This window comes from Ochotona princeps, chromosome 6 (assembly GCF_030435755.1).
Source record: "Ochotona princeps isolate mOchPri1 chromosome 6, mOchPri1.hap1, whole genome shotgun sequence".
Taxonomy (NCBI): Eukaryota; Metazoa; Chordata; class Mammalia; order Lagomorpha; family Ochotonidae; genus Ochotona; species Ochotona princeps.
This window is the reverse complement of record NC_080837.1, coordinates 80,712,424-81,193,016: the sequence shown is the minus strand read 5'-3', so window position 1 is coordinate 81,193,016 and position 480,593 is coordinate 80,712,424. Positions and strand designations below refer to the sequence as shown.

The 480,593-nt window shown below is 50.4% G+C and overlaps 4 protein-coding genes and 1 pseudogene across 6 annotated transcripts; 2 read left to right on the top strand and 3 right to left on the bottom strand.

Moving 5' to 3' along the window:
- Positions 1-16,865: 16,865 nt before the first annotated feature.
- ADAMTS17 (ADAM metallopeptidase with thrombospondin type 1 motif 17) lies at positions 16,866-232,226 on the bottom strand. The gene is made up of 23 exons (XM_058666570.1): positions 232,099-232,226; positions 231,449-231,822; positions 223,349-223,514; positions 187,832-188,004; positions 179,418-179,501; positions 178,514-178,671; positions 177,683-177,726; positions 144,032-144,137; positions 113,504-113,644; positions 111,375-111,525; positions 86,429-86,530; positions 85,464-85,609; positions 79,855-80,021; positions 75,191-75,318; positions 66,573-66,693; positions 54,857-54,937; positions 51,043-51,200; positions 47,974-48,133; positions 46,437-46,572; positions 26,602-26,806; positions 25,145-25,297; positions 18,210-18,387; positions 16,866-17,194 (listed from the first exon to the last, which is right to left on the bottom strand). Exons 1-23 carry the CDS (start codon positions 232,175-232,177, stop codon positions 17,031-17,033), a joined length of 3,375 nt encoding a protein of 1,124 aa, XP_058522553.1. The 5' UTR covers positions 232,178-232,226; the 3' UTR covers positions 16,866-17,030.
- A 14,239-nt stretch (positions 232,227-246,465) lies between these two features.
- On the bottom strand, positions 246,466-317,174 carry CERS3 (ceramide synthase 3). Its single transcript, XM_058665376.1, has 11 exons — positions 317,102-317,174; positions 298,171-298,344; positions 291,934-292,048; positions 285,929-286,047; positions 280,664-280,721; positions 280,187-280,237; positions 277,236-277,328; positions 275,303-275,431; positions 273,500-273,606; positions 265,678-265,831; positions 246,466-246,824 (listed from the first exon to the last, which is right to left on the bottom strand). The coding sequence occupies exons 2-11, from the start codon at positions 298,341-298,343 to the stop codon at positions 246,669-246,671; spliced, it is 1,155 nt and encodes a 384-aa protein (XP_058521359.1). The 5' UTR covers position 298,344; positions 317,102-317,174; the 3' UTR covers positions 246,466-246,668.
- A 31,140-nt stretch (positions 317,175-348,314) lies between these two features.
- LINS1 (lines homolog 1) lies at positions 348,315-364,808 on the bottom strand. Of its 3 annotated transcripts, none has more exons than XM_004593186.2 (7): positions 364,689-364,808; positions 356,737-357,225; positions 356,548-356,637; positions 355,100-355,241; positions 353,874-354,464; positions 351,887-352,058; positions 348,315-349,450 (listed from the first exon to the last, which is right to left on the bottom strand). In XM_004593186.2, the coding sequence occupies exons 2-7, from the start codon at positions 357,133-357,135 to the stop codon at positions 348,601-348,603; spliced, it is 2,244 nt and encodes a 747-aa protein (XP_004593243.2). In that variant the 5' UTR covers positions 357,136-357,225; positions 364,689-364,808; the 3' UTR covers positions 348,315-348,600. The 3 variants fall into 3 exon arrangements, with proteins under 3 accessions (XP_004593243.2, XP_058522551.1, XP_058522552.1); XM_058666568.1 differs by having other exon boundaries at positions 349,314-349,450; positions 351,887-352,047; XM_058666569.1 differs by having other exon boundaries at positions 349,314-349,450; positions 351,887-351,990.
- Positions 364,809-364,987: 179 nt separating this feature from the next.
- ASB7 (ankyrin repeat and SOCS box containing 7) lies at positions 364,988-401,738 on the top strand. The gene is made up of 6 exons (XM_058666567.1): positions 364,988-365,593; positions 365,684-365,788; positions 371,974-372,066; positions 374,375-374,636; positions 388,971-389,576; positions 401,390-401,738. The coding sequence occupies exons 4-6, from the start codon at positions 374,426-374,428 to the stop codon at positions 401,527-401,529; spliced, it is 957 nt and encodes a 318-aa protein (XP_058522550.1). The 5' UTR covers positions 364,988-365,593; positions 365,684-365,788; positions 371,974-372,066; positions 374,375-374,425; the 3' UTR covers positions 401,530-401,738.
- A 61,649-nt stretch (positions 401,739-463,387) lies between these two features.
- On the top strand, positions 463,388-463,501 carry LOC118759301 (U6 spliceosomal RNA; annotated as a pseudogene).
- The last annotated feature ends 17,092 nt before the right edge of the window (positions 463,502-480,593 follow it).

Below are 480,593 nucleotides of genomic sequence, written 5' to 3'. Positions count from 1 at the left end.
CAACTTGCAGGCACCTTTTGATGCCCTGGGTACTGCCACTATTGTTATCTTGAACAGTGACATGGGTTACCCTCTCCCTGGACCTGCTGTGGGCCAGGAGCTGTCTGACGTGTCTTCAGACATTGATACCACTGCTGAAACTTCCAGAACAGTTTCAGGGTAGGCTGTGCTATCCCTGTCTGTCATCTTATGATGGGGCACTGATGTACAAACCTTGGGGTGCAGAGAGGGGGCGATAGAGAGCATGTCCTTGTGGCTTCCTCACTTCCCATCATCCCTGGGTGGGAGGGGTTCTTCTGGCTCCGAATGAGAACACCAGCCATGCAGACGTCCTGCCGTCTTCTAGGGAATAAAATCAGTTCTCTGGCCGCCTTCTCAAGTCAACCAATCTGCCAACCATGTTTCCACGATCTGTAGATTCAGTTCCATCACACACAGCTGGCTTGGTACTCTCTTTTCCATGGTGGGCAGAAGGGGTTGGTGACAAACCTCAGTGCACTCTCCCCACCTGGTGTTCTTACCCCATGACCTTGCACAAGGTGGAGAGCAGAGGAGACCAAGGCCTGTTTTCAACTTGGGAATGGTTGGCCCTCAGTGTCCCTGGGGCCCGGGTCTCTGTATCTAAAAACAATGGGGTCAGAAATATTCAGAAGAGCTGTCTGTTTATACATGCCAGACACCTTGTCAGTGCTCCCTGAACAATCCAGCATAACCAGTGCTAACACAGTGTTTAAGTTGTGTTAGGTACCATAAGTCACCTGGAGGTAACTTCCATATCCAGGAAGAGGTGCGTGGGTTCTCTGCACATCCCATGGAGGTCTGCATAAGAGGCCCAAGCTGTGCAGAGCCTTGCCAGTCCCTGGTGGCTAGTGCAGGACACTTGCATCCAGGAGGCTGTCTCGTACGAGCTGTGCAAGAAGGCCCGACCTCCTGAAGCCCTTCTGTGAGTACATGTGCGTGCACGCGCTCTCTCTCTCTCTCTCTCTCGCTCGCTCGCACCTGCTAGGTCACCAGAAGGCAGAGGAGAGGGGCTGGTTTCCTTTCATTGTGCCCCAAGTTCTTTGCTCAGCTCTGGGAACCCAGGTGGGTCACAGATGGGTGCAGCCATGTTGCAGTCCGCTTGCCACAAGGACCTTGGGAACAGGCCAAGTAGCTTCACACTAGCCCTCTCCCAGCCTCTGCCATATCTTCAGTGTCTCTGGGCAGCCCATTGGAAGCTGAACTGTGGCATCCTCAAGTTCACATGCCTACACCTTCACATCCAATGGGGCTGGCTCTGGAAAACACGGTCTAGAAGGAAGTCACTGAGATTGACAGTCGGCAGGGTGGCGCCCTGTGAGGCAGGATTAATGTCTTTGCAGGAAGGTGCCTAGGGAGCTCCTGGCTCTGGGAGGAAAGCCTTGTGAGGACCAATCAGCCACCTGCAGCCCCCAGATAGCACAGGAAGTATCACACCAAGAGTGGCCAACACAGTGCCCGTGGGAGGGCTCTGAGTGTTCCTGAGCACTATGAATGGAACTTGAAGGCCAGACTGAGGGACTGGGGCTCACTGAAAGATTCTGGTGCCTTCTGGATGGGTGGTGGAGAGTGCGTCCAGTTTCATTGTGGGGAAGTGTCCCCTCCACCACCAGGGGGCCAGGACAAATGCACTTCCATTATTCACATGTGGGTCTGTGTGCCTCTCCTCTCCACTTCCCTCCAGGCACAAGTGAGCCATCTCCCCCCTCAGGAGACTCTAGCTGGTTCCCAATGTCACCAGCAGACAGAGCTATATGGCTACGAGCAAGCTGTGAGCTCCAGCCACTGAGGGAGAGAAGGAACCCTAACCCTGGGCCATGTGTTAGATCAGGGCTCAGCCCAGGTCGGGTGGATCAATCTCGGTCCTCCACCAAGGTGGGGCGATCACACATCAGGCAGGCACAGCCAGCTCACGGGGCTGAGGGGCCCTGCTGGCCATGTGACCAAAGCACGGCTCTATAGTCCAAAGCAGCTGGGTGGGGCCGTCTGCTGCCTAATGCTTTGCATATGCATGTTGCAAGGAGTTAGGAGAAGGCTTCGGGCAGCAGATCCTGTCCTCAAGGGACAAAGAGTGTGACCAATTTATTTTAAGAGCATGGCTTTGCCATCTCACTTGCCTATTGTTCTGAATCTCCCACTGCCCCCAGGCCTCTTAGCAAGGTCCATGCAAAGCAACTGGCTGGCCTTTTCTGCCCGGGGGCCCAGTCAGCCTGCTCCAGGCAGGAGGCATGGGGTTGTTGGCCTGGCATTGGAGGGCCGTGTTCCTGTCCGGCAGCTCGCTCTTGGATGTGTTGGCTCATCCCAAAGCCTTTGTGGCGCTCTTGCCCCGCTCGGGCCCCACAGTGGGGCCTCATGGAATGGTGATCAGGGTGGTATGCTAGCTGGCTTTTGCATCCCAGTTTCAGCTCCCTCAGTGCCTGCAGTGCTGTAGCCATGTGCCAGTCATGCCTACTTGTCTCCACGCCCTGGAGCTGTCCTCCCCTCCGCCCACTCTGCCTGCCTCACACTGTGAGGCTGTCTCTGTACAGTGCAGAAGGACCTCATGGCAGTCTGATGCGTGATTCTCGGGGCCTCTTTGGGACTCTCCTTTTGAGGTGGTTTCACCAGTCAATCAAGCAGTCTTCCTTTGGGTCCTGGGGATGCTAGGGAGAGGAGGAGTCTTAGTTCTTATTCGGTGACATGTGCCATGGTGAATAGGAAGCTGGCAACCAGGGTACGTAGATAGGAAGGCCAGAAATGCCCAGGAGGCCTGCACGGCAAGGAGTTTGAGGCGTTGGTGTTTTCTCTCAACGGGAACCCTTCCTTCCTTCTCTCCCTCAGAGGGGTCCCCTCCTTAAGAGCAGGAGGAAATGGGCACCACGGGCCAGCGGGGTGTGGTTGGAGAGGGGTGGGGTGGGAGAGGGCTATTGTCGGCGTGGGGACAACCGTGAATCCCCCAAGGACCTGTCAAGCCAAGCTGGGAAGCCCTCCTGAAGTCCTGTCCCAGGCCCCCTGCCCATCAGGCCTTACCCCTTCACCCCTGTTTGAAGAGGCTGCAGGCATGGAAGGTGTGGGCCAGGTCCCCTTGGTACTCAGTTCCTGGGTGCAGGGGACTGGCTTTGGGGTCACAGGGGAAGTGCCAGGACCGCCAGGAGGAGGAGGAGGAAGCAGCAGGAAGACAATATAAACAGAGCCTTTGCTGGGGGACGGTGGGGGTTGGTCTTCCACGCCTGGCTGGGCAGGATGAGGGAGGTGGTGATTGAGGTCAGGAAATGGGCCCCTTTGCATTGGAAAAAGTGCATCTTGGGTGAATTTTTGGCCATCCCTAAGATTTTTAAAAAAATATTTATCATTTGAAAGTCAGATATACAAATGGGGGAGAGACAGAGAGGAAGATCATCCGTTTGCTGATTCACTCCCAAAGTGGGCACAATAGCCAAAACCAGGAGCCAGGAGCTTCTTCCAGGTCTCCCACCTGCATGCTGGGTCCCAAGGCTTTGGGCCATCCTCGACTGTTTCCCAGGCCACAAGCAGGGGGCTGGATGGGAAGTGGGGCCACCAGGATTAGAACCGGTGCCCTATTACTTCTCGGCCTTTCGGCTAAGATCAAGTGTAGAACCAGGGCCTATATGGGATCCCGGCATGCTCAAGGCAAGGACTTTAGCTACTAGGTAGAACTTTAGCTACCACACCCGGCTCAGGAACTGCTTTTAAGGCAGTACCCAGGTCCCTACATCAGCGAATGAAGGATACAAAGGGTGCAGCTCCATCCTCTGACATGGTGTCTTTTGGGCCTGGGCATTCTGGGGAGATGCCCCCACCCCACTCATGTCAGCATCCAGCAGCTTTGTGCCGTGTTGAGTGTGGAGAATTTGGACTAGACCCACATCTGTCTGGCACGGCCTGTGTGGCTCTGGGGCCTGGAGCAGCCTCGGGGTATGCTCAGGAGATGAGGTTCGGTGGCTCAGCTGCAAAGCTTAGCTCTGGCCTGGCTTCCTAGTGCTTTACAACAAGAACTACCCTGCCCTCCTTTGTAATACTTATTTTCATTGGAAAGGCAGATTTTATAGAGAGAAGAAAAAGCAGAAAGATCTTCCCATCAATTGGTTCATTCCCTAAATGGTTGCAGCAGTGGGAACTGAGCCAATCTGAAGCTAGGAGCTAGGAGCTTCTTCCTGATCTCCCAGCTCACAAGCAGGGAGCTGGAAGGGAAGTGGAGCTGCTGGGACATGAACTGGTGCCATATGAGTTGCCTGTGCTTGGAGGTAGAGGATCAGCCAGTTGAGTCAGGGCTGTGCCTGCCGTGATGGAGGCGAGGGGTAGGCTGCAAGGATTTAAGACAGAGGGTGGTGGGGTTTGAGAATGTGCAGGTGGATACTCAGGGCTTCAGCTTCTGTTCAATGGCCCCTCACTGAGGAGCAGGCCTGGCAGGAGCGTGGGCCAGCTCAGTGGTCCCTGTCCGCTGTGGGAGGTGGAGGAAGTTGAGCTTCTCCAGCGGGTTCCACAGCAGAGGCAGGGATGGCCAGTGTGCTGCCCTCTGGCACCCCCGCCTCTCCTCTGTGGTTGCCCCTCCAGGCCTCCTTGGCCCCCGCATCTGCAGATGCCCCAGCCAGGAGAGGATTTCTTCCTGTTCATTTGCTCACCATGTCAGTCCTCCCCCCTTATCGGCAGTTCTGCTTTCTGAAATTCTCACTTATACTTGAGTCACTTGAGATCTGAAGGTTGAAGTTGTGGGTGATGGAGTCTCAGGCCACCCACTCCGTGTCAGCCAGGATGGGAGCCGTCCTGTGTGCAGAGCGGACAGCTGCCCTTTAGCCACTTTGCAGCTGTTGTGGTTATCCAAGCGACAGTTCTTCAGTCAGCAGAGCTTGCGCCAAGTCACGCTCATTTAACAGCGACCCCAAAGTGCGACGGTAGTGACGCGGGCGATTCAGAAAATGTCAAAGAGAAGCTGCAAAGTGCTCACTGTAAGGGACAAAGTGGAAGTTCTTAAGGCCATGAAGATATCATTACCTGAGGTTGCTGAGGTCTTGCAGTCATCTGACCTTCGAGCTCAGAGCACCGGTTCTAATCCCAGCTGCTCCTTTCCCAACCAAGCTCCCTGCTCAAGTTCCCAAGAAGGCAGTGGAGGATGGCCCGATGGCTTGGGCTCCTGCTCCCTGACATGGGATGCCTGGACGGATCTCTGGGTGTTGACCAGTCCTGGCCATTGCAACCATTTGGGAAGTGGACCAGCGGATGGAAGATTTCTCCCTCTCTCTCTCTTCCTCTTTCCTCCTTCAGGCTCTTTCAAATAAAATAAATCTTTCCTTCAAAAAGATTGCTAGCAACTCTTTCAAATACTTCACTGCTGTAACTGTTCTTTCACTCTTGTTGCTAATCTGCTGTGCCTAGTTTATTAATTAAACCACCTCCTAGGTACTTGTGCACATGAACCACATTGGGTTCCAGGGCTCTGCACCCAGTGGCAGTCTCAGCACGTGCCCTGTGGTGAAGGGGCCGTCACAGTGTCTATGGACTCTGTGTCTTCATGTCCTCAGCCATTACCTCTTTGAATATGGCTTCTATGCCATTTCACTCATTGCTGTCCCTGGAACACTTGACACTGTTCAAGGTACCTATGTCCTTTTGTTTCCACCTGCTTTCCCCCCTTTGATTTCTTTCTTTACTTTCCCCTGAATAGAATTCTAACTCGTGAATCTCCTATTTGATTCCTTCACTAGTTCTGGCTCATCTACTCTTGAGTTTCCTTGTTAGTTCTTGGTCCTGTCTACTCGACCCTGTTTTATGGCTTCCTGTAACTTCCAGAGGTGTGGCATCTCTTGATTGCTCTCTTGGAGCATCCTCAAGTCGCCACATAAAACTCTGGATCATGCACGCATGTGACTGACCGGGGGCAGGCTTGTTTGTCCACTATGACCTGTCAGCTTGGTCTGGCAGAGGATAGCAGGTGGAACTCCTCAGTGTGGTCTGTTGCATCTGCTGTTGGAAAGCAGGGTTAGTGTCGCTGTGGGATGGCATTGGGGACCAGTGCAGTGTCACGAGGACAGAATTCATTTGCGGGTGCCTAGGAGGAAGGCAGTCATACCCCGAGACCTTAGCGCTGCCGTGTTAGGTGCCTCGGCGGATAACAGATCTGGTTTCTCTTTGGGTACAGATTTGTTTATCCTGAAGTCAGAGCCAACAGCCCTATTGGTTTTGAACAGACTTACATACATATTTTTCCACATTTGGGTTGAGCCATGTATTTGCCAAGAGAAGCGCACAGTAACATATTGTAACTGAGGGCGCTGGGGGTGGAGGCAGGGTGTATTATTCATTTTCCATCCCTCCCTCCACCCTGTATCAACTTCCCCAACTCATTTATGCTGTGAAGTGACCATTTAATGGATGAGTCATGACGTAATGACTTATATAGCATGACTGGAGGGAGGCCACAATTGCCTTGTTCCTTTCAATATAGTCAAGGATGCCAGGACCCTGTTCTAAGTGCATAATGCCATTCTACGAGTCATGGTTGGTCGGTCACCTCCAGTTGACACTGAAAGCCAACTTTGATGCTTGGAGGTATATGGAGGATAAAATGTGATATTCCCATGGACTATGTGTGGATAGCTTACAGACATAAAACACTGGCCAAACCGTTACTCCCTCCAACCAGCCCGGCCACAGCATGTGCAACAGACTCATTCATTCCCCGAATCTCAATATGATACATGGCGTCTGATCTCTACTGTGGTTTCAAAGTTGCCCAGTGTTTGACCTGTTGATGGGTCTAACCGTGTGTTGACTTTGCAATGTAGCGTTTTAACGATGTATTAATACATGGCGATCCTTGGACAAGACTTGCCGGGTTGCTGCTTTTTAACTATCAGCCTGTGTGTTCAGAAACCAACCCCAGGGGCAGGAGAGCCAGTGGCTGCAGATACATCAGCCAGGCCTGCTGGAAGTGTGACTGGTACACACAGCGTAAGTGCAGAGTGAGCTCGCGGGGCCTTTCAAACTGCTGAGGAACAGTGAGCGTGCAAGGAGCCCGATAGTGGCTGGAGTGGGAATTTTTAAAGGGCACATGGCAGTCAAAAAGTCTTGATGGACAGGGATCCCGGAACGGCTGATGCCTCCACGTGGACCTCATGGGCTGCTTCTCTGTCTGCAGTGGGGCCAGAGGCAGAAAGAAGCGAGCGATCCTAGAGAGGAGGAGGAGGATGGGCTCGGGGACAGGGAAACAGAGCAAACTCTGGGACAAGTGAGGCAGCAAGATGGGAAGCACAGGGAAGAGATGAGAAGGGATTGTGGGATGGCCGTGCGGCTCCCAGAGCCCCATCAAGGCTGGTTCAGTGCTGGGGGCACGACCTGCATGCCCGCGCTACAGGCAAAGTCCAATGGCCGCCATGGCCCCAAGGCTGCCCGGGCCTCTGCCTCCTGGTTCTTTGCTTTTTCCTCAGAGCTGAAGGTGTCCTCTCTCCCGAGAGAAACCTCAGTGTTCCCCTGAGAAGTCCCTCCAGGGGAACCAAGTCTCTGGTCCCTTGTGGGTGAGTGTGACCCTTGGCCCTGGGAACTCTGTCCCGCCCCACTCAAGCCAGGTACCTGGCTTGTCCCCAGAGCTCCCTCAGCCGGCGTGGTTAGGGCTTTCCTGCTACGGACACCAGAGGGCAGCCAAGAGCAGGCTTTGTAATCTCCTTGCCCAACTGTGGACTCTATCCTTGGCTTTCCCAAGAGGACAGGCAAAGGAGAGCAAACAGCTTCAAAGTTACCATGGCAACCTCCCCATCTTCGAAACACCCGTCTCTGCTGTTGGCAAGGGGTGGCTGCCGAGGGGGAGAATCTGAAATACTGCAAACATCTTTTCTTCATTGACTTAAAGCTGCTTGTCCAAATATTTGTATCATTCGCAGAATAAGCCAAAAACATCATTGAATTTAGAGTGCATTTTTATTACCCCATACAGACATCTTCTGGTACAATCTTGAGTTTATCTGAACATAAGTTAAACACGAGAGGCTGGAACTAGGACAGGGGAAGTGCATTTGCTTAGTCCATGTGGGTCTGGGCACGAGAGTGGGCTGCCACCAAGTGAGGTGACCCTCTGTTTCTGTGCCATGATGTGCTACACCGGAGCTGAGGAGCCACCTGCTGTTGCACTTTTAAACCTGGAAACTTCTGAGCTAAATAACGAATTTAAAGACTTATTTATTTTTGTTATTACAAAGTCAGATATACAGAGAGGAGAGACAGAGAGGAAGATCTTCCGTCCGATGATTCACTCCCCAAGTGACCGCAACAGCCAGTGCTGTGCCGATCTGAAGCCGGGAACCTGGAACCTCTTCCGGTTCTCCTACATGGGTGCAGGGTCCCCCACATGGGTGCAGGGTCCCAAAGCTTTGGGCAGTCCTCAATTGCTTTCCCAGGCCACAAGCAGGGAGCTGGATGGGAAGTGGAGCTGCCGGGATTAGAACCGGCGCCCGTATGGGATCCCGGGGGGTTCAAGGGGAGGACTTTAGCCACTAGGCCACACCGCCGGGCCCTAAATAACTAATTTTAAAAAGGATTTATTTATTTTTATTGGAAAGATTTACAGAGAGAGAGAAGGAGATACAGAGAGAAAGATCTTTTGTCTGCTGGTTCACTCCCCAAGTAGCTGCAACGTCTGGAGCTGAGCCGATCTGAAACCAGGAGCTAGGAGCTTCCTCTGGGTTTCCCATGTGGGTGCAGGGTCCCAAGACTTTGACCCGTCCTCTACTACTTCCCCAGGCCATAAGCAGGGAGCTGGATGGGAAGTAGAGAATCCGGGACATGAACTGGTGCCCATATGGGATCCCGGAACATGAAAGGTGAAGAATTTAGCCACTAGGTTACCGCACCAGGTCTTGTAATTCCTTTTTTTTTTTTTTTTTAAGATTTTTTTATTATTATTGGAAAGCCGGATATACAGAGAGGAGGAGAGACAAAGAGGAAGATCTTCCATCTGATGTTTCACTCCCCAAGTGAGCTGCAACAGCCAGTGCTGTGCTGATCTGAAGCCAGGAACCAGGAACCTCTTCCGGGTCTCCCACGCAGGTGCAGGGTCTCAAAGCCTTGGGCCGTCCTCGACTGCTTTCCCAGGCCACAAGCAGGGAGCTGGATGGGAAGTGGAGCTTCCGTGATTAGAACCGGTGCCCATATGGGATCCCGGGGCGTTCAAGGCGAGGACTTAAGCCACTGGGCCATGCCCCCAGGCCCCTGTAATTCCTTGTTTTTAAAGAAGTTTTTATCTTATGTATTAGAACCTAAACATGCAAGAGAGATCTCCCATCCGCTGGTTCCCTCCCCCAGTGCTCAGAGCAGCAGGGGCTGGGCCGGGCTGAAGGCAGCAGCAGGCAGAACTGCACGCAGGGCTCACACACTGGTGCGGGGCCCCAACCGCTCGAACCGTCATCTGCTGTAGTTGTCACAGTGTTCTCATGAGCAGGAGGCTAGACTGAGAAGCCAGGCCCCAGACTCAGGCCCAAACAACACTGCAGGTGCTATGCCAAATTCCCACCTCCTCTTTTTCATTTTAAAGTCCCCAGCCTCCAGTGTTTTTTAAGCATGTAATAATTGCATACATGTGAGGGGTACAGTGTGATATTTCAACATGTCCTTTGTCCCTACTGTTAAGACTGGTGGTGTTGGCATTTCCATCTCGTTGTCCCGTGTCCGGAGCCTCGGAGCGCCTTGTGTCACGGAGTGCTCCAGAGGTTTCTGTGACTGAGCTGTGCCGTGGCTGTGGAACGCTAGGATTTGTCTTCTCACTCCTGGTCTCTTCGTCCCTTCCCAATCTCTGCTGGTCACTCTCCTCCATTCAGGTGGACTTTTTATAGCTCCCACGTGGGAGACGGGGCATGCAGTATCGGGCTTTCTATGTCTGGCTCATTTCATTTAACATGATGTCCTCCAGTTGCTGCACATGACGGCTTTTTGCTCAATTTTCTGGCTGAGCAGCGTGCCATCAGGTAACCTATAGGTCAGTTTTCTTTGTCCTCCGTCCACGGATGGACCCCCCTGGAGGTGTACCTATCACGGTACATCTATGCCTAGTGTCTGAGGGGTCTCCCTTCTGTTCTCCGGAAGAGCTGTGCTAGTTGGTCTTGCACGAGAGTTCTCTACATCCTCGCTCTCACTGGCTAGTCTTTGTCTTGCTAATAGTAACCATCTGATTGGGGTGGAAATGCAATATATCCTTTTAACTTTGATTTCCATGTCTCTGATGGCTAATGACATTGGGCATTTCTTCATATTATTTCAGCCTTAAGTATTTCTTAGAAATGTCAATGTAGGTTACTTGGGATTTTTCCTTTTACTGGGTTACATTTTTTAAGTTGTACGAGTTCTCTATGTTAGGATACTAATCCTGTGCCAGGTGGCTATTTGGCAGCTATCGCCTTCCACTGTGCTGGGTTGTTTCTTGACTTTCGGCTGGTTTTGTTGCTAGAAACTTCTCCATTCTGCTTTGTCTACCTTGGCTTTCATGGCCTGTTGTCTCACCACCCCCAGATCCTTTCCCTGTTCTGATGTGCTCTCCTGTTTCCTTCTCATTGATTCCTGCATTCAGGCCTTTGGCTATCATGCATTTTGAGCTGCTGTGGGAGGAAGGTGAGGCGTGCGGAGGGACGATTGTCAATCCTGAGTGTCCTGCCCATGGCTCTGCAGCTTCTCCCTTACCATGTCCTCCCTCCGGCGTAGGTTCTTGGTGCCTCTGCTGGGGTCCAGAGGCTGTGGATGGCATGGACCTGCTCTCTGTGTCCCTGTCAGTACCATGCTATTTCAGTAACGACAGTTCGGAAAGATGTGCTGAAATCAGACATCCCCAGCTTTGTTCTTTGGTTCTGCGTGGCTCTGGCCATTTATCTTGTGCTTCTATATAAGCTTAATATTGTTTATTGCTGGTTCGGTGGTGAGTGCCGCTGGCGTCTGGAGGGAGACGGTGCTGACTCTGCAAACTGCTTTAGGGAATAAGGACAGTTGAAGTGGCTTCTTCGCACCTGTGAGTATAGGAGACCCATCTCGTGTGTGTGTGTGTGTGTGTGTGCGTGTGTGTGTGTGTGCGCGCGCGCGCTATTTTCATTTCTTTCATCGGTGTTTTTCAGCTTCCATTGTAGAGGTCTCCTGCCGTCTTGGTTAAATGTATTTCTTTTTTTATTATATATATATATATTTATTAATTATTTCGCATTATGTGACAGTTCCATAGGCTCTGGGAATCCCCCCACCCCTCCCCCTCCCCTCCCCCCGGTGGATTCGGTTAAATGTATTTCTAGGCATTAATTTTTTTCATAATAGATGTTTTGTAATATATTTGATAGATTGCCTTCCTTTATTTTTCAACAAGTTGTTAAAATTTATTTTTAAGATTTTATTTATTTTTATTACAAAGTTGGATATGTAGAGAGGAGGAGAGACAGAGAGGAAGATCTTCCATCCGATGATTCACTCCCCAAGTGACCGCAACAGCCAGTGCTGTGCTGATCTGAAGCCGGGAGCCAGGAACCTCTTCCAGGTCTCCCACGCAGGTGCAGGGTCCCAAAGCCTTGGGCCGTCCTCGACTGCTTTCCCAGGCCACAAGCAGGGAGCTGGATGGGAAGAGGAGCTTCCATGATTAGAACCGGCGCCCATATGGGATCCTGGCGCGTTTAAGGCGAGGACTTTAGCCACTGGGCCATGCTGCCGGGCCCCTAGAATTTATTTTTAATTTTTATTGGAAAGTAAGCTATACAGAGAGGAAGATCTTCTGTCCATTGATTCACTCCCCAAGCAGCTGCAATGGCCAGAGCTGAGCTGATCTGAAGCCAGAAGCTTTTTCTGGGTCTCCCACTTGGGTGCAGGGTCCCAAGGCCTTGGGCCGTCCTCGACTGCTTTCCCAGGCCACAAGCAGGGAGCTGGATGGGAAGTGGAGCTGCTGGGATTAGAACTGGCATCCATATGGGATCCTGGCACGTGTAAGGTGAGGACTTTGGCTGCTAGGCTATCACACCGGACCCTCGGCAAATTTTTTTTTACTGTTACATAAACATGCTGCTGATTTGTGTATGTTGATTTTGCATTCTGCAACTTTGCCAAGCTGGTTTGTCAGCTCTAAATGTCGTTTCCTGGAATCTTCAGGCTTTTCTGTATATAGAATCCCATCGTCTGCACGTGGGTAATGTGACTCCCTGCTTCCTGTTCCTATGCCTTCGCCTTTCTTCCTCTTGCTGAGAGGCTCTGGCTAGGATCTTTAAAACTGCAGCTACCAGAGTGGACATCGTCCAACTGGAGCGACCAGAGTGGACATCCTTCTCACTCCAGATCTTGGGGAGAATGCGTTCGGCTTTCCTCCTGTGCAGCATGATGTTGACGGGTAACCTCCATCATCTGGGAGGTGTGTTCTGGTCCTTTCTGGGGTGGCCCCGGATTGTGGAGGGATGCTGAACCTTACCACATATCTTCTGCAGTGACAGATGATCACATGAGGTTAACCCTTTGTGCTGCTGCTGCGACATTTCACATCTACCCAGCCAAATGCTGCAAACCAAGCTTCATTTTGTTTCTCTGAAAATCCTGTTGGTTTTCTCTTTGTGTGACTCTTCTAAAAATAGCTCCAATACTATTTCACCTCATCTGTTCTTCCAGAACCTTGCTGCACCCCATAGGAGCTGGATTTCTGTGTCCCCCAATTCCACTAGGGTGCACCTCGATGAATGCCCTGTTTGGATATGGCGGAAGGGAAGCACCCGCGAAGGAGCAGCTGTCACAGGCATCCGCGTGGCCGCTCTTTGGGCTCTTGCCTCTGAAGACACCCACCGTGTTGCAAGAGAGTCAGCCAGCTCTGAGGGAACCCCATTTGGTGTCCCACCAATGCCACTGCTGGCATGAGCTGCCGCTGTGTGAACACAGGAGCCCTGGGAGAGCTGCCGGCTCTACTTACCTCCTGAACCACCCCACCAGAGGTGAGCCATTCCTGCCCAGCCCCTCGCCCAAGCTGCAGATCTGGGACAGCTCACAGGGGTGACCCAGCCCCTCGCCCAAGCTGCAGATCTGGGACAGCTCACAGGGGTGACCCAGCCCCTCGCCCAAGCTGCAGATCTGGGACAGCTCACAGGGGTGACCTCAGAGTTTCTCAGTGATGGATTTTGCACATGCAGGCACCACATGTGAATGTGGAGGGAAACGCAGCCGCCAGAGGAGTTGATTTGGAAGATGATTTGGAAGATGACTGTGTTTAATTTTTTTGACATTTTTATTTTGAAAGGCAGAATTACAGAGATAGAAGAACAGAGACAAATATCTTCTATCCGCTGGTTTACTCCCCAAAAGGCCGCAATGGTTGGAGCTAAGCTAATCAGAAGCTGGGAGCCAGGAGCTTCTTCTTGGTCTCCCATGTGTATGCTTCATCAAAAATGGAGCAGCTGAGAGATGAACCGGTGCCGTGTGGGATGCTGGTGCCTCAGGCAGAGGCTTAGCCTACCGCATCCCGACTCCAGCCCACTTCGTTGCATCTGAAAGGCAGACAGCGAGTGAGCGAGCGACAGACTGATCTATTGTGCTGCTACTGGTTCACTCACGGAAATGCCTGCAACAGCTGAGGCTGGGCCAGATCGAAACCAGGAGTCTTAGAACCCAATCCAGGTGTCCCATACAGGCAGCAAGGGACCCACGGGCTTGAGCCATCAGCTGGCCTCCGAGCAGGCCAGCTGGCAGGAAGCTGGACACCTCAGCAGCATGTTGGCCCCTGCAGCAGACATCTGACCAAGGATGTGGTGTTGGGATCGGGAGTGGGGCTGGGGGGGACCTGCCCTGGGGAGAACACAGGGAAGTAGGAGGGGGAGGGCTGAGCTCTGGGACATTGAGCTGTGGACAAAGGGGAGCAAAGACAAGGGTGAGGACAAGGACAGGGCAGAGTGTGGCGCTGCAGGCACGGGGAGGAGAGGACATGCATCGGTTGGTATCTGTGCAGCCAGGGCCTGGAAGCCAGTGCTGTGCCCTCAGGATGCGTTGAGGCTGGGTAGCAGAGTGAGGGACCCATGGGGGTTAAGTGAGGGCTGGGCGAGGGGTGGCTCCTGGGCAGGTACTTTGTTGCTAGTCCCTCATGCTTTGTTCTTTTGTCCTCTTGTCTCTTCTAGGAAGAGGCCAGTGTATCATGGATGCCACCCAGGACTTGCTGACGGACACCCCATGTTGTTATCTAACACGCCAGAGAGGGAGAGGAGGGCCACAGCACCTGGAAGCAGTGTTGGGAGATTTCATGCCATCCGGTGGTGGTAGGGATCAGGAGAGTCCAGAAGCAGCAGGCTCTTTTGGGGTCTGGAGGTGGATGAGCTAGAGCCACAGAGGGGTGTGGCTGTGGCAGTGTGTGGGGTACCCAGGGGCTGCTCCACCTATAACAGGAGGTGGCCCTTCCACTCTTGGGCTGGAAAGTCTTTGTCCCAATTCAGGGAGATGGGACAGATTTCTCCCTTCCTCTCCAAACCCAGACATCTTCTCGCACATTAGGTGGGGGTCACACGATTGCAGTGCCCACTGGTGGCTGCAGTCCTGGAATGGGACAGGGCCTGCCTTCCCACACCCACCCCGCAGTGGTGCAGAGGGACTGGCAGGGCTGACTCAAGGGTCCTAGGGGCAGGCAGGACATGGTTAAAGAGGGGACCCCACTGAGGGAGCAGGTGCTCACCGTGGTATGGCCAGGCCCTCTGTCCACACAGCCGCTCTCCCCACCCCCGGAGCATGGGCCACAAGATGGTCAGAGCTCTCTGTCCCCACCTGCCAGGCTTTTGCTGGCACACATGGCCCTGGGGCAGAATGATTAGTTAGCCGCTGCTCAGGGACTCACGGGCACGGCCGGGCTGGTGGCAGCCAAGCCTGGCCAGCCAGGCAGCCACTGCAGCAGGGAGGGACGTGGCTGCCGCCCTCATCCTACCCCCACCCTCCTGCTCCGCCTGGCTAGGAGGACTGGCTTTCGTCTGTGACTTCAGACAGCTTCAAACTGTTGTGGAAAAACATTTTATTACACGTACTCAACTTGCTTCCAATGCAATGATTAATTTGTCTTGTATAATGGTGTCCAATGTTTGTCTTTTTTTTTTTCCTTTTCCTTTTCAAACCAGCACCACAAAAGTAAAACGCAATGCCCCGGCTACAGTACATAATGGAAGTTAACTAAGGGAGAATGCACACAGCTGAGTCTGCAGACAGGCCCTCGCAGGGGCTCCTGCGGCCTGAGAGGGCTTCCTTTCGCACCAGTAAAAACAGCACCGAAAGTTGCGAGGCTCCGCAAGGTACAGTACTCGACTGACAGTACAGGATGTGGCAAGCTAATGGAAGCATTACCACTGGCACCAGGTGTCCCCATACACACACAGGGGACAGAACCATCAGTCATGGCTGGGGCCATGTCAAGAAGCAGGCTGGGACTCTTGGCAGTGACTGTGAGCTGGGTGTGTCCGCAAGATGTGGACTTGGAAGTCAGAGTGCCTGCCGCACCTGCGTGGGGAGTGCAGTGCCTAGAGCTGGGTCGCCCTGGGCAGTGGTGACCTGGGCACGCGCAAAGCAACAGGCAGTATGGCTGTGGGTTCCCTGGCTCCAAAGGGGAAGCAACAGCCTGAGTGGGGGATTGGGGAAAACTGAACCCCAGTCGCCCCACTACCCCGAGTGGGAGAGTTTCATGGAAACGGGGCGGGGGAGGTGCAGTGGCCGCCCCTCCCTCTAGCAGGCAGAGGCCCTCGAAGGAAAATCTGGCCCAGCCGCTGGGGCTGGGAAGGCAGAGAGCCAGGGCCCGCTTGCTTGCTTCTCCTTCCATGTCAGCCACTGTCAAAGTTGTGACAGCAAAGAGACAGCACCAACAAACCAGGGAGTACCTGGCAACGCGCCCACAGAGGAGCCCGTCTGGAACCAGCAGCGGAAGGTAGGCTCTTGGGGTGGTGTCCCACCACACAAGCACTCAGAAAGCACCTCTCAGCTTGGAGCGGGGGACCACCCTGCTCCTAGCCTTCCGAGGGGCAGTCAGCCCCACGCTGCCCACTCCTCCCCAGCTAGCCTGGCCATTTCTTGGGCTTCTGCCAAGGACAGAGCTCTGCCAATGGCAGGGTGTGGGCGGCAGATCTTTCTGTGTCAGTTTCAGCCCTGCCCTCCCCCAAACTCCCATGCAGGTGGGCTGCTAGTGACATGACAACAGTGAGTACCCCAAGGCTGGGCTCAGGGTGGAGTGGGCTCGGGTCTGCACCTCCACTCCAAGCTGAGTTGTCTCGGAGGGGGGTCCACTCCAGGATGGGGCAGGGTGGCTCCCTCTGCAAATCCCAGGCCTGGGTGACACGTGCTTGAAAGTGTAGGTGAAGGCCAGGTTCAGTGGGGAGCTACTGGGAGGCAACTTGTCATCCAGAAAGTGTAAAGCTCTGATGTGGCTGGTTAGAGGGGCACCCCAGGGGGTGGAGAAGGTGTGGGACATCCCAGCTCACCTTTACACTCACAATTAATATGTGGCCCACAACACCTCCAGGTCAGTTCTTCCACGTCCCTGCGTGCTGGGAGAAGGGGACGCCTCCTGCTGCTGTCACAGGTGAGGCCCAGAGCAGAGAGACCAGGGCCCGGTTCGGTGTGAAGGGGGAAGGCAGGTGGCTTCCAGGCCTCCCTGGAGGCATGTGGAAAGGGTCCCTGCCTGCCTGCCTTCAGTGAAACGCCTAGTGTTTGAAGACATTGCCCTAGGTACTTTAAGCACCGCGACCGACACATCCTGAGACAGCCTGGACAGAAGCGTGAGATGCTTTTCCCCCGCTGGCAGCTGCCTGCCCGTGAGAGGCATCCCTCCAAAGGGACAGGGAACCTCACCACTAGTTTGGGGCAACCTGTGCCTACTTCCTCCCCTATCACAGAAAGCCATCCGGTGGCTGTTCACAATATATTAAGAAGCACTAATGGCAAACGTCAAGTCCACTGTCAAGTTCTACGCACTTGGGGGGCAACCTTGGCGGGCCCTGCGGGCAGGCCCCGTTCCCACCTGCGGTGCCGGGTGTCAGTGGGCACATGCTCACAGTTGGCTGCGCCCAGCGTCAGGTGCTCGGGGGCAGCAGCGGGTGCATCTTGCTGGCGTAGAAGTCCCTGCAGGTCTGGCAGCAGCGCTGGTACCACCGCATGTCCTGACAGAGGTTCCTGTCTCGGATGACCCGGCAGTACACCGCCCACTGGTCACGGGTGCACTTGTAGGTCAGGGCAGCTGATGGGGATAAAGGGGAGAGAGTATATCTAGGGGTGAGGGTGGTTGGCATGAGCCTGTCCGGATGCATGCACACACAGGTGTGGCCCCACAGACTGCCTCCTGCCCCTCACAGCTCACAGAAACGGAGGAGACCATGCCCCTGGCAGGGACCCTGTCGGATGCTGCGTTCTGCTACAGGGACCCAAGTGCTTGGCTGAATGTGGTGGTCCTGCTGTCCCCTCCTGGGGAGGGGGCAAAGGGGGTGACATGGACCATCTGCATCTGGGTAGGGCTCACTGTCACGAGGGGTAGAGGGGACACGCTGCTCCCAGGGGCATTCATAAAACATGAGAGGAGCCCCAGCAGGCCTGCCTGGGCAGTCTCTGGAGGATGCCTGCCCCACCCCCAACACAGCCACCCCACAACCCCCAAGACGCTCCAGCACCGCCTTCCCTCCAGGTGGTATGCTGCCCACAGGGCAGGGGACTTCCCTTTAGGAAAGCGACAGCTCCACTCCCCTTTGCCACTGATCCACAGCATGGCTGGCTAAAGGGCCAGGCCCCCTGCACTGAGCTGGCACCCCTCTCCCGAGGCTTCTGGGGTGTTGGCCTACACGGTGCACAGGAGCCGGGCCTCATGAATAACGCTCGTCTCTCTCTGCCAGGACTAAGATCCTCCCTTAGGGGCTCGTGGCCGCTCAGGCACCTGGTCTGGGACAGCAGGCAGACAGCCTACCTCAGGACTCTCTCCCTACAACTGACTGTTGGACTTGTTGGGGAAGCCCCAAAGTTCATGGAAAAAATCAAATGAAAAAATTACACTATTTGGAGCAAAACTTGAAACCCACACTCATGGGGGACCATCACAAAGTCAGAAGACACACGTGGTGACAAAGCTCTGCATGGGCTTTCAAATGGTTTTGGGCCACAAATCAATGAACTTGCTTTTGGAAGGATGCTTGTCTGTGTGACAAGGCCCAGGAAGGGGTGGGGAGACAGCACCCCCTGGAGGCTGGACCTACAGAGGCACTCACCGAGCCTGGGCGAGGTGATGGTGTTCACATTGATTTTGTCATTGCAGACCTCCTGGTGGCACTGGCTGTAGGCGGCGGGCTTGGACAGAGCAGTACACTCGTTGCCATGGCGCCCGGTGACCTTGTGCATGCATTGCACCACGCGGGACTGCAGGCCCTTCCCGCAGGTCGACGAGCACTGGTGGGGATAGCGACAGGCTGAGCTGGGTGGGGGTAGGGCCCAGCTCCTGTGCCCCATTTGCTGGGGTGGCAGTCACTCAGGGTGTGGGCACTGCCCCCTGTTCCAACATGTTCGGCTCTGCACTGCCTCCCTGCCCCAGAATGCACCTTTGGGTCTGCTAGCCCTGCTGGGGGTGACGCTAAGTGGGGGAGGAACCTGGCCTAGGTGAGGTTGTGGGTTGGGCGAGTATGTCCTCCAGACCAGAGGGAGACTGGAGCCTTCTCCCTGCAGCACATCAAGGGGCCACCAGAACAAGCAGCTTCCTCAGTAACGCGCCAGCACCTGGTTGTGGCTTCCAGTCTTCCCCCGCCCCTCTGCCCCCGTCCCTGTGAGGCCAGTGCTTCATGCTGCCTGCTGAGTGCCGTCTGAGGACAGCGGGTGGTCAGGGCTGAACTGTCAAATCACCACGGTGGCACTGAAGTTCTGGCTTCGCTGCCAAGCAGAGCATACTGGGCCTTGCTATTCTTGAGCTACTGAGCAGGGTGGCAATGGTGATCCCGACCCCCAGGAGGGACTGGGCCTGCTTCATACGGGGGTCTCCCCAGCCCTGGGCATGGCAAGGAGCCCAGACTGACTGCAGCTGAATTTCCCACGAGCCTGGAGGGTGGGGTAAAGAAAACACAGTCCCACCTTTCCTGCATGCTAGGGCCATGCTGTAATACCTGGCGCGGAAGGAGACTCTGGGGCCTCGCTGCCGGGCCGTGTATTCACATGGTCCCAAGTGCCAAGCAGCGGCCCTAGGGGGACGATCTCCTCCCATTTCCTGGCACGCTCCCTTAGTGAACTCCCTAAGGAGGGACCTGCTGGGAACCCAACCCTGAGCCCTCTGCATCTTGGCCCTTCTTTTATTCTGGGAGCCAGAGCCCCGCCTGTGCTGCCTCTAGCTGGTATCTATGCAGCCCATGGTGCCCACACAGCCCAGTTTACCAACAGGGCTCCCAGAAACCCTGCAAAATCCCCAATATGGACAAGACCTCAGGTGTAGCATCTGGACCCTGTGGGCCATGCATGGCCAGGACACCAGGTATCCATCCAGCTGAAAGCCTGGGAAAAACAGTGGAAGATCGCCCAAGATGGTCTTCTGCCCATGGGAGGCTCAGAAGAAGCTTCTGGCTCAGTTCTGGCCATTGGGGGAGTGAACCAGTGCATGAAAGATCTCTGTCTCTCACTCTAACAAATCTTACACATCTAGGGTGAGAGGGCAAATGTTGTTCTGAGCAGGCTCTAGGGTCCTGCCTCACATCTGGCGCTGTGTCACGGGCAGAAGCATCAGACAGCTGGTGCCACTGAGGACCCCTTGGATACCACACAAGATGGACACCCAAACTCCAGCCCAGTGCTTCCGGCAGAAGGGGCCCAGCAAAGTGAGGGGTGACGTCACAGGAAGAGGTGTCCACAGACCGGTACCTTGACCATGGAGAGGTGCTGCTGCAGGATCTCTGCTCAGCTGTTGCCCAGGGTCCACACGGAGTTACCTGGTGGGCTTTCACCCTGTGATGCAGACTGGACATGGTTGCTTAATAGACTCCAGGTGCTTGGCCTTGGGGCTAAAGCCGAGTACCCGCCCTGTGCCCAGGGCAGCACTGGCCACCGAGTGTCCACTCAGGGGCACTGGGTCACAAGGTACATAGGTTTCAGTCAGCAACTTTTCTTGGCCAATAGTGGGCTGCCTTCTAGAGAAAAAAAAAAGCCCCATCCTAGTTGGGGCAATGGGCGTGGCACCTGGAATCCACCAATACTCCAGGCAGGGCTCACTGGAGACCCCATGAGTTTCCCTGGTGGGAAATGAACAAACTCACCCCCATTCATTGCCCCCTCCAACCCTTGCTTCTCCTGGAGACCTCACCATCCCAAGGCAAGGTCAGGGAGGAAGAGCCTGGGAAAGAACCCATCTTTGTTCCCACAGACCCAGGCGGCACAGTGCAGGGCCATGCCACACCATGTGGCAGGTCATAGCAAGCTCATGCCAGGATGTGAGAGCCCTCTAAACTGAAAGAAGACATCTCACAAGATGCACCCAGACATGGCATAAAGCACTCCAAGATGGCACGCAGCACCAACACAGTGCATCCTCAACATGCTGTAAACCACCCCAACACAGCATAAATCACCTTCACAGCAGTTTTTCCCACGAGAGCAAAACCACGCAACATAGCGCAATGGAGCTCTGCCACAGCACGCATCACCCCATTGCCAAGGAGTCACTCGAACACAGGGGACAGTCACCTGACATGACATGGAGTAGCCTCAACACAGGACACCGAGTCACCTGCACAGCACGAAGCCATGCTATGGCGTGTGTGGAATGTCTGGATAGAACTGTATGCGTACACTCCTATGTGGTGCAAGCTAGGCGGCCGTGACCAGAGCACCCCTGCTCACCGCCCTGGTGCCTCACTGAAGGTGGCTGCAGCTGGGGAGGCAGACGCCACCCGTATGAGGCATGTTCACTTGTTCCCACTCCACTAAAGCTGCAATTTCAGAGTTCAGTTGTATCGCATATTTGAGAAAGAAATTAGCAGTATTCCTAAATTCTAATATCTTTCCATACATATGTTTATATATGAATATGATAAGTTCTTAAGTTTTAAAATACTCCCATTTAATTGAAACAGTAAACTCAACAAAGAGATTCTCAGCTACTGGCCCAATCCCTACGTGCCTACGACAGCTGGATATGGGCCAGGCAAAGCCAGGAGCCCAGAGCTCCATTCACACCTCCTCTGGCAGGGACCCCAGCTCTTGAACCCTTATCTGCCTCCCAGGATGCATGAGCAGGAAGCTGGGTGGATACAGGTGTCAGGACTTGGTCCCCGCACCCGATATGGGATGTGGGATCCCAAATGGCGGCTCACCTGGCTGGTCGCAGACCTGCCCCAGTGTGCTGCATATTATATGTAGGTGTGAGACTGGTCCACCAATGCTTAAGAAGTTTTATGCACACATTGGTTCTATTAAAATAAAACTGAAGTCCTACTTGCTGGGAAAGCAATGGGTAGCATATAATCCCAATTATACAACTTATCCCAATAATATCTTATCTTTATGACTGGTATGGATGAAACCCACTTTTAGGAAAGAATAACAGGAGACCTTTAAAAGGTTTGTATACAAATGGGATTAAAACTGGAGGGGACGGCATTGTAGCACACAGGGTAAGCTGCACCCCCATGACACAGATATCCCATATGGGCACTGATTCGTGTCCCAGGTGCTCCACTTCCAGTCCAGCTTCCTCTAATGTGCCTGGAGAAAGCAGTGGGAGATGGCAGAAGTGCTGGGGCCCCTGCCCCTACATGGGAGACCCAGGTGCATGGCCTGGCCCTAGCTACCATGGTCATTTGGGGAATCAATCAGTTGATGGAACATTTTTCTAATTTTACCTTTAAAATGAAAACTGTTGAAGTTTTCTGGTGCCAACAATTTTGAAAGCCCTGCATAGATTTTGTAATGCACATTTCCCAGGAGCGTCTTGAGGGTTCCTTGTATACACAGATTTCAACATTTTTTTGCATCATCAACTTTTACTCCCTCCTCCCTGTAGCTGCAAAGTGCTCACCCTGCAGGAGCAGTTAGAGGCCACTTTGACTCCGAGGCAAGCATGCAGCCCTGCCTCTCTCCAAGCTTGCTGCTAGCTGCCTGTGAGCTGCAGTTTAACTCCAACCTAAAGAGGGTCCCTGCCCCCCTAAGGCATCTCCTGAGGCTCAAGTTTCCTGTCACAAAGATTCCCACCGTTGCCCCCCTCCCCCCGAAAAAACAGTTACACTAGAGTGGGAGTGACCGACATGGGGCTGAGAGCAGACTGATGCTTGAGCCACTAGCAAGCCCGTGACTGACAATCGTTGTTGAAAGGCACCTCCAGCTCAGCTCCTGCTTGTTGTAAACCAGGAACCTATGATGTCACTGGACATGTGCAGGCAGGTGGGTGAGGAGCTGGAGGCAGGGCAAGACTCACAGCCCTGCCACCTTCCAGCTGTGGACCCTGGGGAAAAGCCTTGGTTCTCTCCTCTGATAAGCAAAAGGCCCAGCAGGGGCCACTACTGTGGCACAGTGAGTAAAGCTGCTGCCTGCAACGCTGACATCCTATATGGGCACTGGTTTGAGTCTTGACTGCTTCACTTCCAATCCAGCTCCCTGCTACTGCACATGGGAAAGCAGCTCCCTCAGTCACAATGGCTCATGCACCTGCTACTCCCATGCGCGTTCACCAGGCAACTGGGCCCTAGAGACCCAAGCACAGGGTAGGCATGAGAAGCCTCAACTTGGGATGTCAGCATCCCATATTGGCAGTGGGGAGGGGGGCAGTTCGAGTCTTGGCTTTTCCACTTCTGATCCACCTGGCTGCAATGCTCCTGGGAAGGCAGCAGATAATGGCTTCTGGCACCTATATGGGAGGCCTGGATGGGGTCCCTGGCTCCTGGCTTTGGCCTGGTGGTTTTCTGACAGTTGTAGCCATTTGGGGAGTGAATCATAGGATGGAAGGTCTCTGTCTCTCTCTCTTGCTCAGCCTTTCCAGGAAATAAATCTTTAATCACCACCACCACAAACCCTCTCACGGGTACACGGATCCTGGGTGGAGCTTGACCTTCCACCCACATTCCTGTCCCCTGCTTGCTGACATGAGCTTTGCTGTTGGCTGTGGACAAGTGGCCTGCGGGGACAGCCTCGCTGCTGCAGCAGGGCCCATGAGCACCACCAAGGCACCACTGCAGCAGGCAGCAGAGGCAGCGGTGACCGGAGCGGATCCAAACAGGACCACCTGTGATGTCTCCCCACACTGGCCTCTTCCCCCAGGAAACACACATGGGGGTCCACTGAGAACTGGCTCTCCCATTCACCCAGAGGTGATGGGAAAACTGCTGCACCTGTTGAGGGGGAGCCCAGCCTGCACCCCGCTAGTGATGATGGCAGCCACAGAGGACCAGAGTCCCCTCCTTCGACATCTGTGCAACACTTGCTAATTGGTTCCTGGGGAAGCATGTGGTATGCACATGTGCACACGCACACATGGAACACATACACACATACATACAGTGCACCGTGTACATGGGCATGCTGTGGCAATCACATGCTTATCACACACATGCACACATGCAGGTAGCAGGCCTTGCAGCTGTCCTCTGTGTGGGGGAGCAAAGCTGGACACACGGCAGTGCCACATGGAGCCATGCTGGCCACCCTGCCTAGTGGGACTATGGAAAGCTGGTTCCTACTCTCCCAGCTGTACCGGGCACATCAGATGCCAGCCCTGGCAAAAGTAGCCAAGCCAGCTATGGCAGAAATGGGCCCAGAGATCTCTCGATGCCTGCTACCCCTTGCAAAGCCACAATGCGTCATTCACCATGATCCGACCAGGCAAAGCAGGCAGGCCAGCCTGTCCCACCTGGAAGCCTTCACGGTGGGCTCTGTGCACCTGGAGGAGTGTGGAACGGGACAGGCCACCCCCGCCTGTGAGCACAGGGTGGGGCTGGGTGGGGCTCGGAAGCCTGCAGGTGCTCTTAGGCAGCTCTGCCTTGCGCTGTTCCTAGTCCACCTGTTGCCCCCATGCTGCTCCCTGCACCAGCAAGTCCAAAACCCTTGAGAAAACAACAGTATCCACGATGGTTTGGCTGGAGGAGTCCAGGCCCCGGCTAGCTGATGAGCAGGAGCAGGGCACCCTGGGGCTCAGAGGCACCAGCCCTGCACCCCCAAACCCTTTTCACTTATCCTCACCATGTGGCCTGACCATTGCCCTAGAGGGGTGGACAAGTCACTACAGTGCTCTGAGCCCCTGCTGCCACCTCTGTACAGTGGTGACAAAACCAGCCAGCAAGGACAGGTGACATGAGGCACAGGGTTGCACCACAATGAGGAAGTGTCATGTGTCTCTCCAGCCTGATAAATGGGGCCCAGAGTGGAACTGACCACGCCCACCTCTGCCTCCTGCCATGGGCCACCTGCAGCCACAGGGTCAGTGGCAGCACAGGCTACTCTAGGGGGTGACCACCAGGACCCTTCTAATCTCCAGCTGGGATGCCAGCTTCAGTGCCGTTCATGCCTGGATATGTGGTGTCAGCTCAGTGTCGTTCTATCCATCACCGTGTTTCCCATTCCACATCCGCCTGGCTCTTCATGGCCATTCAGGCGTAACGCAGCCAGCACTGCTTTAGGGGACCCTACACACAGGCAGGCCTGGGCAGGCCTTGGCTGTCACACAGTTTTTGTGGAAAAGTCTCCGTAGATCTACTGCCAGTCCTTACACGCACACCCATCCCTAGGCTGGCCTCCTTGTTCTGGGCCCCTAGCTCTGGGACCCCATATCCCTACCCCTTCTGCTCCGTCAATCCTCCAGTCCCTTGCCAAGGCACCTGGGGTGAATGGAAAAAGTGTTTGCAAAATGTTCTTTATCAGTCTGCCTTGCCTGAGGCTCCTCCTATGCACAGATGGACAGGGATGCCCAGCCCGTGGCAGGATGGTGGCCCAGCTGCCACATGGAGCTGCATGTCCTTGCCTGAGGCTTTGGGATGCATTTAGTTTTCTCCTCATTGCACTCTATGAAGTGGGCTCTGCCGGCAAGCTCCCAGGCCACTGGGGTGGGCAATGAAGAGAAAGGAGGCATCCGGGTGCAGCACTGGGCTAGGCAGTGCATTTGCCAGGTGGATGGGAGCCTCATAGCAAGGGCCATGTGACCTGTCACTGCTGGGCCAGGACAGAAAGGCCAGCACGCTCTGCTCACCTTGGACCAGTCCCCAGTCTTCCACTCATAGCAGCCGGAGTAGTCCTCGCACGGTTCCTCGGCTCTGGGCTGCATGGATGCATCACACTTGCCTTGAGAGTTGGTGCACGTCACTGTTCGGTTCTGCGTGCCTTTCCCACAGCTGGTGGAGCACTGTAAGATATGGCACAGGTGTTCACTGTAGGGGGCAGCTAGCTCATGGCCGTCGACACCGGAAGCAGGCGCTGCTGTGCCAGGCTCAGGCTGGGGCACAGAAAGGACGCCGTGCTGTGCTCTGCCCTATCTAAAAAGCCTAGTGCATGTGAGACCAGTGGAGTGGAAGTTAGCTGCCAGAGTCAGGTCTGCCAGCACACAGTACACCTGCCAGGAGGGCAGGAGGCATGGCTAGAGTGGGGAGAGCCTCCAGGTTACATGATAAAGACCTTGACGTGGATGGGAGGAGGAGGTCCTCACCAGGTGCCCCGGGGGATGCTTCAGTGTGGCTAACAAGGACAGAGTACTGTTCCCTGTGGCAGCTCATCTTCTCCCGAGTGGGGCTCCAGGGGAAAAGAAGTGCTGGGCTTGCAAGCAGCAGTGACCACAGCCAGGAGGCAACAGAACACAGGTGCTGGGCTATGAGCTGGCCAGGGTGCTCTCCTGCCCAAACAGAGCCTGCCTGGGCCCTCGGGGAGGCCATGATGGCAGGTGGCATGGCTGGCCAGCCAAGGTGGCCTGTGTGACTGGTCAGTGTAGGGCCACCTTGCAAAGTCCTGACTTGGAGGGAGACGAGTGGCTTGGGCAGATGTCAAGCCCCAGGTAGGACTCAGTTTTTCAAAATAAAAGCAGGCTGCCGGGGGACTCGACTTCACAGAGCTCTTGCTGCGTCAACCCCCAGCATCCTGGCTCTCGCCGTTCAGCGCCTGGCCGAGGGCCCTGGGATGGATCGCTGCTGACTGGCATCAGATGGAGCACAAGCTCAGGCAGTGGCTGTGACGTTGCTGGGAGGACCAGGGACAGAGGAGAGGGCATGGCTTTGACCCTGCATGTGACTCAGGGACCATGGGTGTGAGTGGTCAGCTTCGAACAACTTGGCACCCAGGGCTCCTGAGCAGGAAGGACTAGGACCAGAAGGGCCAGCATGCTCAATCCAGGGCTGCCTCCTGCCTGGCTGTGAGGCAAGGCTTCTGGACTGTTCCATAATTCCATCCCAGCCTCCAAGAGTGCTCTCCATGCTCCAGGGTCCACGTGACTGGCCGTCTTGAAGCTAGAAGCCTGTCACTGCTTCTGCCCAGTTCAGCACCTGCCTTGCTTACTCTCCCACCTCCCTGGCCCTTGAATCACCAGCCCTGGATGTACAGCCCATTTCTTTCCCCCACCAAACCCTGGCTTGGCCCGGCCTCTTTACTCTGGAGCCCTGAAGACAAGGCCCCCTGGCCCTCATGGTGATTCCTTCCCCTGAGGCAAGCCCAGGCACTCACCTGTGACCACTCAGACGCCTCCCAGATGGACAGGCAATCTTGGCCTTCGCAGCTCTGCACTGGCGCTGGCCGGGGGCCCGGGCAGTAGAGGGGCCGCGTGGTGACGTGGGTGCCGTTCTGCAGCTGGTACACGCAGGACACCTCCCGATGCTGGATGCCTTTCTCGCAGGTGGCCGAGCAGGGGCTCCACGGGCCTGCCACCCACCTGCTCAGAGGGAGGGAGGGCAGTGAGTGGAGGACTGCTGGGAAAGGCCAATTCCTTCCTGCCCCAAGGGCTGGGGGAACAGAACCAGGAAGCTTTGCAGTGGGCTCTGTGGAGCAGCCTGGGCAGCCTCTGGCTCCATGGCTTGGAGTGGACAGTGGTCTGCACGCAACACAGCTACACCAGGCTGAGCCACTGTCTGCGACGGTCAGTCCTGCAGCCAGTGGGGCTCTGTCTGCCCGCTGTCACGGACACGCTTGGCTCCTAACGTGTGGGTGACATGTGCTGGCAGCTCTGCATGTGGTGACTTGGCTCTGTTCTGACTCCCTCCTCCTACGCTTTGCTGCAATATGGTGCAGGGGACTGCACACATGGCTGGACGCTGGGGTGTGCCAGGGGCCGCTGTTCCTGCATCTCTTGCTGACTGGCACAGCGTCTGACCAAGGACCCCAGCCTGTGCTGGGGTTGGCAGCATGGAAGAACTCTTCTCAGCGCTCACCTGCCCCCAGCTGGGAGAGGATCATGATTTCTGTCTGGGTCTCTGTGCGCCCCGGGGGGGGCTGGGAAGCAGCTCCGGCCAAAGGGCTGCCCATGTCCTGGAGGGCCACTGAAGGACACACCCTCTGCTGTTGGTCCCTGAATGAGTGACAGACTTGGCCCTCTCTGCCTCTCATCCTCATGTCATGCCAGTTCCCAGGTGCTCCCCAGCGGACAGTGCAGCCTGAGCTGCTTGGGTTGCCACACAGCTCTGCCTCGGTAGTCTTTAGTTCCACCTGAAGCCACATCTGACCATGCCTGCCGAGCCACACGTAGGACCCCTGTCATGGCTCCCTACTGGCTGGGTCTCTGGGTGGACATGGGAGGGTGCTGAGAGCTGTGCATTCCCAAAGTCCAGCGAATGGCCCTCTGCTTGCTGGACCCACAAGAGGTAGGCTGGGGTGCAGCTCCAAGTGCAGAGCAAGCTGCCAGTTGACTGTGCCCCAGACCGTGGCAGGTGACTGCACGTGACTGTGGCTGTCACTGACAGGAGATGTGGACTCCAGACGAAGAATAAGGGTCCCACTCGGCACCTGACAAATGCTCAAATGTCACTAAAGGACACAGCCAGGACAGGTGCTCCAGTGATGTGGGTAGTGCTCCTGGCCTGCAGAAAGGCCACTTGAGGGACACATGGGGAGGAAAAGCCGAGTAAGGCTCAGAAGGCCCACCTATACCTACCACCCCCTCAATGGCTTGAAAAGCTGCATCTGCCTGGATAAAATCCTGGAGGGCAGGGAAGGGAGGCAGCTCTGACATGCGTGGCAGCATGGTGACACTGGGGACAGCCAGTTGCAGAGACACACGCTCACCTGTGCTACCTCGCACAGTCAAGTTCACAGAAATGGAAAGCAGAATGCGGTCACTGGGTCTGGGGGCTGGGAAGCTGCTGCCCAGCGGGGGTGGAGTTTGAGCTGGGGAAGAAGGAAGGCTCAGAGGCAGGGGGAGGCAAGGGCCATGTCCCCCATGACCTTGAGCTGTGCACATGGAAACGGTAGGGACAGAGTGCCATCACTGTGTCACCCAGCTACGCTACCTGATGCTGATCCCAGTGAATCCCAACTGAAAGGAAGACATGAGCAAGCCCTCTGTATCCACCTTGAGACTGTGAGACGCGGTGTGGGGTGCTGCGCCCCGGCAGAAGCTGAGCTGACAAGCGGTCTGCTCGTGGAGTCCAGGGTCCACTTCCCTCTCACCCCCAGAGCGGGTGGAAGGATGGACCTGCTGGCAGCAGCCCAGTGCCTCCTCTGTGCTGGGCACCTTCCCTGCGGTCACCAAGTTCATCAAACATGCAAACAGGGGCCTGGGTGTGCTCCTCCGTGCACCTGCCACAGAGGCCAGCTACAACACACCCAGACCTGACACACACCAGACACCATGGCAAGGAACGCAGGCCCAGGGACAGTCCCAGGGGCCATGGGTGGTCTAAGTGGCACCACTTCATGCCCACCAAAACAGAAGCATTGAAAGAGTAACTGAAAGGTCACATTGGCTGTGACTGGAGACAGAATTCTTACAGAGCTGGGGACTGGCGACCCACAGGGCAGTGGTCCCTCCATGTCTGTGCTCCTGTTTTTGCAATTTCAATCGTTAAAACATTAAATGGAAAATTCTAGAATTTAGTTTTAAATGTTACACTGTTCTGAGCAGTGTAATGCAATTCTGCACCATTCCATCCCATCCAGCCTGCACCTGCACAGGAGACCCGAAACAGCTCCTGGCTCCTGGCCTCTGATCGGCTCAGCTCTGGCTGTTGTGGCCATCTGGGGAGTGAACCAGCACATGGAAGAGCTCTGATTTTCCTTCTCTCTGTAACTCCAACTTTCAAAGCAGCACATTTTCACTGGGAGCTTCGGCTCTGTGTGCAGATGGGTTCCTCTCTGGACAGACGGAAATTCATGTCAGAAGCTTTCAGCAGTCAAGCTGGTACACATTCACTGACCTTGGGTGCAGAGAACACCTGATGCCCTGGACGCCTGCGCACAGCTGCCCAGTTTAAGGACTGGCTGCCCGGCCCCAGATCATGGAGGCTGTGTGCTCAAGGATCACTTCAGATCCTAGTTTGAAAGGCAAGACTAAAACCCAGCTTCCTCCTAATTTAAACATGCTGGAACCATGGGCAGCACCAGGGCCGGGCTGCTTGGCACCTGCCTGCATGTTTAAATCAAGAGGAAGCTGGGTTTCAGTCTGCTTCTAGAACTGCTGCCCTGCTTTAGTGATGCATGCTGGGAATTGCACAGGAGCCCCAGAAAACGCTCCTGGGGCAGGGGGAGGGAAGGATTTCAGGGCCGTCCTGGGCATGGGGCTCTAAGGGACAATGGCAGGGCTGCCAGCAGCTTCTTGCAGGAAGCTTCTAGAGCCAGGATTTCACAGCTTCGCCTGCCCCACCCCAACCCTGGCAGCACAGGGGGATGGCTAGGCTCCTCGTCAGTTACCACAGAGGCCACCCTGCTGCTCTCTGCTCAAAGCCAGGGGCCTCTACCTCTGCTGCTGGTTACACCTATTGGCCCTGATCCTGGAGGGTGGCAAAGGCCACAGCCCTGGGGAGCTTGCAAACAAACTACCGGGGGGCGGGGTGGGATGGGATGAACATCCAGGCAGGAACGACGCAGGCTCAGCAGGTGCCTGGACACTCGAATCCTCTGTCAGGGGCCGGCACTTGGCAGCGTGCAATGACCAAAGGTACTTGGCAAACAGGATTTGCCACTGCAGCTCTCGGCTTGGGTGACAGCTGTGACACAGCCACACCCCCTCCAGGGTGGCTGGGGTGCCTGGCTTCCACACCCTCCACTCTCTCCCCTGGCCTTGGAGCACAGCCTGCCCCGCCCTGGGTCCAGCTCCCTGGGGCACTTGGCCCCACAGACACTGTGAGGCAGGGTCTGGCTGACACTCTGCCAGGGCAGTGTGAGACCCAGGGACTGGCAGCCAAAGGGGCAGTGGGGAGCCTGCCATGCCCGTGCTTCTGGGCGTGTGTACATGGGCACAGATTGTTCTTGTCCCCAGGGTCAGGAGTAAGGGCTAGGCCATGGGAGCCAGCATGCCTTGTCATGCCCGAGCAGCTCGGTCCTCATAGGGGACTTCAGATCTGCACACATCTCCACACCTCGCTGTCCCTCACCTGGGTCCTGTCACAGGCTCCCAACTGGCCAGTGCACCTGTCATCTCCTCTTCCTTCCAGATAATCCACACTTTCTGCTGTGCTTCAGTCACGCTCCTTTCTCCATAATCTGCAGCAGCACCCGGATGCTCACTCCCGGTCACGTCCTAGATCTGGCATTCAAGACCCAGCCTCAAAACACAGTCATTCAGTCAGCCAACACACCTGCCTCCTTCCACCCTGCGACCATCCCAACTGGGAACATGGTTGCTTTCAGAAACATGTGCTGGCAAACAAGACTCTGAACTAAGGAAAATGATAGTTGGGATAGAGTGGGGCAAGGGGGACTTGTTGGTGGATTTGCCTGAAATGCTGTCACGTGAGGGCAGCTCACTGCCCAGCACACATCCTCCTTGTCTGCTCCCTCAGGAGCCCCTCCTGAGCCCCCAAGACGTGCCCCTCCTCCAGAGCCCTCTAAGTAGTCTAAGTGATTCTCTGTCTCCTTGCCCTGCTATGCCTCAGAGGTACCCAGGAGTGGAGAGGCTTGGCCCTTGTTCAGGCTCACCAGCTAACTCTGCATTAACCTTGAGCCTGGACCTCCCCAGGCCCAGCTGTGTGGGGTGGGGTGAATGACTCCCAGGAGCTCACTGCTCACAGCATGTGGTAACGCCTGGTCGCTCACAGCCAACTCGCCACCATGTAGTGTAGCTGACCTTTGGTATCCGAAGGGTACTGGTTCCAGGACACCTGCGGATGCCACAGGTAAGCTGGCATGGAAGTCACACACAGCCTAAGTGCACACTCCTGCCCAGCGCAACCCGCACACAGGCTGAGCATCACTAACCTGGAAATCCCACACTCCCCAAGATGTGAGAGGTGCAGGTGTGATGCTGTGTAGTTTAGGAAATTATGACAAGGAAACAATGTACAGATTTAGTTTCCCCTGGACATTTCTGATCCAGGGTTGGTCGAGTTCTTGAAGGTGGGACCTGCAGATGGGAAGGGCCAATTTCTTGGCTGGCTCAGACCCTGGGTGAGCATATCACAGCATGGTCAAGGCTCTGTGAGAATACCCCTCCCCAACCCATGGACTCAGTTGCACTGCCCCCTCCCCCTCATTTCTCCTTCCCCCAGATCTCACCACGAGTACACCCTAAATCCCGGCTCCGGCACATCGGAGAGCCAGTGTGTACTCCCGCTGCTGGCTAATAAAGCCACCAGCAGTTTCCTATAAAAAGTTACAGCAGGGATAAATCTATGATAAAATATTCATGCCCTTTCGTTCACTTCAATGTCCCAACTGAACGGAGTCGTGGCAGCTGTGGGGCAGATGTTCGGCCGGCAGGCGAGAAACAATTACTCTCAATTAAGTTCTCGGTGAATGATGTCACGGAGACCGTGAGCCACTCAGCCCTGCCCTGAACTGGGCCAAGGGTGTTTGGAAATACCGGGCCGCTCCGGGTAATTCAGATCCCGAGGCAATTGCATGGGGTCTCAGCATGAGAGCGAAGCAGGGAAGCCATCATGACTTCCAAGTGAAAGTAAGAATTGGTTAATCAGCGCAACAGCTGGTGGACCAGAAGCCAGGGCCACGCGTGCTCCAGGCAGAGAGAGGCTCCTGCATCCCCACTGGATCCAGTCTCTGCTGGTTCCCACTCCTGGTGTGGCACAGACTCTGCATACCTGGTGGCTGACCTACCGACAGACAGGGATCTCAAGCTGCTTGGCAGCAATGGCAACTGACCATCAGGTCCATGCGCCATGAGTTTGTTTCCCCATATCTAGACTAGATCTTCGCTGTTCTGATTTCTGACAGCTGCTGGAATCTCTGGTCCGTGGAAGTCTTACAGACTTCAAGCAGTTCTCCCCACCCCTACCCCACCACACACACACACCCCAGGGACTGGCGGGCTCACATTCAGCCTTCCAGACCCCAAGAAAAGTGATTTCTACGTCAAGTCTTGCTGGCCCCAAGCTTTATGACTGCATTCCTTCCTGTCCCTCTGTGTGTGCCAGCTTGCTGTGTTTCGTGTATTTGTGTTTTTGTGTGTGTGCCCACAAGAGAAATCTTCCCTTAGAGGACTGCACAGAACATCCCATTCTGGGTGCAGGCCACCCGCCTGCCTGCATAGGGAGCTTGGTCACATCTGGCTACAGATGGTTCCTGATCGAGTCCTTGCCTCCTCCGTGGCTTTCCTGAAGGACTGTGGTTGGCACGGGGCCGTGTGCTTGCTGAGGATCCAGGGAGAGTGAACAGAATAGAATTGAATTCTTGTATCAACAAGGAAAACAGAGCTGTGACCCAGCTTCCTGCCGCCAGCCCTGGGCCAGTCTCCAGGGCACCTCGAGCTACCCCCTCTTACTTCAGCACTCTTAACTTGTGTTTCCTAATCACTTAATAGAAGTGATGCATGAAGTCCACCCACAGCTGGAAAATCTGTGCGGCGCTCAAACACAGCAAGCCAGAGAACCGAGGCACACACGGCCGAGCGCTCGCTTTCCCTGATGCTGAGGTCACTGTTGACAGTGGAAGCAACTCCAACACGTTTCTAAAAATTGACCTTTTCTAGCTTGCCTAACCCTCTGTCACAGATGGAGGGTTAACCAGGGAATGCCTCCAGGATGCCAGGAAGGGCCCACTGGGTCCACATTTTGGATGACTGTTCCAGGGCAGAAACGGAAGTCTGGGGCCTAAGGCGATGAGTAACTGGATTTAGTCTCAATGGGGACTGCTTGGATCCGTGAATGACAGGGAGCTTGTTATACCTGCGGCTCAGCCCAGATGGCCTGTGCACCTGTGGTGCTATGGGCAGGCAGAGGCATCGGGACAGGAGGGTCTCCTTGTTGCCGTTGATGCACACGGCCCACGGCAGGTCCTTGTCTGGTGGCAGGTAGGGCCAGGCTCTCTACCTGCCTCCTGCTGCCCTGGCATGCAGCCTCCACAAATGCACAGCTACCTGTAACCTGGCCAGCTCTTAGTCAAGAAATGGGAGGATCCATGGGGTTAGACTCTTGTGTGTGTGTTTTAGTCCACACTTGACCCCCAACTAGATGAGGAAATAGGCGGCCCATGAAGGAAACTGCTCAGGGTCATGTGGCCAATAGGTGAGAGGGCCTCTCAGCACATGCTCCACCACCTGTGCGCTCTGTGTGTTCAGGCAAGTCCCTGTCCCCCACGGCCTCTACATGTCTGAGCACAGAGGCCAGCAGGACATGGAGCTGCCTGGTCCCCCCGCTGGCCAGTCCCACCAGAACGAAGCTCTGAAGGCAGCAGGAAACTTCAGGTTGGACTCAATGTCACCCCGCCAACACTGCTCCTTGAGTGGATGACTGGCCAGCTTCAACACTCAGCCTGGGTTAACGTCTCCCACTTCTGAGCTCTCCCTAAGTAGGGGAGTCATTTCTATGTATTTTATTTCCAACCAGAGGGGCTTTTGCATAAAAAAATTTACTGTTAGTTTCCAGCTTTCCATTGTTGTGGGCAATGGGCGTGGTCTGTGACATTTCCATTGATGCTCCCCGGCGCTTTCTGTAGGAATAGTATGCAAGCAGACGTGTGAGTGCTCCACCTGCTTTTGTCTATTCTCAGGGTGGAGTGTTTGACATCCACGGCCTTCCTTATGGATGTGTACCTGTGTCTTCCCTGTTTGGTCTGCTTGGCACTTGATTCCTATAGCTAGTAAGATGCCTATAATTAGTAAGTTCCTCTTTTCATCTCCTTACATCTCCTGTGGCTAAAGCTTTATGTAAGTGGTGGCTGTTACTTGGGGCATAAAAACAGCAGCTCTTCCTTATCTGGCATTTACTTTCTATGGTTTCAGTAACCTATAACTGATTGGGAACCAAAACTTCAGTCTAGGAATAAACAGTTCTTGAGTTTGGCAACGCATGCCGTTCCGTGTAGCATGATGAACTCGGCCATCCTGTGTTGTTCCACGCAGGGCAGGAAGTTCTTCTGCCACGTGCTGACACTCTGTGCACCTCCTCCCGCCCTTGGGAGCTGTGGTATCAACTGGACTGCTGGAGTGTAGCAGTGTTTATTGTCAAGTCACTTTATCTTGGTTAATAATGACTCCAGGAGCTGAGGCTGTCATAGTAGCGTAGTAAGTTGAACCACTGCCTGTTCATCATCATCTCACATAGGCATGGGTTCAAGTCCCAGCTGTTCCATGTGTGTTCCAGCTCCCTGCTAATGGCCTGGGAGAGCAGCAGAGGACAGCCCAAAGTCTTGGGCCCTTGAACCCACATGGGAAATGCAGATGAAGCTCTTGGCTGCTGGCTATGGCCTGGCCTGGCCCACACCATTACAGGCGGTCACCCTGTGTTCCCCTTGCTGCAGGCGCAGCTGACATGCCTCCCCTCCCGGCTCTCAAGATACTGTGCACAGCTCGCTCCAACTGGTCCAGGAGTGTCCTCTCCCCAGGAGATGGATTAAGACAAGGCCAAGCAGAGCACACGCGTGGCCTCCACAGCACTCCTTCCTGCCGTCTCGAGCTGCCCTTGGAAATGACATGGCTAACACTTCGCCAGGTTTCCTCCGCCTACGGCAGTGCTGAGATGCAAACCCACACACAGAGACTGCAGCGCCAGCAGGCTCCAGCACACCACACCCACCCACACCGCACACAGCCTCGCCATCCCACTCAGCCCGCCCAGAGGGAGCCCCAGGTGCACAGCACGAAACGCACCGAGCCCTGAGCCAGAGGCCCCTTCCCAGCCCCTCCGCCTTCCCAGCCCCTCCGCCTTCCCAGCCTCACTCCCATCTGGCTGATCACATCACCCGAGGTTCGTGGTCGGAAGCATTCAGGTGGCCGGAAACAAACCCCCCAAGATTCTCTGCTACCTCAGTGCACCCTAAGAGATGTGCAAGCTGCAGGGGTGTGTTCTGACCAGAAGGGGGACACCAGCACATATAGGGACTGTCTGTCCTAATCATTTGCTACCCGGAAAATACCAGCATGGGTTGATGACATCGCATGGTTAAAAATGTGAGAATGAAGAAATGAGGGTCACCCACAAAATACTGGGGAGCAGCGGCTGGCTGCAGTTGGTCATACGCAGGGATTATGGGATGGGCAGCCATTGCTCCTCAGGGGCTTGGCAGGGAGGGGCCACAGAGCTCACAGGCGTTCCTTCCCCTGGTCTCCTCAAGGCTCCCATGTCCCAGCAGTACGGATGCTGAGAGCAGGGGACAGCGAGGAGGGAGGGAGGGAGAGACCTGGGACTAACCCAGGACAACACAGAATCAGCGTCTCCCTCCCTCCTTCCCCGGTCAGCTCCGTTGTCTAACAAACGGTGTGTCTGTGTCCAGGGCCTCTGTGTGGTGGGGGTTACAGTGAGGCACCCAGCAGGGTCCTTCCTGCTTACTGTTCCTGCCACATGGCTAGTGAAGGCTGCTGGGACGGCCTCTCCCCACCATCCATGCAGATGACCGACTGGGGCATCCCAAGCTCCTACAGGTGCCGGGTCACAGACAGCAAGCACCCCTAGCCCTCGCTGCGGGACATTGTGGCTTCGCCCACAGCTATCCACAAAACCCAGGCCAGTCTGATGGGCACCTGGCTCAAGGCTCGCCCTCAGCGCAGAGAGACTAGAAGGAGAAAAGTGGTGAGGCAGCAGATAAGTCCCACAGAGGTGCAGGAGACCAGCTGCCCATAGGTGGCCCTCGGCCTAGGTCAAGTCACTGTGTGGCCACAAAGGTAGAGGCGACATCTGATTCCTCCTCCACCAGGCTTTGCTCTTTCGCCAGAAAACCTCCTATCTCCACCACAGACTGCCCCACTCAACCTTCAGTCCCTGGGGACTCACACCACAGGGTCCTCTTGGTCCCAGTGAGCTTGAGGTCAGCCTACCACAAGCAGAGTACAGCTGCCATGGGGCCCCAATCCCAACACCTGCCATGTTTCCTGGGCAGTCCCCGTCTCACCTGGACCCCTGAACTGGAGTTTCTTTTCCAGCAGGGCCTGGATCACACTGACAGCACGCCAGGAGACAGGCCACCTGCAGCATTCTGCCCTCTTGCCTCATCTCCACTCACACGGAAGGGGCAGCAGTGGCTTCCTCGGGGCCTGCAGCCAGGTGTCTCTGTCAAGATGCCGTCCCCATTCATGGGCGTGACACTGGAGAGGCAGGTGGCACTGTTATTAAAACCAGACGGGGTAGCAGAGTGCACTTGAGCTTTCAGACAGGACAGCCTTGCCTTGAATGCTCCTCATTTTCAGCTTGAGTCTGCAGAGCTACTCAGCAACCAAGCACCTCCTGGTCTTCTGGCGTGGACTCCCAGAGGAGCCCCAGAGGGATCGGGTGCAGACTGAGGCCCGGGCAGCCCACAGTCAGGCTGGACCAGACTGGGCCTCTGACCTCCCCGCAGGAAGCTCTGGATTTTTGTCACCTGCTTGATTTCCACAATTTCTAAGACTCCCAGCTTTCACGATGCAGGCATGCTCAAGCTTTCTGTATGAGAGAAGCCAGCTTCTCTTGGAACTCACAGGAACAAACTGAGCTCTCACTCACAAAGCAGGAGGGTAAGAAACAGGGTTGAACTGGCAGTTGGCAATCCCACCGAAGTGACTGTGTGGATGCCTGTTTGGTTTTGTTTTTAGCCATCCCACTTGATCCGGTTACCATCCAGGAACTGTTGTCGGCAGTTATGGGGTTATGATAACCAGAAGTCTGGGTCTGGTAATAGATCATACCCCACCCAGTCTTGAAGAATTTGGGGGTAAGAAACTCTCTCACGCTTTTTGAAGCACACAGCCGCCGAGGGAGAAGCTTGCCATCCAACAGTAACATTCCAGCTTCTGCCTTTCTTCCCCAGACACGGGAATTTTCCAGAACAGTAGCCGTCCTGCTGGCGAGCTTGCTGTTCTCATTCCAGTGGGACAGTGTCAGCTGCAGGGGGATGGGGGGACTTTCTGCCTCCTCCTGGGTCTCATCGTGACAAAGCATGATGATTCCAGCTTGGGTGCACTTGTTGGCCTCTGGCCTCTGCTGCTGCTGGTGTGGTCCTCCATCTAATAAGAGCACTCTGTTCCCTGTGTCTACGTCACACTCGTGTGTCCCACCATGGCCCTGTGTTCCGCCATGGTCCTGTGTTCCGTCGTGTTCCATCCTGTTCCTATGTGCTACTACGGCCCTGTGTCCTGCCACCAGGAGGACAGGTGAGCTGAGCCCATGGATGATGTCTCCAAGCAGCCTAGATTGTGAGCAGTGTGGCCGCTGGAGGAGCCCTGCTCTTGTGTGCCGAAGAAGTGGGGGGTGCCCAGGTCACCACCCTTGCATTTCCCACGCGACAGAGCAGCAAGGGTCCCTCATGGGGCAGGGCAGCCTCTGGCAGCCATGTCATAAGCTGATGGAACAGTCACCCCACCTCTACCAGTGAAGGGGCTGCCTGGGTTTTGGCTCCTGCAGACAGCACTGAGTCTCCGCAAAGAGTGCTGCAGGAAGGCTGGGGACCCCGTGAGCCTGCTGTCCAGGACAACACCCTCCACAGCAGCTCTGGGGAGGGGATTGCAGCATGAGACTTGTCTGGGGAAAGAGTTCCGTGGTGGCTTTCTTGCAGGGACTCCCAGAACACTTCTGGAGCACTTGGGTAAGGCAGAGCCTGCTCCAAACCTCATGGAATTTGCCTGGCCTGGAACTTGATGTACCCTGACAGCCTTTCCCCATTGAAACTCAGTGAAAGCCAGGCTGTGGGAGGTGCTGTTGTGACAGCATGGGTGTGGGTACAGGAGAGGGCCATGGCCAGCTGGCCAGCAGCAGGGTGGCAGGAACAGCCAGCTGTGCTGTCACCTCACCTCAAAGCACCATGAGCCTGGAAAGGGGAGAGGATGCTACGGCTGAGCCGCCAATGAAGGATGCCTTACTACTCACTGTGGTGAGCATGGGCTGAGCAGGCCTCACACCAAACACACAGGACCAGAAGCAATCTGGATTTGGGATTTTTACAGTTTAGAATATATACATATACAAATGAGGTCTGCAGACAGGATGAGCTGGGGTGGGAGACAGTGCCGTAGTTCCCAGCTAACTGTCCCAGACCCTAGGGACCCCAGAAGGATACCAATTCTGTGGGGGAACTGCCAAGCCCTTGGGCATTTGTAAAGAGATCGTCCTTGGATTCTGGAGAGAACTCAGCCTTTGGAAGCATAATAGCTCTAAGCCAAAGCCAGGCCTGCGGGCGCACGGGGTGGTTCATGCCCCATGATGTGTGCAACAGGTGCCTTTTGGTGGCTCGTGGATACGCAGTCTTTCGGGGTCAGTGTGACTGGCTCGGGAGGGCAGGTGGGGGCAGTGGCCCTGAGCTGGGCAGATCCCGTGGCAAGCTGGGGCCACCTGGAGGACAGGGCAGATTTGCACAGTCTGGGAGGATACCCAGTGTGGACACCCCCTATCCCAGAGGGGTTGCTCCATTCAGTTTACAAAGTGCTTTCTCATCCTGTCCAGTACTTAATACTGACATTCAGCAGCCGGTGGCAAATTCTTTGGGACAATAGTGATGTATTGGTGGAGATATTAAAAGGAAATAACCATGTGACAAAATAGATGGCTTACCAAATGGTGCTGGTGTTCTCTTCCTGTTTCAGGAGCATCAATTGCTGCTCAGAGACACAGCAGGTGTCCTGCTGACACAAGGTGCATGGACGATGGGGTGGAGGAAGCTCTGCCTCCTTATTCCATAGCCAAAGGGCCCACCTGGGTGCAATGTCCAGCGGTTTTCTTGAGCCCTTGGGAGTTAGAGCTGGCATGGAAACAAATTATACCTCCTTTTCCAATGTCTGGAAAATGGATGTTCTGTTGGGTGTACACCTTTCTGGAAGCATGTCCAGATTAAAGATGTAAGGGTGGGGTGGGCATTTGGTCCCACACCTAAGCTGCCACATGGACACTTGAGTGTCCACATGCTGCAGTGTCCGGGTTTGAGTCCCAACCAGTTATTACTGCTAATATCTACAAGCAGTTCTGTAGTTACAAGATTCTTCAGGACTTTGCAAATACAAGAGGCCATTTGCAAATACAGACAGTTTGACTTCTTGCAATCTGGGTGCCTGTTATTTCCTCTGTTGATCATCTCTCTGGCCAGTAATTACTGCTGGTCATTGCAGGCAAGACAATATGCCGCGTCCTGCTCCTGGTCTTAGATGGAGCTGGCTGTGGTTTTTTTTTTTTTTTCTGTAGATGTCCTTTCTTTATTCAGTTTGTATGATTTTGCTTCTTTGTGGCAATCAGTCCATTTCATTTAAATTCTCTAACACAGACAGCTGCTCACTTCTTCCTCTCTCAGGTTAGAAACAGCTTCCCGTCTTTCATCCCTTATTTCAGTCATTTGAGGCTTCCATTTTTTTTCTTTTTTTTGGCTAATCTGGCTGAAGGCTTGCTAATGATTTTTTTTATATATAATCAACCTCTGTTTTCATCTTCTCCTATTATTTATGATTTCTTCTGCTTGTTCTAGATTTGTTCTTTCCTAGTATCCTGCTTGACAAAAAGCCTTTCTTTCAATGTGTCCACAGCTATAAATTTTCCTCTAAGGACTGCTTTAGCTGCATTCTCAGAGTTTGAGTGTCCTGTGCCTTCACATTTTCATCCAACTCAAAATGCCTTTTACTTTCCCTTATAATTTCTTTTGGACGCCTGGTTATTTAGGGAGCAGTCTAATTTTCACATTTGTGATTTCCCCCACATTTCCTTCTCTTGTTGGTTCCCACTTTCATTCAATTGGCCGGAGAATATACTTTGCATTGCTTCAGTTTTTCTATATTTCTTGTGATTATTTAATGATCCAGCAAAATTTCTATACTGAAGAATGTTTCACATGCATTTGAGGAGGAGGAGCATTCTAGGCTACATGGAGTGTCTGACAGGTGTCTAGCAGCTCTATAATGTTGCTCCTCTTCGATTTCCTTGTTACTCTTCTAGCTTGTACACTATTTAAAACAGAGCACTTACTGTTGAATTATCTACTTCTCCCTTAATTTCTGTCTGGGTTTGCTCCATGTACTTTAGGATTTTATGATTAGATACATATATATTATAATTGTGGTATCTTCCTGAAGGATTTCCTTTTTATCATTATAAAATATCTTTATTCACATGTTTTGCTGTTAAAATTCATTTTGTCTGATATAACTGTAGCACTGTCACTTTCTTATAGTCACTGTGTGTATCTTTCCCCATCGATTTGTGTTCAATGAATTGACATGGGAATACGTGCTTTCAAGGAGAGAGTGACTAATCTGTTTGTATGGACTCGTCCTCTCTGTATGAGAGCCAATCAACAATAGACAGCCCCCAAAATGACCTAAGGTGGGTAAAAGGGCAGGGGATGTTTTGGAGCTGGGAGGATCAGGGGATCAATTGATTCAAACTCACTTTTGAAAACCGCCCCGCCACGCCCCAGTGGGGATGGATGTCCCTCCCCTTCACCTCCGACAGGTCACTGTCCTCTCGGCTGTGCTGTTCGTCACACCTCCCTCAAGCTAGGCTTCATCCTCCCTTCTCCTCTTTGGTAACTGTGTTGTCAGAAGACAGGTGGAGATATCAAGCACCCAGTGACATCTTACTCCAGGAAGAGAGAGAGGCCAATGAGAGAAGCCCCGCCACCTGCAAGGCTGACCTTCTGGGAATTCTCGCATAGTGAGCAAATGGAGGGATGCTCAAATGTTCAAGATAAAAACACAACAGCAACAACAACCCGCCTCAAAGTGCATTTTCTCCCTCCATCTCAAGTGTTTCCTAATTTAGACAGAGAAGAAAGGCGTCCAATTTAATTTATGTATTTACACATAGAAGGAGTGATGGGATTAAGATAGTGTCAGAAGGTTGCAGTACTCAACCAATGCTACGTTTCAGGCCAGCAAGAGTTAAACAATGGTAACTTTTCAGACTGTGGCTATAGCTAAAGACCCACTGTCTCAGCCTTCATTCTTAAATCATGCTTTCTCCCTCCCTCCCTCCCTCCATGCTCCCCCTCCCATACATACAAATGTACATGTACACACATGGAATGTGATTTAGTAAGAAAAATGAGGGATTGCATTAAATTTTAACCTAAAACAAGACCAGCCTGGTTAAGATAATTAAGTAGAGGAAGACAAATTTAAAAACCAAATACATTTCCTTACAGATGACCATGGAATTGCCAGGGCGACGCTGAATGTTCTTTCCTGAATCGCCCTTGCTCACTGTACAGCACAACACACACTGCCTGGGAAGCAGTTCAAATCGTAAATACTGCAGGGAAATAGCTACTAACTTGGAATGACCTTCTCCAGAGGGTAAGCCTACAAGACGTGAAGTCTAGGAAAGCAGGAGCTTGGTGCCCCTAGGTGAGCCCTGTGCACATCAGCCCCTGCCTCCTGCTGCAGGACCATGGGGGCTGGGGCGGGCTGGGGCTGCCAGGGGCTGCCAGGGGCTGCCAGGGGCTGCCAGGGGCTGCTGTGTACAGCACCGTTCAGGGTGCTGGAACTTGCTGGGGCACAGTGCCACGAAAGAGAAAGCTGCTGGCCACAGCCCTAAACGCCGATCTGACCTATAGATCCTGCCTTGTCTGCCAGGGTTGGGGGACCAGGCTGCTGATGTGTCCATATTGGATGTGCACGAGGTTGGAGGGAGGCCCTCTGCCCTGTGTGTCACACTCTGGGTTCCACACAGTTACAGTAAAGTGTGGGAGAAGAAGCCACAATGCTAGGCACAAGTTTAGGATAAAGAGGTGCTAATGACAAGCCCTTGAGACAGCAAAGGAAACCCTCGGAGCCTAGATGGAAAAAGAAGGTTGAAGAAAATTAAAGGGCAATCAGGAGGAATAAAGGAAAACACAGAAGAGAAAAGGCAAACGTTTCTGTTGTAACACAGGATGCCCCTCGCAGCACGCCAGGATCAACAGTGGGCTGACCCCTGGCGTCGCCCACAAAGCTCACACCATTGGGTTCTGGGCTCTGCTTCCAGGCCACAGGCTCTGTCCTCCAGTTGAGCCTGCCTCCCTGACACAGCCATTAGTTCCCCAGGTCCTACAGATCTTCAAACCCCACCCTTTTACCCAAGCAGTTTTCTAAGGTCAACCTCTACACTTCACTTCTCAGCCTGAGTCCATCTAACCACGTAAGACTTGTGGGAACTGGGATCTGCTGTGCAGTGAGTCAAGCTTCACTGTCCAAACATGTGCCTATAAATACATATACCTCCAAACAAAGTTGTAGGTAATATCCCTATATATTGCATACGATATATGAGTATTTGGTATGTGTACATGTACATATAAGTGTCTGTGTGTGTACACGTATGAGGGAATTTGAAAAAGTTCTTGAAAAACAATTTTAAAAAGTTATTTTAATTGTGGCACACAGGGTTAAGCTGACACCTACTTCGCCAACATCCTACACGAGTCCTGGTTGCCTTGCTTCTGATCCAACTTCTTGCTGCTGACTCCTGCTGACTCTGGGAAGCCAACAGAAGGTGGCCCAGCTGCTTGGACCCCGGGACCCTGGAGTAGAGCTGGATGAGTCCCAGGCTCTAGGCTTCAGGCTGGCGCAGCTCAGGCTGTTTTAGCTGTCTGAGAAGTCAACCAGTTCATGGAAGATCTCTCTTACTCTACCTTACAAATAAATATTTTTAAAAGATATTTGTAATCTAAGCATATGAAGGTTAACAAAAATGTTTATGCAAAATGCATGCTAGGAAAAAGCTATGCATGGATTTCAGCTACCTTTGCACTAAGATAAAGTTTAATTCCAATATGTGGAATGTCAGAGAATGTGAACTTACAACCCAGGTAGGTGAACATAAAAAGTTCAAGGCTAGTATGGAGCTGTCATGAGCAGTATTATTGCCTGTAAAATGTGAATAAAGGAGTAACAGAGATTACGAAGAGATTAAAAACTTGACGTGTTATTTAAAATATATTTGAGATGTTTATCATTTATCATTTACTAAAACTAAAGCTGAACAAATAGAATTGCTCATTTGTATATTAAAAAAATTGCTTAAAGTCTTTTCATGTGTGGCTGTCTATCATATGAAGATATATTTCTTTAGCCAAATAATAAATAACCTTTGATGAGCCATGTGCCGATTTTAAGAAAGGTCAGATGGTTCAGAATAAACTAAATAATAATTACGAGCTTAGAGCAGATATTTCTTTCCTAGGCTCAAAGGCAAATCTCAGGTGCTTCCTTCTCTTTGTATTGACTTAATTTCTCATTTGTTTAGAGAAATGCCACTTATCCTTTACTTTTGAGTTCCATTATCTTATAGTCGGGAAAGGACCTGAAGGGGCAGGACAGAGGAGAGCAATGGGGGCGGGGGGGAGAAATTTCACGTTGACCCCGTTACAGAAGAGCAAAGGCCTTGTCTGCATCCCAGAAGATAAGCTGGGGGAGGGGAAGGCCTCAGCCTGTTCACGTCGGGCGGATGCAGGTGCAGGTGTGCTTTGCTCAGGGATGAGCACCGAGGCAACACCCGCAGGATGACAGCTCGCTCCTTGTCACGTAAGACACCCTCTGAACTGCCATCGCCAGGGCTAGGGCTCCTGCCGATGAGCTGCCAACACCTCCGTGGACACAACAAAATAATAATTGCAGCAGCAGTCAGTAAACGACTGCACACAGGCTTACTCGGCCACCAGACTGCTCCTGTCCAGCCCGGCAGCAAGGTTTCTATAAAGGATTACAGTGTGAAAAGAAACAGGCATCAGAGAACAGACCAAACATGCCCGCCATCTAGATGTACACAAAACTTGCTGAGCCTTGTTCTGTAGAGGTACCTAGAATGCACTGTGAAGTTGATGGCATCCTAAAGGTGTTTGGCTGGCACTCGCCTCAAACAGCATGAGACCTTGGGAAGGTGGTATGCAAGGCTGTGGAGATAGAGCCTTCTGGGGCCACAGGCACAGTGATGGCTTCTACCCCATGCTCAGAGCACTTCCAGCACCCCCTCTAGACTCGGTTCTCTGTCTGCAGTGTCCCTTTGCTTCACTGTTTTCTGGTTGGAGTTGTATAGTGTGGGCCCGTACAGAGCTGCTTCCTGACAGGTCTCAAGCCTTCCTGCTTGGAGCTCTGTCGTGGGGGGAGATGACGACGGAGGGGTCGCCTGCCCTTCCCTGTCATCAGCAAGTCTCGAGTCAAGCATGGTAACTCCTGCTTCATGTGTTGCATTTTACTTGGTTTCTCTGCATAATGTTAGAAAATCCTGAATGCTCAAGTAGTTTAAAAATGTACTAGACTTAAACATGTGATTGTTGAATGGATGTCTTACCTTATTTGAGCCTGACCTGGAGCCCATGCTGCCCCTCACACTCCACGTCTCTCCTATGTCCTAATCATTTCACAGGGGTGAGGCCATGGACCTTGGTCCAGAACATCCTGGAGTCTCCACAGGCCCAAGTGGGTGTGGTTGGCTGATTCACTGATGACTTTCTGGGATGACTGCTCCTGCCCAACATGTGAGCTTCCTCAAGGCCTTCCACGTTAGTGTGGAACCTTGTTCCTAACTGTCCAAGCAGCAGCCAGCATTGTGCGCATCATGTTAAGCCACAACCTGCAATGCCTGAATCACTTATTTTTTTTTTAAAAGAATTATCTTCATTGGAAAGGCAGATAAACAGAAAGGAGGAGAGACAAAGGGGAAGATCTTCTGTCCGATCGTTCTCTTCCCAAGCAGCTGCAACAGCTGGAGCTGAGCCAGTCCAAAGCCAGGAGCTTCTTCTGGGTCTCCCAAGCAGGATTAGAACCAGCGCATATATGGGATCCTGGTACATTCAAGGTGAGGACTTTAGCTGCTGGGCCATTGCACCGGGACCCAATATAACTTATGGGTGATGGTTCCAATCTCCTGTTGATGTGCTTGGGAAAGCAGTGAAGGATGGCCCACGTGCTTGGGCCCCTGGAAACATGAGAGACCCAGATGAAGTCCCTGGCTTCCACCCAGCCCAGCTCTGGTTGTTGTAGACATTTTGGGAGTGAACCAACAGAAGATCTCTTATCTCTGGCTCTGATTCTGTAATTCTGCCTTTCAAATACATCAATAAATCCTCCAAGACAAACATTGTCGAAGGAGCACATTAAGTGGACAAAACGAGTCCCACCTCCTTGCTATCTCTCTGATCCTCTCTCTCTAACGCACTTACAGAGTTTTGACACAGCAAAGGCGCTTGGTGAAGGCCCCGCACCAACCACACAACAGCTGCAGAGTTTAAGAATTCTAAAGCCAGCACCAAAAAAGTAAAAGGCATCTCGACATGACAGGACATTATGCAACGTGACAAACAACAACCTGCAACGTGACCTGCAGCAGAGTGGGGCCATGGCAGCCCCCTGCAGCATGGCAGAACCAGCACCCCACACATGGTCCCACTAAAGTCACAGCAGAGGAGGAGACCTCAGCCGTGAGCACATTTCACTCCTCTGGACCAAGGTCACTCTGGGACAGGCAGGCAGCGTAGTTAGGACAATGTCTGAGTGATCCCAGACCATCAACATCACCATCTGCACGCGATGGCATTCATTTTAGCCCCTGGTGTCCACCTGTGTGCACCCCTACTCCCGGGTGCCTCGACTCTTTCCATCTCCTCGGGGGAGAACTGGGTAGGCAACATCATTGTGGCACAGTAAGTTAATCGGTCACCAGCAACACCTGCATCCCACCTGAGTGCTGATCAACTTCTGGCTGCTCCAATTCACCCAGCTGCCTACTAATGCACCTGGGAGGGTAGTGGAGGACGACCCAAAGGCTTGGGCCCCCATCACCCATGTGGGAGACCTGGATTGAGTTTTCTGGCTCAGGCCCCACCTGTGTGGCCATTTCGGGGAGTGAACCAGCCAATGGAAGATGCTCTATCCATCTGCATCTCCCTCTGTAACTGCCTTTCAAAGAAACTTTTTTTTTTAAGGGGATCTTAGCAGCAGACGGGTTCAAAGTGCAGCAATAACATTCCATCAGAATGACAACAACACACAACACAGGGAGGTGTTGTCCCCCCTTTACTGGCACTACACGGCTCCTTACCGCGACTGGCATGGATGCGTGTTGCACCTCCGGACCTGGGGCTCCGGGCGGCTGGCTTGTGGGCAGTCACTGTCGTTGACCAGCGTCGTGGTCTTGTTGACAATCCGCGTGCATGACACAATGGTTCTGCGCTCCCCTGGAAGCAGAGGGAGGGAGCTCAGTGGCTGTGGTCACGCACCGGGGAGGGCCACTCGGTCATGCTTCTCGAGTGGCACCCGGTGCAGCTATCGCCCAGTCAATGCAGGTGACTGCTCGGAGCACCACACTGGTCAGAGACGGGAGGATAAGGTGGCTAGGACAGGGTAGGTCAGTGTAGGGTGTGTGAGAAACCAGAGACCAAGATCAGCAAGCAGCTACAGCTCCAAGCAGCTGCAGCTCCAAGCAGCTGCAGCCTGAGACAGCTCTGGAGTTGTCGGGGCCAGGACTGGCTGGAGCGTTAATGTCCACTCCAGATCCATGGTGAACGTCCGTATCCATTTGATGTTTAAAGTCTCGGGAGACCTGGTTCCAGCTGAGGACGTGCACGCGGGTCCTCACCAGAAAGTTGGGGGCCAGTGGCCAAGACGCCTTGCTGGTAAGGAGCAGTGGGGGTGGGGAGGCCAGTCTGAAGTGCCTGCTCCCCTCGGGCGGACATTCCAGAGCCTAATGGAACCTGTCCACCTCGCCAATTGCTACTCAGGCCTCAGCCTCACCTGCTCTGAGGCTGCTCAGCTAACCTGTCACCCCCGAGGCACACACCCCAGATCCTGCGTGGACAGGACCTGTTCAGCAAGACTGAGAGACAGAGGGTAAGCAGGTGGCCTCTGGAGCCAGGCTGTCTGGGTTCAGGTCACTAACTGTGTGGTCACTGGCTGTCTCAGCTTCCACCTCCCAGGGCTTAGCCAACCTGTGCCTTAGGTGAGGCTAAAACAAACTCACAGCTGTTTGTGCCCAGGGGCTGCCTGAGGGCGACTGGCCATCAGCATGGTGGGGCAACTGAGGGCTCGGGGGAGGGGCTGGGCTGTCCGGGGAGGGGGTGAGGGAGTTACCAGCAAAGAGGGTGTGGCTCTGACTCCATGGGCTGCTTGAGGGCCACTGGCCCCGGATAAGCTGGGAGGGCCTCCCAGTCGACCCCCTCAGCAGTGTGTGATGGGCTCAGGCCCCTCTTTGGCTGACTCCCACCTGGGACAAGTGAGAGGAGCTCTCTTATGTTCAACCGCCCATTCCACACTGGGATTCTGACAGGTGCAGCTCTGCAGCCAGCAGCTGCTCAGTGTAGGGCTGGGCAGTGATGTGGCAAGGACCCCCTCTTGTCATTACCCCTTCCGGCCCTGGCAACTTCTGACCTAACTCCGTGCCCATCAAAAACCACCCTTCCTGTGCCCCACCTGTTGCGGTGAGGGGTAATGTGGGATTGGGAAGGAGTCAGCCTGGCTGTCCAGCAGGGAAACTCCATGGGCTGTGCCTACACTCGTGCAGGAAAACAGGCAGCCCAGAGCCCTAGAAGCGGCCTGTCTCCTTTGGCCAAGCCGCCTGCTGGTGCACCTCCACCACTCACCTCCGCCACACTGCACGCTGCACCCCTCCCAGCCACTGTGGGTCCAGATGAACTGGGAGTCCTGGGCTTTGGCAGGTTCACTCTGATTCTCAGCAGCGTGGGTGACAGGAACGGTGTATTCATAGTGAATTCCGTAATTCTGGTCGTGAAATAACAGCACCTGGACCAGCAGCGAGAGAAAAGGCAACGCTGGGAGCAGCCAGGGCTACTCTTCTTGGAAAATGATAAATAAATCATTCTAAAAAGAAAATGGCTTTGCTGGCTAATACCGCACCTCCAAGTGTCAACATTGCATATGGGCACTGATTGGTGTCCTGGCTGCTCCACTGCCCATCAAGCACCCTGATTATGACCTAGGAAAGTAGTGGAGGACAGCCCTGATCCTTGGAACCCTGCACCCATGTGGGAAGCCCAAAGGCGGCTGGCTCCTGGTTTTGGATTGGCTCAGCTCCAGCTACTGAGGCCATGTGGGGAGTGAACCAGTGGATGGAAGATGTTTCTTTTTTTTTCTCTGTAAATCTGCCATCCCCAAAAGAATAAATATTATACAAAGCAAAGCAAAACAAAATACAGATCCCAGGGGCTGGCAATATCTGCTGCCAGGGATCTGTGGGCGTCCCAGGATCTCCAAATCTTCCTGTCACCCTGGAAGCCAGTATGACCATGGCCACCAAGTGGCAGAGGCCTGGCTTGGCAATTAAATCTAGGAGCAGATGGGTGGTAGAGAGGAGGAAGGGTCTATCAGATTTTCTGGGGAACCATTACGCTGCTTGGGGGCCCTAGGACCTGAATCCTTCTGGGAGTGCACCTGTCAGGCCAGCAAGGGGCGCTATCAGGGTTGTCCCTGTAGACATGAGGGTGCAAAGCTTGCCCTCATGGGGTACAAAGTGGCCTGGCTGTCGGAGACGCAACTTTAGGCTAAGCTCAGGGCCAGAGCGGTTCTGCAAATTCACCTCCTGCTCCAGAGCCCTGGGAGAAGGGCCAGCAGGAGCTGAGAGGCTGGAACGCATGCCCCACTTGCTCCAGCCTGGGGCAGGCCAGGGGGAGAGTGCATCAGACAGTGGGAGCCAGCTTCCGCCCGGAGCATCTCTCATTCCAATGCTGAGCTGTAGGGTGCAGGGGGGGGGGAGGGGTTCCACAGCAGACTCCACTGCATAAACACCCTCCCCACTCACCAACAAACAGGCCTGCAGGCATGCATCTGGGAAAATGCCTCCAGTTCGGTTTTTTCTTTAAACTAGTCTTTACAGGAGATCTTAGCATGGGAATAAGACAGGTAAGAGAAAATCCACATGAAACCAGTTTTATGCAGCGTTGAAGCCACATTCAGCCTGTGTGTGACTGGTTTCACACAGGTCCCTCACGACCCTGCCAGCCACATGTGTGTCCCAGTGGTGGGGCAGTGGCCTTCCATATGGAGGCCAAGAGCCAATTTCACTTGCAGGTGTAAGAACCTGAAGTGTCAGTCCAGCTTGCAGAGAAGACAGAAACCTGGTCCTAACAGTCGCCATGTGCTCTGGGTCACAGTTATCGTGGCCTGAATGGACCTGCTGTGTCCCGGCTTTCACGGCTATGGCTTGCTCAGAGGTCATGAGCTCTGGGTACATAAGGAAATGCATTCACCCTTGGCACTTGCTGGAGAAAGCAGACACACAGGCAATGCTTCCCATGCTTATCTTATCCTTTCCATCAGCTGGTTCACTCCCCAAATGGCCTTAATGACCAGGGCTAGGCCAGGTCAAAGCCAAAATCCAGGTCTCTCACATGGGTGCAGGGGCCCAAGTGCTTGGGCCATCCTCTGCTGCTCCTCCAGGCACACCAGCAGGGTGAGACTGAACTTGACATCCATATGTGATGGCAGCACGGCAGTGGGTGGCTCTACCTGCTATACCCACCCTGGCTGATATCTGTATGGCTTCTGTTGCATAAGAAACTGCAATGGGTTGGTGTGATCACCCATGCTGAGCACCACTGTCCACAGGTAGAGATGACCGCCTCAGAAGGGGTGGAGGCCAGGAAATCTGAGTGTCAGCTAGACCTGGACAGCTGTGGAGTTCCAGAGACCTCAGATGGACAGCGGCAGGGGTAGAGAGCAGGTGGGATGGGTCACAGGCAGGGACTCTGGTGGGCATCAAGGCCAAGGTGTACTCTGACCACAGGTGCATACGCTGCTTTGGGCTGACAATAAAATCAATAACTATCAAGAATCAGGAGCGATCAGAAACTGATTATCAACTCCTAGACCTTGGTGAAGAGAGTATATCCCTTTGGCTAGGATCTTTGCTTAAAGGCAGGAATGAGGAGGAACCAGTGGCCTCCCAGAGTCCTCCCTGAGACAATAGGCAAGCCCATGGTGCCTGGGCCAGGTGCACTGCATGGTGCCTTGATCAACCTGCAGTGAACGGGTGGCAGAACCCAGTGCCTGCTGCAGGTGGAAACTGCAGACATGACTGGAGCTCCTTTGGCCATGGAGCCAGAAGAGCATCTCTCTTCTGCACACACAGGCTGTGCCCCACACTCCCGACAGAGGGGCTGTCTGACAGCACTAACTCCTGGCTGCTGCTGGCACAGCTGAGCAGTCCCCTCCTGGGGTAGTTCCTTTTGGAAAGCGACAGGAGGGGCTGGCCTTGCTGTCTGTGGCAGGCAAAGCTGCTGCCTGTGGCGTCAGCGTCCCATATAACCACTGGTTGTGTCCCAGTTGCTCTACTTCTGACCCTGCTTTCTGCTGATGCACTTGGAAAATCAGTGGAGGATGACTCAAGCCCTAGGCCCCCTGCACCCATGCGGGAGGCTTGGAAGAAGCTCTTGGCTCTCGGTTTTGGCCTGGCTCAGGCCCAGCAGTGGCTGCCAACTGGGGAATGAACCAGTGGTTGGAAGAACTCTAATCCCACCTTTCCCATAAATAAGTCAATCATGCAGTAGGAGGAATAAGAGAAGGTGGAGAGTGAGCAGAGGGCACACAGGAGCACCTACAGGGTCCTGCTACCCATCCCAGTGGAGCTGAATGCCAAGTGCAAACCCAGAATGACATCCTGGGCGTCTCGGAGCCACTCAGCCCCAGACAGGTACCATTAGGTGCAGTGGCATCTTGGTGGGTCCCTTGGCCGAAATCTTCTCCCACAAGCCCCTGCGCACATAGCGGACTGTGGTGCCAGCGATCTGGAACTCTCCAGGCAGCTCTATCTTCCAGTCACTGTTGATAGATCTCTCACTGGCATCCTTGAGAGCTGCGGGGAACACAGTGCATGCCAGAAGTCAGGGGTCCAGCTTGTCTGTCATGGGGTCCCCAGCGAGTCAGAGGGAGGCGTGGCATGTGAACAGGGGGTCACTGACAATAGAGACCTGGCTCACAGCATTCCGGGCTCCCAGGACACACCTGCTGGGACTGATGGCACCCCCTTCCAGCTGCTGTGCCAACAGCAACTCACATGTGTTCCCACGGCTTGACTCCCGCCCAGTCACTGAGGACAGAAACTAGGTGAGGAGGACAGGACGCCAGCCAGGCTGAGGGGAGAGATGGCGGCACCAACTGGGAACATGCCTGTTCCTGACTCCTGAAGGTAGGTGAGAATGGGGGACACCCACAATTTCTCCATTTTCCCATCTCCTGCCACCACCACCTGCCTACCACCCTTTAGGAGGCGCTGTCTCCAGATTCAGCACCTTCACACCCTCTTGGCCATTGGATCTCCCAGGAACTCTGGGTACAACTTTCCTCAGGTCACAGAGGAGGACATGGGACACGGAGAAGTTGGATAACTTGCTGGAATTCACAAGGCTGCGAAGACACAATTCGATGGACCAAGCCCAGCACATCTGCCCGCTGTGACCACTCCCAATGCCCATTCTCCCCAGGTTATGGTGTCAGTCCAGCTCTTCAGGACAGACGCTGCGGTATGCCGAGGAAGGCTTAGAAACAGCGGATGTTCTGGCTCCTCTCCACCTGCCTGCCGTGAGCTGTGTTCCTTCTGGATTCTTAACTCAGCCTCAGCTCTCAGCGTCTGTGCAAATCCTTCACAAGCATCCTGAGATCCAACCACCTGCCTTAGCAATCAGGAATTGTGCACTTGAAGACGACCTGCTGGGGGTGACTCAGATGCTGACAAGGCAAGTTACAGCACTGACAACACTGCAAGTGCCCCGCACGCCTCGGACACTGGCGGCTCAGATGTGCTGGCCAAGAGGCTGGGCCCTTGTGGGTTCTGCCTAGGCCAGAGGTTGGATGTTCGAAACCAGCATCTACCATCTGAGCGTGAACAGGCTCACTTCCCTGTGTGACCACAGCCAAGCAAAATGCAAGTAGCCTGTGACATGAGGCCATGTGTTCCATGACTCTGTCCACCCTGGGCCCACGCTCCTCTGTGGGGACATCTCTACCACCCTTGCTATCTCAGGCACAGTTGGGGAGACCTGGGAGCTGAGTTCTAGAGGAAGAGGCGTATTCCTGATGGGAGGGCCTGGCCCCTGCCCCAGGACTCTCTTGCTCAGCTGGAAGGCCCGACCCACTGTGAACCCACTTCTCACCCTGGCAGTCAGTCAGCCCCTGCATTTCCACTTGGCCACCTGCCAGCTCTGCTTTGCCGTGGAAACGAAGGCAGAGGTATTTCCTATTCCAGGTGGTTGTCAGCAAGCCAACCAGCATGGGCTGGAGGGAGTGAGGTATGGCAGATTCTTCTGGAACTGCTCCCAGCAAATGTGAGAGTGAGTTGGGTTCCTTGGGCTTGGCTCACAAAGCACCCCTGCCTGGCTGGAGACCAGACCTATCAGACCTCCCTTGAACAACGCAGTGAGTGGGAACCGCCTTTGGCTGCTCTTTGCCATACCCAGGTCTGCACCACCAGGCTAGAGACTTCTGCATGAGCAAGGGGGAGGGGCAGAGTTCACGTGCCTTTTCCATCAGCCAGTTGTGGCAGCGGCCGAGGGTCCCAGAGCAGGACACTCAGAGGAGTGGGGGAAGCTTCAGTGCACACACAGCACGGACAAGCGTGACAGTGCTTGGCTGCTCATGCCCAGTCAGGCTCAGCAACTGGGACTCAGTCAAGCTGTGTTCTGCATGGTTGCTTTAGGGGTGTACAGAGAGGGTGACAGGAGCACCCACAAGTCTGTGCTTGGCCCCAAAGTGTGCTGCGTGGAGCTCCTGTTCACTACAAGGACTCGAGGCTGCAGGTCCGCAGGGGTTGGCACATCCTCTGTCACCCTCACACGGCTGCAGGAAAGCAAAGACAAAGAAACAGTGTCCCTGTCACCAGCCTCGGAGCCTGAGGTCAGGCCAGGAATGGTGCTGGGAAGTCCTGGAAGCCAGGACTACAACCCCACGAGACTGGGGACACCAGCATGGTACAGCAGCACTGAGCCAGCTCTGGGACCAACCAGATGGAGCTCTTTGACTAAGAGAGCTGAAGATGACATCAGCTTCCTAATTCCCCAGTAGGAACATGCCTTCCCAAGGCACCGACAGGGAAAGGTGACTTTGGGGGTGACATCTAGGGATGGGGCTTCCTATTTCAAGGCTGGTGAGGTGGACCCATCTTCCTCAGCAGGACAAGAGAGTGAGAACTTAATGCAGGAAGTGGCACAAGGCCCTGGAGACCAAATTTGCAAGCTCAGTCCCATCTGTGGAGTGATAACTGGACTGGCTGGGGAGGAGTGGCTCAGGCTCACTTGGGACAGTGTCCCTTGGGGAAGTGGGGAGATGGTGGGGTGCTGCAGAGCCACATGGGTGCTGACCTGAGGGCCAGCCAGGCTTTACCCCGGCAGCACAGAGGCTGGGTAGACAGCAGGTGACAAAGTGGTGGGAGAGATGGCAGGCTGCCTGGGGACCTAGGAGGGGACCTGCCTTTCCTCCTGCCATCCCCTGCAGCAGGCGAGCAGAGAGCCACATCACACTTTCAGTGTTTCCTCTTCAATAGGAGGACTGCCAGCCTCCTGGGAAGCTTGCCTTTTGAAGTTTGCTCTGTGGCTATCTTGTTAGATTCTTGAGTAGAGATCATTTCAAAGAACAAGTTGGGCATTTTGTGTAGTCTTTACACAGATGTAAGTTTTTCTTTTTTCTTGCCAGTCGTAAAAGTTGACATAAAAGGGTTTTGTGGGAAACTACCATTTGGCCAAAATAGTTTCAAACCAGAGCAGTCGTGTCATCTTTTTCTCTCCCTTCCCTTTTTTCCTGAGTCAGATGGCACCTTGCCACATGGGAAGGGAAATCCTAACCTGAAGGTCATTCAGGAGGGGCACCTAGGCAGATCACACACTGCTGGTGTGTGCTTGAAACTTGACCTGGGAACCTGGCAGAGGGCCATGGGGCATTGCATATTCCACCCCAGGTGAACCTGAGCAAAGGCAGCCGCAGGTCCCCCTTGCTTCCTGTGTCTGCATAAATAGCACGTGTGTGCTATATCTGCACCCCAGGGCCTGAGCACTGGGCTGATCTCTAGTGAGGTGGGAAACGGGCCTAGAATATACTCAGAGGTTCTTCTCTGCCAAGGGAGGGGCTTAAATGAATGAGTTCTTGTGACCTCTAACCATGGAGCTGCAGAAGGCAACAAAGAATGGACTAGGATCTATCCAATCTGTGGATGCTGATGCCTGAAGTCAGTGGAGCTGGCCACTAGGAATTCCACCCACCGAGTGATGGTCCCGTGCTGCCAGGGCTACTGTCGGCTCTGCTGGGGGTGATTCTGTGGATCTATGCTTCCAAGACACATGCCAATTCCTCGGCTCTGTGCCATGTTCCTTCCTGCACAAGGGTAGCAGTCCCAACTCTTTCCAGTCTCCATCCCCATGTCAGCCAAAAAATGATGGCACCATTTGGTCTGTAATTAAAAGTACAGGCGGAAAGCTGATCACCAAAACAAGCATAATGAGGAGTTAGATCATTGGACATTACCCAGAAAACTGTGGGCAGGCTTATCCTCAACCACGCGGATCCTCCGGGCGCCAGCAGGAATAACAGCGGCTTCTATGTAACCTGTGGTCACAAAGAACATGCAGGTTAGGACTCTCCCCTCTGCGTCTGGAACTCCCCTCACCCTATCGGCCCTTCTCCACCCCCATCCTCCACCTGCAGGCCCTGGGTGCTTTCAGAGATGGTGGGCTAAGAATCAAGGTGCGGTCAGAACCTCCTTGCCATCCAGTTCCCAGTGAATGCCACGGCATGTTACGGACTGAATCATGCCCCCAACCCCTCTAAGTACAAATACCGAAGTCCTGACCCACCAGACCTCATTCTGTGAGCGTATTTAGATTCAGGGCCACTGTGGATAAGTTTGTTATGATGGGGCCCTACTGGGGGAGGACGGGCCCTGAATCCAATAGGAAAACAGTCCCTCTAGGAGATGTGCGGACACAGACTTGCACCCCGGGAGAACTCCATGGGATCAAGCAAGCAGAGATGCATGGTGTCTCCTCAGGTCACAGACACAAGGCTGCCAGGAAACCAGCAGAAGCCCCGTATGGGCCAGGCCGGACCCTCTCAGCTGGCTGCAGGGGCAACCAGCCCTGGGCAGGATATGATTTTGTGCTTCCAGAGTGAAGACAGCACACTTTTGTTGTTTGGGGCCCTGCCTTAGTAAACCAACGCAGCCTAGACATGCAGGGACTGGCACCTCCTCAGGCATGAGTGAAGAGTGCCTGGACCCCATGCAACTGCTGAGGCTCCTTCACTTTTTGCTGAACAACCAGAAGCTGGTGGCCGAAGCTAGGTGATTTGTCCCTCGGCCTAATACACTGTTCCCCGTTCCTCATTTCCCTGTCTTTGGCCATTTCGGCAATTCTGAGGCGGCACACGTGTGCTTGCTTTCTTGCCAGTGGACGGGGAGGCCTGCCTTGGTGCATGCGCAGTGCCCAGAGCAGATGGCCAGTGACGTGCCTGCTGATGACAGCCACTGTCCCTGCTTTCATATCTTTTCTCTTCCCTGTTGACTATTCTGATTGGGATTTAGCTTCTGGTTAAAACACCCTCTGTCTCTGTGTTTGCGCGATGGCGTCCATGGAGGATGTTTGCGTGTGGCTGTGATGGCTGGTCCTCACCAGGCTAAGGTTGTGCTCTCTGACCTGGCTGCGAGCGCAGCTGCTACCAGGAGACTCCTGAACAGCACAGGGTCCTCAGAGCAGTCCACCTGCCCTCACTGGCTCAGAGGGCGTGGGCGCCAGTATCCTGGCTTGGCTGAAGGTAGGTACCCAGCACGGTCCCACAATGTGGTCCTTGCTTAGTTAGCTTCATACAAACACTCCATGCTGGTTTGTTCTCCTCTGCAGACTAGCCCACTCCTCGGGGATCTTTCTCCTCTTCCAGAATGCATGACAACGTTTCTCTGGGAGGTCCCTGCTGGTTGTAAACCGGCTCTGATTTTGTTCTCTGGAAGTGTCCTCACTTCACTCCAGGCTCGGCATCTTCTTATAATCTCTAACAGCTTTAAAGTTAATTGCCTTAGGGTTTTACAAGATAGATAATAACAACATGTGCCACAGAATAGCTTGCACTCTTTTCATTGTTATAGTGGCATTTTTCTGAAAGAATCCAGAGGCATTCTTGGTCAGATTGTATGGCCTGTGTTTCTAATGCAGCTGCTGTTTGGCTTCTGAATAAAATGCAGATTCAGGGCTACTTACATGGTTCTTTAGGATTATAACATGGTATCATATTTTATATTATACATGACATCATTATATTAAGGAAGCATACATTATCATATGAAGAGTTTTATTACGAACTACATTACACTATTCCTTCTTCAGCATCTAGGCGTGTGATTATTTCCTCTTGTTCTGACCATGACATCATTATATTAATACATTCCTAATAGCAAGCCATCTTCAGAGTCCCAGAATAAACCACTTGGCCACAGAGACATTATCTGAACAGATTGCTGCATTCTAGCTGCCAATACTGTATCTAGAGCTTTTGCGGCATTATTTGTAAGAATAGCTTTTTGGCTTTCCTGGTTGGAATGGATTTTGGTATCAACGTTATTCCTGCTTTAACAGAAACTGTTTCTATGCCTCTTCCATACCAACTTTTCTGCACTGATTTCAATTCATGGAGGGTCACAATTGAGATTTTATTTTTCTCAATTATTCATTTAAAATAGCTTTTAAACTTACATGGATGAGCAAATAATCTCATAATGATTTACTTTAAAAATATTTATTCATATTTTATTGGAAAGGTAGGCTTACAGGGAGGAGAGACAGAGATATGCTATCTGCCAGCTTACTCCCCAAATAGCCACAACAGCCAGAACTGAGCTGAGCTGAAGCCAGGAGCCTCTTCTGGGTCTCCCGTGTGGGTGCTGTCCTTTTCTGCTTTTCCAGGCCATGCCCAGAAAGCTGGATCAGAAACAGAGCAACTGGGACACGAACCAGCAGCACAGGGGATACCGGTGCATGTAGGTGGAAGATTAGACCATTGAGTCACCACATCAGACCCTACTTTCTTTCTATATATTTACCTAATCTTTATTTTTCTACAAATGTGAACTTTCCACTCCATGCTCATCCCCTCGACGAGCAAAGGGTGATGCTGTATAAGCTTCATCGCACTACGTCCTCCCTCCACAAATACATTTCAGTCAATTACCATTTCTGTTCCATTCTAGTGTTGTGAGATTTATATTCACACTTGCTATTTGACTTGTCAGTGGTGAGATACTTGTCTTTGGATACTAAGAGATGAAACCAGCAGTCTTACAGCCGCACACCTCCTCACAGTCCACTTTACCTTCAGCTGTGCCATTTCCACAGTTTCCCACACTGCCTTTGGCTCAGGCTACTCCAGCAGCTGCTCTTGTCTTCACTGTAAGAGTGAATTTAATGCTTGTTATATTTTTTGCCTGCTTTTTATTTTTTCCCAAGTTCTTTAATACATTACTTGTCCCAAGTTTGCTCCTTTGGAGACTGGCTTGTGAGAATCACGTTTCCTGAACTACGATACAAAGTACTATGTTCACTTTCCTTATGCTTGCTGTCCCACTGGCTGGCCTGAAGGCTTGGGGTCACTCTCACATTCCCTCAGACTGCGTTATGAGTCATCTGATCCTTAGGATAACCAGATATCCACACAGAAAAGAATGAACTCAAATTCCTATTTCTGGGCCCAGCATGATATCCTAGTGGCTGAATTCTTGCCTTGTATCCACTGGGATCCCATAAGTGTGTTGGTTTGTGACCTGGCTGCTCCACTGCCCATCAGGCCCCCTGCTTATGGCCTGGAAAGGCAGTGGAGGACGGCCCAAAGCCTTGGGATTCTGCATCCACATGGGCTCCTGGAGGAGGCTCCTGACTCAGCTTTGGATCATCTCAGCTCCGGCAGTTGTGGCCACTTGGGGAGTGAACCAACAGATGGAGTATATTTCTTTCTGTCTCTCCTCTCTGTATATCTACCTTTCTGATAAAAGATAAAATAAATCTTTAAAAAATTCCTATTTAAGACCAGACTAGAAGAAAACAAACCTCAACTAGGATTATACTGAAATGTAGCAAATAAAATTCTTAGAGGAGACCATCGGAGTAGGTCTTTAAAACCATGCATTAAGTAATGGCTTCTTGGAAATGACACCAAATACACAAGTAATGGATGAATAAACAGGTAAATTGGATTAACGCATGATTCAAAACTTCATGTTTCAGAGGACACTATCAAGAGAAACAAAGAGCAACTATCTTATGTTATAGAAAAATACTTCCAGGTCATTACCTGAGAAAGAAATGAATCCAGAATGGTAAGGTAAGGCAGATAAGAAATACTATAAGTTAACAATGTGCCAGGAATTTCCATGGACACTCATTCAAAGACAACATGTGAATGGTCAACAGGCACTTGAAAAGATGCCTGGGATCATTAGCAAGATGCAAATCAGAACCACAAGGAGATGCTCTTCACACCCATGAGCATGGGGAAGCAGGAAAAGAACCAGGCTGGAGAGCAGCAGAGAAGTCACCCCAACTGCCCATACACAGACACACAGAATGGTGCAGGTGCCCTGGCAAAGGGCCTGGCTGTTCTTCCACAAGTTAAACACACACAGCTGTGTGACACATCAGTTCCACTCTAGACACTCCACAGACAGGAACCTATATCCACACAAAATGTGCAGATTATATCAACATTATGCAAAATAGCCTACAAGTGGAAACAGCCCAAATATCCATCAGCTAAATACATTCAATAAGTCTATCTAAACACTACGTGATAACATTCGGCAATAAAAAGAATGAAATATGGATATACGGTAAGACATAGATGAATCCTGAAAATAACCAGTCACAAGAGACCATCTATTGTGTGATTCCATTTATGCAAACTGTCCAGTGCTGGTCAAGTCAGATTCTGAATCTAAATTAGTAGCTTCCTGGGACTGGAGTGATGGGTATAGGATGGTGATGGCGGTTACTCCATTTCATCCACATGCTGATGACCAAGTTGCATTTAACCTACCTGACTGCAGATGCAAACAGGGTTAATTTTAATGTGTCTTCTCATGTATAGAGATGATGCTTTCCTGAGTCAACTATGGTGGAAGTTAAGTCAAATACAGAAATTGTTTCAATGTTCAAGGTACTGCTACATTGTCCTCTAGACTGCTTTTACCGATATGAAGCAGTGTCAAAAAGGCTGTTGAAAAATGGAATTGAAATATACATTCATTTTCATGCAAAAATTGTTTTGAAGATCACACACGGTTTTCTCTTAATACACATTTTTGATTAACTCTTTGTCTAAGTCAACCAGCCTTGTGAGAGCATGTGTTTACCTACAGGCTCCTACACATGTAAAATAATCAACCAACCTCAGGAGAATCAAGACAGCAGAATAGGGTAAGGACATATTTACACAGATGGAGAAACATTAGTCAGGGTAAAGCAGAGAGGGCAAATTCTAGGAAACAAGAGAGGACAGATCAACAGCAGAGGGGCACCTGGAGACTGATGGACACAGGAAAGCAGTGGCGCACTGGTGCTGCAGTGACCAATACCCCAGCAACATTCAGCCAGCTGCGCTCTGAGCTCCACCAGGAACTACGTGGGAAGGGAGTTCACCAGGAACTCAGGAAGTGAACTCAGAGAAAAACTGCCAGTCCTCTGGGTTTGTTTGATTTGACCAGGAGCAGGGACAGAGCAGCAGATCCCAAACAAGGAGTGTGGGAACAGGGTGGATCTCATAGCCCATACCCCCAGTAGAGCCAAATCAGGCTCCATCTTGTGTAGGGAGACAAAAACTATGGGGTCGGACCGTGCATGCACTAAGCTTGGAGTGAACTCATTTCTGGCTCAGTGAATGGTAATGATATGGCATCCTACGGATTCCACCCAAGACAGGTCTGAGCAGCCCCCAGACCTAATGGCCAGCAGATCAAGAACCCCACCAATGGCACATCAGCTGCCATTTTGTACAGTGTGACAAAGGCTTTGAGACTACAAGGACAACAGTAGTGCGTGTGCTAAGCTAGGAGTGAACTCACTGAATTCAGTGCATTACAATGGTCCCACATCAAAAATAATACTGACTTTGGCATCTTACAACTCAAAATAGGTCAATACAGCCCTCAGACCTAATGGCCAGCAGGTTCCAACAAGATCAGTGCCACCAACAACCTGTTTAGGACACCTAATGTCTCCCTAATCCTGAAAACTGCTCTAACAGAAAGTGGGAGAAAGGTTGTACAGACAACAGTGCAGCCTTAGCATGAAATCACAGGAGGTGGAGAGTGGTGTTCCAGGGCTGGGACTTCACAGACCATGGTGGAAGTCTAACATAAGAGCTCAAATCTAAAACTCTCTGGAGGGAGTGGTACAAGTGACTGCAAACAAAGAACCATGTACCAATCACAATAAGTCAAATCAAACTGTAGACCTGTGGGCAACACAGCTTAGAAACCTGCCCTAAGGAGAAGAATATAATAACCAGAAGTACAATGACAAAGAGCAGAAGATAAGACAGAGGCACAATGAATATTACTAAAGACTCTCCAGCAAAGGAGCAAAAGCCTTTGCCAATCTCAGAATTAACTGAGGAATGCATCAAGGAAATGAGGTACAGAATTCAAAGCAGTTGTTGTAAAGCTTCTTATCAACAACAAGTAGCACATGCAGGAATTTAAGCAATATGTCATATAGGAAATACCAACACTGAAACAAACTCAAGCTGAATTATTGGAAATGAAGGATGCAATAGAGCAAATTAAAAATTCAGTGGAAAGTCTCAATAACAGAATGAAGGAAGCAGAAGAAAGAACATCAGAATTGGGAGATATTTCTTGTCACAAAGGGGAATAATCAAAAAGCTGGAAGTATAGCTGGGTCAAGCTAAAAAAAAGTATTCAAGAATTAAGAGACACTATTAAAAGGCCAAATATAAGAGTTAAGGAAGTCTGGGCCTGGTGGCGTGGCCTACTGGCTGAAGTCCTCTCCTTGAATGTGCCGGGATCCCATATGGGCGCCAGTTCTAATCCCGGCAGCTCCACTTTCCATCCAGCTCCCTGTTTGTGGCCTGGGAAAGCAGTTGAGGACGGCCCAAGGCTTTGGGACCCTGCATCTGCATGGGAGACCCAGAAGAGGTTCCAGGTTCCCAGCTTCGGATTGGCGCAGCACAGGCCCATTGCGGCTCACTTGGGGAGTGAATCATCAGACGGAAGATCTTCCTCTCTGTCTCTCCTCCTCTGTATATCTGACTTAGTAATAAAAATAAATAAATCTTAAAAAAAAGAGTTATGGGAGTCCCAGAAGGTGCAGAAAGAGAAGCTGGATTTAAAAATGTATTTAATTAAATAATAAATGAAAATTTCCCCAATCTGGAGAAAAAATTGGGAAACAACTTCCGGGGGTGCAACTCCAATGAGGTTGAGCAAAAGCAATCTTCACCATAACACATGATAATCATGCTCTCTTCAATCGAACATAAGGAAAAGATCCTTAACTGTGCACATGAAAAAAAAATCAACTGACCTATTAAAAAATGGCAGTTAAATTTGCAGCTGACCTCTTCCAGGAAACTCTGAGGCCAGAAGGAAATGGAGGGACATATTCCAGATTCTAAAAGCAAAAAATTGTCAGCCCAGGATAACGTACCCAGCAAAACTTTCCTTTGTCTGTGAAAATGAAACAAAATTCTTCCACAGTAAAGAAAAGTTAAAAGAATACACATCTTCCAAATCTGCCCTACAAAGGATACTTAAAGATGTTCTCTTGACAGAGCAAAGTTAATAGGACCCACCAAACCAAATGCAAATGTGAAGAACATCCCAGTAAAATAACAACAGAAGACTAAATCAATGAACAACCCGTTGCTAAATGACAGGACCAAATTATCATCCATTCATACTAACCCTGAATGTAAATGGCTTAAACTTATCAATCAAAAATCACAGATTAGTAGACTGGAATAAAAAAACAAAACCCATCTATCTGCTGCCTACAGGAGACACATCTCAACCAACAAAGATTAGCAGAAACTATATCTCATGGATTTTGATGTTTTCATTTAGTTTCATTTCTTCAAAACACTTTCTCATTAAACTTTCCATTGACTCATAGATCATACAGTAGTATCATTTTCTTCAAGAAGGTTCTTGATTTTCATTTCTTCAGTGACACATTAGTAATTCAGTAGCATGTTATTTATAGCATTGTAAATTTCTTTCTTCCTGTTGTTGATTTTGTTTTGTGGCTTTTCATTTAAGGGGATGTATATAGTAATGATGTAATGCAGACTATCATATCCAGTAACATGTTGTTTAACTACACGGTGTTGTAAATTTTTGTTTTTCTTCCTGTTGTTGATTTTGTTTTGTGGCTTTTCACTTGGGGAATTTATAGTGACTGTGTAGCAGAGACTGTCATGTCCAGATGTGAGGATACTGTGCAGTTTGCATCTCTATTTCCGGATCGAGGATGGATTCCCAGTAAAATTGTTGGATGTGTCATGACAATGGGATGCTGGACTCTGCCACTGTCCATGCCCACAATGATGAACTTATGACTGTTTCTGGAGGAACTCAGCGGTGGGTGGAGGTGGGGAAGCAGTAGGGGAAATCAAAGGGATATGGAACTGTATCATAACATAATAATAAAAAAATGAAAAAAAAAAAACAGGAGAAATGGCAAATTAGGAGAGAGGCATTTCAAAAAATAATCAACTATCTTAAGGTTTGATATTAGGTGAAGAAATGGGCCCTCACGGATTTATACTGCATTTCACTCATTACCAAGATGCTCACTGTCACCTCTGGTCCATCTGCTTCTCTTTTTCCATCAATGGCCTTCCTCTTCAATTCTGCTCATCTGCTACTTTATTTTTATTTCATTGATACATACAGCTTTAAAAATATATTTTAGCAGGCCCAGTGCAATGGCCTAGTGGCTAAATCCCTGCTTTGCAACCCTCTAAGACCTCATGTGGGTGCCGGTTCATATCCTGGCTACTCCACTTCCCGTCCAGCTCCCTTCTTATGGCCTGGGAAAACAGTCAAGAGTGGCCCAGCATCTTGGGACCCTGCACCCGCATGGGAGACCTTGGAGGAAGCTTCTGGTTCCTGGCTTCGGCTCAGCTCAGCTCTGGCTATGTGGTCACTTGAGGAGTGAACCTGTGAATGGAGGCTCTTTAGTTCTGTCTCTCCTCCTCTCTGTGCATCTGCCTTTCCAATTAAATAAATCTTATATACATATTAGCATACAAGTATATTAGTACATATTTAATTTATTTTGGACTCAAATGCTCATGAAGCGTGTTGCAATGCTTTTGTCCACTACCACTGGCTTTGTTTCGGATGCTTCTATGACCTGCTTTTCATCTGAGAGTTGTATTGCTTTTTGAGAGCTCCTTGTTCTCAGACGACTCTTTCTCAGGGCATTCTCATGAGTTCACGCCTATCATTTTGAAGATTCTGGCCTTTGGATACATGAGCTACCTTGCTTTCTGCATGGACCGCATTCTCAGGTGACCTGGCTCTTTCCCTGTCAGTGTGACTGTTTCTCGTCCAAGGGTGCCCAGCTGGGATCTGTCTGCCCAGTGTCAGACTGGCTGCAGCTGGCGGTGGGAAACTGAGGTTTCACATCAGCAGGCAGAAGCATTTGCGACCTGTGCTGTGCTGTGCTGCGCTGCTGGGCACCACGTATCTGCAGTCCTCTTCCTGGGAACGAGGTAGGAGCATGTTTCTCTCCTTGAACCTGTGTGATTGTGGGAATCTGAGTGGTGACACACCTGGAAATGGTGACATCTCTTTGGAGTAAGTTTTCATTCCCGTCTCAGCCATCAGGTGGGAGACATCCAGAACCCAGCCAGAGGGACATGACCTGGTGTGTGATGAAGAAGCCACGGAGAACATCTAATGCCCTTGCTGTGCAATGCCTCATTTCTGCCCAAAGGACCAGCACCAGAGGGACGTCAAAGTTACCTTGACCTGTCACTTGTCTCAAACTTCCCAGGCATTTGACACTGGGAAACAATTTCTGTGAACAGCCTTGTTTTTAAATGACTTGGGAGTCCTATTTTCCTTTTCTTACAGTGGCATTTAACTATTTTTGGAAAAAAAGCATTGAGCTGATGAGGTGGTGCCCAAGATGCAGCACAGGGAAAATGCTGGCAATGGGTCCTCTTTCCCAGGTTGTATCAAATAAAGGGGGAAAATGTCAAAGTTCTTTTTTTTTTTTTGTAAACAAATCATACAATGTTGAAAGAGTCTGTGGTGTGTTTATATCTTACTCTGTCTATAAAAGGTGTTTATGAAAACACAGATGTACTTAAGTTACAATATGGCAACCACTGGTAAACCCATCATAAGTTGACAATTTCATGAACTGGGGAGGTCCAGCGTGTAGGTCAGTGGCTAAGGCACCCACATGCTGCATTGGAAAACCTGGGTTCGATTCCTACTCTGTCTCCTAATGGCAGCTTCCCACTGGAATACGTGATGGGAGGCAGTGGTGAGGCAATCAACTGACTGGGTTTTGCCACCAATGTGGGAGACCTGGAGTGAGCTCCCAGCTCCCAACTGTGGGCTGAGGCAAGGCCAGACACAATAGGCATTTGGGAGGTAAATCGGTGATGGGAGTGTTCTTTCTCTCTCTCTCCTCTCAGAGCCACTGCCTCCCATGTAAAAAGTTCTGAATCATAGATTGGAAATGCACCAACACCCCTCACTCAGCTGCACAGCCCACTGCAGCGTCTTGGGGGTCCCCCTGGTGACTGCAGCACTGCCCAAGGCTGCATTAGCAGCCACTGCCCACCATGGCCAAGGAAGGTCAGGTGGAAGGACCTCTAGGCCAGCCAAAGATAAGACTCCAAGTTCTGAAGTACAATTTGCACTGCCTGAGTATAGCTTTGGCATTATAATAAATGCAAGAATTCAGGAGCTGCTGCACTGTCATGGGTCAGGGACCATCTGGATTGATCATTTTAGGTTTATCAGTGAAGGTTGTACCCAGGTCTAATTGGAAAGAACTCATGACTTGGGAATCCCATGTGTTAGTTAGCTTAGCCCTTAGTTAAGTCAAAATCAAAGCTACAGCTTGTACCTCCTCACCCAGTGCCTTCCCCTCCTGCCACCCTACCCTTAAGGAGACCCACTGCCCCAGGGAGGAAGGGGCCAACTGAGGCCAAGTTTTCCAGCACAACTTGTTATCCTCTGCCAGGTACCTGGTTTGTCTGAGGACAAAACTCAACCTATGGTCAGTGGGACACACTTGCCTTCAGACCCCTCGTCCTACCATTTTTCATCCATTCCTCCTGGCAAAGGGGTTTCAGCAATCGGTCCAATACCAGTTATAGACAAGTACACGAACAATGGCCTTTGGGTTTCATGGCTTCCAGCATGAATCACTACCATCAGTGAATCGCTCTGCAGGCAAGTGAGGATGCAGCCCCACCTGAGCACATGGCACCACTGGGACCCCACACCACTGTATCTGAACATCTTACACCAAACAGTGGGAACAGCTCAGGCAGACACCTCCGCGCCAAGACTGCCCTCGGCCGACAAACAGCAGCACGCTGCAATCGGTTTGCCTGCTTGTGCATCTGGGAGAGGAGCTTGCCATTCTTGAGCACAGCACACAGAGGACACACAGGACTCATGAGTACATAACAGCGAGTTTGCCATGGTGCATTCACACCCCGCATCTAGAGATGGTGAACCGGGCACAGGACAGGGGTGCTGAAGGCAACTGCTGAACAAATATGAGGAGGGGGTCTCTAACAAGCTCATGGAAAATGCCTGTTTAGAGCAAACAAGGCACAGATGTGACATCTCTACACCCAATACAGTTATCTCTTCATTGTATGGTCCTATGCATGCATCTACAGCCAGAAGGGGGGTAGATCACGCCCACCCCCATTCCTTCAAGAACTGAGGATGTGTGGAGTAGCTTCAAGAACAAAGTGTCAAGGCATTCAAATCCCAGACAGTACCCTACATGACAAACTGCTTGTTCCTAGGAACCCAAGGATGTCATCCTTGCCTCGATGACCTTTGGGCTCTCAGGAATGAAACAGGAGTGCCAGGCCACCCTGACCTTACACAGGTCAGCCAGGGAATTTCTGCAAGCATTCATCTTTGGACCCAGGAGAGAAAGTACCGCAGGTGCAGGTGGTCCGGCAGCTTGCAGCTTACCTGTGCCCCAGGAGTGGCTGAAGTCACCCTTGACCACGCGGCAGGTCTGGCCGTCCCCGTTGCAGATGCCACAGCGGTCTTCTTTGGCTGCGGATCCAATGATGCCATCACAGCCGATTTTCTAGGGAACCAGAGAGTCAGGTTAAGTGTGTGTGTACGACTCCCGTGGGCTTCAAAGGGAGATGCCCATGAGGCCTGGAGTCCGGGGCTGTGGATACCTTAAAAGGAAGATTTTAATGTTTCCTAAAATCAACAGGAAACAAATGGAGAAAATCCAGTCTGTCTTCCCACCCATGTAACTATCAAATGCACTTCTCAGTGGTGGTACGGAGGAGAGGAGCCTGGGAAGGCATCACGCTGCCCGAGGCAGGGACCCTGGGCCAGCAGCAGGGCCAATTCGCTGGGACTAAAGTCACCAGCACCACCTCTGCCCAGGCACAGCCACAGCCCACTTGGAGTCCTCTTGGGGCTGTGCAGTCACTTGTGTCCTGGCTGGCACAACAGTCTCAATCCATACCACATACTCCACTATGGTGGGGAAACCAAGGCTCATTATGGCAGGGTTGGTGTGGGCCCATGTCTCAGCAAGCACTTGGTCACCAGTACCCCCATCTCCCAGATTTTTTCAAACACAAAGTTCTGAGATCCAAGGAGGGGCTTGGAGCAGAGCTGGTGAACTGTGGGTTCCCGGAGGACATACCAGCCCACTGCTCCCCAGTGGAGTAAGAACCCAGGGCGGCGGTTCTCCAACTTGAACCTGTGTCCCCGTGAGCCACAGGAGGCTGACTCAGCAAAGCAGCAGGAGTCCAGCCCCAGTGTCACTGACTGAGAAGGACTGGGTGGGCCTGGGAATCTGGGATTCTAATGAGCACCAGTCCAGTGACGCAGCTGCTCCAGGACACGGTGTGAGAACTCCTGCACAGGCGTGAGCTTTCCCGAGGAAATCAAAGGGCTTCCAAAAGTTTGGAGGAAACAGAATGGAGAAGCAAGATGACTTTGGTGAGGAAAAAAAAGCCCATGGAAACCCATGCATCGCATAGTTTTTGTGAGGAGTGTTTCCCACAGACTTTCTGAAGCCCCATGCTGACAGGGTAAGGCTGGCCTCTCAACTGGTCTCTTGCCTGCCACCTGTGCCTGTCCCTGCGTGACCTCCTATCATCACACAGCTCTGTGTCTTCCTTAGCCATGACTTCTAAACCACACCCTTGCTTGCTAACAGTCTCTGGCTCTGTGCCTGGCTCCTGTTTCTGCACTCCAGTCGGGGGGTCCTGATTAATCAGCTTCCAGTGCCTCTTAGTAAACACTGTTTGGTCCAGACAGCCTCCCCAGCCCTGAAGACGAGGCATTTCAGGTCAGGGGCAAAGACGGAAACACTCAGGGTGGCTCTTGATGTTAAGCCTGTAGTGCCCCGGGTGCTGGCAGGCCTGTGAGCCCTGCCCAGCCCACCTGGCGCTGTTTACGTCTGGAGGCCAGGCACGTGGGAGATGTCTGTGTCTGAACAGTGGCAAAGTTGTTGCCCCAAAGGGCAGCAGCCAAGTGGAGCTGCCGGTGCAGCCTTTTCTTCCTCCACCACAGTCAGTACAAGCAAAGGGGGATGTTCTTGGCAGGGATATGTGTGTGTGTGTGTGAAATGGCAGCTACTATAAAATACAATTGGAGTCATTCATTCTGAGTGTGAGAGGAGCCTTAACGACTGCATTTATGAGTCTTGGCATTGCAAGGGAGCAAGATGACCAAGCCCAGGGAAACTCCGTACAATTGCAGTTGTCCCACACAATCCTAGTGAGTCGGCTACTCGCTGAAATCCCATCCCCCAGTCATGGGCTGTTGCACACCAGCCTTCACAGCCCCAGCCTGCTCCTGCTGCATCAGACCCTGCTTGGCTGGCCACACCAGGGTGTGTGTAAGAGACACAGCAAGGAGCAGCAGCGCCTTTTCCCTTTGCAGGGTCACTCCCTGCTCGACTTGCCCTGGTTTACAACTTACAGGACTTTTCTTGACCCTGCTACCAGGATGGGGTTGGGTAAGAGGACCCATGACCAAGGGTCCCACCCAATCCCACCATTATGTTTGGAATAAAACCATCTGGGCCAGGCTTTGCTCCTGCTTGCCTCCATTGCTGGAATGCATTGTCAGCCTGTTACTTAGAGATCTCTGCCCCGAATTCCTCACCTGGCTGGTTCTTCCTCTATTACTGTCTCTTTTAAGACATCACTGCCCTTGGTCACAATCCTGGGCTCAATCTGTGAGGCCACTTCACTTTCTCCTTCATCCCCCATGGTCCCTGGAATGATCACTTTGTTGGTCATCATGGTCTTGACCATACGGCAGGTGGGAGCAAGCATCCTTTTGTCTTGCTCCCTTCTACTGTGCATGTGGGATTGCTCAACAAAGACATGGTGCAGGAATCGAGCAAACCGCACCTTGCCGCCTGCAGATAATCTCCCATGGGCTCCTGATCACCTCTGCCTTGGTTGTCCAGTTCTCACGAGACATGCAATCTTCTCCCCAGATGGTAGGTGTGTGCACAGCTGTCTTGTAATTCCTTGGGTTCTTGTCTCCCACAATAGCTAATGCAGCATTGAGAGCATAACATGTGCCCAATAAGTGACTTCTAACAAAGCTGATCCCTGGATAACACTGGAAGTAAAAGGCATTTGGAACAGCAGGCAAGCCTCCCATACCAGAGTGCTAAGTTTCACTGCCTGCTTTTTTTCCAGCTTCCTGACATTGCAGTCCCTGGCAGGTAGCAGTGATGGCTCGAGTGATGGGTTTATAGTCACCCTTGTGGGAGACCTGGATGGAGTTCCAGGCTCCTTGTGTCATCCTGCCTCAGTCTTGGCAGTTACAAGTCATGTGCAAGCAAATTCATAGATGGGAACTTGCTCTCTCTGCTGCTCAATGAAAATGATGTATTAATGGATCTTTTAAAATAGGACTCTGTCTTCCGCCCCCAGCCTTGCATCAACTCTTCTCCCACACTGAGTTCTCATATTTGAACTGCAACTTCCCTGTATGGGTTCTGTGTGATGGTCGTGTTTTCTTTCTTTTAAAGGCTGCAGTAGCCCTTCAATTTGACGCCCATCTTCCAACTACTGCCTCAGCCTGATTCCTCCACTGCAGGGAGGACACCTGCCCGTTTGCACTTCAAGTGAATCCAGGCCTCAGGCCAGCTACACAGCTGTCATGATAGGGAGGGCTGGGGCACAGGACAAATGCAGCCAGGACCTGCTGCACTGATCTCACTCCTTCTCGACGTCATCCTTGCTTTGTGATTCTCGCAGAATGGACACATGGCAAATATAATTCCTGATCTTCCATGTATTAAAATTACTTCATTTTACCCATATACGTAGTTGACAGTTTGCACACAGAATTCTACAATTATCTCCATTTTCTGCCAGGGCCACATTTTTGTTGGCTTTCCTTGGTCTTTGGAATTCATGCAGTTATTTCCTCCAACTAGCCAGTGACCTCTGGTTGCCCAATAATTTTTCCTTAATTAAAAAATTTTTATTGGAGAGCCAGTGTAGTAGCCTAGCAGCTCAAGTCTTCACCTTGAATGCGCGAGGATCCCATATGGTCACCGGTTCTAATCCCGGCAGCCCTGCTTCCCATCCAGCTCCCTCCTTGTGGCCTGGGAAAGCAGTCTAGGATGGCCCAAAGTCTTGGGACCTTGCACCCGCATGGGAGACACAGAGGAGTCTCCTGGCTTCTGGTTTCGGATTGGCTCAGTTCCAGTTGTTGTAGCCACTTGGGGAGTGAATTATCAGATGGAAGATCTTCCTCTCTGTCTCTCCTCCTCTCTGTATATTTTACTTTGCAATAAAAATTTAAAAATCTTAAAAAATATTTTATTGGAAAGGTAGATTTACAGCGAGAAATAAAAAAAGGGAAAGAAAGATCTTCCCTCTACCGGTTCACTAACCAAATGGCCTCAACATGTCGGAGCTGAGCCAACCTGAAGCCAGGAGAAAGGGGCCAGGGGATTCTTCCAGGTGTCCAACATGGGTGCAGATGCCCAAATCTTTGAGTCATCCTCCACTGCCTTCCCAGTCCACAAGCAGAGAGCTACATGGGGTGTGGAGCAGCCAGGACACGAATTGGCACCCATATGGAATGCCAGCACTTGTAGGTGTGGGATTAATCTGTTGAGCCACTGTGCTGGTTCTGTCCAATCACATTCGAGCATGAGAAACAGGAAGCCAAGGGAGCTCTATGAGGGTATCTTCAAAATGATTGTAGAAAATGCCAATGGCTCCAAAAAACTAAAAAATCTTGCACAATCCCAAAACTGTTTCATACCCAAACAGAATCATCTTGCAATCCCATTTTTCCATTAATTTTCTGAAGTTTTCTGGCATATCTGAGGGCAGGAAGTATCGTGTCAAAAGCCTGTCTGCAGGGTCAGTGGGTGGGCAGCTGGCATCTGCTCCAGAGCCCAGGAGGGCAGGTGCCCCACTTCAGCCTGGGGGACATGCCCCTGCCTCTGCTGTGCCTGCAGAGTTGCCCTACGCCTCTCCAAAGGCAGCCCACTCTTTTCGCTGGGCATGGCCTGCCATGCCCAGCAACACACAGCCCTGGGCTTTCTTGTTTTCAGCCAACTCCTCACTCGCCTTCCCTATTTCCCAGGTCCCAGACACACGGTCTGTGCCTCCTCTTGGGTTCCAGCCCCTCCTGCTTTGTTCCTTTACAACACTTCCACCCAGCTTTGTCCTTGGGAAGAGGTGGGGTCCTCTCCCTGAGCCCCTCTGCCCCAGTGGCTTCTGCTTCTCTCTACTGTGGCGCCCTTTCTGCTTCTCCCATCACTTTGGAGTCCTATGGCCTCAGAGGCAGAACTTGGTCTATTGGTTCATCTAGAAGCTGCCATGGTAGGGTACCAGAGAATGGCTTCCGAGTTTTAGGCACTGCAGCCAGTGGTCATCTGGCACTCACACTCACACAGAAGGTAGGGAACGGCAATGAGCAGTAGGCCACTGCTCCCAGCCCCGACTGCAGGCACATGGTTACCTAGCCCTCAGCAGAGGGTGCTCCGAGGCCAGCCCGGATCTCATATAATATTGCTACATTCCACCAGTGGTCCTACTTGCCTGACAGACCTCTGACACACCATGCCAGGCCAAAAAAACGGTCCACTGAGATGGGCTCCACACCCCTTAGAGCAGGTGACTGGCCTAGCATTCACACACCTTCAGGTTTTCAATGAGCAAAGGCTTCCTTGAGGGCAGCACCTGGGGGCACACAGAGGACCAGACACCCTTCCTGCAGAGAGGAAGCACATGGCCCTGAAGGTGTGTGGGTGTGCGGCTGGCTGAGCCCAGGATTTGAACACAGGGCAGCTTTCCAAGGAAGTTTGATTCCAATCAGAGCAGAGTAGCTTCAGCACGCACAGCTGACCCGGCGTTACAGAAAAGCTGGACCCCACATCGCCCGTGCAATGGCAAAGCCAGGCGCTGACTTGGCAGCTGCTGCGGCTCAGCTGTGCTCCAAGACGGAGGCCCTCGGTGTCTTGAATTTGCTGCTGCTGCTCCTGCCATGGGGCCTCTTGATTTATGGTGACATGCTGAAAAATACACATTTGTGCTTCTTCCCCAATTCCCTCCTGCTGTATGAGGGCTGTTAAGCTTAATTTCAGCATGGTAAGCAATTTGTGACTCACTGAAGTGAAACCTAACACAGCTGTCATCAACAGAAGGCAAGGGCATTTCTGTGTCCCCTGCCATGGTGCCAACCAGCCCTGCTCGGATGTCCTCACCCCCTACCAGCCAGTCACCAGCTAGTCACCAGGTCCTCCAACACAGCCCACGATTCCTGTCGCCAGCCCAGCAACAGAAGCCAGCAAGGAGATGGCAGTGCTGTTTCTCTACATGTTGACCCACACAATGTGGGGCATGTCTAGCTTTCATCCACTGGAATGAGATAATTACATCCACGCACAGATCCACTTCCTCTCCACCCCAGAGACTCAGTCCTCTTATTTTCTCTAGTCATTTTTTCCCTTGCCCGTTCATTTCCAAGTACCACAAACAGGACATTCCATTTTTGGCCATAATTGCAACCAGTCATAAATACTGTATTTGTAGTTCATTTATGCTCTATCAAAATAAGGCCAGTTTAGATGAGGAGGTGGCATTACTTGGGACCTCAGTAACTTGGAGCTTTCTGGAGGACCTTCACATTAATCCTCTTTCAGAAAAACAACTTCCTGCACAGAGCAAGTTATCTCCCAGGGTGTTAATGTTGAGACATGATTTCCAGCAGGTGGGCAACCTATACAGACAGTGGTCCTTCTGCTAGGACTGCCGGGCTGCCGGGAGGGGCAGGACACAGCCTTCAGGACCCTGAGACACCAGTCTGTCATGTGCAAGCCTTCTATCGCAGGGATTGCGTCAGCAGCTTCCTCTGAGACAACATGGATGTGCAGGACAGGCTTGCGGGCCTGGGGCTCTCTGAGGGCCTCCGACTTCAGTGCGCTGTGTGACCCCTCGAGCTTTGCTCTAGGAACTGAGGGCTTCACTGTCATAGGGACCAGGAGGAGTCCCTATGTGACAAAGCTTGTGTGGAGACTAAGAGCATGGAAGGAGGTAAATTAACAGCATCAGAGACCCCTGGCCTGCACACTGTCAGGGCTGTGGCAAGAACACAGCAAGAGGTGCTGACCGGGGCAGGGGAGACGGCACTCACCGGGTCTGCTCTGAGGCTGGGAGAGCACTCAGCTGGGAAACAGCACAGGAACACAAGCTGCTGAGGGCACACAGGCTGGCCCCGATTAGCCTTGAACTCAGCTTGCTGGCAGGTCACCAAGAGCCATCAGCTGGACCTCACTTCAGTGCCCTGCTCCCGCTGTCCTGAGGTAGCGCCACGAGGGACCTCCCCAAGACCCTGCCTCTCAGTCTTTGGCTCCCAGGCTCACCTACTGCTAACAACAATGCCAGGCCATGCCAGGAGAGTCTGGCGCTTTCCATTCCTTTCCCCGGCAACTTCCCAGTTGGAGACTGGCCAGACAAGCTGCTGGGCCTGTGGCAGGGAGCACCCTATGAGCCAGCTGGGAGCACCCCACGAGCTAGTTGGGAGCCTGGGTCCTCCCATCCTTCCTCTGCCTTGCATTCATTCATCGCAATGCTCAGGCCCGCATCATCCACAAGGCATTCCTAAAGCCACAACAATGAGGCAGACCCACCACTGGCATGGGCCAGGGGACTTGCGTAGCTCGGGGGTCAGGGTCCACAGGCATGGGCCACGGCACCCGCATGGAGCCAGGGTCCACACCCACACAGGTGAAAACGACCACATCTCTCCCTGGGTTCCAGGGCTTTACAGTTCTTCCCACATCAGCATGATTTCCCTGACCCTATCTCAGGGACGTGGCACCTGTAGCACCAGGGCCATGGCCCCTGCACAGCAGTAGCCCTCTGTCTTCCCGATGGAGCTGGGAGGTCCTCGAACCTTGCTGAACCCCATACAGAGGGGGGAGAAGGAAGCTGCTCCGGCAGTGCACACAGCAGAGGGCAAGGACAGCTGTCCATCTAGGCCAGTGCATTGCCCTCCTGACCCTGAGCCGCCGGGGAGGCTCACGGAGGGCTTCGAGTGGGATGCAGCTGAGGGGTCACCAGGGCTGACGGTGGAGCTCTTGGGGTGTTGTAGTCTGAATGTGCACCACCTCCTACACTCAGGCTGAAACCCTACCTCCCCTCCCCACACCAAGATAATGGCATTAAGAGGCAAGGACTCTGGAAGGGCAGGGTGGAGCCCTCATGAGAGAACAGACCCCAGAGCTAACCAGACCTGCCTCCCAAACAGAAACATGGCCAGAAGGCAACAAGCCCTCATCAGCCACCAGGTCTGCCAGTACCCTGCCCCCTGGCCTCCCACTCTCCAAGCTCCTGTTGGGTACCCCGGGATTTTGTAACAGCAGCTTGAGGGCCACAGGGGCCTTCTTACTTGCCCTGAAGTCACCAAGAGAGAGGGTGACATCTGCAGCTGCTCCTCAATAGCATCACCTGAGCCATGATCCTCCAAGCACTGAACCAACAGCCCCCTGACCTCCTGTCCCCATCCCTCATCTTCCAGTTGGGGAACCACATGGGGAGGATGGCAGTCCTGACATAATGAGGGAGCACGGAGGAGCCACCCATGCCCTGCCCTGCTACAGGCTGCAGGGGCCCAAGGCTCAGGCACACCCCAAGCAGATAAAGCGGCCGCCTCCTTCTCCCCTCTTCCCAGGGGTATTATCAGGCCTGCCTGCCCAGGGAGCACCTATGGAATCTGCCTGATTCTACAACTGCCTGGAGCAGGGTCGCTGAGCAGGTCTCCTAGCCCCTTGGGAGGATGGTACCTGCTCTCAGCCAAGACACCCAAAATCATTTAAAAGTCTTTAGATGACTACCCTGCTGCTGCTTTTCTGTCACCGCCAACGCCCTGTGGACCTGCAGGCGGCTTTCAGGTTCAGGTGCTGCTAAGAATGGCACCAAGACAGCTGCTGCCAGCTGCAGGGGGCAACTGTACTGGGAGCCTGCCTCAGAAAATCCATGGCCTCCACTCTGGGCCCATCCCCCGATCCATTAGGGAAAGGAGCGCCCCTCCAGAACCCATCAAACACATCACAGAAAGGACATCACCTGGCAGGCGCCATGCACGCAGAGGTCGGTCTCGTAGGGCCCACAGGGTGTGCCATCCAGGACCTTGTCGGCCACCAGCAGTGGGGACTCCTTCCCAAGCGGCGAGCAGTAGAGTTCACACGGTTTATCTGAGGAGGAAAATGTTGGTGGACATTGACACAGGAAGGGTTGTGTGGTCCCAGGGGCCCAGCAGGTGTACATGGGTGACAGGTAAGTCAGAGGGAAGGCTTCAGGTAAAGGTCCCATCAGCCTGGTGGGCTTCCTCACGTCCAAGCCCCTGCTGCACTGAACACCTGCACTGAAAATGGGCGAAGCCCTCACACTCAAGTCAACAGCAGCATGGGAAGCTCTGTCCTCTCTATCCTTGGTTCAGATACAGCATCTCCTCTTCCTTAAGGCGGCAGCCGACAGGAGGCTGCAGGAAGCAAGGATTGTGTGCTAACCTCTGTGTGCACTCAATGTGTGTCAAGCATGACCCAGGAAAGGAACTGTGACCACAGTGCGGATGGAGGAGGAGGGGGCAGGTGAACAACTCCAACCCTGGGCAGGGGTAATCCCACAGGGCTTTTGCTTAAAGCTTCGGTGCTCCCCAGACCCCAGTTTCTGGGTGGCAGAACTGCGCCGTAAGGCTAGAAGGTTCTGGATGAAACTAAGCAGGAGGTACAGAAGACGAACAGCACAGAGAACAGATGTCCTAGTCCCGGCACTCCTGGATGTGCCTGCACTGCCTCGGCACACTGAACTCATGTGCTTCGGTGAACTTGTCCGCAAATCCCTCCCAGAATCACCTTCTAGAAGGTTCCCATCACCTCAAAACTTGCAGCGCTCGCTCCTTGCAGGACCTTGCTGCTGTTAACACCTTGTACACACAGCCTTAGGCTTTGAGTCTGTTGTCCTGTCATTGTTTCAGGGACCCCCATAAAGGAGCCTTCTTGTGGAGTGGGTCCCAGGGCTGACAGAATGTTAGAAAGGGTAGGCTTTTATCACATGTTGAGCATCCCTAATCTGAAATCTGAAACTCTGAGTGTCAACATGATGACACAAATGGAAAATTCCACATCTGATCTCATGTGATAGGCCACAGTTAACAAGACAGGAGAACTAAAAACACTGAGTGCAATTCTTCTGTATATATAAGGAACAAATTCCACTTTCCGCTTAGGATGTATGCGCAACTATTCAAAAATCCCAAATGGGAAACCTTTGTGATCTCAAGGTACAACCTGTACCTTGAGACCCCAGCACTAACTGGATGGAAGCGTTCCTCCTCTGGTATGGATGAGGCCCAGGACCTGGATCCCTTAACAGCACAGTCAATGTGTTTGGACAAATAAACGGACCTTGCTCTTCTTCAGGTAACTAAGAGAAAGGCACCTGCTCCTCTCCGTGGCTAACGCTAATGCTGTCCTGGGACTCCTTTGCAAAGCCAAGCTCCAGGAGCACAAAGCAGCTCATGTATTCCATGCCTTTAGTTTCCCCATCAGACTTTCAGAACAGGTCAGCAAGGCAAGCAGACACAAAGAAAGCCCCGCAAAGCTCAGGTGGCCTTGGGGCTCCTTGGTAACCTTCCTGCCACAGCAGACACACGGCGTCACCCAGCCTCTGCCACTGCCATGATTGGGCAGCATCCACCGAAGGGCAGCCTGTTTTAGGGCACAGGACTACGGTGGCATTCTTCAGACAAGCACAGGGCAAATCCCGGATGTGGTCTAATGTGCAAAGTCCCTTGGGATGGGTCTGAAGTGAGCCATCGGAAAGAGTGATTCATCTCGGACGATGATGGCAGTCTGGGGCAGCTGTCCCTCCATTTAGACAGAATGACCCAAGGGTGTGGCTGGTGGGAGAACTGTGGGACAGATGAAGGCATCCATTGAGAGCAGCTGCAGGAGGCTTAGGCGGAAGACCACTGAGTGTTGACTGGGGTCATGAAGCTGTCTGGAGAGAGGCAGCAGTTCAGCCCTGTTGGATCAGATTCTGTGTGCGTAGTTCCCAACATCACTGTTTACTCTGAATCAATGGCTCCTGAAGGCATAAAAGCCGCCATGTTGTACCCCGTCCTCCAACCCCTTTCCTCAGCTCAGGATGGGACCCCTTGCTGACATCAGTGGACACACATCTGCGTGGTGCACACAGAACTCTTGCGAAACTTTCCAGTAACAGGCAGCCCAGGGGGAGGGCAGCCAGGAGGTGGTTTTAGCAAGTGGTCGCCAGGCTGGGTGCCTGCCTTTTCCACTTGGAAACTCTTTCCAAGGCCAATCTCTGTCCTCCTCTGGAGGGGGATGGGTTTGTGGCCCTGAGTCCTTCCTTGGAAAATCCACCTCTGCAAGAATTCTTATTTAAAAAAAAAAGAAGAAGAAAAGATATCTTGTTTTCCTTTTCCTGACCCGGCCCCGAGCTGGGTGGCTGCAGCACTGTCCATGGCATACAACCTGCCCCCACTGCTCCGTCCTGCGCCACCTATCCGGAAGCTGAGTTCTGACAGGAACTCATGGTGGCCACCTGCTATCCCGCTGCATGCTAACTGTCTCCACCTCTGGAAAATGCCCCTTTAAACAGCACTGGTTTCCAAATGTGCCTGAAGGCAGTGATTCCACACCCGGAGGATGGGGAGGATGTGTCTAGGGGCTCTGGAAAGCCTAGAACGTGTCTCTCCTTCAGGGGCAAAACGCAAGTGGTCTTCAAACAGCCCAGGAAAGAGACTATTAAAAATAAATCAGAAACGATGCGTGCATTTGAAAATTTTCGCATCACAAATCAGCCAATTCTTAAATTTCAGACTGCCATGAACTGCAGGGATAACCCGCATGTTGACGCCTGTCTGTTGCTCTTACCCACAAAAGTTACTGTCATCAGGTCAAAAATGGTGGCTGCAGAGGCCCGGCCCCCGGCCGTCTTGCTGTCAGGCTTCCTGGCCAGAGGGCACAGACAGACAGAGGTCTCAGCCTCCAACAGGATGCTAAGGGAACCAGTGGGCTCTAACGTCAGCCAAAAGCGGCTGCAAGTCACATAGAAGTCTAATCTGGACTTGGAGAAATCTGTGGAAAACCCGGCAATGAAGTGGGATTTGTGCACTGATGAAACGAGGCTGAATTCCACACAGAAGTGAGGCACCGAGGAAAGAAAACACAGCGACTCCGGGAACACGGGGGCTGGAGAGGAGCAGGCGGCTTGTCTCAGACGTGACCTCTGCCTCCCCCGATGCGAGAGGCCCGAAGGAGGGCTGCTGAGCATGGGGGCACCGGCCGCTGCACTCTCACTCCCAATCGGGGGTTGGATGGGGCCCGAGACAGCTGGCAGCTTCAGGCTGCCTCCATGTGCTCCAGATGCACAGGGTCCCCCTGGGAGGCCAGATGGCTACATTCCCTCGCAGGTGCGAAGGTGGCACTGCTCCCACAAGCTGGGGGTCAGGTGACTGTGCCACGGGGCCCTGTTGCAGAGGAGGGTTGGAGGTCTGTGGGAGAGCTCCCTGGTGCATGAAAATGAAGCCACAGCTATGCCACGGCTGTGACCCGCTGTGAGAGCACCGCACGTGGCTTCCTGGGTTGGCTCAAACCAGTCAGATCAGGCTGTGGGGAAGCCACCGAGGGAGTCACGCCTGCAGAGGTCCTTCTTGTCACAGGAGAGGAACCTGCAGTGTGGCAGAACGTGTCACTCTGCTGTAGGAGAGGCTGTCCAGGAGCCAGGCCTGGCTGCTGCAGCGCTTCCTGGTGCTTCCTGGCACTGCAAGTCCCAAGTCACACTTTCTGTTTTTCCCAACTCTTTGCTGGGAGTCAGGGGACACACGAGTATTTTCTGAGTCTGTCTTGCGCCATCATAACTGGGTCAGATCCTCCATTTCCTCTGTCCCCTCAGATCTGTCACCTGTCACCTCCTGTGCTCCGCGCAGCTGGCCCTGCAAGCTCAGCAAGATGAGGTGCCTGACGTGTGCTGTGCTCAACTGAAGAGACCACACAGTCGGTAACAGATCAGCTGAAGAGGAGTTAGGGGGCAGTTAGGTGCAAAGCCACGGAACTAGGTCCTGGACTGTCCCTTACAGTAAACAGACGTAGACGCAATTGACCCTCTGGGGTGAGCTGTGGGGCAGAGCCTCCCGACTAGGGAGAAAACATTGGGAAAGAAAATGTGTGACCCGCACTTACTAATAGTATCTCCTCCACATCATAAACTGTTCTCAGAATTTCCCAAAACTTCCTATGGAAGCCGTCAGAACCAAAGAACCCCCAAAAGCAATACAGGAAATCACCGACACTAGAAAGCAGGGCAGCCTGCAAGCCACGGATGGACCCGCTCCTACAGAGCCTGTGCTGGGTCCCTCGGCACATGGCATCAGGGGGCATCCTGCACAGCCACGGACGGCCCTGCTCCTACAGAGCCTGTGCTGGGTCCCTCGGCACATGGCATCAGGGGCAGGCCACCAGCGCACCTGTTGTACTGTACTGAGGAGGAGTACAAGATAAACCTGCCTTCTGCTGTCTCCATGGCTGCTCTTGACAGCATCACTCAGCTTCAACCCCGTGGCTCAAGAAGGGGGTGAGTAGGAGGAGGGTGAAGGGTCCCGCTGGGTAGATTGGGAGAGGAGTGCCCTGTACCCTCCTAAGTGGTTTTTATGTTCTTGGGGAGAAGTGAGGGAGACCAGCCCATGCAGAAGCACTAAATGCCTTTACCATCTACCACCACTGCTGTCAGCAGGCCCTTCTTCCTGCCGCTCAGTCGGTCGTGAGCCTGGCACTGCTGGTCCCGGAAGCTGGGCAGGCCCTTGGGGCAGGGTGCATTCTCGCAGACTGTGTGTTCCACGCTGGTGCCCAGGCAGTGTGTGCCTCCGGGCCCAGGGCTGGAAGGGAGAAGAAGGGCTGAGTTAGCTGGATGGCGCAGCAGAGGTGGCTCAGGGTTACCCAAGCAGGCCTGGGCTCTGCCACCCCAAGCCACACTGGCGGCCTGTTGAGGGGAGCTGTCACAGAGGCGTGCCCGAGAGCTCTACATGAAGCGCATACAGTCAGGCTCAGTCTAGCAGGATCCACAATCCACATACTGTGTCTTCAATCTGGACTTGAAACTTGGCCCTGAGTGACAAGGGAGATTCAGATTGTTAGTAAATGGGTTTTTTGTTTGTTTTTGTGTATGTGCTTTCTAAAATAAGTATGCATTTAAAAAAACTAGTCGACTTTCATGTTATTTTAAAAAAGATGAGAAGAAAAGAATGAATCAATCAATCTGCTATCTTCTGGTTCACTCTCCCACGCCTGTGATAGTCGGGCAAGAATAGGCTAAGCCAGGAGCCAGGAACTCAGTCTGTCTCCACCATGTGGGTGACAAGGACCAATGTTTCCTATCATCACTGCCTCTCAGGGTGTGCATTAGCAGAAAGCTGGGCTTGGAGCGGAGCTGGGCCTCATGCAGGCATTCCAATGTGGGGCATGGGTGACCCAAACAGCATCTCAGGCATTGTGCCCTATCTGCCAGGTGTGGAGGCTGCGAAGTCCAGGGCAATGAAGTAACAGCTGCCACTAACTTCAGAATGAAACGAATTTGAAGGATTCATGCACTTGCTCATGACAAGTGTGAGGCCACACATGGTCAGGGCCGCAGCCTGGACGCCCCGGCTCCCTGCCTGCAGCGAGCCACAGGGCAGGGATCTGGAGAGACCAGCGATGCCCTGGCTCCCTGCCTGCAGCGAGCCACAGGGCAGGGATCTGGAGAGACCAGCGATGCCCTGGCTCCCTGCCTGCAGCGAGCCACAGGGCAGGGATCTGGAGAGACCAGCAGCAGCAAGGAGCTCCTGCAGGGACACTGGTCCCAAGACCATGCAGGAAGGTGCCCTCTCCATGCCAAGATGGGGACTCTGCTGGGGAGGGTATGGCTGGCAGGGACAGCCACACTGGCTTCCTGCCTGAGATCTGTGAGGGACCGAGGATCCCACACTGGCAGAGGGGACAAGGCCCGAGTTGTGTGGGTACCATGGGCTTCAGGCACTGCTGTGCCCAGGCCAGCAAGCAGGCAGCAGAGGCTGAACCAGGTGGACTGGGAGCAGTGGGCCAGGGCTCTCAGCTACCCTGGAGGCCCCCTCTGAGCTGTGTGCCCAGCACAGTTAACAGGGGAGCATAAACAGGGAGAGGGGAGTGACAGCACACAGCTGGTAAGGCTAACAGCAGGCCCAGGACGACACAGGCGCAGTGGCTGAAGTTAAAGGTAGTCCCATGTCCATCACTCAGCTGTGCCCAAGATGGCTGGAAGGCACAGGCCAAGGAATGCCCTGGCCAGGACTTCACGTCCCCAGGAAGCCTCAGGGGGAGATGGCAGCTGCTGAGATCTCATCCTGAGATGGGGGTGACTACAAGGAAAGAGGCGTACTCACAGGGGTCTTGCCAAGAGCCCAGAGGGCGCCTGCTGAGCCAGACCTGCATCCCTGACTGCACACGGCCTGCACATCTCCAACTGCATCCTCGTGAGGGGAAAAGCAAGGCTCCAAGAGGCCTTGCCATAGAGCAGAGACAAGAGAGAGGGACAGGGGGCTGGGATCCATGATTGCCGTGGCTCCACGGGCAGCTGCTAGGGTCTCCACTTCCTCTAAAGGCGTCTCCAACTGCAGCCCCCAGCGGCCAGTTTTCTCTCATGATTTTCTGCAGTGGGATCTGAGAAGGAAAACCAGATGGCTGGAGCCCCAACAAAGAAGGCTCTCTAAATGGTCAAGGGAGACACGGGTGGATGCTCAGCCTCATGTCTGAGCAGGGAAGGCCAATTCAAGCCTCCAGTGAGCCAGTGCAGCAGGTGGAAGCCACGCTGCCCCACAGTTCCTGCCGCAGGGCAGGGCTCTGGGCCTGTTGTGTGGCCACAAGCTTGTGCACCCGGAGCCAACAACTCCCCTCTCACTTCTCATGCTCCTAACGCACATGGCTGGGACACAAGGAATCATGTCCTTCTGCATGTTCTGCCGCCATAAGGACATCTAACCTTCAGGACAAAAACAAGGTAGAGAGGCTTCGGGTAGAAATGTGAAGTGTGGAGAGAAAGGTGAATTCCACCCTAAATCCAGTCTCCAGCCACAGCACTTGGGACAAGCCAGGCCTGGAGCAGACAAGAAGAGGGTTCACCAAGAGGACCAGAACCAGGCGGCATCAGGTGGGCGCTCTCCTGGGAGTGGGTCAAAGTGGAGACCGGAGGCAGGCTGGCTGAGGACCTGCTGAGTGGCACTCAATTTCACCCTTGCCACGCTCTGTTAAAGGAAGACAGAGGCGCACATTGCACTTAGCAGAGGTAGTCGCTCCAGCCCCTCCAGTCCAGGCGCTCCCAGAAGCAGGGGAAGCCACTGGGCTGCTGCTACACATTTAGGACAGCCAAGTCCTAGAGGGCAAGGTCCTGTGAGAGGTCCCCCAAAACACATGCAGCTCATACCTTAGTGGAGAAACCTGGGTTTAAAAAAATTATTTTCTGAAGATGTATTAATTCTACTTGAAAGACAGTATATGTGTGAGAGAACACTCTCCCACGTGCTGGCTCACTTTGCAAATGGCCACCAACAGCCAGAGCTGGTTTGAACCAAGGCCTGGAGCCAGGAGTTCCTTCCACATCTCCCTGAGTGCAGGGAGCCGAGCACTTGGGCCATCCTCCACTGCTTTCTTTCCCGGGCATATTAGCAGGCAGCTGGATCAGAAGTGGAGGAGGTGGGACACTAACCCATGCCCTTGCTTTTGTCTGTTGCACTACAGCACTGGCCGTGAAATCTGGGAGTTTCAAGAAGTTACTCTCAGCAGTGCAAGGTGGCTGGCACCTTGGGCACATACATGCCCATGACTGTGGAAGGGAAGCCCTCCACTTGCCTCCCACTGGGGCTTGGGAGCAAACTGCTTTCCTTGCCAGTGCTGCCAGTGGAGCCTAGCATGCCCCATGTATCCGCTACCCTCCTCACTGCTCTGCACTTGCAGTGACCTGGCTGTTCTTCCGGGTAAGTGCAGCCCCGCCCCTCTTCCTTCCTGGTCCTCTTCCACTGCAGCCTCCTGGTGTAACCTAATGAGAGATGGATTCTGTGGGGAGTGACTCAAGCATCTGCCGGGAAGACAGATAAGATGCCTGCTTAGGTTCCCCTGAAGTTTAGGTTTGGTTTCATTTCTGTAAAGTCTTGTATTTTTTAATTAGGTGCCCAATCTTGTCCTCTGCCAATCCGCTGTCACCCCACTCTCCACTGTTGCCTCGTGGCACCTCACCTGACAGCCCTACCCACCAATCCCTTGTGGCCCCGTATCTCTGGCCCTGCCTACCACTGTGTCTACCAATCCCCATGGCCCTGTACTTCCAATGCCTGTTTCTGTTATGAAAACGGGCGTGCGCACGCTCTCTCTCTTCCCCTCCTGTTCCACCTGCTGGTCCCCCTTGGAGCCCCCTTTTGTCACTACGACAGGAGACCCCTCTCTCTTCTCTGCCTTCGTTCCCTCCCCATGGCCATCTTCCTGTTTTCTCTCTCCCCTCCTGCTTGAATTAAGACCTCCTGTGTGATTCGCTGCGTTTGGTGTCTTGGGTTAGTGGTGAAAATTCCTAACAGATTCTCTATCTGCGATTCTTCTGGCACCACTCCCATTGAAAGTGAAACCAGTCAGGGCAGCAAAGATGAGCCCAGGAAGCTGATCCAAAAGCAAGGATGGTCTGGCTTGGCAGGGGCATGGTGGGTTAAGCTGCCTTGGGGGACATCGACATCCCCCATCTAAGGGGTAGTTGGAGTTAAGGTTGTCAGGCTTCAGATCCAGCTCCCTGCTAATGTGCCTGGAAGGCAGCAGAGCCAAAGAGCTTGTGCACCTGTACCCAAGTGGGAGACCCGGATGGAGTTCCTAGTCCCTGGCTTCAGCAGGCCCAAGCCATGACCATTGTGACTATTTGGGGAAGTGAATCAGCAGATAAACCACCTCTCTCTCTGCCTTCAAATAAACCTTCCCCCCCCCCCACAAATAAATAAATCTAAAACAAAATAGATAGACCAAGATCAACTGGTTATACAAAAATAACAAAATGTAAAATCTTTCCATAGCTGTGAAGACCAGGACCAGCAAGAGTCTGCCCACGTGTTTGGACAGAGACTAGCACAGCTGTGCAAGATGCAGTGAGGGGCCAGCACCATCTTGGGGTGGCCAGGGCCCTGGGAGCTGCCCCAGCCTGAGACGACGCAGCACTGAGATGAGACCCTGTGCAGTCCCAGGCAGGCGGCCTGGTGATTTATGGAGTGAGACCAGGAGAAGACGCTCTTCGGGTCAGAGCTTGGCTCTGACGCCTCAGTCAGCTGTGCTTTGTAACAGTCACCCCGTCAGGCCATTCTGCGAGGCAGACTGGATGTGTAGCCTCAATTCCCAAAGTGCTGACGGCACCCACAGCTTGTCAGCAAGCCCCCAAGACTGCGGCTAATCCACCCACCCAGGACCTGCTCCATCTCTCCCCTTCCACTGGGGCTGGGTCTGTGAAGGTGAAAACCACCAGGATAGAGAAAGCATGTTACTTCTGTATGGAGGTACTGTTACTGTAGGTGGCCATCCTGACGGCAGAGATGCGAATGCTACACAGCAAATTCGCACCCTTCTGCTGTGCAGAGTGCCGAAGGCAGGGCTACACACTAACGTGGGAGGCAGCAGCAGAAGGCAGGCTGGAACTGTGTGTCTCTTTGCGGTCACTACAGGTGCACACACTTAGTGACAATGTCCAGCAGGACCAGGGTCATGTATACAAAGGAGAAGCACTACAAAGGTGCCCCCAGGGAAAGAGCCGGTCCGGAGCATTGAGGACTCTCGCCTCTTCCTGCTGCTTCTCTCGCTGCCCCTCCTCACAGGCACTGCCAAACGATGACAGAAACTGGATGGGAAGCTGAGCAGGACCCGAGACCTCAAGCTGCCCTGGCTGTCCACGAGCAGCAGGCCCCTGAGGGAAGATGCAGGAAGAACAGCAGGGTGGGCCACAACTCCAAGCTACAGTGGAGAAGAGAGAGAGGAGCGGGAGAATTTTACCACCACGGTGAGATTTCCAGAAAGATCTCCTGTGGCCCCTGGTAACAGGCAGAGGATTCCAGTAAGTGAAAGTTATTCCTGGTTAGCCAACAGCCAGGTTCAAGCGCAGCCTCTCTCTCTCCTGGAGGGGTCTGCAGGCTTCCCGGAAGTGACCCTTGAAGCCCCCAGACCAGGGATGCATCTGCTCTTGTTGTGTTCCAGCTGCCGGCAGGAGACACCCTGGCCTTGCTGTGGCAGTGAGAGCTGCCGTGGGAATGATCCTGGCACCGGAGGATGCTGGGGTGCAGGTGACTTACGGGGGGTTGTCACACTTCCTCTGCCGGAAGCGGGCTCCCGTCCCACACGTGCGGCTGCACATGCTCCAGGCACCCCAGGGGCTCCAATCTCCGTCCACGTGTTCCGGGATGGGCGTCTTGCTCACACACTCCCCAGCACGGCACCACTGAAAGGCAAAGACCACTGGGTAGAGTAGGGGGTTCAGCAGAGCTGCTCCTCCAGTCCCAGAGGAGCCCCCTCACAGCACCCAGCACATGCATGGGTCCAGTCCCAGCCTCACTTTTTCCATGCGACACCTCGTGGGGTTTGGACTGTGCCCTAGCTCTGCTGGGATGGCTCCACTGGACACTCTACATCACCAGCCAAGAACCACTCTGCACTGCCTGGGGAGAGCTCCTGCAGGCACACCCGCCGCCCACACCTTTCTCTCCGGAAGGCAGTGTTGTCTACTTCCAAAACTTTGGATTTCATGGCTGGGCTTCGTGCTTATGCCACCTGTGTGGGCCAATCTGTTTTACTCTGAGATTAAGAAAAAGCCTGTTCTCGAACAAGGGTGTGGCAGAGACCTGGGGCATGAGGTGTGACCCAGCGCTTGCCTACTTGCAGCACCTGAGTGAAATGTTATCTCCTGGCTGTTCTCCCTGCCCTCACAGGAAGGCAACATAGAGGGCCATGTGACTGCTGGCCCTAAAACCTGCCTGCTCCCTTGTGTGTGCTCCCGGAATTCACCTGGAACTGGGCAGCATCTCTCCCAACAAATCCTCCTTATCATAGCTTTTGAGAATGGCAAGGGAAGCTGTTCCTCCATTTTAAGAGTACACATCTCACTGTTCACCCAGCAAGCACATGCCAAAGGAGTTTGGCTAACTAAAAATGTTATTAAGCAACTGCTGCCTGCATCTCATCAGAAAGAAGCAGGAGGGCCCCTGAGCTCTGAGCAGACTGCGTCCAGGAGGCAAGGAGCCCTGTGCGATGCTGAGGTTACCTTGTCTGCCCCGCACTCGGTGCCGTCCAGTGGCGGGTCCAGCTTGGTCTTGCAAGACGCATCTCCTTCCACCAGGCACCATAGCCCGGCACACATCAGGTGCTATGGGACACAGAAGACAGCACGATTCCCTCCACCACCAGCGCATGCACACAGCTAGCTCACTGTCAGGGCTGGAGGTGTGGCCCAACCACCACTTTGGATGGGGGGGTGCGGCTTCAAAGATGAGACCATTCAGGCCGCTGAGGTCTTGGCCACACCTTCAGGTGGGTGGCACCAGCATTGCCCACCTATTTCCTAATTAATTAAGAGACCACTAATGGGGAACATCTTACCTACAGGTTCCCTGCCCAACAAGGAGGGGTCAGGGAATGCTTAAAATCCCAAGACCCTTCCTCAAACCTTTGGTGTCTCTCTCTCCTCTTTCGAGAGGAACGCCCACTCCAGGCTTTCTCTCGGGAGGTGCTTCCCCTTCCCTCTCCCTTCTCTGCTCACCTGGTCCCTTCGCAAATAGAAAATAAACTGCCGTCTGCCACAGATTTCCAGCTTTTTATTTCTATACTAAGCTGAGGAGAGAACCCACTGGGCATTTCTGATAACAAAAGAAATAGAAAGAGGATAATGAGTGTGTATGTCCAAAAGGCAGGTACATCACTTTACATGTGACATTTTGCGTTCATCCCCACCTTCCACCCAGTTCTGTGTACTTTCTGCCCAGAGAGCTAATCTCATGGCACCACGTTCAGCAGTTAGTCTGAGCTATGCAGGGCCTGGGGTGAAACAAAGGCTCCTATGGGCAACATGAGGCCTGTCCCCAACAGCCATTAGCAAACAAGGCCCCCTCGTGTAATGCAGCAAGGGGGCAAGGCAGACCCACAGATGTGGGCAGTGGGCTTCTCTGTAGTCAGCTGTAGAGCTGAGCGGTCAGTGGGAGGAGGGGGTAGGACTCTCAGGGGTCCCACAGTGGCCACCTGCTTATGGTTCAGTTGAGCTGTGTGTTTTTGGAGCATTTCACTTGGAGAACTGGGGACAGCCACAGCACACAGTCAAAAAATCCTACTGAAACAGGAACAGAGAGTTGAGAACCCAGACTCCCAACCGTGTAAGTGAGAAATCTGGATGCTGACAAGGCACTCTGGGGGAGGTAATCCATCAACGTCACAGAGGCAGACACAGCCAACAGCCTCCCCCATCCCCAGGGATCTTCACACAGACAGCCCGGCCACCCCGAGGGCTGGACCAAGAGCTGGACCTGGAACACGTATTGTGCATGCCTGGGGTGCGGGGGGCCTGTGCAACAGCCTCACTGCCCAGTCACCTAGTCCTTGACAACCCTTTTCTTCATAGTCTCTTGCTCCCCTCCCAGTGGTCCCTGGGATTACTTCCCAGATAAACTACTTGCACCCAAATCCCTGCTCAGGGTCTGGAAATTGCAAACAGATGTACTGAAGGGTCACTTAAAGACACAGCTTCCAGGGTGCCACAGCCAATCATGACTGAGAGGCCCAAGCTGGAGTGGGGAGACAATGCCCAACCAGAGGTGGCTTGGGGGCCCCCTGATACACTTTGAGCAGAGGGGGAGTCAAGCCCCCCGCCCCAGCATGGCCAGGACATGGGGCACAAAGAGGGGTGCCTTGCTCAGCTTCCAGGTTTGCTGACTGGAGCAAGCGCAAGCATCTGGGTAGAAGACATGTGCAACAGTACTGTGTGTGCAGAGAAAAAAGTTCAGAGGTCAATGGGATGAAAAGGAGGCCAGGGAAGGGGAGCAGAGCTGCAGAGGCGCTTGTGGGGAGCTTTCAGAAGGAGTTAAGAGAAGTCCAACGCTTTGCCTCAGGTTTGGAGTATGCTGGAGAGGACCCGCACCATTCCAGAAGTGCAAGCATGAGTGTGTCCTATTCCCACCGCCTTTGCCTCTTCCTCTAGGTGGCAGGATGAAGGCAGGAGAGCCCAGTGCCCCAGGGCTGGCACTATCAGATAGCTGCTCTGCATCAAGCCTTGGAGCCCACAGCTCCTGTGTGCAGCCACTGGCTGAAGAGGACTAGAGTGGCCTAGAGCGCAGTTAATGGGGCGGGAGTGTTGGCACTGGCCACATGAGGGGAGAGAGGGGGAGAAGAGGGGAAGAGGGGGAAGGGGAGGGAGAGAAGGGAAGAAGGGAAGAGGGAGAGATGAGGAGGGAGGAAGGGAAGGGAAGGATATATAAATGGTTCCTTATGCATTTTATAGGCAGTGCCTCCCCATACAATGTTCATGATCTTCAAGTGAACAGGGGATGTACGCTGGTATTACTAAATCAGAACACAGAAAGGACTGATCATAAAGGAAAAAAAATGCATCCTACCATACTAAAAAGAGTTTGTTTATCAAAATTCTATCGTTAAGAAAACAAGAAGATAGTTGTAATATATGGAGAGAGATTTGCAACACATGCCATCAAGACCATGTCCAGAATGTTTTCTAAAATAACAAAAATCTGCAGATTAAGAAAAAAGATCCAGCAGAAATCTGGCCCAAAGGAGAGATGTTTTAATCAAGATGACATTCAGACAGGCAACAAAGAGATGAAGAGGTGCTCAGCCTATTTAGCCAAGGGACGAAGGGAAATGGCATGCCCCTTCCTGTCCTCAGTAACCCTGTACACCCCAACAAGGCTAGGATGACAACCATAGGAACACTGCATGTCACCAAGGGGACCCTGCATGCCACTGTGGAGAGTACAACATGGCTCAAGTGTGCTGGAAAGCTGGCACTGTGGTCATTCCTTGGCACCCATGGAACCCTCGCAGTACCTACTGCCTTGTATATGCCAAAACAAAGGAGTGCTTGTGTTCACTAACAGTATCATCTAGAACATTCACTGGGACACTGCTGCATGAGTCCCTAGTTGACAATGAACATCCATCAACTACTGAACAGATAAACTATGGTAGATTCAAACAACAGGAAAATTTCACTCACATTTTGCACAAAAGCAAGACAGAATGATGCTGGGAGTCAGGATCGTGTTGCCTTTATATTCAGTTTTAGAGGGAAAAAGTGGAAGGAAGACACTGAATAAAAAATGAGACTTCAGGACCACAGCCTCAGATCCCAGCTTAGCCACCAGCGAAGTGTGCCTAGCTCATGCCATCAGCCATGCCAGGCTGCCTGCAGGTGTCTCAGCAGCAGGGGCAGGTAGGGTGGCAGTGTGGGCAAACGGAAGCACCCAGGTGAGCTGGGCTGAGCACCACTAAGCTAGGACACCAAAACTGAAAAGCTGCAGCACCTGGAACTTTCCGAGCATCCATAGCACATCACAAGTGGAAAATTCCACCTCGATCTCGTGTGATAGGCTGCAGGCCAAGTGTAAGTGCACTAAACATACTGTATAACATTTTCCTCGTGGCACACACGTAAAGTGTATACACATCACCTCACATGTTCTTTCTCAGGCCCCTCAATGCACAGACACCACTGATGTTTAAATATTTGGAAACACCACACCGAGGTCCTATTTGCTGGCTCACTCTGTGAATGTTCTTCATGCCCAAGGGCAAGGCTGGAGACAGCAAAGTGACCCAGGTTCCTTGTGTGTGTGGCAGGGATCCAAGCACCTGACCGTCACTGCCACCTCCCAGGGTCTGGACCAGCAGGAAGCAGGAGCAGGAGCCAGAGGTGGGAATCAAACACAGGTATTCCACAGTAGGCACCTTGACTGTTAGGCTAAGCACGTGCTCCCCACCCCACTTCTTCACACCACGCAAAAGATACTCCAATACATATACACAAAACCCCAACATCTGAAAAACTCCCAAATTCTAATAAGCCTTCTGGATAAGGGCTACTCAACCTGTATCAACAAACTGTCGCTCAGGTATTTGGGTCATGAATAACAGATTTTTGAATATACAGATACACCAACAGGATACTGAGAATGGAAGCCACACCATAGAGAACCAGGCAATGAGCAACATTACAAAACACAAACTAGAAAAGAAGGTGGGAGGGGTGGGAGCAAAGAGGTTGATCTGCACAGAAGTAGCAATTTGCTTATCTTTTTCAGCTCAGAGATCAATCCTAACCCAGCTCTTTAAAAGTACATGAGCTTGGGCCCAGCGCGATAGCGTAGTGCTTAAAGTCCTCACCTTGCATATGCTGGGATCCCATATGGTCACCGGTTCTAATCCCAGCGGCCCTGCTTCCCATCCAGCTCTCTGTTTGTGGCCTGGGAAAGCAGTCTAGGATGGCCCAAAGCTTTGGGACCCTGCACCTGCGTGGGAGACCCGGAAGAGCTCCTGGCTCCTGGCTTCAGCTCCAGCCGTTACCGTTGTGGTCACTTGGGGAGTGAACCATCGGATGGAAGATCTTCCCCTGTCTCTCCTCCTCTCTGTATATCCGCCTTTCCAATAAAAATAAAATAAATCTTTAAAAAAAGTACATGAGCCTATATGTCATGAAAAACACTATGCATGCCCTCTACACATATTTCTCTAAAATCTCAGATTCCATTTTCCATGACCTTTTTAATTACCATTACATATAAGGCAAGTAAAATAACAGGTGTAAGAATTTTTAAAGTGCCAGCCATGAAAAAGACAGTGAAACTTGGCAGGAGGAATGGAAGGGAACACATGAAATACGTTTATTTTACTGTTCTCATGAGCCAGGATGCAGTAAAGGGTGACTGACAGCCACGCTTTGCCTTCCCAGCCAATGGCAGACCAGAAACTCATGGGAGGCAGAGATGCTCTTCCACTACAAAGCAGTGGAGTCATGTGATCCAATATTATTCTTACTACTGAGCTCACTGGAAATAAGGTAAGTGCTCATGAACATCAACACAAAAAACCCTACACGGGTACCAAGCTGGAACATGAGGGGTGAGATTCCCAAAGGGCAGGGCTCATGTGCCAAGATCCAGTTGGGAAAGTGAGTCTGTCCTGGCAGTAAGATCAGGGTTCTGCCCAGGTGCTGTGAACTCAGTGAGAATGAGTTAGGTGCTCACCAGTTCTAGAAAGGATAGCAGCAAGTGAACATTCTCCTAAAGGGAAGCAACTACCATCAAGGCTGTCAGAATTCATTAATTATGGTCAATAAAATGCAAACTCAATAATCACACCTGGAAAATCAAGTGACAGTTGGCAGAAGGAACAAACCAGATTGAAACTGCCAAGGTGTCTAGTTACCACACTTATCCAACAGGATTTGTGGGGATCACATATACAGTGCTAAGACACTGAAGCTGAGCTCATGTGGGGCAGCTAGCAGCGAGAAACTATCAAACACGGCTGGATAAATCTGGGAAAGAAACTAGATAGAATATTCAAAACCAAACAGACAATGGAGAAGAAACCTCACAGAATCTGACACCACTGAATGACAGAATTGGCAACTGAAAAATAGATCTTCAGAAATCAAGCACAAGGCAGCACAGAGCAAAAATGGGGAGGAAAACACAGTGAAAAATACTGACATATGTGCCTAATCAGTCTCTCAATAGTGCAGAGGTAGTAAGAGAAGCACTAACATACAGCACTGCCCATGTACCTACGCAGAATAAAGAAACCCCACACCCAGTATCCAGGGACAGTGCTCTAACCGGGCCTAAGCCACCTGTCTTGTTTTAAATTAATTTATTATAAAGGTAGAGTTATGGAAGAGTGGGAGAGAAGGAGAGAGGGAGAGAGGGAGGGAGGGGGAAGGAGGGAGAGAGGGAAGGAGAGACGGAAAGAAAGAGGGAGGGAGAGGGGGAGGGAGGGAGGAAAGGAGGGAGGGAGAGAAGGAGAGAAGGAGGGGGAGGGAGAGGGAGAGAGGGAGAGAAAGAGAGGGAGAGAGGGAAAGAGGGAGGGAGAGGGGGAGAGAGGGAGGGGGGGAGAGAGGGAGGGGGGAGAGAGAGGGAGGGAGAGAAGGAGGGAGGGAGAGAGGGGGGAAGGAATTCATCTGCTTGCTTGATCCCCAAATGGTCCTCATAACCAGCCTGGGGCCAGGCCAAGATGAGCGAGGAGCTACTTCTAGGTCTCCCACGTGAGTGCAGGGGCCAAAGTGCTTGGACTATCCTCTGTATTCCCAGGCACATTAGCAGGAAGTCTGATCAGAAGTGGAGCATCCAGGACTCAAATCAGTACCCACACAGGATGCCGGCAATGCAGGTGGTGGCTTAACCAGCCATACCACAAGGCTAGCCACATCTCCTGTCTCCTGCTAGGCATGCTCTGGGCAATCTCTTCACCACTTCCCCTTAAGTGCTGACATGGCTGACGTTTTATTCTTTCTTATAAAAACATTCCATTTGTTGTTTTTTTCCTTTGCAAACACAAAGGGCAGAGAAGCACCACTGGATGCCAGGAGAGAGGGAAGTACTAACTAGGGCACAGGGGGCATTTTATGGGTGAGGAACTGTTCTGCATATTGGCTGTTCACCTGACTGTCACAATCCAAGGACTGGATGTTAAAAAGGGTGACTGTACCAGATGTCAGTTATAACTCATATTTCAGCAGGAGAGAAAGATACTGAAAAAGAAGGAGGCGCAGTTGATCTCAGGCAGACTCACGGCTTTCACCGGCGCTTTAGGAAAAAGATACTGTGGCTGTGAAGAAGCAAGCAGTATAATAAAAGGGCAACTCCAATGTGTGGAATTGGGGAAAATGGCTGTGCAGGAGGTTTTAGCTTAATGGTTTAGATGCCTGTCTCCCACACCAAAGTTCCTGGGTCCAATTCTCAGCTCCAGTTCCTGACTCCAGCTTCCTCCTACTGGTGATAAGACAAACGACTGGGTTCTTGCTACCACGTGGAAAACCTGGATTGGATTATGCGCTCCTGGCTTCAGCCCCGGCCCAGTCCTCGCTCTCTTGGTGATGTTCGGAATGAACCAGTGGGTGGCAGGTATCTCCGTGTGCCTCTGGCTGCTGGCCTCTAAGATTTTACACACTGAGTGCAGGCACACAAGCACACACACACACATATCAATATGCTTACGGAGGTAGTATCGATTTTATATTTCATTTGATATTTTTCTCTGGAAATAAAAGGGTTAAATTTTTTTTTTAAATCCCACAGAACCTCCAGATAATAAGCAAGGTTTTGCTACAATCGAAGGAGCTAAAGCTATTTCTATATTTCAATATTTCGCTGTCAATGTAATGAGGAGATTTCAAAAAGCTCATGAGGAACATAATAATTAAAAATTCACTTGGACTTGAAAAATACTGAAAATCATGCATTGTTTTCCCAAAACTCGTATTTTCCATATACTCTGTTTTTAGGTCTTTTTAAAGTTTTTTTTAAATATAAAGAACTGATTTCCTGTTATTTATGAAGACATCTAAGAATATAACGGTATTTTTCTCCATCCCTCCTTCACTGTAACAGTCTTTAATAGGAAAGTATGTTTTTTTACATACTTGGACAAATTTTCAAATCTTCTTAAATTATAAACATTTCCATCTGACATACTACACATCGTTTAAGGCTAGATCTAGTTGTTTATAAGAATTAATTTCAAGATCTACGAGTTTACACAACTGGTATTTAGCAGCTCTTCAGAACCTCTCTGTAGAATATGAAGCAACACACAACAGTCTTTGTCTTTCCAGCTTGCAGCTGGCAGTGCCTAGCCTCGCCCAGAAAGCTGTGCCTGGGTCACCTGGCCTTTGGCCACTATCCATGGGGCCAGGGCCTGGGGGCCAGCCAGGAGAGACGGCACTGCACGTGGGTCTTTGGACACAGAGCACACTGGCCGGAGCAGGGTCCTGCTTGCTTCCAGGCAGTGGTGCTAACTCAGCAGAACTCTCTCCAGCACGATCCTCACAGTATTTCCTCTCTGGCTTACAGCTGTTTTCATCATTGCCACTTCCACTTTCCCATCCTTCTTCCCTCTTCTGAAGCATTTTTAAGTGTCTGGTAACTACAATTTTCTTAGGTAAAACATCTGCAAGAAGCTGGAAGGTTTCCAATTGCCCCATGTCATTCGGCCAAGCTCTTGGAGTCAGTACCTGTTCTTTCCCCCTGGACTGTACCTGGCAACAGAGGGCCAGATGTCGAACTTGGAGCTCTGGAAGCTTTGGCTGCAAGCGCCGATGAGCTGATATGGGACGGGGACAGGGACACACATGCCACATCTCCCAAGCTTGTTTTTGCCAAAGCCACCTCTGTATCACTCCGCTCCTCTGACTTCCTTCCATCCCCTTGGATGCAGCCAAAATGTCAGCTGTCAATCGTAAGCAGGTTAGGAAAGCCTGAGAGCTCTGCCTTCCTGCTACCCTCTCTCTATTTCCTTCTTAGTTGCCCTCTGTGACAGAATAAATTGTCACTGTCCAACAGTCCCAGATGGAGAGGAGCGGAGGCAGCTTCCGATCAACCCCTAGCAAGAAACACAAGCTATTGGTCCAAAGACTTGCAAGAAACTGAATACTACCAACAACCCCAGGTGAGCTGGGAATGAGGTCTTTCTGCTGTCCTAACTCTGCATGAGGCTGCAATCTCAGAACCAACACCTTGTGTGCAACCAAGTGAAGGGCAGAGACAGAGGACCTGGCTGGCCATGCCCCTAGTCCAGCCCACAGATCCTGAATGATGGTAAGTGCACGTCACTTTAAGACAACATTTTCTGTAACAATTTGTAGAGCAGAAATAATTAGCATGGGCGTATTTTTTATATCCTCCAAGATATATATAAAAAAAGACATCTTCAAAGCTTCCAGAGAACAAATTTGGAAGAGTAAATATATGTACAGGGCAACTGCTGGGACAAGAATCAAAGTCTTCTACAGAACACACGAGAGTGTTTACTGCGGTGGTTAACACACCGCTTGGGATGCCTCCAGCCTGTACTGGAGCTCTGGATTTGAGTCCCTGACTCCACTTTTGACCCAGCTTTCTGCACACCTTGGGAGGCAGCAGACAACAGTTTAAGGTCCTGGGTCCCTGCCACCCACATGAGAGATACAGACAGAGTTCCAGGCTGATGGGTTCAATCGACCTGGTTTGGTTCTGACTGCTGTGTGGGTTTGGGGAGCAAACCAGCAGATAAAAGAGTGCTGTTCTAACCTTTGTCTTTCAAATGCGTAAAAACTTCTAAAGAGGAAGAAATGTAAAAAAACAAAGGGGGGAGAGCAGGGATTGGACATCCAGCAAATATAGTGAGAGGAGAAAAAAACACCCAAGCAATTAAACACAGAAAGCATAACATAAACTATGGTGAGAGAATGAGGGCCAGGCGTACTACATCCAACACGGCAGGAAATAAGCTGAGCTGAGGATCCTTCAGATCAGAGCAAAAACTAAGACTCAGTTACTGACTAATAAGAAACGTTTAAACCAATGTGATTTCATCAGGAAAAAATAAAAGCAAAGGAGAATCTTGACCCCAGTGTTAGCTAAGCTTGAATCCACATCCAAAGCACGAATCAGATGGAGAAGGTCTCATCTAGCATAGCTCTCCACGCAAGCGCTCCAACAGCTCGGCGCTGAGAAGCAAGCGGGACTACGCGCAAATGAGAGGTTCAGTTCGCCTTGCTCATCCAGGCCTAACGAAACGGACAACACCGAGAGACACAATCCACAAGGCTCCATCCTGAAAGCAAATACAGATGAAAAACATTTTGTGAAACTTAACAATCTGGAAAAGGGGGCTACACCATGATGACATAAAACTAGGACTGGTTTTTTAACAGAAGAGAAGCAAGAGAATAAGCAGCCTTACTACATGGAAAATTTATAATTTCTTTGAGCATGTCTTACATCAAAGAGAAAAATTGAATCCCACACTGCAGAGTGTGAAGAAAACAATCAAGACAAACACCCCACATATCTTGACGTCCAGAGAGCTGGAGAAACACTCGAACATTCACGAACACAAACAGGGAAGAACATAAACAAAGGGTTCATTTCAAGCAGCTGGCAATGGAGTCACACAAATCTGTAAAGATAACTGAGTCGATTATTCGAGATAAAAGAAACAAACAAAAAGGAAAAGTAGAAAGGTTGGCTTTGCTGGGGGCAAATGAACCAGACAAAACAAACTGTACAAACCACCCAGTAAGCCATTCCAAATAGGATGAACCAAGGTAACCATAAGCAAGAAGATCTTTGTCTCTTCTCTCTGTGGATCTGCCAGTGAAAACAAAAACAAAAAAATATTTTAAAAAATACAAATAAGAAAGAATAACTAAAATGAAAGAAGTTTTTTTTTTTTAAAGATTTATTCATTTTATTACAGCCAGATATACACAGAGGAGGAGAGACAGAGAGGAAGATCTTCCGTCCGATGATTCACTCCCCAAGTGAGCCGCAATGGGCCGGTGCGCGCCGATCCGAAGCCAGGAACCTGGAACCTCTTCTGGGTCTCCCACGTGGGTGCAGGGTCCCAATGCATTGGGCCATCCTCCACTGCTTTCCCAGGCCACAAGCAGGGAGCCGGATGGGAAGTGGAGCTGCCGGGATTAGAACCGGCGCCCATATGGGATCCTAGGGCGTTCAAGGCGAGGACTTTAGCCGCTAGGCCACGCCGCCGGGCCCAAGAAGTTTTTTTCTTGAAGATTTACTTTTTATTTATTTGAAAGGTAGAGTTAGAGAGTTAGAGAGAATGAGATCTCCTATCCACTGGTTCACTACTCAAATGCCTTCAACAGCCTTGAATGAGCAAAGTCAAGGTCAGAAGCCGGGAGTCTCTTCTGTATCTCCCACGTGGGTCAGGGGCCCATCCTCCACTGCTTTCCCAGGTGCATCAGCAGGGAGTTGGACCAGAAACAGTGCATTTGGTTCAGTTCTATGTATATACGTGAGGTGAAATGAATTTTCTAAGAGTGCCTGAGTTGATAAACTGCCCATGAAAAGTGTGACTGCAGACAGATTAACTAACACCGAAGACTCGGAACCCTCCAGGCCCACGTGCGCTCCCCGCAGCGCTTTTCTTTCTTTCCCCAGAGGAATTGTATTTAACCTTTAAGGAGATCACCCATACACTGATATGATTTAATAACTTAAAAAGAAAGATGTTTTCTTCCTTCTTTTTATTAATAGAAGGCTGATGCCAAACCAAGCAGAAACAGGAAAAGTGTTCATTCCAAGCTCATTTATGTAGATTGTTGCAAAGCTCTCAAATAGAACTCAAACTAATACACTATGGCCAAATAAACTGTGTTCCTTGAATTGGAAAATAGCTCAATATTAGAAGACTGGTTGATAGAATTCCCCATAGTAATAACTCAAAGAGCTATCCATGGGCCCTCTCTAAGGATGCCGGAAACATTCAGTAAAACTGAAAAATACACTCCTATTAAAATTCTTAATAAAACCTGATGAAAATCAATGGGTAAGTCTTTAGCTGGCTAAAATCTCTCATGCAGAAAGACTGGAAGCATTCTCATCCAAGTCAGGAAGACAAAGAACCCCCAAACTCCAAACATCAAAACCCAGCTATCCACAACCACAGCTGGCCATTTAGATGAGAGAATTAGATGGTTATATAGAACTGTGGACTAGAAAACCCACGTAACTGAACAACACGTTTACAATCTCTAAAAGAACTGACTGAGATGGCTGCGCATAAGACTAAAACCCGAGACGGTTACCACGGGTGTCCACATACAAGGGGTAGGCAACTCAGATATAGAGAAGCAGGAACCCCATCACCGAGGGAACCCCGTCACCCAAGGAGCCCCGTCACCCAAGGAGCCCCGTCACAGAGGGAACCCCGTCACCCAAGGACCCCCATCACCCAAGCAGCCCCGTCACCGAGGGAACCCTGTCACCATCACCGTCACCGAAGGAACAAAATACTTGTAGATGCCACAGCAGCTCTGGGAGGCAGCAGCCACGGGCAGGCAGCTGGCTTCCGGCCGCCCACAGGGGAGAGTGGGATGGAGTTCTTGGCTCCCGACTTTGATCTCGGTTCATCCCCCTGCTCTCACAGGTATCTGGGGAGTGGACAAGCAGACGGGGCATTCTCTGCCTCTCCAAAAGATAAAAAACATTTTTAAAGCCAAAACTATCCTTTAGGAATAAATATAAAAAAAACTTGAAAAATCTTTGTAAGAAAATTCAAAACCCCAGTGGGGGTGGGAAGACACCCTGAGTGAGTACAACAGCAGTCCTGTGATGGGAGGCCCCACAGTGTAGGGATACACTTTCCCTAGGCTGTTTTCAAACAGCATGGAAATGAGAAGGCCAGCTACAAGTTATGAATCAACAAGCACGTCTGAAGATCCTATGGAATAGCAATAAACAAATAACATGCAATTGTAAAGAAGTGTGTTCCGAGAACTAAAACATTGCTCAAAGCTACTGTGAAGTAACTACCCAGAGTGGGGGTATACACTGAAGTGTACAGCACTGGAAAACTTAGAAATAGTCTGAAGACAAGACATCCTGGAACTGAGCATATTTTAAAAACGATCAGGATGAAATGAAGTTTTCAGAAACTGGTATGGAGTCATCCAAGGAACCATCCAGAAAACAGCTGAGAGTGGCCCCTACTTCACACCTGCTACTGAAATAAATGACTATCATATTTAGGATTTAACATCAAAGGACATCATGAAGGTATGAGGGAACCCATCAGAGTGGGAGTGTGAAAGACTTTTTTAAGCCTGGCCTGAAACCCAGCAACCTTAAAAAGAGACAGATTCTGTTTTGCACACAGAATTCTTCTCATCCTTAAATGCTATAAGCAAAGCTAAAAGCAAGTTACAGTGAAAGAAAAGAACATTCTAAACTCACATTTCAGCTAAGGCTCCAATTTCCTTAATACATACAATTCCTAACATACCATTAAAAACCAACAGTAAAAAATGATGAAGAGACTGCTCCAATAATGCGTGCAACAGACCCATTTCTGAAACACAGGCTGGCAATGATCAGAACGCCCGGGTGGTGTCAAGCAGGCAAGTGGCTGTGCTCCCATGTTGCTCCTGGAAGGGAAGTAGACACACCTCTTTGGAGAGCCATTTGGTGAGATCAGCCCACAACTGATGTACACACATGATTTTGTGTAAAGTTTAACGACAGACAAAACCAAATGGGGGCCAGGTTAAGTCCTGGGCAGGGTGCTGGGGTGAGGGGCACTGGATTGATAGGAAGGGGTTACAGGGAAGTTGACAGGACTCTAGAAACACAATGTTCATGCTGCGCTGGTTACACCGGTGTACCACTTACGAAAATGAATAGAACGCTACTTTGAAGACTGGTATACCTCCCTGTGTGCTTCCTGTACAACTACAAAGCCTACACTGGTGCACAATCTTTTATCTACTCCCAAGCATTTGTTCCACGTTAATGCTTGTCCACTGGGGCAATGTGGTCCTTCAAAGGACATTTTTAGGGTGTCAAACTAGGGATTATTCTTGACATTTTGTGGCTGGAATCAAGGATGCTAAGGTCCTGCAGAGAGTGAAGGAGATGGTCCCTCCCACTGGAGGTGGCAGTGTTGGAGCCGAGGTCGGGGAAACCCCATGGCAGGTGATCGCATGAGCACATTCACAAGCAAAGCAATGCCTGGCTTCCCTAGGGTGAGGCAGTAAGCTCATCCCCTCTAAGTGCTTACTGAGCCCAGGCATCCTCAGAACCTGATCAGAACTATCACATCCCTGCTCCTACCAACACTGTCAGCCTAGTCCCATTCCACAGATGAACAAACAAAGGTAAACTGCTGGTGCAAGCTGCAGAGCCCAGGTCCTGTCCTGAGCCCAGAATGCAGACCGCTGCCCTAGGGTGACGCTGCTGCTCCATGCATCCCCAGTGTCCTCTTTCCACATTCTGCAACCTCAGGTTCTCCAGCAGCCAGGCTAAGGGCTCAGGGTGCCCTCACACTGCTCTCTCCACCTGCGCCACTCCATGGGCCGAGTATTCCACACCTGTTAGGTTCAGGACAACATGGGGTTCGTTTTCCAGAGCTGTTTGGCTTTGAGAGCACTGGCACAGAACTTTTTGGTTGTGGGTCCCCCATCTGAAAATCTGAAACCCCAAATGCTCCCATATCTGCTGGTGTCAAGTCAGTGCTTCGCAGGATTGGATTTGGGGCTGCTCTGTTCTGATACAGGGGTACTGCAGGCCTGTATCTGGAGGTCATCGGGCAGCAGCAGGTTTGGGCACAGTGAAACTTACACTGGCATAGATTAGAAGTGGCTCGGGGCAGGGGTGTCCCGATGACATCCCTGGACAGCAAAAAGACAGGTCCTTGCCAACAAAAGAACACCTTGGGTACACCTTGGCCACTTCCACAGGTGGTGACCCATTCTTGTCCTCACAGGGCTCCTGCTGCAGAGAGCAGCTCTACGACCCCTCTCCAATCATCCACCCCCAAAACAATCGTGAAGAAAAAGGTTACATAAAATCTCTCATACAAATGTGCCGCTGATAACACCAGCCAAAAAGCAGAGAAAATAACATGCCGTGAGCTGGATGAAAGTGACTAAGGCAAACTTTCCACCACCACCACTACTACAGTTTGAAGTCTTTTCCAAGGCGGGCATGTTGATTCAACTTCTGTAAGGCTCCTGGAGTGCCAGTCTGGTCACTCCATCCATATCTCTGAGGGTGGCAGGGACCCTCATGTGGCCAGGGCTGCCAGGGATGGTGGGTGGCATCAGGTGAGGGCAAGGCTCTTCCTGCACTGAGAACAATCAAGCCCAGAGAACACGCAGCCTGCACAGTCTGCAAGCTCTCTGAGCAGGCTGTCTACTGTAAACTTCCAAACGCTTCTGGAAAATTAGGGCTTGGTGCTGCCAAAGTCCAACAGCTTCCAGAGCGGCTACAGATGCCGGGCAGGAAGCTGACAGTGAGACGGGCAAGACAGCTTCCAGCTCGGCGTCCAGCTCTGCGAATGACCACACAACCCTGTCTGCCTGACATGCAGCCAGCCTCCCACCCTGCCCTGGCCAGACCAGGCCAGGCCAGCTCCACCAGCACAGGAGGGACAGCTCTCACAGCTATTGGCAGCTGCCAAACCAGGCTGGGTGTAAGGACGCCCAGGGAGAGCTGCAGAAAATGACACATCCCCCGAAATTCACCCTGCATCCCTGGATCGGAAGACAGGGACCCAGAGAGGACCAGTTTTCTGAGGAGGTTCCGGGGACTCGGCAGGTGGAACAGTAACAGACATCAGTGAAAAGAACCCTGTTGGCTTGGGTGAGATCATGACGCCCTGAGCTCCTGGCAGCCACAGGATCTAACCACACAGCATGCTGCCAGGTATACATCTCTGCATGACCTAGGAAAGGAGAGTGAGCAGCTGTTCTGCTCAGGGACCCAGAGGTGGCCTAGAGAGACCATGGATGCTGGAGAGCACTTCAGGGCATGACACCCCACCAAGAGGAATTGCAAGCAAAGGTGGTACAGGGAAGGACACAGGACAGAAGGACCTGCTGGAAGTATGCATAGTGCCTCTTCCACTGGTTCCAGGAAGAAGGGGACAGAAGACGACACCAGCAGGCACTAAGTTTATCACACAACTCTAACAACCCCAGGAGTGTATGCATAGAACTCACAGTTGCATTAGAAGACTAAGGCAGAGAGACCATGTAAGTCGTTTGGGAGAGAGAATGGCAAGATGTGACTCTGGGTAGCCTTGGTCTAGAGCCCAGCATGCAGGGCACCCCCATGCTGTCCCTGGAGAGAACCCAGAGGAGAAAAAGACAGACAACAATGGTGGAAAGATTGCCTGACGCCCTCCGGGGCCTACGGCTGCTCTCATCAGGTGCCTTGCAGAAACAGCCAACAGCTTCTGCATGCTGAGATGTGCTAAGAAAGCACAGACCACAGCTGTCCCTTGGAAATGCTGCAACAGAGAGACCAGCATGCGCAGCCTCAGCACTGCTATCCTTTGTAGAGGTGGCAGCCACACTTGGGCCTGGGGACAGTGACAGTGGAAGCAGTATTATGAAGCAGGTGGTAGGAGGAGGTGTCCCTGCAGGGCATCCCTCCTCTGGTACTGAGATGGGCATCAGGGAAGCCTGAGAAAGCCCTCTGTGTTTTGGCAGGGTGAGGCTTTGGGGAGGCAGTGATCAGAGCCAGAACCGCCCCAGCTGCCCACCTTGCTCTGCCTCCAGTAGCAAGGCCAGACCCATTCTTCCTGCCAATAGTACCTTTACCGGGTCTTCCAGCGCTATGCACGCAAACCTTGTTACGCAGGGATTTGGCCATGTCGTGACTCTGCCAATGGGGACAGGAGGAACTTGTCATCATAAAAAAGACGGACGAGGCTAATGGCACAGAGTTCATTCCCCTTTCTAACAAATATTTACCAGCGAGTGTTTATAACTCCTTTGTTTGGACTTTCTTGAAATGCTTTATTGAATGAAAAACATCACATTACCATTGGCTGAAAGAGGAGACAGCTCTCTTTGCCAATAACTTCTGCAACAAATGCCAGTTGTAGATGCCAATTTTTTAAAACATTTTTTTTGTAGTTCATATTTCCATGGACAGCTCTAAGCCTTGGGGCATGGAAGATTCAGTGGGGATGCGCAGGCCTCCCCCAGTCCTCCCAAACCCTCCAAGTGAACACGGACCGTGTGTTAACGCTCCCTGGTTCTTGGGTGTGCAAATATTCAAGAGAGCAGTGGCCTGGCTTGACTGCTCCCAAAGCAGAGGCAGCAATATTTTCCCAAAGTCATTTGCCCCACACCTTTGGGTGAGCAAATGGCTTTTAATTGGATTGGTCTTAAAAACAGCTATGGCTAGAGAAGGCCAAGGGGACGCTGCCTATGGCCACTGCCCCAGAATGGCCAGCAGCTCAGAGCCGGGTGCTCTTGAGGTGAGCAGACCCCAGCCTCTGGCTCCAAGCCCCCAGAGCCTGGTCTTTCCTAAATCAAGCCTCTGGTATAACTAGAGTAGATTTCCCAGCACATAATTCTAAAATTATCAAATATGTACAATTACCAGGGCAATACCATTGCTTTCAAAGCACATGCACACACAAACATACCAGCCTGGTAACACGGTACAACACATGTTCCTCCATCAACATGTTACATGACCCTTTTTGGTCATGTGTCCTGGCACGATGGTATTTGGAGGTCACAGGCAGCACGTGTAGTCTGCTGAGATGTCAGCCTCGGCTGTGACATGGAGGAAAACACCTGGGCTCCCCCAGGAGCAGAGGCATTTGTGAGACGGAGGACAGTGTGGTGGTGCACGGCCACACTCCCAGTTCAAGGGAGGAGGGAAAAGACAACGGGGTCCTCTCTGCCCTACTTGTTTTAAAAGGTGCACTTGTTTATTTGAAAGTCTGAGTTAGAGAGAGAGAAAATGGAAGGGAAAGAGAGAGAAGCAGGTTTTCCAGCTGCTGGTTCACTCCCAGATGCCCCAGTTGCCCCAAGGCTGGGCCAGGCCAAAGCCAGGAGCCAGGGGTTTCCTCCACGTCTCCCATGAAGCATCTGAGCCATCTTCCACCACATTTTTTCCCCTAGTTCATTACAAAGGAGTTGGATAAGAAGTGGAGCAGCTGGGACATGAACCAGTGCCCATTTGGGAGGCCAGCTTCACAGATGGCAGCCTGACCTGTTCCACTGCAGAGCCAGCCCCTCTGTCCTATTTTATCCCAAGTCCTCTGAAGCTATCCTGGCTGCCTCTCTAAGCTCCTGCGTTTCAGGAAGTGACAATGAGAACACCCACCCTGCAGGTGAGAGAGCACGGGCTCCGCGTGGAGCAGAGGAGCCTTCGCTTGGCCAAGACACTGCTCAGGGGAAGGCTGCTTTGCTCCCAACATAGCCATTCCTGTTCTTTCTTCCTGTTCACGCTCTGCAGTCCAGGAAAGAGAACGCCCAACTCCTCTCCACCAGTGTGCCTCACAATTTCATCCCCTTGGAAGCATATGCTATTGACTTGAAGCTTCCAGAAAGTTGTAAGGCAAATGCTAGCATGTGTGCATGCGCGCACACACACACACACACACACACACACACACACTTAGGTACTTTTCCCAACTTCCCAGGAGATTGGCAGGAGGAGGTCAGCTGAGGGCACTGCCAGGAAATCTTCACCAACACAATCTTTCCAGGAAGAGCCCAGGCCTTGGGGACTGGAACAGCCATCACAATTCCTCTACGCAAACGCAGCTTCTGAGACGGGTCAGGGTCAAGGTCAGGGTCAGAGACTGCCAGCTCCTTCAGGGTACTCATTTCCCACACCCGACTGGCTCTGAGTGGTTCTCTTTGCTGGCATTCAGTGCTGTTTCCCTTTATTAAAGGGTGGGAGGAAGGGTTGACTGAAAGGGCCTATCAGAATCTGGTTGAGAATTCTACACTGCGATCCCCTCTAGAAGACCACCATATACTGCAAATCTGGTGGGGCCTGAGCCACTGGAGTCGTCCACCTGGAGAAACAGGCTAGTCACAGCCAGGATGACCCCTAACTGAAGGATCCGGCCCTGATGTCAGTTGTACGGCTGGTTCCTTAGCAGATGGAGTGCAAATGACCGACATGCATATGTCTAATGTGCCTAAGCCCAGGGGTCACATTTCCTTCTTTGCTGACTTTGAAGCTGTAACTTTTTCCTATACAGAGCGATAAGGCTTAATTTATTAATAAGACATCCTGAAAAATTAGCAGTAAATAGGAAAAAATGAGTAAATAACTAATAAAAGTTATTTAAGGGGTAAGCTGCCACCTGCCAGCATACATGTGAGTACTGGTTTGAGTCCTGGCTGCTCCATATCTGTTCCAGCTCCAGGCTCACGTGCTTGGGAGAGCAGCAGAGGGTGGCCCAGTGCTTGGGCCCTGTACTCACACTGGAGGCCTGGAGTTCCAGATTCCCGGCTTATTCCTGGTACAGCTCAGTCATTGCAGCCGTTTGGGGAGTGAACCAGCAGATGAAAGATCTGTCTTTGTTTCTTCTCTTCCTCCTCTTTTCTCTGGAACTATGCCTTTCAAATAAATAAGGGCATCTTTCAAAAAGTTACTTAAACCTCATGAACTATTTCTGGAATTTTCTATGTCACATTTTCAGACCAAGGGTGAGCAGAGGTAAGACTGTCTGGAAAGAGAAACCATGAGAGGGGACAGCTTACCATAATCCACCTCTTGGGCATTACAATGCACAAGAGGGGGGGACTTCCATGCCTCCCAGCCTGGTTTTCGAGGAAAGCTGCACCATTTTCTTTCATGTGTGTCACAAGCCCTCGGCCACTGTGGCAGCTTCCTACGGCAAATCTGCAGCGTTTTCTCACTGAGGCTGTAACACAATCCCACAAACTCAGCATAAACAACATCACTGCTCTGTACCACAGAAATCGGCGGTTAGCATCCCTGGGACTGAAGGCCAGGTATCAGTGGGGCTGGCACCTTCCGGGAAGCCCCAGGTCTCCTCGCCTTTCCCAGCTTGGGGGCGGGGAGGGACTCCTCCCTGTCTTCCTCCACTCTGATGCCTTTCTTGTCACATAAGTGACTCACGCCTACCTCCTTCGTCTCACGTGTATCAAGCCCATCCAGACCCTCCCCTGTTAGGACATTTCACTCCATCACAACTGCACAGTCCTTCCTGCTACACCAAGAACACTCACATGCCAGGGACGGGGCCCCAGAGAGGGACCACAAGGATGTAACAGCTACTTCTGTTGAAATACTTGTCTTAGTGACACGCAATCTTTTAAGGATGTGTGGAAGGGGCCAGCTTTGTGGTGCAGTGAGTGAAGCCATTCTACATCAGAGTCCAGATCCACGTCTGGCTGCTCCGCTTTTGACTCCGCTTCCTGCTCACGTGCCTGGGAGAGCAGGGGAAGATGGTCCTAGTATTTGGGTCCCTGCCAATATGGCAGATCCAGATGGAATACAAACAGTTGGAACAGTGAAAAGACTTGGGTGGTGGGAAGATCAGGAACTTATTCCAGGTCTTCCCTGTGCATTGCAGGAGACCACTGCCCTGAGCCGTCACTGCCCAGGGGCTGCGATGACAGGCAGCTGGAGTCCAGAGCTGCAGGCAGGCATCAAACTGGACATTATGAAGTGGGACACAATCATCTTTAGCTGCTAGGCCAAACACCAGCCAAAGATATCTGCTCAACACCAGCCTGTCAATGGTATCTGTCAAAGATCTCTCTGCTGGGTAGACAACTGTAGTCCAGTTTTTTCTTCCAACACTTTGATGGTCTTTTTCCTTGTGCTTTTCTCAGGAGAACGGCACTGCCATTTCCCCCTTTAACTGTAATAATGTTTCTTTTCTTATCTGGCTTTTTAAAGTTTTTGGGGGGGTGGGGTTGTTTTTTCGTGATCACTGTTTTAACCACATACTTATGGTCAGTGCTGGTCTAGGTTTCTTCGTTGGGTTTACTAAACTTCTTGAACCTGTGGTCTTACAGTTTTCATCAAAGAGGACATTTTTCAGTCTTGTCTTCAAACATTTTTCCCACCAGCTCCTTGTCAGATTGACAGATCACTGATACAGTATTTAATTTTTTTGTTCTCTTTGTATTTCTTCTTGTATAGTTTTGATTGCTTTTTCATCAAGTTCACAAACTTCTGCAATGTCAAATTTGCCAGATCCCATCAGGGTATCTGTAGCTTTCCTTTCTGAAAGTTCTTCGCAACTTTCTTTCCCCACTGTTTGGCATATTCCCTCCTGCTAACCTCCTGAACTTACCATATATAGTGACTATGAATGTCATGGCCATTAATACCTCTCTCATCGTGTTCCTGTAATCGGGAGCTGTTCCTCTTCACTTCCTTCTATGCCTGCACATTTTCTATGTGATGCTAGGCATCATGACTGAAACTTCTGGCATGTTGTGCGATCTTCCACTTTGCACCCCTGTCTGAGCTTTGTTTCAGGGTCTTGTTCTGATCCTGTTGGGTCCTGCTCCTAGGCTTGGTCAGGCAGGACCTGATTAGAACTCTACTACAGGGCTGGGTGTCCTGGGCTGGTTCCTGCCAGCTTCCTCTCCTGGCTGCAGGTGGCCTGCTCACAGACACATGCTGACTGGTGAACTAAACAGTCCCAGGGGATCCTCGAAGATTTCCTTGTGCAGCTCTTTCTTCCATGCTGCTAGTCCCTGTGAATCCTGTCTGTGTCACTTTCCCTGAATGACTAGCCCTGCTGTCTCTTTTCAGTCCTTCCCCTGAGGCCACAGCCTGCCCAGTTAGGCACAGCCTGAGCCCGGTCCCACCTCCGAAGCACCACAGACCCATGTTGCTTCATGGACAGTGTTTTGATAAAAGCACTTTTTCACATATTTTATCTGCTTTTTGGTTGATTCAGAGAGGAGAGTAAATCTGGAGCCTATTTTTATATCCATGCTGAAAGCTGCAATTGGGTTAAGATATGTAAATGCCAATTAGGGACCACGAGCCTTCATTACAGGATTCCACTGCTACTGTCCAGGGCATGGGCATATGATCATGAGGACGAACACCAAGCACAGCGTCTAAGTGCCTGCCCTGGTTAGCTCTGGCTCTGGGACAGGGGAACTGTGGGCTTCAGCTGTGCCTAGCTTGTAGCAGCCTGAGGAGTTCAGGGTAAGAAATGGACATTTCTGCTCCTGTCACAGCTGGACACTAGGAATGGGGAAAGGTGACAGGAACTAAAGTGCCATTCGGCCTGACTGGATGCGAGCTTCATGAAAACTCCATTTCTTAGCACTTGACATGGAGCAACAATCCAGGAGCCTGAGCCTTCATCAAGGACACTGAAGCTAAAAGGGGAAGAAGCAATGGCTGGGAGCCAGCCCTGAGCCCTCCCTCGCCAGGCACCAGCCCCAAGGCCTCCTGGCCAGACGCCATCCCTGGGCCCTCCGTACCAGGCTCATGACATCGCCTGGAATGGCTTCTCGTCTGGAAGGAACGGCTGGCACAGGCCCCTGCCACATGGTGACAAAGTCCCACACGTCTTTTGGGCAGAAACGTGTAGGTGGCCTCAGGGAATATCATAGGGGTACTTCAAGGTGTTTGGGGGAAAAAGCAATTAACAAGGAAGTTTGCTTTGGTGCAAAAACCTTTTTAAATCCATACATACATTTCTTTAATATATTTTTATTTTGAATTGTGAATTATGTGATACAATTTCGTATAGACTGGGATTCTCCCCAAACTCCCGCCCCCAACAGATTTTCCCCATTTTACTACAATGGTGTTGTTCTTCACAAGGAATCTTAACTTTATCAGTCTCATAAGGAATCATATTTCCATCAGTCTCTTATTTAAGTGTACCCTGACATTGTAGGTACAGACAGTGTCAGACAGTCCAGCATCCTATAGTCTACACATGTCCAACAGTTTCATTGTGAATCCATCTTTAGTCTGGAAGTAGGGATGCATGTTGCATTATACCCCCACATCTGGATATGGTAGACCCCAGTACTCCATCACTATACATTTCCATAATTGAGAGGCCATGAAACAAGGTCAACAACTGGTATGAGTTAGAACAGCCATAACAACAATAACATCAACAACAAATTGCAGCACCATGAAAAAAACACACCACTGAGTAACCAACACATGGGTGACACAAAAGTCTCTTGGGAAAAATGATGCCAATGTGTGATCCATGAGCCAGCAATGAATTCAACAACAAAAAAGAAATTATCTGGAATAAATAAAACTGAAATAAGAAACATCAAAACACATGGGATACAGCCAGGCTCCCTAGCCATCAGAGAGATACAAATGAAAACCACATTGAGGTACCACCTAACTCCAGGGAGACTGGCCTACATTCAGAACTCAACTAACAACACCTGCTGACGTGGATGTGGGGAGAAAGGTACCCTCCTTCACTACTGGTGGGAGCATAGGCTAGTACAACCATTATGGAAATCAGTATGGAGAGTGCTTAGAGAATTGCAAATAAACCTTCCATATGATCCAGCTATCCCGCGGCTAGGAATATATCCAAAGGAAGTGAAAACTGCATATGAGAAGGGAATGTGTAATCCTATGTTTGCAGCAGCACAATCTACAAAAGCAAAGACATGGAAACAATCCAGATGTGCGTCCAAAGAAGAGTGGTTAAAGAAACTGTGGTACATCTACTCCGTGGAATATTATTCAGCTATTAAGAAGAATGAAATTATACTATTTACAAGTAGATGGGCCGAACTAGAGACCATTATGCTCAGTGAAATGAGTCAATCACAAAAGAACAAATGTCATATGTTCTCTCTAATGTAAGGAAACCAGCATGGAAAGTATAACTTCAATAATACGATCCATACTGTTTTTTGTTCATACATAAATTTCTAATGGTAAGCTCATGGAAAAAGGTATATTGTGAAAAAAACACCCATCAGCTTTTTAAAATGAGCATAAGCATATTCATTCATTTCCAGCACATTTTGACATGCCCTTATACATCACACAGAGGGTGTCTAATGTGGCTTGTGTGCAGGTTCACCTGTGGCTGCGAGAAGCCACATAAGGAGCTAACGGTTCACTCCCAGGGTCATGGCTGGGCCCCAGCACATCACACCCACTGTGTGCCAGCAGGTGCTGCTCCCTGCACCAGGTGGCACAGTGAGCAACAACAATGGCTGCTTCCCCTGGGAGGCTTGTGACCTGGAAGGAGACACCATCACAGCCACAGTCAGAGGCAACAGGTGAACTCCAGCGAGGCAGAAGGAGCCATGGATGCTGCCCATGTGGCCGGAAGTGGATGGGAACATGGTCATCTTCAATGAGGTGGCCCGAGTGGGCCTCCCTGAGGTCATCCTTGCAAATGGCTAACAGAATACAACATAGGCAAGGGAGGAGACAGAACAGCTGGGCAGAGCTCGTAGGAGGCTTGGCACATCTCTGCCAGGAGTGGTGGCAAATGCCAGCATTGTGAGAGAGACCAGAGCCAACCACACTGAATATTCACCAAAAACAGAGACCCAGAAGGCAGCTAGCAGGTGTGCCTCCTGGCACTGCAGTGTGTGGCACTGGCTGGTCTGGACCAGATATGAGCAAAAGTTCCAGGAAGGAGGCCCCAGGTTTTCAGCATTCTGAGGGGATGGGGCAGGAAGGTGTGCCGCTCTGTCCTCCTCCCCCTGCCCCTTGAAGAGCATCAGACCTGGGCAGGGAACATCCTCTACTGTGAATGTGGCTCCAAGCCTGCAGGAAGTTATACAAGCCTCACATGAAGAAGCAACACTATCCACCTGCTGCCTGTGGGCCATCACAGGGACTTCTCTGCCCTACATGATCACCCTGGCTAAACTTCCAGGGAGGACACTGCCCATTACCACGAACCTTGCTTGAAAAATTCTCAAGGAAGATCCAGGAGAATATGCATAGTTGCAGGGGGAAACCAGATCCAGCTGCACCATGACCCACAAGTAGGATACATCACTGTACACAGACCTGGGGCTGCCAGGGAGAAGCAGGTGACCTTGGAGAGTCCTCCCTCAAGGAAAGGATGTTACAGGACCTGCCTCTGCTCCATCACTAACAGACCACGGGGCTGGTTGCCCAGCCCAGCCCGTTCTGGCCCCAGGGAGCCTGGCTTCCCACTTACATCTCCTTGAGCCTGTTTTAGTATCTGTTAAAATGGGGTTCAAGGACTGGCCTGAGGGTTGCAAACAGGGTTCAACCGGAAAGGGCAGGAAGGCCCAGTCTGGGCAATCTGAGCCCCCATACATCCATCTCCCTCTGCCCCTCCACCCAATTGCCTAGTTCCTGCAGGGGAAAGCCACTGCCACCGATAGGAAAGTTTGCCCAGCTGCCACCCCCTCAATCTTACCCTGTGGGGAGGGAGGCTCCCTGGCAGGCAGGTGACACAGTGTGACTTCCCAGAAGCCCATGTGACATCCCTTTGCCAGGGTTCTGCAGTTCTCACGCTGATGCATTGGGCTGTCTATGTCAGCCATATTCCTCGGGTGTCCCGTGTACAGGACTGTGTGCACACACACATGGGTGAGCATGTGTGGCTGTTTGATTGTATACATATATGTGTGTGTGCACGCTTGTATAAACAGGTGCTGAGTCTGAACACCCATGTCCTCCAGCTGGAGCCAGGCCTATAGAGGGTCGCCCAGCCCCTTCCCCTCCCTGGGGTCTGCTCACCTCCATGTTTTTGCAGAAGGTGGCGTTGGTGCCAAATAGGATCTGGCACTGCTCATTGGCGCTGTACTGCATGCCGGGCAGCTTGTGGGGGAGGCGCACTGCATGCTGGCTCCTGGGGTCAGTGACCAGCAGACAGGAGCTGACTTTAGATCTGAAACAGCCAAGAGACAAGCTGACCTGTGAGCTTTCGGCTCAGGATTTTGTGCTGACTCCCCAAGTCTCTAATGGGAAAGCACCCAGGGGCTGGCACATCTGCACAGGCTTTTTCTGCTCCGTTCGCACTTTCTCCACATGACCCAACAGTTTGCCTGAGGGCAACTGAAACTTGGAAACTCAGGAGGGGCCTGGGGACAGCACCCACAGGCCTAATGGACTATTACTGGGGAGTCGAATGAAAACGCTTTCAGAATAGAACATCAGGACTGGTACCATGGCACAGCAAGTTGAGTTACCATCCTCTGTGCCAGGATCAAACGTAGGCACTGGCTCACATCTTGATTGTTCTGTTTCCAACCCACCTCTCTCCTAACGTACCTAGGAAAGCAATGGAAGACCGCCCAATCCCTGGACCCCTACCACTCATGTGGGAGATCCACAAAAAGGCTCCTGGCTTCAACCTGGCCCAGTGCTGGTCACTGCAGCCATTTGGAGAATGAACAAGCAGGTGGAAGATATCTATTTCATCCTCTCTCTCTATAACTCTGCCTTTCAAATAAATCAGTCTTTAAAAAAAGAAAGAAATGGATTACTGGAATATTTTCAGAGATCTTGGCTTTGAGTAAAAGTTCCTGTGAACAGACAAAAGGCCTAGGTTGGGGTTGCTTTAAGTGAAATTGAATCCATAGATTCTTCTGACAGGTGCAGGTCTAGGCTTGCTGGGTTGTAGCAGGTGCGCCAATGTGGCACCTTACTTGCTGCTATCCCTGGAGCTGCCAGGTGCACAGGGCGTAGTGCCCCAACCAGACAGGAATGCCGGCTCATGATGGGCTGCCCCAGGAGGCTCGGCACCTAGATGCTGTTGTTTGAAACCACCTATAACACGGTAGATGGTAGGAAAGGAAAACACCAGTCCCAGCTGTGATTCTGGGGAGAAGGGGCAGTGTGCAGACCAGGACCCCAGGCCGAGGAGGACCGGCGTTCAGAGACACCCCACTGTCACCAGGGAGGCCAGAACAGTGTGGCGAATACCATTAGGCTGACCCTCCTGTGTGAAGCACAACAACCTAACAACATTTCATTACAACTCTGAGATAACATACCCTTTGGAAAGTAGACTGTCTCAGAACCAGCAAATTCATCACTTATAAAAAACTGTATCTGAAAGGCAGAGTTATAGAGTAGGAGGAGGAGGAGTGAAGAGGGAAGACAAGTGGGAAGGAGAGAGGTAGGAAAGAAGGAGGAGGGAGGGAGACGAGGGTCTTCCATCTGCTGTTTCACTCCCCAAATGACCACAACTGCCAGGGCTGGGCCAGACTGAAGCCAGAAGACTAGAGCTTCCTCCAAGTCTCTCACATGGGTGCAGGGGTCCAAGTGCTTAGGCTACTCTCCACTACTTTTCCTAGGCTAGATCAGAAGTGGAGCAGTCAGAACTTGATCTGACACTCGCATGGGATGCTGGCTTAACCTGCTATGCTACAACACTGGTCCTCCAGAGTAGTCCATTCTCAAGTCAGCTTGCCAGTTCATGTCTCTGTTGGCAGGCAGCATGATGAGAGCAGCCCCAGGTAACGACACCCTTGCCGTGCACCCCAAATTCCCTGGGGGATATTAATGTGGCCCTGCATGGATCTGCACAGCAGGTGAGCCTCAGAACTCACCTTGGTCTCCTTGGGGTGACAGATGAACACAATTCAGGGCAAAGGGATGGGGGCCTGGACACAGCTCTCAGGGCGCCATGTGGTCCATGGGTTCAGACTCAAACAAGGGCCTGAAACCAACTGTCAGTTCCTCCACAGAAGGAACTGGGGATGGGACAGCTCAGACTCCTTTGGGGAAGGAGGTGGCAGCAAGACAGACTCCACTTCCCTGCAGCCCCCCATCCCAATAATGCAAGGGGGCAGCCCCCCACTAAGGCTCAGCTCCACAGCTGCCCAGGGGTGTCTCAGGCTGTGATGTGGCTTGGGACTCACCGGAGGAAGTTTTCCAGGTCCTCTCGGCTGCAGGCGGACCAGGAGAGGTCACTGGGGTTGCGTCCTTTCACCCACTCCCCAGACATGATGTGGGACTTGCCAGCGCAGGATGTGTGGTCGTCATCATGGTTCATCCCCAAGCTGTTGGGGAAGAGAAAACGGGGGCACTTCAGCCACAGTTTTTCAATTTCAGGCCCACCTAGGTTCAAGATCACATGTCCCTGAAGCAAGGCCTCCATCCCACAGGTGAGGAGGGGTTCACGCTGAGTGTATGAGCCCCTCCCCCTTTTGTTCAGTGGCCCAGGGCACACCAAAGACACAAAGGGCAATGGTTTGCTTGCAGGCTGATGGGGTAGGAGGCAGCAAAGAACAGACACCAGACCCCTTACTATGAGCAGGGACCTTCCAGTTCTTCCCCTGGGGACACTTGGGGATCCATTTGCTCGTTTGTGTGAAAAAGCTCAGTGCTCCTGGGATGGAGGGAAGTCACTGTGCTAAGGGTCAGGGGAGCAATCCAAGACCAGAACCTGCAGGACATCCCAGAGGGGCCAGCGTTGCGGCACAGCAAGGAAAGCCTCTACCTGCAAAGCTGGCATCCTTTATGGGCGCCAGTTTGAGTCCTGGTTGATCCATTTCCCACTCAGCTCCCTGCTAATGCGCCTGGGAAAGCAGCGGAGGATGACCCAAATCCTTGGGTCCCTGCAATGGAAACCAGGATGAAACTCCTGGATCCTGGTGCAGCCTGGGCCAACAAATGGTCATTATGGCCATCTGGGGGAGTGGACAGTGTGTGTTCTCTCTCAAGATAGAGAAGTTTTTTTTAAAAAAAGAATGTAATGGAGGTCTCATTTGGGAAAAAAAATCTATTTATTGGAAAGGCAGTTAGAGAGAGAAACAGCTTCCATCCATTGGTTCACTCCCCAGATGACCACGGTGGTCACATTGATCAGGGGTGGGCTAGGTCGAAGACAGGGACCAGGAGATTCTTCTGGGTCTCCCAAATGAGTGGTAGGGTCCCAAGCACTTGGGCTCATCTACTGCTTTTCCAGCATTAGCACACAGCTGAATTGGAAGTGGAGCAGCCAGGACTTAAACCAGCACCCACATGGGATATTCATTAATCCTTAGCGCCGCCCCTCAAGGAGATCACATGCCATCACATTATGCAAAGAGGGGCTTTTTTTGGTCTCCTGCCCCACAATCCCTGAGAGGTCCAAGGGTGCCATCTGGACCCTGGTGGCCAAGCACGAACCAGGGGTGATGCAGTACTTCTCACACCAATTCTGAGCAGTGAGTCAGAGACCCAGCATGCATGAACATGCCTGCTGTTTGCCCACAAATTTCCAGGGCTGGGGAGAATCAGGCTCGCTCCAGTTAGTCATTTCAGAAGATTTTTCTGGTGTTCTCCAAGCATCATGTACCAGTACAGAAGGAGATGACAGGTGTATAGGGTACCACCTGGGATGAGGATAAGAACGCAGACACAGCTGGTGGCACACAGAGGCTGCAGGGCATCACCGAAGCCACACCTTCCCGCTCTTCCTTGTGTCTCAGCATCTTCCACCTACTCCCCACTCAGTGCTTGGTACTGACGCTGCCCCGGGCATCTTCCACCAATTCCCCACTCAGTGCTTGGTACTGACGCTGCTCTTAGACAGGCCTGCTGTCCTGCTTCTGCCTACCCTGGGGCCTCTCCCAGCGCTTTCCTGGCCAAGGTTGGCACCATTTCCAGTGGTGCACTCTGGGTCAGGGGCTGCAAGGGTCACCTTTTATCTGCTCCCCTGTCCACCGTGAACCAGCTATATTTACCCTCATGCCTATGGATGCCAGAGGCACGGGTGCTTGGCACTGCAATACATATGTGCTGTTACATGGTAGGGTGACCAATGAAAAGCAAAGGGGTTGTTTGCATGTAAACATATTTAGCTAACAGTGAAAAGAGATTGCTGACAAGCTGGATCTGGGCAAGACAATAGTAAAAGATGAGGAATGAATAATGAATAATGAATAATGAATAATGAATAATGAATCAGAAAACTCTGTTCCTAGATGGCTTCACAGTGGTCTTTTATCTTATGCGCGCGTGCGCGCGCGCACACACACACACACACACACACACACACAAGCAAATGGCTTCAAACTCATTTAACAGGAAGGTAAAGTGCAACTAGTGACATCTGCCCTCAGACAAGGCTTTCTGCTCCATCACATACTTGGTGAAAGAAACACACACACACAAACATCCTGTCTTCATGGCTTACATAAAATAAAATGCAGGGCCATTGTTGTGGCATAGCATATTAAGCCACTATTTGCTATGTCCATACCCCATGCTGATGGGTTGGTTCAAGACTGGCTGCTCAACCTCTGATTCAACTCCTGGCTAATGCACTGGGGAATGCAGCGGAAGAGGGCCTGTGTACTTAGGCCCATGCCACCTGCATAGGCAACCCAGATGGCATTCTAGGCTTCTGGCTTCAGCCTGACCCAGTCCCATTGGGGAGTGAACCAGCAAATAGCAGATCTCTCTCTAACAATTTAACTGTCTCTCAACTGTGCCTGTCAAATAAATAAATAAATAGATAGATAAATAAATAAATAAGTAGGTAAATATTTTTTTAAAAATTCTAAAGATGTTTTGAAAACTGGGCTATGGATTTGAATAGACATTTCCCCAAGGATCACAGATACCAGACACATGGCCAGCAGGTACGTGAAAAGATGCTCTGGGTGTCTGGGGAATGTAAGTTAAAATCACCATGGGAGACAGCCTCACACCTGCCGTGCTGTGTACCACAAGACCACCCCAAGTGCTGGTGAGGACGGGAGATGGTGGCCCCTAGAACACTGCTGGGAGGAACACGTAACAGTGCAAAACCACTGGGGAAACAGAGCATGCGGCATCTTCAAAAAAAAATCTGAAAACAGAAGCACTCTGTGATCCAGCCCTCATTCTTCTGGTCACATACTCGGTGAAAGAAAAACTTATCCAGACTGACCCAGAGCCGAGCACCACTGACAGATGGAAGGATCAACACAACATTGCATGTACGTACGGAGGGACCGTGTTCTGCCTTTTAACAAAGGATATCGAAGGTCCATCCCTCAACATTGGTCTTATGGTGGGACTGGACATATCACATTACGGTTATAATGCATTTTTAAAAGTTTGTTGATTTTTCCTTCTTTATGAGGCAGCGAGATATGCTTCCATCTACCAGCTCTCTCCCAAAACACCTGCAATTGCCAAATGCTAAAGCCACAAACCAGAAACTCTATCCTAGTGTCCCAAGGGGGCGGTAGGGACACAAGTCCTTGAGCCATTGCTGCTGCCTTCCAGAGCATGTATTAGTAGGTGGTGCATGCGGACAGAGAGTGGGCTCAAAGCCAGGCTCTCCAATAGGGGACATGCGCCTTCCAAGCAAGGGCTTGACCTACTGCTGCCACCCTGCCACCTGGATGACTGCCTGTAAACACAACTGGCGACAGATTTGCCACACATCTCAATGAAACAGGCTGGATATTCAAGGTTCTAGAAATCTCATGAGAAAGAGGCTCGGCACCCATGTCACAGTGAACAGCTGTAACCATCCCATGCAGATAGGTCAGCTGCCTGTCTCCAGTCTCACCAGGCATGGCCATTCCTCAGCTTTTATAAAGAGTATCCTTTCACCACAGCCATGGCCCAGGGACCTCTGAGTCCAGGTCTGAGTCACAGACCTGGGTCTCCACCTTGAACTTTGTCTTGCCCAGGGAGGAGTGAGGAGATGTTTCGGCCTCCCCACATCCATCATGGACACATATAGGGACTCTGAGCCTGAGAGAAATGAATCTTTAGCCTGTCTGTGGTGTGTTAGAGGTGTCATCCAGCCCAAGCACCTGGAATCCCAGGCATCACCTGGGGACTTCTGCAGGGGCTTCCCAAACCTCTGCTCACATGGGAGTCCCATCTTGTGGCATAGCCCCAAGTTCTGAAGGCCTCACAGGCTGCCACGGGAGAACAGCTCCATGTCGCAAAACCTGCACACTCGCCAAGGTGACACAGCACCCGCTCAGCCTGGGAAACATTCAAATCCCCTAACGGGAGCTCCCTAAAACCCCTCCCTACACCTCCAGCATCAGTGGCAGCTTCCTCAGCCGTCTGGTTCTGCCTGGCTGGGATCTCCCCAGCAGCCGTCACCAGAACATGATGGGAGTTCCAGGCCCAGGGAGAAGGGTCTCGCCATGTGGGGTGGAAGGCTCCACTTGGGACCACTTCCAAGTTCTCGCTGGTAGTCAGACAGCTTGTTCCCCCAAATGCTCGGCCTCTCCTGCCCAGAAAACCTGGTGCTACAGGACACATGAGGTGGGACAAGGTGTTCAGGACACCTGGCACCTCCTACAGGGACCTGGCACAGACCTCAGCATCTCAGCGGGACATAGCTCTATGGACCAGCGCAATGCCAAGCTCACGTGAATCAGTTCTCGGGCAATTTCTGGTATAAATCAAAGATTCCTTGATAGAAAACCTCATGTGATTTCAGTTTCATGTCCCCAAGGCGTCATATTTAACGAAAACGGGCAGTGTGCAATCCACCTACAGAGCACTTCTGCAGGCCAGTGGCTGCAGCACCTAGGGCAGACCTGCCTTGTGTCCCACACAGCTTGCATTTGTCAGCACAGTTTCATCTGAAAACAAAATCATGTTACTTCTGTGTAAATGATGCCTTGGGAATGGCTCTGAGAGGCTTCCTAGAGGGCCCTACACCCTCCTGCCATTTCTCCCAAATCCTGGCAACCACACAAGTCAGCAGTGTCCCAGAATTGGAACATCTGCCCTCCTGCAAGTAGCACCTGAACTGGCCCAGAACCAGCCTGGTCCTTGGCAGCTTTGGGGTTTTGCTGTCAGGTGTTCAACTGGGGTTGACTCCAGCTCAGAATCGTCTTGGCTGAGTTTGTGAAACAAATGCTTAGGGGGAGGATGAAGAATTGGAGTGGGGATGGGGAGGCAACAGCAGGCAAGGCCGCTGGTCCCAGGTCCCAGGTCAGCAGCCCCTATTCCAAAGACACTTGTTGTCAATGTAGTGACAGGAATGGCCCATGCAGCCCTGGGAGAGGGTGGGCAGGTCTGAGTGGCTTGTGATGAATGAACATCTTAACATCCTAATAACCAACACATCAGAGGGAAAGCTGTCTGTTGGCAGCACCCATTGCTGTCAGGACAGAGGTCCAGTCTTCGGCTGTCCTTCCCTCTAATGGAGCAAAGCAGTGTGGGGATAAGAAGGTACACTCATTTACGGAAGGAGGGGGAAGCTGACAATCATGATCAACAATGACCCCACTTATGGAAGAGAAAACAAGCATACAACAATCATGTCAGTCAGTCTCCAGAGCCTTTCTCTCATCGCTATCAGCTCTTGTCCCATTTGACATTTCTGCATGTGTCTGTGTGTGCTCACATGTGCACAACAACATCTGAGTCCAACACTTCCGGACGCACATTTTTCATGCAACCCCACTGTGAGATGCGAAGTTTTGACATCAGACATTGACATTTAACTTGCTATTCAAAGAAATGTCTTCCAGTCCCAACAGCGGCAGGCAGACTGGGGCCAGGTGTTAGGGGTCCCATGGCCCAAGATCTGCGGTGGGAAAGGAAGAGGGAGTAGTGCGCATACATCCACCACATGAGGTTGGAAATGAGCAGGAAAAACTCCACCTTGGGCTGAGAGGTGAAGAGCCAGGGGCCATCTGAGGGACTCCAGCCCTGTTCTCAGGGTACTGGGACTTGGTGGCAGGATGTTGGGGAGACCAAGTGCCTGGGAGCAGCTGGGAACCACAGCAGGGCCAGCTCTCGGGGCTTGGGTGCCCTGTTTCTCTATGGGGAACAGGAATCCGCAACATCAATAGCAGCAGCCCTACTCCCCAACCTTCCCTATATACCTGGGGCTTGAAGATCAAGGGCAGCAAAGGAGGGGGCATAGCCAAGGACCCCAGACAATCGGTGGGCACCATGTGGTTTGGCAGTGCTGCCAGAGGGCGTGGCAGACTCAGAAATTGCTCATGGAATGTATCCATCCAGACCTTTCAGCTACTTAAAAATTTTCAAACCTTAAAGATAAAATAAAAATTATGGGCTCATTGGAGCAAAAAAATTTTATTTAAAGACTTATTTTGTTTGGAAGGCAGAGTTAGAGGAGAGAGAAATACAGATAGAAATTTTCCATCTACTGATTCATTCCTCAGTGGCCACAACAGCCAACGCTGAGCCAGCCTGAAGCCAAGAGCTTCATCTGGGTCTCCCATGTGGGTAGAAGGGTCCAAGTACTGCTGCTTTCCCAGGCAGATTAGCAGGGAATGGTACTGGAGGCAGAGCTGCTGGACACCAACCAGTGTCCAGATGGAAAGCCGATATCACAGACAGTGGCTTAACCCATTGTACTACAACACGGGCCTCCATATCTTTTCATACATACACATTGTCCATGTGTTATGAGAAGCTAGTGTTATACCCTAGTGAATGAACTCACACTGATTTGAATCCCATTTCCCTGGAAACATTTGGAGGTCACCTTGCATGGCCAGGAGGCTGCTTGGGAGGCCAACTGAGAGGGCTGAGAAGCACAGGTTTGAGACTTAAGGACTCTGATAGCCCCTAGGACAGTGTCCTGGCACAGTCCCAAACAGCCACCTGCAGCCACATTCCCCAAACCCAGAGTCTAATGGGGATGGGGGCACCCTTGCAAATACAGCATCTGGTCGACCTCAAAGGTTTTCATTCACCCACCCTTGTTACAGCAGCTCTTCCAAAGTCCCTCTGCAGACTCTGGGGTCAGCCCTCAAAACAACATCCTTTGCAAGTACTCAGAAGACATGCTCTAGGTGAGCTAAATTACGGCAGATTTCGACCCCCAAAAAACGAGAAGACAGCATCATTTTTCTTTTTTCTTTTGAACCACTGAGATTGCCTTCTGATGAGGTCGTGTTCCGTTCCTCCTGGACTGAGTGACGCGGATTCCCTGGAAGCATGGATCTTTTCAAACAAACAAGTCAGTAGCTAAGTGCCTGGCAGAAATTCCAGAAGAGAACAGAGCCCCCCCCCCCCTCGCTTCCACTAGTCATCCCAGGGGCCATCTCACTTGTCAGCTCTCCTGCCCCCAGCCTTGCCCAACCCCACTCAGAGGAGCAGTTAGCAGGCAGGTGGGTGAGACTGCAGCAGAGACCCCGCAATTCCCCCCAGTTCAAAGACTCCTGGGGGACATCAAGGGGCCAGGAATGTTCTAGGCGGGAGAACCCCTAGGACAGGCTGCTTCCTGATCCCAGGGACCACTGCTCCTTTCCGTCCCCACATCAGGACGGGCTGTATGACCTCATGGCTGCCACCCTGCCTTTTACATCCTGTGGCAGGGCTGGGGTGGGGCAGGGACACAAGTGAGCCCAGCTGACAGATGCACAGCGGGGTCAGGGAAACCAGACTGGGATGTGTGTGTGCATGTATGTGTAGGGGTCACCCTGAGGGGCTCCAGTCCCCACACGCCTCAATCAGAATAGTGGCACCTCTGCTTGCACCTCCTCCCCTCACTGCTTGCACCTTCCAGCTCGGACCCAGTTCACAGGATCACTTCCTCCTTGCAGGGGCCTGGAACCCTCTGCTCTGAGAGGGAGTACTCCAGCACCTGTCATCTCTCGAGCCTCAATGTGCCCAACCCCGCGGCAGACCCACAGAAGGGGCTGGGAAGTCTACACAATGTAAAATAGCTCAGTCATACCTGAAAATTCCTCTGAAAAGAAATTCTGTAACCCCAGTCCCTTTGCCTGTTGGGGATGTGGCTGGGGGCATCACCTGAGCACAGGCTCTCTCACTGCCTTGGGTCAGAGCACCTGCAATAAGCAGCCACACCCCATCGCCGGCACTAAGCCCCTTCACAGTCTGCCTAAGGCAATTTAGCACTGGGGAAATGAAAGAGAACTTCACCCTCAAGTTCCTGACTCTAAGACCAAGATGGAACACACTGACTTTCTGAAAGGCATTGTTTCTCAAACATGGCTGCACTGTGGATCTTTTCTGGAACATTCTAGAAAACCTCATGGTCTGGCTGCCACCATCAGAAGCCCTGATCCCTTTAGTCCCAAACAGGACCCGTATATATGGATTTGTGAGAGTCCAGGTGCTTCTAACATCCACCGCAGTCTGAGGGCCACTGCAAGTTAAAGCTGGGGGTGGGGAAACCCCAGTGACTATGAGAAGGCCCTGGGGCAGTGGGAGGTCTGGATGTTGGGTGTGGTGGTGACGAGCAGCCCCGCTTCCACTACGTTCCCAATGGACGCCAAGAGTGGTGGGGCAGGGCCCAGAGGCGTGGCCTAGCGGCTAAAGTCCTCGCCTTGAATGCCCCGGGATCCCATATGGGCGCCGGTTCTGATCCCGGCAGCTCCACTTCCCATCCAGCTCCCTGCTTGTGGCCTGGGGAAGCAGTCGAGGACGGCCCAATGCATTGGGACCCCACACCCGCGTGGGAGACCCAGAAGAGGTTCCAGGTTCCTGGCTTCGGATCGGCGCGCACCGGCCATTGCGGTTCACTTGGGGAGTGAAACATCGGATGGAAGATCTTCCTCTCTGTCTCTCCTCCTCTCTGTATATCTGACTTTCTAATAAAAATTAAAAAAAAAAAAATCTTTAAAAAAAAAAAAAGAGTGGTGGGGCAGACGGGGTACCACGGGGACAAGGAGCACTGCAGCAGGAAGCACCTAACCTGGCGCTCAGACCAGCAGGGAAGAGAACCACGTGGGACTGCTGCCAACTTGACAGGCAGCCAGTGAGTCAGACTCACCTACACAGCAGGAGCCAGCCACGCAGACACAACAGATGCAGAGACAGGGCATGTCTGTGGAAGCAGGAGCTGCTACCCACAAGGGTTCTGCCCATGCAGACCCAAGAGACCTGTGCTGTGTGCACTGTCCCACAGCTGCAGCCACCTTCTCCCACATCCTGACCCTTGCGATCCTCCATTTCTTCAGGGAACACGGAGTAGCTGATGTTTGAGCACAGGGCGTTGCTCTTCTTGGAGACTAAGCAGCCAATGGCACATTCTGGCTGACATCAGACGGGTGGGCTGGGGCAAACACCAGCTCTGTGAAGCATTTTCTGTCTTTAGCAGCGCTCAGCTGGTGCATCCCAGTAAGGCAGTAACCTTCCTCTGGCAGCTACTATGATGGCCACCCAACACTCTTCCCCAGGCCTTCTTTGGGGGATGGTGGAGCAGCCGAACGGTTCCCACTCACCCCGGGACACCTATGACGTGCTCTCCACAGGCAGCTGGCAGGCATAGGGCAGTCTGTCTTCAGTTAGCATGTATTCTTTAAAATCACATCCTAGAGAGCTTGCCCTGCCACTCAAGCATGTTGTTGTTTACATAAACAGGCTAAGAAAGAAAAAGGGCCCAATGCAATAGCTTGGCGACCAAATTCTCGCCTTGTATGGGTGCCAGATCGTGTCCTAGCTGCTCCACTTCCCATCCAGCTCCCTGCTTGTGGGTTGGGAAAGCAGTCGAGGATAGCCCAAAGCCTTGGGATCCTGCACTTGCATGGGAGACCCAGAGAGGTTCCTGGCTTTTGGCTTCAGATTGGCTCAGCTCTGGCCTTTGTGACTACTTAGGGAGTGAACCAGCAGACAGAAGACCTTTCTCTTTGTCCCTCCTTTTCTCTGTAAATCTGTCTTTCCAATAAAAATAAATGAACCTTAAAAAAAAAGAAAAAAGAGATAGGGGACAGTGTTGTAACATAGCAGATAAAGTTGTCGCCTGCCCCAATGACAAATCGTATGGGTACCAGTTCAAGTCCTGACTGCTCCTGTTCCGATCCAGCTCCCTGCTAATGGCTGGAGAAAGTAACAGAAGGTGGCTCAAATTCTTTTGCCCAGGAACCATGTGGGATAACTGGATGGAGATTCAGTCCTAGCTCCTACCTGTTCCAGCCCTGGCCATTTCAGTTATTTGGACAGTGACTAGTAAACCAAAGAATAAAAGATCTCAATCTCTCTCTCATCTAACACTAACTTTGCCTTTTAAACATATAAATCTTGCTTTTTGAAGGATCACCTGGGATGTTTCAAACATAGCCATACCCAAGGTCCACCCTCGACCAAGTCCATCAGGCTCTCTGAAGGATTTGGTGGATCTGGGCCGATTCTTCTGAGCCCTGTGACCCCCGGCAGCCAGCTCAGCCCGGCTTGCCTTCCTGGCCAGCACCGACTGTGATGGAGATCACATATTGGAGACCTTTCTCAGGCGCCCCCCTATTCGCCTTTCCCTTCGCCCAGAGCACCCCGGAAGAAGCCCGCATGGACAGTCAACAGCGACAGTCCTTGCTGAGGCCAAAGCCAAGCCAATGTCACAGTCTGCCTGTTCTTTTCTTCCTTCACACTGACCAGAGAGGTCAGTGGTGTTGGTGAAGTCCTGCCCCAGCCAGAACACAGGGCTCCCACAGTTCCTGTGCACGGCTGCCAGGATGGCACAGCTGGGCTGCAGAACACTGCTGCCTGTCACAGAGCCACGGGGACCATTCTGACGGACACCCACTCTGCAAGCCCTGTGTCGCCAGGCAATGTCAGCTTAGGGGACCAGGGCAGGCAGCGAGATCTCTCACATCCACAAGCCAGGCAGCCCACGGCTTGCGCGACCCTGACATCTGCTGGCATTGCCAAGACCCCTCCAAGTCCCCCTAGCCTTCCCAGCCTATTGGGTTTGCTTCGCAAATTCTAGTGGAAGCCTTTGGGGATGCTGTTCCTGGTATGTCTTTTTGCCTTCCCCCAGGCTCTTCTTAAGCAATACTTTATATCTTTACAGCAATCTTCACTTCCCCTCATATAAATTATAGCTTCTCGCAGTAATCACTACTGCTTAGCTGGCATCCAACGACAGGATAAAAATATATTCCATCGCCGACTTAATGACTATGCACACAACTTGTCCTCAAACCCTCTCCAAATTTTGGCTCAAAGCACCACTCGTGTTAAGAGACTGGAATGTGGTTTCAAGCAATGCCAAGTCTTGCATAAGCAATAATTGATATTTTTACTAGCGGTGACTTTGTACTTGATAATAGGTTATTAAGACAGGCAAGGAGCATTCCCCCATCAGCCCCACCCCAATTCTCCACCGCAAGGTAAAAGGCAAAGGTGTTCCAGGAGAAAGCCTCCCAGTGCTGATAAAAGCACGGGCTGACAGGTTCTGTATCTCCCAGAATGCACCACCCCACGGGGGAAGCGGCAGAGGAGGGCACATGTCCCATGTCTCCCAGGAGGGAGGCCCTGCAGCTGCCACCTATGTCCCCTCGCCTCGCAGCCGCACACCCGCAGCTGGAGTGAAAGGGATTCAGAAACAGCCAGGCTACCAAGCTGTCCCCTGTTCCCTTCTGAAAAGAGCTTGCTATTGGCCTCTCTTTCACTGTTGGTGTTCGGCTTGTGTTTACAGGAGACTGGCGCCAAACCTGGCAGTCCCGACAGAGCGGAGAGTAACTGGTCTGAAATCAGAGTGGCCTGTGGCACACTGCCTTCTGTCCCTGCCCCATGGCCAAAGACCTTTTCTTCCACTGTAGGTGGAAGTCTGGGAGAATTGCCCTGAAGTGCAGGCAGTGCAGGCCCTTGCGCCTCCACAAATGCTATAGACCTTACCTGCACCCCCATGCTTCCGAGAACGAAGCCAGCACCCCAACCCCTGGTGCATAAAGAGAAACTGAGGCACAGAACAGCCACCAGCCTTTTTGAGGGAGAAGGTGTTGGGGGCAGGAGGGAATAGTGAAGACTCTACCCTCAGGGACACATTCCCGTAGCTCAGTCACCGCTGCCCTCTGGTGCTCTCGGCCCCATGGGGCTACTGGCCTGCCTCAGCCTTCTGCACACATCAGCACACGTGCTAGCTGGAGGCGGCATCTTTGCCCACCGGGTGCCCTCTGCAGACAACACAACCCGGCTGCCCTACTGGCCTCCTCCCCCCCCCCCCTCCAGCCGGGGACAGCTTCATTCCTTGCGATGTCGCCAACATATAAACATTGACTTTTGGCAGCCAAAGCTTTTTCTTTTTCAGAGCACAAGAGATTATGAAATGGATTAATCTAGCACCCAAATAAGACAACAGCACCAATTCTCCAGGCCTGCCTGGAGATCTCTCTTCAGGCACTGCTGCCCAGATCATGAGGTCAAACTGACCCACACTGTGGTAGGTCGTCTCTGCTGCCAGGCTCAGATTTCCAATTCAATGCCAAGTGTGCACAGGATGCCTTGTGAACTGGCACTGCATGGGAGCTACAGAGACTGGTCATGGGGACCTAGCGTCTGTTTTTTTATATCCCCACACCATATATACCAGTCCCAGATGATCCCATAACCCCTCAGTATAGATACATGGCCAAACCACAATGATCACCCCCAGGTGGAAGGCAGAGACACCTGAAGCTCCCCAGATGACACCAAGGGTGGTTCATCCCCGGCCCTCCCCAGGGAGATGAGAAGCTGGGGCATGCCTGCCAGGCACACTGCTCAACCTCAAGCTCCCTTTCTGTTTCACTCTGGGGAAAAATCCAGGAGCTGTCTGGCACCTACCAGGACCCAGGAGACTGGAGACCCCTTGAAAAAGGAGCTGCATCCCATGTGTGAGGATGAGGGAGGCCTGCTTTGTCTATGCTCCTAGAGCCATCAGCCTGGGCCCACCTGGGCCAAAGTGAAGAGACATAATGAAGGTAACCATTAACAGTAAGATGGGATGATGGCCACAGGGTGCCTCAGCCAGGCTCTGAGTGCTGCTGTCACCAGGAGGAGGAGAGGGGGAGGCCAGCCAGAGGTTCACAAATGTTGCTGCAAGCTGGAGGCCCCTAGAGGCTGAAACAACACAGGACTCCAAATCCAGCCCCCAGCCCGCCCCCGGAGCAAGCACAACTTCATTGCTACGAGGTGTATCCTGAGCTCTCTAGAGGCCTTTAAGGCTTCTTCTCCTTCATCTTTTAGTTCAACCCTGAAATCATTTTAAATTCAGAGGCAGTTAAACAAAGACAGGTTGGGCATGTGTAGACCCTCCAGCCAGTGTCCCTGATGGTGACACTTTGCCTGTGTGTGTTCAGTATAGAAAACAAATCAAGGCATCAACACACTACATAGAATGTGCAGCCACACACATGCCTGTGTGTGTACAGCCCTATGCAATGCTAGCACACACATAGGGCCTTGTGTCAACTCCTCCACAACTTAGAAATGTCACCATTGCCAGGACCTCCTTTTGCGGCCACCCACCATCACTCCCATCTGCACACCTGGCCACCACTGGTCTGTCCTCCAGCTCTTTAGACAGGGGGGATTGCACAAGTGCTTTTGCATTTTCTTGAGGTTCACTCAACTTGCTGTTGCATCATAATTCACTCATTTCTTTTTAATGGTTGAGTAGATTCTACGAAGTGGATGTTTTAGAGACTATCCAACTGTGAACTCCTGGAAGAACATTTGGTCGTATTTTTCAAAATGTCTAGTTATTTATCTTCACCTCCTCTAGAGGCACAGTGAGACTAAGAACAAGACAGCTTGATCTTCCATCTGTTATTTCATTCCCCAAATGCTTCCAACAGCCAGGGCTGGGCCAGGTTGAAGTTAGGAACCCAGGACTCTCCATCTCAGCCTACCACGTGGATGGCAGGGACCCAAGCACATGAGCCATTATCTTTTGCCTCCCAGGATGCGTTAGCAGGGAGTTGGGCAGCACCCAAACCAAGAACTCTAATATGGAATTTGGCTGTCCCACACTGTAGCTTGGGCTTGAGTAGCTCTAAGTTTGGGGCCGTTAAGTAGTGTTTTTATGCATATTCATGTGCACATTTCTGGGTAAGAAATGTGCAGTTCTTCAGGTAAACACACAGGAGTGTTGCACACACACTTATGGCAAGTGTTAGTTTTCAAAGGGGCTGACGGACCGCTTCTTCAGGGGCTGAGCAATTTCACTTCCCAGCAGCAGGAGACAAAGGCACTGACTCGGCTGGGTCCTGGTTGGCACCGCACACTGGCTCCATGGTTTCAGCCATTCTTACAGGGCACAGGGATCTCTCCTGTGGCTCCAAGCACACTTGCCTCAGCTGCACTTAGCTGCCACCTGCGTATCCTCTGCAGTGAATTTGTCCATTTTTTAATGGTGATTTGACTTCTTTCCATCGTATTTTGAGAGCCCCTTAGAGACATGGCTGTTGCCTGATGGGCAATTTGCAAATCTTATCTGCAGTATTTTCATACCATTTCCAGGGACCTCCACAGAGAAAACAGAAAGCACGGTTTCCCTTGGATGAGTTCCAATTCATCCGTTTTTCCTTTATGCATCAAGTTTTGGCATCAAGTTTAAGACTGAGCCTCGGGAACTAAAGATGGATACCTACACCTTTTGTTTCCCCAGAAGTTTACTAGTGTGACATTTTAAAGAAAAGTCCATAATTCACTGAAGTCAATTTTTAATTTTTTTTCATTTTATATTTTTTAAGACTTTTAAAAATTATTATTAGAGAGGCAGATTTACAGAGAGAAAAGAGAGAGAGAAAAAGATCTTCTGTTCGATGGTTCACTCCCCAAGTGGCTGCAACAGCCTGAACTGAGCTGATCCAAAGCCGGGAGCTTCTTCCGGGCCTCTCACACAAGCACAGGGTCCCAAGGCTTTGGGTCATCCCCTACTGCTTTCCCAGGCCACAAGCATGGAGATGAATGGGAAGTGGAGTAACTGGAATATAAACCAGTGACCATATGCGATCCCAGCGCATACATGGCAAGTACTTTAGCCACTAGGTTATTATACTGGGCCCTGTGAGTCAATTTTTGAATGAGGTAGAAAGTTTAGACCAGGATTCCCTGTTTTGCAATCTATGAATGTTCAATTGTTCCAGCCATACTGACTGAAAAGGCTATTGAGTAACTTGCATTGAATTCTTTTTGTACCTTAAACTAAAAATAATTGGTCACATTTGTCTGAATTTAGTTCTGGGATCTCTATACAATTGATTCATCCCTCTACTCAGGCCCTGTAGCAACACAGTGGACACCAACAACAGGAGGATGGTTTAGCTCATTTTATTTTCACTTTCCATTGGTTTTTGGCTGTTCTAGTGCCTTTCCCTGTGCTTTTGAGAATAAGCTTACATGCCTACAAACACCCAGCTGACATCTGTAGGAATTACATTAAACCCACAGATCAGCTTAGGGAAAACTGGTATCTTTATTAAATCCTTAATCCAAGAATACAACATGACTCCAAGTATTTAGTTCTCTATTTCATCAGCTTTTGGGGACTTTTTTTTTTTTTTTACCAGATACCATATATATTTTGTCAGATTTATGTTTCAGTATTCTTTTAGGAACTTATTTATCTATTTGAAAGGCAGTGTAATAGACAAAGAGTCAGAGACCAAGAAATTTTCCATCCACTGATTTATACTCCAAACGGCCACAACAGCCAGAGTTGGGCCATGCTGGAGCCAGGAGCCAGGAACTCTATCCAGGTCTCCCACATGGCTGGCAGGGCCCCAAGCAGTTGGGCCATCCTCTGCTACTTTCCCAGGCCTATTAGTGGGGAGCTGGGTTGGAGGTAAAATAGCTGAGACTTGGACTGGCACTTAGATGGAAGTCAGGCATCACAGGTGGAAGTTGCTAATCGTGCTGTTCCACAATGCCAGCTACAGCACTTAGGGATCTGTCTTCATGTAACATACAAAGCTAAGTCATTCATCACTCAGTATAAAGTTAGCTGTTACTTGTCTTAAGGATGTAGCAGCTCATATGTTTTTTTATCATGAAAGAACATAGTATAGCATGCTAATTTTCTGACTGCAGTGTCAGCATCCTATTTATGTGCCAGTGGAATCTCAACAGCTCCACCTTTTCAAAAAAGATTGATTTATTATTTTTATTGGAAAAGTATATATACAGAGAGGGAAGGAAACAGAGAAAGATCTTCCATCTGCTGGTTCACTCACCAAGTGACTGCAAGTGTTGGAGCTGAGCCAATCCGAAGCCAGGAGCCTCTTCCAGATCTCCCACAAGAATGCAGGGTCCCAAGGCTTTGGAACATCCTCTACTGCTTTCCCAGGAGACAAGTAGGGAGCTGGATGGGAAGTGGAGTAACTGGAACATGAACCAGTACCCATATGGGAGATCCTGGCGAGTGCAAGGTGAGGATTTAGCCACGGAGCCATGGTGCTGGGCCCTGCTCCCCTTCTGATCAAGCTCCTTGCTCGCAGCCTGGGGAAGCAGCAGAGGATGGCCCAAGTACTTGAGTCTCTGCACCCATCTGGGAGGCCTGGAAGAGGCTCCTGGCTTCAGACCAACCCAGCTCCAGCTGTTTCAGCCATTTTGGGAGTGAATCTGCTAACTCTTTCAAATAAAATAAAATCTTTTTATGCTCTTTACCCCATTTTATACAGTAATGAGGGTTTCTTGAGTTGAGTTGGGAAGTTATTTCTTGCTTTTGTATTTGGGGGAGCAAATTGTGTGAAACTTTTGTCTTTCATCTGATGGTAGGTAAAACTCTCCAGGGAAACCATCTGGCCCAGAGATTGTAAGTTAACGTCATCTACTTCATCTTGGCTAAGTGTTTGTTCACTCATAGTTTGAAACCATTTCCTCTTCTTTTAAAAAAGTATTTATCTGAGAAAAAGAAACAGATGGCTCCCATTTGCTGGTTCGCTCTCACAGCCAGGACTGGGTCAGGCTGAGGCCAGGAGTGCAGTCTGGGAGTACTTACAGGTGCGATGCCCCAAGCTGCTTGACACATCGCCTGCTGCTTCCTAGGGTGTAACAGCAGGGTGCTGAAATTGCAAGTAGAGCTGGGATTCAAACCTAAGCACTGTGTTACACGGGTCGGGTCACTGGCATTCCCCTGGCATGTTAATCACTAGGCCAAACACCTGTCCTGTTGCTTTCTTTTTTTTCCAAGATCTATTTCTTTGAAAGTCAGAGTCATGGAGGGAGAGAAAGGTCTTTCATCTCCAGATGACTGCAATGGCAGGAGCGAGGCCAGTCCAAAGCCAGGATCTTCTCCTGGGCGTCCACTGTGGGTCCAGGGCACAAGCACTCGGGCCATCCCCTGTTGGCTTCTCAGGTGATACGCAGGGAGCAGAATCCAAAGTGGAACAGGTGGGACTTGAACCTGGGCTCCAATTGTGAGATGTCATTGACACAAATGGCAGCTCACTCACTGTGCCACAAACCTGGCTTCCTAATTTGCAATCATTCCTCTTGCATGACAGAAGAACTTGATGCTATGAACTATCCTCTTAGTACTGTCTTTCAGATCCCACAAACTTCGATAAATTGTATTCCACAAGTTGTGATAAGCTGTACTTACACATTCATTCGGTTCTGTGCACTTTACTCTTCCACTGAAATTTCTCCTGGCTCTTGTGGATCATCTGGAAGTGTTACTGATCTCCAGTTTGATGCAGGTTTGATCAGGGAATATTCCTTATAGTCTCTGATTCTTTCAACCTGGCCAATACTTTGTTTCAGAACTCAGAACAACCTTGCCGAGTGTCCAAAAGGGAGCCTGTCAATGGCGTGCATTCCATTGTGGCTGAACGTGGCATTCCACATATGGCAACTTGACCCTGTCGGTTAGCGGTAGTGCCCCATTTTCTGGTGTCCTGGCTGCTTTTCCATCTAGCATGCTACTCAGTCATTCAGAGGGATGTGTTGAGATCTCCAGCTGCAGTTCAATCTCTCCTTCCAGCTCAGCCTCATGTCTTCTCAAGCCTGCACCAGGTGGGTGGGGGGCTGCTGTCTTTAGGACTTTTCCCTTAGGGATCTAAATCCATGTTGCAGATCCTGGCTCATAAGCTAGGTAGAACCTCCAAGCCCCTGGGGGTTGGCATGGGCCCTGCCTGTCCATGGCTGCCAGCCTAGGAACTCCATGCTTGCCTCTGGTTGGTTTGCCCATCAATCTACTGCTTCCACCACCAGGTAAGCTGTTGCAGCCACTCCCTCTTGAAGCCTTGATGGAAGTACCTGGGCTATACCCAGCAGGTAGGACTGGGCCATATCCAACTGCATTCCTGGCTCTCGGCCTCCTCTCCTGGTTCCTGGGTACTCCCAGGTCTTCAGCCTGCTACTGTGCCACACTAAAGCCACTTGTCTGCTGCCTAACCCAACAGCCTTCTCAGCTCCCGTCCAGCAGGGTTGCCTCCTCCCCTGGCAATTCCTAAAAAGCCCTTTCCCAAGGCACAAATGGCATACTCCACAACAGCCTTGTACAGACATCCCTACTTCCCAAATGCACCACTGCTCAACACAGGGCGACTCCTCAAATGCAGCAACACCCGGGAGAACATTCTGAAAGCAGAGACCCAAGTCACAGACCATTCCTCCAGGGGTTCACAGCATGGGTCAAGGCTGACTGCTCAAGTTCAAATCCCAATTCTACCACCTCTGAGCTTCGGGAGCCATGGCTTGTGGCTTCACTTCCCTGTGCCCTAGTGTCCTGTGTCAGGAATCTTGGCAGGGGGTGGGACAGAAGACAGGTTCCTGCACCTCTGTGGATACCCAAACCCCCAGATGCTCAAGTCCCTCCAACAACATGGTGTGCCATTTGCATACTCTCCCATCCAGGTCCAGTGACTCAGCGTTCCTGACATGGTGAAAAAGCCATGTATACCACTGTCACACTGCATCACCTAGGGGACAAGAGCTTGGTGGTGGCCTGACATAAGCATTTTCCCAAAGCATTTGTGACCATGCCCAGTGGAGCCTATGGGCATCCAACTCCCGGGTGTAGAGGGCCAACAGTTCTCACCTCGTGGGATGGCCGGGGACTTCCTGGAATTAATGGAGGCAAAACACCAAAAACAACCTGCCACTGGAACCCATGGGACCCTGCACTGCTCGCTGGGCCACTGACCACTAGCTGCAAAAGTTGCCTTCATGCCAGGTAGACCATCACAGACTCTTGTCCTACAGAGTCAAAGCTGAGGGAATGAAGGGAGATGGGAAGTTAGCCCCACACCAGCATTCTCCATTTCAACCTCCAGGACAGAAATGACCTGCCCTGGTACAACATCCATGGAGGGTAAGGGGGCCACATGGCCCCTTCAGCGACAACGACACTTCCTCTTGCTGAGGCAAAACCTGCCTCCTTGCTTCTTGAGCTCCCTGGTTTGGCTCTGAAATCTTGAGCTGCATGGAGGTCCAGTGCCCTGAAGTCCTCAATGTGATAGCCAGGTGCTCGAGTGACCTACACACCTCTCCCAGATGAACAGATCCCGTTCTCCCAGCTGCTTCCCTCACCCCCGCCCCCTCACCTGGCTTGCAGCTCCTGCAGCCCGTGCATGGCACCAAACAGGCAGAGCTGCCTCCCTCCTTTCTGGAGATGCAGCTCTGTGAACCCGCTGCACAGGTCAAGGATGCAGCGTTTTGGTGAGAATAAAACAGACCATAGCCCATATACAGGACGGTGGCCCAGTCTTCTGAGAATCAGAATCTACTGATCCTGGCTGCCTACAGTGTTAGGAAGTGGCTGAGCCAGCACTAGATGGGATGGAATTGCTGGGATCAACAAGTGATGTTTGGTAGTGGAGCAGAACAAGGGAGCAGGAACAGGCATGTGTGTTAGAAAACTGGGGTTTTTCTAAGCTCGTTGTTGCATTTCCCCCAGCCCATGTGTGTACCTCATCTAAGCAAACAACTTGGGACTCAATCCCTATTAAACACATCTGGAAGGTTGTGTGGCTTATGGTCAGTGTGTAGATCACAGTGTGGACAGAGCTGGGATTGGGCTCTGCCACTGGCCGGGGGAATCCCTGGCTTTCACTGCCCTCTCCATCACGTGCCAGTGATGCTGCCATCCCAGGAAGGGAGCTGAGAGGAAGGACCATCTGACCTGTCCTGCACATCCACTTCCATCCTTGTGCCATCTCAATGGCTAAGGAACACAGTGCTCATCTCCACAGCCAGGTCCCCACAATGCGTGTATCCTAAGGGGCCTTGTGGTATATCCCAAGAAAGCCCCCTCTCACTGAGCATTCAGCAGCTACAAACCCTGCTGACCACCGCAGCCCCGAGTCTTCCATGCCTGCCACGGGGAGTAGCCCAAACATTATCCACACTCCACAGAGGTTCACGTTCTGCCTCCAGTATTCCTGGTAGCTCATGGGCAAGCTGTCTGTGCCATCCCAGAATCTCTTCCGAGTGATGCCAGCAGTGTGAGTACAGAACGCCTGCCAGTTGCTCGGCTTCTTGGCTTCTCTGCTCTTCTCTCTCTCTCCTTCTCTCCCTCCTCCCCTGCATCTGCTCACTTTCCGTGTCTAGCTTTCTTGGCTTTCACCCCGTAACTGCCAATGCAGCCCTGAGCTCTCACTCATTAACAATTTGTTTTCATCTGGGCCATAGGACACCATGGTTGGCTCTCTTACCATCTCAGGGTATTTGGGAACCAGGTGAGGTCCGCTGGCTAGCTGGGATTGTGATGAGCAACACCTCCAGCAGCGGCAGGTTATACAGGGCACAACCCTTCAGCTGGACAAGGTGCAATGGTCAGGCCTGGACCCGTCAAGAGCCATTGTGCCCACTGTGTTCAAATCAGGCATCTTTGCAACACTTGGAAAGCCCCCACATTTCAAAACATGATGGGTTTAGGGAGCATGTCCCTGAGCCTCCTTCACAGGGAGATGAATTTTACTATTTTATGATTTTTGCGGGGAGTTGCCATGTGCATACAGAAGGTACCATTGAAGGGTGATGCCAGATGACCCCCATCACACCCTAGGCACAACCCCCTAGCGGCAGACCAGAGTCTCCGTGTAGCAGCAATGTTCCCGTGGACTTTGCGGTTCACCCTAAACCTCTAGGTTTCGGATGTTTCCACTCAACCTGTTCTGGCAGGAGCAAGAATGTGATACACAGCAACTGTCACTTTGGTACCTGATCCGAAGGACGACACGACACACTGACCAGCTGGTGCCCAGGCATCCCCAGCAAAGCAGCCATGAGACGGACTCCTCACACCACATCCCTGCTAGCCATGATGGGAGAAGTCACAGCGTCAGCTTCTACCTCCAAGGCCACAGCCAAATGGGACACTCTAGGGGGAGGACAGCAATGCAGCATTTCACAATATGGGACACTTCTGTTCTGCTTCAGCAATCCTGGGCCTTCGTCCATCCTCTACATGCGAGGCTCCCAGACAACCCATTCTGGGACTGGCCAGCATGCTCCCAGCTGGGATTTGGCCAAATATTTACCCGATTTTATGATACATCAAGTTCAATGCTTAGATTGGAGTGGTGTGGTGTTGACAGGTTGCCTAAATCACGCCTAGGAAGATATCTGGCCTCCTTGCTGCAGAATAAGAATGGAAACCTTACCCCAACTCAGGAAGCCAGGGGAAGACCCCCGGGAGCCTGCTGACCTACACAGGAGGAGACGAGCAGGGAGGGACCAGAGAGGAGCTTCAAAACCAGGACAAGAAAGCTATTCTACCAACTGCCTCAGGCTAAAAAAGAAAAATGAAGAAATAAAGAGAAGCTTGTCCCCCTAAACTTCACCAAGTGACAGTTATGCTGCCCTGAATAATGCTGATTCAGTCAACAACAGACACATAACGGATGGCGGTCTGCCAGGATGGTAAGAGAGGAAAGGTTCCTGTTGCTGGTGATGTCACCATAGCAATAGATTACAAAAGCTGGTGGCTAGGTGTGCATGGTCAGCCACTGAAGGTGAAGCAAGCCCAAGTGTGCACAGGACGCAGCGTCTGTTAACGACAGCGAACACCTGCACTCCTGGTCAACACACTCACTGTGCTTCTTGTGCTAATCTTACTCTACTCCTTCTACTTAAGTTTGCTGGGCCCAATGGGGTGGCCTAACAGCTAAAGTCCTCACCTTGTATGTGCTAGGATCCCATGTGGGCACCAGTTCTAATCCTGGCAGCCACACTTCCCATCCAGCTCCCCGCTTGTGGCCTGGGAAAGCAGTGGAGGACTGCCAAAAGCCTTGGGACCCTGCACTCATGTGGGAGACCCAGAAGTTCCTGGCTCCTGGCTTCAGATGAGCTCAGCTCTGGCTGTTGCGCTCACTTGGGGAGTGAGTCATCAGAGAGATGGTCTTCCTCTGTCTCTCCTCCTCTCTGTAGATCTGACTTTGCAATATAAATAAATAAATCTTTTTTAAAAAGTTTGCTGTTGAACAGTGTTCACTCTGTGTGATGTCAGCAACGCCCCCTCCCACATTGGACTGCACCTTGAGGCTGCTGTGAAGGCTATGCACACACAGCCTAGGTGGGGGGCAGGTCTGATGCACACATCTGCATGAAATGGGGCACATCCCAGAAGGAGTCCTGGTGCGCTGGCCCGCATGGCCTTGGACCCATCTGCAGCTGGGGATTGGTTGCCACTGAGTTGCAGGTGCTTCATGGAGGGGGTCTCCTCCAAGGCTCATGTGCCCCTGGATGCCCTGGCAGGCCTCCCAGCAAGCCTGTCCTCTTCGTGGGCTCGCTGAGTCACTCATCCCAGTAGTGTGTCTCATGGGCAGCACCAGGTTTGGGGCTGCCTCACTGTCCCTTGCCAAATCCTGGCCCAGGGTCTAGATGGGAGCTGAGGTGACCCTGGACAGTGGAGATGGACAGTCCAGCCAGAGAGGGTACAGCTAGCTGGTCCATGGAGGCCAAGGTCTATGGAACCAGGCTTTATCCTTCTTAGCCAATCTCTTATGGTTTCTGACACCCCAGCTCTAGTTGCAAAGCCTGTGTAGTGGCGATAGATCAGCCCTTAATTCATCCAGGGGCCCTGCCCCATGCAGAGCCACCCGCAGGTGCCGTAGGGTCACTGGCTGAAGTGGCTCACACCTCTGCTGAATGGAGGCTCCTGGGGCAACAGCCGACCTCCTGTGACCTCTGATCTCCAATGTGCCTGAAGCTGCCCCAAAGCATCTGCCTTTTCACATTCTCTCCTTCTTTCTCAGGGTCTGTATGGCGAGCCAGTGAGGCTTAACATAAGTCCCCTGGGGTGCAGAATGCCCCACCTGCAGAGGAAGGTGGCTGATCAGTGATTGTAGGCATCAAACACCTTGGGGTGGGGGGGTTAACATGGGCATAGCTTCCTGGGGAAACAGCTGCACTCCAGCCCAGCTCTGCCACAAGACACATGAGCACCTGGAGGTGGGGCAGCCACCTGTATACAGCTCAGCCATGGCCTAGGTTCTAGTCAGCTTTAGAAAGGAACCATGCTGCAGCCTAAGGCTCCAGTCCCTGTCTGCACTCAGCCACTAGGAGCCGAGGAATCCAACGGCCACAGCCTGGAGGGCCTGGTGCTCTGAGGGGATAGTAAGAACCCTGTTCTTCAGCCCGTCGCAATGTTCCTCCTGCCTCCTCTTGCAAGACACACCTGGGACAACATCCCTGTTGACCGATGTGCTCTGGGAGACTCACAGCAGTCTGACCAGGATGCTCCAGGAACAGAGGAGGCCTCCACACAGTTGTGTTTTCCTCCCAGGACCTCACATCCCACTAACAGCAACTACAATGCTGCTTACTGGCTCAGCACAGGTGTGGCGGCCATCTGCCTGCGTGCTGATGAGCTTTTAATGGCTTCCCGTTTGTTTGTGTTCCCCAGGTGGTCTCAAAGCTGGGCATCCGGCCTGCTTGGCCCCCATCTGGGATGGCTGAGGTCAAGGTCTTTGTGAGGACAGGCCCTGGATTTCCCAGACACGTGAGAGTCATGTTGTCTCTTCACTGACGGCTGCACTTCTAGGATAAGACGCCAGAGGACAGTCCACTGTGCCTGTGAGCACTGGGGATGACAGATCACTGCTGGGAACAGCAAAGACACCTTACAGGGCAGCCAACAGCTAGGACTGGTCAGGGCCGCATCTCTAACTCCACCCGCCTGCAGGGGAGGGCCTGGAGGACACTCCCTGGGCTCTGTGTGGAGAAGGCAGGGGAACCTCCAGTTACCACCAGGCTTGGGCTCAGCCAGAACACCATCGGGCTGGAGGCACCAGCTTTCATAGAATGACTCCGTGTTCTTGGCAACAAAATTCAAGAATAGACACACATAAATAAGAGGTGAGGAGGTGTGCGGATGCACACGCCTCTACTTTTCAGGTCACTGGATGTCATGCTCTGTGCATTTCCATCCTGGTCCCAGGGGAGGGTCGGAAGAGAGGTCGCAGGAACTAAGCCTGTCTGTGGCCAGTCAGGAGTGATCAAGTGCGCACACACTCGGGCAGGATGACCTTCAGGCCCAGGACGACAGGGTGGGGGAACAGACAAGAGACAGAAGAAGGTGGCTGATGTCACAAAGCGCAACAGAGAGAGTTCCCAGACATGAGAGATGCTGTTTCCTCCCCTGGGGTGCCCAGGAACCTGCACAGTCCCTGCCACACAGAGGTGCTTCAACCCAGCTAGGGTAAGGTGTGGCCTATGGCATGGCAACATGTCCCCCATGTTCCCCTGGGCAGTGCTGCTCAGACACCCTCATCCTGCAGCAGCTTCCTGTTAAAGCACACCCTGGGAGAGAGCAGTGAGGGCTCCGTTACTTGGGCCCCTGCGACCCACATGGGAGACTTGCATTGAGTTTCCAGCCTCCAGGCTTTGGTCTGGCCCAGCCATTGCCTGCTGTGCGAGGGAGTCGGGAGAGTGAATCAGCGGGTGGAAGAGCTCTCAGTCCACACTGCCTTAACATTGAAAATAAAAATAAAAACAGCAGAGGGAAAGCGTTTTGTTTCTCTGCACAGAGATAAAGATAGAGACTTATTTGCCCCGAGTGGCGATGAGTGTGCATTCGTCCGACCCCTATCCTGTTTCTTGTCACTCACTCCCCTCCAGATCACCCGTCCTTGGACATGTCTGGTCTGAAGGGTCTGCAGTCTCCACTGCTTAAGAAGGACCATGAGCACAGAGGCGGCTCAGCTCCGTGTCCATCTGTCATGTCTGCACTGTCAAGCAAGCGTCTGGGAGCCAGGTGCCCTCCTGTGTGGGCTGTGCAGGGCTGAGTCAGACTACACAGCTCTCAAAACAAAAGGTGGCCGGCACCAACTTCCAGATTCTTTTACTTGCTCTCTTCTCTGTAGCTTCCAGGTCACCACCAGAAATGGATGCGTCCTGTTCCAATGTCACACTCGTGTCACTTCCAACTTTCCCTTGATCTGGGAAGGCACTCCTTGATCTATTTTGTGTCCACTCTTTCTCAGGGGCAGTTGGCTTGAATTTGAACTTCCCAACTTTGCAGGGGAAAGTTGGATCCTTGTCATGGCCAATCAGAGACAAGCCATGAGCCAAAAGAAGCAAATTAACACCACCACCATTTCTATTCCACAGGTGAAGCAAGAGGCTTGGAGCTGCCTGCCAGGATGGCGGCCAAGCTCACAGGTGCTCAGTAAACCAGCTCCTGCTTAGCATCAGCCCATGCCACGGCAGCTCCCAGCAAGTCCACATCATTACCACAATCCACACCAGGACTTTCAAGCCCTCCAGCTTCCATCTAGCCCAATACGCGAGTCCTCTCCAGCATACACCTTTTTAGGGTGTGGCATCAGAAAGCCAGTCAGCTTTACCTGCAGCCCCGTGGTGATGCATCCACTCTCTTCGGCCTGCCAGGAACATCCATGCCATAGGATCTACTGCCCTGAAACAGAAGCCACCTTGTTTTCTAGGTAAACAGCAAGCTCTCTTTTTCATTTACCTATCTGCCTAAGGATCCCTAGTTTAATGGGCCAATAGTGCACCTGTGTTGCCATAGAAACAATCTCAAGCCACAATCAGCAGAGAGCATAGAGGCAAAACTGTATGTCCATACACACAGGAACAAAGGAACGAAATGAGTTCCTGCCTCTCACCAGACACAAATATCGACTCAAGATGGATCCAAGGCCTCAATTTAAGACCTGAGACTAAGAAGCTGCTAGAAGAAAATGTATAGGAAACACTAGATGACACTGGTGTAGGGCTACCTGGGCAAGAACCCCAAAACAGACAACAAAAACACCAACTAGATAAATGAGACTGTATTAAATCAAAGGCCTCAGCACATCAAATGAGACAATCAACAGGGTGAAGACAGCGGACAGAGGATCTGTGGATTATTTACCCAACAAAGGGTTAACACCCAGACTACATCAGCAACTCAAAACAAACCTCAACTCATCCAGTTATGAAATGGGTAAAGCACCTCAATAATACATAGGTCTCAAAATAAGAAATGCAGGTGACCAACAAATATATGGAAAAAACGTTCAACGTCACTTTCACCCATCAGGGAAACGCAAACAGAAACCACAATGAGATGACACCTCATCCACGCTGGCACGGCTGTTATCCAAATGACACCAAATGCTGAGGAACACACACAGTTGGCTGGCAGGTAAATTAGTGCAGCCACTGTGGAAAGCAGTATGGAGATGACCTGATTAGAACCAGATTTGCCATATGGTCCATATGGGTGTCAGGGCGATGTGAACTCACTGTATCACCACAATGATCATCGCAACATGTTGACAGTAGCTGAAATCCAGCATCCACCAAGGTGCCCATCATCAGACAGATGGGTAAAGCAAATGTGCTACGTATAAACAGTAGACTATTATTCAGTGATTAAAAATCCTGAAATTCTATCATTTCCATCAAAATGGTTGCAACTAGAGAGCACTGAATGAAAAAAAGCCAGACACAGGAAGACAAAAACCGTATTTTCCCATATATATGGAACTAAAAACTTTTTAATCAAAAAAAGGAAAAAAATCTGTGTCAGTTTTGCTGCAAAAATAGAATGGTGTCAAATTTGTTCAAATCTTTGTCAAGGGCCCGGCTTCATGGCCTAGCAGCTAAAGTCCTCGCCTTGAACGCCCCGGGATCCCATATGGGCGCCGGTTCTGATCCCGGCAGCTCCACTTCCCATCCGGCTCCCTGCTTGTGGCCTGGGAAAGCAGTCGAGGACGGCCCAATGCATTGGGACCCTGCACCCGTGAGGGAGACCTGGAAGAGGTTCCAGGTTCCTGGCTTCGGATTGGCGTGCACCGGCCATTGCAGCTCACTTGGGAGAGTGAAACATTGGATGGAAGATCTTCCTCTCTGTCTCTCCTCCTCTCTGTATATCTGACTCTGTAATAAAATAAATAAATCTTCAAAAAAAATCTTTGTCAAACAAATTGCTAAGTACTGTGGCCCCAGAAACATATCATTAATGTCATTAATGTGTACAGTAAGCCCCCACCTGCAGTGCCAGCCTCCCATAAGGAAGCAGGTTCGAATCCTGTCTGTTGCACTTCCAATCCAGGTCCCTGCTTATGACCTTGGGAAGCAGCAGAGGATGACCCAAGTTCTAGGGCCCCTGAACCCCCATGGAAGACCTGGAAGAAGCTCCAGGCTCCTGGTTTCAGACTGGCCCAGCTCCAGCCATTGCGGCCATTTGGGGAACAAACCAGCCAATGGAAGACATCTCTCCCTTTCTGTAAATCTGCCTTTTAAATGAAAAAAAAAATTAAAGGAGAATGATATACTTCTGCAGTTTTAATGATCTGTGACTGTTTCAAAATTTAACTGGATACAAATGAGATGGCCAGTTTTCCATTAGATTATTGTTAATGTCTCCTGACGTTATGGACTGTCTTTTTAGTTGTTGAACTCTTCATTTAGAGGAGCATTAATTAAGCCTTTGAGTACAATGTAAACTTAAAATATTATCTCAAAAGAAAAGAGTTGAAAGACTGATTCAACAGCATAATGACTACACAGTACCTAATGTGGTACCTGGTAGGTACACAACCACGCAACTTCTGATTAAATACAAACATCATTGTCACATTATTAATTCGTGTGCAAACCAGGATTACCATCATTACCAAGGACAGGGATTTTTCACTGACTTTGTAACTTATAAATAAAAAAGAGGACTTTAAAAATACACTGTGACAATATAATCTACAATTTAATTATCAGTTTGAGTTTTCATTTATAATTTAGGTCCGCAGCCTAGACTGAAGTCAGCTAGCAGTACCACACACATTGCACCAGAACTACTCACACACAGAGATCCCTGAAGAAGGGCTCACTGTCAGGGTGTGGACAAGTGAAGTGCTGAAGACGAGCTCCAACTGTAGCTTCAGGCTTTGTCCCAGCCAACGCAGAATCAATGTCACACTTGGTAGATGCCACCTGCAGCGCCAGCCAACGCAGAATCAATGTCACACTTGGTAGATGCCACCTGCAGCGCATCTGGAAAAGCGGGGCCTCCTCTGACACGGAGTCTGAGCCCCACAAGCACCTCAGGTGACCGTGGCGGAGCCACACTTGCGAGTGTCCCTTAGCAGAAACACAAGCCCAGCTCTGCCCTTTATCAAAAGTCGGAGGGCAGGCCTAGCGGTAAGCCTCGGGAGAATTCTGTGACACCCAACATCCATGAAAAGCCTTCACCTTGCTGTCGGGTTTGTTACCTGTGAAACAGGGGAGGGGGAGGGCTGGTGGGGGTTCCAGTATGGTGTGGCTCTTTACAACAGGTCCATGGGGTCTGACTCGCTGCTCCCAAGCCCAAGTGACCAGAGGGGTCTGTGGATGGGCAGGCTGCATCTTCATCACCACGGGGGAGGGTGGATGGGAGGAAACCGCTATCAATCACAGACGGCCCGACTTCCACTGGGAAACCAACAGAGGACCAAGAGGTGCTGGGATTATTGTTTTGGACGAACAACCTGTGGCTGCCTCTGTGGGCAACTCCAGTTCAAGGGTGGGCCATGAAGAGCTCTCCGGCAAAGTCTAAACAGCCTTTGGCTGGAAGCTAACTACAGTGTGACTCCATCTACCCATTCATCTCAGCAGCCCCGCGAGTTACGCCACAGGTGTTGAAGCCAGCACAGCGGCACGATACCAAAGCCAAACAGTGAAGCAGGGAACACTGCCGTGAAAGGCCTCCGGTGCTCCCGGGACAACAGCTCATTCTCTAACGAGGAGTCTTCAAAACATTTATGAGAGATGCACTACATTGAAAAACTACGTACAGATCTCACTTTTTTTTCTTCACACCAAAATAAAAAATAAAGCTTTGACTGCCCTTTTTGGTGGACTTGTGTTTACAGGGACCACAGGTTTCCAAGGAGCTGGATGGTGGGGTGCGGGGGTGCTGAGAACTCACAGCCAGAGGTGGCTCGTGAGGCAGTACCACCATGGGTTGCTGGCAGGCGGCCTCTGGCACGGGGAGATGCTTGCTAAAGTCATTTCAGATTTACGCCTTTCTTCTTCCCCCCGAAAGTTGCTTGTCACAAATTATTAGCAACCCAGTAGCATCAACATGGATCTAAGTGTACCTAATTTTAAAAACAGTTCAAGCACGGTGCTGCTACCAGCACAGGGTGAGCATCTCTGATCCAAAATGCTTGGCAGCAGAAACATTTCTGATTTTGGAAGATGTGAGCATACATAATGGGGTATCTTGAGGCTAGAACCCAAGTCTAAACATTCTGAAGTTCACTTGTGTTTTACATACATCTTATGCGTGCACATGTAGGTGAGTTTATGCAACGGATCTAGTGCACCGGCATTTTGACTGTGGCCCATCAGGGTCACAGCTATGAGGAATGTTTCATTTGTGGTATCATACCAGCATCCGGAGAGCTTTCACATTATGAGGCAATTCAGATTCAGATATTCAGATGTGCTCAACGTGGATATTAGAAACAATTCTACTAAAAGACAACTTCCTGTCTTGCCTTGCCAGCCCCCAGCTCCAGAACATGTGACCTCCTCACCTTATGTACAGAAACTCACACACTTAACACAACCGTCATTCTCTGTACCCACATCCTGCTACCCTACAGGTGTGCCAAAGCCAATGATCAGACCACTCACTGGGAACAGAAAATATGAAACCGGGACCAGATGGAACAAAAACCCCAGTGATGCCTGGACACGACCATGCTGGAGGCAGCCCAGCACGACTGCTCCCCACACATCCGTGCTAGGCCAGCCCCAGCCACCCAACCGCATAGCGCTGATTCAACTGTTCAACTGTTCTTCATCCATTCCAATAAACATTTTCCCACTATCCCACATGCTTTTTTTTAGGTTCTTAAGCAGTTATATATGGTATCTATAACATATATGTAAGTTATAGATAACATATAAGTTATAGATATGTTATATGTTTTATATATATATATATTATAACTTAAGTTACATTATATAAATCTCTGAGAAGAAACATAAAGCAGACCCCTGCTTTGGAGAGGGAGGACCTCAGTTTGATAACTGGCTTCCTGCCACCTGAGATTCCCCCTAGGCGAAGGACAGTCCCTCCCATCTCCCCCACTGAGAGAATTTGCTGAGAAAAGCTTCCTCCTGGTAGGGCCACTGGCCGAGGAGCAGACATGAGCATCTAATTAACATGTCAACCCTTAGGACTGGTCGGCTTGGTAATCTCGGGGGAACCACGCTAAGGCCGGAAGCCGGGCCTCCTGGCTCAGGCCTTTTATTGCACATCCCTGTTTCAGGACCCACAGAAGCCAAGAGCAGAACACGTGCTAAGGAAGGGATCCAGGGAAGCAGAGCAACTTGAGTCTGGTACGTACTTGTGGCCCAGCTCGTGAGCAATGGTGAAAGCCAAGTTGAGTCCGTTGTCTTCGGCCAGCACGCATTTCCTCTTGGCACTGCACACGCCTCCCAGGTATGCAATCCCTGCAGTGAAAACAAAACATGTTCTCATCAGTGGGAAGGCAGGTGGTCCATGGGGGTCATGGCACCAGCACCACCTGGAGTGGGGACAAGTGGAATGGGGCTGCCCAGGGCTGCACCAACCAGTTAGGTGCTCATTGAGGACCATTTACCCAGTAACAATTAGATAAACACAGTTGTCAAGCCCTTTTGGCATGCCAGCTGGCCTCCTGAGGGGGTAGACCTTCAAAAGCTCATGAAAAACAGAATTAAAATATAAATTCATTTTGATACAAAAATCTGGAAATCCACATCCTCTCAAATCCTCAAAAGCTTCACAGGAAGTACATTTTTGTGCTTAGATTAAAAAATTGTACACTGAATAAGCTTATCTTTTAATCACATTTTCCATGAATTGTTTGGAAGTGCCCAGTTTAACGCTCCTTATCCAGAAGCGAGCATTAAACAGGTGCAGAGAAGGAAGGTAACTTTCTCATTGGCACCAGATTGACACCAGACCTGGGATCTGAGGCCAGATCTGTGCAGCTTCAATGCCCAAGGTTGGGAACAGGTGAAGCCAGCAGGGCAAGGCGTCACCTGTGCAAGGCTGAATGCAGCCCTGGCTGCACCCACACCCCCGAGAAGCAGGCCCTCCTTGAATTTGGCCCCTGGGGACCTTCTGCCTCAGCCTTGCCTGGCCCCATGAGGCTCTTTGCTCTCTGAGGCTCTCAGGGTACAAGTGTGGATCCAGGCTGGGGCTCATGAACAGCAAGCCAGTGCAGGCAGTGCAAAGGCTCCCAGCGTCCATGAGAGAGTGAGTGCAACCAGGCCTCTGAGGAGCAGAGGGAGATCTCTGGGAGGGTCAGGGCCTCTGGGCAGCAGCATGGGGCAAGCACTCAGGCCAATTTCCTCCTTCCCCTACGGACTGGGTATATCAAAGACCTCACGCCAAGACAGCCTGCCACAGCAGCAAGGCAGAACAGAGGACGGGGACACTGAGGGACACATGGCCAGCAGCACAGGAGGGCGGGGGCTGCAGGCAGAAAGGTTTCTGGGACCAAGGGGGGTGTAGAGGGCACCTGCCGGGAGAGGAATGCTGGGCAGAGGACACAACAGGGCTAGGGAAGATGAGCCCCCAACTGATCAAGCTTCCGAAGTCTATATTACAGTGGGTGTGGCAGGAGGCAGAGCCACTACTGGCACAATCTCTATTCTTCCACCCTCCCTTCACCCCAGACATGCCTCACGACCCAGGGACCAGGACACCTGCCCTCTGACCAACAGCCCCATGAGACCTCCAGGTGGGCAGAGGGCAGGGAGTGGCTCGAGGAGGAGGGACAATCCTGGAATCCAAGACCTCTCTGGAATGGTCTGTGACACTCCAGGGTGGGGCACTTCTCGGCAACCACAGCCACTACCCAGTGGCCCCATTACCAGGTTCCCCTGGTAACTTACGTAAGATCTCTCAGGAGGGACAGCACTGGCAGGGACAGGGATGAGGGGCCAACACTTCCATTAAAGAAGACCCCTCCTCCCTGCACCCAGAGACATGAACTTCTGCTGACATCAGAATCAGACTGGTGCAGAGATCAGCCACACCCCGGACTGCCTCTCCTTGCTCAGCCCCTGGGCAAGGCACAGAGGTTGCGCCAGGAGATGCAGCTCAGGCTTACACCTCCCACACCAAGCCTAGGCACCCCACCACATGTCTGGTTTTTATTTGGAAACATGATAGGCCAAGATTGAAGAATTTAAAACAAAAAAGAAATTACATAGTATTTGCCCTAAGATACTTTCATTACACATGGACATCCCATGGGAGGAACAGAAGGTGACAACAGGAAAGCATCCCAGCCAGCTTCTCGGTGTGGCCAAGGTTATTACCCTGGTTTCACTTAAAAGAGCTGTGTGGGCTGTTGCTGTGAAGCAGGGCCAGGGAGTGGGCGGCAGGCGGCAGCACAGCCCCGACAGCTGGCACATGCAGCCCACGCACACACCACCTCCCTGGGCTGATGCCTCCAGGAGAGGCAGCCCAGACACGTCGCATGGTGACAGAGACAGGACACGTAACAGGGCTGGATGTGCTGAGCTTGCTGTGGCCAATGCCCGTCCACCATGGGCAGCAGCTGAATCAGCAAACCTTAACTGCTGCCCAAGCACTTCCTGTGGCCCTGGCCACAGCCAGCACGCACCAACGGGGAACCCGCAAAGCTGCAAGCCTTCCACTAATGGCATTTAAATTCTCCCAAGGCCTTGGGTGGCTTTTTTCCTTCAGTCACAAAACAAAGGGTCTGTTTAGTTACCAGCTAATATTCTTGTATGAGGCTGGATGGGGATTGCTGGACTTCCAGCAAGGGAAAACACAAAGGAGATTCATGTCCCCAACCTCTGACCCCAGAGGCTGGGTTTAGGTGTACTGGCACAGAAACACTTGGAAGGCAAGAAACAAAGATGGGACAAAATCCTAGGTTGTTGCAAAAGCAGGAACCATGGGGGGGGTGGAGAATGCGTGGGAGTCACCACAGAGCACCCACAGGAAACCCTTCCACTGAGACCCAGCACTGTGCCACGTACCTTGAAGCACACCCAGGAGACAAGTCCATTGCCTCACCCTACACAGAGCACATAGCTTCCCCACTTATCTGCACCCCAGGAAAATGCCACCAGGTCCCACTGATGTGATTGTCAAGAAATGAGGAGAAATCAGTTTGGATTTTCATTGCACTGATCTACCAACACTGGAGGTCTCCAACAAGGGGGTTGGTGGGGAGGGAGCTGGGAGCCCGTGGCCTGGGGGAGAAGGTGGGGAATGTTGGGAGCCCAGGGGGTGCCAATGGCCTGGGCAAAGGGGTACTGGAAGCTGAGGAGGCCTCTGTGGGCGTGGCAAAGGGAGTGAAGGATGCTGGGAGACCAGGGTCCCCATGGGCCTGGAACAAAGGGTGTATTTGGAAGCCCAGGGGATCTGTGAGCCCGGGGGGACCAGACAGCAAAGCTCAAGTCTCTAGAGCCTCTGGTGGTGTTTCTGTGCACATGCCACTCAAGGTAAGATGACTCCACGTGTGACACTCTCCTCACATCATACAGATGGGTCAACAGAGGTTCAGTCGCCAGTTACTGGGTTAATCTGTGCCCAAACTAGGATGCAAGACTAGGCCCCTGTGCCTTCAGCATCCTCACTGGGACAGGCAAACCCAGTGCCTCCCCTGGCTCCACAGCTTTGGTAGCCAACCACAGAAACTCAACATCAAGGACCTTAGAAGGTTTCCACTTATCTTAAAGCAGACATGTGGCTTCACAAGCTGTAAGCTCAGATGTTTTTAAACCAAAAGAGAAAGGCTAGGAGTCAGTATTGTGGTGCAGCATTAAGCCCTTGGATCCCATATGAATGCCGGTTCAAGTCCTGACTGCTCCACTTCCAATCCAGCTCCCTGCTAATGTACCTGGAAAAGCAGCAGAAGTCCAAGTACTTGCACCCCTGCCACCAAGGTGGGACTTACAGGCTCTTGGCCTTAGCAGTCCCATCCCAGCTGCTTCAATTGGTGAATAAACCAGCAGATGGGAAAGGGAGTGCTCTCTCACTGTCTCTCTCAGCCTGACTCAGACCTGCACAGCTCTGCCTTGGAGACAGATGGCCAGGTTAGTCCTAGCAATGGTCCAAGGCCCTGGCACCCTGGCAGCAGTCATTGGGGCATCCCCCATGTGCTGAGCAGGCTCAGTGGTCAGCACTGAGTCTCACTCCCAGGCTCCTCTGCTGGACAGGAACTCTTTCCACTTTACCTAGAGAACATCGCCATGGCCGTCATGGAAGGAAGAAGGCCTTAAAACCAGGGCATGACAAGGGACAATTAACCATGGCTGACTGATTACTCAGGGTAGCTGCGTGCTCCTGTGGACCAGTGAAGAAGGAGCCATGGCTCCCAGGCAAAACACAACCACCTCCCTCCGAGCCTCTGGGACCCAGATCTGCATCACCCAATCTGTTGAAAGACATCGGTCTACCACGAGGAAATGCCAAAAGTTCATTAAAAAAAAAAGATTTTGAAGTTTATTTTTTGGTAAAAAAAAAAAAAAAAAAACTTTTGAAACCCAAGCCTAGTTTTGTCATAACACACATGTTCTATGAACCCTTTTGAACATGCCATGCATGTATGAGTTTCAAAATTTTAAACACCAAAGTGTCCTTTAATGCCATTTGCCACAAACTTCATGAGGAGCCGCGTGGTCTGCTGTCATCAGCAACACCCTGGCCCAACCCCCGGTGCCCTCATTTCTGAACTTGTATAGCATGCATGTTTTCCTCCCAAGGTGCCTCAGGCAGCACTCAGGGACAGCAGACAGTGAGATCAGCCGAAGAGAGAGAGAGAGAGAAAGAAAAAGCAGAGACACCCAAAAAATGTGGCGCTTGTTTACGCTTGGCTGAGAGCTGACCCAGGGCAGCAGGGAGCCCTGCTCAGGATCAGCCAGGAATGTGCCTGCTTGGTGACTGAGAGCCCAGGGGTGACTGGCACGGCGCTCGGGTTCCAGATGGACTTGAGTAAGTGGGTCAACTCCCTGGGGCAGAACACAGACCAACTGTATTCTAGAAAAAAATAAAATCAGGCGACATGAGGTGCTTCCGGTTTGCATTCCAGCGATGTTTCCGCCTCTTGCCCCTCAACGACTCAGGTGTGTCCTCCACAGTGTGTCTTCTGTCCTCTGAGGTCCCCTGAGCTGGTGCAGAGTCCAGAAACAACACCCGGGGTATGCCTGTGAGTGGGAGAAGACCTTGCATGCTGGGTGTCATTCCCCACGGCCAGCTGTCCTGGCTCAGGCTTCCCAAGCACCTCTGGGACCCTAACCTCCTTCCCCATGATGGGAAGCAGTGGGCACAAACCCCACCCAGGTTCCCAGGGTCCCCTGAGCTGAGCTGAACAGCAGGCCCTAAGATGGCACTGGTGCAGAGGCAGACGGGTTCCATGTAAACAGAGGAGACGGCTCCGCTGCCCCGGGATTTACAAATCGGAAGGAACAAGTTTATTCCCACAGTTTGCCGCATTTTAAGGAAACCCAAACATGCCAGGGAGACAGGAGGTAAAAGAAATAAATAAACGTTGACACACAACAGACTAGGCCAGCCAGAGCCAGCACATGGAATGGAGCCGTCATGTGGATCTCCGCCCTCCACGCAGGTTGGCACTTGTGCCCAGAGGGCCTGCCACCTGGGAAGGCACAGGGACCTGCCTCACAGTCAACACACTCCCTCTGGGACCCCACAAAGCCCCACCGGGGCTTCCAGGACAGGCCCTGATGCCCAGCAGGCATGGCCCCAGTAGGTTCATCTCAGGACACTGCAGGAGCCTAGCAAGTGTCTTATTTTCAGCAACACTTCATTGAGCGTTTCCTGCCAGCCCGTGTGCGCCAAGTGCCAGGCCAGGCCCCAGACTGCAGGTTGAGCAAGAGCAGCAGAGGCCTAGGGAAAGCAGGCTTGAGGACTTTCTCCAACCAAGACATGGAGGCATGCAGACAGGTGAGCAGAGACATTGTCAGCCAAGCCCAGGGGCCTTTAAAGGAACAGCTGCCCTGGGTCTAAGTCCAGGCCTGGCCTCTCTGGGCAGGGTATGCCCCAGAGGTTGCCAAAACCTTCATCTAGCACCTTCCACTCGGAACACATGACCACCCAACAGCATACCTGATGGAGCACACAGGACATGCATGTGTGTCCCTGCACAGCACCACCTGCTGGGCACTGGGCAGCCGAAGTTGGACACACCCTCTCCTGTGGCCATGGAGCAGAAGCATGTTCCCTAAGCAGAGATCAGCACTGACTCGGGTCAATACTTTATGCCAAACATCGCTATTCCAGCTTCAACAGTTCTCAAATGCCTGACTGCAAGTGTCTGCCAGTGGGTGTGGATGGCCTCCCCGGCAGAGGAATACCAGGGGTTTGAGGCAAGTAGGGGTGGGGCTGAGAAGTGTGATGTGTTTTGCTTAAAACTGTCTCCTCCACGATCGGGAAGAGAGAGGGTATAAGACAACTGAATCTTCCACAGAGGGCTCTGAGAGAGAGTTCTGTGCCCTGGGAGATTTTAATGCACCCTTGGAAGGACAGCCAGTTCTGCCTCAGTTTCTCAGGTCAGGGTTGGGTCAACAGTGTGTGCCTCAAGCCACAATCTCTCTTCTCACCGTTTCTGTCTAGGGAACCTCAACTGAGAAGTCTCATGAATGTTCCTGACAGGTGTAAGGGTGAGGCTGCTAACCAGGACGGCACAGTGCTGCCAAGGGGATGGAGAGAGGACGACGCAGGTCCCTGCCACTCACTCCAGAGTTCTAGATGGAGTTCCTGGCTCTTGGCTCTGAGCTGACCCAGCCCCAGCCGCTGTGGGCACTGGGGGAACGAGGTAGCAGATGGAACATTTCTCTGTGTCCCTTCCCTGTTTCTCAGATGAAAGGATAACCAGGTTGTGGTTACCCCAGCATGGTTATGTCACCAAGGGCTCAAGGAATCTGCCAGGGACCAGGACTGGCTTGTTTCTTGAAGGGTCCCAAAACAAAACCAACATCAGGGAGAAAAAAGAAATTAACAACTCCAAGAAGTTAAAGAACATGCTATTAAATGACTAACGTGTAGCTGAAGAAATGAAAATCAAGAACCTTCTTGAAGAAAATGATGCCACTGCATGACCTACGAGTCACTGAATGATTTAATCAGAAGAAAGTGTTTTGAAGAGATGAAACTAACAGAAAACACATGCGATATAGTTTCTGCTGATCTTTGTTGGTGAAGTGTGTCTCCTCCAGACAATAAACAGATGGGTTTTGTTTTTCAATCCAGTCTTCTAATCTATGACGTTTGATTGAGCTTAAGCCATTTACATTCAGAGTTTAATATGCATGGATGGTACTTCGGTCCTGTCATTTTAGCAATGGGTTGTTCATTGGTTTAGTCTTCTGTTGTCACTTTACTGGGATGTTCTTCCCATTTGCCTTTGGTTTTAGTGGGTGCTATTCCTCTTCTCTGTCAAGAGAACATCTTGAAGTATCATTTGTAGGGCAGGTTTGGAAGAGGCAAATTCTTTTAACTTTTCTTGACTGTGGAAGAATTTTATTTCATTTTCAAAGACAAAGAAAGCTTTGCTGGATATGTTATCCTAGGCCGACAATTTTTTTCTTTTAGAATCTGGAATATGTCCCTCTATTCTCTTCTTGCCTGTAGAGTTTCCTGTGAGAGATCTCCTGTGAGTTTAATTGGCATTCCTTTATATGTCAATTGATTTTTTTTCACGTGCACATTTAAGGATCTTTTCGTTGTGTTCAATTGAAGAGAACTTGATGATCATGTGTCTTGGTGAAGGTCGCTTTTGATCAAGCCTGTTGGGAGTTCTGTGCCCCTCCTGGATCTTGTTTCCCAATTCTTTCTCCAGATTAATGAAATAATAAAGGAAAATTTCCCTAAATACGTTCAAAACTCAGCTTCTCTTTCTGCACCTTCTGGGACTCCCATAACTCTTATATTAGACCTCTTAATAGTGTCTTTCAATTCTTGAATACTTTTTTTGGCCTGATCCAGCTCTGCTTCCAGCTTTTTGTTTGCTTCCCCCTGGTGACAGGAAATATCTTCCAGTTCTGATATTCTTTCTTTTGCTTGCTTCATTCTATTTTGGAGACTCTCCATTGTACTTTTAATTTGTTCTACTGTGTTCTTCATTTCTATCAGCCTTGATATGCTTTATTGCTTCCTTAAATTCTTTGAACTCTTGCATGAGCTTCTCATTTTTTATCAGAAGCTTTAAAATGAGTCTTATGGATTCTGTGTCCCCCATTTTCTCGATGTCTTCCTCAGTTAGCTCTGATATTGGCATAGGGTTTTGCTCCTTTGCAGGGGAGTTTTCAGTAATATTCATTGTGCCTTTGTCTCTTCTTTTGCTCTTGATCATTGTACTTCTGGTTAGCAGTCTTCTCCTTGGGGCAGTTTCTAAGCTGTGTCACCCATAGGTTTACAGTGCGATTTTACTTATTGCAGTTGGTACACAACTTTTTGCTTGCATCCACTTGTGCCACAACCTCCAGTGAGTTCCAGGTCTGGGTTCTTGAGTCAGATTTCCACCGTGGTCTCCACAGCCCCAGCTCCTGGCACACCACTCTCTACCTCCTGTGATACATGCTGAGGCTGCACCGTTGTCTCTGCAACCTTTCTCCCACTTCCAGCTGGAGCAGGTGCCAGGATTAGAGAGACACCAGGTGTCCTATATAGTTAGGTTGTTGGTGGCGCTGATCTTGTTGGAACCTGTTGGACGTTAGATCTGGGTGCCACATCAACCTATTTTGACCTGTATGATGCCACAGTCGGTATTATTTTCCTGCGGGACCAGTGCAATCCATAGAACTCAGCAAGTTCTTGCGAGCTCAGCACATGCGCAGTTCATTGTTGTCCCCTGCAGTCCTAAAGTTGTTGCCACAGTGTACAAAGTGGCGCCTGATGTACCACTACTTCAGTTCTTGATCTGCTGGCCATCAGGTCTGAGGGCTACCCAGACCTGTCTTGGGTGGAACCTGTAGAATGCCACGTTGCTGCAGTTCACTGAGTCAGAAATGAGTTCACTCCCAACTCAGCGTATGCTCAGTCCTTTCCCTTGCCTTTACCTCCTTACGCAAAATGGCGCCCAATTCAGCTCTAGGGGCTGACTGGGCTATGAAATCCACCCTGTTCTCACACTGCCCGTCTGGGATCTGCTGCTCTGTCTCTGCTCCTGGTCAAATCAAACGGACCAGCAGCAGAGTTCTTTGTCTGGGCTCACTTCCGAAGCTCCCAGTGAGAGTCCCTTCCCACCTGGTTGCTGGTGGAGTTCTGGCTGCTGGTGGAGTTCAGATCACCTTTAGCTGAATGCTGCTGTAGTATCAGTCACTGCAACACCACACTGTTGTGTCCGCTGCTTTCCTGTGTCTGTCAGTCTCCAGGTACCCCTCTGCTGTTGTTCTATCCTTTCCTATTTCCTGAACTATGTCCTCTCTGCTTCATCCTGATTAAATGTTTTTCCATCCGTTTAAATGTGTCCTTACTCTATGCCGCCATCTTGATTCTCCCCCTTGTCTCTATCTGTGACTTTTAAGTAAATAAACAATCTTTCCCAAAAAGAATCACAAAGGAAAGACATGAGGAAGTCACTGTCAGCTCACATGAGTCCACAAAGATTTCAGAGAAACCCAAAATTAAGTGTCAAGAAGACATCCTCTCTTACCTAGCAAGTTACAAAGCTTTAAAATTCTGGAAACACGTGCCATAGTTATTAGGATTAAGGATGCTCAGCCACCTCTCAGGAGAGCATGTCAGTTAATAGAAAGGCCACCTCAGGGAGCAAGCAGACCCACAGAGAAAGGCTGAAACAGGTGTTGGAGAGGAACACAGGTCCGAGGCAGGAAGATGCCCAGCTCCTGAGCCACACACACAGGTGTACATGTGCATACACCTTGGCAGAGGTCTGAGAGTACCTCAGAAAGTTCATGCAGGCAGGGTGTGTGTTTAGTCTCACACAAGATGCCCACATCCCACAGTGGCTAGCTCATGTCTATCTCACTGCCAACGCAGACTCTGAGAGGGTCAGATCACCAAGTTCCAGCCATTCAGCTGGAAGACCTGGGTTGAATTTCTAGCCCCTGGCCTCAGCCACAGTGCAACTCGAGCCGTTGCAGGCATTTGGGGAGTGAATCTGCACATAGGTGGGCTGGTTCCCAAAAACATGTTTCCTCAAAAGTTAACAGAAAATGGAAATATAAGGCAAGTTCATTTTGTTGCAAATATGTTGGAAGTCATGCCTCTCAATGCTTGTGTCAACATGCACAGATCAATTCACTTGTGGGTGATGTGCACGGCCACCCTCTGTTGCAGGGATGCTATTACCACCCACATTCACATGGGACCAAATGGAAACAGCAGTAGGGCCAGTGACTTTCCCAGGCTCAGGGCACAACCAACCAGGAGGGCGTGCAGTGCCCAGGCTGCAGCTCATCCTCCAGAGCAGCATGGAGGTGGCCAGTGCCCAGGGAACGAGCAGCAGTTGTGGGAGACAGAGTCTCAGTTGGGCCTGTGTGCACCTCATTCCAGGGGGCAGAGAGGTCTGCCAGCAATTGTGCAGGGGCCAGGGAGTCTGCTATTCAAACACCAAGTAGCAGAGCCTTCAACCCCTGAGAATGAGCAAAATACAGTATGCATTGCACATTTCTTGCAGGATGGTTTATAGCTTTCATCAGATTTCCAAGGGGTCCACAACCTCCAAAAAGCGGGAGGAAATTACACATGGAATCTCAGGGTACAATCAAGGACATTGCCTTGGAAAAAAATCCTCTCCAGATAGCCAAGCCAGACCAAAAGATCCTGGGAAAGTTGCCCCTGAGCCCTCGGGGATTACCAAGCATTCCTGCGAAGGTGATATACAACAGCCTGCAGGGCATGCCAGACCTCAGTTAGCTGCACATGGCACCAGAGCGGAAGGGTCGCAATGAAACAGGGTAGCACAGAGTGCGGGGCAGGGCTGTGCTTTCTCATTGAGATACAAACACTTCCTCTGAAAGAGCCAGGAGCCAAGTCAACAACTTGGATCAATGCTGTGATGGTAAAGAATGCAAAAATGAGCTGGTGGGGCAAAGGAGAAGGGCAGTTAAGGGGCAAGCCCCCTTGCCTGCTCAGAAAGCTGACTGACAGGTATCGCACGCGGTCCTGGCTGTTAAAACACCCAGGCCACTCTGTCCAGGCAGGGCCTGGGCCTGTCTCCCTGGGACTGCTTCTAACTTCCAGAAAGCTTTGCTCTAACATGGGGTCTTTTCTTGGGTTGACTGTGGCTCACAGGAAAGGATTCCCCACTGCGGCTCTGGCTCCTGCAAAAATGTCTTGAGAGCAGATTAACCATGGGCCCGCAGGAGAAAAATCATGCTACGGAAGTCATCCATTCATGCTGGCCTCCACTTGGTGGACTTGCCAGAATCCCTGCCGTAATTATCCAGAGAAAAGATGTGGGCAATTGTTCTGTCCATTACAGAAGAACATCTCCTGCTTTGTCCCCATCCACCACAGATACCCTGGCCTCAACCAGGAGCATCCCACATCAGCAGCCACCTGCGCAGGCATGGAGCAAAGCTGCGTTCGCCATAACTCACTTTCAGTTCTGGTCTCACATCAGCCATAGTTGAACGGAGCGCAGAAAAAATTTCCCTGAAAAGGGGCTCATCCTTCAAGACCATCTTCCCAGGGAGCATCAACTGTACACACATTTTTAAATCCATTTCTTAGCTACACTACTAGCCTGACCACCTTCCCAGTACAGGAAACCATGGAATATTCTAGGTTCATGTGCCCAGCCCACCACCATGCACATGGGAGACAATGACTGATTCTTAATGGCACTCGAATGATGGTTCTTGATGAGTCATCCAGCGCCCAAGGCTGAAGTCACCGGTGCCATGGGTTTCCTCCCAGTTGGGCCCAAGTTGTTGCTGCTGGAACAATGACCTGGTCAGGAGGTGGCAGCTGGTTCTGCCACAGCCCAGTGAAAAGTCTGAGACTGCCCTGCAGTGACCACTGTCCCATGCAGGAAGAGACCTACCCTATCCGTTCTACTACCCTGTACCTCGCTTGTGCCTCTGTGTGGTACAAACTGCACTTATCACAAAATAAGGATGACTTCCAGCCCATGACCATAGCAGGCTCCTCTATTCAAAATCCATAGCCCAGGAATGTGGACTGCTATTTCCTGGCCCTCACTCTGCGCCCCAGCTACTGCTGCCCGGCTGCTGCTGTCCATGGCAGCTCTCACTGCTGTATATGGAATGCAGCTGTAAGAATAGATCCAACAGCCTGGCTAACGTGGGAACTGAGCCACTGGACAGCACAGCGAGATTCTCAAAGGTCACCATTGAGGGTCATTCGCTCATGACAGGAGGTGATGATTGGCCTGGACTCTTTCTCAAGGTCACGTCTGGATCTGGTCTGGAACACTGACCCAATGGAATCAGGCCGACATGCCAAGCATTCCTCTGATAGCCCCAGCCCCACAACTGTCCCACAGCCACAGCACTGGTTTCTAGCCACTCACTGCTAGCCTTGATTTCAGTCGTCTGGACTCTCCTCCTCCACTTCCTCCTCCTCCATCCTCCAAGGTTCTTTACCAAAGACAACTCCACCTGGAGACAGTGATGGCCTTAGAACTCCTATACCAGTCACTGCCGCCCTTGGCCAACCAGTTGTCCAGGCTGGCCTGATTAATTAAGACCACAGAAGCCACAGGGTCCTTCCTGCTCCCCTGTACAGGTATTAGGATGGTCCCCAAGGCCACCAGGCTGTTTTACAGAGAAGAGCAGACAGGCCTCATGAAAGGGAACGCATAGCGCATTTCCATCCACCTGCACAGACATCTGTGCCCAGGGCAGGAGCCGGTGATTCTGTGAGAAGCCCTGTTCCTGGAAGACTGTTCTGGAACCCAGAGTTCATTACTATCTAACTTTTCCCAAGGGACCCAGGATGGGCTCACATAAAGTTAACACAGATGCCACTGTCCCCAATATATCCTTGGCTCCCTTGGCCATTACTGAGGAACACAGAACCTCCCAAACCTGGAAGGCCTGACAGCATGAGGAGGGTGGGCTCTGCCCTGGGGTGTGCACTTGTATTCCCCTGTGCCACTGAGCATCTTGGGGAGTAAAGTACTTGTTCGGTCTCCCCAAGCCTTGTCCAGTCTAAGATGAGACTAATACCTACCACGTGGCCTAGAGGCTACGAAGCATAAAGCACGTAAAGCAGTTTCACACAGACACCAAGCGAGGATCCATCCCTGTAATCACTGCAACAAAGTCCAAATTATAAAAAGAATGTCACAAAAAAGGATTCACCAGGCACAGACTGTGTGCCAAGCGGCAGAGGACAACTTCACAAAGATCGGAGGCTTTCGTTGCCAACATAAGACATGCCGAGCCTAACAGTTCTGTCCCATGTGTCCTCAGGGAAGCTGAGGCAGAGGAGTGATGAACTGAGGAGCTGAGAGTGCCCCTTCCCACAGGGACCTGGGCCACTGTCTCCAAGAGCTGGGGGGCAGGCTGGGCTGCCAGTCACATGAGCCTATGAGAATGCTAGCAAGTGACACCAGTAGAAAGCAAACCAAGGGGTCTCCACTGACCTGACCCCTGGACTTGCCGCTTTCAAAGCCAGGTACAAGGACCCTCCTTTCCAGACACCATCACCCTCTTCTGAAACTCCCTGCTGTCTCCCACACCGCCAGGACATAGCACCCAGAGATCAAGGCTTGGCTGCGGTGTTTCTCACTAACCTGCTCACCAGGAAGAAACAAAGCTCGGAAGAAACATTCCTCAGACAGAGGATAAATAACTTCATGGTGGCAAATGCACTTTCTGGAACCATCACACATCCTTCTGGTCTCTTAGATCAATGTATCAGCCTGTGCTGGGACTCCTTGGATCCAACACATGCTATTATTAATAATAATAATAATAATAATAATAATAAGTTGCTGAGGCAGAAACACTATTTTACAGGGAAAGGTCACTATTAAGTTAATAACCAATCAAGAGTGACTTGTCCAAGGGATGTGCTCATGTTTCAGAAACACCTTTGTAACACGGAAGAAGAACTAGGGATTCTTCCATTCCATAGGAGACAATGTCCAACAAGGTTTTTTTTTTCTCCAACGTGTTATCGGGGCCAAGATCATGCATGGGGAGAATGGTTCATCTTTGCACTAAACAGTGCCAACCCACAGGGACCCCAACATGTGCAATGATGAATGTTATTGCCTAACTCCTGCCACACACAAAAAATTAACCCAAAGTTGATCACAGTCCCGAATTTGGAGGCTGGAATATAAAACTTTCAGAAGGAAACAGAGGAATAGACCTTCTTAAGCCTGCGTCAGGACTGATAAGCTAGACTTTACAAAAGCTGAAAACATTTATGCTTGGAAAGAAGCACCAAGCAAACACCACCCACATCTGATAAGGGGCTGCCTGCCTTGCGTGCAAGCTAGCAGGGAAATGCAACGCTAACCCACATTCCACACCGCTTCTCCCCCACCAGGTTGACTGCTGTCTCAGAAAGGTGGTGCTGGTACATCTGCAACAAACAAACTGGAACCTTCACCCATGGCCGGTGGGACTGTAGAACCCATGCTCAGACAAAGAGCTGGGTACCTTCTTCAAATGTTAGAGGTGAAGTTGCCATGAGATTCAGCAACTCCACTGCCCATCAGATGCCTGAACAAAATGAAAACTGAACCACATGAAAACACAAACATGTCGACAGAAGCGCTACTCACCACAGCTGAGAAGCAGGAGCAACTCATCAGCTGAGGGTGGATAAACAGAAGGCGCTGACTGCAAACACAATGCCCAGAGAGACAAACCCATGCAGACACAAATAACCTGGCAGTGGCTACAGCCTGGGGAGGGGGAACAAGAAATGACTCCTCAGGGGTACAGGACTTATTTCTGGGGAGATGAAAATGTTCTAGAAATTAAGTGACAGAGATGGCTGCCCAGTTTTATATATACATGGACTAAACAACATTGCAGCACAAATAGGTGAATGTTATGGTATACAAATACTTGCTCAATAAAGCTGCCTCGGGCCCGGCGGCGTGGCCTAGTGGCTAAAGTCCTCGCCTTGAAAGCCCTGGGATCCCATATGGCCGCCGGTTCTAATCCCGGCAGCTCCACTTCCCATCCAGCTCCCTGCTTGTGGCCTGGGAAAGCAGTTGAGGATGGCCCAAAGCTTTGGGACCCTGCACCCGCGTGGGAGACCTGGAAGAGGTTCCTGGTCCCAGCATCGGATTGGCGCGTACCGGCCCGTTGCGGCTCACTTGGGAGAGTGAATCATCAGATGGAAGATCTTCCTCTCTGTCTCTCCTCCTCTGTGTATATCCGGCTTTCCAATAACAATAAAATCTTTAAAAAAAAAAAAAAAAAGCTGCTTCTGAAATATCACCCAACTCTTAAAGTCAAGACTTTCTAGAAACAGTATTTTCTTATTATAACAGGAATCTGGTTCCAGGCCTTTATAATATCATCACATGTTTGTGCAACTGGCACCATGACCTAACTGCAGAGTTAACCTTGAACTGAAGAGCAGTCACTCCCCATGCCCTCCTGTCCAGACTCGTGGCACCCGCTGCTCCCCCAGCATGATTGTGTTCTCTAAATGGAGTCACCTGCAGTAATGCTCTCCCAGGGTCATGCACACTGTCCTGTGTTAGCACTGGTCCCTGCTGAGGGACAAGGCACTGCATGGAGGAACCTGAGCGTCCATGTCCACTGACTGGCTGAGGGACACTGGGCCTACTTGGGAGTCCTTCAGGAATAATGCTCCTGCGATCATTTGGGTACACAAGCACGTTTCTTGATCCCATGGAATCACAGGGTCACAGAGCCACTCATCTCTTGAAGGTCTGAAAAATGCTTCCCAATTTAACACCGCCAATGTGAGGGAAAATAGTCGTGTTTTTCTTGAAAGAGTGGCCTACAAGAACATTATGCACCTTCTCAGTTAAAATAACAGATTCTCAATACACACACAGTTACGCCAGGTATGCTTTCCACCTTGGGTACCCAGCCTAATCCACTTTAGCTCAGGTTCTTACGACAGTGACACATGTGTGTCTTGTTGTCTGCAGATTAGGACTCCTGAACCAGGCACACAGTAGATACCTGGCTCCAAACATGCTGGCATCAAGAGGTGGAGCAAACCAGAAGAGGAGGGACTTAGTGCAAGGAAGCTGGGACAGGAGGCTCACAAAAATTCCTGCGGTTGGCTCCTATGAGAATGGATTCTTACCAAAAGAGTGTTCTTAACCCCCACCATGCATGCACTTTGGTAGACCAATTTCAAGCAAAGAAAAGATCTGACTACAGCACTCCACACACAAACACGGGGGTTAAAACAGTGATCACACAGACTTCCTTGTGCATGTCGTAGCTGCACGAAGGAATTTCTGACACTCACCCATTATGAAGTTTTTATTTGGTATTGCTTACTGTCCTAGGTTAACAGGACTGTCTTGACAACACACATTTCAACATATTTACAAGATAACTCCCAAACGTTCACAGCAAATACAAGGCACAGGAGGTCTCTACTTCTCAACGCCAGCATCAGGTACCCAGTGAGTCTCAAGGTGGCACGTTTCCACCCTTCCCGACACACCAGTAAAACTCCATGTACCAAAACAAACTTCTAATTGCATTTTTCCATGAATTCTGAACTAACCTTGTACGTCTACCCCTTACACGTAACATATACATTCTCCCTTGTTCAAAACCAGTCATCGCCCTAGTCAGTCACATCTACAGAGCGAAGACCCTATACATACTCAAATCTCATGTCCCTCCTACTGAGTTGTAAGTTGCTCCAGAAGACTGTTCCTAAAAGTAAGCGGGAAAGATCTGAAAGCCAGTGTGGAGCCTTCAGAAACCCACCTACCTCCAAGAACGCGAACTCGCAGTAGCAGGGGGTTAAAGCAGGCCCTACTGTTGATTCATTCTGTGCTCAGGGCTGGTCAGGTTCATGGAGGCTCCTCCTGCCCTTGTGGACTCCAAGTTGAGAACCCTAGAGGAACCTCAGCCACTGCCACCCAGGGGCACAGTCAGACTCCAATACGGGAGTGTGCATTGTGGGGCCACAAGTTCAAGCCCTACCTGTGCCTCCAGCCAGCCTCCTGCTAACAGGTACCCTGGAAAGCAGCAGGTGATGGCTCAAGCACTTGGCTTCCTGCTACCCACATGGGAAACTCGGATGGGATTTCTGGTTCCTGGTTTTCTGGTTTTGGTCTTGCCAGCTTTGAATGTTGCAGGTGTTTGGGAAATGAACCGACATCTCTCATGTACGCACCTTTTTTAAAGGGGGGCATGTTGGAGATCCCATTAACAGTGTGGGTTTTGTGTCCTTCTCGAACAGTTTTGTTAATTGCACTGGCCTTGTGACCATCCTGCGTGGAGCTATTCCCACCAGCAGGACCCAGCCAGTAATGTGCACGCACCATGACAGCCTCCGCCCCCGACAGCCCCTGCAGTCTCCTACAGGTTGGATCATACCAGAATCCCCAGGCAGGGCCTGGGAAGGAAGCAAAAAACCAGGTCAGCATGAAGATGGTGCAGCTCTGTACTGACTACGGTCTACCTCCAGTCTGGGTGCCCAGCCCTTTAATGCCATGCTTGTAGGCACACTATACATTCCTGCCAGCCCTCACAGAAATTGTGGCACATTCAACCAGCAAGGCAAGGCACTATCAGAATAAGCATGGTTTAGTTACACCGGACCCTCCACAACTCCTGGAGGTCCTGGCTAAAATTACACAGACCAGACCAACCTCAGAGCTGAGCTGGGAAAACACAGGGGCTGGGCCCAGCTGCCAGGGCCTTCCCACACCAAGCACGAGGGCTCAGAGCACACACATCCACTTGTCAGCCCAGGAGAGCTATGTTTCTGTCCCTGCAAAGTCAGGAAATACCAGCAGACAGTGGGGCAGGGGTGGGAGGTGGTGAGAAGATGGGTCAAATTACATCAGGTCAAGCAGGATCCAAGATGCCAAATGCCCTAAAGAGTGCCAGACACTTTATGCCAGCAAGGCTGCAACAGAGCCTCATTAGCGTAAGAGTCAGAAACTCAACATGACAAGGACCTATCAGGGAACACGGGAACTTCAAATTGTGCACTTTGGACATGGATGCCTTATGGATATCTGAATCCTAAAGGCATGTTTTCTGTGGCCTAGTTCCACAAAGACTCATAAGGTCATTTTTTTCTCTTGAAAATGCAGCCCCTTTTCCTATTGTCCAATGTCCCACCTTGGACAGACGTGGGGAGAGGAAGTCTCAGAGTTCTTTTGGATTACACCAGAAGACAGCAGTGGCGCACACCTGGGGATGAGTGGCGCCTGCCACTGGCCTAAGGGAAGGGACACAGGAGGGAGTGGTGGGGACTGTGGCCACCCAGAGCCTGCCTCCAGGAGGCAGCCCCAGGAGATGGTCACCACCCAGATCTTTCAGGAGAAGCCAAATGTTCAGGGCAAAACACTGCTTTTCTCAAATACATCAAGAAAAAATTGGTAAAACACGGTGAGGGCAGATGCAAGTTCCAGGTGATAAGCTTGCCAGTTCAGAACGGGCTATACCACCACAGTTTTCCTTTGTTCTCAATTTGGAAGAGTCAGAGAGAAGGGAGCATTCTGCTGTTTCATTTCCCAAACACCCAGGGTGGCCTGACTCAGGCTGGACCAAGGCTGGCAAGCCAAGCCACTTGCCCTGTGTGGGCAGGAGGAACCCAGTTACCGTAGCCATCACCACTGCCTTCCCACAGTCCGCTTCAGCAGGAGGCTGCTAGGAGCCAGAGCTGGGAATCAAACCCAGGTACTCAAGACACGGGGCCGCAGGTGTCTCAACCAGCATCCCAACCACTTGGCTGAGCATCACTCCGTGTGTGACAGCATTTCCAGCTGCTGTTACTACACATGTCTTCAGTGCCTCTCACAGGGCCCTGGGTCAGACCCTGCCTTTCCCTCAGCTCAGGGAGTACAGGCTACTGTCAGCTCAACGAGAGCGCGCACGCGTGTGTGTGTGTGTGTGTGTGTGTGTGTGTGTGTGTGTGTTCATGGCCACACTCACCACAGGCCATGGGTTGTACGCTGAAACTCTACAGCAGAGCCATGTTGTCAAATGCAGGCCCATCCCAGGGCAGAAGCTCAAGGGCGCGAGGGAACAGAGGGATTTTCCCAGCTCCAGTGGCCTGTTCCGCGGCCAACGTGGGTGCAAGTGAAAGAAAACTATCTGAGTAAAAGACAAGGCCATGACATCACAGGGTGCTCGGTCAATACCAGTTTCAAAGGGGAAAGAAAGGCTCAAAAGAGCCTGAGCTGAGAGAGAAAACTTGGGCCATTGTGAAGGGGTGACAAGTTCTTTCTCCCAGGGCCTGGCTTCAGCCCCACTGCAGAGGTTGGGGCAGGCCACAGGGCCGGCTGCCCCTCTGTGCTGCCAGGAATATAGAGGGCCCTTGTTCTAGGGTGGAGACCCCACCTCAGCTCCAGAAACTACCCAAGGGCTGACCCCAGAGCTCTGCACAGCTCTGCTCTTTCTCAAGGATGGGGCCACCCATGGACTAGGGGCAGGGAGGGTGGGAGGAGCAGTGGGACAAGCTGGAAAGCTAGTCAGGCAGGTGCAGGAGGCGCAGGAACCTCAGCCTGAGCTCCCAGCTGCAGCCAGGTGCAGCCAGAAGGCAGGTGCCGGCTGTGGCCTGCATGGCTTGCTCCTTGAGACTCGTGGCCTTATCAGAGCCAAACCATGGGTCACCAGCAGCTCATGGCCATGGAATGTAGCCTCTGCAGCCTGAATTCCACAAAAACACGTTTTCTTCCGTGTGCGGCCAAACAACATGCCCACAGTTGTGTCCTTAGGGGTCTCCCCCAAGATCTCACAAATGGGCCTTTGGGATTTGACGACTGGAAGAAGGCGATATAGAGCTTTCAGAACCCTTCCCCTCTGACATCATTAATGTCACAGGCGTACTTAGAGAGACTGGGTGTTAGGGCACCCTGGGACTCAGCAGGGGGCGAGGGTGGCATGGAGCGACAAACCACCACTGTCCCTTAACTGTGGGCCACTCGGGGTAGAAGGCACCATGGGCCCAGCCAGTGAGGTCTGAGGAGGAGAAGGACAGGGGTCTTTGGAGCCCTCTGGGAAGCTTGTGGGGGTGCCTGCACTCATGACATGAGCTAGGGCTGTAGCCACCAGCAGTGGGGACAAGGAGACATGGAACTCCAGCCACCCCAGGCATCTGTCCAGGAACAGGTTAAAGATAGAACGACCCAGTCCCAAACAGAAATGTGTCCCTTGCCCAGCCAGACCTTCAAGGAAAGTCAACTTTGGCTTTGAAGGCATGCCTGAAGGACATGATCATGGAAACAGGTTTCTAAAGTCAGAGACCACTGTACCCTACATGTAAAGCTGGGGGCACTGTAGGGAAGAGGGATGTTTGGGGGCTTATGCTAAGGGTGGAGGAAGGGATATTAGCTAATGTGAGGGGCCCACCCTTAGGTGCCAAAGAAAGAGCAGACAACCTTGACCCTGTCACCTGAATTCTCAGGGCTGACACTGGACTTCAGTGGCAGCTCCAAGGCAAAGCTGTTACATCTCAGCCCACGTCATTGCCGTGGGGCTGAGCCAGGTGCCAGTGTGGTGGGCAATACAGGCAACCTCAGTCCTTCCCACTCACCAAGGGATTCCCCAAAAAGTCAAGCCCCTCCAGTTTATGCTCAAGTCACATCAATCTGAAGAGCTAACCCACCCACTTTTCTTCATCGTTCCATCCCCCTCAAACTAATGTGCACTCAGCTACAGGTACAAGCATCCTCCTTATCTGGGTGTAGGGTACATTCATGGAGCCACAAAGGATACCAGGAACCAGGGAAGCTGAGCCTGTGTATACTCTTGCCATTCCTACACACACACCTACAATTATTTACTTCAAGGAAGCACTTCCAGCCACACTCCAGCATGGCCGTTCTTATGCCCTGGAGCCATTACACAGTCCAATAAGGGAGACTGACACACATGTAGTGACAACACAGGAGTGTGGCTGATAGCTGAGACGGATATCCAGAGAGGTGAAGGCAGACGGTGAACACCCTGAAGGAACCGGGCAGCCCAACACTTCACCATGCTGCTTCTGACATGAATGAGGGCCGGCGTTGGGGTGCAGTGGGTAAAGCTGCCCCCTGGCATGCCAACATCCAGAGCGGACACTGGTTTGTGTCCCAGCTGCTGCATTTTAGATCCAGCTCCGTGTTACTCAACTGCGAAAAGCAGAAGACTGACCAATGTTGGCGTCCTTTCACCTTTACTCGAGATGAAGCTCCTGGCTTCAGCCCAAGCTAGCCAGTGTTGACTGCTGCGGCCACTTGGGGAGTGAACCAGCAACAGAAAGCGTGCACTCTCTCTCTACAATGCTTTCAAATGAGTAAATCTTTGTTTAAAAAATAAAGTTTGGTAAACTATGTCTAGAGTTTCCCACTTGATAACTTCAGACTTAGACCGCAGGCAATTAAAACAATATATAAAGGAAAATGATCTTAACAGATAAGCGAGATAGGAGTGCCCTGGATCATGGAAGCTACCACCTCTGCACAGAACGCCAGTCTGGAGGTGGGCGGGTTCCGACTGGGCAGCATACAGTGCCCGTTCTTGATGGGCCTCTCCGTCGTGGTGCCAAGATGGCTGCAAAAGCTCCAAGCACTACCCTTTCACAGCAGGTGGAAAATCCTGCTCTGCAGCTTCCAGGTGGTTTCCCTTAGATCTTCCTGGACTGAGTGGGGTCCCTGCTACAGGGAGGCTGCTGGGGGGACAGCAGTGACCGCGTTCGGCACCTCTTCCAAGTTCAAACTGCACCCCTACACCACCTCCCACTCCAACACACACAACCCGTGCTTTGGAATCAAAGACTTCATCGTTGAAATGACCGTTAGCAATAACGCTAGGAAGACAAACACACATCTGGATTCGCATACGGGCGCAGACACATGCCTCAGTCAGAGAAGCGAGGCCTGGTGTTTCTCTCTACCCTCTCAGCCTCGGCATAGGGACCCAGCTAAAAGGCCTTCCCTGGGGTCCTATCTGGAAGGAGCTGAAAGGATCAGGGACACACAGCCAAGTCTGTCTTGGAAGGCAGCCCACCCTCTCCTCTCAACCCTGGTGGTGCCAGAAGGTGCAGCAGAAGTACCCCAAAGCTATGTTGGGAGCAAGGCGTCCACAAAGGCCCACAGGTCTTCGAGCCTGGAGCCCACATGCCTCATTAGCTCCAGGACTGAGCTGGGTTATGCCCTGGGTAGCTGCAGGCTGAAGGTGTGCCACCTCCCAAAGACAATGAGGTCCCCAAGGCACCACTGCTTACCCTCAGATAATCCAGCAGAAAGTTTAATGCAGGCTGTAACATAATAGCACCTCTTGGCACTGACCCTTAGACATAGTTCTCAGGCTAATTCTTGCTTCAGTAAAGACAGTTTCCAGGGCGCCTGAGCTGCTTATCTCACGAAGCAGCCACTGGAACCCTGTAATCCATCCTCACGGCTCATCCCCCAGCCCAGCCGGGGGAAGGTGGCAGAGCGCTGTGGCCGGGTCTCAACATGCTGCAGCCTCACTCCCCCAGCCACTGGCCACCTGCAATCCGACCATCGCCAGCCACTCTCAGCCTTGGGATTAACAGGCTTTCTCCAGAGCTGACATCACGCATGCTCCATGCAAATTTCCCGGCGCGCCCAAGGCTTTCTCAGGACAGGAGGCTGTCTGGAAGCGCGTCCCTGGCTGGCCCCACGACGTCTTGTCTGAAAGGGTCTCCCCCTGCTGTCTGCTTCCTCTGAACTCTGAGCACACACAGCCTGGTCTTGCAGCCATCCCTGCTCTGTTATGTAACCTCACATCCATCCCTGTTGCCTCCCACTCCCTCACGGCTGTCGCCAGGGGACTGGACCATGCGCAGCTCCTCCTCGCCATCTTGCTGTCTCTGAGCCTGCTTTGGCTGAGCACCAAGAGGGAATCAACCCTGAGCATTGTGCTCCTATCTGTCTCTACTTTGCTGATAAACTGTGTTAATTCTACAACTTGACAGATCAATGGAAATTAGTCCAAAGTGACCTTGGCCCTGTTAGAGGACCCCTCAACTGCAGTAATGAACACAGGTATACCCCAAGTAAGACAGGCAGACCAATTAGCTTAGGTGGTGCCTGGCCAGAGGCAGCTCCAGATTACAAACCTCCACGTAGAACATTCCACAGTGGGGGTTGATGTTAGCCTTACACAGGAAGCGGCCCATGGGAGGAGGGGCGTAGGGTGCCTGACCCAGACCATGGGAGCTGCCATCAACTCATCTTGATGGTCCCAAGGCACAGATGAGGTTAAACCCTTGCTGTGGGGAGCCCAGGAGGAGACAGTAACCATGGCAAATATTCAGAGATTCTTAGCCAAACATCAAGTCACAAAGTAGCCAGCTAGCTAACCCAGCACACAGTGGAACACCAGAGCAGTGACATGCGGTACACCCTCCCCAACACACATACACCTGTTCTAGGCAACACAAGCCTCACATCAGCAGCCCCAGAGCACCAGGAGGTTCCAGGTGCAAAGCTCCCAGAGGAGCTGTGCTCCCCTTCTCTCTGTGTAACATCCCATCTCCCCCCCTGCAGGTCAATTCCTGGGCAGTCCTGTGATCTGGCCTTAAGCATGTGCACAAGCAGCTGGTCCCATGCTGCTTCACCCCCATGGAAGCTGTCTGTCTGCAGACTCCATGTAACTTTGAGATTCATGAGGCAGAGGAGTACCCTAGCAGGCAACAGGGGTACGGACACATGATAAGCACAGGTGGTTATCATATGCCTACTGGCTGATGCCCACATCCCACAACAGGAGGCCTGGGACCCAGCCCTGGCTCTGAGCAGTCCTGACTCCAGCTCCGTGGGAGATATCAGGGATGGTTCAAGGAGTTGGGCCCTGCCAAGCCTCTCCCTCGTGGGAGACCCAGCTTGAGTCCCCAGGTCCTAGCTTTGGCCTAGCCCAGGCAAGGCTGTATGGGCATTTGAGGAGTGAACCAGCAGGTGGAAGCTGCCTTTGTGTGTTGCAAATAAAGAAAAAAAATGTTTAAATGCAGAAAGTTAACCTGTCAGGAAATCAGTTTGGCCACCCTATATGAGATGACCATTTGGAGCTATTCATGGGATACAAAATCCCCTCACGTTGTGAGGCTCTTTTGCCAACAGCACATGGGGTAGGTGAGCAAACTGCCAGGCTCAGTAAATGTGTGCAAGAAGAATTCACTGAGCAGCTACCATGTGCTGGTCACTGGGAGGACAGAAGGGGATCTGAGATGGAGACAAGCCCTCCCAGTTCAGAGACAACTAATGGATCAGAAGGGTAGGTACTGACCACGGAGAGGGGCGGGGGCAAAGGAGAGCTGCATGTGCCTCAATGAGCAAGTGCCACTGAAACAGAAACCTGGAGGAAGGGAGTGAGCCCGAGTGACAGGGAGCATGCCACAGCCTGGGCCCCCAAGTGCAAGGCCCAGGAGAGGAGAGGAGAGGAGTAGTTGGAGAGGAGTCCGGGGTGGCTCACGCAGGTTTGTGGGGCCATGAGCATGCACAGGTGCGACCTGTCAGGGAGCTGGGTCCTCCTGTCCTGGGGCTGTAGCCCTGAGGGTTTCATCCTGGCAGTGCTCTGGAGCTGTGGGAAGGTCTTGCTTTCATACCAAACACCTGCCAATATCTGCAACAGGCAGCCAGAAGCCAGGATCTCCACTCAGCTCCTCCCTGTGAGTGGCAGGGGCCCAAGCCCTCTTGTGCCATTGTTCTCTACCTCCTGGGAGGTGTAAGCACTAGGCTGGAGCGGTAGCAGAGTATGGGATGCAGGTGGCGCAAGCAACAACTTAACCTGGGGCACCATAAGCCCCACCTCTCTAAGGTCAGCTGTTACAGTAACCCTCTGACTGGCACTTCAGGGCAGGCCGTGCTGAGGTAAGGAGCCTGGCAGACACAAGGAACATGGCCCTGGGCCATGGGTGATTGGCACACGTGGAGAACAGAGGCTGAGGTGGGTGATATGGGTAGCAGGCACCTTTAGGTGTGTCTGGCAGGCACTGCTAGACGGCCAAGGGAAGCCTCAGCTGCCCTTTTCTATGGGGCAATGGGCACTGTGCCTGTTGTGCAGGCCACGCTGCCTGGCTTGCCAGACCCGTCACAACTCCACGCAGGAGCACAAGGTTAGGGTGCCCAGCCCCAGGCTGCCCACAGCTGGGAGCAGAGCAAGCGGGCCTCTGCGGACCCCTCCCTGTGCTTGCGACCAGGCTCCCGGGCCCTGCCTGTGACCCCCGCTGCCTCGCACACTCGGGCTGTGGAGGATGGAAGAAACTGCTGAACCTGGCACAGGGACCGTCTTCCCGGTTCACTGTCCAAGAGGAGAAGCTCTGGGACTTTCAGGCTTCATCTCCAAGCAGTTGTTTATCTTGGCAGATGGCCCTCCTTCATGGCAGAGGGAGGGCTGCAAGCAGCCCGGGAGGCAGGCCCCAGGGACGCCCTGGCTGCGGGAAGCCTTCCATTTAATCAGGGGCTGAGCCAACCTTGGAGAGGAACCACCAGCCCCACTCCAGGGGAGGCGCCCCACCCCCGCCTCTGCAGCTGTTCCCTCCTGTTTGACTTTGTAACCAAGGGGTACAGAAGACAATAGAAATATCTGGAATATTATGAAATCCAGTAAGAGAGTGAGCAAGCAGCGGGGACTTGGAGCAAGCATTCCGCTGAATGGGTTTTTCCAGGAGGTGAGCGGATTGTTTTCATGGAGTAACAGCCTGGGAGACCGTGGGAAAGGGGAAGGAACCCTGAGCCAGGCCAGCAGCAGCTCCGGCTGCAGCTCAGAGAGGCAGCCACTGAGCTCGTGGGGGGACAAGAGGCCCAAGATGCATGGGGCAGGGGGACCCTGGGGAGGGCAAAGGCACGGACGCCACAGCAATTCCACCTGCCAGGAAGGCTGCTCCAGTGCCCACGAGTATGGACGAAGGGCAGGGGTGCTGTGGTGAGGAAGGGGCACCACGGTCCAGGGGTCTCCCCTCCAGGTCACTTAAGAAAGCTACCCAGTCTCCGGCTCTCCTGACTGTGCAAGCCAGGTCCCACCCCCTGCACACACACGCACACACATAAGCAGCCAGAGAGCTAAGTCCTCCTGTACGTCTAGTGCTGCCAAGGCTCAGATCAGCAGTGCTGGAAGCCGAGTCCCCATAGAACTCGTGGAAGCCCCAACTGCTGGCTTCTGCAGGGCTTGCAGCAGCTGAGGAGCACACATTTCCAGCACCCACTCTAGTCTAGCATCATTCTCTGAGAGCCAGAAGCTTGGAGCATCTCTGTACAGCCCCGTCCTGTGACTCCTGCCAGGCAGGGAACACTGAAACCAGGATGACAGCAGTACTGACTCTCCCTTCCCTTCCACCTCCCCCTGCCCCATTTTGTAACAATCACAAAATACCAGAAGCTGGGTAAAGTGATAAAGGAATTTTACACACAGTTTTGAAGATTCAGAGTCCAAGATCGTGGTGGGATTGGATGGGGCAAGGGCTTGGGATCGGTCTATGGTGACAGCCTCATAGCAGGTGACATCATAGCAGGAGCAGGTGCATCAGGAACATGCTGCTCTTGGGCGGCCTAGCTCGGGTCCCTTCCCAGGACAGCACTCTGCGTGAGCTGAGGACCTGCCCGCATCTCCATCCTGAGAGCCAAGCCCCCCATTTCTGAACCCTGGGGGAACAAACTCAGACCACACCCACACACCATTGCCATGCTCACCAATGAATCACAGGCCCCTTACCCACAGACCCCTTCTCTTCATACCCACACATGGGTAAGAGGTTACAGCAGGGTCTGTTCTAAAGATTTGGAAACTGAAAGCAAAGTGCAAGCCCACTGCCTGTCATGCCCCTTGAGGTAAGAGAGCTGGGGTTTGGACCAGGCACTGACAGCAGAGGCTGTATGTGTGTGCATGCTCGAAGCCACGCCCAGCTCCCACCCTCCTTAATGATCACGTTTATGGAAAATCTGATGAGGTGACAGGACATGTGGGGCCAGCCCGAGAGCCTGGCTGAGAGTCAACATCCTAACGATTTTGAGCATCCACGGTTCCTCCCGTGCCTGGCTCAATTACCATCGCTTAATCTTCCTCAGCTGTTGCGGGGCTGTAGCCTCAAATCCAGAGAACATGGGAAGGGACTCAGAAATCCACATGCCCACTCACCGCTCTGGAGGATGGACAGTCACTGCTGGAGATGTGTACATGGTATTGATAAGGCAGTGACAGTCTATAATCACGGTATCCAAGCCGTCCTTGATGTTTTAATTAACAAGCCATAACAAGCAAATTAAGAAACCCCCCTTGCCACCCCAGCAAGCCACAATAATGCTGTGTGAGGGTTTTCTAAGTGGGCCTCCCAGACCCTGGAAGTTGAGCCCCTGAGGGCAGAGCCAGCCATAGGTGCCAAGCAGGTTTCCCTTCAGGTGGCCTGCAAACCCAGGAGAGCCCTTTCACTTCCATCTGAGCAGGTACTCTCTGACAATCAGTATGCCTGAGAAACTACAAACTCTGGCCAACACTCCTCATCCCCCTTCCCCAAATTCTGAGCCAGAGAGGGATGCGTCGCAGGAGGGTGCTCCCACCACCATCAGACTTGTATCCAGTGCCGTGCGCCAGGCTTCCCTTAGTCCTCAGGGCCCCACTCCCCCAACCCCCAGACCTCCAGACCCTGCCCCTGTGCCACCTGACCCCTACCAGCACAAGCATGTGCCAGCTGTCACACAGGCACAGGTACCTGTGGCACTGCCACTGGTTTACCATGCTTCCTCAGTGATTTCCCCTGTGAGCTCTTGGGGCCCAAGTGGACCCTCAGACACCAAGCCCCAAGCTAGGACTGTCTGAATTCTCACCTCCACTCCCAAACCTGCACACGGACTCATGCCAAGGAGGCCTCAGCCCTGACCCTACAGCTGAGACCACAGAAGCATCCTTCCCAGGAAAAGGGGGAGCTGATGTCATAGGGAAGGCAAAAAAAGAGGCAAGGACCAGATTCAAGTGTTAGAGGGTGCTGAGGAAGTTTCTCTTTGGTCTTCAAGGCCAAACTACAAGGAGGATGTTGACATCTGCTGGACAGGACTGCCAGATGATGAACATTCCTGACCACCAGACAGCAAGCTGACTGTGCAAGGCGCAGTCCGTGGACCAGTCAGCAGGACACAACTGTGATGGGAATCTGAGGCTCAGTGAGGGCACTCCTTGAAGTTTTGGGAAAAGTGAGATGACAAGCATGACTTTATTTTGGTGCAGTTTTTTTTTCATAATGTGTGGGAAGTGCCTCTCATGAAAAAAAATTGTGTGGCAGTCTGGTTTTTCTTTTTGTTTGCACAAAAGTAGATACATACATTGAAGTCCGTTTTTTAAAAAAGGTTTTTTTAAACTTTAGAAATTTATTTGAAAGATATCAGCCAGTTCCTAAGGAAACCCAGCCAGGCCCATGAGACCAGCAGGACCCTGGCCCAGGGGACCTTTGGCCTGACTGTCCCATTATTAAAGAGATTGCCCCACCTTGGGGTCACTAGTGTGGTATAGTGATTATGCCACCAGCAGCACCCCATGCAGGTTCTTGTTCCAGCCCCAGCTGCTCCACACCCGATCCAGCTTCCTGCTAATACACTTGGGAAAACAGCAGATGCTGGCCTGAGTGCTTGGGTCCCTGACAAACAGGAGACCTAGAAGTAACTCCTGGCTCCTGGCTCCAGCCTGCTCCAGCCTGCTCCAGGCCCAGCTGTTGTGGCTATTTGGGGAGTGAACCAGCACATGAAATATCAATCTCTGTGCAATTCTGCCTTTTTTAAACAGATCTTTTAAAAATAAAATATTTCACCTGGTCAACATGTCCACGATGGGACCCAAGCTGGTCCCTGAAGGACACTCAAAATCTCAGCCAAACCATAGTCCTATGAATGTCAGCTCCATCCCACTCCCTTCCCATCATGTTCCACATTGGGACATCCACATTGGGACAAGTATTGCTGTATTCTGTCTTTCAGGTAGAACAGCGTCCCAGCATGAGTCTACACTATGCAATGTCTGTCCATGTGTCCACCACGGATGCCTGAATTGCTACTATACTCAGGCTGTTGGCAACACTGCTGGTGTGAGTATGCATACACAAACACCTGTTCATGCCGATGCTTTCACCTCCCTAATGGCAACAGCCACTGTTAGCTTCTGTTTTGGGGGTGACGATGATGGCAGTGACCATCACCAGCTCTTCTCCTTGAGGTGACCCTGGCTGTTTTACTGATTAGACAGCAGAGCTGATGATATCAGGTGAATCACACACAAGGACAGAAGGAAAGCAGGACCTGAACCAGGTCCAGCCTCGGAGCCCAGGGCTCAGACCACAGCACTGACACCTCCCTCCCTGTGGAGGTAACAGGCTGCTACCAGGCAACCTGAGCCTCAACTGCATCTCATCTCTCCCCCGCTGGCGCCCACGAAGGCAGCAGCCCTATCCTCTGGATACACTCCACGGGCAGCACTCCCAGACCCCCTGCCTGTGACCGGCTGCACACACAGGCTCCGCCAAGGGTTCCTCGGTTGGCGTACTAGCCCATTTGCCACTCAGGATTCTGCACCCCCTCCCTGCACTCAGGGAGGCTGCTGTCTACCTTTAACCAATTCAGAATGAACTCAGAGTCCTAATGGAGCCAGGAGATGGCACACGGGACATCACCCCAGCTCACTGCAAGGTACTCCTTCCTTGTGGCTGGGAGAAAGCTCCTCATCAGGGGGGATGGTGCCGGCTTCCCTGCCTTCTCTGTGACAAGGTGGGGAGCTTGCCGCCTCTGGCTGCATCCTGGGGAGGGGTTCTATTTCAACCACTCTCACACTGGCTCCCCTGATCTGAACACCCCTAGGCAACCCTAGGCCTGAGAACTCTCCCTGCCCAGCCACAGCAGGCTGTTCCACACTCCACTTGCCCTCAAGCCCAAGGCTGTCCAGCCTGGCCACATGGGCCACTGATTTCCAATTCCAAAATAAACGTCAGCTCCACATCTCTAAAGGGAGACTTTATCCCAAATGCATTTTCTAATTAAGTTCAGCCTTTATGCAACCTCAGACATGACCCTGGCTGGAGCAACAAAGCCAGTTGAATTCGGTTCCCTGGGGCACTGGCTTTGGTTCGGAACCTTCCTGCCAGCTCTCAGAAGGACCTCAAAGACCAAGAAGGGGAGAGCTGCAGAACCCGTAGCCACAGGGGAAGCCTCACCAGACTGGCGGGGACAGGAAGCCTCCACCTAGGCACATGTGTGTGCATGTGGGTGTAAGCAGCCTCTACACACACATGCATGTCATTTACATGAATCCATGCACAGCCTCATCATTCAAGCACTTGGAGCAGGAGCCTCCCCCGACCCCCGTCTTTGTCCCCCCACATCCCATCACCATGACTTTCTCCAAGTTCTGGATCCAATTCTACATGCATTTGGGATAAAGTCTCTGCACTGATGATTAAGGCTAAACCTATGAGAAAAGAAACTTTTTTTTCCTTCCCAGAAACTCTACTAGCTGAGAAATCGAAGCTGGACTTGTGGGATGTGATGCCCTAGAGTTGACAGTATGCTGCTGCCCTAACTCTCCTAAGTAGCTGAGTTGTTGGTTTTTTTTTTTGGTTTTTTTTTTTTTTTTTAATTAGGCAAACCCTGCCAAAGGCAGCCTGGCTTCTGAGGCCAGACGAAGGCATACCAAGTCCCTAAATTGAAACTTCTGAAAAAGAAAAAATTCCCTCAAAAAAGCCGGGAAGGGCCAAAGCATCATTATAAGCACCACCCAGACTTCTGACAACAACCCGCAGGCTGTCTGGTTCGGGACGAAGAACCCCTAATCAACACAAAACCTCGGCCTTGGAACCCTCTCTGGGCAGACACAAGGTCCCAGCGTGGACAAAGTCTGAAGCCAGGCCTGGCCATGTGGCCAGAAAGGAGACAGGCATTAGCCACAAGGGCTGGCGTGAGCGCTCAGGCCCGTAGACCCATCATCTCCCCTCATACACACACATGTTACATGCCATGGGATCAGGACACATGTGCCAGAGGTTTACCATATGAAAGGCACAAATGTCCAAGCACATACAACCACCACACGTCAGATCTGGGCTGTCTCACACTGCTTCAAACACCAATGTGCCCACAGCCCGGCAGGATCCAAGGCCAAGGGCCCTCCCCTGGTGCGTGTGCACAGTGGGGCACGCATCCACATACATGCATACTGCACACACATGGGGGCGGGGGCAGCACTCTGTAGAGCCACAAGGCTACATAAACCTCCATCGCAGGGCCAAACTGTCCCCATAGCACCCTGTGGCTCCTGACACTCTCCCTCTGGACCACAGGGCTAGCCGGTAGCCATGCCCACTGCAGGTGCCCAGCACCAGCGAGAGGCTCAGGCCGCACTGTGCTAGGTCTAGAGAAGACCAGAATTCCCAGCTCCATGGGCAACTTTAGTAGGTCAAAGCTCCTAAGTTGAATCATCATGGGGGTGGGGCTTCTAACTTCTAGCATTTTGAAGCAGTGCTTGGGTGAGGTTATGGGAATACTAAACAAAGCAGAAAACAAAAGCACCCCAGGAACACAGGAGCCCAGGGCCAGGGCTGGCCAGTGCACCACCTGCTTTGCACTCGAATACCCCTTCACAGATTCCTCTGGAAATTTTCTGACACCCCCCCCCATACACACATACCCCATTTCGGACAAATCCACCAAGACCTCAGCAACTCACCTGCAGGAAAACATGTGCAGGCACTCTGCCAGGGCAGGGTTCTAGGGCCAGAGGGGCGGGCACAAAACACAGCCTGAAGGATACACTTGCTACACTTTGGCCTCCCTCCATAACACACCCAGTGGAAAAAAAACCCGTGCCCCCGGCCCTTTGGGTTTCACCACCTCATGCACCACGTCACATGCAGAGCTCCAACAGACTGCAGCAAGGCAGGCTTGGTGGGGCTGGAAGACTCTAGGTGCTGGTGGGGACTCCCACATCCTATTTCAGAGTGTCTGGGTATGGGTCCCAGCTCTGTTCCCAAATACAACATCCTGCCACTGTGCCAGCAGAAGGCAGCAGCTGCGGTCAAGGGATATCTGCCACCCACACATGGGACCCAGCCTGGTTGGGCTGTTCAGCCCTAACCCTTGCAGCCATTTGCAGAATCAGTCAGCAGATGACTGGTTCTCTCCTTCTTCTCTCCACCCAATAAAAACAGATCTTAAAAATAAATGGAGGCTTCAATGCCAATCCCAACCCTGGCAGTGGGTGGCCCTCTGTCCAAACCCTGCCTGCAGGCCACATCTCTGCAGCTCTGACCTGGACTGTCTGAGTGCACCCCTGGTGCCATGGAACGCACAGGGAAGGAGTCCTTGTGTCCCAAGATCAGGGAGAGCCATGGGCTCCACAGGCCCCAGCACTCGGAGCAGACACGGAGCTGTGGGGCAGCATCAGACTGGCTCAGACACACACCTCAGGGATGTGTCCATTTCTTTGAGCATGGACCATGCCTCTCCTCTGCTGGGAAGGTAAAGGGAGGCTTCTCTACCAACGAAAAACCAACAGGAGGCCAAGCAAGGGTGAGAAACCAAATCCAGCCCGGCTCAGGCTATCCAAGAAGGCTGCATAAATCAACTGGGTTTGGGGGCAGCGGCAAGAGTGGGACCAGCTCCTGGCTGGCCAGCCAGGATGCAGGTGATTGGCCTGAGGGAAGAGGAATGCAAAGGGCACTCCGGGCCTGCAGAGGTCTCGCACCCCGTCCACCTGGCATGACAGGAAGCTCACCCAGCACAGGACTTCCACTACCACTGAGACCAGACAGCAGAACTGCAGTAGGTTAATCCACAGAGGGAAGTACATGCCCATTCTCCACCATGGGCACGCTGCCAGGTGTGGGGTGGGCCCATACTACTCCCATGGGAGACCTGGATGGGTTCTTGGCTCCTGGCCATTCCAGCTATCTGGGGAGCAGATAAAACACCTTTCTCTAACTCTGCCTTTCAAAAAATCAATAATTTCTTTTAAAAAATTTCATACACTGGGACCGACACAGTAGCACACCAGACTAATCCTCCACACTACGGTGTCAGCATCCCCTATGGGCACCGATTCTTATCCTGGCTGCTCCACTTCCAATCCAGCTCCCAGTTTATGGCCTGGGAAGGCAGAAAAATGGCTCAAGTCCTTGGGACCCTGCATCCACATGGAAGACCTGGAGGAAGCTCCTGGTCCCCAGCTTTGGATAAGCACAGCTCTGGCCATTGTGGCCATTTGGGAAGTGAACCAGTGGATTGAAGACTCTCCCTCTCTCTCTCTTTCTCTCTCAAATCTGCCTTTCAAATAAAAACAAATATTCTTTTTTTAAAAAAATTCCACACATGTTCAGTACATGAACAGGCTTCCCCGCCCCCACCGCCAAATACCTTTAGATGAAGGGAAGGCTGGGAGACAGAAAAAGGAGAGAAGGAAAGGGAGGAATGTTTACCCAGCACCGCATGTAGGTCTTGCTGGACCAGAAAGCAAACATGTCTCCCATCCACGCTGGTGGAGCACACAGCTCCTGTGGCCATGTAAGTCATACATTCAGTCCAGACCACCCAACACACTGGACAAAGCCCTCTGTGTCCCCCAGCACACACCTGCCTCCTGCCTGGGTGTCCCCTACCACAAGACACCTCCCTCGGGCAGCCTGGGCCCATTTCCCTGGAGGTCAAACTTCCCCCATCTTGCTGGTTACCCCTTCATTCAGATGCCCTCTACCAGACACCACCTTGGCCCCCCTTTAGTAAAAAGCACAGAGGTCAAAGAACCACAAAGAAGCACCAAACAAGGAAAGGGGCAGCAGAGCCCGAGAGCTGGCTGGAGAACAGTTTCCTGAGACCCATGTGTCCCCAGGAGGTCTCCAGGCCGCCCAGCTGGGCACAACCCCCTCCTCACTCCCCAGCTCATGACCATGAATCTCAACTCACCGACAGTGTCGCATGGCTCATCTTTGTGGACGCAGAAATCTGTCCTGCAAACAGATGAGCAACATCAGGTGCATGAGTGGTGTTCCAGAAAGTGACATAAAACACCACTGGTGAGCCCCAGTGAGCTGTCCCTGGGTGCGGCTGCTTGGAGAACGACAATGAGCAGCTTTTGCCATAAGTAACGCAGCCACAGCATCCCCAAGTAGCGGGGGTTACACCTGGAAGGCCCTCTCATAGACGACCTATCCCACATGCAATAGCTGGGGGTGTTCCGAAAGGAGATGTGTACACAGTCAGTCATCACCGGAGACAGACATTGGCTAAAATCCTGACAGCAGCAGCTGACATGGGCGACTCCACTTGGGCCATTGTTTTATGAAGCCCCACAATGACCACAAATCACCCATGAGAGCACAACACAGCAGCTGTTTCTAAAACCTGCACCCTAACTTTCCAGGATCACCCCTAAACCAGGGCTAGGCTGCAGGCCAGTGAGCAGGCAAAGACGACCCAAGCCCAGAGCTGGCCTAATGCTCTGATACTACAAGTCTATGGAGCTCAACAGGCCCCCACGGCACTTTGCCATGCAGGGTCAGTAGCAATCACAGCACACTGGACAGGGAGCACCCTACTGGAGGTTCAGCCAGGATGACTCCTCCCACCTGCATGAGAGGTGGGCTCCACCATTCACCCCACCACCACCACTGAACAGCAAGCCAAAGTGCCGACAGGGGCCCAAGGTCCAATGTCCTCAACACAGCCTGCATCCCTTCCAGCAGGAGACTTTTCTCTCCCTCACACCTACCAGCCACGGGCCCAATCCGCATTTACCTGGTCACGAAGACGGCAGCATCCACAGGAGGCATGTCATCCTTCCCTCCAGGAACCTGGTTGCTGCCCAGGTACCGGGCGCCCCCGTACTCCTCATTCTGCCAGTGACAGAAGCTCTCCAGGGACCGCTCACCGTGGTGCCCGATGGACAGCTTGGCCTAGGGGATGCCAGAGAAGAGTGGGAGGAGTGAAGGCCCAGGGCACGTGCCCAGTCCGAGGTGATCATTACAGTGCTTGCTGAGTTATCTTTTGATGATTTTCTGCATACACTGGATACACCAGAGAGGTGGGCAGGCGGTGGAAACTGGAGGAAGCCAACCCAGAGACTGAGGGCTAAGATCGGGCGAAGAATGTTCTGTCAACAAGGCGCAGAGCACCACTCGAAGCAATCTCCCTCAAAATCAAGTCCGCGGCCCGATTCTGCAGGTCACTCTGCCACAAGGGGAGTCACTATCCGGAAAGAGTAGCTGAAATGACACGCTAAGCCCAAACTAGAGTGGCAGCTGGTGTGTGGCACCAGATAAAGTCATGGTCCCAGAGACCCCACGTTGAACTCCAAATACTTCGGAGGTGGGGAGGTGACAGTCACACTTGAGACACTGCAGGGGAGAGGAGGGGAGACACGGGACCCCAGGGTCAGGGTTCCCACGCCCTTAACATCCCTCTGTTTTGTCCCACAAGGCCATGGTGGTTGAGTTTGACTCACAAGGGATTCTCATAGAGCTCATGGGCCTCAGGGAATAGGGCAACATTAAACACTGATTCCCAACCTTTTTGCATTGAAATAATCTTCATGTCTCCAGGCTTTTGAAAAGAAGCCCTCCCTGGCACCCAGTGGCAGTGAGCTGCTCGAAGACAGTCACGTTCCTCCCGGTGTGCTCTGGAAGGCGCAGTGGGGACTTACCGGGCGCTGTCGCAGCAGGACCAGCTTGGTGACTTGGATATGGACCTTGATCCCAAGGCTCTGATGCTGAAACATGTTGTACACCTTTCAGGAGAGGGGGAGAGGAGACACGGGTATGAGGAGAAAAACAAATGCCCTGCATGGCAACTTGGGACAGAGCAGAGACATCAGGTACCAATGTAGGCCAGCGCACACCTAAGGTCCCAGTGCTAAACGCAGGCCCTGGGATGCCCCTCCGCCACAGACTCATTTTTTTTGAACATCTAAATAGTCTTAGCATACAAATTCCACTTCTGGCAACTTTCATAATTGAAAATATAGAAAGTACAGCTGCGCTTATCTCATACTAAAAAAAGAAAAAAACCTAAAGCAGTGTGACTTCGTGTAACTCAAGTTTCAATGTTTGTAGCTGGAGTGTGGAACAACAAACTTTATGGCAGAGATTTTTCAGAGACCAAAATCTACCCTAAAAGGAAATTTTCCCAGTGAAAAATGTATCAGGGCCCAGCATGATGGCTCAATGGCTAAATCCTCGCCTTGCATGCACCAGGATCCCATATGAGCGCTGGTTCACATCCTGGCAGCCCTGCTTCCCATCCAGCTCCCTGCCTGTGGCCTAGGAAAGCAGCTGAGGACGGCCCACGACCTTGGGTCCCTGAACCCATGTGGGAGAGCTTGAAGAGGCTCCTGACTCCTGGCTTCAGACTGGCACAGCTCCGGCCATTGTGGTCATTTGGGGAATGAACCAGTGAATGGAAGATCTTTCTGTCTCTCCTCTCTGCAAATCTAATCTGCCTTTTCGATAACTAAAATCTTTTCTTAAAAAGAGAAAAAGGACAAACGCAAGGCAGGGTGATGTTGTAGTGTGGCTTTCCAACACTGTCCATAGTGCACCTCCCCTCCCAATACACACACGGCTAGGAAGAACTTGCCAGCCAGGGCACTGGCACATTCTGCAGTTCGTGCTGCTTTCACGCTATCTGGGCAGCAGTAACAGCCCCGGACAGGGTCAAGCCAGGCCACACAGACCTGGTCAGGGCCCTAGGGCTCAGTTCACAGCCGGGTAAGCGAACACAGTGCTCAGGCAGCTGCGTGACAAAGGGATTAAGCCCTGCCATGGCTTCAAGGTTACTCATCGAAACTGCCCTCAAAATTACATAAAGTCTATCTTTGTGTAACCTATTCTCTCCCACAAGGAAAAATTGGGATGCATTCAGCTGCTCCACTCTCACTTCCCTCTCCCTAACACTTTCTTGCCTAAGAATAAAAGAAATTTCAGAAAAGAACAAGGTGTAAGAGGTTCTCACTGTCGAGTACTCTGAGACCTCATGACTTAAATGCCACGTAGCATTCTCACAGGGACTGGAAAGAAACCGACATCATGCAAAATCCAAGAAAATCTCATGCTGTGGACGTTCTTCAGTACCGTGGTCAATACCGGCTGTGTACAGTGGTTAGGTACTGCACTAACCCCAGACAGAAAAAGTGTGGGAGTACAGAGTGGAGAGCAGGTGTGGAAGCCTGGCCCCGGGGAGGTCCTTGACCCTGACCATGTACCCGTCACACTCCAACGCACAGCACAGGGCAGGACAGACATGCACAGTCACCCCTCAAGGCCTTGCATCAGGCAAGCAAGCAAGCAGTGAGAGTCCAGGGGGCGCCTCAAGGCACAAGGGGCAAGGATCACAGCCACGCACCACAGTCTGCCCATGCCTGGCGAAAGCCCCGGAGGCAGTAGCCATGTGGCGTGCCGGGAAACACCTGCCTGGGCTACGGAAGACTGGGGCCAATCATCTGCAAATTCTGTCCCCAGTATCCACTTGTGGCCACATCCCCAAAAACACTCACAGCCCTGGCTGCCTCCATCAGGGACAGGAGAAGAAGGGACAGGAGTAGGAGCTGCTCAGCAGGCTGGGTTTTCAAATGTGACCTCCTGCCCCACACAACCCCATGCTTGTCTAGGACACACAGGGTCTTGTGGATGTTGCCCTGTGGTTCCACTGGGCACCCCCAGACCTTTCTCCGGCACAGTGCCTCTGAGTGGCACCTGTCAGAAGCACATCCTCCAATCAGACACTAGGGCTCCGGCACTCTACTGGGTTCTTAGTGCCATCTGTTATCACCAAGCACAAACTACTGGCATTAACTCCACCTGCTTCTGCTCCTGTGTCCCCAATGACTCCAAGGAGGATCCAGGTACAGGTTTTGTAGAAAGGCCCTGTGGCACAGCTGGCAAAGTCCAGCTCAGCCCAGCCAACATGCCTGTGTCTTTTCTCCCTATGTACCTGCCCAGGTGGGAGGTTTGCTGGGGACACAGAGCAAGGAGCAAGACTCCATTCCCTGGGTAAGACCCAGGAGTTAGGATCTGCAGAACACCAAGCTGTGCTGCAGCCCAAGCCACACCTGCATACCACGCCTGCAAGCCATGCCTGCAAGCCACACTTGTACTCTACATCCTAGCCCATGAAGCCACACCCTGGCCTGGGAAGTCACATCTGTATGCCACACCTGCACACCACACCTACATGCCACGCCCCGACCCATGAAACCAAGCTGCTCCCTCTCATCACCATCAGCTGGAACAACCACCTCTTTCTGAGCCTCTAAACGCCTCACTGGGAGGCTCCCCCTCACAGTCACGTGCCTGGCTGCCTCAGTCCCTGTCCAGCCATCAGCACCATCCAGTCATCCTTGCCACTGAATGCTGTCTACCACCCACTCTGTTCCATGAGACTGGGTCATGTCATGGTCACCAGTCCACTCCAGGAGAGGCCAGAGCAAGCTAAACATACAGGTGCATGGTGAAGACAGCTCTGTAAATGGATGCAGCTGTCTTCCTAAACATGTAAACCGAACACCAGCATCCTGACCCAGCTTTAGGACATGGGACAGTGGTGAGAAATGTCGTGTTGCAGTGTGCTGGGTCTCAACAACTCTCCTCTGTGTAACTGCACACCCACTGTCATAACATACTTCCCCAGTTCCTCCCCCTGGACACCACCACTAGTGCCATCCTCTCAGACCTGGACCACTCTAGGGATCGCAGCCACCCTTGTCCTGCTTGCTTTCCTCTGCACAGTGTCCTCAGGGTCCACCCGCGTGCACCTGCAAGTCCTTCCTCTTTCACACCTGCGTAGTCTGTTCCATGCACAGTTGCACCTGCCTCCACCTCTGGTCACAATGATTGCGGCCATCATGAATGTGGGTGTGTAAGCATCTCTCTGCCTTCTATCTGTCAGGGTCATCTAAGTGCCTCTGTCATGATCCGGCTTCAGGGAGCTCACACACTTGGCTGGGGTATTACTGGCTGGAATGAGTGGGTGAGTGTGTGTGCGCGCGTGTGTTTCTCTAAACAAAGAATACTTACTGCTGTTTTCACCAAGGAAATTTTCTCCCACCAGGTGAGCTTTGGGCAGAGGCCCTGATCCTACCAGGTGAAGCAACAGTAGGGGTGGAGCCTAAGGACTTGATTCCTGAAGACAGAGGTCAAGCAGAGGGACAGCAGCAGGAGCCCAGCAGTGACTATCAGCCTGAACTTGACCTTGACTTCTCCTACTGTTTCTGAGCCTCCCCAAGCCCCTTCCCTAGACTACGCTCCAGTTCCAAACCAGGTGACCCCAGCCCCCTCTGATGGGGACACCTCGCTCTAGCCCCCCAAAAGTTGATTCCTTCTCTCCCATCCAGGTTCTGTAATCCTGACAGGTACAGGCAGCTCGCTTTCTGTCTGCAAAACTCCTCTGATGCCTGTTCAAAGACAAGATGGCTTCGTACCACACCAGGGCACTCTGGCACCCTCTCCACACCACACTAGCCCAGCCGTCCCAGCTTGGCACATGCCAACAGCACACAGGTGAGCCTGGCCCTTAAGCAGAAGCCCACAAGGCCACAGGCATTGGCACCAGGGACAGCGACGCCCGAGCAGGGAGCAGCCTGTGCTGGAAGGACGCGTGAGGAGAGGCTCTCGGCTCCAGGCTGAGTTGCTTCAGGGCTCCTCATCCCTGCCAATCTGCCCCTTCCTCCTGGGTCACAGGTAACCTACTCACTCCCTGCAGGCTCCACTTTGCCAGCATAGCCACTGGCAACACAGATGTCTCTGGATTTCCTGATAGAGGATTTGCAAGATTGAAGCAGGGGAGTAGGGGATGAGAGTGGGGACAGACAAGATGGGAGGACTTGGGCAGCCCACTTTTCAATAGCCCTGCCACAGGAGCTGGCCCTGCAGACTCTGCTTGCCAATTTGCTGCAGCCAGCCCCAGAGCCCACAAGGACCACGGCCACTCATGCCTGGGACACATCTAAAGCCAGACCTAACTGTCTGCGTCCTGGTCCTCCAGTGTTGCAGCAGGTAGACCAAGGGCAGTGCAGAGGTGGGGGCTATGCTGTCTCCCCTGTCCTCTCAGCTCATGGAGTAGGGATGGTTCAGTGCTATCACCGCCCCCCACTCCCAGCCTGAGATCCAATAGCTGCTGCTTCTGCCCATACAGAGGATGAAGAAGGCAGTCCAGTGGAAGCCATACCTTGCTGCCACTTTGGAAGTGATGAGCACTGATCCGTCACCCTGTGCCCCTGGGTCATTTTTAAAGAGAAACGTGCGCTGAGCAGATCTGCAGATGAGAGCACGTGAGGCGGGGCCTGGCCGCTGCAGCCCAATTCAGGGCTTGTCAGTACAGACATGAGTACCGCAGGCCAGCGTCAACCAGCTCCCAGAAGCAGGCCCGTTTCGGAGTATGCCCTACCCAAAGTGCGCAAACAGGAAACAATACATAATACAGATGTGGCTATTTTCTGGCTGTCACTGACTGCTACAGCCTGGGGGAATCCTCAGCTCAGGGCTCTGAGGGCTGCCATGCACCTGCCAGGGGCTTCTGCTCCACCATCATCTGCCACCCAGAGCCACTACTAACACCGCCACGGCACTGGGAGGGCGGGGTCCCCGTTCTCATGGCCTCCTCTAATCGTAGTGATCCCCCAAGGGGCCCCACCTAGAAATGCCATTGGTATGCAACTTTGGGGACCAAATTTTCAACAACATGTGAGTTCTGGGGGACATATAATCTAACCATGGCATTGGGTAGCAGTGGAAGTACCTCAGGTGTGTGTAATTGCGGGGGAAGACAAAGTAGACCCAACACCAAGGAGCCTGGCATCCCTGGCACCTGGGGCCCTGGGGACTCTGCACAGAATGGAAGAACCCATTTGCCCAATGAAGGACAAACACCGTGAGATGACACCCATATGACGTGCTTCATGTGGGAGCCAAAGTCATGGAGGAGGCTAGTGGTGTGGGACCTAGGCAGTGGGAGGGATAGAGCCACAAAACATCATTTTTAAATGTTTGGGTTTGGGGTGTGACACCCATGCAGTGCCCACAGAAATCCCAGGAGAAAACAAAGCAGCATTCCAGGGTTTCAAATGGACCTCTCATAGGCTGCCCATCTGAAGGTCATGGCCCTGCCAGCAACACCCTGTGTGACAGACACCGGTCGTGTGCCAAGCCTCCCTACTCCTGTCTCACCATTAAGGAAATGAACTCTGGGACTCCAACCCACACAAATGGAGGTGCTCCTCACCTGATCACTGCATGCCATCTGTCCCCCACAGTCTCGAGAACCTGAGGGCACCTGACACGGAGCGGTCAGGGCCTCACAGGTACAGTCCCCTCTGTGCCCTTCACCCCAGAGGTTTCCCCTTGGCAACAGAACACAGCCAAGGGCCCTTCAGGCACTCAGCTCCTGTGTCCCCGGGTAGAGCAGGTGCCTGCAGCCACCTCACAAGACATCCTGGCTGTGGCTGCACTCAGCCAGGGCCTGCTGCCCCCTCCCAACACACGACACTGCTGCTGATATACCCCAGGCAGGCTCATCTTCTTGACTTAGCCCCTTTGGGGAGCAACATGGCCCATGCATCCTTGTGGTGGGGGCCAGCATCTGACAGACACCTAAACCCCGCAACTCATAACATCCCCTTCCCTGAAAAGTGCCCCTAACCTGAGGCCACCCAACGGGGTTCTTCTCCCTCTCCTGCCCTGCAGTTGCTGTTCCTACTCCCTCCTTGTTCATTCCAGTCTCTATCCCTGCCACCTGCACACCCAGCAAGTTCTAACTTTTTCAGCAAGGGCCCCCACTGACCTCATATCAGGCACAGTGAAGCAGTCCCTCCCTGCACTGTCACTCCACCTTACGGACAAGCCTTTCCTCAGGGCTGCAGCTCTGGGGGGCCTTGTTTGCTGTGACATGTCTTGGGTGGGTCTCCAGTTCCGGGTCTCACAGGGCTGCCTCGCAGGTCACATCTCTGGGAAGATCAACTCTCCCACCATCTGAGCCCTGCAGACAGGCAGACTGAGGCAGGGACTTGCAGCGACCCTTCACCTCCACCACCAGCCTCCCCACGGCCACAGCTGCTCCAGCTGAGCAAGGCTGGCCTCTCCCACGGCTCCGGCTATCAGCTCTGAGCAGGAAGTCTCAGGCCCCTGCTTCCCGCTGAGACCTCTGCATCCATCTCCGACCACAGACTCACACAGTACACACTGGCATGCCTCATGTGGCTCCAAGGGCTATGGTTCCCCTTTCCTCACTGGGGGCTCCACCATCCCCAGACACCCAGGATGTCTTTTTGCCACCTCCTGCAGGTCCCCTCCCCTAGCGCCTCACTCCCCATTCCCATCCCCTTAGCTCTGCGCCTCCACAGACGCTCCCTTCCCAATGCTCCTGCTTGCCACCTGCCAGGTAGCTGGCCTGTGTGCATCTGTGAGGCTGTTCTCCAAGCACAAACCTACACATGTTGCTCCCTCCAGCAGCCTGAGTTGGTGAGGTCAAGTCCTTTCCCCTCAGGACATCTTTTTCCTTAATCTACTTCCCATTTTAACAATTTTTAAAAGCGTTTTATGAAGACACAATATACAAACACACAATATGCTCACAAGCACACAGGTAAGCGGGTGTGTGCCGCCGAGCACACCCATGACCAACACACACACTGAGCACCACACTGTTGGTGCCCAGGGAGACATGACCCTCTGCTCCCTTTCGTGGTTCTAATCGTGGGAAAGGACAGTATACTACCCTGTGCACGGTACAATTCAGGGAAGAAGTCCCAGAACACATTGAATGACACAGTATCCACGCAGCTCATCCTCTCTGTTAACCACCACAAATAAGAAAAACCATGGCTTATTTCACTAAGCATAACAATCTCTAGTTCCATCTGGATTAGTTGCAATGTCAAGATTTCATTCTTTCCTATGCCTGTGCCGTATTCCAACATGTACACACCCCATTTTCTTTATCTAAATGTTGACTGATGGATATCTAGGTTGATTCCTTATCTTAGCTAATGTGAATTAGGCTGCTATAAATTACACATAGGAGTTATATGCCAACTTCATTTCCTTTAGACATATTCCTAGGAGTGAGATATCTAGGTCAGATGACAGATGTTTAGTTTTCTATTTTGCACAATCATTGTCCTAATTTGCCTTCCCACCAACAGTGTATCACACCCTGGCTAGCATGTGCTGTTTTTTTGACAGGTGGATAACAGCTCATTTGTGTAGCTGCATTTCCCTGGTGAGCAGTGATCCTAAGCACTTCTTCATGAGTCCCTTGGCCATTTGTATTTCTTCTTTTGAAAAGTACCTGTTCATGTTCTCTGCCCGTTTCTCACTCGAAGCTTTCCACACCTGCAGCCACGGTCTCAGGCTTCCACACTACTTGCTGTAGGTGGCTCGCACCTCCTGCCCTCCACAGGAGCCTGCACCCCTGCATGCCTCCGACCTGCTGCACCACCTCTGCCCTCATCCCTACACCCCTTGCTCTGTACCAGAATCTTCCTTTCTTTTCAAGAGCTTGCTATGAAAGCCTCCTTCATCTACTACCACTGCTGCCTTCCATGAGAGGGAGCAGACCAGCACCCAACACAAGGCCAAACAAGTGCGAAGGTCTCCAGACATGCTTCTTGGGGAACGGAAGGGATGCACAGCCAGATGTGGTCCAGGAGCCTTGGGGGCCTGACAGCTGAGGAGCTAACACATCCCTAAGCACAGAGTCCATTCAACAAATGGGACAGGGACACAGGTGTCACAGCTCCATCACCGCCCTCCCTGCTCCTCCACGTAGGAAGCTCCCTCCCTGCCTCTCACCAAACCTTTCTGCACAAGGTAAGCTTTCTAATCTCTAAAGTGTGATTTTCTTTTCTTCCACAAGGTTTCTGCCTCCTCATTCAGAGGCAGTGGCCTTTGGAGTGGGTTTTATACAGAGCTGGGGGCCTGGGAAGGCTTCTGGCAGCCACTGAGTACACAAGGGCCACAATACCCCACAGTAGGGCCCAGAAGGTGGCAGGCTTCACTCTCCTGGAGGCCAAGGTGCTCCCCTTTACCCCCGATCAGAACCCCGTGCAGAGCAGACGTGGGCACTCACCATGTTCATGACAGTGAGAATGAATCTCTGTGCAGCCTCAGCCCCGTGGTACTGCACCATGTCGGCGTCAGCCACCACCAGGGTCTCCACCGTGCGCTCGCCACTGAGCTGGATGGCATTCCTCCGCTCCCGCCAGTTCCGAGACAGGCTGCTGCCCTGCTTTGGCATCTTTTCTGGAAAACGATGGAAATATTAGCTTGCTGATTTCCAAAACCATGCACAGAACAGACCTTTCCTGGTCACTCCCAATGGGAGGTAGCCTCTCTGTAGTCTAGGCACCTCCAACACCACACTGGGTGGGCAGCTAAGGTCACTCACAGATGAAATGTGTCCACTCAGCAGAAGGGGAAGAGGTGGGGAGGCCTGGTGGAGAGGTTCCAGGACTGCCCACCCTGACAGCCAAGCTGGGCTGGACACTTCAGGAGAGAACACAGCTGTTCCAAAAGGTCGTGGGTGGACCACACAGGTCTGAGCAGAGAAAGGATGTCTGGACCAGAGGAGAGGGGCTAGGAAACTTCCAAAGCCAGTGATGCAAGACCAGCAAATGAGTCTGGCAGGCACACCCACTACTAATGATGGGGCCAAGGACCAGGGACCATCAGAAGGTAGACGGTCCCGAAGGCTCACATCCTAGAGACTGCAAGTCATGAACGTGCAGTTAGAGGCACTGGCATACACAGAGGCAATATTTATCAACCCATCAGCAAACCCACGACACACATCCAGACTAGGACATGAATGTGGCCACACCTTCCAAAATTGAAGGGTTACCAGTTACCACTGTGTGACTCCCTGTAGAATCTGACTTCGACCAACAGTCATCATATTAAGGAGCCCACGCTGGATGACCTATGCTGCTGTCTTCACCTCTGACCATCCCAACAGGTGGAGAGGCAGAACACAAAAAATCTGAAGTGTGAACAGGAAGGCAGGGTGTTCATTTCACAGCTAATTCCACTGCTGGCATTAGCGTGTATGAACACGGCTGCTTCACTAAACACACAGGAGACAGTCTACACAGGCAGCAACAGGTTCCATCAGTGATCCCCATCAATCCAGAATCAGAAGCAGATACTATGACCATATTTGTGGGTCACAATTTACAAACAAGAATGTACTATGCACTGTAATTTACACTTGCAAAAAAAAAAAACCTGGGAAACTGGCAGACACATCAGCTGTAAAATCGAGTCAGTGACGCTCGAAGGAACACAGCCATGCACAGCAGCACCTGCTGAGAATATTCCGATGTCAACCAGCTGGAGCTCAGTTTTGCACATTTTTTTCACAGAAGCACCTGCAGGTCCCAAAGACAGGTAAGTATATACAAGCACACACACAGAGGCAGTCTTCAAACAGTCCATGGGAAATGAGTGCTATGAATAAACTACGTATACATTTCAAAACGTCTCCCGCAAAACAAATTTGCATAAACCTGTTACAACAAGTCACAGGAAGATGGAGTTTGAAGCACACAAAAGGATGAGGCATCAATTTATAGAGCCTCATCAGAGCAACACAAGTTCAGGTAAAACTGAAGCAAGACCGACCATTAATTAACGGTGATGGGAGGTGGAGGGAGGCTGCTTTACGAACTGCCGACGGGGAAAGTGCCCCAAAAGAAGTCAGTAGTTTACAAACAGCTCACTCCCTTTAAGGATGAGACAATGCTACAGGTGAAACCCAAGGGAACAGATCATCGCAAGGGAAGTATGAACCTTGTTTGTGCCCCAGCTGAAGAGGACAGATGACTAACAAAAGGATCAACAGCCAATACTGCAGAGGTCTCAACTGATCCTGCTTAAACCAAACACGCTGAAAAATTAGAGTGGAAAAAATGTTCTGCTCACCAGATGCCAAAATGCTTGTGGCCAGAGGACCCGCAAATAAGAGCAAACTTCCAAGGGGAGTTTCAACAAAGAGGTGGGACGAAAGTCCTAACGCACACATGGCTTCAGAATCTTAGCAGAAATGTGGTTTCAATGGTACCAGCCAGAAAACAGTGCATGAGCAAAGCAAGAGGTACCAAGAGGTAACTGTGGTTAGTTCAGGCAGAGGCAGATGGGTCAAGCACAAAAGTCAAGCCAACTATCGTTTGGGCTCTCAAGGTACTTTGCTTGTTAATTTTCTGGAAGGTGAAGGAATGACGACAGCTTCTTATCAGCACAGAGTTTAGGGAAGACAAGGCAAAGTCTTGGCAGAAAACTACCCAGGAATCTAATTATTATGTTCTTCCTATTATGAACATGCCCCTGCTCATTCCTCTCATCAAACACAGGTAATTCTGTCACAAAAAAATCGTTAGGATTACATGGTAGAAGCTCCTTCTCACTTTCTGGATCCGTTACCACAAAATCTTTGAAAAACACTGCGTTTTCTCCAGCTAGCTATGCAAAAAGAATGAGCTGACATGGTTAAACCCATAACTTGTTTCATCTTTGATGATGTTTACAGAGTTCATCAAGTTGGGAAGGGTCGCGGGTGAGGAGAAAGTGGGTGAGACCACTATTTCAAATTTAATTTTCTTTTTCTTCTTCTATATCTCATGGAAGCTGGGAGAAGCCATCTCAGCCTTCCAATTGCCTTAGTACCTGGGGATGGGAAATGGCTACCCAGTGTCATCCCAGGGTCCCCAATGTGCAACATGTTTCAAGGATTCTACTCAAGTGGTTTCAATAGTTCTGAAATGTTGCCAATCTCACCGATGCAAGGATTAGGAAATCCTTCCAAGATCCACTAGCTGACAAAGTCCACCTTGGAGTCTCCATTTGCCCAGATATTTACTGCCAACACTTGGCTGGGTAGTTCACCAATTTGTTCTGCCCTCCATCCTCTTATGGCCCCAGATGTCCTCTGCACGCTAAAAAATGGAATGACAGGGCCTGGCAGCGTGGCCTAGCGGCTAAAGTCCTCGCCTTGAACGCCCCGGGATCCCATATGGGTGCTGGTTCTAATTCCGGCAGCTCCACTTCCCATCCAGCTCCCTGCTTGTGGCCTGGGAAAGCAGTTGAGGACGGCCCAATGCATTGGGACCCTGCACCCACGTGGGAGACCCGGAAGAGGTTCCAGGTTCCCGGCATCGGATCGGCGCGCACCGGCCCGTTGCGGCTCACTTGGGGAGTGAAACATCGGATGGAAGATCTTCCTCTCTGTCTCTCCTCTTCTCTGTATATCCGGCTTTCCAATAATAATGAATCTTTTAAAAAATGGAATGCCAAATCCTCCATGTGCATTTGGATATGCTGTCCGCTGCCCCTTCTAAGCCACTGAGGAAGCCCAGCTCTGACATATGCACTCCACAGTAAAACCAGATTGATCCTGCAATTCTCCCCATGGTTGGAGTTCTGAGTCCAGTGGTTCAGTTGGGGGAATCCACAAAGAAGCCTCATCTAAATATCCCACAACTGACTCTTGGGTGTGCTTGTCAGTACGGGATCTGGCTCTGTCTGTCACCCACATCAGCCTATGCACAGACTGTTAGTAGCAATTGCTGGATCAGTTCTGTCTCTAGCTTTCTCTCTTATATAAAGAGATAGAGGCAGCCCAGCCCAACCCTTTCCACCACACACTCAGCCCTCAAGTATACCAGCAGGAGCTACAGCCTAGTCTGAGCAACCCCCAACAACCCCTAGTTGGTCTTCCCCCAGCCCTGGTTCCTGTGTTTGCCAGGATATATATCAGCAGACTGATCCAGTCTGTCCCACATCCCATTCAGCTCTCGTACACGTCAATGGGCATTGAAGCCTAGCTCAACCCAACAAACCCCACTATCCAGCTGACAGTTGTGTCAGGGGGTGCCACCACCTATCTAGCCAGGCCTACCCCTAGCCCTGATCCTCATGTTCACCAGAGGGAATTGCAACCCATCAGAGAGGTGCCCAGTTTCCCTACAGGACCAGTCCCAGTCCCGTATCCTGCACTCTCCAGGTGGTTCCGCAGTCTAGCTTGACAGGATTTGTCCCCAAGTCCCAGCACTTGCCAGCTGATGCTGTGGCAATGCCCAATCAGCATGCACTTACTTTGGCTTATGTATGCACCAGTGGGTACAGTTGGTTAGCCCATCCTGGCTCTCCAACTAACCCAGCTCACATGTAGGACAAAAAGTACTATAGTCCTGCATGGCCTGGTCTGTTCCTGATCCTAGCTCTCATGCTTGCCAATGGGAGCAGTGACGCAGCAAGGAAGCTCCCACAGGTGCTGTAGTCCTGTCTGGCCCACTTCACCTCAGCATCTGCTAGTGGGTGTTGTAGCCCAGCCTGGCCCAGACTGCCTCAAGTTCCAGCTCATGCTAGTGGATGATACAGCCTAACCCAGCCCACCCATCTAGCAGTTCTGGCCCTAATGGGAACTGGCTGGTATTGTGGCCCAATCCACCCTGTCTTGGATCCCATCCTTGTTCTCACATCCGTGTTATGATCTGGCCCAGCCTGACCCACCCCCATACCTAGCCAAAAGAATGCCGGCAGGTACATAACCTGGCCTTGTCTGAGCTACTCCCAGCTTTGGTTCTTGCATTTACCTGCAGGGACTGCACACTGACAAAGGAGTTCCCCAAGCCCTTCTATCAGATCTCCCAGTGGCAGATCATATGTACAATGGGTCCTTGGCCCAGATTGACTTAGTCCACCTGCTCTCCTGGCAGGAACAGTGGTCTTGCCCAACTGACCCACACCAATTCCGGTTTTTACTGTTGGGAGTTACAACCCAGCCACACCTGGCCCACACCCATATACAGCTCTTGCATGGTTCAGAGGGTACTGAGACGTATCCCAGCCTGTCCTACTCTGGCTCTCACAAGCACCAGTGGGTGCTGCAGTCTAGCCCGGTCTGGCATAGCCCAGACCCAGTCCACAATCATGCCAGGGGACACTGCAGTCGTGTCCCACCCATTCTGCTGGGCTGTCTCCTTTCCAGCTCTTGCACTCACCAGTGGGAACCACAACTCTGCCAGGACATCCCTTTAGCTCCCCAGACAGGCCTGTTCCCAGCCACAGATCTTGCAAGTGCCAGTGGTAGCTGTGACCCAGCTCGGCATAGTGCATCCCCCTTCTTGACCTTTGTCATCGGATGCTGCAGCCTTACTTGTCCCAGCCTGTCCCAGTCCCAACTCTCGCTGGCAGGTGCTTCAGCCTGGCCCTGCTCAGTCAACTCACATTCCTGACTCATGCAAACCAGTAGCTGTGATAGCCTAGCCTGGCGTGACCCACACTACAGCCTGGCTCCTGCACCTGCCAATGACCTAAGGTTGGCCTGACCTTGCCTGGTCCATGATCCAACTTACACACTTGCAGACAGGTGAAGCAACCCTGCCTGGCCTGACCAACACCCAGGCCTGAACCACATACTCACCAGTGGGAGCTAGAGCCAACCAAGGGAGGTTTCCAAGTTCCTCCACCAGGCCCTCTCCAAGACAGATCTCATATGTGCCAGCAGGTGCTAGGCCCTTACCCAAAGCAGTCTGCCCTGTCCACTCTGACCTTTGTATGTGCTGGTGGATGCTGTGGCCTGGCCATCCCACACCCTATTCTTGGGTGTGCCTGCGGATGCTGCAGCCTGGACCAGCCCTGCTTGTTCCCAACACAAGTACACGTGAGTATCTTGGGGTTCCATGGTTATGCCTAGCTCAGCCTATTATCACCACCCCCAGCTCTTAAGCAAGTTAGTAGAAACTGCCGTTCCACAGGGGTGAGCACACCTATCCCTCACAGAATCTGCACTGACCTGGTTTTCTCATGTGCTGGTTAGTGTTATGGTCCAGCCTAATAACATTACCTGTCTCCTATTCCAACTCTCATTGGCAGGTAATGTGATCCAGCCCTGCCAGGCAGGACCCCAGCCCTAACTTTAGTGTACACTGGTGAGTGATGACCTACTGTGATGCATGCTAACTATCCCAGTTGAGCTCTCCTATGTGGGCTGGTGCATTGGTCTGAGCCATAAATGTCTTCTGATGGCCCCCTTCCAAATTGCTTGGTCTCAGCCCCCTTGCTTATCTGCAAGTACAACAGCCTTATTGATGGGAGTCCCTCAGAAGTCAATCCTTACCTGCAATATACTCCCTCAGCAGTCTTCCCTCCCCCACATCCCCTTGTCCCCTTCCCTGAGCAATCCACAGCCCCTGCATCTGGGAGTGCATGTGTTCCCAGCCCAGCCTTCTGAAACCAAGTCTTCTCATGGGGTGGCATGTTGGCCTGAAGCTCTGCCTGCTCACTAGGTGCCCAAGCTCCTGGAAGTGCGCTGGCCTGGGACTTTCCTCTGCCCACCCAAGATCCATGCCCATTCAAAGTTCTCAAAGTCTGGCCTACCAGCACACCATAGCAGCCTGCTAACTCAGGGCTCTCCTCTCCCCCTCCCAACCCCGTCCAGGACCAAGCACGTGGGGAAATTCCCAGGCTTGCTCTTCCCCCAAGTCCCCACAAGCCCCTGCTATCCCCACCCCCAGGTCCCCTGCAAGCTTGCAACCCTAGGCCCCTACAAGCCAGCCAGGCTATCCCCAACCATATTGGCATGAGAGAGGTGGCAAAGAAAGGCTTGAGAACCCAAGTTCTCCTGCTATGGCTGGTACTCCAGCTCACCAACATTTCTTGGCCTTGATAGAGCCTCTACTGATAAATGAGTTTTATTTATTTTTTAATCTTTGAATTCCATTTTTAACACAAACTCTTGAAATTCCCACATACATACTAAAAATCCTGGAAAGAATTTGACTAAAGCATTAATGGTGGTGACACACGATAGTTGTGAACCCTCTTTTCCTCTGTAACTTGAGCTTTTTGCAACACGTGCTTCTGTGAGTAAGTAGTGTCACAGAACTATCTTTCAACTGTAAGCAACAGGGGCTTCAAGTAAACACACCAAGGAGGTCATCTCATCCACCATGAAGTAACAGTGTGAAGTGAGTGGGCCTCCTGCTGGCCCTCAAGCATGGGGCTCTCATCCCCCAGTGCCCACAGACCATTGAGGCCTCCAAGCCTCCAAAGAGGAAGCAGGAAGGAAGGGTCCATTCCAACAACCAAGGTAAAGGTCCTGCCCCGTACACAGCTGAATACAGAAACTCATGGCTGAAAATTTACCAGCCTGCACCAGCATTCACCTGCTAATCTCTGACCTACCCAACCTAGAACTGGTGAAAAAAACCATCTTGCTTCCTGCAGAAAGCTGTGGAGATAAGGGTCACCCAACGTGACATCCTAGCAGTAGACCTGATGACCACGAAGGCTCCTAAGTGAACAGCAGGCAGGTAGCATGCAGAGTGAGGGCCGCACTGGGCAAGAGGGTGATCACACCCCAGGAGAGAGGCAGCAGGACTGGGAGAGACCTCCTCCTGCTCGTCAGAACACCACACAGTCCCAGGGTTACAAATGGCTGGCTTCTGGAAGGTTCTACTTACACGTTTCAGTGTGTGTTGACTGGAAACATGTAAAGTGACACTGTGTTCAAGGGGCAAACTGAGAGAAGAGCTACAGCATGTGTGCGTGGCTCATGTGGCAGGCACAGCACAACAGACATGCACGCTGTGGTGTTATGGGGTTGTTGCTAGCTTTTAAAAATGTATTTATTTGAAAGGCAGAGTTACAGAGAGAAAGACAGAAGGAGGGAGAGGAAGAGAAAGAACTTTTCCATCCACAGGTTCATTGTCCAAATGGCTACCATGGTCTTGGCCAGGCTAGGAGTCTGAAATTCATCCAGGTCTCCCACCTGGGTGCAGGGGCCCAAGCATTTGGGCCATATTTTGCTGATTTCCCAGGTGCATTAGCAGGGAGCTGCCTTGAATATAGAACACCAAACATCTGGCACCCATATGGGATGCTGGTGTTGCAGATTAACCCATTGCACCACCATGCCAGTCCTACTCTGTGATTTCTATCAGTTTTCAAAACAACTGTCTCTTGCTCATTTCATTGCTCCTGGGCCCTAGTACAGCTGCTGGTGGGGAATAAGCATTCTAGCAGGGGCACACACACAAATGAATAAAGCCATTGGCACAGGAGCCCTTTGCCACAAAGTCCACACCAAAACCCTGCTTCTGGGCGGGTGTCCTAGCACAGAGTTAAGCTGCTGGTGACACGGGCATCCCATACTTCAAGTCCTGGCTGCTCTGCCTCCTCTCCAGCTCCCTGTTAATGTGCCTGGGAAAGCAGCAGAATCCTTTGGAGTCCCGTCATCCACGTGGGAGACCAAGATGGAATTCCAAGCTCTTGACTCAGCCCCAGGTGTTAACAGCCACGGTGGAATCAACCAACAGATGAAAAATCTTTGCCTACCTCTCCTTGCTCTGTCACTGTGCCTTTCGGGTAAATAAATTCAATCGTGAAAAACCCCGAGTTTTGGAATTGCAGGTGAGAGATGGTAGACTCGTGCTGACTCTTGACTGCTATTGCTGGGGGTGGGAGGAGTAGGGGCAGAAGGGACCTCACCCTGCCCCTTCCTCCCTGCTGCCATCAACCACTCCGCTCCAGACAGTGCCTCCTGAAATCACTGTCCCATCCCACCCAGGTGCCTGTCTTGAGTTACTGAACTTGCACATCACTTCTAGACAGACCTGTCCCACAGATGCCAGCACTGAGCTACAAGCATCTTGAAAAGAATGGCAGTGGCTGCAGACAGGCAGCCGTGGGAACTCGGTCAGCCCCGAGAAGCCAAAGCAGTCAGCTTCTTGCCCCCATGGCACTGGACTCAAGGGTTGCTCCTGCTCGCAGTCACCAGTGCTGGGGGAAACCCCAGGCCCACGTCAGACCGCCCCCCTTTCCAGGACACCGGGTACTTTCTCCAAGTCCAGCTGTGCAGTCTCCCTAATCCATGCACAGCCAAAGGCAGTCCTAGCACCTCTGCTGGAGTACTCACCAAACAGGGATTTTTAAGCATCCCCACAATGCACCCCACAACCTCTTGGATCAAGATGAGGATGAAATCCAGGGCATCCTCAAAGCTAAACCTTTAGAGCTCTTGAATGAATGACAGCCCAAAAGTGTGAGTCTGCTGGAAGCACCGCACAGCATGCAGATGGTGCTGCCATTACTGATTTCGCTCTTAGAAAAACTCAATCCCAGACAATCAGGCTCCACAGGGATGTTGCCACCTGTGCCACCACGAATTCACAACCTGTCCCTCCTCCTCACCCCATGATCACAGGAACTGAGCCAACCTGTTCCAGCAGGTGGCCAAGCAGGGGAGGGAGGGCAGGCAAGGTTCTAGGCAGCACCTCATACTATCCAGGGTCACTTTTATTTAAAGAGACTGATTCTAAACCGTGTGGACTGAAACACAATTTGAGAAAATTAAAATATAAAGAACACAAACAGATGAAGGATAAAGCCATCGGACAGAGACCCAGGGACCGGGGTATGCAACATGGCCGCCCATTGTATTCCCTGCTACAGATGAGCAAACCAAGGCACACAGACGCTTCAAGTGTATGTTGTTGCAGGCTACCAACCTGCTGGCACGGCTCGAGCCTGGGCACACCGAGTTTCATCCATTCTGCCTTCCAGTTTGCTTCTGATCTCCTAAGGCTGGGGATTAGGTGGGAGATAAATATGCCAGACACCACTCCCAAGGGAGGGAAAGATTTTCCCGACATCAACTTCTGAACATGTCCCTTAAGACATCATACAGGAACTTCTCAGAGATGCCACAGGCAAAGGTCACAATATTTTATAGCAAACATGGTCCCAAATGGAAGGCAGCGATAAGGCAGCTCCGGTGAAACCAAGGAGCCAAAATTGAAAGTACTCACAAAACCTGCTGCTCCACTAGGCCACGCTGCCGAGCCCAGGATTTATTTTATTTTTATTACAAAGTCAGATATACTGAGAGGAGGAGAGATAGAGAGGAAGTGGAGCTGCCGGGATTAGAACCAGTGGCCATATGGGATCAAGGCGAGGACCTTAGCCATGTCTTCTGCCTTCTATCAGGAACTGTTAGATGGACCCCCCCAACTGCTGCTGTTACTCAACTGCGCCCCCCTGTAGCAGGAAGAAGTCAAGAGCGGACGACGTCCCCTTTCCCTAAACTGTTGGGGTCTAGTCCTCTGTCTGGAAATATAGGAGCCAGATGGGATGATAGGCAGTTAGGGCCTCCGGTTCCTGACAGAACTGTGTTGTATACATGTAACATCTTAACACTAAAAGATTCTTAAATGTTAGTATTTTCAACGATGCTTGTACATTGTTAATTGTATTACTAAGTGTGTTATTGAATCAAAGATTTGATTAGTTACTAGAAAGAGGGGGGAATGAAGAGCCTGGAAGTTTTCTGCCCTTTGTGATCCCGCCTTGACGGCTTGGCTGGGGGCTGTGTGGATTCTAGGCCTGACACCCAGCAGGACACCTGGCAGGTCACGTAGGCAGACCACTCCTCAGGAAGGAGGTACCTGGTGTTTGATAAGATCCACCGCCCTATACTTTTTGAAAGTTGCTAGTTTCAAACCCACCAATAGAAGCCTGCTAGATCATGACTGTATAATTAATAGCCTGAAATGTATAAAAACTGGGGAGCTTGGGCTCTCGGGGTCTTTCTTTTCTCTTGGGGCTTTCTCTCTGGCTTGCGGGCTTGCTGTTTGCTAGCCCTGCGGATCCTGCAGCGGCTGCCCCTCCCCCGCCCGGCCATGCTGGGCTCGGGGAGGTGACTGGGAGACCTAGGTTAGTTTGAATAAACCACCTTTTTGCCTTAAAAAAAAAAAAAACTGCTGATCCAGAAAATCTTAGTCCTCACGTCCCCAGCCTGTGACTCAGGCGGAGGGAGGACAGCAGGGCACTGAGCGTGGGGGACAGGACCCCAGGCTGAGAACAGGGAGATTAACACCAGCTCAAGGATGGGCAGGGCCACCCTGAGTGGACAGGCGAGGCAGGGTCGCCTGCAGTGTCAACGGCACAGGACCAACACTGGCCTGCAGGAGGCGCCATGTGTTCTCTGGGTGGCACAGCCCCCTCGGGCCTCCACGGGGCAGCCCATCTGAAGCACAAATGCTCCTGGGTGGGTGCAATGGTTCTGCGGAGCACGTGGCTGGAGACCTTCTAACTTTTTTCTCTAACCAGTGCCAAACATTCAAACCCAGAAGCCAGAAGTAACCATGGCAGTGCCAAGCTTTTGCAGACCAGATGGAGCAGGAGCTGGGAGCCCAGGAGGTCCCCGGCCTGCCCCGCTATCTGCCGCCCTCCATTGAAGAAACTATTTAAAACTCTGAAGGGTATGCATGCTTTGTGTCTAACATTCAAGCTGGTTTTGATGGTGTCTGCTCGCTTCAGAGTACCTAGGTTCAAGTTCTGGCTCTGGATCCTAGCTCCAGTTTCATGTTCACGCATATCCTGTGGTCAGCAGCCCTGGCCTCAAGCACTGTGCCTCTGTCACTCCCGTGGGAGGCCTGGCAGAGCCGCTTGCTGCCCATTTCAGCCTGGCTCATCCCCGGCTGTTGTGGGCATTCAGAAAATGAATCCGCGAATAGATACTCTGTGTCTGCCTGTCTCTGATGTCTTTTCTCTGTTTTTAAACTCTGAGATTCTGAATGAAAAGTAACATGAGCTTTTAGCGAATTTAACATAAGTGTTATCTTGAAACAAAATTCTTACCAGTTGACGCCTCTGTGGAGCTTCCAGCCTGGACACTTGGCAGAGCTGGCAAGAATCAGCCAGGGATTGCTAGGGGACCGTGGGCAAGTCTCCGGTCTACACAGCAAGCTGCTAAGTACTGCCAGCCCCTCACAGTGGATGCGGGAAAAACAGACTGAGTTCAAGTTCTCACCTGGAGTCAAATCCACACACCCCAACCCATGCTGCTCGTCTGATGTCAAACATTATCTAAACTCGATTGTCACTAGACTATTGGGGATTAAAAACTCGTTTTCTAATGTGCATGTCCCCAGGACCAAAGAGCAAATTCCAGGATCCTGTCCACTCCTTGGGGATGACGAACCAGACGCACTTCCTATGCAAGCACTGACTGACCTGTTTGTCAACTTTCAAATTCCCTACCCAACAGCAGGCATGGCAGGCTCTCTCCTCCCACAGGTGCAAACCAAAATTAATGTACAACTAACCATTTGGGGCCCTGCTTAATGGTACAGTGGGTTAAACTGCTGCTTACAACTCCAGCAGCCCATGTCAGAGCCCCAGTTAAAACCCCAGCCACTCCACTTCCAATCTAGTTCCCTGCTAATGCATTTGGGAGCAGAGCAGCCAATGGCCCACCTACTCGGGCCCCTCTCACCTACACAGGAGGCCCAGACACAGTCTTTCGCTGCTCAGTTCAGCCCTGGCTCTTGTGGGCTTCTGGGGAGTGAATCAGTGGATGGAAAGTCTCTCCAGTCAGTCTGCACTGTGTGGTCCATAACTGCACACAATGGAAAAGCATTAGAAAAGCCTGGTGCCTTAGGACAGAGCCAGCATCCTTCTGCTGCCACCACAGCGGGGCTATCTGGATATTGAGCAGTCCCCAGCTGGCCACAACAACCACATGGGAGATCATGAGATGTGTCCCTGCATATCCAGGAGCCCTCCCATCCCCGCCTCTTGTCATAAGACACCTTCAGGCTAGATGTCAGGCACCCAAGGGCATCCTCTGGGGCCGTTGACATCAGTTCTGGGGTGCTGGGTGTTGGCCTGTCTCCTGTCCTCCACCCTGATGTTGGGGCTGGGAGCCGACAATGCGCATTTCCCTGACTCCCACCACCAGCAGGCATCCTGCTCAGCTCTGCTGATGGGGTCACTATGGGGAAATGGGAGGGCAGGAGGCAGGGTTCAGCTCAGGAGGGCACCACTCCCACAGCCCTGGACAACCATGGTCCTCCTCTAGCCCCTCGGGGACACCCAGCCTCTGCCTGCCCCTTCTTCCACAGAAGTACGACAGTCTGTATTCCAGCTCGGATACACCCTTCAGTGGCCCAAGTCCAGGCCTGACAGCCCCTTCCTCCAAACCCTTAGGTCCTGACACTTGCTCTTCTCTGTCCCCAGCTCCAGAGTGACAAGTGGCTGTCCAGACTCCCTCAGCTGCCCAGGCTACTCCTTCACACAGCGACACTGCTGCGTCAGCTTCTCCATGACAAACACCTCGTGTGGCCCCGGCTCTTCTGACTGGGCACCACAGATACGGACACGGTCAGTCTTCAGTCTCCTCCCCACACTTCAGCCAAGCTTCTGGGATTCTTTCCGGTTCTGGAATGACTCTGTTGGCCACAGGCAAGCGAGCCTCCTGACATGCACCTGCCCTCAGCACCACCCTGCTGGACAGGGACACCAGCCTACACACCAGGTAAGTAAAAGGTAGGAAGGGGTGCCCCAGGATGCAAACATGAGCACCTGTGTGTGCCACTGTCTGCCATAGCTGGGAACCTGGAGCAGGGCAGGAGCTCAAAGCGAAAACCTAATCCAACCAGGAGGGCTTTCTGAAGTTTACACACACACACACAGCCTGCGTGAACAAACACACATGCACACACCTGAACATGCACACTATACACAAGCACACTTGTGCACACAATGCACAGACGTGCAAGCATGCACACGCACACCCATGCACTGAGTTCCAAGCACTACAGCTTCCAATAAAGGTCTTCGGGCACAAGCCAAGGGATGTTCAGGCCATGTCCCTCCTTTCCCCCACAGCAGAGGGCCCGCTCCTTCCCTAGAAGAGCCACCTCCTTAGCAAGCACCCACAGCTCGCCATTTGCAGGCCATCTCCCAGCCAGGTAACACCTCCAGCAGCTGCACAAATCCCACCACATCCTAGAAGAATCATGGCCTTCACTTTTTTCAAAGAAAAAAAAAAAGGAAAAAAAAACAGGTCCTGCTCTCCAAGTATGAATTCTTTAAATAACTTCCCCCAAGGCCAAGTCACTTTTCTAAAAGGCATTTTTTTTTCATGTCAATTCGTACAAAGAAAGGTGAAGATTAAGAATCTGGAGTTGTTTTTGCGGGCTTTTCTGTTTGTGTTTTTACAGTTGTGTGTGGCTAAAACCCCAGACAAAGAGCTAATGAGCCTTCAAGTCCAAAATCCAACCTGGATAGGAGGCGTGAAGAATGGGGCAGGGCCAGGGTGGGGGAGACAGGGAGGCCCCGAGGGACCACTGCATGTGGGGCCACAGCCTTACACACATGAGGCAGCCAGGCACCAAGGCCTATGGGCACAGCTGCAATACACTCATTCCCTCAGACACCTGCCCAGTGCCCACACGTGCCAGGCACCACCACAACGTAGGCGACTGTCAAGTAAAAGCCCACATTGTATGAAGCCAATAAACAGACATTGAAAGCAGACATCACCACAAGGAAGCCCCAATTCACATGGGAGCAGGGGAGGAGAAAAATACTGCCCCAAGGAAGTAGCCTGTGGGCCACTTTCCAAGGGGAAGGGTATATAGGAGTTGGTCTGGTTATGGGAGGGGGTGGGGAGGAGCAAGAGAGAGCCCTGGGGGCATTCCAGCGAGTGGGAGCAGCGTGAGTACAGACCCAAGAAACCCTACAAGCATGGAAGGTTCTAGAAACCTCAGAGAGTTGGAGCACATAGTTGTCCAGGAGGCAGAGCAGACATGCAGGGTGGCATGCAGCTTGCCAAGATCCCCCTCTGTAGGAGCAGGGGTGCCACCTGGCTTCTGCAGACAGAGCAATCCCCAGGACCCAGTGTGGAGGAGGGATCCTGGCTGCCTAGGTGAAACAAGAGCAGCTCTGGCTGGGGAAGGTATGTATAAAGATGGGAGCATGCAGACAAAAGACACTTGTTCAAGGGGCGCTCCCTGAGAGGGAAACAAACAACATGAGGGCTATCTGGGTGAATCAAGAAACGGGGTGCCAAGAATAACTGAGTTCATGGCTCCTTGCACCGTGTATGGGATGAACAGCGGAGCCAGCCTCTGAATTCAGGGCCCTGGCCAGCTGTGCTGGAAAGCACTGTGGTATACAGCTGGGGTAAGCCTTAGGTGCTTCTCAAGGTCCAAGTAGAAACAGCAGCTAGCTGCTGTGGGCAACCCCTGGTCCCAGAGCCGGCTTCCAGGAAGCCCAAAGGTGCCTGGCTGGATGGAGGAGCAGAAGGCAAGGGAGACACACAACAGAGGGAAGGACCCATGGAGGGGGCCACAGCCAAGGGCACCAGCAGAGCCCAGAGCCTGGGGGGCAGGATGCCAGCACTTCTCAGGCAGCAGAGGGCTTGGAATGAATAGGGGGATGGCATTGCAAAGGGGTCTTGTTGATGGTTATGGGGGAGCAGGGACTAAATAAAAGCAGAACAGGACAGGTTGATTACAGGTCCTGGAGGGATGTAAGGGAAGGGTGCAAATCATGGAAGAGCCTGTAGAGGGAGCCACAGGGGAGCAGCTGCAAGACAGAGGAACAGTCTGAGACCAGCAATGGTGGGCACCTGGGGAGAGGTACAGGCCAGCTAGGGCTGCCGACTCTTCTGGCTTCCTGGGAACCTCATAGGCAGCACTCCCCAGGATTCCAGTGAACTGGAATGCCTTGCTGGGTGCACCGGGAGCCCAGACCAGAGTGTACCCATTTGCACCTGCCAGGTCCAACTCTGGGCAGGGAGTGGAGAGGGCACCGCAGAGACAGTGGAAGAAGAGAGGCACGTGCCCAGCCACCAGGACAGCAGCAGGAACAAGCAGCAGCGAGGGGAGAAGCCTGCCCACTCCAGAAGGCTGTGCTTTCTAGCCAGCTCAGTCAGCCCAAAATCTTCATCTCAGCATCCATGTCTGAACCAGCTCGCAGCACGGCGGCCCGAGGCTCCCAAGACTCCCAAAAGAGCACCCCAGGGACCGCGTCTGAGACCAGGCAGCTGCAGGGCTGGCTCCACCAAGGCTTCTGCTCTAGCCTAGCCATGGTAGTCTGCGCCTGGCTGCACCCTCACCTCCCCCAACTCCTAGGAGGACAGCAGCCTGGTTGAACAAGAGCCCGCCTCTTGACCTCATTTTAGCAGACCTCTCTGTTAAAAGACCCTGCTGCAAACAGGGTCCCCTCCTGAAGGGGTGAGGGATTAGGACTGCCGCACAGGAATGCAAGATGTGTGTGTGGGTGGGAAGGGGGTGTCCGGGAGTGGGGACAGCTCAGCCAGGACCCATGTACCTCTGCTTTCCTACTGTGAGCAGCATGCAAGGGTCAGGCACCTATACACACCCTTGAGCCTGAGTGTGGGTAGGGGACCCAGTCCGTCCCCTGCATGGCCACAACTCTAGGGGAGGCTGATCATCTCAGGCACAGCGGGGTGCACTTGGAGGACTCACTGGAGACACCCAGACCAGCAGGGAGGATTACCGGGCTGTTCCCCCAGCCCCCACCCCTGAAGTGAGCCTGTTGCTGAAAGCCGACACCAGCCTGCCTGGCCTGACAGTTTTATCTTCTAAACTGATGGAAGGGGGGAAAGAACATTCCCCAAACACACAGCTTCAGGGAAGAAATTAATTAACGTGTTTGAGTTTCAGGCAGAGCAAGACGGGGCAACCAGCGGCCCGCAAAGCAGCCGTATGTCCCCTGCACCTGGAGCCCCCACAGGCCCCTGGGCATGGCTCCTCTCAACAGATCCTCTTTCATCTTTGACAGGGCAGCTCCAAGAGACCTGGGGCAGCGCAGAAGCCACCCCCTCCCACCCGACCCCTGGCGCCTCTGCAAACCAGCCGCTCTCCCCAGGCACTTTTGCACAAAACTAAGAATGCTGGAGGTTTCCTCTTGCCTACCCACGTAGCCCAGCGCCCCCATGGTCCCCAAAGCACACGGGGGGGGGGGTGTGGGGGGACGGGGAGGGGGTGCAGTCACTTCCCCAGGCTGCTGGTCTGGAAAAGAATGACAGGCAGTGGATAGACAGTGTGTGGGGGGAGGGGTGGGGGATAACGGTGGGGGATAACGGTGGGGGAGGGGTGGGGGATAAGGGTGGGGTTGGGGTGGGGGATAAGGGTGGGGGTGTGAGGTCTTTGACTAAATAAGCCATTGAAGAAGAAAGCTAGTGAACAGAGGAGCCCTTTAGTTCCCACGTAGGGCTCAGAATACGGACACAGCAGACCTTTGGTCCTGGAAGGCTCCCAGGGGTCAGCAAATGCGTCAGCACCCGCTGTACGCCCAGTGCTCGCACAGCCCGACATGTCACCCTTCCAGGGGACACTGGAGGTGCAGAGGCATCCCGGCAGCCCCAGGGGGCAGAGAGCACACATGCAAGCCACCACCTGATCAGCCTGGAGTGCGCAGGGATGTCAGGCTCCTCTTCCGGCCTCGACCCAGGCCCCCAACAGCCAAGGCCCCCCTCAAGGGCCAACAGGCCTGCTGAGGCTTCTGCAAAGGCAGCGGGAGGCGGCCTGGTCCAGCAGTACCCCTAGAGCCAGTTAGGGCATGAGCAACTGTCTCAACTTCCCTCCCTCTCCATAGCTCTGCCTTTGAATAAGAATAATTCACTAAAAATAAAAAACATTCTTTACTCTAAAGCTTTTTGACAATCAATATCAATACCCCTTTCCATGTCCCTGATTTCTAAATAATCTTTCAAACATAAGGTACAAGTTGTTACTCAGGCATTTAGTCTTAAATTTTATACCTTGAGTTGTAGCACAACGATCTTGAGATGTGACTCAAAGATCATACAAGGCACACAACTCGCAGTTTTAGTATAATTCACAGAACGAAGCCACGTAAACGAGGTTCGTCACCCAAGACACACAGCCATGGCTCTATGTTCCTCTGTCCTTCCGCAATCCAGTTTTGAATGTCAGAGTTGTCACTACCTTTTGGTGACACCAGCCATCCTCCCATTGCTCTGGGGAGTAAATAAGAACAGCCAGAGTTGAAGTGCTGAGGTGCAGGAACCAGGAGTGAACCCCACTATCGTGGGGTAAAGAGGAGTAAACCCAAGGTCACACAGTTACTAGACATAGAACTCAACATCCTATAGTAACCAGAAACAGCACTGCTGATGACATGGTTACCAGGAGGGAAATCCTACATCATACAGTAACCAGGAGTAGAAGCGGTGACAAGGTGACTGGGAGGGGAACCTGCATTGTACAGTGACCAGGAGTAGAACTGCCGGGTCACACAGTACCTCTCTCCGTGCTTGTGTTTGGGAGGAATCCCCACACTGTTTTCCAGCATGACTGTCCCTTTCCCCTCCCGGCCGTGGTGGGTGGAGGCCCCGTCACTTGTCGATTGGTCCAGTCTTCTCTCACGGCCATCCAAGGGAGCAGGACGTGGTCTCCCATCAGGATGATCACGTCCCTTTCTCCAAGGCTAGTCACAGCTTTTTACGCCCCTCCTAGCCAAGTGTACGTCTTCTCAGAGTCCTGTTGGGAGTTCTTTTCCCATTTTTAAACTGTGCTTCCTTTTCGCTATTGAAGGACAAGCAAGCTTCTCCATTCAAGTTCCTGGTCCTTGTTGACTATTTGGGAGACATTTTCTCCCAGGACGTGACCTGTCTTTTCACCCGTGGAATTTCTTCTGAATGCACACGTTCAGTTTTGATGAGGGCCCCTCTGCCCATATTTCCTTTGGCATCCTGTGCTTTGGGTGTGCCTCCTAGGAAACCACCATCCAATTCACGACCGTCAATATTTACACTTGGTTTGCCTCCAGGAGTATGGGCCGAAGGTCCTCTGTGAAGGCCGTCTTCTTCTCCCAGCTTCTCATTGACCACAGTCCATTTGTGACCGCAAGGACATCCTTTGGCTTAACCCTCTGTCCAGCCAGTTGTAATCAACACCACATCTTCCTATCATGGCTCCCCTATTCCTCATCCCTCAACTTTGGCTTCAGCCCAGAGCAAAGCACACAAGTGGCTGTCTTTGTCTCCAAGCAGTCCTTCCTGAAGGAGGGCCCCAGTACAGTGTCAAGTTTCTTCCCTCTTAAGTGGCTAGAGCACCTGCCACTTCCCTTCGCATCTGAACAGAAACCTGAGTTGGCAAACTGCTTGGGGAGGAGCACTTCCCCTCCCACCACCGTCGTCCTGGCTCCACCACCTTCTGGGATTCAGACCACAGACAAGCCCAGGGCTCTGCTGGTTGCCTGTCTTGGGAGTAACCTGCTTTGTCCGCTTGGATGCTAATGCAAGTTTTCTTTCATCTCACAATTTCAAATTTTGCCAGAATAAATCTAACTGTGGGTCTCTGTATATTAATTCTGATCAGAACACAGTAAGCCTTTTTATCCTGAACATTGAGATTTTTTTTCCACTAGACTTTCTGGAAAGTCTTCACTCACTATAAATCTTTGATCCAGCCTTCTATTCTAATGGGAAAGGAAGGACTCCTCTAATTTTTTTATTATTTATTTTAATTTATCTGAAAGGCAGAGAGATCTCTACCAGGCAGGTAACAGGAACCCCAACACTCGAGGCAGCACCTGCTGCCTCCCACCCAGGGTGTTGTATCAGCAGGAAGCACTGGATTGAGAATGAGGCTGGGGCTCAGCCCAGGTATTCTGATGGGATGTGGGTGGTCCAAGCCACATTACTTAGTCAAATTCTGCCCCTCTCCACTAAGTCTCCAGCGACATTTCCATTCTCTGTCATTTATTTCAATCTCTTTCTTGCTGCTGTCTTCATTCCTGCATCCCCTGAGACACCTGTAGCTCTGTCCGCACTGGGTTTGTTGTTACTCAGAAACCAATGGGAAGAGCTCCCCCAGGTGCCAGTGCCAGCTTGTGGGGAGGACCTGGGTCTGCCCAGAGCTGCCAGGAGACTGTCCCACAGCAGGTCAGTTGTAGGCAGGTACATCTAGTGTCTTGCAGGCCTTTACTAGTCAGCCCTACTGGGCCCTCGTGGGACTGTGTATGCTCACGTGACATCCTTACCTTCAGGTCTCCCCTGACACCAGGGCAGCGCTGGGTGCCATGTGCCACCAGTGCAGCTCCTGCCATGGGGCTGGCCAGGGGCTGGCTGTGACGGGGGCTGCAGAGCAAGGCTGACACCAGGCCCAGGGAGTGACTGGCCAGCACCCCCCCAGAGCATAAACCCCCGAATCCCAGGGCTGGGGAGAAACCAGCAGGACTAGCGGCATCTTTCTTCTCACCCACACTCAGAAAGGCAGGGCTTGCCACTCTGAAGAGGCCAGACTTTCCCTAGGAACCTGGGCCCAGTATTTTCCACGGTCAGTGGGAGCTCCGTTTTCTTGATGGGTTTTGTGTTTTTCTATGTTCACCCGGTTTTAGTACATATGAAGGTCTGCTAGTTACCGTGAAACTGAACATCAATCCACAGCAGCAGATAAACTGAAGTAACCACACACCACAACACGACTCAGCCGTTGGAAGACATTAGCTGTTGATATACGCGTCAAAGTGGATGAATCTACAAATACTTAATGCCCCTCAGCACACGAACCACAGAGGCCACATGACCCTGGCCCCCCAAACCAGACAGGGGCACAGCACGAGCAGACCTGACGAGCGAGGATGCCAAAACTCCCCCAGGAGACACACACAAGCGCAGCCAAGACCATTCACCAGTGTGCAGGCGTGGTTTATTCCAGGGATGCAGGAGAGGTCAGAAAGCATGACACGTCACATCAGCAGAAAGTAGGTAACAACACCGGAAACCTCTCAACATGCAGAAAACACTGGCTAAACCCAGCATCCATCAGCAACACACACCGTGAATAAACTAGGCGGGGAAGGGCCGGCCTGTAAGATTTCGACACATACACACAGACCCATCCAGTGACGAGCAGCATCTCAGCAGCGCCTCGGAGAAGGACCACTTGAGGGGAGAGCTCGCTCGGGGACCAGAGAGACCTGGGGGGAGACGAGGGACAGCTCCACATGGTGACTGCAGGCAGTCAACTCGTTGGTGTAGCCATGTGTGAAGACCCATCCAAGCATGCTAATTTTATCTCCTTGAGGCTCTAATCACATGACCCCACAGGCAGCCAGCCCGACTGTCTAGCCACTGTGACACCAAGGCCTGTTCAGAAACCAACCACCAGCACAGCAGATGGATCCTGGGAGAGCAGGACACACCTCCACTCCAGCTCTCTAACACGCATGCATTGGGAACTACACCACTTTGCCACAGTTATGGGAGTTCACGATGGTTTTAAGACCCCCCAGGTTGACATGGAACAGGGGTGCTCACTCCCCTACCTTTTGAAATGGGGTGGGTTTGTGACTGCTTTGACCAACAGCATACAGCAAAGTGACCCTGGAGACATCACAGGCTGACCCTGCAGGGCGGGGCAGCTGCAACCCATCTGTGCCGAACCCTGAGCAGCCACCAGAGCAGCAGGACCACCAGTGTGGCGGGGAGGGGCAGAGGCCAAGCCACGTGTGCCACTGGTCACTGCATTCTTCAGGGCACCCACCCCCAAGGCTGGACTCACCTCCACACTGGAGGTGTTTCCAGGACACTCAGGTCCCCAGACCTCACGTCTTCCCAGGGGAGGCCCAGCCAATGCACCTGCAGCAAGCTTCCTCCCCTGGGCCCTGACAGTGGACATCCCCGAGAAGGGCAGCTCCAAGCCTGTCAGTCAGTCCTGGGGCCATGGTCATATAGCAATGTTAACTGACACAGTACAGGCTTAGCTAGGTGCAAACTCTCATTCCCAACTCTGCTTCCAAGTCCCAAAGCTGAAGCACAGACCATCCACCTCCCCTGTGACCTGAGCTCACCTGTGCCCCCACACTTCTGGTGAGAACAGGAGCCCCAAAAACAGCTCTTAGAAGGGGCTCTCACCCAAGCACCACCCAATCTGAACTTGATTCCCTTCCTCTACCCCCTGGGGGGCAGCAAGATGGTTAGGGAAGCAGTGCAGGGTAAGCACCTGTCGGCAGAGGTCACCCGCAGAAGGCAGAGAGACAGAGCTCTGTCATCTGCCCCAAGTGGGCACCTGCAGCTATACTGCATCCCAGCCACGGGAGAATCGTTCTGTGGGTCCCGTCCACTCCCAACAGAGCCATCATCACATCACCAGCCCCATCCAACTCCTGGAGGGGACTATGTGAAACCGGCAGAGTATCTGGGCCAGGGATGGTTATAAACCCCGAGGACAACTCTAGCAATTTTCATAACATCTGATGTGACTGAGTGCCCTGAAGTTCAAGACCACAGCAGCTACAGATGCTGGCAGCCAGCTGTGTCAGCCTGAGGCCAAAGTGGGTCAGGGAGAGGCCAAATCCCAGCTCCTTCCCATGAGCCCTGGGGTCCCTGGGACAGCTGTTCATGTCACCTGCTGGACTCCGCAGCCTCATGGGGACAGGGCGGGGTCAAGCCTGAAACAGAGGCACCAAGGCTCTCGCGGGACCCCTCCTGGCTCTAGCACCCAACACTCATTTCGGTTTTCCCAGCTGGATCAAGAGCCACGTGGTCTCACAGTGAAGGAGATGGCACAGCACTAGGGAGGAGAAATGGGCATCACATGGCCAGCACAGTGCTGGGCCACAGTGGCCATCCTCCCAGCGTGAGCACCTGCACACCGTGTTGCCTCCCTGCCTCCAGCAGCACAAACCTGAGACAACCACACCTGGGAAACTGACCGTTCACCTGAAGGGTCCTCAAGGGTCCATGGGCAATGCATCCTGGGAAGAAACTACGCAGAGACTGCAAATTTTCCCACCAAAATAAACTCAATTCACTATTTTCATGGCTTTCTGAAGTGCTCACATAAACACAAACACATACACACACACAGATCACTGCCTCACTGTGCTCAATAATTTGAATTTTTTTTCAGTGAAAAATGCAAAATCCTAACCGACATGATAGTGCAGTGTGTTAAGCTGCTGCCTACAATGTCAGCATCCCCAGAGGGCCGGTTTGAGTCCAGACTGCACTAATTTTGATTCAGCGCCTAGAAAAAGCAGCACAGGACGGTTCAAGTTCTTGAGCCCCTGCACTCACAAGAAGACCCAGACGGAGTTTGACTCTAGCCTTTGGCCTGACCCAAGCCTAGCTGTCACAACCGATTGAAGATCTCCACCACTCTGCCATTTAAATAATTTTTTAAGTCACAAAATCAAGCAATAAGTCCATTCTGAGCAATTGGCACATATCCTGCCAAAAACGTCTCCCAGTTAGAGGATCTACTCCAGACTTCTCAAACGATAAGCTCAGCTACTTAACTACAAACTTGATTCACTTTTTATACAACTTCTCCGTGACATTTAAGACCGAGAACACAGCAGAACAAGCTCCGCTTGCCCGCCGAGCGGCAGACAGGTCCAAAGCACAGCCCGGTCAAAGGTCGTTACAAAACCTTCTATTTCATCTGCTGGCCAGCAGCAACGTTCAGCTGTCTGCAGCCAAGGCTGCAAGCGGCTGCCTGCCACAGACCAAGGTGAAGGAAGAGGCGGAAGGCGACGGGGCCTGCATCCCAGACTGCCCAGTACTAAGCCAGCGGCCGCGGCCATGGCTCAGAGCGCCCGGATCCTCCCCAGGCCTGTAAAACCAGGGCAGCTCGTGGTGTTTTGGCTGCAGCACGTACCACACCCTTCCCTTGGCGCACCCGCTAACCGTGTTCCCTTTTTAGGCAGTCACCGGAGCATCGCCACACTGGGCAACCACTCTCTCAAGCGGCTGGGCCTGGCGCATCCTACACGAGTCTGTCCTGTCAGAATCGGAACTGACAGGGAAAAAAATCCTGGGAGAGGAAAACAGAGCCCAGGGCCTGGCCGTGCTGGCTCCCTCCCAGCTGTGTTCTCCAGCAGACAGCCCGACGTGGAGTCACAGGGCGAGTCTGACTCAGCAGCAAGGGGGGCTAGCCGGGGTGGGGAGGTGCGGGCACAGGCAGGGCATCAGCTCCCGGGGGCAGTGGGGGCAGCGCGTGCAAGGAGAGAACGCCACCCCGGATTCAAGCCCATCAGAGACTTCTTGCCAAGTCACTGCACCCCCAGCTTCAACAAGGACACAGCCCCTCCCCCTGCAGAGCAGCTGGCTGGGAAACAGCAGGACACCAGGGCCCTGGGCAGCTCTAGGCCAACAGATGCCAACTGTCCACAGGGTCCCCCCAGCAAACTCCTGAGGAGCTGGGTCCCAGCTCGGGCCTGCCCACTCATGGATCCCCTCAGTACTCCCAACCCCTTCCCATCAGCTCTTCAAAAGTCTGAGCCTCCCAGGGGTACAAGGCATGAGCACGATGACACACTGAGGGGCAGAGGACACAAGCCCCGGGCCCCAGGGAGTAGCCTTGCCCCCCCGCAGGACCCCCTCCTCCCCCAACCCCTGCCCGTGGCTCTAGGGCCAGGTGGTTCACCATGTCTGGAAGCTCGCTCTCCAGGCCGCCCCCTCCTGCTGTCACCCACCCAGCAGCAGCTTCCCCATCTTGTACCTTCCAAAGGCTCAGGGCAGGCCAGGGAACAGAGATGGGGGGCCAGGGACACACTGTCCCTGGAAGACACATGAGTGTCCCCGTCACCTGGACAGTCTCCAGAGAGCACCTGTTTGGACCAAGCAAGGCGCCTCTCCAGTTCAGCGGTGGGGCAAGAAAATCCCCTCCAGGGAAGCCAGCCGAGGGGGCCTCTGCCACCCAGAAAGGAAACTGAGTGGCCCAGGGGACTGGGACACATCCTGGGGACACAGCAGTCAGCAGCCCCGCTGGTCCCACACAGGGAGAAGGTGGAGCGTGAGCCACGTCTACCAACACCCACCCAGAGGGACCTAGGACGCCACTTCCATCTTAGAAGCAGAATATCTCCTTCCACCTCCCCAAGTCCTGGAACCCCACGCGCAGGGAGTGATGTGGATGCCCAGGCTGGCAAGTGCCCCATCCCTTCATAGTTGGTGGTCTTAGGTTCCATCCATGCCACCAGCAGCGCCAACCACCAGTAACGCCCAGCTTTTCTGCACCACTAGGCAGGGACACAAGCCCGGCTTTCCTGGGCTCGTGCCCCTGCCCGAGGCATCACAGTCCAGCTCTGGCCAAACTCAGCAACAGACAGGACGTTTGATCTATGACTTGCTAATGGACTGAGAAAGGTACAGGCTTTGTCCGGCCTGAGACACTCTGTGCAACCCTGGAGCCGTTCCAGTCAGCAAATTCCCTGTCTGGTCGCGCACGAGAAATCGCCCGTCGCTTGGACAGACAGCTGTGAGAAAAAAATACCCAAACCCACTGCCTATGCAGCTGGAAGATGCCCAGCGAAACTGGGCAGCAGCTGGTCTGGGGCTGGCTTTGCTGGGCTTTTCCATGGGAAACTAGTGAACTGAGAACACTTTTTTTTTTTTTTTTTTTTTTTTTTTTTTGAGACAGGGTAAAAAATGCAACCCTAAAAGCTATTTCTTAAAAAAAAAAAAAAAGAATACCAGAGTGTGTCTGTTCCCCTTGCCTGGCCAGAGGCCTCCTGCTGGGAGGGGAGTTGGGCAGACCAGGCTGTCCTTCCCTGGGACACACAGTCTCTCCCACCGAGGGAACAGGGCCGCCGCTGATTCAAAAATCAGACGCTTCTACAGGAGCTGCCAGGGGCCTCGCTCTCCATCCCCTACGCCCTCTGCCCTGGCCCCAGAACACCAGGCCAGCCCCAGGACCAGTCACGCTCACTCAGCAGCCTTATGAGGGCCATGGTCCCTCCTCCAGCCTCTGGGCCGGCCCAGCTGTTGCCAGGAGCTTCCCTTGGCCACCTGGACAGCCCCAGCCCAGCATGCACTTTAAATAAGCAAGGATGCATTCTTGATCCGTCTGCAGCTGGAGGCCTGCTCTGATCTGAGAATCCAGGGCAGAGCTGGGGAGAGACGGCCCAGCTTCCAGCCCAAGTCCTTGGCAGCTTGGTGGAACTGCTTGTGGGAAAAAAAGGATTCGGGCACCCAGAAGAACAGTGCAACAGCAGCCTATATGAGTAGGTTCAGTATGTCTTTCTCCACCAGCCAGTGCATGAAGAAGTCCAAAGTGTTTGCTAAATACTGATATTTTAGGGCGGGAGGTGGGAATTATTGAATACTGATATGACCGCAAGGCTTACAATTGTGGGAAAAATAAACAAATCCATTTATGGGGTTTCGGCAGCTCTCCCCATTGCTCTGGGCCCCACTGGAAGACACCCACATCCCAACACCTCAAGGCTCCTGCAACAGGAACCCTCCTGCTAAAAAGTGCTCCCCAGGAGTGACGAAGCTAAGGAGGCAGAGCGGCAGCACTTACCCAGCGTCACCTGACATGCCCTCGCAAGGCACACGCAAGGGGACACTCAATGAGAGCAGAGAACTCAAGCGGAGCAGGCTTTCTTGCTCACTGGGTGCCAGACACGAGCAGAGTGCTTGGGACTGTTTTCCAACAAATGAGATCAAGACGCTGTAGGATTTCTTCAGAGAAGAAACGTGGCTTTGCGCGAAGACAGAGCAGGACCAAAGCAAGGGCCACCAAGAGGTGGGCATGGCATAGGCCGAGCAACAGCAGACAGGTCAAGAGACAAGTTCATGGCAACAGCAGACAGGTCAAGAGACAAGTTCATGGCAACAGCAGACAGGTCAAGAGACAAGTTCATGGCAACAGGTTTGGGGATGGGCAGGCTGCCGGACTTCTGACATATCTGTATTTCACAATCTTACAGAACATCTTTAAAGGGAACTTGAGTCTCTGCACTTCCAAGAAGACTGTGACATGGTCATGAGCCCCCAGTTCTTCAAGGACAGACTGAATGGCTGGTATCACAGCTCCCAGAGTACCCTGAAGTTGGGGGCGGGCAAGTTAAGCCACCACTCAGGTACCCACACCAGCATGCCAAGGGCTGAGCCCTGCCTCTGTCTGACCCGGCTTCTTGTTGATGTACCCGGGAGGCAGCAGAGAGGCCTGGATGGAGTTCCACGCTCCGGTCTCTCCTGATCCAGCTCTGGCCGTAGCAGGCATTTGGAAAGTGAACCACAGAATCGAAGATCTCTATACCTTAACCCTAACCCCACCACTCTGCACCTAAGACAAAATCAATATGTATATATATATAAAGTTCCTTGAATTTAATGAGGCTTATATTAAAAATAAATCTTTATTATTTATCTAAATGTCAGTGTGGTGAGTTTGGGTATAATTGTACTGTGATTTTAAACATATTAATTTGGTATTAATAAAAAAACAAAATTAAATTTAGCATTAATTCTTCCAAATACTGAATAAACATATGCCACCCAAACACCTCAAAAGAAAATTACAAAAGGTATCAGAGATCGTGTGTTCGAAACGGAAACAAAACCGGGACCCAGGGGCCTGGAGCGCCAAATGGCAGCATGGAAACCGGAAGCAAACATGAACCCTGCTGGGCTCCACACAGGGCCTGGATCAGCCCGATGGTGGTGGCCTCTGTGGTGACCCCAGGGAGCACTCAGCAGCCAGGAGCTGCGGATGCAGGTGAGCCACTGGCATGTCAGCCACGCCCAGGCTGCCCAAGACCAGGAAACACACAGCTCCCACTGTGAGTGCTAGCACTGAAATGGAAAACCCAGCTGACAGATTCAGAGACCACGTCCACTTCAGGAGCTACCGGGCGACCTGAGCCACCCGAGAGAGACCATCCACCAGAGCACAGGGACGAGGGGGCCATGGTGTGGTGCAGCCCCACATGGGCCCTGGTTCAAGACCCGCCTACTCTACTCCAGAGCCACTCCCTGCTAATTCACCTGAAAAAGCAACAGCAGATGTTCTAACTGCTTGGGTCCCTGTCCCTACGTGGGAGAGCAGCAGGCCAAGTTCTGAGCTTCTGATTGCAGCCTGGCCCAGTCCCGGCCACTGCAGCCAAATGGAGAAGGAGCAAGCCAGTGGATACAATATCACTCACCTTCTCTCTCTATCCCCCACCTTCTGCAGCTCTGCCTTTCAGATAAGCAAATAACTCTTCAAGGCTTCAAAATATATATATACTACATAGAAAGACAAACACTGGGAGCCATGAAGGAGAGCACGTCCCAGTGACTTGGGAACCACGCAGGGACAAATGCATATTCTCCAACAACTGTTTATGGCTTTGCTTTTTTTTTTTTTTTTGCATCAAAGCAAGCATGTTGTTTCACATTGTTTTTCTGTGAACTGCAAACAGCTCATACACCAACCAGGAGCCCCAGCAAAGGAAGTGATGAAGGAGAGAGGCCTCCCCAGGGAGACGGAGGTTGAGTGACTCCTGGAGCTGACAGCTATGGTGACAAATCCTCAAGTCCACCACCATGAGGCCTCCCGGTGGGTGGGGGAGAAACACAAACCCTGCCACAGGCACAATACGCCACCGTGACACAGAGGCCAAGTCTGCCCCCTCAGGTAGGTGCCAGCTGCACCCCTTGGCAGGTGCTGCTTGGGCATTGCTGAGGTGCCAGCAGCTTGCCTGTGGTACTCAGGCTGCAGGGAGGGGGGCGCTGACCCTGGCAACGGATGGAGGAGCCATCTTGCAAGACCAGAGGGCCTGCTAGACCCCGTCCCTGAGAGTTGGGAACCCACGTCTGTGGCTCCTGGTTGCTTGGTGCTCCCAGGAGGACACGGCTGGGGTCGCTCAGCTTCCTGGTCTTCAGCAGCCTCCCCCAGAGGCTGGAACTGGTGGGGGCGGGGAGGGGCACTTCTTTGTTATGTTCTAACAGGGAAATACATGGCTGTAAGTGCATACATCAAAAATGAAGATGGAGTAAAATTCAGTGGCATGAATATCCTACACAAAAAGAGAAAAACATAACATGATAAATCTAGAAAACTTAAAAGAAAAACAAGAGATATGAAAACATATTAAAGAAATGAAAAGGCACTAGCTAATCCTCCATCTATGGCACCAACATCTGTTGCGAGCATCTGTTTGAGTCCCAGCTACTCCATTTCCCATCTAGCTCCCTGTTAATGGCCTGTGAAAGCAGCAGAAAATGGCCGGAGACATTGGGAAGCTGTACCCACAAGGGAGACCTGAAGAAGCTCCTGGCTTTGGACTAGCTGAGCTCTGCCCAATGCAGCTATTTGGGGAATGAGTCAGCAGATGAAAGATCTTTCTCTCCTCCTCACTCCTCTAGCAGGGTGGGGGAGGGGGAGGGGAGGCCATCCAAGCCCCAGCCCCACCAGGGTGATTAAACAGAGGGCTGATGGCCTACACATTGCTGTGCCTATGCCACCATGGAGGGGCCAACTAGGACCAAAAAAGAGCCAACTTCAGGGAAGCCAACATGCCAAGGCCTCACCTCCGGGGGCACAGGTTGGCCCTCATCTCCTAAGACACAGGTCAGCCCTGTGAGCCCCGGGCCCTCACCTCCTGGGGTACAGGTCGGCCCATGAGCCCCAGGCCTTCACCTCCTAGGACACAGGTCAGCATTGTGAGTCCCGGGCCCTCACCTCCTGGGGCACAGGTCGGCCATGGGCCCTCACCTCCTGGGGCACAGGTTGCCCCTTGAGCCCCAGGCCCTCACCTCCTAGGGCACAGGTCAGGCCCTTGAGCCCCAGGCCCTCACCTCCTAGGGCACAGGTCGCTCCTTGAGCCCCAAGCCCTCACCTCCCAGGGCACAGGTCAGGCCCTTGAGCCCCAGGCCCTCACCTCCTGGGGCACCAGGTCGCTCCTTGAGCCCCGGGCCCTCACCTCCTGGGGCACCAGGTCGCCTCTTGAGCCCCGGGCCCTCACCTCCTGGGGCACCAGGTCGCTCCTTGAGCCCCGGGCCCTCACCTCCTGGGGCACCAGGTCGCCCCTTGAGCCCCGGGCCCTCACCTCCTGGGGCACCAGGTCGCTCCTTGAGCCCCGGGCCCTCACCTCCTGGGGCACCAGGTCGCCTCTTGAGCCCCAGTGCCCAGCCACCTTCATGCTGAAGCATCAGAGTCCTGTCGGTCCCCACCACTCCCTTTGTGGCTGATGGAGAGCCAGCACCGATGAGACATCTCCCAGTACAGGGTGGCCCTCTCCTTCTCGGGACCACAAGCATCCAGGTTTCATATTTTCTCTGATTTTTGGAATAAGAACAGAGGCTTAACCAGCTCCGTGTCCCTAATCCAGAAACCCCAAACCCCCAAATGCTCCCAAAACTTTCAGACTTTGAAACACCTGGGATTTGGGATCACAGATGTTCAACCCACGACAAGGATTTACGAAAGGCTCATGCAGACATGACATTAAGATAGCATGCAACCTGCACAGCCTGATGATCTCCCCTACACATGCATATTAACTACACACATGCAAATGTCTACGTACCTTAGCAATGTAATTCCCGAGGAAAGATGGAGCCCCCCAAACGCTGAGATTGTCTTAAGAGGGCCAGACACTAGCCAACAGCTGAGTGATCATTTAGAACAGACACAGCAGAACCACGGACGTCAACACTTGGGAGGCACTGCTGTCGGGTGGCACAGTCCTCGTGGCAAAGGCGTCCTTCACGTGATCACCCACCTTCCCCACCCCGGAAGACATCAACTCCCACCGAGGGAAAGGAGAAAAAGGCTCCGACTGGAGACCATGAAGGACTCTGAGCCCAGTCTGCACAGAGACAGGGAGCCTAACCTTGGGGGACAGAAGAACAGTCTGAAGTCCAAACAAACACTTAAAAACAGAGGAGCATTCCAGAGCAGACTAGGTCCTGTTTGACTGTTGAGAGTAGCCAAAACCCTTCCAATACTCGAAAAAAGAGGCTAACAGGCTTCATCTTTGCATGCCAAGTTCCAGCCCAGAGAACTCTTTTATGAACCAGTTTATAAGGTCCTAAAAAGAAAGAACTTGAAGGAACTAGGACGAGCCTCTGCCCTTGCTGGGATCCCCAAAGACTAAGGCAAGCTGAAGATCAGCAATGCAAGGAAGCTGACCCTCCTAGGCCCCAGACATGAAACTCGGCACAACCCTGGGGGCTTGTCCATCCTCAGCTTCCAGGGAGATGGAGACTTTCAACCAGAAGGACAGGCTGCCTGGCTCCAACCATCCTGTGTGATCAGGCACCTACACCATGTCCACAGTGAGCAAGACACAAATTCAGCCCCGGGCCTGCCCTGCTCCCCAAAATGGGAGATGCTGGGTTCATCTCATTCATCTCTCTAGGAAAGCTCAACCACAGATTTGGCTAGGACCCCAGTTGGTGAATTTGCAAGCTAATTCCATCTGGCTCAGCAGCTAAGTCTGTTAAATGGCTCAGTGTCTCTCGGCACAGCAATAATACGTGCTAGGCATCTCCTTTCCGCGGTCACCTGCTACAGAGCCGGGTTCTAACACACACCTTGCTGCTACATCTTATAGCAAGCCCAAGACGTGGGGTCTGGGGAAGCAACGGGAAATACATTTCGGCAAATTCAGAAATGGTGTTCTACAACCTTGAGTTTCACTGCACATACCCCACCTAGGTTCTTCTACTAATTACACTGAACTCATTAAAGCCTAAACAACCCTCTAAGAGCTTCCCTGGCACCAGCCCAAGAGACAGAAATACAGACACAAGAATCAGTCAGCAACCCTTGACATCCCCTCCAAAGACACACATCCCCTCATTTCATCTGCACACATTTGTTTCTGATCACAGAGCAGCCCTGGGGAGCACTGCCTGGTAGAAGGAGAGGAGGAACAGGACCTGGCTCCAAACCCCCATACAAACAGTCTTACATCAGGGCCAATGGGTTCCAGACTTACTCACTGTCCTTAGCACAGCCACAGTGCCCCGTGTCCACAGGTGCCCGGGCTGTGGCCCAGACCAACTAACTGCCACCAGGGGGTGTGGGGTGAGGGCAGAGTGTAAGCCGCAGCTGTTCCCTCAGATAGTGTCTGTCCACTGAGAGCCAGGGCCAAGAAGCCTCCTCCTGCCTCAATGCTTAGGTCAACACCAAGATCAGATGAAGACACAAAGATCCACTGAGACTGTGCCATCCCGGGTGCATGTGATAACACGGAGCCACACCCACGACCCGTGCTCCCTGAGAAGTGCGGTAACTCTCCCCGCCATGTTGGGTGCAGCAGAAAGGGACAGAGAGAAACCCTGTCTGGGGCAGGGGCTCTCCACAAAGAACTTTCACAGAGCCCCACGGTTCCTCCCTGCTCACAGAAGGTGCTGTGGGGGAGTGCCGGCTGTGACTAGGTTCTAAGCACAATAATTCTGAAGTCATCACACAAGCAGAGCATTCCCCAGGCCACAGAGACACTAAAGATATAGACAGCCCACATTTGCATATGCAGATAACTCCTGTACCACACCAGCACCAGTCCAGAGGCTGCATAAGAGAACTGCCTCTAAAAGCGGCGCAGCCACATGGGCTGGCTGCCTGTGGGGTGCAGCGGGCCTGGGCCAGGGCCAGAGCTCCCTCAGGCCCATGCTCCATGGCTGTGAGCAGCTGCCACGTAAGCTGGCTACACGTGGGTGTGGACCCAGCCTTGCATTCCTAGCAGGCTGGGGGTGCAGGCTTGCAGGGGACTAAGGGGGAGAATGCTGCTGAGAGCATTGGGAGACCTGAGGTGTCCCGTCCAGGTAGGCAGAGCAAGCTTGGGGATCTCCTAAGTGTGCGAGCTCCGTGGATTGATCAGGGAGGTGGGTAAGGAGCTGTGTGGAACGGAAGACCACTGAGGGAGTATGTTGGCAAGGAATAACTTCTGAGGGACTCCCACCGACAAAGTCACTGTACTTACATAGGTGAGGGGGTTGAGAACACGTGGTTCTGAGGGTGGAGCTGCAGAACTTTTGTGGGTCAAAGGTACCAACCCATGTGGGAGAACTCACCTGGGATAGTTAGCACACATCACAGCAGATCATCACTCATGGGCATACACTAAAGCTGGGGCTGGGGGCCTGCCTGGCAGGGCTGGATCACATTACTCGCCAGTGAGAGTCGGAATAGGAGACAGGTAATGTTACATTGGGCCATGACACTGAGGAGCACGTGAGAGAATCAGGTCAGGGGACAGATTCTGTGGGGGATAGGAGGGCTCACCCCTATGGAGCTGTAATTTCTGCTAGTTTGCTTAAGAGCTGGGGGTGGTGATAATAGGCTGAGCTAGGCATGACCATGGAACCCTAAGTTACTCATGTGTACTTGGGTTGGGAACAAGCAGGGCTGGTCTAGGCTGCAACACCCACAGGTTCTGTATGGGGTAGGCCAGGCCACAACATCCACCAGCTCATACAAAGGTCAGAGTGGACGGGGTAGGCTATGCTGAGTATGGGCCTAGCACCTGCTGGCACATGTGAGATCTGTGTCTTGGAGAAGGCCTGGTAGGTGAACTTATGGCACACCCATGGTGGGCTGTAGCTCCCCACCGCCGCTGGTGAGCATGTGGTTCAGGCCTGGGTGTTGTTCAGACTGGGCAAGGTAACTCCACCTGTCAGCAAGTGTGTGGGTTGGTTCTAGAGGAGGACAGACCAAGCAGGGGCAAGCCAACCTTAGCCCACGGGCAGGTGCAGGAGCCAGGCTGTAATGCAGGTCATGCCAGGCTAGGCTAGCATACCAATCAGTCTGCATGAGTCAGGAATGTGAGTTGACTGAGCAGGGCCAGGCTGAAGCACCTGCCAGCAAGAGTTGGGACTGGGACAGGCTGGGACAAGTAAGGCTGCAGCATCCGATGACAAAGGTCAAGAAGGGGGATGCACTATGCCGAGCTGGGTCACAGCTACCACTGGCACTTGCAAGATCTGTGGCTGGGAACAGGCCTGTCTGGGGAGCTAAAGGGATGTCCTGGCAGAGTTGTGGTTCCCACTGGTGAGTGCAAGAGCTGGAATGGAGACAGCCCAGCAGAATGGGTGGGACATGACTGCAGTGTCCCCTGGCATGATTGTGGACTGGGTCTGGGCTATGCCAGACTGAACTAGAGACTCTAGCACCTGGTCTACATATAATCTGGGCTAGGGGAGAGCCAGGATGGGCTAACCAACTGTACCCACTAGTACATAAATAAGGCAGAGAAGTGCATGCTGGTTGGGCATTGCCACAGCATCAGCTGGCAAGTGCTGGGACTTGGGGACAAATCCTGTCAAGCTAGACTGCGGAACCACCTGGAGAGTGCAGGATACGGGACTGGGACTGGTCCTGTAGGGAAACTGGGCACCTCTCTGATGGGTTGCAATTCCCTCTGGTGAGCATAAGAACCAAAGCTGGGGGAAGGCCTGGCTAGATAGGTGGTGGCACCCCCTGGCACAACTGTCAGCTGGATAGTGGGGTTTGTTGGGTTGAGCTAGGCTTCAATGCCCATTGACGTGCACAAGAGCTGAATGGGATGTGGGACAGACTGGATCAGTCTGCTGATATATATCCTGGCAAATACAGGAACCAGGGCTGGGGGAAGACCAACTAGGGGTTGTTGGGGGTTGTTCAGACTAGGCTGTAACTCCCGCTGGTATACTTGAGGGCTGAGTGTGTGGTTGAGAGGGTTGGGCTGGGCTGCCTCTATCTCTTTATATAAGAGAGAAAGCTAGAGACAGAACTGATCCAGCAATTGCTACTAACAGTCTGTGCATAGGCTGATGTGGGTGACAGACAGAGCCAGATCCCGTATTAACAAGCACACCCAGGAGTCAAGTATGGAACATTTCAAACGAGGTTTCTTTGTGGATTCCCCCAACTGAACCACTGGACTCAGAACTCCAACCATGGGGAGAATTGCAGGATCTATGTAAACATCATCAAAAATAAAATAAAGACACAGCACCCAGCTTTCCCACTTCGTGAAATATATCAAATATCTGCACTTGAGAAAGTGACTTGTAACCTTACATTTACAGTAGCAGTCTACAATAGCAAAGACATGGAAACACCCAGATGCCTGTTAAAAGAGTACATAGAGAAACTGGCACATCTACTCTATGAAATACTATCTAGTCACTGCAAAGAGTCAGATTTACCATTTACAACAAAATGGTCCCAGTTGGAGACTATTATGCTGACTGAAATAAGTTTATCCCAAAAGGACAAATATCATATGTTCTGTGATATAAGGCAAACTTCATGCAAAATACAAGGTCAATAATATGCATCTCTACTCCCAAATAAAAGAAGGACGCTCAAAGAAATCGTTAAATATATATAGACAACCGGATGTTGGACTTTCCACCATTGTTATGCCTACAATGTCACGATACACTTAAATAGGAATGATGCACTTTGTGACAGTTGAAGGACTGAACTACTGTAATAATATAGGAAAAAGCAATGAGGGAAGGGAAGGAAACAGAAAGGTAAATCCCTGAACTGATGGAACTGTACCATAAAACATAAAAACCAAGACACAACTTGGGGCTGGTACTGCAGCACAGCGGGCTAAGCTGCCACTTGCTACACCAGGGTCTCCCATCAGACTAATACTGGTTTGAGGCCTGGCTGCTCTGCTTCTGATCCAGCTCCTGCCAATGCACCCCAAAGGCAGCAGAGGATGGTTCCAGGCACTTGGGCTCCTGCCAACCATGTGGGAGATACCTTTCTGTGGCTTGTGTTGGCCTGGCCCTGACCTCGGGAGTGATCCAACGGATGGAAGATTCTGAGAACTACACAGTAATCCTGGGTGAGCTACGGCCAGGGCCCAGAAGACATCCTGGCACCAGCAGGCGGTGTGTGATACAGTGGACCCCCACGATCATGGCAACACCGTGGCAGTCTCCATGAGTCTGAGTACACTCTGTGAGGCTGGCACCAAGGTGGATTCACAAGTGACTGTCTTCAGGAAGCTGAGATCTGGTGGCCATGGCCTTGGGATAATGAGGAATCAGACTGCCAGCTATGCAGTCGCCCAGACTCACCTGTCAGTACCTGGCAGTGCTGCCCGGCACCCTGGGCCTCAGTGGACGGGGTGGGTGGCAAGGACCACCTGCGCCTGGCCAGATGCTCTCGTCTGCTGAACGGGCCCCGGGAGCTGTTGAGTGGCTGCAGCAGCACCCGCTCTGGCCCGAGCTGGATGAGTCCAACCTGCCCAGAGAAGAGAGAATAGGGCGTCGGTCACCCTTGTAGACACCTGCCCACGGCTTTGCTGCGGGCTGCGTTCCTGGTTGGCAGGACCCAAGAGGGAGCCCCTCGGTGACTGCAGAGCATCCCCTCCACCCCGAAACCTCTGCCGAGGGGTGGGGCCAGAGATGGAGGGCAGGGGAAGGGGACACCCACAGACAACAGAAAGTCCGGGGAAAGTCGGCAAGTTTTCAGAAATGTTATGCACCAGATATGCCTTATCTTCTCAAACAAGTTACTTCATTATCAATGTTTTATAAGTGCATCATAAAAACATTTAAAAAGGGTGCTTAATTATTTGAAGGGCAGAGTTAGAGAGATGTTGTTGGTTCACTCCCCAGATGACTGCAAGAGGTGGGATTGAAGCCAGGAGCCTGGAACGCCTTCCAGGTCTCCATCCTGGGACAGAGGTCTAAGGACTTGAGTCATTCTCTACCATCACCCAAGGTGCACTGGCTGGGAGCTGCACGGAAGCGCAGCAGCTGGGGCTTGATGTTACCCACTGGGAAGCATCAGGTGCGAGCTTAAAACCACTGTGCCCCAACATCAGCCCCCTAAAAACTGTTTTTAAAATCATCCCTCCAAAAAGATCACTCGAGCAAGCCACTCAAAATGTCCGGGAAATGGCAGAGAAATCCCTAGGAGAACTGCACTTAAGCACCAAGGAGACTTAAAATGAAATAGACACGAGGAAGCCAGTCAGACTTGTAATAGGAGACTGGTACACTTTTTTTTTTCCAGAACTTGTACTCTGAGAACTTGACAGAACATTCAACAGATTAAACCTGTGACTAACTCAAAGTGCATCATTGCTTTAAATTTATGATTATAATCTTGCTAGGTTTCTAAGCAGCATTAAAATGCATAAGAAAATTTACGACCTCCCATGTTTATAGGACCAAACGTGTGTAAGAATCACTAGGTTCTCATGAAAGGTTTGCGGGTGGGTTTTTTTCTTCTTTTTTTGTTTTGTTTTTTTAATTACACAACCAAAAAACTTGAAAGAGATCCCTAAGTTCAAATCCGGGTTCTGCTTCTAATTCCAACTCCCTAACGCACTCCCCAGGAAGCAGTGGATGGTGTTTCAAATCATTGAGCCCCTGCCACCCGCGTGGGAGATGCGGATTGAGTGCCAGGCTTCTGGCTTCAGCCTGACCCACCCTCAGCTGTGTGAGCACTTAGGAAGTGAACCAGCCGATGGAACATCTCTCTCCCCAGCTCTGCCTTTCAAAATTTTTTCCCCAAAAATGCTACAGTGCTTCCAATAGCTTCCCATATAAGATGGAAGATAGAATGTGTATCACTTTAACACAGTGAATGCTACATATATGTGTTTATGGCATACGCATGTGCACACACACACAGGCAGAATAGCTTTCTCCTCTCAGGCAATAGATATTGACAACATTACAGCAACCAGGACACCTGCCACCAGCTTCCCTGACTTGGAGTCAGCAGAACAAGGCAATCCCCAGCTCCACCCCAGGGACCTGACCCACTGGCGAGGGAAGGACACTTTTGCACACTAGCCACCCGCTTTGTGACAGCCTCAGGCCACCTGCGCGCTCACATGGGTCATTCTTGCTCTGTGACCTTCCTTTAGTGACACACAGCGGGAGGGTCTCCCACCCCTTGCGTGCCCCAAACCACCTGCAGTCCAGGTGTGCATATCCAGCCAGGGTCTGTCACCCATTCTGCTGGGCAAGAGACCCCAGTTGTGCAGAGTGTACCCTCCACACAGCCCCACTGCCTCCAGAGCCCTCAGTGTCCTGGACGACACCCCAGGGCCAAGCCTCTTGGAAAGTAAGATTAGCAAAGGGGATGGTCCCGAAGCTCACTCCCACAACCCAGAGCAGCTGAGACAGTCACAGCCCTGGGCAGATCAAGATTCCTGCTTCATCAGAACTTCTGCCAAGAACTCAAGATTTTACTGCCCAAATAAAACTGCAAGTGGCACCCCTGACCTCACGGGAGGTGACGGCTCCCCTCTCTGCTTACAACAGAGGCTCAGGATTCAACCAAAGGATGCAGGGCAGTCATGGGGGTGCAGAGGGTGAGGCCCCCAAAAGACTAGCATGAGCAATGCATGGAGAGTGCCCTCCCAGCTGGCAGTGCTTCCCCAGGCTAGCTACTCACTCAGTCTCCTGTTGGCATCACCAAGCCCCTGTGCAAGTGGCGCAAGCTCTAACCCCATCGACCATGTCTGCAGGGATGGGAAATCGCACCTGCACACACATCAGCACAGCAGGAGCCCCCGAGAGCAAGCCCTCTCACACGGGGTCTTTCCTGAAGCCCGCCACCCACCCACACCGTCTTTCACCCTGGGGAGAGCGGGTCTTGCTGCCTGACCTCCGAGCAGGCAAGGAGTGGAACAGGCTCTCAGGAGGAAGAAACTACGGCCTCAGGGTTGCGGCCTTGCTATGTGGGCTTCCAGGCTCATTGCTCGCACACTCACAGTACACCCAGAACCAGTGACAGAATTCCTGCTGGAAGCAACTCCGCGTGTCTCTCACTCACACACACACACACGCACACCTGTACTCTTGCCCAAAACACCTGCCAGCCTGACCCGTCTCACCTAGACGTCCCTCCCTCCTCCCAAATAAGCACCCCCTCCCCTGTGCCGCTACCTTGGTCAAGGCCATTTTCACAGCCTTAACTCTGGAAGATTTCCAAGCGCAGCCAGGGGCAGCCACCACCATCCTGGCTCTCACCTGGTTGCCCATCTTCCCAAGGCCCCGGCAGCTGAGGGCTCGTGTGATCTACCCTGCTGCAAGGCCCATCCAAGACCGCCCTGCCCCATGCCGAGGAGGCGGCAGGGGTTACCACCTGAGGCAAGAGACCTACAGGCAGCACCCAGGCACCCAGCATGCAGACCCTGGCGGGGCCCGAGGCTGGCAGCACACCTGGCCAGCAGTCCCAAGACTGCCCGGTGTTCAGAAACACAATCATCCATTTTCCTCTTTAAGGAGAAACTTCAAAACTTGCAAGGGCTGGTGTGCTGCAGCAGGAGCACCATGAGGAACCGAGAGGCTAAGAGCGAGATGCCCTTCCCTCGCTTCGTTCGGCGGCCTTGCCCCGAAGGGTGGCCAGGCTGCATTTCCTCCCAATTTCAGCACAACTTCCTGGACTAACAGGAAACACACCAAGGAGCCCAGAGGGGGCAGCTCTCCCACATCCATCCCACCGGGTCCAGCGGGGCCCACGCTTGAAGCTCGCCCCCTGGGGAGCCCGGCCCGCTGGGACATCCTGTGCAGGTGTTTTCAAAGCACAGAGTCAAAAGGCTGCAGGTGTGATTTCCATAGGGGATGGGCAGGGAGGGCAGGCTGCTTCTGAACCCAGCTCTGCAAGCTGGATCTCACCGCCTTGGGACTGTGGGGCCATCGCCCTACTGCCCACCCCCGCACCGCTACCAGTTCTTCCTCAGAAACCTCCCAGCTCCACCTCCCTTCGCACCTCACTGTGGCCTGTCAAGACTCAGCCTTCACACCTGGCACGCCCTAATGCACCGCCCTTCCCTTCTCCCAGTCTCCCCCATGGCTGCTCCTGACACCCCTTCGCCACCAAGGTTCTCAGAGTGAACTGGTTTACCTGGGACCTTGCCAGCAGCGCACAACCCGGGGAGCACCCCAGTCCTGCTGTGTCACAGGCTGCAAGGCAGGGGAGTCACAACCAGTGTAAAGCCTGGAAGGCATAAAGCCCTACTGCCCTGGGTGGGCTCCAGGCCCCCTGCCCGACCTGCAACCCGTCAGCCCCTCCAACAACCCCCACTCCATCCCACAGCCAGCTCGTGCCAGCCCTCCCCTCAGCAGCACCTGGCGAAGGCCTGGCCGCGACTCCGCCCTCCTCAAGCCCAATGCCTACCCCTTAGACTGCAGTCCCCTCCCCTTCCCCCAACCACCTGCAGGCTTCACACAGTCCTTCCCTCGCAGCCCAAGGCCCACCTCTCTGGGAGCCCCACCCGGAGCACAGCAGAGCAGGCTGTGCTCAGCAGGTGTAGACAATATCCCATACGCTCAGTCAGTGGCCTGACAAACAGGGCCCTTTATCACTTGCAACGGAGCAGCTGGCTGTTAACGCCATCACCAGTGGCTCTCACAGGCGACTGCACATGGACTTTCTTCTTCTCCATACTATCAACAGCCACGCAAGGCTGGCGTCCAGCGGCAGTGGCTCGGAGGGTCAAGGCAGTGGCCGTCACGGCCCTGGCAGCTGTGCAGTTCCATCTCCTGAGGGCCAGGAGCATGATGCGGTGGCACACACACCAAAAGATGAGCGAGCAGCCCATGCACCCAAGGCCAGGTGGCTGTGGCGGTTCAGAGCTTGGGGAATTAGCTCCCAGACGCCATCATTCTCCGAGGACGCGCTCAGTTCATCAGCCCCGGCCGGCACTGGGCCTTGCTGTTAATAGTTGCCAACCAAAGAGATGTTCAAAGTTGAGATCCATTTACACGCCCCAGGTCACGTTCTGGGGCAGCAATACGGAAAGCAGCCTGTGGGGTTCGGGCATCCTAAGAGGTGCAGGATGTGGAGCCAGCCTCACGGAGCAGCAGCAGTGGGAGAAGGAGCGAGAACGACGCGCAGGCCCATGAGAGAAGATCCAGGGCGCGGAGGAGTCTGGCGGAGGCCTCGCTTTAACACCACCATGCGCCACACCTGCCTGGGTCTCGGTTCCCTTCAGAACTCCCTCTGCGCTCGGAAGACACGCTGCATGTGCTCATGTGCACGGTGGATCCCCACCATGTGAAGCACCATCGACCCAGGCAATAAGACCTCAGAACAGACTCCAGTCTGTCTGCTTGCTTCTGCACCCTGCGATGGCCGCGGAGCGCCGGCCTGTTCAGCTGTTCTCCATCATGGACCGCCTCTGCCAACCATTAGCAGTGTTGGTGCCCTCCCACCTGCGGTCGGTCTTCCATCGTGAGAGTCGCAGCCCTGGAGCTGCTCCCCAGCAGGCCCTGCCTTCCATCATCCGAAGCCACATACAAGAGCCCAGCTGCACCACTCGGCTGAGTTCTGACATGCTGAGAACCCAGGAGAGGCTGCGAAGGGGGTCCCTGGGCTCCCCTCACATGTACCAGGGTGGCCCAGACACTGCACTGCCTCAACGTCTCCCAGCCCGGACTTCTGTTGGCCTCTGCCTGCCCCACAGCTCACATGCAGCGTGCCCCTGCCTGGCCATGGTCTCCACCAAAGACAGGGGCTGAGCCCATGGCCAGGGCATGCTGGGCCAGCATCCCAGAGCAACTACTTCTGCCCAAGGAAGAACAGGCCCTGCTCATCAGGCCTCCTTCCCTCCCTCCCTCTCCTCTCAGCTCACCTTCCCAAAAACAAGCCCCTGCTCCACCCAAATCACGTGGGATCTTCCCAACCCCTGTAAGTGCCACCTGTGAACTCAAACCGCATTTGACTCCCCTGGCCTTTGGCAAGCTCACCCCTTCACAGGAGGCAACTGATTGCAAATTCCACAAACGCATCATGAGGTTCTTCCTTTCGCCTAGCCTGGGGTTCAACTGCTTTGGTGTCAACCGGCTAAAGCAATGCATCCAAGGAAAGAACAATAACAAAAGGCTGTACGGAAAAAGTCCCTGAAGTGCAAGATAAAAACGAAGCCACGTGAGCAAAACACAATCAGTACTGCAGCTTGAAGAAACACAAAGGGCAGCTGACATAGCTTTTACGACAAGCCCACACCTTTGCCACCATCCACAGAGGTGGGCGTAGACGGAGCACAGGGCTCATCCCTCACCACGCCCTGAACAACCACGGAACCACCTGCCTGCTCTAACAAGTGCATCTTCTAAAAGGAACACCAAACCTCCTGGAAGCAACCTACCAGGTGCCACATGCTGCCCTGCCACTGCAGGCTCCGCTACGCCGCCCTGGACACGTCCACCGTGGCGCTCCGCTACGCCGCCCTGGACACGTCCACCGTGGTGGACTTACCATCAATCACGATGACTCTCAGCACTCAGCGTGAGTGCGTGCAGTTCTGCGGAGAGCAGCCATATCCATTTGTTGATACAAAGTCCGTGGCAGCGCTGAGCACTTGTGACAGATGCTGTATGGCCCAGAGTCCGGCTGCTGGCTCTCTGCTCTATCAGAGCTGGCAGGCCCCTGCGGCACAGATGCAGGGGAGAGCCCCCCACCTCTCCACCTCTTAAGGTCTCCACCACAGCCAAGAGAGGCTCACACAAAGGTAGCAGCCACCCAGACCAAGGGCCACACTCCTGTGCCACCTGAAGGCCCACCCAGCTGCCTCTGGTCCTGTGTGTCAGCTCGCACCCATGGGATGCGCACGCAGACTAAACAACAGCGCCGTCTGTTTGGGCAGGAATCTCTCAAATCCTAGAGACGTGCAGGGCCACGGGCAAGCGCACAGCCAAGACAGCCTCTTGGCCGAGTTCCTTTCTCTGCGAGGCAGCGCCCTCACATGGCGCCAACGGGAAGGGCAGGCTCAGCTGCCATCACGGCCAGGGGCCCTGCACCAGGCCAGGCTTTCAAAGCCATGTTCCTCCCCACATCTCCACCCTGGCCTCCTTCGCGGCTCGCTCCTCGCTGGAAACTTTACACCAGCGAGTATCAACTCTGACCTATGCAGAAACTCACGAAACCGCAGCAAATGGGATTCAGATGTTTCCCTGTGCTGCGCAGTGATGGGACCTCGAATCTCAGCGCTTTGGCAAAAGCAGGAAATATGATGTGGGCCGTCCAGGCCCTCCCAGAACATGATACAGCCCTGACCCCAACCCTGCGGTGGTGGCAGCCCCCTCAGCCGCAGCCCTGGCCCCTGCTCCACATCAGCTCCCATGTCTCCCGCCTGTCCTCAGGTCACCACAGCCATCCACATCTCCCAGTCCAGTCTAAGCAGATCATGTCTCAGAAGAGGAGGCCTATCCCAGGAAATGATGCCCCGTGGCCCCCAAGAAGCCGAGAGGCAGCACCCCCTCCCCGAAACCTGAACCCCAGGGCTTCCTAGCTGCCCTGACCACAGCTGCGAGGCAACGGTGAGCAGTGGCACGGGACCGAGTGGAGGTGCTGCAGACAGACCCGAAGCCGTATCAGAAACCGCCTGCCCCAGCCCCACCTCGGGCTGTCACACAAAGTGGGGGAAGCCACTCCTAGCCCCACTCGGAGCTGACAGCAGGTTTTGTAGGGGCAGCCATCTGCCAGCCACGTGTACTCCCTGGGGGCAGTGCAGAGGAGCAGAGAAGCATTTGGCTGGGCACCAGGGTGGCCGGGAGCTGGGAAGCGTGCACAGGCAGGCCCAGGGCACCGGAACCCTCCACGCTGCAGGCCACCTGTCACAGAGGCCCCAAACACAGCAGGACGGGGTCCCCTTGCAGGCAGTGCTAGAGGTGGGTGTCAACGTCAGGGCACAGCGACTCTGACCATCGTGTCTCTCATTCTTTCACGCTAAAAGAGCCAGGCCACTGTGACCTGTCTAGGGACACAGTCCTCCAGCTGCCCTCCCCCCATGGAGGGGGACCCTTTGCCAGGTGCCAGAGACTCAACGGGGTCCAGTCAGAAAGGGGTGCTCCCCAACCTCCAACTCCACCACCAAAACTAGATGAACGACACACACCTGCACAGGCGTCCCCATGACACACACACCTGCGTGCACCTGGGCGCGGACCGCCTAGAGACGCACGGGCCTAATGGTTGCTTGTGCACCTGGGGCTGGGCGTGAGAGGGTTGGGGGACTGGGCCTTAGGCCCCTAAGAAAACCCAGACAGAGCATGACACACAGCCCCCCCACGGCAGAGCGTCCAGAAGCTTGGACTGGGCGGGGGGTGGTGACAGGAAGAGAGGGTGCGCTTTGGGCCCACCTTCCCACCCCCACCCCAAGCGTCATAACAGCCCCTGCAGGCAGACCCGGAGTGGGGCTCCAGCAGTACCAGGCCGCCGGCGGCTCCGCAGGCGCTGAGCGAGACCAGGGAGCCCGGGTGGCCGAGGACGCGGCCCGAGTAGAAGCACAGCTCAGCCGGGCGTCCGCGGCGCCGGGTCGCGCCCGCCTCCTCGACCTCGAAGCCGCGGGACAGGAAGCGCAGATCTCGGCGCAGCTGCAGGTACAGGTCGCGCCCAAAGGCCGGCAGGTGCAGCAGCAAGGCGCGCTCGGCGGGTCGGGCGCGAGGGGCGTTGGGGGGCGCGCGCGGGGGGCGCCGCCGCCGTCGGGGTCCCGCGGCCCCGGCCAGCGACGGCAGGTGCACGTCCTCCGGGCGCACTCGCCGCGGGACCACCACCTCCACGTCGGCGGCCGCGTCGCCCACAGCTGAGGGAGAAGAGGACACGCGTCAGCGCCAGGGAGAGGCGTTCCGCCCCCGCCCAGCCCTGCCCTGCTCAACCCTGCACTGCCCTGCCCTGCCCTGCCCTGCACTGCCCAGCCCAGCCCAGCCCTGCCCTGCCCTGTCCAGCCCTGCCCTGCCCTGTCCAGCCCTGCCCTGTCCAGCCCTGCCCTGCCCTGTCCAGCCCTGCCCAGCCCTGCACTGCCCGCCGCCGTCCTCGGCCGCGCACTCAGCCGGCCCCAGCCGGAGGGAAGGCGCGCTACCTGTGCCCGGGTCCAGGCCCCACAGCAGCAGCAGCAGCAGGGGCAGGACGAGAGGAGGCAGCAGGGCGCCGTCGCACATGGTCCTGGGCTCCGGCCGCCCGGGAGCGCGCGAGGCGGCGGCGCCAGCCCCCGTGCAGCCCCGCGGCCTTCGGGAAAAGTAATCAGCGCTGCGGACAAACCCAACGCGCTCCCGCCCGGGCCCCGCCTCCGGCCCGGGCGCGGCCGCCCATTGGCCGCTCGGGCCTCCAAGGCCCCGCCTCCTCGCCGCGCATTGGCCAGGCCGGCGGGGGGCGGGGCGGCCGCCGCGCAGTGGGTAGGTTGTAAGCATTTTCTTACACGTGGTTTCTGGGCAGGAGCGCGGCCGCGCCGCCAGGGGGCGAGCGCGAGCGCGGACGAGCCCCGGAGTTGGGGGGCGCCCGTCCTCGCCCGGGCTGGGGGGCTGCTCCTCCGGGCTGCCAAGTCGTGGTCTCCACGCCCCGGGACCAGCGTCCCGGCCAAGAGGCTTCGTCAAAAAAAAAAAAAAAAAGAAATAAAAATAAAAGCCTCGTCGCTCCATCTCTGCCTCCGAGGTGAAGCCGGCCCGCCCGCACACCAGGGCACGCACCTGACAGCCGCGGCTGCACCGCCTTCTTCCAGCCCGGCTCACCGTGCCCAGGCCCGCACTGCGGGGCGGGGCGGCCGTGAAGCCCCCTCGTGCGGGTGGGGACACTGAGCCCGCGCGGGGACCAGCAGCGCGCCCCCAGGGGCAGGGCGACCCCGGTCCCCGCAGACGTGGAAACGCAGCCGCCCCGAGACGCGAGCCCTCGGAATCTGAATGTCTTCGGGGGGCTGGCGTGGCGTCTGTGGGGCCCGAGGCCCGGTGCGGCCCCCCGAGGGCGAGCGGGGGTCGTCCCGGCGGCGAGAGGGCCTCCTCTCCCCGCCCCCTTCTCACTGCTCCCCGCCGCGCGCCCCCTCCCCGCCCCCACCTGCCAGCGTGTCCAGGTCCGCGGTCTCAGCTCCATCTTCCGGCAGCCGCTCCTCCTCCTGGCGCCGCGCCACCGGCCCGGGCTACAGCTCCGGGGGCGTGAGCCCACGTCCCAGGCCCCGGAGCAGCAGGGAAGGCCGGCCGCGCCGCGCCCTTCGTCCCTGGGCAGCCCGGAATGCGACCTGCCACGCTGCGAGTCGCCAGTGCGCACAGCCACTTTGCAGGGACAGCTGGCCACAGGCTGCAGACCCGTATGCGCGCATGTTGAGGACTGCAGAGAGAGAGGCCCCTGGGGCACACGCGCCAGGATGCCTCCCGCACATCCCCGCCGCTGCACGGAAGGGAAAACTTGCCGCAAGCTGAGCACCCAGTGCTACAGACAGGGCTCCTAGGAGACCATGCGTCAGTCCAAGGAAATGCAAAAAACAATAATGACAACAAACTTTAAGAATCGCATCCAAAACCGCACGACAAGCAGACCTCCAAGAAGAGTGATCGAGTAAAAAAAAAGTTTTGCAGAATATGTCTACAACGTGCTAAATATATATACAGGAGACCACAGAGTTTGTGGACCATGGGATTCAGATAATGGTGTTTTGTACCAAAACTTTCAGAATCCATGTACAGATTTTTCATTTGTGTTTGGAAGAGCCGTCATACAGACACACACACTACACATTTCTTTCACGGATATAGATGTGTGTATGTCTAGTAAAACACCCCAACGTTTGCAGGATTTGTGTTGTTTTTGCACTACGTTGCACGCTGAGGGGCGGTGCTCCCAACGCCCTGTGTTCCTCCCACCATGACAGAGCGACACCCTGTCCCGGTGTGGACAGCATCAGTCCTATGGTCCGCTTTGGGGCTGCCTGCAGGCCCTGTGTCTGAGCTGGCAGGACCAGGAGTGCAGTGCTGCCCTCTGCCGGCTTCCCGCCCCTTGGACAGCGAGGGACAGCAGCCTGCTGGTCTCCCCTTGCTGCCCACTTCGCCTCCTGTTTGACTTGTTGACCATCTTCCAGGGTCTGGAGTGCCTTTCCTCTGCCCAGGTCGTCTGCTCAGGGGGAGAGGGCAGGTCTGACGTCCTGAGCTCGAAGTCAAGGCAAGGACGGACTGCAAAGCCGGAGAAACCCAAGCTGATTTCTATTAGTAAATGCAAATGCGAGACTCACATGGGTGTGGTCAGGATCGACCTGGTGGTCTTGGACAGCCGAGCCATCCAAGGGTGGGCTCCGTGGAGCTCTCAGAGTGACCCTCTGGGGTGGGGGCATCGGATGCAGCAGGTAAGATGTTGTCTGGAACAGTGTCCCAGCTCCACTTCCACTCCAGCTTCCTGCCTTGGGCACCCCAGGAGGCAGCAGGTGGCGGCTCGAGTACTTGTTTTTTTTTTTTTTTAAAGATTTATTCATTTTATTACAGCCAGATATACACAGAGGAGGAGAGACAGAGAGGAAGATCTTCCGTCCGATGATTCACTCCCCAAGTGAGCCGCAACGGGCCGATGCGCGCCGATCCGATGCCGGGAACCAGGAACCTCTTCCAGGTCTCCCACACGGGTGCAGTGTCCCAATGCATTGGGCCGTCCTCAACTGCTTCCCCAGGCCACAAGCAGGGAGTTGGATGGGAAGTGGAGCTGCCGGGATTAGAACCGGCGCCCATATGGGATCCCGGGGCTTTCAAGGCGAGGACTTTAGCCGCTAGGCCACACCGCCGGGCCCCGGCTCGAGTACTTGTGTTCCCACCACCATGTGGATGACCCGTGTGGCGTACCCAGCTCTTGGCTTCAGCCTGGCCCTTCCAGGCTGTTTTAAGCATTTACAAAGTGAGCCCAAGGACAGGAGATCTCTCTTGCTTGCTCTCTCTCTGTCTCCCCTTTCAAAATAAATTAAAATAAACAAACATGCAAATATATGTAAGCACCCACTAGTTGCATCCCTCTCTCCAGTTTGCTGCCAATGGGTAAAGTTTGTTGGGAATACTCTTGGCCAGGGCCCTGAGGCTTTGTAAAGAATAGAGGTTCTGCCACTGTCAGCTCCCACCAGAGCTTCCTGGCTACCACTTGGGGTGTTAGCGGACTTCGCAGTGGGAGCACACATGAGGAAGGGACATGTGGAGGCAGAGAACGAGCGTGACTGAGAGGCGGAGCTGGCCCAACTCCGACAGAGGCTAACCAAGGCCCACCAGAAACGCCTGAGGTCCTTCCAGAGCAGGGATCCAGTGACCTGACCACTTTCTGCCAGGTCCCACTGCCACCACACTCAAGACCCAGCTTCCGCAGACGGCCCAAGCGCTACCCAACCAGAGTAGTCAGCTGAGGCCGGGGCTCACATGCTGGATCACATGCTGGGGACCGGGGAGGGGAACCAGTAACCAATTCCCGAGTACAGAGATCCCTGTGGCAAGGTGGCCAGCTTTGTAGAACCAGCTGGTTAGTCATTGGGGACTGACTCCCAGCCTCCCTCATGCTCCGTTGTCCTGGCTGAGGCGCAGCTGCCCCCCCAAAAAAATAAAATAAAAGGCAAGAGAAATCAAATTGATGAATGCCTTCCGTCAGTGTTTGGGGATAACCAGCTATGCAGCAACAGCTGACTAACACAGACCCATTGCCACATGCTGAGGCTACTTTTAAGAAAACATTAAAGATGTGTCAGGAAATACAGGCTCAATGGCGGCATGCGGGAGGAAGCTGGGGGACTTTGGGGTGCTCGGATGCAGCCTGCAGTGCCAGCAGAGCCAGTACACCAGCCAGCACTGCTGGAAGGAAGACTGGCCCCTGCCTCAGACCCTCGGCCAGGCTAGACCCAGGCCCCGGGGGTGCATGCCACAGGGACTTCTGTGTCACTTGGGATCTCTACTGGATGTGGTATTCTGAAAACCCTTAACTAACCTCTAGAAGATTCCAAGAGGTTCCATTTGGAATGGCCACACACATTGTTAGGGCTCACCACATCTCCCAGGGCTCCTGTGCTGGAAACTTGGTCCACAGGGCAGCAGTGCTAGGAGGGGCAGGGGGGCACGATGGGGACAGAGGGTCCTGAGGGTCACGCCACAGGCTCATTGTCTCGCAGCAAGCTTGCTGTCTTGGGCGTGATGGGGTTATAAGGCATGAGTTTAGCCTCTGTCATCTCCAGCATCCATATCTAGCTGTCAGTCTTAGATATCCGCCTCCCATATCTACCTGGTGTCTCATCTGTGTGTCTCTCCCCGACACACTCACCTTGTGACACCTGCCGTCTTGCAGCAGGAAGACCCTCATCAGATGGGACCCCTCCATCCTGGATTTCTTGCCTCCAGAACTTGCAGCCACAGGAAATCCGCCTGCATAGGAAGTTCCCAACCTGCAGAGCTCCGTGACCACAGTTTCAACTGGACGAGGACATGCATGCAGTATCCACGACCTGCTCGTCCCTTCCCATCACCTGGTGAGGATGGAATGCCCTCTCACTGACAGGTGGCAGGAAGAAAGCTAAGGGATGGTGAGGATTTACCCAACGTGCCTTGGGTGATTTCCCCCACGTGTCACAAGGTCTCCAGTCACTTCCATACCCCACCAATACCCCACCAATGCCCCACCAATGCCCCACCAATGCCCCATGAGGTGGAAAGTTCCACCTTAGGGATAAACCATTAAGAGCAGCATTGGGGGGGGGGGTCACTGGCTGTATGATTGAACATTTGAGGGGAAAAAAATCAGCTCACCGCAACTTGTTGAGGAAGTTATAAATGCATCAGCAAGGGTCGCACAGCCAGCGCCTGGAGTGAGGACCGTCCCACGTGGCTCTGTGTGTGTGTATCCAGACACACTCGCCAGGCAGTGAAATGGTGGCGCTGAGGTTTACGGGGCTCTGAGGGCGTGTGCCAATTTGTCCATGAGAGGGACTGTGCTGGAGAGCTGCCACTCCTCTGATTTTCATCCCACTGCAAATCTCGGCTCTAGGTGGCTGTCACTGTATCTTCATCCACGGAACCCCCGACTCCTGTGCCAGTCAACTTCCTGTTAGGTGTGCCAGCAGGTACCCTTGATAAGGGACCAAAGTGCAGGGAGAGGGCAAAAGGGAACTTCTGTGATATTTTTCAGCTTCTGTGGGCATAGCTGACAGCCCGCAAGCAGCAGCGAGGACCAGTTCAGTGGTCCTTTGTGAGAGTTCCTTGGCTTGCTCCTCCTTCACCTGTTGCTGAAATTTCTTGGGTGGGTGGTGAAGTGCTAAGCAAACAAACCGAAAAGGAAGCCTGAGTAATATCGGAGGGAGGTAGAGGCGAGGGCTGAGGGGCTGGCATTGTGGTGGAGTGGGCAAAGCCACCACCTGCTCAGTACTGGCATCCTGCTCTTCCACCTCTGATCCAGGACTCTGCTAACGATCTGGGAAAACAGCAGATGGTCAAGTGCTTGGGACCCTGCACCCCATGGGAGACCCAGAGGAAGCGCTGGTACCTGGCTGTTGCCTCCTGGCCCAGCCCTGGTGTTGTAGCTGTTGGGGAGTGGACCTGCAGCTGAAAGCTCTCTCCCTTTTTGCCTGTAACTGTTTAAAAAATAAGAGGCCGTTTCCTGAGCACAAGACCAGCCACAGAACCGTCCCCATTCAGTGGCACAAGCAGCGGGTCACAGGCCCCTTCACCCGCACGGCTCGGAGGGGCTGTGCGGAGCGGGTCTTACGGCACTGCCCTCCTGTTTTCTACAAATGTCTTCACCTCTGCGGGCCACCGTCGTTTCCTTACAGATTTCTGTTTGTGTTTTGCTTAACTTTTTATGACCTGTGCAAGCAATCCCCGCATGGGCTCATCCCCCCTCCCACCCCTCCCTTCTCTGTGCCCCCAGTTTGAAATGCTACCGGAAGCAGGCCTGGTCGTGTCCTGCTCCATCGTAGTCCCCCCAGTGAGCCTCCGCAGGTCAGCGGCCTGCATCAACGCAAACAGCATGGCTGTGGCGGTCCCGCAGCTGCACACGTGGCCTCCCTGCTCTGCTGCTCAGCCGGCCGGGTGCTGCTTTGGAACGAGGCTTGCCATGTTCCAGGACTGGTATATGTGTGCGTGTCTGTGTGTGTGTCTGTGTGTGTCTATGTGTGTCTCTGTATCTGTGTGTGTGTTTATGTCTGTGTGTGTATCTATGTGTGTCTGTGTATCTGTGTGTGTGTCTGTGTGTATCTATGTGTGTCTCTGTATCTGTGTGTCTGTGTGTGTGTGTTTATGTCTGTGTGTGTATCTATGTGTGTGCGTTTATGTCTGTGTCTCTGTGTGTGTGTTTATGTCTGTGTGTGTATCTATGTGTGTCTCTGTGTGTGTGTTTATGTCTGTGTGTGTCTCTGTGTGTGTGTTTATGTCTGTGTGTGTCTGTGTGTGTGTTTATGTCTGTGTGTGTATCTATGTGTGTCTCTCTGTGTATCTATGTGTGTCTGTGTATCTGTGTGTCTGTGTGTGTGTTTATGTCTGTGTGTATCTATGTGTGTGTGTTTATGTCTGTGTGTGTATCTATGTGTGTCTCTGTGTGTGTGTGTCTGTGTGTATCTATGTGTGTGTGTTTATGTCTGTGTGTGTCTCTGTGTGTGTGTTTATGTCTGTGTGTGTATCTATGTGTGTATGTTTATGTCTGTGTGTGTCTCTGTGTGTGTTTATGTCTGTGTATGTTTATGTCTGTGTATCTATGTGTGTCTCTGTGTGTTTGTGTGTATCTATGTGTGTCTGTGTCCACGTCGCACATGTACATGCATAAGCTTTGAAGCCTTTCACGTAGCTGAGCTCCCAGCACAGCTCGCAGCAAGGAATCCTTGTTAAGGAAATCGGGACTCAGAGAGAGGAGGCGGCTTCCCCAGGCTTCGCGACCGGAGCCATGCAATGGTGACTCCATCACACCGGGTCCCGGATTCCAACACTGTCCTGTGGGTTTCACATAGCCCCCTCACTCCCCTCACTGGCAGATGGCTGAGCTAGAACTCGTTACAGAAACAATCTCAAATGCCGTGATCTTCCAGTGGCTTGCAGCTTCTGGCCCTGGCCCTTGGTCATAACGCCCTATGAACACACTCTGGTTGGCCATGCTGCGTGCCACCTATTCCAGGAACACTTGATGCCCTCTGACCCCTGACCTGACCCCAGCAGGCACCCAAGGGGCAGGTTCTTCTGCAGGGAACTACTGTGCTAGGTCCAGCAAAGACCTCGGCAAGGGAAGACAAAGCTGGCAGCACGCAGTCTCCGGCAGTCCTGGCAGCCCCGCAGAGACCTGGCGAGCTGTCTCCCAGGATCCTGGCTATGCTGTGGCCCCAGCATGCTGGGCCCTTCCTTCTCCCTGCATCCAGACAGCAGCCTGGGGCCTGGGCGGCTAGAGGGACTCTAAAGTGAGAGCCAGCACCTTATACCTGCCATGTGTCCCCTCCCTGGACTGTGCAGAGGGAGCCCAGGTTCCTTTGTCATTGTCTCTGTGACAAAAGGTCCCCATGGAAGCCGTAGGAACTGGGGAGTTGTCAGTAATCCCAGGTGCAGAAGAGCCATTCATCATGATTGGGTGGGGACTCCCTTAGCACTCATAGCGGGGACTGCAATGAGCAAGGAGCTGCCAGCCCTACAGAGTCCTTTGAACTGCATCCCAGACCAGTAGGCCCACACCCAGGGCAACCCCCCTGGGGACGATGAGAGGCTGTCACTCCCACACATGACCAAGAACCCCCAAAGACAAGCACAGCCCGGCAAGATGCAACAGCGAACCTAAACACTCTTAAGTACCATGCTAATAAGTGCAAACCGGGGTGCCTGCTGCCTCCAACACTGAGCTGGGTCCTGTCGCAGTGGCTGGTTGTGCCAGAGAGACGCAGGGAGCAGGCCCTTGGCCACACACACCTGCCACCTGAAAATTTTAGAGGCAATCGCAGCCAACATGCTGGCACTGCTTTCTGGGCAGGTGGCTGCAGGGAGCTTTGCCCATCCCCTGGAGTTCCTCTGCCCCCCGCCCTGCTGTGCTCTCTCTGTGCCAGAGAGCCCTGTTTCCAAGGCTGGTAAGGGGCACGTGGTGCTGAGTGTGCACTTGTATGTCTGTCTGAGAGGTTAGTGTTAGAAGTCTTTATAACAATAAGAAGATGATGCGCAGTGGGGCGGCGTGGTCTGATTGCCGACAGAAAGCAATGAACAATGTGTGTGATGCCGGGGGGACTGATGATCGTGACCCAGGCACATCACCACGTGCACTGAGCCACTCGTCACCTGAAATGTGACGTAGACACGTATGTTCAGAGAAGAAACAAGAGGCCAGTCATCAGGAGACAGGCAGAGGTCACCTCTTTTTCACTCTGACAATCCCAAAAAGCACACAGCCCTTGAGGGTGTAGGGTAGGGGTTTGGCACAGGCTGAACACATCCACAACAACCCCACCCGGGCTGGGGAGGACATGTTCCCCGGACCCCCACCTGGTCCCACCCGGCCAGCGCCCTCCACCACACTACTAGCAGTCTGTGTCCTGACTTCCACCAGCCTGGTCTGATTTTGTCTGACTCTGAATTTTATGGAAAGTTAGGATCACGAGTTGGGGCTTCATTTCGGAGTTGGCTCTTGGGCAGCTCACAGTGCTTGGTTCAGTCACCCACATTATTGCCTGGGTTAAGGTCCTCGCCACGCAGCGTCCCACCGTGTGGAGCCACAGCTGACGGCTCCTGGGGACGGACATGAGGATAGTGTCCTAGTCGGGCATTTATGAACTTGCCCCAGGCCCAGTGGCCTGGCCTAGTGGTTGAAGTCCTCGCCTTGAATGCACTGGGATCCCATATGGGCGCCGGTTCTAATCCCGGCAGCTCCACTTCCTTTCCAGCTCCCTGCTTGTGGACTGGGAAAACAGTCGAGCACGGCCCAAAGCTTTGGGACCCTGCACCCGTGTGGAAGACCTGGAGGAAGTTCCTGGCTCCTGGCTCCGGTTTGGCACAGCACTCACTTGGGGAGTGAATCATCGGACAGAAGATCTTCCTCTATCTTTCCTCCTCCCTATATATCTGACTTTCTAATTAAAAAAAATAAATCTTAAAAAAAAAAAAGAACTTGCCCCAAACGTGTGAATCCTAACTCCAGTTCCTTAAATAAAGGCAGCCTGCTTTGGAGGCACCTCCCTCTGGGGTTACTGCTGAGTTCACTTCGGGTTTTCTTTACGAACTGAGCATGTCTGTGTATAAATCACATGTGATGTCCTTTTTCTCCTTCTGATATTCTTGTAGGAGTTCTATATCAAGAAAGTTCCGGCCTTAAACAGTTAAGCTTCCTTTTGCCTCTGGCATTACTTCCTCCTTAAACACTGCGCCTGCGGGTATTTTGTTTTAACATGGGAGGGCAGTTTAAAATTTAATTTTAGGTAGAGCACTATTTAAATATATCTATTTCCTTATGTCAAATATGTGGAAAATATTTCATGTATTTGGAAGGCAGGATGAGAGAGGGAGCGGGGATGGGGAAGAGAGAGAGAGGGCGACAGCTCTTCCCCAGGCGGGCTCCCTCCGGGTGGGCCAGGCCCAAGCTGGGGCTGCCCCTGGGTCTCCCGTCTGCAAGTCCTGGGCTGCCCCCACGGCTCCCCAGGCGCGTTAGCAGGGAAAACGACAGAGTCCTCATCTACCGTGTAAGTTCTGTTGGTCTGCAGGGAAAGAGCCTCTTCGTTCCTAATATGGATCCGCGTCTTGATGAAGCCCGCTGTAATCTTTCATCTCACGAATCCACTTTCGGTTATTCGAGACACCCCCACTACGCATCTGCTGTTAACTTTCCTTCCAGCTTTTCCGAGGCGCACAGCCTCCTCGACTTGGGAAAGCATTTAATAGTGTAGTCCTCCTTGGAAACTGTTCGCCTAGTTCAGCTCAAAGCACCTGATTTCCAGTGTGATCGAGTCTTTGTTCTACAGGTTGCTCAGAAGCACCGACCTGTTCTACGTGCCAGGTTTATTTCACCCTGTTTAGTGACCATGTTAGGTCTTTCAAACGTTTGGGGGTTAGCTGTCAAGCACACCACATGGCCTATTTGGGTCGAGGTCCCTGCCCACTGGAGCCCACGGTCCCTACACTGCTGCCAGCCACCGAACATCGGGAGGGCGTCGCCCTCTAGTGTTGAAACAGAGCCATGCACGGGTGAGCGACTCGCAGCACACCTGGACTTCGAGCGCCATCTCGTGCTCATGTGGTGGAAGTGTCCGCAGGTTCAGAGAAAACAAGCAGGTGGATTAAAATTTCTGGGAGAACCCAAGTACCTATGTAACTGTGTCACATAATACAATGTAATTAATGAAGTAAAATAATAAATAATTAAAAGAAAAACAAATTTCTGGAACAAGCGAGCAAACCAGATTCTGAAGGCTGGAAAAGATCCCGAAGCCTTCAGTCCAGATGCCAACAAGCATCAAGAACTTTTGGGGTACCATAACCTCACTAACGAACAAAAGACGGTTCCATAAACAAACTGTACAGTAATTGCAAATGCAGATGTCAAAATAGATGTATTAATCAAACCCAATGCTATGCAGGAAAAATAACCCATTACTCTAACAGACAAACTTAACAGAGAGACGGAAGTAATTCTTCAAAACTAAACAAAAATCCTTGAAAGTCCAGTAAGCAACATTTAAAACATGGCAAATGGTATCAGTGGCAGAACAGATGAAATTGAAGCACTGGGGATTTCAAAGGCAAAGGTCTATGAGAAAACACAGAGGATAAAAACAGAAAAAGGGATGCAGAGGAAAGAAGAAAGATTGTGAGAGCTTTGGGGCAGCATAAAGTAGGAAATACCTGGGTGGTTAGGGTCCCAGAAGGGTCTAAGGGCAGAACGGCAGGCAGCGTATTTCAACAGATGTGACAACAAGCTTCCCGGCCTAGCGGAAGACACAACGGCTACCCAGACACAGACGGGTCAGAGGTTCCATTCCGAGTCACCTCGGTGAATCCTTCCCCAGCACAAATGGCGCTCAAGCTCTCTAAAATAAAGAGAAAGAGGATGCTGAAAGTCACGAGAGCAAAGAAACACTGGAGACATCTCCGTACAAAAATCTCCCTGTACAGGAGAGCAGGATGAGGGTTTCTGTAATACCACAGTGACGGGGGCGGGAAGGGTCTGTTATCCAAAAACACAGAACAGAGCAAAATGATCCTTCAGCCACGAAGGAATCATCCAGACAAAGGATTTATCACCAGCCGCCTCACGCCTGACAGAAGTCTTCCAACTGACAGGAAGATGCTGGCAAGTGCCAGGAGGGTGTCAGAAGGTAGAAGCCTCGCTGGTGAGGCTCCCGGGCGTCAGCCCACACACCTGCAGCCAAGAGCAGGTGCCGAGGACCTCTCGGTACAGACGCAGCTCAGACTGGATGGATCTAAGTGTAAGACTGGTACTCCAGAAGCCTTAGGAAAGGAAAATGGGACCCTGGGATGGACAAGGACTCTGTGGATGAGGCCACAGAAGTGCAGGGAACGGAAGCCATAAAGGACTTCGTTGAATGGAAAAGCACAGGCACGCGTGACCCACTCAAAATCGGCCAGTAGACCCAATAGACACTGTACAACGGGAGACACGCAAGTAGGCTGACAAATACGCTCAGCAGGACCAACCACTGGGCCATCACCGCAGTCCAGTGAGAATGGCCACTACCAGGAAGACCAAGGGCTGCGAGCATGGGCAAGGATGTAGAGAAGGGGGAACCCTCCACACTGCTGGGGGGAGTCGGGACTCGAAGCAAACTACAAACAGAACCCTCCCTGCTGGCAGCCCCCAGCCTGGTCAGGGGCCTCTGCCTGTGTTCCTGCTGGTCAGACAAGAGGAGCCATGTGGGTGCCCACCACTGACAGGAGCACACATTGGGACCACATGGAGGTCGTGAGGGGATGTGAAACCAGCCACAGGGGAAAGGTGGAGCACAGCATGAGGTCAGTTCTACGTGGGGTGGTACTTAGAGTGTTGACCTCAGGGAGCTCAGAATGGGTTCCCAGAGCCGGGGGAGGGGAGCGGGGCAGGTCCCCATGCTCTGCAGTAGACTGTGATGTCCCACTGGAACAGGCTACGGGTGACGTCACAGATGCTGTATCTCTGCTTCCAATTGAGGAACATGGCTTTCTGAATGCTCTCACCACCAAGCAGGTGCACGCCTGAGACCAGCGTGGTCAGCCCAAGCTCCCCCCCGTGACTGTGGAAGCAGCATGGTCAGCCCAAGCTGCCCCCCGTGACTGTGGAACCAGCGTGGTCAGCCCAAGCTGCCCCCCGTGACTGTGGAAGCAGCATGGTCAGCCCAAGTTGCACACCCATGACTGTGGAAGCAGCTTGATCAGCCCAAGCTGCCATCCCTGACTGTGGAAGCAGCTTGATCAGCCCAAGCTGCCCACCCCCCTGACTGTGGAAGCAGCATGTTCAGCCCAAGCTGCCCCTCGTGACTGTGGAATCAGCATGTTCAGCCCAAGCTGCACACCCGTGACTGTCAGCTAGGAGGCCCAGTCAGTTCCCTGGGTCACTGGGACGGCCAGCTAGGAGGCCCAGTCGGCTCCCTGGCTCACTAGGCCAGCTGGCTGGGAGGCCCAGGCTCCAGGATACTGCCCCTTACACCTGGAGTTGGAGGCAGACAAGGTGGCTGTGACAAGCAATGACTTGGAGGCAGGCTGTGGCTCAGACATTTGTGGTCCTGCAGGGCCTGAGTGCTGGGCTGGGGGGACCAGGCTGTCCCTCCTGGGCAGAAGCAGAGGCTCATGCCTGTGACAGCCGGGCCTCCCACCCAGGGCCTGCTCTTTCCTGTCATCTAGCTTCCTTCTGCTCTGGGTGAGCCTTCCGGGGTGTGGGAGCTCTGTCCCTTGTGGCGTGCCGGGAGCCAGGCAGTGGGGTAAACTCATCTGGCATAGGCCTGTGCTCTTGGAGAGAGACAGTCATTTAACTGAACCACCCAAGCCCTTAAGCATGCTACAAAAACACTACCTACCTCTTAGAAACTGCGTCCTGAAATGTCAATTTTACCTTTGCTGTTCACAAGACAACAAAACCTGGAAGACAGGGAACTCAACATATATTTCACTTGAAGCCAGAAAACATGTGGAATAGAGACAAGATTGAAAGAAATGGAGGTGGAAAATTACGCTAACTAGAAACACAAAATACAGTGTCTTAAAGCAACCTCCCACCATAACAGAACAGAAACTAACGGTGACTCCACAGCTCCGCTGCTAGGCAGGCGCAGAGGCATCTGACTGTCACACTGTGTCACACGGATGGTGGATTAGCCACGGACCTCACCGGAGAAAATAATTCACAGAGAGAATCTGACAGCTGCTTTTCTGTGCTTCTAACAGTTGCTTGAAAAGGCATTTCACTGGGAAAAAAAACTTAAAATGTGTTTTTATTTGTCTTCTTGTTTAGCATTAAAATTGAAAAACCCATGTTTTCTGCCGTGCCTAGGAGACCTTCCACGGGGTCTCCTCCCAGCTCAGGCCTCTGAGCACGCAGAGCACACAGCCCTGACCCCAGATGCCATGACAGCAGCAGGCAGGCCCAGCCAGGTGCTGCCTCTGCGGGCCGCTCCCCAGCATGAAGGCCACAAGGGGCCTGGCAAGTGTTCAAGTGTCCCCCACCATGTCCCCGACCTGCTGGGCCCTCAGCTGTCCCTTGTCCCCAAGGCCCCCTGACCGCAGCACCTGTGCTCTGGCCTGCGCAGGACCACCTCCCAGGCTTTGCGGTGTGTGGTTTACTGTCCTTGAGTGACAGTCCCTGGGTGACAGGGCTCAGGGAGCCCCCTGCTGGCACAGGAGGGCCACAGCAGCAGGCAGGTGACCCTGTTTGGAAGGACAAAAGGGACCAGCAAAAACCCAGAAGGAAGAGGCCCAGGGGGCCAGGTGCCCAAGGAGGAGGGTCCAGGGCAGGAATCCAGAAGTATCCTTGTGGAGCTAAGAAACGGTACTGTGTGAACAGAAACAGCCTTCTGGGTGTTTGCATTTCCCGACAGCTCGGACTGGCATCATGGCAGTTTTTACAGCATTGCCCCCCTGCTCAGGCCAAGGGGAGGCAGGTCCCTGCCCTCCAGACCTGGCAGAGACCTCCATGCGGTGAGGGCAGGAGATAGCCCTCATTAGCTCATCTGATCCTTCCCACCCATGGGTGCCCGCGCACGCATCAGCCCCTGCACCACAAGCAGGTAAAACACCTGAGTGTGTCCACGGCTGGGGTCCCATCTCAGCTCTCCTGGTGCGGTCCTTCTGCTACTGTCCCCTTGACCTTCCGGCTCATTTCTGGGAAGTGAGCTGTGCTCTGTGGCCTGGGGCACCGGGTTGAAGTGGGCTTACTTAGCACTCATCAGATGGCCCTGGGATGGGCAAGGTGGCAGTGCAAGGGCCCTCGGCAAGCAGAGCTCTAGAAGGTCGCATTCTTGGCTACACAAGGAGACACAGTTAGAGCCAAGATGGCCCCAGACAGACCTGTGATGACTTGGACCAGTTGGAGCCCTAACTACATGGGCCTTTGCAAACATGTTATATTTAACATTTCTCAACAACATTGTGAAACACATCTCGGGCAGGTGGAGGGGGATGGTCAGGATCTGGGGGCTGGGTGGGGGCACTGGGCCCAGTGACGGGTCTGCCCCAGGCACCCACAGTCCTTGCAGCACTGTGCCGGCAAACACATGGGCTCAGGCTAGCGGCTGTGCTGGCCGTTCAGAAGCAGGTGCCTGCTGGTCCCAAGGCCATTCTTCAAACAGTCTCTCTCTTTGCTCTTGCCAGCCTCTTCCTCTTTCTCCTCCTCTTCTTCTTCCTCTTCCTCCTCGTCGTCACTCCGCACATCCTGGATTTCCTAGACAAAGGGCACAAGGGCTGTGAACGATGTCCCCCAGGAGGTCTGGAGAGAACATGTGACATGTGGCCCCAGACCAGGGGCTCCACTTCAAGACAGGCCAGTAGCCAAGCAACCAGCTAGGCCATACCACGAGTTAGAAAACAAAGAACTGACATTATACAAAGTGTACCTGCAGACAACAAGGCAATGGGTGGAAATCAGTATCAAAAAGTTCACTGGGGGATGGAGCTGTGGGTGCACCAAGTTAAGCCTCCACCCTTGGCACTGCTATCCCATTTGGATGCCTATTCATGTCCTGGCTCTTCACTTCCAATCCAGCGCAGAGCATGGCTCAAGTCTTCAGGCCCCTGCATTCACGTGGGAGATCCAGAAGAAGCTCCTGCCTCCCAGTTTCGGAACAGCTCAAGCATTCAGTGTTTCCATTTGCAGAGTAGAAAACTTTCAAAACAGTAAGAACTCCAACCTTAAGACACTAAAAAGGAGAAGAGGAGCGTGATAAACTCAAAGTAAGTGACAGGAAGGAAATAGCTGAGGAAAAACAATGAAACTGAAACAGAAAACAAGGAGAAGACCAAAGCTATGACTTTAAAAGACCCTGGACATCAAAAACTCATCAGCCAGGCCGACAGAGGCAGAGGGCAGGACAAGAGGAGAGGAAGGGGTCAGAGTCGGCAGCCAGTGAGGGAAATGTGGCTACTCCATGCACGCGCAGCCGGCGAGGGAAGCTCCCAGGAACCAGCCGAGGAATGCTGCAGCCAACAGAAGCCCAAGGGGGCGTCCCTCAGTGCGGCACAGTCCTGCTAACTCCTTTATTTCATTTGGAAGGTTACTACAGGGTCTCAATTTCCAGGATTGTGGGATAATATGTCTGCTATTATTAGTACAAAGTCAGTGGGAATGTGTGAATGCAGGTAAGAACAGTGAGGCAACTGCCCGCGTCCAGGTAAACCCAAAGACGAACAATCGCAGCATTCATAATCACTCCCAAAATTCAACAGTCACACACCTAATGAAGCAGGTAGAGGAGCTCTATGCCTGACCCTGCAGAATGCTCCTGAAACAGATCAAAGACTTCAATACTTGGCAGACATAATACACTTAATGGGCTGGGAAATTCAATACTGCAAAAAATTATTAATCATCCTCAAATTGATCTACAGACTCCACATGATACCAGTCAAAACTGAATCAGGAATTTTTCATAGATACACACAAGCTGATTCTAAAGTTTGTAAAGAGAGGCAAAGAAGCCAGAGTAGCTGGAGTCATTCTGAAAAAGAAAAACAGAGGGGGATTGTAGGACTGTCAAGTTTCTGTAACCAATTCCAGGTGACATTAGCAAAGAGCTAACCACACTGGGCAATGGGACAAAAGAGAGATTTCCAGAAATAGACCTCAGGCCCAAGTAGGAACCACTGCACCTGACCAAGGTTTATAGCAAGTCAATGGAGAAACAACAGTGACATCCTTAGGCAAAAAGGACACTAACGGTGGTGTCTTGTATAAAAGTCAGATCAGAATAGATATAGGATGGACTGTAACATGTAGAACTACACAATGTTTAAACTAAAGCCAATGATCTTCAGTGCAGTAATAGGTTCTTAGACATGGCAGAAAAGAGCATGCCCACAAAGGAAAAATTAACACACTGGACTTTATCAAAGTTTTAATTTTCTCTACAAAAGACACTCTTCATAGAATGAAAAGCTAAGAACTCAGAGAAAACACTTTCAATCACATACCCTAATTGTCTACATAATAAGGAACTCTCATAAATTCAACAAGAAGAAAATAATAAAAAAAGCCCATACTCATCTAGGAGCATACAAGAACTTTGGAGGACAGAATGAAAAGAAAAAGAGCATACAAAATGTAAAATGATTACATGAAAAGATGTGCAATGTGATAAGTCTTGGGGACAATGCACATTTAAACAGCATAACACCATGTGATCTGGCTACAAACCCAGAGGAGCTAACATGAAAAACACTGACAATGCCAAGTGCTGACAAGCATGCTGGGAGCTGGGGCCTTCGCGCATTGCCAGTGCAGATGTCACATGGTACAGACCCGCTGGAAAACACTACGGAAGTTACCTACAGATTTCAGTATAAATGCACTCGGGAGTCCTCCATTAAGTGTTTGTGCCACAGACATGAAAATTTATGTTCACACAAAAACAAGAGTACATAATGATTCCGTTCATAATTGCTAAAAGTTGGAAGCCACCCAAATGTTCTTCAATTGATAAATGGATGAGCCATGTTACAACCTAAAATGAAACACTACTTAATAATACAAAGGAAATGTGGACATTTATCAAAAGTTGGCTGAACTTGAAGACATTTTGCTAAGTAAACAAGTTTAAAAAATTACCTACTAGCTGGGGCTGGCATTGTGGGGCACAGTGTTAAGCCACCATCTGCAATGCCAGCATCAGATATGCGAGCTGGTTCAAGTCCTGGTTGCTCCACTTCTGACCTAGCTCCCCAGGAATGCCTTGAAAAAGCACTGAAAGATGGTCCCTGCGTCCCTGACACCCACTTAGGAGACCCGGATGGAGTTCCTGACTCCTGGCCCAGGCTTGCGCCAGCCCTGACCATTATGGCCATTTAGGAAGTAGAACAATGAATAGAACAGATTTCTCTCTCTCTCTCTTTATCCCTCTGCCTTTCAAATACATAGTTTTTTAAAAAGTAAACGTTATCTACTATGTGACATACTAATGTGGTGTGTATGATACTCTGGACAGAACAGAACAGCAGAGATGGAGAATAGGGAAGTGGAACTAGGAAGTGGCAGGTGCATTTTGTGTCCTGATTATGGTGATGGGCACAGACACTCATACATGTAAATGTAAAATCCATAGTTCTGTACACCAACACGTCTATTTTGCTGAGGATAATGTTAAAAATAAAACTTAAAAATATTTCTTTTTAGGAAGCTAAACTGGCTTGGGCTAGCCTTGTGACACAGCAAGCAAAGCCTCTGCCTGCAGTGCTGACATTCCTCACGCGCGCTGCAGGGAGCTGTGCTGCTCCGTCTGGGCCGGCGCACGCATCTGAGAACACAGAGGAAGATGGCCCAGGTACCTGGGTCATGGCAACCCACACCCACTGGAGAGACTGAATGAGTCCCTTTGTTCCTGCTTTCAGTCTGGCCAAGCCTGGGCTCCTGTGGTCATTTGGAGAGCAAACCAGTGGACAGATCTCTTTCCCTCTCCTTCTCTGTCTGTAACTCTGTCTTTCAAATAAATAATAGATATTAAAAATAAGAAAGCAAACATGGCATTCCCAGCAACCATATGGTTAAGTAAAGCATGTCCCACCTGGACCCTTGATTGTCACGTGGCAGTGAAGAGGGAGAAGGAATTATTACAGACCAGTCCTTGCTATAAAAGACAGAAGAAGAATGTGTAACAGAAGACAGAATGTGAAGTATTCCGATACTGGCGGAAGGAGGACTGGCCGCAGGTGCAGTGATGGACCTGACCTCAGCCTCCCCGCTCGGCCAGCTCAGAAAAGGAAAGGGCAGCAGTGCGGGGAGGAGGGGAGGCAGCTTCCTCCCACATCGTTCTTCAAAGAGGACATTCACAACCATACTGCTTGCTTTTTCCTTCTGGGACCTGCAGACCAAAGCTGACCAACCCTGAGAGTCTCGTGGTACCGTAACCAAACCCCTCACGGCGGAATCTGCACGCAGACAAAGCTTTTGAAGAACCTGGCATGCACACCACCTGCTGGCTCCATCACTGAACTGAAATGTTCTGTTTTCCCACAACACAGGAAGAGTCTCCAAGTCCGCATTCATACACACTAAGCAATTAACTTGGTGTCTCTGCAGTGAGCACGCAACAGAGAAAGCCACCCTGGCTGCACTGCCATGGGAGTGGGACTCCACAGAGGCCCTCCCACGGACGATGCTTTTAGGAGGGGGCCACCCTTGGCTGGTGCTTGCTTTCCTGGCTGGTGTTCTGCCAACTCCTTTTTCTGCTCTCCAAGGAGTTGGTAGGGAACAAGAGGAAGCTTGAATTAGAACAAAGAACCAAGTTCTTCCCAGCAAGGAGCACTGGCCACAACCCAGGCATCCTGCAGGGATTGCAGAGTTGTCTTAGGTGGGAAAGCAGCCCCTCTGGAGGCTGCCCCAGGCTCCATGCCCTAGCCCCTGCCTGGCCCCATGTCCTCCTCCACACCCTCTCTTCTGAGGAGATGCCCTGAACACACTGGGGCTTTGTGATCCTGCACATTGGGGACCGTACTGATGTTCACATGTCCCACTGGACACAAGCATAGATGAAAACCCTGCTCAGAGCTCCCCACGCTGAGGCCCTCCTGATGCCCCAACGCAGTAACTTCCACGTGGTTCTCACAGTTGGCCCCCTTGGCCATGAAGCCAGCCAAGCATAGACTGGAAATATCAGCCAACAAGCTGCGTCTGTTCCAGCCATGTACACACCTTTCCCTGTCGCTTCCTGAACAGCTCTGTCCCTCCAACATTCACATAATATTTACCAAGTTACAGGGATTACAAGTAATGCAGAGATGATTTCAAGCAGACGGGGGCTGTGAGTATCAGCCGTGCAAACACTCTGCCACTCGCACACGTTACTTGAGCACCCATGGATTCGGCTTCCCTTGTGCAACCTGCAGCCATTTGGCCACAGACACCAGAGGGTGACGCGTACACTCAGATTCCAAAACAAGCAGATATGATTCAAGGAAAGCTCACATGTCATGTAGTCTAGAACATCACAAGTCATGGTGACTCTACACACACAGAGTCCAAGCCATGCTCCCCTCCGCAGGCCATCTGGTGCTACACACGAAATGCACAGAGATGCCTCCCATCTTCTGCGCCTCAAGTGTTAACATAAGTCTTATTAGAGTTATAAGCCAGTTTGGACTATCCTAACATTCGCCAAGTTCAGTAAAAATCACGCTTAAATACTATAAGCTGCTAAATATAAAAATGAAAATAGACACGAGACATCTGAATATTACCCTATAGCTATTTTAAGGTGTATAGCAGCCAGTTATGTATAAACTAAAATTGAAATGTCAATGAAGTAGTCACAGGATGTGGTTAAGAACTTGCATTTTCTAACATATTGGTTACTCAATACAATGTCGATAAACTCCATGATGTTATAAATTGTTATTGATGTGTTGGGGCTTTACATTGGAGGGGATGATATTCTGCCAGCTATACTTTCAGACCAGGGAAGGTCTCCCAGTGAAACTGTTGAATTTATCTGGACAATAGGACAATGAAGGTACATGCCCATAATGGAGGAATTATGACTGGATATGAACTGTTCTACTGCAACAATGTGGAGGAATCCAACATGGGGGGAGAGTATGGGGAGGGGTTGGGGGAATCCCAGAGCCTATGAAACTGTGTCACAAAATGAAATAAAAAAAAGAAAATATGTAACTGATTTTGTTACACCCATTCAATAAAAAGATACTGATTATTGAAAAAAAAAAAAAAAAAAGAAATGCCTTCCATCTGATTTCTTTTGGTACGCACCAACCAGCAATGTTTCTGTCTGCCGTGGACCACACATATGACGGTGGAGCCATAAAATTATCATGAAGCTAAAAAAGTCCCATTATCTAGTGATATCAGTGGTATCGTGACGTCATGGCTCTACACGTTACTCACGTGTGTGGTGAGGCTAGACTAAGTGGCCCTCCAGCTCTGTTAGCCTTGTAAACGTTACGTGCAATCACATGCAATACAGACTGCCTGATGACAACAGGGAACACTTACGGTGCTGGTCTGTGTATCTAAAACATCATCATGCCTGTTGCTGTTTTAGGGTATCTGATGTAAAAGGTTGTCATAGAAGTGCTTGTTACACAATGCCAGCCACATCAACAGGCCACACTGAGGGACTCTCCCAGCCCACAGGGGCTGGGATGTTTTGCATATCCCCAGTGTTAGGCAATGCATCACAACATACGTATGTGTGTATTTCTTGATCAGTGACATAGGGTTGTTCTGTGAGTTACAGGTGAGAATTTGGCCCTGTTTTGTATGCCCCAAAAATGGCTGCAAGAATAAGCAAACAATAACCCCTGACAATGAGAAACAGAAATGACTATTGGTAAGCTAAAACACTCACTTCAGATGCGTATCATCCCAGCCCCCCAGCACCTCCACAGGCGGTGGGGGGTGACAGCCATCCCCAGTGGCTTCCGCAAGCGGCAGCCCACCTTGTGGTAGCGGCAGCCCACCTTGTGGTAGCGCTGTGACAAAAGCCTGGGCTCGGAACTCTGCGGGGCAAAGCCCAGGACGCTGGGACTGACTCATACTGTCCTGCTGCTTTCTCAATGACTCTACATCCAAATCCACAGCTGGCAATGAAACAAAGAGCAATAGAACAGGCATCTGAGGCTGTTTTGAAAGCAAACTTTCAGCTTTAACTTTATGAGAAAAAAAAAGTGCACTCTAAGCACTCAGCTTTCTAAACCACTGGCCAATGACATTCATTTGTGTTATATAGCTCTTAAGATCCGAGTTGACAAAGTCACAGAAAAAACAACTAACTTTTTCCTCCCCTCCCCCTTCAAAGGTGTTATGCTGAATTGGAACTGGATCCTGGGAAAGCTGGTCCCCCGCCACTTTCCTCCAGGGAACGTGCAGGATGAATTTCCTGCTCCAGGTGTCACCAACTTGAACGTGCACATGAATCACTTGAGGTTTCTGATAACCCACAGACTGTCCCCCCTGGAAGGCTGCTGTGGGGGCAGAGTGGGTGCCGCGTTCCCCCCCATGTCCAGGGGTCCTCCAGGCTGGTGGACAGAGTTCAGGCTTGGCAGGGATCCCGTGGCCTCCCTTTCCTCTCCCATAAACGGCTGCTCACCGGAAGAGCTTCACGCCATACAATTCCAGGATGTTAACAACTTTGGTTTCCTTACTCTCCACATCTCATGAGCAACTTTCCAGCCCAGAAAGGCAACTGCACATATGTATAAAATTCCATGCATGTCTCGCTTTACGCAGGAAGAGATTCTTCAAAAATTGTTAATAAAACATCTTGTAAAATGTTTTTAATTTACCAGGGAAATGTACTATTTAAGGAATTCTTCTTCTCTACAAAGTAAAAAATTCCAATGTGCTTATTTCAAAACCTGGATTTTCATTTACAGGGCTCTTTTCTGTACTTTAGCCTAGAACACCTATGTAACAGAAAAGTCTGCTCCTCTTGCTACAGCGTGCAAGATGGGCATGCAGGCTAAGCCAAGCCACACGCGCAAGAGTGCATCTATTTCTGCAGTCTGGCAGGCAAGCTCAGCCGGCGGAGGGCCTGCCGTGGCCCCCTGCCCAGCGGTGGAGAGGACACGGCCTGCTTGCTCAGCTTAACTTGTGGCTCTCAACCCAGGACGCAGATTAGAATCACTTATGTTGGAGGAAAGGAAAAGACTGCCAAAAATTCCATTGTCTGGATTTAGATTTAATTGGTCTGAACTGGGGCTTGGCCAAAGTATTTTCCTGTTGAAGCTCCACAGGTCATCCTCACTGGCTGAGATCAACACAGTCGGTACGGAGCAAGGTGGCCTGAATCAAAAGTCTGAGTTTCTGATGCAAGTAGGCATTATGAGCTAGCTTGAACATGACGGGCCTGAACTCCTTAACCAAAGGTCCTTCAAAGCATTTAAACACCTGTCACTGAGCCATTCTTTCCCATTCTCAAGCCAAACTCGAAAAGATAACCTGACCAAGCAAGAGGAAGTTTGAAAAGAAGGAAAGTACAGATGTTCCAACAACAGAGAATCCTGGCCATCATCTGACAATTCCTGGGACAGGAGAGGGCACCCTGGAAGAAGAATCCGTGACTGCACAGTGCCCAGCTCAATGGGCACAAACAGCATTCAGCGAGCACCTGCCACGCGGCACAACACTCAGCTACCTCCATTTTCAAACAGACGACAGAGGTGGTGTGCTGACGGGGAACGAGCATCACGTCTCCCCAGCAGTCGTTTCTGCTTGAATTCATATTGATTAAACCTTATGTTGAAAACTTTTGCTCAGTGCTAAGCACAATGCTTGAAGAATCTGGATAAGACAGGGCAGGAGGGCCTGGCGTGGTGGCCCAGCGGCTAAGGTCCTCACCTTGAATGCACCAGGATCCCATAAGGACACCAGTTCTAATCCCAGTTGCCCCACTTCCCATCCAGCTCCCCACTTATGGCCTGGAAAAGCAGTTGAGGACGGCCCAAAGTCTTGGGATCCTGCACCTGCTTGGGAGACCCAGAGGAGACTCCTGGCTTCTGGCTCCTGGCTTCGGATCAGCTCAGCTATGGCCATTGCCATCACTTGGGGATTGAATCAGTGGGTGGAAGATCTTCCTCTCTATCTCTTCTCCTGCTGCACATCTGACTTTCCAATAGATATAAATAAATATATTTTTAAAAAGGACAGGAAAGTGAGCAGTGGGTGAGAAGAACCAGAGAGCAGCTCAGCCACGATGGTTACCAGGAACTGGATGTGACCCTTAGCCAGGGGAAGGAGGAGGGCGTGCCCTCTGCTTGCCCCCACTGGCTGCCTTGGTGCCATTTTTAACTGAAGCCCAGCCAGGAACCCAGATGGATCTTGGTGCTGCTACTGAGTTAAGGAAATTGAGAGTGGAGCACCTGACAGACATGTGGTCAGTGACGGGGTCAGAACCTTGGAGGGGAGGGTGCTGCAGAGGGCACAGTGCATGCTCCAGGGAGGACTGTCAGGGCCCTCATCGGTCTCCTGGCTGAGTACACACTGGGGCATGCGTATGAGGAAATGCTGACCCCAGGCAAAGAACCATCGGAGAGGAATTGGCAAAAACAATTGTTGGAGTACACACTGGGGCTGCAGTCATGCAGAGACACATCACTCAGAATAATAAAGCCCTTTTCAGATCCCCTCTCCCCGCCAAAGCCTGAAAGGCACAAGATAGTACCCTGTCTACAGGAAATCCTGGGCCCCAAAGGTCACAAGACAATATCCTGGCTCCAGGCAACCAACAGGTGAGTGGATTAATCACAGCAGATGTGGCCAAGACATGAGTATCTCCATGGCTGAAAAGAAGACAGAAAAATAAATGACACCAGGTGGACATCAGAAGTGGCAGAGGCGGCAAACCTGCAGGTAAGTATAAAACCCACATTTTATAAATCACAAGACAAAAAGGATAACAGAGAACATATATATATATAAGTGTGATAAAATATATAATACTAGCACAAACGACAGGTATAAATAAATGATTGATACAGAGAGAGGCTTTTGAAATTTCTGGAAATGACACCATTCTGCTTGCAGGAGCTGGCTTACCTCCCTGGAGACTGGAAGGGACACACAAGCAGGCCGCGGGTCTCACTGACGGCGACTTTCTGCAGTGGACATGTGGCAACACCTGGAGCCAGTCCTGGTATCACCCCCAGTGTAGGGTACTCGTGGCATCTCACGGCTGGAGGCTAGGGATGTAACCAGCACCCTGCTGTGCACAGTGCAGCCCCAACAAGAACAAATCTCCCTGGCCCCAGTGTCAGCGGTGCCACTGACGAGGACCCGCGCTGGATGCAGCATGATAACCTTGACGGGAACTTGCACAATATGGAGGCAGGCTCAGCTAGGACCTCCTGAAAGACTGGATGGGCAGAACTCTGGCAAGTGGACAAGAGCTTCCTGAGGCCTTCCAAAGACCCAGTGAGGTCAGACCTGACTCAGCTCCCCTCCCAGGTCAAGGCTTTTGCGGCTCCTCCACCAAACACACTTTGCAGAACTCCGCACAGGGATGGGGCAAGGATACTCTCCAGACAGCTCCCCAAAGTGTTCCCATGCCTTGCGGACCTCTAGGGGCCAGCAACGCATCTTACCCACCGGTGCATGTCACAAGAGGATCCGAGCTATACTAGAAAGCTCTGAATTGCACAGGAAGCAACAGCAGAGTAAACACAACAGAACGGGAGGAAACATTTGCAGAGCACGCTTCTGACAGAGGAGTTAGAGCCAAAATACACAAGGAACTCAACTGCTCAACAGCAGAAAGCAAACAATCTGGTTAGGAAATGGTGAAGGAACTGAACAGACATTTCTCAGAATCAAATGGCCAACAAATTCTGGGAGCAAGGGGGGAAAAAGTGCTCCACACCATCAACTTTCAGGGAAGTGTACATCAAACCCACAAGGAAGCAACACCTCACCCCAGCTAACATGGCTACTACCAAAGACAGGAGGGATGGAGTGTAGATCAGTACAATCATTATGGAGAAAAGTATGGTGGCTCCTCGAACACTCAGAGAGGAGCTTCCACACAGCCCAGCTCTCCCCACTCTGTGCATCTGAAGGAAGTGAGATCAACATGTGGAAATAACGCCTGTTGCGTCACGGTCACTGCAGCCACAATGTGGAGTCAGCCCAGGGTCCAGCCACGGCTGAGGAGGGGCTGGCCACGTGGCACAGCACGTTACACTGCCATCTGTGATGCCAGCATCCCACATCGGAATGCCGATTACTCTACTTCCAACCTTCTTTCCTGTTAACAGACTTAGGAAGGCGGAGGCTGCCGGTCACGTACTTGAGCGCCTGCGACTCACATGGGTGACCAGGAAGGCTTTGACCCGGCCTAGACCTGGCTATGGAAGGCATTGGGATAGATGTGTGTGTGTGTGTGTGTTTCTAATTCCTGATGTTGTTCAACAAATAAATCTTTGAAACAGATGAATGAATAAAGAAAATATAGTTTATATGTACAATGTAGTATTCTGCCATAAAGAATGAAACCCTGACATTTATTGCTAGAGGAATGAAACTGCAGTTCATTGTGTTAAATGAAATAAACCAGACACAGAAGGTTAAATACCACACTTTCTCTCTCATATATGGGAGGCGATAACAATAACAATAAAATTATTCAATCTGATTACTAAGGGTGGATAACAGGTTCTCCCACCCAATAGAGTGAATGTGGGAGGTTCTGGGACTCCACCGCAAACTGTGGTGACCATGGCTGATGTGAGATATAATATTTTGTGTAAGGAATTGGAGTCGAGGAGCTGGCAGGCACCAGGTACAAAGGAGAGATAAGGAAATGGAAAGGCTCCATAGGATAGTTGGCTTAAACTATGTATATGTGTTAAAAGTTACACTATACTGTTTCAAAATGTGTGAGTATTACACGTTAATCCAAAGTTAAGTATAACTTTAAACACTAAAAGACATGCAGCCCTAGGGAGATGGCGGCCTGGGAGGCGAGGGGCATGGGAAGGAACAAGTGGTACTGGGCTGGTGTGGGACGCCAGCTTGTACGGCTGTAGACAGGTGGTTCCACTGCTGTGCCAGCACCAGTGTTCTCTGCCCAATCCCTTCTAGCATGTCACTCATCCCACCATCCTTTGAGGGAGGCAGGCATGAAGTCACGCCTAGATAAAACAGAGCGAGAAAGAAACCTACTGGCATGTTGAAGGCAGCACACCGTGCGAAGTGTCTGGGCCTAAAGCCCACTTCAATTTCCAAGAAACCTTCAGACATAGAAGACATGATGTTCTTCTAGGGAACTGACTATGGGATGGGGCAGGGAAGCCACACAGGTGTGCAGTGGCTGAAAACCCCTCAGGACTGGGGCTCTGTTCCCCATGTGGGAGGCTCATGGTGTATCCCTTTCTAGGGGGTGTCATTTTGGTGGAAAGGAGGGCAGGCCACAGGCAGGGACAGGTTACTGGGCAGCAGACTCTCCTATCTCGGGCTCTTGCTATGGCTGGCTGAGGGCTTCCTTGCACATTTCTCTCTCCCTCTCTGCCCAGTCCAGTACCCTTCACACCCTTCACAAGTGTAGAAGGCAAGACTTCCACCCACAATCCTGCATGTGCACACCCACATACATATGTGGACACACATGCACAAGCCCACATCCATGGATGCACACACAAGCACACACATGCACACACGAACACATCTGTGTAGCTGTATATTCCCACAACCATGTGAGCACATGTGCACACACTTATGCAGGCACATAGACCCATTCATGTACTCACTTGCGTGTACATGCACATACCCAAACCAGCAACAGAAAACGTCAGAGCAGGCTGCATTTGCCTTAGCTTCTCCACAGCCTGTTGGCAGTTTCACCCTCTGTCCTCTCTTCCTGCGAGTGGGAGATCTGCTGGGCCCCCTCCAGTCTGGCTCTTCATCAGATTCTCCAAATCACCTGACATGAGGTAGGTGGTAAGAGGAAACGTGCAAAGTGCAGGGAGCTCAGAGGCTACCGCTCAATCATTCCTGGGGTCCCCTGATATATGGACCCCACTGTCAGCTCTGACCTCAGTCAATGCCCTCCTACAGTTGGGCCCTCTGATGGAAGGCTCAGGAGTTAGGTCAGTGAATCCAACCCAGCCAATTCCACTCTTCCATAAGCACGTGCTGCATTCCTTGGCTCACACTGAAAACACTACAGAAGCAGACCAGTTGCCTAGAGCCATGCTGAGAGCCGAGGGTCAGGCCTCGCCAGAGCTCTGGCTGTGGAGCCAGGTAGAGTTCACGCCCAGTGGGGCTCTGCCTGGGATTTCCTGAGCTGCCGATGTGGTGAGAAGATGCTATTAGTGCACAGCCCCTGAGAGTCCTCCCGAGTCCCCAGGAGAGCACAGAGCAGGCCATCTGCGCCATAAATCACCACGTGATAAATCAAGGCTAGAATGTTTTCAAGGCTCATTTCTTGTACTCATGTCTACAGACTCTGAGTTCTCAGGAACAAGGTTTCCTTTGTGTGACATAAAACTCGCTTCTGAAATGTCCATAGGGTGGGAGGAGAGTAGCTGGGGGAGGGGTATAGCCATGGAAAATGGTGGGGGATTAACAGGGACAACACTGGCCAGCACGGGGTCTCCCCACACCTGTTTCTACCAATCTCTCTGCCGCAGGAGCACATTAACACAGCTTGCACATCCTGGTTGGGCATGTAGATTTAGCAGCAAGCCATGTATTGTGTCTGTCATTGGAAACTCAGACTCCAGCGAAGATCCCTTTGTGTGTGTGTGTGTGTGTGTGTGTGTGTGTGTGTGTGTGTGTGTATCTGCTTGTCAACTGGAGATAGCCTGATCCTTCTGGAATAATATTTAAAAAAAGAAAAAACCTTCCATTTGTGTGAAGTGATTTTTAAAGGATACAAGAGTCATCTCAGACCTCTGCTTGGATACTCTTAGCCCCTTGTGCTCCTTCCCAGCTCCAGGAAGATCAGGCCAGTGGTGGAGGCTACACAGATCACAGTCACCATATACCAGACAGGAAGTGAAGTTAGCATCGAGTGTCCACAGGGGTCCATGAGGTGCTCTCATGAAGTTGCTGCCTCTTGGGAGGTCTCTTCCCTTGACAGCTGCTTTCACCTCACTTCCTGTAGGTCAAATGCTCTCAGTAGACAGTACCTCCCAAAATTAGTTTTCTGAAACCTTTGTTAAAAGACAGCACTCAGAGAGGTGCTCAAGCTTGATGGAACAACACAGGAGAAACCACAGGTAAATAAATCGTGCATGTGTGTCCGCAGGCAAGGAAAGTTTGCCCTTTCTAACAGGCAGCAGCTCAACAATCACCCTGCCACGCAGGGGGGCTGCCAAACAGCAGACATTGGAGCAAGCAAATGCAAAGGAAATACTGCTCTCCTGTTTGAAAAGCCCAGAGCTGGAAAGGCCCTTGGGCGCCTCGAGCATCAGGGAGAGGCACAGTGGCTTTGGAAGTGATGGACTTCATGACTGTCCCAACAGAAAGCGTCATTTTGGGAAACAGCAATGGGAAAATTTCTAAACAGTTTGCAAAGAAATAGTTGCACCCAGGAGAAGAAAATATTTGGAGCAGGGAAGAGGGGCCCAAGAAGCAAGGCACTGCAAGGGCAGCCATCCTGACGTACCCAACCCTTCCTTCCCTGTGGTGGATGAGCCCTCCATTGTGTGCCACTTCCACCTCAAGTGATGAACTTGGGCTTGGGCCAGTTCCAGGGCACTCATCTCTGAGCCCGTGTGGTATCCGTGGATCTAGCTCAGAGAACTCCTGCATCACACTGTCCAGAAGAACCGTGATGAACCAATTAAATTCCTCACTGAGCACTGAGGACAATGATAACAGAACAAAGCACATGAACTAAGCACAGGCCACGCTGAGCATACACACAAGCTGTGCATCACCCACCACCAACCAAGCTATATAGGACACCTGGTGTCTCCCTAATCCTGGGACATACTACAACCGCAATTGGGAGAAAGGTTGTACAGACAATGGTGCAGACTCAGCATGTATCACAGGAGATGAAGACTGGTGAGCCAGGAGTTGGGGCTACGGAGAATACAGTGGAAATCTAACATAAGAACCCAGACCTGGAACTCACTGGAGGGAGTGGCACAACTGACTGCAAACAAAGAGCCAAGTACCAACCGCAGTAAGTAAAATCGAACTGTAGACCTGTGGGTGACAGAGCTTAGAAACTTGTCCCAAGGAGAAGAATCTGCTGACCAGAAGTGCAATGATCAAGATTAAAAGAAGAGACAAAATCTCAATGAATATTACTGAAGACTCCCCTGCAAAGGAGTAAAACTCTATGCCAACCTCAGAGTTGACTGAGGAAGACATTGAGAAAATGGAGGATACAGAATGCAAAACACTTGTTTTAAAACTTATCAACAACAAGAAGCACATAAAGCAGGCATTCAAAGAATTTAAGGAATATGTCACACTGGAAATGAATCAAATGAAAGCTGATATATCAGAATTGAAGAACAAAATGGAGCAAATTAAAAGTACAGTGGAGAGTCTCCAAAATAGAATGAAGGAGGCAGAAGAAAGAATCTCAAAATTAGGAGGTATTTTCTGTCACCAGGGGGAAACAAAGAAAAAGCTGGAAGCAGAGCTGGGTCAAACTAAAAAAAAGTATTCAAGAATTGAAAGACACTATTAAAAGGTCAAATAGAAGAGTTATGGGAGTCCCAGAAGGTGCAGAAAGAGAAGCTGGGTTTATAGGTGTATTCAACAAAATAATAAGGGAAAATTTCCCTAATCTGGAGAAAGGATTGGGAAACAAGATCCAGGAGCGGCACAGAACTCCCAACAGGGTTGACCAGAAGCGATCTTCACCTGGACACATGATAATCAAACTCTGTTTAATCGAACATAAGGAAAATATCCTTAAATGTGCACATGAAAAAAATCAACTCACATATAAAGGAATGCCAATTAAACTCAAAGGAGACCTCTCACAGGAAACTCTACAGGCCAGAAGAGAATGGAGTGACATATTGCAGATTCTGAAAGAAAAAATTGTTGGACCAGGCTAACATACTCAGCAAAACTTTCCTTTTTCTTTGAAAATAAAATAAAATTCTTCCACAGTAAAGAAAAGTTAAAAGAATTTGCCCCTTTCAAATCTGCCCTACAAATGATACTTCAAGATGTTCTCTTGACAGAAAAGAGGAATAGCACCCACAAAAACCAGAGGTAAAAGTGAAGAACATCACAGTAAAATGACAACAGAAGACTAAATCAATTAGCAATCCATTGCTAGAACAACAGAACCAAATTACAATCTATTTATATTAACCCTGAATGTGAATGGCTTAAACTCATCAAACAGTGTAGATTAGTAGATTGGATTAAAAAACAAAATCCATCTGTTTGTTGCCTACAGGAGACACATTTCACCACAAAGATCAGCGGAAACTATAATCTCATGAATTTTAATTTTATCTCTTCAAAACACTTTCTTCTGTTTAATTTCTTCAATGACTCATAGATCATATAGTAGCATCATTTTCTTCAAGAATATTCTTGATTTTCTTTTTCATTTCTTCAGTGACACATTAGTCATTCAGTAGCATGTAATTTAACTTCATGGTAGTGTTAATTTCTTTTTTTTTCTTCCTGTTGTTGATTTTGTTTTGTAGCTTTTCATTTAAGGGGATGTATAGTAACTGTGTAATGGAGACTATCATATCCAGATGTGAGGATACAATGCAGTATGCATCTCTACTTCCAGATTAAAAATGGACTCCCAGTGAAATTGTTTACTTATCTTGACAATAGGATGTTGGACTCTCTGCCATTGTGCATGCCCTCAGTGATGGACATATGACTGTGTATGAAGAACTATACTATAGTAATGTTATAGGGGAACTCAGAGATGTGAGGAGGGAATTGTGGAGGATATAAGGTAAATTTCAGGGTCTATGGAACTGTATCATAAAATAATAATAATAATTGAAATTTCAAAAAAAAAAGAATGTACAAAGTGAGGCTGGTACACCTGCTCAACAGACTAATTCTCTGCTTGCAGGTCAGGCATACCATATCATTGCCTGTTCAAGTCCCATAGATCCACTTCCAATCTAGTCTCCCTTTTATGAACTCTGGAAGCAGTGGAGGATGGTCCAAAACCTTGGAACCCTGTACCCACATGGGCGACCCAGAAGAAGCTCCAGTCTCTGGACCAGCTCAGCTCCAGTCATTGCAGCCAGTTGGGGAATGAAACAGCTGATAGAAGACCTCTCTTTCTGTCTCTTCTCCTATCTAAACTTTAATTCAAATAAAGAATCGTGAAAAGCAAAGCAGAGGAAGCTAGACACTTGCATCTTTTTTCTTGGCTTTCCCGTGAACTTCCTGTATGAATCTGGTGAGGCCTGAGTTTCCTTGTGTTCACTGGTCTGTTCTGTCCTTTCACTGACACATGTTGTGTGTGAAGTGTCCTCTAGGGAGCTGCAAGATGCTGCCTGCTGAGCAACAGAGAGCTGGGCCACTGCAGGTGTCAGCTCCCCTGACACGTCTCTGCCATCCTCCAGTGGGAGACATGACGACACATACCTGGGTTTGCCAGGACCCCATGTGGCATTTATAAAAAAGAACAAACTGAAGTACAACCAAGCTTTCAAGTCTCATAAAGCAAGGCACCCCATGCTCCCTCTCATGTCCTCTAAAGACAAAGAGAACAGCAAGGTGAGCAGGTCTTCCTGCCACGTTTCCTGCTGTGCTGTGTGGGTTCACAGGTCATCACCAAGGCATCCGAGACCTTCAGACAAGGCTTGTGCTGGACAGCACAGTGCCAGCTGGGTGGTATTTGTTATCATCGGAAAGCCTGGTGACGTTTTATTTTAAGATCTTTGAGAAGAGGAGCAGTGTTAGGAAGTCCTCAGTCATCATACGCACCCAATGACCCTAGCTTTTGTCCCCCGCTCCCCAGGGAAAGTAAGACATGCTTCTTATGAAAATGCCATTTTTTAAAAAAAATCTTTTTCTTTTCAATCTGCCATGCAAATTCATGAAGCCAAAGATGATTAATCAATTACTTTACAATTTTTCACCCTGATTTGTATGTTTATCCAAGTTACTTCTTCATTCTCATATTCACAATTACTTATTGAGGTCCTGCCACATGGAGGAATTTAAGTTACAAATTCTCAATCGCTTAAGATTCCAAAGAATTTCTGGAGGCCTTTGTGCTTCTTCAATTCCATTTTTATAATCAGTCACCTTGGTAACAACTGAGGTGTCATTAAGGGTCAACTGTTTTTTCAACAGAGTTAATACGGTTTTGTTCCTTATTCCTCTAAGAATTTCTCGCTTCTGTTCCTCTCCTCTCCTCCCACTGCCATTCTTTCAAAGGAAGTTTGGCGGCTTTGGAGGAATGAATAGATTTCACAGCCAGTTTTGTCACCGCTCTGAAAAACACTGCACAGGCAAGCCGGCTGGAGTCATTATAACTATGGCTGCTCACGCCTCTTCTGTGGGCCTGGGCCCGCCCGCTGTGCTCCAGGTCGCCAGGCCAGAAGCAAGAAAATCCACAGGGCAGGCAGCACAGCTGTCCACTGTTGTCCAACCTACCCTCCCCTGGGATCACGCCTGGGCCCGTCATTATTATCACTCACCAGTTTAACGAGGAACGGTCATCCCATGGGGACAGGAGCTCTGGGAGGCGGGACAGGCTCAGTCCAGCACCCTGCCCTCTGCCCAGCCAAAGATGTGTGACTTGTCCAACTGCTTAAATTCCTTCTCTCAATTGTTTTAACTCTGATCAGTCACTTGGCCACAAAATGACTTTTTCAGAGATTACAGAAAACACTATTTCAAACTTTTATGCAAAAGATCCAGAGGTAATACGAGATTTTTTTTTACATAGTCCCAACTTTAACGCCAAGTGCCAATGCTCAAGAAACAAGCTCATATCAGTACTTATGGTGAAAAGACAAAGTTCAGAACTTGGTCCTTTTTTTTTGAGATTAATCTAGAAGTAAACCAATTTCTAGATCCCTCTTAGATCCAGGAGCTAAAAGAAGGCGAAATTCCAGAGATTAACATGAAAGTATCATTTAATGTGTGAACTCTTCAGTGACCTCTGGGCACACTTATTAAGGTAGGAAAAGTGTTTAATACAAGTTGATTAAAAAATGAGCTTGTCAGACTAACCAGCAGAGAACCTGCCACAGCCACATCATCATGCCCAGGAAATGGGACATGGTGTTGCACACAGCAGCAGTCCCCAGCAGTGGACCAGCAGTGACCTGCAACTTCTAAGAGGCTCAGCTGAAACCACCCCAGGGCATGGATTCAAGATAAAGAGGGGGTGTGATGATCTTTAAACCTGGCTAAGGCTCAACTCAAACTGTGGCTCAACAAACTTTCCATCCACCACTCCCTACCGCCTAGTCAGTCATTTCCTCCTTCATGACTTTTTCTGTCCCAGGCCTCTGGAGCCCTGCCCACAGACTGCCAGCCAGGGAGTGTCCCTAGTGACTGACCACATGGGGGATGCTTCCCCGAGGTTACTGACTTCTTGTTGTTCATTATCCAGGGAAGAAGCTGTTTCCTGTTGAAGCCGACAGGTGGAGGGTAGTCTTACCTTCATGAATATGCATCTCTTGAGCATCTTCAGGATGTAGTAGCCCCAGTAAAGGTGAAGGGCCTGTAGCACTATGAGCTGCAGGTTGAGGAAGATGTAGGAGAAGAAAGGCTTGAGATAGTGCAGGGGGATAATCAGCGTGCAGTACAGGATCCTAGGACACAAAGATCAGGGTCACATCAGAGCCAAGGCACGTGGGAGTCGCCAACAAAGAGACAACTACTTTCTCTCCCAAGGCATACAACAGTTATTTCATTTAAAACATTTGTTTAAAGATTTATCTTATTTTTGCTTGAAAGTTATATTCTACTCCGCTTTACCCAAAAACATTAGATGTTGCTGAAACCACTGGATTTGAGCAGCTCTTTCCCAATCACTTTGGAAGTGGGTACTCCTAAATGTGAGATGATTATTTCAAAGGGTAAATTAAAGGACCCTAAACTCCAGGTGTACATTAAAAAGTTTTAAACAGTTATCACTTATTTGCCAAAGTTATAATGACTGATAAGGCCATCAGAAACTTAGAAATGGAGAGTTTCAGTGAATTCCCAGCCAATATCAGGTGGGTTTAAAACCCACTAATTTAAAGACAAAACCATCTTAATTTGCAGTATTTACAATGACCTAAAACTCTCCCCACATCAGCTTAGCAGTTCGTTTCCAGTCCCAGTTTTTGTTCGACAACGATATGAACTCTAAAGAGCAAACACACCAGCCACTTCTCCATTTTGTTTAAGCAAAACTCTTCAATCCAAAATGAAACGGCTTCATAGATTTCTTTTAGAAACTTCTCATCCGCACATACTGTCATCTAACAGGAATCACATGGTCCATGTCATCTTGACCCTCGTATGTGGAAGGACAGGTCACAGGATGCGACCTCCTCTGTCGCCCAGTATGGAGGCAGCAAGTGGCAGGCAGTGACCACCACCAAAATTAACTGATGCCCAGACAGCACACCCATTAGGGTGTGTGGCAGTGTTCCAACAACACTTCATTGAACGAGAGCAGGCAGAACACTGGAGTTTGCCGACCCTGTTATCTGTCATCCTACAGAACAATCGCATAGAAGTCTGTTCAAAGATATGTCATGATTGCCCTAACCTCTTACCAATACACATTTCAGTTGCTCCAAAGTGTTCATTACAAAGAACATTGTAATATTTATAAGGACATGGTGATAGGATTGCTTGACTATCCCCCAGGAAGAGCTAAAATTCTGAGTCAAAGATTAAGTTCATTTTGCATTTTGGAATATAATGGTAGAATAATTTCTAGTGACATAGTATCAGCCTATATTCTTGCACCCAATAGATAAAAATATACTGACTCCCTCAGATTTCACCCAAGGCAGAATTGTGTCTATCTCTATCTAAAAATAACTGTTGTGTCTATGTTTTTATTTCCTATACAGTGATTATATAAATATAGAATTATATGCATATATTACATGTAATATGGTTTATTTTTATTTTGGGGAACTGTTTTCTCAAGGTATCTGTCCATTCTTTTACTGAGTCATTTGATTTTCCTACTGGTTCGTAAGTTCATAAGTAGCCGTGTATATTTCAAAATCATTAAACATCATTACACAAGCTCATACTTTCTTTTAACCTGTAACCAAATCTGCCAACTATTTCCTTTATAAACTTCTCTTTTGGGGGGCATTTGGTCTAGTAACTAGGCCCCTCTTTGTGATGCCTACTCATCCCACAACACAGCGTGTGCTTCAAGTCCCAGCAGTGCTCTCAGCTACATCTTCCTGCTAAGGTACACCTTGGGAGGCAGTAAGTGATGGCTCTAAGAAGGGCCCCTGCCCCCACGTGGCAGGAAGGATGAGCTCTGGATCCCAGGATCCGCCTGGTTCAGCGTTTGCTGTTGAGGCATTTGAGGAGTGTAACAACGGCTGCGAGCTCTGATAAACACATCAAATCAAGGCACTGAAGTCCTTTCATCCCCATCAATATACAGACATGTTTTCCTGGATCTCCTTAAAATCCTGGTTCTACTCTTCTCAGTTTGTGGCATTCTCTGTGTATTTTCTCACTTGTAAAATGGAAGAAGACCTTACTCTATAAATACCAAACATCTACCCAAGTGCTCCATGACACTTGGAAGGCAGTCAGAATACAGCAATGAAACAGGGATCCGAACTTTCCCACTAGTAAAGCATCCCTCGGGCACCCACAGTCACAGGGGAGGCCTGTTCACCATTCTAGCTTGCTGGAATGGCAAGGCCGTGTCATCTTTTCTACTCATTCAGCCTACAACATTCTTCCCCTGTTCAATAGAAACTTCTGTCCTCCATCCAGGCAAGGGCCCAACTACAAAAGTCTCCATGCTTTTCTGGTCACCCCCAAATTTGCAAATTTCCTCAATACTTATGGCTGCCAATGTCTTGATGGTGACTGGTGTGACCTCATCCTACCTTGCAACAATAGTTACTTGTGTGACCTGGCTTCTCACTGGCAGTTATGCTTCTGAGGGCAGTGATCATGACCCATAGTCATCTCCATGTCCTCCCTTACCCAGCCCCAGTCCTTGCTCCTCATTAGGTCCTTTCCTGCAGGTTTGCCAATGTCAAAATACAGATACAAAAGACAGATACATACTCAAAAATATCCTTTTTGCAGTCTACCAGAGAATTTTCATGGTCACAGAAGGCCAGGAAAGGGCAGGGCTCCCTGTAAGGGACTGAACTGTAATTGTCTGGCTCCTGCAAGTTGGAGGCAGGGCAAAGGGGAGAGGCCTCCAGCAGGAGGGGATTTTGTTCTCCAACCTTAGAAGACCTCCGGAAAATTCTAGAAGCGAACAGACAAGTGTGGCAGGGAAGGCTGACGTAAGAGCAGGTGTGAGAGGAGAAATGCATCTCCAGCAGGCTTTGCATGTGAAGGTCTGGGCACAGCCTTCGTTGTAAGAGCAACAGGAAGCTCTCTGCCTGCCTTAGAAAGGGAATGTATTTGTGGGAATGGAGTCACCAGAGCTGGGTATTCAGCCTGCCACCACCAGCTTCTTGCCTTGGAAGCTGCCTAAGTCACTGCACCTTAGTGCCTTCAGCCGTCAGACTGGGGGTAGGCATCCATCACGTGGAGTCCTCAAGGTGGAAGGAGCAGCCCTGAATGCAAGCATCTCTGAGATCACCAAGCCTCTGGACAGACAGAGGAGGCCTCCGAGCTGGGCTCTCGCCCCGTGAGGCATGGCTCAGGCCCTCCCTGGGAATTTCAGCAAATCTCTCCCCTCTTCAGGACTCAGGTTTTTTTTCCAGGAAATGAGGAAACCCCCATCTGCCTCAGCACGAGGCTATGAGGGCTAACGTAGGTGACCAATGCTCAAAGCTTGGCCCAGTAGGTACTCAGAAAGCCCTCTTACTTCCCTGACCACAGGAAGCTTTTTGCCCCTAGCCCTTTCCCACTACAGAGTACTTGGACTCATCACACACACACACACACACAGTCAGAGAGAGACGGAGAGACACAGAGAGAGAGAGACAGAGGCAGAGATGACAAAGTGATCAAGGCAAAATGACAACAGCAAAGGGCACAGGCCAAGGTTCCCTTATACAAGCTTGAGATTTTCCTATAAGCTTGACATTATTTCTCAAATAATAAAAGAACTGGACTGAACCATGCACCAGGTCTCTCACCCTAAACCTGCATGGTCTGAAGAAGGGTGCATACTGTAGTTGGTTGTGCCCCTTTCCAAGTGTAGGCACTCCCCCAAGGCTTGCACAGAACATGGCCAGGAGCACACCCTGCCCAGTTCTCTCCACCTCATCAGGTGTGCAACTGGAAACTCTAGTTCCAAGATACACATCTGGCATTTCAAGGGAGTGGCCCCATCTTCAGCAGGGGCCATCTCACATTGCACAAGTCCCTGTTCTCTGTGCTGGCAGCGCCCAGGCTTTGAGCCTGCCATCGTCCCATCAGACCTGTGCTCTGCCCTCGAATCATCCTCAGACCAAGGCCTGGCCCTCTGTAGATGAAAACCTCCACTGTGTGCAGATCCTTTCTCTCACTAGTAAGTCTCAGGCAAGAGCATATATGATGACTTCGGTGGTCTTTCAGTAGGTTCACTCTCCTGTCTGCTAGCCATTCCAAGTAATTACATGATCTCACTGCCCACAAAGTTCTCACTCAGACAAGGGCCACGAAGGATCCCATTGTTCTCCCCCAGTGACACTGAGATCATCAAAGCAGAGACCTGAAGTCTGTGGACCAGCCATGGAGAATATGCTGACCACAAATACAGGTTCCAGGGAGGGGGAAGCTGGTTCTTATCTATTAGTCACACGGATGGAAGCAGCTTATTTTCTTCCCTTTGCAACATCCAAGAAGCACAAGTCAATATTTACAGTCTACAAATATATGAATTATGGCTAAATCAAAAACCTCTTATGCAGCACCTCTTATGCTGCTGTTACCACTCCTCTTGTCTTCAGCATCCTCAGCTGAGATAAACCAGCAAGGAAACAAGCAGTGGGGCGGCCACATGCAGACTGCAGTTGCAACAGACACCCGATTGTGGGCTGAAAAGCCACCAAACCAAGTGCCCTTCCCTTCCCTTCAGGTGACCAGCCTGGACAAAGTCAGTTCCTTCTCTTGCTACTTGTGAATTAAACTGTGCCAGCAGAACAGCTGACTAGTCCTTGGGTCTTTCTGGCCTAATGATTCATCGGTGGTTTCTGAATAATGTTCAGTGGAGCTATACATCCAGCGACACAAAAATACAGAAGACATTGTTTGAAAATGATAATTGAGAGTAAGTGTGGAAAGCACAAACCTGCAAGATAAATGGTGCTGAATAAAAATGTAAACAAGTGATGTTTAAGTGCCAATTAAATGCTGGGCCAACCTCAGCATGCATTTCTGCTCAATGCTCATGAGACAGTGTTTAGAACAACAGTGTATTTAACTCTGCTGACAATGGCTGCTAAGTAAGACTAATAGAAACAGGAGGAAAGGAGAGAGAAGGCACAGGTGCAGAGATGTGACAGGGACACATTGGAGCTGGTGTTCAGCTCAGTGGCTGAGAACTCTTGTCCCACATTGCAGTACCCCAATTCAACCCCTGGCGCCAGCTCCTGACAGCAGCTTCCAGCCAGCGCAGACCTGGGAAGCAGCAGCGATGGCTCAGGTCACTGGGTTCCTGCCACACGCATGGAAGAACTGACTCCTGGCTCTGACTCCACGCAGGCATTGGAGGAGTAAACCAGTAGCCAGGCATTCTCTCTCACGCTCTTTTACTTTCTTTATCCCTCTCTTCTTCCATCTCAACTAAATTTAAAGCAACAAATATAAAAATGAAAAGAGATTCATGAGGGAAAGCAAATGAAATGAAAACAATAGAAAGGAAGGGACAAGTGTGACATACAAACTCCAATGCTTCTCAAAGCTTCCAGACAAATCAGTTAGCTTTGCCCCTACCCTACATCTCACCATGAAAGGCACAACCAAAGCCACTGAAACAAAGAACAGAGAGGCTAGTCTGTAATTCACCCCACAGCATCACCAGAACACCTAAATTCGGAAATAGGTCAGCTGAGTCACCTTACGACTGTACTTACTCTCTGCCTGTGGTTTGTTCAACAGTGAATCCCCACGAAATCTTGGACTAAATAAAACACCCTTGGAAAATGAATCCATAGAGTTAGGAGTCTGGGACAGATGCCTGGAGCCAGACTGACAACAAGGAACTAAACCTCCACCAGCAGCTGCACTGAGAGGAAGCAGGAAGATTCGGTCAGAGCCAAGCACTGTGGGCTTTAACGCATGTCTGCACTCTCGGAAACTGCTCCTATCAAGAAACAGAAGCAAACTCCCCTTTTCTTACACATGAATCTGAGGTTGGACCTCCGAGGCTGGGTTACCAGAGGAGATCCATTGTCTGTCTGGACTTCTCCTGAGAAGCGCCACCCTGAAACACAGCCTCCATGTCAAGAGGAGGCCACCTCAAGTGTGGGGCAGCCGAGGGCCAGCAGAGATCTCCATGCAGCTCACCTGCCTTGGATTACTCAACTCCATGACTGGGGAAGGTTGAACAAAAATCCCAACTTCAGCATCCTAAGGGAAAGCCTTCCAGAACCACACGAGAGGTGGTAACAACCAATACATGCTGTTGCTTTCAGAAAGAGCTCTGCAAAGATGGCATGGGGGAAATGTTGATTCCCCCCAACATGTTTCTTGTACAGCTTGTGAAGCAAGTATCACTTGGTCCGTTTCCAAAGGATTAAACAAGAAAGTATGCAAAAGGAGGCATATGTGATCCTCAAAGCTTAAGATGCTTCTTCTTGGACCTTTTACAGCAAGAGACTACCCACTGCCATGCTAAGTCATGAAGCTTTCCAATGGTCCATGACACACAACAGACCCTGGGGACATGTAGTGTGTGAGGAGGTGGGCACTGCCAAGCCAGTGGTGGGCTCACCTGTGAAGGTCACACTAAAAAGCTACACTCTATTACTATCCATGTGTCACTACTTATGCTGGCAATACTTGTTACCATACAACATTATAACTTCACAGTCACGCATGTCGAGCCAAAGTGGACAGATGGTAACATGATCTACCAGTAAAGTAATGCATCTTAGACATGTATCTTAGACTGGATTCTATATTGAAATCCAATTTCTGGTCTATTCATTAACCATGTTAGTCACTTCAGTAGTAAGAGATGGCATTTCCTGATCCCTTCCAGTGTCTCAGACATATTTCTAAAGTATTCTGCATTGCCTCCATGAGATCTCAAGTGACCCTTATTTCGAATTTCCAGGTGAGAAGCTGAGGCAAAAAGAGATGCTCTGACCTAGCCAAGATCACAACGGGTGGAAACGTGCTGGGATGTGAATTCAGGCCCGACTCTTGCCCTGACGAACTGAACCATGGCACGAAGTTTCTGCTCTCAAGAAAATGCCTCATGGGGCATGATAGACACACCCAGGCTGATGAAGGATAATTGTCACAGGAGGTGACATTCCAGCCCACAGCAAAGCAAAATCAACGGATTTAGTCAAAGCATATCAACAGTCACTGAGAACAAACTATCTATGAAGTGGCACTTCTCTGGTTTGTTGTGTAGACAGGAGCCAGGATACAACAAGGACTCAACCCACAGTTTGGCATTCCACTAGTGGGTGTAATTACAGGAGCACACAGAACATGCCTCTCTTTTTAGAAACCTGGGACTTGGCCAACCACTCTGCATGGGGTACCTGGAAAAGCCGCACAAAGAAAGATGCACACTCAACAACTAAGATACTAGAAAGCTCCTGGACCACAAAACCTTCCATCTCCCCTTGAAAGGAAACTTCTTTCATATGGGAGCATTTTGTTTTGCTTATCTATAAAAAGGCTCAGGGCCAGGCGCAGTAGTCTAGCAGCTAAAGTTCTTGCCTTGCACATACAAGGACCCCATATGGGCACTGGTTCTAATCCCGGCAGCTCCACTTCTCATCCAGCTCCCTGCTTGTGGCCTGGGAAAGCAGTCGAGCATGGCCTAACACCTTGGGACCCTGTACTTGCATGGGAGACCCAGAAGAAACTTCTGGTTTCGAATCAGCACAGCTCTGGACATTGTGGCCGCTTGGGGAGTAAATCAATGGATGGAAGATCTTTTGTCTCTCCTCTTCCCTATATATCTGATTTTCCAATAAAAATAAAATAAATCTTTTATTTAAAAAAAAAGGCTTGGGAAGATTCCTTTTCCCCAACGGAATGCAGTGTAAACAACTGGAGATCAACCTAAGGAAAGACAGTGGTCTGACTGTAACACCACACTCGACATCCAGGCGCACTGACCCAGGCAGGCACAGTGCCTGCCCACTTACCAGAAGGGGAAGACAATGAAACGGCTGATGAAAAACAGGGCGGAGAAGATGAAGAACAGGGTGTTGCACGTTTGGTTCCAACCAGCATAGGAAAACATCTTAGCTGACTGAAAAGAAAGAAACTGCATTAGGCAAAGTGATAGTGGCATGAACTTTCAATGTTAACTATGTATAAATAAAGTGATGGTTGCCAGGCATTCGCTTCAAAAACAGTCTGTGAAGAAGGGAGAAGTGTAAACAGGCCACTGTGTCATCCAAGACTGGCCTTAGTGACAATCGCCAAGCTGGACAGCTCCATCCTACTGTCTGCCTCGTCTTGTCACATGTTGGAGGTTTTCAGTTAACACCCTGTTGTTCTACAAAGACGTCAAAATGAGTATAATACTCCTGGCTTTTTAAAAGCATTCTAAGTTAGCATACAACAGCCTTCAAATGTATTTCATTGGGACATTTATTTAATATCTCCATCAGTGGAGAAGATAGCTGGGTCAAGAAAGGCTGGGTCCAAAGTTGGGACTGCTGCAATCAGCGTGGTTACTGCAGAGCAGATCATGAGCAGCCACGCTCCCTCACCGTACAAGCACTATGGACCTGTTTCTGCACTGGACACACACCGAAGGCAGCGAAACCCGAGATCTCAGAAACAGTAGCTGAGAACACCGTTCTGACATCAGGGCCAATGTGGTTACAGAGATATGATCAGGAAGGAGGTCATTAGAGCTGGGACAGCTGCACTCACAGTGGCTCACAGAGTAGCAGACCAAGGCCTCCTACCCAGCCACTGGCTGCCCAAAGGCACACTGGAGAATCCCGACCTCCAGAACGGAATTTACAGGGCTAATTATGATTACATGCAGGGTAAGAGCACAGGTCTTTCCACAGAGAACATTCCCACCAGTGTGGCCAGATGCTTTGAAAGGGCCTCAAACACTTCTGGTTACTTCCTGAGCATGATTTGGCAAGCTGCAGTCTGCCCCCAAGGCTGAAGCTGGCTGGCCCCTGAGAATGGATTGCACATTTCTAAGGGGGTTTAAAGAAAAAGAAAACACAAGGAACACGGAAGGGGATCACACACAGCCCATAAACTAGATTTACTATCTGGCTCTCTATCAAATAGTTCACTGAACGCAGATTCAGAAGAACAAGATCCTATTAAATTTAATTTCTTCCATATCAACCTATTTTCCATTATTAGTCCCTCAAGGGGCAATCGTGAATGTGAAACGGGTCAGCATCACTTTCCCTGGATTCATTAATGAGTGCATTTGAATGTTTCTGAGGCATGCTGCTCTGAGTACAGCAGGAGATTCTTCAGCGACAAAAACCACTGAATCACAACTTCGTGCACAATGTGAGCCAACACTGGAAGAAGCTGACTGGGCTGGAACAGGACCCCTGAAGGCAGGTGAACACTTAGAGGCTAACTCAAGCACTGGTCAAAACAATAGATGGTGCTGTCCAACCTTGAGAATCCCTAACACTATAAACCCAGGTTTTCCTTTTAAAGTTTAGAACCTTGCTTCTTTAGGCATCTCGACTTGCTGATGTCCCTCCTAGCACCTGCATGCACCTTTCCTCTGTGGACTCTCCCAGATTAACCTCCTTCTCCAGAAACACCGAAGAGCTCTGAGAATTAAAATGGATAGCTTGCTTTTTTTCATTATTAATCCTGAAGGATCTGGGAACCTGGAGACATTCTCAGGGTTTGGGCACATTCAGGACTAAGCTGCTCTCCGACCACTCCCTCTAGCAGCTGGCAGAGTCCCGGATGTGGTTCCGAGAGTTGTAATGGAGTATGCGTACCTCCAGCCAAACGTCGGCCACGTCGTGCACGAACATCACAAGGGTCCCACTGCGGACGTAATTAGCACACCACGAGAAGCTCATCAGACTAATGGCGGCCAGGTGGTGGATGACGTGTGCTAGGAAGTCCTAAATAACCAGGCAGAAATGGTAGGCATTAAGCAAATGGAGACATTTCCCTGTCACTGGAAGAGCAATAACACCACCAACAGACATCTATCTCATGCTTTGCAATTTTCTAAGTGCTTTCGATTTGATTCTTAAGCACCACTCTCCTGAGAAGGCCAGGACACTTCTCACCATCACCCCGGTGCAGTCATGTAGCTTGGACAGTGTTGATAGATTGTCAGAACTGTAACATCTGCTCGCTCTCCCTTGCCCTACACTGGTGACATGTACGCATGCATGCATGCACACACAGAGATATACATGTTTATTCCCTGTGTAATTCCAGAAAAGAAAAAAAACATTAAAATAAATGCATATGAGTGAGTAATAAATGAAAGTCAGATAACTACATTATAAAACCTAGGCTAAGGAAACCTAATCAGCAATAAAAAGGAACATAGCTCTGACATGGGCTACACACATGTACATTTTGAAAAGACACAGTAAGTAAAACAGGGAGACACAGAAGGCCACATGTGGTCTGATTCCCACTTACAGCCAGTCCACAGAGACACAAAGCAGGTTAGAGGTAGGCCAGCATTTGGGGAGATTGAGAGAAGTGACAGTGACATTCGAGGGGACAGGGATTCTTTCGGAGGTGATGAAAACACCACAAAAATTGTGGAGATGACTGTATTAAAAACCACTTAATTTCATATTTTAGATGATTGAATAGTGTGGAATAGGAATATTACAGCAACATTGTTTTAAAAAATTAAAGATTTCAGTTTCCTAGCAAACCAATTAGAACAAAAAATATGATACCAATAACAACAGTTCAGTATGTTGAGCACTGGCATACCAGGCCGCGTTTTGTGTGGATTAAGTTGCTCCCAAGGCAACCATGTGTCAGCAGTTGGACACCCACTGCACATGTCACAGAGTGGAGAAAGCAGCAAGTCCCACCCGGCCAATAGGGCTCCACCTCGTACCATGTTAATATATCCAAAGTTACACAGCCATAACACTTACTTGTTTATACTGAATTTTCAAAAAGCTGCTTTAATGAAAGGAAAATCAACTACTGTGAAATAGATGTGGGATAAGTACACGATCAACCTCCATGTCTATGAAGACTTCCTAAAAATGAGTATTTTCAGTATCAGTCTTAGAGAAAAAGACTCAAGCAACTCAGTTTTGCTGTATTCTTAGACTGAAGTGGCGACAGTTAATGTGTGGGACTGACATCTCTCAGGTCCTCTGCCAGTGTGCTGTCACACACAGGGTCTTTGTGTTCCCATGTAAGACACTCAGCTGACCAGCTGAGTAAGTGACCTCAACTCAAACCCATTCAGTCAACCCAACTTGCTTTTCCCCAAGACTAAATTAAACTTTATTTATCATATACACATTGCTGCAAACCATCCTTCTATGTGGGGTGTAGTACCATAGTGTTCATGGTTTGATCAACATTATCGACATACACAAAGAAGTCATGTGGCTGTATTCAGGGTGTAACATGGGGCTCTGGATGAGCAAAGGGGGTCGGTGAGAACCAAACAGCTCCCCAAAAGTCTCCCCCTATGACCTGAAAGGGGACACTGGGAATGTTTGTGACTGAGTTTCTCTGTAAATAAGGCAAAACTAATAACGGCTGAAGTAAGATTTTCTCACAAGAATATTTAAGGTCCCATTGAGAACAACAAAATCAATGGTATGCAACTAAAAATACACAGAAAATACAATCAAATATTGGAATCTTAGGCAGGAGGATGAGAATTTTCACAAAAAATTAACAAAGCAGCTTTGTACGTAGGATGCTTACCTTCCTCTTGACGTCAGAGCCAAGGCTAAACAAGAGAGACAAATAGAAACCCAGCTCCAAGGTGTAGTACCAGTACTGGGACGGCAGCAGGGGCTGGGGAGAGGCATTCCTTACGTTAAATATCAACAGATTGTTTTAATGCACCAAGATCCATTTAAACCTATTTATATTTCACCAAAATCCATAAAATGACAATGATTTACATTTCCACTTTCAGGAATGGACTACAGATAACATTCCACGACTATTTCTACAATACAATTATTCCAAAGTCAGGTTAAATGTTTTATCTAAGAGGTTAATAAAATAGCCATAGCTATAGTTACTTTATTTTAGCTCACTGAGAATTAAATTGGAAAAATAATTTTAAAATCTTCAGAATAACAGGAAGTCTGTTCTGTTGGTCCCACATTTCACCTTGTTTAACATTCCTTAAATACTACTCAAAATCCGATGCCTTAACCTCTTTCCTGGAGACAAGCCAGTGGTCAGAACTGGCCCAGTCTCCAAGGGTACAGCAATAAAGTGCACACAAGGACTTAAGGGCACTACAAATGTCTTTAAAATTTTTTTGTACAGTTAGAATTTCCCCTAATGATTTTATAGTTGTGGGCAGGAGCTGATTTCAGCTAAGCTGAGGCATTGTGTCACGTGGTATGACAGACTGTTGCCAACCGACCTCCAGGGCCTCTTGAGGTCTCCTCGCCCAGCGACCAGGCACTTGGATGGAGTAAGTACGTTGGAAGCTGAGACCTCAAACCAAGCACCATCTAGATATCAGAGCTACCCTGCTGCAAAGGCTGCAGAGAAGAGCATCGAGGGCTGAGCAGTAAGGCTACCAAACCCTCCGCTGACAGAAAACACGTGAACAAAGTCAGATGATGCCGCAGGAAGCAGAGCCTTGGCTTAGCCACACCCCGCCCAGACTGGCAATTCAAACTAGGAGCATGTCAATGATTGTGAATGCAGGCAAGGAGTTCTGAGGATGGTTTATTAGGCACCAACAGACGACTGACACACTTGACAAGGCAAGAGTAAGCTGGAGGTGGAAGACAACAGGGCCAGGGTTTGGCTGAGCAAATACTTAGGTCTCTTGTTGCATAACCTTTGATTCTTTAATGTCAAGGCTAACACATTCAAATGATTGGTTATCCTGGTCCAATCAACAGTCTTGAAAACACCATAAAAGAATGAAACAGAGTCTTTTTTCTTCTGGCAAATAAGCTTGGATTAGCTTAGTTCCCAAGATAGAAACAACTTTTAAAAATCTGGATAAAAAGCAAAAAGAAAAAAAACGTGCATCTTTTTGAAAGCATCATACAGCAACAAAAGCATCCAGAACCCAAGGATTCCAAAGAGGAGAGAAAATGTATTAGAGTAAATCCTTTAATTCGAGTGTTCTCTTTATTCAAGAAGTACCACTGACCCAAAGTAGAATACAAAGAAAACCATGCCTCTGGATAGCATGGATACTCTATTGTTCAAATTTATATGCAGCATGGATTCCAGAGACTAAGGACCTTTGTAATGTCATAGTGCTTAGAAACAAGGCGGCAGGGCCCGGTGTGGTAGCTGAAGTCATCGCCTTGCATGTGCCAGGATCCAATATGGGCACCAGTTCTAATCCCAGCAGCCCCGCTTCCCATCCAGTTCCCTGCTTGTGGCCTGGCAAAGCAGGAGAGGACGGCCCAAAGCCTTGGGACCATGCATCCATATGGGAGACCCAGAAGAGGCTCGGGACTCCTGGCTTTAGATTGGCTCAACTGCAGCCATTGCAGCCACTTGGGGAGTGAATCAGTGGATAGAAGATCTTTCTGTCTCTCTTCCTCTCTATATATCTGACTTTCCAACAAAAATAAATCTTAAAAAAAAAAAAGAAGAAAGAAGGCAGCATTCAGGTCAACCAAGGAAAAGAGAATCACAGAGAACACTGAAGAGTTTTAATCCAAACTACTGAAGAACACCTGCTGGAACATGATTGGCTGAGAATACATCTACCCTCACCGAGACACGGGCCACAATGAATGGGTCCAATCACAGACTACAGATGTTTAGCCCCTTCTCTAACACCCAGCAGAACTCTCAGAAAGAGGATGTTAATCTGATCATCTATGACTTCTCATATACAGTGTCTCTTATTCAACCAAAAGCTTTCAGAGCATAAGAATGAAAAAGAAGGGGCCAGCACTGTGGTGCCAGCGTTCCATATGGGCGGCGGTTCGAGTCCTAGCTGCTCCACTCCTGATCCAGCTCCATGCCAACAGCTTAGTAAAGCACTGGAGGATGCCTCAGTGCTCGGCCTCTTCAGCCAAGGGTGAGACCCAAAAGCTCCTGAAACCTGGCTTCAGACTGAACTAGTTCTGGCAGCTGGGACCGCTTATGGAGTGATAGCAGACAAGATTCTCTGCCTCCCCGGCTCCACATCCTCCCTCTGTGTAACCCTGTCTTTCAAATAAGTAAATACATCTTCATTTTAAAATATGAATGAAAAAGAAACAGCCCCACTAGTGATGCACATATTAAGCTCATCAGACATAGACTTTAAAATAGCTTCGAAAATCAATTAGAAAATGGGGAATTTCAGTAGAGAACTGGAAGCCACAAAAAATTAAATGAAAACTGGAGATTTTAAAAAATACAATAACAGAAATTAATGTCACAAGAGATGAAAGCACTAGTGAACTGGAGGACATCAAAGTAGAAAACACCCAGAATTGCAAGGGCCTGGGGTCTTCATCCCACTTCCAAGCTAACCAATCAGGCTGTCACAAATTTTACAGATACCAGGAGAAGAGGGGGCTCCTGGGTCAGAGCATTGGCGACAGTGCCCGGGTTTCAGGATTTGGGTCAGGTATGCAAACGGGAGCCGAACAGCGGGCAAAGCTCAGGGAGGAACCAAGCCCTAGCAGCGGCAGGCTGAGAGCTGAGGAGCATGGTGCTGAGGGACTTACCTGCTTGGGGTAGCCGTTCCAAACCTCCCACAGGTCGTATGCCCAAGGTTTCTAGGGGGGAGGGAAGGAGCCAAGAGAGAAGTACACCGGTCAGTCCAAGGCTAACTTCAGCAGAAAACAGGAGCTCTTCTTGATGTTCTTTTTGCAAGACAAGACACAAGGAAAGATCTCCTTGTGTCTCCCTCTGTAGGTATTCACACATGTCCTTCTCAAACACCTGTAAGATTCATGACTCAGGAACTAGAGCAGAATAAACTCCTGTAAGCAGAGGCAGGTGCTGTGAGCATGTGACTCTGCTATCAAAATGATTCCTGCACCAACCAGATCTGTAACAATGGAAGTATCTTAACATACAGTGGGAGTTGGGAGAAATCCTGACAGAAACCTCTAAAACTATCTGGAAGTCTTGTAGCTTAAAAGCCAGAATTTGAAAAATTCAAGATAAATTTCAATCGACAAGATAAAAAGACAACTCACATCATAGAGGAATGCAACTCCAGCAATGTTGATCAACAGGTAAAACGCAAACCGCCAGCTGTGAAGAGAAAGACAGGTGTTCACTGCCGGCCAGGGGAGGCCCAGCCGAGGAATGGGGACTCACCGTGACAACGCAGGCCAAGCACACAGCACTCTGCTCACCGCCCTGCTCTGCCCGTGACGGCCAGGGGAGGCCCAGCTGAGGAATGGGGACTCACCGTGACAACGCAGGCCAAGCACACGCGAGTCCCACACTCCTGTGCTCACCGCCCTGCCCTGACTGTGACTGCCAGGCGATGCCAGGCAAGTCCTTCCATCTCAGCAGGTCCTAACTTCCCCACCCACACAACAGGTGGAACAAACCTGCCCTCCACAGCTGGCGACAGGCAGTAGTATGCAGAGTTCCTTTTGTAGTTTTTCTACATCTCTGTGTGTTTGCAACCTACACTTTTTATCAAACAGATTGCTGAAACAATGCCATACAATAGTGTTTGTCCTTACATTTGTGTAAGGACCTTATGGAGTCCTCCCCAACGTGCCTGTAACATAGGTAGTAGGCAGGCACGTGAGCGTGTTTCACGACTGCACCTGCAAGATGGGAAGATGGCCACTTAGCCGCAGATCCCTCTAGGATGTATTGGATCTGCTTTGTAGGGTTGTAAGAGGCAATCTGCAAGAAGGTGCTGATTATAATACCGAACTAGGCTGTGTACCAGAAAGGGCAAGTGTGTAGATTCTGCCCAGGTTGTGTTTTCCGAGCACTGTCACTACCTCCACATCAGAACACAGCCCTCTTCGTGGCTTGTTTGGTTAGGAGAACAGAATAGGGTTCAATATCAGCTGACCACAGTAAAACATAAAGGGCATTTTACTAAGTGAAACAGTGGCGACCTGTCTGCACTTATTTTATCCACATTTGGTCCAGCAAAGCTGCAGAGAGCATTTCCCTGGATCCCCTGGATTATCTCTGTCCAAACAAGAAGCACAAATCAGGAGAAACAAGATGGCCAGCCAGCCCGCCAGCACAGCCTCCAGTCCAGCGGCACAGCTCATTGGAAGTGCTGCTCCAACCTTTCCTTGTATCTTGCTCCTATGCCGGGGACAGTGCCAGCCCACCTGAGTAGTCACATTTTAGCAGAATTTTTAACACATATCTCAACAAGATTATGAAGTTAGTGTTACAATTAACACCTTCTTGCAGATTGCTTCTTACAACCCTGAAAAGTAGAAACAAAACATCCTAAATAGATCTGAGGTTGAGCCATCAGAGCCTACCCCAGCTTCTAGCACAGATAAGCAGTGCAACCCACAAGCCACAGCATCTTGGAGCATCCTACTCAACTTCCATTCTAGCACACCAGGGGCTCTCAAAGTGAGTGCCAGGGAACTTGGAGGCCCAAAGTTATCATAATCATACCAACCCATCACTTTCCCCTTCCCCTTTCATTCTCTCATATGATTGCAATGTTGCTCTGAATGAAACTATACTGCTAAAATGAGAGCTTGTACAGTCTTGTGTTTCCACTACAGGGAATATCACACAGGTATAACACGCATAATGCTTCTTCGGGGCCCCACGAGTTTTTAAGAGAGCACTCTTAAACGTTTGACAACTGCTATCGACTGATAATGAGTGATGCCATTTCACTTGCTTCAAAAGAATCTGAGGTTGTAAAACTTCCTTTATTCCAGGAAAGGTTGAGATCCATATAATTGTGGGAAGAAAAAAAAAACACTGAGGAAAAAATTCAGAAATGGATGTGTTATGCAAAGGTAGTAGTAACAGGGAAAGAGGGAACTTTAGGATGAGAATAGGAGGAACTTGGCAGAGTGACCTGGGCCTGAGATGGGATTGGAGTGTGGGAAAGACAGAAGACACGCCAAGTCAGGGAGGGTGAGGTAAGACCCGCCTCTTGCACTGGGGGCTCTCCTGCCTAGAAACCATAGGCACCCAGGAAGTCACATCTTAATGTAGGGAGAATGCTATTTCAGCTAATAGATTTGATTTCAAAATAAAAAGGGAGGGCGATCACTCAGCCTACAATTTGGATGCCTAAGCGATCACTTAGCCTAGAATTCGGATGCCTAAGCGCCACACCACAGTACCCGAATCAACATGTAATGCCAGCTTCCTGCTAACGCGCACCCTTGGAGGCCCAGGTGGTGGTTCAAGCACTGGGGCGCCTGCCACCAAGCACTCAGGATGAAGTCCCCGGCTTCTGGCTTCAGCCTGGTGCAGCCCTGCTGGGGGTGAGCATTTGGAGCACGAACCAACAGATGAGAGAATATTCTCTGTGTGTTTGTATCTCAAACAAGCAAAAGTCAACTTAAAAAAAATTACCTGCTATGGAATAAAACCCAGAATGCTATGGAGCAACATGATAGAGTCACAGGGAAGCACCACATGGAGCCCAGGGTGCCTGGAGCACATCCACTCCTCTGGTTGGGTGGGACTGCTGCCTGTGGGAGGGTCACTGGAGCCTGCTGCTGGCGAATGCCTTTCCTGAGGTTCCTACAATGCCCAGGCTGGAAGCTTGCCCTGGGATTTCTGAAGCACAACCCAGAGCTAGCAGAAGAAAGTGGCATCTCCGTAACACCACAAACCTGATGTTTTGTTTATCTATTTGAGAGCAACATTTAACAGTCAACTGACTTAGGAGAAATCTGTGACATTGCTAAAAGTTAAGACCAACTGGAAATGCTATCTGTGGGTCCACTTACTGTTTCCTGAATATGCCTTTTTAAAAAAGATTTATTTTATTTTATTGTAAAGCCAGATAAACAGAGAGAAGGAGAGACAGAAAGATCTTCCATCCCCTGATTCACTCCCCAAGTGGCCGCAATGGCTGCAGTTGAGCCAATCTAAAGCCAGGAGCCCCGAGCCTCCTCAGGGTCTCCTTTGTGGGTGCATGGTCCCAAGGCTTTGGGCTATCCCCAACTGCCTTCCTAGGCCACAAGCAGGGAGCTGGATGGGAAGCGGGGATGCTGGGATTAGAACTGGTTCCCATATTGGATCCTGGCACATGCAAGGTGAGAACTTTAGCCACTAAGCTACCGTGCTAGGCCCAACGCCCTGCTTTTGATCTTGGCCTAGCTTGAAAATGCTGCCCTCAGCTTCTGTTTTAAAACAGAAGCTGTATATATATATACGTATATATATATATGTATACGTATAAATATGCACATATATATAAAATACACACACATATAAAATATACACACATTTATTTATTTATTGAAAAGCCAGAATTACAGAGAGAGAGAAGTGGGAGAGGCAAAGACAGAGTGAGCGCCTCCTTCCACTGGTTTGTTTGCTCCCCATAAGGTCACGATGGCCAGTGCTGGGCCAGCCTACAGCCACATTGCCACTATCCCCTTTGCACTGTCACATCCATCTGGTCTCGCAGCGTGCAAGCTGGACAACACCGCTGTGCAACTCGACCTTAGCACCACAGCAGGTGCAGCAGTCTCACACATGAAGCTCCCATCCCTCTAGTGAGAGCTTTAGGCTGCTGATCACACCAGGATTTCCTCTTAAGATTTAGGACTCTGTACAAAACAGCTGTGCACAGAGATGTCCACAGCTGGAACTCTAGGCCCTCTGTCTCTGGACTAACCAGCACAGCTAAGTTCCAGGAGACTGTGCACACGCTGATGGGGGAGCATCAGGTGGCAGAGGCAGTGCAGTACAGCAGGACAGGAGTGGGAGACTGACTCCAGCAACTCTCCCAACAACGGGGGGCCTAGAGCCAGTTCCCTCCTGTGTTGTTGGGTTTTTGTTTTGCTTTGTTTTTTTAAGATTTATTTTATTTGAAAGGCAGAATGACAGAGGGGAAGAGACAGAGAGAGAATGGTAGGGCTTCCATCCACTGTGACTTCCCAAACAGCGGCAGTCAAGACTGGAGCAGGCTAGAGCCAGAGGCCAGGAACTCTCCTGTGACCATTCCCAGGTGCATTAGCAGGGAGCTGGCTTGGAAGCAGAGCAGCCCAGAATAGAATCAGGGCTCATGTGAGATGCCAATACTGCAGATGGAGGCTTAACCTGTGTGACATGGCACCGGCTCTGTGCCAGTGCCATAAACTTGAAGGAGGCCTGGGGCCTCCTTCCCTGAACAGGGTCAGCCCCTCATCTGCTGTCTCATCCTGCTGGTGGGAGGACCAAGCAAGCCCTTCTGGGGAATCATAATGTCAAAGAAATTGTCAGAAAATCGAATTGAAGTATCATTTAGCTCAAAGGTAGAGAACTAGTCCCAGCTTGGGACTTAAAGAGCAGAATCATTTCTTAGCAACAACAAGCGACTGACAGCAGTGAAAAGGAGGGCAGAATGTGAGACTAGCACCACTTCCTGCTGTCCAGTGGAGATGCTTACAAGGACACCAAGAGTACTTTGCAAAGTTCCATGAACGTCAGGTTACCAGTTCGGGTGCCTGTGGCCAACCCACAGTGGAAGAGCTGCCTCTGATTCCCAGCTCCCATGCTGACTCCAGCCTCCTGCTGGCATGAACCTCAGGCAGCAGCAGGCAGTGGCTGAAGCAACAGGCTTCCTCAACTGGTTTTCAGCTCTTGGCTTTGACCCAACTCAGCCCCAGCTGTTGCAGCCACCTGGAAAGCAGAGGAGCATTCTCTCTATCTCACTCTCTCTGCCAAATGGACAGATGTTTTTTAAAGTTCATGGAAAATGTATATTATGAAAAAAAACCTATGCATGGGTTTCAAAGCTTTGTTGGCACCAAAATAAACTTCCATTTTTCACGAATTTTCTGAAGTGCCCTTTTACTTGCACCAAGCAAACATCAGTGGCAATACAATATTATCTGATTTTTGAAGCATTAAAAACCAGAGTGAAGCTGCCTGCAGAAAGGATTCAAAGGGGCCAGCAGGTCAACAGTGACTCCAGCCCAGCCCACCCTGGCCCTCCCTGAACAGCAGTGGGAAACAAAGGTGGAATCCTCAACCTGGGAGTTACAGCCATGCTGGACAGAAAGAGGTGCTCACAGCTGGAGCTCTGAGCAAAACAGAGATTGCAACTAGGTGAGTAATTGTGGCTTAGGGCCAACCTAGACCCTGAAAAAGAAAAATGCCAACGATGGCATCCTGAGCTGCGGGTGAAGTACAGGAGCCCTTCTGGCCACCTCAAGAGAGCTTGCGCTTGCCCAGTTCACAGCAGGTGGTGAGTGGCCAGCCTCGGACCAGACCCATCTGCACCCTTGCCAGTGTTCTTGGACAAAACCATGGCATTATTACACCCTTGCCATCCTTCTTACCAAGCTTCTCGGAACTTCTTCATCCTGGAAGGCTTGTCTTGATTCTGCCGCCTCCTAAACCATCTTTCAACCTGGCGTTCTGTCAAGTTACATTTCTTTGCCAGTCCACAGATGTCAGTCTGAAATGAAATAACACAAGTGATTTGCAAAGGCAGACTGGCAGGCAGGAGACAGTGAGGTCAGGCTCCATGAACTTGCATCCAAAGAAGGAAAAGGATCCTGGCACCAAATCATGAGCCAGGGATTTTCACTGTGGCACAGTGAGTTAAGATGCTGTCTGTGATATTAGTATTCCTTATCAGAGCTTCAGTTCAAGTCTTGGCTGATCCACTTCCAGTCCAGCTGCCTGCTAATGTGTCTGGGAATGCAACAGGAGACATTGCAAGTCCTTGGGTCTGTGTACCCACATAGAAGACTGGAGTTCCATGCTCCCAATCCCCAGTTACTGCAGTCGCTTGTGGAGTTAACCAACAAATGCAAGGTCCCTCTCTCTCTCTCTTTCTGTCACTCTGCCTTTCAAATAAAGAAACAAATCTTAAGAGAAAAAGCGACCTTGACCAAGGACTTAATCTGTTCTGCTCATGAAATTAAATAGTCTCTGTAACCACAGGGAAACCCAGATTGGGTTCTAGGCCTGGCCCAGCCATTGCAGTTCTAGACATTTGAGGAGTTCAGTCAGTAGGTAAATGATCTCTCTCTCCTCTCTCTTCCCACCCTCCATCCTTCCTCCCCACCTTCCCTTCTTCTTTTTCACTCTCCCCTCCTCCTTCCTCTTTTCTTCACGTTTCAAATACAATGAAATCAACTTTTTTCCCATAGGGGAACTGAAGCTCCAAGAGTTTTAGTGACTTGTCCAAATTCTAAAATTAGTAGCAAATTGTAGACAAGAATCTAGGCTGTTAAATGCACGAAAACTGAAAAATGTCTTGGCCATCCATGTTCACATTAGTCAGAGGTGCAGCCTGCTTCAAACTACCCAGGAATAATTCCAACCACCCTGACGGATGCAAGAGAAGGTGAAGTTTTGCAGAGTGGGGCAGAGGGATTTAAAATCAGAGACTGTAAGGAGGTCAGCCCAGAAGTCACAAACTTGAAGGTCAGTTAGGACTGAGCAAGAAATAAAGATGGCCAAGGAGACCACACCTTCCCACAGGGAAGACTGGACTATCAGCTCCTGGCGTCTGCACCAGCCCTCTCCAGGCCACTGCAGGCATCGGGGAGTAAAGCAACACACAGGAACTCACTTGGGCTTTTTCTCTCTGCTTTAAAAAAAGATTTATTTACTTCTAACATAATTTGAAAACATAAACCAGAGTTCCGCAGGCACAGATTAAAATTCTAGTGCGTTTGCCCTATCCACAGCAGAGCATTCTCTGAGGCTGTGATGAACTATATTCTCTGTTCTCTGGGCCCAGCTGTGCCGTTACACATGCTGATTTGTTCAAAACTACGAGTGAGCGTCCGTTCACTAGTGCCAACTACTGCTCCAGGTATTGGAGATTCAGCAGTGAGAAAAACAAACAAAAATTTTTGCCCTCATTCTGGAATTTCCCCAAACTGTAGGGCAACCCAGTTTTGTTATTATGCCAGCACTTTCACAAGAATCTGCCGAAGCAGAAGACACAAAGGGCAGCCAGCTTGCTGCGATCAGTAGCTTTGCTTCTCCAGTGCAGTCCAGGGACTCAGCCACCACTATGGTCACTGGGAGGGAACTCTTGCACACACGTGTCTCTGGAAGTACTTTTAAAATTAATTTGTGGGCCCGGCACAATAGCCTAGCGGCTAAAGTCCTCACCTTGCATGTGCCAGGATCCCATATGGGCGCCGGTTCTAATCCTGGCAGCTCCACTTCCCATCCAGCTCCCTGCTCGTGGCCTGGGAAAGCAGTTGAGGGCGGCCCAATGCCTTGGGACCCTGCACCCATGTGGGAGACCCGTAGGAGGTTCCTGGTTCCCGGCTCCGGATCAGCGCAGCACCAGCCGTTGGGGCCACTTGGGGAGTGAACCATCAGACAGAAGATCTTCCTCTCTGTCTCTCTTCTCTGTATATCTGACTTTGTAATAAATAAAATCTTTTAAAAAAATTAATTTGTAAGGTATGTGTTTACTGAACACATACAATGTACAGAAAAGCACACAATGTATCATGGGAATGGAAATAAGCATAATTAAGAGACACAGGGTCAGGAAGCCATGTCTAAGCATGTTCCTGTGGGGGTTATGGTGGATGTCCATGCTACAACTCTACTGAGCATTCAGGAGTGGGCGGCAGGCCATAGGAACACCCGCAGGCAGCACCTGCAGGACCACAGTGACTGCCACATAGAGCCCCGGCCTCCTCACCGAGAAGGCAGCTCTGCAACTGAGCAGTCCCCCTCCTGCCTCCAAACACTCAGAATACATGGATGATTCCAGCAAGCAAATGGATGTCCTTACTTAGCATAGATACAGGCACCTGGTGGGTGCTCAAGTGCAACACTGTCCTGCTCTCCTTTTCTAGAACAATTCTGCCTCAGTTCAAAAGGACGTCAGAGTCAGTAGGCGGAGCAGGAACCTGAATCTAGGCACTTGGACAGAGGGGGCAGGCAACCCAACAGCATTTCAGCATGAGGCCAAGTGCTCACCCCTGAACTACAACCCTAAATTCCTGCGTGCTCTAGGGTACAACAGAAAGGGAACGAGGCAAGAAGGTTGGTCCAGGCTCTGGCTTTTGATTCCACCACTAGTGAGCAACAGGACAGCCCAGGTTGAGCCTTCGTCTTCCTCATCTCAGTCATGAAGTGAAAGGCGACTTCCTCTCTAGGTCAGTTTCAGGACTTCTTGATTTTCCTTACACTGTCACATGGCCATTCTCTTCCCAGAGCAAGAACATTGGGCAGAGACCCAATTTTCCAGATTATTTCAGATGCTCTGTGAAGCTGACTTGAAACTCTTGGCCACAGCAAGTGCAGCAAGTCATTGCCTGGGACAGCACCGCTCTTCATATTGCACTTTGGGGTTGAACAAGTCGAAGATGGTAAGATTCCCTGAGTCAGCCCTGACTTTGGAGGAACACAGCCAAGTTTCCTTTTTAAAACACACAAAATGAGGCTAGACATCACTGTCACCTCTGGCAGCAAAAGGATTCAGATGAATGACATTAGCCATGATGGCTCCTCAGACTGCCCTGTTCTAGAAAAGCAGTCAGGCACACAAGCTGAGAGCAACTGAAGACAGAGACAGTTCTGGCTAGCCCTGAGCCACTCGGAGCACAGAGCCTACAGCCATGGGATGGAACCTCCGCACGTCTTCATGTGCAAAGGGCTTTCCAGAGCAAACACAGCAGAAGCAGCCAAATTCAGCAAATCAAGTCCAGACCCTCAAGATGTCAACACTCTTGCTTTCTGAGTGACTGGCTGTAGCTGTCCTTAGTCACCATGGAGGGCATGCCACTGGTTGGGGGGTTGTGTTTCAGCTGTTCTTTACCAACATGAGCTGGGAAGAGAGTGCACACCAGACCTGGCAGGCCGCTAGACCTCACAACTATGAAATTACATCTCTGATACATGCATGGGCAATATACCTCCACCTCCCTGAAGGACTTCTGTCCTGGGAGGAAAACTGTGGCCTTTAAAACCTCTCTGCACAACAGGCAGAGGCACCGCAGACATGGAGAACTGCTCGTGACAGTGACCCCCGTGGATATTTCCTTACTGTCTACAATGCATTCTGGCATCATCAACATGTCATACTTAGGTTTCTGTGCCGTAGAGAATACCCTTTTTCATCAGTGTACTTTGTATATATGATCATTAAAACTTATACCTATCATTAAACATTAAATTTTGCTCTTTATGCCCAGATCACGGCATTGATCGTTAGAGCTCAATACTGCAAAAAGCAATCAGCTATTAAGTCTATTATATTTTTTAATATTTATTTATTTTTATTGGAAAGGCAGATCAAATTTATGAAGAGAAAGATCATCCAGGGACTCGTTCACTTCACGAATGGCTACAACCCAGAAACGAGCCAATCCAAAGCCAGGAGGCAGAAGCTTCTTCCAGGTCTCCCACACAGATGCAAAGTCCCAAGGCTTTAGATCATCCTCCACTATTTTCCCAGGCCACGGGCAGGGAGCTGGACGGTAAGTGGAGCAGTTGGGACATGAACCAACACCCACAAGGGGTCCCAGTGCTTGCAAGGTGGGAATTTAGCCCCTGAGCTATTACACCAGGCCCATTATTTGTAATTGTAACTTTGTATTATATTTAGGATGTTGCATATAGCCTGTCAATAGCACAAAGAAATATGTCCAAATGAATCAAATTCTTCATAGACAAAAGGGGAATGATTTATGTATTTGTTTATTTTTTGCACTGGTAGGGTAAGCCACAGATGATTGAATCAATTTAGGAAGGCTTTGGGATTGGCATTGTGGTACAACAGGCTACCCATGCTGCCATCATCCTACCACCTGAGTCCTGGCTACTTTACTTCCAGGCCAGCTCCCAACCAACGTGTCTGGCAAAGCAGCTGAAGGCGGCCTTCATACTTGGAGCCCTGGACCTGTGTTAGAAACCCAGATGAAATCCCAAGCTCCTGACTTCCGCCTAACCCAACCCCAGCTATTTAAACCATTTGGGAAAATAAACCAGTGGATGGCTTATTCTATGTCTCTCTTCCCTCCCTCTCTGTTATTCCATCTTTAAAATAAATAAATCTTTAAAAAAAAAGAAAGAGGAAAAAATAATTTTACAATCAAAAACAAAACACTGGTAACTTACTTTTTATTCAAAACAGAAAACATTATATATTGCTTTGAGGCAAATTATGATTTGATTTCTTAAGTGATTTTTTTCAAATGAGAAATTAATTACGTAAATTTCAGAAATATTTAGCAAAAATAGTCCACACATACAAGCCTGGAATGCTGCAAACAGAGTGCTTATGTGGCAATGTTAAATAGATCTGTACTTCGATTTCTAATCTTGATAATGTGCTTTCACATTTTCTTTTTTTTATTGTACTTCTGTTTATTATTATCATTTTATGATACAGTTCTACAGGGCCTGCAATCTACTTGATCCTTCCCCAATGCTCTCCTCCCCACTGAGTTCCCCTATATCAATACTATAGTATAGTTCTTCATACACAGTCAATATGTCCATCACTGAGGGCATGGACAATGGCAGCAAGTCTAGCATCCTATTGTCAAGATAGAGTAAACAGTTTCATTGGAAGTCCATCTTTGTCTGGAAGTAGAGATGCATACTGCATTGTATCCTCACATTTGGATAGGATAATCTCCATTAAACAGTTGCTATACATCCCCTTAAATGAAAAGCTACAATACAAAATCAACAACAGGAAGAAAAACTGAAATTTACAATGTCATGAAGTTAAATTATATGCTGCTAGATATGATAATCTCCATTACATAGTTACTATACATCCCCTTAAATGAAAAGCCACAAAACAAAATCAACAACAGGAAGAAAAAAATTAACACCACCATGAAGTTAAATAGCATGCTACTGAATGATTAATGTGTCACTGAAGAAATGAACAAGAAAATCAAGAATCTTCTTGAAGAAAATGATGCTACAGCATGATCTATGAGTCACTGAAGAATTTAATGAGAAAAAAGTGTTTTGAAGAGGTGAAACTTGTTGGTACTTACTTTTTATTTATTTTATTTTAAATTCATTAATTACATTGTATTATGTGACACAGTTTCATAGGTACTGGGATTCTCCCCACCCCTCCCCAAACCCTCCCACCATGGTGGATTCCTCCACCTTGTTGCATAACCACAGTTCAAGTTCAGTTGAGATTCCCCCATTGCAAGCATATACCAAACATAGAGTCCAGCATCTTATTGTCTAGTCAAGTTCAACGGCTTCTTAGGTATACCCTCTCTGGTCTGAAGACAGAGCCAGCAGAGTATCATCCTGATCAATTAAAAGCTCCAACATACCATCAGCAAAAATTTACATCACCATGGAATTATTTCACGGTACTTACTTTTGATGGCTGCCTTGCAGAATGTTTGAAAAAATTCTCTAGGACGGTATTTGGTGTAATCTTTTGGACCGTATCTTTAATACCAAATGTTTTTGCTAGAGGTGTAGCAACAAACCTACAAAAATATGCAAAGAAGTCAGTTCAGTCTGAGGCTGAACCCACACCAGCTGCACCCAGTTCAAGCTGCGGTTCTGGATCCTCCATAAATGATTTCCCATTTGTTTTGGTGTCACAGCCAGCATCCTGCCCCTCCAAAGTTCAAGGGAAAACAAAAAATCAGGCATTATTTGCAAGCACTGATTTGGAAATGCAATAAAATACTTGTACAAATTCAAAGATGTATTTTATATTAACCCACATACATTTATATATAAGATTTGGAGTTGGGGTGAGCTATTCTACTCAAAAGTTTACTTTAAGACTCTTAAGGATTGAATTAAATGCTACTGAAATAAATCTTTGATGACATAATCTGAAAGAAATTATGACATAATTTCACATTTTAGCACATGAAAAAATATCCCATGACTTCAGTAAACACTTAGCAATTGGAGAGAGGGGTAAAGGTGAGTGTTCGTTTAACTGTGTACTGGCAAGCTTCTTTTCCAAGTGGCTGTACCCTTTGCATTCCTAGCAGTTCCCTAGGGTATGCATTAGTGTGGCCTGATTTTCCATTCTTTTCTATTATTTCCTAACTCTGGCTTGTTTTAAGTTTCATTTTATTTTTCTACTGTTTCTTACGATGGAAAGCAAGCTTACTGATTTGAGTTCTTCCTCCTTCTTACATTTAGTTATTTGCAATTGTAAATCTCCCTCTAAGTACAGCTATTGCTTCATTCTGTATTTTCAGTATGTCATGTTCCTTTTCATTGTTTCCCTTGTGGTTTACAAATGCCTTACTATTTGTGATTTATTTGGGAGTGGGGGTAGGGAGGCGATATTTGGCCTAGCAGTTAAGATGCCTAAATCCCATTATGCGGTGACTAAATTCAATTTCTGCCTTTAGCTCCTGTCTCCCACTACCTACAAATGCAATCCTGGGGATAATTCATGTAATTGGCCTCTTTCCACCCACAGGGGAGATATCTGGGTTGACCACAGCTCCTGGCTTCAGCTTTGGCCCAGCTCCAGCCATTGTGGGCATTTGGGGAGTAAACCAGCAGATGAAATATATCTGCCCTTGAAATAAGCTGTTAAGCATGTAATTTAATTTCCAAAAATCTGTCCATACCCTTAATTTTTTTCTGTTACTCATTTCAAATTTCATTTTACTGTGGTTGGAAAACATACTTCGTATTCCAATTCTAAGATTAGTTCTATGACCTAACACATGCTCCAGCCTAGAGAACGCTCTTGGGGCACAGAAGAGGCATACTCTGATGCAGGTCAGATGCTGTGTAGACGTCTGTCTGACTGGTTGGTTCACAAGTGCTCTTGAGTTCTACTTCCTTTTGATCTTCTGCCTAGCTGTTCTATCCATTACTGAAGGTGGGAAATTGAAGTCCATGGCTGTTGTTGAACAAACATCTCCAGGGAAAAGGCTTTGATTGCTGGACAAGCACTGTGTCTGGTCAAATAAAGACAGCTTTGTGGTGCAGTCTCCCAAGGAGCCACCTGACAAGTCAGATAATGACAGCCATTTAGTGCTGAGGCTTTGAAGCACCAGCAAGTTTACCGGCAGCAGTCACTGCGAGCTGCTAGCATTTCAAGTCCATCCCGGGGCTGGAGCAGGCAGGATGGAATAAGGCAAGTTAAAATGCCACCAGGCTCACTCCTCTTGCCAAGGTTCAGTCATTTTTCTTGAGTAACAACTCCTTGTCGACTGTAACCGTTGGCTAATTCTGAATTCTGACAGTTTTAATTCTGATCATTTTTGTTATTTCTTTGACTGTTTTTACGGAGAAGAGAGCTAGTGGAGGCCCATGCCCTGACAATTTTTCTAACTTCTATCATACTGTGATTTTTATTTGAATTTTCCTAATGACTAATGAATATCTTTTATATGCATATTTCCCATGCTACGGTGGAAGACCTGAAACTACAGATGACTCCATTCTGCCACCTTGATACTCTTCTCTGTCTAGAACCCACTGTCTACCTGTCTACCTGGCAGTCAAAAGGTTAGCAATCCCAGACCTTCTTCTCCTGAATTGTCAATATTCTGTTATAGAGTTAAAGGAATGCGGTACTAAGAAGACATTATGTGTGTTAAGTTTAAACACTTCTCATAAATAGGAGGATATACATAAAATTTCATTGACAGAATTATGAATTCATATTTTGGTGCAAAGTTTTATGAAATCCACGCACAGTCTCTTCATTCTTTGTGAATGTTCTACAAACTTTCAGAAAACCTCTTGTAGAAGCCACAGCCTACTGATGGAAGACTGAGTCCCAAACTCCAGGCCTCCAGAGTTTCTGTGCCAGCAGAGTTTTTAAAAGAATTTCATAAAAGAGGATAAAAACATCAAGAGTAACACAGATTCCAGGCAAAATCCTGGCCTAGTGTGCATATTTTGTGATAGTCAGCAGTGGCCTGAAACCTGGAGTATAGAGGTTGTTCCGTCTCCCCCAGCCACAACAAATGGACTGTCCTCCTGGGACCTCATGTTGTAGAGCAGAAACCTGGGTGTGAGAGGGCTGGTCATGGCAAAGTCCAGTAAGATAGATTAAAAAGGCCACCCTGATTGTGCTACTTCTCCCAGGCTTCTGGTTTTTGGGGGAGCATTATTTACTTTGACAAAATCTATTTACTCCACAAGAGTGAAAAGTTAGGCAGCTTCAATTTCTTTCAAATTATAGTTAAGACACATAAAGAAGGGAAACCAGTCAGCTGTCCCCCACTTCCATGTCACACCATCTGCCACCACTAGTGTCTGCAAAGAAGAGCAAGTTACAAATGCAAAGCAAGAATCAGTCACTTTTAATCTGTTTCTTCATTTCATACTTGTCTGCCTGTCCATTCTTGCTTTTTCAGGAAGGGGCATTATTTCCTCCTTGCTTGGCTCTTGGTTGGTACCAACAGACAGAAATGAGCCATCTACGTGACGGCTCGTGACCCTTTCACAGAGTGAGAAGGTATAGCACAGACACAGTCTGGGATGGAAGAAGAAAGCCCCCTATGTTAGCTATATCATAGGAGACATTCCACATAACTGTTTAAAAGAGTTGAGGAAATTTCGCATTAGTGATGATCTCATTAAGCTATTACTTCTGTATTCTCAGGGGATATTTACTCTCCTGGGCCATCAACAGTACTTCACTGCAAATTCAAGTAGCATTGACATAGTAGGGAAAATACCTGGTCCTAACACATGGGCTGGAACCCCAGGTTTGTACCTTATGTGCCAATTGTGTGATCTTGACCTGGTGTCTCACCCACAGATTGAGGTCACACCACCTGTGACCTATTACATCGTTAGTTTCTATCAAAGGTAAGCTATTAGTGATTTCTTTAATGACAAATGCTTTAATTTGCTACAAAACATATAGAAGCCATGAAAAACATATATATGCTTCAGAAAGTAGGAGTTCTCTCCCATACTAAGTTGTCCTTCCGTCTGTTGCACTAAGAGGTTCATCACAGAATGGAAATGGCTAAGTGTACGTTAGTTGTTTAGTATTGTAAAGCTAGAGGAAAAACAGACTCTACTTAACCCATTGGTAAGAAGTGACAATACTCCTAGTATTAAAAGATCATGGAGTTTCTTCCTGATTGTTCTTGCCCAACACATAACAAGTTTGTTTCTTTGGTAACCAAAAAGAACTTTCTGGCTCAGTGTCCCAGACAAACTGTGAAAAATAGCACTGCCCACGGGAAAGTAGAAAATCTGTAACAGAAGTAAGTAAAGACTCTAGAAGCCAAACTCAAAAGATAGCCAGCCTGCCAGCCACCCCCAAGCCCCAAGGTTCTGAACCCTCCCAAACTCATCTCGCCGCGCTGGCTTATGGCAGCGGGGCAGAGCTAGGAAGAACCAGGCTGGGCTGATTATTCCTACTGGTACATTCTACAATTAGAGTGGGTGAGGGTTGTTGGGGCTTAGCCACAGCATCAGCTGGCAGAAGCTGGCACTGGGGGCTAGTTCTGTCAAGTTGAACCACAGAACCACCTGGAGAGTGCATAATCTGGGAGTGGGAGTGGCCTGGGAGGGAAATAGTGGGCTCCTCTCTCTTAGGTTAGCACCCCCCATGGGAGGGCACGAAATCTAGGACAGGGGCTGGGGTGGCTAGACAGAGAGAGACTCAACAAAATCCGTGAAGGCGGGATAGTTGAGCTGTTTAGATGGGACATGTTTCTCATACCCATTGACATGTATGAGAGCAGAAGCGGATGTGGGACAGACTGGACTAGTCTGCCACACATACTGGCAAACCAGGGGAGGGGGCGGGCCTAGGGGGGTTATTGTGGGTCGCTCCGGCTGGGCTGCAGCCCCCAATGGCTTAAGCAAGGGCCGAGTATGTGCTGGGCAGAACCAGGCTAGACTGCAAACACCCATTGATTCCAGTGGAAGACAGGGATGGAAACAGAACCAACCCAGCAACTGCAACCACCAGCTGATCGGGGCGATGGACTGTGCCAGGCCCGGTTCTCGCCAGTGCATACAAGAATATGGTCTGGGAACACCTCACACAACGTTTCTTTGGGGATCCCCCCAGTCGAGCTTTCAGAATCAGAACTCTAACCATCAAATGACAGAGGACAGAACAAGTCAACCATCTCAGCTATATGTTGGCAATGAAAATGCTGGGAAAACGGAGACTCTATGATGGACTGTGTCAATCAGTGGATTCTCTAACGACTGCATTATGCTTGGAGTGGTGAGAGTGGCAGCAATTCAGATCTGTTAAAATATCAAAACCACTCTGCCAGCTCTGCCTTCAGACCAGAGATGGTCTCCCCAAGAAACTGATGAACTTGTCTGGACAACAAGATGCTGGACTTTGTGCCTGGTAGATGCTTCCAATGAAAGAATCCCAACTGAATTTGAACTGTGGTAACGCAACAGGGTGGAGGAATCCACCATAGGTGGGGGGGGTTGGGGGGTTTGGGGAGGGGCGGGGGGAATCCCAGTGCCTATAAAACCGTTTCACATAATGCAAGGTAATCAATAAAAAATTCTTAAATAAGTAAAAATTTTTATTACGAGAAAAAAAAGATAGCCAGAAGCAATGCAAGAAAAGTGCGTACTTCAGGATAGCAAGAAGGAATTCAGTAACTCTGAAGTGCAGTAGCAAACTCTACTTCATTTCTTTATGCATGCTTTAACAAATTCAACTATGCAAGGAAAAGCAGAATTAACCTTTAAAAGGAAGTAACATTTTCAAAAGCCCTCAACAATGGTTGAGTGATATCTAGGGGCTCACTCTCCTGCCCAAAAGCAACAGCACATTGTTGGCCCCAGGAAAATTATTTGTAGGAAATCCTTTTGGAGAGTCCATGAAACAGGGCTGGTCAAACTAATCCTGAGATAAGAACCCTGAAAATGGTTACAAACATATGATCCGTATTATGGTTCTTCTCAGACAAAACGATCTTTATCAGAGCTCGTGACATTTGAATATTCTTTCTGCTCTAAATGAATTAATGTGCTAGCAACAACAATCTGCCATACAGACAACCCTTCATCTCCTATTATTGTAACACCAATCTAAGTTAAAAAAAAAAAAAAGGTTGGAAGCAATATCTAATTAAATTTAAATTTAATCAAGAAAAAAAGACATTTACTTATTCTAGGAACGCAATCTGGTATTTTCTTTTATTTCCTTATACTTGGGAATTGAGTCAGCAATAAAACCTTCAAATAAATCTTTAAAGTAAACTAAGTTATACAGTAATATTTGGCATAGTCTTTCATGAACCATTTTTGTTACTTTATAGGCATTCTAGAACAACACTGCATCTTCAAGTCCTGTATTCTTCTAACGCTGCCTTTTGGGGAACAGCGAAGACAACCTGGGTACCTGGGTACCTGGATACCGATGTTGCCAACAGTAACAAGTTCTCCTGCTATCAGTCCTCTCCACCCCAAACCTTTAGACTCAGTGGAATCTATGATTTTCATTTTGCCCAGTTTGGCCTCTAGACTACATCAGGTGCACTTGATTATGTGAAATTCCAACAATCTGAAGCCCATCAGTGCCTCAGTGGCAACCTTAGAACAACAGACTCTCTAAGGATTTCCATGAGTTTAAGCCTGGGGACTTACTGGGGTGGAAAAACTCCCAAACATTACTTACTTTTCAAAGAAATGTCTGATAATCAGCAAGAGAAGAGCACAGGGAATCGCCATGTACAAGTGAGAAGGCTTGGCAAACACAAGTCCATTGTGATCATCCAGATCTGACCACTTCATTTTGGGAGGAAGCCAGAATCTTTCCAACCAGAACCATTCTTTGAATGTCTGTAACATTCTAGAGAAAAGGAAAACTAATGTTATATCTATGACACAAAAACTTGAAATGCAGAGAATACTGAGCATCTTCACCTAAAATATCCAAGTCAGAAGATTTTGAAAATAAGTCAAAAGTGGAGTTCTGTTTTTCAGTGTTTCATTGATCTTTCATTGCATTAAATAATAATTATTCTTCAAATATTCTCAAAGCAATTTCGTCTACGGCATGGTAAATGGAAGTTGCAAACACCACTGTTCGCACTTTGGGGAGACATGCATGAATATAATGGGTGTATTTTCCTCTTACATGATTCAAGGCCTAAAGATTAACAATAGACTCAAGGAACTCAACCAGCCAAAAAGCCTCCTGACAACCCCAGCTTCATGTAAATCTTCACCAGACCCCAACACTTGTGCTAGCAGATAAAGGACAGACACGTCTAATTTCATATTGCAGCAAGGAGTTTAAGTTATTCCAGGTCAATAAATGCTTTTGGAGATTTTATAAGCTGTGAAACAACATGCAAGGCATTGAGGACACAGAAATGAACAAGACAGAGTTACATCCTAAAGGGCGAAACAGTTTCATGGCACAGCAGGCTTGAACAGATGACTTTTACGCTTTTTTAAAAGTCCAATAAAAACAGCATATGCACAGTTCTGTGGGAACAAGGTGACGGGCACTGAGCCCAGCCAGGAAGCATCATGGAAAGATAATGGCAACAGATGGCCCTTGCGATGTCTTGAACAGTAAGTGGACATACACCGGGGAAAGCAGAAAAATAGGAAAGATGGAAAGAACTTTTCAAGAAAGTACTCATTGTACAGTTCAGTTTCCAGAAGTACGGGATAACTAGAATCATAGGGTTCATCTCAGTGTACAGCCTGTGACCTTTCTGCTCTTGGCATTCTGACCCTGTGGGTGGTCTGTTCTATCTTTCAATGTCTAATCAGCAAAAAGAGTTCAAATGTCTTCAGATTCCCAACAGGACAGCCACAGTAACTCCATAAATACCTCCTTGATTTAGAAACAATAAGACATAACATGGAAAACTACAGCATGTTGGTGCTGCCACAGTGAAAGAATCCAAGGTGTGGAATGCTGAGCTGTAAGAGAGTTGCCCAGACAGTCCAGGTTTATTGGACTAATTACTAATAGCTCCTCCGTTCAAAATGCTTCAGTTTGGACAATAAATCACATGGTCACCATCATCACAAGGCCACTGAGGAAGGCAGGACTGGGTCACAGAGGATTTGCAGGTCACACTGACTCTGGACTTTCACTAACAAGGCACACTGAGGATGAGTGCCATGTTTAGATATTTCCATCAAGTTGCTTTGGCAACCAGGTCCTGTGTTAACCCAGGTGGCATCCTTGCGCCAGTTTGGAGGGAGATACCTTCTCCCTCCAAAGGGAGATACTTTCTGGGCAGATACAACTCTTCAGTCCAGCAGAAGTGATTTTAAAAAATCAACAGGGATTTAAGGAGAATGAACATCAATATTTACCCACAATCTCTGTCTCATGGTGCTGCACTTCAACCCCATCCCCTTACATGCCAATCGAGTCCACCTACTCTCCCACAAGGCACCTGTGTCTCCAGGTAAGGAGGATACACCATAAACAGCCCGGGAAGATGAACTCCCAGAAAAGCTTATGTACACTACACCACTACTACGCCTAGCTCCACTGCTCTGTGTATTCAACAAGGGTGCCATATACAGGACTGCTAAATGTGGGCATGGCACTCATTCTGACCCGCTTTCTCTTGCCTCCTCCTGCGTTCTGTCCTCATGGGCAACTCTGAGGCCCTCTCAAAGTTCCTATCTCTTCTCATGGGGCTGCCTGCTTGTCTTCCTGCCTGAATGTATTCCTACTCTTCCCTGTAATAAATTCTCCTCTCATCGGTACACCTTACTGATGGCTTTGTACTGAACCCATCTCACACATGGCAAGGGCATGGAGTGAAACCTGGGCACCACATCCCTATGACAGAAGGACAGCTGAATTTCACTCTGCAACTCCCGCTTCCACCCCATCCAGGCCCACACCTGGCAGCTCTGTTGGCAGAGGTGTGGAGCACATTTCCAGATATGGAAAGCCAGGAGAGCAATCAGGAGCTGAGACCAACAGGTTTACATAAGATGCTGCTAATAACATGGCTCCAAACTGGGAAGAGAACTAAAGGGAAACAGAGAGAATTGAGACTGCGGTGGAAAAAAGGAACAGAAGTCAAAGAACAAGTGTGGCAAGTGTAAGCTGGAGGTCCAGAGGACAAGCTGGAGGGGCAGGAACAGAGCGGAGTACTGAGGACAGCTCCCGAGTGTGGACCACATCCCTCAGAGAGACCCAAACCAAAACCAAGGATTGAATTCTGGTAAGGAAACTCTACCTCAACCAGCCTCCTATCCACTGTTCAGGCAAATTCTCCTCCGGCCAGTCCCACCCACACCTGCAAATCTGTGCCCTGGTAGGAAGGTTGCACTCTCCAGGGAAGGTGATTTCACTATAAAGCCTACCTTGAGAGGGAGAGATAAGAACGATTTATACAGCTGCAAAACTGTGAAAAGATGTAAAGACTACCTGCGAAGATCTTCTGAAGACTTCCTTCTCTTGGTCTTTGGGGCGACCCAGAGGAAAGACAAGCTCACAACTGAGTCAGGACTGACTGGCCGTGGACCAGAGGAGCAGCAGGGCCCACCAGCAAGGGCGTGGTTAAGAGGGAGGAGTGAACCAACTGCAGCAGTCCCTCTGATAAGGCAAAGGAGGACTCAAGCTTGGTCGCCTGGGCCACTGACACAACTGACCAAACGAAAAAAACCAAGAAATCTACTTAATTTCTCACACCAAGGGACAAGAGTAGGAACAATTATCGGAGTCAAACTCCAAACACAATACAGCATTCTGAAAGATCTTGAAAATCAACCTAAACCCTCGTCCCAGGCCCAAGTTCCTCAACTGCATCAGAATGAGGCCCCAAGCTCAGGCAGGGACATCTGTGCCTAGAGGCTTGCCTGCACATTCATAACCTTACTGGATGCAAAGTCTAAAGACAGAGACTCAAGGAAACATAGCAAATGGTAGTGAGCTAGTTTTGTTTTGTTTTCTGGTATCATTACAGTAACTGGGATACGGATTTTTTTTAACTCCTAAAATGCAACTCAAGGCAGCATAAATTATTTTCTTCAGTGTGAAATATAACTGACCTAATAGTTTATGATGGCAATGTGAGGTTGCCACCCTGAATAATTTCTTGTGTGCTATATGCAAGCAATAAATTAAGAGCTATTAAAAGCCACAGCACCTTGAATTCTCAATAACCAAACGTATTGAAAGGGAATTAGAAAGAACATACAAGTTAAGGACAGTTCCCCTGGAGAATGTAGTTCAAATTGAGAAAATAAATAAACCTATATTGTGTATTCTTTTCACATTGTGCTGCCACCCAATATCAAGTATAACAGCTTCAAAACCTTCAGTGCCAATCTTCTCTCCGTACACAAAAATTAACTTCAAACAATTCACAGATCAAAATATGAAAGGGCAAAGTTATAAAACTCCTGGGAAAAAATAAAAGTCTTGGTGGCTGCGGCTTGGACAAAAGCATCTTACAAATATCATCAAAAGCACAAGAGAAAAAAGAAAACAACAACAACAACAAAAAAAAAAACAGACCAACTAGACTCTGTCAAAATCAAAACCTTTTGTGCCTCAAGGGACATCATCAGGGGAGTAAAAACACAAGCCATGAATGGGAGAATATAACTGGAAATTGTCCATCTGAGAATGTATAAACTCAACTATAAAAAGACAATCCAACTTAAAAATGGGCAGGAGATCTGACAGACATTTCAACAAAAAAGATACACAAGCAGCCAATAAGTGCACAGAAAAAAAGCTCAACATTATCAGCCATGAGAGAAACGTACATCACAGCCACACCCAGGGACACCCTTCACTCCCACGAGGACAGCTGCACTCAAAAAGATTACAGGCGGTGGAAAAACGCGGGCAGCGCTGGAGGGCCTGCAGAGCGCCATGCCTGCCCCTGCACTGCCTCAGGGCTGTGGACACAGCAGCTGTCCTGGGGATCTCTTCACTGAGCCTGAAGGGATGCTTGCTCCCACCTGGGTGACCCTAAGTCAAAGAAGTCAGATAAAAGCTTGCATTCTACGTTGAGTCCATACATGGGCAAAGCCATAGAGAGAAAAAGCAGGTTGAGTGCCTTGAAGAGGAGGGTGGAGAGCAGGCATGCTCTGAGGATGTGCTCAGAAGGGACTTCCAATGGGTGCAGGATTTCTTTTGGGAGTGAGGAAGATGTTCACAGCCTGAATGTGGTGTTGGCACACTGTGAATACACTAAAACCCACTGAACCACATGCACTAAGTGGGTGACCTGACAGACCGTGCATCAGAGTTTAAGGGGAAAAAAATGAGTTAAGACAGCTCCATCTCAGGTTCATCACTTCTAGACTTTGCCCCCATTCAATCCTGGCTCATCCTGAACTTCACACTGCAGCTTCCAGTTATTTCATACACAAGGCTGCAGCTTTACCTCCCAAGGTCACCTGATTCAAGCTGCTGTCTCCAAACCCACAGAGACATATAATTGAAAGACCGGGCCCAGGGTTAAGGCTTCAGGAGGATTTCAAAGGTCACTGATTTATGAAAGGAAGACCATCATGCATCCAAAAGTAAGAAAAAAGTCCCCAGACATCAGCATAATCAACGTGTGGGAGCCAGCTCACCAACACTCAAAAGCCAATGTGCTTGCATCTCGTGTGGCTCCAGTGAACTGGGCCATCCCTCCAGCCAATCTCTGCGCCCACCTTTAGGTTCTCCTCAAGATGAAATGGGATGGGCCCCCTCTCCTAGTCCTCAAGCATGTCAGGATATTAGTAAAAAAGAAAGCATTGTCTGCCCTGATGCCACGTGCCTGTGCTGACCCTTAACCAGACCCTCTGGCAGCCTTCCAAATCCTCTTTGCCTGAGCTCAGCTCCTGCGACACGCCTGGCTGGAGGTTTCCCAGCACCCAGCCCTCCCAGGAGCTGTGAGTGGAATTGGCACAATGCCTTTCCCACTGTGGAAGGCAAGGTAGCCAGTGTCTGCTGCTGGCATGGGCACGGGCTGAGGCACAGCCAGTTGGATGCCTCAGGAGCAGAGAGAGCTTTTCGGAGGCAGCAGCACCTGCGGGCTGGCCACTGCTGAGACATAGTCGTCATCCCACAGCTTCTCTGTCTCCCCGGCTGCCTTTGTCGCCGCTGTCAGTCTCTGGGCCAAAAGGCTTCCTTCGGTGCTGTCAGTCACACCAACAGCATATTTTGTTAAGACACCAATGGAGAGGTGGATCCTGCCACCTACAGACAAGAACTCAGACCGATATCCCTGGCACCTGCCTCAGCCTGCACTGAGTCTTATTTTGAGCCCAAGTGCCTGTTCTTGAGGCTTTCTTTGGAAGGCAGCTCTGAGCAGGGGCAGGCAGATGGGCACTGGCCAGTCTCTCCCCAGCTACCTCTGACCTCGGCTTGCTGCCACTGAGCACCTGCTTGTCTGTCTGCATTCAGTCCTTTAACACCACATTTGCCCCTGCTCTGACAGGTTGCTTCCTGCTGCAGGCTCACCAGGGTATCTGCTCTTCCTGATATAGCCTTACTAAGATGTTCAGGCACTAATAAGAAAGTCTGTGCAAGTGGAATTACAAAACAGATCCATTTTATTGTAAAATATTTTAAAACAAATTTTTTTATGATATGCTTTCCCCATGAACTTTTTGAAGATCCCCTTGCATTACCTATACAGAGAGGGGAAAAAAAGACATTTATTCTGGGTTAACCAGGACTGCACCATTTCAACGATATCCAAAAAAGAAAGTTACGAAATGTTGAAATGAGGTATCGTTGCAAAAGTTAGTGCTGTAAAAAAAAAAAAAACCTCCTCAGGCATTCATAGCACTGCTTCCATCACTCAGGGTCCGTGACAGACTCACTTAGTTTTGGTCAGTGTGAAACCAGCAACTCTCACATTAAACTCAGCCCATCTTTCATAGTTACTCTCTTGGCTCAACTCAGGGCCTCTCTGGCAATTTAAAATAAACTCTTCTGACAGCCTGTGTGTCTTGGCTTGATAGTCTCTGGAAGCAAATGTGCTCATAGTTACCCCTATACATTCTTAGAGTACTGTAACTTTTATTTATATAAAAATACCTAAGTGGATGAACAATTTTTATTTATAGACAGAGCAGCCCAAACTATTTCTTAAGAAAAAAATCAAAACCATCAGCAGCAAAAAGGTATCTTCAGTGACTTCTACATGTGGGGGTTGAAGCAACAGCAACTACGCTGTCCTGCCTACTGAGCCCGTAGACCTGTCACAAGTTTGCACTCTTTGAGGTGACATTTAAGTAAAGAGCTCCAGGTCGGGCTGAGGGTTGAGCCAGGGCTGACAGTAAGGAGACCCGAGCAATTGAGAAGACAGTTGAAAGAAGAAGTCTCGGGCCAGGTGTGATAGCATAGTGGTTAAAGTTCTTGCCTTGCACGCACCGGGATCCCATATGGGCACTGGTTCTAATCCCAGCGGCCCCACTTCCCATCCAGCTCCCTGCTTGTGGCCTGGGAAAGCAGTCGAGGACAGCCCAAAGCCTTGGGACCCTGCACCCTTGTGGGAGACCCGGAAGAGCTCCTGGCTCCTGGCTTTGGACTGGCTGAGCTCCAGCCGTTGGGGCTGCTTAGGAAGTGAACCATCAGATGGAAGATCTTCCTCTCTGTATATCTTTCTTTCTGGGCTTGTTCACTGTGTCCCACACTCAGTTACCATTGTCTGAGCAGACAGAATTCTTACTGAGGCTACCCTGCATTTCTGAATAATCAAGTGTTGATGATCTACAAATAAATCCATTTGCACTAGTTGCAAAACAATCCTTAAAATTTGGTTCGAGGGCCAAGCAAACATGTTTATCTACATTTATCTGCTTGTGTTTTCTTTGGAACAAACTTTACAAAGCCAGCCAAAAAAACTGGTTATACTTTTAAGATAAAGCAAAAAAGGAAATGTTACCACCTGTTTGCTGCCTATGCACAGTGTTAACAAACTGGGCCAACTGTAAATTCCAGTTCTAAGAGCATTTAAAGTGATCCCTTTTCAAAGGAGGAAGGCAATGCAAGTGGAAGTTTAACCCTGAATACATTTATCGTGACCATGTTAGTGCATTCCAAAGCCTGTAACTGTCTGGACTTAACAGCTGTAAGGAAACTGGAGAGTTAGACGGGAAAACTCTTGCCTTTTGTACAGAGAAGCAACAACATCCCAAGATGTAAAATACATATATTCTCCCTTGAAGAAAATCAAGGACCTGGGTTACGGGATTTATTTGGAACTTGTGTCTATTCCCGATTTAATGTCTCACACCTCCAAGTCACTCTTTTCACCTGTCCAAGCCCTTCAGCGGTCTCCCTGCTGCCAACTGGCCCCAGGGCTTCCCCAGGAGAAGTGCTGGGCCAGGGAGCTGGGGGAGAACTGGGGCAGCGCCCCCAGGGCCTCACTCGCTGCTGATCCATATAGTTCTCACTGCCAGACACACGGCAGCCCTCACTGTATCCAACAGGACAGGCTGATGATGAGTCCCAGAGGGCTGCATCCCAGCCCGCAGGCACCCTTCCTTCAGGCACTCACTGCTCCCATTCCTGTGTTCCGTAGAGTTCAACTTCCTGGCCAGACCCTCGCTGGACCCCATCTGCCTTCTGGAAGAGTCCAGTGACCACAAGCCTCCCCTCCAGATGACCATGACTAAGGGTCTTCCTAGTGTACCACACAGAAAGGCACCTCTGAAAGGTACCGCAGGTGAAGGGCTTCTCGGCTCCCTCCTCCAAGGCTGTGCGCTTTGCTAAGCTTACTGGAATAGATAAAGACTTGAGGCTTCAGGAAGAAATGATTCTGCCCTTTTATTCCCACTAATTCTAAAGCTCTTTGTCCCCCAGGGCCAGCTGTCACTGTCTACTAGGGCATATTTTCCCACGCTATTGTCCCCAGCAAAAGAAGCAATCCTGGCTAAAATACCAGTTGGGCACTTGGGGTCTGGATGGGGCAAGTTCTGGTCCTGTGGGCCAGAGTTCCACCCTAGAGCTCATTCCTTTCCTCACACCTGTGAGCAAGCTGTATACACACCTGGGCCTGGGCTGCCCTCCTGAGACGATCAAGTGTGATTCCTAGGAAAGTCCTGGGCAGAATTACTGCCTGCTGTAGTGTGAGGGAAGCTTCCCTTGGAGGTCCTGCCACAGGTGTGCTGTGCATTGGCCCCAGCCCTGTCTGCAGGCCACACCTGATCTGCCCTCTCCCGGCATATTCCCCAGGCCCCCATCTCTGCCCAGCCACCCCGTGCCAACCTTACTCGTGGCCCCATAACCTTGGCTGCCTCTGCTTTCTGATCCTTGTGAGCGAAGGCTGTGTCCTCCGTGGCTTGCAGCATGCAGGCAGCTCTCCTGCTGAGGATGTTCCTCTCACCTGGCCTAAGCCCACCCTCCTGATTCCTCCACTCTCCACACAGGTGTCTGCAAGATCTTCACCCAGGTCTCCCAGCACCGCTGTTCCCCTGGCACCCTTAAACCCACAGGGATGCCCCTGCTGGATTCTGCCTTTATCCCTGCACCTTTTTCCACGTCAAATTGGTTATTATGTATTTACGCTCTGACTCCCTTTCTGGAGTTTAAGGCTTCCCCAACTTGGTATACAGGAAGTGTGCAGCTGAGCCCAGCGTAAATGACTCAGGGACTAAATCATCACCTTGCATGCACCTTGCGTAGGCACTGGTTCGTGTCCCGGCTGCTCCACATCCCATCCAGCTCCCTGCTTATGGCCTGGCAAAACAGTAGAGGGTGGCCCAAAGCCTTGAATTACTGCATCTGTATAGGAGACCTGGAAGAGGCTCTGGCTCCAGCCATTGCAACCAACTAGGGAATGAACCAGCAGATGGAATGTCTGTCCCTCTTCTGTATGAATATGATCTGCCTTTCCAAGAAAAATAAATAAATCTTTACAATCAGGAAAGCATACAGCCACCAAGTACTCAACACCCAACATGGGAGGCGGGGTAATCCCATCATTGCATACATGGCTGCATCTGACATGTGGCAGTGACACCTAAGCAGCCATGTGCCCTGGGACAGCCAGCTGATGCAGTCTCCTCATCTAAGCAGCAGGCATGACAATCAGATCTCCCTGAAGGACCGCTAGACTGAGGAAACAGGTGAGTCCTTGTAAACCACAGGACTGCATGTCTGCTAACTGACAAATACGATTATTCCTCCAACAGGGGAACTAAATGCACAAAAAGATTCCAAAGTTCTGTTATTGACATCTATTAATTTAGATATTATTCAAAACAATATTTAATGCCAACTATAATATGGTAAACCCATCACACAAGAGTTCCTTTTTAGAAAGTCGGTTCAAGTCTACCTGGGAATATATGTAAAACTGAACTGAATAAAAAAACTTAAACCACAGTTAATAAATAGCACCTCAATATTAGCAATATTAGCTTTTTAAAAGTCAAACTGTTACATGACATTAGGGAATAGTAACTCCAGGTTGACATAGTCAGCTGATATTAAATTGCAAACTTTACTGACAAGAAAAAGGTACATGAAACATGAAAAAATAAAACCTAAATTTAAAGTCACATCTGTGCTGTGGTCATGATGACAGCAAGTGATCTCACTACATTCTGCTATTTTACACACACACACACACACAGCCAAAAACCAAAAACAAACATGAAGAACAACTGATATGCTAAAATTTGGGAGGGGATCAAAATGTTAAAATACTATTGCTGCTGGTTCAACATTAGGACAGTTTATAGCTGCTATTCTCCAACATTTAGTCCATCCCTTTCCAGTCTCAGAGGCCCACAGAAAATAACTGTACTGGAAGGACAGTCAGTACCTCTCCAGCTCACATTCAGATCTCTCCGGCTACACGGGGTCTTATTTCCCACTGTTGATTTTACAGAAGCTAGCTTTTTGCAGTCAGTGGCTCATACAGATACTAATGGCTGCTCTGAAGTAAAGCACAGCCTACACACCTGCTTAAAAGCTCATTGTAACCTTTTGACACAACAGCTAACTATTGAAATCTTTGTTTTACCCATTTCAGAGAAAATGCCACACGTGCTTCCTTAGTCCACACACAAGCAGACAGGCTGTGGATAGTTCCTGGACCTTGACTTTGGTTCCTGGAGGTGGTATAGGCAGATGGCACCAGAGGTGGAGCAGGTGGCAGTCAGCCAGTGCACCCCTTCCCACTGTTTCCTCGCCCTGCTGGTCCCACTCACTCCCTTGACAGCAATTGCCAATTCCCTGCTTGGTACAGTATGAGGCTATGAGCTGTGAGGCTTAACCTGGGGACCTGGGGACCTGGACCCCTTAAATCTGGGGACCTGGACAGAACCCTGCAGGAAACAGGTGTGGCCACCATCCGAGAGCTATGACACAGAACAGGTGTATCTTACAAGAATGCTGATCTTAGGGTTCAAGGTGATGAGGACAGGCTCTAGAAGAACATCATCCTCCCAGTTAGCTTTAGGAGTCTAAAACACAAGCTTGTAGGTGGTAACCACGCAATGGTGTTGCAATGTTAAGAAATTTTAACCCAAGTATCATGGCATCAATTCGCACATCCTTCCCAATAGGTCGCAGCTCCCCACTGGGTGCTTCACCCAGGCTCTCTTCCTTTGTCAGCTGAGTCACACACCTTGCTTCACAGATGACCTGCTATTAGTCTCAGGTGCAAGTGGCTCTGGGAACCTGCTGCTGGTGACTCACAGAGGGCCTGTCTCCTCTGCCATTCAAAGATAGGGGGACAGGCTCGGTGTCTCCTGTGTGCCACCCGAGCCACAGCAGGAGCTTTCCTCTGTTAAAAAGAGGTCAGGATACACCACATCCAAAAACTGAAAAACAAGAATCACATGATAGTATCAATAGATGCGGAAAAAGCTTTCGACAAAATCCAACATCACTTCCTACTAAAAACCCTAACCAAGGTAGGCATAGATGGAAAAATCCACAACATAATTAAAGCAATATACGAAAAACCCAACGCCAGCATCATACTGAATGGAGAAAAGCTGGAACCCTTCCCACTGAGATCTGGAACAAGACAGGGATGTCCACTTTCTCCACTACTATTCAACATAGTCCTAGAGGTACTCGCTGAGGCCATAAGACAAGAAAAAAAAATCAGAGGAATCCAAATGGGAAACGAAGAAGTCAAGCTCTCACTATACGCAGATGATATGATTCTTTATGTAGAAGAGCCAAGAGACTCAATACAGAGACTGCTAGAACTTGTACGAGAGTTTGGTAGAGTGGCAGGGTACAAAATTAATGAACAAAAATCAACAGCCATAGTGTATGCGAACAGCCCCAAGATGGAAAAAGACTTAACCAGCAAGATACCATTCAAAATAACAGAGAAAAGTATGAAATATCTGGGAATAAATCTAACCAAAAATGTAGAAGACTTATTTGAAGAAAACTACAATCTGCTTAAAAAAGAAATTGAACAAGACCTCAAAAGATGGAGTAACATCCCATGCTCCTGGATAGGTAAAATCAATATCATTAAAATGTCTATACTGCCAAAAGCAATATATACATTCAACGCAATCCCAATCAAATTGCCCAAAATATTCTTCATGGAACTGGAAACAATGATCCAAAGGTTCATCTGGAAGCACAAAAAACCACGGATAGCTAGAACTATCCTGAAGAACAGGAAGTTAGCAGGGGGAATCACAGTTCCGGACCTCTGGACATACTATAGGGCAGTGGTTATCAAAACAGCGTGGTACTGGCACAAAGATAGAGAGGAAGATCAATGGAGCAGAATAGAAACGCCAGAAGGAAACCCACACAGATACAGCCAAATAATCTTTGACAAAAAGACAAACGACAACCCAGGCAAATGGGAAGGTCTGTTCAATAAATGCTGCTGGGACAACTGGTTGATAGCCTGCAGAAACAAAAAAATAGATCCACATCTCTCACCATACACTAAGATCAGATCTAAATGGATAACAGATCTAAACCTACATCCAGAAACCTTCAAACTTTTGGAAGAAAAAGTTGGAAACACACTGGAACACTTAGGGGTAGGCCCTCACTTCCTAAAAAAGACTCCAGATGCAGTAGAAATCAAGACCAAAATAAACAATTGGGACCTCATCAAACTAAGAAGCTTCTGTACAGCTAGAGAAACAATCAACAAAGTAAAAAGGCAACCCACAGAATGGGAGAAGATCTTCGCACACGACATAGGTGATAGAGGGCTAATATCCAGAATATACAAAGAGCTACAAAACAACCAAAATGTCAAAACAAACAACCCACTCAAGAAATGGGCACGGGAAATGGGCAGACACTTCACAAAGGAACAAACCCAAATGGCAAATAAACATATGAAAAAATGCTCAAGTTCCCTGGCAATAAGGGAAATCCAAATTAAAACATCAATGAGGTACCACCTAACGCCAGTAAGACTGGCCCACATGAATAAAAGCACCAACGACACTTGTTGGCGAGGTTGCGGGGAAAAGGGAACCCTACTCCACTGCTGGTGGGGCTGCAGGCTGGTACAGCCTCTATGGAAATCAGTATGGAGAATATTCAAACAACTCAAATTCAACATACCGTATGATCCAGCAATAGCACTCCTAGGAATATATCCAGAACACTTGTTCTATGAGAAACCAACATGTACTCCTATGTTCATAGCAGCACAATCAGTAATTGCAAAAACATGGAAACAACCAAAATGCCCATCAACAGAGGATTGGATAAGAAAGCTATGGTTCATCTACTCCATGGAATACTACTCAGCTATTAAAAAAAACAAAATGCAGTTCTTTGTGGCCAAATGGGCCAAACTGGAAACCATAATGCTAAGGGAAATGAGCCAATCCCAAAAGGTTAAATACCACATGTTTGCCTTAATTTAAGATGATATGATGTTATGTATAACATGTTATGTTTTGAATGTTATATGTTGTGTATAAACTAAAATTGAAGTATAGGTGAGGTGGTCACAGAAGGTGGCTGGGAACCCGCATTTACTTTTAACATATTGGTTACTCATTACTATGTCAATGAATTCCATAATGATGTAAATTTTTGCTGATGGTATGTTGGAGCTTTCAATTGACTGGGATGATACTCTGCTGGCTCTGTCATCAGACCAGAGAGGGTATACCTAAGAAACCGTTGAACTTGACGGGACAATAAGATGCTGGACTCTATGTTTGGTATACGCTTGCAATGGGGAAATCTCAACTGAACTTGAGCTGTGGTTATGCAATAAGGTGGAGGAATCCACCATGGTGGGAGGGTTTGGGGAGGGGTGGGGAGAACCCAAGTATCTATGTAACTGTGTCACATAATACAATGTAATTACTGAAGTTAAATAATAAACAATTAAAAAAAAAAAAAAAAAAAAAAAGAGGTCAGGAAGGCGTTCCCAGGAACTGCCAGCTGATATCTGGCCAGAAAATGTAAGAGCAAAGCAAAGCAAAGCAACAGAAGCCAGTGCAAGCCTTCACACACCACTCAGAGCAGCTGCCCGTACCTACCAAGGTCTAGAGGCTACAGCGACACCTGAGGCTCTGGAGTAGGCAAGCTGGTCACTTAATGCTAAATGACGACGGACAGCTCCATATCCCTGACTCCTGATTTGCTCAGCTGGGAAGTGGGGCTGATTCCACCTGCTGCAAAGCTTCACTCTGCATTTAGGGGTTATCAGGCACAGGCATCCCACCCTCCTGAATCCGTCATCACGCTAATGTAAACAAGAAGGCAAAGCACCAGGGCGAGGACTGGAGGCCCTCCTTCTGCCTCCCAGCCTGCATCTTGGTGGGCTGCAGCAGCTCGCTCACACTGGGGGGATCACAGTCTGCATCCTTCCACCCAGTGTGGTCAGTCAAGCTAGGGACAAGGTCAGGAGAGACTGCCCTGCGATGCCACCTAACTCCAAGCTTCCCAACAAAGACACTCATCTGGGAGGATGCCCAAGCCCATTGCCTGAGTGTAGCACTCAGGGCCTGGTAGCCTCTGATGGATGGGGTTTAGGGATCTGAATGCTGACTTCACTCCTGCTAATCCTCAATTTCTTCATCTGTAAGTAGGTACAGTAATACCTGTCTTGTAAGGCTAGCTTGGGATTGAATGAGGCCTATGTCCAAACCACTAAAGGTAAAAGTTGGCACACAGCCAGTGCTGGGGAAGCTGCAGGCACCATCTGCCTTCCCCAGCCTTTGAGGCACCTGCCCTCACTGGTGTTCAGCTCACCCAGGCAAACACCGGTGGGGGGAGTTGAGAGAGTGACTGTCCCCTGACAGGTAACTCTTCTCCTCAGGAGTGGCAGAATTTCCTCCATCAGAAGACCCATCCCAGGTAGAGTCGCCATTTTTATGAAAGAGGAAGATTCAGAAAAGGGTGTGAGGCTGCGTCCTGATTAACAGGAATATGGAATACCTGTATCACCCATGGGGTGAGAGGAAGTCAAGTCACTTTTAGGGGTGACGGGGCATACCGATGAAGCAAGCCCCCGATTTCAGTATTTCAAAATGCATGACTGCATAACGTCTATAGGCAGGGCTTCCTGTTGCACAGCATGCTGCCCCCACATTAGGCAGCACCCCTTGGAGAAGAGCGAGATAACCAAGAGGCTAGTCATCTTCGACCCAGGGTGGGGTGAGTGGGTGTGAGCACTGTACGGGAGGGCAGGGAGATGGCGAAGCGGGCAGATCAACAGACAGCCCCAGCGACACACTCCCAACTGCTCTCTTCCCCGACTCTGGAACATTAGAAAAGCTAGAACCAGAAACAAGATCTCCTCTGGCCAGAGGTCACCGGCATAAGGCTTGGGGCACTGTCTCTCCCATGAGCAACTCCTCCTCGGCCAGGGAGCTGCTTGTGCCAAGGGCCATCCTGCGTATTCATCAGGAGGAAACAAACCCTAAGATCCCAAACCTGACAGAGTCCATCCTTCCTGGCTAGTCCCTATCTAGTAAGAGAATGCTTTTAAGGAGAGATACACATTGTCCAAAGGAGTGGGGATGGGGGTAAAGGTAGAGGTGAGGATGAGGGAGAAACTGAATCTGAACAGTGCTAGTGGGTCTGCAAAGTCTGCAATGTAAAGAATACTTTGCGTTCAATCTTTCGTCGTTTCACTGTGTGCCTTTTTTTTTTGCATTGATTAAATCTATTTATGACTTTCAACTTAGAAATATTTGGCCCATAAATATATCTGGCAGGAATAAGGTCTGGACACACTGTTTGAAAAACATATAATTTAAAAATGAGAGTTTCTCCAAGTTGTCAGACTCCATATGTGTGTTGTTTGCAAACAAACAAACATACTCTCAGCTTTTGCTGATACACAGTTATAGAATACTTACTTCATGTCTCTGGTGTTTGCCTAGTCAGAAACCAGACCACACAAAGGAGAGAAAATGCTGGGCTGGAAGGTGAGTGTACTCTTAAAAGTTCATGGGAAATCAATGGAATGAAAAGTATGAGTTTATTTTGGTGCAAAGACATTTCTGAAATTCACATACAGTTTTTTTATTTTTCCATTCAAATATTTATAAAAATTTTAAATTTTGCACCAAAACGAACTCATCCTTTCCATTGTGTCTTTCTGGGAACCTTCCGAAGCAGCTGATGCCCTGTCTGGCACATGCTCACCTCCTCCCACAAGCCCTCCCCAGGGATCATTCGCACAAGTGGGATTTTCTGGTTACTTTGCTACTGATCCTGACATGGGGTCTAGAACGCCCTAAACTTTCTCACAATTTCTTCTTGCTATACTTCCTCAACTGCTTTTATACCAGAAAACATAGCTGCCACACACGCCACCGCGAATCCTGAGTCTAAATGTTGTTAGAAAGGCCTGGGTGGGCCTGGAGAAGCAGGGCATGGGAGCCAGAGCTGAGCAGGCCTCAGCAGAAGGGCACTCCCAGCCCTCACACTGGTAAGGCTGAAACACCAACGTCTTCAGGCAGCGCTAGAGGGCAGGAAACTCCACAGCAAAGCGAACCAGAGTGTAAGATGCTCAGCCCCAGATACTCCGAATCCAGAATACACACAGGAAAGACACAACTCTGAACTCAGGTGGAGTCTCTTCACAACACCAGGGGCGCCTTCTGAGCCTCACTGAAGCCCTTTGGTCCTGGAGAAGGACCTTTCCCAGGAAGCTCTTTCCCAGGACACCCTCCTTCTTGCCAGCACACAAGACTGGGAAGGTCACTCATTTGACTTCTGATGGGATCACAGTGATTTCAACCATCACATTGTCTAGTGTACGTCTGCGGAGGAGCTCCGTAGAAGAGGGACAGCTTTTGGACATTCCACAATTCTGAAACACCAACTCCGCATCCAGAACTCTGAGCTGGAGCCCAAAGAGTAGTGCCCACACTTAAATTCTATCCTTCATTTAAAAGAACCCACTCAGGGGCTCTGGTGCAGTAGCTTAGTGGCTATATCCTCGCCTTGCACATGCCAGGATCTCATATGGGCAACAGTTCATATCCCGGCAGCTCCACTTCCCATCCAGCTCCCTGCTTGTGGCCTGGGGAAGCAGTAGAGGATGGCTCTTGAGGACCTGCACTTGCCCCCTCGCTTCAGATTGGCTCAGCTCCGGACATTGCGGCCACTTGGGGAGTGAATCAGCAGATGGAAGATCCTTCTGTCTGTGTATCTCCTTCTCTCTGTACATCTGCCTTTCCGATAAAAATAATAATAAAATAAAAGAACCCACCCTGGCCCTCCTGTGGCCATACCTCCTAATGGGACAAGGAGGCCATAGGTCCTGCAGAGCATGTCCATCCATACCTCATGCCCCATTTCTAGACTTGCCAGGTGTATCTAGAGCCCCAGGATTCCCTGCCCAACAGCCCTGAGCCCACCTCCAGGGTCCATATGGTTCCCTTCCCAGATCTGTCCTCCTAAAAAGCTACAGCATGATATATTCCTAAGCCTAGGAGTGGTCAAAAGGAGATGAATGGGAGAGGAAGACAGGAGCCCAGAAGAGATCTGTAGAATTTGGTGTCACACATGTGTATACCAGATGCCCACTGAGCAGGACAGGACTGAGCATAAAGAGAAACAGGGCTAAGCTGAGGACGTGGACCCCCAGGGTCACCCCTGCCAGGTTCCCTCCACTGTTGAGGTGGGCCTGTCCACAGGATCTCAGGGGGGATCTGCAACTCCAGATATCCCAGAACTCCTGGAGCCAATGATCTGTCTGGGCTGTGTGGCTCCCAGTGTGGCACGGCCCAGGAGAAACCCTCATAGGTCCAGTGTACCTACTCCATGCCAGAGAAAGCTCCTTCTCTGTTAGACCAAGTAGGGACTCTGCTGCTGGCTCCTCAAAGACATGCCGCCATCGTCACCCCACCACAAAGCAGGCAGAGGGAACACATCTGTGACTGGCCTAGGGAGGAAGGTACAGAAAACTGCAGGCTAACCACAGGCTGTGCCTCAGGGTTAAGGGTTAGGGGTTAGGGGTTGACAACAAGCTCCGTTGTCAGAGATGGCAGGGCTGCAGGGGGAGGCTCCACGGGGTGCAGACACCCGGCGGCACTGACAACTGGTCTTGTGATTGAAAATTAAGAGTAATACCACCACCTTTGCACAGATGAAAGCCAAATGGTTTTTGTAAAAATTAAATGAGGTGTTTAAAATGATGAGTGACAACTGTGTAACAGGTTACAATTTCACCCACAAGCATCCACTCATTGAGCTCTCACAACAACACCAATATCACCAGCAAGTCACCCCTCCAATTGGTCAAAATGAAATCCAGAGTGATAAAGTGACTTGCTGAAGGGGAACATGTGGCCAAACCTAAGTGCAGGCACTCGAGGCCAAGAACTTGCCTTCCCTGTGCCTCACGAGGCTGTTTCTTTCCAGACATCAGCATGCATGAACAGCTCTTAGAAGACCATACCCGCTAATGTCTTTGTCACTTTTTATGATTCTGAAATAACGTGGATATGAAAGTTTCTCTTTACAACCGAGGCACTGGAAGCTGCGTGGCACAGCAGGCTCCTCCCCTTTGTTCTGGAAGAGCAGTGTTGGGCAGGGGACAGGGAGCTCTGGGTCCATCCGGCACCGTCTACATTCTGGAATAGCAGTGTTGGGCAGGGGACAGGGAGGCTCTGGGCCCATCCTGCACTGTCTACATTCTGGAATAGCGGTGTTGGGCAGGGGACAGGGAGCTCTGGGTCCATCCGGCACTGTCTACATTCTGGAATAGCGGTGTTGGGCAGGGGACAGGGAGGCTCTGGGTCCATATGGCACTGTCTACATTCTGGAATAGCGGTGTTGGGCAGGGGACAGGGAGCTCTGGGTCCATCCGGCACTGTCTACATTCTGAAATAGCGGTGTTGGGCAGGGGACAGGGAGGCTCTGGGTCCATACGGCACTGTCTACATTCTGGAATAGCGGTGTTGGGCAGGGGACAGGGAGCTCAGGGTCCATCCTGCACTGTCTAATGGCCTGTCCCTAGAGTCTTCCTGTCCAAGACAGAGACTGTGAATCTCCAACGCTTCCCAGGGAGGAGTGAACAGTTGCCTTGGTTAAACACAGCTCCTTCCCAGAAGATGACAAAGAATGCCATGGAAGCAATCTTAAGTCATAGATGCAACTGTTCAGGATTACAGCTAAGAGAACACAATAAAGGGAAAATGCAAATGATAAATAAAATACGTGTAATGATAATTACCTGAAGTGTTGTTTGATGGTTTTCTACCAAGGAGCCCAAGTACTTTATATATATATATATATAATATATGTATTGTGTTTACTTTCTCAGCATCCCTGCAGAAGGAAAGGAAAACCCAATTAATATGCTATGCAATTATAACCATACATTTCCTTTCAGCTGTAAAACATGAAGTCTCGGTTAGAATCTGACGGTAGGGCCAGCCAAAGCAGGCCTATCATGTTTGGTTTGACATATGTAGTGGGTTAAAATAACTCAAACCAACATTGAAAAGTCAGGAATTTCACAGCTTCCCTTGAAGGAGCACAAAGTCTGGCAATCGTCACGAGGGCAGCAGGTCTTCAATGGAGCATACATTTCCTAATCTGGCTAGTTTCAGTCCATGTCTGGTTTCCAAGGCATTCAACTCTATAACTCCTTGCGTCACCAAGATCCACTCTTCGACATCAGTGTCCCTTAAATGAAGCCAATAAAAGTCAGGTGCTGCCTAGCCCAGCAATGACAGGCACATTTAAGCATGCAGGTCTCAGAAGTGCCACTTGCCACCATCAGTGCTCAGGTACCCAGCCTTGGCTCCATGTGTAAATTACTTGCAGGAGGTTTTTAAACCAAGTTCTCTCCCTATGGAGACTAATTAAAAGTAAGATTTCTGGGGCTGGCTCTGTGGTATAACAAGCTAAATATCTGTCGTGCCTGAATCCCATCTGGTGCTAGTTTGAGTCCCAGCTATTCCACTTCCCATCCAGCTCCCTGCTAATGGCCTGGGAAAGCAGCAGACAAGGGCTCAAGTCCTTGGGCCCCTGTGCCCACTTGAGAGACCCCCAAAGAATCTCCAGGCTCCTGGATCTTGAATGGTTCAGCCCAGGCTGTTGCTACCATTTGGGGAGTGAGCTGAACAGGAAGGGAGGCACTGGGCATGAGTTCTATGGCCTATGGATTCTTTTACTCAACCTTCAGGACTGTGATATATCCATGCTGTTGCACACAGTCAATCTGTATTCAATGGTATGTAGTATTCCATCCCATGACTCCACCACAATCTAGTTTTCATTCTTGTTGTGGATGGGAATTAGGTTATTTTGAGTTTGAGGCTATAACAGTTAGTGCTGTTAGCTGCAGACACTTGTAAACAGATGTATGCATTTCTGTAGGGCATACACCCAGAAGTGGAAATGCCAGCTCGGAAGTCACATGCATATGCAGGTTTAACAGATTCTGTTGAACAATTTTCCAAAGCTGTTGTACCAATATCCACCCACAACAGTTCACGAGAATTCCAGTATTTGATACATTCAACCACAATCGGTCGGCCTTTCAGATTTGTAACCTTTCTGGTGAGTGCATAGCGGTACTAGATTGTGGCTTTATTTTGCATTCCCTTGATAGTTAATAAGACTGAGCCATCTGAATGTGCTCTTCAATGAAGTATCTGTTTTTTTTCCTATTATTTTAGCTTATTTCTTGTTGCTATGTGTTGGATGTAACTCCTTGCTGATATGCATGACAAAGCCCCCACTTTGTTCCCCTGCAGCTTGTCTTCTGTGATTTTAATGGTGTGCTTTGAGAAACAGAAGTTCTTCATTTTAACAAATTCAACTCGTAGATCCTTGTCATTGTGTTAGCACTTTCTGCATCTTGTTGAAGAAATCCCTCTTACCCTGAGGTCATTTACATATTCTATCATCTAGAACACTGGTTAGCAAGACAGAAAAAGAAAGTCACATACGTAATTTTAAAACGTTTAGTAGTTACATTTCAACAATAAAATTAATTTTAACATCTATGTAACCCAATCCATTCAAAATATCATTGCAGCATATAATCCATATAAAATTGCTATTGAGGCTCACATGTCCCCACAGCCACTGTGCCAGAGAAGGGGAAAAGCCTTCCAACAGGAATGGCAGATGCTGCAAACCTTCCCTCTGCGTGGGGTTAGACAGCATGTGGTTCATGAGGCCTTGCTGTGGCTGGCCTTGCACATGTTTTGTTAACAGGGTAGAACCAGAATCTCACAGGATGTCGGAGCAGGAGGACTGATCTTGCTGAGTTTAGGCTGCTAGTTCCACTGCAGGTATAACTGCAAAGAAGCCAAGAGAGAACTGCCATAGATGGGAATAAAAATCATATTTGATATGAAAGTACCCACCTTGATCCTGAAAGAAAAGAAACAGCAACAATTGAGAAATCCCAAGCACAGAAAACCGAAACAACTCCCAGAAGAGTTGGGATCGACACACAAGACATTCTATGAACAATAAGAAAGCTAGAAACAAGTAAATCAACTGTGTTCTGTCTTTTTAAAATCATTAATGATATTGTTTTGTTGTATTACTTTTCTATAGGATGTTTTTCAAATATGGTGTTTTACATGTCACTGGACCAGCCACATACAGTCCAGGTGTTCATTAGACTGTAGATGGTGGTTGCCCGCTGTGCACAGCAGATCTGGGTGTGATACTGCTGTAGCTACCTCAGCCAGATCCGTCAGCTAGATATGTACACATTTGGAGAATTAATGCTCCTTTCTTTCTACATGGACATGCAAATGCCCATGCTTTCTATGGCACTTTTGTTCTCATAAATCAATGATCCTTCCATGTGTGGGTTTGTTTCCGGAATTCCTACTTTAGTCCAATGGTTTATTGTGCCTCTGGCTTCAGGGGTGTTTTGTTTTGTTTTGTTTTGTTTTGTTTAACACTGCAGTTGATTTATTAGGTCATGACCAGAAATTGTATAGCGTGGAATAGAATGGAACAGAAGAGAAAACATTAGGATGTGTCAAATTGTGTCATGGAACTGCTATGTCTGGAAAGTTGGTGTGTTGTGCACTTGAAAGCTCTGAAGCTTTCATCTTAAACAATCGGGTACAGATTGGAACCCCACATCAAGCAGACCCTGTTGGAGAGAAGCCAGGAGGAGCCAGGGACAGCTAATGCAACAGGAGGGGTTATTACAAGGCCCTGCAACTTTGACCCAGAACAGAACATGGCATTGATTTCATCATGTGAACACCACAAATAAAACAGTTAATCTGTACAATTTAAAGTTTGTTTCTCATCAGCATATTGTATGTTTTCAAAATTCTAGTCATATGTTAAGCAAGAAAACCAGTTTTGTAGGGAAGAAACTGAATCCAATTTAGTTATTAAATGATGTCAAATAACCTTTATTACTGAAGAAAATGCTCTCAGTTTTTTTTTTTGCTTGAATCCTGAAATGATTAGTTATTGTTCAGCCTTGTCAAACTCAATCTATTCAACAAGGATTTATTGACTATTCAATACTATTCAATAAAATATGCTTGAAAAAGGAAAAAAATAACACGGATATCCTTCTTGCAGCTTACCCCCCACAGAGAACTAAATGCATTATCATATGTGATTTTTCATCACTAAATTCTTGTGACCCTGGATGAGTAAATAAAAATTATTTTAAATTCCTTAATATTATATTTTATTTATTTTAAATAACTAACTACGATGCCTATCCCATTAATTCTATAATACAATATAATATAATGCCAAATTCATTTTCAGATCACACATAAGCACAGATTTAGGTACATGTGTATCAATCCTGAGCAGAGGAATTTAGGGATTTTGGTAAAAAAATCTTCGTTTCCTGGCATCCCCTCACAATATAACTCAGGAATTGAGGGGAAACTCTCCATTAAATTGGAACTTCCATAAGCCAAGTCTCAGCACAGATTCCCTCCACAAACTTAGTGACCAGACAGGCCAAAAAAACGAAGAAATGGTTCTCAAAGCAACCCCAAGCCCTTCAAGTGTGAGTAGTGAGTGTGCAGATACTCACAAACTGAGAAATGAAAATTTCTCATAGGAAAAGAGATTTGTCCCAAGTTTACCCAAGCCAAATCCCCTTCTCACCCGGACTATCTGGTATTTCTGAGTTTTCTCAGACCTTAAGGCACGATAACAATAAGCTCTGGAAATAATTTAACCATTTTAGAAACTTACTGATCTCTGCAGTCCCCCTTAACTTGACCATCTTTCCACCATCATCAAAACATATGATGGGGAAAGTTGGTTTTATGGTGTCATCCAAGGTCAGAGTCTTAACCTCTCTGTTATCCATGCCAGCTGAAGTTTCTGTGTGTAATCTTCATTTGCTTATTTATTTAACATAGGCTTTAAACTTAATTTATGTTTTCAACCTTTAAAATGGCAGCTCTCAGGATAAGGCTTACGGTGTATGGGATGGATACACAGCAATGGGCCTGAGGTTCACAGGGCTTTGCAGAAAGTCAATGAGCTTGTGCTCTATCTTTTTCATTTGTCCATTGTCTCCTGCATCTAGGACACCAGCAAAAATGTCCTCAATCTTCTTGGGTTTTCCAGTAAGAAAATCCCCCAGGTACTTTGTTAGGTGTATACAACCAACAAGTTAGGGGTGCTGGGTGTGGAGGTATTTCTAACAGAACACAACTGCCCTTGATTCCAGAGGGCGCTTCATGTACAGTTCCTCAAGATGCAAAGTTAGGAGAGACTGCCAAACACACCATTCATGATAACCAACTTGCCTACTCAGTGAACTTGACTCTAGGCTTTTGACACACTTGTCCCAAATCTATCGTTATACAGGTGTTCACCTCCAGGCCTACCTCTGACCTGAATCTCTCAGCTCATGTTGCAGAGGCCCTTAAGAGCCAGAGGTGGCTGTGTGGATGGTGCAGGACCCCGAGAGAATGAGGGCTGCAAGGCCAGCCTCTGCATCCTGGGGGAGGAGTGACCGCCTGGAAGGCTGCCCAACAGCCTCTCCTTGTGCACCCTGCCAGCTCCCAGCAATGCTTCTGTTACGGCTTTGTGGACCAGGGAAGACTTGTAGCATCTGTGCAATCTCCTAACCCACCTCACAGGTCTGCAACCATTATCAAAACAATGCATTCACTGCCCTGCTTGGGACACTGCCTCACTGGTGGCAAACAGGAGCTGCCTGAGAGTCTACCATTTGTCAGGCCAGGTGGAAGGCACTTTGCATATCTTGTTTTCCCATTCCTTGTAACAAGCTACCCTATGTGGTGGACATTATCATTTATAAATAAGGGAGTTGAGGTTTGCAGAAGCTCACTGGTCCGCCTAGGTCACACTTACTAAGCAAGAAGTGGGAATTCACATGAAAATCTTTCCGTCCATTGCACAAAGCTTTCACTCCAACAGCAGAAGCTAACTGTGGATGGACTTTATTATGGTGGGTTCAGATACTCCTCCACATGACGAGGGTTCTGTGAAGTGTCGACGGGACAGGACAGGGATAGAGGAGCTCAGATCACAGACAGGCAAGCAAGTGCTTGCCTTCCTCCCTCCCTGCTGTGCCACTGCGAATCTCAACAAGCCTAAACTTCCTCATCTGAAAACCACAAATTATGAATGTTGTCTCTTGAAATTAAATGGAAAAGGTATACATACATAGTAGGGACTGCATATAATCAATATAGATTATAACTCAAATTATAAATAGATTATAAATAATAAATGTCAATGGATAAGAACCGAGAATTACCTTTAAGTTTCTTTAAGCTTATATGAATTAATTTGATGATATTTTAGAAACAAGCAAACACTTTTTTTACTGAGAAGACTGCACAACTATCTGTATGAACAAATGCCCACTGTCTCTTCAAAGAATTTTCCTTTTTGGCGAGCAGTTCTACAGATAAAATTGTAAGTGGAAACTCCTTTTAATAATAATAATAATAATAAAACAGGGTTGTGGGGTGCGGAGTGGGGAGACAAAGAGGTGGTTTCGGTCTGGATTCCGAGGTCTGCTAGAGAAGACACCGGAATGTTACAGATGAACGCATCAATTAGTATTCACCATCTGGGGAACTCTATGCACCGCCCCCCAAAACACCTTACAAAGAGTCTGAGAAAATAATGCTTAAAATAACATCCCTGTAAACATCTGATTGGATTAGGAAAAATAAAGTTCCCTGCCCAACCCCCCCAACACACACACACACACACACACACACACACACACACACAGAGCCCACCCACAGGTAGCTGGCAGCTTTGAAATTCTTTAGCTAATTTCACTTGAGGAGGCAGTGAGCACCAGACCGCCCGACAGGAGCAGCGTGCAACAGCCTGCCCTGGCAGCAAGCCCTGCCTTGCTCGGCAGTGCTCCGAAGGGCACTCCGCCATGCCACCTGGCAGAGGTCTATTGCCCCCTTTTGGGTTTCTCTGCAGAATCAAATCAGGGCTTTCCCAACCAAGCCAGCCCTGCCGATCACCACCAGATTCCACTGCAGATTCTTCTATCATGTCAGTGAAGCTGCTCCAACTTGCCAAAGGGCCAGGAGAGTCATCCATCACAGGCAGAAGTTTGGATTCAGTGTGCCCCAACCCCAATGCAAAAGTAAACTTTTTCATTTTGCTGCTTTCTGTGTCTGTCTCTCTCTCTCTCTCTCTCTCTCTCTCTCTCTCTCTCTCACACACACACACACACACACACCATCAAGGCCAGTCAGATTCAGAAAGTTCTCAAATCCAACAACACCCACTGGATGAGGCTCCTACCTTTCTGAACTGTTGGCCCACGAGAGATGCCCCTTGCTGCCGATAGCAGCCTGAGATGTGCCCGGCTGGCTTTGTTCTCAGGCAGCACACACCTCATCTACGTGTAAGCTCCGAAATTCTTTCAGAGACCCACCCTGCAAAGTTGCAAGTCAGGATTTCTGACTGAGGGCAATCAGTGACGTGAGACAAAGCCACTGGATGGCACATTCAGGTTCTTCCTGACGGGATGTTTCCTCCCTGCTCTACCACTTGGAGAGAAAGCTCACCTTTATGTAGGCTCCTGAGCAGGATGGTCGTGCCATCTATGTTAAAAGGAAGGGCTTCTGTGGCAGAGAGAAATGTGCACCAGGGCTGCCAGCAGCACATCACAGGGCACAGCCCGCAGCCAGCTCCGTCATCTATCCGAGCTGGTTTGGCAAGTATGGGGCTCTCCAGAAGCGTGCGAATCCCACAGATAGCTAATTCACTGCCACTTCCACACCCCCACACCACAAAACTCATCCACCAAGGAGCATCAGTGCGGTCACGGCCATTTCTGTTCCCCAGGAACTGAGGAAACAAAACATACTTTAAAAAATTAACCATACAGCAAACAACAATTAAGGGGGAAAAAAAGGCTGGCAAACTTTGGAACAGTCAGAAGTAACTGGCTTTGTTTTTGTTTCCCAACCATCACAAAGAAAGGCCGACCCCTGAGTGCCAGGAACTGTGCATCCTTGTTGGTCTGTCTCCCTAAAGTCCTTCCACTTCAAAGGCAAGCATGGATATGCTTCATGGTTCGTATCCAGATGTTAACTTCTGCAGCCATTTTTCACTTTCTCTCGCTAAAGAGGAAATGATTTGGGCTTGGATTGCTTCAAGGTGCTTTGCCAGGGAAGACAGCCTCAACAAGTTGATTCATGTATGATTCATGGAGCACCTGAAACCAGGCGCCCCATTGCAGGCAGCACAGGCAGCGCCACCCACTCGGAACCCTTCTGAGGAGCTGCTGTCACCTGCTGAAAGATGCCTTTCTTTGGCTGTCAGTGAGTAGATGACAACAAAAACAAACTGGAGGCAGAAAAAGGAACAATCCAAATCTCTCCAACAGCACTGATGAGTTTATTCAGAGAAGAGACTGATAAAGCTTGCTTGCTCAGTTCTTCCCTGCCTGTCCTTGTCTCTATGGATGCTCTTTTCTCTGATGGAGGGGCTCCTACAGTTTTCATGCCACCTGGCAGCAGGAGCTTCTGGCAGATGGGTCACTAGGTGGGTGGGAGAGAGGTGGGGCCTTCACTGGTCCTGGCCAGCATGGATACTCCTGTAGGGACTTGTGACACTGAGCTGCTATCGCTAGTCTGCACGCATTAGGGGAAGATCCTCCTCCCACAAGGACAGCCTGTGAAAACTGAGCCGGTTGCCCCTGGAGCCCCAGCAAGGGGAGTGGGAGAACTCAGGGGGCTCTCTGGCCCTGGGATTTGCAGGCATCTGCAACCACTCCAAAGCAAGAAAAGCAAAACCACCACGATTCTGGGATTCTGGAGGTAATTCCCTCCTTTTTCCATCTCTCTCTGGCCTCACAATAAATCCATCAGTTTACTATTAAAAGAGAGCACCCCAGGAGGTATTGTAAATCAAAGCAAGATCTCTGCTGGTAGATGTCATTTCTTCTGGGTAATTCTTAACTGTGTGATTTTACAAGACAACTTTAGCAGTAGGTTGAGATATCAGGTTTTATATTTTGAATCCCCATTAATAGACATGAAGTGATTTCATTAGAATGTCAACCACTTACAGCATTAAAAAAAAAACTTAACACCACACCTCTGACAAAAACACATGGGACAATCCGGCATGACATCAACTGAGCAGTGCCATCAGGAAGAGAAGGAGGTACGGGAGAAAACCCAGGAAACTTTTTATGCAGAGTGAGCTTGTTACTCAACACTGTGGCCATGAGCAGTGCCTGTCTCCCCCTAATATTTCACACAGGAAAGTAGGGGAGACGGGTAAGAGCAGATCTAGGAAAATCTGCTCCAGATGCCAGAGGACCGCGTAGAGACACAGAAGAGGAAAATGAAGGAAGTGGAAGGCAGGAGTGTTAGGAGCCACAGACTTATGGGCCTTAGACTTGGCCTACCTGACAGCCTGTTGTATTGCAAAGCCTGCCTTGGGCAAGTAGGGCCACAGCAAGCAGGATATTAGGCCAGAACATCCTGTGTAGAGCAAGCAGAATAGAACCTCCACCCTTGTTTCTGTTCAGATGATTAGCTCCTCCCCTGTTTCAATATAGATGATTAGTTCCTTCCTTGCTTCAATGAAGATAACTACTTCCAGGAAACCCCTCCCCTTCCCCTCCTCCCCTAGAGAAGAAGGTATATATATGAGGAGTAAAATAAAGAGATGAGGCACTCTTTTCCACCAAATCCATGTGTCTGTGTTTCTTGGGCCAGCAGCCGGGGGGACAGCAGCCCGGCATTCCCAGTCCACCCTTAGGGTTTGAGCGTCATGTCCTGCAGGTCGGGACACAGGAGGCCAGACTCATCAAGGCAGGAAGAGCAGAAGCTGATACTGAGCCCAAAGCTCTGGTGGCCGCGAGCAGAGGACATGAGGGGCAGGGAAGAGGAGAACTTCTGGAACTCCACTCTGGGTGTGACGCCCCAAACCAATCCTTGATCAATACCTCTAGAGAAGATGCTGTAAGTCACACATACTCCACCCCTTTCCCTCAGAGGACAGAGTCCCCTGCAGGAGACTGGATGAGCACCGTGTTGGCCTTACTGTTTGTCATCTGACTGTCAGGTAGGAATTCAGAAAGTAGCTAGTGTGTAAGAGGGCCTAGGGCAGAAGCTGAAGGAAGCCCTTGGAATACCAGTTCACACTACAAAGTCTGCCCACATCCTGCCCAGTTTACAGGTGGTTCCAGCCTTTCCCCAAGGAAGGCACCCCAGGAGGAATCTCCCTGCCCAGTCTGATCACAGAGGAATTGTACCTATTTCACACCCAGTAAACCCTCTGTCCAGGAGAAGAGGGAGAAGAGGGAGAAGAGGAAGAAACAGCAGGATGAACTGAAGCCAATTCCCTTCTAAGCCCCAATGTGCCTACACACCAGTCTCAGCACTTCCCTGAGATGGCCACCTCTCTCTGTTAATCTCAGTAACCTTGCTTCCCCACGACGGAACAGCCAGGCACTTCTCTCAGATTCTGTCTGGAGAGGTGCCTTTCCCCATTAAACCTTGTGACCTTGCTTTCCACTCTGCTCTCACTCCTGTCTGAATTCTTCATTGTGCAAAGACTCATCTCCACTACCATAGCCAGCAGAGTTTCTGAGTTTTTACTTTTCAGTGAACTGTTTTTTGGTCATGGTTTTTTCTTAAAATTTTCAAAACATGAAGTTTGCTCACAGACCCCACTTTTAAGTCAAAATGCCACCAGTCAGGTGATTTTTTTACATGGGTGAGTGGGTAAACTCCCGTGGAACAGAATGAACGAAGCAGAGCTCTTCAGCGTGCTTCCAGTGGGACAGCACCCACACTGACTACACTTTCAGATCATGTCTTATTAACACAGGCTTGCTCCGCCCCCACCCCTGCAAGATTCCCTAAACATAGGTGGATTGCCGAGTTAGGAACCTGGATCTGGCTCCTCTGCCCACCTCACCCCTACCCCCGGCTTCTACACTTCACCTCCCCAGCAGCCCCTTTGAGAGCAGTTCCTCCGCAACGGAGTGAAGCCCTGGGACAAGTGGATCTCACACATTCAGATTCCCCTACCAAAGCTCCTCCACCTGCACTCCTGCTTTGCTTTCCCCATTTAACTTACCAGCTCTCTCGTTTCTTTGTTATCGCCTGCCTCTCCTCAGTTAGGTCCACAAGAGAGAGCCACAATCTCTACCTGCTCAGGTCTCAGGGGACTAACCACAGCAGTCCCTTGCTCTGAGTGGGCACTTGATGTGAGCAGAGTAAATTCACTTATCGATACACTTGCTCTTGACCCCAGCAGGTACTTCCTCCTGGGCATCTCCTTGAGTTCTTAACATCTGAAGTCTGCATCACATGCAGTGGCCAGTTCCACTCTGTGTTTGTTGAGTGATGGCAGAATTGGCTCTTGAAGGCTCAAGTCTGTCATGTACTGAGAACCTGATGCACTGAATTTGAACTGTGGTAATGCAACAAGGTGGAGGAATCCACCATGGGGGGAGGGAGGTTGGGGAGGGGGGAATCCCAGTGCCTATAAAACTGTGTCACATAATGCAATGTAATCAATAAAAAAAAAAGAGAGAGAACCTGATGCAAGGGTCCCTTCAGATCCAGCTAGCATATTCTCTGAGAACATGATGTGACAATCATGTGAGCACTCCGAGGCAGTACTCCTACTGAGAGCAGGTCAGGTGGTCATGGCCACTTGTGAATAGAGCCCAGAAAAGGCTGCAGCTGTCATGACAGGCCAGGACAGCCTGCTGCCTCCAGTCCCCCTGGTGCTCACTGTGTGACCCCACTCCTGTTGGCTGTGTGACCTCTCAGTGCCTCAGGCTTCTCAACTGCAACAGGGGGGAAATACAAGGCATACATACAGGCTAAACGAGAGGTCGATGCTGTGGTACAAGAAAGCACAAGACATGGCCCAAGTGCTTGGGTCTTCATTAACATGTGAGAGTCAGAAGGAACTCCTGGGGCCTGGCGTGGTGGCCTAGCAGCTAAAGTCCTTGCCTTGAACGCACCAGGATCCCATATGGACACCAGTTCTAATCCTGGCGGCCCTGCTTCCCATCCAGCTCCCTGCTTGTGGCCTGAAAAAGCAGGAGAGGATGGCTCAAAGCCTTGTGACCCTGCACCCGTGAGGGAGACCTGGAGGAGGTTCCTGGCTCCTGCCTTCAGATCGGCGCAGCACCAGCCGTTGTGGTCACTTGGGGAGGGAATCATCGGATGAAGATCTTCCTCTCTGTCTCTCCTCCTCTCTGTATATCTGATTTTGTAATGAAAATAAACAAATCTTAAAAAAAAAAAAAAGAAGAAGAAACTCCTGGCATCCAGCTGTGGACTGGCCCAGCTCTGGTCACGGCAGCCATTTGAAGAGTGAACCAGTAGACCAAAGTTTTTTTTTCTCTCTCCCCCTCTTTTTCCCTGCTTCCTTTTCTCCCTTCCTGTCACTGTCTTTCAAATAAATGAGTAAATTTAAAAAAAAATTCAATGAGATATACACATAACACTTAACACTCTGAATATTAGCTAGGATTATGGTTATTATGCACATTAATGTATGTATTACTACATTTACTTTCTAGAATTTTCTTCTTATGTTCTAACAGAGTTATTTCATGCCTATTGACTTAGTTTCTCCAGCTAAATGTTGAATTGAAAGACTGTGTGGTTGCAGCCACTGCTATTCTCTGAACATAGTATTCATCTAATAACTCTTCCGAAACTATTTATTGGGTTCATTCTGTGAGCCAAGGCCTATCACAGCTTTTGCAAGAGCTCTGGAGCTCACGAATAAAAGCAGAGCACAAGTGCTGAAAGAGTCACAGGTGTACACTTACACCGACAGGCAAAGGCATTACACGAGCAGCAAGGAACAGCCACAGGTCTGTGGGCTGGGTGTGATTTCAAGGTGTTACACAGCAGGAAAATGGACTCTTAAACATTTCCTATTCCATGCGCACTATCCCATGTGCATCAAAGCTTTAACCGTGGATTTTACATGAAGATCTAAGACTGTACAGTACATAGTCAGGAAGCAGATGTGGCCATTAAGTTCTCATCCCCCTAATATAGCCAACCCTATGATTATCTATCTTTAAGCAGAACTTGGCAGCTTCAACAGCTGCAGTCCTTTTACCTGACACCATGCTAGATATCTCAGTAAATATTCCCCTTGCTTTAAATGGACATAGGTGAGTTGCATCGGCAATAAACAATTGGGCAAAACAGGGCTTAAGACGGGGACTAATGTTATATCTAGCTGCCAATGAACCTCATTTGTCAACAATACAATGAGGAAACAAAATGCTTCTTGCTCATCCAACAGTCATTTATCCAACACATGCATTGTATGAGAGGCTTGAAGTGCAAAGATGAAGCCAACGCCTCTGACCTCAAAGAGGCAGGATCTAACCTTTCCCCTCTCCCCTGTTCCTCCTGTCCCTACCCTATCATGCCACCTACTAACAGAGCTGGGAGAAGAACTGCTAGGGAAAACTGAGACACAAGAATGGGCACCACTCAGCAGCCTATAGATTACTTGAAAAGTCACTAATCAGATTAAGTTTCATGGTATCACCTCCCTAGGACCCATTCCCAAGGAGGCGACAAACATACCTCAGCCTTCTTATTAGCACAGGACGGGGCTACTCCACAGGCACGAGAGAAATGCAGCCCACACTCAGGGCTGCATGTGAGCATGGGAGCACACGGCTGTTTGTGGGCTCCACCATTCTATTTCCATGCCTTCTTGAGGGGGGAATATATTCCTTCCCTTCTCTTCTCTCCCCTCCCCTCAACTCCCCTTCCTTCCTTCCAGCCCTCTCTTTTCCTGCTAACACTTGTGTGACTTAAAGTGCACTGATAGCAGTTCTAGGAATGTTTCCTTCCCTTTCTCGCCCCTGTGGGAGAGCTGCCCCCTGCTGCTGCTACTAAGTCATCTCAGCACACAGCCCCATCAAACCTCCACAGTGCAGAACTCACCGCTCCATTTTCCTCCGGGCACATTTACCTCAACCTCTGTGCCTATTTCCCAACCTGCCCCCTCTAAAAGATGGTGTCCACCCAGCCTGTCCACCCTGCTCTCCACTGTACCTCGGTAGCCCTCTTTCCTTCAGTTGAGCTCCTTGCTGTACTCACGTGCCTGCCCCTGGCTCATTTTCCACCTGTCATCCCTCATCCAAGCTTATATCCATTTGCTCTTGGAATATCTGTCCCTTTTGTATGAAATGTCTTTACATGTGTTATCCCAATACGACCACTGGCTCCATTTTCTGTGCAGCCATATTGTGTAACAGTATAGCACAAATTACTTCTGTAATGCCACTTGATCACAGCAGCGGTGCACACATAGGCAGCATGATATACACCCCAGTTCCAAATGGCTATTAATCCTACATGCTCAGATCTCACCCCAAGAATTATCACCAGGTTCATAAGAGACCCCAGCGTGTATTGGAGTATGAGCAAGTACCCTCACCAGAGGGGAGTGTCGCATTCTCGTCTAATGATAGCACTCTTCCCTTTTTGTATGAAGATATACACAGATGCGCGCGCACACACACACGTAACTGCTGCTTCCTGCCATGCATGCTGTTTTCATTCATTTCATACTCTCTTCCTTCCCATGTCTCTGAAAATAGAAAAATCACAGAGAATAAGCAAGAGATGGTCCCTTCCTAGCTCCCAAGAGTCTACAATTTCCTTGAGCATCAGCAGCCCCTTCACTTTGCCCCTCTCCTCCCTGGGGACTGCAGAGAGAACTCCCAAGCTGTGCAGTACGTGCTGTGGACCCACGAATCCACAGACCATGTGGATTAGAAAGCATCACTCACCAGCTTCCTCTGAGACTTTGAGTAAAGAAAAACAGTTCTTTAAAAAAATGTATATAATTACGTGAAAAGGGTCTAGGATTAGGGGAAAGCAGGTGAGACCATTAGTTTCACTTCTTTTTTTTTCTTCTTCCTGTATCTGGAAGAAGGGGGCAAACAAGGGGAGAAACCTTCACACCCAGCCTCCCAACGGCCAATTGATGTTACCCCAGGTTTCCCGATGTGGAGCATGCTCTGAGAGTTCTGCTCAAGCAGCTTCAATAGTCCTGGAATGGTGTCAATCTCGCTGATCCAAGGATGAGGAAATCCTTCCAAGGTCCATTGGCTGACATAGTCCACCTTAGAGTCTCCATTTGCCCAGATTTGTATTGTCAATACTTGGCTGGGGAAGTTGGTCAATTTGTTCTGCCCTCCTTCTTCTGCTAAGGTCATTTAAGGTACCATATGTCTTGTGCAGGGTCCAATGGACTGCCATATCCTCCATGTACATCTGCGTATGCCATCCATTGCTTCATCTTAGCCACCAAGAAGGCCCAATAACAGAATCTTTTTAAAAAAAAAAAAAAAATGACACAACCCAGGGCCTGGTGTGATAGCCTAGTGGCTAAATCACTGAGATCCCATATGGGTGCCATTCAAGTCCCAGCTACTCTACTTCCCATCCACCTCTCTGCTCAAGGTCTGGAAAAGCAGGAGAGGATGGCCCAAAGCCTTGGGACCCTGCACCCATGTGGGTGACCTGGAGGAAATTCCTGGCTCCTGGTTTTGGATTGGTTCAGATCTGGCAGTTTTAGCCACCTGGGGAGTGAACCAAGAGAACAGAAGCACTTTCTGTTTGTTTCTCCTTATATCTGTTTATCTGTCTTCCCTAAATAAATAAATAAACTTTAAACACATACACACATACACACAACACAAAACAAACCTCCTTGGCATTTGACTGGTTTGCAACTAAAATGTCACCTCAACTGTCTTCCTGTTGGGTGCTGCTGGAAAGTGTTCTAGTGGATGGGACGACTTCTGCTGCTGTTCTTCACTTCAGACAGATGCCTCAGTTTCCACGAAATAAACCTGCCACGGAGCGGTTTTTCATGAAAGAAACCAGGTGTAAAAATTAAGTTTATGAGAATCTAATAATACATGTCACTGGATATCAAAATAATTTATTGATTCGTTAATTTGTGGAGCTCCCATTACAGCAGTTATGATACCAATAGGTTCAAAGTAAAAACACTCTTGTTTAAATACGGCAAACTATCTACACAGTAACTGTGAGAGGTGACATTTTAACCATTTGTAATTCACTGCATGACCTATATATGTGAGGCATATATATCTTTAAATAAAGATCCACCAGTGTACAAATACATAAAAGTAGAGAGTAACTGTTACAACATGTGTTCTGTGCCTCAAATGTCTATAAAAAGTTGAAAACATGGTGCCTGGCACGGTAGCCTAGTGACTAAAATCCCATTTGAGCGCTGGTGTGTGTCCCGGTGGCTCTACTTCCCATCCAACTCCCTGCTTGTGTCCTGGGAAAGCAGTCAGGGATGGTCCAAAGCCTTGGGACCCTGCACCCGTGTGGGAGACCGGAACAAGCTCCTGACTTTGGATCAGCTAAGTTCCGGCCACTGCGGCTGCTTGGGGAGTGAAGCAGTGGATGGAAGATCTTTCTCTCTGTCTTTCCTCTGTAAATCATTCCAATAAAGATAAATAAATGTTTCTTTAAAAAAGTTAACATCAAATCTGAAACAAAAACTACCTTTCACTAACAAACCCCTGCAGCCTCAGGAAACCCAGTGATCAAAGAAAACAACATGATAACTCAAACACTGTGGGAGCACGTTAGGCCACAGCCTGCAGGGCTGGCATCCCATACTGGTGTCAGTTCCAATCCTGGCTGTTCCGTTTCTGCTTCTGCTTCTTGCTAATGTTCCTGGGAAAGCAGCAGGAGATGGCCCAAGTATTTGAGCCACTGTACTCACACAGGAGACCTGGAAGGAGTTCTGGCAGCAGGCTTCAGTCTGCACTAGCCTTGGCCATCTTGGCCATTTAGAATCACCAGATGAAGATCTATTCCTGGCTTTCCTCTTTGTCACTCTTCCAATCAATAAATACATACAGGTTTTTTAAGTCATTGGAATGGTCCCAAAACCTCAAGCCAGGGTCTTAGCAGGGATGCTAACTATGCACAAAGATATCTGTATGGTCACACGTTCTGATAGTAGGGGTGATCTGTAAGTCACAGCGGTAACAACGAAGGCTCAAGGCTTCCATAATTAGCAACCACCCAAGACAGGATGTCACAGAGTGGAGCAATTCTGCCATCCCATTCCTCTCAAGTCAGGAATGACCTGTGCTGGTGCAATGGAGCAGATGCCCAAACTCATACCATACTAATGCTAGGTGAGGTAAACATAACCACGGGGCCAATGCGTGCAAAAATGCCACGCTACCGTCTCTTCCATAGGTCTGGGCATGCAAGTAATTAATACTCAATATGGATAAATGCTACTGCAGAGGGGCTTTCTAGTCTACGCAAACAATGGTCCTAAACAGTCACAAATTGTAAAATGTCACCTGCAGTAAATACATTTTACAACATGCTCCAGTATAAATGTTCACATACAGCAGTTGCCTGTATCTAAATTTCACATGCCAATACTTATTTATACTACATGCGGCATGCTCTATTATCTATTATGAGCTAGTAATCTTAATTTTGAAAAACAGTTGGTCTGGACCCCCCATCCTCCCTCCCAAAAAAACAAAAACTGAGTTACATCAGTGAATGAAGATGCACTGTTTACACCGCCGAACCAACCTAACCAGATTTGCCTTTTCCACAATTCCACACCCGACTTGGGTCACCACCCCACCCTCCACCTCGTGCCACTCCAAGATATTTTCTGATGAGATAAAAGAAATATTTGGGTGATAAATAATCTAAAAGATTGGCAAGATGGAGGCCTCCATTTGGCAAGGACAAGATGGGGTGCCAGCCCTGCCTCCCCAACCCAGCCGTAGTCCTCCAGGGCTCGCTGTGGCACACCCATCTCAGCTTGGTGGCCCACATCTCTCCTCACCTGGGCAGGGCCAGCCCAGCACCAGGACACTCAAGTCTGCTTCCCAGGAAACCCACGGAGGCCAAGTTGGAGGCCAGCTGGACACTGCGGCCAGCAATGTTGTCCCCCTGGACTTGGCAAGGCCGTGCAGACTGCGGCTGCGCTGAGAGGAGCCGGAGAGGGCAGCATGCGGGGACACGGGCCTTGGACGGGTCCTTGGCCTGCGTGAGGAGACCAATCCGGCCGAGTGGGCCCCGGCCGCTGCATGTGCAGCGGCGGCTGCTGCGTGGCGTGGTGCCCTCACACACAGCTGGCCCGCAGCACCCCTGGGGGCACCCTCCGCCCCCCAGCCCTGGGCCGCACCCCGCACCTTTCTCCTCCTCTGTCGTGAGGCGAGGCTGAGGCCGAGAGTCCACGAGGCCGCGGCGAGGGTGACGCAGCGGTGCATGCTGGGACAAGCACAAGGGTGGGGGCCCTCAGGTGACCCCTGACCTCTGACCCTGCCATCGCGAGGGCACCCCGCGAGCCCCCCACAGCCTCAGTACGATCTCCACAGAGGGCCAAATCGAGACTGCTCTCCGGCCTGCTGACGGTTGGCTGGCTTCCGGGTGGGAAGAAGGCAGGGGACAGGTTCTAGAAAATTCCATGAATGGGGTATGCCCTCTATGTCCCGCCCCATCTGCCATTCAGCTTTCTGCTTACCACCTTTGAAGTCTCAGAGATCCGAGGTTGGGAAACCCAGGATAGGAGAAGGAGAGATTTATTCCTCTGGATATTTGGTTAAAATACACACCTATGAAACGCAGTTATGGAGGACAGGGGAGCGGGCCCTGGAGCTGGTGGCCAGGAGCAAGCTTGGTTCTTCGATTTGCTCATTTTGGAAAGCATGTCCCAGGCAATTAAAGTGCTAATTTCCTCATTAGTAAAATGAGGAGGGGGGGCGCGTATCACTTCTGTCCTGAGGTTTCAGTGAGATAATGTCTGTCTGTCGGGGTGAGGGCCGCTGCCTGTAACCTCAGGTACTCTGAACACCAAAGGTATCTCCACTATTCTTTTTAGAAGGCACAGATTACAAAGCACCTGCTTTGTGGGGAATAAAAGCAAAGGGCGCTGAGGGAAGTACAGAAAGAGCTAAAAGACCTGGGACGTAGGTCCGCAGCAGTCATGATGGACGAGAGGAGACTGAAAGCCACATGGGGTGTTACACTGAAGGGCAGTGGTTTGACAGACACTTGAGGAGTGAAGCAGCAGACAAGAAGTCTGTCTCTTTGCCCTTCAAATAAATAAATAAACTTTTTTTTAAAAAAGAGATTTTTTTTTTTTGAAAGGCAGATTTACGGAGAGAAGGAGAGACAGAAAGATCTTCCATCTGCTGGAAGCCAGAAGCCAGGAGCCTCTTCCGAATCTCCCACATGGGTTCAGGGTCCCAAAGCTTTGGGCCATCCTGGGCTGCTTTCCCAGGCCACAAGCAGGGAGCTGGATGGGAAGTGGGGCAGCCAGGACATGGACTGGCACCCATATGGGATCCCGGTGGCTGCAAGGTGAGGACTTAGCCACTAGAGCACTGCACTGGGGTCTAACCTTTCTCTCTCTCTCTCTCTCTCTCTCTCTCTTTTTTTTAGCCCTGCTTTGGAGCCACTGATGAACTGACACTGGAAAGGTACAGCCCCAAGTAGAGGTCCAATATTTTTCTAAAACATATGAGAGAGGGCCCAGCGTGGTGACCTAGCAGCTAAAGTCCTCACCTTGAATGCGCTGGGATCCCATAAGGACGCCAGTTCTAATCCTGGCAGCCCCACTTCCCATCCAGCTCCCTGCTTGTGGCCTGGGAAAGCACACAAAGACAGCTCAAAGCCTTGCGACCCTGAACCCACATGGGAGACCCAGAAGAGCTCCTGGCTCCTGGGTTCGGATCAGCGCAGCTCTGGCTATTGCAGCCACCTGGGGAGTGACTCATCGGACGAAATATTTACCTCTCTGTCTCTCCTCCTCTCTGTATATATCTGACTTTGCAATAAAAATGAATAAATTAAAAAAAAAATAAAACACACCAGAGAAAGAGCAAGGTGATGAAGGATGAAGGTGATAAGCATGGGAATCAGAAACCTGGAGCCAGCTTGCAGCATGGTGGATAAAGTCGCCACATGCACTGTCGGCATCCCATATAGGCAATGGTTCCAGTCCTGACTGCCTCACTTCCGATCCTGCTCCTTTCCAGTCAGCCTGGGAAGGCAGCAGAAAATGACCCTGCATCGACCTGGTTGGCATTCAAGGTTCCTGGCTTTGGCCTGGTCCAGCCTTGGCTGTTGTGGCCATCTGAGGAGTGAACCAGGGGATGAAAGATTTTTTTCTGCTTCTTCTCTCTGTAACTCTGCCTTCTAAATAAAGACTTAAAAAGCAGAAACTAAACCTGCATGTTAAATTAAAAAATGAGTGAAGGATGGCAGAAGAAACAGAAAAAAAAGTGTCTTGGATGGCAGGTGAAAGACTATATTTTAGGCAAGCGCATTCGGAAGAGAAGCAGACCTCAGGTGATCTCGGGAGACTTTGGAATTTCAAGTACATGAAGGTATTTTGGAATTGCCCTTCAAAAAAACCTGGTTCACCTAAACTAGTCAGGGGGGCTGCTCTCCCCTGCCTTAGGACTAACACCGTCAAACCATGTAGCAAAATGACAACAGCTGAAGGAAAGTTGGACCAAAGATTATTCCTTGACCAGTTACCGATCAGGTCAACAAGAGCAAAGGTGACCAACAGATAGGCTCTGACATGCAAAGCTCTGCCCCTGCCCCGCCCACTCCATACACACACAGAGGTGTGTCTCCCTTTCCAGGGCAGTGCCCACACTCACCCCAATGACAGTGTCTCTCAACAGAGGACCCCATCACACAGCCAAGACAGGACTGACGGATAGGATGCATGGACTGCTGATAGCAGGATGCTACACTTGATCTTAGCCAAAGGCCAAGACGCAATGGGATGGCAGGACAACGCATACAAGTTGAAATCAGATCTGAAGAGAAGGTATCCATAGCAGTGTGTTAGGAATGGCAACTTGCTTTATGATTCAGATGAAATTAACAATAGCCAGAAAGGTGGAGGGGTAGGACACTCAAGGGGAACCAAAAGCTGCCCCCTATGGAAACCAGCTTTTAAAAACACATTGCTTGGACTGCGGCAGTACCAGGATCCCATATGGGTACGGGTTCATGTCCTAGCTGCTCTATTTTGCATGCAAGCTCCCTGTTTATAGCCTGGGAGAGCAGTGGAGGATGACTCAGTCTTGGTACCTGCAAGGGAGACCCAGAAGACTCCCTGTACCTGCAAGGGAGACCCAGAAGTTCCTGGCTGCTGGTTTTGGATCAGCTCATCTGCAGTTTGCAGCCATTTTGGGAGTGAATCAGATGATGGAAGATTTTTCTCTCTGTGTCTCTCCTCTTCATAAAACCTGCCAGCAGGGGTCCAAACATTTGGACCGCCATCTGCTGCCTCCAAGGATGCATTAACAGGGAGCTGAAGTAGAAGCGGAGGTGTGGGGGCACCAATCCATGATCCGATATGGGATATGGGTGTCTTAAGCAGCGGCTTCACCTGCTGTCCCACAACACCTACCCCCAGCCGTGGCTCTGATGACCAGAAAAAGGCATGCTCAGGTGTGTCACCTGGAAAGCATCGAAAGATACTGATTTGTATGTTTTAAGACGGCAGGTATGCTTTCCAAGTAAGCACTGGAGCTAAATGCAAGAGAGTAACAACCCATATGCAAGCCAAGAGAAAACAAAGACAGCACCAAGAAGTCAGATAAAATAGTAGATATAAATGTAAGAATGGGAGTTTCTAGCCAATCCTCACTAGAGGACCAGAGAGGCCAGGGGCTTAGTTTGCTGACCCCTAGAGCAGCACCCTGAGAGAGAAGGGACTCTAGGGAGAGTGAAGGGGGGGCGCATGCTCATTCAGCTTCCACAGTTTCTGTTTCATTAGGCAGGGGTGGCAGCGAGAAGAGGGAGGGGACTAATAGCATGGATTAGTCTTTAGAATAAAACTTAGCGCATGAATCCAACATTAACGTGCATCTGCCAAATGCCTCATGCCAGTAGTTATTTTTGTATGGTAAATATGCAATGTGTAACAAGAAATAAATCATCTAAAAGGTTAAACTGATGTGGATTATTCTTCCACAAAAGGGAAAAAGCTTTTTAGATTGTGCTCTTAGTATGAAATTCACTTATTATCTGATGCTTATAAATTATGAAACAACAAAAAAATCAAACTAAGACATGTAGGTTCAAAACGACAATCATAAATGGTAGGACCGCGAAGCCTGGTCTGGGGTTAGCTCAGTGGGAGTTTTCTCTGGCTCTGACAGTGAGCTTTTTACCAGCTGGTTGACAGCTGCAGCTGGCCAGTTGGGCAAGTGGGCAACACAGATGGCAGAGGGTGCCCCCTCGTGTGCTGTCAGCTTCCCTGCGATGGTGTGCTGCTGGGTGTGGGGGGCAGTCTTGCACAAAAGGGCTTTTCCCACTGACCTGTGGCAAGTGCAGTGACCGCTCTTGGGGGGAGGCAGTCCTGTGTCACCCTCCAGGGCAGACTGTAAGGAACAAAAGAAGCAGTTAACAGAAGTGGCTCTGACAGGATCCCTGCCAGTCTAGGAAGCATAGAGGGTCTAATGCCCGGCTGAAGGGTGCTGATGGGCGGCGCTGACCACTCAGACTTCTCACATTCCTCCTGTTTGTGATTCCTCCCCAGTGTGACTGGCAGTTAGACTCACCTATGCAATGGAAAAGCTCTTGTCCACACGTGTCACTTTCCAGTTCACTGCTCAGTCTTCCCTTCCACAAAAATCATCAGATCAGTCATTGTGTGTGTTAACTGGCACACAATTAAAGACAGCCTGTGCCGAGATCGGGCCAAGAAGGTGGCACAAGAAATCACTCCCTTCTGAATTCTTTCCAGGGAGGGGAAGCTCCGAGGGGGGTTCACAGAATCGGAAATAAAAGACAATTGCAGCAAAAGTTAACATCTCAGAAATCTAATTCTGACTATGCAGGCTGTGCTACGTTTCCATATTTTGCAGAAAAAAAAAAACACTTTCCCCTTCTAAGCAGAGTTGGTTCTCTGTCATATTCAATAGTTTACTGAATAAGTTAAAAATTGAGATAATTGGTCACCGCCACACACATAGGAGACTCAGAATGCCATGTGAACCAGCCTCAGTTCCCATGGAGAGTGAACCAACAGGTGGAGGGTTTCTCTCTCTCCTCTCTCAAATGAAAAATATGCCAGCAAGTTTTGCAAGAAGGATGATATTAACTATAAGGGTTTTGATCTGAGCTCATATTCATCTTCCTTAGAATAATCAGAATAATTAGAACTGGCTATTATTAATCTGATTAATGATTTTAATGAGAAAAGGCCTTTTTTAAAGCAATTACAACTTACCAATGGTCATTTTCATAAAGCAAGACAACTTTACACGGATGAAGTCATAAATGACAAGCAAACCAATTAAAGTTCAATATTTAGGTCATGTTTCCAAACATCCAGACAGCACTTGGCTTAAAGGCAGCCTCTGAGGGCTGTGTCATGAGGAGGCAGGTGCAGTTAGCATGTCTGAAAGCAGTGGGAGGAAAGCCCGTACGTCATCCACAGGGATCCTGTGAACACCCATCATCTTCCACAGCCTGTCATTCTGAAAAGTCTCAGCCAAATCCGTCTTCAGGTAGTATGGAGACCACACGTCCTGCGCACACTTGGGTCCAGCTCAAATTGCTCTGACGTCACCAACAACTTCCTAACGATCAAACTTCTGTGTGAAAAGATTGAACTCCAGCCACACTCCCTTGTCGGCACAGTTCCTGGTCTGCCTCTGATTTTGTTTCCCTTTGCCCTTCTGTGCAAGCCTTTTCCCACCCCACTTCTCCCTCTGTGTCCTCCGGGGCGATGGGCCCCTCCTCCACGAATCTCATGACCTAGGTGTCAGTGCCTGCGACTGCTTTGATGCTGCCCTTCTGGTTCATCATAGAGGGTATCTGCGGGACACCAATGCATGCCAGGGACGTCGCCTAAGTCATTCCGATGGAAACCGAACCCCTTTTCTCCCTTTGAAGACTTCTTACATCCTAGATTCAGTAAACAGGCACAGCATCTTAGCATGAGAATGGAAAAGATGGCTCCTTGCTTCTGGCACATCCACTGCCTCCCTTTGTTGTGGCTTTTCTCCTGGCACACTTGCACACAATGTTCCAAGGTGATACTTTCTGAGAGGTCTCCTCAAATTCATCTTACATTGAGTTTTTAAAATTTGTACCATCATATTATTCATTTGTGTAAGGAATGTTTTGTCCCCATTTAGTATTCTTATGCATAATCTCTAATCTCCGAGAGCATCAAAGGATGAACTTCCTTGTTCAATCTGTTCCATGTTTATCTTTTATGTCAGAGATGTTGCCTAAATGCCAGATTATCCCTGGCTGCTCACCCACACATCAGTGGGAAACTTCAACACCAATTAGCAGGGTGGGCGTTTGGCAGGCAGCTAAGACACTGCTGAAGGCACTTGTATCCCACAGTGAAGTGTGTGGGCTCCATTCCCAGCTCCATTTCAGACCCAATTTCCTGGGTCCCTGTCCACCATGTGGGAAACTCAGGTGGAATTTCTGGTTCCTCTTTGGCCTGGTCCAGCTCTAGCTTCTGTAGGCAACTGGGGAATGAACAAGCAGATGCAAGAGCTCTGATCAGAACGAGGCTGATCAGAACCCCTATGCCCACGCTGAGGTTTACAACTGTAACGGGCATGGCAGTGCTTTGGCTGAGGGGTCGCTTCAGGAATCTTTCCATTAGCATGTTTAGATTTTTTTCTCTTGGGTTTATCAGGTTCCCCAGAAAAGTCCCATATTTAAAATTAATTTTAGATTGACAAAACAAAAACTGGGAAGCAGCACTACAAGTTTCCACGCACCTCTCTTCACCCATGAACATTTCATATTAATATATCTGTCACAGTGAGCCATACCCAACTTCTCCTAATTTTTTTAAAATCGGTACTCCTTCAGCCCCGCCCACCCCTGCTCATCAACACTGTGTTCAGATCAAGGGTTTTTTCCTCCTTTATTCCAGCTCCCACATAGACGGGAGAACATGTGGTATTTGTTTGTGTTTGGCTTTTTTCACTGAGGATGTTGTCCTCCAGTTTCCAGTCATTTTGGCACAACTGACAGGATTTCATTCTCACAGCTGAGTAATGTCCCATTGTGTAGAATACATTCTCTTTACCCATTCATATGATGACAGACACCTGTTGCTTCTGTGGTTTTGGTTACTGTGAGCAGTGTGCTACACACATGGTGGAGCAGGTGTCAGTCTATTTGTGCATCTGTGTAACCATTATATTGTCACAGCCATCCCTTTCTTCATCCTCTGCAAACCCTCCTCAGTTCTCCATTGACTGCAGAACAGGGTGGGCATTGAGAGATCTGACTCCAATGCACTTTCCTGCGGTGACCTGTCACAAACACTGCAGACTCCAAGTTGCAATGACTTTAGTTTCAACAGTATACCTCCATTATCTTCCACCCTGAAGCCAGAGAATAAATTATAGAGAGCAGAATGAGATGATGGAACCAGACTGCCTGACTCACCACCTCACCAGTTGGGTGATCTTGGGCTGGTTACTTAAGCTTGTTTGCAAAACAGAGATCATAAGAATACCCACCTTCTGACACTCCTCTGAGGATTAGGGCTCAGAGAACAGAGGATAGCATCTGTGAGGTGCAATGTCTCTGAGAAGGGGCTAACGCCCTGCACACCTGCCCTGCGCATATTGCCAAGTCCTTGGAGAAAGCTCTGTTCTTTATCCATCACTTGTGTTGTACCTGTGATTTGACAGATGCTAGCCATTCAACATAAGGTCAAAGAGCTTGGAAGATGGATGGATGGTTGAGTAATGGCTCAAATATCATATGACAAATGCTCCAGAAAAGGGCGATTTACAAAGACACAGAGCCCCCAAAACCCAGTGGTTTGTAACAGGTGGGGAAGCTCTTCTGGATCCAAGATGGGCTTGACAACGCAACACCAAAGCCCAAGAGGTTGTGCTGCCTGGAAGCGTGGGCAGGGGGTGGAGCACAGGGGAGGCTGGGCAGCAGGCCAGGCCTATTGCACAAAGCCCTGCGCAACCAGCTGGAATCCAAACGTCACTGTTGAGCAGTGTTTGTCAGTCTCGCTACTCTGGTAGGCCAGGTGTGTCACGTAATTGTGAGGAGTCAAGAGTAAAGCACTATTAATCATAGCTGAGATGTAGCTACCTGACATTCAGAAAATAAATTAGCTCACATTCCCAAGTCATGCTGAACGGAAGATGCTGGAAATTAAATTTACCCACGAGGGTTCCATTTATATGAAGGACAAAGCCAGGTAAAGGTGGTGTTTTCCTGATTCAGGATGCATTTGCATTAGGGGAACAGTGAATGAAGGGGATTCAAGAGGCTTCTGGCATGTCTCTGTGTGCCTCCACCTTCCCGCTGCTCCCACGGGTGTGCTCTGAGCCACACACTCAGATGTGCTCTCTTCCTTATCTCTGACATCCAAGTTAGGACACATCAAAGGGGCTGGAGTTGTGGTGCAGTGAGTTAGGCTGCCACTTGGGATGCTGGCATTCCATATCCAAGTGCCAATTCAAGTCCTGGCTGCTCCACTTCTTATCCAGCTTCCTGCCAATGCACCCGGGAAGACAGTGGAAGATGGTCTGAAGATAGTCCAAAGATGGTCCTGCCTCTCACATGGGAGATCTGGATGGAGTTCCAAGTTTCTGGCATTAGCCTGGCCCAGCCCTGAATGTTGTAGCCATTTGGGCAAGGATTCAGCAGATAGGTCTCAGGATCTCTTTCTTCTTCTTTTCTATCTCCTTTGGTCACTCCTATTGTCATACTCCTTTAAATAAATAAATCTTTGACACTCTTCGCTCACTCACTCTTCCTGGAAGGAGTGAGTTGATGGGAACTCACTGCACAAATGGTCAGATTTGTGCTCCTCTATATCTGAGCTCTGAGAACAACCCTGGGATGGGTTGAGCCACCAGCTAGAGTCCCCACATGGGCAAGGACCATGGCTAGCAGCAGTAGGGACAGACAAGTGTGTGATAAACTCAGTCGGCTACTGAGCCACCAGTACCCAGCGTACCTGTGACATTCCTCTCATTTAACATCTCCTGCAGGGCCTGAAGCATCCTTTGTACCTTTATGGACAAGGGCACATCTGTACAAGCAGGAGTTATACTGCACTCAATACTCAGGTTCCTTGGAAACAGTTTTCTCAGAAAGTTATTTTCAAGAAAGAAAAATATACACCCAGCTTAAAAGAATACAGAAAGACATGAAAACTCCTGTCTTTCTCTTCAAACCTCTCATCTTAGGGAGCTATAGTGGCATTCTTGTACATTTTCACACAGTTCATAAGCATACAGAAGCAGGCAGCCTTGTAAATTCCTGCTAGACACCATGGATTCAACCACCTGAGGAGTGAAAACATTTGGGGGAAAATTGTGCTTGTTATTGAATATGTAGGACTTTTCCTTTTCATTATTCCCTAAATACTACAGGATAATAACCACTTACACGGCGCTTACATGTATTAAAAGTATTACCTCCCAAATTTTCCATGAGAAAGGTTCAGGTGTTTTGAAGGCCGGCTTGAGACATGAGCTCACCTAACAGTTGAAGGTGGAAGAGCAGATGGAGTAGTTGATATCATAACTTACTTTTAAATTGATTAGTGCGAAAGGCAGTGAAATGGAAAGATGTTCCATCTGCTGGCTCCCCTACTCTCCCACTGCTGCCAAATGCTTGCAATAGCCAGGGATGGGCCAGGCCCAAACCAGGAGTTCACGACGCAATTCAGATCTCTCATGTGGGTTAGGCAGGTACACAATCACTTGAACCACCACCTGCTGTCTCCCAGGGAAGCTGAAACTGGTAGAAATACCCTGCCCATTGTGTCAAACACTCACCCCTGTCTCAATTTGAAACAGGAAAATTCCCCAGCTGTAGGCAACTGCCTAGATTGCCTTGTACCTAAACAAGTGTCACACTGCTGGGGAAAGAGCAGCTGGTAGCTGGCGGGAGCTCTGGGCCTGGTTAATGCCAAATACCAGTGTGCTAGCATTGTTCCTATTCTATATATACATACATTTCTAAAGATATGTGAGGAAGGTGAGGAATGTCACTCTGGCCCCCAAGCTGCAGTACTCTCTGGCACATACAAAGGCTGGGACTCGGGGCAGACTGCGCCAAGTAGGACCACGGCACCTACTGTCCTGTGCCAGATCTGAGGCTGGGACCAGGTCTGATAGAACTGGGTGAACTCCCCTACTAGGCTGTAGTTCTTGCTGGAGAGTACAAGAGCCAGGGCTGGGAGTTGCCCAGGACAGGCAGGGCTGCCACACTTTTCATCATTTATGTGAACAGGACTGGGAATGGGCCGTGCCTGGCTGGGCTAGGATGCAACACCACCAATGAGAGCTGAGACTGCAGGTGGGCCATGCCAAATTTGGTTGAAGTACCCATCAGCAAGTGCAGGATCCAGGACTGGGAACACGCCTGTTGGAGGAACTTTGCAGACTCATCTGCTAGACTGGTGACCACCAGAGCTGGGGCTGTGGGTGGACCAGGTTAGGCAAGGCTGCAGCACCTGTCGGCACGCATGTGGGATGGGTCTGGGGGCAGGGTGGGTGGGCTGAGCTAAGTTGCAGGACCAAAGGAATATGCATGAGAGCCAGATGGGATGCAGGATGGAATTGGCTAGGTCACAGCATATGCCAGCACGTGAAAAAACTGGGGATGGGGGGTTGGCCTGGTGGGGGTTGTTGGGGATCACCCAGACTAGGCTATGGCACCTGCCGGTGAACATGAAGACTAGGCTGGACTGGACTAGGCTGTAGAACTGTAAGTTACCATGAGAGATGGGGCAGGGAGGGGGGCAGAAGGGGAACTGACCAGGCAGCTGCATCCACTGGTATGTGCATTGGCTGATACAGGGAACAGACAGAACTTTACAGTGTACTAGGTAATGTTCACAAGAGTCAAGTCTGAGGTCACCCCAGGCAAGGTTTCTTGGGGAACTCCCTAGCTAGATTGTTGAACTCAAACCTCGGGCAGAGGGAAAATCACAGGATATGTGGTCTGACATTGGAAGGCACTGGCCTCCTCAGAGGCATGTCCAAATGCACACAGGGGACCTGACAGCCAGCCCATCTAGGTCATCAAGAGACTTTGAGTGCATCTTCAGAGGCTGGAAAGCAGAACAGGTTGGACAACTCTTGTCGTCAAGCTTTGCAGCAAGTATGTGGGTCTGTAGATGCACTTAGGTGGATTTGGTCAGCCAATAAACCCTGGAAAGATTTTCTCAACCCTTGTGCAACACAGCCAATGATTACAACGTCTCAGAACTATGAAAGTCACTCAAGCAACACGCCTGGAACAACCTTCCCCACATCAGGGTCTCTAAAGTGTCATCAAATGACTGTCCCCCCATCCCTGGGTGATGTAGCTTGATATCAAGCAGTCCCTATCCTCCTCTGAAGCAGACCAGAATAAAAAGAACTGAGAAAAAGGCACTAGGTCTATTTTCAATTTTTAAAAGGTGGTAAATTAAACAAATAAATAAACAAAGCAGGAAAACTGGGGCTGGCATTGTGGCGCTCTACTCTGCCCCAGGTCCATTACTGGTCTGGGAAAGCAGAGGAAGATGACCTAAATATCTGGGAAACTGCTACCTGTGTCAGAGATCTGGATGAGGCTCCTGGCTTCCACCTGGCCCAGCCCTGGCTGTTGTGGCTATCTGAAGTGAACTAGAGGGTGGCAAACTCTGCATCTCCCTCTCTGTTTCAAGTAAATGAAGTCTTAAAAAAATAAACAAACAAAACAGGAAAACTAACAACTGCATACCCCGAGAGCAAGCAGATGGCTAAACCAGCTGGATCTCTGTCAGGGACGCGGGAGTCTGGAATCCCAGGTCCAGATGCTGTGAGCAATCATGTCACTCTATTGCACTCTTTCAGCTAGTTCTTTTTTTTTTTTTTTTAAAGATTTTTTCTTTATTGGAAAGGAAGATTTACAGAGGGGAGAAAGATTTTCCATCTGCTGCTTCACTTCCCAAATGACTGCAATGGCTGAAGCTGATCCCATCTGAAGCTAGGAGCCTCTTCTGAGTCTCCTGCGCAGATAGAGTCCCAAGGCTGGGCCGTCCTCCACTGCTCTCCCACTACACAAGTAGGGAGCTGGATGGGCAGCAGAGCAGCCAGGACCCGAACTGGCACCCACATGGGATCCCAGAGCTTGCAAGTGAAGTAGCCAATCGAGCCACCAACCCAGGTCCCAGATAGTTCAAAAAACAACAGAAACGTCAACTGACTTTTAAAAATCAGAGTGGATCCATCTGTACAGCACTATTCAAATGTGAAACATTTAACTGTCCTGGGCTAATGTCCCCTCAGTCTAGGTCCATTGGGAACATGAGAATGTGCCCAGGGCTTTGGTAGAAGTAATTGTGATGAGGCTACACTGGGTTAGGGTAGCCCAGATCAGGGGGGGCACTAGATACAGGCATGTGCACCAGGGAAACGCCACATGGGGCAGAAACTGGGGTGACACAGGTGCAAGGCAAGGGGCCCCTGGGACGGCTGTCAACCCCCACATGCTGGAAGAGTGAGGAAGTAGGGCCCTGCTCTCACCTGGCTTGGACTTCCAGCCCTCGCATCAGGAGGGTAAGTCAGCTGCTGCCGCTGGCTAACCAGTTTGTGATTTGTTATGGCAAACCTAGCAAACCAACATGGCGACCAGCCCACATGCTGTACAAGTCTGAACTACGACAAGCAGTTGTCACTCCAGGTGACAGATGGCTATACAATGTGACCTATTTCTTTTAAGTCACTAAACTGCTTTCTAATACAGCAAAAAGAACTCTATTTACAAAAACCTTTTTTGGGGCCCGGCGGCGTAGCCTAGCGGCTAAAGTCCTCGCCTTGAACGCACCAGGATCCCATATGGGCGCCGGTTCTAATCCCGGCAGCTCCACCTCCCATCCAGCTTCCTGCTTGTGGCCTGGGAAAGCAGTTGAGGCCGGCCCAAACCTTTGGGACCCTGCACCCGCATGGGAGACCCGGAAGAGGTTCCTGGTTCCTGGCATCGGATTGGCGTGCACCGGTCCGTTGCGGCTCACTTGGAGAGTGAAACATCAGATGGAAGATCTTCCTCTCTGTCTCTCCTCCTCTCTGTATATCCGGCTTTCCAATAATAATAAATCTTAAAAAAAAAAAAAAAAAAAAAAACCTTTTGCAGTAACATCTTTTTTTAAAAGACTTTTTCACGGAAAGACAGAGAAAAGAGGACACACAGAGATCTTCCCTCCACTAGTTCACTTCCCAGTTGGCCACAAAGGCCAGAGCTGGTGTGGGCAAAAGCCAGGAGCCAGGAGATTCTTCCAGGTCTCCCCCAAGAGGTAAAGGGGCCCAAGGACCTGAGTCAGCCTTTGCTACTTCCCCTACAACAGTAAGTAGCCTGTAAGTAGCCAGGCAGGGAGCAGGATCAGGAGTGGAACGGTCAAAACTGAGATCAGCACCCATACAGGATGCCAGCACCACAGGAAGAGGTTTTATGTGCTATGCCAAGGCATGACTAACACACCCTTATTTACTTCTAAAAATACACTTTACTGGAAAAAAATTTTAGAGTTTTACTTGAAATGCAGAGTGACAGAGGGAGAGAGGAAGAAAGAAACAAAGATTCTCCATCCACTGGTTTGCTCTCAAAATGCAACTTCATCTGGTTTCCACAGGGATGGCAGAGACCTGAGTACTTGGTCATTATTTGCTGCTTTCTCAGGCATGTTGGGAGGAAGCTGGATCAGAAGCAGAGCAGGCCAGATGTGAACCATCATTCCCATTTGGGGATGTGGGCATTCTGTGCCACCCAATTTTTTTTTAAAGATTGTCTCACTGAAGCATAATTTGTACTATTCAGAAAAGTCGATTTCTGGTCATGAAATGACGCTATTTTACAAAAGGATCACAATTTTTTTTAAAAAGATTTATTTTAAAAATTTTTCTTGGAAAGTCAGACATATAGACAGGAGGAGAAACGGAGAGGAAGATCTTCCATCCACTGGTTCACTTCCCAAGTGGCTGCAAAAGCTGGAGCTGAGCCTATCTGAAGCCAGGAGCTTCTTCCAGGCCTCCCATATGGGTGCAGGGTACCAAGGCTCTGGGCCATCCTTGACTGCTTTCTCAGGTGACAAGCAGGTTGCTGGATGGGAAGTAGGGTCACCAGGACATGAACTGGTGGCCATATAGGATCCCGGCACGTGCAAGGCGAGAACTTTAGCCACCAGCTATCATGCCAGGCCCAGGATCACAGTTTTATTATACATTGTCTCTGTATGATTTAACAATTTCAGAAGTGCAGTTGGATTATATGGAAAAAGATTTTTCTTCTGTAAACGGGAAATGGCACCCTGGAGCTCCCGGAAGCATTTCACTGTTCTGTGAAGCAGTCCCACTGTACAGGCGTTGCCTTTGGAGGCCACCTCACCGCCAGCACAGGAGGAAGTTTCTCGGCTCAGCTCTTGACCCCCACCGCTGCCAGCTGGGTCAGGGGTTGCCCCGACTGCTGCTTGCCGCAAAGATGGCAGCCGGCTACTGGCCAGGCTTTGGTCTGTGCATTCTGCTTCAGAATCATCCGAGCTGTCGTAATTTACCAGACCTGGTGGGCCCTGAAGGGAAGATGAACGAGCAGCCCGCACGGTGTGGGTCACCGCCGAGGTCACGGCCTGGCTCAAGTGTTCACCAGGAACATGGGAAGCCCTGGGGACCCGAGCTGGAATCCCACCACGACTGGGAAAGGCAGTCACTCGGCAGGGTGCTGTCCGGCTGCTGCTTGTGCCTTGGGCCAGTGAGGGGACACAACCACAGGTATGGATGCCCAGTTCAGATGTAGGTCCATCAGAAGACTTGCAAATGGTCAAGAAATTATCCCACTCTTTTTGCAGTAGCTTTAAATACCTGACAAAATACTCAAGAAAACAAGTCTCTGATGAAATCAAAAAGTCAAGAAGAACTGAAGAATCAAATCCTACATTTTTTAAGAAGAATAGGAAAATACAATGTGGATTGCAGCCATTCTCATGCATATGACGGTCCCACTTTTCTCCTTCTGGGGCCAGGTTTTCAGTGGCTTCCCATTCTCTGAAAGGATGAGAATGGAAAACTCAGATTAACTTTTATGGAAACAGAGGGGATTTTTAAGATTTATGTTTCTTTTATTGGGAAAGTAGATCAGATTTACAGAGATAAAAATCTTCCATCCCATTCATTCACTCCCCAAATGGCTGCTATGGCCAGAGCTGAGCTGATCTGAAGCCAGGAGCCAGGAGCTTTTTCCAGGTCTCCCATGGCAGGGTCGCAAGGCTTTGGGCCATCCTCTACTGCTTTCCCACAGGCCACAGCAGGGAGCTGGATGGGAAGTGGAACAGCTGCAACAAGAACTGGTGCCCACATGGGATCCCAGTGCAAGCAAAGAAAGGATTTAGCCATTGAGCCATTGTGCCAGGCCTGAAAATGAATTTTAACAGCTGTAATCCACAAATCCACCTACAAAATTATTGTTAAGCCTGAACACACTAAAAGAAAAAAAAAAAAACTTTCAAAACCCTTACCTTTCTCCACAAAGCCTACACAAGCCTGACTCAACAACAGAAAACCCACTGACTTCAGCAGTCCTGGTTTGTGTCTGCTCAACAAGTCATCAGTTTCTTCATTCTCAGGGTGGGGCTGGAGCCTACACCTCCTTCCTTAGGCACCCCGAGGAGCCCAGTGCATATGACCTGGACCAAGCCTCAGGCATCCCACGCTCCTGGCCACAAGGTCATTTAGTCAAGAATGTGGTCTCCAGTGGCCAGAGCAGGTGCCTGCGGGCACTTGTGCCGACACTCAGGCAGGCTCTAGGAGGCTGATGGAGACGCAGGGCTCCTGGTGGTCACTGACAGCTGTGAGGTAGAGAAACAGAGCCGCCATCATGACACAGCTTGAACCCCTGTACACATGGGAGGCTAACTTGGCCTCCTCGGATTCGAATTCCTACAAGAGCCCAAAATTCCATCATTTGGTTCATCTTTGGATTTTATGGTTTACAATAAAAAAAAAACAACAAACCAACCAAAAAACAAAAAAAACCCAAACCATGCACGTGGGGGCACACACACACAAAACCCATCCTTAGTACAACTACATTAAAAACTACATCTGTCATGAGAACATGCCCCTCTGGACATGCAGCACTGAAGTCTATGAAGCGAGCAATCCGCCGGCCAAGCGAGACAGAGCGGGCTTTCTCTGTCCTGGGCAGCAGGAGGCCAACTTTGAGAGCAATTAAGATATGTGCACTTGCAGGCATGTGCGTTTTCAGATGAAATTTGTATTTGACCATTTCTGAGCCTAATTCAAATCACATGCAGGAATTTCTGTTTTCTTGATTGGAACCTTTTGGAAGTTGGCCCCAAGCACTCCCAGGCTGAGTTGCCACCGCCAGCGGGGTCACGGCACGAGTAAGTGCTGGCGGCTCAGCACCACACCGCCAGTCATGGGAAAGAGGTCCCTTCCTCCTGTGCCAAGAAAGAAATGGAAATGAAGCGAAGACTTCAGGATTTGAATAAAGTAGAAGCAGAAATGGTGGAACAGGTCATCAGTCATTAACTTCAGAAGCAATCACGGCAGCTGCTGCAATAAACCGGAATCTTTAGAAAACGTTACAAGTAACACAACTTTATAAACCAATTTTGGGGATTTGCCTTAAAACTGTATCTGCCCAAATCCAACTACACATTAAAATAAAAATTCGGAACTGTGCTTCAGGTTATTTGTAGGTCTGTACTCACCTTTATAAAGGCAAAAATGACGCTCCAGACACTCAACATAGCCAAGTCAGTCATGCAGAGGACAAACGCACTGCCCTACTGCTCACCTTCCTGGAGGCGCACACTAGCTTCCCCATCTCCAGGTGCCACAGGTGGAGGCTCAAGCGGGAGCCAGGCTCTCAGACCCCAGGCCGGCTCAGGTACCCTGGGCCGGCTCAGGCATCCCGGGCTGGCTCAGGCACCCTGGGCTGGCTCAGGCACCCTGGGCCGGCTCAGGCATCCCGGGTTGGCTCAGGCACCCTGGGCTGGCTCAGGCACCCTGGGCCGGTTCAGGCATCCCGGGCTGGCTCAGGCACCCTGGGCCGGCTCAGGCATCCCGGGTTGGCTCAGGCACCCTGGGCTGGCTCAGGCACCCTGGGCCGGTTCAGGCATCCCGGGCTGGCTCAGGCACCCTGGGCCGGCTCAGGCATCCCGGGCTGGCTCAGGCATCCCGGGCTGGCTCAGGCACCCTGGGCCGGTTCAGGCATCCCAGGCTGGCTCAGGCACCCTGGGCCGGTTCAGGCATCCCGGGCTGGCTCAGGCACCTCAGTTGGCTGTCATCCTGGACCTGCCCAGCTAGCCAGCTTCTCAGGGTGATCCAAGTGTAGTCTCCTTTCTTGGAGGGCAGAGCCAAGAAGGGAAGGAGATAATACACACCACACATGCTCAGGAACATTTCCTACGCTCCCAATGCGCAGACAGCCCAACAACTATTTGAACACACACTGACCTGGTCACCTTGCTGTAGATGCCCAGTGATGCCTTGGCGGCCTCCAGCATGTCATCGTCTTGCTCTATGAAGACCCTCGACAGCCATTCACAGGGACCGTGCAGCTGCAGTGAGGGCTGCGGGGGAGGCATCACGAAGGTCAGCAACGCAGACATGTACCTCTGCAAATAAACTTGCAAAGTGCAGGCAACAGTTGATAACCCGTCCTAACACTGCGCCTGCGCATGCATGCATGGTCTTCGCAGGACCTTAAAATGCATGGGTGCAGTTCCCACGTTCAAAAGTCCTGTGAGATCATCTTTGTGTTGCAAACGAGAAAGCCAAGACTGAGGGGGGGGAGTGAACTTTTCAAGAACATGCATCTGAAGCGACTTTCCCAAGGACTTGCAACGAAAAGGTCCAGCGAGACTGTCTGACATCACTGCCAGATTACCAGTGACCTCGGAGAAGGGAAAGCAGGCCTCCTCCCTGCCAAGACCGTGACCACCGAGCAGGCAACATGGACCACTTCTGGTGTCAAAACTGTTACTACAGCTGGTTACAACGCAACCCAACAAACATAATTTTGCCTTTAAAATACCAGGTTAGTCTACTTATCATTTGTTGAAAGTACCATTAAGCATAAAATTTAAAAAACTTCTTTTGCGGGAGTTTTTACCGCAATTGGTAACTCTGAATGATGTAACATATGCCACCTGCTGTTGTGAATTGCAACTGCAAGGTCTAAGAGCTTGTTCCTAAGAGCTACAGAGCGGCAGCCTGTCTCTGCTCACAGCTCTGACCTTGCACTGGAGCTGCCAGGCTGCTGCCAGCGGTATTTCCTTTCACTCAGCTTTCTCAAATAAACTGCAGGACTCGTCTCCCCAAGCACCGGAACTAGTAACCAGGCTCTGTAGTTTTTTACATGGATTTCACTGAACTCTCCACTTAACATCCTAGAAATAAATATATGCAAAGATGTCTCCATTCATGTAAGTTTCCACACGTTAGTTTCAATTCATTTTCTAATGATCAATAATCTGATTTTATGAGGGATGATAATACCATAAATATTTGCACATCTCTTGATTTCTATCACTTACTTGTAGGGAACACAAGAGCAACTTATTAGTTGGGGGGGGGGGCACAGTAGCCTAGTGGCTAAAGTCCTCGCCTTGCAAGTGCTGGGATCCCATATGGGTGCCCGTTCACGTCCCAGCTGCTCTACTTCCCATCCAGCTCCATGCTTGTGGCCTGGGAAAGCAGTAGAGGACACCCAAAGCCTTGGGACTCTGCACCCACCCAAATGGGAGACACAGAAAAAGCTCCTGGCTCCTGGCTTTGGATCCGCTCAGCTCCAGCTGCTGCGGCCACTTTGAGACAGAAACTCTTTCTGTTTCTCCTTCTCTGTGTAAATCTGACTTTCCAATAAAAATAAATAAATCTTTAAAAAAATTAGTTAATTAGCTTATTTTGAAAGGCAGACAGAGAGACACAGAGATCTCCCACAGACTCCCTGACAACAGCCATGGCTGTGCCGGGCTGAAGCCAAGAGCTGGAAGTTAAGCCAGGGCTCTCACAGGGGTGGCAGGAATGTTCAGTACTTTAGCCATCACTGGCACCTCCCAGGCTGCACATCAGCAGGAAGCTGGAGTTGGAAGTGCAGTCTGGACTTGAACCCCGGCACTCTGACAGGGAACACAGGTGTCTGATGTGGTGTGTTCCGCGGCTGTGCCAAGCGCCCTCCCCAAAAGCAACTTTACAAAAAACCTACCATCCTTTAGGCCATGCAAATTCAGATGTAATTCACAAAAAGCAGACATGTTTCTTAAAGTAATTTTAGATTTTTTTGAGGAGGAGGAAGAAGGAAGAAAATTTAATGGACTAGATTAGAATCACACAGTGCTTAAATGAGCGGAATTTGTACTGGTCCTGAGATCTGGTAACTCTGAACTATACTTAATTTGATACTCACTACTTTGCACACAAAGGGATTTCAGAGAATTACCTGTCATTTCATTAGCTGAGGTACAACTCTCAAACTTAATTTCCAAGGATTTCACGAGCACCAGGCTCACGGCCCTGCGGATCACAGGATCTGGAGCAGAGTGCTGTCCCATTGTGGGCTGGGCTCTGTCGCCTCCGAAGCAGGAAGGCTTCCCATGGACAGACAGCGTCTTCAGTAGCCCCAGAGTCACTGCCTGGAGAACAGCGTTGGCCAGAGCTGCGGTGTCGGCATCAGCAGGACGGCCCGGCGTCACACACGTGGGCACGGGTGCCCGGCACAGGTCCTCTCCCGCTGTCCCAAGAAGGCACTTTTTGATGAGTAGGAAGAGTTTCCTTTGGACAAAAGCCTCAACAGGCCACATAATCACATCCAGCATGCAAGAAGGCTTCAAAAATAAGATCCTCTGGCAAGTGAAGTGTGATTTCAGGAAGACCCTGGAGGCGCTGAGCAGTTCAAGCAGCTCCAGGAAGCTCAGCAGGTTGGTAACAAGTTCATGAGGATCTTGGCAGTGTTCAAAATGCTGAGAAAACAGGGAATCATAGAATACTTCCAGAGCCGCGTCCAAAGGGGTCAGCAGCTGCTGGACAATTTCTGCAGATGTAAGAACAGCCATTGTTACCAAAAGGAAAAACAGCTTCCTAAAGCATAATTTTACAGTGTAGTTCCTCTAATAAATGTCACTTTTGTAAGAAGAAAAAAAGATGCTACGGAATTATTCGCAGTGTGAACAGGATGTAAAGCCAGTAACCACGGTTACCATCCATTTGACAAGTACCAAGAACATATGACTAATGCCAAGGATGCACCATAAGGAAAAGCTTTTGTTTTCCTTGTAACTTTCCTTTTTCTTTTAAAAAGTTAGGGTTAGGGTACTCTCCGGGCACAGCGTGCAGGTAAAATCTGCACTGCTGGCATCTCCTGTGCGCCCAGGTTCAAGTCCTGGCTGCTCTAATTCTGATCCACCTCCTTGTTAATGCATCTGGAAAGCAGTGGAAGATAGCCCAAGTACGTGGGCCCCTGCATCCCCGTGTGAGGCCAGGATGAAGCTGCTGCTCGCTGTGGTCACTGTGGCCATTTGTGGAGTGAATTAGTAGGACAGAAGATGCTGCAGCTTTTCCTAGTTCAGGACAGGCCAGATACACAGTATTCTGTCCACCTTTATTCTTCCTTGTAAAGATAATGCTCCTGGGAATCAGACAGTTGCCCACATGGCAGTACGTTCCTACCTGCTTTCTGGGAACTTGTATCTTTAAAGATTTCCTTTATTGCAACTGTAAGAGTACACAGACAGTTTATTGCTTTATCACTCTTCGGGTAGTCAGAAAGACTTTTTTGGCAAAATGCAATGCAAGAGTCACTCAATGGCATCTACAAGTGAGAACATGAAAAAGTTGCTTGTAATATGGTAGCTTCTTTGCAGTTACAAATCAGCTGCAATATGTGGTACATACACAACATTGTCAAAGGATGTATGATAATATGTGGTGAGACAAGTTTAGACAGAAATGTAACATTCTGCAAGCCACGCCACTCACACTGCTACTGCACAAAGCCTCAGAGTGAAACATAAGCGTCAGTGTTGAGGCACAGCGGATGAAGCCGCTGTCCGCAATGCTAGCATCCACACTGGGCTCCAGTTCTGTCCCAGCTGCTCCACTTCCCACCCAGCACCCTGCTGATGGCCTGCGAAAGCAGCAGCAGACGCTCCAAGTGTCCGGGCCCCTGCACCCACATGGGAGACGTGGATGAAGCTCCTGGCTCCTGCTGTTGGCCTCGTTCAGCTCCAGCAGCTGTAGCCGTTTAGGGAAGAACCAGTGATGCAAGACCTCTGTCTCTCCCCTCTCCCTCCGTAACTCTTTCAAAGGAAACAAGGAAAGCTTAGCTGTGCTAACTCTGGTTTCTAAAATGATGTGCTTTTATTCCTTACACTGTGTTCCAGTTTACAAGTTTTCTATTATAAATAAGCACTTTTGCTTTAAGAAAATCTAATTCTAAAAAAAAAAAAATCTAACTGAAATAAGCCAACATATGCATATAAATTTTATTGAGTTTGGTTTTCATTACATCGTAAACGCACTTAAACTGTGGAACAGGCCCTTGGTCTGAGGCAAAGGCCCCTAAGTCCAGAGCAGAGGTGTCTTCCTTCCTGTAGGCTCTTTGATGTGCAGCTCATCCCTTGGCTTAAGAATCTGATTTACGGGGCCAGCATGATGGCCTGAATGGCTAATCCTCCCCTTGCAAGTGCTGGGATCCGTATGGGCAATGGTTCATGTCCTGGCTGCTCCATTTTCCATCCAGCTCCCTGTGTGAGGCCTGGGAAAGCAGTAGAGGACGGCCCAAAGTCTTGGGACCCTGCACGCACATGGCAGACCTGGAAGAAGCTCCTGGCTCCTGCTTACAATTGGTTCAGCTCTGGCTATTGCAGCTACTTCCGAAGTGAACCAGTAGATGGAAGATCTTTCTCTGTCTTTCCTTCTCTCTATAAATCTGATTTATTATGATTTATTCAAGACTAACCCTTGATAAATACCTCTGTCACACTACGCCATTCTTACATTTCTGTGGATTGGCACATTATTATGTGAGCCAACACTTGGTTATCACACATATCTGAAGGATGAAATTTTAAAGGAACCATAAAAAAATAATAACAAAATTTTGTTACTTATCTTACCTTTTCTTTCAGTTGGAAATACAGAAGCAACCCAAGACACTTTGTGGCCATGTGGGATAACAATTTATCCGAGTTGTGGAACATACAGATCTGTAGGAAACAAATACATTTAATCCACTGCTGCTGGATGTTGTTAAGTCTCTTATTCTAAGCATCCAGGTCTCTGAAAAACAACAACCAATAGCTCACCAATTTGGAATCGACTTCAGCCGACCGTACAAGACTGCTGACCACATCTCTGTACTTGGCCCTGATGCGGCTCTCGGTGTGGACGGAGGAGGCCCGGGCCAGCAGGACCTGGATCACCGTCAGCTGAAGCAGCACCAGCTCCCGGGCGCTGCTGCTCTGCTGGCTGCTCCTCCCACACGTGGGTGCTACCGAGGCGGGAGCTGTGCTGACAGAGGCCAGCTGGGGCTCCTCCCGGCCGTCCTGGGGGCCTGCCCACTCTGCGCAGGAGAGGGTGGAGTGACCCTGACCCAGCACTGCTGGGCTGAGATAACAGGTGTAATGAAGGCTGTCATTCTCGAGCATGGCTCCAAGAAGTACTTTGTTGTATAACTCTTCCAAAACTTCACGGGAAGCTTTCATTTTGCCTTCCGTAAGGCTGACAACTTCCAACTGTAAATATCTGTGTTTTCAGAAATGCAGTGAATCTATAAACTATTTCTTCAGGAAAGCCTAAAACATGAAGAATTAAAAATTGCAGGTGTTACTCATGTATGAACAAAATAAATGCAAAGTTTCCATTAAATCATAAATCAGTTTCCCCAGGTAAAGGGAGTGTTGATTGCTGAATTTCTAAAATGTAAAGTAGCAATAGGCATTATTTTAACAAATAGCAATGACATGCATGTTCTGCATACAATTTAAGAACATAAGCCCTTTGTAATCTTACCACAGCAGAAACTTGAGCTCTCCCCTCCTGTTCCTCAGTGGGCCCTGGCACTGTTAACCTGTGCAAACACATGGCCTGTCCAGCAGCATTCCCACCCTCCACAGGCCCAAGGCTCCCCCTCACCTGCCAAGGTGAAACAGGCAAAAACGTCTGCTGATGTTGTCGAATGTCCCTTGCGGGCCACTGGCTTAGCTCTAATTCATCAACCTTCACCTTCAATTTAGATGAAAACCTAAAGCTAGATTGCTATAACGTCACACACTATTATGGCTACTGCTGATTAATTTCCAACTTCACATGCAAATAGTAAGAGCTCCTGATTATCACCTGCAGCATTAAATAAAATGACAGGGAGTTTAGAGCACAGAGTACAAGTACCACAGGGAGGTGAGTGTAGACTTGGGAGTGAGCGGAGATTCCTGGCTGTCTTCTCAGTGCAACACTGGGGCCCCTGGCCCCTCTCCTGCCTCTGAGCTATTGTACACCCCTGCATCACAGCTTACAGTGCAAGGCATCCACAGACTATGGGAAAAGCAAGTTTTGCTTTCATCAGCAAACATTTCCTTACCCCAAGAAGTTTATAGTTATTGCTTTAAAAGCAGTATTACATCTGCCTATTTCCTTAATGTGTTCAATAACATCTTTGTATGTGCTCATTTATATGGGGGTGATCTGTTCTCATAAAGTCTACCCTTGAACAAAAACCCACACCTCTTACTCCTGGCTCCCACGTGTCTACAAATGCCCACCCCCTTGGCCTCTTCCCCGCAGGAAGGGGCCTAATTTCTACAACAAAAGCCTGTGGAATTTTTGCGAATAACTACTATCCATCACTCAGCGCCTCATGTGTATCAGGTTATCTAGGTGAGATTTACAACATACTTATGAAGTAAGAAAATATCACACTCATTTCACAGATTAGGAACTAAAGAGCAGGGAGGTTAAGCCAAGATCTGAAGCAGACAGTCTATAACTTCAGAGCTGGAGCCCTCCGACATCAGGACTGCGGGGCCCTGCTCAGTCTTCCTCTGGTGCTTGGTCAGCTGGGACATTTCTATCCAGCACTCCTCCTAAGCTTATGCAATAACTTACACAGCCTCATCTCCAACCTCGTCCACCCTCCTGCAAGATCACACTACTGAACACTGCTTCTCACTGTCCTCCTCACATGCTGCACAAACCCTAAAGTCACGGAGGTTAACTGCTGTGCAGCTTTCCCACCGGAACTACGCTTCATTTTTTTTTCAAAAGCTGCTATGCAACCCAAGGTTGAAGGACATGTTAGAAGTGACTCAATGGTATATTTCTGTAGGACTTAGCTTAGCCTTAGAACAGCCATGACGCCAGGGCCATGCGTCCAGCCACAAGTGGAGAAAACCTAAGCTCAACTGATGAGCTCGCTAGCAGAAATGGGTGGGCTAGGTCCCGTCTTTGTAGAATCCAGGCATGAGACAGAGGAGTGCAGTTGGGGAGGCAGAGCATCCATGACAATGGGCATCTCTCTGCATAGAATCAGAGTGCCTAATTTACACCCAGACTGGGGTTTCTATGGGAAGGCAGCTCCATCTCTTCATACTCTTCCCCATCCTCTCCTCCCTCTCGCCTGGACAAGATTTGTTGAGTGTGAATTTGACCAAATTACTCCCAAGATTTCATTACCTAGGGTTCCCAGGCTGGGCACACCACAGGTTATCACCCCTGGCATACAGTGTTCTAGGGTGCCTTCTTAGGAAGGCTGTGAAGTTTTCACCCCACGTCACTAGGCTGAGTAGCCCACCTGCTGTAGGTAGAAGAGACGCCCTCAGGAGCCTTTCTGTGGCAGAAGGCTGGGACCCCCTGCAAGGCTACTGGACTTTGTAAAATGCTGGGTTGCTTCTAAGGTGTGCTTCCAAGATCATCACATTGTTTCTAAATGCCCACAGTGTAAATCCTTTCTCCTCTCCCATCCTGCTTGCACCACAATACCCAACTCCTAACAGCTCTCCTTCCCCTTGCTTCAGATACCACGTGACTGCAGGACTGCCTGGCCATGGGGAGCTGGGAGAGAGGATCCCTGAGTAATAAAAGGAGCTGAACGCCTGAGGCGGGGCCTGCTACCACCTGCTGCCCACCATCTGGAAGACCGGGCACCAGAAAACACCTCACGCTCCGCTTCCTTCCTGAGTCCACCCTGTGCTGGGCAGGTGGTGTCAGGTGGGCTTATTTCCCACAAACATCCATTTCATTTTTTTGTCAAAATTACTTTCATCAACTATACCAAACCCAGAAATATCCTCACAGGAAGTCAAATTACTCACTGATTCTGCTTTGGTATCAGCTCATAAATAGCTGACAGTCATTACAGAAATGAGTGTGTAAGACCCAGCCTTGCTTTTTCACCATTTAAAATAATTTCCACTTTCCACAAAAAAATTAGCCCCAAATGGAGCACTGCTGTAAAAAGTTGAAAATGAAACAGTTTAATAAGAATCAAGAGAGAGGGCCCGGTGGCGTGGTGGCCTAGCGGCTAAAGTCCTCGCCTTGAACGCCCCGGGATCCCATATGGGCACCGGTTCTAATCCCGGCAGCTCCACTTCCCAGCCAGCTCGCTGCTTGTGGCCTGGGAAAGCAGTTGAGGACGGCCCAATGCATTGGGACCCTGTACCCGCGTGGGAGACCCGGAAGAGGGTTGGCATGCACCGGCCATTGCAGCTCACTTGGGGAGTGAATCATCGGATGGATGATCTTCCTCTCTGTCTCTCCTCCTCTCTGTATATCTGACTTTGTAATAAAATAAATAAATCTTTAAAAAAAAAAAAAAAAGAACAGAGAGAGAGAGAGAGAAACACAAACTAGGAGGAAATCCTTCAGCCTGAAGGATAGATAGAGTTCATAGCCTTGATTCTCAAACTCACAACTGATAAACAAGACTTCAACAAAGAGAAACTTCTACTCTGTGGAAAATCCTAGTAAGAGAATGCAAGACAAGCATGACTGATAAACAGTTAGCATCAGAGTAAAGAACTCTTACAGATCAACATTGGAAAAACAATTCAAGAAGAGATGTGCAAGAGGCACACACATTCATTACAGTGGCAAGTGAGATGGGTAACAAGCACCTCACAGGTGTCCAACCACGGCAGCCACGAGATAACAGGCAGAAGCAGCAAGAGCAAATGCTGGCAAGGATGTGAGAATGCAAAGTGGCACAGCTACACTGGAGAAGTGTGCCGCTTCTTCAAGGGAGAGCAGTGGAGCAGAGCCTAAGGCCTTGGGCCCTGTAATCCACATGGGAGATTCAGAAGCAGCTCCTGGCTGCCAGCTTTGGACCAACCCAGCTCTGGCTGTTGTGGCTATCTGGGGAGCGGACCTGTGCATAGAAGCTCTCTCTGTATCTCTCTCAATCTCTGCAACTCTTTCATGTAAAAATAAATGACCCTTGTGGGGACAGGGAAAGGAAAGAGCTGAGATGTGGATACCAGCAACAGTGTGAGAGGCCCTTCAGCAAAGCTGTGCTGTGCCCTGCTCCCTACACAGGGAAACAGCCCTCCGAGCAGGCCGGAGCTGCCTGGGAGCACCTGGGAGGCCACCCTGGAAGGCCCCCCACCACAGATCAGAAGCCCACAGCCAAGGGAGGGCCTCTTGCACATGAAGAGTCTGCTGTTAGGACGCAAGGGTGGTACCCTTACTGAATTCACAGATAGGGTGGAGGTCAGCACATGTGAGGCTTCTGGGGTCTTCCACACAGTTTAACTTCCATGGGTTGTCATGGCGTCTCCTCCTTCCTGGTCCCTGACCAGACACAGGTGCATGATGGGAAAGTGGGTGTACTTTGTAGATAGGAAAGAGGGAGGAGTTACAATGTAGCAGGTGGACAGAGACTGGCTGCAGCTCCCTGGTCCGCCTCACCCTTCTGGCCTAGCACCTTCACATCTAGGTGCACACATCCCAACAAATACAAGTAACATGGGAAATCCCAGGAAGATTGGTGCACAGTACCAGGAACCCATTCTGACTAACACTATACTGCAGCTTTGTAAGATACTAACCTTGTTGGACATGAGGCGATGGCTACAAGAAGGTATTATTTCCTGCTTATTACCTCAAAATGAAAAAGCCTAATTAAAAATAATAGTTTTGGGGTCAGCATTGTGGTTCCAAAAACTAATCCTCTGCTTCCAAGCACCGGCACCCATATGTGTGTCCTGGCTGCTCCACTTCCCTTTCAGCTCCCTGCTTGTGGCCTAGGAAAGCAGCAGAGAATGGCCCAAAGTCTTGGGATCCTGCATCCAACTGGCAGACCCAGAAGAGGCTCCCGGCTCCTGGCACCTGTCAGCTCCAGCTGTTGAGGTCATCTGGGGGGGGGGGGGTGAACCAGCAGACAGAAGATTTGTCTCCTTCACTTTGTAAATCTGCCTTTCCAGTAAAAATAAATAAATAAATCTTTAAAATAATAACTTCAGCTACAGACATCAGTCTTCTAATTCTTACTACTAATGTGCTTAGGATTTCATTAATATGAATTAAAATGGTATTGAAAACATTAGAATTTTTAAAATTTGTGGAACAAAGACTATATAAAATTCTATCCAAAATGTTAATATACTTTCTTAAAATATTTCTAGGCAGAAAAGACAGAACTTCTAAATGCAGTCTGTTCATTAGAAAATACTGTCACTTAACTGCAAATTATCAAAGGAGCTACTACCAGCTTAACTCTTCTTTTTACATAAAGACATCACTCCCTCTTCTAGAAAAGTTTTCTTTAAATAACCCCTATGTTTAAATTTCAAATACAGAAAACTATCGATCTTAATGGGCAATATTATTAACACTGAAACAAAAACGACTTTGCTTTGTATGGACTGGCTATTAAAGTTTGCTAATAAAGCAAGAAATTCAATACTACACTTCAGTCCAATTCAACAACTGGCTTAAATCTGATCACAGCCCTGGGGCTACTGAACTAATTCTGCCGTATTAATGGAGAGGCTGCCACACAACGAGAAGCCACAGGACACAGAAGACAATGCTGTCGCCCAGGATTTCGTTCCTTCTCCTAACCAGACAGCATTCATTCTTCCAGAAATAACAAAATGGATCTGCCAGCCTCTTCACGAAGGGGGTGGCGAGCTTCCTGGCAGCGTGTCCTGCCGAGTGTCGTCTGGCTGTTCCTACCCTGGCCCTCCTCAATGTCCTACTGGGCAGGAGACCTGAAGAGCAGAGTGGGCAAAATGGGCTACACCTGCCAGTTGTAGGAAACTGTGGCCTTGCTGTGTGTAGGCCTAAATTTAGGCAGCATGGACAGTACCTAACCACAGCAGTCCCAGCTGGCTTCCTTAGAGCCAGGGGCTCCAGTGCTGGTGTGCACCAGCATTACTAAGAGGGCCTGGGAAAGCAGGACACAGGAGCCTAACCAACCGTGAGTCTCAGAGGCGGCTCTGGAATGGGGTTCCCAGGCCACTGCTGGGTCACTGACAACACTGCAATGTCATCCCGTGTTAGGATTCTGTCCTCTTATCAACGCTTGTGATAGGACTCTGATACTGGAAAGAAATCTGCTGGTTTTTTTCTTCCTCAGGAAGGAAAAGGCTGACAATCCAATTACAGATAAGAGGCTTCCTCAGAGCCAAGCATTGTGGTGTGGTGGATTAGGCCCCTGCCTGAGATACCAGCCTCCCATAGAAGTCCCAGCTACTCCATTCCTGACCCAGCTCCTTGCTAATGTGCCTGAGAAAGCAGCAGAGGACGCTCGAGTACTTAGGTCCCTACCACCGCACAGGAGACCCAGATGGAGTTCCTGACTTCCGGCTTTGGTCCAGCCCAGCTGTTGAGGCCATCTGGGGACGGAACTAGTGGGTACATCTCTCTCTCTTCTTCCTAGAACAGTTCTAGGCTCCTGGCTCCTGGCTCATAGCCTGACACATGGGAGGACTTACACAGTCATCAAACACATTTGTGGCTGAAAACAAAGTTAGGGATATAAGCCATGAGTGAAATCATTCTAGAACCAGTTCCCGGGGTTATTTTGCTACTATTTTTTATCTCCACTATTGTCAACATGCTAGTAATTTTTTTAAATTTTTCATTTTAAACTGCCAAAACAAAGTGTCTCATGCCAAGATTTTATAAATGAAATGGGATTCATGGGAGGAGCAGGGATCTGAGCTGTCAGTGTTTCCCAGGAGAAACCAGGTACCTCAGAAGGGCAGAGGAAAAGAAGAAAAGGGGGCCGGCTGTTCCAAAGTTACTGGGATCACCTGCTGGGAACATTGGGCTGTGGAGAAAACTGGCCCATTTCATAGCTGAATGTTCACGGGGCACCCGGCACTAAGTGATTCCATTCTGGTTTTGCACAGCAATGACCTCCTACAAGGCCAACGAAATAACACCAAGAAGGTTGGAAAGCCGCTGGACGAGGCAGGTCCTGATGTGAAGAACACGGTTCTCTTAAGCAGGCGGCGGTCACCGCGCTTGGCAGGACCTGCAGACGCGGCCGAGGAGGACCCAGCACAAGCCTGGGCCTCCTCCACTTGAACCTGGAATGACCGCAGCCAGCGGCCAAACTCAACAACCTGCTCTAGCATAAAGTCCCCGCCCCCAGAATAGGATCCCTCTGTGGCCAGAACCTCAGGGCAGGGCCCGTCCTTCCCGCCCACTCACCCCGGGCCTGGCCTTCAAGCCCGACACCCTCAGGCAGCGCTGCCCAGTGCTCCCTCGGCCACCATCCCAGTCCTTCCCCGCCTGTGCTACACTGCAGTCCGCTCCCCGCTGCACCTGACGCCCACCCTCCCAGGCCCCGGGCAGCTCAGGGCTCACGCACAAACGGCACACCTAGGCCACCTGTCACACGTGTCCCCTGAGTGGCCGACACGCGGCAACAGCTGCTTCCCACACGTCAGGGAGGCAGTCTCCCTCAGGAGCGAAGCCCCCTGCAGCACCACGGCCCTGGCAGCTTCTCCTCGGTCGGCGAAGCTCTGGCCTCGGCCCACGATCTGCTCCTCGTCCCTCAATGTCAGCTCCTCGTCCCTCAATGTCAGCTCCTCGTCCCTCAATGTCAGCTCCTCGCAGACCGCTCCCGCGCACGCGGACACCGGCGTCCTGGACAAACCCGACGCCCGTCTCTCCGCCCCATGTTTTTTTTTCTTCACATAACCTAGCGTTCGCATCTTCCCCAGGAAGGGGAAAGCACAGAGTGCCACCTCCACAACCTCTGAGTCCCTTGGCCAGCCGCACGCACGCCTTCCCCGCGCAGCCCCCGGCGTACCTGTCCGGTCTGCGGCTCCCACCCCTCCGCTTTCGCAACGCCATGCCGGTGAGCACCTACTCCCACCTCCGCGCCACCGTAGTTCACACAAAGTCCACGCTGGCCCCTCCCCCCGCATGCGCAGAGGCCGCGTTCGGCGTACCGCGTCTCTTAGCAACCACTTGGAGTCTCCCAGCCAGGGGCGGAGCCTCGAAAGCCTCAGCAGGGGTGGGGGAGGGAAGCTGCAGCGGGGAAAGCGGGTGAGACCAATCAGAGATGAATCCTCACCCGGAGCGGCACGCCCCCTCCAACTGTCGCGAGGACGCGGACAGCTTTACGGCAGGCAGGGGGTGGGGGCTGCCGGGGTAAGGAGGGGAGAAGGAAGCAACCAACCAACCAAGTGGCCCCCACCCCGCACCCCCACCCACCCAGGCCTGGTTTACGGCTCCGGGCTCAGGCTCCAGGGCGGCCGCTGATTGGTCGAGGAAGGCTTGGTCCCATCCCAGTGACCCCAAAGTGCTGAAGGGAGGGGGCGGGGGTGGCCCGGTGCAAAGTGCATCCCGAAAGCCCCCTGTCCGGCGACCCCGCCGCCGGCCCTGCGGCCCCCTGGTGACCCGGTGCCTCGCTGTCCCGAGCCCTCCCGAGTCCTTCCGTAGCTGGAAGCCTCCGGCCCGGAGCGCGGCAGCCCCCTGCTCGGAGCTCCTGGACCGGGACTGCCCCCCCCAACCCCACACACACACAGCCGAGCCGGGACTTCCTCCCTGCACCCCGGTCCCGGGGCCGCCTGGATGCTCTGCGGGTGGGGGCCGTGAGGCAGCGAGGAGGCACCCGGGGCCGGCCCTGCCTGGGGGTGTTTCTTCAATGGAGAAGTTGGTGAGTGTGGCGGAGGCTGAGAGGGGGCAGAGACGCGACAGCTGAGCAGACAGGTAAAGTCAGGTAGCTCCCTGAGGGCAGCGGGCAGCGGACCCTGCCCCTGCCCCGGCCGCTGCACCACTCGCCGGGGGCTTGTTTTCCAGGTTGGAGCTGGCTGGGGAAGACACGCGCGAGCTGACCGGGGTCTGCCCACCTACCCCCCGGAGAAGCCGCGGGCTGTGAGCCTGTGACCAGCGCCCCTCATCCAGGTAAGCAGCGTTGTTGATTCCTGGCCCCCACCTCCTCAGGCGCGGCTCGTGTTTTCGGGGAGTTGCCCGGGAATGCACCCCCCTTGCCTGGCCCAGGAGACAGCACTGCCCACGCGTGATCCTAGCCACGTTGATAACTTCCCTGGGCTGCGGACAGCTGCCCTCCCCCCTCGCCTGGTCCCTCTATTTCCGTGTTTTGCATTAACTGGTGTGGCTTTGAGACCTTTTGTCAGTAGCTCCTCCTCCACTCTCCTAGGAATTCCTCAATGCCATGTTGATTGCTTGTTAATTCTGGATGACTCTGCTTTTTAATTAACCCACACTTTAGGGATTTCCCCCCAACTTCTTCCTGTATCCCCTTTTCTCTGCCTCCACCAAAAAAAAAATCTTTTGGGTGTCTTAGCTGACAGCGGTTTGGTACAAGAAGGTAAACTGGTGGCTTGTCTTAGAAAATAATTTTTTTTTTCATTTTTACTTTTTGCTAGTAAAAAGCAAACCTGTTGTCCCTTGTGGGAGCACTTACATGTGAGTCCCATTGGGGCTTCTGCATGTGACACTTACAGATGGGTTGTCAGGAGATAAATAAGACTTGTTCTACCTCCAGTGTTCTAGAAGAACTGATGAACATGTACACGATGTGTTGCCCTTTGACACTCAGAAATTTCCTGAAAAGAGAGGGACGTTCTGATGTGTTGAGGTATGTGGAGTTGATTTCGGCATTCTTCCTAAAGAAGATGACTTCCTATGAAACCCTTGCTGAGAATTCGCTAGATTGAAAGGTGCTGCTGCCCTCTGGAAGTTGAGTTCTGGGAAGTTTACGGCACTAAGGTGGCTCCTAAAGAGGGGTTGCAAGCGTGGGGATGGCACCTGCCAGCCAGGCGGGTGGCTTCTGCCAGTGCAGCGGGCGTGGGGAGCAGCCTGTGAATGTCAGGGTTGTTTTAGTAGTCCCTGTCATTGGGGCATTTTTTAGCACAATGAAGTACTTAGAAACAATTCCGAATTTTGGTTTATTCTGTTCCGCCGGAGTTTGTGTCTGCTGCCCAGTGTCTTCACTGCTTCTACTCTTACTCACAATGTGGCTGAAGATATTTGGGAAACGGACTGGAGGGTTGGCAAGTTCTGCAGGCCTGGGACTCGGCGCCCCCAAGGGAGACTGTGTGGGGTTGAACGGACTCAGACGTGCCTGCTGGCCTTTTTCTCAGCACCCTTGGAGCTGTGTGTAGGGAACCAAGGGTGACTGACCTGTCCGATTGGAACTGAACAGAAATCTATAAAGGTGAACTTCCGTTGGTCAATTATGGTGATTTATGTGTTGAAGTCACCAGAGGCTTGTCAGGGTTAAAACTTTAAAATGCTAAAATATCTGAGGGGTGTTTCAGAGATCAACAGGGATGTTTACTTTTAAGCCTGCTCTGTTAAGTTTTCCTTTTTTTTTTTTTAATTTCCTGCTTTAGGCTTAGCCTACAGTGAGACAGTAGATTTCTGGGATGTTTACGCTGCTGTGGGGTTTGTCACCTCAGGTGTCAGGGGAGGGACTGTGGCCTGGCCAACTTGAGGGTAAAGAACAGACATCGCTTTCCTTGGGGTCCAGCCAGTTCTTTAGCACTGCTTAAGTAATATTCCATGCATTCTCTCAGCCTCTCCTTTTTCTAAGATTAGGGATTTGATATAAAAGTCATCAGCATCTGTCACATTTCTGATGTTACCCTGATTGAGAATGTTTGCTCTTGGTTATGCCAAACATCTAAAATATTTGAGTATTTCTATTTACCAACATGCTCAGTTAGGTAGATTTTTTTTTTCGTATGTATTACATCTGTTGCTAACTTGCTTGGCTTTTAGGGGGAAAAATCATCTGGTTTACTTGCTAACCAACAGATTAATAATCACGCAAGAGAATGATGGATTCTGTTATTGCTCAAGAGATGGGCAGACAGAGCTTCCAACGTCTGGTTTCCTTCCAGATGCCCACAGTGGCCAGGACTGGGCTAGGCTGAAGCCTGGAGCTCAGCCCAGATGGGGCAGCGTCTCACCTGCCAGCACCACTGCTGCCTGAGGCATTGGTGCTGGGCACCACCCGGGGTCTAACCCAGGCACTTCACTGGTGTCCTGACTTCTGGGCCACTCACCTGCTCTGAAGTAGTGGATCTCAATCGAGGACAGTCAGTGATAACGTGTTTTGTATACTGTAGCTAATACTTGCATTTTTTTTTTAACACTGAAAGTGATGTTATTGTTCGTTATGAAACAGGACGCGTGCGGTATATCTTTATTTTGTTCTCACGTAACTTTGGTGGCTTAAGGGTTTGCATACCATCCCTAAAGCGTCCAAGGCATATGCAGTTGATGCTGTCAGAGCCACAAGGCAGAGTTTTCAGCCTGTCGGTTCACACTCAATCCAGTGACGTGGGACCAAATGCATCCCCTTAGTAGCATCGTCGTCTGCTTTCCTGACACTGTCTAGGCAGTGCCTGGAGACACCTCAAATGTGATCCCATACGTCCCTACCAGCAGGACCTCATCATTCATAGCTCCTGAGACTGAAGCTTCGCTTTAGGTCTGGAGAATTGAGTTTGAAATTTTCCTCTGTTGCCTCATCCACATGTCATGAATCTGTGTGCTTTTGCTGGAACTCGGGTGAGTCATAGATAAGTTGTGGATGATAAATCCTTAAGGTATATGGACGCCCATTAACTTGGAGGAAGTACAGATTCCTTGTCCTGGAACATCCCCACTTGGCTGTGTGGAGTGATGCTAGCATAGTGCATTCACTTGAATGGGGGCCGTTGGTTCCCCAGCGCCTCGGGAGGGCTGACAGCGCTTCTGAGAGCGGTCCAGAGTGTGCAGGCTTCATTTCCTTGCGGGCAGGCATCTTTGGCATCTTTGTTTACTCAGCAAGGAAGTGCTTGCTTTTTCTTTCTTTAAGAAGCAAGTGGTTACGTCGTTTCTCGTTGATGCAAGTCCAAAAAGCCTGCTTCTAATTTATATTGCTTAATCAAAAAATGTGTAGACTTTTTAATATTCATACCTGTTAAGTTGTGCTAAAGGAAATTTGGGACTTGTGACCTCCTTGGTGAGGGCTGTGGAATTGCAGGCAGATCTTAAGTGGACTTTGCTGTTATTTTATTCTTTGCTCTATTCCATCAGTATGGGCTTTTTTGGTCTTTTAGCTGTATGAAATGAGGTTCTGGATTAAGCCAAATGAAGTTCAGTTGGTGTCTACATGGAAATTAGGTGGTAGTGTATTTAAATCCCTTAATTTACTTTACTTTAATGAGGTCCCGAGTATGAAAGCTCTAAGCCTGCATTGCTTTCCATGGGGCCCAGGTAGAGTGGAAACCATGCATGAGCCAAAGGCCAGCGTGGTGTTGGCATGCCCGGTGAGGCCCGGCGTCAGAGGGACATGCGCTTTGGAGATGTATTCATGTGTTTGTGTGCCCTGTGGTTTGCTTCCTGCCTGGTATCTGGGGTGGCATTTCCACGCATAGGTGCGCCCTGAGTCCACAGCCATCCTGGACAGTGAGTGGCAGCCGTCTCCTCTGCCTCGGCGACTTCCCTGCTGCGTTAGGTTTTTAGGCGTGCACTCCCTGAGGGAAGACCGACTTTTTCTCATTCTCTCACATCCCTCTGTGGTTTCTAATAGGCATCTTCACCCTTGCGCGCTGAGTTTGCTTTGCAATTACAGTCTCCTCTTCCCTTCCCTCCCCCACCTTTTTATCTGCACACACATGAATAGCTGTGTACTCCGTTAGATGCACACTTCATAAAATAGCCCAGGGAACATTAATCACCTGACTCTTGGGATGTTTTTCTAGTAAATCATTGTCCTAGTTGAGTCTGAGTGATACAGTGGCCGGGAGTCATGGGTCTGTCCCATGTGCCTTGTCCTGTCAATAGCAGCACGGCAGGCACATGCAGGGAGTGTGGCAGGGACTGGTTATCCTGCCTGGTACTGTCAGGGGAGGGAGAAAGTCAGTTCGAACACAGACCGCTCTGTGAAGACGTCGCCCGGGAGCGGCAGCTGTGGCTGAGCCTAGCCAGGCGTTCGGCGGACGCTGGCGTGTCTGACTCAGGTGGCTTGTGTGGGGTCATCGCAGGCTGCTGTTCTCTGTGCGCCCTGCTTGTGGCAACAGGTAACAGTCCCTTCGCTGTTCTCACAGCAAGCCTTTGCCTGTGCACATCCTCAGCGCCCAGCTCTCCTGCCTTCGTCCCCGCCACGCCCAGCTGTCTGCTTGGAGGTGGGGAGTCGGACGCCAGTGGCACCCTTAGCCACCCGAAGGAGCCTTGTGGGGAGGCAGCAGGTGTGCAGGCACCCCAGGATTGTTTGTCCTGCGAGGAACGAGCACAGGTTCTTCCGTGGGGATTTATGAGACCCATTAGGTGGAGACCCGGATCTCTATCTTAAAAATACACTTGAGCTTAGGGTTACAGCAGAATCCCGAGGACAGAGCAGAGGCCAGATCCCCTGTGGACACTGAGGGACGTGCCAGCCGTTACCTCCTTTGGGGTGGGCACTGGCCACAGACCCTTGGATTTCAGCACAGCGTTCATTTCTCCTCCTTTTTCAGTTATTTATTTATTTTAAGATTTATTTATTTTATTGGAAAGGCAGATGTACAGAGAGGAGGAGAGACAGAGAGGAAGATCTTCCGTTCAATGATTCACTCCCCAAGTGGCCACAATGGCCAGTGCTGCCAGCAGCGGTTCCGAAGCCAGGAGCCAGGAGCTTCTTTCCGGGTCTCCCACGCGGGTGCAGGGTCCCAAGGCTTTGGGCTATCCTCAGCTGCTTTCCCAGGCCACAAGCAGGGAGCTGGATGGGAAGTGAAGCTGCTGGGACTAGAACCGGCGCCCATATGAGATCCCGGTGCGTTCAAGGTGAAGACCTTAACCATTACGCTATTGCGCCGGGCCCCAGTTGAGTTACTTATATTGATATGAAGTCACCGATAATTATTTCACACTGTGACTTAAAAACCTAGCATTTGCTGATGCATTGCCTTGCTCAGATGCTCCCATTTGGTCGTGGTGACCCTCTGGGTTGGCTGCCCTGTCCCTCTGTCATGCTGTTCTGGAGCCCCTCCTTACTGCCTGGCACATAAGATAGGCCCAGGCATGGCTTCCGGATCCCCCACCCCAGTCTTAGAATTGAGCACAGCATTCTGCCTGTTCCACACGCTGCCAAGTAGGAGTTCTCCTGACCACAACTGGCTTGTCTGTTTAGAACAGTAGAGTTCTAAATCCAGTTCCATGTCTAGGTCCAAGTTGGCCAGCTTTTTGCCTTCCCCAGAGAAGTTTGACAAGAGGAAAATCAGATAAGAAAAGAGGAATGGGTAAATATAGACCCTGCCCTGGGCAGTGACTGAGAATGCTGTATGGCCAGTAGTCCGTGCCCTATGGCAGGCAGGAGGCCTGGCCCTGTCTATGTGATGTGTACGTGACGGAAGGCTTGGCACACAGCGCATCACAGCAGGGTGGCAGTTCTCCTGGAGTGCTTCCAGCCTGCTGTGTCGAAGCCACTTTGCATGTGCCCTTAACCCTCCCAAAGCTTCCAGAGTTAGGGTGTCACCAGCAGGGAGAAAGAGCGAGAGTTACGGGAAGCTGGCCAGGTGCCTGAATTTGATGTCTTTCTAGAGGAAAAAGTTTCAAATCGATGGACTTGGTGTCTTCAGGGCAAACTTAGAACTGGAATTCCGACACACATGTGTTCCTGTGGATTTGTTCCTTGCCCTGGCCACCTGGTTTGTTGAGTGCACGAGTATTCTCATTGTAATCCTGTTGAGGAGGAATTGGTGATGAATGCCGTTGTTAGAAACAAGCAAAGCCAGTGTGGAAATCTGTTCTCGGTAGGGGAAGAATTCGTGCTCGCCTACAAAGCCGAAATATGTAATTTGTTATTTTCTTCACTCGATCTTTCCCGTAACATTGAAGTCCATGAGGGATGGAGGGGTGGGGGAAGGGATCCTAAAAAGAAACTGCGTTTGAGTTCCTCTTGGAGCTCCGCGGAGTTGACGAGGTCATTTTGTCAGAGAATGGATCTGAGCTCTCTGCTCCCTGGGTTTGCGGAAACGTAAGCCCGTGCAAGGGCAGGACGTGGGGGCAGCCCTGGTTCTTCATGATTCCCCAGAACTTTCCCACAGTTCTTGTTCTGTCTGTTTGCAGGCTGAGAAGGCACTTGGGCTAAGCAGGCTGGGCCCCACTGAACATCTCCCCACCATGCTGTATGTGCACCATGGTCCCTAGGTGTCCACAGCTCAGAAGAAGGGACGCTCTTCCACCAGGTAAGGCGGTACAGGGTCTCCAGGCACCCATGCTGTTTTGGCAGACAGTCTTTGGAGGTCTTAGATCTGCCCTTCACATCAGCTTGGCATACGCTAGGAGAAAAATCGGCGTTATTTTTACAGTGTTTTTCTTCTTGGTAGAACTCAGGTAGGTTTAACATCAGCATCCTGTTGAAAAGGGACCTGTGGAACGCAGTGTGTCTGAGTGTGCAGTCCTGGCTTCCTGGGCTCCTTCTCGTGAGTTTTAGCATTTACAACACTGAAAATAAGGAAAGGCTGCTCCAGACAAGATTCTTTATTTTCTTTCAAAACTTCTCCGATAAGAGACTTCATTGTAGTTATGTAATTAAGCGAAAGGATGAGGAACTCTTATGGAGGAAGCAGATTGTTAAATCTCTCCCAGTTTTCTCTGAGGAAATAGCTCCCCAGCAGTCACATTGGTGAAAGTCGCTCCCTTGGTAGTGGTGCTTAGAGCTGGATGCAGACCCGGGTGCTGCACTGGGCACACCTGCAGGTGCCTGGGTGCTGTGCCTGTGCCGAGCTGACGCAGGCTGGGCTACGGCATATCGGCAGCTCCCTGGGTGCTGTGACTGTGCCGAGCTGACCCGAGCTGGGCTACGGCATACCTGCGGCTCTCTGGGTGCTGTAACTGTGCCAAGCTGGGCTTATGGCACATCCGCAGCTCCCTGGGTGCTCTGACTGTGCCAAGCTGACCCAGGCTGGGCTGTGGCACACCCACAGCTTGCTGGGTGCTGTGACCATGCCGAGATGACCCGAGCTGGGCTTACTTGTCCCTAAGTGCAGGCAGTTATGAGAAGTTTTGCAAGATTATCCTGAGATATCTAACCCACATTTGAGAACAAAGTGTCTAAAGGGCTTTATCACATAATTTTTGTCCTTATTTTTAGAAGCGGAAAGTACTAATTGAGAGATGAGTTTAATCTTTTCCTGCAAATTAGCTCAATAGAATAACTTCTTAGAACCTTGTTAGTTTAGGTTTCTGTGTGTACTTAACTTAAAAGCCTGCCAAAACTGGTTTTGTGCGAACCTCCACTCGCACACACAGAATGCAGGATTGGAATGTCTGTCGGTGTGGAGATCTCATTCATGTTGGGCTTGCTTGCAGGTCTCTTGGGGCCCAGTGAGTATGGGGATTCGCTGTACCACTTTTTCCTTTAAAATAATTTTATCACAGTGCTCACCAGCATTTTATTTGGACTCTCGGAGTTTTAAAATATATGATCCTGCTGCTTTGATTATTTTTGGAGTAAAATATCTGGAAAACAGAGTTTAGAAAAATGTAGAGCGGCTGTTCTAGAGTCCAAGATGGAAAACACCGATAGAAAGGAGAGCAGATGAACAAGAAGCAGCGTAGTCCCAGCGTTTGATTCCCGTTTTCTTCATCTGGCCACTTCTCTGCCCAGCCTGTCGCACTCTGAGCTGAAAAGAAGATGTTCAGATACTTATAGAAAGTTACCCTGAAGGCTTTTGCTTTTTGTTTGCTTTTGGTTTCTTTTATTCTTTTTCTTAATTTGCTGCTCATGATTGTCTGTAGTTTTCACAGCATATGATTTCATACTCCATATGTATTATTTGAAAGGCAGATTTACAGAGAGAGAAATCTTCAGTCCACTGGTTCACTTTCCAGATGATGGCAGCCGCTAGAGCTGAGGCAATCCAAAGCCAGTAGCATCTTTGGGGTCTTCCACATGGGTGCAGGAGCCCAAAGACCTGCGCTGTACTCCACTGCTTTCCCAGGTCATAAGCAGGGAGCTGGGTCGGGAAGTGGAACAGCAGGGACACGGACTGCACCGCCTCCCTCCCCTCCGTATGGGATGCTGGCACTGTGGACAGAGCATTAGCCTGTTTTGTCACTGTACTACCACCCCTGATATTCCCTGTTTCTTCACTTTGATCTCTGATAGAATCCTTAAGCAGTGGCTTACATCTCCTTCATGGGGCCTGAAGTAAGTCAGAGGTCCTGAGGTCCATGCTGCCCTGTCTTGCTTCCTGGTGTTACCTCCCGTCTTACCTAAAATCATGCAGCTGTGCTCATAGGCTGCTTGCTTTGAGTTTTCAGAAGGGTGCAGGAGAGTTTTCTGTTTTTTCCCCCCCAAGGGTACAGGAGTTTACGCCAGGATTTTTTCTGCAACTGTTATCGTCTTAGGCAAATTACCAACAGTTTCGGGGTCAGCGAGTGCATGTTCATTAGTTGTACAGATTGTCACTACCAAGGCTTTTGGATTCAGACAACAAACAATGCTGTACACAAGTAGTATCAACGTCCTCTGTGCACCTGCCGTTACAGGCTGATCCCTGGGACCTCATGAACCCTCTGTGACAAGCGGACTCAGCTAGGATGTTACACCACCACTGTCGAAGGAACCCTGAGCTCCAGGAGGAATTGCAGATCCAGGCCGCCGTGGCCGCCGGGGATGTTCACACGGTACGGAAGATGCTAGAGCAAGGCTACTCTCCGAACGGCCGTGACGCCAACGGCTGGACCCTGCTGCATTTCTCCGCCGCACGAGGGAAGGAGAGATGCGTGCGAGTCTTCCTGGAGCACGGAGGTGAGTTGGCAACAGACAAACCTTTTTCCCAAGGAGACGCTTGAAATGCGCTCCTGTGTAGTGTGTAAAGGGTATGTGAGGCCGTATAATTTGAATGCCCCTCTCTCACGTTAACACTCAGCATCCTGTCTCCTCAGTGAAGAGCTCTTGCTGTTGGCAGTGAGTGAGCTTTGTTGGGGAGCGGGCTTGGCCGTGTGCAGTGGTCAACTGCCATGCCCAGGTTAGCCCAGCTCCTCCTCGGGGTGCTCAGGTTAGCCCAGCCCCTCCTCGGGGTTCTCAGGTTAGCCCAGCCCCTCCTCGGGGTTCTCAGGTTAGCCCAGCTCCTCCTCGGGGTTCTCAGGTTAGCCCAGCCCCTCCTCGGGGTTCTCAGGTTAGCCCAGCCCCTCCTCGGGGTTCTCAGGTTAGCCCAGCCCCTCCTCGGGGTTCCCAGGTTAGCCCAGCCCCTCCTCGGGGTTCCCAGACACCTTTATTGCAGAAGAGACTGTGGTTCCTGCAGTTTGTAGAAGGACCACGTTCTCCTTGCTGATTCTTGCTTAATCGGAGACACCTCGGACAGGCCCCCGGGTGCACTGTGGGCCTCAGGACACCTCGGACAGGCCCCTGGGAGCACTGTGGGCCTCAGGACACCTCGGACAGGTCCCTGGGAGTACCACGGGCTTCAGGACCCCCTGACTTTTCTCTCTTTTTTAACCTCTCTTAATTCTGGGAGCTCTCTTTTAGAATGTTTGGGAATACCTCTTCTAGCACTGTGTCTGACTTCTAGGCCTTCTCTGAAGGAGACTGATGATATGAAGTCCACTTTTATGTTAATATACACAGCTGCAGATTACATTTAATGTTTGATGTTTTAAGTTTTAAAACTATCAGTTGCCCTGAATAGATCCACTTTTTACCCCTCCAGTTGAACTGTGAGCTCCTTTGCTTTCCTTAAAGATGGAGCCTGTGTATGTTACCGTCTGTTCATGCACTGTACCGCTCAGTTCCAGGGTCAGGCAGCTGGACTGGCACTCACGTTACACCTGTGCTACTTCAGGGCCTGCAGTGGTTTGGTTTCATTCCTCAGGTGTGCTTTTACCAGCCTGGCCAGACTTGCCTGCATCCTAAGTGCAGAAAACATTACAAGCCCCACAGTTCTCCTGAGGACCGTGTGAATTATGTGCCCGTACAAATACAAAGGCTCAGAGCTCAGACTAAGTGCATGGAGAGATGCTAAACCTGAGCCTGGGGCTAGTCCCACATCCCAGGGGCCCTGAAGTGGCAGCCGTATGCCTGGAGCAGTTGGCCGTCAGCAGGACCCAGACTGGGGCTGGCCGGTATGTGCACAGTAGCTGTCTTCATGTCACTTCACCTTACGAATTGCAAGACCTCGCTTGTGAACTTAATCAGGGGAGTTGTTAGCAGAAAGCCAGGCAGAAGACCTGGAGAAACAAAGCAAAGCAAAATGAAACCCTGAAAGGTAGGTGTCAGATCAGAACCTTGAAGAAGTCCTGGAAGCACTTAGTCAAATCAAAGACCAAGGCCCGGGCTCTCATTGTTTATTCCATCCAGTCCTGTTATTTTTTGTTTTTGCCAGCCATACTCTTAAAAAAAAAAAAGGAATTTTAAACAAGTTCAGATATTCATGTAACACATGAACATTGTCGCCTTTAAAAACATAAAATCCATCTTCAAATAAAGTGCAAGTACAGCCCAAGTCCCCTTGCAGAGCCCAGTCTGTGTGCCTACTGCTGCGCAGGGGAAGTATACAGGGGACAGTCTCATTTACTGCTACACTTCCAAATTCTTTCTTTTCACTTTTTTCTTTTCTTTCCTTTCTTCTTCTTTTTAAAGATGTATTTATTCATTTAAAAGGCAGAGTTGCAAAAAGAGGGAGAGACAGAAAGAGAATGGAGACAGAGATCTCCCATCCTCAGGTTCACTTGCCAAGTGGCCACGTGGGTACAGCTGAGCCAGGCCAGAGTTGGGACCCCCTGGAACTTGTTTGCCTCTCTGATGTGAATGTGGGAACCCAGGCACTTGGGCCCTCCTCCACTGCTTCCCCAGGTGCATTGGCAGGGAGCTGGATCAGAAATGGAGCAGCTGGAACTCAAACCTGTGCCCTTGGAACACAGGAAACACTGACTTCGTTATTCTATGTCACATGTTTTTTGCACAATTATATAATTTCTTTACAGTCAGGATTCTGCAGACTTTTCCCATGAAAGGCAAGGGAATGAGCATTTCAGGTTTGTAATCCCTACAGTGGTTTCTGTTGTAGGTAGTCAGCTTCGCTGCTGAAATGTGAAAACAGCCAGACATGATATTAAACTAACAGGTGTGGTTCTGTTCCAGTAAAACTTTCTTTATTAAAACAATTGTGAGAGGGGAAAAAAGAAATCCAATGATGGGCTACTGTTTCTGAACCCTGTTGTCCTTCTGGTTGTGCTCATGTGGATGGGAGGATGGAACTGTGTGTGTCTAGTGGCATACTCACACTGAACAGCTGGGTCCGTCTTGATTTACATACTCACATTCTACTCGTTCGAAGTGTACAGTTCAGCGACTTTTAGAAGTGGGCATCTGTCAGCATAACCAGTTTTACAACATTTTTATTACTCCAAAAGGGAGTCTCATGGCAGTTCTGTAGTACCGTATGGCTACTTCATAAAAGTTCATCAAAATGGCATTTAAAAGATTAGCTGATTTTGATACAAAAGACATTTTTATATCCTTCATAGTTTTCATGTTTTCCCGTGAACTCCCTCAGAACTCCTTGTATATTCAGATATACTCTGCTCTGTTCCTTTCAACTGTTTAAGGCTATGTTTATTAATGTGGATGTGCCAACATTTGTCAAACAGCCTCTCATTTTTTGCGTTTGTCTTTGAATTAAGTTTTCTCAGCACATTTTATTTTTTAGACACACATAACTACAACCTGATTAAATCTACTGTACACGCTTCGGTGAGGGGGAAGCACCTGCTCTTCAGCGCTCACTCTGACTTCCCTTCCAGAGGCTGTGGCTTTCATTCATTTCTTTAATACCCTGAAGAGTGTCTGTGCATACGTACTTGCTGACCTTCTGCCTTCCAGCTTGCTCCCACTGTTTTGATTAATGGGTTTATTGGAAAGACGGTATACCAGAGAGAGAGTGAGAGGGAGACACAGAAAGACCTTCCATTTGCCGGCTCATGCCCCAAATGTCTACAACTGCTGGGGCTGGGCTAGGCAAAGCTGGGAGCCAGGAACTGCTGCCTGGTCTCCCACACAGCTGGTGTGGCCTCATCTCCCACATGATTGGCGTGGCCCAAGCGCATGGGCCGTCCTGCACTGCTTTCCCAGGTGCGTCAGCAGGAAGCAGAACGAACAGCAGAGTTCCCAGGAGTTGAACCCATATGGGATGCCAGTGTCACAAGTAGGGCTGCACTGGGTAGCTGAGCCCTCACCCTGTCCCTTTGAAGGTGTATTTATTATTTTGAAAGAGTTACAGAGAGAGAGAACTCCCATCCTCTGATTCACTCCCCAGGGTGCCACAGCAGCAGGGACTTAGCCTTGCCGAAATCAGAGGCCATTAGCAGGGAGTTAGATGAGAAGTGGAACAGCCAGGACCCACACCAGAGCCGAATGGGATGCAGGCGTCATGGACCTTGGCTTTCCCCACTACGCTACAACACTGGCCCCTGCCGCTGCCCTGTCCTGTTTTGTTGCACCTCTTGATCTTTTTCGCATATACTTACTGTGTTACAGTAGCTAATTATCAGGGTGTGACTGTCTCAGACTCCACTGTAGGAGTCTCATTCACACTGACGAGCTGGTGGTGGCCACTGTAACTTGTTTCCGTTGTTACCTTGACAGACCCCTCTGCCCGTGGAGCGGTCCGTGGCTTGGGTAATTCCTAGAGTGTGGTTGCCCAGTTAGAACCTTGACCTGTGGATACTGACTAAGGGTCCCCCAACAAGGTTGTGACTGACTGGGCTGGCGCCACCCCACCTTAGCAAGAGTCCCTGGCCACACGACTTGCTTTTCCTGTGTGAAATGCTTGCCACTTTGCATTTTTTTTAAGGTTTATTTTTATTGAAAAGTTAGATATACAGAGAGGAGGAGAGACAGAGGAAGATCTTCTGTCAGATGATTCACTCCCCAAGTGGCCACAACGGCTGGTGCTGTGCCAATCCAAAGCCAGGAGCGTCTTCTGAGTCTCCCACTTGAGTGCAGGGTCCCAAGGCTTTGAGGTGTCCTCTACTGCTTTTCCAGGGCACAAGCAGGGAACTGGATGGGAAATGGGGCTGCCGGGATTAGAACCGGCGCCTGTATGGGATCCCACCGCTTGCAAGGCAAGGATTTTAGCTGCTAGGCCACCACATTGGGCCCGCATTGTTTTTGTTTGTTTTCAAAAATTAGGTATCAGCAACAAGATATCCAAAGGCTTAGACTTTTATCTTTTCTTTAAAAATTGGCTTGCAAGAATTGTTTTTTTTTTTTTTTTTTTTTTTTTTTAAAGATTTATTTTATTTTTATTACAAAGTCAGATATACTGAGAGGAGAGACAGAGAGGAAGTGGAGCTGCCGGGATTAGAACCAGCGGCCATATGGGATCAAGGCGAGGACCTTAGCCACTAGGCCACGCCGCCAAGCCCCGGCTTGCAAGAATTGTTTATGTATGCTCTGCTTTGTGGTTTGGAGGGTGAATGATCTCTTCCAGATTTACGGTTTCTTCACATCACAGGTTTTTGTTTTGAAAAGACAAAGAGAGATAGAGGAAACTTTACTGATTGACTCCTCCAGATACTGCAACAATTGGGGCTGCCTCGGGAACTCAGTGCAGGTCTCCCATTAGGTGACAGGGACCCGTCACCCCTTGAGCGGTCACTGCTGTCTGCCAGGGTCCGCATGGACAGGAAGCTCGAGTCGGAACCCAGGGCCAGGTACTGAACCTCCATTGGCATCTGATGTGGGGCTCGGCCATCTTTGCCTGCTTCCTAACTGCCAGTCTGAGTACCTGCCCCCACTGCCCCCACATTCTTTGTAAAAATAACTTGGACATATTTGACTTCTTAAATGTTCACTTGTATTTGATTACTTGGAAGGCAGAGTGACAGAGAGAAAAAGATCTATCTACTGGGTTCATTCCCCAGAGAACCACAAACAGCCAGGACTGGGCCAGGTGGAAGCCAAGAGACTGAATGCCAGCCATCCAGGTGTCCCATGTAGATGACAGGGCCCCCTGGCACTTGGGGTCCTCGTCTAGTGTGGCCAAGAGTGCATTCCTTGGTAGGAAGCTGGGTCGGGGTGCAGGAGCTGGGCCCCAATCCCTAGCCCACTGACAGAAGACATGGGCACTCCCGGGGTGGCGTACTGTGTGTGTGCCACAGTGCCCCTGTGTTGCCATCCTTGGGCAGACGTCTGTTTTAACATAGAGGAGGGTATTTCCTTTTCACCTGCGGTTTGCGCCTTCGTGTCTTGTTGAGGCCGTTATCTGTGTACGTATTCGTCTGTACAGTTTTGTGGCGTTTGAATCAGCCTGTGAGAATGTATTTCTGTATCTGACATGAGATGTGCTGGTAACAAGTTTACTTACACTTGGACTTGGGATCCCTCATGTGGCCATAGTATTTTGGCGTTAGCCAAAGTACTGTTGCTCTTGTCTTGTTTTAAACATGTTTCAAATTTGTAAAGTTTGTCTTTATTTGAAAGGCCAACAGAAAGGGAGAGAAAGAGACTGATTGTCTGCCTGACAGATCACTCTGCAAGTGCCCACCAGAGCCCAGGGTGGGCCAGGGTGAGGTCAGGGGCCAGGAGCACCATCCGGGCTCCCATTGCTGAGAATATTCTAGCCGTCATCTGGCTCCCATGGTGTGCCTTAGCGGGAAGCTGGAGGGGACGCAGAGGTGAGACTTGGTCCCAGGCACTCCAATGTGGGATGGACACGTCCTTAGTGGCCCTGTAACATTGCCCTTGTTTATTCTTGCATAGTTCTGTTCACCTGCCTCCCTTTCGCTTCCTAGCACCATTATCAACCATCCTGGAGAAGTTAGTGGGAGAGGAAACCCCTCCTGCACTGCGGCATGGACCCCAGTCCATGGGTGAGGCTCTCTCTGCTCTGTGTTAGTGCAGTCCTGGCCCCTGGGCTCCAGCACAGGCAGACTGGCACGGCCCAGGCTGAGGCCCTGTGCCGTGGTCCTTGCCAGTTCCTGGCACCGAGGCCCCTGCTGACCATGCCCACATACAGAAACCGCCTGAACTCAACACTCTCCTCTGCTGTGACTGGACCATTCACGAATTATAGCAGATTCTGCCCCTGGAATAGTTGTTGAATCTTTTCACTGGAGACACCAGTCCTGTTGGGCAGGGCACCCTCATTCCTCCATGCTCTCCTCCAGTCTGCCCCTCCCCCCAGTGTCCCGATGGTGACGTGGTCAGCTAGCTGTGAGGGCGTAAATGCTGCCCTTCCGGCCCCAGTCCAGTGATGATGGCAGCTCTCTGCAGGACTGGCTCCTCTCACCTGTCCAGCTGCAGCTTTGAGCTGCAGCCCCTGTGTCCGATGGCTGTCACTGAGCTCAGTCTCCTGGGATCACACTGGGCCTCTCTCTCACTCCCTGCCCCTTCACCTTCCTCATGCCCATGCTCCCTCGGCAGCACTTTCTCCCAGACACTTCACCTCGGGTTTACGTCCCTGTTGGGTGACACTCATGTTCCCCTACCCAAGGGTAGGACCTGCAACTGCTTCACTGGCAGCAAGCAGGAGATTTAGGCCAGTCTCGAGATGCCGTCCTCCGGCCTTACAGAGATGAAAGCGCTCGTCAAGTGGGCCACCTTCCCGGTGCATTAAGAGCTGCCCGAGAGCATCACGCATGCCCTTTCCAAAATCACCAAATAGGTGGAAGTGGAGGTCACTCTGCATCCCTCCCTGTCCCCATTTGCTCTGCTGTGTGTGAGTGAAGGGCACACACACAGAGAACTGTGTAGTGAGGTGTGGGAGCCAGGCAGTCCCCTTTAGGTCATTTTCCATGCATTTTACTCTGCTTCTGCTGAGCACCTTTTGAATGCCTGGCCCTGCGTTATGCACCGAAGGACAGAAATGAGCGAGATGGTGCTAGTCCCGTGGGCAGATGCATGTGTAATCAACACTCATTGAAATTCAGGACAAGTGAACCAGGGTAATGATGGAGTGGCCGGCCTGGCCGACCATCTGCCTCATACACCAGCAGAAGTGCAGCTGGGCTGCCGGCCATGGGCTGAGCTGGGGTCTCTGCTGCCCGTATGAGGACCAGACACTTCGCACCTTGAAGTCCCGTGTGTGGTCAGAAGGAGCCTCACTCTGCTGGACTGAGAGATTCCCAGAGGACGAGGTCCTGAGGGCGATGGTGGTGTGATGGGTATCAGGTGGGGAGCTGGGAGGATGGAGCCTCCTCCAGGCATGAGGGCACTGCGAGGGAAGGCTGTAGGAAACTAACATGGCTTGCAGGAGCTAACAGGCCGAGCAGAATTGGTTCTTAGTGTGACATGCTAAGGGCATCGCCCAGCTGAGAGCACAGTGGACGGAGAGAAGGGGAGAAGCAGAGCTGTGCCATCGGGAAAGCTCACTGGTTCCAGCAGGTGGACGTCCCGGAAGTGGTAGGGAACCGTAAACAAAGAGCTGCCGTTTACCAAGGAAGTGAAGATTATTCAGAGAGGGGCGGGCAACTGTCAGCCAGGTGGAGTTGACGAAATGGGCAGTGGATATTGTGCACCTGCCACTCAACCAACTGTAAATGTTGTCCTGCGTATGTTAACAGATCGGGCTTTGGCAGTGTTAAATCCAAACCCCACACAATGAGCCCACAGTGAGGGGTCCTGGGGAGCCAGCAGTACTCAGAGGTGAGAGGCCCCTCAGCTTGGCTTGGGGATGGGTAAGCCAAGGAGGAAGCTCACGGAGGAAGAGCTCCAGGGAGCTGTCCTTGCTGCTGGGGGAGTTCTGCAGTGTTGAGAACGTGGATAATAGAATCTTTAATTTCAGACAGGGCTGGAGTGGCAAGGGGTGCCTTTTCTAGAAGCATGTGGTCCGTAGGGCACTGCAGCTGTTAACATTGCCACAGTTCTCTCATGACCCTGGCCTCACTCTAAGTGCCCAACAGCCACATGACTGGCAGCTGCCGTGTCGGACAGCACAGCTGTGTCAGCTGTCAGCCTGTGTAGACACGTGTCAGTGTGCTGCCCACTTCCAAACATCCAGCTTCAAATGCTGAAAGCGTAAGTTCTCATTGTGTCCAAAAGTAAAGTCCCCAAGCCTAGATGGGACACACAGTTAACACCTCACCTCCCGGCAGGCTTTGTGACCAGGTGAGCGTGCTGTTGGGGACTGTCAGGGCAAAGTCTGATGGGTAAGAATGAGAAGGATCCAGCGTTCTCCTCTTGACCTTTCTGTTTCAAGCCTGTCTAAAGCTTCCTAGACGTTGTGGAAGTATTTCAAGCAGTAACACAAAGAGATTATATCTTAGTTGGTGCATGTGTTCATCTTCAGATTCAGTGTGGGGCTGTTGGTACGTTGGCCTGAAGCTCTGGAAGGAACCCAAGGAAACTGTCCAGGTCTCCTCTTGGAGAAGGAGGTGGCGTGAGTGCTGTTGGTGAGATTCAGGCACAGAGAGCGAGCAAGAGAGGAGGCAGTGAGCGAGGAAAGCCGTGGCGGGACAGTTGGAACTGCTTGTAACTTTTTAAAAATGATGTTTGCAGATTGTTAAATCCTAGCTGTGGTGAAGCAGATATGTTGATAGGATTTGTGAGTTGCCTTTGGGAAGTAGTTGGCAGTGCGTACTAGAACCTTAGAAACCGTGGGTGCTTTCGCCTCACCCCCGCTGCCCAAAAAATGTATTGCTTTTTAAAGTAACAACTATTGTTACGGGAAACAAACTTAAATTTGTTTTCTGTATAAAAATGTCATCCCTCATTGTATGTATTTTTAAGAAAAGAAAGTTGTTCTCAGTGCCCAGATGTGAAGGTCAAGCACTTAGAGTGTCACGACAGTAATGTGTGTTTTTTTCCAAGACTCTGTAAAGCCAGATGTCCACCTTCACAGCTGCTGGGAGCTATTAGGGGATGCACACTTGACTTTTGACTTGGTCTGCCACAACTGTAAGCCTGGATGTTCATTTCATCTCTTAAGGGACAGCGGTAATCAGAAAACTGCTCCTGGGTTCACACTACATGAAGCTGACAGGGGCAGCACAAGGGCTGTGCCCAAACACCTTCTGCTTATAACCAGAAGGGAAGCCAGGGTGCAGGTGGGCGTGAAAAGACCACGAGCAGAGCAGAAGTCAGCGTCTTTGAAAACGGAAGGGAATAAGTGATGGAGAAAATTGATAGAACAGCAGAATTAGCTCTTGGAAAAAGATGAGTAGTATTGATAAATCTCCATCAGGACTGATGAAGAAAGCAAAAGACATGAGCAGTTCCAAGAGGCCAAGGTTTGCTAGACCCTGCAGCCATCCGGAAGTTAGTAAAGGTCTCACTAAGCTTCTGTATGGTCCCTACAAGAACAGGTTTGCTAAAATCAGCCTGAGAGAAAAGCAGAACGATTTGATAGCCATATGTGCATTTAAGATGCTTAGTTCATAACTGGAACTTTCCATGCAGAAAACTTGAGGCCCTACCTGGCTTCCCTGTTGAATCATTTCAGCTGTGCAAGGAACAGCTCAGACTCCTTGGCAGGCCCTGTGAGAAAGCAGAGGAGGATACACTGATGAGGCTCGGCATTGCCCTGACACCAGCCCAACAGAGGCATTGCAAGGAAAGGAAGCTACAGACCAGTACTCACTATGACAAAAGACACGAAAGTCCTTAACAGACTGATGAGCGATCAACTCATCAGTGCAGAAGAAAGATATCACATCATGGCCACTTGCTGTTTTTAACTTGCAAGGCAGAAGGAGGGAGGGAGAACCCATCTGTATGAGTTCACTCCCTAAATGCCCATGGCAACTGGGACTGGACCAGACCCAAGCCAGCAGCCAGGACTGTCCAGGTCTCCCACATGGGTGGCAGGACTCCAACCACTTGAACCATTCCTACTGACTGCCTGGGCTTGCCTTAATGGGAAGCGAGAGTCAAGAGCCAGAGCTGATACTAAAACCCAGATACTTTGTATGGACCAGGATCTTAACTCTCAGGCCAGGTGCCTGTCCTCCAACTGGTTTTAATTTCAGGCATTCAAGATGTGTTTTACATCTGAAAATCATTAAGGTGAAGTCTAGAATAAAAGATAACCAAGTGGTCATTTCTGTTGATGCAGAAAATGAAAGTGGCATTTAATAAATAACCTTGCATGATGAAGACTTAGCAAAAGGTAACTTGCAAAGTCTCAGGAGGGACATCCATGAAGAGCTTTAACTTACATGCTGTACTGTAGGGAACACTAATTTTTTTTTACGCTAATATTGGGAATACAGCAATGGTAAATGGTTTGGGAAAGCTAGAAAGAAGAGTGGAGATGGGACTCAAACCTGGGCATTCCAATATGGGACATGGGTGCCCCAGTGGGAGTTTTACTTAATGCATCAAACACCTGTCTCCCAGCCAGATTTTATAGGAAGTTGGAGGGCTTAAACCACCTCTTTCCAAATTTACCAGAATGTTCCAACAGTCAGACCAGTCTGGTATTGGTATATTGGTAAACTTTCAGATTGATTCAACAGAACAGAGTTCTGAAATAGACCTGTACTTTGATAGTAAATTGATTTCCTGCAGAGGTACCTGGCTGAATCATTGGGAGGAGATGGTTGTTTTCACTGTGTTGGAACAGATGCTTAACTGAGAATAGCAGACTTTGAATGCACCTTATACCGTACACAAAAATCAAGAGATGGTAGATAATGGATCTGAACGGAAGTGCTGGGGCCAGCATTATCGTGTTGCATTGGTCCTTAAGCCATTCACCTGTAACGTCAGCATCCCGTATTCCGCTGCCCCACTTGTCATCCAACTCTTCACTAATGCAGCCTGGAAGAGCAGTGGAAAATGCCCCATGTAGGAGACGTGGTGGGGTTCCCGTCTCTTGTCTTCATTGCTGCCATTTGGGAGGCGAGCCAACAAATGGAAAACCTTCTCTCTTCTTTCCCTTTCCCCTCCTTTTCACCGATAAGTCTGTGAAAAAATGAATTTAAGAGCTAAAAATGCCAAATTTCTACAAGAAAATAACATCTCTGTGACATGTTGTTTAAACGTTTCTGAATTAAAAGATATCAAAAGATAACTTAAAAAATTTCAAAATTTTAAATTTTGACTTTCAAAACATGATAAATGGAAAGGCAAGCTGCGGATGGGGAAAACACAATGTGGGAAAGGGCTGCTCCCTAGATATGTGTGAGGAGTTCTTACAGTTGGTTATCAGGAGATTTGTGAGCAGAGGGGTCAGCACAGACGGGTGGACCCTTCGTGATGGCTCAGTGGCTAAATCTGCTCCGTGTTAGTGCCAGGATCCCATATAGGTGCCAGTTAGTGTCCCGGCAGCTCCACTTGCTATCCAGCTCCCTGCCTGGGAAAGCAGTAGAGGATGGCCCAAAATCTTGTGCACTGACATGGGAGAGCCAGAAGAAGCTTCTGGCTCCTGGCTTTGGATCAACTCAGCTCCGACTGTTTGCAACCATTTGGGGAGTAAACCAGCAGACAGAAGAGCTTTTTTCCCTTCTCTCCTTCTCTATAGATCTGCCTTTCCAATATAAATAAAAAATATTTTAAAGGGGGGAAAACCCTCTCAATTAAAAAGTGAAAAACAAGACAATCAGATGTGAGTGAATGAGCCACACATCCCTGATTTTTAGGGCAATGTGAACCAAAAGCACAGCAAGCCGCGGCCTCCCTGTGCAGTGGGCACAGAGAAACCCACTGCCGAACACTGAGGGCTGTTGGCTGGAACTACCGCTCGCTGCTGTGAGGATATGAAAGGCATGGCCACTCAGGAGTGGGCCACGTGTGTGGCAGCGTTCACATCCAGTGTCCATTCCCCAAACGACCCAGCAGTGCTCCCAAGTGTCCCATACACCCACGAACACACTTACTACATATGTGGTCATGGTGACTTTAGTCATAGATCCTGAAACTGGGTGACCATCTGCTCATGGGTGAGTAGATGTTTTCAGCATGGTAGAATGCTGCTGGATATTATGAACAAATGGACCGTTGGACACACTGCAACACGGATGGAATCCAGGGACACGAGGCCCGGAGAAGTGAGTCCAACTCAGCGATTTACATGTGATTCCATATCCAGGAACTGGATTAGAGAAAAGGCTGAACTTACATGTCGTCGGGTGCTGTGCCCGGGGCCCAGAGCCTGCGCAGGGAACAGAGGGCATGAAGACACCTTCGGGGTGACGGAGATGTTCTGTATTCTGAGTGATGGTGGTTAGCTGACCGTGCAGTCTCTGGAAAGGACGGAGTTTTGTTTTGCCTCTATAAAGCTGTTACTCACAGGAATGTTTCCTTGCATGCGGGGGCAGGGGGTAAGTTGGATGAAGGGAAGAAGAAAAAAGTTTGATGGGGCTCCTGCTTTGGAGGGTGTATCCAAGGAAGGTTTTGTTGGTGAAGGGACGTTTGAACAGGCAGTTGGCTCAGTTGGGGACTTTTTCTCACGCCTTGCGCATTTCTCACAGTATGTTGAAGTGTCTTGTAATTTCTGTGGCTTTCCCAAGTGAAATTGTTTTCTTGTCTTATTACAATGGCTAATAATAGGCCCTAAGTTCTGCCTGAGTCTTTGCCTGATACGCTCCCCTCTTGCTAACACTGCCTGTTAGCCCACAGCACCTCCTGCACGGTGCTCTCAGACAAGTCACTGAGGGGATGAAGTATAGGTCACTGCTGTGGCAGCAGGGCACCTCTGCAGCTCAGTGTTACACCAGAAATTGAATCAGAACCCAACAAAGACCTGAAGTGGACAGCAAAGATAAAATGTTTAACTCTGTTGTCAGAATGGGTCAGTGCAGATAAAGATGGTGTTAGCACTTTGACGGCACTTTTCAGTGGGGGAAAAGGCCAGAGTGGAGGAGGCAGACACATTATACCTGTAGATGCAGAGGAATGCGTGAAAGCAGAGCCTTAGGCAGATAGAGAACCAGCTTCTGGCCAGATCTGTTGTTTCCTTGGAGGGGAGGGGTCTCCCATATGTCCTGCGTGTCTTCCTGTGCTTGGTCCGCCCTGAGTCAGCAAGGCACAGACCTCGCTGGAGGGCAGTCGGGCGTGTACGTTGGTGCTCTGCCAGCAGGTGGCAGCAGAATGCCGTGTTAGGATGTTCTTGCTTTCCTCTGGTAAGTCTAGGTAGTTTGTTTCTTGTAGTTAAGACCAAGCCAAATATGAAGCCCTAAATAGGTTAAAGTAATTCCACCTTTTATAGACTGTGGTTTTTGGAATTCAAATGGTAATGTTTATCTAAAAGCTGCTTGTTTTTGTGAATTTTGTTAGCAACTCCTCACCTGAAGTTTTCACTGTTTTGGTGTTATTGCTGTTTGCCACTTTTTTTTTTTTGCCAATAGATTTGCATGAAGGAACCTAGGTGTTCTGTGTTCTAGAACCAAATGACGTTTTACCACCTAATACCCGAGCATTTAAACACATCACTTTGGAGGCATTTTAACAAAATGTGAAAGATATTACTTTATCTCTCTTATAATAGACCACTAGTTATGGACAGTTGATGTAAGAAAAAAGCATTTGAATCCTAGTTACAGCAGAACCATTCACCTTAGCTGTGGATTTGTGAGCCTCTGGGGCGCGCAGAACCCTGTCTGGGTCTCCCCGAAGCGCCTGTGGGATGAGAGCTGTAGGGCGCGTCTGTCCAGGGCTGAGAGGTCTCCGAGCCTGTCACATGCTCCCTCATCCTCGTGAACCACTGAGTTCTTGTAAAACTAAGAATTCAGGGTAGTTTTTTGTCTCATGGGAACATGGCTGGTCAAGAGCAGTACTTCACATGTATCTGACATGCCTTGGGCTTTTCACAGGCCACAGAAGACCCTGCACCAGCTCAGCCCCCAGAGCCCAGTGCACTGTGTTTGGAGCAGCAGACTCGGTGCTCACACTTCACTTTAGACGAGCCAGCAACACAGGAGAGAAGCCTGGAGCTGGATGGCGATAAGGCAGTGGGGCCACCAGGGACCGGAGCTTGAAGTAGCCAGGAGGGGGAAGCAGTGTGACCTGTGTGTTGACAACACCGAATCTTCCCCACTTCTTTAACCCGGGCTGGGTAACTGTCGGCCCAAGCTGATTCTTTGTGTCCAGCTGAGGGAGTGAGTGTGTCCTTGCTGCCTCCTGACAGCTTCCGATGGCTCCAGCGTGCCATGCCCCGCGCACGTCCAGGGCTCTGCTAATGTGTCCTTTGCTCTTTAACTCTAGCTGACCCCACAGTGAAGGACTTGATCGGCGGCTTCACTGCACTTCACTATGCTGCCATGCACGGCCGGGCCCGGATCGCCCGCCTCATGTTGGAGTCCGAGTACCGGAGCGACATCATCAACGCCAAAAGCAACGATGGCTGGACCCCGCTGCATGTGGCCGCACACTACGGGAGGGACTCCTTTGTGCGGCTGCTGCTGGAGTTCAAGGCCGAGGTGGACCCGCTCAGTGACAAGGGAACGACGCCCCTGCAGCTTGCCATCATCAGAGAGCGGTCGAGCTGCGTGAAGATCCTCCTGGACCACAGTGCCAACATCGACATCCAAAACGGGTTCCTGCTGCGCTACGCTGTCATCAAGAGCAACCACTCCTACTGCCGCATGTTCCTCCAGAGGGGCGCCGACACAAACCTGGGGCGCCTGGAGGACGGGCAGACCCCTCTGCACTTGTCCGCCCTCCGAGACGATGTGCTGTGCGCACGGATGTTGTACAGTTACGGAGCGGACACGAACACGAGGAACTACGAGGGGCAGACCCCGTTGGCTGTTTCAATAAGTATTTCTGGGAGCAGTAGACCGTGTTTGGATTTCTTACAAGAAGTCACAAGTATGTAATGTAATTGTTACTATTAATTGCTTTTTTTTTTTAATTTTGAGAGGGGCTTAAGGTCTACTTAAAATTGACTTAATAGGCAGTTAAGCCTGGCCAGGTAAGTAATTCCTCATGCAGCCTGCCACTTTGTTTCGCAAAGTTCTGTACCATAGATTTCACAAGAATGTAGTCATAGGGATTGATGGACATTGAGGGGAAAGAAGAGAGGGACAGGGGGCCAGAGCAGAAATTTGGAACCCAACGAGGAGCTGCGTCAGGTGGAGGCAGCCTTCCCAGGGTGCTGTGGGGAATGCTGAGCCAGCTTTGGGCGTCAGGGGCCCCAGCTACAAGCTCCAACTCTGGCCCTGGGGTTCACGTTTAACCCGGGACTTCTCTGCTCCGTGTGCACCCTTGTGTGGAATACAGCTGTGTCCATGGGCCGGGTGGTGCCATGTCCCCGGACCATGGGGCACCATGTCCCTGGGCCACGTGGCACCGTGTCCCTGGGCCGTGTGGGTTGTCTTGCGTCTGAGCGCCGACCATGTGGCATTAATATCAGTAGACATGTTTGGACTCAGCCTTTTCAAAAAGGAAAAGGGGTTGAGGAGACGGGCCTGAGTGCAGGCTGACCAGGAGAACTTCCTGACGTGGAGGAAGTGATCTCAGTGCTGTCCATGGTGTGCTTTGCCACTGGCCTCCAACAGCTAGTAGGCACCTGGGAAGTGGCTAATGCCCCTGGAGAACAGCCATATTAAATGACCTTGAACTAAGTGAGCTGGCCACAGATCTCTAGTGGTCCCTGGAAGGTCAGTACAGACCTTGGCCGCTGGGGAGAGGAAGAGGGGACAGCCTGGTGGGTGCCCCCTGGGCAGAATGCTTGCTCAGGTAGCTGGAAGCAGGTGGCCACAAGGTGCCTGCTGCTTCCTTGTTGTTGAACTTCTGTGTTGGACACTTCAGGCCCTGTGTCGGGCATTGTGGCCATGCAAGGAAGGCATGTTCTGAGCTCACACACAGGCCACATAGCCGCTTGTTAAACACTTTGCTCCTTAACTTGGAGTAGAGCTGCATCTGTCTTTCAGGTTATGATAGGACTCCGTGAGTTCATAATTGTAAAGCATGTAGTGCTATAGCAAGTATTTCCCAGACTGCAACACGGAACTGTTGACAGGAAATAGGAGAGGTGTGGCCAGCACTGGCTTCCTGCCGGCAGAGTGAGGCAGTTCCTTTGGATCTCAATGCTGTGGCCTGCTGTGTAGATAAGCTGTGCACCTAGCAGGCGCCCAGCAACACTGCACGGCCGGTCAGCGCACACGCTGAATAGCTGGGACGAGTAAACTTGGAATGCTTTCTAGAGGTGCGTGGCCTGCTGTTCCCTATGCTAAGGTGCCCCAGCTTGGGTCCTTCCTTCTTGACCCCAGGGTGTGTCCTGCCACAGGCAGGTTGGGTGCTGGACTGATGGGTTGGCTTGGCCCTGGGCGTGGTGCATGCTGGAGAGGCCGCTGCAGCTGCTGCCCTCGGGAGCGCACTGTCTCCTGGAAAGCAGCCTGGAAGGAGGGTCGCAGATCATGGGGCGCCTGCGCAGACAGGGCCAGCACGAGGTACAGGGCTTCTGACATGAGGACTGAGTCCTGGGGGTCACCGGGTGGCCTCTCTCAGAGCCATCTTTCTGTTCATTGACTGGAAAAGATTTACCCCCACCCCAGTTCAGACCCCTGGAATTTAACTGTTCCAACTGTTTGGCAAAGTTACCATGAAAACTCTGCTATCTGTTGTGTACCTACTGTCCAAGCAAATCAAAGTGGCTTAGTCATAGAGTTGTGTCTTGTGCCTTGGTAGCGAATGGAAGCAGTTGCCATAGCCATTCCGCTGTGGCTAGACCGAGCTGTCCAGCGGTCAGACTTGGGCAGCCTCTGCCTTCTAGAATAGCGGGAGCTCTACGTGGGCTTCTGCAGAAAGCTAGTCGAATGGAGGGGTGGCCTCGTGGTGCCCAGGGACAGTGAACACAGCGGACACGAGCCAGGGTCCGCCAAGGTGCGGTGATGAGGAGCAACTCGTGGAAGGAGAGATGTTTCCTGGGTCCCAGGTGGTGCTCAGGAGAGGCCAGTTTCAGCGTTTTTCCTTTGAAAACCAATGAGAAAGAAAAAATTATATGGAACGAATGAAATAAAGGCAGAACACAGAAGGCATGTCCAGGGGCAAGTGGAAACATCAGGGAGAGCAGGCAGCAGCATGCTTCCTGTTAGTGGTCCAGGTGGGGCCGGGTCTGAGTGAGCAAGCGAGGTGCCCAGGACACAGAACATGAGGCGGCACATCCTGCCTGTTGGGGTCAGGCAGGTGCACCCACACTGGTGGCGTTTGTACAGACACCAGTATGGGCCCAGGTGTGGCTCCTGGGAGCCTTGACGTTCAAGTGGGGCTCAAATGTCCAGCCAGAGGCAGTGGAAAGCAGCATCCAATTCAAAAGAGAAGTTGAGCAGTTACACATTAGGAAAGGGCAGGCATAAGGAAACATGGTATAGTTTTATAATCATGAGGACTATTTCATAAATTGTAACCTGAGGATAGGGTTTAATACTAGAAGCCTGACTTCTTAGAAATCAGGATGTAATTTACCAACCACCTGCTCTGAGCAAGGGACTGGACCATGGCTTTGCTCTGTGAAGTGTCTTGGGAAAGACGAGGCGTGAGGAGGCAGAACCTTGGGCCAGCACCAGCAGGCGCTGCCATCCCGTGTACAGAGATGGTAGCATCAGTGACCTGCATGCCTGGAATTTGGTTCAAAGAAAAGTTCAACAGGACTTAGAGCTTGGGGGCCCTTGCACCCGCCTTGGAATGGCCAGGCTCCAGGTGCTGATGCGACCAGGTAGGTGCAAGGCCTGTTCTTCACCAGCTGCTGCTGCAGCTGAGAACGAAGATCACAAGGAAGAGGGCAGCTACCCACAGATCCCAGTGCAGAGGGTGCAGAAGCGTGGAGGAGTTTCCAGTAACACGGCGTTAGGATAGCAGCGAACGAAGCTGCACCATGTCGGATTAGACCGGTAACTTAGAGAGAAGGTGCTGTAGTGTGCTCACTGCCCAGGCAGTCCTGGCAGGGGGAGCCCTAGGCCTGTTCTCTGAAAGAGGGAAAGATTGTCAGAGCAAGAATGAGGAGCAGTCAGACCACTGCCCGGGCCAGCAGCAGGTTCAGGGCTCTGGAGGGCTTGGCCGGTCACTCCCTGCTCCAGGGATGAACACACCTGGGCAACGCATTAGATAGTCCAGATTATCTGTTTCCCTCTCTGATTTCCACCAGGGTTTGATGTCCAATTCCATGACTGGTGATGCCATCCCATCTGGCTCACACCCATGTCTGGTTTTGACACTGCATCCCCTCAAGCCCTATCTCTGTCTTGTGTTTCAGCTGCCATGTAGTTCTGGGTTGAAACTTGATATTTAGCCGACGGTCTCGTGTTAATCCAGCTGTGAATTGGGCAGTGGGTTGTGCTGGCTGTGGCTGGGGGTGCCATGGGTCCCGCAGTTTGCCCAGTTCTACCGATTATTGTGTGTACCGCAGCCCTGCTGGTGCGGCTGGCGATAAGATGGAAGGACAGATCTCGCTTCTGCAGCAGGCCTGTGTCCCTGGACCCTGGCCATCACCAGTGTCTCATTCTGTCTGACTCCCAACCCTGGGAAGGGACACAGGAAGATGGGTGGGGTGGGGTTGAGAGGGGCTGGAGTCACAGGTGACCATCCCACCCGGGGTAAGGCTGGGCCTCTGTCCTTTGGAGCGCAGTCTTGGGTAGTGAGAATCTTCTGGGAGATCACCCCGACCATGCAGCAAGCATGGGGTGCTTCCGTAGTGCTCACACTGGGCCTTCCACTGGCTGCCATGGGACCAGGGGAAATCGTTCAGGCACTCCTCCTGGTTGGAGGTCTCGGAGTGGATTTCCTGTGTGGGAGAGGTTTGCCCTGCACCCTCTTTTCACTGATGGGTCCAGGGTGCTGGTTTTGAGTTTGTTCATGTCTTTTGAGGCTACAGCCTCTTGGAAACCTGTTGTTAGGTTGTGTCATCAGCTTTCGGAACGGAAAAGCATCCCCTGTCCACAGTGCCTTGAGACCCTGGGATCAGAGCCTCTCGGAGCTCTGCCCAGGTTGGAGGGCAGCAGGCAGCTGGGACCTGGGCTCTGGTTTGTCAACCCTGCTGCCGGGGCCTCCAGTTCCTCCTCTGTAAAGTAGGTGATCTGGACTTCGGTCACTCCTTAGGTTTCTGCCTGTTGGAAATGCTCCCCAGGAGTCACTCTCAGTGGGGATGACCTGTGCCTGCTTTGTGACGTCTGAAGGTGTCGATTTGTGGCATAGAGCAGTGTGGACTCCAGGGCATGGCTTACCCCCCACCTGCTCCATGCTGACACCTGTACTGATGGTGACACATGTTGGCATCACCCCTGTGCTCACCCCCTGGTACTGGCAGTCACTGTAATTTTCTCTCTCGGTTGCAGTTAAGAATGTCTTTGAGCAGGTGGTTGGTGAAACCAGTGGCCCTGAGGGGACTTTTCTGTGGGATGGAAATGGAAGATTCTTACTGTGTGTGAGCTGATGTGGGGTGATGGAGCTGACCACCAAATGTTTCTGTGGTGCACCGTTGTGGCCAGACTGGAGCCCCCTCTTGCAGGCTTGCCTGATGCGTGGAGATAGTAAGCGGTGATTTTCTTGTACGTAACACAGCAGGTCAGGGAGATTTACGTAATCAGCAGTGGCATTCACCATGTGACTGACGCCGTGTGTTACTAAATCACGTGAGGATCTGCTCCAAATGCGAGGTAGACCAGTGGGTTTTTCTTGAAAGGACTGAAAGCATGTCCATTTGGTTTCAGATTCTGTAACGCAACCAACCTTTAAGAAACCACAAGGCTGTTTATTGGAGAGAGTCCCAGTTATCTCCTACAGCTATTACCACTGCCCTTGCCCCTGCAGCTCCCTCACCTGAGCAGGCTGACCCGGCTGCAGGAGCAGAGCTGCAGGCAGGCTTAGTGTTCTGGGAAGCCCGTGTGGGGGCTCAGACTGAACCCCTTGGTCACAACATCCCTTTTATTTTGCAAAACAGTCTTTCTTTTTAGTTTGTTAAATGTTTATTTCAGCAGATACTGTGAATACATTATTGCTGTTTTTAAGTCATGTCAGTTTCATTTTGCAGTTTCTCAGTTTTAATTTCTGCTGTGGCAAATGTGGCTGAGAGTAGCCCGTTTAGATAAATCCTCTTTGAGCTCCTCTAGTTGGAAGGCATACAGGACTCTAAGGTTGAAAAGCCAAGACTACACGCTGTGCAGTTTGGATGTTGAGGTTTCCACAGGGTGTCCTGCTCACTTGTTTCAGAATCTGATGCAACCAGAGCGGATTTCTGTTTAAAGTTACCACCCGTGGGCAGTGTAACATGTTTTAAATTACTGCTCGCCCCTCCACTAGCCCACTTTCTACTTAGGGTGACTGGTGCTTGACGATGCTTCAAGGCTGTGAAGTCTTAGCTCTGCCAGGTCACGTGGACTCACAGGTGAGTCCAGTTTAGAAAACAAGTGCTTAGGCCACCAGCGGTGGGGATCCACCCGTGCTCATGGTGGCCCCCCAAGTCCCGAGGCCTGCTGTCAGCCGCCTGTCTCGTGGTTTGCCTTCTTGCTGTGACAAGCTCTGGTCTAGATTAGTGTGGGGACAGAGAGCACGTTGGCCAGGGCCGCATCTGATATCCCAAGTGGTGTGAGCCAAGCGCAGGAGCCGAGTTCCCAGGCAGCCCTGCAGGATGCACAGGCTGGGAGCAGGCAGCCCCGTGCACCTGTGAGCAAGGTTGTGGCCAGGCTGTATCTTGATCGGGGTGTTTTTTAAAGGCACTGAGTGGCGTGTCTTGTCCTTTCTTTTTTTTTCTTTCTTTTTTTCTTTCTTTTTCTTTCTCACTCTCTCTCTCTCCCTGTCCCTCCCTTCCTCCTTCCCTTCTTTTTTTCCTTTCATTTCTTTTTCTTTTCTTTTTATTGGAAAGTCAGATATACAGAGAAGGAGATAGAGAAAGATCTTCCATCCTCTGGTTCACTCCACAAGTGGCCATAACAGCTGGAACTGATCTGAAGCCAGGAGCCAGGAGCTTCTTCTGGGTCTCGCATGCAGGTGCAGGGTCCCAAGGGTTTGGGCCATCCTCGACTGCTTTCCCAGGCCACAAGCAGGGAGATAGGTGGGAAGTGGAACAGCCTGGACACCACCAGCTCCCAACTGGGATCCTGGGGTGTCCAAGGCGAGGACATTAGCCACTAGACTATGGCACTGGGCCCTGAGTGGCACGCATTTGTTAAAGGAAATGCTGAAGCAGATGGGAACGGAGTCATGTATGCTGCTTTGTGGGAGACTTGGCCCATCAAGTGCTGACCAAAGTTGGCTGCTTTCTGCAACCTCAGTCAGTGTTGGACATTATGAAGGACACGGTGGCTTGAAGGCTGCTTTTGTGTCATTGTCAGCAGTCTGGTAGGTATCTTGTTGATGCAGAAATTAAACTTTAAACATGGGATTTCAAGCCTCAGAAAGAAGGAATAAGCAAAGCAAGAGTCCTGAGTTTTAATTTTAAGTAAGGACAGTGTAGGCCGTGATTCTCTGTGCTCCACCTGATCAGCAGGTGACGCAGCAGGCCCTCTGCTGCCACCCGTCTGTCCAGCACTGCCATGAGTGTCAGTCAACTTAACACCGCTTGGTAAGGTCCTGATACAGGAAATAGCCCTCCTCTGCGCTTTTCTCATGGTGCGTATATTTCTTCGTATTTTCAGTGTTAGCATCTAGAAGTTTTTTGCAGTTGTCTTTTTAGTGAAAATGGAAAAACATGGGCTCATTTTCTGGGAGGAAAAAAGGAAGTGACCAGTAGACAGGTGCCTCAAGGGTGCTGGTGTGTGCGTGTGCTTTCAGAGAAGCTGTGCTCTTTCCTTTAGGGGAAGCCAGGATCTGTGCTCTTCCTGGAAAGCAGAAAGCATTCAGTGTGTTTTATACCAAGGGCCTGTGAAGAGATCAAGGCAGGAGCAAAGGGTGTGATGTGTCCGTGGGCCATCTCCAAGTGGGAGCCTGAGCTGCAGCCAGGTGGTCTTGGAGGACCATGCCAGACACTGGGCTGCAGGGGTGGGTCTCGATGCAGGCAAAGGAGCCAGCGGAGTCAGGCCGTCCAGGTTGGGGTCGGGGAGGAGAAGTGGGGCTCTGCCTTGCTGTTACTGCTAAGTGATCTCCGCACCTGCATTGTCTGTCCTCTCCCACCTTGCATCCATTTTGTTCACTTGAATTATTATTATTTTTTTTTACAACAAGCTGTTGTGTCTCCCTGTCCCCGTTTTGCATCTGGGGCCTTTGTGTCCTGTCGTAAATGCAGTAAAGGCTGTGCTAAGAGGATGCTGCACAATGTCTCACGTGCTGGATGCCACTGCTGCCGGCCCTGGTTTTGTAATTCAGGCCAGACCAGACCCTTCAAAAGCGGACTTCCTATTTTATCCCAGACCAATTATTACTGATGATGGGCTGCTTTGCCGACTGGCAAGACAGAATCCTTTGAACTGTTGCATAATTCCATTGTAGTTCAATGGGATGAATACCGGGTAGGTTTCTGCTCTCCCAAGTGTTTATAATTCCTTCAGTTCCACTCCCTGGGGAGGCTTCCCCAGGTTGCCTTTGTTGTCACCCACAGACGGGCCGCTGTTATGTAACATGGTCGGGTACTGGTTTTATAAGACCCCAGCGGTGTTTGTTCTCATTCACTCATTGCTCTGCTCTTCCCTCCGTCTCAGCCCCTGCCCCTTTGGTTTTTGGGACAGCGCGTTGTGGGGCATGTAGTAGGAGTGTGTTACCTGTTGACAGAAAATGAGAACTTTGTTCTTTTAATCACAATCCTTTCAGAAGTCAAATACTATCCCTGAAACAAACCATTCCTTAAAAAATCCTGGCACTAACAGTGAATACTCCTTGCCACTCTTCACTATTGAACATGCTGTTCACTCACACAGGCTGGGAAATGGCAAGTGGGGTGATGGCTCGTCCAAGAGTTAGTGTGGCCATCTCCAGCCTGTCTTTTTGCAAATGCCCAAGCCGTGCCAGCTCTGCCTATTGCCTGGTGTGCCCACCCTTGCTCTGCCCAGGGTTGTTACTGCTAACGGCCTGCCACTTGCTGCTTTGCTGGGTTCCTGGCCACCCTTATCCCAGGAAGACATCAGCTTCTAAAGAGGGGCCTGGGCCCTCTGCTCAGCAATAGCTTTAAAAACAAATCTGTGTTTTGATCCTGAGCTGTTAAGCTCACTGTGTGCCTGGCACTGCTCTGAGCATGGAGGCAGAATTAACCTTTATTTGACTGCTTGGGAAGCCTTTGAGGTGGTGGCCGTTATGAGGAAACTGAGGCAGGAGGCCACAGTGCTTGCCCAAGATGAAACAGATGGTTAGCGGTCGGGCCAGAAGCCAGAGTGGGCCATCTGGCCCCAGGGTCCTGGCTCTGAACATGGGTTATGCCTGCATCATGAGAAGTAATACTGCAGACAGGCATGGCCCAAGGAGGGGAAATCACTTAAAAGCCATGTTTGCCGCGAGTGCCGAGGGACTGCCATGACACCCTGTTTATAAGGGGGAAGAGAAATCAACAGAACGTTAAGTCAAGCATTCAGGCAATGAGGAGGAAAACGCCCTCTCCTTCTGCTCCTGGGGGGCTTCTGCGCCTCCTGCTGGCAGGCCTGGGCTGTGGGTGCTGCTCTTCCCTCCGGTGGAAGCTCTCCTCTCATTTCTGTCTCCTTTTTCTGCCTTGCAGAGGTCTTGGGGACCAGATCATTGGGCTGGTAGGACATGGCCTCTTCTTACATCTCAGCAGGTGTCGCCGCGCTTCCCGCTGATGGGTACAAGGCTCCTGTTCTTCCAAATGTTGATAACCTACAAGCCCTGAGCAACACTGTGCCCCTCAGCCCTGACCCCATAGTGGTGGCCAAGCCTAGTACTTCCCGTTGGGTTGTCCGCTTGCTCTGTACCTGGCAGGGCCCAGCCTCTTTTTGGGTCGTCCAGTGCTGCAGAATGGCTTCTCTGCTCTGTCCAGCATTTTCCGGAGCAGCTTGGTCCACATCCCGTCTCTTCCTCAGAATGGTCCGCTCTGACGGCCAGTGAGTTGGTACAGGCAGCTGGCCGGAGCTCAGCCAAGACTGTGAGCCCATGACCTCAGCCGCTTTTTGTAGCCTCAGCTGGGCTTCCTTGTTGGGGAGAGGGGATGCCCAGGAGCCGTGGGAAAGCCACCGCAGTTTCTGTGACTTTACCTTGGAAGTTGCATAGCTTTGCTTCCAGCTCAGACACACGTGCACCCAGCTGTGAGGGAAAGGGACAGGGGGTCCTGGCACGGCCCAGACATGTGAAGGGAGGGATCAGGGCTGGAGGGTGAGCCTTGGGGAGCACAGTCTCCCGCAGAATCAGAGCCTACCTGGAGCTCCCCCATTGAATATACCTCGGTTTCAGTCCCTTTTTTCTTTGAACTAGGCGGATTCCTGTAATTTCGTTTGTATTTTCATCAGGTGTGTTTGTCAGCCTTACCCTCATCTGGTTTTTGCCCAAATACATTGCTGGTGGTTCTTTTTATTAACATGATGCTTGAGAAGAGCAGCCTGTCATGGAGTGGGAAAATGTATTTTTTTACTTTGAAAACTGTGGATTTACATTGAATTTACATTCTGGTTAGTAAGTGCAGGTCCAATACCATACACAGGTGTTGGGAAAACAGTGATCGATGTACCCCCTCCTGAAGGTTGCCTGTGCATGGTGATGGAAAGAATTTAAAGCAAGTTTGGAAGCAATTTGCTGTTGACAGGAGTGCATTTTTGCAAGGAGTTGACCATTTTATACTATCAGGGCCAGGATTTTAAGTATGAGTTTGTCCAGCTGGTGTCTGTGGAGTGCCGTGTCAGGCATTGGGTCTCCACTGGTCTTGCTGTCAGGGGCTATGTCAGAAAGTGAGGAAGATCGCATGTTTCTGTACCGCAAACTACAGACCCCCACGAAGCCCAGCCTTCTCTAAGCATTGTCAAGAAAAGGAGCTTTGCGGGTGTTTGGGTGGGGAACCTGGCTTGGCAGCCTCCTGCGAAATGTTGAGATGCAGAGGATGGAGGAGACACACGTGCAGATGTGTCATCCCTGCCGGTTGTGGGCCCGTGTCGCCCAGGGCACAGACGTATGCAAGGAAGGAGCTGCTTCTGTAAGAGATTGCAGTTGACTTTAAAAGTATATACATTTTAAAAATTACTTAAAAGAGCGTCAGAGAGAAAGAAGTTGCTCTATCCCACCAGTTCAAACCCCCGTTTGATTTCCCCAAAAGGTCTCAACAGGCTCAACTGGGCAAGATAGGAGCAAAGCTCCTGGAGTTCCGTCCTGGCCTCCCACCATGCATGTCAGGGACCCAGGGACCTGTGCCATAGGCTGTGGCCTCCCGGAGCGCATTGCAGGCACTTGAACCTGGAGCTGAGCAGCTGGGCCTCAGGCCAGTGTTCCTCTCTGGGACGCCTGCCTGCTCTGTGGGCAGCAGCCGAGTCCGCCGTGTCACAACTCCCACCCTCAAGTGGCAGTTCAGGAAGCACACGTTCAGCCAGGCCTCACAGCACAGCTAGGTCTGAGCCTTAAGGAGCTGTGTTTCACTTCTGGAGAATCCCTTCCTGTTAAGCAGTGATCCTGAAGACAAACGCAGCTCAGTGAGGGATGTGTCCCGAGTGCGACAGTGCCTGCCGGCTGTGGCCTAGGGAACCTGCTGTCCCCAGGTCCCTTTCTGGATATCTGTGAAGTCAAGCTTGCTTTCATAATGTTGTGACATTACCTGCCTTTCTCACATGCCTTCTCTTGTGAGCATAAATGGGATTTTCCAAAAGTTAGATGATGTAATTTTTATCTCAGCAGAATGAATAATTAAATACATAAACATTAATTTTAAAAAATGATCACTTAGGACAGTTAAAAATGCTGCAGAATGTGCGCATGACATTCCCACTCAATTTTTTTTGTTTTAAAAAGTATATTTTCTTAGCTATTTATATTAATGTGTGGTAAGGTTGTTTTTATTATTGTTCATTGAGTTGGTAAGTGTCTTGTGGTGTAATCACCTGAAGATGCAGCCCACATACAAGTTCTTTTGAGTTCTTTGAAAGCTTGAGGCCAGGGTGCCTGAGAACCACCCAAAGACAGTATTGCACTCACCGCAAGGCTTGACCCTGGGGGTGAGCACTTCTGCTGGGTGGGGTGGGGTCAGGATAGAGGGTGACGACCCAGACCCTTCCCCTGGAAGAGGGCTAAAGGGTTGATGCCTGGCAAGAGCATTCCACGGTGTCATCGTTATCATCATTTTCCTGAACTGTCCGTTCGCGTTGTGGGCTGTGCATCCAAGTATTTGAAAGTGGAATACTTTGGTTTTGTGGTTTTTGAGTCAAGCAGTGACTGGCAGTTGGTCAGGACTTGAGGCTTAAATCCAGACAGCTTTCTAGACTGCCTCCCTCCTGCCCTTCCCCCAACCCCCGGCAGGGCAGTCCTGCAGACCCTGGTGAGCAGGTGGACCTATGACCGGGGACGTCCCTTAGAGACTGCCAGAGGTGTCGAGGTGCCCATGAACCAGACCCAGGATGGAGGGAGGACCACAGCACCCGGTGATGGGAAGCTTCACTCCCGCAGGCTTTCCCTGCATAGCTGCAGGCTGGGCGAAGGCCAGGGGACAGCAGGTAAAAGCTGTGGAGGACGTCTGCCCACAGAGTTCACAGAGGGAGCTGCTGAGGGAGGTAAACAGTTCTCCCCCGCAGTGCCTTGGGAGCTTTTGTAACCTTTTCTTTCTTTCTTTTTTTTAGGACAGCCCAGAAACTTGCAGGACCTGTGCCGAATTAAAATTCGACAATGTATAGGCCTTCAGAACCTAAAGCTACTTGATGAGCTACCGATTGCCAAGGTCATGAAAGACTACTTAAAACACAAATTTGATGATATCTGATCCATCAGAACTGTGAGCAAGATTAGGAGTTCTATTCCAGATACTCTAAAAAAAAGGCTTTTTGCCTTGCACAAAGTATATCCTATGCAATTTCTGATTGCTGTGAAGGTCAGAAAGCAGGCATACGCTGTTAGGTTTTTTGTTTGTTTGGTTTTCATTGTAGGGAAGGGATTTTTTTTATGTATATGTATACACACACACACACACACACACACACAGACCCCACTTGCTTGAAGGTCTTAATTTGATTTTCTTGGTCCAAGTTTAAGAGGTCCAATCTTTCTATCCAATGTTGCATTTTAGAAAAAAAATTTTTTGGTTTTTTTTTTTGTTGTTGTTTTTGGGGTTTTTTTTTTTTGGTTAAATGACACAAGCTGGTTTGGAGAAGATTGACCCTTTCCACACTGATCCTTTTGTTGGTGAGCATGGTCCCCGAAAGCAGCAGGATGCTTGTTCCCGTTGGGAGGCCTGGCTTCCCCACCCGGGGCAGGGAGTGGGGCCTGGGTTACACTGGAGAATGCCGCCAGAAAATCGTCCGGTACTGCAGTCAGCTCAGTCGCTTCTCACAAGGACGGTCGGCTGCTTCACACTGTTCTTTTGCCTCATTCCTGTAGCTTACGGATGACATCCGTCCAGTACCGCTGCTCCCTTTTGGGTGTGCTCTGGTTTTTAACTTATTTTTTTTGTTGTTGGTGGTGTTGTTCTTTAACAGCTGTAGGACACTACCCTGAGATTTTGTGTCTTAACTTTTGTCTCTCTCTAGTTGAATTGTGCTTTAAAAAAATTAACGATAAAGAAAAATAACTTTATAAAGCCAGTGTATTCTGTTTGCAAAACAGTGCCTCCAGTGCAATACGCTCTCCGGTGTGTGTAGGCATCATTCCACAGCCGGCTCCGACACGCCTGCAAGGACCGGAACTGCCACTTTAATTCTCGTTGCAGAACCCCAAGATGTCAGTTGCAATTTCCATTCTAAGCTTTGTCCTTTTTAACTTCCCTTTAAGCAAAACATTTCATGTCCTGATGTTAGAGTGTGCCCTAAAAAAAGCCCAAAATGTTGTTAAAGCATTGAGCTTTACTGGTTAAATAACATAGTGGGGTTTTTTGTTTTCTTCCTTTTCCAACTTTTAAAAAAAAAAAACCTCTCACAGGCACATATCTGTAAGTCCAGCTAGTTCCCATGGGTGAGTTAAACGTAGCCTATCTGTCTGAAGTTCACGGACAGTGAGGCCTTCCAAGAGACCTGTGTTGTGGATGGGCAGGCCTGCTGCTGAAGCGGGCGTAGGCTGGAGTGGGAGTGACAGAGGGCAAGGCCGCAGTGGCACCGGACACCCACAAGGCTGCCCTCCATGGCGTGGCAACTGCCGACATCTCGTCACCACTGGTGGCAGAAGATCCTCCTCCAGCATCCCCAGGGTCGTTCCTCAGCTCCCTGGGAAGCTTCCAGAAATCCACATGCCATTAACAGGTCTGTTCATCAGACAGTTACAAGGTGAAGAGCATCTCAGTACAGATGCTCTAAGCTTCTGGCCCTGAGTCCTCAAGTTGACACCGATTCCCCCAGAAGCGTCCTCTGCCACCCAGGGCCCATCCTCTTGGCTGCAGAATGTCCAGGGAGCACACAGCTTTCGGGACAGACGAGCTACTGGTGGGATTCACCCACTCTTGCAGGCAGCTGGTTCCCTGTGCCCAGTTTGATGATCACCCTCAAACCCTGGCTGGATGCGGGAGGGCCAGAAAAGGTGATGTGTCCCACACCTCCCAGAAGCCATCTCCAGACTCCCACAGGAACACTGTTCCTGAGCTGGGGCAAGGTCCTCTGTACCACCCCCAGGGCAGGGCCCATGTGTGGGCATCTGTAGCACTAACCACAAGCTCCCCACGGGGACGGCCCACACGCTATTGACTTTTGCACAGGGCGCCTTCCCACACAAGGTGCACATTAGCATAGCCTCCTCCCCCGGTGCAGGGGACAAGACCCCTCGGCCAGCCATTTCCGAAGGTTTCTACACTTAGGCTTAGCCACTGTGTTAGAGTCAGGGAATTCCAAGGGAAAAGATCAGATTAAGGTAAATTCTTTTCTTCTGTATTGCTGCTGTGATTCAGAAAAACAAAAATTATGAGAGCTCTTCCTGGAATTGAAAATTTCTATTTAATGAAGAAGTATATAATTCCATTATTTATTGTTTGAGGTTTAATTTCTCTGGAAACTTAAAAAAGAATGTTTTATTTTTTTGTTGTTGTTTTTGTCGTTGTTAATAAAATCCCAATCACATACCGTATTTAACAGTTCCTAAAGGGTCTTGAGGTAGGTCACTGGTGGGCTCTGGGTGCTGCACCTGCAGGCTCCCACTGGCAGAGGAATAGTCTGTGGTCACGTAATGAGTAAGAACAGGCATTTTAAGAAAATTAACTGATTGGTTTTTTTTCCAGAGTCTTGACTAAAATTTTCACAATGTTATCAGACTTGTTACTGATTCCTTGCTGTATTTTTTTTAAATTTATTATTTAAGCCTATTACTAAATCTTTATTAAAAAATATATATATTTGGCAAGTGAACCAAAGAAACCAGCTCATAAAAGATTATCATTGATGAACTACAGACCTCATCTTTTGAAAACAAGGTGGTTGTTGGTAGTAGTTTTTTTTTTTTTTGTAAATATTTGTGTTTATAAATGTACAGCAGAGTAAGAGTGTTTTGGTTTTTTTTTTAGATTATTTAATTCCCATATTGCTAAACTGTTTACTACAGAATAATCCGTGCTCGTTGGTTGGGAGGACTTGACTGACGTTAGTTCATTATCAGTCCTGCCGGGCCAGGGCCCTGGCAGGAGCGATCAGGTGCTCCTGCAGTGAGCACGGTGTAAGCTCCAGTGTGGACCCTGGGGACCACGCTGCCTGCTTAGCCCACAGGGTTGCCCAGCAGCCCAGGATGTGGTTGGGATGAGGCCGTTTGCCCACAGACTTACCTTTTGTGTAACTTCCTAGTGTGTTCTATCATAATGTATTTTGTTCTTCCTTTGTAATGTAAGTTTTGCTTTGGGTCAATTTGAATTAAAAAAAAAAAGTCTGGTTTAAAATACGTTGGAATTGTGTTTGATTTCGGCTCCGTCTTTACTCTGAAACCTGTGCATGGACATAGAGCCCTGTCTTACCCTACAGCGCCTTAGTTCCCTGGTGGTGGGGTTCCCCCAGCCACACCGCAGACGGTACCATCTCGTGGCCTCCAGTGAGTCCAGGGGACCCTGAAGCGCCTCGGGCAGTATTGGACACTTGCCTGAGGACAGGCCTCAGACTTGCAAAGACAAGGTATGAGGTGCAGGCAAAACAAAGCATCGCAGCTAGTTTATCAGCGTGCAGTAACTTCAGTGTTACACTTCTGTGTGTGACACACGTGCATAAGTTACGGTGAGGAGGGACGGAAGGAGGAACTCCAGCACCCTAGGCAGACGTGAGCGTGTCTGCCAGTCAGCAGGGGAGTTATGGCCACAGCCTGAGGACACTGAGCTGCTTCTCCTCCAGCATGATAAATAGTATGGCATTTTATATTTTCACCCCCAACTGGAAGATATGTTACAAGAAAGGTTTGCCAGCTTATTCCATGAAGCAGGTCACCTGTGTGATGTCAGAGCTGTCTCCACGTGGCGCAAACGCAGGTGTCGGAGGCGGAGGAGCACGTCTTGTGCAGACCCATGCAGAAGCAGTGCGGTCCTGGAAGGACCAGTGTTAGGGTTGATAGTAGCTCAATTTTCACTTTTATGTGAAAGGCAGAAATAGCTCTTCCATCCTCTGGTTCACTCCTTTAGTCCCCACAACAGCTGGGGGCTGGCTCAGGCGAAGCCAGGAGCCAGGAGCTCTGTCTGGGTCTCCTGTGAAGCTAGCAGGGTCCCGAGTGCTTGAACCCTACTGCCTGGGGTGCATGTTAGCAGGAAGCTGGCTTGGAAGTCGGGTAGCAGGGACCTGAACCCAGGCATTGCAGTAGGAGGTGCAGGTGTCAGAAGGCAGTAGCTTGTCCCCTTGAGTAGGTTTCCTTTTCCTGAAGGCCTTGCTGCATCTTACAGATTGTTCTCTAGCTGCTGGACAAACGTAAATCCTAAGTGACTGTGAATTTTGTGACTTGCACTTGAAAAGGCTGAGGGGATTTGCACACATGGAGGAGGTCCTCAGTGTGGGAGTGCACCCGGAACCCCAGCCTTGCTACTGCAGTGTGTAACCTGTCCCTGTCCTAAGTGGTCCCATGAGGTCACTCTGCTTCTCACCCACTTGTGCCTGGAGGGTCCTGTGCCATGTAACTGTTACTCCTTCAAGCTGAGTGATTTATCAGCTTTAAAGACCTGTAAGCCATTATAAGCAAATGATCAGATTAAAATCAGTGATTTATCAGGTAAGACATTTAAAAATTCATCACAGATGCTGGGGCTTAGCAGGTGAAGGCCCTTTTGGGACTCCTATTTTGGAGTGCGTTGGCTGGGGCCTGCCTCTGCCTCTGCTTCCGAACCCATCCTTCTGCTGATACTCCTGAGATGGTAGCACAAGTAGTTCCTGGTTCCTGTCTTTGATCCAGGCCTGGATGTTGTACATATTTGGAGAGTAAGCCAGTAGGTGAAAATTTTTCTATCTTGGTCTTTTAAATAAAAAAAAAAAATTTAAAAAGTATATGGAGAAAATAGTTTTAAATCATGTAATTATCTGCAATTATAATAAACACATTTTAATTAAATATTGGATGGCTTCAGCATCTAACACTCACACGTGGAAGCTTTTTTGTTTCCATTTTGTTAGTAAGTTTTTTAAGGGATTTACAGAGAAGGATAGAGAGGAAGACCTTCCATCCACTGGCTCATTCCTCAATGGCTGCAAGTCCCAGAGCTGAGCCAATCCAAAGCAGGAGCCAGGAGCTTCTGGGTCTTCCATGGGGGTGCAGGGTCCCAAGGCCTTGGGCTGTCCTTAATGCTGCTTTCTTAGGCCACAAGCAGGGATCCAGATGAGAAGAGGAGCAGCGGGGACATGAATCGTCACCCATGTGGATCCTGGCGCATGCAAGGTGAGGATTTAACCGCTAGGCTAATGTACTGGGTCCAAGGAATTGTTTTAAGTTGTAGAGATTTGACTCACTTTCCTGTGGGGGGAAAAAATGATATTTTATGAATCAGATGAGAGATGGCCGTGTTTACACTGGAGGATCCAATTTGAGTCCAGCGGCTTGCTTCTGTGCCCCAAGCTGCAGAGGGTCCCTGTTTGGCATGGCAGACCCTGTGAAGTTTGGGATCAGCTCTCTGCTTTTCACCAAAGAGGAACCTGTGGTGGGCTCAGGCTTATTGTCCATAGTTAAGGATCAAGGGCCTCCAGCTGTTCCCTCCTTGGTGCTGCCCCCGTGCAGTGCACACCTGTGTCCCAGGTACAGCTCCCACTGGGCAGGTGGCTTTCAGAGCCCATGTGGAGTTCCTGAATTGCTTGACTTTGCCACCTGACCTGGATAAAGAGATAACTTCCTTGTCCCCCTGGAGGAAGGCCCTAATAACGGTTTGGGCGGCAGCCATTTCCACCTGGAGTCACCCCTGGGAGGACAACGTGCCCTCCTCCTGGGTCTTCCAGGCCTATTCCTAAGAACTCCTGAGGCCAGGCGCCGGGCCCACAGATGCCTGACTCAAACTCTCCTCGCCCAGAATGGGCAGTGCCCTCTAGTGGTCCGCTCTCGGGAAGCACTGGGCTGACAGGCGTCCCGACCATGTCGAGGGAATTGTGCCAGTCAAGTGTCTCCCCGAGCTCAGCATGGGGAGCTTCCCTGCAAGGAGTACTGGCTCCCCAGGGTGCCTCTGTGGGTTCCAGCTGTGCCCGGGCAGAGCCCAGTTCTCAGGGCAGCAGGGTGGAGGCTGAAGTGGAGCCCTGCCCAGCCCCACTGCAGCTGCCCTTTCTGCAGCTGTGTGTAGCACTGCATGGAGAGCGTCATTTGGCATAGGTTGTCCTTGTGCCCTTGAACCACTGCTGCTCTTCTGCCCACTTGCCACAGAGCCTTTCCCGTGGTGGACACTGGCAGTACTCTCCAAGTGAATGAGTATGCATGCAAACCCTTGCTTTGCTCAGCTGGGAAAACCTGAGCAGCTGAGAACAAAAGAGAATCGGTGAAAGTGTTTGCATTTCATTAGGGCTAGTGCCTGGTGTGGAAGCCACGCCCCCTCAACCTTGTGCCAGTTGGTCAGTTCTTCCCCTGGCAAGTGTGACTGTGCTTTTGTACCCTCCCGAACACACTGTGGAGAGCGGGAACAGAAGGAACAGCTTTGAGCAAAAGCTGGCAAGGCTCAAGATGGTATGTGTGTTTGCTAGCAGGCTCAGGGGCTCCTGGGTGCAGAGCATGTATGTCCGTCCACGCTTCCAGACAGAACTCACAGCACCCTCCAGAACAGGTTCTGAGAGCTCATTGCTGCCTGCGTCATGCCCATCTGGCTCACCTCGACTGAGCTGTTCTCAGGCACCTTCTGCCAGCCATGTGAGCATGGCAGTGAAAATCACTTCAGGTCCAACTGTGCTTTATCCTAGTGTTTGCTGTTACTGGGTGAGTTGGCAAATGACCCATGTACCTGCAGAAAAACGCTCACAGTATGAATATTTTTTTCTTAAAGTCTTTGCTACAGACTACTAAATGGGCCGCTATACCATCACCCTTCATCATTTTTTATGACCCGTTACCTTTATAAGACATATACTCCATTAAACGTTAAAGAGACCTCAGGAAGAACAGGGAGAGTTGAATATTTTGCCTTAGAAGTGAAGTTGAACTGAAATCAATGCCTATGCATGGGACAGTAACTGTTGTAAACCCTTGAAAATTGGCTTCTCTTTCTCTGAAGGCTTCTGCTGCAGTTCCCTGAAGAAGCTGATGGACTCGCCTCCTCCCTGGGTTGCACCTTGAGCTCCCCAGCTTGCAGGTACAAGCTGTCATTTTACACGGGGCTGTCTGAGTGTTGTGGCTGACTGAGCGACTGTCAAGGAGACTGCGCCTTAATGTATCATCCCCAAGAACTAAGCAAAGGATGCTGTATTCCAGAAAGTACTGTTAGCTTGACAGCAAGAAGCAGCTTCAGAAAGTTCAGCGCAGACTCACAACAAGGGCTAACGCTGTGTCTCGTGGATGCTCTGGAAGCTTCTTGTGCTTTCCAAAGAACATTCTGAGGTACCACAGTGAAAATGTCAGTGATGGGGTGATCAGCTCTGTCAACTTCCTTTAAGGAGCAGTGCAGGAAGCACCTCCCCCACCCATCCCTGCAAGTATTTCCAGGGCACGAGTGTCCTGAGCCCCTGTTCAGGGACGTGCCATACCCCACTTCTGTTGTAACATCCAGGAGGCGATGAACTTCCTATATACACACCCAGCCATGCAGGGAAAACTAGTCCTGGGAGGAGGGGTACAGGGCAGCAGCTGTATCCAGTGACAGACTCCCAGGAGCCCCTGGCGTCTGAAGGGGCATCAGGCAGGGGGATGGTGGCTCTCAGAGACCAGGGTGCATGATCTTGCTGCCACTGGGCCCGCCAGTCCTGAACACTCACCTGCAAGATGGCCTCAGGGCACAGCACATGCCCTGCATCATACAGGTCACAGATGGGCATCATCCACCACCTGGACAGGGGGTGAGAGAGAACTGAGGCTGGAGATGGCCAGGGCCAGGTTCTGGTAGGAGTCTGGGGAGGGGCAGCTGAGGCCCCAGGTGGAGGCTGTGTCGCAAGAGGGTCTCGGGTGTGCTGAGGGCCTGTAGGCTGGTCAAATATGAAAGGAGGTACACGCATGTGAGGAGGGCACCAGAGATCGCTGCTGCTTCTGAGAGCAGTGGAGGACTCTGCTCATCCTGCATGGCTTGGTGGCCGTACCCAAGCCAGCAGCTGAACCAGGTTCTGCAAGGCAGCCCTGCTCCAGTCAGAAGGCTGGGGGCCCTGGCCATGTCCTCAGGAGGGACTGCCCTGCAGCCTCTGTGTGTCACTCTTGGACTGCACCGGCAGCTGCCATGGAAACAAGGGGTGGGGGGGCCATCTTGGACTCTGCAGCCAAGCCCCTAGAATGAGACTGCACGTGCACAGTGGCTGGCTGGCTGATGTTTGGTGGGCGAGGGATCTGGGGTAAGGCCAGGACACAACTGGGCAGAAAGTGGTATCAGGTTGGTCCCGGGACCCCCCTTGGCTCTGCCAATTTGTTCTGTTCTGGGCTCTCCCCACTGCCTTACCAGGCAGGTATCTGACAGCTGTCCTTCCACAGCTGGACAGGTGGAGGGGGAGGGTCTTCTGGCCCTCACACCCTCCCTGACTGCCTTGTCACTGGCAGGGCCGTCCCACGGCTGTGTCTGAGCTGGCATCGCTCTCTCTTCCCTGGGCTCCCACAGACTTGCTCTGTGACCTCCTGGTTCCCGCCATCGTGGCCTTACTGCCAAGCTCCTCTCAGGATGTGCCTGTGTGTCTGGCCCTGACAGGAGCATCTCTGAAGGGCTCTGTGGTCCCCTCTGTGTGTTCATTCCCTGGGCACCTGTCTCCTCTCTCCTGGGCTCCTACTTGCATCCCGTGACATGGATGTGCCACATTCACTGAACCGTGGGTGTCTGCTCAGGCTGGGTGGGACTCAGAGTTTGCCCCTTGGTTCCCCACATTCTTGCCTAGCTTTTCATTTCCCTTTATTTATTTATTTTATTGTAAGATTTATTTGAAAGATTTACAGAGAGACAGTATCTTCCATCCGCTGGTTCATTCCCCAAATGACCACAATGGCCTGGCTCAGCCAAGAGCCAGGAATCTCATCCAGGTCTCCCATGTGGTTGCAGGAGCCCAGCCACATAAGCCATCTTCTCTGGCTTTCCCAGGTGCATTCACAGGGAGCTGGGTCAGAAGTGGAGCAATCTGGTCTCAAACAAGCACCCACAAGGGATGCTAGCATTATAGGCAGAGGCTTAACCAGCTAGGCCAAAGTGCCCTCCTCCATCCTTCCCATCCTGGCCAGCTCTTCGTCTCTATATGGGTCCTGTCTTCACTGTCGAGATCTGAGGGGGCAGGGAAGCTGTGAGTTGGTAAGAAGGGGCTCAGGGTGCCCAGTGCCATAGTTCAGTGGGAAGAAAAAAATGCAAGAGTCAAAGAGGCCAGAGGGGCTGCCATGGTGTCCCTACTAGCACTGTGCCACCTGCCCTCAGCTCTGCCTTCCTGCAAGCTGCCACAGTGCCACCGCCAGCCCAGCTCCCTCTGCACGGCATGCTGTGAAGCCGCTCTGAGGGGAAGTCATGGCACAGGTCATCTCCAACAGCAAGCTCCCGTGCTGCTGCCCATGTCAGGGTGTGAGCATGCCCCCTCCCTGGAGGGAACCCCCAGGGGGCCACCAAAGAATCAGGCCAGAGCCCCCACAGTGGGGCAGAGCAGTTGGGGTGGGAGTGGGCAACAGCAGCCAAGGGTGCAGCCTCCCACTGGTTGCCACATCCGTGAGCCACGCTGGCACCCCAGGGTGTTAAACCCTCCCAGCATCCACCCCTGGACACCTTTAGACATGAAGATAAAAGGGCTGTACGTGGCTCCGTGTGGAACATCTAAACCCTATATTATACGAGGATCCTGATGATGCCTTTGAGAACTCTGTAGAAATACTTACTCATGAAGCCTGTAATTAAGCTTGGCCAGCTTCACGGAAATGCTTAATGTTTAGGAAGTTATTAGGGGGTTCAAAAAAAATCCTACCCTGAGATTAACTGATACCATTACTTCCTACTCCATTTAATATTTTTTTAATTAAAAAATGCTTTAATCACCTTGTGTTTTAAAGGGCAATAGTCAAACATCTGCTTGGTAGAGAATCCGTGAAGAAGATTACATGAACAAATCCTGAGGGAGTAGGGGGTCCCACCACTGCCGTCACCCAGCACGGAACCCCTACCCCCAACCCTGTCTGGTTCAGCTTGGGGAGATTCCTTCTGAGATATCTGCAGACTTCATCCTTTAGCTGTACCCTGAAACACAGTCGCTGGGTCCTGGGGGAGCCCAGCGGGAGCTCACAGCAGGTGTCTTGACCTCTGTGTGCTTTGAGAGCCAGCAGGACCCAGGCGATGCGCAAGAGGAAGGAGGTGAGACTAGCTCAGTGGAGACCAGGGGTAGGGTTGTGTACGGCCAAGGACTTCACTTTCCAAGTTCAGGGTGGGGTGTGTATGCCTGAGTCTGCATTATATGAAAGCACTGTATGAATCGCATGCACAGTGTACATGTATGACTACAGTATGTCTTGTACATAAGTATACAGGAGTGTGAGTTACAAGTTCGCTCAGTATGTGTCTTGCACACAATGTGTACATGCATGCAGCTGGGGGCACCTGCTGAGGGGCTTGGCAGGTGTCACCGGGCTTCACCCTGAGATTTTCCGATGTAGCGGGGGGAAGGTGGGGTATGCAGGGGAGGTTAAGAATCTGCAGTACCAGCAGTCTCTCACACGAGCACTGTTTCAAGTCCTGGCTGCTCCATGTCCAACCCAGACCCTTGCTAAGGTACTTGGAAAGGCAGCAGATGATGGCTCAAGTGCTTGGGCCCTGCCACCCACATGGAAGACGTGATGGAACTCCTGACTTAGGCCTGACCCTCAACCTCAACCATTGAACCAGCAGTTGGAACATCTTTCTCTTCCCTTCCTTCTTTCTTTCCTTTCTTCTTCCTTCCCTCCCTCCCTCTGTCTATCCTTCCTTCCTCCCTTTCTCTCAAATAAGCAAGTTTTAAGAGGGTTGAGGGAAATCTGCATTCCTTTTTTTAAAAAAGATTTATTTATTTTTATTGAAAAGTCAGATTTACGTGGAGAAGGAGAAACAGAAAGAGTTTCTGTCCATTGGTTCACTCCCCAAGTGGCCGCAACGGCTGGAGCTGAGCCGATCCGAAGCCAGGAGCCAGGATCTTCTTCCAGGTCTCCCATTTGGGTGGGTGCAGAGTCCCAAGGCTTTGGGCGTCTTCTATTGCTTTCCCAGGCCACAAGCATGGAGCTGGATGGGAAGTGGAGCAGCTGGGACATGAACCAGCGCCCATATGGGATCCCGGCACATGTGAGGTGAGGACTTCAGCTACTAGGCTATCACTCCGGGCACGGAAATCTGCATTTGTAATAGATGTTCAAAACTATAGCTATAGCTGACCAGTGGGTGACACTTAAAACCCCTGCATGAGAATATCTGGACTCTTCCACGGCAAAAAAAAGGAAAAAAGATTAAATAAGGGGAAAAGAGAAAGAAATCCCAGACCCCATGAGACGTTGCAGAGAGCAGCCACCTGCTTGTGTGTCAATTCACTAGGAGCTCCTCGGCCAGGCCCCAGCCTCGAGCAAGGTGTGTGTGCTGGGTCAGGGGAGCACGCCAACTCCATGGCTAGAATCTTTATGTCTCCAATTATCTTTTGCAACAACTTAATTTAAGTCGGACACAGACAAAACCAGTAGCCTGTAGTTGTGTTTTCCGGATGTTAATGTTCTTCAGCCGAGTTTTAGAAGCTTGTAAGCCGTCTGTGTGCCAAATGTTGCTAATGACAGCTGGGACTTGGCCAGCACGTGTTGTGCCGTGGCTCTGCCCGGGGGCAGGCAGCTGGCGGCACGGCCCCTAGATCAAAGTGTTGGAAGCCTTGGCCCAGGTGCTGAGTGTGGACAGAAAACACCTCAATACGTCCAACTGGCTGCAGTCAGAGCCTGCAGGCAATTGGCACCATGGCACCCTCGTCCTTGGCTGTGGCCTGGGCTGCTTGGAGGGAAAGCTGGCACTTCCTGCCATAGGGCACAGAGCCGCCAGCAGGTGGGCCACCTGGCATCAAGTGCTGCTTTTCCAGCTGTTCTGTGAAGTCCTGCTGAGGACCACTGGCAGACCGGGACCTTGACCTGGAATCCACCTGCCACCGTGAAGAGTTGGGTCTTTGTTGTTAAAAGGGAAAAGCAGTGATGTTCATTGGCTCTTCCACACATCCCAGGGCTTGGGGCTGGGCCCTGAAGTCTACAGGTGGGGAGCTGGGGCAGGCGGCTGCTGGAAGCCTGTTCCCACTGCTTCTGACAACAGCATGCCTTGGTTTTGAGGGAGAAAAATCCTTCACCAGGAAAAGGTGCTTAACAAAGTAACTTTGAACAAAGCCTGAATCCTTGTTAGGATTCCTAATGTCATTCCTGTCCAAAATGCAGTGTTGTTCCACAGGGAAACACAGCTGATGCGTGGCCCACAGGTTTAGGATTGCCATCCCTTGCATGCGGACATGTAGAAGGCACTTGTCAATTTGGAATCAGGAGGGACAGAGTTTGACAAAATATGTGTGTTTGGGAAGTCAGCAGCTGCTAGTGTTACTGTTCTCAGAGCCCTGATTTCAATCTTTTTTTTTTTTTTTTCAAAAAATAAAAAAACAGAAAAGTTATCTTGGACAGTAGGTGTTTAGTGAGCATGGAACAGTCTAAGTATCTACTCTTTCCTTGGAGCTGAAGCAGAGGGAAGCAGATGACTAACCAACCATGGGAGATTCCTGGTCCCCCACCTTGGAGCGTTAACCAGGGAGTTGCAGGTGGAGGGCGACCTGGCCCCCATCTTCCAAGGGATCACACACACACACCATGGGGAGAGCAGAAAGCTGTGCAAATGCCTGACAGCTGGGGGTCCAGGGCTTCTGAGCCAGTGCCGCTGCTTTTCTGGTTCACTACAGCAGACAGAGAAAGTTGGTGCCTTGGGCGAATCCCTGGCTGCACCAAGGGCTCCATGGCCTCCCACACTGTGCCTGGAGTGTCAGAGAGGCCAGAGGGGCCACCGTGAACACCCAGGGTGACAGCTCCAGCTGTGAGCTCCTCCCACTGCTCCCTCACCCGCTGCTCTCCCTGAGGCTGTTCTGAGAAGGCCGGAATCCACACTCGCTCAGGGGGCCCCCCAGGGCCGTGTGGGCCCAGGGATCAGCCGCAGACACTCCCGTTGTGCAAGTGCAGCAGCTGGGCTAAATGAGCTTAAGCCTGGGTAATCGCTCTTCCCCTCTTCCCAATTACTCCAGGCTGCTTTGTGGCCCAAGTTAATACCGGGGAAGAATGTTAAAGAAGCCTCATTTTCCCTGTCTAATTAAATTAAATACTTGAAAGGTGATTCACGTATTGATTTTCCCCCCATTGAGTCAACTGCAAATTACAGGGTCTTTGAGGAAGGCTGAGTCACCTGATGCTCCCGCCCAGCCCCAGGGGTCAGGGCCCCCCACCCCCGGCCTCCACCCTGTCCCACCCGCCTCCCACCCACCAAACTCTGTGCACCTTTCCCTGTAGGTGGGGGACTGTTGCTGGGGAGAGCAGGGAGCCCTCTGACACTCCTGCAGAGGTTCCTTGGTTCCTGGGTCTTGAATACTCGCTGCAGGATGCAGGTCAGCCAAAGGCAGGCGGGAAGTCCATCCCTACCAGCCAACAGGTGATGGACTCCACCGGGATTGAGTTCTTGAAGCCAGCGTGTCTAGTCTCCCTCCACGCTGAGGACCTGGAGTGGGCAGCCAGGAGACCCTGGCGAATCACTGCCCGCAGGATGCTCCCTTTTCCTCTGATTTTGACAACCTCTGTCCTTGTGTGTGAGGTTATGCATATGCATGAGGCTATGCAAAAGTACCTCCTGGGATACAAGGGAAGCTGCGGGCAGTGCCAGGGATCCCCTCTGATGGCATTGCCTGGCTGAGCTGATGCATGAGGGATCATCTCATCTCACCTGTTATGATTTTTATCTTGTGCAGTTCTCACAACTTCATCAAGCTAGTTCCCCACACTCCTGCTCCATTTCCAGGGCACCCCTCCTGATGCATCTCATACTGGGTGAATTTTTATTCCAAATTTTTAAAAATGTTTGTTGTACTGCAAAGGCAGACACACACACACCTTCCATCCATTGGTTGAGCTAGGTCCAAACCAAGAGCCAAGAACTCAATCCTGATCCAGTGGGTGGTCATGACCCAAGAACTTGAGCTTCCAGATGGCGCATGAGCGGAAATCTGGCTCGCAGTGGAGTTAGACGGGCCTGAAACCAGGCACTCTGATAAGGGACACAGATGTCCCAGACAGCAGTTAAACCCCTTGTACTGCAACACCCTACCAGTTGTAAAGAGTTTAACCTCACTGCGCAGGTGTATGTGTTCTGTTTGGTGCCACTTAAAGTAAGCCATGCGCATCACGAGGCACACGGCCTCTACAAATAAAGACGTTTCTTCAGCATAACCAAAATGTCAATGTCATCCACAAGAAAGCAGTACCAATCGCAAAATCTGTCTGAGGCACAGTCCGTATGCAAAGTCCCCCAGTTGCCACAAAGTGCTTGCTGTAGCTTTCTTTTTGAGAGATTTATTTGAAAATCAGAGTGATGGGGAGACAAGGGGAGAATGAGAGAGAAAGGTCTTCCATCCACTGCTGGTTTGCTCCCCAAATGAATGCTAAACATTTGATCCATTGTCTTGCTGCGGGATTGGAAGCAGAGCCCCCGCGACCTGAACCGACTCTTATATGGCATGGTGACATCTCAGGCAGTTGCCTAACGTACTGTACCACAACACCAGCTTTGTGTTGCAACTGCTTTGATGCTGCTTTTCAAAAATCAGCCTCTGATCTCGGTTCACACATGGCAGTGGCTGGCGTCCCTTTCATCTCTTGAATCCCAGAGCAACATTTCTTAGCCTCTTTCAGTTTTCAACTCTCGTGAAACTGAATATTCAGGAAGAGTTGATTGGAGAATGTCCTGGCTGCTGGATTTGGGTGACTCTGCCTCTATCTTGTGCACTGGAGGTTAGTCTGACACCAAGGCAGGGTCCAGGGTAAACATGTGTGGCAAGCTTTATACAGAGAACATGCTCAGAATTCCATCTGCAAAGGCAAAGGACAAAAACCAACTCCCAGACCTTGCAGCGTCATTAGCATCTCCTCAAACATTAGGCAGGCAAGAAGCATGTCTATCCCAGGAGAGCCCCAAGGGAGGAAAATAACTGGCCCTCCGCAGAGGCTGGGAAAGGCTTGGGTCCCCTCCAGTGGCCAGCTGGGGATTGGAGAGGCCCAGCAGCACCTCCTGCATGTGTGCTTTCTGCCCTCACCTGCAAGTGGCTGCCACAGCCCAAATTCCACTTGGCCTTGGACGCTGAGTTCAGATAGGAACGGTGAGGAGAACTCAACTCTTTTTTTTTTTTTTAAAGATTCATTTTATTTTTATTACAAAGTCAGATACACTGAGAGGAGGAGAGACAGAGAGGAAGTGGAGCTGCCGGGATTAGAACCAGCAGCCACATGGGATCAAGGCGAGGACCTTAGCCACTAGGCCACACCGCCGAGCCCGAGAACTCAACTCTTAAACTTGATTCCTCCAAGTGCTACAAGGCTGTGAAAGCGTGTGTCCCTGGGCAAGAAAGAGAAGACAGGGCAGACTGGAGCATAGATATCTTTGCTGAGGGGCCCTGAGCTCAGCTCCCTGTCTACCTTGCCCCAGCATTGTTAGCAGGCTGGGTTCTTGCTGTGAGTGTGCACTGGACTGTGAGTGAAAGTGGGGGGTTGGGGGACAGTAAGAGAAAAGGAGCAAGGAACCAAGGTTTCAGAGCTTGCCTACACACAGCACCTCCCTCTGGGCACAGAAGTGCTGTGCTGCTTGTAGGCAAATTCTGCATGCTGCTCTCTGCTGGGAAGGACTTTGAGGAAAGCCGAAATGCCCGACTCTGCCTTGCTAGTGCTAAACCTCCACCTTGTCCCCTACCTACAAGGTCCAAACTATGACAGATGGAGGGGAAATGTGCCCACTAAAGCACTTGTGACTCTACTCCCCGCATTCATTAAGATACGCTTCCATTTTTTTCCTTTGTAAGAGAAATGACCCAGTGTGGCTTGGAATTTGTCTAGCAGTGGTTATTCATGCACATCTGCAAAGCAGAAGTCCAGTTGGACACAGAAATTGAAAAGCCAGCATCTTGTCTGGTTTTCGCAAATGAGTCACCACCACTGTAGCATGACGGGCCGGACACGTGCACACTGAATGTTCCAGAATCTAAAGCACTAGGTGCAGCAATAACTATAAGCCATGTCATCAGTTTATTTCATGAGGCAAAAGTGCCACCACCTGCATGAGCCTCATCATGGCCGTGGAACACAGAACAAGATGAATTTATTTTGGTGCAAGAAGGTTGAAGTCCATTCATAGTTTTTTTTTTTTTAATAATGTACACTTGCTGTTGACTGTTTGAATGTCCTTCATCAACATTAGTTTTAAGTGACCCTGTCAAATATACAGAAAGGAGGAGAGACAGGAAGATTTTTCTATTCACTTATTCACTCGCCAAATGGCTGCAACAGCCAGAGCTGCGCAGATCCGAAGCCAGGAGCCAGGAGCCAGGAGCTTCTTTTGTGTCTCCAATGCGGGTGCAGGGTCCCAAGGCTTTGGGCCATCCTCAACTGCTTTCCCAGGCAACAAGCAGGGAGCTGGATGGGAAGCGGAGCTGCTGGGATTGGAACTGGCGCTGATAAGGGATCCTGGGGTGTGCAAGGCGAGGACTTTAGCTCCCCACTTAAGGAGCAGACTCACCCTAGGCAGCACCGCTGCTGGGAAATGGTCTGGAACAGAAGAGAAACAGGATGTACTAGCAAACAGACAGTTTCTACAGGGTCAACAGGCCAGACCTTCACACCCCACCCCACCCCAATGCCCTGAGGCTAGGGGGTCCTTAGTAGTGGTTTCACTGGTGCTCCCTGGATCCTAATGTAGAGACTCTTGGGCCTCACAGGAGGTAGACAGACCTGGCACTGTCCCCGAGCACCTGCTCATGGTTCCTCTGCCGTGCTCCCTAGGCCAATGGCATAGAGCCAGCCACCCAGCAGCCCACCCAGGGAGGGAAGGCTGCTACAACAGGTGCAGCCGACTGTAGGGTTGGACTGGGGGATGTCCTGGGATGACAACATCTTCAGGATGAATGGTGTGGATGTTAATCCTTCTCCGTGTTTCACAAGGGAACGAAGCGCGTGACTCACATGTTATCTCCCAGAGCCCAGAACCAATCTTTCAGAGATTTGCTTGGCTCTCCTCAGCTGCGTGAGCGACTTTGTGGGAGACCAGTCATGAAAGAAAAAGCATCTAGAGCCCAGGTCGGAAGTGACTGAGCTGTGAGTAAGATGCCGCCACAGGGCAGGACCAATGAAAGAGATGATACAAAAGACATTTGGTTTCGACAAGGGAGTATTTGCTTAGCATCACATATAGCTCATCAATATTTGTCCCTGGGAGGAAGCTGAAGCTTGGCATAGCACAGTGGTCAGGGTTGAGTACTTTGTGCCCATGTATCCTTCTGTATACACACACCCAACATACACTCAGCCAAAATGATGTATGTGAACCCAAACATCTGCGTGGAAGAAACACTTCATCATGATTGTTAAAGGACTACCCATGTGCCCTGGGAAAAGTTTAGCCATGCTATAATCAATGAGGTGCTTCTATGGGGTGTTATAGGCACAGCCACTTGATTTGTAAGAAAACCCAGTGGACTTTCCAAGCGGTCAGCTGGAGCACCTCGGGACAGACTGCAAGGATTATGGGAAGGCAATGGCATGGACAAAATGGAAGGCTTCCGGCAGACCTGATGTCTCCATGTGAGTGGCCAGAGAAGCCCTGCCAGGAGGCAGTGGCCAGGGAGAACGTGATGTCCCTGAGCTGAGACAACTGGAGCAGGAAGAGCACAGCTCCCAGTAGAAGCCAACTGCACAGCCTTAGACCCAATGCTGACACTGACACCAAGTCAAACTTCAGGGTTTCCCCCAAGTCTGGGCACCTGCTGGGAACATCTGTCAGGGCTGGAAGCGTTGACGGGAGGGAAAGTGTGTCAGAAACGAGAGACAGGTTGGTACTTCAAGCCTGAACAAGCTTGATTTCAAAATAAATCAAGGGAAGGGACAGTCAATATAAGGGGCCTCATGGCAGAGCTGCCTCCAAGCTCTTCCCAGCTGATGTTGGGCTCCACAACATCAGCTCAGTCATTGCTGTGGGCCTCCAGAGCTGCCCTGAGGAGGTGAGGATGCTTACACCCTCCACCAGTCCCCTTCCTAGCAGCCCCTGCTCTGCTCTGTGGCTCAGAGTGGGAGGATGTGGCTTTTCAGACTTGAGCCCCCACTCCCAACCCCCTGGCATCACCTGGTGTGGTGTCAGCATGGGAAGCTCGGGGTCTGTGTTGAAAGCCCCTGGTCCTGAAAACTAAGGCAGGTTTTGCTTCCCCACTTCCATCCTACCTGCCCCCAGCTGACTCCTTCCCGGTAGCTCACAGGAAATGGAAAACCATACACCATTTGCTTCTGTCTCCCTTTGTAGAGCAGGGCCTTGCTTGGAGTCTGTAACCAGAGAATGAAGTTGGGGGAACAGGAAGATGGGCTCTGGGTTCCCCAGTGACCCCCGACACTATGGAAACCTGAGTGTGACTCCCAAGTCTCCCAGGGGGCCTGCCATGAATCATAGGTCAAGTGGAAACGCAAGTCTCTTAGAACTTGGATTCTAAGCTGTCAGGAAAATACTATTAATGTGCCTGCCCCAGTGGTAGGATGAGGGGAAGCCCAAGGACCTCAGAAATACCCCAGGAGAGGTGGCTCCCCAGCGTGTGACAGAGCACACCGCCTGGAGTGCGGGCACTGGCCTTGGCTACCCTGTGATGCTGAGTATGACACACCCAGGCTGCCCCAACAAGGCAGGGCCAGCATGTCACTGCCCCCAGGGGGCTGTCAGACCACTTGTGTGGATGGCATGAAGAGGACAGCTGCTCCTTGGGCAGAAGCATCTGCACAAAGCCAGGGGCAGGCCAGGGCAGGTGGTAGGATTAAATCACTGAATTGTTAGTTTTATTGGGTTTTCCACAAAGTGAAGATTTGGGATATGTGACTTTAGATTAACTTCACTAGCCTTTAAGGCTGCCTGAGGTTCCCACACTCACGCACCCATCATGGGATGAGACCTAATGGGGACAGTTCCTGATCTGAGGCCTGGCTTATACCCACATATTTGCTCATGCCAATCAATGTATTTTAAATGCTTGAAAATCTGAATACCTGGGGCGGGTTGGCTGAATCCCTCATATTAACTAGCAGGTGGGGTGAACTTGCAGGACAATCACAGAAGCAGCTAAGGCACGTGTATTGGTCAGCATGTTGTAACCACAGTTCCTGGGATGAGCTCTCATGAGCTTTATTTTGGCTGACCGTTTTTGGCAGTTCACAGTCCAAGATTGGGGAAAATCAGTTGGTTTGGATGTCATGGCAAGCGTGTGTATGGGAACAGCCGCATGGTAAGCCAGCCATTAGAAACACCAGCCGAGTCTAACCTCTTAGACATGTCTTCAGCAAGGTAAAGTACTTCCACTAGGCCCACCTTCTAGAAACAATAATTGGATTATGTTTACACCCTTCTGTACCATCAACTTCCAACTTGGGTTTAAATTCCACCCTGAATTCTGGAGCCATATTTCACTTTAGTCATAACAACATCCATCTCCTGGGATTAGAATTTCTCCATCAACACTTGGAGATGATTAGCCCTTGCCACTGAAGCTCCCAGGACACAGATGTGTATCCACCTCAGCACACAGGTCACAAGCCTATAGTAGCCCAATCATTTCAAATCCAGTTCTATGGGTCAGCATTAAGGTCCTTTCAACATCAGTGTAAGCTTTGCGCCAGCGGGGATCAGAGGACAGAGGGTAAATGGCACAGTTGGATTCTTTGGGGAATCTGCAGCCTACCAGAATTTTCAGAACAGTGAGATCAAGAGGCTAATGCATTCTAAGGAGAAAAAAAAGAGTTTTGGTCAACTCTGAATAAACAGAAAGCTGTTCTCTGCCAATTGTTACAGAGACATGCTATGCAAAGCCAATTCCAGTCATTTGATGAGCACTGTTGTTCCTTTCCATGTAATTCCTGGACTGAACGCCTCCCTTGGTACCCCTTTCCCCAGCCAAGTGACACTTTCTTCCAAATGCCTGGAGGTGCCTCTCAAATTTGGGAGAGTAGCCAGGGTCTTGTCCTGGGGACACACATGACCCTCCCAGGCCTCCAAAGGGCTGTGAAAGAGCAGCCCATCCCACTGCACACCCCCACCATCTCCCCGACAGTTCCATGTGGTTTTGTGGACTTCAGAGGTGTCAGTACTTAGTTGTTCTCTACCTCATTTCCAGGCTGGATCTGCACTGTCTACGTTTATCAAGATGCAGGGTGTGAATACTCTGTGCAGCTCACAAAAGACGTCATTTTTCCAGAATGTTCGAAGAGGGCCCCTTGATGGATTCCTCAAGAATCAGTTCATAAAACCATGTGATTCACTTGAGTGAGTCCCCAGGGTGACCCGAGGAACATTCCCACGAGCTTGTTCATTGATAACACATGCAGCCATGTGTGTACTCTCAGTCCTGGAATAGGGCTGCCATCTCCAGAACCCATGTTTCGGTTGAATGGTTGGGGTGACTGCTGTGGGATTGGATGGCCCTGGGACCAACATCTCAAGCTTGCCTCTGCGCTTGTGAACTGGGATCATTTGGTTTATGCTGTTCTTTGAACAGGCCCTTGGTCCAAATTTGGATTTTTTTTTTTTTATGAGTAGGTGATTTTTCTTTCTCAGTATATGGGGAAGGGTTAAAAAAATGATTTTGTGCACTTAGCTTTGATTATGCACTGATTTGTTAAGGTGTCTGTCCTGTAACAAAACCCCGGAGTTGAAGAGAACAGAAGCAGGAATGCACTTGCCTCCATTGTAAGAAGGACACGTGTTGCCCCAATAAGGAGGGAGGGTGGGCCACTTGACCATGGCTCACTAGATCCCCTTGGGCCTTTCTCTCTTGGATTTTCCCCAAAGGAGTGCCAGTGACCATGGCTGTCATCCAGAATCCCTGCTGAGAGGTGTGCTAAGGGCAGGCACACATCTTTGTGTCTGTTCCCAACCCCTCTGTGGAGTTGGGAACAGCCTCCTTGGTCTTCTGTCTGAACACCAGGCGCTGCCCAGTGGGTGTGGGAAGCAAAAGGCATTGTAGCGTCCTGTGTCAGGCCTTGCAGCCCAGGTGCACCTGGTACATATCCCACCTGGGGCCTTGGAGAAGAACCAGTGGAAGCACAAGAAAGAAGGTTCAGGGACTACTGCGCCAAAGACAGCAGCCAGCAGCAGAGCCTGGGGCAAAGCTTAGGGCCACCCAGAGAGCATTTGGACCAGTGAAAGTTCTCTCAGGTGATCTGGGGTGACCTGAGAGCTGTGGATGTCGTCAAGGTGACTTTGTGGGTTTTGAGTGGAGAGTCTTTTGTGAGAAGGGCCTGGAGACAGATACACAACACACTGTTTAATCAGCTGGACAAAGTCTAACTGAATTGACACGTCACAGAGGTCATCTTCACAGGCCAATATTCTCATGGGACAGATAAGGAGTCAGACAGCCAGGGAAACTGTGTGAAGTCCCTCAAAATTTCTGCCCATTCAGTGGCAGTCAGGCCCATGACCAGCTCTGGCTCCTGTCCATTGCTCCTTTGTCAGCAGTACACGGTCTTGAGTCTGGTTGTGCACTTGTCCTTGTCTTCCAAACACAACAAAACCAATGCCTTGCACCTTTACTACTGCTCTGGGGTCTGGAATATTCTGTATTATTCTAAGGCAGCAGGTGGCTGGATACTACCTGGTGGGAGAGCCAGCCCCACTCAGAGCCTGTTGGAAGAGAGCAGGGGTCCAAGGCTTTGGTCTGAGTGAGCTGCCAAGGCTGTCCTGGCCTCTGCCCTCGCATGTCCCTGGGATGTCTGTGACACCCACGTCCTTGGACAAGCACAGCAAGGCCATTCCTTGACTATGAGGCAATGCCCTTCCCCAGGCCGCTGAGCACAGCCATGTTAGGAAGCCACCAGGGCAGCTAAATGCTGTAGCACAGACCGGAGGGAATGGCTTGGTTGTGACACTTCCTGCTGGGGAGGGGTGGGAGGCAGGTCTCTCCTGCTCTGTGGTTCCCATCCCTCCCACCCCCCGGGCACTCAGGGCCCTCCCTTGGGGTGTCTCCCTGTGCTGCTTGTCAGTGACGTTCATCCTAAGACCCTCCCTGTGACCAGATAGACACTAGCCTGTGCCTCTGCCAGGAGCTGGTGCATTTACAGCACAGATAGTGCCTAGGTGAGCAACAGCCCTGCAGGTTGTATAAACTGACACGACACTGGGCCAGGCCTACCTTAGTCACCCTCCAGGAGCCTTCGAAGGCAGCTGCTACTGGCTCCTCTTCCAGAAACACAAGGAAGCCAGACTTAGCCAGGAAATGGCTCTTCCTGGGCCACACGGGCAGAATGGTAGACGGTAGAAAGTTGAGGCTGGGCCTAAGAGATGACAGCATCCATGTTCTTTGCACGAACTTGTCAGCGTCTCAGTGGTGACAGCGACTTTGTGGGCTGGGAGGGAGCCAGGCCATTGGAGGGGCTGTCAGGCAAGCCAGGAGGGGCAGGCAGAGGGGGAAGGAGGGGAATTCCAGGGGCTGGGCAGGGCAGCAGCCACAGACACATACCATTGGTGGTGTGGATGGCACGGGAACAGGTTTGGCCAGAACCAAGCCTGTTTCTCACCGGGGCATTGCTGGCCTTGGCTTGGGATGGGAGAAGCATTGGGCGTGTGGGGCTGTCCTGGACATTGCTGGCCTGGAATCTGCACACCAACTGCTGGCCACTACCCCTCTCTTTATGCCAACCAAGATGTTTCTAGACATATTCTAGAGTGCCCTAGCCTGAGAACCATGAGAGCAAGCAAGAGCTGGTGGGGCTGGTGCTGGGATCAGATGCAGAGGGCCTGGACAGCCAGCCAAACAAGTCTGACCTTAAGGCTGAGTCAACGAGAAGTCATCAAGGGAGAGGACCAGGAAGTGCGTGGGGCAGCAAGGGGGAGGAACAGAAGGGAGAAGCCAGACCTGGGCAAGCAGACTCTGAAGGTGGCTGTTCCTGTTTTAATGGTCTGTGTGTAGCTCATGCCAACCCTCGCGTGGCCTTGGAGTCAGTGGATAGGACCCTAGCCCTTCACCAGTGGATGCATGCAGCTCTCCAACCAATTTCCATGGAACGCAGGGGCGTGGGGCCTGTTTGCCCAGGTTCTGTTACTGCCATGAGCTGTTAGTAGCCCTGTACTTTCTAAAGAGAAAAAATTGAACTCACAGTTTCGCAGGTGTGCTGGCTCTGGCGAGGGCCTCCCAGGCACCTCATATCCTGGTGCCTGGCATCTCTGACAGGACCACATGTGAGAAGGAGACAGAGGTCATGTGATGAGACAGGAAACCAGAGCACAAGACAGGGAAGTAAATGAAAACTCTGTTAGTCTCTGTGGGCAGCAGTCCTGGTGACCCAAGACCCTGCCACAAGGCACCACCTCTTAACATCACCACACTGAAGACCAAGTTTCCAATACGTGTACCCTTGGGGACCACCTGCAAGCCATTTGCAAGCTGTATTGGTGGAGGCGTTAAGACTCTGACATCACTGGGAGGAAGGGAAGGAGAGGATAAGAAAGATGAACGGGAGGCTTTCCAATAATTGTTCCTTCTTTTTCCAGCTCAGTTTACTTCAAGTGTCTCTGAGCTTGCATCCATGTACCCAAGAGATCATCCCACTTTATCTTGTAAACTTCTTTGATTGATTTATTTACAAGCAATGAGCATGTTGTTCCAGCTATGGGTTCCTGGAGCCAGACATCTCAAGGAGTTGAGTCCCCAAAAGGGGCTCTCAGAAGTGTCAGTTCTAGAGCTGGGCTATCTCCAAGCAGAGAAGAGCTGAGGCTCCGTGGGCTGCGGGAGGGAGCTGACTGAGGCGCAGGTGTCAGGCACCTGGGACCAAGCTGGCAAGATCTACAGAGATGGTGTCCATGACCCCATGTGAGACCCAAACCCCCTGGTTGTCCTGTGCTAGCATCGGGCATCCTTCTTTGGCTTGACAGACTCATAGCAATTGCTTGCATTCCGGGTATCCAACAGCTTCGAGGATGATATGTAGCTTTGTTTATAAGGAGAAAGGCCAAGCCCCTGAGAAAATTCCCAGAACAGCCATCATAACTCATGACAAGACAGAGCATGTGACAATGTTCTGGCGCCTTGGCCCAAGTTGTTGATGTCGAACCTTGTGGGGGTTTTCTCTTTGTGTACTCTGTGGAAGTTAGGTTTTTTTTTTTTTTCACCAAACACCGTTTTTCTTTTTCAAAAAGAAAGATCGTGACTCTTTGTGGGGAGGATTCGCAGGAGTCTTTACTAAAGAGCCATGTTTTGTATGAGCCTCCCCCGCCAGCGCTGTGTCAGCTGGGCTGGAAGCCATCGTCCCAGCCTGTCCCGAGTGGGAGCTAGCTTTGCAGTGTGTTATCGCATGGGTGTTGGATTTTAACCCAGGGTGTGGGGTGATGTGATCCCGATTTAATGAAAATCTAAATCCCCAAGACCGAACACCCATAAGTACATGACAGCAGAATGAGCTGTGTTCTGTATTTAGTGAGGAGCACCACCCAGGAACATCTTCCATCGGTTCCAAATGTGTTGGCCATCATCCCTCCCAACATTAACCTGTCTTGTTCTTTCTCCCCTTCTGGCTGATTAGACACATGTTGGTTTTCTTACAACTATCCTCTATGTCTCAAGACCTCTCTTGCATGTTTTCCTTGCTGGTGGTTGTTGATTCTGTGTTATTCTAGAGGATTTCTATTGTTCTGCCTTCCAGTTACCAAATTCCTTCTTCAACTTTCTCCTTTCTTTGGTTCAGCTTGTTGATTGTTTTCCACTTGATCTTCACCCAAAATCCAAGATGTGATTTTGATTGGGTTTTAATGTTCTGACTCTTTCTTCTGTTCATTTCTAGATGTTTCATTTATTCCATTCACATTTTGCCATGTCAGTTTTCATAGTTTCCTATTGTCTAATGACATTTTTTAAGCTTTAGCAATCTTTGTGTACTATTTTGTCCTCTGTGTCTTATGATTCTAATATCTGACTTTTTGCTGTCTGTGGATTTTTTTGGATCTCCCACATGGCACCTTGCTTCCTTGTGTACTTGGGTCTGCTTTGTTACACGGCACTCGCTGTTCTTGAATAGCTATGGGCAATTTGAAATTCCTTCTCATCAGGATGTGCACTTGTTTCTGTAAATTGCCTGGGACAGGTGGCAGCCACAGATTACTGCAGACTCACTAAGAAATTACTTTGCATTGCTCCCCCACCCCACTGGGAATGAGGCTTGCGTATGTAAATTTTCATAAAGGCTTAGTTGAGGTTACAGATTCTCAGAGAACTGCCCCACCCTTCCCAGCACTGCTTCAGCAACTTCTGTTGAGTTCCTTGATGTGGAGGGAAGAAGATGACTGCCCATTCAAGTCGGGACATGAACCGGCATCTGTATGGGATGCCGATGCTTGCAGGCAGAGGATTAACCAATTGAGTCACCATGCCACTCGTCTTTACCATCAGAAGGATAGCTTCTCAGGCTCATGATTTGATTTAGGGAGGTTCTCCTATGACACTCCTCACTTCTGACTTTTGTCCCTTCACCAGAGAACAATCAAAAGTTCATCGCCGGTATTGCTTTGACTTTACTTAGCTTGTTGACCAACTCATTCCTTACCATCAGGCTGAAACATACAAAATCATTAATTGCAGATAAATTTTGGGCTATAAAATAAAGCCCATCTAAAGAACTTTACTACTTTACCTGCCTTTTGGATGCTTTTTACTCAAAGTGCTTCTTCTAATTGTTTTCAACAGGCAGCTTGGCCTTCCGGGGTTGCGTTCTCCCTGCCCTCCCTGCCGTGGACTGGGGGAAGACCCTCTGTTCTCCAAGGCCAGCTCTTCTGGGTGGTCTCTGAGGGCTTGCACCCACACATTTTTCTCTTTCAGATGTTGACTTTCATCTTGCACTGCCTTTGTTGGGGAGTGGTGCGCATCCCTGTCTTCACGGGGAGAGCTTTTCCAGCTTTTCCAGAAGGATGGCCTTCTCTTTCTCACCATCTCTCTTCAATGGACATGTTGGGGGACTGAGGAATATTGTTAACTTTTATTGTCACACACCCAAAAAGCCACACACAGTAAGTTACACAGGAGGTCTTTATTTCATCAAGGGCGGTGGCTGTGGAGAGAAAAGGAAGAGAGATAGGCGGTAGGCAAAGAGAGAGAAGGTGGGAGGCTGACTCGGACCGCCTGCTCCCTGGTGGGAGACAGCCTGGGGTCACTTCCACCCATGCGAGGGAGAGGGCCACCAAGGGTATGCAGCACTGGGCTTTTCTCCATCTCAGGTGTGGGGGATGGAGAACGGTGGCGGCTCCTCTGCTTGCACACGCTTGTGCCCATGACGTGTCATCACAGCAGGTGTTGATCCTCTGCACAGACTCGGCATTGGAAACATTTCTACATGCAAAGATAGCACTGAGGCTAGTGAGGCTCCCTCCTGTTGCTGGTGGCCGGAGGGAGGCAGGAAGGAGAGAGCGCACCGGGACTCGGTCTGCTGCTTGGTGTCCCAAGGTCACCAGGTGTTCCTGGCTCGGGGTAAGTCCTTTGTCCTCTGGTGCACTCACTCCTTCGGGAGTTGCTCCTGTTCAGCCCAACAGATACGCACATGGGGGAGGTCATCACAGAGCTCAATTCTGCCCATGGCAGGACATCAATAGTTATATGGCATCTAAACCTAAACAAATAAAAACATGAAAATATAAAAATAAATAAATAAGTTGGGCCCGGCGGCGTGGCCTAGCGGCTAAAGTCCTCGCCCTGAACGCACCGGGATCCCATATGGGCGCCGGTTCTAATCCCGGCAGCTCCACTTCCCATCCAGCTCCCTGCTTGTGGCCTGGGAAAGCAGTTGAGGACGGCCCAATGCATTGGGACACTGCACCCGTGTGGGAGACCCGGAAGAGGTTCCAGGTTCCAGGCTTCGGATCGGCGCGCATCGGCCCATTGCGGCTCACTTGGGGAGTGAATCATCGGACGGAAGATCTTCCTCTCTGTCTCTCCTCCTCTGTGTATATCTGGCTGTAATAAAATGAATAAATCTTTAAAAAAAATAAATAAATAAGCATGCCACTTATCAATATGGCATCATGGGCCCAATATGATGGCTCAGTGGCTAAATCCTTGTCTTTCAAGTGCTGGAGTCCTACATGGCCACTGGTTCATGTCCTGGCTGCTCCACTTCCCATCCAGCTTCCTAGTTATGGCCTGGGAAAGCAGTGGAGGATGGCCCAAAGTCATCTTGTGGGAGATGCAGAAGAAGCTCCTGGCTCCTGGCTTTGGATCGGCTCAGCTCCTGCTGTTAGGACCACTTGGCAAGACAATCAGCAGACAGAAATTTTTTTTTCTCTCTGTAAATCTGCCTTCCCAATTTAAAAAAGAAAGAGAGAAAGAAGAATAAATATGGCATCATGAACATGTCAGAAGAAGCAGCTTAAAAGAGGCCCAAGTGGCTTCATCTGAGGATTCTGGATGAAAAAATGTGGCCAGTGAGGGAGACCTGACCTGGACTCTCAGCACCCAGCTTTGGCCCCAGCCCAGCCTCTGCTGTTGGGAAGTTTGGAAAGCAAACCAGCAAATGGAAGACTGATTTTTCTCCATCTCTTCTGCTCTCTCTGTGTCTCTCAAATACATTTTTTTTAACTTAAAAGACTTTTAAAAAATTCTCTTAATTTAAAAAAGTGCATTTGGTATAAAAAATGAGTCCAGCAAAGAAATAGTTTTAGTAATAAAAGTGTTTATCACTTGGCTTTTCAAATTGTGTGCTTTTATCATTAAGAGAAAAACATAAACTTAAATATTCAGATTAGAAACAAAGACAACATTATCTTCATTTTCATGTCATGTGAAGTCACTGATTGCGACCAGCACTGTGGGTGCTGAAAGGATTCACCAAGGGGCTGGTGTTGCGGCATGGCCAGTAAAGCCATCAGCTGCCCATATGAATGTGGGTTAGAGTCCCAGCTATTGTACTTCCCATTGAGCACCCTGCTAATGCACCTGGGAAAGCAGTAGAAGATGACCCAAGTGCTTGGGCCCCTGCATCCACATAGGAGACCAGGAAGAAGCTCTCATCTCCTGGCTTCAGCCTGGTTCCAACCTGGTTGCTACAGCCATTGGGGGAGTGAACCAGCAGATGGAAGATTTCTCTCTCTTTCTGTTACTGTCTCTTTCAAATTAAAAAAAAAATCAATCTTTAAGAATGAAGGAATTCACCAGAGCTGTCAGAGAGAGTGAGCAAAGTTAGAGTTACTCATTTCAGTGTTGCAGGAGCAGGTGACAGCTCCATCATTTGCTGCAGGGGAGCAGCAGGTAGGACAGCCCTAGTGAGCTATACTCTCAGCAGTGTTCTGATAGCTGCAGTATCTTCACAGTTAGGCTGACTTTTTCTTCCCATGCCCCAACAGGTTTTCCCAAGTAGCTGATTTGCATTTTGGTAGGAGCTGGGAGGTGGGTGTTGGGGAGGAGCATGCACTGCACTTAGCTTGGGAACTTTCCCAGTGTTCCAGGTGAACCATCCACAATTCATTTGTTCCTATGGAATATCTCAAAAATCCAAAAGACTACTTTAAAAATTAATATTGATAAGAAAATTCTGGAAACCTGAAAATGTAAAGGTCTGCCTCATGTTAATGATAACCACTCGATAATATTCATAGAAGTGAATGATGCACAGAGGCCATCACTCATCACCCTCCACTGATGCAAAGCATAAAACATTGTCAGAGGAATTAAAATGAGAGGGAGATCTAGCAGGTGCCTACAGAGAAAGATGAGATCATGTAACAGCAAAAATAGCCTCCCAGTGAAAGGTCTTGGAACAAATGTATCTCAAAGGTGAATCAGAACATCAGAGTCCAGGAATGGTCTGGAACATCTTGAAGAAGAATGATGTCAGGGGAGTGGTTTGCCTCCCCAGATATCCCGACCTATTCTAAAATTGCTTTAACAAAGCAGTATGCGATTGGAACAGAAATTATCCCATAAATCAGGGAATCAGAACAAGTCCAAAAATACTAACATTTTCTTCGTCATCTTTGGCTCATCTCCTTGTGACGGCCATGGGTGACTTCATCATTGTAAAAACCCACTAAAGATAATTGAATAACAATCCAATGAAATATTTTATTCCTATGCCCTTTTAAGGTCTCGCTAGAAAAATAATGGCATTTTCATCAGATGATTTTACTTTTCCGTGATTGTTTTTCTTCTTTGGAAAGCTCGGAGGCTCGCTGTCACATATCCCACGACCCAGATGCGCATGGAGGAAAATGCCTCAGCTTCTCAAGACCCAGTCCGGGTTCCCTCCGTAGGGGCTGGGAGAGTGCATCCTGCTCCAAAGAACTGAGGTCTTCCCCCACGGCTGCAGGCTGCAGGAGCCTCGTCAGGGGCCCAACATTGCAGGGCAGAGGAAAGATGTCTGTTGGGGCTTTCTGGGATTCGTCCTTCCTGAACCTGAAACAGAAACATTCTCTGTGCATGGCTCTCCAACTCTTGTCAAAGTTCTTCATAGACCCTCTCATGCTACCCACCCCTGCTCTCACTTCTCTCGACAGAGAAACAGTTTGCTGAGGACAGCTCTCCCTCCCTGGGTTTCATGACATTTTCTGCTTTACGCTTGCACAGATAGGTCCAGGTTTGTACGTTAAGAATACATCTTCCCACCATGGTGGATTCCTCCACCTTGTTGCATAACCACAGCTCAAGTTCAGTTGAGATTTCCCCATTGCAAGCGTATACCAAACATAGAGTCCAGCATCTTATTGTCCCGTCAAGTTCAACGGCTTCTTAGGTATACCCTCTCTGGTCTGAAGACAGAGCCAGCAGAGTATCATCCCAGTCAATTGAAAGCTCCCCAAATATCTATGTAACTGTGTCACATAATACAATGTAATTACTGAAGTTAAATAATAAATAATTAAAAAAAAAAAAAAGAATACATCTTGAGGGCAAGCACAGTGGTGTGTCAGCCTAATCCTCTCTCTGTGGCGCCGGCATCCCCTATGGGCTTTGGTTCTTGTTCTGGGTCCTCCATTTCTGATCCCTGCTTGTGGCCTGCAAAAGCAGCAGAGAATGGCTCAAGTCCTTGGGACCCTGAACCTACATGGGAGATCCAGAAGAAGCTCCTGGTTTTGGATAAGCTCAGCTCTGACCGTTGAAGCCATTTGGGGAGTAAGCCAGTAAATGGAGCCTCTCTCTCTCTCTGTAATTCTGACTTTAAGGTACAATAAACAAACCCTTAAAAAAAGGATACACTTAATTTTTCATGGTCTATGGTGAATCTAGGGCTGCTTTGTGGTTCATCTGGGTTGGGGGCGGGGATTCATGGTGGGGATGTGGCATCGTTTAGGTGGCTAGTCCCATCCTAATAGAAACTTCATTTTTCCCAACCTTAGCTGCTGCCAGCAATGCTGTAGGGAATGTTCCAGAGTGCCTGGCCACAGGCCTGGGGCGAGGATGCCCATTGGCCACCTTCCTCATCAAGAGATGCCAAGTCCGAGGGCAGCTCCTATGTGGGCAACGGTCACACCCTGTGGGGCAACTACCCTTATGCCCACTCCCACCAGCAGGCTGGAGGGATACCCTCATCCCACACTCTGACCCATGTGGGACATTGGCCACTTTTTCTAACTTTCACCAGCCTAGCAGATTTTGAAATGTTGTCTTATTGTTTGCAATTTCACATGTAAAATTTTACATGGTTACGATCATTTGTGTGACTTCCAAGGATTGTTTTTGAGTATCTTTTTTTCTAGTGGTTCTTTTCTTCACTTTTAGTAATTTTTTTTTACAAAATTAATTATGATGATTTTACAGGATATTTTGGTATTCATTTACCTCTTTTTAAAACACTTCTGGCTGTTCTGTCAGATGTACATTTTCAAGATTAACTTATTTTTATTGGAAAGGCAGGTTTATTTGCCTAGACTTTCTTTAATATTTTATGTCAGTATTATTAAGTGAGATTGCTTCTTAGCTTTACTCTTTTTTAAACAAATTCTTTGCCAGGTTTTCTTTTTTTTTAAGGTTTATTTATTTTTATTGCAAAGTCAGATATAGAGAAAGAAGGAGAGACAGAGAAAGATCTTCCATCTGTTGATTCACTCCCCAAGTGGCTGCAGTGACCAGAGCTGAGCTGATCTGAACCCAGGAGCCAGGAGACTCTCCCAGGTCTCCCACACGGGTGCAGGGCCCCAAGGCTTTGGGCTATCCTCTACTGCCTTCCCAGGACACAAGGAGGAAGATGGATGGGAAGTTGGAACAGCAGGAACACGAACCAGTGCCCATATGGGATCCCTGTGCTTGCAAAAGACGGATTAGCCAATTGAGCCATTGCACCAGGCCCCAAACACACATTTTAAATGGAATCTATTTTGCAAATTCATCAGGATTCTCTTATGAATGTTCTTCTTCTTTTTAATGTGGACAACATTTTCAGGATAACCCCTTCATAAAAATGAGTATCTCCTTGCAGAAACATACAAAACATGTTTTGTACGTTCTCCATAGAGAATTTGCAATTTACCCCTATGGGATTTGTGAAATGTATCCCTATGGTATTGAATGGTGTTTATTCCCCTAGCAGTCCTCAGCCCTTGAAGGAGAGTGAAAAAGAGGTTGCCAGAGGTGTAGGGTGCAGAGACAGGAGAAAGTTCTAGTGTTCTTCAGCTCAGGAGGTGACTGGGGCTCCCACAGTTTGCAGGGTGTCACCATTACCAAGAGAGAGGGATTCGAATATTCCCAGCACAGAGATAACTGTGCATGTTGTGAGAGGGGGCAGGAAGTGCTAGGAACCCTGATGTGCTATTACACTTGATAGCCATGCATGAAAACAGCATCGCGTATCCCACCATGATGCGCCAGTCACGAATAATAACTGTCCAGAATGGCTGCTTGCTTCAGAGATCAGGCAGGGCCTTTCTCTTGCCTGTGGCCTCCAGGGTCTGCCTAGAATGCCAGTGATGACTTCTCCCAGCCCAGCGTCCTTTTCCACATCTTTGTTCCAGCACCTGTCCCTGCTGTCCCTCTGCCCCTCAGGCACACACAAATGCTCCCAATGGGGTTCTGCCCTGCCGTGCTGTTCTCTCAAGCCCCTGCTTCCAGACACTCTGGCAGCAGCTTGCTGGCCTTCTGGAAGGCTTTGTTCCGGTTCCACCTGATCCTCCACGCTCACCTGTCCGCCCTGTGCAGTCCTGCCCCTTGCTCCTTGTCTCTCCACACATCCCTGCCCTCACTCGCTCACTCTGCTCTGATCCCTTTCTCCTAACACAGCTCTGCTGCTCTTCCTCTACACCTCCCCTTCCTGGGAGGCGAACACCAGGAAAACAGGGCACAGAGCTTCCTGGCACGCGGGGCTGGGCCTGGCACTGAGTCCATGCATGCTAAGGACCTTTTTATTTGAATAAATGAATAAGCAAAATTGTTGTTGAACCAAGACTCCCAGGGGCTGCTGGTCACCCAAAATGAGGCAGCCCCAACAGCTAAAGGCCGTGAGACCCAAGCCTAGAGACCATCTTGCTCCTTGGGGGCTGGGTGTGGTGAGCCCCCCATTCTCTTGCATCTTCTCCCATGTTGTTCTGTGCTGTCTGCTCCGTCCTTCGGGATGTACCCAACCCCCACAGGCCACAGCCTTGGAAGGGGAGGGTTGGTTAGGTGGCAGTGACCTCAGGCTGTGGCTGGGGGTGGTAGGGCAGGGTCTGGAGCCCAGATGGGTCTGGATTCTGGAAAGACGGCGCCTACGACCCTACTCCTTGGATCCCAGTTCCCACATCTTGGTGGTCCTTCTCCAAGTCCCTCTGGAACTTTCCATTTCCTTTTATCCCAGCCATTATTTGCTGCAACTTACTTGTCCATCTCCTTCCCCTCCCAGTGGTGGAGATGTGTCCTGTTGCCTGTGTCCTCAGGGCCTAGCCCAGCAGGGCCAGGGCACTAGATGGTAAATATTTGCTGAATGCATGCCTAAGGACTTAGTGTGCGATGAAACAGAGGGTACCCGGTGGCTGCAGGGCGGGTGAGGGAGTGGAAGCAACAGAATCAAGGGTGCAGAGTTCCCTTGGTCTAGGCCCCAGCATGTGTGGCCTCAGGGTCACTGCTGCCTCCTCCCAGGCCTCTCCTCCAGAGCCTGTTCCCCTCAGAGGGCACAGGCAGAGTCTGGAAACACTAAACGACCTTGGTCCTGGTCTTGGATACTGCTGGTTTCATTGTCTCTAGGCACCAATACCCACCCTTCCAAAACTTGGCAAGAGACATAGGGGAACTCAGGGCAGAACGTCTTCTCCCCTGATTCCAAGGAAGGAGGGGATTTTTGCTTCTAGAAGAGTGATGACTGGCCTACAAGCAGACAGCTCCCAACAAGACTAGAGAGAGGCCTCACTCTCACTGATGAATATCTGTAAGAAATGATAGGTGTGCTGATGGATGTAGCCGCAGTCCTGAGCCTGTATTGGGTCCAAATACTGTTGTCAAGATTTTTCTTTTAAAGATTTATTTGAAAAGCAGATTGGGGTGGGGGGAAAGAGATGGATACTCTGTCCACTGTTTCTCTCTCTAAATGATCTCAATGGCTGAGGCCAGGCCAGAGTAAAGTCAGAAGCCAGGAGCCTCTTCCAGGTCTCCCCCAATGGGTGCAGGGTCCTAAACACTTGGGTCATCTTCTGATGCTTTCCCAGGTACATTAGTAGGGAGCTGGATAGGAAGTTGATCAGCTGAGCCTTGAACCAATGTCCATGTGAGATGCTGGTATTACAGGCAGAGGCTTAACCCACTATGCTGGGATGCTGTCTCTGAGGACTCTTACGTTCTCCATTCAGCAGGCCTGGTAACTGTGAGCCAGGCCTGATGGGTTTCCGTGCACCTCAGAAGAATGAGAGGTTTGATACCCACGTGGTTGGTGACGGGGAGGTTGCGCTATGAGCCAAGACTGCTTACCCTACTCTCATGGCATCCCGTGTGATGAATCCCAAGCTAGAGCTGGGGGACCCTGGTTTCCCAAGAAGCCACTATCCCCCGGTCTGGAACCCACAGGAGTTGCAGGTTTTACCTGTGCCAGGACCACTTGGTGTGTCTGTAAAATCCACTCCAATTTCCCTAATCAAGAAGCCCAGGTGTGGAGCAGGTGGTAGCTGATATGTGGGAGCACTTCAGGCTCATGAACTCAGTCACTGACAAAAGAGCACAGTGTGGGTGACATATGTAGTGGTGGACCCGTGAACACTCTGCTCTCGGAGGGGAGGTGACCCAGGCTGATATCCCAGGGGGTGGATGATGGGGTTGGGTCTCAGTGGATGAAGAGGAGCTTGTGGCCTGGAGAACTGGACAGATGGAGAGAGAACATCAGGGGAAAGGCACAGCATGACATAGTCTCAAATGAGAGGGCTTGGTATGGCCCAGGCAAAGGGTGAGGGCACTGGTGTGTTTGTGGATTGGGGAGGGGCAGAAGCTGGCCAGGCGGCAGAGCCAGACAGGCTCTGTGCGTGAGTGGAAACCTGCAGGGTTCTGGGGCTCTGGAGGTGGAGGTGAAACTGACAGGCTGGAGAGAGCCAGCCAGGGTGGAGTGAGGGCTAAGGCAGTGATCATGTGGTGGTGGTGGCGGGGGAGGACATGGGCAGTGTCATCCAGGGAAATCAGACAGGAGCCAACGCTGCAGCATGCGAGGGCTGGCCGAGGAAGCAGGCTTTCCAGACCCGATGACTGGCAACTCTTGTAGGAGACACCTGGGAGACAGCCCTCAGAGGAGACAAGAAATGCCACGGCAACTCAGCAAACATTTGAGAACTATCAAGCCAGTGCCAGTATATGCCTGGGCCAGGGTCTGGAAGCCAAATTATACAAACACCTGCAAACACCTGCAAACACCTCCTCATTTCCATGTCTCTGGCAAGTTTAGGGAAGGCTCTGGCTGGCCCTTATCCGGAGAGGCCTTGGGGAACTAGGTACTTGGGGTGCAGTTGAGATCTGGGGGCAACAGGTCTCAGGAGACCCTGCAGCCAGCCTACTCCATCCCCCCTTCAGAGGTGCAGGCAAGTGGCTGAAGGCATCTTCATTCAGTGACTCTCAGCCAGGCTGACAATGGGGCCCTGCAACGTTGGCCAGGCAGCTCTGGGTCTGCCCCCTGGGCCTGCCCCCTGCCATGTGCCACCAACCAAAGAGAGATTATTCTTGTGTCCAGTCAGCCTGCCCAGGGCACACCCCAGGGCTCCTTCTTAGACCCTGTTGTAAACTGATTTGCGTCCCCAGCACACCGGAAGTTGAATCCATAATGCCCACTGTCTTGAACTTCACATATTCAGAAGAGGGCGATCGAATGAACAATTAGTGTCCTTGTAAAGGTGAGAAATGTGGACACAGACACATACAGAGGCACCCAGGGGCATGTGGAAGCTGAGACTACGGCTATGTATCTTGAACTTAAGGACCCCAGAGATTTCCACAGAGAACCAGGGGGAGGCATGGAACAGACCTGCTCTCATCTGCTGACACCTTGGCCTTGCAAGCTCCAGGACTGGGTAGTACCCTGTCTCTGGCATTTGGTTACAGCAGCCCTGGCCAGGCCAACACAAGCTCAGTTCTGGAGGGGGTGAGGGATGCAGGTGCAACATTTAAGCGCCCTGAACCTTCACGAGAAAAGAACCATAGCTTGTGTTGTCTTTCAGAGAAAGTTGAGGCTTGTTGCTTGGTGTGACGGGACATGGGCAAGGCCTCAGGCACAGGTATCTCTCTTTTACCAAGGGAGAAAGTGAGCCACAGGATCCCCAAAGCTGGAAAGTTGGAGCTCTGTTTCTGTAACTCCAGAGATCTGCTTTTGACTAAGCAAAGTTCTCCACACGCTCATCAAGGAGACTTGGCGTGGTCCACCTGGCACCAGGCTCCTCTCGGTCCTGGGAGCACAGTGAGAACAGGTGTAATGCTCCCTGAGTGCAGTGGAAAAGGACTCCAGCCACAAATGAAAGGGCAAAGCTGGGAGAATGTTCTAGAAGAGCCACCTGATCAGCACCAAGTTGGAGGTGCAGCTGGAAACAGCCCTGGCAGGGTTGAAGTTTATATCCTGAGAAAAACAGAGAATAGCAGGTGTTGGCCAAGGGGTGGTGTGAGTCAGGCAGGTTCCCCTGATGGGGAGGAGGTTACAAGGGGATGAGGGTAAGTGTATTGGCGGATGGGGTAGAGGTGATTACCACAACAGATCCAGCAAGAGAACACGGAGTTTGGGTGGGTGGGAGCAAGAGAAACAGGTGTGTCACAGCCCTTAAGGAACAGAGGCCCCAGCCACAGGTAGCGACACCTGCCAAGGTGGCTCTTACCAGAACAAGAGTTGCCCAGGCTGTGGAGAATTGAAAACGCCCATGTCCTCCAGGCAGAATGCCACATGCTGGAGCTGCTATGGAAAGCAGCAGGGAGATTCCGCCAATTCTTCTAAATGGAATTACCATCAGGTTCAGCAACCTCAGTGCTGGGTATTCACATAGAAGAATGGAGACTGGAGAACATTGTGCCAAGTGAGATAAACCGTGCACAGACAGGCAAATTATAGTCCCTGATTGCTGAGATACTTAAAACAGTGAAACTTAGAGAATCAGAGAGCCAGAGGGGTGGTCACCGGCGACCAGGGGTGAAGGAACAGAGTGCTAGTCCACAGTTGTGAAATGTGTGTCTTACCAGGCAATCCAGCTCTGAGGTCCCTAGTGTTAACAGCACTGTGCTGAAGAGTGTGGATCATGTGGTCATGATCCTTGTTGCAATTTAGTGAAAAATTGTAAAGGCCTATTTGGGGGCCAGTAATATAGCAATTTAAGCCATCACCTGTGACATCAACCTCCTACATGGGTGCCAGTTCGAGTCCCAGCTGCTCCATCTTTGATCAAGCTCCCTGCTGCTGCACTGTGAAAGCAGCAGAGGATGGCCCAAGTACCTAGGCCCCTGCACCCACACGCAGAGACCCAGATGAAGTTCCTGGCTTCTGCCTGGACCAGACCTGGCCTTTGGGGAGTGGACCAGCAGATGAAAGCTCTGTCTTTCTCTTTTTGTATGTACCTCCTCTATACAACTTTGCCTTTCCAATAAATAAACAATTTTTTTAAAGATTTATTTTATTTTTATTACAAAGTCAGATATACTGAGAGGAGGAGAGATAGAGAGGAAGTGGAGCTGCCGGGATTAGAACCAGCGGCCATATGGGATCAAGGCGAGGACTTTAGCCACCAGGCCACACTGCCGAGCCCAAATAAACAATTTTTTAAAGGTCTACTTGAGAGGCAGTCTCTTGGCAAGGCTGGCAAGATAAAGATGTAGGCATGGTAATGCCTTCTCTACAGATGGAAAAATTCCCAAGGCAGATTAGGGTGAGCTGGAGGACTAAGAGTTACTATTTTGGCTCCAGCGAGCGTGAGGCACCATGAGATAATCGAAGGCAGGCACCAAGTGGGCAGTTGGTAGAACTGGACTGGGAAGGCAAAGCAGAGTACAGGTGGGCACATCCATCACTGGGTCTTCATAGGGAGTCTTTCTGGGTGTCTCAGTGCCCCCCAGAGTGCCCATCACCCAATCCACCCACAAAGTCTATTTATAACCGTGAGATCTCCTCCCCAGGGACTCACCTGCCTCACCTGGTGGCTTGGCTCCCATCTCTGCTGGCCCCACCCCAGTGGCTATGAGTGTCCCTAGCCCAGGCATGAGCAGATCCTGCCAGCTAGAACCACAGCAAACTGGAAGTCAGAGCCAGATGTTGGGGAAACTGGGTCACCTTCCAGGTGAACACAGAAGCCACAGACACAGCTGGCAGCCCAGGGCAGGGCTGTTGTGCACCAGACAGGACCTTGCACAGGGGAGAGGATTCCCAGGGCCCAGCTTCCTCATCTTCTCCCTAAGGATGCTTCAGCTTCCTAGTAGGCTGTGCAGGGAGGGCCCCAGGTGAGCACAATGAGCAGCGGTTGTGCAGAAAGGAGGGTGCTAAGAGGCCACCTGCTGAGTCCTCCAGCACACGTCCATTGGGCATATGGGCCTTCCCCGCTCCCTCTCCCCTACCGGAGTCACTCCCAGCCTTGTGGCATCAGCTCCGGAGTGCTGTCTGCTTCTCCTTCTTCAGAAAGAGAAGTGAGAAGCAGGTGTTCCAGGAGGAAAGTACATTTCTGAGTCCCATCTCCCTGGCACATCCAGCTTCCTTCTCTGCAAGGCATGGCTCTCTGGCATCTGCCCCCAGGGACAGGCACCAAGGAGTGTCCTCTGGGCTGCTGGTGCCAACATTGTTTCTCTTGCCACCCTTCAGTGCAGGGTGGGACACTGGGCTGATCCACCAACTTTTGCAAACCCAGAAGGAGTGTGTGTGCACATGTGAGCATGTGGGGGAGCATGGAGTACATGTGTACAAGAATGGAGCGGTCTGATGTCAAGAAAGGGATGGCTAAAGGAGAGGCAGGGGCGAGGACAGCTCCCCCAGAGATTCCCAAATCTCAGGCCCGTCTCCCCTCTTCCTCCTTTTCCTGCCCCCCCCCCCCCCCCGCCTTGTGGGAACCCTTGTTCAGGCATCTGTTTTCCAATGAGACTGGTCTGATCCCAGGGTCCTGGTACAGGGCCTGGCCAGCACTCTATGTTTGCAGGAAGAACCAACCCAACTCCGTTGTTCAATGAACAGAGTCCATTAATTCCCAGTCCCGAGTGTGTGTGACCTCCTCTCCCGAGGAGACCCTTAGGCCCTTGGTACTGAGCCCATGCTTCCTGATGACCAATGGCTGGGCTGGTCCTGGGCTGCTCTGGCTGAGGGAGACCAACCCTCTCCACTTGGTTGTCTCAACAGCGCCCCCACCAGGCTCTAGCCCAGCCTGGCATCTCCTTGGCTGACTACGGGTTTCCCAGTTCAATTCTCTCTAGCATCATAAAGCAGGTGCAGCCTGGTGGCAGATCTGCTCTGAATGACACAAGCAGATGTGTGCATTCAAGGGTGAGGTCTGCCTACAGGTGGAGGGAAGGGAGAAGAGCTGGGTGGTGCTGGCGCTCTGGAGAATGCACCACCATGCTGGACACTGGTGAAGGTGTGGCAGCCCTGGGGCAGGGGAAGGCTGGAGGAGGAGAACATAGACACAGCCATTGGCCATCACTGGCCACACCAGACGGGACCACAGGAGTGGTGGGGCAAGGCCTCATGATTGACAAGTCAATTGCCTATCTACATGGGTGATGGGACGGAGCCTAGGCCAGGGTACAGATGACCTGCGGGCTGGTGGGAGGAGAGTGGCATTGGTTCAGCTTTCTCCTGTGCCCACACCCCTCCCCCTGCCCTGGGAGGAGTAGGTAGCCAGGGTCCAAGTAAAAGAGGTTTAGGTAAAAGGATGCAGGAATTTTCCTGCAGAGATCCGGGAAGGAACTACTGAGTTATGAGAATGATGCTTGTCTGGGAAGCGACAGTGTCACCGTAATCCATTGTTCATTGTCCTTGGTGCATGTAGGGGTGGGATGTGGGTGGCCGGAATGTGATGCCGGCCCCTGGTGGCAAGGTGCGGCGTGTGCATCTCTGGGGTTTGTTTCGGTTCTCTGTAATCCCGTTTTGAGTCTCCTGGGCTCTATTTCCTCCAGCCGTATGCATCCTTATTTATCCAAGTGACTAATCCTTTCAGGGGCTGAGCCAAGCTTCCTGTCCCAATGACATAGAGATACCAAGACGGATGACGCACGAAAGTCCCAGAAGAGATGAGCCCTAGCCAGCTTGGAGGACAATTTCCACCTGAGAGTGGTATTGTTGGAGACCTTATTGTCGCCCAGCTAGGGGAGATGTGAGGAAGGGGTAATCCCAAGCCAGTTTTCCTCTTTACACCTGCCACAGTGTACCGCTACCCCCACAAGCTCCACATGGCAAGAAGATGGCAAGAGGGAGGGTTGCAGGCTGTGACCTCCAGCTTGTGGGTGCAGTGTTTGCAGACAGAAAAAGAGCTGTCTGCAAATTCGCTGAGTCTTCCTAGCCCCCTTATGCAGCCCTAATAAACCTTGAAGGAGTAAGACCCTGCCCAGATGGTAGGGATCCATCAGTAAGGAAGTGCAGGTCTTCTCCCGTGCCTCACATGAGTGTCATCAAAGCCCAGAGGAAGTCCAGTAGGAGCTGCCACTCAGGGCTCAGCGGCTCTGACGACTCCGGGTTCCATGAAATGAATTTGACGTGGCTGAGGTCTAGGGTTGTTACAACACCAGCACCTGTACCTTGTGCCTGAGTCACCTCTCCCAGCCATTGCTCGTTGCTGCCTGACTCTTGACAAGAGGCCAAGCAATGTGTCCCCACAATTCCAAGGTGTTGATGAAAACCAAGGATTTGTGTTTTTCCTGGCAAGCAGAATTGAGCCAGGTCATCCTGAGACTACTTGTCCCACGCAAGAGGCAGTCCCTGGAGCAAGAAACACGGGCATAGGCCTGGTGAGCATCTAGCTCATCCTGACTCCCTGCCTCTCACCTACCTGGCACCTGCTGGCAAGTCCTCCATTGGGTGTGATGAAAGCGAAGCAAGAGGACATGATGTCCCATGGTGAGCACCCCTTCATAGTAGCTACCTTGTGCCTGCATCTGGAAATGCCAGCAGGAGACCTGCCGCTGAGTGAATGTTTCTCTTCAGTGTGTCCTGGAGAGATGGCCAAGTCCTCTGCCAAAAGCATCTCCAACATGACCTCTGGAATCTCCTTGCAGGGTTGCACACACAGGGTTAGTCACCCAGAAAATGCTGAACATCAGCCAATGGGAGTCCTTCCAGGGCCAGGGTCAGGCGTGGTTCTAACCCACGTGTCCATAACTGTTGAGGTCACCTCTAAGACTGCCCTATGGACACCTTTAAATGGGCACCTAGGCAGGCGCTTAATTCATTCCTAGAGTATTGGGAAAGGGGGAAAAAAGCAGCACGGATAAGCACTTGGGTTCAAGGCACTTATTAGCAATGTGACTTCTGTACGTGTGCCCTCCTGTACGTGGCTGGGTCTCTTCTCCCTCCAAGCTGAGGGCTTTTTCCTGCTGGGACGTAGCTTTGCTTCTAAGCAGGTGTCTCCCCTCTGCTCTATCCACAGTGGCGTGTTGGCAACTAGACCTGTGAGCAAAAGTCATAAGGCCCTGCTCTGTGGCTTTTCCCCGTTGCTGGGTATGAATATTCCCACGGTGACTGAGACTCAGCTCCCCATAGGTTCAGGGAACTCACACTCAAGTGATAATCGGCCTTGGTGGGTAGCAGTGGCCCCAGCTCTCCTGTTCTATCTTCCCTCCCTTCCCCAAGTTCTACCTGTGCCCCTGCCTTTCACATGAAGCCTGCTTCCCTGATGGTTCCTCTCCCTCTGCTTCTTTCTGGCCAGCCAGAATGCTGGAATCTTGTGGAGTGGGCTGCTGCTGCCTTCCTCCTGGTCCTCCTGGGCCATCTTCCCCAAAGGCATTTTCGAGGAAGGACAGAGCCTCTTTGTTCCAAGCAGGGCTGTGCCTGTCTGCAGTTAGACTTCCTCATTCTTGCCATGTCGGGGGCTGATCTAGTCCCTGTGGGGACATGCTCACAGTGCCTCCCTGTCCCTCCAATTGCCTTCCAATTCTAGCAAAAACCAGAACAGGGGCAGGGACTCAGTTCAGCAGTGAAGTCGCCTCTTGGGACCCCTATCTCCCACATCAGAGTCTGGTTTGAGTTCTGGCTCCTTCACTTGTGATTCAGCTTCCAGGTGACCCTGGGAGGCTGCCAATGACAGTTCCAGGGTTTGGGCTCCTGCCACCCACAAGGGAGATCCTGATTGAGTTCCATTTGGGCTCTGGTCTTTGGGTTGAACCTGCTCTGGATGTTGTGAGTGTTTAGGGAGTGAACCAGCATATAGAAGACCTCTGTGTCTGTCTCTACCTTGCAAATAATAAACAATCTTTAAAAAACAAAAAGTCTGCTGGGACAATTGAACGTGCTGAAGAGAGTTGACCATTCTGCCTGGTCCTGCCACTAGCCGTGTGATGACACTCATGTTGGCAGAAGACAGAGCCTCCCCAGGTTCCCAAAGCCTCCTGACTGGCATGGAAGATCTGTCCTGTCCACACCCAGATCTGAAGACAAGTGCGAAGGACCCCCCTTGTTACCTAAAGGTTGACCAAGTCAATGCCCGCTCCTCCATCAGCAGCCTTACTGTCCACTGTCATCTGTAGTCCCAAAATGCTAAATGGAAAAATTCCAGTAATAAACAATCGACAATTACTAAACAACTTTGATTAGAGCATGTTGTTTTGGTTTATCACAAATTATTGTCATGCTCCTACTTGACCCCATTTCTAAATTCCCAGCCTTCAGTTTTGGCCTGAACCAGCCCCAGCTGTCATGGTCAAATGGGACATGAATGGAAGATAGCTCTCTCTCTAGTGCTGACTTACAGGGGGAAAAAAAAAGAAGAAAGGGAAAGAAAAAGAAAGCGTGCATAGTGGGCACTGCTAGGCTAGGCTATTGAAGGCTGACCGAGAGTGTGAGTCAGCTTTTTGTTACTGTTCCTTGGGAAGGAAGGATTTTATTTCAGCTCCTGGCGTTGCAGGCCCAGGTGGCCTTCCGGGCTCAGCCATGTGAGTAGACTGATGGGCGTGCACACAGAAGGGCAGCATGGACAGTCAGGAAGAGAGAGAGATGGACGCATACTCACCATTCCATGTGCGTGTGGTCTTTTCTTCTAAGGCCACCCTGATTCCATCTGTAGGGTGCCACCCTGAAAGTCCTGCCAATTACTTCCCACAGGCCCCACCTGCAGATGTCAGAGTTGGGAGCTTCCATCTTTGCTCCATTGAGCTCAGGCTGTGGGATGTCAGCAGGTGTACCAGCTGAGGAGCCGAAACGCACCTGAACAGCAGCACCAGGGTCCTAGGTAGTTTCACTGTGGCACCACTATGACCCTGGAGGGTGCAATTGCTATCCTTGTTCTCACGTGTGGTTTTGCCCCACGCCCCAGCCTGGAGAGCCAGTGGAGAGCTGATCTTGTTCATGTTTTAAGATTAGGCTTAGAAATGCAAATTTGTTTTGCATCTCAAAGTCTTCAAAATATTCCTCATATCCCTTAGAGAAGGCCCTTAGTTTGTGTCAACGCAGCTAATTCAGTAACAAATAACGTCCAAAGCCTGATTACAGAGTGCTGTAGCAGGCAAATCACCTGTACTGGTCAGGCAGATACCTTGGGCTCTGCCAGTCACACAGTGTGGTCACAATCCTAGGCTACTGATGCCCTGTGTGGGCAGCCCTAGAACAAGCCACAAGAAATGATGATGGCTGTGGGTCAGCAAGACCCACGTGTCACAAAGTAATGAGAGAGAGAGTACTTTCCTATGCTGCTTCACTCACCAGATGTCTACAACGGCCAAAACTGGGCCAAGCAGAGACCAGGAGCCAGACTCCCCCGCCAGGTCCCTTGTGCAGGTGCTGGAGACCCAACACGTGAGCTCTCCCTGCTGCATGTCCAGGTCCACCTTGGGAGGAAGCTGGAGCCAGGAGCCAGAAGCAGAAGTTGGGCCTGCTGTGGGCACTCTGCTGCGGGTTGCAAGCTTGTGAACCATCATCGTAGCCCCTAGACTAAATGACTGCACCACAGATCTTCTGAGCACCTGTATAAAGGCTCATACTGAGCCAGGTGAATCAGCTTGGCAGCTTTGCTTGGCTCATGCTGCCCAACAGCACTCAGATGCAAAGATCCAACACAGGGGCCCAGGCTGCAGGGTTCTGCCAAGAGGTTCTTCTGCATCCTGTACTCTGCCTGTGTGGTCCTTGGTGTCCCTCTCTCCCCAGCAGGCCAGGAAGTGAGAGCGTGGAAGATGGGCAGGAGGTTATCATGGCAGCTAAGAAGGGCTCCCATCATTGTCCTTGTCCCCCACGTGCCGAAGTCAAATACCTAGCCACGTCAACAGGCTCGGAGATAGGCTTGGGATATGGGCATTTTCAGCATTTGGATATGAGTGTTTCCAGCAGGCAACAGATAGTGGCTTGCTCATCTCCAAGCAGTGTGCTCATTAGCTAAATAATAGATGGTGGTCTCACACATCTCCACGTGCACACTTTCAAGGCTTGGCGTGATACTGGCTGGGGGTGCCTGCAACAACACTTAATTTAGAATGTGTGAGGAATAAGAGTCCAAGGTGCCATTGTATGGAAATCTCCCATCCACCCAGGGAGAGTAGTGCTGTGACAGCAGGATGATGTCCCCAAGCGGCCCTTGCTGGGTGTCACACACTCTGCAATCCCAGGTCCAGCTGCATGCAGTCCCTGAAGACCCCAAGCCTATTGCCTTTGGTTGTTGTCGCTGTTTTGCTTTTTTCTGCCCTGCAGAGGTTTCGGAAAGCCCTGGGTTAGGTCTGTCCCACAAACCAAACAATCCCTGAGGCCTGAGGGGCCTCTTTGCCCTCCTCCAGCTCTGCCTGTGACCAAGTTCAAAGCTCTTGCCTGACTCCCCAGGACCTGTCTGAACAGCCCCCGACAGCAGAAGTGCCGGGAAAGAGGCCTGAGGACTGAGTGGTTTCCCAAGTGCTCCACAGGCCCTCCCACGCCTGTGGGGCAGCAGGGAGTGGTGAGCTGCCTGGCAGCTGGCAGTTTGGGGGAGAGTGGACACCCTCCTTTTTTCAGCCCCTGGAGACATCGGACAGGGACTGGCTTTGGCGGGAGTGATCTACGAATGTTGCTGAAACTTGGTGGGGGCGGTGCATGGTACTGGCTGCGTCCGTCCCTGACCCTCAATGTCCTCTTCCATGTATAACAAGGGAATACAGTGGACTGGTGTTGCAGGGCTGCCGCTTAAGCCACCGCCTGCAATGTCAGCATCCCACATGGGCACTGGTTTGTATCCTGGCTGTTTTACTTCCGATCCAGCTCCCTGTAATGCTCCTGGGAAGGCAGCAGAGGATGCTTTGGGGTCTTTTGTACCCACGTGGAAGAACTGGATGGAGTCTGGGGCTACTGACCCCAGTCTGGGGTGAATCAGCTAATGGAAGATCTCTCCTCTCTCTGTAATACTGCCTTTCAAGTAGACAAATACATCTTATAAAACAAAGGAAAGGAAGTTAGGAATCAATAAACTTAGGGGTTATTCCCGACCATGTGGAGCTGTGTGACTGTGGCCAAGTTGTTTGACCTCTCTGAGCCTCAGTGCTTTTACTGAGACCCTGGGAACTTGTCAGTCGTCTCAGTGGACTGCTGCTGGGAAGAACAGGCAGCCATGCTGGCTGCCACACCTGTGACCCACATTTTAGCTTTAAGGTTGGGAACTGATGCTGGACTCGGGTATCCTAGTTGGCTCACTCCTGACCTGTTTGAAAAGTGATGGAATGACATGGGGACAAGTCATCAACTCTGTGGTAGTGGCTCTGCCAGGGACAGCGACTGGCTGCCACAGGCACACAGAAAGGTGCGCCGATGGAGTGTGTGCATGGAGAGAGGGCCCAGTGAGCTTCGAGGACCAGGACAGACAGCAGCATGGAGTAAGAGCCTTTGTACCTTTTCTCTTCTAGGCCCTTATCATTGTTCCCATCTCCACGTGGCTCTCCTTGCAGACTTGGGGTCATGACTGCCATATGGTGGCTGACCTTGAACCTTCTTGCTGACTAGTCTTCCACCCTAATAAGCCACAGAGACCTTCCATGTGCCAACTCTCAGCCCTCAGCCTGCCTGGCTGCCTTGGGGGTCCCAGCTCAGCCCCAGGGTGCTGTACAATCTGCCCTGCCCCCCAGGAGCCAGCCTGGCATGCATGCTGCTTTTCTGCAAGAGGAGAGCCTGGTGGAGGAGGACTGGGGCATACAGGACGAGCCAGGGAGACACGCATGGGCAGGAAGAGCAGGAGTGAGTGACGCAGACAGAGGGTGGCAGTGGCTTGGGGATGAATTCCAGGCAGAGAGCTTGTCCCTTGGGTGCCTCACGTGGCTGCTCTAGCCTCGCCACATTAGGATTTCCCAGAGGACTCATTGGCGGCCCAGTTGTGCTTGGGGACCATTGCTTTCTTGACATTTTCTTTTATTTGGGAAGCCATCCCCGCCCCAAGCCCCAGGCCACCGAATCTTAAGAGGATTTTTACAGTTTCAGACCCAGCGCTGTGCCCTGCTGCCAGCTCCTGCCCTGGCAGAAAGTCGGCAGCTCCTCTCTCTGCTTAGTGTCTTGGCTCCCAGACCCATCCTTGGGAATCCTTTCATCCCTGGGATGCTGGGGCCGCCACACACCCTGCAAGAAGCGAGTGGGCAGGGTGCCAGGGAGAGCCCAGTGGGTGCTCTGGACCCACACGAAGGAGCAAGTTCCTAGGCCATGTCTGATGGGAATGCATTCTTACTGCTTGCTGTGTTCTAACCTGGAGGCCCCCACAAGCCCCAGGTACAGGTGCCAGGCCCAAGGGAGGATGGGAGCCGGAAGCAGAGCCCTGGGCAGACTGGCCAAGCTCAGTCCTCTGCACACGTAGCTGTCTCCGGCGTGAGAAGCATGGGCTCGGCTCTCCAAGCCTGTTCCTGGAAGGCTCCACTCATCATGGAACAGGCCTACAGGAGAATCAGAGTCTGTCAGCCGCAGGCTGGACCAGCTCTGGGTGTCTTCCTTTCTCTCCCCAGCCACCATCTTGGGTGAGTCCAGGGAAATGGATTGGTCCCAGGGCCTTGGTGTGTGTGTGTGGGGGGACGATCCCTGGATGGCACCTTAAGAATTGCTGCTGTGCAGCCATGGGTGAGTGTTGCTATGGGGAGCATATTAACCCAATGGGGGTGTGTTTGCTGTCATATTATTTGGGGGGCTGCGGCACTAACAATGAGGTTAGACTACAACCCCATTCTACACATAAACTACCAAGTCACCACCTGCCATGCCAATACACTCACTGTTTTTCAAGAATGCAGTGACTGTGCTAGTGGAATGCTGTTTGGTTGCAACTTTTCTCTGGAGTTGTTAATCCTTATGGAAAACACACCATTCGTGACAGTGCTGTTTATTGGCTTGGGCCACCTGCCTGTGCTCTCACTGTCACCGTGGCTTCCCCAAGGAAGACAGCCTCTTTGTGTGCGGCTTCTAATTAAGCACTTGTGTTTTCAGAAAACTGTATGTTTACCCACAGCAGTAAAAAGTAGCACAAAGAGATCCTCTGGCTCCATGTCCCCCGGTGGTCACATTTTGCAAAACTACAGGACATTGTCACAACCAGGGTTGGTCAGAACGCATAGCTGTCCAGCCTCAGAGTGCCCTCCCAAACCCTTGACGAACACAGCACGTCCTCCAGTTTTGTCATGAGTGGTAGGTAAAAGAACTCCCATCTTAAGTCACCTGTCAGAACTGGCTCCTTCTCTCATCGTGATCCCGTGGAGATCCATCCAAAGTGTAGCCTCTATATATGGTGCTTTTACTGTTCAGTGGTATTACTCACTTTGGGAGATGGTGTGTCCCCACGTGGGTCATGCTTCACCCAGGACACGAGATACAGGGCGGTCATGAGCGGGGCTGCTGGTTGCATTCTCGTGTCCAGCTTCTGACCCATTTCTGGGGGATTCGTGTTGGGGAGGCCAATGGGAGCTGCATGCTTAACTTTACAAGAAACTTCTGAACCAAGTTCCAGATGCAGCACAGGACATTCCCACCAGTGATAACCAACTATATATATATATATATATATATATATATATATATATATATATATATATATATATATATATAGTTTGTGTGTGTGTGTGTGTGTGTGCGTAGCATACATATATGTATGTGTACAACATACATCATTTACCCTAAATTTCTGTTTTAGCACTGTCAGCTGTACCTCTAAAATGTCAATATGATGGATTTTAAAATATTTATTTATTAGAAAGACAGATCTACAGAGTGAAAGATCTTCCATCCTCTAGCTCACTGTGCAAATGGTTGCAGTGACTAGAGCTGAGTAGATCCAAAGCTAGGAGCCAGAAGCCTCTTTCAGGTCTCCTGTGTGGATGAGGTCTCTGACATGGGAGCAGAGGTTCAAGCATTTGGGTCATCTTCTGCTGCTTTCCCAGGCACAATAGCAGGGAGCTGGACTGGAAGTAGAGCAATCAGAACAGGAACTGATGCCCAAATGAGATGCCAGCATTGCAGGTGACAACTTTAAACTTGCTATACCAGAGTGCTGGACTTAGAATAGTCAAGTTTCCGACAGACATTGGAGATCTGCTTACAGGCCTTTCCAGTTTTGTCAGCTTTTGGTTTGCATTTTTGTGCAGCCCTGTCATCAGTTGCACACACATTTAGGATCAGTGTATTTGGTGGATGGACTCTGGCTACACAGCATCTCACTCTATTTTATTTGATCTTATCCACTTAACCTTATATCGATGGGTCATTTCCACTTTCCTCTGATGGCTGTATGGTAGGCTTTTCTCCTTTTGCCACTTGCTTACATATTTATTGGAATTGAGTTTCTTTCAGATGGTATATAGTTGGATCAGGTTTTGTTGTTTTTGAGATGGCATTTTTTAAAATATTTATTTATTATTATTGGAAAGGCAGATTCTTTCACAGAGATGAGAGACAGATATTCCCTCTGCTGATTCGCTCCCCAAACAGGTGCAATGGCCAGAGTTGAGCAAATACGATGCAAGGAGCCAGGAAACTCTTTCAGGTCTCCCATATGGGTTCCAGGTCCTAAGGCTTTGGGCTTTCCTCCACTGCTTTTCCAGGCCACAAGCAAGGAGCTGGATGGCAAGTGCAGCAGCTAGGATACAAACCGACACCCAGATGGAATGCTGGTGCTCGCAGGTGGAGGATAGTCTGGTTGAGCCATTGCACCAGCCCCTAAGATGGTGTTTTTAAGAGGAGTTTTACATTTACAGAAAAGTTGGAAGATTCAAAAGCAGCACTTTCCTAGTGCCCCCCCCCACATACACATGCCCTCAACATCAGCATCTTCACCAGAAAATAACGTTGGTTGTAATTGATGAGCCTAGATCAAGACAAAGCTACCCATTGTCACCATGTTGGTTTTCATTAGGATTTGCTTTTGCCACTGTGCATTCTGTGGAGTTGGGCAAGGTGTTGCGGCACATAATCAGCATCACAGTGCCACCCTAGCAATCCTCCACTTTGCACCTGTTGCTGCCTCCCTCCCTTTCTATCCCTTTTTACTGTCTCCAGGATTCTGCCTCATATTCTACTAGGAATCATTGGGTAGGTGGCCTTTCAGAAGCCTTATTTCTCTTATCCATATGCGTTTTGAGTCCCTCCATGGATTTTCTTGGCTTAATAATTAATTTGAATGCCAAATTCAGACAATACCTATTGTCTGAGTGTATCACAGTTTTTTGTCCTCTCAACTACTGAAGGAAGTCTTGACCCCTTCCAAGTCTGGGCAGTTAGAAACAGAGCTGCTATAAACATCTGTATGTGGGTTTTTGTGTCGATAACTTTTCAGTTCCTTTGGGTAAATACCAACAAGCATGACTGTGGCGTCATACGATAAGAGTGTGTTTAATTTTTATAAGAAAACCACAAACCCATCTTTCAAAGTGGCTACACCCTTTTGGATTCTGCGCAACAGTGAGTGAGACTGCCCTTGGCTCCACATTTTGCTGGCCATTTGGCATCACTGTGTGCCGCATTCTGGACATGCTAATGGAATGCAGTGATTCCTCATTGTGTTGCTTCAATTTGCACTTTTTCTGATAACATGGTTTGGTCCATATTTTTATATGCTTATTTTTAGGCTTCGTTATCTTTGGTGAAGTATCCATTATGAACTTGCACTCATCTGTAAACAGAGTTGTTTTCTTACTCTTGAGTTTTAAGTACTCTTTGTAGTTCAGATAATAACTTTCTGTTACTTGCAAATATTTTTCCTACTCTGAAGTTCATCTGCTGATTGTCTAGACATTGTCTTGCAGAACAGAAGATTCTAATATTAACTTTCACTTATTGTGACTTTGACATTGTACCTTAAACATCATCATCATATCCAAAATCATCTTGGTTTTTGTTCTTTGTTACCTCCTGGAAACAAGAAAGAGATGAGTAGAGACAAAGATGTTCCACTCACTGATTCAATCCCCAAATCGCAACAATGGTCAGGGCTGGACCAGGTTGAAACCAGAAACCAAGAGCTTCATCCATGTCTCCCACATGGGTGCAGGGAGACCCAGATGTATTAGCAGGAAGCTGGATTACATTTGGAGCTGCCCATATAGGATGCCAGCATCCCAGGTGGTGGCTTAGCACAATGCAAGTTCCACCTTCTGGGAGTTTTATTAGCTTTGTACTTTACATTTAGGTGTATGATCCATTTTGAGTTAATATTTGTAAAGGATATAGGCTTATGTCTCAATTTTCTTTCCTTTCTTTCCCCTTTCTATCCTCCCCCTTTTTTTTTGCATGTGAATGTTCCAGCATGATTTATTAGAAAGATTCCTTGTTGGCTTCCCTGTCAGAGATTTGTTCACTGCGTTTAAATGGGAGCATTTCTGTGCTTTATATTCTGGTCAGATGAACTACTTGTATGTTTGCCAAAACCGCATTATTTTGATCACTGCAGCTTTATAATAAGTCTCAAAGTTAGTTAGTGTCAGTTCTCCAACTTTGTTCCTTTTCTTCAATAATGTATTGACTCTTCTGGGCATTTTCCATCTTCATATAAACCTTATGATCAGTGTACTGATTCCCAACTAAGCAACTTCCTGAGATTTTAGTTGGGATTGCATTGAATCCCTTGATCAAGGTGGGAAAGGCTGACGTCTTGGCAAAATTGATTCTTGCTATCCATGAACATGGAATATCTCTCCATTTGCTTATCTAATTTTATTCATCCAGTCTATGGCCATACCACCCTGAACGCACCTGATCTCGTCTAATTTTATTCATCTGTGTTTTATGATTTTCCTCATATAGATCTTGCACAACTTTTGCTAGATGTTTACCTAAGTATTTCATTTTTAAGTGTTAATATAAATGGTCTCTAATTGTTGCGATTGGTGTTTGGTTTGTTGGTTAGATATCCCCATTCTGCATGGAGATATCTGGATTCAGTTATTGAATCCAGCTCTTAACTTCAGCCTTCTGCTAATGCAGACCTGAGGAAATAATGCTGTTGGCTCAAGTGCTGGATTTCTGCCGTCTAAGTAGGAGCTCTGGATTTATTTCTGGTTTCTGATTTGGACCTGGCCCAGCCCTCAGTCCAATATAGGACACCTGTGCTGTAGGAAACACCCTGGCCAGCTGTGCCTCGGTGCTAGCCCCACTCACTCATTTGTTCATGCCACTGCCTTCTCTGTGTAGACATGAGTTTCTGATCCATAATATTTCTTTCTCTTTAAATAAGTTATCTTAATATTTCCAATAAGACAGGTCTGTTGGCAACAAATCCCCTCAAGATCTGCTTCTTTGAGAAAGTTTATTTCCCTTCACTTTTGGAGGATAATTTTGCAGGGTGTAGAGTCCTATCCTGATTTTTGTTTTTCTCATCATTTCAATTATTTCACTGTTGGTTTCTGAGCATTTCCTTGCTGTCCCCACAAACCATATTTGCATTCCTGAAACTCATAACATTTACTGATGCCATACTATTTTGATTATAATGCTGCGTTCTACTTGCCTAGATTTTCTTTAATATTTTATGTCAGTATTATTAAGTGAGGTTGCTTCTTAGCTTTACTTTTTTTTTTTTGTACAAACTCTTTGCCAGGTTTTCAAATGGAGATGTTGGCATCTTACATCTATCTTCAGGAGCCTGCCTGTTTGTATGTGCACATGTGTATGCTGTGGAATCCTTTAAGCAGCACTGTGGGAAGACATTTGGGTTGATGTTCTTTTAGAATGGAGGAGACTCTGACCACTTTCATAACTGGCCTGTGCTAACTTTTGGGCCCGGTGGCGTGGCCTAGCGGCTAAAGTCCTCGCCTTGAAACCCCCGGGATCCCATATGGGTGCCGGTTCTAATCCCGGCAGCTCCGCTTCCAGCTCCCTGCTTGTGGCCTGGGAAAGCAGTTGAGGACGGCCCAATGCATTGGGACACTGCACCCACGTGGGAGACCCGGAAGAGGTTCCTGGTTCCCGGCATCGGATTGGCGCGCACCGGCCAGTTGCGGCTCACTTGGGGAGTGAATCATCGGAGGGAAGATCTTCCTCTCTGTCTCTCCTCTTCTGTGTATATCCGGCTTTCCAATAATAATAAAATCTTTAAAAATATATATATATGTATATTTATTTTTTTTAAAGATTTATTCATTTTTTTATTACAGCCAGATATACACAGAGGAGGAGAGACAGAGAGGAAGATCTTCCGTCCGATGATTCACTCCCCAAGTGAGCCGCAACTGGCCGGTGCGCGCCAATCCGATGCCGGGAACCTGGAACCTCTTCCGGGTCTCCCACACGGGTGCAGTGTCCCAAAGGTTTGGGCCGTCCTCAACTGCTTTCCCAGGGCACAAGCAGGGAGCTGGATGGGAAGTGGAGCTGCCGGGATAAGAACCAGCGCCCGTATGGGATCCCAGGGCTTTCAAGGCGAGGACTTTAGCCGCTAGGCCACGCCGCCGGGCCCAATAAATATTTTTTAAAAGCCACCTGTCAAGGTTGTTTCTTGCAAGCATTCACTGAAGCTTGGAACCAAATTTTGTGTTTATGTGCCAACCACTTAGAGCAAAGAGTGCTTTCAGCTGGAGCTATCACTTCCTGTGATGCGGATGTCATGGCAAGTTATGATGAGGCATTCAGTGCTTCCTGAGTTCTTTCTCTTGTGGGAACCAAAAAGAGGGATTGGCATTGTGGTGCAGGGGGCTGAGCTGCCTCCTGCCGTTCTGGCAGCAATTGAAGTCCTGGCTACTCTGTTTCCAATCCAGCTCTTGCTAATGCCTCTGGCAAAGCAGAAGGACCCAAGCCCTTGCGCCCCTGACACGCAACAGTCGAGACCAGGAGTTCTAAGCTCCTGGCTTTGGCCTGGTCTGGCTCTGACCATTGTAGAGATTTAGGGAGAACCCAGCAGAGAAAAGATTTCCCTCTCCCCATCTTCTCCCCTCTCAAATAAACAAACCACACACACACACCAAATCTTTGTTTAAAAAGAATAGAAATGTACATTGGTGCACTGTAGGAAGATGCCGCAGGAGAGCGGGGCACCTGAATCCACCCGCACAGCTCTTCAACTCCATCTCAACTCAGGAGTCCCATATGAAAAGAAAAGTTGGATTTTGGTTAAAGTTTCCAATAGAGTTAACAATTCATGGCTTTTGCTCTCTTTGATTTTCTGGCTGGTTGGCACTGCCAAATCAGGCTCCCTTCACCAGATTTGAGGGTTGCAGTTTAGCTCCCAAAGGACTTCTGCCTAGCTCGGAAGCCCCACCCCATCCTGCCCCCTGTGCTGTCTCTGCGTGACATTGTCCACAAGGATTTCGGGGATCCAAGCAGATGCATGCGGATTTCATTGTCCAAACTAATGTCTTGTTTCTGGACAGAAAAATGTTACCATCAACAGAATTTTTTTTATAGAGTGTTCGGTGCAGCCCAGCAGTGTGGACTGGGGATTCAGCCTCCAGCTGGGCCAAAACGTTTCTGCGGCAGGAATGTGACTTATGTAAGCCTGGAAGTGCCCCTCCTGGGCTGGCCAGCCTCCCCCAGCTCAGCTTTTTCTCATTAAGCAGTTGATCTTCTTTTCATAAGCCCACATTAAGTGGCTGAAAGGGAAGGAAAAAATTGTTTATTATACAAAATAACCTCGCTCTCCACAAAATGTCTGTGTGGTTTAGGAACCACCAAAGTTCTGCAAATCCGGGCGGAGAGTCGGTCCTCTGCCCTTGGCCAGACCTTGACTGTCCTCCTGGTCCCCCCTCCAAGCTGTGGCACTGAGACGTGGACAGAGGAAAAGCAAAGCAAATAAACACACAAAACGTCCTCGTGTCCATTGATGTGAGGACTAGAAAGAAGTCTCTGTGTAGCAGACAGTGTCAGAGGGAAGAGCCCCTCCATGTCAGAGCACAGAACACAGAGCGACCCTGTTGTGCCATCGGAGACAGGTAGGGTACGCGCACGCGTGGGAGGAGCACGCACCTGCCGCCCTGGCTTGGTGTGTGCATGCTCAGGGAAACCCCCCACCCCGCGCAACTCCCTTCGTGGGGCGCGCAGCCACGCAAAGGTCCCCAGGTGAAGATGCGAGTAGGGGTGGCAGGCCAGGATGGGGCTGGGAAGATGGGGGCTCTTCTGCGTGGCTTTCCTTTTGGTTCTTCCCTGTCAGCCCCACCCAGTGGTCCCTGATCAGCACTCCAGTGTGCGATCCATCTGGTGCTGTTCTCCTGGCAGGAAGGCACACCACAAACAGGACTTGCGCTAGGGCGAGGAAGTGCAGGGACAGCCACCTGGCAAAAGAGGAAGACAGTTCAGGCCTGCAAGCAGCACCCTCCCAGGAGTGTCTGCTGCCTGTGAGATGTGAGATGGCCCTCATCCGCCAGATTCTGCGCCCTGAAGTCGCTGCCTGATTGTGAAGCCAGGGACTGACAGTGTGCCCTGCGCGTGGTGTGAGACTCAGGCGGAGCCAGTGGAGGTCCTGCGGCCCCCAGGCTCCTAACTGAGGGCTGTGTCGGGGGAGGGCTCCGCAGGAGAGCTGCCCTTCTTGACTGGCTAAGGGGGAATGAGGAACAGCAGGCCTGGCCAGGGGCTCCAGATTAGCCAGGACTTGTCAAGTTCAAATAACCCAATCACAGATCAAATTGTTATAAGAAAAAAAGAGAGAGAGAGGAGATGAATTGGTTAAAGCAATCACAGAGTTGAAGGTAGAGCAGGATTCTGGAGCACTAATACAAATCTAATAAATCCTGGAGCTGTCTCTCTCTCTCTGCTTTCTTCCCTTGGTCAAGAGCATCATGCAAACAAAACCCACTGCTGGGTGTTCCAGGACCATGAGGCTAGTGCTCCTGGGGATCTCCAGCAGCACTTGTTACATCTGACTGGGAGCCCCAGGCACTAGCCCCACCCATAGCTTCACTCTTACCTCTGGAAAAGCCCAGAGGAACTTGGGCTGGTGGGCCATGCTCTTGGAGCTGGCCAGGTCCAGGGCACCCAGCTCAGCCTTTGCCATTTAAGCTGCAGGTGCAGGTCAGAGTGGGAGTGGCCGGCCAGAGAAAGAGAGAGAGAGAGAGAGAGAGAGAGAGAGAGAGAGAGAGAGAGAGACTGGTCCCATACTGGCAGGGTTTCTGGAACTCTGACACAGGTCCCCTAGAGAGTAGGTGATCTGAACTTGAACCTGGGTTGCACCTGGACCAGCTCTGGCTCCCACCTCTGATCCTTTCTTGTCTGTAGTTTGCTGAGAGCCACCTTGAAGACAAATGGCAACGAAGGCACAGCTGCGTGCAGCACCCCTTTCCCGAGCCTCCCACTGGTGACATTGTGGGGTCCATGGGAGAGGGGCTGCAGGAGCTTCAGCCCCTTACCACACCAGGGGCAGGTGAGTGCGCAGAGCAGGAGAGAGGGGCCCCCTCCTAGCCAGGGACACAGCCATTTTGGTGGTACCACCAGACACTGCCTCCCGGGGAGACCCAACCCGCAGGAAGACCATGCAGGAGGACCCATTGGTGACCACGAACATCCGGGCCATGTCTGGTGCCTCAAGATGGACATAGAGATGTGTGGGACTCCCAGTCACCACCCACCGCCCTCCCTTCTGATGGCTTCTACTCCATTGTCGCCTTCAGGGTTTGGGGCCAGACCAGTCCAGCATGGACTCATGAAGTCAGCGTGTCAGGCAGGCTTGCTGTCCAAGTCCATTCCAGCCCCGCCCTCCTGGGAGGCCCACTGACCGCGCAGCCGCATGGCAGCCTCCTCCAGTCCTTACCCTCACAGGGAACTGCCCGCAGGACACACCCATGCCTGTGGATGTCAGGCCCCAGGGCAGGGGCCTCATGTACTGTTGGCACATACATCCGCACCCTCGGAGTCCCCACAGGAGTCAGGCCTTCGATGGAGTCCTGGAGCCCAGGGTGGAGCTGTGGGTAGCAGTGCTGAGGGAGGAGCTGAGGCCCAGGGTTAGCTACTGAGAGCCGTCAACTCATATGGGCTCCGGGACCTGCTCAGAAGGCCTCCTCGTCCCCTCATGCTTGTGAGGTGGAGACTCAGGATGCCTCTCTGTGACAGATGGATGGGACAGACACAGAGCAGGAAGACACAGACCCTGGCTGGGCATCCTGAGGATGTGCGGCCCAGGGGAGGGAAGCCACAAGCAACTAGAGCTGGGACAGGTGCTGGGAAGGGACATGTGCACCAGCTCTGGGCAGTTTTCCACCTGCTTATACATTTTGCCCCAGCCTCTGTGATGGATCTGGGAAATCCCTGCTCCCCTCCCCATTGGCCAGAGATGAATGGGGAACACCCAGGGCCTGCATTTGGCAGGAAGCTGAAGTCAGGAGCTGGTGCTGCACATGGAACCGAGGCACCCCAGTACGGGAGGCTGGTGTGCCAATCGCCAGACTGGAACCCCACTCCTTCTCCCGGGGATCCTGGACCCAAAGCTCCGAAGGCCAAGAAGGCTGTACCAGAAGCTGGGTGTCCCATGGGACAGGAGATCCTCCCTCTAGCTCTATAGAGAAGAGAAAGAACTGATCTTGCTAAAAGGTGTTTCTGTGAAATGAAAGTGCCGAGCAAAAGGGGCCTTGATCTTGCACCGCTTTTTTGAAAAATGATCCCGAGAGGAAATGATAGACAGCATCAGCTCTGGTCCTCTAGAGTTGTAGTTCTCTAGATTTTGCAGTTATCAAATTGGAGCAATTTAGAGGTACAGTTTTGTATTCACAAACACAGAACCCAAAGTCTTTAGAGCTGAGACAGTGGATTCAAGATGTTCTGAACTCAATACCCAAACCCCTCCTGTTCCCAGTTACCTCCTCCCAACCCCAGACACGACAACACCCAGTGCGTCTCAGGGGCAGGTGGCACATTGTTCTTAACTATATTTTAAATCCTCCAAGGAATTGTTACTGCTTTCAGAATGTTCTAGACTTCCAACTTTCTTCTCAGTTCTTCTTTCCCCAGTATAGCCAGTTTCCCAAGAATTTGTCCAATGAGCCGGGCAAGTGTTGCCTGTGTTTCAGGAAGACAACAGATCCCCTCCAGGATGGCATGGCCAGGGCTGGCCCTGCCCAGGGGATGCTGCTCTGGGCTAAGGCACCAAGGTGGGCATCTGTCCCTCTCTGCTGGGCATGCCACGGGGGTGCTCTGCTCATTCCAGCTTAGCTGTCCCAAGCAGCTGCCAGGTCAGGAGGGGTGTGGTCTCCTCGCCCAGCTCAGAGGTGTGTTTTGTGTGGTCTTCAGGCCCAAGTTTCCTCTGCAGGGTGTTCCGGGGGCCTTGGTTCTGTGGCCCCTGCTTCTGCCCAGTGGAAGGTGGAAGCTAGGCCTTGGACAGCAGGGCTGGGTGCCATGGGGGAGAACTGGAGGGTGTTTTCTTTGTTTCTGTCTTTACTCTTTTTCAAGCGCCTGTGCGTTCTCATATGCTCCCTGCCCATGCTATTTGTGCCCATGAAGAACCTTTTTTTTAAAAAAGGATTTAATTTTATAAAATTTTGAAATGCATATTTACATAGAGAAAAGACAAAGAGAGAGAGAGATTGTCCATCCACACCGAGTCACTTCCCAAATGGTTGCAATAACCAGGGCTGAGCCCATTCAAAACAAGATGCCTTTGCATCTCCCCACTGCCCCCCCTTTGTTCCTGGACGTGAGCACAGTACTGTTGGGAGCCAGAATCTCACTGAGGGGATGCCCGACTATGCTGCTCAGCAACGGTGAGCATGCAGCCAAGGCCAGCCAGCTCCTGAGCCTCCGTTAGAGAGAAGCAGGTACCTCCCCCGGGAAGCAGGGTAAGGTTATGAGCCAGAATGCCCTGGCTAAGGTGAGACAACAGCCAGCAAGTGTGGACCAGCTCCTGCACGCTGATCAGCAACATACATCAAAGTTCGGAGGCCCCATGGAAACCAGAGACGAGGCTGTGAGGGCGGCTTCAGAGGCACGCGCTGCGTCCCCAAGTCCTGTGATGGACGTGTCGTTGCATGCAGCCCATACGAAGCTGCTGTTTTAGGAATGAGACCATGAAATTTCTGAGACATCTGGTGCCCATGTCCATGGCTTAGGCCTCTGGTTCAGCAGCGTGTCTCCCCCAAGCAGGGCTGCCCTGCCAAGACGCCCTAAGGTCAAGGATGCTGTCCCTAGGCAGGCTTGCAAAGGGTCAGGGTCTGGAGGATTCAGGGTGGCCCCAAAATGAACACAGGAGGGGCAGCAACAGTGGAGGCCAAACAGGTGAAGGATGGGAGAAGCAGACAGAGGCAGGTGGGAGGAAGGGCCAAGAGCAGAATGGGTGCGTGCTGCAAGGCTGGATGGAGAGCCTGGCCTTGGTGCTTGGCTCCAGGAGTGGGCATAGTCCCCATGATGCGTGACACCTGACGGCCACCTTCCCAGCCTCCAGCCACAACAAACCTATTTTTTAAAATGTGCTTTATTTGAAAGGCAGTTATGCAGAGAGGAGAGACAGAGAAAAGGAGAGAGCACAAGAGCTCTTCTCTCTGCTGTCTCTCCCCACATGGCCACAACAGCCAGAGCTGAGTTGATCCGCAGCCAGGAGCCTCCTTCAGGTCTCCCATGTGGCCGCAGGGACCCAAGGACTTAAGTCACCCTCCACTGTTTTCCCAAGCCATAAGCAGGGAGTTGGATGGGAAGTGGAACAGCCGAAACACGAACTGGCACCAATATGGAATCCCAGCACTATCAGGCAGATTAGCCCGCCACATCACCGTACCAGCCCCCTCTCCAAAACAAACCTATTTTCTTGGTAAGTCATGCAGTCTTGGGTATCCTGTTCAGGCAACAAAAGCTGGATTCTGACAAACCCCGAGCTCACCAGTCATGAAACAGAAGTGTAGCGGGACCATGCGTGGAAGAAGCAGACACTAGAGAAGTCACTTCCTAGGTTCCAAGGGACCAGCATCAGCGCGGTGAAAGGCTGGTGTCTCCAGGTCCATGTGCAGGTGACAAAACACAGGGTGGAAGTGAGCAGAGGGCCTCCGCCCGGGAAGGCCAGGGATTGGTGTCTGGGATAGGCTCCAGGGTTGGGGGTGTTGCTGGGCTGGAGGCCATGGACCACCACCCCGGTGCAGGTGTCCACTTGCTACTCGTCCTTTGGCAGGCACAGGTGGGCAACCACCCAGGCCCTACCCTGCTGCCTGGAGGGTGTGGCTTAAGTCTAACCCTGCCCTTGGCCTGAGGCACAGCCTTCAGGCCTACACATGGAGTGTGACTTTCAACATGGCTATGAGGTCAAGGGGAACATGCCTGGACATGACCTCTGACATGACCAGAAGATCTAGGGAGATAGACGTGTCATACAGCCAATTACAGCGTGTTTGGTGGGTGTGGGGTCTGCTGGATGGCTCCCTCCTGCTCTCCCCTTCCTTACCCTTTAAAACCTGTAGCCTCTGCATAATAAAGTGGACTTTCCTCACCAGCTTGTCTCCGGTGGTTCTGGTGGTTCTTGAGGCCGAAGGCCACCGCTTGCATCACCCTCGGTGACCTTGGGGTCTGCTGGCAGGCCTAAACCCCGACAGGCACATGCCTGTCTCATGCACTGAAACTGCTGGAAAGATACACAGCCACAGTCTTTTCTTTGATTGTCACCTCGCAAACAATTCAGTGTTAAGACCTGCTGGCATGGCCTTTATACTTTCACAGGTGCTAGAAGCCACCTAGAGGTGGCCTCGAGCCCAGAGGAGGGCTGTCTGGGTGCTGTGCAGGTGCTGAGCGTACAGCGTGAGGGATGTGAGCACCTGGGTCCTGGCACCGAAGCCTGCATTGGCGATGAATTTCCCATGCTTCCACACGTGCAGCCGTGGGAAGGAGGCCTTGTGCCACACACCAGCCCAGGGCCAACCCCAGGAACTTCAGACCCTGGGCCTATGGTAGTGGGTGGTCGGGGGGCAGGGAGGGAAGTGCTGTAGAGTGGTCCACACTCTCAAGGAGCCCTTGTCCCAGGAGGGCTGATAGGTACAGAGTCCCAGGACATAGCGATTTTTGGTTTGATTGTTTTAGAATTAAAAAAACAATAGCATTCTTACTTGTGACACCAGCATCCCATATGGGCACTGGCTTATGTCCCAGCTGTTCCACTACCAATCCAGCTCTCTGTGGATGGCCTAGGAAAGCAGTGGAAGATGCCTCCAAGTGCCTGGGGCCTGTCTTGTTCTGGAGCCATAGGTGGTGAGTGGCCACGCTGACACCAGCAGGGGGCATCTTGGGAGGCCCTGGGTTGGGGCCCATGGTCTGCAGGACTGGGCTCTCCATCCCCCTGTAGACAGGAGGCCTCCAAGCAAAAGCCTACACCCACCAGGCTCTAGCTGACCACTGGAGGAGAAGCAGGGAATGAGACCTGACTGGGGTGTGTGTGTGCCTCACCTTTGTAACATTTTCAGGGTCCCAAGACATGTATCCCGGGCTGAGCAGCTCTCATAAAAGGGCCTACTGGACACCTGCTGGCCACCGCTGGGCTCTCCACTGCCTGGGTTGTTCAGCTGTGCTGCTTGGCATCAGCACCTGCAGCACCACGGATCCGTTGCTCAATGCCCATTGGGCAATCGATACTGTCAACTTGGCTTTTCCGCAGAACTCTGCTGCAGCTTTGTTCTGCTGTTGTAACCAAGTCCCCAGGCATGCAGAACTTGGGCTCAGGTCCCTCCCAGTGCCACACCTGTGGGATGAGGTCAGTCGCCCTGGGCTGAGGCCAGGAGGTGGCACCCATGAAGGCAGGGGTAGACTTGGCCATGCACTGTGGCTCCAGTACCTCACCTTCAGTGAACCTCAATTTACTCCCATGCAAGGCAGGTCGGGCATACCTGCACCCCCTGCTGGCTGGATGGATGGCTGTGTGCCCCCGGGCCAGTAGCCAGAGGCCTAGGGCCCGTTCTTTGCTTTGGGGTTTTCCTCTTTGCCTGGCACCCCATAGCCCCATCAAAGGAGTTCCCCACATCCCTCAGGAGGCTTCACTCCCAGAGACCTCGCTGGGAGGTCCCCACCAACCTCTAGAATTTCCCTCTCCTCCTCCTGAGAATCCCCAGAGCCCACCCCACCTGGCTCCACCAGTCCTGGAACTCACCCAGGCCCAGCACGTGAGGACTGATGTGAGGACCAGGTAGGAGGTCCAGCATGGAGGATGAGACTGCATGGAGCCTCAGACTGCGGCTTCCTCTCGGCCCCTGAGGCCGCACCCCACTGCTCTGGTTTCTGCCCAGGCAGCCAGGACAATAAGCTGCCCAGGGTTTCAGCGAGGATCAGAGGGGGTGTCCTTCCAGCATGGCACGTGCCCTCCCAGCATGCTTCTCAATGCCCGCATGTGTATACCGCTGCAAGGACATCATGCTAAGAGAAAGGAGGCAGCCAGGAAAGGACAGCTCCCCGGACGATTCTACCTGACGTGGGGTCTCTGGGATGGTCCGAGTAGAGCCAAAGGGGCGATAGGACTGGCAGGACTCGGCGGTGGCAAATGGCGATCTGTTTTGCAAGATGAAAAGACTTCTAAAGATTAGCAGCACATCCTGGCAGTGTTCTTAAAACTACTTTTCTAAATGGCCAAGATAGTCGTTTTCACGCTGCTTCTGTTTTACAATAATGAAAAAAAAAAAGACATTAAAACTAACAGTGACATAAAAAAGAAACATTAGCCTTACATTCCTCAGTTTGGCAAAGACAAAGATTCAAGAGGCTCATTGAACTCCAAGGGAAAATTGCTAAAAAACCAAGCCACAGCGCATCAGATTGAAACTCTAAAATCCAGGGTTCCAACAAGAACCTTCAAAGAAGCCTCCACCCAACTTAAAAAAAGAGAGACAAAGTACATACGGGGGACAAATATGTGAATGATCACCGAATTCTCAGGCAAAACTAGAAAGTATGTGGGAGTTTAGAGGAAGAAATGCTTAACTCAGAAGTTTACACCTGCTGAAAAGAGCTCTCAAGAAGAAGGGTGAAATAAAGATATTTTAGTGCTCACTTCGGCAGCACATATACTAAAATTGGAACGATACAGAGAAGATTAGCATGGCCCCTGAGCGAGGAAATAAAGATATTTTAAGGCCAAAAAAAAAAGGGGAATTATTGCCAGAAAAACTTCACCACGGGAACTGCTTCTGGTGAAGGGAGGACAGAAAACCGAATCTGTAGGAAGGAAGCAAGAAGTGGTACTTTTCCGAGTAAATAGAGAATACTATGTCTCTCTTAGTTTCTTTACAGTACATGGAACTGCCCCAAGCCATTGCTACAGGCCCAGTGTGTCAGGCGGTGTCTACAGAGGAATGTGCATGCCCATAGCATGAAGGACAGGCGACGATGCAGTTATTTCCACGAGGCTTCTCAGTTGCACGGGCATGATGTCATATTTATAGGAGGTAAGCTGCATTGAGCCAAGAACGTATAGTGTCATCTCCAGAACAAGCATCTACAACTGTGGGAGTGAAGCTGAAAGCCAATGTTTAAATAAAACATAGAAATTCTAATACAAAAGAAGAAAAAAGCAGGAGAAAACAAAACCAGGGGCAGACCTGGGGGTAGGTGTAGTGGCCTTGTGGATGCCACCAGGATGCCCGCCTGCCCTTTTGGTCTAGCCCCCAGGGAAGCCATAAATGACCTCTCTAGTACTTGGGTGCCTGGCACTCCTGTGGGAGGCCCAGACGGAACTGCAGCGCCTGTCGGCAGTCTGACCCAGCTTCACTTGTTGCAGGCATTTAGGCAGTAAACCAGCAGAGAGAACTCTCACTCTCTGCCTTTTAAATAAATTTAATTAAAAGCAAGACAACCCCAGCCCAACTATAAATACAAACCTAACAGATACTACGATGGCAAAACAGAGAGTAGTCCTGCCTTAGTTGAGGTTCCCATCAACCAAGACTCACTACACTCTGGAATTGTATATGGAAAATTCCAGAAATCATGAATTCTCACTTTAAATAGCACATCATTGTGAGACTTACTACACTCTGGAATTGTATATGGAAAATTCCAGAAATCATGAATTCTCACTTTACATAGCACATCATTGTGAGTGGCGTGGTGAAGTCCCATGCCCTGCCACCCTGTCCCACCAGGAACATGCATGACCCCTCTGCCCACTGTATCATGCTGTGTGTGCCACCTTCTCATTAGCCACTTGGCAGCAGTCTTGCTTATCAGTTGCGGTGGGATTACAGTGTGTGTGGATGTGGTGTCATGCTACCTGCAGTTTCAGTCACCCACGGCAGACCTTGGATGGGAGCTAATCTAAGCTACTTGTCATCTGTAGCAGCCAGCACTCATGCATAAGGTCTTGATAGTTAGAGAGGAAATGGATGGGAACAGATTTACCAGAGAAACAAGACACATAACGCTGGGGTGGCTAGACCAATATCAGATGAAGCTGACAGCAGGACCACAGGTCTAACCCTGAACACGTCCCTAGCAATTAGGCCTTGAAGCTCACGCAGCAAACATCAACAGAAATAAAAGGAGAGGCAGGCATTTTGACATCGTTGAAAAAAATTTTTTTAAAGACTTACTTATTTTTATTGGCAAGTCAGATTTACAGAGAGAGAAGAGACAGAGAGAAGGATCTTCCATCTGCTGGTTCATGCCCCAAGTGGCCACTATAGCCGGAGCTGAGCTGATCTGAAGCCAGGAACCGTTTCAGGGTTCCCACAGGGGTGCAGGGTCCCAAGGCTTTGTGCCATCCTTGAATGCTTTTCCCAGGCTGCAAACAGGGAGCTGGAAGGGAAGTGGAGCAGCCAGGATACGAACTGGCACCCATATGGAATCCCGGTGAGAATTTTAGCTCCTAGGCGATTGCATCAGACCCTATAGTTGAAAATTTTGACGTATCATTACTGATAGGGGTGCACTGAATAACATTCAGACACTTTGATCTATTTGTTATTTTTATAACAACACAATTAAAGGGCAGAATCCATATTCTTTTTAAGTTTTCACAGTTCACTCATCAGGACAGGCTACATGCCCTCACAAAATCACCTTAACAAATTTGCTAAGATTTTAGTCATATTGATGTTCAGTTCTAATGGAACTGATTTAGAAAACAGGAAAAATAAGGTATCAACCAAGACTTCACATACTTGGCATCAATAACACACTTTAAAGTAGTCTGCAAATCACAGATTCAAGAGTAAATTACAATGAAAAATTGAAGAAATATATTTGAAATGGAATGATTAACAAAAAAAACACTTCATGCATCAAAATTTGGTATTCAACTAATATAGAATCTAGAGGGAAAAAATTCAGTTTAGTAGCATATATAGGAAAGAAAAAGCAGCATGAACCAATGTCCTAACATTTTATCTTAAAAAGCTAGCGATATAAGAGCAAAGTGAGTTGAAGAAAAGCAAAAATAAAGATAAGGCCAGATTGAATGAAATACAAAATAATGGTGAAAAAACTTAGGTTGGAAAGTAATCCATTGAAAAGATAAACAAAACTGATAAATCCTTAAACTGGCAAGAAAGGGGGAGGGAATGAGACAAGAGGAAGAGCTAGAAAACAAAAATTGCCAGCATCGGGAATGAAAATGTGTCTCACTAAAAATCCTGCAAACACTCAAAAAAGTAGTAAAGGAACTATTATGAATAGCACCAAAAGCCTCAATGACTTAGGTGAGATAGACAAATCTTTTGAAAACTACAACCAGCAAAAGTTGGCACAAAAAAAATCTGAGTAGCACTGAGTGAACAAAATGAAATTCCTAAGGGAAACTGTATCTAAAGGGTTTCACTGACTCTGTAAAATCAATAAAATGAACTAATCATTTATACAAACTCACACCAAAAATAAGCGGGAAGTACTTTCCAACTCACTCTCTGAAATTTGAAATCTATAATCTGCTTTAATTTTTAATATTATTAAATCTAAAATTTGGGGGGGTAAATGTAACAAAAGTTATTAAACCCTGACATATTATAAACTATGAAGCATTATTGAATTATAGAACTAAATGGAAATTTTTATTCCCAGGTGACTTTTGAAAGAAATTGGCAAGCTACTTCTCAAATGCTCAAGAAATGTACCAATAGCCAAAAAGATCTTGAAGAAAGAACAAAGTTGTAGGATTTACATGACTTGAGCCTGATTTCTTTCATTAAAACAAAACAAAACAAAACAAAAAACAAAAACAAAGAAAGGGTGGGAGGGAGGGAGGGAGGGAGGAAGGAAAGAAAAAAGAATTGCATTTGCCTGAGAAGCAGAAAGAGTGAAACTCCATCTATTGGGACTTCCTCCAAATTTCCACACTAGCTGGGAGCCAGGAACTCAACCCAGATCTCCCACGGGGGTGACAGGAGCCCAGAGGTTTGAGTTGTCCCCACTTTTCTCCCTGGTCCGGCACCAGCAGAAAGCTGCAGTCCCGGTCTGAAGTCAGGAATCAAACCCAGGGACTCAACGGGGACGCGGGCATCCCAAACACCCAGATGAAGAGCCATGCCTGAGAAGTCCCTTGAGGCTGTTCTCTAAACCCACAGTACTGGCCTACGTATCCACAGCTGGGTTAGTGAGACAGAACAGAGACTTCAAACCAGATATATAATTGTACAGGTCTTTGATGAATAAGTGTGTCAAAATGATCCAATAGGAAAAGAAAACCTTTTCATCAGACAATACTATATAATAACTGCAGATACATCTTGAACCTTGTCTGATACCATAAATAAAATTCATTTGCAATGAAATAATAAGAAAAAGCTTATAAGTCAGACTTCATGAAAATACAAATCTTTCGCTCATCACCAGATGCTGGGGAGAAAATAGATGGGCAAGCCACGAAATGGGATTAAAGACTTACAAAACACATCTGCCAGGAAACTAACACTCAAGTACTTAAAGTGCTTATGTAATCCTAGGTACTTAAAGTACTTCATGTAATCCTACAGTTTAATAAAAAGGAAAGCAAACACGCTAATGTAAAATGGGCCAATGGAAATCAAGAAAGGGAATTTACATATCCCAAAAGCAAAGTTTAAGGCAAAAGGAAATCTATTCAAAGAGACAAAAGGATACATTTAATACTGATAAAATGAATGATGTGCTTAGAAAGAAAATCAAGTCATCCATAATCATAGATAGCAAATGTTAGCAAACCTCTCCAAAACCGAAACCCAAATGGACAGACAACAAAGAAGGATGGAAAAGACGGGCTTATAGAGCCACAGCTTGATGGAGCTCAGCAGCCCACAAAGCGGAGTTCTGAAAGCTGGTCACACATTTGGCCACAGAGAAAGTCCTGACAAACTGCAAACACCCAGTGTCACACACTGCGTTCCCTCCTCATGATCCAGGGAAGCCAGGAATCAGCAAAGAAAGGTTAACTCCAACAGGCCACGTCTCAACACTGAAAATCACACTCCTAAGCAATTCACAACCGGAAAGAAAGCAAAATTGAATTTTAACTTTCCAGTGAAGTATAAGTAAACTACTTATTAAAACCCATGGAACATAACCAAGATGATAGAAGACTCAGAATTTTAATATATTTAGCAGAAAATAAGAAAGATGGATTTGAAAAATGAGCTTAGAGAAAAAGAAATGGGCAGAAAGCAAGGAAATTAATGAAAACCACAAAAAGGATAAAAAATAGAGATGATTTGTAAAACTAAAACTATTCCGAAGGATTAACTGATTTTTTAAAAGCTCTTTGACAGGACCCATGAAATGAAAAAGATACAAAAATTCAAAACAGACAATGAAGAAGAAAAATAGATGTGCATGCCAAAGAAATCTTTATAATCAAAAATATATTACAAACAATTATATGTTAAAATATTTTAGAAAAGCAGGGAAGTAGGCTATATTAACTGTCAAAATTAATGACAAATGAAAATCATGGGAAAAGTGAATAAAGTCATAGTAATGAAGAAAATAAGTGGTGATTCATAATGTTTCTCTGATTTTTAAAGTTTGTAAAATTGAATTCATGAGAGAACAAATAATCCTTCTGTTAAATTGCTGAAGAATAAATACATTTTTTTCACATAGTAGGAGTAAGTAAAGCTGTGCCTCTTTTTTTTGAGGAAAGCATGACCTAGATTAAGATTAAATCCTACGTAGTCTCCATAAGAAAGGAAAACTATAAGCCAACTTCAGGAGTAAAACTGTAAAAATCTTACTGGAAATACTAGCAATTTTAATCCCACATTGTCTTAAAATAATAATTTGTCCTGACCAAGCTGGGCTTGTACAAGGAGTGCAAAGATGGTTCCGGTAGGAGAATGTAATATGTGTGTAATTTGTCTCACTCACAGATTAAAGCATGAAGACAACACACATTTCTCAAAAGATGCAGAGAAGGCGATCAGTAGAAACTTAGAGCCCATCCCAGGAGAGCTGTGGAATGAGTGTTTTGGAAACAATAACTGACAATTACCCAAGACCCATTGGCTAGTGAAGGATGCCTCGCGTCACCAGGCTGAGCAGGCGAGTACTGGATTCCAAACAACGCAACAGGCAAGACTAGGTCCAGATGGCAGGAGCCAGCATTTTATCAGCTTGGGTACCACATATGAGCGCCATTTCAAGTCATGGCTGCTCCATTTGCAATCCAGCTTCCTGCTTACTGCCTGGGGAAGCAGCGGAGGATGGCTCGAGGCTTCAGGCCCCTGCACCTGCGTGGGAGACCTGGAAGAAGCTGGGAGCTTCCGGCTTCAGATCAACTCAGCTTTGGCCATTGAGGCCATTTGTGGAGTGAACCAGCAGACAGAGTATCTCCCTGTTTCTTCCTCAGTCTGGAACTCTGATTTTCAATATATTTAATAAATTTATTAGACTTATTCAAATGAATAGATAAATCCTTTTAAAAAGAGAAAAATCAATGGATAAAAATAGTAGAATTAGCAAGTCAGTGAAGAAAGAAAAGTGAAAAAAAATGAACTTATCAAAATCAATGATTCTTTAAATATGTATAAGCAACTAAAAATGTAACATTTAAAGCACTAATATTGGAAAACATACTGCATTGATCTAACATCCAGAAATAAGCCTAACAAAATCGTGTGAACTTTGTGGAGGTAGTTATAAAACACTGAAGTACACAAAAGGCAAAAACCAGAGAAATGGATATCCGTGCAGAAGCAAGCTCTGGCGGCCGATTTCCACCAGAGCCAATCAGTTTATCAAGTACGACTCCAATTAAAACGTATTGGCTCTTTAACTCATCCTAGGAGACTGATTCAAGCATTTATATATAATAATAATAAGGAACTTTGAAGAGCTAAAGCAGTTGTGAATGCTATTGGGGCCAATGTGGTGGTGCAACAGGTTAAGTGACCGTTTGTGATGCTGGCATACCTTAAGAATGTGGTTCAAGGCCTGGCTGCTCCACTAGCAATCCAGCTCCCTGTTCATGTGTCTGGAAAGGCAGTAGAACATGGCCTGCTGTCATCAAAGAACTCTCCTCCTTTCCCACCTAGAAGACATCAAGCCACTTCCCAAGGCTGGAGTTATTCAAATAGTGCAGAACTATGGGGATGCCAACCAATGGGACAACATAATAGGACAGGGCTCCAGAAACAGGCCAGGGTGGTGACTGGGATACGGGGCTTGGCAAAGGCAGTGTTCCAGTGCTTGGGGAAAGGCAGGCATAGAGGGCGAGTCCCAGACAAATGCTGTCATGGAAGGAGAGGAGGGCAAGAATTGAGAGGAGCTGGGGGACAGGGCGGTTTGAGCCGCTTGTTTTCCTGATACAGGGAGGTGGATCTGGCTGAGAGGCAGGGGTGCGAGGAGGTGTATGTGCTCCACAGTGGTCAGGAGTCCAGGGCTGGGACCACACGGATGATGGTAGTGTGTTGTGGAGAAGGTACGGAGTAGGGTGTTCCCAGTGCAGTGCAAGAGTCTGAAGCCAGGGAGGAAGCAAGGTAAAACCAATCCCTAGGCCTTGCCTCCAACCCCACTCCAGGGCCAAATGTCAGAAAATCCAGGTTGGTCTGTCATCACATCTGAAGGGTAACCAAGGCAGGAACTTGGTGGGCAGCTGGAGCAAGCCCCAGGCGTTGGCTGTGGCCGCAGCTCCCGCCAGACCCTTCCCTGGGATTCCTTGGGCATTCCCAGCCTCCCGTCCTTTGTGGACAACAGCCAATGTGTATGGACTGGGTGCATGTGTTGGAGTTCCCCACCCCTTTGGGTGTGTATTGGGTGTCTCTGTGCAAACCTGGGTTCTAGTAAAAGCAGCGTGTGCCCTCCATGCCTGCCCTCTGCCTGGCAGGACAAGTACACCTGTTGGGCCACTCGGCTGGGTACCTGAGAGCAGGGTTCTGATGGGACTCCAGGTGCCAGTGGATGGAGATCAGTCAGCGACCCTTTTCCAGTGACACACCATCCTGCAGGGTCATGGTCAGGAATCAGCCACTGTCCCTGTCCCAACAGGCCATTCAGATGCCCATGCAGGCGGGCGCCAGAGATGGAACAAGCCTGTGGTGTCTCCCAGTGTCCCTGAGTCCTGGACTTGGTTAGGCAGGGCGGGGTGTGAGAAGTCCTTGCGTGACTGGCCCTGCTGTGCCCCAGGGCTCCTTTCCACTGCACAGCAAGGGAAGCCAGGTTGGGAGCCACTTCCCCTTAGTCATAGGCGTAAGTTAAACAGTCTCAGGTGTCCTCGGACGGCCTCTGCTGCCAGTGTCTGTCTTCCTGTTTATCCCTACAAATAGGCTGCGGCGTTTCCCGGATGCCCAAATAAGGCACAGTAGGCGATGCTGTGTATTGAACAATATGTCTTGTATTTAACAATACCCGGGGTTTTTGAAAAGGGGGATGGGGGAGCCATTTGGGAAGCCATCCACCTGAGTGCAGCCACGAGGGAACAAAGAGCTAATTCCTACTGATGCTGATTAGAGCTGGCCTTGAAAATTCCCCACAGGGCCCAGCGCAGTGGCCTAGTGGCTAAAACTCTTGCCTTGAATGCACTGGGATTCCATATGGGCACTGGTTCTAATCACGGCAGCCCCATTTCCCATCCAGATCCCTGCTTGTGGCCTGGAAAGCAGTTGAGCACGGCCCAAAGCCTTGGGACCCTGCACCCGCATGGGAGACCTGGAAGAAGCTCCTGGCTCCTGGCTTCGGTTTGGCACAGTTCCAGCCATTGCAGCTGCTTGGGGAGTGAATCATTAGATGAAAGATCTTCCTCTCTGTCTCTTTTCCTCGCTGCATATCTGATTTTGCAATAAAAACAAATAAATCTTTAAGAAAGAAAGAAGGAAGGAAGGAAGGAAGGAAGGAAGGAAGGAAGGAAGGAAGGAAGGAAAGAAAGAAAAAAGAAAGAAAGAAAGAAAGAAAGAAAGAAAGAAAGAAAGAAAGAAAGAAAGAAAGAAAGAAAGAAAGAAAGAAAGTTCCCCAGAGCCAGCGCTGCAGTGGGAGTGCAGGGAGCAGGGGGCCTTTGCCCCTGTGGCACTGTCATGCAGCCATGGTGGAGGCAGGCAGCTTGTTGCCTGAGGTTGTCAGCAATGGATCAAATGGGTTTCAGGGGCCCCGGGCTTTTTTTCCTCATGGGCACCTCGAACAGACCACAGGAACACAGGACAGGATGGAGACTGGGATTTTGTGGCTTTGGGGCTGATATGTGCCATTCCCAGCTGTGCTCAGGCCAGACCTGCAGACCCCATGCAGAGAACAGCCCAGGCACCATCCACGTCCCTGGCATAAATCCTGGGAATAGGCCACTGGGTACACCTGTCGAGAACAGTTTTCCCTCCACGGCAGCGAGTGTGCACTGAAGTGGGGCAGTGACAGCCACTGTGAGCCTTAGCCACTCACTCCCCTTTGTGGCCTAACAAAAGGCCTATTGATTTCACTGGGCAGGTCCCATCCTTGAGACTAATAAAGCCATTTGGGGCCATTGCCTCAAAGTGATTCCCACAGCAGAGCCGAGGCAGACCTCAGGCTAATTATGGAGGCACAAGGCTTTGTGAGCAGGCAGCTTCCTGTGGCCTCACATTGTGGCCAGGAGATGTGTTTATCCATCCAGGGTCACTAGGACCTGGAGGTACCCGGAAGTCACAAAGAGTCTCCAGGCTGAGAGGGCTGCTTCCAGCGTGTGGGGCGTTTTTTAGGGACATTGGTCAAGCTTCAGCTATTTGCAGATAGTGAGTGCTCAGTGAATAAAGACATTATGGTTAATTACAGGCACGGGAGGCCAGTGTGGAAAGGGTGGTTTTCATATTCAGTCTGTGGGTGAACTTGAGCTGTTAGCCTGCATGGCGTCATTTCCTGTCCACTGTTGAAACTCGAGCCAACTGGCCAGGAGCAGGAGGAACCAAATCACAGGGACCTGGGACACACTGTGGTTTGAGCTGAAGTGAGTGGACGCCCTTCCTCCTCGGCCAGGGATCAGGTGTCTACACTCTGCAGGGAATCTGGTCAGTGATGGCCTAAGAGGCTCCTTCCCTGTTCCTTGGAGTGGTTCTCAAAGCAGATGTCTGTGTGTAAGGAGATGTGAATGACAGTTCTGGGGCTTCCAGCTGTTGAGGCTGGAAAAAAAAAAAGGAAGGAAGGAGGGGAGGGAGGGAGGGAGGGAGGGAGGGAGGGAGGGAGGGAGGGAGGAAGGAAGGAAGGAAGGAAGGAAGGAAGGAAGGAAGGAAGGAAGGAAGGAAGGAAGGAAGGAAGAGAAAGAAAGAAAGAAAGAAAGAAAGAAAGAAAGAAAGAAAGAAAGAAAGAAAGAAAGAAAGAAAGAAAAAGATAGATGGAGACTGCTGCATGGACCAGACGGGAGAGGGAATCATTCCAGGGCTGGCCCATTAGCCCTTCCATCTCCACCTCAAGCAGCACCTTCCACAGTCAACTTCTTGCGGCATTCTATAAGCACTGAAAAACTGAAGTGCATTGTTTTTGAACCAGTAAAGATCTTCATGGCAAGGGAAGCTTTCTGTTTTCTCAATTCCACTCTTCTGAGCCTCAGTTGGGAGCAAAAAGTCTCACTCCCACCTGTTCCTGCCTGGCTGAGGCTACCTATGGTCAACACTGGAGACACACTCACCAACACAACTGGCAGCCAGGCCATAGGTATAGAGTATCTGGAGTTTACTCTGAAATTGGAGAAAGCTGGTGTCTTCTAGAAGCAAACCTAGGCAGGCGTTCTTAAAAGGAGAGTAGCAGGGAGAGAAAGACAACGGGAGACTTCTGAGTGTGGTTTTGAAGGGGAACAGAAAACTCTACCTTTGATTTTTGGTTGCTGGCTTCAACCCAAATAATGACTTATGCTTAGCTAATCTAACAAGAATAAAAACATTTCATTCAAATGTAGTCACAATAATGTGGTGTGATTTCTAGGGGTCATTGAGATTTACATTAAAAATAGTCTTTCTTTGAAGAGAGGAAAGTTCCTTTTCATTGAATGTCTTCTCCATATTTAAGATTTTAAAATATTTTAAAGATGTAACAATCCTAAATATGTAAGTTCTTAACAACAGGGCCTCAAAATACATAAAGCAAAACCATGCCAGAAGTAGAAAGAGAAATGGACAAATGAGTTATAATGGAGGATTTCAACACTTCTTACTTGCTAATCAATCAGTAAATGGAAAATTAGCAAGTCTGTGGAAAACATGGAGAACACTATTAATCTACTCGATCTAGCTGACTTGCGTAGAACACTCTACTCAATGAGAATAAAATGCCCATTCTCAAGAACATATAGAACACTCATAGAAAAAGAGTCATAAAATAGATCATAAATAGAAATTTAAGCTAATTTAAATTATTCAAGATATGATCTGTGGGCAGAAAGGAATTAAATGCAGAAGTCAGTGTCAGAATGCTGTCTGGAAAAATCCCCAAATATTTGAAAATTAAGCAACACACATCTAAATAATTCAGTGGGCCAAAGAAGAGCTCTCCAGGGAAGTTAGGAAGCATTTTGAAGTGAATAAAACAGGAAAACACAGAACATAAAAGTATGCAGGATAAGGATGAGCAATTGGCCTCGTGGCTAGGATGCCCACATCCCACACTGCAGTCCTGCTTTGATTCCTGGCTCCAGCTCCTGATTCCAGCGTCCTGCTCACAGAGACCTGGGGAGGCAGGGATGATGGCTCCAGCAATAGAGTTTCCATCACTCACGTGTGAGAGCTAAAGAGAAGTCTTGGTTCCAGGCTCTGTTCCCCTCAACCATTGTGGTACGGGGCCTTGAACTACAGATGTGAGTTGTCTATCTCTCATTTTTTAAGATTTGTAGGATAGAGCTTAAGCAGTGCATAGAGGAAGTTGAAAGTATTAAGCATATAATACAAGTATTAAACACATATAAAAAAGAAGAAATGTCTCAAGCCAATCATGTAAGTTTTTACTTCAAATAACTAGCAAAAAACCAAAAGATCAAAATAAAACCCAAATAAAGAGAAGAGCAGACCTACTGAAGAGGAGAGCAAGAAGCAATGAGTCCTGGGCTAGCTGCTGAAAGCAAAGGGTGCTTTTAGACTTAGTGAGGTAACACAACGCATTGTGGAGGGTTCTGGGTTGTTAGTAGTCTGCCTGAGTGGGGTTGTTTAACTTTTCCACTGACTTTTAAAATAAATATTTAGTTATTTTATTTGAGAGGAAGGGAGGAAGGGAGAAACAGAGAAGAGACCTACCATCCATCAGTTCATTTCCCAAATGTACATGTTGATCAGGGTGTGTCTGGGCCAAAGCCTGGAGCCAGGAACTCAGTGCAGGTCTCCCATGTGGGTGGCAGGGATTCAGCTGCTTCGTTCATCACAGGCTGCCTCCCATGATGGGCACCATCAGTCAGGTGGAATCTGGGGTACCAAGCCAAGTGCCAAGCAGGTGGGCTTCCCAGTAGCACCATAACTGCTTGCCAAAGAGTTTCTTCTGCTAACTGTGATCTAAGAAACTTGCCATAGCATCTCCAGAATCCGTGCCTCTTCCTCCTGACTTCCTCCTGTACAGAGCAGCGGCCCGTGTTCCCATTGGTCATCTGGATCAGTCACCCCACCCAGCCCTGTATGATTACAAAATTTGGAGTCCAATGTTCTAGCCTTTATCAGATCTTTCCACACACTCCTTTCTGGCTTTCAGGATCCTCCACTTCCTTCCTAGACAATTCCTTTTCCACCTTCAGGAGCATTCAGCCCCTAACCATCAGCATTCTACAAGGCTGATGGTCTAATTGCATTGTAGACTGCATTCTGGGCTTGGATTTTAGCAGCCGTAGCAGAAGACCCACCTCCTTCAGGGCAGACAGAGCAGCCCATGGGTCCTTCTTGGACATTGGAGTTGGGAGTTTGAACTTCTGGGTTTATCTCTTTTCTTTTTTCTTTTTGTCTAATAACATTTGGAGCAACAAGTCATCACATTATGCTTGTTAATTTTACCAAAACCTTGGAAAGCTTCATTTTGCATTCACTAATATCCTTTTTGCTTCTGGGTGTTTGGTTAGAAGCACCCAGTAGGAGGCCTTGCTTATCGTTAGTCCCAGATCACTCCACCAACTCTGAGCGCTGTCTGCTCCCAGAAATAGAGTCCTCAGCGTCCTGAAATCTCACCAAACACCAGAGCCAATTCCTAAAACCCAAAACTCAAGACAGAAAACTCATCCTTAAGATTCCATTCATCTAGACCTATTCTTAACACCAAACTGTGCCTTATTCAACATCATGGGGAGAAACAGAATCAGTAGCATGTTTTATAAACAGGTGGCTCTTGATCTATGATGGGCTTGCATCTCAAAAAGCTCACAGGACATCGCAAATACTGTAAGCCATGTGTGCATATAATACACCCAACCTAGCAAACATCACAGGTTATGGGATGCAATAGAGCACTCATCGTTTACCTGTGTGAATGTGTGGCTAATGGCGAGCTATGGCTTAGCCACTGCCAACAAGCTTTGCTGGAGAGTACCATGTCTCCTACCCCAAGCCTCAGGCAAAGGCAAAGTCAAAACTGGAAGGAGGGTTTCCACTGAATACGTATTACCTTTGCGCCATTGTCAAATCGGCACACCTAGCTTGAGTAGCATCAGGAGGAGACCGTCTAAGAGAGATGTGTGGTCAGGATCTTTCTCATGAGAAGCTGAGCTGCCCAGCGTCTGCAGTGTGGCCTGGCTGGCTTTAGGTACAGGGGCACTGCTGGGGCCCTGGTGGTCCAGAAGCCGGCAGCCAAGGCCAAGGCTTGTACAAAGGTTACTTTGCCTTCCTTTGACTGTTAATGGCTGGATAAGACCCACTTCCATTATTGAGGGCAATCTACATTTCTTCAACTTTATTGATTTAAACATTCACCTCTCTTTCCAAGACATCCCTCCCTCCCAAAATCGACAAGTACAATTAACATAGACTAAACCAAAAGCAATCACATGACCATTATCAATAGAAACAGAATTAAAAATACAGGCAAACTAATACCACAGGTGAACTTACTCGATCTGATAGATAGCATTTATAAGACAATCTATAGCTGACATCATATTTTTTTTTAGTTTGTTTATTTTAAATCAGGACAGAGGGTGGCAGTGTGGCACAGCTGGTTAAGTTACTGTCTATGACACCAACATGCCATATGAGCACCTAGTTCAAGTCCCGGCTGCTCTTCTTCCTATCCAGTTCCAGGATTATGTGCCTAGAAAAACAGTGGAAGATGACTCAAGGTGCTTGGGTATCTGCATCCACATGGGAACCCTGATGGAGACCCAGGGTCCTGGTTTCAGTCTGGTCCAGCTCTGGTTGTTGTGACCATTTGGGGGATGAACCACAAATGGAAGATCTCTGTCACTCTGCGTTTCAGATGAATAAAATACGCTTTTTGAAAGAGTAGCACACTGAGAGTTATAGGCAGGTCTTCCAAGCAGTAGTTCACTCCCCTAAATGCTAAAACCAAGACGTCAGAATTTCATCCAGGAATCCCCCCTGGGTGGCCGGGACTCAACTAGTTGAACCATCACTCTCATTTTCCCAGGGAGTGCAATGTCAGGAAGCTGGCTTTGAAGCTGGAGAGCTGAAACTTGAACCAGGGTGTCCCAAACTGTGGCTTATCCCACCGTGTCAGCACTCGTACTGCTACAGAGTTCTTAGTTGTGGAAGACTGAACATAATCACCCTTCTTTGTATTTACTATAAAGAAATCAAACTCAGACACACAAGAATCTGCCCATGAATATTAAGGACAGTATTCTTCCTGACTGCCAGAAAAAAAGTATAAACAACAATTGCCATGTCCAAAAGTTGTGACAGGAGGATGAAATCGTTTCTAGAAAGTTACCTGCTGAGTAATCCCATTTATACCATGTTCTGGAAAAAGAAAAGTGATCATGGCAGAAACCAGAAAGGTCATTTTTAGGGGTCAAATGCACAAGGGTGATTTAACTATGAAGGCTTAGAACAAGATACTGGGGATATCAGAGCTGCTCTGGAGCCTGGGTGGTGGGCACAAAAACTTATGCCTGTCTAAAAACTCATGGGACTGTGCAAGTGAATTATGGTCTGAAAATTAAGACACTAAGCTTATCTATTACTACAAATATCTATTCATCTACATGTCAAATCTCGAACAGTCATTCTGTGCTAGAAGTATATTAAGATGAAGGAAAAAAATCATTTTAGAACGCTTAATTGTACATAATTTATTGATGAATAGACTCCACAAGATTTACAAAATTTTTTGCGGGCATTTGATACCTAAAATTATAGTTGTCACATTTTTTGAGTGTAATTAGATGTGGAATAGCATTCTACATTGTTTAAAAAGAGGGCGTAGGGAGAAAAATGTCAAAGCTCTCTGTCTGGCTTAAATGATAGGTCAAGCTCCAGAGAAAGCTCTCTGGTTTTGGAAAGTGGCATTTGGACCCACATTGTCCAATTATCTGGGCCATCAGGCCCGAGTCTGGGCTGCCTGCAATGATGCTTTCTGGGCCCAAAGCCAATGCCTCGAAGCCAGTAAACCTTTCACTGACGTCAGGAGGTCGACACTGGAGGGAGAGAAGGAAGGGAGGGAGGTCTCCTCCTGGCACCCATGGCCGCCTGCGGGAGAGTTGACCCGTGTTGTTCAGGATCAGGCTTCTTACCATTCCAGATGGTTGGCCATGATCCTACAGATGAGAACTCCCACAAAGGATCCCATAGCGTGCTTAGGAAGGAGCCCAGAGCTGTGGGACTGGAAGACTTCTCTCAAGTCTTTCTTCCAAAACTGCTTGAGTAACTGGTCTCTACTACAGGCCGTAGTGAACCCACTTCCAGCTGTGGGTCTCAGTGGTGAATGGGCTCTGCTGAGGCTCGTGCCTGCAAATCCACTAGGTGTAGGATGGTGCTTACGCGGTTCTGAGAGCTCTCTCCTTCCTTGTGCCTGGGTGAGAATCCTATCTTCCTGAAGTCTCCATCAAGCTCTGAAAACAGCACACACTGCAGTGTTCTTGTCATACAATGTGCTAAGTGATTGAACTTGAACATGGTGCCAGTCCCACACAGCAGTCCCTATGGACAGATGGAAGGACTTGGAAACCACCTCCACCTTGAACTGTCTTCTCAGTGAGTCCAAAAGGCACCCCAAGTTCCCATGATCCTCGCCCTCAAAGACCAAGGTACCCCAATACGCCTGTGAACCACAAAGAGCAATCCAGTTGGCTGTTTCAACCTGGAGGGAGCCTGGGTTCCCTGGGATAGAGAAGTTGGGGCCTCAGGGAGGAGTGCAGCTGGAGCAGAGTTCTGAGCAAGGAGGCTTGGGTATCCGAGAGATGGACGCAGCCAGAGGCAGGTGAGAGCACCCTTCACAGCTCACCGTGCTCACCTTTCCTTCTGCAAAGGCAGCTCTCCCAGGCTAAAGCATCTTGTTGGTTTCTGCGCAGAATTAAGCCAACTTGTGCAATTGCTGCCTCCCAACAGCTAACCACTCAGCACCCATCATGCTGTGCCAGATGGAAATATTCAAAACAGATATCGATTAATGGGCCGAGGGTTTGCATTTTGCATTAATGAGAAGCAAATGGGCCCATGTATTTGATGGAGGAATATGTGAAGATGAAATTGTGGTGGAACTCAACACCCCTTATCTAAACTGGGAAGAATTTCTTAGTCGTGGGGAATCTCTCAATGTCACTTTGAGGGACTTGGAAGAGAGGATGCTCATGAAAGCAGCTGGAAGGTGATCCCATAGCATGGACACAGTTTTGGGAAAAGGGTGGACAGAGTGGAGAAAGATAAAGAAAGGGCCAGTGTATCCGGGCAAGGGATGAGTGTGAAGAGCCAACCTCAAGAAGGAAGTGGCTCAGATTTCTGTCCCACCCTAGGAGGTGCACGTAGGGGGAGGTACCCATCTCAGGCTGCCATCTCCTTATGGGGCATGGCCTCTTGCTGAGTCTACCTCTGGCAAGCACAGCTGAGTCTGGACTGGGATTCCAGGTATCCTGAGTTAAGTGGACACACCTACCAAGAGAGTAGGAAAATTCTGCCAGTTCACGCTCAGCAATACCTAACACCCCTCCATCAGTCCATCAACAACCCTCCACCCTACTCCCTTCCAACCTGCACATTTTTATTTCAAATACTTTAAATATGTTTCATTGCATAGTTTTTTGAGTGGTTGTTCTGGATATTAAAATAAATATACATAATTATCACAGTCTTATTTCCGTTTAAGTAGTTTTAAACTTCTTGTTCTGTAACTTAAATATTCCCCCTTCATACATTACTGTGTTTTCATTTTTGCTTTAGTCAAAAAAAAAGGTTTCAAAAACTAAAGAGAAACAGGCTAGTATGCTGTACTGAACTCTCCTTTACCAATTTAATTCTTATTTCCTCTTTCCAAAGGTCCATTTCTGTTTGAGGAATTTCTTTTAAAAAGCTGAGAATGGTTTTAGTTTCTCTTCAGTCCTGAGGACATTTTTGCTGGGTACGAAACTGTAGGTTTGTAGTTGTTCTTCACCTCCCTGTCCTGAACTTCAAAAATGTTCCACTTCTCTCCCGAATCCTCTAGGTGCCTGGTCCCATCACACCGAAGGCACCCTTTCTCCCTAGGGCTTCTCTGTCCAGAATTTCCCAAAGTTTCATGATGATGCATCTAGGCACGTGAGTTTTGGGTTTACGCCAGGATTCATTCAGATTCTTAAATCTACAGGTTTATGCCTCTTGCCAAAGTTGGGAGAACTTGTCTCTCTCTCTCTCTCTCTCTCTCTCTCTCTCTCTATATATATATATATATATATACACACACACGCACACATATATATATATATATATATATATATAAAAT

Coding starts and splice junctions, on each gene's coding strand:
- ADAMTS17 (XM_058666570.1), bottom strand. CDS start 232,177: ATGTGCGACGGCGCCCTGCTGCCTCCTCTCGTCCTGCCCCTGCTGCTG. Junction 66,694..75,190: donor GCGTGCATGGCGCCTGCCAG/GTGATGTCCTTT, acceptor CTGGTTCCCTAG/AAAATCGGCTGTGATGGCAT. Junction 51,201..54,856: donor GCCTGCCCACAGTTTTCTGG/GTAATGTCCAAT, acceptor TGTTCCCCGCAG/CTCTCAAGGATGCCAGTGAG.
- CERS3 (XM_058665376.1), bottom strand. CDS start 298,343: ATGTTACAGACATTCAAAGAATGGTTCTGGTTGGAAAGATTCTGGCTT. Junction 277,329..280,186: donor GGAACGGCTACCCCAAGCAG/GTAAGTCCCTCA, acceptor GCCTCTCCCCAG/CCCCTGCTGCCGTCCCAGTA. Junction 246,825..265,677: donor AGAGATGCATATTCATGAAG/GTAAGACTACCC, acceptor CCCTTTGTCTAG/GAAATCCAGGATGTGCGGAG.
- LINS1 (XM_004593186.2), bottom strand. CDS start 357,135: ATGAAAGCTTCCCGTGAAGTTTTGGAAGAGTTATACAACAAAGTACTT. Junction 356,638..356,736: donor CTGAAGTCGATTCCAAATTG/GTGAGCTATTGG, acceptor TGTTTCCTACAG/ATCTGTATGTTCCACAACTC. Junction 352,059..353,873: donor CTCAGCTAATGAAATGACAG/GTAATTCTCTGA, acceptor GCACTTTGCAAG/TTTATTTGCAGAGGTACATG.
- ASB7 (XM_058666567.1), top strand. CDS start 374,426: ATGTTACACCACCACTGTCGAAGGAACCCTGAGCTCCAGGAGGAATTG. Junction 374,637..388,970: donor AGTCTTCCTGGAGCACGGAG/GTGAGTTGGCAA, acceptor CTTTAACTCTAG/CTGACCCCACAGTGAAGGAC. Junction 389,577..401,389: donor TTTCTTACAAGAAGTCACAA/GTATGTAATGTA, acceptor TCTTTTTTTTAG/GACAGCCCAGAAACTTGCAG.